Below are 545,464 nucleotides of genomic sequence, written 5' to 3'. Positions count from 1 at the left end.
TATTTCAAAATCTGAAAAACAGTACCCTTTCTGTATTCACGTCCATCCTTACTCTGACTTTCTGGACCATAATAATCATTCTCTGGTAAAACTTTGAACAACATTGCTCTGTTGCCTATTGTTCTCACTTGCCTAAATTACATTCCTGGTTGAGTTCAAATATCTCTTTGCCTTTTCTCTTCCTACATCAGAAGAGCCGGTAGAATAGAAAAAAATCACATGATTGGACAGACTTGATTATAAATTCATGACCACAAATCAGATGAGCCCAGCAGTGTTACTGTATTTTTCTAGTAAGTTCATAACCCCACACTCAAATTCTGTCTCTCACTCCTCCCTTCCTTTCCTGCCTCTCCTTCCCGCTTGCCCAAGATGAGGATCTCATCACATGCTTCATTTAGAAAATCAAAACAATCATTAGCTCATCCTGCCAGTTGCAGTGGCTCATGCCTGTTACCCCAGCACTTTGGGAGGCCCAGGTAGACAGATTGCTTGAACTTTGGAGTTAAAGACTAGCCTAGCCAACATGGTGAAACCCTGTCTCTAGAAAAAAAAAATTAGCCAGGCATGGTGATGCGTGCCTGTATTCCCAGCTACTCAGGAGTCTGAGGTGGGAGGATTGCTTGAGCTCAGGAGGTAGAGCCTACAATGGGCTGAGATCGTGCCACTGCATTCCAGCCTGGGCACCAAAGTGAGACTGTGTCTTTAAAAAAAAAAAATGGTATGTTGTTTCCAAATTTAGAATGTGTTTCATTCTCATCACTACCATGGCACATGCCTAAGGTTTCAGTCAGTGACCAAAGCAACACCTTAATGCAAGAGAGGATTTGAGTTAGGGTTCTTTTGGTTGCAAGGAACAGAAACTCAATCCAGCTCAAGAAAGGAAACAGGGAAGAACAGAACTGAAAGGCTCAAACCAGGGTCTCGGGAATCCAAACACAGAAGTTGCAGTACAGGCAGGCACAGTGGCTCACACCTGTAATCTCAACGCTCTGGGGGCCCAAAGCAGGAGGATCACCTGAGGCCAAGAGTTTGAGACCAGCCTGGGCAACATAGATCCCATCTCTACAAAAAATTTAAAAATTAGCTCGGCATGGTAGTCGGTGCTTTTAGTCCTAGCTACTCAGGAGGCTGAAGTGGGAGGATCTCTTGAGCCTAGGTCAAGGCTGCAGTGAGCCATGACTGCACCACTGCACGCCAGCCTGGGCAACAGAGTGAGACCCTCTCACAAAAGAAAAAAGTTGCAGTACAGTTGTGCCCCATAGTAATTGGTTCTGGAAGACATCTGGAAAAGAGGCTCCCTCATGTCAACTGCCTCCTGAATGGCATCTGTTTCATACTCTCTCTCCCAGCCAAACCTTGTATCTCAGTTTACAAATAGGCCCCTAAGTTTCTCTACATTATGAATCTTCAGCTTCCTCTGTTAATTAGCTCAGTCATTCGGTTTTTAAATTCCAGATTTCCAAAAGAGGGATCCAACTGGACCTTGCATATATTTTTAAGCCAGTGGGTCTGTAGTAAACCTGTGAGTTGGCATCCTTTGGGTCCTGTCTTATAGGCTGCAGTTGCATCCAGTGAATATGATGGGGAAGGGTCACATGATATAGAACAGACTCATCTACCTCAGTAAAGCCTTGAAAAGGAGCAGTTTCCCTTTGAAAAAGAGGCTGTGGGTGAGCAAGCAGGTAACTGCTTTAGTTCTGTGCTGCTGTAAATATGAACTATATGAGAATGACATCATTTGTACATCATTCTCTCCTTTGCAAACAAGGTCCTTCATGCCTTGCCTTGAGCTTGTAACTAAAGAAGTGGCCTACTAAGCCATCAGAGAAAGTAAGAACCAGGCAGTACTGTACAAGACAACATGTAATCTTATAAGAGAGTAGGTTTAAAGCTAATATGAACTAATAAATAGTTTTAACATAATAAATTTAGAGCTATTCACATCCCCAAACAATTCTGAAATAACCTAAAGATATTAAGATCAAACTATAAATATTTAATGTTTTAATAAAAGAAGCTCTAAAATAGTGATATGGTTTGGCTTTGTGTCCCCACCTAAATTTCATCTCAAATTGTAATCCCCAGGTGTTGAGGGAGGGACCTGGTGGGAGCTGATTGGATCATGGGGGCAGTTTTCCCCATGCTGTTCTCATGATCATGAGTTCTCATAAGATCTGATGATTTTTATAAGGGGCTCTTCCACCTACTCTCGCTCACTCTCTCCCTCTCCTGCCACCATGTAAAATGTGCCAGCTTCCCCTTATGCCATGATTGTAAGTTTCCTGAGGCCTCCCTAGCCATGCAGAACTGTGAGCCAATTATACCTCTTTTCCTTTATAAATTACTCAGTCTCAGGTATTTCTTTATAGCAGTGTAAGAATGGACTAATACAAACAGTAATCTCACTTCATTCACAATCTCTTTCGTAGAAACCTTAAGGAGAAGGAACAATACATCATTAATCTGTTAGCACATCAGTTGCTTGGTTCCAAGGTTCAGGTTCTTAATGGTATTTGTGGCATGTATACGAATAGTATGCAATGTCTAATTAAATTCAGTGACCCTTTGTTCTCCTGCATCACTAGTGAATGTATTCACTTATTTCCTCTCTCCATAGAGACTACACCTTCGTCTAATAAGAGAAAACACTCTCGTATTTTCATGCTAGAAAGAAGTCATTTTCTAAAGCAAACATTCCTATTCAGACTTTCATTCTGTCTTTGACTCCGTCTAGCTCCCACACCCTATGTCAAGGGCCTCCAGGCTGCCCTGCATCCCAGAGCTTTTGGCTGTGATATTGACTCAATCTCATGTATCTATGCAGTAACTTTTACCAAAGTGTTAGCTTTTCCATCCATGACTGTATTTATCTGTGTTTTGTTCCCCCTTTAAGCATTGTGATACAGCACTGTACTTTTGTCAGCATTACATACATTTCAGAAGGGCTTGATAGCATACATTCAGGTAATAGAAACATGATGAATATTTCACTATAGCAAATGGAACTGACAGATCTTAAATGTATTTTAAATGTTCTTATAGATGTCTTTTAAACTATATTTTAACATAAGCAAGCAAAATATGTTGAGTGAATTGTTAACATGTTATTCCCTTTACTTTTTAATAACATGTTATCTAAGAGGATAAAAATATTAAAACTACTTTGTATTTCATGATAACCACACAGATATGCTATATCAATGAACACACATTTAGATATTTCTGTATATTTGAAATAGAGATTACAATAATATTTAAAAGAAAATATAAGATTAAAAAATTAGAGGTCAGGCACGGTGGCTCAAGCCTGTTATCCCAACACTTTGGGAGGCCGAGACTGGCAGATCACGAGATCAGGAGTTCAAGACCAGCCTGACCAACACGGTGAAACCTCATCTCTACTAAAAATACAAATATTAGCCAGGTGTGGTGGCGCGTGCCTGTAATCCTAGATACTCAGGAGGCTGAGGCAGCAGAATTGCTTGAACCCAGGAGGTGGAGGTTGCAGTGAGCCGAGATTGCGCCACTGCACTCCAGCCTGGGTGACAGAGCAAGACTCTGTCTAAATATATATATATATATACACACACACACACACACACACATATATGTATATATGTGTATATATACATACATGTATATATATACATATATGTATATATATACATGTATGTATATATATGTGTATATATATGTATATATACACACACACACACACACATATACATATATACACAAAAAACTATCTACAAGTGGCCCTTAAAAGGGCAGGAAAGTTTTATTGATTAATAAAGTGGATTTTTCAAGATTTGCTAGGTTGAAAATGACATGGGTTTTGCCCTTAAAAGAACTTAAATATGATTTTCATTTTAGGCATTTGATGTGATTTGACTCTGACTCCACCCAAATCTAATGCCAAATTGTAATCCCCATGTGTTGGAGGAAGGGGGGTCTGGTGGGACATGATTGGATCATGGGGGAAATTTCCCCTTTCTATTCTCGTGGTAGTGAATGAGTTTCCACGAGATGTGGTTGTTTACAAATGTGTAGCACTTGCTGCTTCACTTACTCCCACTCCACCAAGTGAAGAAGGTGCTTGCTTCCTTTTTGCCTTTCCACCATTATTGTAAGTTTCCTGAGGCCTTCCCAACTATGCTTCCTGTACAGCCCATGGAACTGTGAGCCAATTAAACCTCTTTTCTTCAGAAATTAACCAGTCTTAGGTAGTTATTTATAGCAGTGTGAGAACAGACTAATACAGAAAATTGGTACCAGGAGTGGGATACTGCTATCAAGATATGTGAAAATGTAGAAGCAGTTTTGGAACCGGGTAAGGAGCAAAGGTTGGAACAATTTGGAGGGCTCAGATGAAGATAGGAAAATGAGGGAAAGTTTAGAACTTCCTAGAGACTTGTTGAATGGTTGTGACCAAAATGCTGATAGTGATATGGACAGTGAAGTCCAGGCTGAGGAGGTCTCAGATGGAGATGGGGAATTTATTGGGAACTGGAATAAAGGTCACTCTTGCTATGCTTTAGCAAAGAGACTGGTGGCATTGTGCCCCTGCTCTAGGGATCTGTCGACCTTTGAAGTCAAGAGAGATGGGTTAGGGTATCTGGCAGAAGAAATTTCTAAGTAGCAAAGCATTCAAAATGTGACCTGGCTGCTTCTAACAGCATACACTCATATGCATGAACAAAGAGATTACCTGAAACTAGAACTTATATTTAAAGGGAAGCAGATAAACCTTGGGAAAATTTGCAGCCTGGACATGCGGTAGAAAAGAAAAACCCATTTTCTGGGGAGGAATAAAAGGCTGCAGAAATCTGCATACGTGAAGAAGAACCAAATGCTAATAGCCAAGACAATGGGGAAAAGGCTTCCAGGGCATTTCAGACACCTTCGTGGCAGCCCCTCCCATCACAGGCCTGGAGGCCCAGGACAGAAAAATGGTTTCATGAGACAGGCCCACAGCCCTGGGACATGGCACCCTGCATCCTAGCTGCTCCAGCTCCAGCTGTGGCTAAAAGGGGCCAAAGCACAGCTCAGGCTGTTGCTTCAGAGGGTGCAAGCCCCAAACCTTGGCAGCTTCCATGTGGTGTTGGGACTGTGGGTGTGCAGAAGGCAAGAGTTGAGGTTTGGAAGCCTCCACCTAGATTTCAGAGCATGTATGGAAATGCCTGGATGTCCAGGCAGAAGTCTGCTGCAGGGGCAGAGCCCTCATGGAGAACCTCTACTAAGGCAGCACACAGTGAAAATGTGGAGTTGGAGCCCCCACACAGAGTCCCTACTGGGACACTGCCTAGTGGAGCTGTGGGAAGAGGGCCACTGTCCTCTAGACCCCAGAATGGTAGATACACTGACAGCTTCCCCCATGCACCTGGAAAAGCTCCAAGCACTCAACTCCAGCCCATGAAAGCAGCTGTGGGTGCTTTACCCTGTAGAGTCACAGGGGAAGAGCTGCCCAAGGCCTTGGGAGCCCACCCCTTGCATCAGCATGCCTTGGATATGAGACATGGAGTCAAAAGAGATTGTTTCAGAGCTTTGACATTTAATGACTGCCCTGCTTGGTTTTGGACTTGCATGGAGCTTGTAGCCCTTTTGTTTGGGCCAGTTTATCCCTTTTGGAATGGGAGCATTTACCCAATGCCTGTACCCCCACTGTAGCTTGGAAATAAATGACTTGTTTTTGATTCATTTTTACAGACTCATAGGCAGAAGGTTCTTGACTTATCTCAGATGAGACTTTGAACTTGGACTTTTGAGTTAATGCTGGAATGAGTTATGACCTAGGGGGACTGTTGGGAAGGCATGATTTTGTCTTGAAATGTGAGAAGACCATGAGATTTGGGAGGGGCAAGGGGCAGAATGATATGGTTTGGCTCTTTGTCCCCACCCAAGTCTAATCTCAAATTGTAATCCCCATGTGTGAGAGGAGGGGCCTGGTGGGAGGTGATTGAATCATGGGGTGGACTTTCCTCTTGCTGTTCTCATGATAGTGAATGAGTTTTCACGAGATCTGGTTGTTTAAAGTGTGTAGCACTTCCTCCTTTCTCTCCTGCCCTGCCATCTGAAGAAGGTGCTTGGGCCGAGCACAGTGGCCCATGCCTGTAATCCCAGCACTTTGGGAGGCTGAGGCAGGTGCATCACCTGAGGTCAGGAGTTCAAGACCAGCCTGGCCAACATGGTGAAACCCCATCTCTACAAAAAGTACAAAAATTAGCCAGGCATGGTGGTGCTCGCCTGTAATCCCAACTACTCAGGAGCCTGAGGCAGAAGAATTGCTTGAACCTGGGAGGTGGAGGTTGCAGTGAGCCAAGGTCATGCCACTGCACTCCAGCATGGGTGACAGAGTGAGATTCTGTCTCAAAAAAAAAAAAAAAAAGAAAAAGGTGCTTGCTTCACCTTCACCCTTCCACCATCATTGTAGGCTTCCTGAGGCCTCCTCAACCATGCTTCCTATACAGACTGTGGAACTATGAGTCAATTAAACTTCTTTTATTCAGAAATTACCCAGTCTCAGGTAGTTCTTTATAACAGCATGAACACAGACTAATACAACATTAAAGTTTATGCTGTCTTTTTCCTTTGAAAGAAGGTGTTAAAAATCTGTTGTTTGGGGCTGGGCACAATGGCTCACGCCTGCAATCCCAGCACTTTGGGAGGCTGAGGTGGGTGCATCGCTTGAGTTCAGGAGTTTGAAACCAGCCTGGCCAACACAGTGAAACCCCTCCTCTACTAAAAATACAAAAAAATTAACTGGGCATGGTGGCGGGCACCTGTAAGCCCAGCTACTTGGGAGGCTGAGGCAGGAGAATTGCTTTAACCCAGGAGGCAGAGGTTTCAGTGAGCCAAGATTGCACCATTGCACTCCCCCAGGGCAACAAAAGCAAAACTCTGTCTCAAAAAAAAAAAAAAAAATGTTGTTTGTAAGTAATCAATGGGTTTGACCATTTTTAATGGTCACTAATTAGCATATTGGCTCTCTAACCTAGGTAGGTATATTTTAACGGTGCAAAAGCCAGTATTATATACAACAACAATCAAATAGGCTCTATAATGAAAATTTTTAAGTGATTAATGACTATCTGTGGATTAGAGGTGTAAATAAGGCCTGGAAAATTTATGGCTAAACTAAACACAAAATGGATTTTGATCATGTTTGAAATCTGGAATATTCAGTACAATTTATTGTTTTTAAAATCTCTCTATTTCTCTTTGTTTTGATAGATACAGCTAAAACGTAAAAGGAAGGTGTTGAGAAGGGGGACATACACCAGAAACAGACTACAGTAGTGAAGAATAAGGAAGTTAGGTATGAAAATAAAGAGGAAAAGATGATTTCTCTGAGTCACAAATGAAAAAGTGACAGTACACTTCAGAGAAATAGACTAGATGGATGGATGGATGATGCAGGTAAATGAGGCTACTTAAAGATCTATATATAATATAGCACTGAAATTGCTTACCATAGTCATTTGTTTCCTCTCCGGATACTAGTAATGTAAAAAACTTAACATATTAAAGTGTTATTAATTTCCATGATATTTTTGACAGTATTTTTAATCTAATTTCTCTAGCTAGAGGTTGACCTGGAATTGCCTAAAATGAGTCTGCACTAAGTTTAAACTCTCTAATCTGTCAGTTACGTCAGGGCTTCCACCCTTTATCTTGGTGTCTCCTATCTTACCCACATCACTCTCAATGCAGCTCATCTTGAAAAATCTACTCTAATCAATGAAGACTTTCTATCCTTTTTGCATGCATTACTTCCCAATATTTTATTAAGAGAAAAGCATATAAAGATCACTGTAAATACACATCACATGTTGTTTTCATCCAATTTATGCTGCTGTAACAAAATACCTGAGACTGGGTAATTTATAAAGAATAGAAAGTTTTTTGTTTTTTGTTTTCACAGTTCTAGAGGCTAGAAAGTCCAAGATGAAGGCACTGGCATCTGATAGGACTTTCTTGCTGCCTCATTCTATGGCAGAATGGCAAAGAGAGGGAAAGTTAGGGGGCCAAACTCACCCTTTTATAATGAATCTACTCTTGAAATAACATCACTAATCCATTCATTCTGCCCTTATTGGGGATTGTTTCCAATACATGCTCTTTGAAGGACACATTCAAAATATAGTATATGTCATGGTTGAAAAGTCTGCAAATTCTAAGTCTCTTTGCCATCAATCACATGAGTATTTCTATTTCATGGTCACTCAGTGGCAACCAGAGAGAGGGCAGTTAGAGGTTGATGGACAACAGGAATTCTGCAGGGCTAGGAAGAGTATGGAGCTGCCATTGGGAAATATGCCCTCTTGTTTTCAGGGCAGAAGCTCTGGCAATCCTCAGCAAGGTTCTCTGCCACTACTACGAGCAGGAGCTTACCTCTGTCAAATTACCCTATGTCTGAGAGCAGCACCCCTGGATTTTATTCTTGACTGAGTTTTCAGGAACTGGGACCTATGTTTTTGGTATGGGCAAAAGGAAACTGAAGTTCTTAAAATTCAGTCACAATTCAATCACAGGAAACAAAGGTTCAAAATTTCAAATCCATGGAAGGAGAAGCGGAGTTCTAAAGAGTAAGTACAAATAAAGGTTCCTGGACAGAATTAGGCAAAATATAGTTGGGAGCACTAGAAGTGCAATTACGGTTATGCTGGTTTATGGAGGGCCTTCAGCTAAGTTAAGAAGTAGAGACAGAGCTGTAGGACAGAGTTAGTAAGAGCAGCATCAGCCAGGTACACTGGCTCAGTGCCTGTAATGCCAGCACTTTGGGAGGCCAAGGCAAGAGGATCACTTGAGGCCAGGAGTTTGAGACCAGCCTGGGCAACATAGCGAGACCCTGTCTATTAAAAAAAAAAATTTAAGAGAGCAGCATCGAGGGCCTCAACTGAAGACATTGTAATTTAGTAGACCTAGGAAAAAATGTTGCTGCATTTTACTGTCAGGTAATACTATTGTGTGTGATTCTTGGACCACATTTTAAGAAACAGAGCCTTAGAAAATTAGTGGCTCCATTCCTGATGGGAATGCCTCTTCATTTATTTCTACTAGTTCTATTTTTTATGCCACTGCCAGTTTTTCATTCTTTGCCAACTCTTCTGAAATACAGAAATCTATGTACAAGCTAGAATATAATAAAGTATTATTTTATGTATGAAGAGTTTATGCTAGAATATAATAAAGTATTATTTTATGTATGAAGAGTTTATGTAATTTGCCATTTGAGATAGCAAATGCAACAAATATATTTAGCTCTTCTCCCACCTCATATCCTACTATAACAACGGTAAAGAGATTTTTTTTTTTTTCCCTGAGACAGAGTCTCGCTCTCTCACCCAGGCTGGAGTGCAATAGCGTGACCTCGGCTCACTGCAACCTCTGCCTCCCGGGTTCAAGCAATTCTCCTGCCTCAGCCTCCCGAGTAGCCGGGATTACAGGTGTGCATCACAACACCTGGCTAATCTTTGTATTTTTAGTAGAGACAACGTTTCACGATGTTGGCCAGGCTGGTCTCGAACTCCTGACCTCAGGTGATCCATGCACCTCGGTCTCCCAAAGTGTTGGGATTACAGGCGTGAGCCACCATGCCCAGCCTAAGAGATACTTTTAAAAGGTAAAACCCACGAGGGCAAAGTGAAAGAGGAAGCAAACACAACAACATTTTGGAAGCTGGAAAGTAGATGTATGAGTAGTAGCTGTCTTTGTGGTCCAGAGATTCCTGTCAACATGAAGGAAAGCCAACAAGTAAACCCAGTTATTATTACAGAACCCAAAAGCCTTAGTAATTGAAATCAACAGATACCTCTGGAATTGGGGAGTGTGGGGTGCTTAAGGCATGTAAAAAAAAGAGGATTGGTTAAAGTTTATTAAGAAGCGGTAGTCACCCTACACAGTTTGGTAGCTGTTTCGCTCCTTACCTGGCAAAAGATTGGAAGTTTATTCTCTAAAGAGGTTAAAACAGAGGGTCTCTAGCTGGGCAGGGGCATTATACTGAAAACAGAGATTAAGTGAAAGTGTATATACTGAATGGTGAGCTCCAACCCCCACCCCACCTAGCCTCTATCACATACTCAGTTTCAGTTCCCAGATCTCTAGCAACCAAGTGTATACCCTCCAGGCATAAGACTGAAGGTGTATTCTCTGGAGAATTTGACAAGCCCCAAGAAAAAAGAACAAAAATATTTAACATCGGGTAGGGGACTCCAACTGGGTCCAGCTAAGCCACTCTGCAACAGTGATTCTCAACACTCACTGTGCATTAAAATCACCTGGGAAGTTTTAGAAACTTTTCCTGGCCTGGGGTCCACTCTCAGAGAATCTCATTCAATTGGTCTGGTTTAAAGCCTGAGCATCTATACTTTTTAATGTTTTCCAGGTGATTCTAATGAACAGCAAAAGTTGAGAATCATTGCTGTACAGTGAAACTCAGGGCAAGACTCATCCATAGGTACAGAGTTTTTCACCAGCTTTTAAATGTTCTGTCCACTGATAGTCAACAGACAATTGAGAAGAGCAGTTAATAATAAAGATGTGGACGTCTTAGTCTATTTTCTACTGCTATAACAGAATGCCTGATGCTGGGTAATTTACAAAGAAAAACATTTCTCTGAAGGCTGGAAAGTCCAAAATTAAGGCGCCAGCATTTGATGAGGGCCTTCTTGCCACATCCTTATATGGAAGAAGAGTGAGAGAGGATGAACATTGTGTCCTCATATGGCAGAAGAGTGAAAGAGAGGGAACACATTCTTGCAAGCCCCTTATATAGTGACATTCATTCATTCATGATGGCAGAGCTCTCATGACCTAAGCACCTTCCAAAAAGCCCCACCTCCCAACACTGTTGCACTGGGGATGAAGTTTCCAACACATGCATTTTGGGAGACACATTCAGACCATAGCATGGCCCAAATAAATAAGTAAAAAACAGCAACTTAGCGAAAACAGATTATGTAGTCATAAGAAAACATAGGGGAAAGAACCCAACTATAGTTCATGTTCTTTCTGAGCAAAGGCTATATTGCATTTCTGAAAATAAAAACATGATACCTTTTAGAAAAGGAATATTATAAAAATGTAAAGAGCTCTAGTAATTTAAAATGTTATAAATGAAAAGTTAATAGGAGAGTTAGAAGATTAAAGTTGAAGGAATCTCCCAAAAAGTAGAACAAAAAAGCCAAGAGATAGAAAGGAAGAGACCCAAATAAGAATTGTGTCCCCTGAAAATTCATGTGTTGAAGCCGTAAAGCCCAGTACCTCAGGACGTGACTGTATTTGGAGACAGGGCCTTTAAAGAGATTAGGTTAAAATGAGGCCATTAGGGTGAGCCTTATTGCTATCCAACTTAGGTCCTTATTAGAAGAGAAAATTCGGACATACAAAGAGACACGAGAGATGCAAGGGCATCCTAGAAAGACCATGTGAGGACACAGAAGAAAGTAGCCATCTGTAATACAGGGAGAGAGACCTTAGGAGAAACCAAACTTACTGATACCTTGATCTCAGAACTGTGAAAATAAATTTCTGTTGTTTAAGCCACACAGGCTGTCCTATTTTGTTACGTTAGTCCTAGAAATCCAATAGATCCAGGAGACTCAATATCCACATAATGGGCATTTTAGAGAATTGTAATAGAAAAAAAAAATGGAACAAAGAAAATAGTAACAGAAATAATGCAAGTAACTTTTCTGGACCTGAACATGTATTTCCAGATGGAATGACCCATTATGTCCTGAGAACAATGGGCAAAAACAGGTACTTACCAAGGCACATTATTTTTTAAAGTCAGAGCTATAAATATAAACAGAAGATTTTACAGACCTTCAGCAAGAAGAAAAAAAGACACAAAGGGTCAAGAATAGAGTAGCTCCAAACTTCTTAGCTACACTGGAAGCAAAAAGTAAAAAGATTAATAATCTGAAAATTCTGAAGGAAAAACATAGAATTGATTCTGTATATCCAAGGTCTCAAAAAATTGCCTCCTCTGGACCCTTTCTAAGGAAGCTGTTGGAAAATGTATTCTAGGGAAATAAGGCCATAAAAGAAAATAAAAAAATTGTTTATCTTCTGGAATGATTGCCTAGATGATAGTTTATTATTCAATTGATCTAGAGATGAAAATAGGAAAAAAGGAAATTCAAATCAAGAAAGAAGCAAAAGGAATTCCAAGCTGGTGGTGAAGGAAGGGCCCCAATACAACGTTCCTAGAGAGCCACCAGTCCAAATGACAACAATAGGTCTGGAGGCTCAGAAACATCGAGTTCTTCAAAAGAAACATAAAGTTCTTCAAAGATGAAAATCATCAGATTAACTAATGTGTTGAATATCTGGAGAGGAAACTCACTCATCTGGGGTAGAATTTAGGGTTAAATTAATGATAAAGCACAGAGAAAACTATGCAAAGAATCCAGACTAATATTGACATGAAATGTGCATGGAAGATCAAATTGTCATTTCTTCATACATAACTGCATTTACATGGTCAAAATAATGTAAATACAATATAACCACTTACACAATGTATATTGGGAAGATAGAAGGTAACATAGAAGGGTGTGTGTGTATGCTCATGTTTGTGGTTGGGTCAGAAGTAAGGGGTAGAATGACAAGGTAATTAAACAGAGCAAATCCTCATCTACCATAGTGGAGTGTCAAAAGACAGTGCCTAAATCCAAAACTTTAAAAATATAGGTCAGATGCAGTGGCTCACGCCTGTAATCCCAGCACTTTGGGAGGCCGAGGCGGGCGGATCATGAGGTCAAGAGATCGAGACCATACTGGCCAATACGGTGAAACCCCGTCTCTACTAAAAATACAAAAATTAGCTGGGCATGGTGGTGTGCACCTGTAGTCCCAGCTACTCAGGAGGCTGAGGCAGGAAAATCACTTGAACCCGGGAGGTGGAAGTTGCAGTGAGCTGAGATCCTGTCACAGCACTCCAGCCTGGTGACAAAGCGAGACTCAAAAAAAAAAAAAAAGTACGTGTGTGTGTGTGTGTGTGTGTGTGTGTGTGTGTGTATTAAGCATGTTATTTTGAGAAATATAGGTAAATACACAAAGAATCTGCAATATGATTAGAAGCGGTTGACTCTGGAGAGCAGAAAATGAACTAGGACTGCAGGCTTTTGTTTTGTTTTGTTTGCAATAAGGCTTGTAGAACACTGGGTTTTTAAGAATATGTGTAAGAGCTATGGGCTCGCTCCTATTCATCCTTCAGGACTGATATGGTTTGGCTGTGTCCCCACCCAAATCTCATCTTAAATTGTAGCTCCCATAATTCCCATGTGTCCTGGGTGGGACCAGTGGGAGGTAATTGAATCATGGGGGCAGGTCTTTTCTGCGCTGTTCCCATGATAGTGAATAAGTCTCATGAGATCTGATGGCTTTATAAAGGGGAGTTCCCCTACACAAGCTCTCTTGCCTGCTTCCTTGTAAGACATGACTTTGCTCCTCATTTGCCTTCAGTCATGATTGTGAGGCCTCCCCAGCCATGTGGAACTGTGAGTCAATTAAACCTCTTTCCTTTATAAATTAGCCAGTCTTGGATTATGTCTGTACTAGCAGCATGAGAACAGACTAATACAAGGGCTGACCTATTCGTTATTTTATCTAGAAAGCCTTCATTTGCCCTTCCAGATAACCTTCATATTTAGTCTGTTAGCTCCTTTTACTTAATCCTATTATCATTTCTATCATCCAGTGTCATTATTGCTTCTTTACTTGTTTTTTTATCCCCAAAGTATAAGCTTTTTATGAGCTTTTTAGCTTCATTGTCTAGCACAATTCCTAGTACAAAGTCAGAGCTCCATAAATATTTTTCAGGTGAACAATAGCACCTACTAAGCCATATTTCAAGAGCTGTTTTGCTGGGTCTAATTCTGGCTCCACATTGAGACAGTCAGCATATAAATTAACCAATTTGCAGCTCCATGAGTATATTATTGTCCCATTATTCAGGCAGGTCCTGTTAAATTATTAACTTGAATTGTAGTGTAAATAATGCTACTTTAAATCTCTCCTGGCATGTTATAACCAGTACCTAGAAAAGGTGCAGTAGCATTCCCTCCAGGGTTGGGGACTGGACCATGGGAGGCTTTTAGGAGGCTCATTGGATCCTCTAAAATTTAATGCAAAATTTCATGTGCATAGGCATTTTTCACAATTTCTATTAAGATTAAGAAAGGGATAAATTACCCCTCAAAATTTAAACACCACTGCTCAGGGCAATAATAGCTTACATCTTACCTTGTGCCATTCTTTAGAGAAACAAAAGCTCTTTATGTATTTTATCATCTAAAAACCCTGAAACATAGAAATGGAAAATCGATTATTCTAGACAGGTTAATACACAAGCAACAGCTCAACTATGTGATTTTAATTAATCAGGAATAGAACTAGGACTAAAAGAAAAAGTGTCCCATATCTAAAAGCAGGCTTGATAAACTGTACACAGAATTCTTACAAATCTTAGACGAATACTGCCTCATAATTTTAGGGAAAATAACTTTTAATGTTCAAATTACTATATAGAATATCAGAAAATAAATTTAGGGATTAAGTAAGTATTCTTTTGGATCGCTGGAAAATAATATGTAAGTTCAATTCTTGCTTTTGGTTACAGAAATATAATTCAAAATGAGAAGCAATGGAGTAGGAGCTAATTTCAGAGAGAACCTAATCTTTAGTTTTATTCAGTGCATGGTTCATGTTTTCCATTAATAAAGATGTGTGATGTTTAAATATGCACAATGAACTAGAATATTATAAATGTGAAATGAGGTTAATTTCATTGAGCTTGCTACCTTGGTTAGTCTAAATGAAAATGAATTCACTGGCATGAGACTAGAATGTACCTGAACCACGGATGAAAAATAAGTTAATCCGTTCATCAGTGTGCTATTAAAAGATGAGAAAGAATTTTTGAGGGAGTAGAGAGTGACAGATGACGGACACTATACAAATTGTTCAAACAATTCCCAGAATGTCATTAAATAAGAAATGTCTATTCCTTTTTTGGAACATTAAATAATATGTTCAAGAAGCATTTGTTTTGCCTTGTTAAAACTTGGTGCTTTGAAACACCCTTCAGCATATCAACTTCCAGTCCACCTGGATAGTTTCCTTAATTTGGGAAACGATAAAACACAAAGGGAAAACAATGTTCCTTAATATAGGAGGGGCATAGAGCTGGGATCCAGCTCCGATTTATTTTATTACCAATGCAAGCGAGACTGAAACATCTGGTTTGCATTGGTAATATAATTTAGTGAGGAGGTAGAAGCACATTACTAGGTATCATCACAGTAATGTATTTCTGAAGAGTACTGTAAACAAAGCTTTTTAATACAAAATAGACAACAACATCAGCTCAAGTCATGCAAAGGTAAACTGCTCATTCCTTAGCAATAGCAAAATACTAAGTGAGGCGACAGCACTATTAAGAATAGAGAATGGAGCACCCTGGTTTTAAACAATAATTCTTGATATGGGAAAAATTGCTTCCAAACTTAGATAAAATGATCCCACAAATTCCTCCTTCTCCTTCTCTTCTTCCTCCTCGTCCCCTTACGATTCCTCTTCCTATTTTTGTTGTTGTTGTTAATCTGGAGCAAAACTGAAACCAGAACTTTTCAGGGGCAGCGGTGTGGGTAAGGGTCCTATGTATCACTGAAGAACCAATTCAAATATCACCTGTTCCAGGTGTACACACCAACTGGTTGTTTATGCCTCTGTCTGAACACATTCTATTCATTATTATAACTAAATCACACTTTGCTGTAATTGCCTCTTTATGTATCAGTCTCTGTGACTGCTCTGCAAGTTCCTAAGAGGTGGAGGCCAAAACTTGTTTTTGGCACCTAGCAAGCCCTCAAATTTTTACAGAAAAACAGGATGATAATAATAATATGCTATCTCTTGTGGCCTTATCTGATTGACAGATGGTTGATAAAGTGAACTGCATCATGCTTAGATCTATTTACTATTTAATAAATGCTATTTAATAAGTACTATTTAGTAAATGCTTAGATCTACTTACTATTTAATAAATATTGTAGATCGTTAACCTAATGGGAACTTTACATTACTCAATCTCAAAACCTGTTGCTAACTCTGTGCTGGCTCTTTTGCCCTACTGTGTATCTCAACTCTATCCATTTTAAGAGCAAATAGAGGAAAAACCATAGAAATTAGAATGTCAAAGGAGATGGGAAATTTAGAAAATATAAGACTTAAATGAGAGAAAAGAAATTTAAGATGGTTAAAAATACACATATCACTATTTTCTATTTGAGGTCCCACTCAGAAAGTCACAAAATATTGACTCTAAGACTCCTATTTTTAATTGCAATATATAGAATGATTAACAAATAAATCAATGAAACTCAAAAATATAATAACCCAACAGTACAAAAGGTGATCTATCAGCCACTCCTAAATCTTCCTTATGTTGGAATTATCTAAATTCTAAATTGAATTTTTAAGTCAAGACTTTGATATTTTTCTAAATAGATATTTTTCTAGACAATTATCTTCATCTTGAATGACTTATCTCTTGATTAGGATTTTATTCTATGAAGCTTAAGCTCTACCTAAATTTATTCTCTATCTTCACAGATATATTATTCCTAAAAGTGTTTGTAAATATTTGAACTAGTCATGCTTTTCACAATGGAACTGACAGCAAATTGTCACTTGAGACTTAGAAGCTGCCATTCTATCTTAATGCCATAGAATGTTTTGCTGCCAACTCCCTCAAAATAACAAAAATTTGCAGTTTACAATTGTTCTGGGAACTATACTAATCTATTAGACATGAAAAGTCACTTTCACTACACTTTAAAAACAGTATAGACATTCTTAACATGACATAGTAATATTAATAATGCTAGGCTTCATTTACTGGTCTTTTTAAATCTTATATCAATTCATTTTATGGAGCAATCCAACTGTTTTTGTCATTCTTGGCAGTGTGTCTATTTTTAAAAAGGTAGCCTCAAATTCAACAAACTATAGCAATCTATATTTTTCTAAATAAGACAAAAATAAAACTAAATATAATTTATTTTTTTTCTGAAAATATCTCTACTAGTTTCCTTTGATTGCCTCTTCCTTCTAAACTTGCATTACTGCATTTCAAGTGTGGAATTTACAGAGAATCTAGGCCAGGCGTAGTGGCTCATGCCTGTAATCCCAGCACTTTGGGACTAGCAGACTGCTTGAGCCCGGGAGTTCAAGACCAGCCTGGGCAACATGATGAAACCCCGTCTCTATAAAAAATTACAAAAATTAGCTGGGCATGGTGATGTGCCCCTGTAGCCCCAGTTATTCAGGAGGCTGAGGCAGGAGAATTGCTTAAGCCCAAGAGGCAGAAGTTGTAGTGAGCTGAGATTGCACCTCTGCTACTCCAGCCTGGGTGACAGAGTGAGACCCTGTCTCATAAGTAATTAATTAATTAATTACTAAAGAGAATTTATGGAGAGTTTGTTTCATAAGCGTTTTTTACCCCCCCCTTTGTTGTTGTTGTTGTTTACCTATTCTATATCAATGACCTTCTTTGTTTTTGTTTTTGTTTTTTTTTGAGATGGAGTCTTGCTCTGTCACCCAGGCTGGAGTGCAGTGGCGCGATCTCGGCTCTCTGCAACCTCTGCCTCCCAGGTTCAAGCGATTCTCTTGCCTTGGCCTCCTGAATAGCTGGGATTACAGGCGCCTGCCACCATGTCCAGCTAATTTTTGTATTTTTAGTAGAGACGGGGTTTCACCATGTTGGCCAGGCTGATCTTGAACTCCTGACTGACCTCAGGTGATCCACCCGCCTCGGCCTCCCAAAGTGCTGGGATTACAGATGTAAACCAGCGTCCCTGGCCCAATGTCCTTCTTTATTTAGAAGATTATTGACAGTTTGGACCATGAATTGTCTCCTTTTCTTCCTTAAATGTTTAGTAGACTTCATCAGGAAAATCACTTAGGCTTAGAATTTTCTTTGTGGAGAAGTTTTTGAAAACAAATGCAATTACTTTAATAGAAAAAAGATTATTCCGAATTTCTTTTTGATCTTGTGTTAGTTTTGGTAAGTTATATTTTTCAAAGACTATCCATTTCATCTAAGTTGTCAAATTTATTGGCATATAGTTGTTCATAATTTTTTTTATATTTTAGCCCAGCCTACCCCCCATTATATATAGGAAAATGAGGTCCCAGTGGTGACTTGTATAACTTCCTAGCTCAAACTGGCATGATTTGCTGTTAACTTCTGATGTGCAATACATTGTGTTTAACTATGTGTATGTTTACCTAAATATCCCACAAAATTTTGCATGCCAGATGGTCAAAACTATCACTGGGATAAAAAAAAATAGGGCCAACCCAGGAAAATCCAGATCACATAGGTCTTGGATATCCTTGGCTGGAACAATTTAGTATAGCAATAAAAAATACTGGGAGATATTTCAGACCTAGATATGCAAAACTGAAGATCACAGCTACTGCAAATTGCAACATTTTAAAGACGACTTTCTCTTGGAAAGTAATCATTTGGTGATAGACTGCTTATCATCAGTCCCTAGCTGTGATGTTTGTAGTACCATTGTGATGGTAGATGATCACCATCAACTTCTTTTCTTCCTGGGTAAGCATGCCTTACTCCATCAAGAGATAGAGGGCAGAACCTATTCTTCCCTTCTCCTGAATCCGGACTGGCCTTAGTGACTTGCTTGATGTTCTAGGGCTCCCAAACCTAGCTCATAAAAAGCCTTGCAGCTTCTGCCTGGGCCTCTTGCAACACTCATTCTTGGGAAAGCAATTTGCTATATAAGAAGTCAGACAACCCTGAGCTCACCATGCTCTGGAAGCCCTGTGATACTGTTCCAGTCAATTGTTTTGAGCTGGCTGGGCACAGTGGCTCACACAGGTAATCCCAGCACTTTGGGAGGCTGAGGCGGGCGGATCATGAGGTCAGGAGATCGAGACAATCCTGGCTAATACGGTGAAACTCAGTCTCTACTAAAAATACAAAAAAATTAGCCGGGCGTGGTGACAGGCACCTGTAATCCCACCTACTCGGGAGGCTCAGGCAGGCGAATTGCTTGAACCTGGGAGACGGAGGTTCCAATGAGCCGAGATCGTGCCACTGCACTCCAGCCTGGGTGACAGAGCGAGACTCCATCTCAAAAAAATAAAATAAAATAAATTAAATTTAAAAAAAAAAGTTTTGAGCCTAGTCTTCTAGCCATTCCCACCAAGGCACCAGATATGTAAGGGAAGCCATTTTGAATTCTCCAGACCAGCCCATCTGCCAGCTGAATGCCACTAAGTGACTTCAGTCAATGCCATATGAAACAGAAGATGCTTGGCCAGGCACAGTGGCTCACGCCTGTAATCCCAGCACTTTGAGAGGCCGAGGCAGTTGGATCACTTGAGGTCAGGAGTTACAGACCAGACTGGCCAATGTGGTGAAACCCTGTCTCTACTAATAAAACAAAAATTAGCTGGGCGTGGTGGCACATGCCTGTAATTCCAGCTACTCAGGAGGCTGAGGCAGGAGAATCGCTTGAACCCAAGAGGTGGAGGTTACAGTGAGCCGAGATCATGCCACTGCACTCCAGCCTGGGCACCAAGAGCAAACCTCTGTCTCCAAAAACAAAACAAAACAAACAAACAAAAGAAACAGAAGATGCCAAGCCATGCCTAAATATCTGACCAGGGAAATTGTGAAATACAATAAAATGCTTGTTTTTTTCAACTACTAAGTTTCAGGATTGTTATGCAGAAAAAGATAACCTGAGTGCCATGATTATTTTATAAATGGAGGCAAACATCTTTACCATCTAGCCTTATAGACATTTGTGATATTACAAATTAGTTGGGAAAGAACCTGGAAAAATGCCACTCAAGTCCACCATGCTACATAATATATATCTATATCTAAATCTAGATATAGATTTAGATATAGATCCTAAGCAATTGTGTTATCCCCTCCACAGTGACAGAATAGCAATACAAATTCGACAAACTATGAAAGTTCTTGCCAAAACATTTGTTTGAATTTAAGGTTTTTTTTTTCCTGATCTTCAGCCAATTCAGACTTATTTTTGTGTTCAAGGTGCTGCAATGAACAGGACTGTCAGATTATTGAATGTCATCTTGAAGAGAAAAGAAAAACATCTTCACTTATAAGGAAATATTTCAGTTGTAACTTAAGGGTTAAGCTGTAAAGTTTTAGCTGGTAAACATAATGGGCTGGCTCAATTTCAGAATGCTTTGAAATGCATTTATATGATTGAATGAACCTGCAACAGGGGATTTGCTTCTTGAGGAATTCTATCTTACTGCTGTATTAAAGACCTTTTCACTGGATGCATACAGAGCCCCATACAACTTAAAAGTTACTTTGAGCTTTGCAACTGTTTTTGCAAAGAGAATCATTAGCAAAACAACAAAAGTGAGCATATACATAAGAATGCTAAATTTAATCAAGTCTCTAGCGCTTTTTAAACCACCCGGATCATAAATTACTTTTGGTAAAAGCCTAATAACTAATTTGGTTTAGTTAGAACTTATTTAATTGGAAATTATACGTGAAGTAATTGAATGTGTCTATTGTGAGTTTTTAATCTTCCTTTTAATTCTTTAATGCAGAATAATTGTATAGCAACAGAAAATACAGTCAATATCTAAACTCATTGATTCCTTTTCTGCTCAAGGAATGATCATTCTTTTCTTTTTTTTAAATAGAAATGGTTGCCATTAAACATTCATCTCCTTGGGGCATATTAAAAATCATTACTAGGCTCAAATGGATGCCATGCTTCTATAAAGCTAGGTCTTTTCATGTTAGCTCTAAAGTGGTGTTGTCAAATTGCTCAGATTACTAGAGAAAATAAAGAGCAGAGTAACTGGAAATTGACTTGAACAACTTAAACTTCCAGACTTATTTTTAGCTCCAAAGAACAATTTTCAAAGTATTTTTCAAATGCCTTAACAAAAGTCATTAACTAGAGTGCACACTTATAAATAAAATGGCTTGTAAATACTAAATTGTATATATATTAAAACTTAATGGTGCTGGGCATGGTGGCTCATGCCTGTAATCCCAGCACTATGGGAGGCCAAGGCAGGTGGATCGCCTGAGGTCAGGAGTTCAAAACCAGCCTGGCCAACATGGTGAAACCCCATCTCTACTAAAAATACAAAAAATTAGTTGGGCATGGTGGCAGGTGCCTCTAATCCCAGCTACTCAGGAGGCTGAGGCAGGAAAATTGCTTGAACCTGGGAGGTGGAGGTTGCAGTGAGCCGAGATCACGCCATTGCACTCCAGCCTAGGCAACAAGAGAGAAACTCTGTCTCAAAAAAATAAAAAAACAAGAAAATAAAAAAAAACTTTAATGGCTAAATAAGTTCATGACCATGTTAGAGTTCATTTCTCAGAATACACAAAAGTCTATGTCATTAGTAGAGTGTCTTGTATTTGGCAATCATGGTCAGTAAATGAGTAGAAAAGCTACCTTATCACTTGAGACTAGTAAAATATAGAGATATTTTACTCACTGAGCAGACTAAATTGATTTATGGCTTATACTTGCATTGTGATGCAATAAAAGTTATAATAAAATAAAAACTGGGTTTTTTTAATAGATGTATAGATCAAAAGCCACATTGTGGACTATTCATATGCATTATGGAACCTATTTCTCCCACCCATACCTTGGAGGATTAATTAATTCTCTTATCAACAAATACGTAATGGGCATTTGTATTAGTCAGGGTTCTCTAGAGGGACAGAACTAATAGGATAGCTATATATATTATATATATACACACATATATATCTATACATGCATCTATCTATCTATCTATCTATATATAAAGGAGAGTTTATTAAGTATTAACTCACATGATCACAAGGTTCCACAATAGGCCATCTGCAAGCTGAGGAGCAAGGAAAGCCAGTCCAAGTCCCAAAACTGAAGAACTTGGGAGTCTGATGTTCCAGGGCAGGAAGCACCCAGCACAGGAGAAAGATGTAGGCTGGGAGGCTAGGCAAGTCTAGTCTTTTCATGTTTTTCTGCCTGCTTTATGTTCTAGTAGCTTTGGCAGCTGATTAGATGGTATGCACCAGATTAAGGGTGGGCTTTGGCAACACCCTCACAGACACACCCAGGATCAATACTTTACATCTGCCAATCCAATCAAGTTGACACTCAGTATTAACCATCAAAAGTCCACCCCTTGTCAACTTGAACCCATACAAATCTCCTGAGATCATACATAATCTTTAAGTAAAGACAGTAATAAGGTCATAATTACTCCTAACATAATACGACTATTCTTTGTACAACCAGAAACGCATCAATCCCCAACCCAAATACTATTACATAAAGTTAACAATACTTAAATGCTGATGTGAAGTCAATAAATCTTATGTCCCATGATAAAGGAGAAAGGAAATAAAATGAAGATGTTTTCTTAGTACAAGTGTATACATGCATAAACGTGTTTTTAACAAAAGGAGGAAATATTCATGACAATTGCAGTCCTCGTTTCTGCAGCTGGTCACGTGGTCATAGCTGGTATTGACAACTACCTTCTTCTACCACCATTCTGTATTCCCTTTGCTTTCAGCAAGCACCTCAGCAGGTCATGGTTTTTTTCCTGGTGGAGTGACCCAAACCTTCATTCCTGAAGGGTCTGGGCTATTTGTAGTCCTGCCTGGATTGGGCTGTTGTAGTTTCCCATTGACCTTAATCACAGGGCATGGTAATATTAAGAGATGCCCTAATGGATCTCCTATATTCTATGTGTACTCTTCCTTACCTCCGTTGTGGAGTAGTAGACAGATTTCATCTTGATAGTCCGGGTCAATCACCCCAGCCAACACTGTAACTCCCTTCTTAGCCTGTTGACTTAAAGGTAGGAGGAGCCCAAGTGTCCAGGTGGCAATCATAACTTCCAGTTTAATGGAATCATTGTGTCTCCAGGTGGCAGCATTCCTCCCTCTGGAACTAAGACCTCTAGGCCAGCGGAACGTAATGTCACGGTAACAGGGAGCAAAACTTTTGCTAGTGGATCACTAGGGGTGATGGTGAGTGGTGCTACTTCCACTTCCAGCCCTTGATTCCTGGACCCGTGAATCCTGGCTATAGGAGAAACAATACCATATATTGCATGCTGATTCAGAGAATACATGGCTTTCTGGAGAACTTTGCCCCAGCCCTGCAAAGGACTGTCACCTAGTTGGCATTGTAATATTATAATTGTGACGTTCAACAGGTCATTCCACTGTTCTATCAATCCAGCTGCTTCAGGATGATGAGGAACATGGTAAGACCAGTGAATTCCATGAGCACGAGCCTACTACCACACTTCTTTAGGTATAAAATGAGTGCCTTGGTCAGAGGCAATGCTGTGTGGAATAACATGATGGTGGATAAGGCATTCCATGAGTCCATAGATGGCAGATGTAATATAGATATAATTGCACATCTGGCCATTTCTCCTTCCATGCAAAGTGTACAACCAGGTGCACTGCTCAAAGTTCTGCCCAGTGGGAAGATTTCCCTTCACCACTGCCCAGTGGGAAGATTTCCCTTCACCACTGTCCTTAAGGGATGTCCTAGAAAGAGGCTATAGTGCTGCAGCTGTCAACTTTCGGGTGGTGCCTGCATTATCACACAGAACCATCTGTGAACCAGGCCCTAGTCTTCTCTTCCTCTGTCAGCTGATTATAGGGAACTCCCCATGAGGCCATCAGTGCAGGCTGGGGGACAGAAGGCAGGGTGGCAGGAGTGGAGACCACGGGCATTTGAGCTTCATACCATTTCTTACTTTCTGGCATTACATACCTTTTTTTTTTTTTTTTTTTGAAATTTTGGAATTAATTTCTCTCTTTAAGAGAACAGATTTTTTTTTTCCTGGTTGTCTTACTGCTGCAAACCCAGAATATAGAACAATTCTTTCACCAGTAATAAATGTTGTGATGTGATTACCAATACTAAATGACTTGTGCTCCCAATAATACTGAGCATCAAGTTGATTGGATTGAAGGATGCAAAGTATTGATCCTGGGTGTGTCTATGAGGGTGTGCCAAAGGAGATTAACATTTGAGTCAGTGGGCTGGGGAAAGCAGATCCACCCTTAATCTGGATTTTCTGTTGACATTCCTTTTAAAATTTTCAGTTTTGACATTTTCCTGGATCTGGGTTTTAGAAGCAGTGATTTAGTATTATCATACAAGGTCTGTTGTAACCTAAATTTCTCTAACACTAACCAACCTGCGGCTATAAAGTCATTGCTTCTTTCATTAGTTTGTTTTTTCATTATTTATTTAACAAATAATCAGTGAGTACCTAGTAAGTGAATGGCACAATTATAAACACAAAATATTCAGCAGTGGACAAAACAGACTAAAATTCATGACTCCATCTGCTGATGAAGGATTTCTATACTGCTGCTAACCTCTTCCCTAACCACTTTAAGCCTGAATTGCCATAAGACATCTCTTCTACTCTCATGGTTTGTGCATGGCTGGTGGCCAAGTGGTGGACTGTGGGTCATCATACAGAATGGGCCCCAGCTTTATATGTCACATGTGGCAATGCCACTTGTGCTCCTAACAAGTTACAAGGTTTAACAGAAGAGTTCTTACACTTTTTATTGACAGTCTTTGTTCTCGAGGCATGAACTGGAGAAACACTTCACTATAACTATCAGTCTATATGCAGAGAGCTATCCCGCACCCCAGGCTTTGTTCAGCTTTGTTACAGCATCAAACTCAGAGTGCTTGGCTCTTTCTTCACTTGAATTGCCTTGTCTCCCAAGAAGCACCTCAGCCCAGTTGCAAATCAAATTCTCTCAGTTTACCAATTTCACCAGCTCACTGGACACACTCTGGCCACAGAGTGAATTCCTGCTCAGGGCTACTCAGCCCTCAAACGTGTACTCTTCTGAGGGACTTGACATTCTCCTTCGTCAAACCTACCTGAACCCCCAACAGTGGACACTCAGTCCAAGCTAAGATATTCCAAGAAAGAATCCACTGACTTTGCCAGATTGCCAAAAGAGTCTGTAAACCAAAAAGTTATAAATCCCTTGTTCGGTCATATAGTGTTGACAGCACCACCCTAGACATTCTGAATTAGAACTCCCAGGAGCAAGGTCTGGAAATCCATATTTTTAGAAGGCTAAAAATAATTCTTTGCATCTGACAAACACTAACTGCCACGTCATTTTAATTCTGTATTTTAAAAATACTGCTTCTGCTGCTTGGTGCCTCTATTAAGTTGGCTTAATTTTGTTATTTTGTTAAAGTATTTGTTATTTTCTTTTATAATCGATATTTTTAATTAAGTTTGTTAGAAGTCCAAAAACTTAGTAAGAAATTCAACAATACTTTGTCACTTCTCACAGCTAATATTGGTTCTTGTTTCATAAAACTGCAAAATATTTTAAAAGTTGGCTTAAAATAAAAAGCTCAATTTTGGTACAAAAATAATTCATAATAGTACCTATATTCTAGAAGCATCAAAGTTCAGTGGAGAAAAAGGAAAATTAAGAATTAAAATACATGTATTCTCCTACCTTGGTTGAATTCACTAGGTATGTGCAAATGGGTAAGTCATTTAATCTCATTGGGTATCACTGAAATATTGAACTCATCTGTAAGTAACAGATTTAGAATAGATGATTTTTAGGATCACTGCTAAGTCTAAATGATAATATGGTTCTAAATATCATTAATAGGCAACTGAGAACCAGATGAGATTTTAAAAGTTACTATGTCATAATAGTTATATTTTAATATTAGTAAAAAGCAAATCATGCAACAGAGTGAAATTCAATTGTGAAATTCAAAATGAAGTAAATATAGTCACCAGATCTTAATTATTTTAGTCTTTCCTAAATGCTATGACTATTCTATTAATGTTATTCTCATCCTCAAAATGAAGTTTAGGAAAACTTTAAGTTCCATAATGTTGGGAAATATAACACACATCCTGTTAAAATTCTAGTTTTTTCTTTTATTCCTTGGTTACAATTATGTGTGCATTTTACAAGTAGAAAGTTAGAGTCCCCCAATTAAGATAAACTTCCTACTCTGAAGAAAAAGTTCAGAAGTGTCACTTCCTAAGACTGAAGTCAACAAAACCCATATATCATACAGAAGATTAGTTATCAAAAGGAAGGTTTTCGAGAAGTAACTTCCTACCACATGATTTATAAGTTTATAAATACCTCACTGGTGAAAATAAAGAGCATCTCTGTATGTCCTTAGGAAAGAATCAAGAAAAATGTGAAATTAACCTGTAAATTATAGTTTAGGGATTATTATCTGTTAGGAAAACATGTTAAAGAAGATGAAGATATAGCGAGTAAAAAGGCAAAAATGGATAAAGTTTTAAAAAAGGAGACTGACATTTCTAAACACTTACCCAAGAGTTGGGGCAGGGGAGATTGAGAGAAAGAATGAGAGGGAAAGAGACAAATATGGAAAAGTCAATTACAATCTCATCTCAAATTGTAATCCTTGACACGTGGGAGAGGCCTGGTAGGAGGTGATTGGATCATGGGAGCAGATTTCCTTCATGCTGTTCTTATGATAGTGATTGAGTTCTCATGAGATTTGATGGTTTAAAAATGTGTGGCACTTCCTCTCTTCCTCTTTCTCCTGTTCCGCCATGGTAAGACAGGCTTGCTTCCCATTTTCATCATGATTGTAAGTTTCCTGAGGCCTCCCTGTCATGCTTCCTGTAAAGCCTGCGGAACTGTGAGTCAATTAAACCTCTTTTCTTCATAAATTACCCAGTCTCAGGTAGTTCTTTATAGAAGTGTGAAAAATGGACTACAACAGAATATTTCATTTAAAACAATTGTGACCAATAACAAGCTAAGCAAGCAACCACGTATTGAGTCCAACGTTTCAAGGTAAATCCAAACACCCCGGGAATACACGGTTTTAGAAACATAATAGTTAACAAAATCAACTATGTAAATAGGGAAATCTTTTTTTTTTTTTCTTTTTGAGACGGAGACTCACTCTATCACCCAGGCTGGAGTGCAGTGACGTGATCTCAGCTCACTGCAACCTCCGCCTCCCAGGTTCAAGCAATTCTCCTGCCTCAGCCTCCCCAGTAGCTGAGATTACAGGCGCGTACCACCATGCCTGGCTAATTTTTTGTATTTTTAGTAGAGACAGGGTTTCACCATGTTAGCCAGGATGTTCTCGATCTCCTGACCTCATTATCCGCCCATCTTGGCCTCCCCAAAGTGCTGGGATTACAGGTGTGAACCACCACACCGGGCTGTAAATAGGGAAATCTAAACCACAGTTATCCTTGATCTGCAAGAGTGAAAAAAAATCATCAAATGTTGCCAAGACAGACCTAAAAACAAAGAAAAACTTTGAGAGACTTCTTGTGAAAATGTCTACCACAACTATTTCTAAGTTTTCTGTGAACACTCTCTCCCAACCACTATTCTGTGCCAGCCTCTTTCCCAGGTATTTTGATTTTTTTTAAGCAAAAAATTAAAAAAATGTCCTCGATAGCAAATATTAATAAAAAACCACCCATCTCTCAATGTAAGCAAAGATGTTGACATTCTGGCTAATTAAAATCTCTTATGAGTCTGATTAGAGTGAATTCATTTCCCAAAAGATTGATCATACCTGGTAAACTGTAAAACTACTTTCTGAATATACATATTTAAAGCCTATGTCAAGCAACCACAGGAACTTGCCAATCGCATGCATCACAGTAATACTAGCTGGAAGAGCTGTATAGGGGTAACCAGTACAAGGAGTTGTTTTGGAATCAGTGAGAATTAGTTGAGTTTATACCAAGTCCCAATATCCCCAAAATTTTATTTTTTAATCAAACATTAGAACTATACCAATTTGTTCTAAAGTCTAATTGAATGGCCCTTGAGAGTGGTTCAATCTTTACCATATTAACATACCAGCAATAAATACTATTTAATTAGGATGCTTAAAAAGAAATGTAAGATATTTGTATAAGTATTATAAAGCTAAATAAATTATCTAGCGAAAGTATCTTAGAGTTTTGGTTACGAGAGGCTGGGAAGGGTAGTGGGGGACAGGGGGTTGGGGGAAGGTGGGGATGGATAATTGGTACAAAGAAAAATAGAAAGAATGAATAAGACTTACTATTTGATGGCAAAATAGAGTAACTATAGTCATAATAACTTAATTTTACATTTTACAGTAACTTAAAGAGTGTAGCTGGATTGTTTGTAACTCAAAAGATAAATGCTTGAGGGGGCATATACGCCATTCTCCATGATGTGCTTATTTCACATTGCGTGCCTGTATCAAAACATCTCATGTACCCCATAAATATATACACCTACTATGTTCCCACAAAAATTACAAAATTAAAAACAAAGTATCTTGAACTATTTAGATTTAAAATATGTTATATGGAATATATACATCTCAATTTTCTACTTGGCATAAAGTGAAGCCAAAAAGTTTGGTGGAAATTTTAAAACTCTGTAAATATAATGACCTATGTAGTCAATAGAGACTATACACTCAAATATATAGTCCTATTACTCTTTTCTTTTGTTAGTTGGAGAAGCAGTTGCTTTAAATACAGAAAATAGTATAAAATGTACCTTTTTCAGCAGCCAACAGCTCTCCTTAATTAGGGTGGCCAGATGAAATACGCGATGTGTATTTCAGTGTATTTCAGTTAAATTTAAGTTTCAGATAAACAACAAATAATATTTTTAGTATGAATATGTTCCATGCAATGTTTACTTTGCTAAAGCTGACAACTCCATCTCTAACCCCCTTTTGGAATCAATAACTGCTTCCTCTGAATTTTCACAGTACTTTGTTGGTTCTTCTGTTACATAACACATTTCATTTTTCCTTGTTTCATGGTGACTGTAGACATCTGACTCTTCTATAAGACTACCAAACTTTCAAGGGCAGGAACTATATCTAGCTCACTGTTTTGCATATAGTTGGTGCTCACAAATGCCATTTCTTTTGAATTGAATTTAGCATCCTACTACATTGATTCAAGCTAGCCTCTTACTTCAAATAATATAACTGGAAACACTGTCAACTTCTTTTCAGCCCCATTTAGTATTGGTATGCCAATAATATTAGCCAAATTTACTGCTTATCCTCTGTGTGCATTCTACAAAATTGTGTAGGTCACGAGGGCTAGGACTGTCCGTTTTATTGACTAGGGCATATTCAAAGACTAACACAATAATCAGGTCATTAAATGTGTACAAGAAATATGTTTTATAAATACTAGGCATTTTACATGTATTATTTCATTTAATCCTCCACAAACCTTATCAGTATTAGTGTGCCCATTTATTGGATGAGAAAAGTAAGACTCAGAGAGGTTATGAATCTTGCTCACTATTGTTTTGGGAGTGATAAAATAATAACTCTGATTCATAGGCTGTAACGTCTATACTTGAATGATTTTATGATACAATATAAGCAAGTATTGCTGCCTTTTAAAAAATAGACATTCTGTCTCAAACTGAGTCCAAATGTCCTTGAAAAGGTCCTCATAAACGATATCTTTTTCAGCTTTTGGAACTGAGACTTAAAAGTTGGGTAATTTGTTCAAATAAGTGGCAAAGCTTAGAACTGGAATCTAAGTATTGCCTACAGTAAAGCACATGTTCATCCCTGGCACTGTCCTTTCCAAACATTGTTGGTCCCCAACAAACCTCTAAGTTCTTTGGAACTATAGATTGGCATTAAAGGAAAAGTGCTACTTGCTCCATTGCATTTAGGCACTGGTTCATTCATACATTCCAACCAGTGTTTATCTGCTTGCTGTGTTGCCTGGCCTTTTTGTTTTTCTGCCCTGTATTTCTCTCCTTCCGTGAAAAACTTTTCCCCAAAACAAATTCTGTGGTTCTATGAGAGATGCTGTTTTCACACTAGGACCCTGTTGAGGGGTTTGGAGTAGTCTGACCATGCTATTTGATCACAGTACCTCATTCTCTGACCATAGATCATAATGCACTTACATTACTGAATTGGGATACTGAAAATTTTACTAATGAAAAAAGGGAGGCTTGTGGGAATTATTTGCCCACAGTATCACAACCAGTAAATGGTGAGGGAGGACAGGACTCCAACCTTGCCTTAAGTCTGAAGTTAAGCAATGCAAACATTGATACTTGCCTATAAGAAACTAACATGCGCCAGGGCACAGTGGCTCATGCCTGTAATCCCAGCACTTTGGGAGGCTGAGGCAGGCGGATCACAAGGTCAGGAGGTCAAGACCACCCTGGCCAACGTGGTGAAACCCTGTCTCTACTAAAAATATAAAAATTAGTCGGGAGTGGTGGCACATGCCTGTAACCCCAGCTACTTGGGAGGCTGAGGCAGGAGAATCGCTTGAACCTGGAAGGCAGAGGTTGCAGTGAGACAAGATCGCACCACAGCACTTCAGCCTGGGCAACAGAGCGAAACTCCATCTCAAATAAAAAAGTAAAAGAGGCCGGGTGTGGTAGCCCACACCTGTAATCCTAGCACTTTGGGAGGCAGAGGCGGGCAGATCACCTGAGGTCAGGAGTTCAAGACCAGCCTGGCCAACGTGGTGAAACCCCGTCTCTACTAAAAATACAAAAATTAGCTGGGCGTTGTGGCAAGCACCTGTAATCCCAGCTACTTGGGAGGCTGAGGCAGGAGAATTGCTTGAACCTGGGAGGTGGAGGTTGCAGTGAGCCGAGATCGCGCCACTGCACTCCAGCCTGGGCGGCAGAGTGAGACTCTGACTCAAAAAAAAAAAAAAAAAAAAGTAAAAGAAAGAAAGAAAAGAAATTAACATGCAATTGAATATGGGGGCATTTTTAGACTTATTCCAACTTTTCAACTGGATGAGTTGTCATAGAAATAAGCAAGGCATGGAATAACCTACAAAAGTATTAGGTAAAAGGTAAAATCTAACTCAGATTCAAAAGTAAGTTGGAGAAAATACAATTATGTGTCCTTAATATCTTAATTTTATGTTGTTACTCTTGTGCCAAAACCTTAGCTATAACCTGTCTATTAACAAAACTATTCTTTCTTCACCCAGAAAATCACCTTATATATAACTGGTTTATTTCCCACTGGTTTAGTTCCTCTAAGATGTCCCAGCAGGAAGCTGGATAAACTGGTCTCAAGCCTGATAGAGAGGCCTGAACTGCAGGTATAAATAGGCAAATTCTTTAAGGCAGTTTTTAAGGTGGAGAAAGAATGATTTTTTTATTAAAAGGTTAAATAGGAAAACAGTAAATATGACAACAACAGGACTCCTCATCTTCTTCAAATCTTGCCCTCTCATGGTACCAAAAAAATGTACTTAAAACTTAAATTCCACCATGTTATTCTTTTGTCTTAGAATCTGACAGTGGTTCTGATCACCCAGAAGATCAGGTCCAAGTTCTTCAGCTCTCACCCAATCCTTATATTACATTTCCAGTACAAACATGGAACACATAGTTCCCTTCATGCACTATGTTTTTTCCTGCCTTATTGCCTTTTATTACAAACATCACTTCTCTCTGTAAAGCTCTCTCCTTTCTCTTCCCACTTTTACCACTCCACTACTGCCATCTGTCTTGCTAGCAACATCTTTTAAGACTTGGTTCAGAAGTTCCTTCCCAACACCACAGGCTGGGGTAGGTATTCCTGCTCTAGACTCATAATATCCAGTTCATGTCTCCATTAGTGCTCTTTCTACATTAATAGTATTATTACCTAAGGTTATATTTTGAGTTCCGTGACAGTGCTTCAATTTTTTACCTCCAGCAAATAGCTTGGTGCCAGGCACACAGTAAGCACTCAGTAGATAATGGCTGAATGAATAAATTCAATTCTTTCAATATGCACTCACCAAATAGTTACTGAACAATTAACTTTTTTTTTTTTTCAAACGGAGCCTCACCCTGTTACCCAGGCTGGAGTGCATTGGCGCGATCTCGGCTCACTGCAACCTCCTCCTCCCGGGTTCAAACCATTCTCCTGCCTCAGCCTCCTGAGTAGCTGGGATTATAGGTGCCCGCCACCACGCCCAGCTAATTTTTGTATTTTTAGCAGAGATGGGGTTTCACCATGTTGGCCAGACTGGTCTCCAACTCCTGACCTCAGATGATCCACCCGCCTCTGCCTCCCACAGTGCTGGGATTACAGGCATGAACCAATGCTCCGGGCCACACTTTATTAATAATTGCTGTGCCTTGGTGCTAAGGATCAAAACAGAAAATCCTTGCTTTCATGTTTTCAAACTATATAAAGATAATTATATTAATTTCCTATTGCTGCTGAAACAAAACACTTCAAATTTAGTGGCTTAAAACAACTCGAGTTTATTATGTCACAGTTCTGTAGGTCAGAAGTCCAGCAAGAGTTGGCTGGTTCCTCTGTTCCAGGTCTCATAAGGGTGAAATCAAGGTGTCAGCTTACCTGAGCTTTTGTCTGGTACCTCTGGGGAAGAGTGTGCTTTCAGTTTTATTTAGGTTGTTGACAGAATTCAACTCCTTGCGGCTGTGTGGCTGAGGTCTCCATTTCCTTGCTGGCTGTCAGTCAGGAGCCGCTCTTGGTTCCCTATGGCAACCTGCATTCCTTGTCAAATTGTTCCTCTCATTATCTTGATCTCTCTGACTTTCGCTTTGCCACATCTGTACTGATTTTAAGGATTTATGTGATTAGATTGGGCCCACAGAGATAATCCAGGATTATTTTCCTTTCTTAAAATCTGTACCCTTAATTACATCTGCAAAAAGTCCCCTTTGCCATGTAAAGTAGCATATTCACAGGTTCTAAGGATTTGGGCATGGGCATTTTTTAGAAGGCCATTCTTCAGCCTACCATGGTGATTATTCTTCTAGAATTATTTTCTGGCATATCCCTCCCTTAGGTGATCTGGAGAGATATCTTGAACCAATATGGCTTAATTTATTTTGGTTATAATGTTAAGTTTTATTTGAACAATAAAGATATTAGCAGTTCTTTTAAAAAGCTATGAACCAGACCAGAAAGGAGTGACTATGGATGTAGAAGAAAGAGCTAAAATATATAAATCAATAATAAACCTTATAAATAGAATGAGCATAGCAAGTAACTGATACAGGGCAATGTGATGTCTCTTTTACCCAGCTTCCAAAGAATATAGTGTTGAACAATTACTGTATTTAGCATTATTTCAAGTATAGATGATTTCCTGAAGGCATTAGTCTGCTATTATACACAAGATAATCTCCAATTTTGCATACTACTGAATTTGTTTGAAATTAAATATAATTCTCTCTTGTCTCAAAACTGCCCAACATCAAAAGAATCATAAATGGGTTTTATTTTCCATTTTTAACTTATCAAACTAGTAATCTAAATGAAACTAAAAATCAATTCAATAATACAGAATTTTAGAGAGTCTACTATTTGTTGGATGTTACGCTAGATCCAGACAATACAGTTTACCTTACGCTCCTTGACTGCAGGAAACTGGCAGGCATATAAACAAATAAATTATAATACTGTGCAGCAAGGGCAATAAGAGAAGTGAGCACAGGTGGAAGGAATGATTTATTCTATGAGTAGTGAGGTAAGATTTTCCTGGCTGAAGGACAAACAAATCTTTAGGAGGACAAGGTGGAAGGGGAGCTAAGCCAACAGCATGATCAAGGCAGTAAGTATGAAAAGGAACAAGAGTATCTGGGGAAGTACAGGTGTGGCTGGAGGATAGAGAGTGAGAGGCAAGTGGTGAAAGTAAAGGCTGGAAGGTCAGCAGGGTCAGAACCTATAATTTCATTCGGTATATTCTGTGAAGATGTACAGCCAGCAAAAGCTTTTTAATTCGGGAAAACACGATTGGACTTGCACTTTCAAAAGATTACCGTGGTTGCACAGAAGAGACTGACTGGGTCAGAGGTTAGTTACAGGCTGGAAAACCAGTTTAGATGAAAGTGAAGAGCAAGGATGAAAGCCTAAACTAGAGCAGTGGAAATGCGAATGTGGAGCAGAGGAACGATTCAAGAAATTCTGCGGTAAAACTCATCAGACTTCATGACTGATTAAAGGTATGGTGATAGACAAGGGAGGGAGAGGAAGGGTAAGAATGGAGAAGCAGGAATTGGGCGTTATTTGAAAATTTCTGACATGGGAGGAAAATCTGGATATTTAATAACATCTGACTAAATTAGGGGATGAAAGAGCATAAGCGGAGAGGGAATGGTGGTGCTCTCTCCTTGACCATACTTTAGTTAGGCTCCTCTGAGCCCTCTTCCCAACTAGGCCTCATCCTTGGGCCCCTGTCTTAGGCCTGCTGAGTCCAGTTTTAGCAAGAATCTTGCAAAGTCAGTTTAGAGAGTATCTCCTAGCCTTGATAATTGATCATCTCCGCCTGTCTTCAGCAAGAATCTTGTAAGTCAGTTTAACAAGAATATCCCCGACCCTTGATATCACTTCTTAGTAATTTTCCATGAACTGACCCCTCAGTCTGCTTGCTGGCTATAAATCCTAGCTGTTTTTGTTGTATTAAAACTTGAGGCCGATCTCTCTCCCCCATGGTGATAGTCATGGCACCTATTGCAATAGTTCTAAATGTCTTCCTTGACTTTTTCACAAGTGTCAGAATAATTTTTCTTTAGCAACAAGGAGGAATCTGTCTCAAAAACTAAAGCTCCTTCCACACGCCTGTAAGGCTTAATTGGTGCATACATCTTTTAACTCTCCTGTAGCTAAATAACATGTCTGGCTTATCCACCGCTGGGGTTTACCAGGCATTATGATGTACATAATCCAGACACTGTGTCCCAAGAACATAGCAAGCTGGCTTTCCCTCCTTGATTTAAAAAAATCAAAACAACACAACTATCAGGGTAACATCCACTACATTTGACAGGTCAAAGAATCCCCTTCCTTAAGGACTTTACAATAACCTTACAGGGGGCTAAAGCATACATACCCATGGGTAGTGGGTAAGCCTTGAGAGTACAGTATAAGTCTTGATAACATTTTGAGGTTGATAACTAGTTGAAACTGATCTGTTTTCCCGACCTCAACGTAATTGCAAGGTCACTTCAAGAGGGTAAGGGGCTATTGCAACTACCCAAATTCGCTATTGTAGTATAAAAGCTTTAATTAACAGCATGTATAGGAATGCAAAGCTATGTTCTAATGAAACTTTAAAAAGCAGACACAAATATGAATGTCATATAATTGTCATGTGTCGCAAAACTTTTTTTTTAACCTTTGAAAAATGTGAAACCCATTTTTAGCTCCTAGTACAGCAGAACCTGCGGTGGGCTGGATTTGCCCTGAGGGCTGTAGTTTGCCCCTGTGGTACGTATGAAATGCCACAATTTTAAAAAGATGTGTTACGTGTGGGACCATTTGTGGGGCGGTTTATGCTAACTTCCAATACAGTAATATATGTCAAATCGCTTTTGAGTGACATTTAGTCTGGGTGGCCATGCCCAGGAATGGATATAGAGAAAGGGGCGCGGCCGCGCCGGGCACCACCCTCCAAGAGACTGGTATCGCAGCCCCCAGCTCCGAGGAACTCAGCGCAGGCAGGGGCTTCAGGGACGCGGAGAGGGAGGCTTATCTCTGCTGAAAGGGAATAGCGGCCCGCAAACAAGCAAACCAGGACACTGCTCCGAGGTCCCGCCTAGGAAGGCAAAACGAAGTCCCACCGCTCTCACACCCGGCAAACAACCAAGGCAAAGCACGCCCCACCGGCAAGCCACGCCTCGCGCATCACGCACGCACGCACGCACGCACACACGTCTGTCGCGGCTTCCCGCCTTGCGCTCCGTCATGCTGTATTGCGCATATCTCGGGGCGGGGGAGGAACGGAGATTGACAAGGAGGCAGAGGCCTGAGCGAGGCGGAAAATCCTCACCCCGGCCAGCGGGTAGACCCAAACTTCTAGCGCGTCACTTCCGCTGGGGGCGGAGCGGGGCGGGGCTGAGTGGGTGGCGACCCAGCTGCTGCGCCAGTGTTTGTGTTGGAAGCTCAGCTGATGCAGGCCGGTTGGAGTGGACGTCATTGCCGGGAACGAGCGAGTCGCCGCTGCAGCCCTAGTGACTGCGGCCTGCATCCCGGTAAGTAGCCGCGAGGGGACAGGGGCGGGACGATAGGTGGCTGGCTGATCGTTCTGGACCCTTCTCCGGCGCTCCGGGTCGTCCTTTCTTTCTTTGGAGGGCACTTCCCGAGCGAGAGGGTGGGGACACGCCAGGCTTTGGGGAGGAGCTGGCGCTGGAAGGAGCCCGCGGGTCCTGGAGCTCATTGGTACTCGGCGCCCTCCGCCCCCGTGGGCTTTGCTGCCCCAGAAGCGCAAACCGTATTTGGTTTCGCCGGTCCCGCCCTGCTCCCCCTGTCCCATCCCCACGACTCCCTCCTCAATTTTCCAGAGTCTGTCTGCCTTCCCCTGGACTGTAGTGTTCTCCAGTAGTTAACTGGTCACTCTCAGGAGGGTTTCCCTAGTCTACATCATTCTCGACTGTCAGTGTGCACCTGGTGATTCTACTGCCTGATATTTTTTGTCAGCGATCTCTTTCTGACCCCATCCACATTTGATTCTATCCCTGACCGCTGTTGCTTAAGTGGATAAGGTGTATGAATCACTGTGTTGCAGTGCTTCCTATCCCTGTGTCATTTCTATCATTGTGCTGGAAGGAACCTGCTTTCCACGCCTAATACAATGATAACTTTAAAATGGTGACTCATAGGAAAAACTCAGGAGAGTTGTGACATAAGGGACTATCATATAATCCTGCTTAAAATACTGTTTTCAATTCCAGTAACAGTTGTATCCTGGTTCTGCAGTCCTAATTTCTGAGAGTTCAAAAATGACAGATGTTTCAGTGTATTAAGAAAATGCTGTTAAACAGTGAAACATTAAGAGCTTATGCCTTGTGAGGCAGTTGTATCAAGCCCATTTTAGCTATTTTGTTAAATTGCTTATGCAAATTAGTTGTCCTTTCAATATAAGAACATGTTTTTATTTCGTAATTATAATCAACTTTTTCTTAATGTTGATCTCTTTTTTTATTTCTATATCAGGACTAAATTAAAATCTTGTAAACGCCCTTTTAATGAGTGATGTTGAATGAAAGGGCCAGTTTCACTAGTTTAGATATTCACTTGTTTCACATGCAAAGTTGTTACAAGAACAGCCTGTACTTTGAGTTGTTTTTTTTTAACCCCAGTTAGAGGGGTTGTGCTGAAGCTGCATATTGCTTCACTCATGGAATATATATTTGTAAAAAGGTCAGAGTTAGAATGCTGAGCCATAGACACCTTCCTGTCCTGCCATTTTTTGTTGTTGTTGGGAGTCTCTCTGTCGCCCAGGCTGGAGTGCCTTGGTGCGATCTCGACTCCCTGCAAGGTTCAAACGATTCTCTTGCTTCAGCCTCCCGAGTAGCTGGGATTTACAGGCGTGCGCAACCACACCCGGCTAATTTTTTTAAGTAGAGACGGGTTTCCCCATGTTGGCCAGGCTGCTCTCAAACTCCTGGCCTCAGGTGATCCGCCCGCCTCGGCCTCCCAAAGTGCTGGGATTTCAGGCCTGAGCCACCGCACCTGGCCAGTCATTTCTTAGTTCTTATCTTTCTCTGCAGTACTCACGTATTTTATTCTGTTCATTATCCATTACTTGAAAAAATTTGGTCCTGTCTTGGTTTTCAGTGTCCTGATTTTTTCAGGGTGGCTTTTCTCCTGTTTTGTTTCCTTTAGAGTCTTTTCTTCCTCTTCCTAGCTCTGGGTGGCACTCAAGGCTCTACCCCTGTCGCTCTCCCTAAACCAGAGTTTCGTGTTTGAAACCCAAATATACTTAAGTGGGCATGTGAATATCCTGAAATATTATGGAAAATATAGTTTGTATTGCAAATACACATTTTTCAAGGAAGAAAAGCTTTACTCAGGTTGCCTGATCCCAAAATAGTCATGTATTATTACTGTAAACTATCATCTGGTAAATCCATCTAATGTTGTGGTTTCTGCTGCCACTATGCTGGTAATTCCACAAGTAAATCCACAGTCTGTGTACATTTCCATTTGAATGTCCCACTGTTACTTCATCCTGTGAATCCAAAAGAAAATGTGTTTTTCTCTCATATTAAATTGGCCCCTTCACAGTTTTCTCATATTCGCAAATGGCACTCTCCGTATTTTTCAGATTTAAAACCTTAGAGCTCTCTTAACACTTCCCTCTCTTTACCCCATTCTTGGCTGTCAAGTCCTGTGTTTTGTTGTTTTCTCTTTTTTCCCTTACTTTCAAAGTGTTCAGAGTGGCCCTCTTCCCCACACTAGTACTTGCTGGGTGAGGTGTCAGAGCCCCAGCATCGGAAAGTGGTCAGCTTGGGGTAGTAGGATAGTAAGAAAAATTTACCGACAACAGTGTAGGTTTGAAAAGGAAGGTTTTATTGGATAGAAAGAGTGCTGCAGAAGAGTGCAGCCAGGCGCCTCAGCAAGAGAGGACAGCTCACCGCAGTGGATTTTTTCTTAGGGGTATTTATGGACCTTAAAGCAGAAGCTGAAGGGTAACTTGGACCATATTAGCCACGTAGGTCATGATCAGTGATTACATTTGTAGACATTTTGGTGCTTTGATATCAGCAAAAGTTGCACAGTGAGTTTCGACATGCATACATTCTGGACATGTATAGAGATTCTAGTTACTTATAAATTTCTGGGAAAGAATCCTGGTACCAGATGCCGGCTTTAGCTAATAGAGAAGTCTAATTGTTTCTGAATTCCTCAGATAAGGAGCTTTCCCTCTGGATGGTCTGCTCGATGGCCACCAGGTGATCTTTGCTCTCCTCAGTACTGTTACCTTCAGACTGTTGTCACCCTTTTGACTGTTATATTAATAATTAAGTGACATACTCTGTAAATTCATTCTTTCCATCCTTAGCTGGGTCTCCATCTAACAATTCCCTTAATTCCTCTAGTTAAAACTCCATTCCCTTCTCTAAGTGTTTGGTCCCAGCCTCTCCGTTTTGTTTTATTCGTACCTCCATTGTATTTATACTACCTCTATTCTTCCTTGCTCTTTTTTCAGTTGATGATAGCATCTCACTTTACATTCTTCTTCCTGTGTTTTTGCCATCTAACTTCTGGCTGAATGTACTCTCAAAACACTTACCTTGCATTTACTAGTGTTGTGATTTGGGGGCAATTAACCTTATTGATTTTGTTGGTCATCTTTGTTTTGTAATTTTTGCTTGGTAGTTGTAGTTTCTGAGAAAGGTGTATTAAATCTCTCATGATTATGAAATTGTCTAATCTTGTAATAGTTCCCTTATTTTGGCCTTTTGTACTGTATTTTAATGCCAAGTTGATAGGTGGTTTCATAAATTCGTCATATTGGAAAGAAACAATGCAAAATTCTTACCATAGTCTAGTCTCCATTTTCTGCCTGAATTTTGGGGTCTGTGACCCCAAAATATCTGAGACAGGTCTCAATCTAGAAAATTTTGTCGAGTTTAAGGATGCACCTGTGACACAGCCTCAGGAGGTCCTGCTGACATGTGCCCAAGGTGGTCAGATGCCACTTGCCTCTATACATTTTAGTGAGACATAATGCATCAATCAGTCACATTGGTTTGATTTGGAAGGGCAGGACAACTCAAAGGGGACGGGGCCTCCAGGTCATACAAAAATTTTCTAATTGGCGGTTGGTTGAAAGAGTTACTATCAGTGGAAAGGAATGTTTGGGTTACCATAAGGAGGTGTGGAGACCAAGGTTTTGTGATGCAGATGAAGGCTCCAGGTAGCAGGCTGCAGAGTGAATAGATTGTAAATGGTTTTTTTTTTTTTCTTTTTTTGTTTTTTGTTTTTTGTTTTTTTTTGAGAGGGAGTCTCGCTCTGTCACCCAGGCTGCAGTGCAATGGCAGGTTGCTCACTGCAACCTCCGCCTCCCGGGTTCAAGTGATTCTTCTGCCTCAGCCTCCTGAGTAGCTGGGACTACAGTCATGTGCCACCATGCCCGGCTAATTTTTGTATTTTTAATAGAGACGGGGTTTCACCATATTGGCCAGGCTGGTCTTGAACTCCTTACTTCGTCATCCACCCACCTCGGCCTCCCAAAGTGCTGGGAGTACAGGCGTGAGCCACCACGCCCGGCCTGTAAATGTTTCTTATCAGACTTAAGATCTGTGTTGATGTGAATGCTGGAGGGGTATAATGAGGCACATCCAACCCCCCTTCCATCATGGCCTGAACTAGATTTTCAGGTTAACTCTGGAATGCCCTTGGCCAAGAGGAGGGGTCTGTTCAGATGTTTAGGAGAGCTGCAGAATTTTATTTTTGGTTTGGTTCATCTTTATCATTCTTTTTTTTCCCCTTACTTGCCTTTAACCACCTTGTAGTTCTTGCTGTTTGTCTCCAAATTGTGGGTTGTTTTTTCTCTCTGACTAGAATGCTTTTTTCCCAGATTTTCTTAATAATTTTCTTCCTTCATTCAGGTTTCCACTAAAATGTCAACTCAGTTCTGATCACACCATAAAATAGCACTCTGTGCCCTTCTTCCCCTCCCCCCTGCTTTATTTTAATTCATGGCACTTCTCAGGCTGACTTTATACATTACGTTCATTATTTGTTTTATTTCTCAATAGATTGTCTTCTTCTCCAAGGTCTACATGATTACCTGAAGTTTAATAAATAAGTAAATGGATCATTCCTTTATTTTGTAATGTCTGCTTTTTATCTGTAATTAATGCCTTTCCCTTATGTTTACCTTCAAAGGCTTTTTACCTTCTGATGGGTAGTTTAGGTCTGGTATAACATTTTTCCCAGTCCTGTATTTTCAGCCTTTCATTATAGGTGTGTTTGTAGCTAGCACACAGCTGGAGTTTTCATTTCTAAGATTTTGCTGTCCTTGTTTATTCTTGGTACAGTTCTCTTTTCGACTCTATTTTCCTTCTGTTTCATCTTTGAACATTTTAGACCTACTTAATTTTTTTCTATTTCTAAATCTTAGTTACACATTTTTTTTCTGGCTATATTTGCTGATCCTCTCTGCAGGTGATGGTGCATTTCTTTGCATGTTTTGTAACTTCAGTGAGTTCATTTTCCATGGTGGTTGCTTGGTGTGGGATCCCATTGCCCATAGGGTATCTGCACCTTGAGGATAGTATGACTGCAGTTCCAGGCCTGTGGGTCCTCTTAAACCTGGAGATTTTTTACTGTTGACTTTGAGCATGGCTTTATTATTTTATAAAATTATTTTTTATTTTTTAAATTGCCAGATAAAGGTGTATGTATTTATGGTGTGCAACATGATGTTTTTAAGTATTATTTTCATTGTGGACTAACTAAATCTAACATATGCATTACCTCACACAGTTATTTTTCTGGTTTAATTTTACAGTCTCAGTATTCTTCAAGTTGAGCATGAATTTTTTTTTAAATGATATATAATATTTGTATATATTTATAGGGTAGATGTGATATTTTGATACATGCATACAATGTGTAATGATCAAATCAGGGTATTTAGAATATGCATCACCTTGAACATTTATTTTTTCTTGGGAATATTTCAAATCTTCTAGCTATTTTGAAATAACACAATATGTTATTGTTAACTATAGTCCCCCTACTGTACTATTCAAATACTATAACTCATTACTTCTAACTGTATGTTCGTACCCATTAACCAATCTCTCTTATCCCCTCCTTTCCAGCCCCCAACTCTCCCTCACACACTGTTCCTAGCCTCTGGTATCTATCGTTCTACTCTCTATCTCCACGAGATCCAATTTTCTTTAGCTTCTACATATAAGTGAAAACAGAGCATGGCTTTTTATCCACAAGTATTTTATATTAAGTGTTTTTGTGTCATTGGGGCTGCAGAGCTTTTATGTTAACTTGGCTTATCTTATTGACTGTAAGTCCCAAGGAGTTCGGAAGAGCCTTGTAGGGATCGAGGGAAAATTTCCCCTTCCACCTCTGCCGGTTTGCTGAAAATCAGCTGACAGAAACAGATTAGTAAGAGAAATGGCATACAAATTTATTAATGTTCACAGGTGAGAATCACAATGATTACTTAAATATCCCAGTGGGGCCCACATACTTATATAGCTATTTTCAGAGGGGAAGGAAAGATGGTGAATGGAGGTAATTCTCTCGAGCGGCAATAACTGATTACTAGGGAGAAGGAATGGACGGAGAGTTGGAAGGACAGAGATGAACTTGTATTCTCTTTGAAAACTGAATGAGCCTAAGAGACAGACTTTATCTTGTGAAAGTGTCCTTTGGGTGTGGTTACATTCTTCAGTCTTCTTTTCTGCAGCAAATAATAAAATTGTTTTCCCTTCTCGCTGAGGAGGAGAAGGGAAAACAATTGTTCCCCTTGGGGAATCTGTCTGGTCTTTTTGTAGATAGGGGAAAAGTCTCTTCTAGCATCTGTTGATCTCTGATGGGGCTTTAATTCAAAATACTTATACCAGGGAGCCATATTTTGTGGTAGAATTCCCTGGGCTCCTTCAGCCTGGAAGACAAGACAGGCTTTGCTTTTTTTCTCTCTCTTCCTTTAGATAATTCTAAATGGCACATGCAATTTAGAAGGAAGTATTTTACTTCAGGCTGTTATCTTCTGGACAATTGGAATAGGTTCTCAGTTCCATCTTTCTTGGCGTCATCTACCTCTCTCTCAATCTCTCTAGGTCCTGCAGTAAAACTAGACTACATGTAATCTCTGCACATACTATCTGTGCTTTCTTACATGCTTTCTTCTGTTTGCCTCTGTGTGTGTAGTTTTGTTTGTTTGTTTTAGAGATGGGGTCTCTGTGGCTCACTGCAGCCTCAGACTCCTAGGCTCAAGTAATCCTCCCACCTCAGCCTCCTGAGTAGCTAGGACTACTGGCATGCGCCACCATGCCCAGCTAACTTGTTTTATTTTATTTTTTTTAAGAGACAAGGTTTCGCCATTTATCTGGGCTGGTCTCAAACTCCTGGCTGTGTTTGTTTTGTTTACCGTTATTTGGAATTCTCTCCTTTCCTTCTCATCTTTACACGTGATGAATTCCCTTTTAAATTTGGCCAGTTTTTAACCTCTTTTTTTTTTTTTTAAACTTCCCTCAATTTTATCTCACTTTGTCTTTCATTCACATGGTACCTTCTGTTACAGTCCTTTAAATATTTTGCTTTTTCTAATTACAAAATAAAACCTCATTATAAATAATTCAGACACTAGAAAAGTAAAAAGTAAAAACCATTCTCATTACCTTTTGGTCCCATGCCTTAGTTCATAAGAATAAACAAACAGGTGCTTATCCTTTCAGAATCAATATGTGTATGTATATGTGTGTCCATAAGATTTCAACTGCATATGTAGATTTTCATTTTTTAATTTCTTAATATATGTGTGTGTGTATATATATATATTCATGTGCATATAGCTTATATAGAACTGCAGATTGCTTTTTTTAAAACACTTTTTTAAGAACAGTTTTTAGGTTCACAGGAAAATTGAGAGGAAGGTACAGACGTTTCCATATACCTCCTACCCTGACACACGCATAGCCACCTCCATTATCGGCATCACCCACCAGAGTGGTACAGTTATTATAATTGATGAGCCTGCATTCACACGCAGTCCCCCAAGTTCATAGTGTACATTTGGGTTCATTCCTGGTAGTGTACATTCTGTGGGTCTGAACAAATGTATAATTATATTTATCCATCATTATGATACTATACAGAGGATTTTTAGGGCAGTAAAAATACTGTCCTCTGTCCCCTACCCATTTATTCCTTCTACACACTGCTTTTGGCAACCACTGATCTTTTTACTGTCTTCATAGTTTTGCCTTTCTAGAGTGTTATACAGCTGGAATCATACTGCTATGGTCCGAATATTTGTGCCTCTCAAAATTCATGTGGAAATCATAACCGCTAAGGTGATGGTATTAAGAGGTAGGTCTTTGGGAGGTGATTAGGTCAGGAGGGTGTAGCCCTTAGGAATGAGATTAGTGCCCTTCTAAAAGACAACCCATAGAGCTAGTTAATACCTTCTACCATGTGAGGATACAGTAAGAAGACAGCCATCTGTGAACCAGTAAGTGGGCCTTCAGCAGATACCAAATCTGTTAATACTGATCTTGGACTTCCCAGTCTCCAGAACTGTGAGAAATTTTGTGTGAAATAAATTTCTACTGTTTATAAGCTACCTAAGCCAGGCATGTGTACCTGTAGTCCCAGCTACTTGGGAGGCTGAGGCAGGTGGATTGCATGAGCCCAGGAGTTCGAGGCGGTAGTGAGCTATGATCATGCCACTGCACTCCAGCCTGGGTGACAGAGTGAGACCCTGTCTCTATAAAACACACACACACAGACACCCCATATTACATATATATGTAAGCTCCCCAGTTTATGGGATTTTGTTGTAGGAGCCTGAACAGACTAAGACACAGTATGTAGCCTTTTCAGATTGGCTGTTTTCACTTAGTAATATGCATTTCAGGTTTCTTACGGTCTTTTTATGGCTTGATAGCTCATGTCTTTGTAGCACTGAACAATTTTCCATTGTCTGTCTGTAGCACATACACATACCGTATATTGATGTACCACAGTTTATCCATTCACTTACTAAAATACATCTTGTTGTTTTGAAATTTTGGCAATTATGAATAAGGCTTCTGTAAACATCCTTGTGCAGATTTTATTATGGACATAATCTTCAGCTCCTTTGGTTGAATATCGAGGAGTACCATTGCTGGGTCATATGTTAAGAGTATGTTTAATTTTGTAAGAAGCTACCGAACTGTCTTTCAAAGTGGCTGTACCATTTTGTGTTTCTTCAGCAATGAGTGAGAGTTCCTTTTACTTTACATCCTCACCAGCATTTAGTGTTCTCAATGTTCTGTATTCTGGCCATTCTAATAGATATGTAGTAGTATCATGGTTATTTTAGTTTGCATTTTCCTGATGACATATGATGTGGTACAACTTCTCATATATTTATTTGTTATCTATATATCTCCTTTGATGAGGTGTCTGTTACGGCCTTTGGCACATTTGTAATTGAGTTTGTTTTCTTGTTGTCGTGCTTTAAGGGTTCTTTGGATATTACGGATGACAGCTCTTTATCAGATATGTCTGTTGAAAATATTTTTTCCCAATCTCTGCCTCGTTGTCTTATTCTCTTGACATTGACCTTCACAGAGCAGAAGGTTGTTTTTCTTTTTTTTTTTTCTTTTTTCTTTTTTTTTTTTTTTTGAGACAAAGCCTGGCTCTATCACCCAGGCTGGAGCACAGTGGCACGATCTTGCCTCGCTGCAACCTCTGCCTCCTGGATTCAAGTGATTCTCCTGCCTCAGCCACCCGAGTAGCTGAGATTACAGACGTGCACCACCATGCCTAGCTAATTTTTTGTATTTTTGGTAGAGATGGGGTTTCACCATGCTGACCAGGCTGGTCTTGAACTCCTGACCTCGTGATCTGCCTGCCTCAGCCTCCCAAAGTGCTGGGATTACAGGCATGAGCCACCACACCTGGCCAGAAGTTTTTAATATTAATGAAGTCTACCTTACCAATTTTTTCTTTCCTGGATTGTGCATTTGATATTGTCTCAAAGTCATTGCCATTCCTAAGGTCATCTAAGTTTTCTCCTATGTTATATTCTAGTTTTATACATTTGCATTTTACATTTAGATCTGTAATCTGTTTTGAGTTAATTTTTTTGTTAGGTATAAAGTCTGTGTCTAGATTAATTTGCATGCAGATGTCAGTTGTCATTTGTTAAGAAGACTCTTTTTGCACCATTGTATTACCTTTGCTCTCTTGTCAAAGATCAATTAACTGTATTTAATTGGGTCTGTTTCTGGACTCTCTATTCTGTTCCATTGATCTATTTGTCTTTTCTTTTACCAATACCACATTTTTAAATTGGATTATTCTTTTCTTATTTGTATGTGTTCTTTTTACATAGTGGTTAAGAACCCCTTCTATGTTATATGCTGTAGTTTCTTCTAGCCTGACTTACTTGATTTAATGAGCACTTATTACTTAGGTAGTGAAATCTTTTTCACATGGCTATCAGCAGCTCTAGTCTGGAAATTCTTTCATATCCTGTAACTGTGTGGCTTCAGCATCTAGCACCATGTCTGGTATAGATTAAGTATTCTATAAATCGTTTGCAATGAATAATGTATAAGACCTGACCTTTTTCTTCAAGGAATTAAAGTCTAGTGTCACATAAAGTAGTCCAGAATTTAACAATGAGGAAGGGAAAAAAAAGCATAGTATCTAAATTGCATATTAAATTATGTGTTGTACAACGGAAGACTTATCTATTGGGAAACTTCCCTAAATTAGTTCTTTTCCCTAAACATTCTATTCCTCATTTTCTTTTTTTATTTACCTCTATACTGAAAGTGAATTATTTTCTATTAGCTTAAAAATGAATTTTCTATCAGCTATAATAGGAATATTTTGTCTGCTTTTTTTGAGACAGCTTGCTGAGTTTAGTCCAAATAGTCTTGTGTTTTCTGTTATACCCAATTTCAATTTTTAACGTGAATTCTAATTTTTTTTTCTTGCCATTTCAGGTAAGACCATGAATTATGGCATTTCTTAAATGAAGCATTCAAGAAGTGAGAGAATGTCATAGAAAATAAATGGTTTTTAAGTTATGTCTATTAATCTGACTGTAGATATATATATTTACCTCCTTAGTAATGCAAGAAGTGTTTGTGGGAAGCAGAGAAGCAAGCAACTGTATTTCTTGTTCTCACCTAAGCATTACTGGAGGATAAGCCACATCAGTCTACAAAGAGGTTTTCATACAAACATAATAAGATGTAAATGGACCAAAAGTGAAGCACATTCTTGCAGTAAGCACTGTTACTCTCCAAGCAACCATGGTTTACATATTGGGATTTTGAAACTTAGCACTTCTGCTCCCAAGGGACTTACAAAAGTGAACATTTGTATGTCCCGTATTAAAAGTACTTTGAACTCTGTTTCAAAGGCTGTTTTTGGCAATCAAAATGAAATGATTTCACGTTTAGCTCAATTTAAGCCAAGTTCCCAAATTTTAAGAAAAGTATCGGATAGTGGCTGGTTAAAACAGAAAAACATCAAACAAGCCATCAAATCTCTGAAAAAATATAGTGACAAATCAGCAGAAAAGAGTCCTTTTCCAGAAGAGAAAAGTCACATTATAGACGAAGAAGAAGATATAGGTAAACGCAGTCTTTTTCATTACACAAGTTCTATAACCACAAAATTTGGAGACTCATTCTACTTTTTATCAAATCATATTAATTCATATTTCAAACGTAAGGAAAAAATGTCTCAACAAAAGGAAAATGAACATTTCCGGGACAAATCAGAACTTGAAGATAAAAAGGTAGAAGAGGGGAAATTAAGATCTCCAGATCCTGATATCCTGGCTTATAAGCCAGGCTCAGAATCTGTACATACTGTGAACAAGCCTACAAGTCCTTCTGCGATACCTGATGTTCTTCAAGTTTCAACTAAACAAAGTATTGCTAACTTTCTTTCTCGTCCCACGGAAGGTGTACAAGCTTTAGTAGGTGGTTATATTGGTGGACTTGTCCCCAAATTAAAGTATGATTCAAAGAGTCAGTCAGAAGAACAGGAAGAGCCTGCTAAAACTGATCAGGCTGTCAGCAAAGACAGAAATGCAGAGGAGAAAAAGCGTTTATCTCTTCAGCGAGAAAAGGCAAGTTGTTCAGTGTGCTTTTCGGTTCTATTATTTTTTGTCAAATTTATAAGTTTTATTTCCTAATGAGAACTAAGAAGCTTTCATTGTTCTTTAGAGCAGTTTTGTATTCTAATCATATCTATTTAATATGTCTTTGTAGATTATCGCAAGGGTGAGTATTGATAACAGGACCCGGGCATTAGTTCAGGCATTAAGAAGAACAACTGACCCAAAGCTCTGCATTACTAGGGTTGAAGAACTGACTTTTCATCTTCTAGAATTTCCTGAAGGAAAAGGAGTGGCTGTCAAGGTAATTTCTAATTTATTTAATCTAGTTTTGTCTTGGAATAGAAATACTAAAAAAAATCTAAAATGGGGAAGGCAAAGCCTTTCATTTTTCCATTTGAATTTTGCGGTTTTTATTATACATGTGATATATATTCAGTAATTACCCTATTTATTTTGTGACATACATTATGCTAATCAATTCATTTTATTTTGTTAGCACCAATATGTATACTTTGAAATTAAACATTTATAAAATAGAAAATAATCAGTGTATTAGTTGAATTGCCTAACAGCTGCCAGATTTTTCTTTAGTGCAATGTAAATATTTATACTATGTAACTGTTCTTTTAAGATAGGAGACATAATTCATATGTGAGGCTGTTGTTTTTATTCCATGGTCCTTTCGTATTTGAAAGTCTAAAAATTTTAATGACCTTACTCATAATTGAATTAGTAATCATATTAAGTAAAACAATGAGCTTTTCTTTGCCTCAGTTTTTTCAACTATAAAATAATGAAGATAATTTAGACCCATTTAAACGGACTATAAAATATGACTAATGTGATTGAGTCTCTTTACATCTATATTATTATTTGTAATATTTAATGAAAAATTTGAAAATATCATAATGATAGATACTGCTTACATTTTATTAGAAATCTATTAGTGCTTATTTTTAGCTTGGCATTCAGAAAATTGTTTTAACTTAGAACACATTTATTCTACTTTTTAACAATTACCTTGTTGAAAAATTGTCTTTGAATAATGTACCCATCCTTACTTGTGTATTGTATAACACATACATTATTATAGGTAGCTTCACTATTTTATGGTCCTATAATTTGGGATTATATTTTATATTTATATAATCTTACATAAAATATAAGATTCTCAAATATACATATGCTTTTAAGTATATTTAACATTTCAGTGATATACTGAAAGCAAAGATCTTAAATAGAATTACATACTGGCTTAGTCCATTTGGGCTGTCATAATAAAATACCTTAGCTTGGGTAATTTATAAACAACAGAAATTTATTTCTCATAGTTCTGGAGGCTGGGCAGTCCAAAATCAAGGCACCAACAATTTGATGTCTGGTGAGAGTCCCGTTCCTCCTAGACAGCAGCTTCTCATGACCTACTTACATGGCAGAAGGGGCAAGGTGGCTCACTTCAACCTCTTTTACAAGGCCAGTTGTACTACTGATGGATTTCTGAGTAGTTTTCAGTTGCAGTTTAAATAGTCTTGCTAATTGAAACTCTGAGGACTCTTTTATCTTGCATAACTAATCCCAAATCTAAGGACCTTTCAATACTATGAAAAAATGTAATATAGGAATATATATTCAGATCAATTATGAATAAAAATCTAGGTAGTCTGAAAAAAGTTGTCACCCTTCCCTTAAATAATCATCTGAAAAACAGTGAACTGGACAAATTGCATATAACATGTCAGCATGTACACTCTAGTGTGAACTTTTCCAGCTAAACTTTTTGTTATTATCAAGAGTTGAGCTTTTTAAAAATGATAGAATTTTTATAAAACATCTGTATGAATTTTACTTTTTTATGTGTCTACCATATTTAAGGTAGCTAAATACAGGGAATTATGTCTGATACATAATGCCCTAAAAAAAAATGAGTTACTTATTTTGTATGCTACATTTATGGCAGCCACATTTAGGGAACTGTCTGTGATAATTTTTTCATTGTTTGTGATGAAGGTGGTCTCCTTTCATTATGTTTTTTAATTAAAAAGAAGAACTTTGACTGTTTAGAAAGAAGGCAGCACAAAGCATTGTAGGGAATTAGAAGAAAGAAAAGAAAAGAAAAGAAAAATAATATATTTTACCCTCAGATTACCACTGTAATGTAATAGAGTTTATTTGTGTTCATTGGATTAAGCTTCCTTAAGCTCTAATAGCAAACAACACCGAAATCTCAGTGACTTAACCAAACAGTTTTATTTCTGGCTCATGCAAAGTTAACTGTGGGTTTGGGTGACTCTTTGGCACAGTGAACCTCCGTGTGGTGGTTACTTAGATCCTGTCCTGTTGTCTGTATTTTAATTGAGTCTTCCTCTATGATTTCTGTGGCAAGGAAATAATATTTCAGCAGAAGTTGCCACAGGTTTCTTCTACTCACAATCTGTTTATCCTGTCCGATTGCATGGGCCTGAAAAGTACAACCTTCTGTATGCTTGGAAGGGGAAGCAAACTGTGTATTGGTGAACATTAGTAATGTCTGCACAGTATTCCTTCAGAAATTATTCTATGCACATATATACCAAAATAAACTCATTCTGTATATGTTGTTTTATAATCTGGTTTTTTAGCATATAATGTATACCTTTCTATATCAGTAAATGTCCCTTTATCCTATACCCAGTTTGAAAATGTTATTTATGTAACTGATTAGATCCAAATGAGGGTTCAGTCCAGATCACACATTGCATCTGACTATTTCTCCAAGTTGCTTAAAATATAACGCAGTCCTTCAGCCACACCTGCTTCACCTGCACCTTTAAAACTGATTTAATTGAAGACATTAGGCTGGTTAACAGGCAGAAAGACTCGCTTTCTGGATGTACCTGCCTTCTTCCTTCTCAGTGTTATTTGAAGTGTTCCTCTTTCCTTTTCATTTCCTGAATATTGGAATTTAAATATAATGGCTTGATTGAGTTAAACATTTTGTTGTTAGAGCACATTGTAGGTAATGTCATGTGCCTCATAATGCATCATATCAAGACACACATGACAATTAGTTGAACAACCATTAGTAATGCTAAGGATGACCACCGTGTTAAAGTGATGACAATCTGCTTCTCATTGGACAATTGTGCTAGAAGCATTATCTCATCAACCATTAACCTAATCATTTCCAGAACTAATAATTTCATTAGAGTTGCAGAATGACCAATGTCTAATTCTGTTACTCCTACATTATAATTGACATTCTTCTGTAAAGAAGAGCCTTCCTTCATCAACTGAAGCTATTTGGGTATTCTCAAAGGCAAATTTTACAAATTTTACAGGAAAGGAAAGAGAAATACTTAATTTATTTGTATTTAGTTACCAGTTTTCTTTTTTTTTTTTTTTCCAATTTGAGAGCAGGTACTGTTTATTAACCAACCAGCTTAGAGAAATAGTCATGGTAGACACCTTAGTTCATTCTTCTAATAAGCCTGTTGATCTGGTCCTCCCTGTTGCCAGCATCTCCACCTTCTACAAAATGGGTGGTCTTTTTCTCCATTCCACCTCGTGGAGAAGACAATTTGAAGGGCCACAGGAAGTTATTTGCCTCTTTGAAGCATTTTCCAACAGTATAGATCTTATGAATCAGATCCTCCATGCAGATGATGCCGTATTTACCAAGAGATCGAGCAATCAAAGCGTTATCTGTCCAAGCAATTCGCTTCTTATTGATTTTGCCATAACCACGCTTGTAGATTAGTTCATTTACTGACTTCAGATTGGGGTACCCTCATGCAATATATGGCTCTACAATCCTCAGCATGTTAATCGAAGCCTTGTTGAGCTTCACAAAGGTTCCATTGAAGATTTGACGAAGGCGAAGAAGCTGCAACACCTTTCGGACCTTTGGGCTCACGCCACTGATACCTCTGATTCTGATGACAAACGCCAGTTTGGGTTCTGCAGGTACAAAGTAGTTGCCAGCTTTTCTTGCCATCCTCGCCATTCGAATTTCAGTTCTGTACATCTGCCTATATTCCTTGTGATAGTGCTTTGCTTTTTCATAGATAAGCTTCCTCCTTGCCTTTCGAAGCATCTTTTGGGCAAACTTCTTTCTCAGGCGCTTGATCTTCAGCTCTGAGAAATTCCTTCGCTTTTCCTTAAGGGTTTCTGGCACAGCAGGAACCTTCTTCTTCTCTTCTACACCCACCATGGTTCCAGCCGGAAAAAGAGCTAGTTACCGGTTTTCAAAGTAAGGTGTTGCTTTAATAGCTGCCTCAGTGATTAAATGAATTTTTTTGCACCTGTAAAAAAATATTATGGACTCCTTGTTTTTCTAAGTTAAATGTGTTTCTTGTTCTTTTTTTGGGAGACAGAGTCTCTGTCACCCAGGCTGGAATGCAGTGCCACAGTCTTCACTCACTGCAACTTCTGCCTCCCAGGTTCAGCCCAGCTCAGCCTCCTGAGTACCTGGGACCACAGGCGTGCACAACCACACCCAACTAATTTTTGTATTTTTTGTGGAAAGAGGGTCTCACCATGTTGCTCAGGTTGACCCCGAATTCTTGGGCTCAAGCAATCTGCCTGCCTTGCCTCCCAAAGTACTGAGATTATAGGTGTAAGCCACCTCACCCAGCCTGTTTCTTTTTTTTTTTTTTTTTTTTTTTTTGAGACGGAGTCTTGCTCTGTCACCAGGCTGGAGTGCAGTGGTGTGATCTCGGCTCACTGCAACCTCCACCTCTGGGGTTCAAGGGATTCTCCTGCCTCAGCCTCCTGAGTAGCTGGGACTACAGGCGCCCGCCACCACGCCCAGCTAATTTTTGTATCTTTAGTAGCGATGGGGTTTCACCATGTTGGCCAGGATGGTCTCGATCTCCTGACCTCAGGTAATCCACCTGCCTTGGCCTCCCAAAGTGCTGGGATTACAGGCGTGAGCCACCGCTCCCGGCCTCACCGAGCCTGTTTCTATGATCTATTTTCTCCCCTTCTCTTTTTTAAAATGCTGAATTTGTCACAAGGATTCATACATCCTTTGGGTTTATTAAAAAACTTTTTATAAAAATATTATATATAGAGAACAACACAAATCGTAAGTTTACAGTTCCATGATTTTTCACACATGAAATACATCTATATAACCACCACCCTGAATGAGAAACAATCTTATCAACACTCCAAATACTGTTCCCAAAAAGGTTGATCAGTTTTTCAGAATTCTAGCAGCATAATTTAGTTGTGCCTCTTTTTGCATGTTCTATGAATTATACAGCATGTGTTCTTACATGTCTGGTTTTTTTTTCACTCAATATTATGTTTGTGAGAACCTTCTATATTGTTGGGTATACTTTTCATTTTTCCCTCTACTGCTAGACATTTGGATGGTTTGCAGTTTGGGAATATTTAGTAGTAGTACCTCTGGGTTATATCTTTTGGAGAACATAGGTCTTCGTTTCTTTGGAGTATATACCTAAGAGTACTATTGCTGCTCACAGAGTGAGCATATTTGTAACGTTAGTAGATACTGCCAAATGGTTTTGCATAGTGCTTGTGCCAATTTATTCTTTCACCAGAATTCTATGAGGCCTCTGTGTTCTACTTTCTCTCCAACACTTTATTTTGTAATTTTTTTTTTGAGACTGAGTGTCGCTCTGTTGTCCAGGCTGGAGTGCAGTGGTGCGATCTCGGCTTGCTGCAACCTCCGCCTCCTGGGTTCAAGCAGTTCTCCTGCCTCAGCCTCCCGAGTAGCTGGGATTACAGGTGCGCACCACCACACCCTGCTAATTTTTGGTTTTTTAGTAGAGATGGGGTTTCACCCTGTTGGTCAGGCTGGTCTCCAACTCCTGACCTCAAGTAATCTGCCCATCTCGGCCTCCCAAAGTATTGGGATTACAGCCGTGAGCCACTGTGCCCAACCTTTTTAAATCTTTTTAATTTGAGCAGTTTTGTTGGGTGTTAAGTGATACTAAATTATGGTTTTAATTTTTTATTTCATTGATAGCTATGATATTCAGCATCTTTTCCAGGGTTTATTGGCCATGTTTATACTTCCTTGTGAAGTACCTATTCCAGATCTTGCCTGTTTTTCCATTGGGTTCTCCAACTTTTTCTTCATTATTTGTAGAATTTTAAAAATATATTACGGTTGTAACTCACCTGTCATATGTGCGGTGTGTATGTGTATGTCTTACAAATCGTTCTCCTATTCCGTGGCTGACTTCTCACTCTTGTGTTTTTTGATGAACAGATATTCTTAATTTTGTCCAATTTATAAATACTTTTCTTTATAGTTAGTATTTTGTGTCCTGTTTAAGAAATCTTTGCCTATCCTAAAGTCATAAAAGTATTTTTGGCCAGGCGCCGTGGCTCAGGCCTCTAATCCTAGCACTTCGGGAGGCTGAGGTGGGCAGATCACAAGGTCAGGAGATCAAGACCATCCTGGCCAACATGGTGAAACCGCGTCTCTACTAAAAATACAAAAATTAGCTGGGCTTGGTGGCGTGTGCCTGTAGTTCCAGCTACTTGGGAGGCTGAGGCAGGAGAATGGCTTGAACCTGGGAGGCGGAGGTTGCAGTGAGCTGAGATCACGCCACTGCACTCCAGCCTGGCAACACAGTGAGACTCCGTCTCAAAAAAAAAAAAAAAAAAAAAAAAAAAAAAAATATATATATATATATATATATATATATATATATATATATATTCTTGTGTTTTCTTCTGAAACCTTGCTTTGCCTTTTACTCTTCTATCTTCTATTCATCTAGAATAGATTTGGTTGTGTGGTGTGTGTCAGAAGTCCTGACTTTCAAAAAATACACTTATCCAGTTGACTCAGCACCATTTATTGAAAAGACCTTTATCATAAATGAGATGTATATGTGGATCTGTTTCTAGACACAGTATTTTTCATTTCTGTATTTTTTGAGATGGAGTTTTGCTCTTGTTGCCCAGGCTGGAGTGCAATGTGCAATCTCGGCTCACCACAACCTCCGCCTCCCAGGTTAAAATGATTCTCCTGCCTCAGCCTCCCTAGTAGCTGGGATTACAGGCATGCACCACCATGCCCAGCTAGTTTTGTATTTTTAGTAGAGATGGGGTTTCCACATGTTGGTCAGGCTGGTCTCGAGCTCCCAACCTCAGGTGATCCACCCACCTCGGCTTCCCAAAGTGCTGGGATTACAGGCGTGAGTCACCATGCCCAGCCAGACACAGTATTTTGTTCCACTGGTATATTTGTGTGTGGTTGTGCTGATAGTGCACTGGCTCAATTTTTGCAGCTGTATAAACTTAGGTAGTATAAATCCTCCAACCTTGTTCTTCTTAATGTTGTTGGCATGGCTATTCTTGACATGTTATATTTCTATACGAATTTTAGAATCACCTTATCTACAAAAAAATTTTTAAAAGAGAAAAACATGGTGGGATTGCAGTGAATATGTGGAACAATTTAGGGTGAATTGGGTCTTTGTTGAGTTTCCAAGCCATGACATATGGCATATTTTTTCAGTTATTTGGGTCATCTTTATTTTCCTCCTGTGTTTTAAAAATTTTCAGTGTGGGTGTCTTTTTTTTATTTTATTTTATTTTATTTTTTTATTTTTTTTTATTGATCATTCTTGGGTGTTTCTCACAGAGGGGGATTTGGCAGGGTCATAGGACAATAGTGGAGGGAGGGTCAGCAGATAAACAAGTGAACAAAGGTCTCTGGTTTTCCTATGCAGAGGACCCTGCGGCCTTCCGCAGTGTTTGTGTCCCTGGGTACTTGAGATTAGGGAGTGGTGATGACTTAACCAGCATGCTGCCTTCAAGCATCTGTTTAACAAAGCCCATCTTGCACCACCCTTAATCCATTTAACCCTGAGTGCACACAGCACATGTTTCAGAGAGCACAGCGTTGGGGGCAGGGTCACCGATCAACACGATCACAAGGCAGAAGAATTTTTCTTAGTACAGAACAAAATGAAAAGTCTCCCGTGTCTACCTCTTTCTACATAGACACGGCAACCATCCGATTTCTCAATCCTCTCCCCGCCTTTGCCCACTCTCCATTCCACAAAACCGCCATTGTCATCATGGCCTGTTCTCAACGAGCTGTTGGGCACACCTCCCAGACGGGGTGGTGGCCGGGCAGAGGGGCTCCCCACCTCCCAGTAGGGGCGGCCGGGCAGAGGCGCCCCTCACCTCCCAGACTGGGTGGCTGGCCAGGCGGGGGGCTGACCCCCCCACCTCCCTCCCGGACGGGGTGGCTGGCTGGGCGGGGGGCTCACACCCCCACCTCCCTCCCAGACGGGGCGGCTGGCCGGGCGGGGGGCTGAACCCCCCCACCTCCCTCCCGGACGGGGCGGCTGGCCGGGCGGGGGGCTGACCCCCCCACCTCCCTCCCGGACGGGGTGGCTGGCTGGGCAGGGGGCTCACACCCCCACCTCCCTCCCAGACGGGGCGGCTGGCCGGGCGGGGGGCTGACCCCCCCACCTCCCTCCCGGACGGGGCGGCTGGCCGGGCGGGGGGCTGACCCCCCACCTCCCTCCCGGACGGGGCGGCTGGCCGGGCGGGGGGCTGACCCCCCCCCACCTCCCTCCCGGACGGTGCGGCTGGCCGAGCAGGGGGCTGACCCCCCCCACCTCCCTCCCGGACGGGGCGGCTGGCGGGGCAGGGGGCTGATCCCCCCACCTCCCTCCCGGACGGGGCGGCTGGCCTGGCGGGGGCTGACCCCCACCTCCCTCCCGGATGGGGTGGCTGCCGGGCAGAGACGCTCCTCACTTCCCAGACGGGGTGGCTGCCTGGCGGAGGGGCTCCTCACTTCTCATATGGGGCGGTTGCCAGGCGGAGGGTCTCCTCACTTCTCAGACGGGGCGGCCGGGCAGAGACGCTCCTCACCTCCCAGATGGGGTCGCGGCCGGGTAGAGGTGCTCCTCACATCCCAGATGGGGCGGCGGGGCAGAGGCGCTCCCCACATCTCAGACAATGGGCGGCCGGGCAGAGACGCTCCTGACTTCCTAGATGGGATGGCGGCCGGGAAGAGGCGCTCCTCACTTCCTAGATGGGATGGCGGCTGGGCAGAGACGCTCGTCACTTTCCAGACTGGGTAGCCAGGCAGAGGGGCTCCTCACGTCCCAGACGATGGGCGGCCAGGCAGAGACGCTCCTCACTTCCCAGACGGGGTGGCGGCCGGGCAGAGGCTGCAATCTTGGCACTTTGGGAGGCCAAGGCAGGCGGCTGGGAGGTGGAGGTTGTAGCAAGCCGAGATCACGCCACTGCACTCCAGCCTGGGCACCATTGAGCACTGAGTGAACCAGACTCCGTCTGCAATCCCGGCACCTCGGAGGCCGAGGCTGGCGGATCACTCACAGTTAGGAGCTGGAGACCAGCCCGGCCAACACAGCGAAACCCCGTCTCCACCAAAAAAATACGAAAACCAGTCAGGCGTGGTGGCGCGCACCAGCAATGGCAGGCACTCGGCAGGCTGAGGCAGGAGAATCAGGCAGGGAGGCTGCAGTGAGCCGAGATGGCAGCAGTACAGTCCAGCTTCGGCTCGGCATCAGTGGGAGACTGTGGAAAGAGAGGGAGAGGGGGGAGAGGGGGAGGGGGAGGGGGTGTCTTTTACATCTTCCATTGGAATGATTTTATTTAACTAATTCATAGGTATCTGATATATTTTGATAATTTTATTTTGTTATTTTTATTTCAACATGTTTTTGTGATAATTCTAATATGAACATCAATTCTTGGTTTTTGTAATTTGGTACTGGATTCACATACGTTATAGTTTTTCTGGATGCTGGACATTGTAAGTTTAAAAAATTGCATAAGCTCTAGATTATATCAAATTATATCTTTTTCCGGGGTTTATTTGTTCTTCTGTTTGGCATTTGAGTGGAGCCCTGATAGCCTTAATTCAGTTAGGGTCAAATCTGGATCAAGGCTGTATTACATTTTGGGTAAGACCTCTAGTTTGCCCTGATTTTTGGGCATATTCTTCCAGGGCTTTCAGTTGAGAGCCTGGTGTGTTCACTTAACCACCATCTCATTGGGTCCTAAAATCTCAAGAATACAAAGCCTTCCACTCTGATTTTCAGAGGTCTTCGGCTTACCTTTCGCCTTCCACACCTCATGATTTTAGAATTCAGCAAATGTCTTGAGGTAAAGCCAGCCATGTGTTTGAAGCCCTTCAGGTCTTCCATTTTTTTCACTCCAAACCCCTTAGATGCTAAACGATCAGCTGGTTTCTCTGTCCTTTATTTGGGGCCCTCTGTCTGAGTCAGACTCACTTTTTTGGTCCTTTACTTTTTCCTGGAATCAGCAAATGCCTCAAGGGAAGAAAAGCTATAGTTTACCAGCTCACTTCCTAGCAATTACTCCTTCTCCAGATTCTTGGCTCCATCTGTTCTTGTTGCTTCAGCAGCTCTCTGTCTGATGCCTTTAAACAGATGGTACTTTTCTTGTATTTCATCAAGATTTTCTTGTTCTTGATGTGAGCGTTGATCTGTAACAGAGTGTTTCATCTTAACCGGAAGTGGAAATTTGCATTATTCTCCACCATTGCTCAAGTCCCTCTAGTGGGGCCTCACAGCTCAATATTAGGGGAAAAAATATTGAGAAAGAATTTAGAGTATTTCAGGTTGATTGATCATAAAAAAGAAACAAAATGAGTGATACCTAGGAAAATTATTTGATTTACAGAAGGTTGCACAGCAGAATTATAGCTGCCACTCAGCCATTCCATTAAACCTGCGGTACTGACTATGTAAGATGCTTCTGTGTACAGAAGCTAGAGAATCTTTGGTAAGCAACATAGAACTCTAGGATTTAAGCTCTTGTCTGTGATCAACAATATGATGTTGAGTGCTTAGAATCTTGAAGTCTCAGGTTTATTTAAACTGATTATTTAATTGTAGTGGCCTGCTTTTACCTTCTCACCTCAGTTACCTTTGTTAACATTTGTTTGTATTCTTTTATGAGGCAACCTTGAATCCCATATGCAATGTGTACAAGATGGTTCATTATTTCTTTTTAATAACAGTTTAACTTCTAGTAGTTACTATGAATCAGTTTTAGCCTCTTAATCTCAGGATTTGGACTAAATATTATACAAAATTTATAATGTTAACCTTTTGTTATAATAATTTGTAAATTTCTATAAATTATATTTTCTCTAGTTAAGTATTACATCTTTTAATGAAAATTTTTGAATATTGGTTAATTTTTGTCCTCAATATTAGAACAAATATAATCTAGAAAATTGACATTAATATATCAAAAACTAATCTGTCTTATAAGATTACTGAGAAAGTAATGAACACTGTCACCTTGGTTGTCATGTGGTGAACTGCATGTATTGGTTAATAATAATCATACATTTTCAGTCTTGATTTGACAAAAGCAACAGAGTGTCTTCTCTCAATATAGGAAAGAATTATTCCATATTTATTACGACTGAGACAAATTAAGGATGAAACTCTTCAGGCTGCAGTTAGAGAAATTTTGGCCCTAATTGGCTATGTGGATCCAGTGAAAGGGAGAGGAATCCGAATTCTCTCAATTGATGGTGGAGGAACAAGGTAAGGCTAGGAACATGATTCTTTTTTTTTTTTTTTTTTTTTTGAGATGGAGTTTCCCTCTGTTGCCCAGGCTGGAGTGCAGTGGCACAATCTCGGCTCACTGCAACCTCTGCCTCCCAGGTTCAAGCGATTCTCCTGCCTCACCCTCTCAAGTAGTTGGATTTACAGGCTCCCGCCACCATACTCGGCTAATTTTTGTAGTTTTAGTAGAGACAGGGTTTCACCATATTGGCCAGGTTGGTCTCAAACTCCTGACGCCAGGTGATCTGCCTGCCTTGGCCTCCCAAAGTGCTAGGATTACAGGCGCGAGCCACTGCGCCCAGCTGGAACATGATTCTTAAAAACTACAGATTCAATTCAGCTTTAGGAATTAAAAAAAAAAAGATTTGATATATCATTATAAAATCAAATTTTTAAAATAAAACATGAAATTGTTTTAATTAATACTTTATTAATCTAAGTGCTACTCTGACATATACTTCAGTTCTTTGGTTTGATTTGGTATTTATATTTTTGTATTTGATTTGATTTGATTTTAGTATTTATATTTTTATATTTGGCCTTTTTAGACCTTTTTGGTAGTTCAGAAGCTTATCAACCATTATTCTCATAAAACCTTGACAGTGTTTTATAATTTTAGCTTTCATTTATTATTTTATGTTTTTGGAGACAGAGTCTTGCTCTGTCGCCCAGGCTGGAGTGCAGTGGTGCGATCTCAGATCACTGCAACCTCTGCCTCCCAAGTTCAAGCGACTCTCCTGTCTCAGCCTCCAAAGCAGCTGGGATTATAGGTGTCCACCACCATGCCTGGCTAATTTTTTATGTTGTAAGTAGAGACGGGATTTCACCATGTTGTCCAGGCTGGTCTTGAACTCCTGACCTCAGGTAAACCACCTGCCTTGGCCTCCCAAAGCACTGTGATTACAGGCGTGAGCCCCGCGCCCAGCCAGCTTTCTTTTATTACACTTATCTTACCCATATATATCAACTAGTTACTTGATAAAGTGATGGTTACAAAATGAGGCTATATTAACTTCCTGACTTCTGATGTCTTCACTTGGAGATGCCAGTTCTGGTGCCATATAAGAAATAAATTCTTTCTTTGTTCAGAAGGAGATAATTTCACTATTAAGCTCCATTTTTACTACTGGCAATCCAGCCATGCTTCCTACTCAGTCTTTGTTTATCTAGTTCCTTCCAACTTGTTGGTTAGATTTTTTGGCTTGGTTTTTCAAACCTTTTCCCCAAAATCTTCTAGCTTGTTCTCTAGTTCCCTGCCATCTCTACTGTTACCTTGTAATTCATAATACATGCCCTGCCTATTGTTCTTAGGTTTAGCTTACCTCTCTGATTTTGCTTTTTGGTATAACCAACTTGCCAACCACTCTTCTGTATGTTCAAGTACTACCCTGTATCTTTTTGTTAAATTCCTTGGTTCTGTATTCACCCAAGTCCTTTATACTTTGACATCAATATGAAGGAAGGAATAAGTAATGAGAGAAGGAAGCTAACCTCAGATGGTGGCAGTGGAAGGCAGGAGGAAGGAAAAATGTACCAGTAACTTTTTTTTTTTTTTTTTTTTTTGAGGCAGAGTTTTGCTCTGGTTGCCCAGGCTGGAGTGCAGTGACGTGATCTCGGCTCACTGCAACCTCCACCTTCCAGGTTCAACTGATCAGTTCTCCTGCTGTAGCCTCCCCAAGTAGCTGGGATTATAGGCATGCACTACCACACCCAGCTACTTTTGTATTTTTAGTAGAGACGGGGTTTCACCATGTTGGCAAGGCTGGTCTCAAGCTCCTGACCTCAGGTGATCCACCCGCCTTGGCCTCCCAAAATTCTGGGATTACAGGTGTGAGCCACCATGCCAATATCAGTAACTTTTAAGAAACATGGAGACAGGATATGGTAGACATAGGTCAAGATCACTCTAAGAGTAAACCTGTGTGTGACTGGGACAAAACTGCAGGGAATCTCAACAGATTGGTGTTGAGGAAAGAGTTCTTTCTTGAACATATTTAATATAAGATTATATCCATATAGAAGTGCTCAGTTGGCAAAAGCCCACTGAAGAGAGAAAAATCTTTAAAGATCTTAGAGGATATTTCTTAGGAAAGTGAAATAATCTTAAGAAGGTGTATGTCATTCATGTGATACAGATAAAGTGATAACTGGAGAGATTATTCTAGTTCATAGAATTGATTCCAAATGGTGAAAAATAGGGAAAATGGCAGTTAAATGAGTAGGGGCATTTCACTAAGGAGCAGAAGGAATCCTCTCTGCCATAATGTTCAGGGGAGTTGGGACAGGTAGTGTCATTCATTGAGTCAGCTAACAAATATTGGGGGCCTACTATGTTGTAAGCACTGATTTAGATCCTGGGGACGGTGAGCAAATAAAACAATACAGTGTTTGCATTGTAGAGAAGGAAAAGACAACAAATAGAAAAACAAAAATATGTTATTCTGGGTGCTATGAAGAAAAATAAAGCAAAGTAAAGGGATAGAGAGGAAGAGTACTATTTTAAAGAATGCTCAGGACCAAGACTTCTTTTTAAAGAAGTTATATTTATGTAGAGATAGGAAGGAAGGAAGAAAATTGAAGAACATTCACATGTCTAAGGTCAGACAAGCATGATGAAAAAGAAGTTTGTATCCAATAAATAGTTTATCTCGTAGAATAAGAGTTGTATTAGTCATATAGGGAGGAAATCAGTGTGAGGTAATTTGGGAAAATCTAGGGGTGGGTTAGGATGAAGTTAGGTTTAGGTTAGTAATTCTCCACTGGAGGTGATTTTGCTCCCTAAAGGACATTTGGCAGTGTCCGGAGACATTTTTGGTTGTCACAACTAGAGCACTGCCACTTGCATCTAGTTTGAAGAGGACAGTTGTGACTAAACATCATACAGTGCACAGGACAGCCCCGCAAAACAAAGATTATCCAACCCAGAATGTCAGCAGTTCTGCTGGTGAGAAAACTTGGTTTAGGGGAATATGGGAAAGCAGCCCAGATGGGAGGTTTGTGCGGAAAGCAGTAATGTATGAGGGATTGAGAGAAAAAATTAAAAACCTTATCTTTGACTTCTTTGTTATAAGAGAACCTACAGTGGTAGACACAGACAGCTGTGGCAACTTGGCAGATATATACGTATTTGAATTCATTCGGAATTTATGAGTACAACATTTTTAAATAGTTAATTTTCCCGATTATATGAGTAGTTAGAAAAACCTGAGAGAGAAAAAAACCCCAAAACCATAGCTCACAACTCTAAGATTATTTTAGTATTTTGATTTATTTTCTTCTAATCTTTTTCTGTGTGAACATATACGTGCCTATTTTATTTCCTTTTTGTGATAATAGAGGTCACATTGTTAAATATATTTTATGCAGCATTACGTTTAATTCATCATGTCTTGTCTTGAATTAATAATGTACCTCTTTCATAAGATATCTTAACTCTCCTCAAATCCACATTATTTGTTGTATTTAAAAAATCAGCATCTTTGGTTTTCTACTTTAATCTTACAGAATTTTCTAGTTAACTTCTTGTTAACATTATCAAGGCACAATTTGACACTCTAAATTTTTTGGTGCCTAACTACCTTTGTGTTCCAGAACTTACCTACCCCCTACCTTGTGTTGGGAATAGAGCTTTTCATCGTTTTTTTTATTCTCCCACTGTTAAAAATTGTCATGATACACACATGACAGTTTACATGGTACATACACCCTCAATTGGTCTATATCTCCTAAGCTTTTTCATCATTTCGCATTCCTTCATGAAGCTATTAACTGCTGTTTGCAAGGATTCAGAAATGAGCAAAGTCAGCAACATTAATTAATATACCATTAATGTAGAGGGTTAACCTAAAGTTATTGAGAGTTTTTAAAAATGAATAAAGAAAAGGGAGCTTAAAAATCTGACTGGTGGGTGCGGTGACTGGTGGGTGACTGGTGGGTGCGGTGGCTCACACCTGTAATCTTAGCACTTTGGGAGGCTGAGGCAGGTGGATCATGAGGTCAGGAGATCGAGACCATCCTGGCTAACATGGTGAAACCCTGTCTCTACTAAAAATACAAAAAAAAAAAAATTAGCCAGGCACGGTGGCGGGCTCCTGTAGTCCCAGCTACTCGGGAGGCTGAGGCAGGAGAATGGCATGAATCTGGGAGGCGGAGGTTGCAGTGAACCCAGTGAGCCACTGCACTCCAGCCTGGGCAACAGAGTGAGACTCCATCTCAAAAAAAAAAAAAAATCTGGTGAAATATGTAAGACAAAAATGTATAGAGTCATAGGTGACCAACTATATTAGTAAGAGAGGAAACCAAGGTATGGCATTCCAAAACCAGTGAGTGAGTTTTTAAGTGTTTTCCAGTTTTTTTTGTTTTTTTGTTTGTTTGTTTGTTTTCAATTTTATATTGGCATATCTTTGTATTCTTATTTAGTTGTTTGTTGGTTTTTGGCATTCTTAAGAAGTGTATTTGGGTAGATTTCTTCTTTTTACTTTTTTTTTTTTTTTTTTCTGTAGAAATAGGATCTCGCTATATTGTTCAGCTGGTCTTGAACTCCTGGCCTCAGGTGATCCTCTTACCTCAACCTCCCAAAGCGCTGGGATTACAGGAATGAGCCACTGCCTGGCCAGATTTATTCTTAAAGAGATACTGTTCTGCAGAAGGATGGGTTCAGTGAAAAAACAAGAGAGAGATACTAATATAAATTTTAAAATGTGCTGCCTTAGTGTAGGTTTTTTTTATCATTTAGATATTAGATTTTCAAAAGTAATACTAAAAATTTGGACAGGCAATTTTTACTGATTTTGATTTATATTATTAATTTTCATGTTAGCATATAAACTGCAAAAGCAATTCTTAGATTGTTTTATTCAACAGCTTAAATTATTTTTTCTTTAAACAGGAATTGTCATTTTGCCTTTAATCTTTTCTGTAGGGGCGTGGTTGCTCTCCAGACCCTACGAAAATTAGTTGAACTTACTCAGAAGCCAGTTCATCAGCTCTTTGATTACATTTGTGGTGTAAGCACAGGTAATTATTATTATATGGAAGTGGTGCATTCTGGCAGTACATGAAGGAAAAGAACATTAAGCACTTATGTTTAAGATCATAGTCCTTTGCCTTCTTCAGCCCTCTCTCCATACCCCAAAATTTTGTACTTTCTTTTTTGTCTTTTGTTCATGGTTATGCCAGTTAGGCACACTAGGTGGCAGTGTGTCCTACCTATTATAGCTAGGTATGGAATCAGCTGTTTAAAAGGACATCCAAGAGTACCTAATATGTTTAATTACATTGGTTCCTAGGACTAACTTGAAGGAGAATTGCTTAGTGATTTGGTGAGTTGTCAAATATGCCATATTCTGTGACTAAAACTAAGTAATTCGTTGATGTTAGAAAGAACGTGAATTATCTACCATAGTATCTTATATATAATTTAATGTAAAACAACACATTTGTAAATATTTTTAAATTATTATTATCATTATTGGGGGTAGCATTTATTTAATCCTTTTTGAGACCTGGTAAATCCCTTTACATTTGTTAACCCAGTAAGACACATGAATTTTGGTTGTTCTTATTACTCCCATTTTACCCCTGAAACAAATGGGGCTCTGAGAAGGAAAGTCATTTGTCCCAGGTGACATAGCTAGAAAGTATCAACGCTAAAATTTAAGCCAAAACTATGATTCAGGAGATCTTATCATCATAAGGGCTATAACTTAACACTGATAAAAGCTAAGGATTCTTTTTTCCAGGTGCCATATTAGCTTTCATGTTGGGGTTGTTTCATATGCCCTTGGACGAATGTGAGGAACTTTATCGAAAATTAGGATCAGATGTATTTTCACAAAATGTCATTGTTGGAACAGTCAAAATGAGTTGGAGCCATGCATTTTATGACAGTCAAACATGGGAAAACATTCTTAAGTAAGTTACAATTACTCTTTTTAAATGTTCTGATTATATAGGTAGTATGTGCATATTATAATTTGAAAAATGTCAATATTAAATTATATTCTTGCATATTATAATTTGAAAAATATCAAGAATATTAAATTATTCGACTAATTAGAGATAACCACTGTTAGTATTTTGGTGAATCATAGTTTAGTAATTGTTTTGGGGGGTTTGTGTGTGTGAGATTTGCATGTAAAAGTTGCAATTGCCTTTTTTAAAAATATGAGATATTTGCATCCTATTGTTTTTACTTAACATATTAAATGTGTCTCAAGTCATTCTAAAATATTCAATTATTTTTATTTTTATTTATTTTTCGACACACGCTCTCACTCCCGTTGCCCAGGGTAGAGTACAGTGGTGCTATCTTGGCTCACTGCAGCCTCAACTTCCCAGGCTCAAGTGATCCTCCCACGTCAGCCTCCCAAGTAGCTGGGACCACACGTGTGCACCACCATGCCCAGCTAATTTTTTCTGTTTTTAGTAGAGACAAGATTTCACCATGTTGGTCAGGCTCCTAACCTCAAGTGATTGGCCTGCCTCCCAAAGTATATATAATCATAAAATATAAACATAAAATCATCCACAATCCTGTTATTCAGAGCTGTAGACTTTAATATATCTCCTTCTAGTTTATTAGACCATATACATTTTGTATAGCTGATATTAGATTGTAGTTGTAAATTCGTATCCTTCTCCTTTTTTCAAACGTTCTTAAAATCTCCTGACATATTTTTAAAGACTACACTGTACTCCAGAGTGGGATGTTACACTTTCTTAATCATTTCCATTTAGGATTTTTATGGATATTTATGACATTTATGTTCCTAATTTTTTGGGATTATGAACAATGCTGTCATAGAAAACTTTAAATTTCTTCTCACATTTCAGAATATATCAGTAGGTCACTATATAAGAAGCATATTTATTGGGTCCAATGTTGATGTCTTCTTAAAATAATTATTATATAGGAAATAGAAAATATATCGAGAAAACAATAAAAATAATTTATAATCCCACTAAGAACAAAAGCACTATTAACATGGTGATGTGTTTTTTGTGTAATTTCTTACAGATAGACAAGTGTATATGTGTGTAGTTGTGAGTGTGTGTGTATCCATTCTCTTTACAAAATTCAGATAATGCACATGTAGTTTTGTGTCCTGCATTTTCACTTAGCATTTTATCACAGATGATTTCCTATGTCAGTTAATATTTTTTGAAACATATATTAATGGTTCTTCACCGTTTTATGGATATACTGTTTTTTATTTAACAAATCCTCTCTTAGAAAAGGATACTTCAGATACTCTTGCAGTTCAAAATAAAATTTAGATAAACATCTTTACTTAAATCTCTGGCTATATCTTTAAGGTAAATTTCTAGAAGTAAAATTGTGGGTCAGAGGATATGCATGTTTTAAGAATCTTGATACATACATAGCTGAATTTGTTCTTCAATACAGTGGTTTTAGCTTATTCATCTGCCAACATCAATTTGTATTTGTTTCATGAAATATTTGTGAACACCAAACACTTAATTTTTAAAATGACATCAGTTTGAGAGATTTTGAAGCTCATGTTTCAATTTGTATCACTTTCATTATTGATGAGTTTAAACTTAAAAAAAGGTTTTGGTTTTTGATGGCTTTTTATTTTTTGTGTGTGAATTTTGAGGGCATAATTTTTGCCTATTTTCTTATGGGATATTCCTCAATGTATTGTAAATATATTAACCATATATTGAAAAAGTGCTAATTAATAATTTTTTAATGTAGAGGATTGAAACATCTTCATTTAGCCAAATCTTTTCCTTTAATGATTTTTAACTTTTATGTTTGTAAGTCTTTTCTACAATCCTACTACGGGGCATATACCCAAAGGAAAATAATTCATTCTGTCAAAAAGACACATGCACTCATGTGTTCATTATAGCACTGTTCACAATGGCAGATACATGGAATCAACCTAGGTAGGTGCCCATCAACAGTGGATTGGATAAAGAAAATGTGGTACATATACATTGTGGAATACTATGCAGTTATAAAAAAAATCATGTCCTTTGCAGCAACGTGGTTGGAGCTGGAGGCCATTAGAATAAGCAACCTAACACAAGAACATAAAACCAAATACCGCATCTTCTTACTTATAAGTGAGAGCTAAACATTGAATATACATGAACATAAGGACGGGAACAATTGATGCTGGGGACCATTAGACGGGAGGGAGAGTGGGAGTGTGAGCTGAGGAGCCGCTTGTTGGGTCCTGTGCTTACTGCCTGGGTGATAGGATTGTTGGGACCCCAAGCCTCAGTGTCACACAGTTTACCCATGTAACAAAACCTGCATGCATACTCTTTATACTAAAAGTTTAAATTTAAAAATAAATAAATAAGTCTTTTCTACTCTTAAGGTAGGTAAATATTTGTATTATTTCCTACTTCTAAAGTGTTCAGTTTATATGTAATTCTGAAGTTACCTAAAACTTATTTTGATATGTGTTGTAAGAGAATCAAACTTTTTTTTTATCAGATGTTAATCCAAATGTCCCAGCTCCATTTATTTAACCGATTTGAAACATCATCTTTATCATATTTGAAATTCTTATCTATATTAGAATCTGTGTTCAAGTTTTTGGTTTCTCTGTGGATTTATTTTCGTACAAATTCTGTAGATTTAGTTGTTGAACCTTGGCATAATATTTTTATAATGATACAGCATAGCAAATCTTTTCTCATTATTCTTTTACACAATTTTAATTTTCAAAGTTAATCTTAGGCTACTTTTGTCACATAAAAAAAAATTCCACTGGTATTTGGATGGAAATTACATGAAATGTATCACTCATTTTGTGGAACATTGACATCTTTCCAATCGTGAAAGCTTCCCATCCATTATCATTGGATGTTACTTATTTTCACATCTTTTGTGTCTATTAGAAAATATAATTCACCTTCCTGGCCTACACGGTGAAACCCCATCTCTACTAAAAATACACACACACAAAAAAAGCCGGGCATGGGGGTGGGCGCCTGTAGTCCCAGCTACTGGGGAGGCTGAGGCAGGAGAATGGTGTGAACCTGGGAGGTGGAGCTTGCAGTGAGCTGAGATCGCACCACTGCACTCCAGTCTGGGCGACAGAGCGAGACTCTGTCTCAAAAAATATATATATATATATAATTAATATCTATTCCCAGTATTCATACAATCAATACTTTTTATTATTTAATGAAAATTTAAAAATTTATTCTAAAACCAGCTTCTCTACTATGAAATTTTTTCCTTTTGTTACTTATGAGAGTATCTTTGCATATTTATGTATTGCTGTCTCATTTTTGCTCTTCTGGCAACTTCTTTATTTTTAATCATAGCATTGATAAATTTTATCAGTGTCGTTAGTTGTTTTTTCTTTCTCTGCTTTTTCAAACAGCCTTTGCTGCAGAACAAGCCGCTCCAAAACTTAGTGGCTTAAAACAATGGTGATTTAGTCTCATGACTCTGTGGTTTGACTGGGTGTTTCTTCTGTTCTTGCCTGAGCTCACTTGGTGGCTCTACCAATGGGTCTGGGAAGCCTCTCTCTCCACCTGGTCATTCTCACCCAAGCTTCGTCTCATCATTGTGGTTTCAGAGTTCCCAGAGTTCCCAGTGCATAAGCACTTATCAAGCCTCAGTTTAATGGCATGTTTGTTGAGGTCACATGGACGAAAGCCATGCCAACCAAGAGTCTGTATTGGAAGAGACTGTATACAATGACATGGATACCAGGACTGTGATTCACTGGGTGCCAGTATTGTTAATATTCTTCTATATCTACCTTCTGGCCTTTTTTGTCGTAGCATTTTTCCCCCATTGTTTATTGAGAGGACTTTTATTTATTTATTTATTTTGCTGTGATAATTTTGTGTTATTTTAAGGGAACTATTTTATGCCATCAGTAGAATCTAGGCATGTTGATTTTTTTTTCATATTTTGACATCTCGGAAATAAACAATTACCATTGCTTTTGTTACAAGTTTATATTCATAAGTTAATTCACTAAAAGCATTTTAGGTTTTCATAAAACCAAGATTTAAACAAATATAAAAATAAATAAATATGAACTTTGCTGAAAAGTGTGAAATCAGCATGCTCCTAGGATTTCTCTTGTAATTTTACAGTAAGAATTCTGTGAAAAGACAAAGAACCTTAAAAAGATAAAATGCATTGATCTTCATGTAGTAGAAATGTATAGATCAGGTTGGGAAAGACAAAAGATCTTGTCCATTTTGGAAAGTATTTTACATTGATATTTATTAAAGCTTATAAAGGGTAGATCACTGAGCAGTTTGTAAATATTCTTTTTATGAAGTTCACTAATATTCTAGTTGGGAAACATGAGTATTGTTTGAAAAACACATTAGAAAATGGTTTTACTCATGAGGAAGGCTGGTGATACCATAGTCTTTGTATTCAATATAGGAAAAATACATAATTTTTAAGTCTGGAAAAGTCTGCATTGAAATAAAATTCTCTTATTATGGAATTGCAAAAATTGCTGCCCAAGGACAATTTCTGTAATGTTATAGTATTTCAAATGCCAACTCTGATGATTTTCAAAGCCGTTTTCTTGATGACATTGGCTGTTACCAACCAAAACAAGCTTAAAGTCTCATTGTCCTCACCTGGTTACTCTAACTAGCCCGTGCATACTTCTGCAGTCTTATCTCAACACAGCTCCTTTATCCTATTGGCAGGACCCTGAAAACAACAGATTTATTTTGCCTTTGTGCCTTTAATCTGTATATGTCCTAGCTTTAAATATGTTGCCTTGCAGTCTTTCAGTGTCTTCCTCCAGCAACCTTCCTGCATCCTTTCCAGTTACTGCCCCTCTGTTCGTTGCTCCACCTCAGAACTATAGATACTTGCAGTTTGAATCAGAGGTTGATAAATAACTGCATATTGTTTCATGTGCATTAATGGGATTATAAGCCTCCTAGAGGAGAGTCTTACATTTTTTCCTTCATAGCACTTTGACAAAGCCATGGACAAATAGTAATTGCATACTGTATGTTTCCTGGTTGTTAGGAGATAAAGTCATTTTGATATAACTTATTTTTTTCTCCTTTAATAAAGGGATAGGATGGGATCTGCACTGATGATTGAAACAGCAAGAAACCCCACATGTCCTAAGGTAAGCTTAGAGTCTCTTAAATATAACACCTAGTTCCATCTGAAGGTCTGGTGAAAGCACTTGTCCTGAGGGCCGTTTTATTTTATTTTTATTTTTTGAGACAGAGTTTCACTCTTATTGCCCAGACTGGGGTGCGATAGCACGATCTCGGCTCACCATAACCTCCGTCTCCCAGGTTCAAGTGATTCTCCTGCCTCAGCCTCCCAAATAGCCTGGGATTACAGGCATGCACCACCACGCCTGGCTAATTTTTTTGTATTTTTAGTAGAGACAGGGTTTCTTCATGTTGGTCAGGCTGGTCTCAAACTCCCAACCTCAGGTGATCTGCCCGCCTTGGCCTCCCAAAGTGCTGGGATTACAGGCATGAGCCATCGTGCCCGGCCCTGAGGGCCCTTTTATTAAGGTATTACAGATTATATTAATTCTTTATATATTGAGTCATTCTATGAAGGGATGGGATATCATCCTTATACCTTTTATAAATTCAGTAAAACTATACCAGAAATGGAAGAACATGAAAGATGGACTGAAAATAAGGAAGAATTATTTCATCATAATTTTAAAAATCAAATCTAGTGATTTAAGGAACATTATGACATTTTTTTACCCTAGTTTTTTTTTTTTTTTTTTTTTTTTTGAGACGGAGTCTTGCTCTGTCGCCCAGGCTGGAGTGCAGTGGCACAATCTCTGCTCACTGCAAGCTCCGCCTCCCAGGCTCACGCCATTCTCCTGCCCCAGCCTCCCAAGTAGCTGGGACTATAGGCAGCCGCCACCACGCCCGGCTAATTTTTTGTATTTTTTAGTAGAGACAGGGTTTCACCATGCTAGCCAGGATAGTCTCGATCTCCTGACCTCGTGATTCGCCCACCTCAGCCTCCCAAAGTGCTGGGATTACAGGCGTGAGCCACCGCACCCAGCCTTCTTACCCTAGATTTTTAAAGAGAAATTTTATATGCCTCTTAGATACAATACAATCATGCATCACTTAATGATAGGGATACATTCTGAGAAGTGTGTCATTAGATTATTTTGTCATTGTGCAAGTATTATAGAGTGTACTTAGACATACTTAGATGGTATAGCCTACTACACATGTAGGCTAAATGGTATAGCCTATAGTTCCTAGGCTATAAACCTGTACAGCAGGTGACTATACTGAGTACTGTAGGCAATTGTGACACAATGATAAGAATACTTACGTATCTACAGATATACAAATATCTAGATAAAAAGTATCTATAGAAAGATACAGTGAAAAATACAGCATAGAAGCCCGTTTATAGTCTTATGGGACCACTGTTGTATATGCGGTCCATCATTGACCAAAACATTGATATGCAATGCATGACTATATTAGATTATATTATTATACAAATTGAATCCCTATTAAAATTGTAATGTCACTTAGATGTGTCTCAATGTGGCTCTTCATTTATTTGTGTGTTTGAAACCCAATGATCTGAGCGTTGCTTGAGTTCTGTTTAATATTACTTGTTTAAAGAATAGAATTTATGTGCCTAGAAATTTCATGCAGCTTGTATTTATTCTCAGATAACAAACTGTAACCATGAAAAAAAACAAGTGCAGCTCTTTCTGTTGCTCTTAACTATGGCATACTCATACTTTGATTCATTCTGCAAGTATTAATTATACACCCACTGCTTGGCACTTTGGATTCATTTGTGGGCAAATGTAGACATGGGGTTCACAGCTCTGTAGGGCAACATAGGTGTTAATGAAATAATCACACAGATGACATGTAGTAGTTTCCCTGAAATACATAAGTGCTATGGAGCATAAAAGCAGTTCTTTGAAAGCATATTTTTAAAGAGACATGAGGGACAGCTAATTTAAGGAAGTGAGATTTGAGATGTCAATGTGAAGGCCATTGAGTAGGAGCATTCCTGGCAAAGGGAATGGCCTGTGCAGGAAGAGTTATAGAGAATTCCAGGAAATGATAGAGTTCTTAAAGATCAGTGCCTCGGAATCCAAGGGCTGCATGTGGAATGAGGCTGGAGCAGTAGGCCGATTAGATCAGACGCAGGGCGTCAGAGGCTGTGATGAAGAGATGACTTAGCTCTTTTTGAGAGGACACTAGGGTGCACTCTATGCTTCTTGCTTGTTCCCCTGTATCTCCAAGGCTCCTTGTTTGTTTGCTTGGTTTAAATTATGAAGTAGTCAGTTTTGAATAAAAGTTATGGGGAACTTTAGCCATCTTAAGAAGTAAATCATCATGATAAATGGAGAGCCACTCATATGTTTTCTTAATCCAACCATATTTATATGCCAACTATAGAAAGACTCTGGATTTTAGTATATGGCCAATGCCTATCCATAGTGGCCTAGAGACAGACTTGGATTACTCACAGGAATTTGGCATGTGACCTTTGTTTATTAAATATCAAAACAATTGGCAGGACTTGGCACAGGACACTAACTTTGGCCTCATCAATACCTGTCAGCCTCTTAAGTTTGTATTACAGATCATTAATAAAACAGCACATTTCATGTAAATTTAACTGACAGTGATAAAATTGGAGACCTGAGATGGTTGACATTATAGTTTTTTAATAAACATTACCCAACTACCAGGTTTTAATAATTGTGACCTGAAAGCATTGATTGTGTAGTGTTACATTTCAGAGTTATTGAAGTCAAAATACTTTCAAAGAGCACAGAAACAAAGACTAATTTGTAAGTGATATTATGAAAATAGTGTGCTTATCTTGAAGCAGTTTTTTTTGTTTGTTTTGAGACAGAGTCCCACTCTTGTCACCCAGGCTGGAGTGCAGTGACGTGATCTCGGCTCACTCCAACCCCCACCTCCTGGGCAAGCAGTTCTCCTGCCTCAGCCTCCCGAGTAGCTGGAAGGCACCTGCCATCATGTCCAGCTAATTTTGTATTTTTAGTTGAGATGGGGTTTCACCATTTTGGGCAGGCTGCTCTTGAGCTCCTTACCTCAAGTGATCCACCCTCCTCGGCCTCCCAAAGTGCTGGGATTACTGGCGTGAGCCACTGTGCCCAGCCTTTAAGCAGTTTTTATTCATTACTACTGTTTTGTCAATTATTATGTAAAGGTCTAGAAATGTTTGCCTTTTTGAATTTTTTTTTAATCAAATTGAGTAATGGTCAAATAAATCTCTTTTATTATTATTCTCATAACAAATTTCTCAGAATTGCTTCAGTCTTTATATCTGTTATCCCACAAAGAAATGCCTGTTTAAAAAGATCTGATTCTCTTTTTTCAACATTATATTTGTTACACATGTAGTTGTAGATTGTTCATTCATACTACTAAATAGTATATAATTTTTACAGATCCCAAATATATTACTGTTAATGGTGGAATTGTTCACTTTTTCATTCACTAGGTAGCTGCTGTAAGTACCATAGTAAATAGAGGGATAACACCCAAAGCTTTTGTGTTCAGAAACTATGGTCATTTTCCTGGAATCAACTCTCATTATTTGGGAGGCTGTCAGTATAAAATGTGGCAGGCCATTAGAGCCTCATCTGCTGCTCCAGGCTACTTTGCAGAATATGCATTGGGAAATGATCTTCATCAAGTAAGTTGACTTGTATGTCTTATTTTTTTTAATTTTACATGATTAAAAGAATCAGCACTTATTAAATGTCATTGATCTTCAGAAGGATCAACCTAGGAGACTTTCTTCTTTGTGTCTTCATATGTCAAAAGAAGAACAATTTAGGATATTTTTATTTGTTGTTTTTCTTAACAAGCCTCTGACATGCAAACATATTTTAAGAAAGTTTTTGTGTTTTATATAGTGTGATTCGTAGCCCATTATGATAATTTTATGATGGAAAAGTGAGAGTATGTATGATTAGCTTTCCAAACATGATAAAAATTAAAAACGATATACACTCCCTGAAAATGCAGAACCCAGTCTGCTTGACAGTTTGGGTGGGCATATTTTGAAGAAAGGGATACAGTAAAATAATAGTAAATACTCATTAAGTTAGCTGTGTGCCAGACACTTATTTAGTGCTGTGCATGCATTATCTCATTTAATCCTTGCTACTTATGAGGTAGAGTTATTTCCATTTTACAAACAAGGAATTCGCACCTTAGGAAAAGTTAAGTAACTGGACTAGCATCACAGCTGTTAAGTTACAGAGTTAGGATGTTGTCCGTAATTATACTCTTTTAAATTCATGTGTACACTATCTGTAAAAGTGAATATTATTTCTGGAAATTCTTTTTATGTAAACTCATTTATGCTTTTCCTCTGTCAAGTTTTTCCAACTCTGTATGGAAATCTTAATTCATAACTTACACTAAATGCTAATAAAGCTTTAGAGCTGATACTTTGAAAGCTTGCATTTTTATATATAATTTTTTATATTATGTCTCATTTAAAATTAGTCTCATTTGATGGAGTAGAATGAGAGGAATCTTGACGTTTTTCTCTAGTCCCTAAAGTACGTCTACTCTCTTTATTTGGTCAGATATCTGTTGAGAAAAAAATCTTACACTGTTGACAGAGATAGTAAGACGGCATTCAAAAACTCATATATAGATCTATATAAACAACATGTCAGCAATATAAACTTCAAAACTTTCTAATGGATCATTTAAACTAAAACATTTTTATCAATTTTATCTCATTTTGATACAATAGCTTATATATATTTTAAAATGTTATGGCCAGCTATTCCTATTTTCTTTTTAATCTTTAAGTAATATAATATTTGTAGTTAAGAGATTAAAATAGGATTCCTTTGTCTTTGGAGTCGGTTCAAACCATTTCTTACTTTGCAGAATCGGTCATTGTTGAATTATTTAAGGCACTTCCCCTTCTTGCCTTTCTTCTCTTTCTTCCACCCCCTCTGGGCAGAAAGTACTGGCTGCTGAGTTTCTGATACTGATTTCAGGACTTATTGGTCAAAATAAAATTTTTATTTTAATATGTGGCTTACTATTTTTAACAACGATTTCCCCTATTCTTATGTACCATGTCATAAATTGAGAAATAATTTAGACAGTGTATGTAAAATATAATAGAATTTTTAAGTTATAACCTTAATAGTGCTACAAACTTGCAGTTATGCCAATTAGTGAAAGTCTCAAATACTAAATACATTTGGGGATCTTGTGTTTTCCACACTTCAAAAGAAGTTATTTCATTTGCTCTTTATTCTTTATCCAAAAGAAAGTAGTTCTAAAGTTTAATTCATTACTGTTGAATATATATTACCAAAGTAATTCAGTGGTTCCTTTTCCATTTCAGATAGATTAGTGATATTTCTGTTCATGCTTAGACATTTTTATATTGATGACTGTAATCCTTTAACTTATTTTGAGCCACAGATTAAAATAACTTCTTAAGGTTATTTGAATAAATAAATGTTATTTATAATTTACATAAATTTTTATGTAAAGCATATTGCCACATGGGCAAAAAATGTACTTTCATATAGATCAATAAGCTTCAGAAACATTGGCACATTTAATTAATAAAAATATTAAAATGGAATCTAGAGCCTAAGAAACCTACTTAAGGAAATATTTTTCTTACTCTGTATTCTCTTCCAAGACTTGAAGAAGAAATGGGATATTTTTCACTTCAAATGACAACTCAGAAGATTGATGGGAATATTTTAAGGTGTGAATGATCTTGGTTGCTTAAACAAAGAAAACGTTCAAGCAAAGTCCTAATTCTTTCTAACCACTCAGAAGTTTTGCCAAGTTTAAAGTATAGTACTACAACCTTCTCATCCTAAATTCTTTTAATAATTATATTCAATTATTACCAGTCTCATTTTGAAAATCCCTTTTAGCTGTCACATCTGACATATGTTTTAATGTAGTTACTTGGTATCCATTGTAGTAGAGGTTAATTAATATTCTATTTGAGCAATTATTGAAAGTAGTGATATAATTAAGAGTTATGTGTAGGTGAATGGGGAGATTCATTTGCCTTTGACTATAAGAAGAAGAAGATTATTACAACATTTATAAGGTTCATTACAAGTCCTAGAAAATTATAAAGTGAGAAGAATTCTTTGTGAGTAGCTCCCAATCTCTCCGTATCTGCCCAAGTAGTAGCATAATATGTACATGGAAGTACTACTTTTTAAACAAAATTATTCCTTCTCTCTTTCCATCTCCACCTTCAAAATTAAATTGTTCATTCCTGTCTTTGGAGAAAGAATCTGATAAATTAGTTTACACTAGAGGTTTTGATGACCAATTCTGATATACATATTATTCCTACCAGGCTTTATTTACATCATAAAAGTTTTTGTTCAGAGCTTAGGATACATAAACATAAATAAATTATGAAATTTTTATTTAAACATTCCAGGTAAAGAGTGTTTTTAGCAGAAAGAGCCTCCCCAACACCTGCCAAATTATGCCTATACCAAACCACAATTAATAATTTTCATTATAAATGGACAGAAATGTAGTGAGTGCTTACTCAGTGTTAGGCACTGTGCTAGCTGGGAAGGATATAAAGATTTTTAACCATAGTTGGCATATTTTGTGCTTCCTGGATCCTGCCCTCAAATAGTTCAGACAAAAAGAATGTAAACCCAGTTATAGAATGAGGTAAAAATTTAATTATCAATATATGTACAGGATTAAGAAGTACTGTAGAGGTGATTTATTCTGTCAGGGTCAGCTTAACAAAGAAGTTGTCATCTGACTTGATGTATAAAAAATGGGTCATTGATTAGGGATAGAAAATGGGATGAGGAAGGGAAAATGGGGAGTGATTCCTCAATGGTTACAGAGTGTGGGTGATAAAAATGTTTTGGAAATAGATTGTAGTGCTGAGATACAGTGGCTTACACCTGTAATCCCAGCACTTTGGGAGGTTGAGGCTGGAGGATCGCTTGAGCTCAGGAGTTCAAGACCAGCCTGCTGCAACAAAGTGAGACCCTGTCTCTACCAAAAAAAGAAAAAAAATTAACAGGATGTGGTCTACAGGAACTACCATGGACCTAATATTAGCCCAATGACCTACTGATAGAATAGCCATCTGACAAGAGTAGGCTAACTATAAGCAGAGCTTAAAAGATAGTATGCCTCACCACTAGATTAGAGTGAGCCCAGAAACCTTAACTGCTGTACTTTTTTGATAAAAAGTGAGTAAAGTTGAAGGAACAGAAATTTGCTTTGAAAAATGGTTAGCACAACTACAGGAAACCTGCCAGTTTTTTGATTTGGGATTGATTTTGCAGTTATCATTTCTTGCTAAAATTTGTTTGCCTCTTCATCTTTTCCCTTTTTTGTCTTTTCTGATCATCCTTATATAGGCTTTTATATAATGAAAATGTGTTTCGTCTAAAATACCTACTTGATTAGAAGTTACACAGAGTATAACAAATATAAAATTTAAGATTTAAATGGTTTAGTAAAAAAATAACTTTTCTGCCAAATTAGAAATTAAATGTTACCTCTGTTGTGGGATAAGTATCATTCTAATGATCTGTTAATTGAAAACAAAGGAAAAAGTTGAAAGGATTAAGTTAAAATTTGTACTTGAGAAAGCCTTTAGGAAATAGCTTAATTATTACCACCTGCATTGAAGGAATCTAAGTAGATTTTTACAAAGCTCAGCAATACAAATATAAATACCTATCCAATTTATGACTTTCAACAAATGTATAAAGATAGCTAAATTTAAAAATAGTTCTTTTCAACTGGTGAATGGATAAACTATGGTATATTCAAACAATGAAATATTACTCAGCAATAAAAAGGAATGAATTACTGACATTCACAGAGACATAGATGAATCTCACAAGCATTCTTCTAAGTAAAAGAAACCAGACCCAAAAAAACTTATACTATATGATTCCATTTATTTTGATAACGAAGTTCAACGCGTGACTTTGAAGAGTAGTTGGATGAATAGGTTTTTGAAGTAAATGTGGCAACAAACCACCCAGGCTAAAATGGAGAATAGAGCAAGCAATAAAAAGACGTGGCAAACTGCTTTTCTGAACGTCAACACAGCCCTGTATATCCCAGTTATCTCAAGGGTATCACAAAGCTACACATTGGTGATAAATGACATTTGCCATAATAAAGGTCCGTTAGCCTCAGACTGGCTATTCTATAACTAAAGAGCCAATTAACTTTCTCTGGGAAGTGTTGTTAGTATTTAGGAACATTTCTGTATATTAATAGCTGCCTCCTAATGTGATCTTATTGATCCAACCCGAGTATTATTTGGGATACAAGTTTTTGAGAAAGTTATTTTATAATGCCAGAAATGAAGAGTTATCATAATCTGTGGTTTGCAAAATACTACCACTCCCTCTAAAATAACTGAGCATAAATTTGTGAAAAGATGAAGAGTGTTCTTCACATTCCATGAGAAATTTTAGTAACAGTAGTATGCTTCATTAGTAGGGCAAAATCCTACATGATGTTTTTAATGGGACCTTTAAGCCAGAGCACTAATGGTGGGGGTAGATGATTTTCCACAAAGAAAACTACTTGGGAGAATCAATTATATTCCTATATACAAGCAAATAATAATTGGAAACCAAAATTGTAACAAAAGCAGTACAGTTTACAGTAGATCCAAAAAATTAAACACTTAGATATAAATCTGACAAAACATAGGGAATCTGTATGTTGAAAACAGAAGATGAAAGAAATAAAAGAAGACCTAAAGAAATGGAAAGGCATACCATTATTGAAAGATGCTACATGGTAAAGATGTGAGTTATTCCTGAAGTGATCCATAAATATAATGCAATGCCAATCAAAACTCTAGTAGGACTTTTCAAAAATTATAGTCAGATGCTAAAATTTATATGGAAGGGCAGAGGAATGAGAATAGTTTAAACTATTTTATTATTTATTTATTTAGAGACAGAGTCTCACTCTGGTGCCCAGGCCGGAGTGCAGTGGCACAATCTCAGCTCACTGCAACTTCTGCCTCCCTGGTTCAGGTGATTCTCTTGCCTCAGCCTCCTGAGTAGCTGGGACTACAGGTGTGCGCCACCACCCCCAGCTAATGTTTCGTATTTTTAGTAGAGACGAGGTTTCACTGTGTTGTCCAGGCTGGTCTTGAACTCCTGGGCTCAGGCAATCCACCTGCCTCAGCTCCCCAAAGTACTGGGATTACAGGCATGAGCCACTGCACCTGGCCTAAACAATTTTAAAAGAATAAAAAGTTTCAAGGAATCACACTAGTCAATTTAAAAACTTACTCTAAAGGTACAGTAGTCATGGCTACTGTACCAGAGTGGTATTTGCATAAAGATAGATACGTAGATAAATAGAATTAAATAGAGAGTTCAGAAATAGACTCCTACATATATGGCCATTTGATCTTTGACAAAGATACAAAAGCAATTCAGTGGAGAAAGGATAGTCTTTTCAGCAAAAATTGTGTTGAAACAATTGGTCATCTTTCTCTCTCCCTGTCTTTTCTCCTAGACCCCCACCACACACACAAACACACCCCAGAAACTGTGACCCAAACCTCACACATTATACAAAGATAATTTATAATGGATCGTAGTTCTAAATGTAAAACAAAACTATGAAACTTTTAGAAGAAAAACTTGGTGACCTGGGTTGGGGGAAGACTTCTTACAATTATACTGAAATCATCATACATGAAATTTAAAAATCGATAAACTGGACTTCATCAAAATTAAAAATTTAGCTCTGCAAATATACTGCCAAGAAGATGAGGAGACAAGCGACATACAGGAAGAAAATACTTGCAAATTCACATGTCCAACAAAGGAGTTACATCTAGAATATATAAGAAACTCTCAGAATTTAACAATGTGAGCCAAAGACTTGAACAGACACTTCAGCAGAGGATAAAGGGATGGCAAATGAGGGTGTGAAAAGACATCCAGCATCATTAGGCATTGGAGAATCACAAATTAAAACAATGATGAAATGCCACCACATATCTGTTAAAGTGGTTAAAATAATACGGACAGTACCAAGTATTACTGTAATAAGATGCAGAGCAACTGGAACTTTTAGACATTGATGGTGGGAACGCAAAATGGACAACCACTTTGAAAATGTTTTGGCAGTTTCTTATAAAGTTAAACGTATACTTACCATATGCTCCAACGATCGCACTCGTATTTACTCCAGAGAAATGAAAATTTATGTCCATGCAGAATCCTGTACTCACATGTTTATAGCAACTTTTTTATTCGTGACAGTCAAATGCTGGAAACAACCCAGAGGTCCTACAGTGGATGAATGCATGAACTGTGTGGTACATCCATACAATCAGCAGTAAAAAGGAGTAAACTATTGATACATGCAACTACTTGGATTAGTCTCAATGACATGCCCAGAAAGAGAAGGCAGTTTAAAGAAGTCCCATACTGTATTATTCCATTTCTATGACCTCCTTAGTAGTGGCAGAAAACAGATCAGTGGTTGTCAAGGGTTATGGGTAGGAGGAGGGGTGCCTACAAAGACATAGCATGAGAGAGTTTTTGGGGGTGATGGAACTATTCTGTATCTTGATTGTGGTAATATTTACACAAATCTATATGCATTAAAGTTCATAGAGCTGCATACCAAAAAAGTTAATTTTACTGTATAATCTGAAAAATTAAAATATTTTACAATGAAATGAGCTGCTTTACAAGGTTGTATGCAACATATTACTGAAAATGTTTAAGTATTCTGTCAAAAACTGTTTAAGGCTATATGTGGGAGACTGAACTAGGGTAATTCCAAGGTCTGTTACAATTCTCAGCAGTGATAGTGCTAATTCCAGGGAGATGCCAAGCACCAGTGACATCAAAAATCATTCGAGTTTATTCAGGTGGTTTACCACTGAAGAAATGCCTTTCCGTGTACTCAGCGGACGGTTAACTGGCATGGATGGGAGCTGAACAGGAGAAGGAGGCTGAGCAGTCACTTAAAACATTTTAAATCAGATATGTTTTTCTAGATTTTATTTGGTTTATTTTGGTTTGGTTTTGAGACAAGGTCTTGCTCTGTCGCCCAGGCTAGAGTGCAGTGGTGTGATCTCAGCTCACTGCAGCCTTGACCTCCCGGGCTCAAGCAATTCTCCCACCTCAGCCTCCTGAATAGCTGGGACTACAGGCATGTACACCATGCCTGGCTAATTTTGTTTATTTTTTTGTAGAGACCAGGTGTCCCTATGTTGCTCAGGCTGGTCTTGAACTCCTGGACTCAAGCGATTCTCCTGCCTTGGCCTCCCAAAGTGCTGAGATTACAGGCATGAGCCACCATGCTCAGCGTATTTTTATGATGTAATATATTTTAATATGGTTCTATAATACATTTTATTATAGTTTGACCATAATTTTATCTACTTTTACTCTACTGCATTTTTATAGTGCTCTATCAGCATATTTTATTAATACCTTTGTTTCCTTTTGAAGTCTTCAAAATAATATTGATTATTGATACATACTTAGAAATATAAGGTTTATTCTGTTATTTACATTATATCTGCATTATAATGAATGTGATCCATTGAAATTGTATTGTTGATAGAATTTGAACTAACTTAGAATTATTTGGTTTTATTTGACTTGTGAGAGAAGAACTAATTTTAATTGTTTGGTAGAACCACAGTTCTTTTCTGTTAGGCTTTAAGTAGAACCTGTATTAACCACTAAATAAGATAATGTGTCTTTGAAAAGTAATTTCGTTCATTTCAATATTTTTTAGCAAAATATGCAAAGCAATTTAAGAAGTTCAAAGAACTTTCATAATAGGAGCGGAAAACTTAATAAAAAGTTTCTTTATGAGACCAATGAGTCTTTGCATGGATTTTTTTGCAGCTGTAGTCTATAAAAGAAATGCACTTTTAAGGAACCTCTTGGTTTTAAATAATTTATTTAGCTTATTACATAGTTCAGCTTTCCCCGTGAGTCAGTTTTAAGTTTCTTTTTTTAACTTGTATTTTGCAGGATGGAGGTTTGCTTCTGAATAACCCTTCGGCATTAGCTATGCATGAGTGTAAATGTCTTTGGCCAGATGTGCCGTTAGAGTGCATAGTATCCCTGGGCACTGGACGTTATGAGAGTGATGTGAGAAACACGGTAACATACACAAGCTTGAAAACTAAACTTTCTAATGTTATCAACAGTGCTACAGATACAGAAGGTTAGTCTTGTTTGCTGCTTTAAAATACTTCAACTTCTAGCATTCTAGCAGTTTTTTGGTGGCATTTGTTGGTCCTAACTGCAAAGGCATATGATATGTCTGTATTGTGGATTTAGGAAGTACATGGGAGGAAACATTTTGTTGTTTTCCTTTCTCACTTGTTTCTTGTTAGGTGACTCTAGAACAGAGACTGTTTTCCATTTGAGAGCTAGTGCTACCTTTGCCCACTTACTGTTGGAGAAGTACCTAAAGCTGGATAGCACAACATTTTGTTGGAGACTCTGAAGCCAGTTAAGAAAGGGAAAAGCAACAAAAGGAGTCAGATTTGTTCAAACATATACATGATAGCAAAGATTTAGAGTAAAGGGCATTCAATTATTTAATACTGTCAAGGCAAACTGGAATGAGAATGTGTTCTTGCTTTTACTCTTGCTGCTCCTATAGTTTAATCTTCATACAGAGACCAAAGTCATCCTTTTAAAATGCAAATTAGGTTGGGCACGATGGCTCATACCAGTAATCCCAGCACTTTGGGAGGCCGAGGCGGTTGGATCACTTGAGGTCAGGAGTTTGAGACCAGCCTGATGAGTGTGGTAAAACACCATCTCTACTGAAAATACAAAAAATTAGCCAGGCATGGTAGTGTGCACCTGTAATTCCAGCTCCTTGGAAGGCTGAGGCAGGAGAATCACTTGAGCCTTGGGGGCAGAGGTTGCAGTGAGCCAAGATTGTGCCACTATACTCTAGCCTGGGCTACAGAGCAAGACTCCATCTCAAAAAAAAAACAAAAACAAATTAAATAATGTCTGTCTGCTTCTCAAAACCCTCTTTCAAGTGTGTACCTTCTCTACAGTGTGTCCAACCACCGGATAATTCTTGGTGGTCACCAACCTTGCTAAGAACTCTCCTGCCTCAGGGCCTCTGCAGTTGCTGTACTCTCTCTCTATAAGGCTATTTCCCCAGATAGGCACTTGACCCTTATTTCATTCAGGTCTCTGTTGAAATGTCAGAGGGACCTCAGAGAAACCTTTCCTGACTGCTTTTCCATTTTCCTTATCATCTCACTCTAATTTCTTAGCCTGCTTCTTTTTCTCTTTTTCTCTTACAGCATTTATCTCATTGTAATTATATATTACATATTTGATTGTTTACTTATTATCCTTCTGTCCCACAAGAATGCAAGGCAAGAATTTATCCAGTTTACTTTGACTTACCCAGTTTGCTGTTGACTCCAGTGCCTGGCATATAGTAGGCATTCAGTGAGTGTATGTTGAATTTCAGGTTTTGGCCTTGAGGTGTTTGTGTGTGTGTGTGTGTTTCTTAGAAACAGGATCTCACTTTGTTGCCCAGGCTGGAACGCAGTGACAATGATAGCTCACTGCAGCCTCAAACTCCTGGGCTCAACCAGTCCTCCCACCTTAGTCTCCTGAGTAGCTGGGACTACAGGTGCATACCATTGCACCCAGCTAATTTTTCAGACCTTTTTTTGTAGAGATGGGGTCTCCCTGTGTTGCCCAGGCTGGTCTTGAACTCCTGACTTTAAGTGATCCTCCTGCCTTGGCCTCCTGAAGTGCTAGGATTACTAGCATGGGCCACTGGGCCTTTCCTTGAGGTTTAGATTTCCTCATTTTACTATTTTGTTTTTAATTATTGGGTGAAATGTTTTACTAAATTAAAAAAAATTATTACCACTTAACAGCTGCTTGTATTTGAATCTCATTCTTTTCATATCAGCATATTATTGGCCAAGTCATTAACATAAGTGAGAATCTTAAACTCCCCACTGAGGACTTTTATTCATTGAATGAAAACCAAAAAAAAGCTCATATGCTAGATTTTTCACTATCTGAAATTTTGTTGCCAGATCAGTAAAATACTCTTTTTCTCCCAGCTTTATTGAGGTCAGACTGACATAAAAATTGTATATATTTAAGTTGTACAACATGTTGTTTTATTATAAGTATACCTTGTGTAATGATTCCCACAATCCAGCTAATAAGCATATCTGTCACCTGACATAGTTACTATTTTGTGTGTGCCTGGTAAGAACACTTAAGATTTACTCCCGTAGCAAATTTAAAGTAAACAAAACTTAATACATTGTTATTAACTATAGTTACCATGCTGTACATCAGATCTCTAGTAGGTAGTCATAACTGAAAATTTGTACCCTTTGACCAACATCTCCCCATTTCCCCCACTCCCCAGTGTCTGGCAACCACCATTCTCCTCTGTTTTTTTTAGTTCAACTATTTTAGATTCCACATGTAAATGTTACTGTGCACTACTCACTTTCCTGTGTCTGGCTTAGTTCCCTTAGCAGAATATCTTCAAAGTTCATCCACGTTGTTGCAAGTGGCAGGATTTCCTTCTTTTTTAAGGCAGAATAGGATTCTTGTGTGTGTGTATATACTGTAATTCCTTTATCCATTCATTCATCCATGGACACAGGTTGTTTTCATATCTTGGCTATTGTGAATAATGCTGCAGTGAACATGGGTGAGCAGCAATCCCTTCAAAATAACGATTTCATTTCCTTCGGATATATACCCGGAGTGGGATTGCTGGATCATATGGTAGTTCTCTTTTTAATTTTTTGAGGAACCTCCATACTGTTTTCTGTACTAGCTGTACCAATTTACATTCCTATAAACAGTTTACAAGGGTTCCTTTTCCCCAGTTCCTTGCCAACACCTATTATCTCTTGTCTTTTTTATAACAGCCATCCTAACAGGTGTAAGGTGGGATCTCATTGTGGTTTTGATTCACATTTCCCTGATGGCTCAATAAAATATCCTTACCGTAAGCCATTTGCTGAGACAAGTGGCTTTAGTCGGGCAGTCTCATAAGAGTTAAGTCTGTACTTTGTGCAAACCATGTAATGGGCTTATTTGGAATTTTCAAGAAACATGAAATGTTGCCTCAGTGTACCTGCACTCCAGTTAATAAGACAAATGAGTAAAAATTGAATAAACTTAGTTAACTTTGAAAAAGATATAACAAGAATTATATTGAAACATGCACTTACTAATACTAAATTGCTGTTGGCCCACAAAAACAATTTTATAGGGTTTAATCTGTGGTGAATTGCTAAATAAATGGTAAATGATTGTAAGTGATTAAGACTATGAATTAAGAAAAGGAATGAGAAAACTTGATTGGTGTAGACAGCTTATAAGACATAAAGTAGACTTGATATGGGTCTTAAAGGATGTATAGGATTTGGACATTTTAAAAGAGAGTTAAGACTTCCTCTTCTAGACATCATAAACTATTAGGGACCAGATATTTCCTCTTACCTTAAACAACTAGAAAAGTAGACAAAACAATGATTTTCAGACATTAGAAAACAGGTAACATAGGACAGTGATCTCTGAAAGGAGAATGAATGAGGTCATCACTATTATTGTCCAGCTTGCTGCCTGAAAAGAGTTTCTACACTATAGCATAGTTTCTATTCTATAGCACCAGAAAAGTGGGGTAGTCTCAGTGGGAGTTGTGGAAACAAAGTTTGCAGTTCAAGGAGGCCAAGGAAACTAAAATTTGTGGGCTACATGCAAGATCTGAACAGTGAAAACTACAAAACATTACTGAGAGAAATTAAAGACCTAAATAAATCAGTACGTATACTGTGTTCATGAATTGGAAATCTCAATATTGTTAAGGTATCACATCACAAATTGATATGTAGATTCAATACAATTCCTGTCAAAATCCAAGCAGGCTTTTGAGGGATAGAGATTAACAAGCTGACTGTAAAATGTATATGGATATGCAAAGGACCCAGAATAGTGGTCTCCAACCTCTTTGGTCCCAAGGACTGGTTTCGTGGAAGATAGTTTTTCCGCACATGGGGGCGGGGAGGGGAGGGATGGTTTTGGGATAATTCAAGCACATTACATTTATTGTGTACTTTATTTCTAGTATTATTACATTGTAATATATAATAAGTATACAGCTCACCATAATGTAGAACTGGGAGCCCTGAGCTTGTTTTCCTCCAACTAGATGGTCTTATCTAGGGATGATGGGAGACAGTGACAGATCATCAGGCATTAGATTCACCTAAGGAGCACGCAACCTAGATCCCTTGCATGCTCAGTTCACAATAGGGTTTGCAGTCTTATGAGAATCTCATGCCACCACTGATCTGACAGGAGGTGGAGCTGAGGCAGTAATGCAAGCGATGGAGAGTGGCTGTATATACAGATGAAGCTTTGCTTACTGGCCCTGCCACTCACCCCCTGCTGTGCAGCCCATGGGTTGGGGACCCCTGACCTAGAATATCTGACACAATTTTGAAAAAGAAAAAAAAGTTGGAGGACTTACATCTGCTGATTTAAAGACTATAAAACTACATTAAGCAAGGAACTGTGGTGTTTGAATAAAGATAGACATATAAATCAATGGTATGTAATAGAGAGTCCAGAAATTGATTTATACATGTAAACTCAAAAGACTTTTTACAAAGATGCTAAGGTAACTCAGTGGGAAAGGACAGTCTTTTCAACAAATGATCCGGGACTATTAGATACCTGTATCCACAGCGTTGACCTTGACCCTTTGCACCATACACAAAAGTAACTTGGAATGCATCACAGTCGTTCGTGGCTAATAGGCAGAAATACAACTGATTTTTCTTATTGACCTTATATAACTTCAAACTTGCTAAACTCACTTATTCTAGTAGCTTTCTATAGCTTTCTCAAAATTGTCAACATAGGCAACCAGGTTGTCTATAGAGTTTTACTTCCTTTTTAATCTACATGCCCTTCATTTCCTTTTAATGCTTTACGGCACTGAAAAGGACCCTCCAGTACAATGCTTACTGGAAGGTGTGAGACTAGACATCTTACCCTGTTCCTGATCTTAGATGGAAACCTGAATCTAAGAGCTGAAACTATAAAACATATAGAAGAATATGCTGGAGAAAATCTTAATGACCTTTGGTAGATAAAGATTTTTTTAGATAGGACATAGAAAATATGAATCAGAAAGGAAAGAAAGAGATAAATTAGACTTCAAATTACAAATTCTGCTCTTTAAAAGGTAATTTTTATAAAATGAAAAGGCAAGTCATACACTAAAATATTGATAAAACATGTATCTGACCCGTCATGAGGTATAATACATAATCAAGTTCAAAATATATAGAGAATTCTCATATAACATATGTATGTATATATATAAAAAATAATAGGCTGGGTATGGTGGTTCACACCTGTAATCCCAGCACTTTGGGTGGATCGGTTGAGTCCAGAAGTTTGAGACCAGCCTGGTCAATATAGTGAGATCCCATCTCTACAGAAAAATAAAAAACTATCTGGGCATGGTGGCACACACCTGTAGTCCCAGCTACTTGGGAGGCTGAGGCAGGAGGATCACTTGAGCCCAGGAGTTCGAGGTTGCGGTGAGCCATGATTGCACCACTGTCATATATATAGGACACAGCAATTCAGTGAAAAAACTGGGCAAAAGATTTAAACAGACACTTCATTAAAGAAGATATACAAATGACTAATAAGTACATGAAAACCTTCTCAACATAATTAGTCATTAGGGAAATAAAAATTAAACCACAAGATACCACTACCTCTATAATGCAAAACTTAAGACTTGACATACTAACTTTGGGCAAAGATGTAGAGCAGTGAGAACTCTAATATATTAGTGGTTGGAATACAAAAATGGAAGACAGTGTGGCAGGTTTTTTTAAAAATAAGCATACCCTTTACCATATGAACCAGCAATTTTATTCCTAGGTTTTTGCCCAAGGGAAATGCAATCATATGCACATGAAGACTTACGTGTAAATGTTTATAATCGGGTTATTTCTAGTAGCTAAAAACTGAAGAGAGCCAGACCAGAACTGCAGAGAACAAATTGTGTTGTATCTATACAATGGAACACCATTTAGCAATGAAAAGAAAGGAACTATTGATATATGCTACAACATGGATGAATCTCAAAAGTATTTTGTCCATAAAAGAAGGTAGATACTTTTGATTCTGTTTGTATGAAATTCTAGGAAAGGGAAAGTGGGCACCAACTATAAAGAGGCTTGAAGGAACTTTTTACAGTGATGGAAATGGCTATGTCATGATTATTGTTGTGCTTACACAAGTGTATACATTTGTCAAAACTTGTCAAACTATACAGTTAAAATTGGTGAATTGCACTGGATGTAAATGATATGTCAATGAAGATGATCCCAAAAAAAAGGAAAGTTGGAAAGGGCATTTCAGCAGTGGTGAACAGTATGACCAAAAGCACAGAGAGAATAGAAGAAATATACTAATTTCACAGAATAATGTATTTTGGAAGATGAATTTTATCTTATAGTTTTACCCATTATTATGGATTACTTCTACTGTCAGTTTGAATAATGAAATTAGTGAATCTTTGTAATGTGCCTAAAAAGAAGTTAATTTTAAATAAAGACAAATTAACAGTTCATTGCTCACTTTATCCCCTCTTTTCTTATCCCCTTATCCTTTTCTTTTTTGCTTTAACAGAAGTCCATATAATGCTTGATGGCCTGTTACCTCCTGACACCTATTTTAGATTCAATCCTGTAATGTGTGAAAACATACCTCTAGATGAAAGTCGAAATGAAAAGCTGGATCAGCTGCAGTTGGAAGGGTTGAAATACATAGAAAGAAATGAACAAAAAATGAAAAAAGTTGCAAAAATATTAAGTCAAGAAAAAACAACTCTGCAGAAAATTAATGATTGGATAAAATTAAAAACTGATATGTATGAAGGACTTCCATTCTTTTCAAAATTGTGATGAGTATATGCTTATGTTCTCATAAATGAAGGCCTGTTTAGAAGATCAACCACATTCAATAAGGAATTGTGGGGTTCGACATGAGTTAACTTTGAAATACGTATGAATGCTGGAGAATCCTGAAAAAGACGGCGCTTCAACCAGCTTGCATAGCACAGAGAATATTCTTGGTTACAGAATTCATATGGGAACTAGGCTTTTAAGATGTTGATAATTAACTAAGCTTTAGTAACCCTTACTGTGCTAGTAGATTTTAGTAGATATTGGTGTTATATTGTTTGATGTTTGAAAATATATTAATATATGTGCCGAACAAGAAACCGAAAGCTATATTGTACTGTGTATTTTTACTTTAGTCCTCATAATCATGTTGAATTTATGTGATCATTGATTTTATTTCATATGGAAAAGCTAATTTCTTCTTAAATTTACATTACCTAATATTCTCACTAGCTAGGTTCTCCAATCCACACTGCCTTTTATTGTAATATCATCTAAATAGATGCAGAAAAATGGAATTTTCTCTATTAAAGTATTTTGCATTTGACATAAAAAAGAACCAGATACAGTTTTCTATTCAGATATGTTTATTTTAACATTGTTTGGTTAAAAAAGGTGAAGTTCCAGTCAACCACTTTTTACCCCTGAAATTTCAAGATAATGCTATATTAACTTTTCCAGATCTAACACTAGCTTATTCTTCCCTGTTATAAAATGGTTTGAACTTACTGAGGAGATATTCCTATCATTAACAAAAATAAACTATTTAAATAATCTGTTGTTAAAAGGCTAATGTCATTTTAAAATTAATTTTTGTTCATAATGTAGCTCCCCTTTAGCCTTTGAATACACCTGGCAGCAGTATGCTTAAAAATAAGAAGTTAGTTGCCTGGCGCAGTAGCTCACACCTGTAATCCCAGCACTTTGGGAGGCCGAGGCAGGCAGATCACCTGACGTCAGGAGTCCAAGACCAGCCTGGCCAACACGGTAAAACCTCGTCTCTAATAAAAATACAAACATTAGCCCGGCATGGTGGCGCACACCTATAGTCCCAGCTACTCGGGAGGCTAAGGCAGGAGAATGGCTTGAACCTGAGAGACGGAGGTTGCAGTGAGCCAAATAGCACCAGTGCACTCCAGCCTAGGCGACACAGCGAGACTCCATCTCAAAAAAAAAAAAAAAAAAAAAAAAGTTAGGCTTGTTTTACCTTATTAACTCCTTTGAACTGTCTGGATTTCATGGAAGTTGGTAAGATGCACTTACATGGAACATTGTTTATGCCAAACAAACTCATCTTTATTGTATCTATTTGTCACATAAATCCTTACATGGAATGTTTTGATTTCTTAAGAAAAATGAAACAAAGGTTAGCGCCCCTTGTTTTAGACATACAAACTAAAGCTAGACCCTGTTGCCCAGATAGTCATATTGCTTCTTTGCAATATCAATTCACAGAGGCTGTGAGATGTGGTTCAAAGAGTGGAGTTGAGAGTCTGGATGCTAATCCTGCCTTTGCTGCAAGAACCCTTCTGTTTGTTACCTTGAGGAAGGCAAATGTCTGTAGGCTTTGCATATCTCATTTGTAAAATGAGGAAAGCTAGCTGTAAAATTTTCTAACATCCGAGTTATATAAACTTTAGACATAGTATAAAATAGGAAACTACCAATGATTTCTAAAGATAATATAGTTCTTTCAGACCACAAATAATACATAATAACATGCAACTAAGAACAATTTTCTTGTAAATGCAAGAAAAAAACAAATAATTGGGAATCAGAATATTTCTGGGAATTCTTCGTAATAAAGCAAATTTCAAGCACAATAAAGTAATATTTATGCATATTTACATATTTGCACCTCATCATAAGGTCACTCTAGTCCTAAACTGATGTAGTTCATCTGTTTTACAGCTGAAGTTAAGTATGTCCCTTATTTGTGCTTGGCTTATTTCTTTCTTAAATAATACATTACACAAGTGAACTCTGGCCATGGCTTCTTTCTTTCTTTCTTTCTTTCTTTTTTTTTTTTTTTTTTTTTGAAGTTTCCCATATATACAACTCAGTCCTTTTTTTACTGACGCCTAATATAAACCACGTAGCATGGCACCTACCATCCCTATTTCTTTAGCTCTTTTCACTCTCAAACAAAAGGCAAACCCAGTTGTGTGGTGCACCAGTTTTCAGCCATTCTTGTCCTCATTTGTACTTGAAACTGGTTTTCTGAAGAACTGTAATTCACCTGAGATAACCCTCATTTTATAACAAGGCCAGTGCTTGCTTTATCCAAAGGAACCCAAAAAGTAAATCCTGCAAATAATACAAGATGGCAATAGAAACAGATGTGAAAATGAATTTTCAGTCTTATACAGGTAAAATATTTGCCCTTTTCAAAAAGGCAAAGAGGAGGAATGGTCTATTTTATAAATGTAATAAATTCCTCAACTCTTATTTTTTAAATATAGAATAAAAATTGTTTTAATGCTCAGGTTTTCCTGAGTGTCTCAGAAGTCTTATTTCAATAGTAAATGGTGTACTGGTAATATTTCAGTTCCATTCTTGTTGCAGATACTATTCTTTATTAAAATAGTACTTCATGGCCAGGGACAGTGGCTCACACCTGTAATCCCAGCACTTTTGGAGGCCCAGGCAGGCGGATCACTTGAGGTCAGGAGTTCAAGACCAGCCTGACCAACATGGTGAAACCTCATCTCTACTAAAAATACAAAAATTAGGCCGGGCACGGTGGCTCACGCCTGTAATCCCAGCACTTTGGGAGGCCGAGGCGGGTGGATCACCTGAGATCAGGAGTTTGAGACCAGCCTGACCAACATGGTGAAACTCCGTCTCTACTAAGAATACAAAAAAAATTAGCTAGGTGTGGTGGTGGGTGCCTATAATCCCAGCTACTCGGATGCTGAGGCAGGAGAATCGCTTGGAACCTGGGAGGCAGAGACTGCAGTGAGCTGAGATCATGCTATTGCACTGCAGCCTGGGCAAAAAGAGCAAAACTCCGTCTCAAAAAAAAAAAAAAAAAAAATTAGTTGGGCACGCTCCTGTAATCCCAGCTACTCGGGAGGCTGAGGCAGGAGAATTGCTTGAACCGGAGAGGCGGAGGTTGCAGTGATCCAAGATAGCACCACGCACCACTGCACTCCAGCCTGGGCGACAGAGTGGGACACAGTCTCAAAAAAAAAAGTACTTCAGATAGAGTTGTCCCTAGAGGCATTTGGGCTAGATGGGATTTCCCCTAGAGGGTAGAGAGAGCCCAGCCTGGGTTATAACTACACTGTGCACTACTTCTTCCTAAACCACATTTTTTTTTTTTTTCTTGAGATGGAGTTTTGCTCTTCTCGCCCAGGCTGGAGTGCAATGGCACGATCTCGGCTCACTGAAACCTCCGCCTCCCGGATTCAAGCGATACTCCTGCCTCAGCCTTCCAAGTAGCTAGGATTCCGAGTACCTTGCACCACTATGCCCGGCTAATTTTTTTGTATTTTTAATAGAAACGGGGTTTCTCCATGTTGGTCAGGCTGGTCTCGAACTCCCGACCTCAGGTGATCCGCCTGCCTCAGCCTCCCAAAGTGCTGGGATTACAGGCGTGAGCCACTGCGCCCGGCCTGAAAGGAATCTTTTGAGGGGAAAGGGAGTCACAAAAGTATGCAGTCTGAGGGCATAAAGGGGAATCTCACAACTTTGTTTTGGTGGTAGGAGGGAGGGGCTCCCTCTGAGCTTTCCCCCCCCCCAGCAACTAGTAACAGCTGAGCTGCTGATTAGTGGGGTAGCTAGGACCTCTAAAGTTTGAAGCTCAGAATTGTACCTAACCCGCTATGCCCTAGAAATGGTCCTAGTCACACTTTTGAATATTTCACAAGTGTCTGTGCCAGTATTGTGACTAGAACATAGCTAACATTTGAGTGCTTGCTGAGTACCAGGAACTGAGCTCAGCAGGTTACATTAAATTGTCACAATAAGCCTACAAGGTGAATAGCAGTATTATCCCTTTGTTAGAAAAAGTTGCCCAAGATAATTACAGCTAGAGAGCGATAGAGCTAGGACCAGTCCATTGTCTTAGCCACAACTCTTCCTATCTCTCTTTCCCGGAATGTCTTTCCTGGAATGTTGTGAAGTGACTTCAAATCTAGTTTACTAAACTGAATCTGTGAAATTTGGGGTTTAATCAGTGGAGAAATGTACTTGTCTCAGTAAATGTCCTCTCAGTCTTCATAACTTCAGAGGGGGTTTTTTTTTTTTTGGAAAAAAAATTATTACAACATCAAATTATGTGAATACTTCTCTTTATCTCTTCATTTATTAACACAATGGTCTTACCCATCTCCTGGAAGGTTTGCAAATCTGGGAGTGGGGAGAAGCGAGATTGTCTGGGGGAATCGCCAGCATTAAGTACTCCAGGAGACAGATAATAAATGTTAGGGGATGCAATGGGCATTGGACAGCCCCTCATGAATAATTCTTCCACCCAAAATACCAACATTTCTCCCTTTTAGAAACTCTGAGCTACTCATCCACAAAATGCAAGTAATGAATTTCTTCCACAACAAATTAAAGGTATACTTTGCCCAGTCAGGGTGCATAAACCATTTGTAAAATTCCATTCCAGTTCAATCCCAACTGGAATTATTTTTGCATTCATTGGTCCTCCTCCTTTTTTTTTTTTTTTTTTTTGCCAAGTTTAAATACAATCAAACTGTTCACTTAATCTCACTTTTTTGGAGCAAATCTATGGCAATTACTCTTCCATGACTAGGAAATAGGAAGGAGGGGATCACATTAAAAAAACAGTTTGTTCTGTTCCTGGCAGGAGCTATGTACCATCCAAAAAAGATTCATAGAGTACAGATGTCCCTAGGCTAAACCGTCGGCTGTGTTGGTCCAAGGGTTTGATAAATGTCTCTCTCAGAAGTCACACTGATTGCTTTGTTTATTGTAACCTTTATTCAGCTTGATGCGAGTGGATTGAAATTCATTACACTTCACAGATATGCATTATTAGCTTGGATAATTAATTATTTTGATAAAAATAAAGTATTGACTGTAACGTTGACTTATCTTCATGATAAAAATCTTTAACATTCTTATAGATTCATTCCTTGCCCCTGAACAATATAAATTTTGAGATGGTATTTTAAGGACTTCAGTCTGATTCAATAGGAACAGGTTATATGGTCCAAAATGGTTGAATGTTCCAGTAATAGCTGTAGCTAACATTTATTGCCATTTAATCTTCACAACAACCTTACGAGGCAGGTATCATCATTATTCCTATTTTATGTAGTAACACTGAGATGATAGTGAGAAAAGTCATATTTCTTGACTGCTTTCTCAATATCAATGGGAAATTATAAACCACATCATTAACATGTCTATATAGCAATCTTTACAAAACTATCTAGAATTACAAACACTTTAATATCCTTTCAGATATTGTCATCTAATCTACATCACATTTAAATAATTGATGTGTACTACTTAGGCAATTTTCAAAGATCAAACCAAGATAAATGTACCCATCTAATAGAATATAAAATAGTTAACAAGTGCTACTTGGTAGTGCTCTTTTTTTATAACTTTTAGGTGTGGGGGTACATTTGAAGGCTTTGTTACATAGCTAACTCGTGTCACATGGTTTTCTTGTACAGATTATTTCATCACCCAGGTATTAAGGCCAGTACCCAATAATTTATCTTTTCTCTTCCTCTCCCTCCTCCCACCCTTCCCCATCAGGTAGACTCTAAGTGTCTGTTGTTTCCTTCTTTGTGTTCATAAGTTCTCATCATTTAGCTCCCACTTATAAGTGATAGCATGGTATTTGGTTTTCTGTTCCTGCATTAGTTTGGTAAGGATAATAGCCTCCAGCTCCATCCATGTTCCCGCAAAAGACGATCTTGTTCTTTTTTAGGCTGCATAGTATTCCATAGTGTATATTTACCACATTTTTCTTTATCCAATCTCTCATTGGTAGGCATTTAAGTTGATTCCGTGTCTTTGCTACTGTGAATAGGGTAGCACTCTTTCTTATGGCATACACTACCACTGACTATGTTTGTAAAAGATAAAGTGGTTAACAGCAATCCAAAATTCTGTCCAATTATCTGAGAAGAAAAGAAAGTTAGATCATCTTATATTGCATAGTATGCCCAACATACCTTGGTCTAGAAAAGTATTTAATGTAGTATTTTAATTAAATTGGCTATCAAAGTAATTTTAAAAGAACATGAATGCAATTAAAAATAGCCCATACCTTGACCAAGTGACATAATGCTAAAAAGGAAAAAAAGAAGCCACTAAACATTTTGTGGCAAGATATGTGTCATCTATATGAATACACATTCACCTGTAGTAATCTTGAAAAAGCAAGTGTCTTTCATTCTGTTTTGTACATTTGGACCACATTTTTGAAAGTGTACTAGGAGAACAGTCATTGTGCTTTTGTGTTTATGGTAACATATGAACACTCTAGGGAATTCTTAATCAAAATTTTTCAAATTGAAAAAGGTAAACAAAGCCAGTGTAATTTCTACCGCACTCTGTCTTTCAGATTTGGTCTTAAGAACACAGATTTTTGAAAATAATGCCAGTAGAATTAAGAGTTATTTAAAACTACAATTTTTTTCTATTTTTTAATCATTGAAACCACAGTTTTATAAATCACAGGTGCTGTTATTTTGCTAGTTTTGAATGAACACGTTTGGTATCAGGAGGCAATTAATCCATACACATCTAAACATGCCCTTATACTTCCATTTCCTGTGTTGAATTATGTGAAAAAAAAATGCCCAAAGCTGACACTGAAAAACGGTAGAAGTGGTGAAACTTTAGACTATGTTAGTATATAATGCAAATATCTGATTTTCATATGCATATGGAGTATTACAAGAATATACATACTTCAAAGGTTTTGATGAAGTTTAGATAGTATAGAATTTTGTAATATAGGTTTTTACCATTCTAATTTTTTGAGCATGGGAAAGTAGCTGTGTCCTAATCTGGTATGTGTCTGCAGTAGTGTCCAGGAAGAACTGCTACATCTGGTTGGTTCATCACAAGCATAATCAAGCTCAAGTGAGAATAAGAGCTCAACTCCAACCCTCTTTTGAGTAATTTTCACAACCAAAGAGTTACTTAAAAAAAAAAAAAGTATCTTGTATGCACCAGAATGTTAAGCCTTGCAATCATTTGAAAACACCTGCAAAAGTCACAATTTCAATATTAAAACATGTACCTGAAACTATTGTATTTGCTTTTTTCTGAAGTTTGAGAGCAAAAGGAGGAAAAGTCCTCACTGGGCAGTAAATAATTGAAATTGCATAGTTTTCTTTGTTTTTATCTAATTATATTATGCATTCCCAACTCAACTTGCCATATGCTGCTTAGAAATACCTCACAGCTTGTAGCGTGCTGCTATTATAGATACATTATAAGTCCTTAATATTTTTCTTAAGTTAGGCTTAACTGAATCATCTGCCTTACGCAATTATAGGGAGATGGGAGAAATGAAAATGCTTTAAAATGTACTTTTTGAATTTCTTTTTAAGATATGAAATGGGGCTTCTCCCTTGTGCTGGTAAGCAGAATCACAACTGGGACCATTTTCCTCAGTGTGAGTTGGGAGACTTTCTAAACAATAGAAATTGCACATTTCCTTTCACCTAATGCTAAGGTAAACTTCGTTTATACCGTTTGCATGTCTTGTATCTTGACAGGGACTCAGTATGGGCCTTCCGGGCACAGAATAAAAGGATTATTTTGTCCGAAAGTGAGCTTTGAAAAATCTTTTTGACCAATATCTGCTAATTCTATAGCAGATGGGTTTGTTGTACAGATTATTTCATCACCCAGGTATTAAGCCCAGTACCCAGTAACTATCTTTTCTGCTCCTCTCCCTCCTCCCACCCTCCCCCATCAAGTAGACCCCAGTGTCTGTTGTTTCTGTCTTTGTGTTCATAAGTTCTCATCACTTAGCTCCCACTTATACGTGATAACATGTGGTATTTGGTTTTCTGTTCCTGCATTAGTTTGCTAAGGATAATAGCCTCCAGCTCCATCCATGTTCCCGCAAAAGACATGATCTCATTCTTTTTTATGGCTGCATAGGATTCCTTCTAATTTGGAATCTTCATTTTGTCAGATGGAATCTTTTCATTGGGCTATAACAAACTTAACTCTCACAATAACTGCATTCATTTATGAGGGCAGAGCCCTCATGACCTAGATACCCCTTATTAGCACCCCTCTCCCATTGCATTGGGAATTATTTCTAATACATGAAGTTTGGGGGACCATTCAAACCATAACACAAATGGAACAAAATGGGTTTCATTGTTGTCCAGTTTTGCATTTAGTTTCTCTAAAATCCCTCATCAGAGCCCATGGGAGGTAACAAGTTTTGAGTTAAATATTTAAAAGGTATATTTTCTGTCTTACCTTGACAAACATATAATCTTAAAGACCTGGAAGTCCAGGTTTGAATTTAGAATTCTTAGACTCTTTAGAATTCTGTGGTAGAATGTGGTGACATGGAAACACCCAGCCCATGGCCCACCCGACTTAGTCCTGAGCCTTCAAAGGCTTCAAGTAAGCTTGGGTGAACTTTCCAACCCACAAGCAAGTTATATCAACATCCTGCAAACCACCCCCACACCCTTGCATCAGCTGTCTATGAGGCTTTCTGTTGTGTATACCAGCAGAGCAGCCCACTGTCTGTTATGTGGGGAAGGGGCTTTTGCAAGTCCCAACAGAATTCTTGGATCCTAGGTACCCAGATATGTTCTAGAAGGAGGAGATGGTAGCATAACCTCTAGGAGAGTCAGAACAGGGCTTTCTTAAAGCACAGGGTCCAGGGTAGAGCAGGGCTTTCTAAAATACTGAATTTGCTTGTATCTTGTGAATTTTTGACATTTAAAAATATTTTAATACCTTGCATCTATTAGGATGGCTACTCTCCAAAAACAAAACAAAATATTAAGTGTTGGCGAGGATGAGGAGAATTTGGAACCCTTGTGCAGAGTTGGTGTGCAATGTAAAATGGTGCAGCCACTATGGAAAACAATAGTTTTCTAAAAAAAATGAGAATAACCATATGATCTAGCAATCTCACCTTGAATACATATCCCCAAAAATTGAAAGCAGGATCTCAGAAAGATATTCATAACCCCATGTTCATAGCAGCATTATTCATGAGAGCCAAAAGGTGAAAGCAATTAAGTGTCCATCAACAGATGAATGGATAAACAAAGTGTGATAGATATGTACAATAGAATATTATTAAATAGAAATGAAATTCTGACACATGCAACAACATGGATGAACCTTGAGGACATCATGCTAAGCGAAATAAACTAGTCACAAAAAGACAAATACGGTATGATTCCACTTATATGAGGGACTTAGAGTAGTCAAATCCATAGAGAAAGAAAGTAGATTGGTAGTTACTAGAGCCTGAAGGAAAAGGGGAATGTGGAGTTTGTTGTTTAGTGGGTATAGAGTTTCAATTTCACAAGATAAAAAGAATCCTAGAGATAAAAGGTAGTGATGGTTGCATAACAATGTGAATATACTCAACACTACTAAACTGTACACTTACAAATGGTTAAGATGGAAGTTGTTGTTTTTTTTTTTTTTTTTGAGACAGAGTCTCGTTCTATTGCCCAGGCTGGAGTGCAGTGGCGCGATCTCGGCTCACTGCAACCTCTGCCTCCCGGGTTCAAGCGATTCTCCTACCTCAGCCTCCTGAGTAGCTGGGATTACAGGCACACACCACCACACCTAGATAATTTTTGTATTTTTAATAGAGATGGGGTTTCACCATGTTGGTCAGGCTGGTCTCAAACACCTGACTTCGTGATCCACCCGCCTCAGCCTCCCAAAGTGCTGGTATTACAGGCGTGAGCCACCAGGCCCGGCCAAGATGGAAGATTTTGTTATGTGTATTTTACCACAATTTCAAAAATATATTGAAAAACTTAAAGTAAAATTTAAATTGATGCTTAAAATATAAACAGTAGAATGTCAGTGTGCACTAATCTAAGATCGCTTTTCTGTTTTAAAATGCAACAAAACAGCCAAATAAGAAAGCTTTTGAGTAAATCATTCATTTATACTCGAGTATTATTTCTGAAGCCGCTTCCTTTCTTCCCTCCACAGTGAATTCGTCTTCATTGTACCTGTTGTCTGTTTCCCCCTTAAGCCAGACAGGAAGGGCACATATCAGCGTGTTTCTCAGCATCTGTTTTCCAGAGCTGCAATTCCCTGTCCTTGATGACCTCATCTGCAATGGCTGATTGCACACTGACCTTGGCTAGTCTTAAATCTATGCAGCAAAACCTTTGTACATTCTTGTAGACAGAAACTGTAGGAACAGATGGAGAAATTGGCTACAGGAACATGGTTATTATCGCTGAAAATGTTCCTCCTCTTTCCAACTTGGTTCCCCAAGCATGGGGGTGGGTTGAGCCAAGCAGAAGGTCTTAGTGACTCATAAGTAGAGAAGAAATCCACATATAGCAGCCACTAAGGTCACATTTTCCTCCAATTGCTTGAGCATTACATATTTTCAATAGGTGTAGGGATGCTGTGTTGCTAAGCATCAGGCAAGGAATGGGTTTCAAATTTCTGGGTTCTGACACGTGCCCAAATGGCACCAGAGTGGCAAATAGAATTCTGCGGCGGTGTGGCAGATGGTGAGGAGAAGCATGGGAGAGCAATTGGTGTTTTGCATCTGTGGAAACTTTCCATTGCTTACTGATCAGGTGACATATGAAACTGCACATCCTATTATTTATATATTACAAATACATAGGCACATATCCTAATCCATAGTGAGTAATAAATCACCCACTGTGAGTCTGCAAGAGGTATGGCCCAGCGAGACCTTTTCCAAGAGGAAAAAGGACCAGCTCTTGGTAGAGTACAGTGAAGGGTGAACCCAAGCCTGGCTCTAGGAGCTCAGTGTGACCCTGGGGTATGGAGCTAAGAGCTGCTGAGGTTAACTTTGGTCAAGTCATACCGATGTCTCGTCTGTCCTACAGTTACTACTTTATCCAGCACCATATCTGCTTTCGAGTTCATTCATATAGCTGTGGCAAGATTCAGATGCTTTTGGGCTGATGGACTGAGAACCTCAGTTCCTCACAGGCTGTTGGCCACAGGATCTCCTCAGTTCCTTGTCATGAGAACCTCTCCTCTCCATATGGCAGCTTACAACAGGGCAGCAGGCAAGCAAGCAAAAGAGCAAGACAGCAAGACAGAAACCAGAGTGATTTGTAATCCAATAGAAGAAGTGACATCCCACTACATTTGCCATATTCTGATAGTTAGAATGGAGTCAGTAGGTCTGGTCTCAAGGGGAGGAGATTTCACATAAGGAAGAATACCAGGAGGAGAATGTCACTGGGAACCAGTTTAGAAAGCCTCCCATTATAACAACTATGCTTTTGGACAATATTGGGTTATAATACCCTTTCAAACAGAAAGGCTTTAAAAATTACTACATTTGCAGCTACTCGGGAAGCTGAGACAGGAGGATCACTTAAACCCAGAAGGCAGAGGTTGCAGTAAGCTGAGATCACGCCACTGCACTTAAGCCTGGGGGACAGAGTGGGACGCTGTCTCAAAAAACAAACAAAAATACCTACATTTCTCACATGCCTGTCAGAAATCTAATGCACGTTGCTCAGCCTAACCTATTATATTAAGATAATGATGACACTGGTATAAGCCATTCTTCTAGCAAAAAACCTGTTATATTATGACAGGAACTTTTTTTTTCTTTTCTTTTCTTAGTGCTTCAGTCATTCTTACCAGAATTCAGCCAGGTTTTATCTGAGTTTTACTAGAGGAGCCCAAAAAAATGCTCTTGGTTACCACCAGAATCAAAAAAAATGACACAGCTGAAAAAGGATTTCTGTGCTCACTTAGTCCAATTCTTTCATTTTATAGCAAGGCAACAGGCTCATTACTAGCATTGCTGGGTCCATGTTAGGTTTTGCTGAATTTAACATTAGGTTTTAGGACAGGACCAATGGTACTGCCTCCCCTGGGAGGCCTGCAGCATGGATGTGGATTAAGAAAATGGAGATGGAAAATAAGGCAAGGCGTTAAAAAAAAAAAAAAGTGGAAGAGGAAAAGAGGGGAGGGAGAACTCTGAGAAAAAGAGACAGGACTGCAGAAGTAGAGGAAAAGAGAAAGGCTAAAACATATTCACTGCAGGTACCACTGGGGGGCTCCATGACTTTCTGATGTAGCTGTTTTAACACAGTGACATTCTGATGTGTCTATCAAAACAATGAAACTTTTGGTGTGTTGTCATTGATAGACAGCATGGCACAATGACTGGTTAAGACTTAACTTTGGAGTCATAATGCGGGGCTTGAATCTCATCTCTGCAGATAAGCTGTGTGACCTCTGCAAGTTACTTAACTTTTTTTTGCCTTATTTTCTAAAAGGGGGATGATAATAGTGCCTACTGAATGGAATTTTTGTCAGAATAAATGAGTTAATAAATGAAAATAATAATAATAATTCTATTATTATCACATGATGAGGACACAGACCTTATTCCTAGTCCTCAGCTGGGTTTGAAGATGGAGTGAGGCTTGGTAATAGGGAGAGGATAAGGCTTAGGGATGGGAAAGGGATAGCAGCAGTTAGGGTAAGGAGGCAAGTTGTGGGTATCACCAGCAAAGTGCAACCAAATCAGACTGCCTCATGCATGACCAAGCAGATCAGACAGACTGCATTAGAAAGTCTATTTGCCCACACCGCCATCTTTCTAATTGTAGAACATTTTTCTATCCCCACCTCCCATACTCCCTTCATTTCAGCTCCTCTTGAAGCCTCAGTTTGTTCTTCCTGTTGCTCATTCTCTCAGGAGACGAATCCCCAGCAATTTAGAGCTGCAGTGCAGTTGAAGTAATAAGCTGGAAATCAGAACTATATAATAATTTTATATTATTACAATTATTATGTAGTATCAAAATTACTTTCTGTTTTTTGAGACGGAGTCTCACTCTGCCGCCCAGGCTGAAGTGTAGTGGTGTGATCTCGGTTCACCGCAACCTCTGCCTCCTGGGTTCAAGTGATTCTTCTGCCTCAGCCTCCCCAGTAGCTGGGATTAAAGGCACACACCACCACGTGTGGCTAACTTTTGTATTTTTAGTAGAGACAGGGTTTCACCATGTTGGCCAGGCTGGTCTCGAACTCTGACCTCAGGTGATCCACCCACCTCTCAGCCTCCCAAAGTGCTGAGATTACAGGCATGAGCCACCGTACCCAGCCCCAAATTACTTAATTTTAATTTTTGTTTTGTACTATCAACGTGGTTCCTATCTTCTCCAGAGCTTTTTCTCTTCTGGCTTTGTACTTTTTATTCAAGCATGTATTTACATTACAGACATCTTATCAAATAATTACTGTTTAAACTAGAATTTGCTGAGCACCTATTATGTCCTAGATACTGTCCAGTGCTTTCTTACAATAACCTTATGTATTAAGTATTGTTACTCTACCTGTAAAGGTAAGGGAAACTATACCTAGATAAATCATCACTCACATGAAAAAAAAGAGAGAGATTCTATTCATGTCCTTATTCTTTCAGCAACCCCCAATAGCCTAAGTAGTCTCCCAGGCATCAGGACTAACCTGGACTTCACCAGGACCAAATATCGTCTGCCTCAACCTGGCTTCATAGACCAGGACTGGAGCCTGAAGAGAAAGAACAATTCTAAGCAGAAGTTCAAGGAGCTGTTTAAAGAGGGTCTTTATGAGATTGTAACACAGGAAGACACAAGCAAAGTTGCTTTAGTGCCCGGGGGATAAATTACTACACAGAACCAGGGCAAGAACTGAAGAGAGTAGGGTGTCATTTTCCCACTTGACAGGTTTGCCCTGTGGCATTCACTGGAAAATAATGTGGACCAGAAATCAATGTTTCACAGTGGCCGGGGTGAGGGGCAATCTTGGAAAACCAGAGTACGAAGTAGAAGGACATGGGAAGGACAGGCAAGACAACCCCAGGATTCTCAGCAATTACTGCAGTGGGGAAGGAACGGAGGGGCCTCAAGTCCTTTACACAGGGCAAAATGATGGGGCAGTGAGAGTTGATTATGGTTATCTGTGGCTTCATTTGTATTGATGAGAAATGTGGTTACACAAAAATAAATAAGACAAATTGTCCTCAAAGAAGTGAAATTTTATGGAGTCAGACATGCAAACAGATCATTAAAAGGTGACCAGCACTATTATAATAGTCCTTACAGAGGAGGTAACAACCAAGTAAGGCTCTGAAGGATGAACAAGAGTTTGCCAAATGAAAAAGAGATGGACCAATATTCTAGCTAGGAGGAACCTCACATGCAGAGGCTTAGAGTTATGGAAAATGGAGAGGTAAGTTAGGAGCAGATTGTAAAGAGGCACACCGGGAGATGTGGAATTTACTTTGTAGGCAATAGAGAACCAGCCCACCAGCCCAGACTTTCAAGTAGGGGGATCATGGAATCTTTTTTTTTTGCGGGGGGGAAGGTATTTTAGAGGAAAATTTGGACAATTAGTTGAGAGGTGCAAGGTACCACCTGAATGGCAGTTGGGTAAAGACTAGAGTCAGAAGAACCACTGATGGGACTGAGGAAACAACTTGTGCAATGACCCAGCAGCCAGACATCATGCTGGTTCAGGAACCGAGGGAGGCTCTGTGAGGCCAGAGCACATTTGGCTGGAGAAGGAGGAGAGGATGGCAGTAGAAGGAGAAGGAAAAGAAGGCTGCTCACTTGCATGCAGATGCTGTGAGCTGACGGGGCAAGTTCAAATTGAAGTTAGAACAGACCACTGGGGTAGTCAAGACCTTGAAGGATGAACCTGTTTCTCTTTCATTCCTGAATCTTGCCCTAGCACCTTGGAGGCTGGGGGTGGAGGAGGTGGTGAGGTGGGGTGGGGTGGTGAGGAGCTCAGAAAATGTTTTCCTGAATTAGAGAACTGAAGGAATCAAGGCTCCGCCGAGCTCACTAAGAGCTGGAGCCTGCTGTAAGTGGTCAAGTCAGGTGATACCCAGCAGACAAGTAATTTGTGTGCAGACCGGAGTAAATTACGGAGGACCCAAGGGTCAGGCTAAGGATCCTGAACACCATCCAGGGTAGAGTGGAGACGTGCGCTTCGGAGCCTGAACTATGCAGCAAGCAGTGTGTTTACTCAAATACTATACAGTTGGAAAATCTTAATTCTCGATTTACATTGCCAAAAAAAAAAATCTCCATAACACTCCCACATTTGTAAATAAGCAAATCCAAACTAACCCTATTCCTTGGGACCAGAAGACCCAATTTCTACCGCGGATAGATAGCATCCGCCTTATGCTAAAAGCTCTTTTTTCTGGGGGCGGGGGGCGGCGGGGAGTGTTTGGAAAGAACGGTTGCAAAAACAAAACAAAACCCCCAAAACCACTCACCCAATCTCAACCACCCCAACTGATGAATTTCGAAGAAAGTGCTTTTTAAAAAAGAAAAAACTAGAAGACCACAGACCTCCCACAGAAAGCTAAACCCATGAGAGTGGCATTCAAAAACTACCCATTTTCTGGAACATCTTTTGTAGCTAAATCCCAGCCATCCTAGCCCCGGAACACTCCCGCCCTCCGTCCCCGCACCCCCACCCCCGCCACCACACGAGCTCGCAGGCTGACGGAGGTTGGCGGTGGGGCGGCCGCTCAGGTGAGGGGCCACCCAGTCCCTCGAGGCGCCGGCGGCTGGAGCCCATTCGCTGCCGTCGCAGCAGCAGGGCAAGAGGGGGTTGGCCAGGAGGGGAAGAGGCGGAGGACGCCCGGGGGGAGTGCGGGGGAGGGGGACGGGAGGACGCTAAGGGGAGCCGGGAGGAGCAAGAGCACGGCGCGGGGAGGGGGAGCGGAGAGGGCGGGAGCGGCGGGGGCGCGCGCCGGCGCGGGGCCAGCCTCGCTTCGCCAGGGTCGCTGACGGACGCGCGCCGCAGTCCGAGCCTCAGACGCGCGGGCGCGGGGTACGGCGCAGGGGCCGCCTGGCTGGAGCAGCCAGAGGGGATAGCTTCGTCGAGAACGGAGGACACCAGCGGTCCAGGGTCCTGGGCAGTCGCGCCAGAGCTGAGCGGAGGGCGCGGCGCGAGAACGTAAGTAGCTCCTTGCGCGTCTGGCAGTGACACTGGGTCCTGCTCGGGGGTGACGGCTGGAGCGGAGGAGGACGCGCGAGGCTGCTGCGTTGTCACTGGGACACCGCCGCGGGGTTCAGCCGAGCGCTCACCGGGCTGGCAGCGCTGCAGGAGGGGCAAAGCAGATCTCCAACTCCCTTCTCCCCTGCAGGCCCCCGACACTGCCGCGGGCGCCGAGAGGGAGCAGGGGGACCTGCGCTTGGGTGAAGGCACAGCTGAAACCCAGCAGCGCCGGCACCCACCACCCCCTCCGGTCTGTGGCCAACTTCTGCTCCGCGCCCGCACCCCACGCCTTCCGGGAAGCCCTGCCCAGAGCTCTTGCTCGTGGGCAGTTGGGCATGGAGAGCCTGCGGGCCCGGCACGGCGGCTTCCCGGGCTTGGACACGGAGGCGCGGGGCGTCGCGCCACAGTGCCGGCGGGGCGAGGAGCGCGGGTGCCGGGCCGGGAGCGCACGGGCGTGTGCCTGTTCGGCCCCTGCGGACACGTCTGGGCGTGGGCTTTGTTCGGAAGTGCGTACACCTGTGCTGACCGCGGAGTTCAGGGGGCGAGGCCGATTTCGCTTCTCCACTCTCGCTGCCTGGAGAGGGCTCGGGGAATCGAGGCGGAACGAGAGAGACACGGAGGACAGAGGGGTGGGGCGCTTGCGGGGGCTTTGTCGGCCTTACAGGTGCGGGTCCCGGGAGTCCCTGCGCCCCGCCCTGCCTCCGAGGGCTGGGACTTGTCGGGGCCGGCGCACCGGGCTGGGGGCTGCCTGGAAAGATTGCTTTCCCTGCCCAGGCTCTTAGCGGTGGGATCTGGCATCCGCTCCGCCCGGGATGCTGTGTTGAGCCAGGAGTGATTACCCGCCCTGGAGCATCCATCTCGCAGCGAGCGCCATCTGCGCCGAGGGCCGCCCCCGGCCCCCTCCACGCCGCGCGGGTGGGCGCTGCCGCATCCTGGTCCCAGGCGGTTGGCCAGCTCAGCTACTCCCGGCCCGCATCTGCTAGAGTGCGGAGGGGGACGGGGTGTCGCAGTAGGGTGAGCCAGGGAGTCGTCATTTCTCCCAAAGCGGTGTCCTCAGGGCCGCAAGAGCTGCTGGAGGGCTCCCCGGGCCCCGGGGCTGGCGAACAGGCCGCTTCCTTCCCCGGATCGCCTCCCCTCCCGCCCGCGGCCACATCTTCGTCCCCCGTACGCTGGAGGGTGGCCCCTGCGCCGCGGGCACCGAGGGAGGGCGCCGAGCGGTGGCGTTTCTTTCGCACCCCGCCTCTCTTCTTCCCTTTTCTTCGCACCAGGGGCTCCAGCCCTTGGCTACCACCGGCGCAGAACTGTCCTGAGAAGAAAGCTTTCTTTTCCTTTCCGAGTCCCAGATGGTTAACGCTCAGAAGTGCGGGTCTAAGAGACTGGGCTCTTCCTCGCCCCAGGCTTTTGCAGGAGGAGATGGAGCCAAGTGTAATGAGGCAGGAAGCATTGGTTGTACACCAGGAGCTCCCCCTGGGGTGGTCCTGGAAAGGAACACAGTAACCTCTGAATACAAACCTCGGAGGCTGGGCTGCTTTATGGGACTGCATTGTGCTAACCATGCCCTGCGGTTAAAATATTGTAATAATGGCAGTACTTGCTGAAGTACTGAAATGGAGTTAGGCAACTGATACTTGCTGCTTTAATGGTAATGATAGCCAACCGGTTTTGAGAGCTTTAGATGTGCTGGGCGCTGCGCATGTTACATGTATCATCTCATTTAATTCTCACAGCAACCCCATTTTAAAAATTAGGAAATGAAGGCTTAGAGAAACCAAGTAACTTTCCCAAGGCCACACAGCTAGGAAGTAGGGGAGTGGGATTGTTTTTGTCCTTGTGCTTTACAATCCAAGACTGAGACTGTGGCCTTTTGGAGGCTTATCAGTTTAGGGGAAACCTAAACCACTGAGTGTTCAAAACCAGGGAGATACATTACAAGCCCATTTAATTCTGAGCTCTGCAGAACTCACAGTAGCAGGCAATATTGTAATTCAGAGAACTGTATTGTGGAATAGCCTTTTATTCCCATGTAACTCCTTTACATATTCTTTTATTCCTGTTAGCTTTTAAGTATGTGGCTGTTAACCCACAATCCAACCCATTGCAGTCACTGAACTGTTCTTAGTAACCAGGGCCTCTGTGATTACATAGATGTTCCTGGCACATCATGAAGTTTCATAAAACTTTTTTTTCTTTAAAGAAAAGGTCCCCAGCCCTGAATGTCCTTTGTACACGGTTTTGACTGCAAATGAGTTACTCCTCACATTGGATGTTGAGTTTGAATAGGACCCTAGCATCCAATCTTAGGAAATCATTCTATTTCCTAAATATATAGAAACATGTGGGGGCATTTATGAAGATGCTCCGTGTTAACTAGTAGAAAAGGAAAATTTGAACCAAAGTGGAATCAGCTATTTCTGGAATAGTTTTTAGAATTATAATTAACTGATCAATTGGAAAAATTGATTTATTTTGCATTCATAATCCTACTGACTCATAGTCTTGTTTCAACCTTCTTTTTACTTTATTACAGGAAAGTTGCTAAACATTTTACATAATCCAGGAATTTTAGAGCTATTAGAGGACTCAGGCAACATTGTATCTAACTAATCCTTCGAGTTTCAAAACAACTGCAGTAGGGCTCAGCCTCATAATGCAGGGTAGTGATGAGGTCTTTGGACTGAATGCCATTGCCCTTACACCACATCATTTTTGTTAATGCTACGGTAACAGTGAATAGAAAGCAAAGCATCTTTGGAAATAGTACTTCCTGTGAGGCCAATACAACGATGGCAATAATCGCTGGTGTAAGTGCTTCAGAAGTGTGAGGGGGTCCTGAGAATGTATACACCTGGGCTGTAGAAAATTTCAAGAATCATTTCAAATAATGCTTTCATGCAGATGTAATTTTCCCTGTGTAACAGATTGAATATAAATAGACTCTACAGATATTATATTGTGTATGTACGTGGGAGCTGTTGAATGGAACTCCACAGGAAGCTTTTCCGTTAAAAAGATTTCATTCATTCATTCCTTCATTCCTTAATAAATATTTACTGTGTTCCAGGCAGTGGGGATACAGTGGTGAGCCAAACAGAATATCTGTCCTTGGGAAGATTAATTCTAATTTTATCATCTAGCTACATACTTCATCACACAGAGATTTTTTTCACATATCACAAATACATAGCCGATGAACTTGAACAAACTGAACACATTGACTTAACTAGCACTCAGATCAAGGAACAGTGTAATGCACATCTGAGAAAGCCCTCTTGTGGCCCCTTCCAGTCATTACTCACCCCAAAGGGTAACCACTGAGGCACTGAGGCTTTTTCCTTATATTCTCACCGTAGATCAGCAGCTATTGGAATCTCATCCTCATTTTCAAAGAGTACCTACCATCTGAGAAGCTCGGTAACCCATAGCAAATTTAACTGGAATGTAGAGCTTCTAACATATTCTTTAGGAAGTTTTGTGCATTTGAATCAAAAGACTGCTTTACTTCAGTCTTCAGCTGTTGCGATGATTGATGAAGAGGAAGTGATTTGAAAATTACTAAATACATTTAGATATTCTTTTCCCTTAAAATTTTATGCTTCCCTACCTGAAGCATCCCTTCCAGGAACCTTCCTGGCAGGTGAGGACAGAGGAGAGAACTGGATGCTAAGGGCAAAAATCCAGTGACTTATTTTACTTAAACATTTTACTGCCTTGGCAAATGAAAAGCTCCTTCTGTTTAAAACAGCCTCTGTTGGGATCAAAGGCTGAAGCTTCTTCCCCCCCTACAGCATTAATGAGATATAATTGACAAGTAAAAGTTGTATACATTTAATATGTACAACATGATATTTTGATATATGTATACATTGTGAAATGATTACCACAATCAAACTAATAAACACATCTATCACCTCACACATTTAATTTGTGTATGTGTGGTGAGAACATCTCATCTCCCCAATTCCCCTACCCACTAGCAATCACCATTCTACTCTCTGCTTCTATGAGTTTGACTGAAGTTTCTAAGAATAGGAAGATGTACCAAAATGAATTGACAAATTTTTATTTTTTCTCTTAAAATTGAAGGCTACCTGAGGAAGGAAATAGGGGAATGGCTCAGCCTTCAGCGTCAGCAACTGTAAATCCTTCATTTTCAGGTTGTCTTTAAATGGGGCAGCAAATGCAATATGTTTATTTAAAATATGTTTTTGCTAAGTTTTTTATTGTAAAATATATATGACATAAGATATGCCATTAAACTATTTCTAAGTGTATACTTCAGTGGCATTAAGTACATTCACATTGTGTGCAGCCATCACCACTATACCTCTCCAGAACATTTTTTGCCTTCCCAAATTGTAACTCTGTACACATTAAACAATAGTTCATAACCCCTCAGCCCCCAGCCCCTGGCAACAAACATCCTACTTCCAGTCTATGAATTTGATGACCCTAAGTACCTCATATGAGTGGAATCATACAGTATTTATTTGTCTTTCTGTAACTGGTTTATTTTGCTTACCATAGTGCCTTCAAGGTTGATCCATGTGTCAGAATTTCCTTCCTTTGTAATGCTGAATAATATTTCATTGTATGTATATGCCACATTTTGTTTATCCATTCATATGTCATATATACTTGGGTTACTTTCACCTTTTGGCTATTGCAAATGATGCTGCCATGAACATGGATGTACAAATATCTGAGTCACTGCTTTCAATTCTCTGGGGTATATACCCAGAAATGAGACTGCTAGATCATATGGTAGGTCTATTTTTTTTTGAGACATCGTTATACTCTTTTCCATAGTAGCTGTACCATTTTATCTTTCTGCCAACAATGCGCAGGGGTTCCAGTTTGTCCACATTTTCTCCAACACTTGTTATTTTCTGTTTTCTTGATAATAGCCATCCTAATAGGTGTGAAGTGCAATCACTGTTACTTTTTTTTTCTTTCTTTGTTTTTTTTTTGGAGACGGAGTCTCGCCCTGTCACTTGGGCTGGAGTGCAATGCTGCAGTCTCAGCTCACTGCAACCTCTGCCTCCCTGGTTCAAGTGATTGTCCTGCCTCAGCCACCTGATTACCTGGGATTACAGGCACCCACCACCATGCCCAGCTAATTTTTGTATTTTTAGTAGAGACAGGGTTTTACCAGGTTGGCCAAGCTGGTCTTCAACTCCTGACCTCAGGTGATACATCCACCTTGGCCTCCCAAAGTGCTGAGATTACAAGCGTGAGTCACCACGCCCAGCCACTGTTATCTTTTAAAGCTGTAAATTAATATCTATATATTCTGAACAAGTCATTCACAGCATTTCTAATTTATTGGTTTAACATTTATTAATATGGAGGTATATGGTTTTCAACAAGTATTAATTGATTACATACTTTGTGCAAAGCAAGAAATTGATGTTGTGGAGCATATGTGTTGTAGTCCAAGTCCAGGATAAGCCAGCATTGATGGCATACATTCATGGTATTTTTCTAAAATGTTGAATTAAAGTACCTATGTCTGTAATACACTTGTGCTAAATGATTTTGCTATGAGGATAAGTTAAATAAATATGCTTTTTTTTTACTGCCAAAAAATGGCATTATTATTTTAATCTAGAACAAGAGCAAATTTGCCTCATATCTGAAAATAGAAAGAAATATTCTTATGCTGAATGTTTAGGGATGTACTGGCGTTGTAAATTATAGTTCCACATTGGGCATTTCTCCCTACCATTGAATCTTCCAAGATGACAGCATAAACCTTCACCACCCAATTATAATTGCTTAGCTGAGCTAATAAAAAAGATGTGGTGTCAACTTAATTGACCTATTTTACTGGCCTACAAGATTGGAATTTCAAATTAGAAAAAGGTAATTTTTAACAGTCTGATGGAGGGTTTCCGTCAAGTGACTAAGAAGCTAGTGAAGATTAAAAAAAAAAAAAGCCAGTGGTAAAGGGAACAAATTATAACCACTAATGCTCCTGTACTGCACATACTGTCCTAATGGCATATTGAGTTCGAACACAGGAATGATGAATCTTACTTGTATTATGTGCTCTCCGAATTTCTTCCATATTGCCCTGGACTAAAACATGGTTTAATTCACATGAGAATGAAAATGACAGGTACTGTCAGGCAAAAATGATCCTTTTGAAATTCTTCTCATTAAATAATGGTAGGAAGGGCTGGAAACTATATTTTGAATATATATATGTTGAATATATATATATGTTTAAATTTTATTATGTGCATAGTGTGTTGGTTCAAAACCCACTGTAACCACAAAAAAAAAAAATCTATTTCTAGGGCAATCTGAGGGAATCCTGTAGGAGGTCTTCCACTGGGTAATATGCAATGAATTTGATTTATCTTTCTCAAGTGGGCTGAGAGTATTCAAAAAATTCAGTATGAGTATTCAGCATGTAGTGATCTTTTCTCCAAATTTCAACTTTAAAGCTAATTTCATGCCACTTTTTGATGTCCTTGGCATTTGAATGGCATGATTTATGGCATGCATTTTTGATGAACATTTACAGACTCATATTCAACACCACTAACAGATTCTCTCTCAAGGGAAAGGGGAAGTACTAATCTCCCATTAATTATGCCTTAAGGTAAGAGTGGCCTATCCAAAGAGTTTTGTCCTGGAGTTTTTTGGTTCTTTGAGGAAGGATGGCTTGCGAGCGAGTCCGCTGCTGCCTTCCAAAACCTGGTGTGCCTTTTCAGTCCCTTACCTCAATAGAGAGCTGAAAGGACAAAAGTGAACAAAGGAGGCCTGTTTTGCCTGCCCCACTTGCTGGGCTGTTGTCTTGGCCCTTTTCAGTGAAGGGAGGGGGGAGCTGGGTCAAAGTTGAAGAACACTGAAAAGGAATTCAAGCTTCATGTTGAAATCTGAATTATAGCTTCAGTTTGAGTGCCGAGTAGATTAGTTCGAATTGAAATTTGTGAATCTGTGGAAGCTTAAGTGACAGATGGTGTTGGAACAACCTACATAGAGCTGGATGGCACACCCGAAATGTTGAGTGCCCAAGCGAGGCACTTGGTAAACATCTAGTTAACTGACAAAAGTTTTAAAACTGTAGGAAGTTCAGTTTGCTGCTGTATGCTGCATTAAGACATTGGACTGTGTGAATTAAGGGGAGGCCCCTGTGTCTGGCGCTCACTCAGATGCACTTGTTCCCCCTAATTGCATTGCAAATATTCTTCTGACTGTTCTGCGGCTTTCCCCTCTATTATCTAGTTGAATAAATACAGAAATGCCCAACCAGCTTCCCTTGTAAAATTGCATCGCAGTGTTGTGGTGTTGTCCACAGATTGTTTTGATGTGCAACAAGATACATCTGTCCTAAATATTGTCTAACCAGTGTTTTTTCTTCCCAGATAAGTATATTTATGAAGTGTGATTTTGGCTTTCTGCTCCCAGTGGGAGTCCATCACTCTTATATTTACTCTCAAAGTTTTTCATATGGCACATGGTTTTCCATTCATTTTGGTAGGCAGCATCTGATTGAAAACATTTCAGTAGGAAACGTTTTCTAGTGTGTGCATCACTAGAATAATAAAAGCAGCTACTAGGAGGTAGAGGGTACTAGAATGTATTATAATAAGTGAAATAAAAAGCAATTTTGGGTAATTTGAAATTCTTCCTGGTATTCTGTAAAACTACGATTGGAAATGGAAAAATTGTAGTATTTGAAAACTGAAAAATTGAAAGTTGAAACATCACCGAATTTTGCTTTCGCATCTTTGACTACTTAAATGACTCGACATAGTCTTTTCTTCTGATGTTAGTAGCATGATGGCTAAAAGCCATTTTTGTAAATGTATATTTAGTACATTCAAATGAATATTTCTACTTTTAGGGAAATAACATTGACATGGCAATATTTGAACAGTTAGTAACATGGAAATTCCAACATAATAAATACTCTAATGTGAACAACATCTAATTTACTTCAGAATGATTATATTAACTTACACGACATGTTGTGTTTTACATGAATCATGATATATACCTTGTGTGTTTCATGAATTTTAAGGTAAATTTCATTTTAATAGATGTGCTGGGGTTTTAAAAACTCCATGGTTATGTATATGTTTCTAGTAACAGTTACTGTGATGTGAAATTATAATGGAAGGTAAATAGATGTCAAGGGTTCACTGCTGTCCTAAAACCATGAGGGGGTTCATTAAACAGCAGAGAGGGAGTGAGTTCATGATCAGACTCATTACCTCTAAAGGTAATAGCTTAAAATTTGAAAGAAAGAGAAAGGGAAAAGAATAAAAGTTTTTATGGCTATTGCCTGGCTAATGGAGAATAGTCTCCACTTCATAGCACTCAATACGAAATATTCTAGGGATATTTTACTGTAGTACTTTGGGTCATTGAAGTAATTTGACATCATAAAATAGAAATAACTCATAAGTCACCTTACAAAAATGAAATATGATAAGACATTTACATTTAAAAGAAATGTATTGAGAAGAATTTACTAAGAATTGAAAGCTAAAGTTATTTCAGTGTAACATGCTTAAATTCCTAGCCAAATCCACTCTATTTTCCAGCTGTTTTGTTCCTTTATGTACAGGTGGTCCTAGCTTGAGAAAGTTAGCATATGAAAATGTGAACTTGGTCGGGTGCAGTGGCTCACACCTATAGTTCCAGCACTTTGGGAGGACAGAGTAGGCGGATCATGAGATCAGGAGTTCAAGAGCGCCCTGGCCAGCATGGTAAAACCCCCTCTCTACTAAAAATACAAAAATAAAAATTAGCCGGGCATGGTGGTGCGTGCCTGTAATCCCAGCTACTCGGGAGGCTGAGGCAGGAGAATCACTGGAACCCAGGAGGCAGAGGTTTCAGTGAGCCAAGATTGTGCCACTGCACTCCAGCCTGGGCAATAGAGCGAGACGCTGTCTAAAAAAAAAAAAAAAGAAAGAAAGAAAGAAAATGTGAACTTGGCAAACCCATATGGGGTGACTGTTCACATCAAACAGGATTCTTCACTTTGCATAAGGATTATATGATGAGTGAGCTCCTGTAATGTATCAAAGTTCAATTCATGAAACATTTTTCAGAAATATCTAAGTAGATACTCTGTTGAAAGAGCAAATAGATACCAAGTGAAACCTAAGCAAATAAGGCTGAATAAAAATTAGTAAAGAGGTAGACAGGTGGGTCTGGGTGTGGTGGCTCACACTAATCCCAGCACTTTGGGAGGCCTAGGCGGGCAGATCACTTGAGGTCGGGAATTTGAGACCAGCCTGGCCAACATGGTGAAACCCCATCTCTACTAAAAAAATGCAAAAATGAGCCAGGTGTGGTGGTGGGCATCTGTAATCCCAGCTACTCAGGAGGCTGAGGCAGGAGAATCACCTCAACCCGGGAGGGGAAGGTTGCAGTGAGCTGTGATCATGCACTTGCACTACAGCCTGGGCAACACAGCGAGACTCCATCTCAAAAAAAAAAAAAGACATAGGTTGTAAATGCAGAAAGAACATACGATTGTATAAAAATATTTGATATTTGCTCTAAATAACATTGAGGGGCCGAGTCTGCATGATAAAGGAAAGCAGATAACTAAATAGTCATCCAGGCATTGGGGGCCCTTGCTTATCTTAGTCAGCTTTCTCCATGTCTCCTAACTTCGGAAACCATCCTTGCTCTGTTCTGCGAGGAGCCTGAGCTGCTCTTCACATTATGCATGGTGGTATGTATCTGAGAGCCCCCAAATTTGATAAATGAGTGTGTGCAAGAATGAATGACTGAAATACATGAATATTGCAAAATGTCAGAATGTCAGGTGGATCTTTGTTGGAGAAAATTGGGGGGTTTTGTTCTCAGCCCTGGTTTGAAGACATAGATAGATCTAGACCATGAGAAACCAAACATTTATAATTTCATGCCTGGACTCTGTAGATTGTAATTTGCTTGCTGGTTCTAAATTAGGCACTTGAGCAAGCAGGTGAAATCATTGAATCCAGAAGGGTACTATTTTAAAAATTGCTGCTGTGGAGGTCTAAATGACATCCTTGTGACCCCAAAGAGTTCCTCTATAATTTTCTACCTTTGCTAATGGCAGATGATTCCGGATTTGCACGTGGCTTTCCTTTCCCTTCACTTTCTGAAGCTGGTGCTTGTCATTTTCCTCCGGAGGTCTCTGGGTGGCTGCACACTGACTGAGTTAAGCACTTTCTGAGATTGCTTTCTACCCTCTGAATTTGAAGAAATCAGAAGTGAGGCACACAGAACTGAAATGAAAAGTGAAGAGACTGGTATGTGAAACAGATCAGAAGCTCTCATGCTGTAGCTTTAAAAATGGAACTTTCTCCCTTAAGATGTGAGTTGAACTACAGCATGGCCTTTCGTAACTAGTTAGTGGGTTATAGGGGTTGGATTCAGGGCAGTGGTGTCATATTAGAGACACCTAGAATAAAAAGTTATGTAACATCTTTGATTAATTAAAATTTGAGAAGAACTAGGCTACTACACATAGATTAAGAAACCTCATACACTGCATGGCTTTGGAAAAGTTACTTAAGTACTTCTTTTCTTTATTTAGAAAATAGAGATAAAACACAAAATCTTTGTCACCACCCAACCCTACATCACAAGGGTATGTGACTATAACAAATGATGATAAAATGAAAGTGCTAAGAGAGAAAGATGATGTAAATCTATGTTATTAGGTAGAATGCACTTGACATTTTTTGCACCAAAAACATGCTTGAGGCATACGTATGTATCATGTATTCTTAACAATACATGTGGCTACTCGATTTTGAATAAATGAAGTGGTTTTGCACTGCAGCCTGGAGATTGATACCCTTATTGATGCCGCAGGATAGGACTGTTCTCAAAACACAAATTATAACCTTACTCTCCAAAAAATGATAATATATATGTTAAAGTCATGTTGAGTCAGTATGATAAAATAAGAGTCAGCAAAGCTGTCGGCAGTGTTCCTTCTGAGAAGGAACTTTTTATTTTTCAGTTGCAGTCAATGTCCATAAATCTAATTGTATCTTATTTCAAGCCATAATCCATTCATATTTTTCAAAAAGACAGTCAATAATTTTGTTGTGTGTCAGGCATGACTAACTAGCAACCCCATAAACCAATAAAGCATGAAACCATTTTAATATATTAAATTCATCTAGTTTACAAACTGCATGTACTTAGAAGTTTGAAATAAAGGGAGATACATGCATTGTGGCTTGTGAGCAGGTTTGTATATACAGTTGAGGTATTTTGCATTTATTCTGTTCCTCTGCACCTCAGTGAAGAGATGGAGATTAAAAATTGTAATCATTATTGACCTGGACTCTGTCGACACAGAATTTTAGAAATGGGAATGTGTTATGGATTGAATTATGTCCTTTAAAATTCATATGTTGAAGTCTCAACCCCCAGTGCCTGAGAATGTGGCCTTATTTGCAGATAGGGTCTTTATAGTTAAAGTGAGATAATTAGGTTAGGCCCCAATCCATATATGATTAGTGTCCTTATAAAAAGAGGCAATTTGGAGATAGGCAGAGTAGAAGAAGGCCTGTGGAAATGAAGACAGAGATCTACAAACCAAAAATGGCCAAAGGTTGCCAGCAAACCACTAGAAGCCAGGAGAGATGCATGGAACAGATTCTCTCTCACAGCCCTTGGAAGGGACCAACCCTGCAGACACCTGGATCTTGGACTTCCTGTCTCCAGAACTGTGAAACAATAAACTTCTGTTGTGTAAGCCTCCATTTTGTGGTACTTTGTTACAGCAGCCCCAGCAAACTAATACAGAATACAATAATAGTTCATCTGTTTCTAAACCTATTTCTTACCAAAAAAAAAAAAAAAAGAGAGAGAATACAGCTTTCCCATACCTCTGTGTCATATAGCTATGTCTATAGAGTCATCCCTCAGTATCCAAGGAAGATTGGTTCTCAGACCACCCCCTTACCCCCAGGATATCAAAATCAGAGGCTATTCAAGTCTCTGATATAAAACGATGTAGTATTTGCATATAACCTACATACATCCATCCATATACTTAAAATCATCTCTAGATTACAATGTAAATGCTGTGTAAATAGTTCAAATAATGTTTGAAGTTGGTAGTTTAATTAGTTGATTACCTTTTTCGATTATAATCAGCTGCAACTTTGCTGCCTCCATCAAGTGTAAATTTTCATCACCTGGTAACTTAAGGGCACATATTTTGTTTAAGTCTCTACAGGTGCCAAGGCTGTGTAGTCAGAAGGTTTCTTTCAACATGAAAAATGTTACAGTTGCTGATGTTTACTCAAGCCGAGGAAAGCAAAGCCTTGAATGAGCTAGCTCTTAGACAACTTCAGCCTTCAGTGGGGCAGGGTAAAAATGGCATTGTGGAGAATTTTGCAGCTAGCTATAATCAGGAAGCACCACTGTCTATTTGGAGAAACAGAATTGTCAAGAGCTTTGATTCAACTTGAATATTAATTTGAATATACTGTGAACTCTAAAACCATTTCAGCTGGTCCTTTATGATGTCTGCCCATTTGGTGTGAATGTCTGTTCTTCATTCCCACCAGTGGCAGCCTTGTCTGTCTTGGATGGTGAGCTCCTCCAGGGAAATGACCTTACCTACTAATGTCATGTGTATGGCATTTAATGAACTGTGACATACAAACAAAAAGGTCTAATTGTTTTAAATAATAGCAACGAGATTATTTGGTAGGAAGATTCTTGGGATGAACACTGAGAACTTTACAATTCTGAGTTTGTGTCATTCACTGATCTCATTTTAATACATAGACCATTTGCCAATTTGAGGTTTCCTCCTGGTGAATATGTTCTTTCCGTGCTACAGACATAAATTTATTTATGATCCTGACAGGAGCAACTAATGAGAATCTACCAACATCCAGCAGGAAACAATTTTGAATTATGGCTATTTTTATTATGCATATTCTCGCAGCTTCTTTTTAACACACAAGGAAGTGAGGTGAAAATTGATTGACATGTTTAAGGCCCTAGACAGGAGCAGAGAGTACAGGCGATAGTTTGTATCTGAATATCACTGTTTCAATATGAGCTCTTTAGATCTTTTAAATATTTGCCTTGAAAGACGGTGTTCTAAGGGCGGTTTGAAAGATTTATGGGTAACACTGACATATTTGGTGATTGACCAAAGTCTGTTTGCAGATGTACTAACATGGGACCAGTGATGCCAGTTCTGTGGTAAATCACCAGCTTTAGATACATTTTACTACTTTGAATGGTTAATCTATATTTTCTTACATCAAACTCACATTTTAGAATTTTATGTACTAGACCACCCCATCTTATTTCCTGTTCTGGACAACAGAATACATCTTGGGAAACCAGTTACTGCCTGGAAAATGGAAATAGGCTGTGTTGTGGCTACCTGCACCTGCTCTGGTCATCGTCTAAGCATAATTCCAGCCCTCCCCACTCCCTCTTTGGTCTCCTCTACACAGTTAGGAGTGGGGCCAATCACGAATATGCATGTGTTATACACCTGTGACCAAGAGATCCTCCATCACAGAATGGCAGAGTATCAATTACTTGGAATGGATGACTCGTGGCAGCTGCTGTCTGTGACTCACCGGGCTCTCTGCCCTGCACTGACAGCTGCACATCACATCCTGTGATCATACCACCTCAGCCACCTCCATGACCAATTCATCAAAAAAAGGGGGCTGAGCCTACTGATCCCAAGGTATTACTGTATGGGCAGCCTGCTCCCGAGGTATTATATGTAAAGTTGTCTCTCTGAATTTTAGGAAATGAGATCACAATGATTTTTATAACTTATTACTATTAATAAATAACAATAATCCCTGCCATTTATTGGTTGCTTACCTATATGGAACACTTTAATGAATGATCGCATTTAATCTTCACAAAAACCCTTTATATGAGAAGCTAGCAAATTGTTTCTATGAAGGGTGAGATAGTACAAATATGTAGGCATTTTAGGCTATTTGATGTCTCCAAAAATTCTCATAGACACTATGTAAATGAACAGGCATGGCCATGTAAAACTTTCTTTTCAAAATTGGCGGCAGGCCAGATTTGGCCCACGGTCAAAGTTTTCCAACCTCTGCTTTATGCTATTATACTCATTTTATAGATGAGGAAACTGAGGCTTAGGGAGTTTAGCTGATTAAAATAACATAGCTGCTAAGTTGCAGAGCTAGGATTCTAACCCAAGGAATTTGACCCTTATCCCTCAGTCGTAATTCCTGCACATTACTGTGTCATCCTACTATGATAAATAACAAGGAAATGGACTTTTAGCTTCTGCATGGTGAGAGTTATAGTTATGACCCAAACTTCTAAGGGGAATGTTGTATAGAGAACTGAGTCCTGAAGATGCTATTTAGGAAAGTGTAGATAGTCTAATCTAATCTACAGCACATTCAGGTGATGTAATTGCATCCTTGACTAATGAAAAAAGCTTCTAAAGTTCTTTCAGCGATCTGATATTGTGGCTGTTTTAGTCAATAGGATTGCAAAAAGCAAATGACCCTAATTTTTAAAAATATGTACATTATTAGTTTAAAATTTTTGTTTATATGTTGGAGGTCCAAGTGTTACATAGTAAGATAACTTTTGCATATTCTCAAGGAAAAAAATTTATTTTTCACAAAAACATTATGCAGAAGAGTTTCTCCCATATTTAACATTAACTCCTTGAATGAGAATTCTAAAGGTTTTTATTTTCCAGGATGGACAACTCCTTTTGTGTTTTATTTCTATGGTAACAGTTAAGTTTGGGCTTAAGAACAACAAACCTACAAGATAACCATCCAGTTGACATTAACGGGCCTCCCCTTAGAGAATTTGCAGTGCTTCATGGTGTCCAGATCGCACCTGAAGTAGAATTACAGAGGCCTGTTGTGTTTTTTATACAGCAAGCTCTTTAAAAGCTGAAGGTTCTCAGAGTAGGCTGAAATTAGGAAATACTTCGTTTTAGATAACAGTTCAGCACACACAAAAATATTGTGAGCAGCCAGAGACTTGAAAGGCATTCCCAGGACACCATAAAGAACTCCAGAACTCACCGCTTCTGACCTTTGGGTGAATAAATTTTTGGAAGTGTGCAACTGGCAAAATGGGGGCTTCATGTGACTAAACATTTTTGCTCATACTTTGTTTGAGGGAAGCTCAAAATGGAGCCACTCCCAAGCAGAGCAATCAGTAGAGTTACCTTTAGACTGTCTTTGCAAATCTGAAATCTTTGAATGTAAATGAGCCTCCATTCATTACTAAGAAAGCTTGACAGAGGAGTAAAACCCAACTAATGGAAAAGTTGACTGCTGTGCTCTTGTGTGTGAAGTGGTTACTGTAAATTAATTGGTGTAACAAATTATAAAGGGTATGGTTGATGAATGTAGAAAACTTCTTTTCTGTTGGATCAGTTCCTTAAGTCCTTGGCTTAATTCATTTAATGAAAAAAAAATGTAACCCAAATTAAAAAATGGAATTATGGTACTATGGACAACATTTTGTTGTAAAATATATTTTACAACTTTATTAAGGTATATGCCTTTTCTGGACGTTTCATATTAATGGAATCATATACTATAGAATCTTTTGTGTCTGGCTTCTTTGAGGTAGCATAATGTTTTTGAGGGTTCTCCATGTTGTAACATGTATCACTGGTATTCCCTGGTATGTAGATACCACATTGAGTTTATGTATTCACCAGTAGATGGACATATGGACTGTTTCCAATTTGAGACTATTATTAATAATGCTGCTATGAATATTAGCATACAAGTCCTTATGTGTCCCTATGTTTTCATTTATCTTTGATAGATACTTACTAGTGGAATTGCTGGCTTGTATGGTATACTTATATTTATGATTTAAGACATTACCAAACTATTTTTTAAAGTGGCTGTATCATTTTACTTTCCCAACCAGAAATGCATGAGGGTTCCAGCTTCTTGACATCCTTGCCAATCTTTAGTATTGCCTGTCCTTTTTTTTTTTTTTTTTTTGAGACAGAGTCTTGCTCTGTCACCCAGGCTGGAGTGCAATGGCACAATCTCGGCTTACTGCAACCTCTGCCTCCGGGTTCAAGTGATTCTCCTGCCTCAGCCTCCCTAGTAGCTGGGATTACAGGCATGCATCACCACAGCCAGCTAATTTTGTATTTTTAGTAGAGATAGGCTGGTCTCAAACTCCTGACCTCAGGTGATCCACCTGCCTCAGCCTCCCAAAGTGCTGAGATTACAGGCGTGAGCCACCATGCCCGGCTTGCCTGTCTTTTTTATTATGTCCATTCTAGTGACCGTGGAGTGGTATTTCATGGTGCTTTTACTTGCACTCCCCTAATGGCTAATAACGTGGAGCATATTCTCATAGCTATTGGTGTATCTTCTTTGGTGAAATGTCTAAATGTTTTGCCAGTTTTTAGAATGGAGTCATTTATCTTCTGATTATTGAGTTTGTTTTGTAAAAATATTTTCTGGATACAAGTTCCTTATCAAATATATGGCTTGTGAATATGTTTCTCCTATTTTGTGGTTGTCTTTTTACTTTCTTGATATGCCCTTTGAGGGAAAAAGTTTTTCATTTTGTTAAGTTCAATGTAATTGTTTTTTCTTTTGTTGCTTGTGCTTTTGGTGTTGTATCTAAGAATTTATCTCCTCACTCAACTTCACAAAAATTTACTCACATGTTTTCTCTTAAGAGTTTTCCATATACATTTTAAGGTCAACTTGTTAATTTCATGGAAAAAAGTGCTAAGATTTTGGTAGGTAGTACATTAAATCAATAGATGAACTTGGGAAGAATTGCCACCTTAATATCAAATCTTCCAATTCATAACATTTAATGTCTATTTATTTAGATTTTCTTCATGTTCTCTTAACAATGCTTTGAATTTTTGATGTAAAATCTTGCATTTTTTTGTTAAATTTATTTTAAAGTATTTTATTTTTTGTGGTGCTATTGTGATGGAATTATTTCCTTCATATCATTTTAGATCATTTGTTAGTGATGTATAGAAAGAAAATTGACCTTACATCCTGTATCTTGCTAAACTTGTATTATTAATTCTAGTAGTTTTTAAAAATGGATTTCTCAGGATTTCCTACATAAAATCTCAGGATTTTATACATCTCTGAATAAAGACAGTTTTGACTCTTCCTTTCTGATTTTGATGCCATTGATTTTTATGTTCCTTATTGTACTAACTAGAAGCTCCAATACAGTGTTGAATAGAAGTGGTAAGAGTGGACATCCTTACGTTGTTCCCAATCTTAGGGGGAAAGCTTTCACCCTTTCGTATTAGGTATGTTAACTGTAGATTTTTTAATAGAAGTCATTTATTTAGTTGAGAAATTTACTTCTATTCTAGCTTGTTGAGATTTTTTTTTATCATGAAAGGGATTTTGTTAAATGCATTTTCTGCATCTTTTAAAACTATAATGTGATTTTTGTCACTTATTCTATTAATATAGTATATTAATTGATTTTTGGATGTTAAACTTCTGCAATACATCCCACTTGGTCATATTGTACAATGCTTTTTATGTGCTGCCGAATTCAGATCGTTAATATTTTAGGATATTTGCTTCTGTGTTTCTTAGGGATGTTGATATGTAGTTTTCTGGTCTTATAATGCCTTGGTCTGATTTTGTTACCAGAGTAAAACTGGCCTTATAGATTGTGTTGGGAAGTGTTCTCTCTTCTGTTTTTTGAAAAAGTTTGTGGAAGAGTAGAATTCACCAGTGAAGCCATCTGGGCCTGAATTTTTCTTTTGGGAATATTTTAAATTCTTAATTAATTTTTTTTTTTTTTTACTTCTTATAGGCCTATTTAGATTTTCCATGTCTCCTTGAGTTGGTTTCAGTAATTTGTTTTTATTCTTTTTTTCTTGAACTATTTTTGAATGGTTGCTCTAGTCATTATAATGTACATCTTATTTTACTTTACTTCAGAATAATACTAACTTAATTCTAATAAAATATAAAAGCTTTACTTCAATACATCTCCTTTTCCTCCCCCACTCTTTTATGCTATTATTGTCATTTATATTACATTTACATATGTATGAATACTCCATTTAGTGCTCTAAGTATTGCTTTATAAAATCTTTGTTTACATGGAAATGTGTTTTTTTTGTGCTTTGTTTTCGAAGGATCACAGTGGAATATAGTCTTGATTGACAGATTTTTTTCTTTCTTTCAGTAGTTTGATTATTTTATTCTACGGCCTTCAGGACTCCATTGTTTTTTGTTTTGTTTTTAAGTTTTTAATTTTTGCAGCTACATAGTAGGTGTGTATAGTTATGAGGTACATGAGATGTTTTGATTCAGGCATGCAATGTGTAATAATCTTATCATGAAAAATGGAACATCTGTCCCCTCAAGCATTTATCCTTTGTGTTACAAACTATCTAGTTATACTCTTTTAGTTATTTTAAGATATGCAGTAAAATTATTATTGAATATATTCACTCTGTTGTGCTATCAAATAATAAGTCTTATTCATTCTTTCTATTTTTTTTGTACCCATTAACCATCTCCACCTCTCCCCTACCCATTTCCCCCACTTCCCACTCTTCCTAGCCTCTGGTAACCATCCTCCTACTTTCTATGTCCATGAGTTCAATTGTTTTGATTTTTCAGATCCCACATATAAGTGAAAACATGTGATGTTTGCCTTTCTGCGCCTGGCTGATTTCACTTAACATAATGACCTTCAGTTCCACCCATGTTGTTGCAAATGACAGGATCTCATCCTTTTTTATGGTTGAATAGTACTCCATCGTGTATGAGTACAACATTTTTTTTATCCGTTCATCTGTTGATGGACACTTAGGTTGCCTTCAAGTCTTGGCTATAGTGAACAGTGCTGCAATAAACATGGGAATGCGGATATCTCTTCAATATACTGATTTCCTTTCTTTTGGGTATATACCCAGCAGTGGGATTGGTGGATCTTTTAGTAGCTTTATTTTTAGCTTTGTGAGGAACCTCCAAACTGTTATACATATCAGATGTATTAATTTACATTCTCACCAACAGTGTATGCAAGGGTTGCCTCCCCTTATTTTTGATAAGAGGTCATAAATTATTTGGATTGTCATTTCACTGTAGGTAGTCATTTTTTTCTTGCTGTTTTCTTTTTAAAAAGTATTTGTAGTGTTTTGTTTTTTAAACATTGTGATGTGAACAGTGAGCTGAATATACTATCTTTACTAAAATTTTGTTATGAAAAAATTTTTTAAATGCAAAAGCAGAGAGAATAGAAAATCAGCTTCCCTGTATTCATGACCTTGCTTCAATAAATGCAAATTCATAAAGAATCTGGAATCTATTCCCAAGGAATTAACCTACAACCAATTCCTGAAGGCATATCACTTTATCTGTAAATACTTTAGTATCTCTTAAAGGCCACAGCTCTTTGGAACATAAACACATCATTATCATAAACAAAATTAAAAATAAATTATTTCTATATTAGAATATCTAATATCAAAATTCTCTCATTTATGTCACATTTGTTTGTTTCTTGGTTTTACATTACATCTCATTCAGAATCTTTATAAAACTCACACTTTGCAACTGGTTGGTCTGCTTCTGAAGAATCTTTTAATCTCTGTAGCCCATCCATTTTGCACTTGAAGGTTGGGAGAGAGGAAGGGTGGTATAAGTGTGTGAGCGAATTATTATTTATTTATTTATTTATTTATTTATTTGAGACGGAGTCTCACTCTGTCGCCCAGGCTGGAGTGCAGTGGCGCCATCTCGGCTCACTGCAAGCTCCGCCTCCGGGGCTCACGCCATTCTCCTGCCTCAGCCTCCCGAGTAGCTGGGACTACAGGTGCCCGCCCCCACGCCCGGCTAATTTTTTTTGTATTTTCAGTAGAAACGGGGTTTTACCTTGTTAGCCAGGACGGTCTGGATCTCCTACCCTCGTGATCCACCTGCCTCGGCCTCCCAAAGTGCTGGGATTACAGGTGTAAGCCACCGCCCCTGGCCAATATCTTGCTGCTTTTAAGATTTACTGTGCCTTTCGATTCTCAACAGTTTGACTTTGATGTGCCCAGATATAGATCTCTGTGTTTATCTTACTATAGTTTTAGTTTAAGTTCAGGGCTACATGTGCAGGTTTATTATATAGGTGAAGTCGTGTCACAGGGGTTTGTTGTACCGATTACTTCATCACTCAGGTGTTAAGCCTAATAACCATTTTCCTTTTCCTCTTCCTCCTCTCACTCTTCACCCTCAGCCAGGACCCAGTGTCTGTTGTTTCTGACTAGTGTTTGTTGAACTTCTTAGATCTGTATATTAGTATGCTTCATCAAATTTGGGAGATTTTCAACTATTATTTGTCAAGTATTTTTCGACCCACTCTTCTCCCCCTCTCCTCTGCTTTTGGAACTACCATGGTACTTATTTGGTGTGCTTGATGTTGTCCCATGGGTTTCTGAGACTCTGCTTATTTTTCTTAAAACTTTTTCCTCTGTGTTTTTCAAATTAGATAATTTCTGTTGATCTGTTTTCTAGTTCACTAATTTCTTTTTCTGCCTTCTCAAATTTGCTATGAGTGCCTGTAGAGAAATTTTCATTTCAGGTATTGATCTTTTCAACTCCAAAATTTCCATTCAATTGTTTTCTTTAAAAAATTTTGAGATTATCTATTAGTTGAGAAATTGGCATCAGATTTTCCTTTAATTTTTAAACATGGTTTTCTTTAGTTTCGGGACATATTTATAATAGCTGATTAGAAGTCTTTGTCTGCTAAGTCTGTTTAGGACTGCTCAGGGACATTTTCTATTGATAGTTTTTTTTCCTACCGTGTATGAGTCACACTTCCTTTTTCTTTACTTGTCTCATAATTTTTGTTGTTATTATTGACTACTGACATTTTAGATATGTAGTGGCAACTGTGGTTTCTGCTTTTCTCTACCCTGAGAAATTTGTAGCTCTTGCTATTGTTTGTTTAGTAACTTGTTTGTAGTAAATCTGTGGCATGTCTTCCCTGCAATGTGCAACTGCTGATGTCTCCACTCAGTTTCTTTTTTTACTTAAAAAAAATTAGCCTGGTTTCTTAAGGTTTGCCCCTGTGTCTGCATAGTTCAGTAGTCAGTCAATAACTGACCAAAAGTTGGACTTAAATATCTCCAGCCAATAAGGCTTCGGCACTCTCCGCTCATGGTTTTGTGTGTGGCTGGAGAGTACATTCAAACTTTATGTCATTTTCAAGTCTTCTCCCAGCTCTTACATTCAGCTGTCCTCTCTTGTGTCGTGTGTGTGTGTGTGTGTGTGTGTGTGTGTGTGTGTACATTCCATTGGCCATGGGTATGTAGGTGGCTTAGGCCCCTGAGGTCTCTTCTACACATTTGTATAGCCCTGGTCAACTCAGTATATGTGAAGCACTTTTTCTAGCCCTCTGTGTTTGGTTTACCTGCTGGAACTCTCTGATAAATCTCTGACTGATCCACTAGTGTTTTGTTTGCTCCAAACAGGACAGCAGTCTCAGGCTATCTAAACTGCTGGTGTTCTTGTTTGCTTTTCAATAAAAACTTTTACTTTAACTGTGAATGCTCTAATCAAGTGAGCCTCCTTTGGCAGGTGCAGTGAAGCTGCTGTTTTTCACAGTCTGTCCTGCCCTGGTTGAGTGAATTACCTAATGACAGAGCCGGGGATGGGGGTTGTGGGATGGAAGCAGATGCAGGCAAAATCACTGCCACAGACTCACTGTTGTGACCCTGAGTTCAATAGTTGTCATAAATAAATGCTATTCAGATTTTTGAGTGCCTTTGGTCAATTTCTAGAGCAATCAAATGATTTTTTGACAGTTTTGTCCAGTTGTATGATGGCTATCTACGGAGAGTATTTGTCAACTTCCTCACTCCATTATGCCAGAAGTTCCCTTCATAACACTGTGTGTGTTTGTGAAGGCTCATTCGTCAGAATGGATGGGCCTAGGAATACATTTGAAACACATACATGATGTTTTAGTCCATTTTGTGTTGCTACAAAGGAATACCTGAGGCTGGGTAATTTATAAAGTAAAGAGATTTATTTGGCTCACGGTTCTGCAGGCTGTACAAGAAGCTTGGTGCTGGCATCTGCTCAGTTTCAGGTGAGGGCCTTGACTGCTTCCACTCATGGTGGGAGGCAACAGGGAGCTCCCATGTGCAGAGAGAGCACATGGTGAGAAGGCAAGCAAGAGGGTGGGGGGAAGGCACCAGGCTCTTTTTAACAACCAGCTCTTGAGGGAACTAATACAGTGAAAAGTCATCCCAAGGGAGAGCATTAGCCAATTCACTAGAGATCTGCCCCTGTGACCCAGAAACCTTCCTTTAGGCCTGAATAATTGGGGCCAATAATCCCCCATATTGGGGATCAAATTTCAACATGAGGTTCATGTCTAATAATCTCTCAGGTGATAACAGTGCTGCTGGTCTCCCAAACCACACTTTGGGGAGCAATTTTCTAGACCTTGATCCAGGTACTAGAGACCCTGGGATTCCCTGTCTTAGAGCCAGAGCCTATATCCAAGACCTGAATGGGTCTCAGAGGACTGACTGCTACAAGCGTGTACACCCGCAGGGTGGAGGGGTAGTTAGGAGGTAGCTGGGTTGCGGGGTGGGGGCGTGCAATCTCGAGGTATTGGGAGTTGGGGGGATATGGAAGACAATGCTTGGAAAGCTTGGACCTTCAAGCTGGGATTCTACACACAGAAGCACAGAAGCAGGACTGGGATGGGTGGGAACAAAGAGAGCCTCCATTTGCACTCTTGCTCCAAGTATGATTAGGCCTGCTTATGGGTACTTCAGGAAACGTTTGGTTGAAATTATTTTATCTTTGGGCCAAAACACAAAATGGACAGAGTCAAGTTTTTCTTTTCTCTTTCTCTTTCTCCTCCTTCTCCTTCTCTTTCTCTTTCTCCTTCTCTTTCTCTTTCTCTCTCTCTTTCTTTCTTTTTTCAGAGTCTCACTCTGTCACCCAGGCTGGAGTGCAGTGGTTCTTACTGCAACCTCTGCCTCACAGGTTCCAGCCATCCTCTTGTCTCATCCTTCCTAGTAGCTAGGACCACACTTGGCTGATTTTTATATTTTTAATAGAGATGGGGTTTCACATATTGGCCAGGTTGGTCTAGAACTCTTGATCTCAAGTGATCTGCCCTCCTCGGCCTCCCGAAGTGCTGGGATTACAGGTGTGAGCCACCTCGCCCAGCCGAGACTCCAGTTTTTCTGCTTCTTTTTTTCCCCATGTCTGTATTACAGTGTGAGAGAACACTTCGATTTCCTCTTCAGTGTGCACACTAAATACTCAAAGTATGTCAACAAATTTTCAACATGTCCATTTACTGGGTTTTTTATAACTTTGAGAATCCTCCATTGTTCCAGCTAGCCACTTAGTGTTGGAGCAAAGATGCTTATGCTTATGCTCCTGCTTACTGTTGCGTAGAAATCCATAGTCTTGTTATACCAATTCTTCGAACAAGAAGAACATATGATTTGGCATAATTTACAGGATTCTAATCTTGTCTCTGAAGAGTCAGTGGAAATAGCCATTAATTGCATTTTAAGTAATCCATATTAAAGGATCAATGACATTAACCTTTTCTTTATTCCTTATCCTCTTTTAAAGCTTGTAGAATAGCTGACATAGTGGACATAGGATAAAGATTTAGTGGTTTAGACGGTAAACATTCTGTAAGGACAATCCATGCAAAACAGTGATCCAAACAAATCCAGCAACTGCTGACACAAGTGGCTGTCCACTAAAATCCTGAATACCTTTCTTAGCAGCACTGCCTGTCTTCTTCCCTCCCCTGCTAACCTTTGGAACTTGCACCTATCTGATAACTTTAAAACTTTGACAGGTTGGGCAAAGAAGTGACTGGTACTTAAAACAGCTTGACTCACAAAAGCCAAGTTACCCTTACCTCTACCTTTTGGTTTGGCTTGCATAGCCCTGAATAAATCTTTTAAAACTAACTTTTGGAAATACTGCCTTGTCCCATTTTGGGTTATGCTTTTAAAAATATATAACCTGTGTATTTTTATTTGTTTGAGACAGCATCTCGCTTTATTTCTCAGGCTGGAGTGCAGTGGCGTGATCCTAGCTCACTGCAGCCTCGACCTCCCAGGCTCAAGTGATTTTCCTACCTCAGCCACCTGAGTAGCTGGGACTACAGGCGCATGTCACCGTGCTTGGCTAATTTTTGTATTTTTTTTGTAGAGATGAAGTTTCACTGTGTTGCCTAGGCTGGCCTTGAATACCTGAGCTCAAGTGATCCTCCTGCCTCAGCCTCCCAAAGTGCTAGGATTATAGGCATGAGCCACCACACCCAGCCAGTCCTGTGAATTTGATGCCATTACTGTCCTCTGCTCTTTTGACAGGAATTATGAATCATGATCAAAACTAAAGACAGTAGTCAATTGTTGAGGAGCTGCTGAAGCCTTTGCCACAGTGCCATGCAAGGTCTAGATTTCCCAAACACAAGATGTATGTAATGGCAGGGAGGGTGCTGATGTTGGCAGCATGACCAGACCCTGTGGCAGTGGAAGTGGCACGGTCTAGTGGAAAAAGCATTGGACAAAGAGACAGGAGGAGGCTTTGGCTGGAGATCAGTCTGCCATGAAATAACATGACCTTGGGCAAGTCAAGCTCTCTGAGCTTCATTTTCCCTGCTGACATAAACAATGCTGCCCTTTCTTCTCAGGATTATTATGGAGATAAAATGAGGTAATAAGTCAGAATGCCTTGAAAAAGTGAAAGATGGTGGCAAATATTAGTATTGTTTCTTTATTCATTCAGCAAACATGTACATGACAGGCATGAATTATCCTAATTAATACACTAGGGGACACCTCAATGATCCATGCACCTGGAGCTTATGGATTTTCAGTTCAGAAGAAAGAGGAACCTGCAAGCAAAACCTTACAGTGCAGTATGGGTTGGGTGCTGGAGTTTCAGCAGCTACCAAACGCTGTTGAAGAACAGAGGTAGCCATGGCTACCTCTTCCTAGGAACGTTGTTAAAAATCACCACAGAGGAAGTGGTTTTTGACCTGGCTCTTGGAAAATAATTAGAAGTTTGCCAGACTGAAAGGAGGTAAAAGGGCATCTTAGGCAGAGAAATCAGAATATTCACAGGCAAAGAGGTGTGTGTGTGTACATAGCTAATTATTTTGGATGACTGAGAGATTATTTGTATTTACTTGGTTCTAGCCCCTAGATATATTAAAAGAAGTATTTTGTATTTAATGTTTTCCAAACTGATTGCCTGTTCTTCTCCCCAGCCTGGACTTGCTTCATCTCAGTTTCTGGCAGCCCCGTCCTTTCACTTGCATGGGTCAAAATTTTTGAAGTTATGCTTGACTCCTTCCTTTCTTCCATATCCTACATCTAATCTATCGGGAGATCCCTGTTTGTTCTACCTTCTAAATATATCTGGAAGTGGACCCCTTCCCTCCATCACCACTGGTTCTATCCCGGATCAAGCCACTGTGGTCTCACGCCTGGATATTGTGAGAGCCTCCTGTTCTCTCTACTTTTATCCTTGGTGCTACATCTTCTCAACATAGCAAACAGAGGATCCTCTGACAATGAAAGTAAGATCATGACACTGTAAATAACTTTAATACCAACCCACTCCCCTTAGAAAAAGCAAGATTCTTACCAAAAATGAAAACAAACCAAACCCACAACATACTACTGGACATGACCCCTGCTGCCTCTCTGGCCTCATCTTTCCTTGTGCACCCCCCCAACTCAGCTCTGCAGCCCCTGTGCTCAGCCTCGACCACACCAAGCGTTGCTTCTGCCATCAGCCTTTGCACTGGCTGTGCCCTGTGTCTGGAACCTTCTTTCCCTAGGTCTATTTGTCCATTTCTCTGTCACCTCTTTCACGTTTTTCCTCTGATGTCACCTTTTAATGAGATCTAAGCTGCTGACCCTATTTAAATTTCACCTCCTCACCCCTTACTCCTGATTTGCTTTAGCTTGCTGTAGTGTTTTCATTTTCTATTCTACTTACCACTTTTTAAATACTGCATAATTTTCTTATTTAGCTTGTCTCTCCCCAGTAGAAATTTAAGCTGCACAGGCCAGAGATTTTGCATCCCAACACATAAAATAGTAGCCAGTACACCTTAGGATCTTAGTAAATATATGTTGAATGAATAATGAAAAAGTCACCGTACATGTCACTGGGGGAACTTACCTATGTGAGGAAACATCATGGGCATCCTGAAACAATTGGATTGTTTGCAATTTAATAATTTGCAATTGGCAAAGTAAAAATGAATTCCAGTCTTTGTTTTGTGTGGGGAGTGTGTATTTTTAAAAGAAACATCCGGGCTGGACGCAATGACTCATGCCTGTAATCCCAACAGTTTGGGAGGCAAAGATGGGTGGATTACCTGAGGTCAGGAGTTTGAGACCAGCCTGGCCAATATTGTAAAGCCGTGTCGCTACTAATAAAACAAAAATTAGCCAGGCGTGGTGGCGGGCGTCTGTAATCCCAGCTACTCAGGAGGCTGAGGCAGGAAAATCACTTGAACTCAGGAGGCAGAGCTTGCAGTGAGCCAAGATCGTGCCATTGCACTCCAGCCTGGGTGATAGAGTGAGACTCTGTCTCACAAAAAGAAAAAAAAAGAAACACCCAGTTTAAAATCCAGTTTAAAGAGGAGATTCCTTCACATTGACTGTTGGTATTGTTTTGCAGTTTAAATTTTTAAAAATTAAATGTTGTCAATTAAGGACATATATAGAACATAATGTATATTTCACCATGCCCTCTGAACAAAACAGTGCTTGTGCGGGATTACTGAGTTTCCTCTTTATGGTCTGGAGAAATGGGACCCTTGACAATCCTTGGAAGCCTTTAAAAAAAAAAAAAGAAGAAAAGAAAAGAAAATTTTAGGTCACAATGGCATGTCAAAATTCCAAATTTTTTTTTTCTTGTCTTTACCGAGTATTGTGGATTTTGCCCTCCAATCAATTAATGTCTCCACTCTTCTGCCAACCAAACAGGAACTGAAAATAAGTGCAAACGAAGTAAGATGGGAGAAAAAGAAAAAGTATGAAAAATTTCAAAATCTGAAAGAAATGGAGCCCCATCTTTTATTAAACATACTTATTGAACTTCATAAAGCTAGTTACATTGATACCAAGGACAATTTCTGTAAAAGCTTTTATTTTTGGTGTATTACAGATTTGCCCACAGAAGGGACCCTTCTCTGTTAGGCCTGTCAATTTCTCTTGCCCTTTCTCCTCCTCTGCCTTCCTTTTGTCCAAGGATCTCAGCATTGTTTGGTTTGCAGCCTCTGTGAGTTTATTCACAGGAACATATAGTCTTCTCACAAGCTGAAAGGTCACTTGTGCAAAGCCCTCGCTCTCTACTCCTTGGGGCAGCAGGTTGGTCTCCATGCTTTTCCTCTTCATTAGAATGTTAAAATATGTATCATGGAAGAAAAAACAGGGCAAAAATGCCAACATCTGTATACTTTCACTAATATGTGTAGGCACAACTGATACAGGCTATGTAATTAATTTTTTTTCACCATGCTAGCTGTTTTTTATTTTTAGCGAAAAATATACTTAAAGGCCACTTTTTCTTTTCTCAACAGTGTGTAGAAAACCTATGAATGGTTTTTATATGTATAATATAATAAATAGCATGGTGTTGTGACTAATGTCATTGAAGATATTTCTAGATTTTTATATCCTTTCTATTTCTATGAAGTTCTAAAACGTTTCTCCTTTTTCTTTATCTTGTCCTTTCTCTGGTTTTAGTCATCCATCACAAAGCCCATTTGTCATTAATGACCCATGACCCCTTTTTATTATACATACTTTAGAAGGTCATGGATCTTAGCTCTGGCAATGGAGACATTTCATTTTCCTAATTGGCAGGTTATGAGGCCACAGGGGAGCCTTGAAATTTGATTGATGATTAATCACTCAAATAAAATAAGATATGGCAATAAAATAGTTAAGGACAATGAATCAAGAGCAAGATTGAAATAACTGTATTTGGTGGAGTTTATTGGATTTGCTGTTTACTGTTAAAACAATCACTTTCGTTTGCCAGCCAATAATTTCTAGACAAAGAATTGGGAAGATTTTTGTATTAATGGTTATCTCTTGCTTTTGAGTAAAGGATTTCAAGGTTCTGATCTCTTTTTTGAAGTATTTATATATAAGCAGAGAATATGGTAGAGTTTAGCTATTTTTAGTGAAGTGAGCATGGTAAAATCATAAATAAATTCTTTTTCTTAAAGGTAAAATTGGTGGTACTTGTAATTGTTAATCTTCATAAAAGTATCTCTCCAGCCATTGGAGAGAACAAATTGTACTGAAGAACAAATCAATGTCTCAAAAAACTTGACTTTAAGTTGAAATATTGGGCTGAACAATAACTAAATTCAATAAATATTTATGAAACACCTGTAATGTGCCAGGCACACTTGTAAAGTAACTTACTTTAACAGCCTTGTCGGAGGCACAGGGAGTGTTCGCTTTCTAGGAACTCATGGAGTTGAGGAGCGAGGACTAGCACACCAGAAATAATTCGATCTGCCTGTATTGTTCATTAATTAAGCCCTAGGTTTTGGAGAAGAGACTATGCATGCCCTGGGTCTTCGGGGAAGGGAGTAATCCCTGGAGGTGGCAAGGGTGAAGAAGCCTTCCTAGAAGAAAAAGGAATGGAGATGGGCCTTCAGGTGCCCTAGGATTTGGAGTGAGGAGCCTAGAGAGTGGGCATTCTAGAGGAAAGGCATGTTCGTGAAACAGTAAATAACTCTGGCTTGAGTAGAGCAGAGCTTCGGTGTCAGAATATGGAGAAGTAGATTGGATGAATAAAGTGGATCAAATTGTAATAAACTTCCTTAGTCAAAAGTTGGTACCCCACTGCACAATGGGGAGCAATAACAGACTTTGATTCAATAACTAAGATGATGAAAGCGTTGTTCAAGGAATAGTAAACTGCCAGCTGTAAGCAGGATGCATGTATCATCTGAACATCCCACAGTGTTTTACACATTGTTGCCGACCCACTTCCATCAATATTTATGGCTTTTGAAGTCTGGTTTTACAGATATTTGAAAAACAACAAATAATACCAAAGTATTTATTTTGTGTTGTGGAGATAATTACATGTTTTGCTTGCTTAATAAAATGTGCTTGTGTGCCCTTTGTTCAGGCCAAATGACAGGTGGTCTTAATCTGCTGATGGGGAAAAGAAGTCAGGGCCTTCTCTGATCAATGTAGCTGGTTTTTCACCCCCATCTTAGACCTTCTTGTTTTATAAGGGGGGTGGGCTTCAGCCTTACCCTGAATGAGGCTTCTGCTCAGAGAAAGAAAAATGGTGCAGACTTCATCTGGTCAGAGTAAAATGGATTTCCCTATGGGCATTAGGTATTTGAATGCTTTATGAACTATAAAGGCATTTGGTTAACCAGTTATTTTGGACAATTAAAATAAAGGGGAAGTATCAAGTGCTCACTCTGTTTAAGCCTTGTGCCTAGAGCACAGTAATGAAGAAGGTATGTTTTATTGTCCCCATGTAACATCTAGAGTTTTAGGGGAGAGGGGTGCATATACATTTATAAGAGACTATAATATGCGAAAGAGTTGTGTAGCTGCAGCTCATAAAATGAACATAAAATTAGACACATAACCACATTCTGCTTCATGTGTAGTTCTGATGACAGAGATGTAGCTATTTTCTTAGTCACACAGACATAATCAGACCTGCTTCAGGCATGCCTGGAGTCATTCACTGTACTCTCTTGAAAATCTGAATCTCTTTTTAAAAATGATGAATGCATTAGTGTCATATTTGTATGATATACATTAAAAAAATTCCTTTCTCATAAATAAAACAGCAGTTTAGGCCAGTTGCTCTAGACTCGAAAGAAAGCCGAGAGCAATAGTGGCAATGAGAGAAAGCAGAGCCCTCTTGAGAGGAAGTCTCTGAGGCCTTCCTTAGTAATTGGACTTCTGTCTGATGTGTGAACCATGAACTCTCCAGCCATTTCTGTTCAGGACTCACCTAGACAATGTACAGTGTCAACAGTTAATCTGTCATGATAATAATAACAACACATGGTTTGCCAATATCATCTCTAGAGCCAGACAGGTCAATATGATAGTTTTTTTGTGTTTAGGTCGTTGCTATTTTGTAATTTAATTTATAACCTTGAATTTGGATCTATTCGGTGGATGAAAGTATGTTTAAATATATGTAAGAACTATAAAGTCAGGGATAATTATTTGAGGCAGCAAAATTGTTGGGATATATTTCTGTATCTTGACAGACTCATAATAGATTGTGAGGAAAATGGACACACTATGATTTTGAACCTGAAAGCCTTCCCAAATCACCACATATAAAACCCACTGATTTCAAACACTGCGCATGTATCATCTCTTCTGGGGCCAGATTCCCACTTTGCAGAGTCATAGGAGATAAATCTTTGGGATTTAGTATTGTGCAGGGGTCTCAATCTCCATGTATATTGGGAGAAAATAATCAAAATGAATTTGGAAATATCTATGAAATAAAAGTTGGGAAAATAAAACTTTGTCTTTTAATGTTCCATTTCTTCTGAGTTATTCTCTTCCATTACCATCATATTTTCTTATAATCTTACTAATATTCTAGCAAAGTGGTTCTTAACCTTTTGGGTCATAATCTTTTAAAAAATCTGATGAAAGCCATGACATCTCACCCCAGAAAATTGCTCATGTGCACATGCTTGCAAAAAATTTCCATGAAATCGAGGGGTTGGGGGAAGACTTTACTGAACTCTAATGTCCTAAGGCATTAATTGAATGTAATGAATTAACTTCTTATCTATGCACTAGCTATGTACCATCCTTGAGAGAATTGAGAAAATAATCATGCAAATAATTTTCTCCAGAGCTTAATTCTCTCAGAAGTAAGTGGAATTCTGCTTGAGAAAGGCTGCAGATGAAACAAAACGAATACACTAATGTAATGTATATTTCATATATATTCTATTAGACATTGGACTCATAGAGCTATAGTCATATTGCTGCTCAAAAATAACATGCAGATTTGGGATTTAATAATTATACATGTTTTAAAGACAGGTCAGTTTCCAGTACATTCTTTCCCCCCTGATATTTTCATGATAGAATATATTATTCAATTTCACTGAAATGACTATTCACTCAGGCACCTTTGAGAAGCATTGCACTCCAGGTGTAGATAGGACTAACCTACATTCAGTTTTAAAAATCAAGAACAATAGTGTAAACCCCACTGACAAAAACTACGAAGTCTGAAAATGATGTGTTTTAACATTTTGTGTAAAGGGCCCCTTTCTGCTTCCACACGTCTTTGCTTTCTTGCCTGATGGGCAACACATCCCTTTATTCAAATGATTAGTTGATGCACTGTAATTATCAGTTTGAGACACCAGCCACACCTCTGACCGACTTCCCTTCTCCAGAGCTTCCAGGAAGCCACCACACAGGCAGTTTTTCCAGCACCTCATCTTTCTTACTAAACAGAATGGCTACCTTCTCAGTTATTTCACCAGGAAGACTACGTGGGACTGAGGGGGCAGTTTCTAGCTCACTCCCTTCTCACCAGCTCTCTTCGATGCCCCACTCCTGGTAGGAAACCTGATAAGCTCTAACTGGTCAGTCAGCACTGGGCTACATTGGGGCCTGAAGATTTCTGGCTGTGAAGGGATAAGGTTTCTTTTCTTTCATGTGAGTGCATAATCCAAGGTCGGTGGGCTCAAAGAGGTGAGTGTGATTGATCATCAGAACAACTGCCCTGGGGCACATTTGGAATATGTGCTTTCCTTTTGGAAGAGAGGGAGAAGCACATGGAGAAGAGGGGATGACAGTGGTATTAACAGATTTAGATGTGGGATTTGTCCCTATGTTCATTGGGGCCAAACTTTAAGATCAACTTCCAGAAAAAGGATTTCAACTCTCTGACGTCAGCATATGTCAATTATGTGGCTTCCCTGTAGCTAGGTGTTTCTAGCCTGGGAGGTGGGGGCCCTAGCCCTGCCACAGCAAGCAATAGCCTCTGAGTGTTATCACCCAGGTTCTTGGTGATGACACCGAGTGGTGGAGAACAGGTCAGATTCTGTTTAAGAAGGTCATGAAGTGTAATATGTTTTAGCACGATTGCCACCAAAAATAAAGTTCAGAGCTTAAAGTATTAACATGTATCTTTGTTATCTGGAATATAGACTTATGCAACGACTGAGGTGCTTCTTGGTTTTGTATTTTGGAACTTACCTCATCAGTCAAACCTTTTCTGTTCCCACTGCTGAAGTTCTCTTTTAAAGCAAGCTCAAAGCACATAGTCATATTTGAAGTTACCTTTTATTTTTATCTCGTCATTCACTCATGATTTTCTCATTTTATGTGTGCCTCTTCCTTTTCTCTCTGAATCAGGTGATTTCCACCCCCATCCCCATTTTTGTTAAGAGATCCTTGCTGAAGGCTGTGTTCTTGCCTCAGTCCTCCCTTACTACCCAATCCACCTGACTCTTTCTCCTTCACTTTCCCTTCCTTCTTACTTTTCATCTTTCTTATGCTTTCATTTACTTCCTTTCCTGACTCACTATCCTTTCTCCCCTCAGCTACCTCTGATCTTGGTAATATGTACATATTTCATTATTCCATATATGCAAAAAGATAAAAAGGGACATAATGAGAATCACCGTCCTCTCTACCAAGCTGAAGATGCAGAAAGTCACCAATAGCTCTCAAGTCCCATCCTCAACTATATCCCCCTCCCTTCTCTCCAGAGGTAACCACTGTCTTCAACTCTATTTCACATCCTGCCTAGGTTTCCCTGGGCAGGAGGCAGGATGCTTTCCCCTGCACTCAGCCTGTGCAGTGGCCCCTTCTCTTGGCTCCTGGAGGCTAAGATGGGCTGAAATGAGAGGACCACCCTACTGCAGCCAGGGAAGGTGGGAGTCAGGGCAGGTGGGAAAGGGTAACTCTTTCACTACAGAACATGGCTGAATTGCTCCTCATTGGACCATCATGTTTTTATTCAGATTATCTTCTCTGGCCTCTTTTATATATTTAGATAGGAAAATATTGTTACATGTTCAGTGAACTTTTATTAAGCACCTTCTCAATGCCTGGCACTGTGCTTAGTAGGACTTTCTTTATGGGGGTGTAGATTCACTTCAATCCTCAGCTTCCTATTGCCCTTTTCTTTTTGATTGAGAAACCCCATTATACTTTAAAATGTATCTTTATGTAAAGGATGACCTGTATCTTTTACTTTAAGTATACTTGTCCAAGTTGGGTGATGTGTTTTATATTATACACTCTGCTTCTCAGTTTGTTTGAAAGATTTCATATACATAAACGAGCTTGGGCCAAAGGGATACAGTAAGTGAGTATTCAGTAAGTGACTTAGCTGGGTGACCTTCAGCAAGATTTTTAGTTTCTTTGGCATTGTTTTTTTAATGTGTGAAAATAGGGGTAATAATAGTCCCACTTCCCAAAACAGTTGATGAAATAAGATAATCCATGTAAAGTGTTTACTGCACTGCCTGGCATATAGCACTAAATAAATGTTAGCTACTATAACATGGCATTTTAAGCTTAGAACATTAAGTCATGATGGAATTTATTTGAAACATTTATTGTAGAATGGAACATAGAGCTTGAAGGCTGTGTGACTGGTATTGCAGCTTAGAGAAGAGAGACAGAAGGGAGGAGCATACTCTGACCTAAGAACTCTTGAAGTGGCTCTTGGAGGAGGTGTTATCAATGAAATGTATTTTGCTGTGGAGGAGGTTGGAATCCCCACTTCCAATAGACCTGTTTTGACTATTTTGACTACTGTTCCACTGTATGTGGCATGCCATAAACATACCTTTGTTTTAATGGAAAAGGTTGCTGCCATTCTGCTAGTCAGATCTTTTGCCTGCTGTTAGACAAACAGAATTAAATATGTCGTTAATCTCCACAGGGCAGGTCAGAAGTCTCTCTAGACTCCTAAAATCCTAAACTAAAACCACAGACTTCTCAAAATAAACTGTGCAGTTTGGTCAGAAATGCAAGATGACTGAAGAACAAAATGATTTACTCTGTCAGTGGTTGCTACCCAATTGATTTTTCTTAAGTTGTAGATTGAATAGCTTCGGTTCCTTATCTGGAATACAGAGAAAACAATACCTGCCTCTTTTATTTAATAAACAGAATTGACATCATTTTGTATTTTAACTTTGTACTTTTTTTCTTCAAGTAATCTTATGAGAAAGATGACAATAGTAATAATGATTCTAATATCTACTTCATGAATAATACTTTTCCTTCTACAAAATGCATTCACTTTCTTTATTTCAGTCCATTTTCAGTAGGTTTACAGGTTTGAATTACATTTCTCATTGGGGGTGACTTAGTCTTGCAATGGTCTATATTATTGATTAATTATAAACATTTGAATATATGATCATGAGACATATAAACATTGATAAATGGCATGTGATATTATAGGCAGTACTTTAGCATGACTAGTCAAAGATGAGTTTTTGCAAATTAGCTAAAATATACTAATATCCGGCTCATGCTAATTTCTCTCCTAATGCTTTCAGCCTATTCCACTCCATCTAACATAAGATATTATTCTTTTGTATTGTTTTACACGTTTTATACACACACATGTATACATCTACACTTACAGTCTTTTTTCCCTAAGCACCTACCATAATGTTGAGCTCATAGTAGAGGCATAATTAATCCTTCTTAACTGGCTATGTAGAGTTGCTTTTCTGTGTATGCTATTTTGGGGTATGTGGGGGAATGAAGTTATGTCTTTGCTTTCCAACAGTTGTGGTTTTTATTAACCTTTAGTTATCAAGCAGTCTTTATTTTTCTACCAACATGCTCTTACTATATTAAAGAGATATTCATCATGAATAGTTTCTTCCCATTCTACATTTCCTTCTGTGACTCTTTTCTCTCTCACACACACAAGATTTTGAAAGATGCTTCCTTAAAGAGCTCCAAGACAGTGTCATGCAATGGAAAGAATGTAAAAGTAAGGGCATGAGCCATCTAGGTTATGCACGCATTAATTGGGTTTCTACTTTGGCCTTTGGGAGATTCAGTAAAGCCTAAGAAAGGAAACCAATGGGGACCAGAGGAAATCAGTAGGAACCACGGATGCCTAAAAATGCCAAGTCACAATGTAAATTCACACAGAATAAGTGTAAAATGAGTAATTGGGCAGTGGGTACTTTCGGAGATAGGAAATGTTTTGTGAATGGGGAAATTGTCATCATATCTTCCCATCTAGCTGAGAAACTCCCCCCGCGTAAAGGACTGCAGGATTTCCTTAAAATTTGTGGCTAGAAGAAATGTGGATAAGAATCTATTCCTCTATTTATTTACTTTAAAGATCAGCAATTCATATATTGGTAAGACGTTTCCATTTATTCAGAACACACAGACTATTTTTAGCAAAGTAGTGCTCACTGTTTGGGGATAGAGACCTTCTCAGAAGTCAAAATGTATAAAAGAGACACTCATCAGACATGAAGTGTCTGCAAGGATTTGTGTGTGCCTGAAAAGCAGAATCTCTATAGTAATATCTACTAAAGAGATATTTTTGATGACAATCAAGATATTCATAGAGGCCAGACAAAGATAAGACCAACACATTTCAGTCCACTTCTGTTTTCTTTCCCAGATTCCTTAACTGGGTACAGATGTTCTGAAAGGATATTCTTTTGTAGATTCAAATACTTGAAAATTAAAAATAAACACACACACACACACACACACACACGATGGAACTAAAATATTTGTAAGTACTTAAATTTGTAAATTCTTGGTTTGCTACCAAATAACTAGAAGATGACTGTGTTGTACATAAAATGGAAAACCAAGTGAAGTGTATTCAGTGGCCTCAGTTTCTCCTTTTTACATACACTCATTTCCCTTCTCTGAGGTGCACCTGGACAGACTTAATGCCTACTGGACACCCTCACCCCGACATCAAAACCTGTTTTCAAGAAAGAATCCAACTTTCATCCACTAGTGAAAATTTAAGTTATTTATTTACCTGTTCTGCTTTAAACTATATCTCTAGTTTTGACATTAAAAGTTTTTATCTTGGATAAAGGAATTTTGGGTGTGGACATGAAAGTGGAGACATGTAACTTTCTGAGAGAAAAGAAGTGCCTTTGAAATGAGAGCACCTGGGTGAGCTCCCACTTTTGTATGGCTTAAGCATGCCTGTTTGTGAGTACATATAATATATACCTCAAAATATACTGCCAAACTCATGAAGAAAAGGACTGAATGCAAAGTGAGCTCAGATGGGAAGAGCAACATTTGATGAAACATGCAGCTTTATTTTATGTTGGATTTTGGATATTAAAATGCAAAATCTGTAGCAAGCAGGTAAACAGGAAAGAAGTGAGGTAAATGAAAAGCAATATAAATCATATTCTTCCCTGTGAAGTAAGAAATATGTTAAGAGGAGGATGATGTATAGGAGAAAATTATGAAAGTGAGCTGGTCAGGGTAACGAAGAGAGGAAGCTAATTGGAGATTATCTGAAAATAAAACGTCTGCAGTACCCTCTGGGGAAATTAACTGCCAGATGAGAAGCATATTGTAGGAATACAATGACTAACGTTATCTTCTAAGAACAGTTACGGGGATGAGGGCACTCCTTTTACTTAAAGAAAAGATGAAGCAATGAATCAGACGGCAATGAAAGGAAATACATACGATAAGCCCTAACCAGAGCGGACATACGGTGATTTTTTGTGTGTGTGTGTGAAATGAGTTAAGTATACATATATCCTGTTAGTGCCTCTCAATATCAAAAGGACCAGGGGATATTTTTGGAAGTTATGGGTAGGGAAGAGTCACTCCTGAAAAAACTTGATTTTTCAATTTTTGAGCAGATTTTTTTCCCCAGAATATTTGTGTGGCATGATGTTATTAGACTTGTTACTTGTGTCATATTCAAAAGCCTATACACTGATGGTCAAATAAATGTTTATGCTGTAAAATAAGCCAGAAAAAAATCCACACAGTTGTATTAAAATGTTGAAATTATATCGAACCATTTTAATCAATCATGTTAAGTATGGGCCTTCATTATAACTTGAAAATGAGGATGGTGTGTATTTTCTAAGTGCTTACGTGCTCAATAATTGTTCACACATGGGTGAATATATATATACTTAGTGATAGCAACTTTCAATGCGTGTGTGTGTGTGTGTGTCTGTGTGTGTGTGTGTGTGTGTGTGTGTGTGTATAATATGTATACCAGATAAAAGACCTCTCCCTTCCCAGCCAGTGTGTGGTCAGGCCAATGCTGCTTTCACAGGCAGGCTGTGGTGCTGACCACTTCAAGTCAGAATGTCATCGTTTGTCCCATCTATTATTATGCTCTTCAGGAAAACATTTGTCCTAAGATCCTAGCCGTGATTGGTGTCCCTGGAGATGCCCTCCTGCATATTATTCTGTGAGTGGGCTTGTCTTTCTTCTCAAAAGATGCTTTGATATTGTGTGCTTCATAGAAGCACAGAAATCTTTTGTTTGGTGAGAGAATCTCTACCAATTTCTGGAGAGAATCTCCAGAAATACAAGTCAGCAAGTCCTTTTGCACTGGCCTTGAACTGTGGGGAAGACCACAGAAATGCAGATCTGTGGTAGCCATGACTCAAGGAATTGAGTGACCACATGGCTCCTGGTCACCTAGAAGTCATTTCTTGGTCTGCGTGTCACAGGTGTTGCTTCTGTGGGCATGATGTAAGAGCAGAGGGGTTTCCAGAGCTCCATGCTTTTATTCCTCTGCTGAAGTCAGGGTGCATCCCATTGGTTCAGTGTTAGTGATAGCAACTTTCAGTGCTAAACGGCTAAAAGGTTGCAGTTTGGTTTGTGGTATTGAGAATTGTTGCCCACTTTGTGTACAAATTGTTAATTCATTGCAGCTTAAGGGCTGCCATAGTATTGGAAAGCTGGGCAATGAGTGACTGTCCGTGAGTGGTATTTAACCAGGTATTAACACCAGTGTCACCTCTGTAACTTGCAAAAGAAAAAAGAAAGAGAGTGAAAAAGAAAGAGAAGAGCAGAGAAAAGAAAAGAAAGAGCCATCTGCCTAGTGTCCAGAGATTTAGAAGTTGAGTTCTGGACATCTGAATTAAAAAGAAAAAATTATAGCTCATTATAACATGAACTCCCAATCAAATTGCTAGAATATTTACCTCAGTTACCAGAAAATTATTTGTTTTCTTTCGCTAGGGTTAGGATGTTTGTCCCCTCCAAAATTCACGTTGAAATTTAATTGCCTTTGTAACAGTATGAAGAGGTGGGACTGTTGAGAGATGATTAGGCCATGAGGGCTCCACCCTTATAGGTAGGATTGTTGTTATTATAAAAGGATGAGTTTGGCCCCCTTCCCTGTCTCTCTCTTGGTCTCTCTTGTCCTTCTGCCTTTTGCCATGGGATGATGCAACTACAAGGTCGTCACCAGATGCCTGCACCTTGATACTGGACTTCTCAGACTCCAGAATTGTGAGCCAATAAATTTCTGTCCTTATAAGTTACCCAGTCTCAGGTTTTCTGTTATAACAGCTTCAAACAAACTAAGACATCTCCATAGCAATTATAATAGGCTACTGTTGGCTATTAGCTTAAAGGATCCTTAGAAGCACCAGTATTATTTGATCAAATTGAGGGAAGCGTGTTATGTTGCAAAAGCAGAGAATCATGAGACATTCAATCACTTACTCTTTAAGGGAAGATGGAAAACATTGAAATAAATGGTCAGTGACAACAGTAGCAACATCTGAAAAGTGATGTTCCCAGACTAGGAATTTCTCTGGAGAATATGTGTTTGTAATGTCCGTTAATTGCTCAGGGAAATGAACAGCATGGATCTGAAATGGGAGGGACCTGTCATAAATAGCACAACCTCTTCCAATGGTTTGCAAGAGTAGGTGCTGTTTGATAGCAGGGTTAGTAAGATCCATGAGGAACCTCCCTTAATTATGAATGGCAATAGTCATTAACAGGATGTGTGAACTGCTCTGCAGTGACGGAAATTTCATCTGAGTTTCCTTTCCTTTTTACTGGTTTCATTCTGCCTTGTTGGAGAAGGTCCTATGCCTTCAACTATACAGACATGAAATTCAAATCTTGAAAAGCATACTATAAAAACCCAAGTTTTTCCTTGGGGGTATTAGTCTGTCTAGTTAAGGAAGACTTTTTTTTATTATTATTTGTCTCTTTCCCAAAGTAGTAGGCAATTAGACATCAAATGAAATTAAAAATCCCTACATGATTGTCTCCTGGCCAGAACATGTTGCCTGCTGCCATAGAAACAGCTCTCTGATCTCAGCGGTGATGACAAAGCATAGTTCTGACAAAGCAGGTTCCTTTGCCACACGCCTGTGGTTTAATCTTTTCCTCTTTTCCCCCGTGAGGCAGTTCTGTCTAGCGTTGTCAACCATGCCAATTTTGCTAGAATGTCTCAAAACATCTGTAATATGCTGATTAAAATAGACACTATGATACTATAAAAGAAATGTGCTGTTTTTCTGCTGTCTCTATCCTACTCCTGGAATTGCATCTGCAGTTTTATTTAAAGCAAATGCAGCATTCAAATCTCCTGTAGTTATTCTTGCTCCATGAAGATGAATATCTTAGTCATGCTGATCTGGAGGGATGGGCTCACATCAGCAGCTGGCCCCGTTCTGTCATGGAAGAATTATTCTTCTGGACTGGAAGAAGCAAGTGAAATGTTTCTGAAATGTTTGCAGCATCTCTCAGAGGAAAAGGGAACTTCATGACAGAAATATAGCCAGAGAGGGCCACTGTGAAAAACACTGGAGGGTAAAAAGAACTACATAAGAGCAACCATGTGGAAACCACGGAGCCCTCTCATCTCCTTTTTGGTTTTGTTTTTTTGTTTGTTTTTTGAGAGGGAGTTTTGCTCTCGTTGCCCAGGCTGGAGTGCAATGGCGTGATCTCAGCTCACTGCAACCTCCATCTCCTGTGTTCTAGTGACTCTCCTGCCTCAGCCTCCCAAGTAGCTGGGATTACAGGTGCCTGCCACCACGCCCGGCTAATTTTTTGTGTTTTTAGTAGAGGCAGGGTTTTGCCATGTTGCCCAGGCTGGTCTCAAACTCCTGACCTCAGATGATCCACCCACCTTGGCCTCCCAAAGTGCTGGGATACAGGCATGAGCCACTGCGCCCGGCCTTCTTCTCCTTTTTATGGGTAGAAATTAGGATGTAGGGCAACCATTTAATCAAGAAGCATTTATTATCTCTTTTTATCATGCTTCTTTCCTGCCATGCCCATTTCTCATTGCATCAGATCTAAGCCCCCTTTTGATGTTTTAGGAAGTCATTAAATAATGTTCCTGTCCTCCCTCCCAAGTTTGCGCCATTTGAGAAAGACGACACAAAAACCAGATTGAAGGAGAAGTGCCAGCTTGATTACAGTTCAGGCTGACTGGTGAAGTGATTAGACGTGCGGCCACAGGGCTTCCAGGTACCTCCTTCTCCATTAGACATTGTCACCCTCAAGGTCCCACCGCGGGCTGTTGCTCACACAGGCAGGCCTGCCGAGGAAAGGTACCCCTGTTGTCAGATGGCAGATATGAAAGAGAGACCAGAAGGCTCCGGGCCAAGAAGACCTTGTTTCTTCCCCCAGACTCCTTGTGCTGTTGGCTCATAGGTGTGATGGAGGGTGTGGGAGAAGCTGGGAATATTATACTGCAACCTCCTAAGAAATGGAGTGTTTTTTTTTCTTTTTCATCTCTTCTGTGGTAATATGAGGACTAGCAAATGCTCTTCACCTCCAAACCCCTCTGTCTTCCCTCCACAGCCCTCTGCTATGAACCCTGGACTCACCCTGCTGCTCCCCAGCAAGCCCCTCTGTTCAGGGAAACCCAATGTCCTTCAGGCTTTCCCTGCTTCTCCTTACCACACCCACTGTTGTGGCTGTGCTGGCTTCACCAAGGTGACTCTTCTCCAGGGAACACACTCCCTGCAGTCTTCCCCGCTTCTCTGTCTTCCCAGTGTTTTTTTAAGCCCCTCTTCCTAGCAGTCTGCCCTGGGTGGGATCTGTTAGTTTTCCTCTTCTCTGTGAATACTTTTTGTTTTATTCTGGGCCCTGTACACTGAGTAGTATCAAATGGCTCCCATTTTCTAAAACACTGAACAATTTGCCCTCTGATTACATTCATTCATTCCTTTGTCTTTTTCACTTATTGTTACATAGGTAGAGTCTGGCCTCCCCAGTTAGATTGTGAGGTTGTTGTGGACAGGATTCACTTCTTTTATGCCTCTTTTGTACCCTTTCTCAGGGCTAGTCTAATGTAGAGTGGAGAGTTTATGTAGATAATTGTCTTAGCCTGGGTTCCCTAGAAAACAGAATCTGAGCTCACTTGAGAAGGCTTTATGAGGAGATGGAATTCCAGGACAAAAATAGTGAGGGAACGGGGGAAGCCAGACAAATAATACATAACAGTGCTTTGCCAAGCTGTCCAAAGCTTCTCAAGGAAATACAGCTGGTTGCTCTGTGACACACACTGTTTTGCAGACAGGTCTTTGGGATCACACTGTACTTTGCAACAGTCTGTCACAAGAAGGAATGGCAAGGAATTGATCTTTTAGCTCCTTCTTGTCTCCTGTCTCTTACTGGTCAAGGTTTCCCCATTAAGTTTTAAGTTCCTGTTTTCAGATTATGTTACCATGACCCTCTGATCAGCCTCTGGGAAAGCCAGATCCTATACCCCACAGCAGGGTGCTTCGTTGGAATGTAGAAGTGGTTCAAGAAGCCAGAGTCTCTATAATAGCAGCTACACAGGATGAGGGTGCAGGGCTGTAGCTCCTGCTGCAGTGTGGACATGACAGAGGCTGAGTCAGAGCCATCAGCTACAGAGAGGCTGAGTCAGAGCCATCAGCTACAGAGAGGCTGAGACAGCTGATGGTGTTGGGAGAGAAGATGGTGGCTGTGGCAGGGACTTTACACTGAGCAAGCAGCCAGAGGAGCAGTGTGGAGAGGGGCAGGCAAACCTGGGAAAGCAGAAAAATTGGACTCAATACAGCACCAAGTGAATTTCTATTGGCTGGATAACTAAATATAATAAATGTTTAATAAATATTTATTGATGTCTGTTGGTTAATTGCCCCCTATATTCCTGTCTTACTGGAATTATTGGGAGATACAAAGGGAAATCTAAAAGCCAATTTAGACTAAATATGTAAGTGTTGAAGGATCAGAGTAAAGGAAGAATAAAAACGTGTGAGATCAAGGTAATTAATCAAGGAGGGCTTCCTGGAGGAGGTGAGTTTTGCGTTCTCTTTCAAAGGCTATAGTGGTAAGGATTTATAAAGAGGAAAGGGTTATTTGGAATGGGAGAAAATATTGGCAAACCATACATTTGATAAATGGTTAATATCCAAAATATATAAGGAACTGAAACAACTCAATAACAAGAAAACAGCCCAAATTAAAAAACGGGCAAAGCACCTGAATAGACATTTTTCAGAAGAAGACATACAAATGGGCAACAGATATATGAAAAAGTGCTCAACATACTAATCATCAGGGAAATGTAAATTAAAACCACAGTGAGATATCACCTCACACCTGTTAGAATGACTATTATCAAAAAGATGAAAGGTAGGAAGTATTGGCAAGGATGTGGAGAAAAGAGAACACTTGTTCACTGTTGGTGAGAATGTAAAGTAGTACAGCAATTATGGAGAGTAGTATTGTGGCTCCTCAGAAAATTAAAAATAGAACTACCATATGATCCAACAATCCAACTGGGCATATGTCCAAAAGAAATGAAATCAGTATCTGAACTCCTGTGTTCATAGCAGCACTATTCACAATAGCCAAGACATGGATCAACCGAAGTGTTTATCTACGGATGAATGGATAAAGAAAATGCAGTCTATATATACAATAGAATACTATACAGCCATAAAAAGAATAAGATCCTGTCATTCACGACAACATGGATGAACCTGGAGGACATTATGTTTAGTGAAATAAGCCAGGCACAGAAAGACAAATACCACATGATCTTACTTTCATGTAGAATCTTTAAAAAGCTGATTTCATAGAAGTAGAGAGTAGAATGGTGGTTACCAGGGGCTGGGGTGGTGGGAAGGGAGGGAGGTTTGGGAGATGTTGGTCAAAGGATACAAAACAAGTTAGGAGGAATAAATTCAAGAGATCTATTATAAAACATGATGACTATAGTTATTAACAACATATTGTATTCTTGAAAAGTGCTAAGAGTGGGTTTTAAGTGTTCTTACCATAAAAATGATAAATATGTGAGGTAATGCATATATTTATTAGCTTGATTTAGCCATGCCACAATGCATATATATTTCAAAACATAATGTTGTACATTATAAATATATACAATGTTGTCAATAAAAATAAAACATTAAAAATACAATAAAAAGTAAGTGACTATGAGGGGGAAAAGAGGAAGGAGTTACTGCAAAGGTCTCACACAGTCTTAGAATCTGAGCAAAATGCCAGGTTTGGGTGTAGATTTCAGACATTTGCTGTGATAATTTAGCTTCATCGTTTTTGGGTTTTTTTTTGTAAAATTTAACAACAATCTAGAAAGTTGCTCATGCTTTGGCTTACACTCTAAACTTTGGCAAGACTCAGTTGTTTTTTTTTCGCCTTTGAGATTGGAATAATGAAAATTGATGGTATATAGTGTTAGCAATAAGATGGAAAAACAGTTTTCTTATACATTTATGAATGTGTAAATCATAATAGCCTTTTTGGAAGTCAATTTGATATTTTTTATCAAAATTTACATTGTAAATAATCATTGAACCAAAAATTCCATTTTGGGGGATCTGTGTATACATAAACATGTTTACAAGATTGTTTACTGTAGTTTTGTTTCCTTAAAGAAAATGGATCAACTTAAGTACCTTTCAACAGTGGACTGTCAAGAGTGGAATGGTTACGAAACTAAGGTACATCCATACTGTGTGGCTGTTAAAAGATCTAGGCCTGGCCGGGTGCGGTGGCTCATGCCTGTAATACCAGCACTTTGGAAGGCTGAGGCGGGCAGATCACGAGGTCGGGAGTTCGAGACGAGCCTGACCAACATGGTGAAACCCCGTCTCTACTAAAAATACAAAAAAATTAGCCGGGCGTGGTGGCGCATGCCTGTAATCCCAGCTACTCAAGAGGCTGAGGCAGGAGAATCCCTTGAACCCAGGAGGCAGAGGTTGCAGTGAGCTGAGATTGCGCCATTGCACTCACTTACTTTTTATTGTATTTATTTTTATTTTATAAAAATAAAAAAGATCTAGGCCCATGTCTACTGATATGGAACAATCTCAACACATGTTGTAACATTTAAAAAGTAAGTTGTAAAGTAGCATATAGTATTAACATCAACCCAGTTATAGAGAAACAACAAAAAGCAAAACTTTAAAAATCCCAACCTAATGATAGAGACATTCAGGGACCTTTTCCTTTCTATCCTGTTGGCTCCTGCAAGTATTCATGCATTTAAATTTGAAGGAAAAAAACCTTAAGGGTATCATCCTTTAAATAAAAGCCAAAATGTATCTCCCAGAAAAGGTTAGAGGAAATTTTCATGTTAGTGCTTAAGGAAAAAAAAAAAAGACAATTGGAGAGAAATCCACAGGTAGTCCTATATTAATAACATTTCACAGAACATTTGGGATGAGGAATTATTTTTATGAATTGAAGAAAAAATAAATGCCAACTGATTAAAAAAGGCCTTTCATAGGCTGAAGTAGTGGAAAGTTGGAAAAAATATCAACAATTAGAATATAATCAATTCATTGTAGAAGGAAAGTTTTTTTAAAAAAACAATAAAACTGAAAATGGAACAAAATTTTGTGCTTGATTTTATGTGCAAATTAAGAAGTTTTATCGGGATGATACGAAAGATGTTATATAAACTATTTCGTTTCAAGGATGACATAGCAAACAAGGCGTTTTTCTTTGCTTGCTTTACCTTAAATACTGACCCAAGATAGAACTAGTATAGAAAAAATCAGTTTTAAGGGTCTGAACCACCCAATGCTGGACCACTTCCTCCACTATCCCTGATAGGGGCTCAGTCATACAGGCCGCCCTTCCACACTTGCTGTGACAAAGGACTTGACCCTCACGAGGTGACCTGTTTTGTCCTTGGACAGTTCTCCTTACAAAGTTCTTAGTACTGTATTGAAGTAAAATCTACCTTCAGGGAAGGTTTACCTCTAACGCATATTAAATTGAGCTTTAAAAATTGATCAAGGCCCAGTCCCTACCTCAGACCAATTAAATCCCTGGGATTGGGGCCCAAGCATCAGAACTGTTTTTGAAAGTGCCCCAGGGAGTTTCATGTACAGTGAGGACTGCCAACCACTGTACTCCCAGAAACCCATCAAATTTAAGGAGCACTCTCACATTTCACCTTCATCTTTTCTCCAAGAAAATTATCCCCTAGTCTTTCTATGAAATGGCTTGTAATGTTTTAAAGGTTTGTGGGATGAGTATCAATGCATACTGCAACCACTATAACAAGACTATTCTTAATAAGAAATTGGGTGAAATACAGTCATAGTGACTAGAATTATAAGGAAACACCCAAATTTAATCAAGGGCTATTTAATATGGGCTTATATTTTTCTATCTGTACTTTAATGAAGTTTTTTTAACTTGAATTTGAGGTCCGCACATTTGCAGCAGTTGTACTAAAATACAACTTAAGAATATTGATTTGAGAGTCTCTCGAGTCAGGAACTATTTGCTGGGTATGCCTATAGTTTTTAATGGCTCAGGGTTCTTCTTTTTGTAATGATTTAAAAACAAACCCAAGGTGGTGGCAGGAATAAGTCAAAGGTGAGACACATATTTGGCTTGATTTAGTGGGAAATCAATCATTCAAATACAGCCTTTTAAAAAGAAAGATATAATATGCAAAACAATTTTTATTTAGAAGTTAGTGAGAACTGCAAATTATGATATAGATAGTGTTAGAATCTAGATGTCCTTCAAAATTCTATGCATATTATTTTATCTAACAAGGTAAACATAACCTTGTGTTCACAGCTTCTATGGGTGTGAAATTTTTTTGCCAGGGGAAATTTTGCTAAATTTTAATTTTTCACTACTAAAATAAGGGTCTATTACAGGTTACATATAAGATGCTGTTGAAACCATTAGAACATGGGGGAAGCCATCATGCTCCTCCTCCCCCAAAATGGGGTCTTGGACCCCTGAGCTGGGCATCGGAATGAAGGAGGAGTGACCTGTCCTCAGGCCTGGTGCCTGGAGACTGGGGTGATGCGCGAGATGGCACCAGGGTGAAAATGGAATTGAAGAGTGACCCAGGGAGAGATCTAAAGAGGCTCTGGAGAGAGGTCAACAGGAGATGTCAGAACAGATGGGGAAGTTTGGGAAGGAAGTGTCAGAAGCTTTAGATTTTAGTATAAGTGTGGCTGTCACAGACTGTTCGTAGGAGTGGGAGGTGCAATGCATTGAGCTGGTTATTGGAAGTTGCCAGATGGCTTTACTTTCCTTCCTATGCAGGATGTAAAATATGTCATCCATTTCTATTTAGAAAAAAAACATTCAATGTTGTTTTGTTTTAGCTGAAGCAGTGATAGTGGTCAGCAGTCTGGAAATTCTACCTTTTTGCAGGTTAGATTTCTCTTAATGCTCTGCACGCGTTGATCCTAACCTCAAATTCCTGCCTAGCCTCCATCCTGTGACCAAAGCAAATCTCACTCCTCTGGGGCCGTGTGAGACTCCACAGCCACCTTCTCTTTCTAGGCAGGTGTTTTGTGCCTTCCCTCACACAAGCAGCTCCCTGAATATGTCACACCCCTCGTTCCCCAGCTCAAGTGCTCCATTCACCTAATTTCATTTTGCAATGCCTTGTGGAGGTAGGAGGCGACAAGGAATTGAGGAGGGTGACAGTCCCAGTTCTCCTACCCGCCCCGCCTCTACAGTCATCCCACTGAACCCAAGGAGGGCATTTCTTTCTGAATGAGGGTCGGCTCCATTTCTTTCTCTTCTAATCCCTTTCAGGGAGTGCTCAGCTTGGTGAGGAATGAAACCCAATGCTCCATGGCCCCTTTCCAGCTGGGTGCAGTTCCAAACTGCATTCAAAGCCAACACTAATTATGTTCAAAGTTTCTTATTAGTAACGGAGTAAAGACATATGTGAGCTAATATTAAATATCAATTTTCCCTAATAAGAGGCTTTGGCTATTTTATTGTGGATATGAAGCTGTCTTGGTATCTGTATGTGAAGACACTGGCATAGAACCTCATATGTCAGGAGGGGAGGATAGTGCCCTCTGGCAGGAAGCTTCCAATTTTCCGGGACAGCTTTTCTCACATTCTTGCTAAAAAGCCTGTGCCCAGCTCAGCAGCTTGGCAAATAGAGCAAAACCTCCTGGATTTGAATGGCACTCATAGAGAATCCATGACCGCCAAATAGGGCCACAACAGGTTCATTTTTACATTTTCTCCATTTAGTTTTTCCTAGACAAATCAATATTTAACTAGTTTGTGGATTTAATCTAGTTTAAATTCATTTAAGAGAATGTTGGGCTCTTAAAAAGTGTCAGTTCCATACAAGCATATAATCTATGTGCTACCTAGCATAGTACCTAGTACATGATAGGTGATTAAAGGTTGGATTTATGAATTATTATGAATCATTAAAGGAAGTCTCTAAATTGCTGGGTGGCAGTTTTTTTAAAAAAAGAAAACAAATCTGTTATTGTTTGTAGTTGAAAATGATAAAATCACTTCTTTAAAAATATTCCCTTATCAATTTTATATCAATCACATCAATTTAAATTTGGAAAGATTCATTATATATTAGATTAATAGTTCTTGGCTTCACATTACAACCACCTGGAGAGTCCTACCCAAGACCAATTAAATCGGAATCTCAATTGTGGGCTTTGGCCATCTGGAGTTTTGCTTTTTTAACAGCTTTATTGAGATATAATTAAATACAACAAACTGCACATACTTAAAATGGACGATTTGATAAATTTTAACATACACCTGTGAAACCATCAACACAATCAAGATAGTAAACATATCACCTGTGGTTTTAAAACCAGCTCAGGTGATTCCCAAGTCCAGCAGAGCTGAGAACTACTGCAATAGAGCCTCAAAATCATGAGCTGGGTAAGCACATAACTTCTAGCTGTTCTTCCCTTCCAATCAGGCAGACTGCTCACTGTCAAACTACAGATCTACAGCAAATGGTGAGGGCAGGGCTGTGATGGGAGAAGGTGAGAAATAAGTGGGCATTTGGGCTGGCTGTGCTCTGAGCAGGTACTTGGCCTGAAATACTCTCGGTTCAGTTGATCCGAGATGAGATGAGATGAGAGAAATGGAACTTCACAGTTGAATAATGCTCCATATATCAGATTCCGTATAACAATCTTACTGGTGGTTTTTCAGCCAGTGCTAGTAAAATAGCGCACCTTTAAAAAAATCATATGAAAAGTCAGCCAGTTGGAATAACATTAATATCCAATATTAGGGCAGCGATTAAATAGATATGGTTTCTCTATATGGTAGAATATCATTCAGACACTAAAAATGATTTTATAGAATATTTAATGAGTTGGGGAAATGTTCATGGTGTATGGTTAAGTGAGAATAGCAGGTTGATAAACCAGTGTGTGCTGAATGATACCACTTCTATTCTGAAAAAAGTGAATACAGACACACAAGAAAAATAAAAGACTTGGAAAACATACACCAAAACATGAACATGAACATGGAAGAAATGTTTAAATTTCTTTTAAAAATTTTTCTTTACTTTTTATATTTTGGAAAATGAAAACAATTTTTTGATAAGAAAGAATAAATATTATTAAACATCAGCTGCAGAAATTCCCCACCTAAAAATGAAACCCTATCTAAAATAATCCAGCAGAAATGAAGGAAGAATATGAAAATCATTAGCATTCTAGCTTCATACTAGTATGCATTACCTAGTAGGCTCTCACTAAATGTTTCTTGAGTGATTTGAATAAATGACTGGAGCTAAGCAAAATAAACAAACTCCTGCTCAAGTTGGAACAAGTTCAGTTGCTTTTCAGAGTCATCAAAGCAAATTGTTTTGTTTATTCTATTAAACTCAAGTTCAAGGTTGCATGGCATTTGTATTACTGTTGAAGTGTGCTGGCATTTCGTTTCATTTTGACTGACTCCAACTGTTTTCCAGTAAGAAGACTGGGCAATATGCAAATAAGCAGGTTGCTGCATATGGGCTGTTGTAATAGTTTTTGGCCATTTCAGAAAAGCTTCAATCTGAGGAGTGTTCTCTCCAACATGGAAGGAGACATGAAATGAGTCTCTGTATCCCTTACCATGTTGAAGTAGATTACATTTTTATGATGTGCACAAAATGTGGCTGAAGTATAGTAGAAACTCCCTAATCCCTGTGTATCCTATTCCCAACCCTTTACATGAGGCCTTGGCTCTGTTTACTCTTGCCAACTTGCAGCTTCACTCGCTTTCTTTGTCTGTTCTTATTACATGTCAGCCTACAGATGCGCTCAAATCTCCTCTGGCCTAAAATCACTTCTCATCCTGCTTTTCCCTAGAGTTATCATTCTATTTCTCCCCTTTTTTTCCTGCCAGTGTCTCAATGAGGTCATTATTTACTGCCTGATTCCAGCCAGAAGTACTTTCTGTCTCCTTTGGACCACCTAAGCCCTTTATTTGTTGTTCACAGTATTTACCATGGTCACACCCTTACCCCTGTGCTAGGCCAGGAATAGTCCTATCTTTGATGCATTTCTCCTTCCACTTCTGAATTCCTGGGAACACAGCAGTCCCTTGGGGACTGGCTTCTTAGACTGTAAAGTATCTCTTTTTAAATTAAAAAAAAAAAAAAATTGTAGAGGCATTCTCACTATGTTGCCCAGGCTGGTCTTGAACTTCTGGGCCCAAGCAGTCCTCCCACCTTGGCCTTCCAGAGTGCTGGGATTACAGCCATGAGCCACCACACCCGACCTAAGGTACCTCTTAATTCAAAAATATGAAAAGGTTTGTAGAGGCTGCTGGCTTTTTCCTGGAACTAATTTCCACTAAATGTCCTGTGTTTTTTCCACATATCAAACATATCTAAAGATACTGCTTTTCTAACTTTAACTAAAACGTAATGTCATCTAGTGGCTTTCCCTCCTCTTTGCAAAGTTTTTGTTTGTGTGTTTGCTTAATTCTTTGAGCAGAAATGGAAGAGGCCATGCCACAACAGGGTCAGAAAGACCTGGGTTCAAATGCCATGTCTGACATGGACAAGCTCTCTGACTTTGGGGTCTGTCACTAGACTTCTCTGTGCCTTAATATGTCCACGTATGAAATTGTTGCAATAATGTCCACCTTATGGGATTATTGTGAGGGTTCAAAGAGGTGTTTGCAAGCCCTGAGTCCCAAGTATGGACCATGAAAACTACTCACTGAAAGCTGGAGCACTTCCTTTCTTCCTGGCTCCTGGCTTTTTCATACCCGAAAACATGTTCAGAACAAAGAAGCTGCACTGAGGTGTGAATACCCAGTAGCCAGTGAGTTTGTACGATGCAAACTGGTATTCCAGCATATTGCTAAATCACTACACTTAATAAGCTTCCTGGGTATCCACTGTCAAATCACAAACCACAAATGTAAGGTCATGAATGCCAACAGTCTCTTCTCTCTGCTTTACTCAACCAGTGTGATCTGTCCAAAGAATTTGAAATGACAGAAAATATACATAGCAAGTATTAAAGCAGCAGATGGTATTCATATGCCGCTAGCTCTCTGTGCTGCTAAGTCACTCACACATCCATAGTCATAGCGGAGGGGACGAGGAAAAAATCACATTTCCTTCTTTTCTTGGAATTGCCATCTTTTTCTCATCTCTGATGCCAATGTCTCCTCACAAGATTTCCAAGAGAAGAAAAGTCTCACTGTTCTGGAAATGCCAGAAAACGTTCCAAAACTTGCTTAGCGTTCTTCCTAGCAACAAATCCAACAACTTCCTCCACATTCGGGTGGCATGGCTCTCATTGTGTTTATCACTTTCTGCCCCCAACTAGCTGTACAACCTTGGACCATTAGTCCTCTTTCTGTGCCTCAGTTTTCTCATCTATTAGATGGGGATATTGAAATTGCATACCTCATTAAGTTGTCATGAGGATCAAATATATGCTAACCAGTTTTAACGGTATTTAGGATGGAGTAAGCACTCAACATATTGCTATGTGGTCATTTTGCCTGCATATGGGTCAGTGGATGTGGACTAAGAATTACAAAATACTTGTAGTCTTGGTTTTGCCACCTACTAGCTATGATGAGCCATTGAGAAGTTCCTTACTGAAACTTATTTTTTAAATCTGTAAAATGCTAGAAAAACAACGTTTTCAGTATTAAATGAGATTACCTCTATGAAAAATAAGCCTCAAAATGCCATAGAACATAAATTGGTATTATCTCCTATCTCTCTTCTTGAGCAGGAGCTGCCAAGTCTTAGAGTCTTTGCATTTCTTGTGGCACCTAATGGGTCTACAACACCAGTTGTTGAAGGAAAAGTTTACCCATTCAGCACAACTGAGAAGAAGGAAGCAAGCCAGAAAGGCCTCTCAATGGTCATCAGAGATGGCGTGAAATTCACACATTCACTCGTGCTTTTTTAATAGGCTCGTGCATCGGGCTCTCCCTCTGAGGCACTTCACTTTTACTTTACCCAGAGTCAGCCTGGAGAGGACCAGGCATATCCAATTAGTGGAGTGAGGCTGGGTTAAATTGCTCTGGGCAGGCATACTGACCACCTGAGAAGTAGCACCTGACTATAATGGTGGAGTCAGAAAAACTAAGAAAAGCAGCCAGGAGAACTTAAAAAGCCCTTCGGTGTGAGACTTTTTACCATAAGGAGAGATCTCGTGAGGCTGACTGAGAACTAAATTAGACAAAAGCAGTTGAGATCTTCTTCAGAGAACAGTTTCACTTTGGCAAGGGGATACCGATGACCTAAAATGACAGATTCTGCTAATTTCCATGATTGCCTCAGGGAAGGTTGAAGCTAACTTGGCTCTGTCTTTGCAATATGTTTCTCAAACATAACTTCTTGGTCGACTGCACAGGTAATTACTCCAGCTACAAAGTTCATGTTACCAATTATCTCAACTATGGCCTCATTTTCTCTAATGATGCCGAAACCTCATTCTTCTGGGTTTTGCAGTCTCTAACGAGTAAATGTTAAAACCTTTATCCAGCAAATGAATTGCTTGGTCATGTCCATTTATGTAGCTTATTATATTTTCAGGATAATTGGCAATCAACTTAGAGTATTGGTAATTATTAATTTTAAGTAATGACATACACTAAAATAAATTTATTTACTAACAATCTGATTTTCAAATTTTTATACTACTGTTTGCTCTCTAGAATTGTGTCCAATTTGGTATTGTTGCTGGCTTTTAAATTTTTTATTAGTAGCATTAATATTTTGCTAGATAGTGTTCTGTCTAACTCATAGATGATGGCATAATGAATATTTCGTAAGGACGAGATTGGGAAGTCAAAAGTTTTTAGCAGGTTGGGATAATGGACCCAATCTAAGAAGGTGAAATATTGATGTTGTGAAAATAAAGGCTTCACTTGTTTCTAACAAAAAGACCTACAAAAAGATTAGAGAAATATTAACTGTCAGTCTGAAATGTAGCTGTAAGAATGGCAGTAAATGGAGTGCTGTAATCTTAGTCTGTATGACTTTGGGCACTCTGGGCCAAAGAAAACAGCAACTCACTCAAGACGCTCTAAGGAGGAGGGGCTTACTGCACAGCTGCCCTGTTGGGATCTGTAAAGTAGAAAGTTCGGTTTGAGATGACTCAAGGGACTGACACCTTTCACATGGTCTCTCGTATGGTCTTTCTGCTATCTCTGCATATTTAGTAGGTTCTCCTCTGACTCCCAACATCCAACTAAATCCCAGAAAGAGCTGGTTTGATCAATTTGTCTTACTATTGTCTTTGTTCTAGCGTATCTCTGCACAAACCTACCTCCTGGGTCATCCACCAGCCTCTAAGGTGCTCGCTCCTGATCCAAGCAGCACCTCTACCAAAACAATAGCTTATCCTTGTTTTTCTTAACAGCGGGCTGTGGTTGGGGAAGTTAACATTAGAATATGAACCTGGGTGTGGCTCCAGCAGCCAGAATTGCGAGCAATAAGTCAAAGCTACAGGAAGAGAGATTCAGCTTTATATAGAATTTCCTAAAAATGGAATGGGCTACAGGCAGATAGATGGTTGGATTTAGTGACCTTCCAGGCTCCTTCTGTCTCCCAAAATTGTGTTTTTATTTTTAATACCACTCTTCTGTTTCTTCCCAGATGTGTCTAATGAAAACCATCTTTTCACATTATTATTAAAATGAGCTATGAAGATAATTCTGACACAGTATAATTAGGATATGCCTAAGGTGTCAGAAACAGTAATGCTTTTGCATTAGCCTCTTAAAATATATTTCATATGCAACATATTTGTAAATTAGATTTTATTATAGTAAATAACAATGCTGTACAAATAAAAGAAATAATTTACCTAATGTAAATGTAATGGGACAGCAAACTGCGACATGGATACTTCTCTTAAGGGGATTGAAGATGAATGTAAGAATGTTAGGAAAATTGTTTACCCATGAATTGTGAATGATGTTCCAGAGATTTCAGTTGGGCATTTAAACTCAGATGTTATGATGGACTGAGTTATTTAGGGCAGTTTTCAGTGATGACTCTTCTGATGGCTGCCTGAGCTGAACTTCTCCAAAACAGTTAAATCTCAGCATCCAAAGTGTACTAATTTGGAAGTGTGTGTGTAAGAATAAAAGTTATTCCATAAAATGTTAATTCTCTGTCAACAGAAATTTAATTGTTTAGCCTGAGAAAATCTGAAAGCACCACACCATGGAGACTCCAGGAGGCTTCTGTTTCCACTTTCCAGTGTGAGAATGCATTGAGACAAAAAAGATAAAGTAGATAACAGGGCAGAGCAGCCTTGCCTCCAGCCTGCAAGGGAGTTGTATTTCTTTGAGGCAACGCATGGTCGGGAGAGAGAGTAGCTTTGTTAAAATTCTAAAATTCGAGGTCCATCATTTTTGAGACAAGACTCATCTCTCTTGGCTTCAGTTTCCTCATTGATACATTGGCAATGATAATAGTACCTAGGTCAGAGAGTTCTTGTGAGAACGAAAGCACTTCTTGGCACAGTGTCTAGCTCATAGAAGGTGCTCAGTAGTTTAGCTACTAAGATTACTATTTTCTGTTGTTTTTGTTTTTGAGACAGGATCTTCCTCTGTTGCCCAGGCTGGAGTGCAGTGGCATGATCTTGGCTCACTGCAGCCTGCTCCTCACTGGCTCAAACCATCCTCTCACCTCAGCCTCTGGAGTAGCTGGGACCACAGGTGCGCACCACCACACCCAGATAATTTTTTTTGTTTGTTTGTAGAGACAGTTTCTTCATGTTGCCCAGACTAGTCTGGAACTCCTGGGCTCAAGTGATCCACCTGCCTCAGCCTCCTAAAGTGCTGGGATTACAGGTGTGAGCCACTGTGCCTTGCCTGCTATTGTTCCTTTGTTTTTGAGATGGAGTCTTGCTCTGTCGCCCAGGCTGGTGCAGTGGTGCCATCTCGGCTTACTAAATCCTCTGCCTCCTGCCTTCAAGTGATTCTCATGCCTCAGCCTCCCGAGTAGCTGGGATTACAGGCGTTTTTGTATTTTTTAGTGGAGACGGGGTTTCACCATGTTGATCAGGCTTGTCTCGAATTCCTGACCTCAGGTGATCTGCCCACCTCGGCCTCCCAAAGTGCTGGGATTACAGGCGTGAGCCACTGGAACTGGCCTGTAGTTCCTTAAAAAGCAGGAACCCTGTGTTTATGCATCCCTGCCCAGAGAGCCACGAGCTTCATCACTTCCTAGTCATCAGTGTGGCTCATGTCTTTGGATCATACCCAGCCCATCCTGAAACAGAGTTGTGTCTGGCCCCAGCTCATGATCCATCTGGCTTTCTCCTCCCTAGAAGACCTGACCCCATTCTCACGCTGCTGCTTTGCTTGGACCTTGTGTAAGTCACTGTACCTCTTGACTCTGAGTTCCCGCCTCCTGAAAATGGGAACTATTTATTGGGTTCTAAAGTTTTGGATACTATCAATTTAAATTTTATCTATTTTAAAACAAATGAGTTGTCAGGTGCCAAAAGTGTTGAAAAGACAGAATGTTAGAGCTAGAGGGGTCATCAAAGAATATCTTCCCTGACTTTCTTTTGCAAAATATTGACAGTTGCCTGCCATTCCACCTGAGATTCTGATTTAATTGGTCAGGGATTTATTTGGTCTGGATGTGGCCCAGCCATCGATACTTTTTAAAAGCTTACCCAGTGGTGCTAATGCACAGGCAGGGTTGAGAAGCACTTAGCAAGCCCAAGGTCATACTGTTAGTGGTGGAGGCAGGTCTAGAACTCGTGGTTTCTGCTCTTCTTACTACAGACTGACCCTAAGTTCTGGTTTAAAAGAAGCTTTTTGAAGCATTCCTTTTGTGGTTTTACCCTTTCTCATAAAAGTGAGATATGTAATAAACATAATATTCAAGCACACCTGTTAGTTGGCTTCTGTTTAATTAAGGTTTTATTCTGTTCCACTTTAACCTTATGCTTTTTCTTTCTTATAATGGTGTGTTCAGCAACCCCTTTATTCCAGATGCCATATTTTCTTACCGCCTTCAAAGCCACCTCTAAAATATAATTGCATTGCTGAGTTCCTCTCTGACATTGTCAACCTTGATCAAATACTTAGTTCTTCATTGTTTGTTCTTTTCAGTCTGTATTAGATTCTTCCCCGCCACGGCCTGTTGTTGATGTGATTATAGAGCATGGTGTATTCCCATGAAGCATCAGAGTAGAATAAGATCAAGTGCCTTTTTTTTCTTTTTGATTTGTGTGCACAGTTGTTTCCTGCTATTTAGGGGTAATTCAGACTTCTGTCCTACACTGCAATGTAATTGGAATTATGTTACCTATTTTCATTACCTGTTCCCATTAAGTTGCTTAAAATTTCTTAGACATTGATGTCATTAAGTACAATAATGCTAGGTTAAAATTAATCATGGAATTTGATATATAGTAAGTCCCCCTTGTCAATTTTTAGTACGATAGTAGGATGAAATCTCAGCTAAATAGAATTAACCCAAAACAATTTACATTGTCCTGTGTTACTTTTTTCTTTTTCAGGAATCTTTGTGACATTCTCTCTCAGCATTCTTTATCCCCTGTTTGCTGAAGACTTCGACCAAAGCTGGTCTTAGCTGTTGGCATTCTCCTGAGAAAAGGATAGCTTCAGAAATCAGAAAAACATTTGGGAGGTGTCTAGCCCAGTGGACCTTCTGAAGGTGAGAGTGAATTAGTTCTCTCTTTGTCTTTACAAGACTGAATTAACTGGTCTGTCTTCCAAAATCTACTTGGAAAGTAGTGAAAAGAGGGAAACAGGTTATTGAAAATTTTTTTATAAACAATTGATAGTTTCTCTTTTTTGGGAAAACTTTTTAGTAAATATGGAGGAAACCAATTGGCTATTTTGACCGAACAGGAACTTTATTTGAAGTTGGAGCTCTGATCTTATGAAGATCTATCTGAACATACAAGCACACACACACAAACACACACACCCCTTTTAAAAATCAATAATGTTTCTCTTTTCGGAGAAATTTCTTATGTATTTAGGGTCTGTATCAGCCTCAATATCTGCCTTACCCTACCTTCTTGGGTTGTTTTAAGGATCAAACGATGTAACTTTTATGAAAACACTTTGTAAACCATGAGGTATTATTTGCATAAGTAAGAAAAACAATTTCTACTTTTCTAAACATTTATAATCCTCAGAAATACTCTCATACCCACCAATATATTTTTCCCCATAGTTTCATTTATTTTCAGTTCAGTTCAGTAAACATTGCTAGGCTCTCAAGAAGCAAAGGTGATAAGTCCTTGCCTTCAAGGAATATCTGCCAAATGCAAGAGACAGGCACATAAATAGATATGACCAACTTCTATATGATAAAAGTATATTGAGGGTGTATTAAGGAATGGAAAAGGCAGCTAATGCAGTCTGGGGCCAGAGGGCTGTGTGTAAAAGCAGGCTTCCTAGAGGAGGTGTCCCCTAAAATGGCTCCTGAAAGTGGAATAGGAGTTAGGTAAAGAGCAGGGTGGGGTGGACAAGGGCATTGCAGGTAGGAGCAGTGGGATAGGGGTGTGAAATCCATGTGAGAAAGTAAGAAGTTATGGCATATGTGTGAAAGGAAGGTGAGCAGGAAGCACTGAGGTGTTATCAGCTGGAAGTCATTGGCATTTTATGTGTATTACACTGGAGGAAGTATAGAGAATGAACTAGAGCAATATTGAAGGAAGGAAAGATGCATTTTGTAATTATATGGGGGAGAGCGAGGAGAACTAGAATTTGGCTAGAAGCAGCATCGAATAGAGAAAGAAAGGGGAATTTGAAAGAGCTGGATTTGGTGGTTGATTGGGCATGGGAAGTAGGAAAATGTCAGGACTTGGGATTCTTGGATTTCTGATGTGGGTGACTGAGAACATTATGATGCCAGAAGGGGAATTTAGGAGAGAAGCAGATTTATTCTTGGGAAAGGAAGGACTTTGAAGTATATAAGGGACATCTAGATAGAAATATCCATCAGACAGCTGGAAGTGTAAGTGTGGAGGTAAGGGGAAGATTCAGAACTAGAAACATTCACTTGGGAGTTATAGGCAATGGTTAAAAATATTTTCTTAATTATGTATTTGATTTTGTATTTAAGCCTTCAATATTATTCATTTATTTACTGAAAGCACAACTTACCACATTCTCTATTTTCATTTTATTCTGACATTATCTGCTGTTTCATTTGTATCTGTAGTATTTCTTCTTATTTTCTTGGCATAATAAATTAGGATTTTTTTTCCTAGAGACAAATACGGTGACCTTTCCAGTTTGATAAAAGGAAATTCAAAGCAGTCTTTAACAAACAATGTGAACCCTGAAGTTAAGGACAGTAACAAGCCAGTGCTATTCTCCATTTTAATTCACAATAGCTACAGCAATTATTTACGAAAGGAGCTTTGCTTTCTCAAATGTCATTCTTTTTCAGTATCAATCATGATTTTTTGTCAAATTCTCACTTTCATTGCTCTGCCCAGTGTTTCAGCATTGCTTATGGGAGACTGAGAGGGTCTTTCTTGCATTCTTCAGTGGGGTGGTGTTAGGGCCCCTCCCTCTGGGTCTTCTCAGCATCCACCCAGGACATGGTTGAGGCCTGTTATAACAGAGCCTGCACTGTTTGAGAGCAAGTCCACCCAAGTCAGACTGCTGAAATTCATTCTCACAGCCTTCTTTGAGGGAATGTCTAGGGTAAAAATTTCAATTCCAAATAATACTTACAATAGTACTATTTTGAGTGAATTTTATTTGATTACTGTGATCTTAATTAGCTTACTGATTTTTTTCCTTTATACCCATTGGAAAGCTACAAAATGCTCGATTTTTACTCTCTGTAGTTCACTACCATCTTTCCAGGAACTTTAAAGGTCCACGAATCTGTCACTTTTTCATACACAAGAAAAATAATTTGAGGCAAAATTAACTTACTTAACACTAACAGCTGGAATCAGAGTCCTGGTCTCCTGAATCTCACTCTGCCTTTTCCACCTCATCTTTTTTTCTCTTATTCTAAATCTTTATTGAGCTGTAAAGTTATCTATATGTCTTAAAATAGGGAATTGAATTAAGTAAATCAGTTCACACCAATGACACTTGCTTTGGTTAATCAATCTAGATGCAACAATCAGATTCTCTTTTAATACTTGAGGCTCTGATTAAGGCTTTGTTATTTTTAAATTTTATAGTTTTTAATTTTTAACATAGATTTTGTTTTTGGCAGCCTTTATTTCTCTAGACTGGTTTTACCAGTGAAATGAAAGATCGGAACAGAATCAAACCACCTGTGTTTAAATTCTAGTTAAAAAAGACATCAGTGACTTTAAAACCAACACTTTTAGGCACAGGATATTACCTTTTTTGTTCATTTTTAAATTCATACATAATGATTATACATATTTCATATACAAATTAGTCATATTTACAGGTGATATTTGATACATGCATACACTGTGTAATGATTAAATCAGATTAATTGGGTATATCCATCACCTCAAACATTTATGATTTCTTTGTGTTGGGAACATTAGAAATCTTTCTTCTAGCTATTTTGAAATATACAATAAATTGTGGTTAATTACAGTCATCCAGAAAGCACAAGATATCTCTGATTTGGTCAATTACATTGCAATCTACTGTGAGTTTTATGTGTAGAGGATGAATTTATGGAAACGCTGCATTAGTATAATTTGGAATGACGGCACATACATGCGAGTTGTAGGTGGTCTTGAAGACAATGAATTGTTCTCTAAAGTCCACAGAATGGTCAGTCTTTACTGTGAAACCAGTGGGCTGTAAATTATCAGAGTGCGTGTACAAAACATGATTCACTCATCCCGAAAGCTGCCAGTAACAAAAGAAGTTTCTACTCATTTATGCGCAGAACACAAAGAATATTTCTCCCTGTTTCAGTCTTTTTTGCCTCTATTTTCTCTCTGTCTCTATGAATCTTTTTCTGTCTCACTCATATTCGCTGCATGATAGACACACACTAATATGATGTCTCTAAAACGTGAGACCCTTGGTTTGTGGAACTGGTAGTGGAAATAGCATGTTGTGGATAAGGGGTGAGTGCTGTGGGGAGACATTGGCATTTGCTAAATGTTTGCCCTGTGTATCGCTTGGCTGCATTGGGCGGAACAACAGTATGAGCAGGGATGAATAGATATGGAAACTATTGCAGACTGTGAACACAAGATGGTATGATGGCTGCGAAAGGGGAGGTCAGCTTTCACCACTGTTATCTGACTTGGTGGTGGTCTTCTTCTGAACTATCTTACCATGGGTGAAGGACAGAATGCAACCATATTAGGTGGCTGCTTTCTGCTTGGATTCCAAAGTGAGTGTCATTGTGCAAGCAAAGCAATGCATGCAATTTATGTTAGTTTTGGAGTTGCCACTTAGAAGTATTCAGAGTTTGGAACAGCACTGGAGACTGCCTTCCTTGTACCCTGTGGTTAGAGAACAGCATTCTACAAGGGGAGGGTTGTATGGGAAAACTCCTATTGGGAAGTGGAAGGCATGGGTGAGTTGCCGGGGTGACACTTTTGCATGGGCAGTATTCCAACAGGCTCAGATCATATTTAACAGTAAAATGTGTTGCTGTGTGCCCTTTTATAATGTGGGGTTTTAAAAAGAAAGAGGAAAGGAAATGCTGAGCTACTAACTTTGGGTACAAATTCAATCCCATCATAGAGATCGCAGACTTTACATCAGCAATTCGTGGGCCATTTTGGTGGAGGACAATGACAACAGGTTTCTAATCAGATAATGTCCTGCTACATTTGAATTTTCACTCTCCACTGCCTTTTGTTGTCTGGGTACTTTTGAAATTATTCTTGATTCAGGTTTATTATTAACTTTTGAACCCTAGCTACTGCACTAATACCTTGCTACTCATGAAAATGAGAATGGTGACTAGAGAATTTGTTTTTGCCTTAGTTAATAGAATAGCAAGACAGCATAATATGGATTAATGACTCTTCACATTTTCTCATAATATAAGCTGAATTCATTTTCCCTTGGGGATTTATTTCTAATTCATGCCCTAATAAAACCATTCTTGCCAGTTGTTGACTTTCTAGCTTTTTAAAAGCATCTGCATAATGGATAAGTAGATAACAATAAATAATAAATAATTTTGATCTTAAACTTTAAAAACATGTTTATTGTTCTTATTTTAAAGTGGAAAAATAAAAAAACTTCCTCTTCACAATCAGTAGTATAAGTATCTTTGCTATTTGTTTTAGGCAAGAACCATCCTGAGGCAATTATATCTTTTAATATATAAGACCTATGAGGAAAGACTGAGGATAAAAAAAAGATTGAGGATGCAGAACTACTAACAGGGTTCTGTTCACCCAACATAACATAAATGTCCTTCATTTAGAGGACATGTACATTATTGATAGAATTATTCCAAAATCCCAATATCCACCTGGATAATAACTATCCATTACCAGTATTTCAAATTATTGTCTCTCCTTTTCTGTTTCCCCTCCTTGCTATCAGGGGTTTCATGTTTTATTTAGTGTCATCATATTAGTATGTGTGTATCACAGAGAATGTAAATGAGAAAGAGGCAGAGACAAAGACAGAAAGAGGCAAAGAGAGAGACTAAGAGGAGAGAGAAATACTCCTCTTGCCCTACACATAAACCAAAGCAGTATTTGAAGTTCTTTTCTCCCCTCAGTCTGATTTCTTTGACTTATTTGGCCTTAAAATGATATAATCTGTAACTCAGAATCCATAAACAGGTTCACAGGGCCGCATCCTGAGTTGGGGATCAGAAGACACAGTCACTGTGGTAGAGCTGTGATGTGCCACTCAGATCCCCTGCCCTTTCCTGACTAAAGGACTCTTTCTCCAGTTTCTTGGAGTGTTGACAGCTGATGGCTCACTTAGGTCCTTCCTTTTGGGGATTGTCCTCTGCCTTCAGCTAATCAGAGCTGCCTCACCCAAGATTATACTGTTTGCCCCAGGCCCATGTGCATTCAATGAGTGGTTGACTTGGGAACACAAAGGCTCTTGACTCAGTTCAGGACAATGTGTAGGACCTGAAAGGTTGGCTGAGGCTTTTGTTGTGACAGCACCACGGCCCAACTTCTCTGACTCCCTTGTCCTGTTTTGTGCACTCCCCTTGGGGTTGTGCTCAGGAGCCCTCACCAGTAAAAATCCTGCCTGCAGATCTTCATCTCAGAGCCTGGTTCCAGAGAAACCTGAACTGCAGCAATCACCATACGTGGGCCATGTGATGTAGCACGTGTGTGTATGAGGATGGGATTACCTATCTTCATACTACTGTGATAAGGTACTGGCTATGGAATCACAATCAAGATCTGTGACAATCTAGCCCAGGCACTTACTATAAAAAATTAAAGGGGGGAGGGTTCCAAGATGGCTGAATAGGAACAGCTCCAGTCTACAGCTCCCAGCTTGAGCAACACAGAAGACGGTTGATTTCTGCATTTCCAACTTAGGTACTGGGTTCATCTCACTGGGGCTTGTCGGACAGGGGTGCAGGACAGTGGGTGCAGCCCACTGAGTGAGAGCCGAAGCAAGGTGAGGCATCACCTCACCTGGGAAGCGCAAGGGGTCAGGGAATTCCCTTTCCTAGCCAAGGGGATCTGTGACAGACGGCACCTGGAAAATCGGGTCACTCCCATCCTAATACTGCGCTTTTCCAAAGGTCTTAGCAAACGGCACACCGTTTATATTATATATAAACAGAGATTATATCTGGCACCTGGCTCAGAGGGTCCCACGCCCACAGAGCCTCGCTTGTAGCTAGCACAGCAGTCTGAGATCGATCTGCAAGGTGGCAGTGAGGCTGGGGGAGGGGCGCCCACCATTACTGAGGCTTGAGTAGATAAACAAAGCTGTAGGGAAGCTCGAACTGGGTAGAGTCCACCTCAGCTCAAGGAGGCCTGCCTGCCTCTGTAGATTCCACCTCTGGGGGCAGGGCATAGCTGAACAAAAGGCAGCAGAAACTTCTGCAGACTTAAATGTCCCTGTCTGACAGCTTTGAAGAGAGTAGTGGTTCTCCCAGCACAGAGTTTGAGATCTGAGAATGGACACACTGCCTCCTCAAGTGGGTCCCTGACCCCCGAGTAGCCTAACTGGGAGGCACCCCCCAGTAGGGGCAGACTGACACCCCACACGGCTGGGTACCCCTCTGAGACGAAGCTTCCAGAGGAATGATCAGGCAGCAACATTTGCTGTTCTGCAATATTCGCTGTTCTGCAGCCTCTGCTGATACCCAGGCAAACAGGGTCTGAAGTAGACCTCCAGCAAACTCCAACAGACATGCAGCCGAGGGTCCTGACTGTTAGAAGGAAAACTAACAAACAGAAACGACATCCACACCAAAACCCCATCTGTACGTCACCATCATCAAAGACCAAAGGTAGACAAAACCACAAAGATGGGGAGAAACCAGAGCAGAAAAGCTGAAAATTCTACAAATCAGAGCGCATCTTCTCCGAAGGAACACAGCTCCTTGCCAGCAATGGAACAAAGCTGGACGGAGAATGACTTTGACGAGTTGAGAGAAGAGGGCTTCAGACGATCAAACTTCTCGGAGCTAAAGGAGGATGTTCAAACCCATCGCAAAGAAGCTATAAACCTTGAAAAAAGATTAGACGAATGGCTAACTAGAATAACCAGTGTAGAGAAATCCTTAAATGACCTGACGGAGCTGAAAACCATGGCACGAGAACTACGTGACTCATGAACAAGCATCAGTAGCCGATTTGATCAACTGTAAGAAAGGGTATCAGTGATTGAAGATCAAATGAATGAAATGAAGTGAGAAGAGAAGTTTAGAGAAAAAAGTAAAAAGAAACGAACAAAGCCTCCAAGAAATATGGGACTATGTGAAAAGAGCAAATCTACGTCTGATTGGTATACCTGAAAGTGACGAGGAGAATGGAACCAAGTTGGAAAACACTCTGCAGGATATTATCCAGGAGAACTTCCCCAACATAGCAAGGCAGGCCAACATTCAAATTCAGGAAATACAGAGAACACCACAAAGATACTCCTTGAGAAGAGCAACTCCAAGACACATAATTGTCAGATTCACCAAAGTTGAAATGAAGGAAAAAATGTTAAGGGCAGCCAGAGAGAAAGGTCGGGTTACCAACAAAGGGAAGCCCATCAGACTAACAGCGGATCTCTCGGCAGAAACTCTGCAAGCCAGAAGAGAGTGGGGCCAATATTCAACATTCTTAAAGAAAAGAATTTTCAACCCGGAATTTCATATCCAGCCAAACTAGGCTTCATAAGTGAAGGAGAAATAAAATCCTTTACTGACAAGCAAATGCTGAGAGATTTTGTCACCACCAGGCCTGCCTTACAGGAGCTCCTGAAGGAAGCACTAAACATGGAAAGGAATAACCGGCACCAGCCACTGCAAAAACATGTCAAATTGTAAAGACCATCAAGGCTAGGAAGAAACTGCATCAACTAATGAGCAAAATAACCAGCTAACATCATAATGACAGGATCAAATTCACACATAACAATATTAACCTTAAATGTAAATGGGCTAAATGCTCCAATTAAAAGACACAGACTGGCAAATTGGATAAAGAGTCAAGACCCATCAGTGTGCTGTATTCAGGAAACCCATCTCACATGCAGAGACACACATAGGCTCAAAATAAAGGGATGGAGGAAGATCTACCAAGCAAATGGAAAACAAAAAAAAAAGCAGGGGTTGCAATCCTGGTCTCTGATAAAACAGACTTTAAACCAACACAGATCAAAAGAGACCAAGAAGGCCATTACATAATGGTAAAGGGATCAATTCAACAAGAAGAGCTAACTATCCTAAATGTATATGCACCCAATACAGGAGCACCCAGATTCATAAAGCAAGTCCTTAGTGACCTACAAAGAGACTTAGACTCCCACACAATAATAATGGGAGACCTTAACACCCCACTGTCAACATTAGACAGATCAACAAGACAGAAAGTTAATAGGGATATCCAGGAATTGAACTCAGCTCTGCACCAAGCAGACCTAATAGACATCTACAGAACTCTCCACCCCAAATCAACAGAATATACATTCTTCTTAGCACCACACCACACTTATTCCAAAATTGATTACATAGTTGGAAGTAAAGCAGTCCTCAGCAAATAAAAAGAACAGAAATTATAACAAACTATCTCTCAGACCACAGTGCGATCAAACTAGAACTCAGGATTAAGAAACTCATTCAAAACTGCTCAACTACATGGAAACTGAACAACCTGCTCCTGAATGACTACTGGGTACATAATGAAATGAAGACAGAAATAAAGATGTTCTTTGAAACCAATGAGAACAAAGACACAACATACCAGAATCTCTGGGACACATTTAAAGCAGTGTGTAGAGGGAAATTTATAGCACTAAATGCCCACAAGGGAAAGCAGGAAAGATCTAAAATTGACACCCTAACATCACAATTAAAAGATCTAGAGAAGCAAGAGCAAACACATTCAAAAGCTAGCAGAAGACAAGAAATAACTAAGATCAGAGCAGAACTGAAGGAGATAGAGACACGAAAAACCGTTCAAAAAATCAATGCATCCATGAGCTGGTTTTTTTTAAAAAATAAACAAAATTGATAGACTGCTAGCAAGACTAATAAAGAAGAAAAGAGAGAAGAATCAAATAGATGCAATAAAAAATGGTAAAGGGGTATCACCACCGATTCCACAGAAATACAAACTACCACCAGTATTTTCTGATGGTAAATCAGAAAATGGTAAAACACCTCTACGCAAATAAACTAGAAAATCTAGAAGAAATGGATAAATTCCCCAACACATGTACCCTCCCAAGACTAAACCAGGAAGAAGTTGAATCCCTGAATAGACCAATAACAGACTCTGAAATTGAGGCAATAATTAATAGCCTACCAACCAAAAAAAGTCCAGGACCAGATGGATTCATAGCTGAATTCTACCAGAGGTACAAGGAGGAGCTGGTACCATTCCTTCTGAAACTATTCCAATCAATAGAAAAAGGGAATCCTCCCTAAGTCATTTTATGAGGCCAGCATCATCCTGATACCAAAGCCTGGCAGAGACATAACAAAAAAGAGAATTTTAGACCAATATCCCCGATGAATGTCGATGAAAAAATCCTCAATAAAATACTCGCAAACCGAATCCAGCAGCACATCAAAAAGCTTATCCACCATGATCAAGTGGGCTTCATCTCTGAGATGCAAGGCTCATTCAACATACACAAATCAATAAACGTAATCCAGCATATAAACAGAACCAAAGACAAAAACCACATGACTATCTCAATAGATGCAGAAAAGGCCTTTGACAAAATTCAACAGCCCTTCATGCTAAAAACTCTCAATAAATTAGATATTGTTGGGACATATCTCAAATTAATAATAGCTATTTATGACAAACCCATAGCCAATATCATACTGAATGGACAAAAGCTGGAAGCATTCCCTTTGAAAACTGGCACAAGACAGGGATACCCTCTCTCACCACTCCTATTCAACATAGTGTTGGAAGTTCTGCCCAGGGCAATCAGGCAGGAGAAAGAAATAAAGGGTATTCAGTTAGGAAAAGAGGAAGTCAAATTGTCCCTGTTTGCAGATGACATGATTGTATACTTAGAAAACCCCATCATCTGAGCCCCAAATCTCCTTAAGCTGATAAGCAACTTCAGCAAACTCTCAGGATACAAAATCAATATGCAAAAATCACAAGCATTCCTATACACCAATAACAGACAAACAGAGAGCCAAATCATGAGTGAACTCCCATTCACAATTGCTTCAAAGAGAATAAAATACCTAGGAATCCAACTTAGAAGGGATGTGAAGGACCTCTTCAAGGAGAACTACAAACGACTGCTCAACGAAATAAGAGAGGACACAAACAAATGGAAGAACATTTCATGCTCATGGATAGGAAGAATCAATATCGTGAAAATGGCCATACTGCCCAAGGTAATTTATAGATTCAATGCCATCCCCATCAAGCTACCAATGACTTTCTTCACAGAATTGGAAAAAACTACTTTAAAGTTCATATGGAACTAAAAAAGAGCCCACATTGCCAAGAAAAACCTAAGTCAAAAGAACAAAGCTGGAGGCATCGTGCTACCTGACTTCAAACTATACTACAAGGCTACAGTAACCAAAACAGCATGGTACTGGTACCAAAAGAGAGATATAGATCAATGGAACAGAACAGAGCCCTCAGAATTAATGCCGCCTATCTACAACCATTTGATCTTTGACAAACCTGACAAAAACAAGAAATGGGGAAAGGATTCCCTATTTAATAAATGGTGCTGGGAAAACTGGCTAGCCGTATGTAGAAAGCTGAAACTGAATCCCTTCCTTACACCTTATACAAAAATCAATTCAAGATGGATTAAAGACTTACATGTTAGACCTAAAACCATAAAAACCCTAGAAGAAAACCTAGGCAATACCATTCAGGACATAGGCATGGGCAAGCACTTCAAGTCTAAAACACCAAAAGCAATGGCAACAAAAGCCAAAATTGACAAATGGGATCTAATCAAACTAAAGAGCTTCTGCACAGCAAAAGAAACTACCATCAGAGTGAACAGGCAACCTGAAGAATGGGAGAAAATTTTTGCAATCTACCCATCTGACAAAGGGCTAATATCCAGAATCTACAAAGAACTTAAACAAATTTACAAGAAAAAATCAAACAACCTCATCAAAAAGTGGGCAAAGGATATGAACAGACATTTCTCAAAAGAAGACATTTTTGCAGCCAACAGACACTTGAAAAAATGCTCATCATCACTGGCCATCAGAGAAATGCAAATCAAAACCACAATGAGATTCCATCTCACACCAGTTAGAATGGAGATCATTAAAAAGTCAGGAAACAACAGGTGCTGGAGAGGATGTGGAGAAATAGGAACACTTTTACACTGTTGATGGGACTGTAAACTAGTTCAACCATTGTGGAAGACAGTGTGGCGATTCCTCAAGGATCTAGAACTAGAAATACCATTTGACCCAGCCATCCCATTACTGGGTATATACCCAAAAGATTATAAATCATGCTGCTATAAAGACACATGCACACATATGTTTATTGCAGCACTATTCACAATAGCAAAGACTTGGAACCAACTCAAATGTCCATCAATGATAGACTGGATTAAGAAAATGTGGCACATATACACCATGGAATACTATGCAGCCATAAAAAAGGTTGAGTTTATGTCCTTTGTAGGGACATGGATGAAGCTGGAAACCATCATTCTCAGCAAACTATCACAAGGACAGAAAACCAAACATTGCATGTTCTCACTCATAGGTGGGAATTGAACGATGAGAACACTTGGACACAGGAAGGGGAACATCACACACCCTGTTGTGGGGTGGGGGGAGGGGGAGGGATAGCATTAGGAGATATACCTAATGTAAATGACGAGTTAATGGGTGCAGCACATCAACATGGCACATGTATACATATGTAACAAACCTGCACGTTGTGCACATGTACCCTAGAACTTAAAGTATAATAATAAAAAATAAATAAATAAATTTTTAAAAAACTAGGATAAAAATACCTACCTTTTTGAGTTGTTGCCAGGATTTGACAGCAAAGTATTCAGTGCCTGGAACATAGGAAACGTTCATTGCATCATAGCTATTATTATAATTACCAGTAATTACCTATAAGTAATCCATAAATAGTGCACCAGTTCTGACCAATTGGACAATACAGAGAGCACTTTATTGCCATTTTTATTACAACATTTCCTTTGGTAGAATATGGAGGTTAATAAAAGATGCATCACTTGCAATTTTAAATAATTCCATACTTTTAGTCCCCATTAATAAGGTATGTGGAGAAATTGGACAGGATTCCAAAGGGAAACTATAGTGATTAAAGAAATGAGGAGCAACTTCTCTGAGTAAAAGTTAAAGGAACTGGAATTGTTCAGGATAAGAAAATTGAGGCATAACTTACCTTCTGTCATCAAATAAGTGGAAGCCTTTTGTGAGGAGGATATTGGACATTTTTTGCCCATGTTCAGAGGATAGAACAAGAGGAAATGGACATACATTAAAGAAGGAAGATAGTTAGATTTATATCAAGGGAACTCCTCTGCTTTTGACAGTAAAACACTGGAAGAGGCTTGTAAAATATAAACTTCTGAAAATCTTCAAAAAAAGAAGAGAACATTCTGTCCTGAGTTACTGAGATGCTTCCTAGAGTATTTAAGAACTCTGAAGTCTGTGATTTCAGAAATGATACCTCCTAGAAATTCAAACACGTATGTTTTGTTCTGCAAATGAAAGAAAATAATTACTATATCCACATTCATTTTCTCTATAACTTTCTCATAGTATCTTTGTGTGCATACACACCTTGTATGCTTTTCTGAACATATAACAACAGGTCTTCTTTCATTGAATAGGTGTCTTTATGTATGTTTATAAATATGCTGGTTATTATTATCATAGTTTTCAATCTTACTGTAGGCCATCTCTATATTCTATGTGAAAATAAATTAACACCTCCTATCCTGGGCCACTTATTTGTGCCCAATGTAATCTCTTTTGTGACTCAGATCTTGTGATGACATTGTTAAAATACAAGTATTAGATCACTATGAAAGGCTTTGGAACAACAACAGGAAGTCTGCAACTTTGAAGAATAATTTATTTCCAATCAATTAATTGCTCAGAGATAAGATTAAAGAATGGATATGGGACTAGATTTTTAGACTAAATGCTATTTTAAGACCTCCTTGTTGGAAGATAAAAGGAAGTGCCTAAGAAGTTTCTAAATTACTAATAAGTGTATTGGACTTTGCATTTTCTCCTTGGCATGTTTCGTCAAATAGTAATTGGCAGAGTTAGAATGATATAGATGAAGAGCACTGGACTAGAAGCCAAAATGCCTGGCTCTGGAGCTATTGGAGCCATCAGATGATCTATCCTTCCTTCATAAAACATGTCTGTATAGTTTTCCTTTCATTTCTAGTTCCTGCATCCTTATATACTTATCACATTACAGTGACCTTCTTTCAAAAGAAACCAAGCGGAACTGAGGGTTCCACTCCTGACAGCTCAGCCTAGGGGCCCCATCACACCCTGACCTAAAACAGCTCTGCTTACATACTCGCATTGATATTCATATTCTCTCTCTTTCCCTCTCTCCCTCCCTCCCTCCCTCTCTCTCCATAGACAGACAGACAGGTGTTTTAAGATCTCACTTGATTAAATGGATCCACTGCTGTAAACATAAATTGTAAAGATATACTTACTTATTCTCATGCCTTCCATATTCTCTCCAATACATTCCATTCAAATACCCAATTTCATTCCTGTTTCTGCCAAGCTAAAAATTCTTCAAACGGCCCTCCATCCCATGAAGAATAAAGTATACAGTCCTTACCCTGGTATTCCAGGACTCCCTCCTTTCTAATTATTGAACTAATCTACTGAATCAGTTGAGTTGGCCTCTGTGTTCTAACATGTAGGATTATTCCTGGGTATTAAATATAGTCCTTGACACTGTGTGCAGGACGACTAATTCATTGGAGATCCCACTGTGATTTTGCTCAGCGTCAGCCTTGCCTTTCTTCTAAGCTACCTAAACCTTTCTCATTTGAGCACACCTCAAAACGCATGCTTTTCTTCCACAAAGCCTCCCTTGATTATTCTAGCCCACATTTTTGTGTCACATCTCTGAAATTCTCTCATGTGGTTGGGTGTTTACACCCGTCTCCGTTACACTTACCTGGTTAACAGTGGTGTTATTAGACTGTAGGTATATTGGGTGTTATGATCGCCTCCTAGAGTGCATCAGAGGACAGTACAGCAGCAGTGATCTCTACCCCTCTAAGGAAATACAAGGGTTTGAATCATCCTAATGTGTACATTTTCAATGTAATATATGCATTAAGACAGGGAGACAAATGTAAGATGGAAATAAATGTGATCTATTCCTCATAACGCCTTAAGTTGCAACACATTAGAGTACAAAGCACTTGCTTAGGATCAGATGATACAGATTTTGAGTCTAGTTCTGCCTCTTACTTTGGGTCCTCCAGAAAGTCATTTGTCTTTTATGATCTTATTTTACATGATGGTGATCATACTGCTATTCTTTGTTCTTCACACTTCATAAAGCACTTGGCATGTTGTTTAATTTCAGCTTCACGATAACCCATGAGGTAACTAGGGCAAGCTAGTATCTGTCAAGCACAGAAACTGGGCTTAGGAGACAAAACTTCCAAATCCTAATGTGATGAACCAACACTAGGCACTGCAACTCAAATTTCTTTACATGTTACTAAAAGCTTGGTCAATAAACCAGCAGTGTGGACATCACCTAGAGCTTGTTAGAAAAGCAAAGTTGCGGGTCCTACCCTAGACTTGCTGAATCAGAGCATGTGTTTTAACAGGAGGCTCAGGATTCATATGTATTAATACTTTACAGTGAGAAAAGTGCTGTAATCCAAGGGCAGTTTAAGCACCTGAGGTAAAAACATGAAAAGGGTTTTTAATTTTACTCCTATCACTGCCTTCAAATCTCCTCTGCCAAATCTCCTTTCCTTTGAAGAGGACTCTTAACAGAACTGATGGATTTTTTTTTTAGCTACTTTCAGGTTTTTAAAAGTTCAAATACAACCTTCAAATTCATATGGAAATAGGAGCTTTTCTTTCCCTCAACCCATCTCCCATCTTGTGCCCTTCAACAATTCTTTATTTTTTTTCTACCAGTTCACCCCCAACCTGTTTTTTGTTTTTGGTTTTGTTTTTGTTTTTCTTTGGCTGGATCAAGGGTTCTCTCCTCTTTTTAAAATTTTTATTATTGGGTTTTTTTGACTTTTATTTTAGATTTGGGGGCACATGTGAAGGTTTGTTACATAGGTAAACACATGTCTTTGGGGTTTGTTGTACATATTATTTCATCACCCAGGTATTAAGCCCAGTACCCAATAGTTATCTTTTCTGCTTCTTCCTCCCACCCTCCCAGATCAAGTAGACCCCAGTGTCTGCTGTTCCCTTCTTTGTTTTCATAAGTTCTTATCATTTAGCTCCCACTTATAAGAGCTGGAGGCTATTATCCTTAGTGAACTAACTTAGGAACAGAAAATCAAATACCTCATGTTCTCATCAACCTGTTCTTAAACCAAATGCACCATTTCAAAGCCCTGACTCTTAATGGTATGTTATCATGATGGTCATTTTTCAGAGTAGGAAGTTCAGTTACGCATCTCAGACTCCTTTGAGAGTCAGAAGAAAAAAACCAAGCACACACCCCCAACATAAAACCATGAAGAAATTCCAGTTTTTATTTCTTATATTTCCCCAGGTTCTTGGCTCAAGGAAGATGTATAATTGTCTTCAGCATAAACTGAAGTTAATGAAGTATGGGACTGTACTTCATTAAAAAGAAACATTTTAAAAGCTCTTGTTCTTAATTTTTATTCAAATTTCTCAATCTTCTTTGGCTAAGTAGCCAAGAGTTAGATCTATTCACCATGAGCCAAATGACTGCCCTTGGATGTTCAAGATGGAACTCCGTTGAAGTCTGCAGGGGTTGTGTTCATTAGAATTCCCAGGGGTTGTGTGTTACCAAGCCCTTGTCATAAGTTATATCAAATTCCCTCATCCCTGAAATGGAAGTATCGTTCTGGCTGTCCTGCTGCCTTCTCCGTATCTTATTTGTTTTCACTTTAATGTTACAAGAAAAGACAGCTTTTGTCTTTATTTCTGGTTAGCAGTCTTCATGAATATGCATTAGCAGGTTCCCTTTCTAGCTACTGTTTTGTAATTTGTTATTTTTAAATGAAATCTGAAGTGAAAATAACTCCCAATTCTCACTTTAATATGTTTGGATTCTTAATCTTGATTTTGGAGGTCCTGAGCCAGACAGGAGTGACTTTAGAAGGCTGTTTGCCTAGGCAACATCAAGGGGGGGTGTGTGTGTGTGTGTGTGAGCGTGTGTGTGTGTGTGTGTGTGTGTGGTGTGACTCAGTGGCTGAATAGATGGGACTACATTGGAACACACTTCCAGAGCCTCTGCAGGACACTGTGGTGGGCATTACAGCCACTGTGTCATTTCATTTTCACAACAGCACTGCGAGGCAAGTATAATTATATCCGTTTGGGAACTGAAGCTTAGGGAAAGTTAGTGATTTCCTCCAATTCACAAACTAGTAAATGAAAGAAGGGGAGCAGGTGATGAGAGAGGTCATTGAAATGTGAGTGTTCCACAGTGCTTTTCTGGTTGTTTTCCTAGAAATTGATAGTGGGTAATTTGGGGGTAATTACTTTACAGAGTCAATATGGGGTGTTTTTGGTATATTAAGCTTTTAAGAAAAGTGATACTAAATTTGGGCTGCTCTGAGCAGAGCCTGCTGTTCCTGCCCTTGCTTAATCTGGAGGCTCAGTGCTAGTACTTAGATGCCAGGGTACCTCTACAGATTGCCCTGTTAGTTTAGGGTTTCCTTTTTTCTTTCTTCTTTCCTTTTTTAGAGATGGAGTCTCATTCTATTGCCTAGGCTGGAGTGCAATGCTGCAGTCATAGCTCACTGCAGCCTCGAACTCCTGGGCTTAAGCAATCCCCCTGCCTCAGCCTTCCAAGTAGCTGGGACTACAGGCACATGCCACTGTACCTGGCTAATTAAAAAAATTTAATTTAACTAAAAAAATAGAGATGGGGTCTCACTTTGTTGCCCAGGCTGGTCTCAAACTCCTGAACTCAAGTGATCCTCCTGCGTCAGCCTCCCAAAGTGCTGGGATTAGAGGCATGAACCACCGCGCCCAGCCTTGTTAATGTTTCCTTGACTGGATAATGCTACTAAACTCTACTTTTACCTGTTTCTAAAGAGTTTTTTTCTACATTAAAAAAAAAAAAAATATCTGTTCCTCTGGAAAGCAAAATCTCCCTCCTCCGGAAAGCAAAACTGATGCAGATCTTCTGTGACTCTGTGGGTTTAGCACCACACAATTTGAAGTTACCATGCACCCCTTCACAGCCTCAGATGCTTTCCTGAATGTCAGCAGGAGCCTCACACTCCCATTTAAGGACTGTTTGTCTAAACTTGCTAGTCAGGCAACTAATCTCTGCACTGTGAAGTCTATTTATTGATTGTTGCATAACAGTCCATCTGTATCTCTCCTTATTTAATGGGGTGGCTATAGACAGAGGAGCCCAGAATACCTGTCTGCCCTAGATAGGATGAGATTACCCTAAAGCCATGTAAAAAATGGTCAAGGCAGGCCAGGCGCAGTGACTCAAGGCTGTAATCCCAGCACTATGGGAGGCTGAGGCAGGCGGATCACCTGAGGTCAGGAGTTTGAGACCAGCCTGGCCAACATGGTGAAACCCCATCTCTATTAAAAATACAAAAAATTAGCCGGGCATGGTGGTACATGCCTGTAATCTCAGCTACTTGGGAGCCTGAGGCAGGAGAATCTCTTGAACCTGGGAGGCGGAGGTTGAAGTGAGCCGAAATCGCACCATTGCAGTCTAGCCTGGGCAACAAGAGTGAAACTCTGTCTCAAAAAAAAAAAAAAAAAAAAGAAAAGAAAAAAAAAATGGTCAAAGCCAATGTTAAGACCAGCTCAAAGCAACTCTTTACTAGCCCTTAACATTTTCTATTGAAATTTGAAACACTATTTGCCCTTGGATACACAGTGAAGGCCCTTTTTGGATCACAGTAATACTCAAAATTGTCTTTTATCTCCCAGGCAAGATATAATTAGACTATGCAGTTTACCATGTGATTTAGGATATGCAATTAAATAAAAAAAGCTGTGGGCAAGAGTATTTTAAAATAGTATTATTTTCTTCCCTTGAGTTTAAAAGTAATACATATTCACTGCAGACAATTGGGAAAAATGAAGAAAAATGGGAAGACAGTAAAAGTAACACAAGCAAATGATTATTAACTTTTTGATGTTATTTTTCATTACAATGACACATATGTAGCTACATACGTATATTTAATCTTCTTACAAAATAGTTTTAATGGCATTAGTCCTTAGGGTATTAGTGCCAAGCATTTTTCTCCTTTTCAGTTCTTTGTATATTCTTTTATATATTTTTTAAAGATAGGGTCTCTATGTGTTGCCCAGACTGGACTCAAACACCTGAGCTCAAGCATTCCTTCTGCCTTTGCCTCCTGAGAACTTGGGACTACAGGCATGAGCCACCATGGCTGACTTCTTTTTATTATGAAATGGGATATTACATACATACAAAAGAGAGGGAGAGTAACCCAGTACTCAGGAGCATTTATTATAGAGATAGGTGGCTTAGATTCTGGTCTTAGAACTACTATTTGCTAGCCTGGAACTTTGGGCAAGTTGCTTAATCTTTCTGTGCCTCAATTCCTCATATACAAAACAGGAATAAAATCGTATATCATTTATAGAGTTTGTTAGAAGTAAATAGTAAAGAGTTATGATTATAACTTATATGTAAGGTTAAAAATAATAAAAACAAGCACAAACAGACTCACTTCTCCATCCTGCCACCCTGTAAAGAAGGTGCCTTGCTCCCCTTTCACCTTCCGCCATGATTGTAGGTTTCCTGAGGCCTTCCCAGCCATGTGGAACTAACTTTTTGCCCTGAGGAAGTGTGTGCCTTATACCTACTGCTTATTCTTCTGGAGATATGTCTTCTCCCATTTGAGTGATCACACACAGAAGATGAGGAATTAAGCCAGGAAGAGGGCATGGTGGCTCATGCTTGTAATCCCAGCACTTTTATGGGGGGCCAAAGAGGGAGGATCAGTTGAAGGTAGGAGTTGAAGACTGGCCTGGGCAGCAAAGTGAGACCCCTATCCCTGTAAAAAATTTAAAAAATTAACCAGGAGTGGTGGTGCACACCTGTAGTCCCAGCTACTCTGGACCTGAGGTGGGAGGATTGCTTGAACTCTAGAATTTGAGGCTGCAATGAGCCATGATCATGCCACTGTACTCTAGCCTGGATGACAGAGTGAGACCTTGTCTCTAGAAAATAAAAATAAATAAATAAGCCAGGAAGAAAAAGTAGGAACGGCCTTCACCTTAAGCAGAAGAGATAGAAGAGGCTGAATTAGGGCCAGGTGCAGTGGCTCATGCCTGTAATCCCAGCACTTTGGGAGGCTGAGGTGGGCGGATCACCTGAGGTCAGGAGTTCGAGACCAGCCCGGCCAACATGGTGAAACCCCATCTCTATTAAAAATACAAAAATTAGCCAGGTGTGGTGGCAGGTGCCTGTAATCCCAGCTACTCAGGAGGCTGAGGCAGGAGAATTGCTTGAACCCAGGAGGCGGAGGTTGCAGTGAGCCGAGATCATGCCATCGCACTCCAGCATGGGGGAAAAGAGCGAGACTTCATCTCAAAAAAAAAAAAAAAATAAATAAATAAAGAAGAGGCAGAATTAAATGCAACCTTTTCAGTTGGACCCAGTGGCTCACGCCTGTAATCCCAGCACTTTGGAAGGCTGAAGTGGGAGAATCACTTGAAGCCAGAAGTCTGAAAACAGCCTGAGCAAAAATTCGAGACCCTGTCTTCACAAAAAAAATTAAAAAAAAAATAGCTAGGCATCATGGCACACACCTGTAGTTCTAGCTACTTTGGAGGCTGAGGCAAGAGGATTGCTTGAGCTCAGGAATTCAAGGCTGAAGTGAGCTATAATTGTGCTGCTGCGCTCCAGCCTGGGTTACAGAGTAAGATTCTGTCTCAAAAAAGAGAAAAACTGGTTTTCTTTTTCTGGTAATTGAGGGCTAGATTATTTGGACAACCCTCCTACTGAAAACAACTAAAGAAGCTAGATAATATATAAAAGTCAACATCTTAAAAGCATAAAAGCGCTGACAAGATAGTAGGGAATTACTAGGCCAGAGTTGAAGGGAAAATATTTACCAGCGAGGTGAATAGAGCAAAAGAAACTTTTTCTCTCAGGGTTCTTGACATTTGTCAGTTTTTGAATTTTCACTTTGAATAATTCACAGAGCAAGTGGTATCATGATAGAAGTCAAAGCCTGGAGCCCCCAGAAATAGGAGATCTTCCCCCCAATAGGCTAGGACTCCAAAGTGCTACACCCTCAGGAAAAAGGATGAACCAGATTTGGGACAGTCTTCACATGGGATTACAACCCAAGTCTGATTCCCTGGGTTGTTCGCAGAACCTCAAGCCTTGAACTAGGTTTAAGGCAATGCCATATTGTTGGTACTCCCAAGTACCTGACAGAAACAAACATATATCTTTGGAGAAAGATACGTGCTTGTCATTTATCCTTGATCTCAAATTATTCTTGCAAATAATTTTTAAATGCAATGAAGAACACATGGTCAAAGATGACCAAGCATAGGCATGGTGGCATGCATCTGTAGTGCTGGCTACTTAAGAGGCTGAGGCAGGAAGATTACTTGAGCCCAGGAAGCTGAGGCTGCAGTGAGCCATGATCATGTCACTGTACTCAGCCTGAGCAACAGAGCAACATCCTGTCTCAACAAAAGATGACCAATCACACAAGAAAACTAGACCCCAAGAGCAAGAAGCAGTAGCTACATCAACAACAAAACCAGATCCTCAAAAAGTTCAGATGTTGGAATTACCAGATATAGACTATAAAATAACTGTAAAGTATGCTTACCATTTTTAAAGAAGTGAAAAATAAGCTTGATCAAATCTACAGAGAATAGGAAACCCAAAAAGGGACATTTAAGACTTAAAAAGAAACCAAATACAACTTATAGAAATAGCAAAACAAATAACCGAAGTTTAAAACTCAATACTTCAGTAGTCACATGGTGCAGCTAAAGGGCAAATAATGACCTGGAAATTAGGTCAAAATAAATTATCTATCATGCTGCACAGAGAGATAAAATAATAGAAAATAAAAAAGAAAAAGTGAGATATAGAGAAGATAGAAGATATTCTCATACAGTCACTTCTCATTATTGGCAAGAGTTATGTTCTATAAAGCCACTGTGAATACTGGATTAGTGAATACTGAACCGTTGTTCCTAGCAGAAATAAAAAGTTCCTGTGAGCATCTGTTCACAATTTTTCATTAATTAATCAATATATAACTTTGTTTTATGTGTGTTTTTGTTTAAAGGCACCTCACTTAACGCATCCATGGCCAACAGCACCATAACTCATGCCTGAATGAAGCTTATTTAACACACGGATTTTCACAGCCTTCTCGCACCAAGAAACACTAGACAGCACTTCAGCACTGTGCTTCGGGGCCACTGTAAACAGAGAAATCACCAAGAAAAAGCACAAAAATGCAAAAAACAAAACCAGAGCCCTAAATAGATAGCAAAAGGGACATGTGTTTACAGTATGAGAGCTGAAGCGAGAAGGTAGAGCATCACCTTGTTTGACCTCAGCTAGGAACATGTACATCAGGTGACTCAAATTTTTTGCCATTCTGAGCATGTCCATGAATGGCCATGAAAATAAGATTAATTTGGGGGTTATAAATAGATTTTAGCAAGTAGGTGAATCTGCAAATATGCAGTCCACAAATAATGAGGATTGATTATACTTAGAGTTCCAGAGAGAAAAAGAGGAAAGAAAGATGGGGAAAAGGCAACATTCAGGAAGATAATGACAGAATTTCTTAGAACCTATGAAGGACACCAACTGACAGATTAAAGAAACTCAAAGCAGAATAAATGGAAAGAAACCCACTTCTTGATGCATAACAGTGAAAGTACAGAAAGACAAAAGAGAAAACCCTAAAAGCAACCAGAAAAAAGACAGAAAAACATGAAGGTCAGGCACGGTAACTCAAGCCTATAATCCCAGCACTTTGGGAGGCCAAGGTGGGTGGATCACGAGGTCAGCAGTTTGAGACCAGCCTGACCAACATGGTGAAACCCTGTCTCTACTAAAAATACAAAGATTAGCTGGGTGTGGTGGTGTGCGTCTGTAATCCCAGCTACTCAGGAGGCTGAGGCAGGAGAATCACTTGAACCCAGGAGGCAGAGGTTGCAGTGAGCGGAGATCGCGCCACCGCACGCCAGCCTGGGCAACAGAGTGAGACTCTGTCTCAAAAAAATAAAAATAACAACATCAAGTAATAGTGATAAGACTGACATCTAACTTCTCATCAGCAACAGTGGAAGCCAGGAGAAAGTTAAATGTTATAGGAAAAGAAAATAACTGCCAAGAGTATTCAAAACCCAGTGACGGCCAGGGAATGGGGAGGGGAAAAGGGGAAAAAATAAAAATAAATTTAAAAAAAACAGTGAAAATGTCTTTCAAAAAAAAAAAAAAAACCAAGCACAAAGAACATAGGAAATATGGATGATTATTTTGCTTGTGTTTCATTCCTTGATCACACCCCCTGCCTTCCTCCAATAGGTAAACTCCTTCTAAATTGTTACATAACTTTAAATATTTTTAAACCTCATATAATTAATTTCATACTAATTTTCACTTAATGTTATGTTTATGAGATTTATTCAATGTGATTGTTTTCAATGCCAACAGTATTCCAAATTATGTGAGTGTTACAATTTTTTATCCCTTTGGATTGTTTTGAATTTTGTGTGATTACAGGAGATACTGCTGTAAACAATCTTATCTTTAGAAGTCTGTAGTTTTATCTTAATATGTCTTGGTGTATATTTCTTATTATTCAACCTTCTTGATATATATTGTGGTTCCTACATCAGTGAATTCAAGTCTTTCATCAATTACAGAAAAATCTCAGCCATTACTTTTTTGAAAATTGTCTCTCCTCCATTTGAAACCCAAACTAGACTAATTTAAACCAGTGCGTTATTTTTTTATGACTTCTCTTTTATATTTTCCCTCTGCTCGTGCTGTAATATGGGCAACTTATTCAATTCTGCTTTCTAAAATAATACTCTCTTTAGCTGTGTCTAATATGTTTATCTTATATATTGAGTTAAAAAAATTTGTAAAGCAAAATGATTTCATTTTTTATTTTCAGAAGTTTCATTTATTATTTTGTACATCTGCCTGGTCACTTTTGTGACATCTTATCCTTTGTGATTAAAAAAAAATTAACTGTGATAAAATACACATAGGATAAAATTCACCAATTTAAAATCTTTTTAAGTACACCCATCAGTTGTGTTAAGTACATTCACATTGTCAGGCAACCAATCTCCAGAACTCTTCATTTGGCAGCACCGAAATGCTAGACCCATTAAACAAATCTCCTCTCCTCCAGCTGCTGTCGCCATTCTACTTTCTGCCTCTATAATTTTGAATACTCTAGGTACCTCACATAAGTGAGGTATTTGTCTTTTTGTGAGTGGCTTACTTCATTTAGCAAAGTCGAGGCTTGTAGCATGCACCAGAATTTCCTTCTTTTTAAAGTCAAATAATATTTCATTATACGTTCCTTTATGATTTTTGTTACCACACTTTTTTAACCATTTCAGAGATAGTAGTTTTACATTAATATCTGATAATTATATTATCTGCAGTTCTTGGGCACCTTGATCTCTTGTTCTACTGATTTTCCTTTGTGGTGGCTAGTTTTTCTAGGTGTTTGGGAATATTATTTATGTGGTTATAATAGATTGAACTTAGTATTTTGAAATCCTGAGACCTATCTTAGGGAGGATTTTATTTTGCTATCAGGAGTCAGAAGCACTACCAGTCTGGAAACACATTAGCCTTTCAGCTTAATGTCAGGATTTCAGGTTCAGCTAGCTGTACCTCAAAAGCATCCTCAGGTTGTTAGCCGCATTTTTACCCCTAAAGAGAGTCTGGCTTTCCTGTTTGTTCAAGTATTTTTTTTCTCTCCTTTGTCTTTCTCCGTTCTTTTCTATAATCCTCCTTCTATTTTCTATTCTTTCTTCCTGCTTTATCCTTCCTTTTTCATCTTTCCTTCTCTTTATCCACCACACTGCTTTGTCTGGCTCTGAGGTTTTTTCGTTGCCTTTGGATTTCTGAAATTTCACTGTAGTGTGTGTCTTGGAGTGTGTGTGTGTGTGTGTGTGTGTGTGTGTGTGTGTGTGTGTTGAATCCTGCTTATTTGTTTTGTTTCCTGAGTCTATGAATTTGTGTATTTCATCTATTCTGAAGAATTCTTAGGCACTATTTCTTTATGTATCATTTTTCCCTCATCTTCGCAGTTGTGTCTTTCTAGAGGTCCTATTATAAATGTTAGTCCTTTATTTGTATCCTTTATGATTCTCAACCTTTTTAAATGTATTTCTCTCTCTTTTTTGGTCTCTGTTCCAGTGTGGTAGTTTGTTCAACTTTGGCTTCTAGTTCTCTATTAACTCTTTTTACCTGTGTCTTATTAGCTTGTTTACTTGTCCAATACATTTTTTCATTTAAATCATTTTTTTCAGGAAGTTCTATATGGTTCTTTTTCAAATTGGCTTCATTTTTCATAGTTTCGTGCTCTTTGTTTATGTATTCAAGTCCCTCAGTAATCTTTTAATAGCACACTTAATTTATATTTTGATTTTAGTATTCCAACATAGGAAGTCTTGGCAGGTCTGTGCAGTGTATTCTGCTGCTTCTTTCTCATGATGTCTTTTTCACGTAATTCAAATTTTTAAAAAATTATGAAATTATATTTGTTGGGACTTTATGAATTCTCTAAGGTCTGCTATGAGGGTGCATATCTTTGTAGAAGATTTAAGTTTGTTTCTGAGGGAAACAGAATTGCTTTAAATTAATTTGTTCGCTTTGGATTTTCTTTGCAAGGTGGGGGATGTCATACAGAGAATGTAGCCTTTTTGGATTCATGTTTTCACTCTACCGTTATCCTCTGATATTTCCCTTTTAGTTGCTTATAGCTTGGCTATTCTTTTATAATCATGGCTTTTGTATTTTTCCAGAATGTTTAGGTGTTTAGTTGGATTTCAGAATGTGTAGTCTGTTATATTGCTGGGAGGGGAAATTCTGAGCATTTAAAGTGCTATCAATTCTCAGTGGTACTGGAAAAGTGTTGCTGTAAGGTTGGTGGGTAATGAGAGAGGATGGCACTCTTGCTCTGGGTATTGAAGGGCATCAGTATTCTCATCCATCCAAGGTCCTTTCCAGCCTATTGTGTCTCAGGAATGCCAGTAAGGCCATAATAATATTGAGGGACTCCTGGGATGGCATTACTTTCTGAAATGTTGCCTCCATTTCTTAATTTGATCTTTCCCATTCTTAACTGGTACAATCCACTCTCAATAATTTCCCAAAGGAAATTTAATGTTCTCACTGAGGGTATTTATAGCTAGGTTTGTTGACACTTGTCTCTAACATATTTTAATTATTATTTTCATATGCTTTTCTACTCATGAGACTGCAAACCAGGTTCCCAAGTGTGAAAGCGCTACAGTTGTCTGGATTCATTTTGTTTGCTAAGTGACTTTTTTTGTGTGTGTTTGTATTGGCTGTAAATTTCCTAATGCTCAAATTTTCTGTTTTAAGAATACAATATGCAGATATATTTTCAGTCTGTATGTTCCATTCACTTTCAATTTTTTTTTTTTTTTTTTTGGAGGCAGGGTCTCCCAGGCTGTAGTGCAATAGCGTGATCATGGCTCACTGCAACCTCAATCTCCCAGGCTCAATTGATCCTCCTGCCTCAGCCTTCCAAGTAGCTAGGACTACAGGTACATCACAACACCTAGCTAATTTTTGTATTAATTTGTAGAGATGAGGTTTTGCCCTGTTGCCTAGGCTGGTCTTGAACTCCTGGGCTCAAGTAATCTGCCTGCCTCAGCTTCCCAAAGTGCTGGGATTACAGGCATGAGCCACTGCACCTGGCCCACTCTCTCTCAAAGTTATTCTATTAACTGTCGGTTTTCAGTGTCATTGATCATGGTAGTAAACATTACTTTGGAAAGAGTTGCTCAACAGTAGCTTTTATGTAATGACTGACTTTTGCTTGCGTTTAAGGCAGATTGCAGAAAGAAATTAAGATGGTCTTTTCCCCAGTTTTCCCATACTGTCCTTGCCTAGCATTCTTCTTTAACTGGGCCTTACTTGGGAGAGAGATAGAAAAGGAAAATAGCAAAGGAGAATTAGGCAGGCATACCCCAGCATGGTTTACAGATGCTCATTGGTAGACTCAGGCTGCCAGGTTTTAAAGTAACATGAGAACAGGAACCTCTGCCGTAGCCCCTTACACTCACTCTTCTCAGGAGGGCAGCAAGTACCAGCCACACCTGCCCTGCACATATCCAAAAAAGCCTAAGTAACTTAAAGGAAAGGCAGTTTATTAGAAGGCCACTAGGAGAGCATAGAACTTACAAGATGACTATGGGACCAGATGTGAACATGTGGTCAGGAACCAGGTTACCTCCAGAGAGCAGGAAGCAGGAACAACAGGTGTTCTCTTGCAGCAGGAGCCAGCTGGTCAGGATGACAGTGATGAAATGGATGGACCCCAGCCATTTTAGTCTCTTAGGCACTCTGCTCAGGATTTAAATTCCAGGCAGGTATTTAATTGACCAAGCTGGGATCACATGGCTGCCCCTTGGCTGGAAAAAGGGAACTGGATTCAGGGCCTCTCCAGATTATATCCAAAGTTGAAGTAACTCCCAGAAAGAAATTTGTGATGTGCTTAGAAACCAGGCCTAAGTCTTAAACAACCAAACACCAACAGATGTCCATCTCAGGTTAACTGCGGATCACTGGAGTTTGGACAATGGCAATTTAATATCAAAACCAAACTAGTCCTCTATCATAGGTCTGGATAAAACAGTCATATCGAAATGTTCCTGGGGGTTTGTCAGTAACTTAGATTCTTTCAGGCATGTTTCTCTTCCTCTTACTTCTTTTGTCCTTTAGCTGTTTCAGTTCACATTATTTCCTCTACAAGAGACTGGACAGATGACATTCTTTAAACTTCATATGTTTGTACATATCAAATGCAGTGAAAAAATTTGTTTGGAGGACAATGGAATAAAAATAGTGATATTCATGGGGTTAACTAATTTCCGTATACTTGCTTTGGCTGTATATAAGATTAACATAGAACCCAAGATGAGCTATAGCTTGATTAGTTGTCTCCAGAAAGAGATTTTACAGCTGTTCCATTATTATCGCTCATGTCTTTTCTTTTTCTGTAGGCAGTGCTTATGTTAGAATAAAGTGGTGACTTCATGAGTATCTTCAAGACTAGGATCCTTTTATTTCCAGGCTTTTCCTGAGTAGTCTTAAATTCTTAAAGGTCAAACAACTAGGAAATGTGCTAACATTGGCAGTGGACCTTTCACTTACATCCATCACGCGGATGAATGTCTTGATTCCTAGAAGTTGTGACAGATCCTTGAAGGGCTGTAGAAGACCTTGAAGGGCTTTAAAAATCATTATTAATTATTTTGGGGGGAGAGAGTGGTGCTTTCAGTATAGAATTATTCATTGATTCATTCAGTATTCAAATACTGAACACATTCTAAATGCCATGCACTCTGCTGCATAATGTAGTTATTGCCTTCAAGTAGCTCATGGACTACAAGGAGGAAATAGGCACATATGTGCTGCTAGATAGGGGCTCCTCAGTCAAAATCAGAGGACTTGTTATATCTGTACTGAAACTAATCTAACCTTACTGAGACAGACGGTCTGGGCTGGGTGGCTAGCCTTCTAGCTTTCTGATACTTTGTGTTCTCGATAATGTATTTAATTCATGACATCTGTGCTATTCCATGTACTGACTCTCAATAAATATTTTATATCTAAAGCTGCAGAGTTTCATTATTGCTAATCAGTAAGGAACAAAACAAGAAGGAAGCATCTCCTGCCTACAAGTACTGCTGAGCAGGAAAATTATTATTTGTACTCCCTTTGGAACCCATACTTTCTTTGAGCTCTCCCTAATCATTGATCATGAGCCTACACATACCCATACTGTGCTCTGATTTCTGTTTCTATTATGGCACCTGTTTCATCACATAGCATATCTTTGCTTGTGGACTTACCTTGCATTTGGAGCAAGGGATTTGTTTCATCTGTGAAACCACAGTATTTAGCACAGCATCCTACTCATAGCTCAGTGTTTGTTGAATTGAAATCTCACTTCATATTTGAATTCATCATCTTTCTACATATGCTTAATTTCTTACACTAATTTGAGAAAACACAGAAATGAGCCTCATTAAGAGAGTACTCCATAATGAATTCAGATGGCCTGTTGTTCATTCTGGGAACAGAACATTAATTATAATATTCAGGTAGTGTCTTCCTCTTGCTCCAGGTATTACTACATTAAACCCTTAGGTGCTTTGCTTGGGGTTTTATGTGATGATAATTTGGTCATTGAAATGATACACTATACCAAACTATTCGTAACACATTTTGAGTGTACACACTAGATTTCATTCAGTTATCAGTTGTTCCTCATCAAGTCTTAATGATAACTTCTAGTGACTGCAACTGAAGTCTCATTCAGACTAGATTCTTCTCCATGTGTTCCACTGGAATGTTTTCTTCTAGCTTCAGAGCCCTAGTTACTAGTCATTAAGACTGCTTACTCTCATGTACTTTTCAGGAATAGCCTTTCAGTACTAAGTATTAGGTTGTGTCAGTAGGAGGCTTCCCTTTTCTCTAATATGCATGGCAAAACACTGGCTCCCTGCTTTGCCTGAAAATGGCTATAGGAAGCAGTTCTGTGTCTCTGGTCTGGGTGTTTTGTTTCATGGCTGTGTTTTTCTCTGCTGGCATCACTGTTGTTTTGTACTCTCTATTGATGGGAAGGACATTTAAAAACATTTTAAGAATTACTGTCTTAAAATCTGAGCTTAGCGTGTATTCCCCATTTAGAATAAACGTGGTTGCCATGGCACTTCCCATGTAACATCATTAAACATTCCCTACCCCTTAGGAAGTTATCAATCACCTTAAGTCCAAATGCATGTTGCCCACCCACTTACACACCAGTGACAACCATTAGCTCTATAGTTCACAATTCACAAGTTCACAAGTCTTGCCCTCATGTTATTATCTGGGGCAATGCCAATGGATAAGGTGGTTGCACACTCAGTGGTCCCCTTGCCTTCCTAGTGCAGGATTTGCTGGTAGGGCACCAGTGTACTAACAACCATAACTGATTTTTGTTAGTTTCCACCTTATTGTCCCCTGTGCTTTAGTATTAGCCCATTGTAGGGGGAGCAGCTACTCATCATGGTAGATTTGGATCTGAAATTGAAAGTAAGGTAGCTGTAGCTCCCCATACCCTCTGAACAGGTCTACATCTCAGAGGAGATTCATTTCATATCCATGTCCTTGTGCCATTTTTTGAAGCAGCCTTTCACATTAAAAATGTGTATCTCTCTTATTATAGTAAGAACACCTAAGATCTGCCCTCTTAACAAATTTTTCAGTGTACAATACAGTACTGTTGAATTTAGGGACAGTGGCATATGACAGATCTCTAGAACTTCTTCATCTTGCTTAATTAAAACTTTATGCCCAATGACTAGTAATTTTCCATTTCCTCCTACTTCCACCCCTTGGCAACCGCCATTGTACTCTTTGATTCTATGAATTTGACTATTTTAGATACCTCCTATAAGTGGAATCATGCAGTATTTATCTTTCTGTGACTAGCTTATTTAACTTAGCATAATGTCCTCAATGTTCATCCATGTAGTTGCATATTACAGAATATTCTTTTTTTAAAGGCTGAACAGTATTCCACGGTATGTATATATGTTTTCTTTACCCATTTATCTGTTGATGGGCATTTAGATCGTTTCTACATCTTGGCTATTGTGATTAGTGCTGCAAGAAACACAGGAATGCAGATATTCCTTTGAGATGTTGATTTCAATTCTTCTGGACAAATACCCAGAAGTAGGAATGCTGGATCATATGGTAGTTCTATTTTTAATTTTTTGAGGAATCTCCATACTGTTTTTGTAGTGACTTCAGCATTTTGCCTGCCCATGAAGGGTGTAATGGTTCCAGTTTCTCCACGTCCATGCCAACACTTGTCTTTTGTTTATTTGTTTGTAATGGCCATTCTAACAAGTATGAGGTGATATTTCATTGTAGTTTTGATTTGCATTTCCCTAATGACTAATGATGTTGAGCATTTTTTAATATACCTATTGGCCATTTCTGTGTCTTCTTTGGAGAAATGTCTGCTCAAGTCCTTAGCCCATTTTAAAATCAGATTTTTTAAAAACTATTGAGTTATAGGAGTTCTTTATTTTGGATGTTAACTCCTTATCGGGCAAATGGTTTGCAGATACTTTCTCCTATTCCATAGGTTGCCTTTAACTCTATTGATAATTTCCTTTCCTGTACAGATTTTTGTTGTTGTTGTTGTATGATATAGTCCCACTTATTCTTTTTCATTTTGGTTGCTGGTGCTTTTGGTGTCAACATTCATGAAATCAATGTCATGCAGCTTTTCCCTTATGTTTTTTTCTAGGTGTGTTACAGTTTCAGGGCTTACCTTTAAGTCTTTAAGCTGTTTTGAATAGGGTTTTGTGTGCATAAGATCAGAAACCAGGTTTATTCATTTGTGGATCTCTAGATTTAGCAGCACCATTTGCTGAAGATAAGATTCTTGCCCCATTGTGAATTCTTTGCACCTTTGTTGAAGTTAGTTGACTGTATATGTGTGGATTTATTTCTGGGCTTGCTATTCTGTTCTATTGGCCTATATGTATTTCTTTATGCCAGTACCATGCTGTCTTGATTACTGTAGCTTTGTAATATATTTTGAAATCAGGAAGTGTGGTGCCTCCAGCTTTGTTCTTTCTCAAGATTGATTTGGCTATTCATGATCTTTTGTGGCTCCGTGTGAATTATAGAATTGTTTTTTCTATTTCTGTTAAAATGCCATTGAGATTTTAATAAACATTGTATTGAATCTATAGATCACTTTGGGTAATGTTAACAAGTAAACATATTTTTACTGTACTATTATAGAAGCACTTTCTCCATGTCATCTATATAACTGTTATATTAATGGAACTTGGACTCCAGCTGAGTAATCTGGAATAAGAGGCAGTGTCTTAATCATCTGTATATCCACAGTGGCAATTCTAGTGCCTTACACCTAGAGATATTCAACACATAGTTGTTAATAATTCAATTTGTAAAAATATGTTTTTTTATCCCAAACTTTTGAGAACACTTTTCTAGCATCAAGTTCTCTTCAGCCTACAAAGAAAACATATCATCTCCCTCTGTGCAGCCCTGAAGACACTTATGTACAATAGCATGCCCTTAGTGTGGAGGGAGAGTCAAAGACCTTTTGATCCCTTCCACTTTATTCCCTCCCTGCTTAACTGGATGTAGTGGCAGAGTAGAAGGCAGTGGGGGAGGTTGCTGAGCAAGAACTGAAACAGCAAAGTGCCTGTCCCCACATTCTCCAAGAAATGTCCAAGAAAATAAAATTTTAGCCCAACTTTTCCCTTTCTTCATTGCCCTCTTACTCTGTTACACTAACGTGTTTTTATGACCAATAGGCTTAGCCTTTAATATCTGCTAGGTAAAATTAATTCTCATCCTACAACTACTTATATTTGCTATGGTCTCAGAGTCTCTGTAAAAAGAAGGAAATCTGAGTTATCCTTGGTCTAGCTTTTGTTTTTCATCTGAAGAAAACAAATTTTGTTTTTATAGGAGCTAGCAGGTCATTTCTGTTATTCTAGCTCATTCAAATCTATTGTCTGCAACAAATTTCTCAGTGTTTTAAAGAAGAAATCCAGTTCTGGTGGATAACGTCAGAACATTAAAAAATGAGCAAATTTTGGAGGCAGATGTAGGTAGAACCTGGTTGGAGAAATATTATTAATATGACTGCAAGTATATATGAATTCTGTAAGGTGTGAAGAAGCAGTTATGAAAGATGCTATATTTTAAGCCTGGGAACGTGGGTGTGCTGCCATCTTGACTAGGCTTAAAATTAACCACAGTCTTGAAGCTTTAACTTGTATATATAATGTGGGAGATGTATTACAGAAATAGATACAACAAATGTTTACCCAGTCTACTTTTACTGCTACTTTGGAGCACACAAAACAAGTTATTTATTATAATATTAAGGAAATCGGGGCCAATGAATTAAATATTTGGCTATCTGAAAAATGTTACGATTTTATTAATGTTTACAGAAATAGCATGATGATTGCTAATTTATTATCCTAGAAAGTTTTGACCAAATATTCTTCTTCTATTTATTTTATCACTCTCCTTAAAATATGTTTTCTTTGCTATCCATGCTTATTATTTTTGGAAATGACCTTTTTACAGTGAGACCAGTCTTTTGGTAATACATGAAAACATTCTATGTTGCCTGACTCTCTGATTCTATTTCTGAGGGATCTGAGAGAGTTGGCATAGAAAGTAAGACGCAAAGAAAGCCCTCCAAATATACAAGAATGCACCCCAAGCCTAACTTGTCTAGAACAGCTTTAACTTGAAACTTTAGAAAACATTGGCTCAGGCTGAATTGTTCTCAAGATTATAATACTCTATTAAATTCCTTTCTAGTAATTATTTGCATCAGTTACATCATATCTCTGGGGCACTTTGAGATAATTTTATGATAGAAAAATAATGATAAGTATAGAGAACTACAGTTAAATTCTTCATCAAGCCTAGAAAATAGGTCAGCAGTTTCACCAGAATGAATGATTCTATTACCGAATATTTTCAGACAGCTGGATTGACTCTTTTAATCGTAATAGTTTGCTAAAAAATAATTTTTAAATAACTACTTAGTTTTCATGAACCTAAAGTTCTCAAGTAAGATTTATTATTTTGTTTATCAGATAGTGTTTTCTCCAAATGATGCTAAAGTTCAAGTTTCTACCCTCTTTAAAAATTTTGTATTCTAAGTACCTGAAGCATAATGGCTTCAAAGGGAAAATGTAGTATGAGTCTATATGTTAAAGCTAATCAGCAAACAGATATTTAATTATAAGATAACAGGTTAACTAATGTGGGAGAATTTAAAGATGGATAAGCCATTTTAACAAACATTCAGGTAAGGCACAATAATGTTCCTGCTCTCAGAACTTCTTAGTGTACTAGGGGAAGGAAAACTCGTCCTTAAATAAAATTGCCTGCAAGTCAGAGAAGAAAACAAACCCTACAAATGTGATATGAGCAAATAACTAAAAAACTTCTTGGGAACAATATATATTTGAAGAGGATAAACACAGTGAGCTAATAACATCTGCTGGTTTCTCTTTAGAAACAGAATTTAATTAAATGAATTTAAAAAGTGATTAAATGTTTTAAAGGAAAATACTTTCAAAGACTTTTCAGTGGCCTATATTTCATAAGTTACTTTTTAAATTTTCAAAAAAAATTATCAGTAATTTATTCTATATACTATTCTGATAAATGTACAAATTTGCTAATGTAAATAATTAAGAATTATATATTAGTGTCAAAATGTATGTGGGTGGATACACTTATAAATTAGATGTTTTGTAATTATAATCCTATAAATATAAAATTACTCAGATAATTGGAATTAATTGGAATAGGCTTGTTTGAAAATTCTGAAACTTGCTAACATGAATTACATTATAAATAGATAAGTTAAAATTAGTATTGAATGCATTATCTGTATCACAATCTTCTGTTTTTATTGAAAAATCTTCAAATTGGTTTTACAAAGAGAATTATATAGAATGCATTAAGTATTTTTAATATGGTTTATTTTCTTCTTGGTACTTTTAAAATCAGCTCAAGTCATGTCTAAATTGTCTGTTAAATCCCCCTATTTTAGTATCTTAATGCTATTCAATATTTGGATTTACAGCATTTCCTACACAGGTCATGTTCATTGTACTATTGAGAAGTTTGTATGATTAGTTGCCCATGTAAGAATATATCCCTAAGTAAAGCCGCCAGTTTTATCAACATTAATGTGCTTTCGGAGAGTGAATCTTTCAGAAATATACGGTTTCTCATGCTATTTGCTCTACTTCACGCTTGTTTTTTTTCTGGTTTGAGGAATTTGTTCTACAGCATGTTTGTTAGATCAGCTGGCCCTTGGCACTACAATGAACACAAAGTCATGCAAACAGATGGAGAAATTTAATTTTCAAGTCAGGAAAGGATTCCATAGCAACATTTGAGTGAAATATATGTCTCGTCACATTTATTGGGCTGCTGTTGTTACAAACCAAACATACACATAAATGTAATCTGTAGAAGGATACTTAAAATACACACTGTTCATCTATTCCCCTAAAATCTTTCCTCTTTTTCAATGGAAAAGATTTTTTACTGTATTTCAGAAGTGTGTATGTATGCGTGTGTATGTATTTAGCAAGTCAGATGGTTTTTGACAAGGTTTAATAAACTTCACTTGGTAAGTCAAGTCACATTAGGAAAATTTTCACCCATACTTCTGTGAGCAGAAATTAATCTTTTAGAAACCATGTTTCAGGGCTTAGATTATGTATTCAGCAGTAGTGAGCAGGCGGGGGGATGGGGGGGTGTGAAAGTGTAATTCCACGTGGCTGAGGCTCCTGCAGGAAGAGCCAGTGCTAAATATACCACTGTGGGATCTAGGCAGAACATCAGAAACCTGGTGAGGATCAAGATAAAAATAACAATCCTATTAGCCCCCTCTAACTGGAAGAGAGTCAACCTCAGAGCTCAAATAATGTGTGTTTTCATCCAGCTCTATATCATGGTGGTTAAAAGGCATAATGGTGATATTGAGGAATGAGACGATTCTGAACTACTTCCCTAAACACGAACAAAACTTAACCTGTACCATACATTAGGGTTTGAGTCTTTTTTTATATAAATGTTTGACATTGATAGATAAGGCATGTGTGCTTTATATGGTAACTTTTAGTAATAAAAATATTTGTTTTAAGTGGATTACCACATTTTCCAACCATTTTGGAGAAATGAGTATTTATATGACACATTGCATTTGTATAAGCACTTTTTCTTAACTTCTCAAAAAAATTTTCACTTACAACATATGATTTTTCTTTCACATGGTTCTCTGCTTGGTAAAGGTGAGACACTCCTTCAGATATAGAAGAAAAGAAAATTGGGTTTACAGATAAGAATGTTTTGCAAAAATGTTAAATGTGAAAAATTCCAGCACATTTCCAAAATCTAGCTTAACTCTGCTTACAAAATAGCTGCCCCAAACTCCTACAGAGTTCCTGTATGAATAATTCTATTACTGAGCAAACAATGAATTCATGAAAACAAATATGTTAGTGGTTGCTTTAGGATCTTTATAGGTAGAACCTCAGTTATTAATTTAAGAATTAATCAGTCTTAAAAACTCAGATGTCTTACAAGATTCCACATTATTATAAATCAAATGCATTCTTCAAGCTTTAATCAGATATACATTAAAAATGAAAATACTATGTATATATTTCATATCTAATGTGATTATTCACTTTTATATGTTAAAAATATGAACTTAGAGTTTTAGCAGGATGATATTTCAAAGCAGTTGCTTTTTGATATAGTGGTCAAAATATTTGATTGGATCCAAGCAGGTACCTTTCTTTGTAGGTATCTCCAATATTATAGTCTGTGTGATTTAACATGCCCATAATTAGTTGAGAAAGTCACTTTCACTTTCCCATTTTCTGCTCTAATCAAAGTAGCAGACTGCCAAAGAATTGAGTAAATGCTATTTTAACATTTGGCGTTAGGTATATGACATCTCTCTTCAAAATCATTTCAGTAGTTTCTTCTCACTTATTCTTGGATACAGTTAGTTGCTCTGGGGTACGAAAATAATATGGAAGATAACACATTTTAACCTAGAATGGGAAAATCTTTAGCTTTTTGTCCCAGCTTTACTTAAGCATCTCCCAAGCTTTGTTCTAAGATGACAAATGATCATTATAATATAGTATGGTGTAGTCAAATGAGTTGGACTCAGATATATCTGGCATTGAATTCCAGCTGTACAATCTTGGACAATTAGCTTGCAATTAGGTATTTACACCAGTATTTCAGATCGTGGTGAATTTTCTTTTGGTTGACTTTTTGTGGGACACTCACTGCGTGCCAGGCACCATGTTAAGTCTTTGCATGCTTTTCTTTTTAATTCTCAGTAACAACTCTTTGTCGTAAAAGTTGTAATATTCATTTTACAGGTGGGGAAAGCAAAACTTGGAGAATTAAGCAATTCGTCCAATGAGGCAGAACTAACATTTAAATTCAAGTTATCTGATGTGGAGCTAGTCTTTCATCTCTACCTTACACTGGCAGACCTCTGTTTATGAAACACATATCTTCATATCTAACCTTTTTAAAATAAGCAGACATTCAGAAAATATCATTTCATAAGACTTTTACATTAGTGGTTCAATTGCAGTCTTATAAAATTTCTGTGTAAATGTCTTTAAAGATATCTCCACCTATCACTTTATTAACCAGAGCATGGGACAGAATCATGAATCTGATATGTATTATGCCTATATTGGTCTTTTTGTGCTGCTGTAACAAAAAACCTGAGACTGGTAATTTATAAAGAACAGAAATTTATTTCTCATAGTTCTGGGGGCTGGGAAGTCCAAGAAAGGCACGGACAGAGTCAGTGACTGGTGAGGGTTACTTTCTGCTTCCAAGATGGCACCTTGAACCCTGTGTCCTCACATGGCAGAAGAGATGGAAAGGAACAAGCCCACTCCTTCAAGCCCTTCTATGAGGGCCCCAGTCTCCTCCATGAGAGCTCTGCCCTGATGATTAAATTACTCTTAAAGGCCTCCACTCATAACGCTATCATATTGGTGATAAAGTTTTAACATATGAATTTTGAGAGATGCATTCAGACCACAGCAATACCTAAAGCCTTTACATGTTACTTAAATATCCAATAATAAAAAGCACAATTTGGGGCCCCAAAAAAATCCCACAAATAACCAAAAAGGCATATTTTTACAAAATAAAATTAAGTCACCTCTGAATTGGAAAAGTATTTAAATTTGAAGCAATTGTAAATATTTTTTAGCATCCTTTTGTTCACAGCCTCAGTATTCAGGTTTTCTTATCTGGAACCAAGAAGGGCATGCTGTTTGTATGTTTTAGCTGTGTGGTTTTCATCCTGAATATGTATCTGTCTGAATACAAGAAGGAAGAATAAATTAATAATTAATATGTTACAAGCCTTTTTCATATTATCTTAGATTTTAAATGTTCTCACTATAAAGAAATTATAAGTATATGAGGTGCTGGATATGTTGATTAGCCCAGTTTTATCATTCTACAATATATACATGTATTGAAGCATCACATTTTAATGAAAATATACAACTATTACTTGTCAATGAAAAATAAAATAAAACTTTTAAAGATAATTTTATGGAGTAAATAGGACACTTTGATGAGAAATACAAGATTTGAGAGGTTGAGATATAATCATTATTATACATTAAAATATAATGTAATGGTTTAGAGCTAGCTTTGGAATAAGTCAGCTTGGGTTTAAGCCTGTTTCACTTTCCTAGTCTTTAAACTGTATAAGTTTAAACTGTATAAGTTGGCACGACTATAAGGTTTAAATAAAATAATGTATATGAAATGCTAAAAAAAATATATGTTAAATGCTAAATTATCAGGTCAGTGTATGTAAGTCTCTTCAAAGATTATACTCCCCAGCACCATGAGTTTGTAGGTACGTAATTACTGCTTTTAGCTCAGGGTAATATAGGGGCTGGCTGTCTTTGGCACTGTATTATTTTTTAATAACAGCTATATTGAGATATATTTCACATATGATACATTTCACCTTTGAAAGTGCACAGTTGAGTTGTGCAACCATCATCATTATCTGACTTCAAAACTCTTTCGTCATCTCCAAAAGAAGCTATGTTCCCATACACAGTCACTCCCCATTCTCCCTTTCCCCACCCCTCTGCAACCACTAAGCTACCTTATGTTTCTGTGGATTTGCCTAGTTTGGACATTTCATATGAGTGGAATGGCTTTTTTAACTGGCTTTTTTTTTTTTTTGACTTAGCGTAATGTTTGTAAGGTTCATCCATGTTGTAAAGTGGCAGCCATATGGCCAGATAACATGTGATTGTATGGATATATGCCACATTTTGTTTATTCGTTAATCAGTAGATGGATATTTGAGTTGATTTCACATTTTGTCTATGATAAATAATACTACTATGAACATGAATGGACAGGTTTTTGTGTGGATATATGCTTTCAGTTCTCCCGGGTCTATACATAGGAGTGGAATCTCTGGGTCATATAGTAACTCTATATTTAATATTTTGAGGAGCTGCCAAACTGTTTTTCAAAGTGCCTATACCATTTTACAGTCCCATTAGCAATGTATGAGGGTTTCATTTTCTCCACATTCTCACCAACACTTGCTATTGTCAGCTTTTCTATTATAGCTATCTTAATGGATGTGAAGTGATATCTCACTGTGATTTTCATTTGCATTTTCTTAATGACTAATGATGTTGAGCATGTCTTCATGTTCTTGTTTCCGTTTGTGTATCTTCTTTGAAGAAATGTCTGTTCAAATCCTTTGCCCATCTTTTAAATTTTATTTCTTAGAACATTTATAGATGTATAGAAAAATTACAAAGATAGTGCAGAGACTTCCCGTAAATACCACACCCAGTTTCCCCTATTATTAACGTCTTGCATTTGGCTGGTATATTTGTTATAATTAATGAATCAATATGAATACATTATTATTAACTGTATACTTATTCATATTTCCTTAGATTTTTACTAATCTTGTTTTTTTCTTCTGCCCCAGGATCCTATCTAGGATACCATATTACATTTTATTTGTTATGTCTCCCTAGGATCCTCTTGGCTGTGACAGTTTCTCAGACTTTCCTTGTTTTTGATGACCTTGATGGTTTTGAGGTGAATTGATCAGATATTTTTTATAAGATATCCCTCTATTGTGATTTGCCAGAGGTCTTTCTCATGATAAGACTAGGGCTAAGGCCATAGAGGTGGAGTGCCATTTTCATCACATCATATCATATCAAAAATATATACTATCAACATGACATCACTGTTGATGCTGGCCTTGATCACCTGGCTGAGGTAGTATTTATCAGGTTTCTGCACTGTAAAGAGACTACCCAATCCTTCCATACTGTACTCTTTGGAAGGAAGTCACTATGAGCAGTTCACACTTAAGAAGTAGAGGGTTGGGCTGGATGCAGTGGCTCACACCTATAATCCCATAACTTTGAGAGGCCAAGGCAGGCAAATGGTTTGAGACCAGCCTGGGCAACATGGCGAAAAATTTGGCTGGGCATGGTGGCACACGCCTGTCGTCCCAGCTACTTGGGAGGCTGAGGTGGGAGGATCCGTTGAGCCTGGGAGGTGGAGGTTGCAGTAAGCCAACGTCGTACTATGATCGCACCACTGCGCTCCAGCCTGGGCAACAGAGTGAGAACCTGTCTCAAAAAAAAAAGGAAATAGTGGGTTATACTCTACCTCCTTGAGGGTGGAGTATCTGCATAAATTATTTGAAATTCTTTTTCACAGAACATATGTCTCTCTTCATTATTTAATCATTTGTTTATATCAGTTTGTACTCATGGATATTTATTTTATACTTGGGATTATAATCCAATTTGACTTTTTCTTATTTCTTAAATTATTCTAGTTAGGCCATTGGGAGCTGTTTCAATTGGCTCCCATGTCTCTGTGGCATTCTCTCATCCTGATGTTTTGGAGTTTTGTTTGTTTGTTTAGCAAGTTCTTAAGATGCTCCAGGCTCATCTTGCACATTTCCTGCCCCAATTCTAGAATGAGTCATTTTTCCAGGGAACCCTGGTTTATTTTATTGGTAAATGGTGTTAGAAACCAAGATTTGGTCACTAGGTGTGCTCACTGCTACTAGTTTTTTTTCAGCAAACAGAAGTAGGAAATATGGAAATGCATGATAACCTGTGTAGATACACATATTTATAAATATTCCTATATGTAACCATCTGTATATTTGGCTAAGGTTGAGTTTGTATCAAAGTCTCCAACTTAAATCTATTACCACAAGGATTTTTCTAGCCTCTTCCCCTTTCTTGTCTGTAAACTCCCATTCCAGCAGTGAGAAATTTGGCTCCTACCATCCACCAACCATGTGCTTAACTGTCCAATTTCAGTATATATGTATAGGAGTTTCTGAATTGTTAGTCCATATTTCTAAATAGGATACAGCTTTGCCAACAAACTGTATGTTAAGATTCATCCTTGTCTTTTCAAGGCTTGATAGCTCATTCATTTTTATCTCTGAATAATATCCTATTATGGATATACAACAATTTGGTTACCCATTCACCCATTGTTATGGTCTGAATGTTTATGTTCCTCAAAATTCGTATGTTGAAATCCGAACCCTCAGGGTGATGATATTAGGAAGTGGGGCCTTTGGGAGCTGATTAGGTCATGACACAGGGCCCTTACGATGGGATTAGTGCTCTTATAAAAGAGACCCCAGAAAGATCCCTCACTCCTTTCTCCACTTGATATTACAGTGAAAGGACAGCCCTCGTCAGACACCAGATCTGCCAGGCTTTGATCTGGGACTTTCCAGCCCACAGAACTGTGAGAAATATATTTCTGTCGTTTATCAGCCACCCAGCTTGTGGTATTTTGCTATAGCAGATTGGACGGACTAAGACATCTATTAAAAGACATCTGGGTTGCTTCCAGTTTGGGGCATTATGAGTAAAGCTGCTATAAACATTTGTATGCAGGTTTTTATGTTGACGTATGTTTTCAACTCAATCGAATAAATACCTGGGAGAAAAACTGCCGAATTACATGATTCTGTTTGTCAGGACTCTACAGAGAAGTAAGGCCAATAGGAGGTATAAATATATACATATATAATACATATATGTATATACACATATGTAATACATATACATATATAATGCAAATACTTATGCATTTCCACATATACATATATACATACATTTACATATATAATAAAGAGATTTGGCTGGCTCACTCAATTGTGGAGACTGGCTCCCAGGATCTGCAGGATGTATTGGAAAGCTGGAGACCCAGGAGAGCTAATGATTTAGTTCTAGTCTGAGTCTAAAGGGTGGGAACCAGGAGAGCTGATGGTGTAATTTTGGTCTGAAGGCTGGCAAACTAGAGACCCAGGAAGAGCCAATGTTTCAATTCAAGTCCAAAGGCAGAAAACGTCAATGTCCCAATTCAAAAACTGTCAGACAGGAAGAATTCTAACTTGGGGGAGGGTCAGCCTCTTTGTTCAATTCAGGCCTTCAGTTGATTGATGAAGCCTGCCACATTAGGGAGGGCGATCGGCTTTACTCAGACTACTGATTTAAATGTTAATTTAATCCCAAAATATCCAGAAAAATGTTTGGCAAAATATCTGGGCACTCCATGGCCCAATCAAGCTGACATATAAAATTACCATCATATATGGTAAGACTATGTTTAACTTTGTAAGGAACTGCCAAACTGTGTCATCTTCACCAGCATTTGATATTGTCAATGTTTTGAATTTTAGCCATTCTAATAGATGTATATTGCATTTTACTATTTTAATTTTCAATTGCTTAAAAACAAATGATATTGAGCACCTTTTCATATGCTTATTTTCCATCTGTGTATATTATTTTATGAGGTCTCTAGTCATATATTTTGCCCCATATACAAATCTTTTCTCTCTTTCTGTGCACTGTCTTTTCACTTTCATGATGATGTCCTTTGAAGTGCCAAAGGTTTTACTTTTCAGGAAACCCAATATGAGTGTTATTTTCTTTTGTCACTTGTACTTTTGATGTCATATATAAAAAATGGTTTTCTAATCCATATTTTCTTCTAATAGTTTTATGGTTTTAGCTTTTATATTTAGGTCTGTGATCTGGTTTGAGTTAGTTTTTGTATGTGGCTTGAGGTAGGGGTCTAACTTCATTCTTTTGCAATGCAGGTTTCCACTTATCCCAACACCATTTGTTGAAAAAACTATTCTTTCTTCATTGAATTGTCCTGACACCCTTATCAACAATCAGTTGACCATAAATGTAAGGGTTTGTTTAGAGACTCTCAATTTTGTTTCATGGATTTATATGTCTACTCACAGCAGTGTCCACTGTCTTGATTGCTGCAGCTTTGAAGTAAGTTTCAAAATTAGGAAGTATGAATTCTTCAACTTTGTTCTGCTTTTTCAAACTTGTTTGGGCTATTCTGGGTCTCTTGTGTTTCATGTGAATTTTAGCCTTAGAAATATTTTAATCTTTGAAATCTGTCTATTATTTCTGTTTTTCTCTTATATCCCCCACCCTGCAACCCCAGGTCATGTTCGTTTGTATTTATTCCTGCCCTTTCATTTGAACGTACCTGTGCCTCTTTTTCAGGGCTGTTAATTTTCAGCAGTTAATTAATCTTGCTGAAAGTATCAGCTGATTAAGCCTAGGCCTTGCAGAGGTTTTAACTGGGGAGGGTAAGTTTATAGTGATCTTTTGTTTTTTCCCTTCTCACTTCTCCTTCTCTGTTTAATTGACTAGATTTGTAGCCTTCCACCTACTCCACTATTGTCTGAATCCAATCTCTTTGTACATTTCTACAGATAACCACTTCCCTGAAATATGCTGCTGAAATTACATTTACATTTTCAAAAGCCTCCATATAATAGAGCAGATTAATCATCCAAAGTACAGTTATAATCATATTATTTTTCCTGCTTAAAACATATGGAACATGGATGAATCTAAAAACCATGTTGAGCGAAAGCAGCTAGAAACAAGAGCACATGTTATATGATAGCATTGTTATGAAGTTCAAGAACAGACAAAACTCATCTATAGGAATGAAATTCAGAACCTCGGTTGCCACTGGAGAATGGGAGGGGAGCAGATTTGAATGAGGCAAGAAGGAATTTTCTAGAATGATAGAAATGTTCTATATCTTGATTGGAGCTACATGGTAACAGACATTTGTCACAGCTCATCAAACTGGACACTGAAGATCTGTGCATTTTTCTGTTTGGAATTATACCTCCATTTTTTTTAGGTTGAAAATAAAAAAATGTTGGTTGCTAACCATTGCCTTCAGCTCAAATTCCCTAACTTGTTCATTCAGGGGTCTTTGAAAATCTGAGACCTAGATACCTTTCCAAGTTTCTCTTGTTATTTCGCTTCTATGCCCTGTGTTCCAGAAAAATGAGATTTTCTTTCTCACACGTGTTCCATATTTTTCCACTTCTGTGTTTTCTTTCACTTTTCTTTAGTTAGGAATGTCTTCCCATCTCCCATTGCCAATCACCAAGTGTCAAAATGATCTTCCTTCAAGTATCATATCAGAGGTCACCCTCCTTCTCTCAAACACCTGTCCTGATAGCTTTTGTGTTTCTTTTATGGGACTCTTGACTTTCTCCTAGTTTTACTGTAATTATCTATGTTGCTTTGTTTATAGTGCTCACAATGTGCCAAGCACTGTTTATGAACATCTGATTCCCACTTCAGTTACATTAAAGGCAAGACTTACATCTGCTTCATTTCTGTCTCCCACAGGACCTAGATAAGCATTGATTAAATGGATGGATGGATGAATGGATGAATAGATTGATGGACTGGAAGGTGTGGGGCAATGGGGAGGGAATATTGGTGAAAGAAAGCCATTTCAACGTCTTTCAAAAACTCTAAAATAGCCTACATCCTACTTGTAAGGCTAGGATAAAAGGTGTAATGAACTAGACAAAATATGGTAGGAGGTGAGTATAACTCTGGTGGTTGTCAGCCAGGTCCTGAGCTTATAGACATATCTATGCAAATCTGAAAAGCATGACAACCCCTAGAATGATTCTTAAACAATTTCATGCAATCTGTTAAGTCATTTCCCCTGCTACAGCCCTTTAACTGCTGGGAGTTTTGTGATGTCCTCATCTGGCAGTGCCTTTAGACTTTGGCCTCAGGCAGAATTCCTGACCAGACATCTGCCGCATTCACATACCCAGAGGCAGTACTCAGTTCGTTTTGCTAATAGGGTAAACAAACTCCCCTTGACAGGAGGGAGTGACTTACAGTGTTCAGGGCATACGCTGGGGCTGAAGCAGCAGAGCGCCAGCAGTTATGCAGTTATTGTACTTGAAAGCCTGGCTCAGGCTTCAGAGATGCAAGCTTTCAGGAGGAGCTCTGTGCATTACCAGTCATGGGAATCTGTGTGTGAATGCATTAGACATCACCTGACATTGGCGAAGCTTCTGTATGAAACCTACCAATCTAACACCAACATCTCCCTACCTCTCTTTAAAAAGAAAAAAAAATACGTAGGAATACTGGGACAGTGGCAGGAAGTTTTGGGGGTTTTTTGGTTTTTGTTTTGAGACAAGGTCTTGCTCTGCCACCCAGGCTAGAGTGCAGTGGTATAATCACGGCTCACTGCAGCCTCGACCTCCCTGGCTCAAGCAATCCTCCCACCTTAGCCTCCCGAGTAGCTGGGACTACAGGCATGCACTGTCAGGCCTTTTTTTTTTTTTTTTTTTTTTTTTTTTGTAGAGAGGGGGTTTCACCATGTTGCCCAGGCTGCTCTTGAACTCCTGGGCTCGAGTGATCCTCCTGCCTTGGCCTCTCACAGTACTGGAAATACAGGTGTGAGCCGCCAGCTAGCCAGCAGGAAGCTTTAAGCCCTTAAAAAGCAAGAGTAGCTAAAGACCATTTGAGGGGAAAGGGAACATTTGTGGTTTTTAGCTTTGGCTTATGAAGATTTCAATCACAAGATTCTTCCCTGAGATTTTACACATTGTCAGGACAAGCCAGTCCGTAGGGATGAAAGGGCTTCCCCACCCTTCCCTACCATATGTAGTCTATTTAAGGTGAAGCGGGAGGCCTTGATGGCCAAAGGAGTAATGTTTTTAGCTTTATTCTTTCCCTCTCCAAATAGACCACCTTAGCAGATGGAGGGGAAAACCCAACTAGAGAAACTGTTTTTGTTAGAAATACTTAAGCCTAATTTAATCACCAAAGGAGGTGCATTTACTGAAGATAGGAGAGAGAAAACAATGAGCCTTTCCACTCTGCATCCCCATGACATGTCTAATATAAATAGAATCTCTAAGACCAGCAAAAAGATAGAAGAGTTTACATTCATTAAAATGTTGGCTCCACTTGGCCGGGCCCGGTGGCTCACACCTGTAATCCCAGCATTTTGGGAGGCTGAGGTGGGTGGATCACCTGAGGTTAGGAGTTCAAGACCAGCCTGGCCAGTGTGGTGAAACCTCGTCTCTACTAAAAATACAAAAATGAGCCAGTCATGGTGGCAGGCACCTGTAATCCCAGCTACTCGGGAAGCTGAAGCAGAATTGCTTGAACCCGGGAGGTGGAGGTTCCAGTGAGATGAGATCGTGCCATTGCACCCCAGCCTGGGGGACAAGAGCGAGACTTTGTCTCAAAAAAAAAAAAAAAAAAGTTGGCCCCACCTAACAAAAGAGTACTTTTTAATCCTCTCATGTTGTGAAATGATTTAGGGATAATGAAAATCTGAACAGAACTTTAAAAAAAAGACAATAAAACCAAAGCCCATAAAGTACGTACTTTATGCTTACAGTGTTGTTTGCAAAGTAAAGCTCCCAATGGAGACTTTTGCCCTCTTCTTTTCCTGCATCATTTCTTAGTTCAGGCTACTATAATAGAATATCATAGACTGGAAGGCTGGGAAGTCCAAGATCTGGGTGCTGTCAGATTCTGTGTCTGGTGAGGGTCCCCTTCCTGGTTTGCAGATAGCGGTCTTTTAGTTGTATCCTTGCATGGCAGAGAATACAGAGAAAAGAAGTGTGGTCCATTGTGTCTTTTCTTACAAAGGCACTGATTCCATCATGAAGGCGCCACTCTCATGACCTAAATACTTCCCAAAGGGCCCATCTCTTTGGGCCCACCTCAACCATCACATTGAGGGTTGGGATTTCAACATATGAATTTTGGGGGTAACACAAAATAATGAAGCCTTCATTATAGCAGAGGGCTCTGTAGGAGCTCTAGGCTATGCTAAAATTGTCTTCTGACTTGGGTACCGTCAACCTCTATGGAGTTCTAATTCATTGTGTATGCTTTTTATAAACTAATATAAGTCAAGCCACCTGGCTCCTCTTTGGTCTACATAGCTGTATTTCGGCAGGCTGTAATAATTATTTTCTTAAAAAAGTCTTTTTTTCTCTCTCAAAAAAAAAAAACAATTTTTTTATAGCTCCTCGTTAAACAGATTTTTAGGTTAGGCCACAGCCATGAACATCCTGCTGTTGGGACATTTGTAAAAAAGGTATACAGTAGCCCCCTCTTCTCTGTGGGGAATACATTCCAAGACCTCTAGTGGATGCCTGAAACTGCAGATAGTACTGAACCCTATATACACTGTTTTACCCTATTCATAAATACCTATAGTAAGATTTAATTTATAAATTAGGAACAGTAAAAGATTAATAATAATAGAACAATTATAACAGCATACTGTAATAAAAATTATGTGATGTGGTCTTTCTGTCTCTTAAAATATCTTATTGTGGCTGGGCACAGTGGCTTATGCCTGGAATCCCAGCACTTTGGGAGGCCAAGGCAGGCAGATCACAAGGTCAGGAGTTCGAGACCAGCCTGGCCACTATGGTGAAACCCTGTCTCTACTAAAACTACAAAAATTAGCCGGATGTGGTGGCACATGCCTGTAGTCCCAGCTACTCAGCAGGGTGAGGCAGAAGAATCGCTTGAACCTGGGAGGCAGAGGTTGCAATGAGCCGACATGGTGCCACTACACTCCATCCTCCAGCTTGGGCAACAGAGCGAGACTCCATCTCAAAAAAAAAAAAAAAAAATCTTACTGTACTGTATTACTGTATTCACCCTTCTTGTGATGATGTGAGTTGATAAAATACCTACGTGATGTGATGAAGCGAGGTGAGTAACGTAGGCATTGTGATATAGCCACAGATTATCATTGCCCTTTTGGCCATACATCAGAATGGTGATCATCTGCTTTGACTGATCTTGGATCATGGAGTCATGATGATGGTTGGATGTCAAGAATAGATCATATAAATGACTAACATGGTGGTAGAGCCTACAGCACAGTACAGTGGACAAAGGGAAGACTCATTTGCCAGGTGAGATGGTGCAGGTCAGCACAGAGTTTCATCATGCTGCTCAGAATGACATGCCATTTAAAACCTATGGATTATTTCTGGAACTTTCCATTTAATAATTTCAGACCATAGTTGATGACATGGATAAGTTGGGGGGACTATTGTATACATCATTTTTTCTCTTTGTACTTGGGCTTCTAGCTGATATCTTTATAAATCATACAGCATCTTTCATCCCCTTGTACTTTGTATATTACTCAGGTGATCTGTAAATGTGTTATTATTTTAAAAATGTAATTCATAATTACATAGACAAGAAATAAAAGTTCTTCACTTCTGTTGCCCACATCTTCTTTAAACTTATGCTCCTCACCAGTGATAACAAGTATTCTCAATTTCACATCTGTTCTTTCAGACCTTTTCTTAATCTTTCCATCATATTTGCACATTTAGAGATCCATGGCCCGTTTGCTCGTTAATATGTGTTTTAGAATCAATTTATCCAATTTCATGGAAAAATTACATGGGACTTTGGAATTGAACTGAATTTATAGATTAATTTGGAGATAACTGATATCTTTATGATAATAAGGCTTCAATTCTTATCAAGGAGCAGAGCTCTCTAAAACCCTTCAATAGAAGTTTATAATTTTCTACACAATAGTTTTGCGCATCTTTCATTATATTTATTCCTAGATAGTTTGTATGTTGTATTATTTTAGTTTACATTTATAACAGTTTGTTAGTGATATACAGAAGTGAAATTGCTTTTTTTTTTTTTTTTTTTGAGACAGAGTTTCGCTCTTGTTGCCCAGGCTGGAGTGCAGTGGCATGATCTCGGCTCACTGCAACCTCTGCCTCCTGGGTTCAAGCGATTCTCCTGCCTCTGCCTCCCGAGTAGCTGGGATTATAGGCACCCGCCACCACGCCCAGCTAATTGTGTACTTTTAATAAAGACGGGGTTTCTCCATGTTGGTCAGGCTGGTCTCGAACTCCTGACCTCAGGTGATCCACCCACCTTGGCCTCCCAAAGTGCTGGGATTACAGGCATGAGCCACCATGCCCAGCCTGAAATTGCTTTTTTAATGTTGTTCTTATCCAGCATAATTGCTAAATCTCTATGAATTCTATCTATATGTCTATAGATGCTCTTGAGTTTTCTTTGCAGCTAATCATAATGTCTGAATATTTATGGTTTTGACTGCCTCTTAATTTCATTATTTCTACCTTTAATTCCTTTTATCTTACCTGCTTTTAGTTGAGTAAAAGTAGTGATAATGGGCATCCTTGTCCTGTTCTTGATTTTAACATGTCACTCTAAACTGGGATGTTTACTGTAAGTTTTTGATAAATGTCTTTTATTAAGCTAAGATAATGAGTAGTCACTTCGAATGAGTATTTAATGAAGGAGCATGTAGTTGTTCCCCTTTAATTCTTTTGTATGGTGAATTGCTTTAGTATATTTTGTAATGTTAAACCATTTATATATTTCTTGGAAATCCTATTTATATTTATACATTTTTGCATTGTTGGATATTTCCTTGTTGGATAATTCATATATAGTGGAATTGGGAGCTAGACTTAAGGGCTAAGGTAACTGGTGGCTGGATGATTCTGTGATTTATTTTCAAGGATTCTCTGATTTATATAAGAAATTGGGAAGGACATGTATGTGATAACTAGAGAAAGAAAACTAAAACTTTAAAACATTAAACGACCAATCCAACATCACACATGGACTCATGTGGAGTGGTTGTACTTACCACTTACTAGTGTATGAACCCAATGTTCCTCTGTGCAATGGAGATTATAATGGTCCCGGTCTCATGAAGTTGCTAGAGATCAAAAGCAACATTGCTTGTAAAGTGCTTTGCACAATGCCTAGCACATGGTGGAAAACTCATTCATGTATTCATTTATTCTTTCAACAAATAATTGTACACCTGCCATGTGTTCTAAGAGCTGGGGACATAGCATAAAATAAGAAGAGGTCTTTCTTTTCATGAAGCCTTTATTCTAGTAGCAAGGAACAGACAATAAATCATACAGAAGAAAATGGAAGGCCAGGTGAAGTGGTTCATGCCTGTAATCCCTGCACTTCAGAAGGCTGAAGTGGGAAGATTGCTTGAGCCCAGGAGTTCAAGACCAGCCTAGGCAACATAATGAGAGCCCGTCTCTCTAAAAAAAATTTAAAAATTATCTGGGTGTGGTGGCACATGCCTGTAGTTCTAACTACTCCAGGAGTCTAAGGTGGGAGGATCACAATCACACCACTGCACTCCAGCCTGGGTGGCAGAGTGAGACCCTGTCTCAAAATAAAAATAAAAATAATTTAAAAAGGAAAGAAGAAAGAAAGAAGAAAGAAGAAGAAAACTACATCAGTGACAGGATTCAGGATTCTAAAATGGAAGTGGCATAACCTGGTTTATATTTTAAAGACATCATTCTGGTGCTCAGTGTAGAAAAGGATACAGAAGGCCAACATAGAAGCACTGGAAGCAGCTAGGAGGTTGTTATGATGTTCAAGACAAGAAACAAGAAGAATTATCTCTGAGAAATATGATCAGGGTTGGCCATGGGAAGAGAGGTATTTCTGTAATGTTTGGATTTTTTTTTTTTTTTTTTTTTTACAATAAGCACGTCACTCGTATAATTTTAAAAAATACGTGTGTGGGAGAAAATAGTGGCTTGGTGTAAGGTGGCATGCAGGCTTAGAGAGAAATGAATAGGTTTGGAATATATTTTGAGGCATAATCAATGAGATTTACTGATGAATTAGAGGTATTGGTGAGTGTTAGGGTTTTTTTAAACTTTTATAGCCATTTGTGGCTACTGTAGATAAATGGTTTGGGGAAAAGAGAACAATTAAGGACACCTAGCTTTATGGTTCAAACATCTGGGTCATGCTATTGACTGAAATGAGGATGTTTAAGGAAGGAACAGATTTTTTTCCCCCAAGTGGGAATGAAAGTTGATTTTCAGGAAAAATTAACCACCATTATTCTGTTGATATTTGTCAAGTAAAACAGTGTCGTAACAATTTTACAAAATAAGTAAAAAACATTTCTGTATGTGGTTATTTTTTATAGCCATTCCCAAGAATGTTATTGGAAAAAATCTTTTTCCTCCATAGAATTGTAAATCAATTTACAAAAACACAGGCAGAGCAACCTTTCCAGCATCCAGGCAGACCTGATACTCCATATTTACTTTCTTTAGTAGTTCTTCTGATATTGGCCAACCAAATCTCACTTTTGAAGGAAAATGTTCTTTGACTTAAACACAGAACACTGTTCAGTAGCTCTTTGATTAGATTATGCATAAAAATTATGTGTATGCCACTCACTGGAGATTAAGTAATTAAGACGCTCTTAATATTGCTGGGGAAACATTACAACCCTCATTATTTTAATGGACTGGTGGACTCCAGGGACTTGCCAACAGGATGCAATATCTTGCATTCCAAGTTAGCAAAATACACAATTTTGACTGGCAACCTAAATTTGTAAGCTTTTGATGAGCTGTGTAGAAATAAGTCATCTCAGGTCAATTCTTAGAGGAAGGAATATTCTTAAAATAATAATAATACTTTGTATAATGGTGGCTTTGTTGTTAGTGCTACTCAGGCATTAAGGACTCTGCAGTCAGGGAGTGAGTGGTCTTTTCATCTCTGCTTTGAGAGGGGTCCCCAAGGCCCTAAGGCACTCTCAGGGCAACAGCACAGATGTCTCTGCATTCTGTGAGATTGTCTTTTAGTAGCCTTGCTATGGATGACTAATGGGTCTGTACAAACAACATAATTGCACTGCAGTGTTTGCACTGGAAATGCAAAAAGACAAATATTTTCTTTTGTTAAATGTATATTTCATCATGTTTCAAAAATATCCTTAGCTAGCTTATTTAAAAAAAAAAAAAGTGGTCAATATGACCTGCTCTACAATCATGAGTTACAATTCTTGTTTCATCTTAATAAATCTCTAGTTAATTATTTAAGGCTGTCATCTTAGCAGTAAGTCCAGTATCTCCCTCCATGGGTTCAGCCCTCCTTCTCCTGAGTTGTCAAAAAGACAGTGAAATAAATGTGACATTTTAGGTTCTCCAATCCCAAAGCCTATCCCAAATTTTATACTCAGTGGAGAGAGCCCTGATCCAATCAGTCCAATAGTGCTGTTGCTTCTTGCATCTACCAGTGTTGCCTCCTGGCCCTCCAGAGTTTGGTGATGAAGCTAGTCTATTCTGTAAGGGACCTCCATGACCCATTTCTCTGGGGAGTAAGTTGTGGCTGTTGAAGAGAGGTGATACTATTGCCTTTTCTTAGACCATTTTGTGTTGCTATAATAGAATACCTGAGACTGGGTAATTTATAAAGAACAAAGACTTACAGGTTTGGAGCCTAGGAAGTCCAAGGTCAAGGGGCCTGCATCTGGTAAAGGCCTTCTTTCTGTGTTATCCCCTGGCAGAAGGCAGAAGGGCAAGAGAGAGGAAGGGGGCCAAACTCATCCCTTTATCAGAATCCCACTCCCAAGATAATATCACTAATCTATTCACATAATTACCTCTTTAAGGTCCCACCTGTCAGCAGTGTTGCATTGGGGATTAGGTTCCAACACATGAACTTTGGGGAATATATTCAAATCGTAGCACCCCTCAATTCCACATTCAATCAAATATTTTTATAAAGCAACTATTCTGTGCTAGGCACTGTTCAGCATATGGGGGACATTCCCAAGAATTAAGAATGAAACAGACAAAGTTGTGTATATAACATATATACTATTGGGGATCCCAATCAACAAGTACCCAAATTTATGTAAGATCGTGAAAAGAAAGATGCTACCAACTGAATTATGACAAGCTGTCTACTGGAAATTGATTCTGATTTCAAATATGTTAAATCATTTAAAAAGATAGAAGGAAAGAAAGAAGAAGAAAAAAAAGAAAAAAAATAAGGTAAGGTGGGTTATCCCCAAAACAAACTCTGAGATGAGCATTTGAGTGCAAGTAATTTTTTTTGGAGGCACCAACAGGGGAGTGGGTATGTGAGACAAAAAATAAAGCAAGCCAGTCAGGGCGAAATAATGAAAGGTAACCACTGTGGGCAACTGGTAACCAATCCTACTGCAAGCTTCGGGAGGTGGTTTAGAATGTGTCTCAATATTGTCCCACCCAAGTGGTTAAGGCAGCTGGGATATTTATATACAAACTGCCATTGGTCATTGACTGAGGCATCAACTCAGCCAATGTGTCAGCTCCTAGTTCTTCAGGCCTATCCTCGCACCTAGGCTGAGCACTCCAGGAAAACCCAATGAGTAAAGAGTCACAGATACTTACAGAAAAGGAAGCCATCACTGTTCCCAGAAGGATGAGTCCCAAGGGGATCCCAGAGGACCACTGATAATGTCTATCACCATGAGCATCTTAGGATGGTTGAACAGTGAGTTTAGATGATAAATAAACACCAGAGTAAGGTTATGGAGGTGAAAGCAGGAACGCCATTTCAGAGAGTATAGAGGGAACATTTGAGAAAGTGACATTTGAGCAGAAACCTGAATGTTGAGGATTGAAGCATAGGTATATCTGAGGGAAGGCTCTCCAGTGGAAGGAATAGCTGGTGTAAAGGCCCTGAGACAGGAGAGAATTTGATAGATTCAGGGAACTAAAGGAGCCATTTTGGGTGAAGCATGATCACCGATGTGAGAAAAGGTAGGGAATGCCTTTGATCACATAGAAAAGAACCCAATCATGTAGAACTTCTTAGCCATGACAAGGAATTCAGATTTTATTTTGGATATTATGTGATGCTATTAGAGGGTTTTGAACAGTATGTATAATCTGTTTCTGTTTTAAATGATCACTGTGACCTCGGTATAGGGATAAGGGTGGAAACAAGGAGATGGGTCAGAGACTATTGTGCTTTAAAGCAGGGAAATAGAAATATCACAGTAAGAAACGTCATATTGTGAGGGGGAGTGCTTCCTATTTATTCAAAAGTGGTATCAAACCATTAATAATGTTCTTTTTAATAATAAAAAGATAAAATACACATTATAGTAAATAAGATCTAAAAATAGGCTGGCTCCTTGACTAAGAACAAGATTTAAGAGTTCATAACTAAGCCAGGCATGGTGGCTTACGCCTGTAATCCCAGCACTTTGGGAGGCTGAGGTGGGCGGATCACAAGGTCAGGAGATCAAGACCTTCCTGGCTAACACGGTGAAACCCCGTCTCTACTAAAAATACAAAAAATTAGCAGGGCGTGGTGGCAGGCGCCTGTAGTCCCAGCTGCTCGGGAGGCTGAGGCAGGAGAATGGTGTGAACCCAGGATGTGGAGCTTGCAGTGAGCCGGGATCATGCCACTGCACTCCAGCCTGGGTGACAAAGTGAGACTCCGTCTTCAAAAAAAAAAAAAAGAGTTCATAACTACACAAATTTAAAGAGCAGTAACAAGAATAGTGACTTAAATAAGTGAAGTCAAAACTGCTGAGAGGCTCAGAGCAGTAATAACAATACAACCAACCTAAAACTTGGCAAACCAGTGCTCTCTTTGGTCAGTTTCTAGGCTGTAGTCACACTCTATTACTCATCAGCCCAATTGTGAAATCCTTGGAAAAATAATGTCGATCATACTTAGGTTTTTGTACATAGAGATTTTACACAGCGCATCACATAGCAAAACTTCCCTAAATCCTGTCTTGCCAATACATTCCCCCCCATCCTGATAGCTCATACATTCCTTGGCTGCCCCTAAAGACTTTCCTTCCTTTTTTTTTTTTTTTTTTTCCTGAGATGGAGTCTCACTCTGTCACCCAGGCTAGAGTGCAGTGGCACGATCTCGTCTCACTGCGACCTCCATTTCCTGGGTTTTCCAGTGATTCTCCTGCCTCAGCCTCCCGAGTGGCTGGGACTACAGGGCCCAGCTATTTTTTGTATTTTTAGTGGAGATAAAGTTTCACCATATTGGCCAGGCTAGTCTCGAACTCCTGACCTCCAGTGATCCACTTGCCTCGGCCTCCCAAAGTGTTGGAATTATAGGCATGAGCTGCTATGCCCGGCCCCAATTCTTATTTTCTGCAAACTCTGCCTCAAAAATCAAGCCCAGGGAGCCTTTCCCCCTCATTTAATACCCTAGTAACTTTTTAAATGCTATTTTTGCCTTTGATCCTCTCCTGCAGCTCACCGTTCCCTAAAATACTCCTTTTATCCTGTCAGTCCTCTAAATAAGATCTTTCTGAAGCTCCTGTTCCCTGCCCAAGGATAACAGCCAATCTCCTTAGTTGGCAGATAAGGCTTATTTCTGACTCCTCCCTCACAACCCCCAGGCTCAGCCTAACAGAACTTGTCAAGCTCTGAACATACCTTGTTGTTACCTACTCTGGGTCTTTGCCCTGGCTCTGCCCCTCCTCTGAAATTTTTCACTGTGTCTCCCACACATATATTCACTCACTCACACACACATGCATGCACATCTCTACCCACAAGAAAATCACATCTTAAATCTCTCTTTTTCTCAAATTTATTCCCTGCCCAGCAAAGGAGATACGACACATCACAAAGTAGCACAGTTATATGTATTACGTAGACATTTATTCATTTTTTGAGTGCCTACTTCTTACCTGCGTATTTGGGGCACAAAGATGAATACAGAATGCTGTTCCTAGCCTCAAGGAGCTCCATCCTGTGGGACAGATGAATGTATAAATATACCCTCCTAGAACATGGTGAGTGCAGTGATTGGGATGTGCACAGAGTATGGGGGTGGAGAGGAGGCAGGTTTAGGCAGAGTAAATAAAGCAGGGCAGGGCTAAGGTGGAGGGGTTCAATTCACTGGCTGGGGAACAGAGTCTGAGCTCAACCAAAGACAAGTCTCAGGACCAAGGAGAGCACTTTGTGTAGCCAGCCTTGAGGCATTCCTCACATTTTTTGGAAGCTGCTCAAAACATTCTGCAAGGCCCTCATAGGCAAAAGATTCTCACTTAAAGGAACCCCTCATCAGGCATATCCTGGATCCCTTTGAGTTAGGAAAATACAACTTCCACTCCTGAATTGCAGGGTTTAGGGATTATTAGTTAAGGAATATATACATCCTTAGAAGGACTTTTTTGGGGATCAAATCCTCAGGGGATGGTTCTCATTCTGAATTTGAAATGGAATCCAGGACTTTATTTTATTGGGATTTTCTTTCTCTGCTTTTGAGGGATTGGAGCCTAGGTAAATTCTGATTAGCCTAGACAGAGTTTATCTCCATAGCTTCTTTTACTGCTCACCTGGCCCCTGTGATGTTATTTATGAATGCCTTACTTCCTTGAGATACATTGTAAATTTCTACAGCAGCACAGTCTAACAGAAATATAAGCCGGGCGCGGTGGCTCACGCCTATAATCCCAGCACTTTGGGAGGCCGAGGCGGGTGGATCACAAGGTCAGGAGATCGAGACCATCCTGGCTAACACGGTGAAATCCCATCTCTATAAAAATACAAAAAATTAGCCAGGCATGGTGGCAGGCGCCTGTAGTCCCAGCTACCTGGGAGGCTGAGGCAGGAGAGTGGCATGAACCCGGGAGGCAGTGCTTGCAGTGAGCCGAGATTGCACCACTGCACTCCAGCCTGGGCGACAGAGCAACAGTCTGTCTCAAAAAAAAAAAAAAAAACAGAAATATAATATGAGTCACATATGTAATTTTAAATTTTCTAGTAGATATATTTTTAAACATTAAAAAGAAATAGGTGAAATTAATTTTAATGTTTATTGTTTAACCCAATAAATCTAAAGTGTTATTTAAACATATGATGAATATTAAACAATTAATGAGGTAGCTCATATTCTGCTTTTTTCCTACTAAATCTTCAAAATCCAAACATGTATGTACTCATACAGTTTCAATACAGACCAGCCACATTTCACGGGCTTAATTGCCACCTGTGGTTAGTGATTACTGGATTGGACAGCATGCTCTAGATGTTAGAGAGTCTGTCTGTACCCTGGCTCCAGGTTTTCTGCCACTTAATCTTCCCAAATCTCATGCATATTGGCCAGAAAAATACCGTCACTGTAAGAGGTGACATTAAACCCAGCACTTTTTGTCCTCTATTTACAATAGAGTAGGAGGTAGGAGAAAAGAATGTTTAAGTCTCAAAATAAACCTGTATATTATTATTTTCTTAAATTAGCCTAATGGAATTAACCAGCTAATTAACCATGTAGTGAGTAGAAATATGGAGTAATGCATGATGACAGAATAGCCTATGCAGAAGTGTTTAATAACGAAGATGGCTAATACTGGATAATATACTTCAACGTGCAAAAACATTTTAACATGTAAAAAAGCATGTTTTTTTTTACATGTTAAAATGTAAAAAGGGAGGAAAAAGAGCCCTGGAAATCAGGAGACTCAAATAATTTTAGTCTTGCCAGTAGTTAAATTTCAATTCTTAAACAAGAAAATTAATCTGTCTAGCCCAAAGTTTCGTCATCCGTAAAATAACGGATTGGATGTGATATCTCAAAATTCCTCCCACTCCTCCTAAATTGTGTTGACACTGCCTCTTAAGTAAATCCCACAGTCTTTGTCTCCTCGCCACCCCCACTGCCTGCCTTGAAGCCTGCATAATTTCTTACCTGAACTACCACAGCTAGTCTCCGTAGCAACTTCTCAAATCTGTCCCCCACACAGCCATCGAAGAAACCTTTCTAAATAAAAATTGGATCATCTCATGCTTAATGCCCATCAGAGGCTCCTACAGCCCACAGCAGTTGGCATGGCTTGCTTTTATCTGCTCCCTGCCATCGACTCCTGGGCTCCCCCACAGACACCCATTGTTCTAGGCCTGCTAGACTTGCGCAGCTTGCAGGATATGACACAGCTTTTGGACTGCCTTAATTCACTCAGGCTGCTGTAGCAAAGTGCTATTGACTGGGTGGCTTAAACAATAGAAACTTATTTCTCACAGTTTTGGAAGGTAGGGAGTCCAAGACCAAGATGTCAGCTGGTGGGGTTCCTGGTGAAGGCCCTGTTCCTGGTTTGCAGATGGCCAGCTTGCTGTATCCTCATATGGTGGAGAGCTCACCTCTGTCATGTCTTTTCTTACATGGCCATTAATCCCATCATGAAGACTCCACCCTCATGACCTAGTTATGTCCCAAAGGCTGCTCCTCTGAATACTATCACATTGAAGATTAGGGTTTCACTATATGAATGTGGGGGGAGGACACAAAGAGTTCATAGCAAGATTTTGAGGATATTTAGATCAATCTCAAGGTAGAAGTTGCTCTTATAAACACTATTTTGTAATGATATGCCTGCCATTTTTGAACAGCTTTAATATTTAGATAGGTTTTCCTTATTTCTAGACAAAACACTTCCCATGGGATTTTGGGAACTTACTGCCAGATTTGATATTTGTAATTACCTAGACAATCATCTTACTGAATAACTGAGGAACCTTTCTGGGTTGAGTAACTTGCCAGCATTACACAGTTCACTAAGGTTCAAAGATGAACCTGGAACCCAGACTTTCTGTTCTCATTCCAGGCCTCTTTTATGTCCATATATAATATACACAGTAAAACCATCAATTTTCCTATTTGAATTCACTTCATCATTCCACTATTTCTTTATAAAATATTGAATTTATCAGGGACCCACATTCTTTATCCTCTGTTCATCAGATCCTGCTAATTTGTTTCAGTAAAACTTCCACAGATTGAGTTGAATCCTATTCTATTGATAGAGTCAGAAGCAAGCCTTCCTTCTTATCTTCTCCCTCCCCCTTATCCTTGACTTCATATAATGAAAGGCAGCAAGAATGATGCCCTAATTTCTAAAATGTATTTTTGTTTGGAAATAAGGTTAGGACATTATTGCCCATACTAGGCAATTGTCTCTATGTACTTTTTTTCTCAACTATGAAGTAAGAAATATAAGCTAAATAATTCCTGTGGTTTCTCCCACTATAAAATTTCTATCTATACCCAATAGCTCCTAAAATGGTACATTTCATGTAATGGTCATTTAATAAATACTTAGGGAATTGGTATTTAATGGGACAGAATGTCAGTATGGAGTATAAACAGTTCATTGAACTTTATTATTAATTGCTCACTTTGGGAGAGTAGTACGTGCTATTACTCTTCATAGCAGCAAAAAATGAGTTATGGAAATATTAGACGTGTTAACCAGTTTTTCATTTTGGTTTGGTTTTTGCAGGGGTTTTTTTTCAGTTGCAAGATTTAATAGAGTGAAAACAGAGCTCCCATGCAAAAGAAGGGGACCCGAAGAGCATAGCCATTGCCAGCTCGAATGCCTGGGTTTATATCCCGATCATTGTCTCTCCCACTGTGCTCTCAGGCGATAGATGATTGGCTATTTCTTTACCTCCTATTTTTGCCTAATTAGCATTTTAGTGAGCTCTCTTTACTACCTGATTGGTCGGGTGTGAGGTAAGTTGCAAGCCCCATGTTTAAAGGTGGTTGCAGTCACCTTCCCAGCTAGGCTTAGGGATTCTTAGTTGGCCTAGGAAATCCAGCTAGTCCTGTCTCTCAGTACCCCCTCTCAACAGGAAAACCCAAATGCTGTTGGGGAGGTTGGCCAATGACCGCTCCAACTGCTTCCTGCTGAATTGGGGCATAGTAGGGGTGGTGCAGTTGAGATTTCCTCAGGAGGGGTGCCTTTGGTGTCATTAACATCAGAGCATGGGCTAGCAGGCCAGTCCAGGGGTCCATGGTAGATCTTAGTCATGGACTGCCTCTGGGGATCCATTTGAAGAACGATGTGTAGTTTTACAGCTTTGATTCTGGAACAGACAAACTTAACAAGGAGGTTAAAGATACAGGGATTGAAATGTATGGTGTGTAGTGTAGGGGATTATTTCATTGGCACACTTTACAGGCCCTGACTATATCTGCTTGATAGTTTTGAAAAGGCCTGGTCTAGTAAATAATGATTTGGTCATCTAATGGGTGTTATCAATGCCTAAGTGAAAGGTTTGATGAAGGGTTTTAAGTAATTTCCATTGGTTAGCTGCAGGCAAAAGTATTTTTCCTTCTTTGGTAGCTAGCCATCCTGAGGGGAGGAAACTATGTCCTCATGAGGTTCCCCATTCTATTTCTTCTTTTGAGTACTGGGGCTTGGTTTCCCAGAGGGGATTACCACATACTAGGGGTCCTTCTATAAGCATTTCTAATGGAGGGTCCTGCCTTGCAGCTCTTTTTGCTTCAATGTCCGCTTGGCAGTTCCCTTCTATTTCCCTTTCCTTTCCTTTCTGATGACCCCAGCAGTGTAAGACTGCCACCTCTTTAGGTTTCTGTACCGCCAATAATAATCTCCTAATGGCTTCCTGATGTTTGATAGGTGTTCCCTCGGAAGTTAGGAATCCCCTTTCTCTCCATATTGCTGCATGGGCATGGAGGACTAGGTAAGCATACTTAGAGTCTGTATATATATTTACCCTTTTTCCTTCTCCTAATTCTACTGCCTGAATGAGGGCTATTAGTTCTGCCAGCTGAGCACTAGTTCCTGGAGTGAGGGGATTACTTTCAAGTATTCCATTATCACTGACAACTGCATACCCCACTTTTTGAAGCCCTTTTTCTACGAAGGAACTTCCATCAGTATACAAGTTGAGGTCGGGATCAGTCAAGGGAACCTCTAAAAGGTCCCCTTGAGTGGCGTAGGTTTGAACAATTACTTGTTGACAGTTATGTTCTATCTTTTCTTCATTGTCTAGAAGAAATGTGGCTGGGTTAAGAGTTGCACAAGTGCACAGTCGCAGCACTGGTCCTTCAAGCAGTAGAGCCTGATATTTAAGTAAATGGTTGTCTGACAGCCACAAGTCTCCTTTAGCAGTGAGTATGCCATTCACATCATGAGATGTCCACACAGTAAGATCTCTTTCCTGTATTACTTTAACTGCTTCAGATACTAAGACTGCTACTGCCGCCACTACCTGTAAACAATGAGGCCAACCCTTTGCCACTACATCAGTTTCCTTACTCAGGTATGCCATGGGTTGCAGGCTTGTCCCTTGGACCTGTGTAAGGACTCCTAGAGCTATTTCTGTTTTTTCTGTGACATATAAAGGAAAGTCTTGCCCCGTTGGCAAGCTTATTAACACTGGGGCTTGGGTTAGGGCCTTCATTAGGGCCTGGAAAGCCGCTTCTGCTTCAGGTATCCATCTTACTAAATGGGTATTGGCTTTCTGAGTTTCCTAAATTAGTGTATATAATGGCCTAGCTATTTCGCCGTACCTGGGAATCGATATTCGGCAGAAGCCTGGTATGCCAAGGAACCCTCTTAGTTGCTTTAGGGTTTTGGGATGAGGATAAGCCAGTATGGGCTGGATACGTTCCTCACTGAGGGCCCTGGTGCCTTTGGATAATTTTAGCCCTAAGTATTTAGCCTGTTCTGAGCAGAGTTGAGCTTTGGTTTGGAAACCTTGTAGCCACAGGTGGCAAGGAAATTTAAGAGTGCTCGGGTGGCTTGATGGCACAAGGTTTCTGAACGGGCAGCTGAAAGTAAATCATTCACTTACTGAAGGACAAGAGTGTCCAGGTATGAGAACTGGCTCAAGTCTTGGGCTAATGTCTGGCCAAATAGATGGGGGCTATCCCTGAACCCTTGGGGTAAAACAGTCCAGGTGAGTTGAGACGTTGGGTTTGAAGGATCTTCAAAGGCAAAAAAGAATCGAGAGTCAGGATGTACAGGGATGCAGAAAAAGGCATCCTTAAGGTCCAGGATTATAAACCACTCTGCTTCCTATGGTATTTGGGAAAGCAGAGTATAAGGGTTAGGTACAGCTGGGTATAGAGGGACAACGGCCTCACTGATAATCCTGAGATCTTGCACTAACCTCCACTGTCCATTGGGTTTCTGTACTCCTAGAATTGGAGTATTGGAGGGACTATTGAATGGTTTTACTAAGCCTTGGGCTTTTAGGTCCTTAATTTTATTGAGTCTTTGTTGGGCCTCGGGTCTAAGGGGGTACCGCCTTTGGTAGGGAAAGGGGACAGAATCCTTTAGTTTAATTTGAACAGGATGGGCATTTTTTGCTCATCCATATTGTCCTTCTGTTGCCCAGACTTCAGGATTAATTCCTTCCTCAAGCAAGGGACCACAAACGGTTGTTCCTTCTCCTATGTTCAGGTGTATAATGGCCCCTGCTTTTGCTAGAATGTCTCTCCCTAACAAGGGAGTGGGGCTTTCAGGCATAATTAGAAAAGCATGTGAAAGAGTAAAGTTCCCCAGTCACAACTTAGTGGCTGGGAGAAGTATCAAGTGACTGGCTGTCCTAGGACCCCTCGGATAGTGACAGATGTGGAAGACAGTTGTCCGGGACAGGAGAGTAAGACTGAGAAGGCCGAGCCAGTGTCCAGGAAACAGTTAACCTCCTGGCCCTCAATGGTCAAGCATACCCGGGGCTCTGTGAGGGTGATGGGTTGGGCTGGCGCTTGCCCCAGGCACCCTCAGTCCTGCTGCCGGATCATCTGGTTAGTGGCTTCTGACTCAGAGGACCTTTGTCCCCTGGGGCAGTGGGCCTTCCATTGATTCCTTTGACATAAGGGGCATGGATGAGGGGGTGGCTTATTAGTATTTGGACAGTCTTTTTAAAGTGTCCTTGTAGACCACACTGGAAGCAAGCCCTATTAGGCATTGGATTTGCCCAGCCTTTCCGTGTTCCAGAGCCTCCAAAGTCTGCTTGCCTGAGGGCCATAACTAAAGCGGTAGCCTTTTTAAAATCCCGTTTGTCTTGTTCTGCCTGCTTCTCCTTATCTCTATTATGAAAAACCAAGGTTGCCAAGTTCAATAGGGTTTCTAAGTTTTTGAAGTTTTTTCTGATGTCTGTAGCTGACTGAGTGATAAACTTATCCTTTAAGATTAGTTGGCCTTCAATAGAGTCAGGTGACAGAGAGGTATGCTTTCTCAATGCCTCCCTTAGTCTCTCCAGAAAGGCGGTAGGATTTTCTTCCTTACCCTGTGTTATAGTGGACATCATTGAATAATTCATGGGCTTTTTCCTAGTTTTCCTTAGTCCTTCTAGCATGCAAGTTAGCAAATGTCTGCGGCACCTATCTCCGTGTTCTGATTCTGTGTCCCAGTGAGGGTCTACACTGGGAACTTCCTGCTGGCCTGTGGGCAATCGTTCTCTTTCCTCTGTTGTCATCCTGTCATTGACCTGACTGAGATACCAGAGATCGCCAAACTCTCGGGCTGCAGTTATGGTGGCACTTCTCTCATTTGGGGTTAGTGTCTGATTTAGCAGTAACATTACATGTCTCCATGTCAGATCAAAGGATTGTCCTAACCCTTGTAAAACATCAATATAGCCATCAGGGTTATCTGAGAATTTACCTAGGTCTATTTTAATTTGCTTCAAGTCTGAGAGAGAAAAAGGTACATGCGCTCTGGCTGGGCCAAATTCTCCTCCTCCCACTGCTTGGAGGGGGCATAAACGGGGAATATTGGCACTCTTTGGTTCATTATTTACCCCTTTGTCTATCTCCTTTTGGACCATTTGGGTTGAAGGGGGTTGCTTATTAGTTGGAGAAGGAGTCAGGGGGATGCCGGGGTAGGGAGGTAGACTCTGAGAGCTTCCTGTAGGGCATAAATCACACTTTTTACATAATTGCGAGTTGTCTCTTAATGAAAAGAAAGTTTGTACATATGGCACTTCACTCCATTTGCCTTCTTTTCTACAAAAGAGGTCTAGCTGTAAGATAGTGTTATAATTTATACTTCCCTCAGGAGGCCAGGTTTCTCCCCCTTGAAGAGGATATTGTGGCCAGGAGGTAATGCAGAAGAATATAAGTCGTTTCTTTCTTAGAGTCTGAGGGTCAAATTGGTCCCAATTGTCCAGAATACATCTTAGGGGTGTTTTTGCCTTGAGGGGGAACATTTCCCATCTGAAAAAAGAACATAGGGATGCCAGCACCTCTACTCATTTTCCGACGAGCATTAGTCGTAGAGCGTCCTCTATGGTCCTAATGCTTATTCCTTTCCAGAGTGTGTCACCACCCATGGACCTCTGCTTATTGGATTAGTTACGCTTACCAATGTAGCAGTCCTGTGCCTGTTTTCCCGCCTTTCTTAACCCAAAGAAAGGGGTTCGGACTGCTGGATTCTAGTGGTCCTTTACCAGCATGCCCAACATTGCCTTTGTGCTCAGGGGTGAGTCCTAGAGCTAGGCTGCATTCCTGAGTATTTCATGACAACCCAGCTGCCCCATCAAGATGCAGTCCCATAAACAGTTCTTAAGTAAATTCGTTTCACAGAGGGTGTAGGTAACCTTTTGAGTCAGGATTGAGATAATCTTTTTGATTCTAGAAGTACTTTAAGGCTTGGCTGAGTGCAAACAGCTCGCAGGTTTGAGGAGACCAATTATTAGGCAATTTTTCTAACTCTGCTTCCACAAGAGTCTCCCTATCAATTACTGAATACCCACTGTGATTTTTTTCTCATTCACCTGGGAGGAACCATCTATCATCCTGTACTGAAGGGAGTTCCTCCTAGGTCTGGTCAGACCTTTGTATGGTAATTAAGATTTAAATCTCCTGTTAGGAAATCTTCTGGGTTAAGGGAATTATCAGTGATTAGTGTTAAATTACCTTTTTCTAACAAAATAACCCCATACTTTAAGATTTTTGAGTTAGTAAGCTACCTTTTTGCTTTTTTGACTTAGAATAATTCTGAACTGGTGAGGTGTGCTCACAATGAGGTTTCCTCTAAAAGTTACTTTTCTACTTTATTCTGTTAGCAAAGCAGTTGCCGCTACAGATTGAATGCATTTGGGCCATCTGCGGGTTACTGGGTTAAGGATTTTTTATAGGAAAGCTATGGGTTGTCAGCGGTCTCAGTGTTTTCAGGCTACACCCTTGTTTACACTGAGAACAAGGTAGTATTAGAGTGTTACAGGGTCATGGAGAAGACCTTCAATTATCAAGTATAGGTTTTTTAAATTTACCCTGGCTTTTAAAGGAATAGGGCACACTTTTTTTTCTACTATTTCTTTTTCTTTCTTTCTCTCTTTGACTCCCTCTTTGTCTCTCTGCCTCTTTCTCCTCTCTGTGTCTCTCTCCTCTCTGTGTCTCTCTCCTGTCTCTCTCTCTGTCTCTCCCTCTCTCTGTGTCTCACTCTGTCTCTCTCTCTCTCTTTCCTCTCTTAGCCATTTACAAACTTGGGCCCCTGGCAAGGGTGGTGGGGAATGGGTCCCACATAACTGCCCATGTGGAGAGCTGTATACCTAAATCGGTAGGGACATCAGGGACAAGACTCCCTGGGTTTAGAGCCTAGATGCCTAAGGATACAGTGTAGAGCTTCCTTATATCCCTTTGGAGATACAACTTGCTAGAGGAAATGAAAGTCTGAACCATTAGCACCTAGGAGGCAGGGATCAGAGGAAGTAGATTCAGAGGTAAGGAGAATTTTGGGGCTACCCTTTTAAGAAAGTCATGGTTAGGACCCAGGAGGTATGGGTCAGAAGGAAAGGTAGGGGCACATGCATGGGTGACTGTTGAGTAGAGACTTCTGGCTGCGCCATGATCTCAACCGGCTACTGCCGGGAATTTGGGACAACAGCTTTCTGCCTCTAGTCGGCCCTTGGCTTCCCCAGGAAAATTGAAAGTGGAAGCTGGCTCCAGGCAGACCAACATTCCCAACCCAGAAGGGTTGGGGGTTGTTAGAAAGCCCTTCCCCAGATAGCCTCACACCTGAGTCTTAAGTCCGGAGGCCACGCTAATCGTTTTTAACCGGCCGACAGGTGCCCGGTATTTTCCTCCAATTCTAAGGAAGGATAGGACAGAATAGCAAGTGAAAGTGGTCCAATATTACCGCTTTGGAGGTCCCTTCGTGGTCGCTAAATGTTACTGGGTTGCGGGGAGGTCCTTGCTCCCAGAGCTCCCAAGATGGTGGCGGGCGGCTTCCAAGATGGTGGCAGGCCACTTCCCAGATGGTGGCAGGCTGCTTCCAAGATGGTGGCAAGCTTCGTGTTCTCTGACCTAGGGTTCTTGGCCTCACAGATTCCAAGGAATGGAATCTTGGGCCTTGCGATGAGTGTTATAGCTCTATTAAAAGCCGTGGGTCATGGAAGAGAACTGTGGAACCCAGTGACTAGTGTTCAGCTCAGTTAGGATGAACCTGGGCACTTAGCCATGCAGGAACAATGGCAAGCCTTTAGCCCGATTGGGAGTGGCAATGGGCCCCTCGCTGGATCAGGAGCACAGCAGACACCCTGCCAGATCCAGCGGGATGGAAGTCAGCAGTGGGTCTGCAACGGTGGCAAACAGCAGTGGTGGATGGCGAGCAAAAGCTCAGCTCGAGCCGTAACAAACATGGACCAGAAGAGTGTGCAGTTGCAAGATTTAATAGAGTGAAAACAGAGCTCCTATACAAAGGGAGGGGACCCAAAGAGGGTAGCTGTGGTTTTTTTTTTTTTTTTTTTTTTCTGAGATGAAGTCTCATTTTGTCACCCAGGCTGGAGTGCAGTGGCACAGTCTCAGCTCACTGCAACCTCCGCCTCCCAGGTTCAAGCGATTCTCCCACCTTACCTACCTGAGTAGCTGGGATTACAGGTGTGGGTCCCCAGCCCAGCTAATTTTTCTGTTTTTAGTAGAGATGGGGTTTCACCATGTTGGCCAGCTGGTCTTGAATTCCTGGCCTCAAGTGATTCATCCTCCTCAGCCTCCTAAAGTGCTGGGATTACAGGCATAAACCACCATGCCAGGCTGTGTTAACCAGTTTTTCACTATAATGCAAAATACATTTATTTTTACTATTACTTGCTCTTATCAATAACTTATTGGAAGAACTCTTAAGAATTTTCTATCTTATCTAGTTATCTTAATTAAAATTATCTTTTAATTCAAAAAGGATCTATTTAACTGTAGTTATTTACTTGTAATTATTTATTGTTATTACTTAAGAGATATGAAAGTTATATTTTACCTAAAAATAATTTTTACATTCAGTTGTTTACATGAATTTTACAATGTGTGTGGAAAATTTTTGAAATGTGTGAGGATGAAGAGAGAGCTTAGGTTTAGTAGATCTCTATAGAATTAGGTTGGGTTTCCTCAGATAAAATCTTTTAGAACATTTTAAAGTTTCTAGTGAACCCTAGAAGAATCTGGAAAACTATATTCTTGGCTGGCACAATACTGAGGGTAGTGAAAGAAAATCAGGAGAACCTTTTAACTTTTAACATATTCGTAATCAATACCCATGATTTAAAAAAATTCATAATGTTGTTTGAAAGGCAAGTCGTTTTAGTTGTTAATTCCTACAGATAATGTTAAATCAGCTAATCGCTCTGGTTTTCATTCTTTTAAAAAATTTCTGTGCTTTTTATCATTTTATTTTTGTAAACACTGCTTCCATTCTTCTGGGTGCATACAAATGGATGCAAACATACCGAATAACAGAAGCTCTATCAGAAAAAGCATCAAATTGGATTAGACAGCCGGGAAGGGGCACTGGACTTGTAGAAGAAGCTTAAGGTCCTGTCCTGGATTTGCCTGCCTCAGTTATGTAAATGAGTTGGATGGTATTAGACAACCTCTTAAATATGAGTAATTATAGAAAATAAGGTCAGCAAAATCCTGAATTAGAAGAAAGGTCACTTGAATGAAGCAGGGGTCATGGACAACTAACAATTTATATAGACCAGAATAAAATGGGGCTCTGGACGTCCATTTATGTGTAAGGTCATTTCAAATCAAATAGGAGAGAGGCATTTTCAGAAGTAGTGTCTTGTTTTAAAGATAGGTAATTGAAAATATTCTTTTGTTCTTTATAGTAATCCCCATCAATGGTAGTGCTTTCTACTGACTGTGGAAAATAGAAATAGAGGGGAAAAAAGAATTAAGCAACAGAGGGAAACAGTAGATAGTTAATAGAGTGATGGATCTGTCCTATGTGTGAGCTAGAATCTCTCCCAGGAATGTAATTTGAGATACGAGAGGACACTGTTCAGTTTATAGCAACAGTAAGATTTCTGTGGTTCAGCTGGAAGAAAAATACATCTGAAAGCCAATAAAAAGCATTTTTCACTTCAGTACCCTGGAATTAGCTCTAAGGACATATGTCTTTGGGGACTTCTGTGTGAGATTAGCAGGTAGGCATTTTCTGCATCTAAGGAATAGAAGAGAGATCAAAATAGTTGAATCTGAGATCTCCCAAGCATTCTTCAAATTACTCTCCCTTAGTTGGCAGCCAGCCAGCCAGCCACTTGTCTTTGCAGTGAAAACTGAAGAAAAAAAAAAAAAAAAAAAAAAAAAAAAGCAGGTGGAACAGATCCACAGGACATGAACCAGCCAGGTGAGGAATTGGAAGGGAAGTTTCCACTCTCTTATCTTCTCTTTATTTTTTATTTTATGAGGAATAATATAGGGAATCTGTTATGTGTTCTGTAAAGGAAAATACATCAGTGGCAGAAGCATTTATTGCTTTAATAAGCCTATGATTATGATTTGTGTGGCATGGTCAACATGAGATTTAATACAAATTCTTATGTGACAATATCTGTGGTTTGAAAGAGAGTGCACTAACACTACATATACTAACAAATTCCAGCTCCATAATTTTCTTGCTCTGTGGCTTGAGGCAAGTTACTTCTCTGACCTTCAGTGTCCTCTTCTGTAAAATGGCAATAGTAGTTGGAAATATATCAGTGTTATTATAAAGATTGTTAATTAATGGATGTAAATATGCCTAAAACAGTGATAGAAGGGTTCAACAAATGCTACCTTTTATTACATAACCCTGTCTTAATATAATATAAAGAGCAAAATGGCCAACATTTCCTGTTTGCTAATTTGTCTCTTTAGTTCTCATTTCTCATCTTATCTAAAATATTAGATATATCAGGGCATACCATTTTATTACTGCTTGACTACTAGATACTATTTTATTTCTATTTGTAAATCATCTGAAGAAATCAAGTGGGAGGGTGATGTTTGGTAGCCTGTTCCCTCCTTGGTGTGTCTGGTTGCTCACAGGCACACGCTGTCCAGTGGGCCATGCCCCCATGTTGGCTTTCTCATCTCAGGTGGGACTGTGATCTGATGGCCATGTTCCTCAGCTAAATTGTCATGGGGCAAATGGACTTGGATCTTGTTGTTGAAGAAAGAGAGGGATTTGAACAGAGGGAGAGGAGTGAGGAACACATTCAAAGAACAGTGTCTGCAAACAGAGAAAACAGGTGGAATGGGCCTGGTGTGTTAGGGGTAGGTACCATAGACCTGTTTAGCTGGAACAGTCTAAGACCCATGGAAGATCAATTTCGGAGTCATAGGTAGGGGATGGATTGTAAAGGATTTTGAATAAGAGACCAAAGATTTTATTCTATAGGCAATGGAAATCTAACCTGTGGGTAATAGATGCTAATTGGTGTTTGGGAAGATTATCATGTCTTACATCTATTGAACTGTTTGAAATATTTAAGGTAATTTCCAGTTCTGCAGCATGTAAAGGTGATCACATACACTTCTGGTTGTGCTAGAAATAACAATGCAACCATTTAAAAAATAATGTGTAATGGCACATCCATAAACATGTTTCTACTTCTATTTTTTAAGGAAAATGTTCAAAAATTCTTGATGTTGTGACAAAAATTATGGCACAGCATTTCAGTGGAATATTGTGTGTTCACTTGAAATTACAATTCTGAATATTGTTAGCAATATGAAAAATATTTGTGACATAATGTTGACTTCAAAAATTAAAAATTTAAGATTGCAACTTTGTTGAAATTACGGACACACACACAGAGACACACACATTCAAACAAGAACTGTAAGGAAAGCCTGATACAATAGAGATGGGGGTTTTGTGAAGAATGTTATTATTTCCCATAGTGTTGTCTAAGGAAAAGAAAGATGAGTGACTAGTAGGATGAATTGTAGCAGAAGGAGTAAAGTCAGTTAAAAGAGTTGCATTGATCTTTTAGGAACTCTTAACTTGGGTTGTTGAACTTTCTATTGTATGAACAATAGGTGTTTAGGGGTTTCTGAATTTCTTGGGTTAGGGTTCTATATCTTTTAACAGATTCTAACCTAATGCTCAGACTATTAAAAAATATATCGGAGTGCCTGGTTTTTAACATGTCCCCAAAACATCATTGTAACAACTGTTATAAAAGACAATTTGTTAAATTTTTTTCTAAGAACAGGTGATAGATTTTACAGTTTAGAAAATATTTGAAAATATCTGATTAAAAAGATCTCTTCCAGCTAGGGTGATTTTGGTGAGTTTTGTTAAAATAGAATTATCAAGCCTTTTTCTATTTTAGTTTTACAAATGAATTCCTTCTCCATTATTCAAATATGGTGCTAGATGTCAGCAGTGAAGTTATTTAAAAAATAAACTTATATGTAGTATATTCTTATATAGAGATATTCTGGAGAGAATGATTCCAGAAAGGGTGCACGTGTGTGTGCGTGTGTGTGTTTAAATATATGATGAGAAAGAGGTAGGAAAAATTACCTCAGTACTTGAACACACTTCAGTAATGTGTGGTTGTTTGGGAGATTATTGCTATAGCAATGGAAACTTCCAGAAAATGGTAATAAGCGTTGTTTTACAACTAGTGATATAAATGGAAATTATTTGCTCTGGGAACACTGATCGTATTTCTGTTAAGTGATTTGGACATTACTTGAGCTGGGCAGTCCCAAGGAAGTAGTTAGGTTGAATCATATAAAATTGCTGGTATTTGACCTTTTTTGATCTACAAAACAGCAATTGCATAGATTTGATCCTTTTATGTTTTACAACCTCCTTTTTTTCTCTTCTTATTTCTATCTCTTGTTACATCCTTCCAAATTTCAGTTATTATTACATTGTCTATTCTGTTCTTTGAATTGCCTGATACATTTTCATGTATACAAAGATAATTCTCACTGACTTTAAAAGCGATGCAATTAGACATATGTTTTGAATAAGATGTGTGTTGTATTGACACACCCCATGTCTACATTGTCTTGATATGTACATTAGTAGCCATAAAGAGGCGCTATATAAAGTGTTGTAAATATATAGTGTATGATACATTCTGATTAGTTTTAGTATTCTTGTTAAAGGCATCCAGTGTTTGACTACTTTCATTCACAGGGATTCTTTTTTTAAGGAATCATTCTTAGTTGTCACAATACCACAGTTCTTTTGTAAAAGCAGTGGTTTGGAAAACCCATATGTACTCTATACAAGGAGGGACATGAGTGGTAAGGAGATGGTGATTAAAGGGAAGAGAAGCAGTGAGCCGAGAATTAATGAATGTGAGATTACTGTCTTCACAAAAAAGCAAATTTCATTCTTGATGTTTTGATAGTGCCCAGATACAGAAAGTAACTCAGTCTCTACTATTCTCTTGAAATATTGAAAAATATACCAATTTGCATCAAGAACATTTTTTCAGTCATTCTCCTTAACTCAGCATCATGATGCCTTTCTAGAATTTTGGCATTTTGCCTATCAGTAAATTATGAAAAAGCAATAGGATGTCAGTCTGCTGTGCCATCAAATTATCTGTGGGGTTCCTGGGTCTCTGTACAGTATTTACAGAAACAGATGACTCCTGTGGCACTTTCATCAAATGATGTGACACTTAACTTGTCTCCACTATGCAGATCTGCAGTGTTGAGAAACACACTCTTTGATGCCTGGTGAGCTTCTTGGTATAGCATAGCATTTCAGGAGAGAGGAAAGAAACACTTGGTTAATTCATTTTTCCCACTTAGTTTATGGGCTACTTTAACAAAAACTTTACCTCATGTTCAGCCAGGTAATTGACACTCTTTTTACTTCCTGTAGAAGAATTTCAAAAGAAAAGCATCCATCATTTCTGTGCTAGGAGAACTTATAAAGACATTGCAGAAAAAAACTGGCAATGAATGTGAACTTGGGCCATTATAAAGGCCTGCTAAATAATGTCAAAAATAAAGATCATGAAGGTAAACGAGTAGCTCCAAGTAGAACTCTTGCATTCTGGATGAAGTCCTGAAAGAATCATCTACACATCTTTTCATTCATAGATGGTGTCTGTTTTATTTCTATTTATTTAAAAGAAATACTTACATAGCATCTGCTATGTGCCAGGCACTGATGTAAGTAATTTATGAATATTAATTCATTTAATCCTCATAATAGCCTTCCAAAGAAGGTACTATATTATCCTGATTTTACATATAAGGAAACTGAGGCACAAGGGCAAATATACCACACATGCATTATGGTGTTTAGAACTATAACATTTGCATAGTAAGTACTTTATTAAAAGCCGAAAATTTCTGATTATATCTATTTTTTTTTTTAAGTTTAGAGACAGGGTCTCACTCTGTTGCCCAGGATGGAGTACAGTGGTGCAGTCACAGTTCACTGCAGCCTTGACCTTCTGGGCTCAAGGGATCCTCCTACCTCAGCTTCCTGAGTAACTGGGACTATTACAGGTGTGCACCACTACACCCAGCTAATTTTCTTTTTTATATAGAGACGAGGTCTCACTATGTTGCCCAGGCTGGTCTTGGACCCCTGGGGTCAAGCGATCTTTCTGCCTCGGCCTCCCAAAGTATTGGGATTATAGGCACAAGCCATTACGCCCAGCCTGCATCTACTTTGATCAAAATTTTGATATATATTTTTAGGTTTAAATGAAAAAATATTTCTGTAAAAAAGTACATCTAATATTTTTGTGTGCTTAAAATGGATACTAAGCATTATAAGGATATAATGGTTAAAATGGATACTAAGCATAACTAAGAAAATTAGTTACATTCCTGTAATGGATAGGTCTGGACAATCTGAGAGATCGAGGGAAACAGAAAGCTGCGTGTACATTTTGGTGCCACGAATCGCCTCCTCTGGCCCCCAAAATGGAACTGCCTCTTTCAGAGTGTGTTAAACCAGATGATAAAATATAATAACCTGATGAGCTTAAAATGAGATACCCCAAATTACATTTTGGAAGACAGAGCTGCTTTTGTGAAAGGAGTGATTGCTGTCAGGTCAAGACAAAGAATTAGTTCAAAGGGCCCCCTTCTGCATGGCCATCCCAGCGGTCCTGTTTTGGTGGGACGGTACCCATTCTTGTCGTAAAATGACAGATTCAATGATAGATTGTGAGGAGCCTGTTAAACCCAGTACCTCTATTTACCAAAAATTATTTTGAGTAGCCCAGTGAGTAACTACTGCCACAAAGTAAAGGGCACAGTGGGAGCCAGAGTGAGAAACGGGCCTGCAGAAACATTTCGTGTTTAATGGGTCTGGGGCTGTAGTGAAGCAGTGTGCTGAAATAATTCTGATTAGGCTCGGTCAGGCAAGCTGCTTAATCAAGACTCGTCTCTCCTCCATTGAGCCCTTACTGCTCAGAGCACAATCACAGTTTAAAGCACCATTTTAAGTAGTCCTTCCACTGTTCTTGAAAATGCAACCTTTTTTCAAGTTGGTGTGTGAGCCTTTTTTATACCTGTGGGAATAGCTAACTAGGAAAAGAAAAGGTTATGTTAACATATTAATAGGAAAACATGGACAAATTCTTCTTTCCAATGGAAATGCATATTTAAATTTTATAAATGCACTTGAAAGAAATGATTGGAAAATACCAAAAGGAGTAACACTATAAATCATAGTGTCTAACCTGGTTTCTGTAATCAGTCATGTGTGTTCTATCAATGACTAGGCAGCTGATTATTTTCTGTTTTCTATCAGCTGGTACCACTAGTAACACATACACATAGCAGTAGATATGTAATCAAGAGGAAATAAGTTTAAAGGCTTTCCTCCCTATTTCTTTTATCTTTTGAAAGAATGAAAATCAGAAAATGATTTCCATTTTTCAAGTTTTTATTAGCATAAGTCAAAGCTCATTGGGACATATTAAGCAGAGAAATGGATGTGCAGAGATAGGAGCCAGTCAAGATTCTCTGATGTCTCTACTTGGTTGGGTTTCAGAGGTCATGTGATTACAGTCATTGTTGATCTCTCTGACAATACGCTTTGAAGGAGATTAGGTTACATGTTGATTGTGCTTTTGTGAAGAAGGGCATTATTCTAAGCAGGTCTTTAAGAAATGCTGAAAAGAGCTTCAAAGAAATATATTCACCCATTGTTCATGTAACAGTCACTGTAATAAATGCAGAACAGTTTTTCAGGTTTGGAAGTGAATAACCGTAATTGAAAATACAGTAAATGGACACTTTCAAAACTTGAATCATAGCTGGTGAATGACTTATAAACCTGCTTCTCTTGAAGTTTTTCCAGAGAACCTGAAAGCTTGAAAAGCAATCATTAGAAGTTTAAGCAAAATAAATGGTTAAGGATTTGTGGCGGCCTCAACAATGAGGTCCTACTGGACATAATACATTTTAGAAATACCTTCTATTACTTTTTAAAGGTCTTATCATGAAATATAATCCTAATGTATTATGCACTCTAATGAAAATACCAGCTCACTATTCATTATTTATTTGTGTACTTAGGTACCAATAGCATCTGGCTTAGAAGAAGAATAATAAGCAACATGTTAAAATTCTTACAGCTTGGATGGGTGAATACTCATGACTGTGGGAACTAGAGAAGCCCAAGAGAGGAATGAAATTCAGAAATAAAGAAATTCAGAAATAAATAGGTAGGGGGAAAGAAAGTAAGAAAAATCGTTATAATATTTATTTTTACTGAGATCTTAAATTAACTGAATCAAATAGAGTTTCTAGGCTTCCATGAAAGAAAAATCAGAAAAGACTGTTGTGAGTCATTGGACAGCAAGTTCTACCATCTATGTGATGTAGGTTCTGAGGCTGAAATAAAGAAGCCAGTCTCAGCAGTTATTGTGTCTTGTCAAAAGGAATAAAAACCCAGATGGCCATTCTAAAATGTTATTTTGAGTTAGTACAAGATTTGAAAAGGAAGAAGAAACTATGTAACAGCTTTACAATCTCCCCCTCATAGGTGAAAATATGGCAGTTACTTTCTTGAAACAGGATTACCAAATCATAACCTATTGTGTGTTTTGCTAAATCATTTTGAGCAACCAAACAGATTTTTCTTGCTTCTAAATGGATACGAAGAAATGTTTAACCCCCATTGTATTGCCACAAAGCCAGGCTGATCACCCTGGGAGGCCTGGGAGGTCTGAGCAGCTTTGGATTGGCTGTCAGGAGCAGGACTTTATCATTTTACTGCACATGGGCCAGCCACAGCAGGGTTCAATTGCCAGTGCTTTTATCTGCAGAAATGTGCTGGGATGGGCACTTTGTTTAAAATTTCCCTTTGCTACTGGAAGGAAATGGAAAGCAGTAAGATAACTTCATTTGTAAGGTAATATCTGTGCTTGTTTATGTACTTTATGGAAAGTAATGTTTGACAGTCCAGGGACTGGTTGGTTTTTGTTCCTCCTCTCAGGTATCGTTTTAATGATTTGTTTAAAACCAAAGCCCAGATTAGAATTGTATTCCATCTATAACAGCTTGTCTGAAGCTTGATATTCTCTGTTCATTGATTTGGTTTTATTTTGTGTGCTATTGGTTAATGGAGTTTGTTTCACATAGCTTGTTTAACACTTAAAAGAGGAACTTTCGTGGAGCAACTGACAGATATGGTTTGAATATTTTTAGTAGCAAAATGTGAACATATTGTAAAGAAAAATTAAGTGCTGGTATGTTTGTTTGTCATCAGGGTACATCCACAGGGTGTGTTAAGATGTAATTTTAATGCTTTTGTCATTCTTTCTGTGGATATTTGTTTTTAATAGTCTCACAGACCATTTTCATATTACCTTAAGACAATTTTCTAGTTAGGCCTTATTCTCCCTTATTTTCTGCATGCCTGATGTTTTTGAGGATAGTATAATACTTTTTGTGTGCAAAGTGTAGCATAAACTTTACTCATGTGTCTTTTTGATTAAAAGCAGAATCTACTGTCATTCCCTCGGCACTAACTTGAGAGTTTCCCTTAGGTTTTTTGTATTGATTCTCCTGTATTCCAGAGAGTTCAGTGGTCAAGAGGATGAGAGAAGCTGGATGAAGGACACATTTTAAAAAAAATATCATAATTGGATGTGTTAGCTTTAGCTCTTGAAACATCTTCAAAGACCATCTGTAAGATTATACTCCATGCTTCTCAGTTCTTTGAACCTCATGAAATGAAACATGGTGTGATTATACCTAATGCAATTTGGTTTCAAGCTAGTATCTTGAAACCAAAGTTTTGCATCTTTAGAAACACCCCTGAAAATACTCGTTATCTGACTTTTATTACAGCTGGACATGAAGCAAGTGCATTAAATACACTCTGCCGTTTTCCTAGGGCAGTTTTTCTATTTCTGTTCAGATTTTTGATGAACAATAACAAAATCTGATGAAAGTCACCAGAAAAATAACTTATGTTTGTATATAGTGCTTTATAGTTTGCACTATTCAGTTTGATCCTCTTAACCATCCTCTGCAAAGAGAGCACGTCTTATTAGCCACATTTTAAAGATAAGTGAGATTTAGAGAGACTAGACTGAGCAGCATGCCTCAAGCTACCCAGCTAGGAATAGGCAGAGCTGAATTCCCACCCAGGCATTCGGACCAGTATCCTTTCCAAAATGCTGTGTTGGCTCCATGTGCTGGATATTTGCTTTAAAGATCAGACTGTTTGGACTAAGCCTCTTAATAGGAAGGCTCTGGCAACAGCTGGTGTTAGGTAGATTAAAAATAAAATCAAAGACTGGTTGGAAAGTGGAAATAATCAAGAGAGTGAGGGAGAAGGGAGAAAGATACCAAAATAACCAAGTGTTGTTTAAAGAAGTGAAGGATAAGGGCAGCATGATACATGGGTTTCATGATTGCCTCTTTTCTCTCCTTGAAAAAGGTTTTTATCCCTCAGGGCTGCTTTCTCTTGTCCCTGGTCTCTTTGAGAAATTTGCTATGCATCATCACCGCAGGCCACTGTGAATTATAAATAGGAATCTAGGGCACTTTCCCCAAACTTAATATCTACAGTTCATGGCCAGAAAATAAAGGATCAAATCTGTAAACCTTCCCTAGGTCTCATGTTTACTTACACAATATTGAGAATAATATGTTTCTGCTGTTGAGTTATATTCACTTGCCACGTCTTCCTTCTTTTCATTCTGAATTTTCTTGCTCTTCAAGTGACTATGCTTTTTAGTTTAATTCTACTACTTTGTTAGCCCAGTTCTCTGACTTTCCTGATTATAGTCTGATTTTCATGGTTTCTTTCCATTTTTCTCAGGAAATCTTGCTAGAGATACTATACTGTGTAATACTTAGCCTTACCCTGAAATTCAAGTGAAAATTGGAATGCTTTTCAAGCCCTGGCCCCAGTTGAAATACTTACTGCCATGCCATTGATATAAATAAGATTGTAAGAATACTCTTTTACTTGGTTCTTTCCTCAGTATTCAAAATGTCTTCATAAGTGGGAAGTTCTTATTCACATCAGTTGTCTTTGGTACCAATATACTACACAAACCAGTTCTGTTAATCTGTTACATATGATGTTTTGAATCAAAACATAGAATTAGATGTATCTTTTTATATTAACTTTGTCTTATTGAACACAAAATATGTGTATGCGTAGATTTTTACACATACATGTGCTTATTTTTAAATTAACATTTATTAGTTTTTCTGTTGAAGATTACAAAAAGAATTTAAAATAATCAGATACTCAGCACTCAGATACATCATTCTGAGTGAGGATAAAATATTCTAAAGATTTAAAGATTGACTAGTACATAAAGCTACAAAATTGTATGTAAATATCTCCCCCTCAGATTCCTTTCCCCAAGGTAAATGCTCTTATTCATCTTTTGTGTATCTTACCAGAGATACGTTCTATGCATCTAGTGGCCAAAATTGATTTTTCAAATAAAGAATTTCAAGCTAACACTTATCTGATCACTCTGTGGAATTAATTCACTAATTCAACTAATATTTACTGATGCTCTGTTTTAGGCATTGTTCTAGGCACTGGGGATATAGCATGAACAAAACAGACAAAAATTCCTGCTCTCATAAATCCTACATTCTGGCACATGAGATTAAAAAAAAAGATGAATCAATAAGACATGTAGTAAGTTAGATCATGATAAGCGTTAAGGCAAAAAATAAAGCAGAGAATGGAGGTGGGGCATCTAATGTAGGTTACCTTTTTGGACAAGGCAGCCAAAGAAGTCTCCATAGAGATGACATACAAGAAAAGCCCTGAAGATAAGGGGGAAAGCAACGTAGATACTGGGAACAACTGAAGCAACAGATTGGAACTCCAAGATCCAGGAAGAAAAAAAATCTTTTCTAAATGTCAAAAGGTAGGTTTTTTCCTAATGAGTTGCCCAAGATGAAGGAAAGAGAGGTAATTCATTTAAAGTAATAATCCCTTAATTAGAGTCATATACCACTTCATAGATAGAATGAAAGTTCTCATTCTTAATTATTCTGCAAATAAGATGACCCAAGTCATGAGTAGGTGACCCAGGTCACCTACCTAGAGAAGATGCCATGGTAATCCAAGAACTTTCTGCTTACACATTTTCTCTTCTCCATTGGTTCTGAAGTTGCCAAGAATTTTTTTTTCTAGGTTAGTTGAAAAGACTAATGTATTTTCCTTCTTTTCCCACAAGAACCATTTCCAGAATCTTCCCTTTGAGTAGTAGCCCTTGCCGCTACCTTTCTAGAGAACAAGGAATAATGCTTGAATGCAGCCACCTCCTTTCTATTTGGTGGAGGGAGGTTCCACTCCTATTGTTTTTAAGTAATCAGGGCCTCAAGGGTTAGGTTTGCCTGGTACGTGGTGTCTGATTACACCAGCCATAGCTAAAGCTAAAAAAAAAAAAAAAAAAAAAGTACAGTGCCAAATATTACACAAACAGGAGTTAAAAGTCAGTGAACATTTCTTTGGTTAATATGGACATAACAGCATATGAAAGCAGGTTGACAATTTGTTTCAAAAATGGTTCTGTGCACTGCTATTGGGACTTAATTAACTTGAAATACAGATTTGTAGACGTTATTGAAAGTGGAAGCTGTTGGCCTCATCCCATTCTTCTAAACCTAATCCTGCTCCTCCTTACCACCCAGCCCCCGACTGGACAAGGAGGCTTCCACGTGGCCTTCATCCATTCTGTGATGCAGAGCCTGTTGAAGAAAAGCAGGTGTCTTTACAGAGAACTTCAATAGAATCCTGTCAAGTCATTTGTGGTTTTGGAGCATAGTTTACTTGCTGATTTGACTACACCCAAATTTGGCCTATTTGTACCCTTTTAAACAGGGTTCAAATGCTTATCTGATGTGAAGACAAGCATTATTATTGACAGGGAGGAATCGGGAAGGAAAGGCTTTAAAGGAAAAAAGTTTGTTAGGGAATGAAGTAACTCAAATAAGAAACCACAGTTAGAGAAGAAGGGTGTGTTTAATAATTGAAAGCTGTGAAACTCTACCCATGTGGCACCCCACAGGATCATGCCACTAACCTCTGCTCTGGACTATTGTAAGAGCCTTTTATGTGGTCTTCCTGTCTCAATCTCACTCCCCTTCAGCCTATTCTCAACACAGCCTATTCCACCCTTCAAAATGGAAGTCAGGTCATGTCACTCCCCTGCTCAGGACTCCTCCAGGGCTTCCCACTTCACTCAGTGGAAGCCAGAGGTCTCGCCCTAGATCATGTGGTGCCCCTTTCCATCTCTTACTTCATCTCCCACTGTTCTCCTGCTTGCTGCTCCTCTCAGCCACCTGGCCGCCTTGCTGTTCTAAGACAGGCAAAGAGATTCCAACCTCAGGGCCTTTGGATTTGCCCGGAACTTTCACCTTGCCTGCAAAGCCCTTTCCCAGTGGCTCTCACATTCACAGCCCTCAAATCTCTTTGGAATTACACCTTCCAAGAAGGTTTTTCCCTGACCATTGTACTTAAAATTACAGCCCCTCTTTATCTTCACACTCTGTTTTCTCACCATACTTTATTTTTTGCAACCTAAAACACAATATTTGTTTACTTATTTTAATTACTATTTATCTTCACCCACTAGAATATAAGCTATTGAGTGCAGAGATTTCTGCCTGTATTATTTACTACTGTCTCCAGCACCTAGGACAGTGCCTGGTACATACTAAGTACTCAGAAACTATTTGCCAAATAAGTTAATAACTTGTGCAAATTTAAGTGGGAAAAAGAATTTGCTTTCTCTAAGAGTAATAAAAGTCTGGGGATTGCACAATAAGGATAAAATTCTTGAAAGAGATTTCGTGAATACACAGCCCACATCCACTTATAGGCATGTTTCCTGGGTGTACTGGATAGCTGATCCTGAAGGATAGGCCTTGGATGCCTTCAATGTCATGCTTAAATGCAAATGATGCTGGGAATTGCAATGGAGAATAATGAAAAAATGTGGAAATGGAATGGTGGAAATAGAAATTGGTTGCTTTGCTTCCAAAGTAACGATTTTCAAAGCAAAGGAATTGAATAGAAAATACATTAACAAAAACAGTGTCTCTGAAAATGCAAACTTCATTCACATTCTGATCTGTGCAATTTTTCAAGCTCAGTGATCCAAGGTCAGAGGGCGCTTGTATTAGCATAGACCTCGCTTTGTTAATTCACCTCTGACTAAAACCCCTGAATTCCTTATTATGATAGGCCTTCCAATGACAATAAAACCAAGCTCTCATAACACCGGTAACATTTATACAGCACTTAGGCAATTCCTAAATGAATTGTCCCCAGAGACCTTGAGAAATAGGTCAGGATTATTAACCCCATTTTGTACACAGAGAGGAAGTAATTTGCTTAATGTCACTTGGTAAGCTATTTAATTCATAATTTGATTGCTTTATTTGTAATAATGGTTTGTTTAAGACAGGCTATGTTACATTAAAGATGACCTCTTTAAATGGGCAGCTTTATATTTGAACTTAACTATAGTTAGCAACCTGCAACTGATAATATTCCAGATTTCTTTTAAGATCAGTGTTTCATAACCTTAAAATGGGAGACTGATTTAGAGAACTGAGTGGTCAGAGACTCCCAAAGCCATTTTGATACTGATCAACATTAGGCCACTCTCCTCCGCTGACACTACCGAGATATCTATAATGCAGGCTTAGGTGTGATTGGGAGTCCTCCCAAGCCATAATTTAAATCCTTTTAGAATTCCCTTGCCTTTTTATGCTCAAAAAGTTTCATTTGGTTCAAAAAATCAGTGTAACTAAAACAAAATCAGTGTTTGCAGACAACTAAGAACTAGAGACAAAGTCCTCATTAGGAGGTCCCAAGTCCCAACCAATGGGGAACGTGGGATAAACATCACAGAAGCTACATCAGAGTCATATTTGGAAACCACTTTATTTTGTTTCTGTTGTGGTTCATTCCTTTTACTTTCCAGAACAGTACTATGAAAAGACTTCAAATTCAGTTCAATGAGCCTGTCAAATATTCAGGAAGTTGTGAGGAAATATAAAAGTGAGGGGACTACTTGTAAGTTCATGTCTGTATCAAGGGAAGACTAGAAAACTAGAACATCTAAAAAGAATGTTGAACCAAAAATGACTTGCCAGCTTTGAAAAAAAACGAAATGTCTAGTCTTTATCCAACTGTTTGAAAGTTTTTCAAAACTTCTTCTCATTTCATCTTTATAATGAGATTTATTTACTGCCAACAGCAACAAAAAAAGATGCACAGCCAAGTTATAATTCTAATTTTTTAAAAAAGTCTTCCTCGCCTTCCTTTTAAGGAAATGCATTCATTCTCCTTCACTGTTCTGAATCTGCTTTACTATATTTTTATGCCTGTCTTTACATCTGGTTTATTATTTTTAACACCTGCTAGAATATGAGCTACAGTTTTGATACCAACGGCCGAGTTAATTGGGCATATAAAAGTTTGTTTGAAAGAAGAATTTTACACATGAAACTTTTGAAAGATTTTGTATGCAATTATGTTAAAATTGGTCAGACCAAAGTGTAAATGGATAGAACAATAAAATTACTAGGTCTTAAATCAAATCAGATTAAACTGTAAGATCTTTGTGAGCCTCAATCTCAAAAAGTGATGGTCGTAGAGGCCTCTATGCAAGTAGGTCTTAGTTCCCAGGACCTATAAAAACAAGGGGCCTTTGGTAGGTGGTATGGTTTGTATGTTTTGCCCCCTCTAAATCTTATTTTGAAATGTGATCCCCAATGTTGGAGATGGGGCCCAGTGGGAGATGTTTCACTCATGGGGGTGGATCTCTCATAAATGGCTTGGTGCCCTCTTTGTGATAATGAATTACTGTGAGATCTGAGAGTCTGAGACCTACCCTACTCTCACTCACTCTCTTGCCAGGTGACACACTGGTTCCCCTTCTTGTGCCATGATTGTAAGCTTCCTGTACAGCCTACAGACCATGAGCCAAAAATAAACCTCTTTTCTTTATAAACAATCTCAGGTGTTACTTTAAAGCAATGGAAACGAACTACTAGGTTATAACACAGTAGGTTATAATAAAACATGGCTAAAGCATCCTTGGGAACGTTCTCTGGCTAAATATATTGAGTTCTTAATGTAGTGTAAGCAGAAAAATGAATTGACAGATCTTAATTGTGTAAATGACAATGTGGTTAAAAGATGAATTATGCAAATTATATGAGCCAAACCTATACAACTTTTCTGAACTTGAATGATAGTCTAGAGTTGTACTGTGTTGTTCAGGGGACAGATTAGCTCACTATGCAATTAAAAGTTTGATGTTTCCTATCCTTGTTTTTATCCAGAATATGAAATGCACAGAAATGTCTGTCATCTACTTATTGAGCATTTACGCCTGCGTAAATTCACATAGTGAACAACCTGATTGTATACAAAGCATAGAGTTTTTCTTATTACCATATATATTTTCTCTTAGCACACAGTATTATGCTGGTCTGAATTTTTTGTCCCATTCAACAGTATATATTACATTGATAATCATATTTTAAGGGAAGAAATGTTGCATGTGTGTTTGATTCTTTGTTCAAGTTCTTAGATACTAATCAAATTTGTACAACAATTAGTTAAGTTTCCTTTGTCACTTTATGTGTCAATGAAACATGCCTAAATCATATTTTATGAAGTTTAATATAATTTATTTAATCAAATAGTTTCACTGTTGTTTTGTTTTTTAAAATAGTCACTCTTTTTTTTTTTGACAATCTTGCTTTCTCACCCAGGCTGGAGTGTAGTGGTGTGATCTCGGCTTCATTAGTAGATTATATAATAGTACCTTAAGAGACCGTTTTGTTTTGTTTTGTTTTGTTTTGTCTAGCTCTGTCCTCCAGGCTGGAGTACAGTGGCTCACTGCTGCCTCAACCTGCCAGACTCAAGCAATCCTCGCCTCAGCTTCCCAAGTAGCTGGGACCACAGTGCATGCCACCATGCCCAGATAATTTATTTTTATTTTTATTTTTCACAGAGACAGGGTCTCCCTGTGTTGCCCAGGCTGGTCTTGAACTCCTGGACCCAAGCTATCCTCCTTGCCTTAGCCTCCCACAGTGCTCAGATTATAGGCATGAGTTACTGTTCCTGGCCCAAGAGACTATGTTTGATCAATACCAAATAATTAAAAATTGGAGTGCTGTTAATAATTTTTTATCTTATGATAAATCTTTGGTATATTAAACACTATCAAAAGTGTTTTTTTATAACTGTATAGGAATTCACTTGTAGTTCTTGCCTTCATTTTCAGTTGGTAGTTTTTAAATTGTCAGAGCAGCAAAATAAGTATTATTTGTGATCAAATCATTCCTCTTCCACCCTCAGCCTTCTTAAAATACATCAGTGGCTTCCCATTGCCCTTAGGATAAAAGGCTGAAAGAACTACAGGGCTCCACGTGGCCAGGCCTCTGTCTGCTTTGTCAGCCTCATCAGACCTGTCCCTCTTATCCCCTGCTTTTCTTCTTCTCATTTTGTGCCCAATTAAATTGTGCATTGGTATCAAAACTGTAACACATCTTTCCTTCCCCAGCTCTGTAGGACCTCAGCTCAGTCATCATTTCCTTAGAAAAGTCTGACCTTGACAAAGCCAGTTCCCATCACCACACACTCTAGGAGCACCACACACCCCTGCCTTAACAACTTTTCAAAATTGGTATTTTTAGATCCATTTCTGTGATTATTTGTTCAATATCTATCTTCTGCCATTGACCATAAGCTTCATGAGGCCAAGAAGAGACTGGTTTTCTAAGGTTCACTTCTTTGTAACCATTGTATTTCTGATGCTCAGCATAGAACTTGGCAAATCATAGGCGGTTAATAAATGTTTCGCATAACGAGGTGATAAGTAAATGCTCTATGAGGGCAGGGATTTCTTCTATTCTGTTTATTACTGCATCCTCAGTGCCCAGAACAGTGCCTGAGCCATAGTAGTTGGTCACTAAATATTTGTTGAATAAATTAATGTTTTCCTAACTTTTCAAGGACACAGAAAGTATTAATGGAGGAATTTAGGGTATACGTTGAATTTTTTTCCTACAAATATCATGTCTATTAACTTACAGAGTTGGAAGGAAGTTTATAGCCATGTTTTCCTTTTTTATTGTGGTAAAATATACATAGCACAAAATTTGAGATTTTGACAATTTTTAAGTGTACAGGTCAGTAGCATTAAGTACATTTATATTGTTGTGTGACCATTATCATATCCATCTTAGAAAATGTTTTCATCATCCCAGATTGAACCTCAATACCCATTAAACAATGACTCTTCATGTAGTTGTAGATTTATAGAACATTTTTTATTTGCCTTAGAATCTTTCTTCCCACTTGACATAGAAGTCTGATTTGTAAAATATATAAACATGAACTGCTTTTGCTTCCTGAATAGGGTTGAATGCCTCGACTTCATTTGTTTCATTCTATAGCTTGGTGGGTGGCAACATCATCTGGAGGCTGTTCCAGGGCTAGGATGCCTAGGGGAGACCAGGATTCCCAGGGCCACGCTGAAGTACGTCTGCTCACCTGTGAATGAAACCTCCTTTTCTGTATTCAGAACCAGGGGTCATCTTTGTTTCCTCCTTCTTATCACCACCTTCTCCACACACACGTATGCACTCATACACACACAGACTCACGGTCACTTTCCTGAGACTCTGAGCTGCTCAAGGATTGGAATCCTTTGTTACTTACCTAGATTCCAAGTGCTCTTCTGTGTTTGTCGACAGTGTGTTTTCCACCCTGTGGAACATTCCTGATATTACTTTGAGAAAGGGAATCTAACAGCCTCATAATGTTGTGTATTTCATTGTTTAACCATCATTATCCTACAGACATTATTTCACCATGTTGATTATTGTGTAGCCTGGGACCACATGCACCAGAACCCCCTGGGTCTGCCTATTAGAAAAGTGAATTTCTGGCCAGGTGCGGGGGCTCACGCCTGTAATCCCAACACTTTGGGAGGCTGAAGTGGGTGCATCACAAGGTCAGGAGATCGAGACCATCCTGGCTAACACAGTGAAACCCCATCTCTACTAAAAATGCAAAAAATTAGCCGGGCATGGTGGCCGGTGCCTATAGTCCCAGCTACTCGGGAGGCTGAGGCAGGAGAATGGCATGAACCCCGGAAGTAGAGCTTGCAGTGAGCCAAGATCACACCACTGCACTCCAGTCTGGGTGACAGAGTGAGACTCCATCTCAAAAAAAAAAAAAAAGGAAAAGTGAATTTCAAGGTCCCTCCTAAATCTGCAGAATCAGATTCTCACAAAAACTCTATTTTCAATCTTCCCCCTTTCCTTTTCCTTTTCCTTTCCTTTCCTTTCTTTCTTTTTTTTTTTTTTTTTTTTTCTGAGACTGAGTCTCCCTCTGTCACCCAGGCTAGAGTGCAATGGCACCATCTCAACTCACTGCAACCTCTGCCTCCTGGGTTCAAGTGATTCTCCTGCCTCAGCCTCCCTAGGAGCTGGGATTACAGGTGCCTGCCACCACGTCCAACTAATTTTTGTTTTGTAGTAGAGACGGGCTTTCACCATGTTGGCCAGGCTGGTCTTGAACTCCTGACCTCAAGTGATGCACCTGCTCAACCTCCCAAAGTGCTAGGATTACAGGCGTGAGCCACCATACCCAGCCTCAGTCTTCCCCATTTTCTTAGATACGGTATTAGTTTATAGCCATCACACAGAGCCTTCTGTATTTGTTTTATGTTCAGTGAACTTGAAAAATAGTTTCTCACTATCTGCCGTATAAAATTTTTAGAACCTTCATATATTCATTTACAGTTTAACTAGACTCCTTTAAACTTTTTCTTCCCTAGGTGAAGTAAACACTATTACTTTAGCTGTTTCTACTAAGGAGTTATTTAATACCCTCTAATCAATTTTGCTCTACTGCTCTGAATACACTTATATTTTAAAATTAAATCTTCTTCCTAGATTATAGACATAGAAAAAGGACCAGTGAGGACAATATTTCATTTAAGGTTTCTATTATGTTCACAATGTGCCAACTCTATTAGATAGGCAGAGCTAGCTATTCTAACAAACCCCCAAACTAGAAACATCACACAATTAGAGTTCCCTCTCAGCTCATGTAACAGTTCACTGTTAGTGATGCAGACCATGAATTTGGAGGGAAGGATCTCTACTCTTCACCCAAGCTGACAAAGGCCATGCTATGCAACTTTTCAGGTTACACTGGCATTGACATACAGCCAGAAATGGAGAGATAGGAGGCGTGGAAAAGACACATTTTCTTTTTCAACATCTGAACAAAGAAGTCACACATATTAGCTCTCTTACACCTTGCAGTCACACCTAGACACAAGGAGAACTGGAAATACAGACCCTGGACAGGAACTTCTTCTCCACAGCCATGTCTGTCTTACATGACAGAGAGAGGGCATGACTCTTTGTTAGACAGCTAGCCATGACTGCACACTGAACTTCTAGGTTTCTTTTTTTTTTTTTTTTTTTTTGAGATGGAGTCTTGCTCCATTGCCCAGGCTGGAGTGCAGTGGTGTGATCTTGGCTCACTGCAAGCTCTGCCTCCTGGGTTCACACCATTGTTCTGCCTCAACCTCCTGAGTAGCTGGGACTACAGATGCCTGCCACTACACCCAGCTAATTTTTTTGTATTTTTTTTTTCTTTAGTAGAGACAGGGTTTCACCGTGTTAGCCAGGATGGTCTTGATCTCCTGACTTCGTGATCTGCCTGCCTCGGCCTCCCAAAGCGCTGGGATTACAGGCATGAGCCACCGTGCCCGGCCTGAACTTTTAGGTTTCTATTTGTACTTTTATGAAACCATGAAGTATACCAAGCACGAATGTCTCAGTCTGTTTTGTGCAACAGAGTACTATAGACTAGGTAATTTATAAGGAAAATAAATGTATTTGGCTCATGGTTCTGGAGGCAGAGAAGTCCAAGTTCAAGAGGCCTGCATCTGGTGAGGGCCTTCTTGCTGCATCATCCCATAGCAGAAAACAGAAGGATGAGAAAGGGCAAGATAGACTGTACATGAAAGCAAGAGGAAGAGGGGAACAGAAGTCACTTTTATGACAAATCCACTCTTGTGAGAACAAACCTACTCCCACAATATTGACGTGAATCCATGCATGAGGGCAAAGCCCCTCATGACCTAATCACCTCTTAAAGATCCCACCTCTGAACATTGTTGTATTTGTGATTAAGTTTCCCACATATGAACTTTGTGAAGCACATTCAAACCATAGCAACTATGTACCATGGAAGGCTACATTTATGTATATGACAACATGATTTCCAGCACGCTGACAGTAAGGTGGTATATATCCAACATGTCCTCTATCAATGTAATTTGCTCACTATTGGATGTTTGCATCAGTCTACAAGTTAGCAAATGATAGTGTCACTTGAGGCAGTCAGATGCTTCTGTGAGTGATGAGTCTTCAGTCTTCAAGGACCAATGTGTTAATTTCTCTGAAAGGTAAAGCATGATCCACATTGGTTCACCTGCAAGTTTCTTGCTCGAATGGATCCCTTCTTGCTCCCACCCTAACTTCCACAAGATGTATAACATGGGGTCAGTCCCAAGTCCCAACAAGTTTAGTCTTGCAGGAGTAGGCTGAACTTGGTGCTAAACTTGGGGCCAGAAGTCAGGGGCCTGTGTTCCCAGGACCCCAGCCAGCTAGGTTGTGGTAGAGGGAGGGCCCTCTGGGTGCCATCTGATGGAGCTGTAGTTGGAGAACATGCTTTATCTCAGACCATACTGTCTGTTTTTTGGAATGTATTTTGTTTCATAGGCTGCTGTAATGGGAGAACTGGGTTTCAAGATGATTTTGGCTTCTGGCCTTGTCAAGCTGAATTAGCGGCTGGATGACAGGCATACCCTAGAGAAACCAAAGATAAATGCCAGTTTTAACAAGGTGGTTTTTTAATCCTTTTTTCTCCAGTTAAGTATGAATGGAACCCAAATTCAGTCCAAGGATCATGTCAAAGGCAGGAAATTAAGAAAAAAAAAAGAGTTTGGGCTTAGTATGATTTTACTACTAGTCAAATTTCTGTTAAGACCAAAGATTAAATATAAATTTATAATTTACTGTCATTTTATAGTGATAAAAGGCAGAACAGTTTTGCATGTTGCACAAATACATACTTGTGCAGATATATAAATATATTCTTGCATATAAAGTTTTCAGAATTGATGTTCTGAAAACTATTTCTCATCTGTATTTATTTTGAAGAGTGTAGACAGAATTGACTGGGTTGTTGGGGGGGGTGGGGGCAGTCAAAGGCTTGATATCTTAATGTAATCTAACCTTTACTGTATTGTTAAGGAGGCCAGTTTTTAGAAATCAGCCTCACAAGAACCAAAGAGTAAACATCTTTAATATCTTTAGAGTTGAACTAAAAAGTATAAGCCAAATGAGATTTTGCAAGTTTTTGCCTGCTGATACATTTTACCTAATACTGCTTGTAATAGCAAATTTTCAGTTGCATTGAATGTTATGAATTCTCATTTTAAAACCAAACAACTCTTTCTCTGTCAAAAAAGTCCAGCAAAAAAATGTGTCCCAATCCATAGCAATTTACTCTGAAACAGGAAGTTTATTATTTTATTTTTCCATAAGTGGCTAAGGCAAGTATTCACTTTTCAGAATTATTTGAATTTTTAGTGTTATATGCTATTGAATTACTATTATTGTAATTGATTTGTTATGTGTACTGTGGGCTTTGGGGTTCTTACATTTTTCACGTGGATGTTATCTGTCTTTTCTGAAGGCTACTTTAAAAATACATCAAATCTTATCTTGACCTTTTGACTTAGGACTAATTTTATTTAATAGGGTAAGTTGATTGCATTTTGGTTAAAAAATTAAATTGTTACTTGGTTATTGGAAAAATAGTCCTTAGCAATGATGTATTACCCTATTCTCTTGACCTAAATGTGTTTTGGGGTAATGAAAGGCCATTGACACATTTGTCAAAACAAGAGTAATGAATGTAACAAAAAGTCATTTCCTAGAAATGTTGGGCATAATTGCTGACATGGTAATACAATTAATACAGTCTTTTGGTGGTCTTTGCAAACCCTTCAGGGTTTACATCACCACAAGGTGGTTAAAAATGTAGCAGTGCCCTATCAATAATATATATAAGCAAGGATGAAATAGTTTTTCCACGTGATGCCATGGAACCATGTTATGCAAAATTACATATCTGTGCTTTTTAGAGCGTTTTGCCCTGAATTGGATTATGCTGAGAACTATTAAAACTTAGGAATCCATCAGCATGTGGACTGAGATCCCTCATGGTAGGAAGCATGAAGTATTTATATTTTATTTTTTTCTTGTTTAGATTTATCCAGTGAATTGGCGGATATGTATTAAGTGCTCAATATAAGTTTGCTGAATTGAGTTGTTATTGTAGATATATCTTAAAATTCTTATAGATGCTCTCCTACACAACTCTAGGGTTTTTTTTAAAAAGTGAAAACAATATTACTATAAAATTGGTTCCAATTCTAAGGAAAAATCACAAGCCTCCACAATATTAATATTTTGTCCTGATAAAATATCATTGCTTCACATGCAATGAAAATCTATTAAGGGTGGTTTTATATGTAATTAACATTTCTTGCAACTTAATGCAGGGAATATTTTATAACACATACATAAGCAAAACCAGCTGAGATTATTAAGCATCTTTTATTAACGGAATAATTTTGTGATTCATAGTTGTCCTGATATTTGAGTGCAGTCCAGAGTTCCTGAATTGACACTTGTTTCTCTTCTCTGAAGGGTTTTTCAGAGGTTGATAGTATGACTTCTGTTTCCAGAAATCCAAAGTTCAAAAAGACACAAATCCTCCCTGAGAAACCTTGGGTGTCACTGAATTGGTTGTTTAAAAAATGAAACTTAATGTGCTCAGCTGTGATTGTTCTACTCACCATCCCTCCTCTCTTTCTCTGGCTAATTCTCAGCTGGACTATTTGCAAAGGAAACATTGAGGCTGACGAGAGGAGAGTTGGAGACTGCAGAACTTGGGAGCTGTCCACTGCTCTGCCTTTGTCACAGCCCAGGTGGAACTCACTCCTCAAATCTTGGTTGTTCCCAGCTTCTTTTTATGACCCTTGTTGAAAACCTGGGGCCTTTCAAACATAACCTAAAAAATTTCTATGCTACCAAATAAAAAAATTTAAATAATAATAATAATAAGCCCATAGCAAAGTATTTTATCCACACTGTATAGATACATTACAAAAACACCTTTATTCCTCTAAACTGAAAAGAGGAATCAGACGTGATTCTCTAGGCTGGAATCCTTTAATGGGATGTCCACCAGAGTTCTGGTCACTTCTCTGCTGTCACTTTTGATTGAAGCCAGCAGAGATATGTTTTGGCAAATCTAGTCATGATTTGTCTTCCTTGCAGGGCTCTCTCTTTAATTGTGTTTCCCATCAGAGAGCCAGTTGGAGTTAATATATTGACACTCTGCTGTGATTGATGACAATCAATGTCGTGTTAACGTTTCTCCCATTTTTTAACCCACAGAGCAATGCTAAGAAGACATTTGGTTTAAAGAATTAAGAGGAAGAACAACTTAAGAGCTTCTTCAAAGGTAAGAGTTTGTCTTCTCAAAACATTTGAATTCGTAGTTAAAGATGAGAATTATAATATTAAATAATGTGATTATGTAATATTATTGTCATATTTAATACTTTTCAATCCAGAGAGTGTGATAAAAGACAGAGAGTAGAAACATAGATGCAAAAACATTAATCATACCAATGTCAAAGAAGATAGATCAAATACATAGGGAAGAAAACCAGCCCTCATGTCCTGTCATAGTAATAAGATTTTTGTTTAAGTAAATCATGAATCATAAAGCCCAGAAAATAGAGAGCAGAGGCAAAGCACTGCTAGTAAAAATGTTTATAAAGGGACTAAAGATTAAAAATTATAGGGAATCATTTACAAGAAAATAATTTTCATTTTGATTCAATAATATATCAAAAGTCTCCTGAGGGTATACCATCCATTAATGATTTTTCTTGTCTCACAATGGAGTCCAAAGAATAAAAATATCTCCTTTGAAAGTTTAAATGTTACTTTGAAATGTGATTTCTGCTTTGTAAATTCCTTCCCCATTTCTTATTTCCTACCCCGCTGTCTGCCCCATTCCTATTTATGCCATTCAGCATTATCAGCTCTAGAATGGACCCTGTTAGGCCTATGATGCCTTCTGAAAGGCCATCTATTATAGTACTGAACTTGATGAAAAAATAATCTTACTTGGAGATCTGGAACACAGTTCAGAGACCTGTATCTCAACCAATAATAGCTTTTTTAAGGAATTATGAGAGCACGATTGTTCAGACATTCAGTTCTTTACCTTGTTGATTTCATTTAACAAATAAACTCATGGATTTTAGTTAAGGAAAGAAGATTGTATACAAGATTTTGAGATAGTAAAATCCTTTGAGCATGTTGTCTCTTGTTCCTGAGAATTCTTAGGTTGATCCATTGAGATGTCCTTTTGTAATTGAAAGGAAATGATTCATGCCTCAGCTGAATTTGCTTCCATTGTGTTGTATTGAAACTGACTTCATATGACTAGTTCTTACAGTGTTTCAAAATACCATCAGAAATCCCCAAATTAGTAGACTGGAAACTAAGAATGTTGCTTTGTAAATCAAATAGCACAAATTTTGTTCTGCTTGAACAGTCCCTGAAAAGTGAAAATTAGCAGAGACTAGCAAAATTGATGTTAGGTAATTATGACCAACACCAAAATAGCCTTAATTTTGTACAAATGGCTCTTTTAAGAGAAAGCTCCCTTTGTTGAAGCAAAATGACCTATTTTATAAAGTTTTTATGTACCCCTCTCCTCTACAAGTGTCCTTGTTTCATAAAGAACACCTGCAAGGTAAAGCAATGTGATAGTAAGTACCATCCATTCTGACAGGGACATATACCAAATTACAGTTGTTAGAAACTAGGAGTTACTAGTAATGGTATTAAGTATGGTGGCTTACCAGTACAATACTAGTATCAGCAGTAAGGTATGGAAAATTCTTTCGTAGATAATATATTGTCTGATATCTATAAGGTAGTAAGACACTGAGGGCGGGAGTTTATTTGTAAAAATGGTGTTTTCTGGTGAGCAGGGAAAACAGCGGCCACTGTGAGGAAGTACATGGTGCCCTTTTAAGGTGGAAACGCTTGGCTCAACAGCAGGTGCTCTCCCATTTCCTAGCCCACTCTCAGGTAGTTCTAAGGGAGTTTTTCTGGCTGGATGCATTATTTTTTCTTTCTTCCATCGTGTGAAGGGTACTCGATTGAAAATCTCTGTCTTCTAGAGCAACAAGTGAAAAGGCTCGATTCTTCTTTTCTCAATACACACTTCTTGTTGGTCTTTCTGGCTAGCCTTTTGTTAATTGGCTCAAGAGAGCTTTTAGTTGTCAGGTCCTATGAGAGCCACTAAAATGTCTCATTTTTTGGTTTCGTGAATGGTTGAATCTTGTCAAAACTAAATACTGAGACTTCCCAATTTGTTTCCCTGGCCTCACAAAGACTGACTGAAACTTCCCAAAATTCTAAAGCACACTTATACTCAGAATGTCCCTAGGCTATTCAAGTATTTGGCCTCTGACATTAGAATAAATAAGTTTTTTTCGTAGCTACTTAGAGTTTTCAGTAGTTTTCCCCACATTCACTGGCATGCTGTGATGTTCAGAAAAATGCATGCAGCCAGAATTGTGGACTGTGGTTTGCAAACTCTCAGGCCCATCCCACATCCTTCTCTTTGGGAAGTGCCCTCTGTCTGCCCTTATCCAGTGTCACACATAAAAACTGCTCACGTTTGCCGTTAACCCTAATGTGTACATTCTCTCCCTGGGAAATCTAACTTCTACCTGCATTGAAAACCTTGAGCTAAAATGCAAGGCTGCTAGTGGTGGCATTTTGATAATCAACCAGAGTGAGGAGAGAGGATACCTCTGAAATCACTTCGTAAAATGAGTTTTCCGCTGGCCACATTTGTGTAAGTTTGGTCCTAGTAGTAACCATAAGGAGTCTGAGGAAGAAGAATGCCCAGGCTGCACCTTATAAAGCATGTTCCCATTTGGCAGCAAGCTGTGTATGAAGAATAACCTGACAAGGTGCTGGAGTCATTTACTGACTGTTTTGGTGGATGACTTGAAATTTGTTCTTTCCCTTGGACTTTACAATACCGAGTTGTTAAAGTTATATGTACATCTTAGGAGAAGGGTAGTTACATCCTGAATAGATAATAGTAAAACTGGTAAGAGTAAAAAGACTTTTATCTTATAATTAAGTTGATTTGTAAAAGTGAACCTGTATTTTATTACAAAATCCTAATAGTTATACAATTTTAATACTATTTATTTATTTAATTTATTTCTTTCTTGAGATGGAGTCTCACTTGTCACCCAGGTTGCAGTGCAATGGCGCGATCTCTGCTCACTGTAAACTCCACCTCCCGGGTTCAAGTGATTCTCATCCCTCAGCCTCCTGAGTAGCTACAATTACAGATGCATACCAACATGCCTGGCTACTTTTTGCATTTTTAATAGAGACAGGGTTTCACCATGTTGGCCAGGCTGGTCTTGAGCTCCTGGCCTCAAGTGATCTGCCTGCCTTGGCCTCACAAAGTACTGGAATTACAGGCATGAGCCACCATGCCTGGCCAATTTTTAATACAATTTAACAGTAAAGACAGCTATCAAAATTTTGTCCTACAGGATCATTTTAAAGCTGAGTTTAGTTGATACCAGTCAAATCAAGAAGACCCAGCACCCACAGAAAGAATACTTGCCCCATGAAGCTGAAGATTAAAAGCTCATGAATAAAGCAGTTACTCTGGGATGGCTAGAACTTATAAAAACCAAGACAGGGATCTAACTCCGAGTAAAAAATATTTACCTCTTTATTGTTTTATACCAGTAAAGTTTGATTCAATATGTAGTCATCTGGAAAACTAGAACAATCTTTTCTTATACAAATTAACTTCCTCCCTCTTCATTGTGACATAGCATGAAGGCAAGGCACAGATTTCAACTAAGTGACATCTCTTGAAACATTAGCATACTTGTACAGTCCCTCTATTGTGATCGTGATGAACTTTTTCACAGAATGACTACTTACCACTGAAATGCAGCATTCCTGGAAGCTGAATGACAGTGCAGTGAAGAACATTCTGTTCTTTCAACCCAGGCGACTGCCCAGCTTTCCATTTCCACATGAAGTCTGAGCAGTGCTCTCTGTCCTGGGGTCAGATGGAAGCATATTAAATTCAATGTGCAACATTTCTGTAGGGAGGCTAAATTATACATTTCCTGATATTTATCTCTGAGTTTTATTCGCATCCGTGATTGAGATGCCTTTATTGATTAGGCATCTCATTTCTGCCTCTTGCATCCTGTCCTCATTATTCTTATGGGACACAGCCATTTTTCTCTGGACACCTCACCTTATCCCCCTTCTCACCACTCCCACCACTCTGGGCTGCTCAGTTTGATAGCTGTTTCTGAAGGCTCAGAAAGAGCAGTTGAAATGTGTTTGAAGAAAGACATCAGCATTTTCTCTTGGGAGATAGCTGGGTAAGGATAATGCCATAGTGAGACAATGATGAAAACAGTGGCATTATGTTTTTGTGGCAGCAATAATTGGTGCTAGTAGTCAGTAGAAGGAATCCTGCAACTTTTATGTGTTCCCCCCTCTCCTCCCATTGTAGTCTAGTGGGGAGAAATATCTGGTTTGAAACTGGAAATAAAAAACTGCCTGAGTCACTCCAGTACATGAAATGTAGAGCACTTAGCATTTATACACCAAAGGGCTAATGCGTGACCTTTGCAAATAGCTTCTTGCATATACTTACTGGATTTGATTTCTTTTCCTTGCTGTACTTTTGGCTTGTAGTTCTTAACTGTTTTCTGGGATTATTAGAATCAGAACTCGTGATGAAATAAGTCTAGATTCGTGACCCATAGACTTTAATTTTGAGGTTCACCAAAATGACCAGAACAGTGCCACCAAAAGGCAGGGGCACTGCCCTGTGGCTCTTGTTCCCAGCAAGTACAACCTCTATTAAAATAATTCTCACCCTGAGAGGAAGCTTATTCCAAATGAAAGTTATAAATGGCATCCCTTATTCATTGAGTTAGGATCTTTGTATTCAGCATTCTTATCACCAGAATCATCATTTATTGAACTTTAATTGTGCAACATAACCTAATGGGTGAGATACTCCAAGTATGGACAATTGGAATTGAGACACAGCAGGAATACTGGAAGGCCTCAGGTGTTCAGGTCCACATGGTACTCTATACAAAGGTAGACATGTGTGCCTAGGTTCTGTGGGTATTTTATCATGTCTATTCCTTCCAGCATCTGGCCATTTCATCCCTGGCTGCTTTTGGAGGGAGTCGAATCCTGACAGGAGGGTTATCTAGGGAACTACCCAGGAGGAAAATGAAACCCAGTGTGGAGCAGGAGGCCAGGACCAGGCCCCTGCTGGTAATGCAGTATGTTGCTGTCACAACTGACTGCATACACAAATAGATGCTTGGATTTTTTTTTTTTTTTTTGCTTTGCTTTGTTTTCTTTTATTTTGCCTTTCATGACAGCATTCATTTTGTAAGGCAAAGAAAAAAATCTCTTGGATGGATTCAAGTTTTCATATCTGCAGAAGGCATTTCTACAGCTATTGTCAAACTTAGCTGGTCTGTAAAGATTCTTTGTTTCTGGTTGACTGTTGCAGAAAGCAAGTTCATAAACTACCACGAATACAGGAGAGAATGATTTCTATTGAAAGAGTCGAGTAGGATATGGTGCATGGAGCCAGTCCTGAAAAGGGTTTTGTTTCTTGTAGCATGGTGGAAATTCACATTCACATTGCTGCTCTGTGCTCTTTAGCATGCTACAGTGAAACAATGGGCATGCCAGCCGTTGTAGCAGTGTTGATTAATGCATTCCTTGAATGTGTTGATTAATGTGTTCCTGGGATGCCTCCTTAAGCCGCCACTGCACCTGAGGTGTGTCGGATATGCCTTCTCCCCGGCTGCTGCTTCGCTCACATGAGCCCTTTTACACATGGGTCTTTTGTGTGTATATTTCACACCAGTGCCTTTATGAATAAAATACAGATCTAGCAGACTTTTTACAGACATATTATCATCTGACAGAAGTGTCTACATTATAATCTAGTTGGGACTCTATAAACTATGATGTTCATAGGAGGAATGCTCTTCTAATAAACACAAATGCTTGGTGGCATGGCTTAGTGGCATCTCTCTGTCCTGTGCATAATCCCACCCAGCGATTTATTTTTATTCTTTTCAAAAGTTTTGTAAAGAAATAAAACTGAAAATACTTATGGAGTACAGTTTGCACTTGAATAATATGGGAAGAGATGTGTAAATGGATTGCCCATTAGACACTTGGTACACTTGGAGTCTCACTTGGAAACCCACTCCTTTCAGGCCAGCCAGGGTAATTCTGTTTCCACTCTGCTTCATTCCAGGTTGTGACTTCTCCTGCTGTATTCTGAATTCTTATTAAATAACATGTTTGTTTCGTAGCATGTTTCCAGAAAGACTTACCTTGATGTGGTTCTACCTAACTAATGGTTTGAAAAAGATAAGTGGGAGGTTTTTGTAATTTGTAACTTGTAATTTGAGACATAAGACTTCTACTACTACTTTAAAAACTTTCTAACCGGCCGGGCGCGGTGGCTCACGCCTGTAATCCCAGCACTTTGGGAGGCCGAGGCGGGCGGATCACGAGGTCAGGAGATCGAGACCATCCTGGCTAACACGGTGAAACCCCGTCTCTACTAAAAATACAAAAAATTAGCCGGGCGTGGTAGCGGGCGCCTGTAGTCCCAGCTACTCGGGAGGCTGAGGCAGGAGAATGGCGTGAACCCGGGAGGCGGAGCTTGCAGTGAGCCGAGATCGCGCCACTGCACTCCAGCCTGGGCGACAGAGCGAGACTCCGTCTCAAAAAAAAAAAAAAAAAAAAAAAAAAAACTTTCTAACCTTTTAATTCTCAGCAAGAAGACCAAAAGGATTAGAAAGCCATGTTTTAAAATGATGTGAGAAGGTTCAGGCATAGAAGAAATGGCCCAGTGGTGCTGGGGTGATGGCATTGCCTGCTGTGCCTTGAGGCTCACACTATAGTATTTTAACAGAGGAAACCATCCGTGCTATTCAGAAAAATTACCTTTAACATTGGTAAAAGCAAAGCAAACAAATTCATCTTGAATAAGAGGGAATTTTTATATAATAAAAAATTATCGTATGAAGCCATTATATAAAGAAGTGGTAAAGTCTACAATATTTATTGCTGTTAAATCTTGGCATGAAATTAATGGTGAAGGATGGCATTTTGATATTTTTAAGAATAAGACTTCAATGAGGATTCTTTATTCTTTTAACACATATTAGTGACAAGACTATTCAAAGGTCTGCTTTGAGGTTCACAGAATACATAACTTCTGTTATTTCAGTAATAATAATTAACCCCAAAATTCACTATTATTTTAAATGGTTGTTTATATCTGTCTCACAGAGAGTATTTGTGGAAAATGGAAAATATTGAATTATTTCTGTTGCATTTGCATACATAAACTTCTCTTTTGGAACTTGCGGTACACAGAATATGTGTTTAAATCATTTTAATACATGTTAGATTTGGAAGCTATATTTGGAAACACTAATCGTATTTGAAATGTATTAGTTTTCAGATAACTTTTAATTATACGATCTATTTAAAAGCAAAATGCACCAAAAAGGTATCTAAGAGGGAGTATACATGTATAATTAGACATGCATTTTCTTGGTTTGCCTTGAATTCTGCAAGAATTGAAGGGGTAAACAAAGAGAAGCAGTGAGCACAATTAATCTGGTTTTCTGCAAAGCTTTTGATACTGTACTGAATAAAGCTGCTGACAGAAGCTGTTAGCTTGGGGAAGGAAAGGCCATAGGAGGAACAGGTTATGAAAGGAGAGAATGGAAGGCAGAGGACAGTCCAACACGGAGAAGAAGCACAGGGGAAATGGCTTCTGCACGTTTCTATTTATTTACTTTTGTCAAAAAGCACAGAGAAGATGCAGTTAATGTAGTTTCCTAAATGGCTTCGTTCCCTGGGGCAAAAAACAAAAAAACAAAAAACTGAGAAGGATCTTGACAAATATGACTAGACAAAAGTACCATATTTAAATGATTCAAATGACCTGGAAAATATAGTTCCAAGTGTCCTATAAAATATTTCTTTATTATGTAACATTTCTCTCTTACTGAGAATCCAACTATAGATATTCTTTAATGCAAAAACAGTCTTCAAATCGATTTGATTTGCAAAATAATAAGTTATTTGACTGGGATATATTTTTAAAGGTATCTGAAAAACTTTCTTGCCATAGAGGAGTAGGAAAAATAAATATATTCTACCCAAACCAGAAGTCATCCCTAAGGAAAACATACCCTAAATTTTCCCCTGGGTCTTCTCATTGATGGTTGTTGATAACCTAGAGAGGTTTATGGTAGATTGATAGACATTTTTATTTTCCTGAAAACAGACCTTTAGATGCTAAGATTTTTCTTCTGTAGATCAATCTCCAAGTTCAGCAAGGAGGTAGATTTCAAATACCTACATTATAATAGACTTCTTGATTCTGTCCAAATTATTTTCTTTTTTGTAATGTAGCTGCCTTGATCCAGTAAGTGAGCCAATATTTAGGGTATGGAAAGACCCTTGTTACAAAGAGTACATAATGGAAAGCCTTTCTTTTATAAAACAGATTTCCCTCAGTTATGAGTCAAATGTGGCTCCCCATAAGAAGCATGTTCAGTAATCATTGAATGAGTGCTGGGAACATTGTTTATAGTTGAACCTAGAACCTCAACATTTTATTGATAATAAATCACAGTTTATTCTGAAGTCATTTGGGTCTCATTGGTACAAATAAGATACTAATTTATGGAATCTACATGTAATGCCTGTCTGGTGGCCATCTTTATTAAACATTATCTATTGCTTGTTATAAATAGGGAACTGCGAGAGGTGATAAAATGCAAAAAGAGCCAGATACAGCTCTTGCTCTTCAGGGAATCACACTCATTCAGATGTATATGTATAAATTGACTGTTCATATACACACATATGTACATAAAAAAAAAAAGCATGGAATAGCATTATTGATGGTTAAATGTGTTGTAGAGGCCAAAAGTGCTCTAGGAGTTCAAAAGAGTGGTGACCAGTAGGTACTGGGAGACTAACCAAGGTTTATGACTGGTTTGGACTTTAACTGATCATTAAGGAAGAATTATTCTAAAAGCAGTTTAGAAAAATTAAAAAGAGTAGAAATTACAGTGGGGAAAATCACAATGTCTTGAGTGGGGAAGGGAGATAAGCATGGTATTTGAATAGTAAAAGAGAAAACAAGTAAACCTGTTTAAAGCAGCAAGTAGACCTAAGAAATGATTGAAAGTAATTTTGGAGAGGTGTTCACTTCTTCCCTCCTTTCTTCATGAATGAATGATCATTTATACATTCATTCATAAGTGAGCTGCTGTGCTTCAGATATTCCTAAACAGTAGCAAGTAAGCTGTACATGGAGTGTATACAGCACAGTAATTGCAATGTGGTGTAATTAGTACAAAAATATGAAAATATACATATATATTATGTACATGTATATGTATTGTGTACCTATACATGTAAAGGTGTAATAGTGATATAAAGGTAAATGTAGCAACTCTGCATGGTGGCATCAGGAAAATCCTTGAGAAAGAACATGAAACATGGGTGGACATCCCCCAGGCAGACATGGAGAAGGACATTCCAGGCTCTGGGAGAGCCGAGGCCAACTAGATCCTACGTGAAGCCATGTAGTAGATACACTCCAAGTGCCTTGGTATATGATTGAAGGTGGAGAAGTTGGAGGTGCTGTGAAGACAGGTTGGAGAGGTCATCTGTGGCCAGGAATTTGGGATAGATTATGGGATTCCATTTACAGATTTTGAGTACAGGAGTCACGTGGTCAGATCTGAGTTCAGAACAGACACCCCAGCAGCTATATGTAGAATAGATTGGAGTACTGGTGAAATCAGAAGCTGGAAACCAGTAGGAGGCTAGAGATGATAAGAAGCAATAGAGCTTGGGCCACTGTCCTAGCAGAGGGGCTGAAGAGGAGACGGTACACAGTATATTTGCCAACTGAGAATGAAGAATGAGGAAGAGCAAGGCCTGATCTCTGCCATTAGAGACTGGACAGATGGTGGTGATACTGACCAGAGTAGAAAATGTACCTGAACAGCCAGCCACAGTGGCTCATGCCTGTAATCCTAGCACTTTGGGAGGCCGAGGTGGGTGCATCACTTGAGGTCAGGAGTTCAAGACCAGCCTGGCCAACATGGTGAAACCCCATCTCTACTAAAAATATAAAAATTACCTGGGCACGGTGGCACGTGTCTGTAATCCCAGCTACTCAGGAGGCTGAGGCACGAGAATTGCTTGAACCCGGGAGGCAGAGGTTGCAGTGAGCCAAGATGGAGCCACTGCACTCCAACCTGGGCTGCAGAGCAATACTCTGTCTCAAAAACTAAAATAAAATAAAAAATAAAATGCAGCAGAAGGGCTGCTTTTAAGAGGAAGACAGGACTGTGATGAATCTGTTGTTTAAAATATGTCTAATTGTGAATATACTATACTGAGTTTGAATTATATTCAGTTATGAACTCATTAAGTTCTTGAGTGAGAAGTGATATATGCCCAGTGTTGTTTTGAGAAGGCTAATTTGGCATCTATATTTTAGGAAAGTTTGGTGAAAGGACATAGAAGATGAGAAAAGCAGTTAGGAAATTATTGCTTTGCTAGATATATTTGTACTGAGATCCCAAAACTACATGTGAGGCCATGGGAATGGTAGGCAGAGATGCTGGGAGTCAAGCAGGTTGCCCCTTGAGGAGGACAGTAGCTCCTTGCCTTCTGTCACTTTGTTTAAATTTACCAAGAACTTTAGTTCCATCATTCTGTGAATACAATCTTATTTGAGACATATTTGTTCTCAGTTGGACATCTTAAATGGAATTCAGAAAACAGGGTTGGCAGCAGTGATAACTGGTCATCCCAGTTTGTCCTGAGATTTAGTGTACTTTTTTGAAGAAGAGGAGTGGTTTCTCGGGGACTCCATACAAGTAGAATTCATGCCATCAGTCATCTCCAAGAGAACTAGCTGTAGAAACCAAAAGGTCAAAAACTTATATTAACTGAGGGACCTAGAATGTACACAATTCAGACTGAAATTATTTTCTCAAAGAGTGATCTGAATGAAGAAAATTTTGCCAAGAGCAAAAATGAAGGAAAACAGTACATAGCATTCCCAAGGGTCACTGGAAACATTTTTTGAAGCAATAACACGGAACAATATGTCATTATTACTAAGCAGACAAATTTGAGTGAAATATAAGGGGAAAGAGCTGCATTGTTTCTGTTGTTGATTTGTTGTGGGTTTTTTTTTTTTTTTTGTACTTTGGTCACTATTTAGAAAGGGTGATCAGTTAGACACAGGCCACATGTTTAAGGTGATATTTCTGTGAAACATTTTCATCTTAATAATTATTTCATATTTATTATGATGAAAGGCATTTAACCCTAGAGCATGTACAAAGCTGAGTCGCAAGTCTCAGAAATAGTGTCCTAAAGTGATGTATTGGCCTCAGATGGAATTCGTATGTACTTATACACAAATTCACCATAATGAATGCACCAAATCATACTTTTAAATGCCCAAATAATTCATATTCATAAATTTTTCATTTTGAGCCCCTAGATATTTTTTAATCAAAACCCATACCACTATCCATTCATCTTCCATTCAATCAAATGGAAAAGAGCCATATTTTTTTCAAAAATAGCAAAATTATCTAATTTCCCTTCTACTTCTCATGTCCATAGGATAAGCAAAAGAAAAAAAATCCGAAACACCTGAGTTGGCACTTTAAAAATTTATCCCAGAAACATGAGATGGGATGGTCAGAGGTCATGCAGTTGGTGTCATGGGGGCACCCTGCCTGTTTTCTTCTGTAGCTCATACCAGTCACGCCTTGTTGGTGCTAATGACTTCCCAGGTGCCTGGTACCAATTCTTCATTAGTTGCTGTTGTCCTAGAAATCTGTGTAGGTCATGGAACCTATTTTCTGGAAAACCACTTAATACTTATTTTAATTTCTGTAAATGTTGTCTGTGGAAAAGAACATTTCCACATTTTGCTTGCCATTGTTCTGAATCTGACTGGCAGATAACACACTTTGGCATCTGTAATGAAATTACATTAATCGTCTGTCCTTAACTCTTTTCCTGGTAAAAGGAATGGGAAATCTTTGTTCAGATATGCAATAACAGTATTTTAAAATTGTTCAAATTATATAGAATTCTTTGCAAATTATGTTAGAGAATTCATTACAATTTAAATTCATTTTATTATCAAAATGATTCTTTGTTTTTTGGTATTACATAATGGTCTTCCTTATAATGGAGTGTTTTACTTCTATTTATAGAATATAGAGAATGTTGTGTAGTTTGCTGTTTTATTTTTTTAAAGAACTATTTTTAACAAAAATTTGATTCAATGAAATGTAATTCTATTTCCTGAATAAAACGTAAAATAAAACGTAATTTTTTAAGAAAAGCTTTAAAAAAACGTAATTTTTTAAAAAAGCTTTCTGTTATTGAGTTGTATTGAGTATTATATTTTAATCAAAAATTTGAATTTAAAAATAATCTTTTCTAAGATTGAGTTTCTCTTAAGTCATAAAATATTTTACTGCCCCCAAATGAGCACCATAATTTTAATGTCACAATAAATTAGAAAAAAAATGGAGAAATTCCAGGTTGCAAAGCCAAATCTGATACAAATTTTGCCTGATGCCTTTATTATTACCTTACACTTCCACCTAGCCTATGTGCCTCAACAGGATAGACATGTGACATTTTTCTTGGGAAATTTGACTTAGTCTTTTCAATGGTGTCCCTAGTTTAACACAACATGGAGGCAAAATGTTTTCTGGAAGGATCTCAACTTACCCAGGGATGCATTTCTCTTTTGCTTCTCTGTTTGTTGGCGTATGCATGACATAATGACCTTTTTAGAAAATAGATGTTTATTATAAAAATAGCATCTGGTATCCTCTAACATTTTATTGCATAAAGATAAATTAGTTTAATTTTATATAATATATTTTAACTTCTTCCCAATGGTGATGGCCTTCTTCAATATTTAATAAGGTAAAATTAGCATAGTATTACAATAACAATTGAGAATAATCAAATATGCCCTAAGCAGTGTTTTTTCAATATCAGGGCTTTTTCTCTCTTCTCTTGCTCTTTTGTTAAAAAAAAAAAAAAAAAAAAAAAAAGTCAAAAGAAATTTGGGGAAGGATTACATTTGTATGTAGGCAGTAATATCTTAACAGGAGGCTTAGATATTCCTAGTGATACCTGTTGTGAAAACCATATGTTCTACTGTAATAAAAGCAGTCACCATTTATTGAGGCGTACCATGTGCTAGACATGTTCTAAGTACTGCACATGTTTTATCTCATCCTCACAGTAACTTGTTATTTATACTCATTTTATAGATGAAGACATCGAGGTACAGTGTTAATTACATCACTCAGGGACACAGAGCTAGTAAACCGTAGAGCAGGGCTTCAAACCAAGGCAGTCTAATTCCAGGGTTCATGTACTTCACCACCACATCGCTGCTTGGACACAAAATGTGCCCACCAGAATGCTTAATTAGTTCACAAGAGCTGCACTTGGCCTTGAGACTTCTGGTCAATGTGCTGTATGTACATGACAAATAAGGTCTCATATGGAAGTCAAAGTTATTACCCGGCTGCCCGTTCACATCAAATAATAAATCTAAAGACTGTCAAGGTTGTTGCACTGCACATGTGGCTCTAAATATCTATTCCATGTTTGTGCGCATTGCAGAGAATAAATAGGTGCAACAGAAAGAGAAAAACAAATTCTAGACCAAACAATATAATATGGTTAGGAATGCTTGCCTGCTATTACATTGGGTATTCTTATCTCTTATATGACTGATTCTATCTGAAAAAAAATTCTTGGACTGTAGTGTCATTGTGGTTTGCTCACAGGTCTGACCTTTGTCCACAGTAATAGAAATCGTGGTAATGAAAGCTCACTTTTTATACCTTTTCCCCAACCCATGCTACCTCTTCTTTCCTAGAGCTGTCACCCAGGAACTTGAGCCACGTTTTATTCACACAGGATTTCAAAGGCAGCTCGGTAACTACTGCTTCTCAGAAGAAATTTACTGATAGCTGCTTTGATGTGACTTTTTACTCCTTTCCCTGGCCCCTTCGCATCCTCACCCAGTGTTTTGGGTTTTTTTTTTTTTACTTTTCTTTTCTTTCTTTCTTTCTTTCTTTTTTTTTTTTTTTTTTTTTTTGAGATGGAGTCTTGCTCTGTGGCCCAGGCTGGAGTGCAGTAGTGTGATCTTGGCTCACTGCAAACTCTGCCTCCTGGGTTCAAGCGATTCTTCTGCCTCAGCCTCCCAAGTAGCTGGGATTACAGACATGCGCCACCAGGCGCAGCTAATTTTTGTATTTTTATTAGAGACAGGGTTTCACCATGTTAGCCAGGCTGGTCTTGAACTCCTGACCTCAGGTGATCTGCCCGCCTCAGCTTCACAAAGTGCTGGGATTAGGCATGAGCCACTGCGCTTGGCCCTGCATTTGTGTTTTAATAAAAGAATCTGGAAGATAAATAGTCTTGAAGAGAGACAAAGGAAGGAAAATTTAAATCCTATTATTAGATTCAAGCAGAAGAATTCCATGTGGAAGGTTTGGGTTTGTTGTTGTTGTTGTTTGGTGTGTTTTTTGTTTTTGTTTTTGTTTTTGTTTTGAGATGGAGTCTCGCTGTGTTACCCAGGCTGGAGTACAGTGGCGCGATCTCGGCTCACTGCAAGCTCTGCCTCCCGGGTTCACGCCATTCTCCTGCCTCAGCCTCCTGAGTAGCTGGGACTATAGGCGTCCACCACCACACCCGGCTAATTTTTTTTTTTTTTTTTGTATTTTTATTACAGACGGGGTTTCACCGTGTTAGCCAATATGGTCTCGATCTCCTGCCCTTGTGATCCTCCTGCCTCGGCCTCCCAAAGTTCTGGGATTACAGGCATGAGCCACTGTGCCCTGCGGGTTTTTTTTGGGGGGGAGGGGGTTGTTTTGGATAGAGGAGTCCTGTCCTGTGAGCCCCTTACATTGTCACACCCTAAAACTATCTCCTCATATATCCCCCACCTGCTTAGATTATAATAATTTCAGTAATGCCTTCTAGACAATGATCATGTTAAATATGTACTTGTTTCTTTTAATATGATTAATGGTAATAAAGTATAGCTTTGCAACGTGGATTTTATTTAAATCTGTAGTTTTATTAATGATCTCCAGATTATAAAGTGTTTTATTCTGGGTGTTTTACTGTTTCTTTGTCTTAATTAAGCTTGTACAAAGCCAAAGCCCTGTCCTGACTCTGCTGCAGGTGGACTGGCCTCCTTGATGCCCCATGAGCAAGCCAGGATGCTTCCACCACAGGGTCTTTCACCGAGGCTCCCTCTGTCTGGAACACTCTTCCTGCACATATCCCCATAGCTCACTGCTTCTTCTTTAGGTCTTTGCTCAGATATCATTTTCTGGTGAGTTATTTCCTGAACCTGTGGCAAGAAAGTATATTACACATGTGCATATACACACACATACATGCGCATGCACACACACACACTGACATGTTGGAACCCCTGTACCCCCTCCTTTGTTTTATTTTTTTTCTCTGTAATACCACCTAAGAAACTATATAATTTGCAGTTGTTGTTTTTTTTATGTTTCCCTCCCTTTAGAATGTAAGGTTTGTGAGGACAGAAACTTTGGTCTATTGTGTTCATGAATGTATCCCAGCACCAAGAACACTGCCTGGCATGTAATAGGTACTTAATTTGCTCAATGAACAAATGAATGAACGAATGATGACTTACGAAACATTAAAGTTTCAGCCCTTTGTCAGATAATGTTGTTAACTAATTAAATGCTGCTTTAATTTTCTGTGACACCCTGATTTCTAAAGGTTTAGAAATGGTGTTTTTTTGGAACTCAGCTTACTCACAAATTCTGCTAGCAGGAGGAAAGGGTATTGTGGCTTTCCATTGTTAAAATGCGGAGGTGGAGTTGGAAAACAATCAAAAGAAATGTTCCTCTCATTTTTTGGACCAAATGAACAAATCTAGCGTTTGTTTTTGAGAGAATAAATACTCTTCAAAAAGAACAGAAACTGTTCTCAAAATCTTTGAAGTATGTCACTGATCCTTCAACCAGTAGCTGGAGAAGCAAGTATCCTACTGACAAACACAGGCTTTGTGGGGTTGAAAGCCGATCATAAGTTTACAAAGACTGATTGGGCCTTTGACTTGTGACTAATGCCTGGCACTGACACAGAGGAGGCTCTTAATCGGCACAGCCACATATATTTTAAGTAAAAATGCTTGTTCTCAAAGAAATTAATTTTTTTGCCTAGTGCCCTCTTTCGGGTTAAAAGAATGCATTGCGCAGGATGTAAATAACATTAATAATTCTGCCAAAGTGACATCATTTTCTGTAATGGTATAGGGAAACAGATTATTTGGGGAGAGGGATTCTCGTTATTTGTTTCTTAGAGATTTTTCTTTTAATAATTAATTTAATTTGCCAGTTGTAAAAGCACAAGAGATCATATGAATAAGAACAATGTTCCTAATGGCCTTCTAATTACAGGGTCTGTGTTTTGTAGTACTAACATTAAAGCCAACATGTTTCTTATTCATACAGTAAAAAATATCTATTCTCAAGACCTGATCCAGACCCTGCACTCATATTTGATTTCAGGGTATGAAGACCCCCTACAATCCCCCTCCCTCCAAAAACCATCCTGACCTGCTGGCTAATGCCTGAACTTCTCCTCCTAGGCTTGGTTTCCTTAATTCAGTTCTATATTTATTGAGTTGCTACTGCTTCAGTCACATATCAGACATGGGATTAGCGCTCTGAGTCACCTGTATATTCTTCCATGTGCCAGGGACTTTCTGCTCTGATCCTTGCTGAAATGAAACCTCTGAGGTTTCATCCATAAGTAATACTTTAGTGGCTCTACTTCAGTTCTTTCTAGGCAAAGATATTAGGATATTAATAGCTGAGGAGAGGGGTAAAGGCCAGTACCTGTGTAAGAAAATGTGCACGATTGGAAGAGACCACAGAGAAGTTTTCCTAGCTTCACAATTACAGAGGCCCCACTTTGTCCACTAGTTGTAGGGATAAAAGGATACCATTGCTTGAACACCTGTGGTTCTCCGAGTAGTTGGCATGCTTTCTCCATCCTTCTTAAGACTGTGGAGTGTGTGAAAGTACTTCAGGCAGAAGTGTCTGACTTCCATCTATAACTGAGTGAAACAAAGAATAGCCTTTGCTTCTCCCAGACACCCTCTGGGAACTCTCCGCTAGCTCAAGTGCACTCCTTCAGCAAGTGCAGTGAAGCCCTTTTCAAATGCAGTCATGTGCAGAACACCCCATATACAAAGCAGAGGGAAGTGGGGTTGCTCCAGAGCCCCTGTTCCTCACCACTCCTCTGTGCCCTGCAGAGGCTCTGGTCCATGATGCTGTGCCCTGGTTGAGGACACTGACCACAGAGGTACTTTGGTGGTTGTCACAAATGCTATTCTCCACTCATGAAGATGGACTGTTTAGCACTGTTTTCACATCTGCGGACTCAAAAGTCAAATAACTTAGACAATGTGAGTCTTGGCTTTGCCAATAACAAGAAACAATGAATGCTATGAGGTGAACGTTTGTGTCCCCCCAAAATTCATATGTTGAAGCCTAAATCTCTGATGTGATGGCATTAGGAGGTGGTGTCTTTGAAAGTTGATTAAGTCATGAGGTTAAGCCCTATTGGATGGGATTAGTGCCTTTAGGAAGAGGCCCTGGGGAGCTGTCTTGCCCTATTCTACTGTGGGTGGACATAGCAAGAAATTATCTGTGAACCAAAAAGTAGGTCTTCATCAGACATGGAATCTGCCAGCACCTTGGCCTTTGATTTCCCAGCCTCCAGAATTGTGACAAGTAAATCTCTGTTATGTTACCCTGTTTATGGTACTTTGTTATAACAGCCTGAATAGACTAAGAGAATGGAGAAGTAACTTAGCTGCTGTAGACCCCACTTTACTCATCTATAGAACATTTGATTTTAGAGAGGTGTAAAAAAGTTAACATATGAAAAGTGCCTAGTACAGAGCCAGCCCTCTGTAAAGAGTAGTTGTCATTTTAAAATTAAATAAAACTTAATCCCAAATGACACAGAATTCTTCCATTTTAGGGGAAAAATACAAAATCAACAGATTTAATGAGGGCTGCAAAATACTTGACAATCTCTTCATCATTTAATCACTTTTTCACCCATTCTTAACCCCTGTTGTTATTAGTAGTTCTGTACCAAATCATATATGTCATCACTGTGCCCCTTTTTGCTATAGACAAAACGTTTTTCATGTGTGGTGATGCAAATGTGGACTTTAGGGATACTAATGTAATAATGAGCCAGAAGTTAATGAACAGGAAACTGAACAAGAATGGGGCAGACAACTTGGCACCAGAGATGGCTGCGGGGCAGGAAGTATAAACTAAGCATGTCCAAAAAAGGGGAAGTGATTCGGAAGACCGTAAGGGTGAGCTAGACAAGGGGCTGCTTCTGGATCCACTGAGAACAGACTAGACTGCATGCCAAAGGCAAAACATAAATGCAAGTCCCTCTCCTCACAGCACACAAATAGAGTTTGTGATGAAGTGCCCATTTTCCTTCCCATTGCACAAGTAGTCTGTGTACAATTTACCTAAGCCCTTGGATATGTCTATTTTGTTTATTCTTGGTTCAAATGCATTTGTTCTATCATCTAGAAAATTACACATTTCTTCAAGGCAGGGACAGTGTCATTTGCTTTATATCCCTTTTAATATCCTTGACTTCCATCTGTGTGCAAAGCAACATTCAGCAGGAAAATGGAAGCCACTTTAGGAATTTTGAACAAGGAAATATACTGGAAAAGCTGGAACTGCAACAGGGAGAAAGAGGGGTGTTGGAGGAACATAAAGGAAGAAGAGGTGATCCCCAGATTCGAAGCAGTTAGCCCTTCTGGGCAGGAGCCCATGAGCTTGTTCCTGAAAGTCCAAGTGGGTTGGTGACACTTGAGTTTGACTGTGAGTTCACTCAAGAGCTGCTGTCTCAAAAAAGGAAAAAAAAACAAAAAAACAAAAAAACAAAAAAAACAAAAAAAAACAAAAAAAACAAAAAAAAAACAGTAAAGAAAGTGCTGGCTTTTCCTGGGCTGCTGGAGCCCAAAATCACATCAACCCTACTGCTCCTACAGCAATTGCCATCAACTGCCTCATTTTAAGATTCAGAACCAAGAATCTTTTGTCTTTATCCTGCTTTCTTATTGCTCACCAGTACCTCCAATTAGCAGAACCCAAGGGAAAGACAACTAGTAAGAGTATGAGAAATTTAGGGTGCAAACTCCTGGCTCCAGTAGTATAAGGTATAGAGGAACAGGTGTGGGCTAAAAGACAATAGGTGAATTAATCAGCACATGTGTGATAGTGGAAAGAGCCCTGAGTTTAAAATTAGAAGACCTGAAATCAAGCCGGTATCTAACTCACAGTAATAATGTGATCTTATACAAGTTACGTAAGCTCTCTGAGCCTAAATCTCTCATTTGTAAAAAGAGAAGAATAATAATAATATCTTGCAGAGTTTTGGTGAAGACTAAATGATATAATACATATGAAAACCTTTTAGAAATGATAAAAATGTCTGTGAATTTTAGTTACTTTACACAGTCCTGTTGGCAGTTATCAAATTTACTGCTTAGGAGACAATCATAAGGGTTTTAAAATAATCTACAAAAGATTTCTGCCAGTATCACAGTGTACTGCCTGCACTTAGACTTCCTTTATGACGTAGGAAAACATGACTAAATTAGGGGAGACGTGAGATCAGCGTTGCTTGTCAATTTAGCAGATTTAAAAATGTTTTTTTTGCAATTCTCTTCCAATGGGTCATATCCAAAGATAAGCAGCTGAGCCCTCTTAGCAGCAGGAAGGAAGGGCAGCTAGCCTTGGGTTACACAAATGAACTTATTAAGGCGATTTATAAAGCCATCTAGTTAATCAGAAAGGAGGGGAGTGAAAAGAGCCTTTCTTAGCCAAGCCATGATCGCCCGCTGGACAATTAGAAGCACAGTTTTCATTATACTGTTGTAGTCCTCAGTTGGGGTCAGGCCTATGAGCTAGGATACAGCTGGTGGGTGGATGCAGTAAGGCTGTTAATTAATCACAAGGGGGTGGAAACCAAGGATGAGGCATTCACACCGTTTGATTTTCCATGGCCCCCGTTCCACTGCATTGACCCGCGTTTTCTAGGTTGACCTCTGTTAGATTTCTATGAATTGTTGCATGTTAGGTCTTCATTTACAAGTTACCAGTGGAGTAACTTGTAAATGGATTTTAGCAAACCATTGATTTGGGCCTTCATTAGATAAAGATTGGGTTTAATGTCTTTTAAATATTTTACAGTAAAATTCTAGCTCAACCAGTGTAGGAGATTTGCTGGATTTAGCTATTCATTTGTGCTTTTAACACTCAGCTGTTTTACGCCAGTTAAAATAACAACAGCTAATTTTTTCCTAATGCTTTCTCTGTGTCAGCCACCATTCTAAGCACTTTCCACTGACTCACTTAAACTTCGTAATAACCCTATGAGATAGGAGCCGTGATCCCCATTTTTACAGATGAGGAAATTGAGGCATACAGACCTTAAGTAACTTGCATAAGGTCAGTTAGTAAGTGAGGAGCTGGGCTTTGAACCAAGGTCAGACTGGTTCCAGTGTGTATTCTTGACCACTAGGAAGCATTGCCTCTCAAAAATTGAAACTGCTGTCTCTACTTGTTTGATGATTTTTTACTTAACTCTGTGTGACATATTTAACAACACAAACTTTTGTGGATAAAACATGCTCCTGAATTAGTAAGCAAGTCTCTAAAACTTCAATTGCATCCATGTTTTCAGGTTATCCTTTCTGACTTTGATATTGTTTCAGTATTCTAACACTGGAAATTAAAATATCTAAACCGTTTTTTCACAAGTAAAGAAATGTACTACATAAAAGGACGAGAATAAGCATCTAGTGCCAACAGAAACTTGGACATATTATTTTACCGATTAGGAAACAGTCCCAAAGGGACCAGAGCTACTTAGTAGCCATGCAAGGTCTAGACAGCATCTGGCCCTGGATGTATTTCTTACACCCAGAGCCCTGAAGCCACATAGCACTTTTAAATTAGTTGGTACCGTTTTAAAAAACAGTTGATTTCATATAAAAGTTTGAATTTCTGGCTAAAAGAAAAATGAAGTGATCTGCAAAACTGGGTGTATATTTCTCTGACCACTATCAGCTAAAGCTGAGTAGCAGCACCCTGCACTGTTTAAGCAGGGTCCCAGTGCCCTTTCCTCCGCTGCACAGCTGTATTCTTTAGCTTTAACTGTTTGGCCCCCTTAGGCATTTGAGTTTGAGACCACTAAACTAATTGGAAACAAAGACTTTCTGATTTCTGTCAGGTTGTCTTTGTGTAACACCACAGTGTTCTTTCAGAAAATTATGGCCATTTAGATTTCAGATCCTTTTTTTAAATGTTTTAGTTTAAGATTATAGTCAGGTTGCAACTCCTCTTATGGAGTAATAAAATTGTGTCTCTTCCTCTATACTTTCTTTCCTCTTCTCTCTCTGTCACTCTGTCTCTCTCTCTCTCTTCCTCTCCTGTTCTCTGTAACTTAGAGAATTTGTGGTGATATATTAGTTTCAGGCACAGTCAAAAGAAACATTGATCACTGTCTTCATTTAGATGCATTAAGTATATACATACATAACAAATATACTTAAAAACCAGTCAGTGATAACTATCGTTAGCCAGTCCTGACTCATGCTTACCTGTCAAGAAAGACACATTTGAGAAAGTACAAACTCTTTAAAATCAACTTGTCTTTTTCTATGTTGTTATGCCAGTCATTACACTGTATTAATCTCTGGTTTTCTAATTATATAGCATCAGGCATATGACCTCTAAGCATTTGCTTGTTCGCTGGCTATTTTTAATTAAAAAATAAATTGCATAATGAAACTAATTCTATTTCCCATTGAGATAGTGCATTTTGAATTACTCAGAAGGGAGTCCAATTAAGTAGTATTTATCCAAAGTAAATGCAGGAGATAATAAAATATTTCCATGGCATGTTTAATTCGGAACACTCATGCTATGTAAATTAATTTGGTGTTGGATTGAGGTTATATGGAGGAAGGAGTTGCCCAGAAATGCAGCCCTTTTCTTTTGATCTTCTATATTTTATCTGTCAACGACTGAGTGACTAGATTCTGGACTCGCCGGTTTTCGCATTGGAAATGTGACTAATCCCAGGTGGTTTTGTTCATTTTCTCTGAAAGATTTCTCTCTGAAAGTGCCCAGATGTGAGCACTCTAACTCCAGCTTTGTAATGCTGTTTATCTGGCAGCAGAAACCCTATTTGCAATAGTTAACTATCTTTTTTACATTTGCCATGGTCCAGCAGTGCTGCAGAGCTTTGAGGCTACAGTAGCGAGTTGATGACAATCAGCAGATTCTAAAGCCTTTTCAGAACCCTGAAAGAATAGATAATGATAGTACATAATGCTGAAATGACAAAACACATAATGGATAGTCAAATGTTGATGCAATTTAGCTTCTAAAAAACGATTACAGTTCATTTTCTTTGATTATCTTTTTCAAGTTTTAACTTTAATTCTTTATTGTTTAAGTTCTGTAAAATGGCATTCAGAAAAACATTACCACATGAAATCTGTCAGAAATGTTTAGATAGTTGTAATCACAAAGAGTAGAAATGCTTGCTTTGTACTGTACTGTTGACCCAGCTCTGTCCTTCTCTGAGAGTTGCTGATTCAACTTTTTAAGGATCTAAATGATTCCTTTTTAAATGTTTGAGGAAAATGGTTTTTAGCTTTTGTGTCAGATAAGAATGGTGTTATTCCCATCTGAATGAGTTAAACCAGGTACAGTAGTAGTATGTTTGCTCAGGACAAGGAAGTCTGGTGGTCAGCAGTGGGAAAATACGGCACCCAACGCATCATTTTAAGGGCAGATGATCCTTTTTGCTTTCTGCTTTTTCCTCCTTAGTTTGTCTTCCTAGTCCTTATTCTTTCAATTTGACTACTGGTAATGCCCACATAGTATGCAAGAAGATTAGGAAAGGCAAAAAGGATGCACGTCTCATGACAGTATTATTTTTCTAACTGACAAATTTATTGGATTTAGCTAACATTGAATGTTGACCTTTGTTGGCTTTGAGATGCAGCCTTTGAAATTTATGAGATTAATGTAAAGCCTAGTTATTATTTAACCTGCCAAGTTTATATTTAGTAACACCATAGGCTTGCTCCAAAAGTAGAGAATCTCTTTCTCTTCATGGGCTTCTTTTTTGAAAAGAAGGAGACTCACAGTACCATTTTTTATTATATTACAGTTGTTCTCAAACCTTAGTGTGCATCAGAATCACCTGAAGGATTCACTGCAATACAGATTCTAGTCCCCAGCCCCAAAGTTTCTATTCAGTGGGCTTGGGGTAGGTCCAAAGAATTTGCCTTTTTAACAAGTTTCCAGTTGATGCTGATGCTGGGGGTCTGGAGACCTCATGTTCAGAACCCAGTGGGTTAGAATAATTTTCTATTACAAGTCAAGATTCTTGCTAGTGAGGAATCTAGATAAGGCTTTAAATAAAGCCTGAATTTCTGTGACATAGGTATTGATGGCATTTAATTCAACAACCATTTCTTGAGTGCCTCCCATGTGCCCAACACTGATGACACTACTAGTCTTGAAAAGAGAAAGATGAGTCAAAGATTCTGCCCTTAAAAAGCTTATAAACAGATGTTAGTCAAAATTTACAAAATTTTAGCTAGATGGGAGGAACAAGTTCAAGAGATCTGTTGTACAACATCGTGACTATAATTAAAAACAATATAGTTTTCTTGAAAAATACTAAGAGAATACATTTTAAGTATTTTCACCACACGATGACAGCTATGTGAGATAATACATGTTAATTTGCTTGATTTAGCCATTCCACAATGAATATATATTTCAAAACATGTTGTACATGATAAATATACACAATTTTGTGTCAGCTTTAAAAAAGGCTTACAAACATGCTTCAAGTACCTAAATGACTACACTTAAAAGGCAGAGAATTTATCTATATGTTTTCTATTTATACTGTTGGTAGTGTATAAAGGATTTTTAATGGAATACCGAATTCTTTGATCATACTATTTCAACTCTTCCAATGGTTATTTTGCATTTCTATTTGAAACAGACAGTTGTATCCTGTGATCGCTCCAAGTCCTAGATAACTTTTGTTTCAGGGAAGTTTCAGCCCCGTTCAATTCATGTGCTATTCCAATCAGGCTGATCTTCAACCCCCTACCCCACCCTCAGAAAAATAAAAATATAGAAAAGCCATTGCAAGTAATAAAAGAGACCCAAGGTCTAAATCATAACCGTTAGCCAAAGAAATGAATAATATCTCCTCCAAAGAAGGAAAATTATATCTGCTTCAAAAATAAAAATCACAAACAAATTCAGTAGTGATGGTCTATATGGTTAGTTACCTGTTTTCTTTTTGGTGGGAGAAAACACTTTCCCTACTGTTACTGGAAAGACTAATGGAGAACTCTCCCGCCTGCTAATTGTTAATATATTCTAGGAAGCATTTAAATAGAAGTGGGACAGGTTCTTATGTAATTTAAACTGTCTACCAACCTGAGAAAGGATTTGTGTCTCCAACAAAATATGCTGTTAAATAAAGATAGGGGTATGCAATAACGTATGAATTGATGAGAAGTGAGCTAAAACATAAGTTTCTTATTAAATCTAAACTAATTGGCATATAAAGATGCATGTACATTGGTTTACTTACAGTTCTCAAAATACTACACTGATGTACATTTTCCATATACCTTTGAGTAGCCATTGCCAATATATGCAGTTGTTAAAAATTTTTATTTTTATGGATTTAGGGGTACAAATGCAGTTGTGTTACACAGATATATTGCATAGTGGTAAAGTCTGGGCTTTTAATGTTACGCATCACCCCAATAGTGAACATCGTACCCAATAGGTAATTTTTCATCCCTCATCCCCCTCCCACTCTCCCACCTCTTGGAGTCTTCAATGTCTGTTATTCCACTTTGTATATTCCTGCGTATCCATTGTTTAGCTCCTACTTGAAAGTAAGAACATGTGGTGTTTGACTTTCTGTTTTCAGAGTCATTTCACTAAGGATAATGGTCTCTAGTTCAATCCATTCTGCTGCAAAAGACATTATTTTATTCTTTTTTATGGCTGAGTAGTATTCCATGGTTATGTGTATACATATGTGTGCATGTATATACGCTACATTTTTTAAATCCAATCCATTGATGGACACTTAGGTTGATTCCATAACTTTGCTATTATGAATAGTGCTGTGATAAATATATGAGTACAGGTGTCTTTTTGATAAAATGATCTTTTTTCCTTTGGGTAGATATCTAGTAATGGGATTACAGGATCAAGGGGTAGTTCTATTTTTAGTTCCTTGCAAAATCTCCTTACTGTTTTCCACAGAAGCTGTACTAATTTACATTCCCACCAACAGTGTATAAGCGTTTCTTTTTTTTTTTCCACATCCTCACCAACATCTGTTGTTTTTTGACTTTTTAATAATAGCCATTCTGACTGGGTGTTAGATGGTATCTCATGTGTTATTGGTGACATTGTTATTGTCATGACACAAATGGTTTTCATATTCATTTTTATGATTAGTGATGTTGAGCGTTATTTTGTATGTTTGTTGGCCACTTGTATGTCTTCTTTTGCAAAATGTCTATTCGTCTTCTTTCCCCAGTTTTTAATGGGATTATTTGTTTTTTCTTGATGAGTTGTTTGAGTTCCTCATAGATTCTGGATCAGTTTTGCCTTTGTTGGATGCATTGTTTACAAATATTTTATCCCATTTTGTAGGTTGTCTGTTTACTCTGTTGATTATTTCTTTTGCTGTGCAGAAGCTTTTTAGTTTAATTAAGTTCCATTTGTCTATTTTTGTTTTTGTTGTGTTTCCTTTTCAGGACTTAGTCATAAATTCTTTGACTAGACCAATGTTCGGAAGAGTTTTTCTTAGCATTTTTATAGTTGTTCCATATTTTTAGAGTTGTTTATATATATTGTTATATATTTTTATAGTTGTTCATTTTTATAGCTTCTTCTAGCATTTTTATAGTTTCAGGTCTTACATTTAAGTCTTTAATCCATCTTGAGTTAATTTTTGTGTATGGTAAGAAATAGGGGTCCAGTTTGATTCTTCGGCATATGGCTTTTCAATTTTCAAGCACTATTTATTGAATAAAGTGTCCTTTTCCCAGTGTATATTTTTGTTGACTGTCAAAGATCAAGAGAGTATACTTAGAAGAGCTTGAATAAACAAACCTCTTTCACGTGCCTTATAAAAATTACCTGTTTAGGATTTCTTAAGATTTAAAAACTCAATGTACTGGAACCTCACTATGTAAGATGTGCCTAAACATAATAAAAATATCATATCTGATTCTATGGACACTAAAGTGGAATGGAAAAACTGTGGGCTATGGAGTAACACAGACGTGGCTTTGAATTATGGTTCTTCTATCTATGGCCATACCACCCTGAGCGTGCCTGATCGTGTCTGAATTATGGTTCTTCCACTTAATAGCTGTGTCTGCAAAATGGGAGGGGAAACACTTACTTCACAGGATTTGGGAGGATTAAATAAAGTGAGGTACAGAAAGTACTTAGAAGAATGGCTGATACATGTTAATTATTCAATAAATACTTCCTTTTCCACATCAAATCTTTTTTTCTTTTCTCCTTCTATTCCTTTTCTTCCACCTCCTTCCTTTTTTTTCCGCTTTCTTCTTCCCCTACTCTTACTTGTTCTCCTTTTTATTTTTATTTGTTCATTCCAGTGAGTATTATTCTACATAAAGGAATCATTTCACTGAATCTCTATCATCATTTTCATTTATTGAGGATGCACTTAATTTCTGAAAAGATCATTCATGACCAACACCATGCTAGCGGATAAGGCTTATAAATACTGCTCTACACAGTGGATTGCAAACTACTGCTGCTGGCCACACCTGTCCCTTTTCCTATTTTGAGCCATAAATTTTTTTATGTTTTTAAATTGTTGAAAAAGAAAAAAGGAATAATATTTCATGATGTGAAAAATTACATGAAATTCAAATTTCTGTGACCATAAATAAAGTTTTACTGGAACACAGCCATATGCATTTGTTTAATCCTATGGCTGCCTTCATGTGGTAATGACAAAGTAGTTTCAACAGAAACTATAAGGCTTACAAAGCCTACTGTAAGCCATACATACGTTTTTGACCCTTTCCAGAAACTGTTTGCTGACTACTATTCTGAAGGAATGAAACATATGTGCATTTTAATTTGGTTTTGAAGCTAGCTCTGAAAGGAGAGTTTTGTGGTAGAAGCTGTAGTAGCAGGGCTAGAATCCGTATTGAGCTTCCTAAGGTAACTATGTGGATGGGAGGTTTCAAAGAGATAGATGGTGGAGTTTCTGATATAATTGTATACACAGACAAAAATCCATCTCTCTGCTCTTCTCATCATGTCATTAACTCCTGACAAAATATAGTGAATGATAACTTTGTCCAAAGGAGTTTTGTTTCTAGCTTCCCAATGCTTTTAGACAATTCTGTCTCTGAAGCAATCAAGACACTAGTCTGGAGAGACTGGTCTAGTAAGGTTTCACTGAAACAAGCCCCATTAACAGTTTGGACCTGAATCCTTCCCCCTACCCTAGTTAGTCTGTTATCCTTGGGAAATCCATTGTCTCCTCTGAGCAAACTGGGAATTCTGTTGTTTCTCTTTAGGACTAAGACTGACCAGATCAAATATCCATTTTGAAAACTATTGTAAAGCTTTTTTTCAAAACAGATTGAAACCCATCACATATTCCCTGATAGTACCCCCTGATAGAGCCAGTACCTGTGTTTGTGAATAAATGCATATTGTTCTTCAATTAAATACAAACAGCTATTCCTGTGAGGATTAGTGGTATAGTATTTTGCCCTAAAGGAATGGAAGTGAGTGAATAGGAAAGGGTGGAAGGTCTTTTTGTTTTTGTTCTTGCAGGCATGTGGAAGACATGACACAATCTGTTATTCAGTGACTGAGACTGAGGGAGGAGACTGAGGAATAAAGCCATTGGGTGGACTTAGAGCTCAGATGGTTTAGCTAGACAAGCCAATGGATTTAATAAGAGAACACTGTCCATCAATTGCATTCGTGCTCCTGACTTTTCGTAATAGCATCTAATTCCTCTCCTCTCTCAAAGTCTCACCCGTCTGTTGTTCACATTGCTGCTTCAGTCATTCAAGGAGTAGGTGAATGAGCCCTTCTACCCACAACTCTGATTAGTCATTCATTTGCTGGAGTGCTAATTATGTGCCAGGAGCTGTGCTAAGTGCGTGCAGCACAAAGCAGAACAAGAAGTGTGTCCTGCCCTCCCCAGCGAGGTGCTTACAGGCTCCCAGTGGAGACAGACTTGTAAACAAGTGTAGTGAAGTAGGGTGGGTTTCTAATGTATGTCTATGTGAGTGAAAATCACTTCCTGGGGACAGACAAGTAAACTAACAGTTGCAGTTCCGTATAAGCTTTGAGTTGGGCACAGAGGAAGAACATCTATCTCAGAGCAGGGAGTCTCAAAAAGCTTCCAGGGAGAGGATGGAGACTTAAAGAATGAGAAGGGGAGGGGTGTGAGCCACACAGAAGTGAGCAAGTGTCAAATCATAAGGGACCTTATGTGCTAAGTAGGAAGTCTAAACATTAACTTGGGAACCACAGGGCCCTGAGCAGAGGAGTCATGTAATTAAGGTTTTGTAAAGATGCTCTGGAAGCTGTGTGGAGAATGGACTGGAGGGTACTGACTCTGGAGGCAGAAAACCTTGTTAGAGCTTTTTAGGGTATCCAAGTCTGGCCTGCAACACCTAAATAAAGAAAGTAAAAGAGGTTGAGAAGAGAGACTCACCTGAACTGGGTGACTTCTTAAGGCGGTGAGGGAGGAGGAGACAGGAGTGTGGATGACTTAGGTTTCAGCTTGGAGTCCAAGCACATGAGAGTAGTTGAAACATCAGATGTTTATAGTAGGAACAACAAAGACAAAGTAGAATAGAATTTTCGGACAAGAGACATTTAAGAAATGTGATATAATTTGGAAATGAGAGGCTGGGCATAATGGCTTACACCTGTAATCCCAGCACTTTGGGAGGCTGAGGCAGGTGGATCACCTGAGGTCAGGAGTTTGAGACCACCCTGGCCAACATAGTGAAACCCCGTCTCTACTAAAAAATAGAAAATATTAGCCAGGTTTGGTGGTGTGTGCCTGTAATCCAGCTACTCAGGAGGCCGAGGCAAGATAATCACTTGAACCCAGGAGGCAGAGGTCGCAGTGAGCCAAGATCGCACCACTGCACTCCAGCCTGGGCAACAGAGTGAGACTCCATCTCAAAAAACAAAACAAAACAAGAATTTGGAAATGAGTGACATATACAGGATGAATGAAGTAAGAGAATTGTAAGGGGAGCTGGAAAAGGGACGTTCAAGAGCTAAAATGTGAAGGAAGATTGTGGAACCAAAGGGAGTGGAACACTGAAAAGAAGGTAGCAAGGGGTCAACAGTGCCACACACTGCAGAAAAGCCAAGTGAGACCACGGTAGATAATATCATTCTCTGTACCAGGAGCCTCAGACTTAGACATTCAGGACCCTCCTGGAAGTGATCCAGCCTTTTCCAAACCTATCTCCTTTTACTCCTGACATCTGTCGAATTGAACCATTCTGTTTCCCACGTGTGCCCCTCATTCGCATCTCCTGCTCCTTTTCCTTTCCTGGAACAAGTGCTTCAAAGTCCACATCAGATGGCATCACCTTCAATTGTGACTAATCTGGCATTCATCTCTCCCTTTCCTTGGCAATCATAGCAATTTTTCTGTACATCTCTGTGACACAAATCACTTTCTACCAAATATTATGATCACTCATGTAATTGTACTTTCTGCTTAGTTGCAAAGCACACAAATCATATTTGCAGAATACTTTGAAATTCAACTGTTAGGTCATACTAAAGACAGTTATGTAATAGTCTTTCACTAACAATCTGAAGAATTCTAAAACCAACTTCCCACCACCAAAATTTAGCTCTTAGAAACTTAATGATGTGTGATATGAAATCAGTATAGCTGACTTTCTCACAACATTCTTACATTGTTTGTTCATTTTCTTAGACAATTTTAACTTTGATTACAGAAAGTCAGTATACTTAGAGAGTAGGGAACAGAGAAGCATTTTTAAACACTGGTTTTTAAAGTAGGCTGCATATTAGAATCATCTAGGGAGTTTTAGAAACCCTGGTGCCCAGGTCCCACCCCCAGAACTTCTGATTTAATTGATAGGGCCTGTGGCCTGGGCACTGGGAGTCTTCAAATCTCCCCAGGCGGCTCTAGTGTGCAGTAGAGTTTGAGAACTACTGTTTTTCAAGTTCACTTGCATTTGAAGGTCGCGTCTTTTACTAGTGATGACTAATTGTTTCTACGTTGAGATGTGTATGTAGTTATAAATTTGTTTTTAACTGTCATGTATTCTCTCTTTTTCTCTTTTTCTCCCTGTGCCCCCAATTCATGAGAGAACAATCCGCAAAGGATGACTGACAGAGCTCTTATCTCTGCCAGGAGAGAAATACCAATTTCTTTTATAAATGGGTTGCTTTGGCCAGTTGCCAGAAAACAACAAAACCTTGAATATATAAAAATGTCTAGCTTGATAGAAAATACATTTGATTTTACACTAAAATTTTGAGGTACATTAACATTGTTCCAAGTACCAAAAAGAAAAAAAAAGCATGTTAACTTTATTCTTAGCAAGTTCCAGGTAAGCAAAAATTTCTTTTAAAAAAATAGGTAGATGAGTGCTACTGCCCCAGTGTTATATGTTTCTAGTAATCATGTCTCCAGAAAGAAAATGTGTATAGATTTCTTTCTTTAAAGAGAAATGAAAGAGAAAGAGAGATAAGCACTGAGGTATCCATCAGCTCATCCCAGACATTAGTAAAGTGCTCCAACTTGTGTTTTACAGGAGAAATCCTAACAGTGGTTTCCTGCTTACATTCTCTGTTGGAAATCTTAATTTTAGTCCTTTCATTAGAAATGGTATAATAATATCTTTTGTTCTTTATACTGTACTTTGTTATACTACTAAGTTTGTGTACTCTTTATAAAGAGATGGGTACATCCAGAAGTACTAAATAAGTGATCATACATGGCTGCTTGTTATTTAAGCTATTTCATATTTATGTAACTGTTATGTCAAACAGGACTCACAGGGGGCAATGACATAACAACTTTAATTTTTCCCACAGTTGCTCCTACACTTCTGCTCTGTGGGGCAGTTCTGCTCCTGGAAGAAATCTCAGACACTTAATTCACCCAATTGTGTTTAATCAAAAATCTTCCAAACATTTGAATTCCTGAAACACTCCCAGTTTGGTTATTATTACATCCAGTTTTCCCATCAAAACTTCCAACTGTGTTCACAGCCAAGGCTTTGCCCCTTCCCCAGCTCAGGCCTGCTGGCATGGTCAGAGAAGCCCCAAGCTTGGCAGCCATCTCATGCTGATAGCTCTGAGTTCCCTGGAGACCCTCCATTCCCCACACCCCACCTCCCAACTGCCACTGGGGCTTTACCCTGCCTTTCTGGTGGGTCCAAGTGTATAACCCCTCCCTTAGCTCCTGGGCAGCCAGCTAGACCCCTCTGCCATCCTTTCAAATTTTTGCCAAGATCCAATTCACATATTTCCTATGCCATGAAACCTTTTTGATTCATAATCTCAAGATAGCTTCCTTTTCTCTGAACTCTGATAGCACGTCATGCCTTCCTGTACCATTTATCCCTTTATTCCTTGTATTTTAGTAATTTATGGCACAGTCTCCTGTTATCTCCCCTACTATACTCGGAACTTTTTGATAATGCTCATCATTCGTTTTTTTATTGCCCACAGTGTTGGGATTAAAAAAGAATATATTAAAATAAAAGTAAAGGCATTTATAAAATGTGTAGTTAGGTTATTATCATATTTAAAGTTCATGTTATATATGTAAACAACTATATAATTGAAGACAAGAAATTACTCAGGTATTGAATTTTGCTCATTTCATCAGGTTAAGAGGAAAAGGTAGATTTATATTTTATAATTTTATAGATATTTAAAAATGGAAACAAATACAGTCATTCAAAAGCAATTTATCTAAAATAATTTAAGCTGTTATATGAAGTAATTATCATATTTATTGTGTTATACCAAAGAGCAGACAGCAGATTATTTCCTTTACAAAAGGAACCCATATGTAAAAACTGTTGGGACTTCGGAACAGGTTTTTCATCATTTAATTTTTAAATATATTGAATACCTTCCTGACTTTTAAGAGCTTTTAGCATAAAAGGCCATTGCCTCCCTGTCTACCTTCCCTGTCTTCATGCAGAAGATAATTCATTTTTTTTACTTGATATTAGTGAGCATACAGACCCAGACTAAAACCCAGCTTATTATATATTTAAGAAATCATATTAAGGTGGCATTTGTGTCTTCTTTATAACAGCTGCACTGTGTTGCCAGATCCTTTATTTCATTATGTAAAATACAATGACATTGTTATTTCCCCCAGTCCAGTTAAAAATGGACAATGGTCAAACTATTTTCAGTAGCACCAAAGAAACTAAATATGAGAGTTCTAGGTTAATCTCATCATGATTTTTGAGACAGTTCAATGAAAAAATTCACTTCAGATATATTTAGGGTTTCATCTTTCATTGCTGTCCAGTGGGAGGTCTCCATTCCAACTCTTACCATTCTGTGAGTTCAGTCATTCTTTTCAAAGGTAGTTGTAGCACAGTTGAATAGCATGGGCTGACTGCTGGATATGCTTAGGGTGGTAGTTCTTGGCCATCCAGTAATTCTTTATTTACTTATCAAAACTGCATTGGCAATCATCCTTGGCAGAGAGGGAGTAAGAGAGGCTTTTACCTCACATATGAAGCCTCTTCCTGTTTATTGCAGATTGCAGCTTGTTCTGGTGAAAGGAGCCAGAATTGCTAGAGCTTCTAAGTTCATTCGCCCATTGGGAAGAATAATTTTATTTTGAGCTACCAAACAAAATAACTGTGAACCTACTGATGTTGAGATCAGGCCAGCTTTTAACCTACAGGATTCTGTTGGTGTCTTTTCATTCTGGGCTTTCATTGTATTCACTATTAAATGGTTTGGATACAAAAATTACCTGGAGAGACCTAAGATTTGTTTTTGATGGTGAATGTTGGACCAGGCTGCTGAAGCAGAGTGTGCAGCTGAACATGTGCGACACCAGTGTCCATTCTGCACTGATGCTCAGACTCCTCTTTAAAACACTCCGCCCACATTTATGTAGCTGTTACAAATAATACTCTCCTCCTTTAAGCAGCATAAAGATGGTGTTGCAGGCTGGGCATGGTGGCTCATGCCTGTTTTCTCAGCACTTTAGGAGGCTGAGATGGGAGGATCACTTGCTCAGGAGTTTGAGACTGGCCTGGGCAACATAGTGAGACTTCTGTCAAAAATTGGAAAAAAAAATCAGTTGGCTGTGGTGGCACATGGTTGTAGTGCCAGCTACTTGGGAGGCAGAGGCGAGAGGATTCTTTGAGCCCAGGGGTGGGGTGGGTGGGGAGGGCAGGGGGGATGGGGGAAGGCGGCAGGTCAAGGCTACAGTGAGCTATTATCGCACCACTGCACTCCAACCTGGGTAACGGAGCAAGATCCTGTCTCAAAAAACAAACAAACAACAACCAAAAAAAAAAACAGTGTTGCGTAAGTCACACTGTGGGTGAGGGCATAAATCTCCCCAATTCCCAAACTTCCAGACAGAAAATATATATTTTTCTGTATTTATGCATATATTTTGTACTTTGAGAATATCAGTGTTTAAAGGCACATGAAACAAACTACAACAATTATGAAACACAAAACAGGGTTCTGTTAGATTTGTGAGTATGTAAAAATGTCAAATATTTTCACCAACAGGAAATAAAAACAAAGCAAATAAAATTGATAAAACTATTATTAATCTCAAGGAAAAATCTGCCACTATCATATTCATGTAATCAGAGACTTTCCAGCGATTTTAGTCATGCTACACTTATGCCAGGAAACCCACTCAGATTAACACCAAATAACTCATCTCTTACCATATAGTCTTTATCTGGGTGTGTTTTCTCGTCATCTGGTATAATGGAAAGAGTGCCTTCTAAGCAGACAACCTTCTTTCAGTGGCTTGGCCTCTTACTTTCTATATGGGCCTTGGCAAGACACTGCCACTCTTCAAGCCTCAGTTTTTTCATCTGTAAAATGGGAGTCCAAGTTCATTATTCCTTTTCTGGAAGAAGAGTTTTAGAATTCAGGATTATTGGAGTTGCTTCCAAGATGGCCGAATAGGAACAGATCTGGTCTACAGCTCCCAGCAAGATCGACGCAGAAGACGATGATTTCTGCATTCTGCATTTCCAACTGAGGTACCTGGTTCATCTCACTAGGACTGGTTAGACAGTGGGTGCAGCCCATGGAGGGTGAGCCAAAGCAGGGTGGGGCATCGCCTCACTGGGGAAGCGCAAGGGGTCAGGGGGATTTCCCTTTCCTAGCCAAGGGAAGCTGTGAGTGACTGTATCTGGAGGAACGGTACACTCCTGCCCAAATACTGTGCTTTTCCTATGGTCTTCACAACCAGCAGACCAGGAGATTACCTCCTGTGCCTGGTGTGGCAGGTCCCACGCCCACGGAGCATTGCTCACTGCTAGTGCAGCAGCCTGAGATCGACCTGGGACCTTGGAGCTTGGTGGGGGCAGGGGCGTCCGCCATTGCTGAGGCTTGAGTAGCTGGTTCTGTGCTCACCGTGTAATCAAAGTGGCAGGGAAGCTCAAACTGGGTGGAACCCACTTCAGCTCAGCAAGGCTTACTGCCTCTCTAGATACCACCTCTAGGGCAGGGCATATCTGAACAAAAGGCAGCAGACGACTTCTGCAGACTTAAACGTCCCTGCCTGACAGCTCTGAAGAGAGCAGTGGTTCTCCCAGCACTGCATTTGAGATCCAATAATGGACAGACTGCCTTCTCAAGTGGGTCCCTGACCCCTGTGTAGCCTGTCTGGGAGACACCTCCCAGTAGGGACTGACAAACACCTCATACAGGTGGGTGCCCCTCTGAGATGAAGCTTCCAGAGGAAGGATCAGGCAGCAATACTTGCTGTTCAGCAGCCTTCGCTGGTGATACTCAGGCAAACAGGGTCTGGAGTGGACCTCCAGCAAACTCCAACAGACCTGCAGCAGAGGGGCCTGTTAGAGGGAAAACTAACAAACAGGAAGGAATAGCATCAACATCAACGAAAAGGACATCTACACCAAAACCCCATCTCTAGGTCACCAACATCAAAGACCAAAGGTAGATAAAACCACAAAGATGAGGAGAAACCAGAGCAGAAAGGCTGAAGATTCCGAAAACCAGAAGGCCTCTTCTCCTCCAAAGGAACATAACTCCTCACCAGCAAGGGAACAAAACTGGATAGAGAATGAGTTTGACGAGTTGTGACAGAAGTAGGCTTCAGAAGGTTGGTAGTAACACACTTCTCTGAGCTAAAGAAGCATGTTCTAACCCATCACAAAGAAGGTAAAAACCTTGAAAAAAGCTTAGATGAATGGCTAACTAGAATAACCAGTGTAGAGAAGACCTTAAATGACCTGATGGAGCTGAAAACCACAGTACAAGAACTTTGAGAAGCATACACAAGCTTCAGTAGCCTATTCGATCAAGCAGAAGAAAGGATATCAGTGATTGAAGACCAAATTAATGAAATAAAGCGAGAAGACAAGATTAGAGAAAAAAGAGTGAAAAGAAATGAACAAAGCCTCCAAGAAATATGGGACTATGTGAAAATACCAAATCTACATCTGATTGGTATACCTGAAAGTGACAGGGAGAATGGAACCAAGTTAGAAAACACTTTTCAGGGTATTATCCAGGAGAACTTCCCCAACCTAGCAAGGTAGGCCAACATTCAAATTCAGGAAATACAGAGAACACCACAAAGATACACCTCGAGAAGAGCAACCCCAAGACACATAGTTGTCAGATTCACCAAGGTTGAAATGAAGGAAAAAATGTTAAGGGCAGCCAGAGAGAAAGGTCGGGTTACCCACGAAGGGAAGTCCATCAGACTAACAGCGGATCTCTCTGCAGAAACCCTACAAGCCAGAAGAGAGTGGGGGCCAATATTCAACATTCTTTTTTTTTTTTTTTGGCTTAAAAACAGCAAAAATTTATTCTCCACAGTTCTGGAGGCTGGGAAATCCAAGATAAAGGCCCTGGCAGACATAGTGTCTGGTGAGGGCTGGCTTTGTGTTCACAGATGGATAGCCATCATCTCACTGTGTCCACATGGCAGAAGGGGCGAATGAGCTCTCTGGGGCTCTTTTCTAGGAGGGATCCACCCTCCTGACCTCATTACCTTCCAAAGGCCTCACCTCTCGATACCATCAAACACTGGGGTTCAGTTTTCTTTTTTTTTTATTTTTATTTTTATTTTTTTATTGATCATTCTTGGGTGTTTCTCACAGAGGGGGATTTGGCAGGGTCATAGGACAATAGTGGAGGGAGGGTCAGCAGATAAACAAGTGAACAAAGGTCTCTGGTTTTCCTATGCAGAGGACCCTGCGGCCTTCCGCAGTGTTTGTGTCCCTGGGTACTTGAGATTAGGGAGTGGTGATGACTCTTAACGAGCATGCTGCCTTCAAGCATCTGTTTAACAAGCACATCTTGCACCACCCTTAATCCATTTAACCCTGAGTGGACACAGCACATGTTTCAGAGAGCACAGGGTTGGGGGTAAGGTCACCGATCAACAGGATCACAAGGCAGAAGAATTTTTCTTAGTACAGAACAAAATGAAAAGTCTCCCGTGTCTACCTCTTTCTACACAGACATGGCAACCATCCGATTTCTCAATCCTTTCCCCGCCTTTCCCCCCTTTCTATTCCACAAAACCGCCATTGTCATCATGGCCCGTTCTCAATGAGCTGTTGGGTACACCTCCCAGACGGGGTGGTGGCTGGGCAGAGGGGCTCCTCACTTCCCAGTAGGGGCAGCCAGGCAGAGGCGCCCCTCACCTCCCGGACGGGGCGGCTGGCCGGGCGGGGGGCTGACCCCCCCACCTCCCTCCCGGACGGGGCGGCTGGCCGGACAGAGGGGCTCCTCACTTCCCAGTAGGGGCGGCCGGGCAGAGGCGCCCCTCACCTCCCGGACGGGGCGGCTGGCCGGGCAGGGGGCTGACCCCCCCCACCTCCTTCCCGGACGGGGTGGCTGGCCGGGCGGGGGGCTGAACCCCCCACCTCCCTCCCGGACGGGGTGGCTGGCCAGGCCGGGGGCTCACACCCCCACCTCCCTCCCGGACGGGGCGGCTGGCCGGGCGGGGGGCTGAACCCCCCCACCTCCCTCCCAGACGGGGCGGCTGGCCGGGCGGGGGGCTGACCCCCCCACCTCCCTCCCGGACGGGGCGGCTGGCCGGGCAGAGGGGCTCCTCACTTCCCAGTAGGGGCGGCCTGGCAGAGGCGCCCCTCACCTCCCAGACGGGGCGGCTGGCCGGGCGGGGGGCTGACCCCCCACCTCCCTCCCGGACGGGGCGGCTGGCCGGACAGAGGGGCTCCTCACTTCCCAGTAGGGGCGGCTGGGCAGAGGCGCCCCTCACCTCCCGGACGGGGCGGCTGGCCGGGCAGGGGGCTGACCCCCCCCACCTCCTTCCCGGACGGGGCGGCTGGCCGGGCAGAGGGGCTCCTCACTTCCCAGTAGGGGCGGCCGGGCAGAGGCACCCCTCACCTCCCAGACGGGGCGGCTGGCTGGGCAGGGGGCTGACCCCCCTACCTCCCTCCCGGACAGGGAGGCTGGCCGGGCAGAGGGGCTCCTCACTTCCCAGTAGGGGCGGCCGGGCAGAGGTGCCCCTCACCTCCCGGACGGGGTGGCTGGCCGGGCGGGGGGCTGACCCCCCCACCTCCCTCCCGGTCAGGGCAGCTGGCCTGGCAGGGGACTGACCCCACCACCTCCCTCCCGGACGGGGCGACTGGCCGGGCGGGGGGATGACCCCCCCCACCTCCCTCCCGGACGGGGCGGCTGGCCGGGCGGGGGGCTGACCCCCCCACCTCCCTCCCGGATGGGGTGGCTGGCCTGGCGGGGGCTGACCCCCACCTCCCTCCCGGATGGGGTGGCTGCCGGGCAGAGACGCTCCTCATTTCCCAGACGGGGTGGCTGCCGGGCGGAGGGGCTCCTCACTTCTCATATGGGGCGGTTGCCAGGCGGAGGGTCTCCTCACTTCTCAGACGGGGCGGCTGGGCAGAGACGCTCCTCACCTCCCAGACCGGGTCGCGGCCGAGTAGAGGCGCTCCTCACATCCCAGACGGGGCGGCGGGGCAGAGGCGCTCCCCACATCTCAGACGATGGGCGGCCGGGCAGAGACGCTCCTCACTTCCTAGATGGGATGGCGGCCAGGAAGAGGCACTCCTCACTTCCTAGATGGGATGGCGGCCGGGAAGAGGCGCTCCTCACTTCCTAGATGGGATGGCGGCCGGGCAGAGACGCTCCTCACTTTCCAGACTGGGTAGCCAGGCAGAGGGGCTCCTCACGTCCCAGACGATGGGCGGCCAGGCAGAGACGCTCCTCACTTCCCAGACGGGGTGGCAGCCGGGCAGAGGCTGCAATCTCGGCACTTTGGGAGGCCAAGGCAGGCGGCTGGGAGGCGAGCCGAGATCACGCCACTGCACTCCAGCCTGGGCACCATTGAGCACTGAGTGAACCAGACTCCGTCCGCAATCCCGGCACCTCGGGAGGCCGAGGCTGCAATCGCAGGCACTCGGCAGGCTGAGGCAGGAGAATCAGGCAGGGAGGCTGCAGTGAGCTGAGATGGCAGCAGTACAGTCCAGCTTCGGCTCGGCATCAGTGGGAGACCATGGAAAGAGAGGGAGAGGGAGACAGTGGGGAGAGGGAGAGGGAGAGGGAGAGCCAATATTCAAAATTCTTAAAGAAAAGAATTTTCAACGCAGAATTTCATATCCAGCCAAACTAAGCTTCATAAGTGAAGGAGAAATAAAATACTTTACAGACAAGCAAATGCTGAGAGATTTTGTCACCACCAGGCCTGCCTTACAAGAGCTCCTGAAGGAAGCACTAAACATGGAAATGAACAACCAGTACCAGCCACTGCAAAAGCATGACAAATTGTAAAGACCATCAACGCTATGAAGAAACTGCATCAATTAATGGGCAAAATAATCAGGTAGCACCATAATGACAGGATCAAATTCACACCTAACAATATTAACCTTAAATGTAAATGAGCTAAATGCCCAAATTAAAAGACACAGACTGGCAAATTAGATAAAGAGTCAAGACCCATCATTGTGCTGTATTCAGGAGACCCGCCTCATGTGCACAGACACACATAGGCTCAAAATAAAGGGATGGAGGAAGATCTACCAAGCAAATGGAAAGCAAAAAAAAAAAAAAAGCAGGGGTTGCAATCTTAGTCTCTGATAAAACAGACTTTAAAACAACAAAGATCAAAAGAGACAAAGAAGGCCATTACATAATGGTAAAGGGATCAATGCAACAAGAAGAGTTAACTATCCTAAATATATATGCACCCAATACAGGAGCACCCAGATTCATAAAGCAAGTTCTTAAAGACCTACAAAGAGACTTAGACTCCCACACAGTAATAATGGGAGACTTTAACACCCCACTGTTAATATTAGACAGATCAACAAGACAGAAAATTAACAAGGATATCCAGGACTTGAACTCAACTCTGGAACAACCAGACCTAATAGACATCTACAGAACTCTCCACCCCAAATCAACAGAATATACATTCTTCTCAGCACCACATCGCACTTATTCTAAAATTGACCACGTAATTGGAAGTAAAACACTCCTCAGCAAATGTAAAAGAAAAGAAATCACACAAACTGCCTCTCAGACCACAGTGCAAGCAAATTAGAACTCAGGATTAAGAAACTCACTCAAAACCACACAACTACATGGAAACTGAACAACCTGCACCTGAATGACTACTGGGTAAATTACGAAATTAAGGCAGAAATAAAGATGTTCTTTGAAACCAACGAGAACAAAGACACGATATACCAGAATCTCTGGGACACATTTAAAGCAGTGTGTAGAGGAAAATTTATAGCACTAAATGCCCACAAGAGAAAGCAGGAAAGATCTAAAATTGACACCCTAACATCACAATTGAAAGAACTAGAGAAGCAAGAGCAAACAAATTCAAAAGCTAGCAGAAGACAATAAATAACTAAGATCAGAGCAGAACTGAAGGAGATAGAGACACGAAAAACCCTTCAAAAAATCAATGAATCCAGGAGCTGGCTTTTTGAAAAGATCAACAAAATTGAGAGACCGCCTGCAAGACTAATAAAGAAGAAAAGAGAGAAGAATCAAATAGATGCAAAATAAAATGATAAAGGGGATATCACCATCGATCCCACAGAAATACAAACTACCATCAGAGAATACTATAAACACCTCTACACAAATAAACTACAAAATCTAGAAGAAATGGATAAATTCCTGGACAAATACGCTCTTTGAAGACTAAACCAGGAAGAAGTTGAATCTCTGAATAGACCAATAACAGGTTCTGAAATTGAGGCAATAATTAATAGCCTACCAATCAAAAAAGTCCAGGACAAGATGGATTCCCAGCTGAATTCTACCAGAAGTACAAAGAGGAGCTGGTACCATTCCTTCTGAAGCTATTCCGATCAGTAGAAAAAGAGGGAATCCTCCCTAACTCATTTTATGAGGCCAGCATCATCCTGATACCAAAGTCTGGCAGAGACACAACAAAAAAAGAGAATTTTAGGCCAATATCCGTGATAAATATCGATGCAAAAATCCTTAATAAAATACTGGCAAACCGAATGCAGCAGCACATCAAAAAGCTTATCCACCACCAGCAAGTTGGCTTCATCCCTGGGATGGAAGGCTGGTTCAACATACGCAAATCAATAAACGTAATCCATCACATAAACAGAACCAGTGACCAAAACCACATGATTATCTCAATAGATACAGAAAAGGCCTTCAACAATATCCAACAGCCTTTCATGCTAAAAAACTTTCAGTAAACGAGGTATTAATGGAATGTATCTCAAAATAATAAGAGCTTTATGACAAACCCACAGCTAATGTCATACTGAATGGGCAAAAACTGGAAGCATTCCCATTGAAAGCCAGCACAAGACAAGGATGCCGTCTGTTGCCACTCCTATTCAAAATAGTATTGGAAGTTCTGGCCAGGACAATGAAGCAAGAGAAAGAAATAAAGTGTATTCAATTAGGAAAAGAGGAAGTCAAATTGTCTTTGTTTGCAGATGACGTGATTGTATATTTAGAAAACCCCATCATCTGAGCCCAAAATCTCGTTAAGCTGATAAGCAACTTCAGCAAAGTCTCAGGATACAAAATCAATGTGCAAAAACCACAAGCATTCCTATACACCAATAACAGACAAACAGAGAGCCAAATCATGAATGAACTCCCATTCACAATTACTACAAAGAGAGTAAAATACCTAGGAATCCAACTTACAAGGGTAGTGAAGGACCTCTTCAAGGAGAACTACAAACCACTCCTCAATGAAATAAAAGAGGACACAAACAAATGGAAGAACATTCCATGCTCATGGATAGGAGGAATCAATATCCTGAAAATGGCCATACTGCCCAAGGTAATTGGTAGATTGAATGCTATCCCTATCAAACTAACACTGACTTTCTTCACAGAATTGGAAAAAACTACTTTAAATTTCATATGGAACAAAAAAGAGCCCACATAGCCAAGACAATCCTAAGCAAAAAGAGCAAAGCTGGAGGCATCACGCTACCTGACTTCAAACTATGCTACAAGGCTACAGTAACCAAAACAGTGTGGTACTGATATCAAAACAGATATAGACCAATGGAACAGAACAGAGACCTCAGAAATAACACCACACATCTACCACCATCTAATCTTTGACAAACCTGAGAAAAACAAGCAATGGGGAAAGGATTCCCTATTTAATAAATGGTGCTGGGAAAACTGGCTAGCCATATGTAGAAGTTGAAACTAGATCCCTTTCTTACATCTTAGACAAAAATTAACTGAAGATGGATTAAAGACTTAAATGTTAGGCCCAAAACCATAAAAACCCTAGAAGAAAACCTAGGCAATACCATTTAGGACATAGGCATGGGCAAAGACTTCATAACTAAAACACCAAAAGCAATGGCAACAGCAGCCAAAATAGACAAATGGGATCTAATTAAACTAAAGAGCTTCTGCACAGCAAAAGAAACTATCATCAGAGTGAACAGGCAACCTACAGAACGGGAGAAAATTTTTGCAATCTACTCATCTGACAAAGGGCTAATATCCAGAATCTACAAAGATCTTAAACAAATTTACAAGAAAAAAACAACCGCGTAAAAAGTGGGCAAAGGTATGAATGGACACTTTTCAAAAGAAGACATTTATGCAGCCAACAGACATATGAAAAAAAGCTCATCATCACTGGTCATCAGAGAAATGCAAATCAAAACCACAATGAGATACCATCTCACACCAGTTAGAAGGGCGATCATTAAAAAGTCAGGAAACAACAGATTCTGGAGAGGATGTAGAGAAATAGGAACGCTTTTACACTGTTGGTGGGACTGTAAACTAGTTCAACCATTGTGGAAGACAGTGTGGCGATTCCTCAAGGATCTAGAACTAGAAATACCGTTTGACCCAGCCATCCCATTACTGAGTGTATACCCAAAGGATTATAAATCATGCTACTATAAAGACACATGTACACTTTTGTTTATTGCGGCACTATTCACAATAGCAAAGACTTGGAACCAACCCAAATGCCCATCAATAATAGACTGGATAAAGAAAATATGGCACATGTATACCATGGAATGCTATGCAGCCATAAAAAAGGATGAGTTCATGTCCTTTGTAGGGACATGGATGAAGCTGGAAACCATCATTTTCAGCAAAATATCACAAAGACAGAAAACCAAACACCACATGTTCTCACTCATAAGTGGGAGTTGAACAATGAGAACACATGGACACAGGGAGGGGAATATCACACACCAGGGCCTGTTGGCAGGTGGGGGGCTGGGGGAGGGATAGCGTTAGGAGAAATACTTAAATGACGAGTTGATAGGTGCAGCAAACCAACATGGCACATATATACCTATGTAACAAATCTGTATATTGTGCACATGTACCCTAGAACTTAAAGTATAATAATAATAAAGAAAAAAATAGAATTCTGGGTTATTTTTAGTATTTTTATTTTTGAAAGATAACATGATACATAAATATATATAATCAAAGTGATATATATATGTTACCTTTTTAAAATCAAAATTCTAAAAATAGGGCGCTATGTATATAAATATATAAAAATATGTATAACATATATAAATGTTTTATAACACCCCCAGTGGGGTCTAGAACAGTACCCTATGATCAAACATATTAGTAACTCTTCAGTAAAACGTACAAACATTTACACTTAGTGGGATAAATAAAGATCGTCAACTGGTCAGGTTTGTCATCAAAACTTGCATTTTTCAGAGCTTTTGGATAAATGATGGTGAGCCTGCACTAACCCCTACTTTAGGAGTGTGTGTGTTCAGCAAAGAGCAGTTACTGCCCCAATAGTTGCTGGTGTTTTTACTTAAATTAATGGCAGATAATGTGGATCTCATCTTTTACGAAAATTGGAATGTGAATAAAGAAATTCTACTCAATATACAACTTTGATTCCTACTAGACTTTATAAAAGACCATGTGATACTTTAAAAACAGTGGTGAAATTCACTCTTCAAGAAGATAATACTCACAGGAGGGCATAAATGCCTTCTTGAGTAATTTTAGATCCAGATATGTTTGTTCTGAGATGATTGATAAGATCAGAATTATAGATTTAGAATAGGAAATGAGGTTTCCATTACATACAGTTAAAATTAGTACCAAGACATTTTTAGCTTTTTCCCTTTTTGCTCATAAGTCTTACTTGAGGGGATAAAATCAATCACTTCATTTGTTCAGCTAGTGTGGCTGAACTCCCTGAAGTGACTTATGTTTATGCTAAATTTTGCTTGCTAGTTTATGCTCCATGTGACCTCAGCCCAACAGTTTTCAGCATGTGTTATGCCAGGAAGAGTGTGAGTTGTCTCCCAAGAAGTTTTAACAGTAATAAAATACCAGAGTTTGTAAATTACTTAATCAAAAAGTAAATGGGGTAAGAACTTCAGGTTACCCTATGGTAATCTCACGGTCAGTTTGTTAGGTTCTTTTTTTTTTTTTTTTTTTTTGACATGGAGTCTCACTGTTGTCGCCCAGGCTGGAGTACAATGGCACAATCTTGGCTTACTGCAACCTCTGCCTCCCAGGTTCAAGCAATTCTCCTGCCTCGGCCTCTCAAGTAGTTGGGATTACAGGTATGTGCCACCATGCCTGGCTAATTTTGTATTTTTAGTAGAGAGTTTCACCATGTTGGCTAGGCTGGTCTCAAACTCCTGATCTCAAGTGATCTGCCCGCGTCAGCCTCCCAAAGTGCTGGGATTACAGGTGTGAGCCACCGTGCCTGGTCACTTTGTTAGGTTCTAATATACCTTCCTAAATGGAAGAGAAAGTGTGGGCACAGTGTAGGAGTGTGTTTTGAATGAATATCATCCATCGTGTTCTAGCAGAAGACTATTTTTTCCTTTTAAGAGCCTCTTTTCTAGCATATTTGCCTGTTACTGAAAGTATAGAGATGTAAATCTTTAAGTATATGTTTTATGTTACATTTGGAAACTGTAATTTTTAAAAGTCCACTTCATGCTGGTAGCTGTTTGATCTTTATTGTGGTAAAATATACATAACATAATATACATAATTTATCGTTTTAACCATTTTTAAGTATAGCTCTCATTTTTATTTATTTTTAATTTTTCTTTGTGTGTGGGGTTTTCTAATGAAAACCAGAAAACATGCTAGACAAATTCTGAAAGAGCTGGAACACTTAAGTGTATAGTTCTGTAGCATTAAGTGTATTCACCTTGTGCCAGCATCACCACCATCTATCTACAGAACTTTTCCTCTTCCCCAGCTGAAACTCTAAACCCATTTATAGTAACTCTGAACTCTCCATTCTTTCTTCCAGCCCCTGGCAAGCATGATTCTTTCTGTCTCTCACATTTGACTATTCTGGGTAACTCATATAAATGGAATCATACAATACTTGTCCCTCTCCGACTGGCTTATTTCACTTGGCGTAATGTCCTCAGTATCAGAATTTTCTTCCTTTTTAAGGCTGAATAATTTCCCACTGTATGTGGAAACCATATACCACAGTTTGCTTATCCATTCATTCTTTGATGGACACTTGGATTGTTTCTACCTTGCGGTTCTTGTGAATAATGTCGTTGCTATGGACATAAGTGTAGACCACTTCCTGATCTTGAATTAGTATAGTTATTTGTGTGCTCAGAGGTGCTCGTCTTAAAAAAAAAGTCTGTTACTATGTTAACCTGGCTATTTAAAGTCTCAATAGCAGAAATTCAGCATAAATAGCCCTTTTAAGTTTCAGATTTAACTGTGAAACCCTCTCCCTATCTGTGAATTATTAAATGAATTAATTATTATTAAGCCTCCACAAGAAGGGAACCTTGAAGGGGGGTGCTTGGTCTTTTCTCTCACTGAGGGACCGTGCAAAGGCATCACTAGGTAGTTTTCTTATGGCAAACCCTAAAGCCCAGTTCCAACTCAGAATCCAGGATGTACCAGAAACAATGATTGGCTTTCCTATTGAATTATTTTTGAGTCTCAAACTATTGCTTTTATCATGTTGCCTTTTGCAATTTGATAGTCCTTCAAGTAACCAAACAAACAACTCATTACAAAATAGGAATAAGAGTGATTTATGAAATAGGGAAAGGTGTTATTTTCCAAGCTCATGATAGGTTGTGAAGATAATGGAAGCTGTATCTGCTGAAACATTTTGAACTCTAATGAACACAAAGGAAAGAACCAATGTTTCTTTGCACTGTAAAATTAGATAAACCTGTAAGCACAGTATGGTTACTGTCTAAGGAAGCTTTGCTAAGATTTCTAGTCTTCCAAAACCTTTTACATGGCTAGAAAATTTCATTTACTCCTTGCTCCTCCTAAAAGTGATAAAAGCTAGGTCCTGTAGCTACAGGATGAAATATTGTCTGTATCCCATTTTCAGTTTTGAAAGAAATTCTAGCTTGCATTGAACCCAATTTATTTTATGATTTGGGCATATAGGCATTTGATTATTTAACTGACTGATTAATGGAGTTTATTATTCAAGCATATAACTCATTACAGTTTCATCTAGCTTTGTATTCATTACCTTTTCAGTGTGTTCCTCCAGTTGGATAGAATTGTATCATTTGCGAGTGTGTAACCTGTAGGGAGCACGTCCCTACCTTCTTATGACACCTGGACCCCTTCCCCGTCACCCATCCTTTCCCTCCCAGTGAGACCCTTCCTTCTGCGTGACTTGGATGAAAGGTGACCCAAGACAGACCCCTGGTCTCATAAAGTTTACATCTAGAGGGAAAAGAGACAGTCACCATACAAACTCACTATATTTGTACAATTACAAAGTGAAATCAGAGCTATGAAGAAAAGAGAGATGTTTAAAAAGGAGGTTTTATGCCCTGGAAGATAAAACATAGTCTAAAGCAACTCCTTGCCAAGTCCTATTGAAACCTGAGACAAAAGGGAAAAATCAGCAATGCTGATCCTGTCTTTATTTAAACTTTGGTTATTTTGTTCAAATGGCTATTTTGCATTACTGTTGAGTTTCTTTTTTCTTTTTCAAATACAGCACGAAGACATGATTCGAGTTTTTGGTGTCTCCCTGGCCTTTGCATCTGAGGTAAATGCCTCACTTGCTCCCTGTAGTCCCAGCCCAAAGCCATACTTCCCAGGCTCAAGTCCTGGTTCTGCCACTTATCAGTTGTATGACTGTGAACAACCTGCATATACTGTGCCTCAGTTTCCTCTTCTGTAAAGCGAGGATAATAATAGTACTTGATAAGGTCATTATGAGGATTAAAAGAAGTTAATATTTGTAAAGCAGGAGAGCAGTGCCCGGCACAAAGTGCCATGCATGTAAGAAGAGTAATGAAGATGCCTCTATACTGTTTCAGGTATTGAACCATTCATAGGAGCTGGATTTCACATGACTGAATTCACCAGGCTGCCATCAGCATTTCTTCCCTCAACATTTTTACTGAATTTACACTAACACTGTAGAACAATCCTCTAGAGAATGTGGTGATATATTTTAAAAGCAAAAGACTTGCTCATTGCATGTCCTCTTCCCGCCCCCGCCGCCCCCGCCCCGCTCATTTCTTCACTCTGAAATAGCCAGGAGATGATGGGGGAATTGTAGACACTATCACCCACATCTTTTAGGCACTTTCAGAAGCATGGAATACTTTGTGGGCATGTGTTTCTCTTGCACAGAGGTTATGCCAGCCATCTTTGCACAGTTGAGGTGTCTGTTTATGTGCTGCCGAGGCAGGCATAGCCTTTAGATTCTGACTCTCACTTCCTCATTTACTAAGGAATTTCTGATGTAGCCCTTTCAGAGCACTGCACACAACTAAGCAGACCCAGCCATTGACAGGATCCCCAGTCTTGGAACATCCACTGCTTCTTTTCCTGTTTGCAGGGAAACTCAACAGCTTTCTGTTAGCATCTATTTCTAGTGTGATTTTAAGTTCTGTTTGTGATGATTCTACAAAATCGAATACACTTCCTTTTTATTCACATAAAAGCACTTTTTTGAAGAGAATATAGTCTTTTTATCTCTTATGGCAAGAATGTTGTGTTTACACTTTAAAAGTGCAGAGTGAACAGGAAACATTGCTCTTCAAAAGTGAAGAAATGCCGTGTAAATGAATTTTACTTATTCGCTATATTAATGAGAAAATGGCTAAATATAAGCTTCATTGTTTAAAAATCCTGATGTGCACTCATTTATTCCATAAGACTAGAGGTAGCTGTGTGAGACAGCAGGAATTTAATTATCTGTATAGATTTCTAGTTAAACAGATAATATTTTTGCTAAAGTAGATTCTATGTATGAATATAACTGCCCTAGGGAAAATAATGTTATACCATGGAAGAACTGAGCTTTATCTGAAAATGAATAAATGGGTTTTTTGTCCTATTTTACCCTTGAGCTTTTAATTAACAATTTGTAGGAAGAGGGTCACTTGACTGGAATTAGAATTCTCTTTTGATGAGTCTTTTTTATATTCTGTCTGGGATTGTATGTAAACTTATCTTTCCTTTCTAAAGAACCTGAACATGCTAAAATTTAAATGCAGTGTTCCAATTCAAATAAAGCGTAAGGAATAAAACCATTTCCCTTTAAAAAAATGTGTGAAATTTTAAGTGGGCTTTTTTGGGGTTTTTGTTTTTTCCTAAGTTACTTTTCAAAGTGGAATACCTTTATACGGACACGTGTAATCAAACATCATTATTTATATTTACATTCTCTTTGGAAACCATGGGATTCTCAAGGCCCAAAGCCAAGTGCCCAAGAACCCTGACCGAAAGTGTGTGGTTGCCTATTGAGGGAGCAATTGCTATATTATAAAGCCACAGTATGCCTTTTTGCCACAACTGGCAACAGCAAAATCAAAGGATTCTTGGGAGAAAATTCTCTATAGTTCTAATCACACATCTTGCAAGCAGAGGCACTGGTTGCCCTTTGTTCCAGAGCTGTTTTTTAAAATAACAGTTGTATAATAAGTAGCCTTAAGTGGCAGAGAAAGTGTTTCCTTCTAGAGCATGGAGGGATGCTTACTGCTTATTATAAAAGATTCTGGTTCCCTAAGCTCAGAGTTTTCTCTCATGTAATGCAATCTGCTGTGTGTGTGGGTGTCATGTGGCCCTCTTTATAACACCCTATTGGAATAATTGGAGTCTTAGGAACCAGTTCAAGAAATTACTGATACTCTGGCTACTGCTGTTGCTATATGGAATAAAGTCTTTGTCTTTGACCCAGTAGTTTTCTGTCCTCTGCTCTATAAAACTGTAATAGGATAACTTGTTAGCTTGTAAGCGGGGTAAAATCTTAGACTCTTTATACTTACTGACAGGAATGTCCTTTAAAAGACACATAAAGATGATGGCCCTTTCTTTTTCCTTTGTCCTCAATCGTAAGTGGATGTGGTGGGCTTAGGGATAACATAGCCTGAAGTGTGGCGTGTGGATCAGATGGCAGGAGACCCGTTCATCTGTGGCCTGCATCAGATGGCAGGAGACCCAGTTCTAAATATAGAAGCTGGTGTGAGTCACAGGGAATGACTGATATTTCTCAGAAGGTAAAAGATTGTCTCTTTATGACAATTTTGGGCACCTAGAGACAGAAAAGACACTGGATCTGATTTGAACTCTATCTCTTTGAGCTCAGATTCCCCCCAAAAAACATCATTTAAATGTACCTAGAGAACACACATGCGTGTGCAGTGTAGTAAACCTCATGTGCAGTGATCGATTACCTTTGGAGACAGAGCAGATGAGCATAAGCCTCATCTGGGTAAGAACAGCTCAATTTAGCCATCATACCCAGGCTTTACCAGCCCAGGACCCCAAAGCCTACATTATTCTGATTGGTAGGATAGCAGCATTTCTTCATATCTGCCTTCCTAGTCTGGATACAACTTTAGGAAATGGTCCTACTAGACTAGACAGAAATTTGACTCAAAATGGTTGAGGCCATGCCAACCTGAATAGAAGTGCCAGCACATGGCTTCTGTGTTATCTGTTATCTCACTGCTTTGAGAAGCATAAAGCCTCATCCAAAACAATGATGTGAGGGAAAGCTTACAAAGAACACTGTGGAATGGCCCTTTTCATATGTGAGAAAATATTTGAAAACACATACAATACATTAATACTATGAAAAAAGAAAAAATTTATGAAAAACAATAAAAATCAGTTCATAGGTGGGGGAAGGAATATTTCAAATGATTTACATAGTTTAGAGCTATTCAAACTGCTGAATATTTCTAGCACTTTCATGACCACTGGCTTTCTCATTCACCAATTTTCTTCTTCAGCTTTCATTTAGCTAAACATCAATGGTGTATTTTGTTGTAAATGGTATGGCAAATAAGAAGGGCATGATTAAAAGAGAATGCTCTCATCAAGGTATGAATGTGCCAGTTAATTCTTAAAGACACTGTGCACAGTTTTTTGTGAATTCCGGAAGCATCTGTGAAACTTTGTATTAACAAGCCATTACATGTTAATAATACCTATCTCAGAGAACTCCTGTAAAGATAAAGTAAGCTAATGTTTGCAAATTTCTTGGCACAGACAGCCTGGCACACAGTAAGTGCTTAATATATATTGACTATTATAATACGGAGGGAGCAGTTAAAAACATGAGTGTTTTGCACTTTAGGAGTTTCCAGAAGGAAGCCAAATTTTCCTGTGTAATTTGGAAAGCATAAAATAGAGGTCAGGTGTGAAACTGGTTCCCAGGAGATGATGGAGAAAGACATGGAGGACTCTACCCACTGTTAAACTGGGTCAGATCAGGATAGACCCCAAAAAAGCTGTGCTGTGAAATCATCTATGTCTCACAGAGGGACATTGGGATCCATCTGCAAGGTAAACCACCATCACCATGAAGTCAAGGGTGAGGACACCAGTGTAGCCCTCCCCCAGGGGCAAGGATATTCCATTAGCCTGTATCCCAAAGCTCCAGGGTTTATGCAGGATCCAGGAGAACTGCAAAGCACCAGGTCCCTACAAACGATAAAGGCAGGGACAGCTGGGAATGTGCCCTGGGTATTGTCACACAGCCTTACTTTCTAAATGTGATTCTGTCTCCCAAAGCCCTGTATGAGCCACGGCTCCCGCACACTCAGCTCTGAACATCTTTCAGAAGGTGGGGCTCCATGAGTTGTTGGAGGTTCCACAGGTGCCACCATTGCCCCTGGGAGCACTTGATGGGGCTTCACATCCAGATGTCTCGGCTCCTCTTACACAAATGTGAGGACAGCATTCATTTTCTGTCCGGTTGGAGACCCCCTATTATTTATCTGCTGTTGGAGGGAAGAGGAGGTGTTGAGATTATTGTGTTTTCCTTATACCTTAAAAAGAGAATAACTTTTTTTTTCCCTCAAAACACGTGGAATTGGAAACCTAGAAACTCAACGAGGTCAATTAATGAGACTGGATACAGGCTCTGATTTCTGGTTAGGAGAAGACAACCCAGGGAAAGAGAGTTATTAGGTGTTTGTTACAGGAACAGAGAAATTGTCTTTGTTTTTAGTCTTAACTACCAAGAAGCCCACAAGAAGCAATGGGTTGCCATTAGGAGACTAATAAAGATAGGTATTGTATAAACGATTGATGCCAGTTAAGATAAATATTGTATCAACTGGTATGTAGCATGAAGATGTTTCTGAAATTCCAGTTTGTTGGACCATTTTTAGAGTGTTCATTTTAAGGAAAGGTAGAAGAATAATCTGTGTTGTTGGTGAGACCCAAGACCTTAAGGTCCTTGTGATTTCCCCATAGTCCCAGTTGTGCAGTATCTTTTTTGATTAAGCCAAGAAAACGTGTAACTCAGCTTATAAAGAATATAAGCATAATTAAAAATAAAATAATGCAGCATTAAATATGTCTTCCTAGATAAATGAAAAGAGGGCTTTACACAGGAAGTAGAAAAGAAGATGCAGACCAGGCGCAGAGGCTAATGCCTATAGTCCCAGTGCTTTGGGAAGCCAAAGCGGGCAGATCGTTTGAGGTCAGGAGTTCAAGACCAAAGTGGCCAACATGGTGAAACCCTATCTCTACTAAAAATACAAAAATTAGCTGGGTGTGGTGGCACGCACCTGTAATACCAGCTACTTGCGCAGCTGAGGCAGGAGAATCGCTTGAACTCGGGAGACAGAGGTTGCAGTGAGCCAAGATTGCACCACTGCATTCCAGCCAGAGTGAGACTCCATCTCAAAAAAAAAGAAACAAAGATGCTAAAGCCATATTATATTTTCATATACATAGTATTAAACATAGTAGTAATATTATGGTATGTTTTAAAAACAGCAGGCAATGCAATATGGAAAGACTGAATGCAGGAAGACTTGAGTGTGTAATAGGGTAAATGAAGTTCAAGAACTCTTCAGATTGCTGGACTGGTATGAGGTCTGGCCCAGGTCACTTTCAGCTGTCTAACATGTGTTCCTTGCTGGTGGCACCCACCCAACATGAAAATTAGCTTTCTGATTAAGTCATCCCATAAGCCTGTGAGCCAGGCTCTGTGGAGTGGGTCAGATGAATGACTTCTAGCTTCCTAAGTGGTTTCTATGTGACAGTTGCACTCATGGTAGGGGTAAGGGTTTCAGAGAAGCACCCCACCATGATTTGAGGCAATTATACAGCCTGGCTCATGGCTGAGCCACACTAGCACCTGCCAGATGGCACTGGCAGGAAGCAGGCAGGCCCTGTTTCAGCACTGCCTGATGCGGAAGCTTGGAGTTAGGGCAATACACTGTAATTGGCTCTTACGGCCCTTTGCACCTGTTAGTGAAGAGGCCAGACTATTTGTGTCATTCATGTACAGAGGATTTCTTTCTTTCTAACCTTTGGAGTTAGTGTTATTCTCATCCCACACTTGGAGAGAAAGAACATCAGTTCTCATTTCTGCACAAAAAGAAAAAACACTAGGCAAGGAAAGAAATGAAATTCTTTTCTGTGAAGGTGCTTCATGAACGCAGTGAAATAAAGCAGACAGCTAATATGATTTGGTTATTCCTCCTGGAATCTAGAGACTGAGATGAAATTGGGGGTTTTCTGCCACAGGGCATCCACGTGGTTCCTGTGGGGGCCGTAGGGATGAGACACTCACTCTAACCAAGCACCTTGGAAGATGAGGGTTGTGTCAGTGGTCTCCATGGGTTTATGATGTTCACCTTCCTTCCTATGCATTCCCCCAAGTCAAGCTTGAAGAGACATTGAAGATGTCTGGGAAATGCTTCTCCACGTGGTAGCTTCTGCACTTCTGCCTAGAGTGAAGGAATTTGCACCAAGGGAGTCTGTAGTTATGCTTCTAATGAGGCAAAGGAGAATAAAAAGATAAGCCAAAAGGCTTCGTGGTGAAAGTATGTGACCCAGTGGAGGAAGAAAAGGGGAAAATCTAGCCAACAAAGCAGAACACTTTTTACACTGAGAGTCAAAATGAGCCAGGAATGCAGCTCAGCACCTTGTTTTCCAAAGGAGATGGAGAAGGACCAAATGCAGAGACCTGAGAAGAAATGACCCCAGAAAAGAGTGAAACTGCACATCTACAGGTCATGCCTTATGTAAAGTGTGTCCTATAGATCTTCAAGGAGTACATGTGGAAGTAAAAGGATGCTCAAGACATAAGGATTTGTCTGCTGTTCCCATGCTGTAGAAAGATTATGGACTTTGAATCCACAGGACTGGGTTCAAATTCTAGTTTGAATTCTTGCTGTGTGGTCTTGGATGAGTTATCTGGCCTCTCTAAATCTGTGTCCTCCTTGTATAAAGGAGACAAGTGAGAGAACCAAAAAAAGGGTAGGCACAAAAGTTCTCAGGGAATGTCTCTTTCCTGTTTCCTATTTCAGCCTTGGAAAAAATACACACATCAAACACACACGCACACACACCACATCACTGTAGTTGAGGAGTCCTTCTGTCAGGGAGGTGGTGGGTGCATCAAGGGACCAATCATGGGTGATGCACCCTGGGAGCATGAATCCAGGGTATGAGATTTTGCAAACCCAATCTAAGACTGCCAACCACTTGTGTTGGCCTAGGGTCCCCCAAAAGCTGAGCCAGAGACTACTTATGCAGAAGCCTTAGTCTCTGGCTCAGCATTTGGGGACTTGTGCATAAGTAGCTTGTTTGGAAATGTGATCCTCAGGAGCAGAAATGCAGAAAGGGGGAGTGGAAAAAAGTGAGGGGAGGAGCCAACACAAGCCTGTGTCATTGCATTGGCTGTTTGATCCCAGTGGACTGGTGAAAGGGTTTATGAAGTGTTTCAGAACTGTCTGCCAGGGGATGAAATGGAGTGCTTTTATCCACTGACTCCAGATCTTCACTGGTCTAGACTGGCCCTCACAAGGCTAAGTCCCCTGCACTGCTGGGTTGTGCTTGAGTGCAGAGTGGATTTCTAGAACTATTAACCAAAGATTAGAGATGGCTAGGGCAGGAAGCAAGAGATCCCTATGAGGGTCAAGGTGAGGCCACTGTCCTAGAGCACCTGTGCCAAGCTGCTCAAAGCCTCCAGGAAAACAGGTGTCTACAGCTGTGGCTGAAATAAGAGGAACAACCAAGAGGATTTTGAAGTGGTGCACACGAGGGGTCAAATACAACAACTCTAACGGGGATGTCCTGTCTTTTTGCCTGGAAAGAAGATGCTAAAATAAAGAATTCCCTGGAGTGTCTTTGGCCTTTCAAGTCTATGATTCATGGAGATAAAACCAAAATTTGCTAAAAATCTGTTGATTAATAAAATATAAATAGACACAGCAATAACATTTGCTAATTTTATTCTCCAAATGATACCTGTCAGCTGTAGACAATGTGTGGAGCAAAAGAGAGCTATACTATCTACTTACTGGACAACAGACCTAACTTAGGCGGTGGTGATATATGCTGAAAACAAAGAGAGCAGTGCTTGGGCTTCAGGAAAATCTAGTGGAAAGTTGAGTTTATTGATCCTTAGGAGCACAACCTTTACCTGGGTCTTAAGTGGGTTTTATAATGATTAGGAAATCTTATTAAAGAAGAAACTTCGGAAGGGGTTCTGGGTGCTTTTAGAACAAAGGAGAGGACCTAGGGAATATTTCCAAGTCAGCTTGGACCCAGACAAAATTATAAAGTGGATTAAGTTTGTTTTCAGCCCCTTTCTGTCCACCATTTCTCCTCATGTCCCCACATTCACTTCCCCTCCATCAGTGTCCCCCTTTAGGAACCTAGTATCTAGTATCATACTGGCCTGCTTAGATGCCTCTATGCAATCAACCAGTTGATTTTTATTGATACTTCCAATGTACCTAGAACCTTGCCAGGAATTGAATATGAGAACACCCCACATAAACCTTCCCCAAATGGCCTATCCTCCAGTCTCAAGTCCTGCCCATGATGGTAGATAATTTAAAAGGCTAATTTATATACATTGTGCCCAACACCTGTTTATGTACCACTCCAGAGCCTCGGCCTCCCCATCTCTTGTTCCAGCTCTGTGTGGGCCCCAGCCAATTTCACACCAGTACCCCTCTCATCTCCCACCCAACACTCCCATGTTGACATCACTGCAGACTCCACTAATGCCCACGCTCTGGAATGCACAATCCAGAGGAGCAAGGGGGTGAATCTTAGACCAAGCACATCCCGGGAGTAAGTTCTTCTCCCTTTCCCCACTCCATCACAGGGCTGGTTCTGAGCTCCCATTTATCCACCTTCTTGGGAGTGTGGTCTGTGGATTGAGCAATCAGTCACATTCGGCAGCTCAGTACTCCTCCATATTGGCTCTCCATCCTTTCCAGCATCTCTCCCCTTGTACCTCATTCCTCCCTAAGAGTATAGTCCCTGATAAAATAACAACCCATTCATTTTTTTCAATAAATACTCTTTAGGTGTTTACTGTGGTCCAGGCACTGACTCTGGCACTGTGAGTACAGAGATGAACTTTTATATTCAATGACTTATCTGATATTAGATGTTTTCTCAGAAGCCATATTGTTTAATGCCCTTTCTTGGACGTCAGGAAATCCTGGCCACGTGGTGGAGGGCTCTGCTTGCCTGAATGGGTTAAGGATTAGAAATGGTTTGAGAAACGGAATAGGAAGCAAAACTAGACAAAATCTCTCAGGACCAGGTTCTGAAAGCAAAGATATCAGGCACTCTTTCTCATGGAAATTGTCTGAGCCTCCAGACAATTAAGAGGTTTATTTTTCACAAAGCTTTTTTAAAAATTCAAATTTTATTTTAAGTTCTGCGGTACATGTGAAGGATGTGCAGGTTTGTTACATAGGTAAGTGTGTGCCATGGTGGTTTGCTGCACTTATCAACCCAACACCTTGGTATTAAGCCCTGCATGCATTAGCTATTCATCCTGATGCTCTCTCTCCCTCCACCCGCCGACAGGCCCCAGTGTGTGTTGTTCCCCTCCCTGTGTCCATGTGTTCTCATTGTTCAGCTCCCACTTATACGTGAGAACATGTGGTGTTTGGTTTTCTGTTCATGCATTAGTTTACTGAGGATAATGGCTTCCAGCTCCATCCATGTCCCTGCAAAGGACATTATCTCATTCCTTTTTATGGCTTCATAGTATTCCATTGTGTATATGTACCACATTTTCTTTATCCGATCTATCACTGATGGACATTTGGGTTGATTCCATCTCCTTGCTATTGTGAATAGTGCTGCAACGAACATACACATGCATGTATCTTTATAATAGAATGATTTCTATTTCTTCGGGTATATACCCAATAATGGGATTGCTGGGTCAAATGGTATTTCTGGTTCTAGGTCTTTGAGGAACCACCACACTGTCTTGCACAATGGTTGAACTAATTTACATTCCCATCAATAGTGTCAGAGCATTCCTGTTTCTCCACAGCCTCACCAGCACCTGTTGTTACTTGACTTTGATTTTTAAAAAGGCTTGTTAACCAATTATTCAACAGTTCATTTAGCAAATTCATATGGATTTAAGTGGTACTTCAAGAAGTTCACAATTTATGGAGTAAAAGAATCAACACTCATTTTAGGAAGTGATGAGTATGCTTATAAAAGTACACGAGTTCTTTAGGAGAGGGTTAACAAAGACATTTTCCTCTAGAGAAACTCTGTCCAATAGAACTTTCTGTGATGATGAAAATGTTCCATTCTGTGTTGTCCCAACCCAGTAGCCACTAGCCAGCCGCATGTGGCTGTTGGTCACTCAAATTGTGGACAGTGTGACTGAGGAACTGGATTTTTAATATTCATTAATCTTAATTTGAATGTAAGTAGCCACATTTGACTAATGGCTGCTGTTTTTGACAGTATAGTTCTAATGGTTGACATTTTAGTGGAGTCTCCAGGAATAAGTAGGTGTTATCCAGGCCACAAGGAGGATAGGAACCAAGTAGAAAGTGGAGAAAGCAGACTGGGTTGAGAGAACAACAGTGAACATGGACATCAGAGTGCTTGTTTGTTAGGCTTGTGACAGAGTGAACAACAAGAGAGAGGGCTAGAAATGTACACAGAGGCTGTGTCATGATAGGCCTTGTGATTTTAACTGTCACCATTTACTAAGGGTCCACTAAGCTCCTGCCACATCACTATGCTTATTCCATATTTATCTCAACAGCCCCGGAGGTAGGTAAATTAGCCCCATTTTACAGGTGAGGAAACGAAGGCACACAGAGCTTGTTGAACATAACCCATGCAACACAGCTTGTAGGTGACAGCACCAGGATTTAAGCTAGGCTCTGACTCAACAGCCTATCCTCTTTTTACTTTATCACTTTCCCCCACGTGGGTCTGTCACATGGGAAATTTGGGCTTCATGTCCTTATAGGCAAAACTGTTCTGAATTGGGGTCTTTCCCTAGACAAGAATGTATGGTGTAAAAACAAGGAGGAAAAGGAGTTGAGAGGGCTGGTCAGAAAAATGAAGGGTGGCCCATGGGACCTAAGCTGGAAAGAGAAGGAAGTGAAGAATAGAATTTTTGGAGAGTGGGAATAATGTGGAGCTGAAGGACCAGGGGCAGGAGGAATAATTAAGAGAAAGCACCACACGCAAGGCTGTTGTGGTCAGAGGGAATTATTGCCATTTTAGCGGGCTTTCAGCCAAAGGACAACCTGGAGCATGTTTCGGCCCTGAAGCTGAGGGTGTTAACTGCTGAAGGAAACTGGCAGAATTTCCATCACAGCACACAGACAACCACCTCCTCCAACAGGCAGACACCCAGACTCCTCTGTGTGAGGAAATGGACTTCTCAGAAACTAAGTCTGAGCTTGCTTTCTTTTATAAATCTCTACTTTTGGTGGCTTATTTTTGCTTAGGAAGATAGAAATCAGTAGCGTTGACTTTGAAAAGTGTTCATAATCCTCAGCATGCCAGGTGAAGTGGAGACAAAGAGGAGGCAGTGTGGCACGTGAAGAAGAGAAGGGTGTGAACGCTCTCATCTGAGACGCTTGATGAAACTGATCCTCTCTGCCTGACTTAGGTTTAATAGCTCACAAACCTGTGAATGTGAAGTTAAAAGCAATTTTGATTTGAAATCAAGATTATGTAGAAATGAGTCTTAATATATCATAAAAATCATTTCAAGAAATCCTGAAAATTGTCACAAACCCTTATTAAGGAAATTGATTTGCAGATGATGATAGAAATAATTTTTTCATGAAAATGACAAATGTAGCTTATTTTCATTGACATTTATTTTCATTAGAGTAGGCTGCTGTCTACACTTCTCTTAAAACCACTCTTTCAATAATATTTAGATTCATATGCTAATATATCTGCCATTTCTCTCAGTATCGCTTAATACTCTGTGTTTAGAAACAGGTATATTGAATTTATACTGGGACTAGAGTATTATATTTGAAAGCACTTACCCGGGGCAAAGGCTATGAGTGTATCCTCTGAAAGGTGTCTTGATTTGGAAAGCACAGGATGTTCCAGTTAACTTTCTTATTTATGGTTTTTTGAAGTATAATTTATATACCACAAAATCTACCCATCTTAAGTGTAGTTTGGTGAGTTTTAGTGCATTTTTAACAGCAAACTTCATCCCAATCTAGCTACAGAACATGACTGTCGACTGACAAAGTTCCCTCCTGCCTGTTTATAGTCAGTCTCCTCTCCTACCCCAGGCCCCAGCAGCCACTAATCTGTTCTCTGATTCTATAGTTTTGCCTTTTCTTCCTTCCTTCCTTTCTCTTCTTTTCTTTTCTTTTCCTTCCTTCCTTCCTTCTTTCCTTCCTTCCTTCCTTCTTTCTTCTTTCCCTCCCTCCCTTCCTTCCTTCCTTTTTTTCTTTTTCTTTTTCTTTTTTTTTTTTCGACAGTCTTCCTTTGCCGCCCAGGCTGGAGTTCAGTGGCATCATCTTGGCTCACTGCAACCTCCACCTCCCGGGTTCAAGTGATTCTTGTGCCTTAGCCACCAGAGTAACTGGGATTACAGGCGTGCACTACCACACCTGGCTGTATTTTTAGTAGAGACTGGGTTCTGCCGTGTTGGCCAGGCTGGTCTCAAACTCCTGATCTCAAGTAATCCGCCCGCCTTGGCCTCCCAAGGTGCTGGGATTACAGGTATGAACCACCATGCTGGCTATACTTCTGCATTTCTAAAGATTTCATATAAGTAGAATCACAGATGGTCTTTTGGGTCTGGCTCCTTTTACTCAGCATAGTTTTTTTTTTTTTTTTTTAGTATTTATCGATCATTCTTGGGTGTTTCTCAGAGAGGGGGATTTGGCAGGGTCATAGGACAATAGTGGAGGGAAGGTCAGCAGATAAACATGTGAACAAGGGTCTCTGGTTTTCCTAGGCAGAGGACCCTGTGGCCTTCCGCAGTGTTTGTGTCCCTGGGTACTTGAGATTAGGGAGTGGTGATGACTCTTAACGAGCATGCTGCCTTTAAGCATCTGTTTAACAAAGCACATTTTGCACCGCCCTTAATCCATTTAACCTTGAGTGGACACAGCACATGTTTCCGAGAGCACAGGGTTGGGGGTAAGGTTATAGATTAACAGCATCCCAAGGCAGAAGAATTTTTCTTAGTACAGAACAAAATGGAGTCTCCTATGTCTACTTCTTTCTGCACAGACACAGTAACAATCTGATCTCTCTTTCTTTTCCCCACATTTCCCCCTTTTCTATTCGACAAAACCGCCATCATCATCATGGCCCGTTCTCAATGAGCTGTTGGGTACACCTCCCAGACGGGGTGGCGGCTGGGCAGAGGGGCTCCTCGCTTCCCAGACGGGGCGGCCAGGCAGAGGCGCCCCCACCTCCCGGACGGGGCGGTGGCCGGGCGGAGGCACCCCCCACCTCCTGGACGGGGTGGCTGGCCGGGCAGGGGCTGCCCCCCAACTCCCAGACGGGGCGGCTGGCCAGGCGGGGGCTGCCCCCTACCTCCCGGACAGGGCAGCTGGCCGGGCGGGGGCTGCCCCCCACCTCCCGGACGGGGCGGCTGCCGGGCGGAGACGCTCCTCACTTCCCAGATGGGGCGGCTGCCGGGCAGAGGGGCTCCTCACTTCTCAGAGGGGGCGGCTGGGTAGAGACGCTCCTCACCTCCCAGACGGGGTGGCGGTCGGGCAGAGACACTCCTCAGATCCCAGACGGGGTCGTGGCTGGGCAGAGGCGCTCCTCACATCCCCGATGGGGCAGCGGGGCAGAGGCGCTCCCCACATCTCAGACAATGGGCGGCCGGGCAGAGACGCTCCTCACTTCCCAGACTGGGCGGCCGAGCAGAGGGCCTCCTCACATCCCAGACGATGGGCAGCCAGGCAGAGACGTTCCTCACTTCCCAGACGGGGTGGTGGCCGGGCAGAGGCTGCAATCTCAGCACTTTGGCAGGCCAAGGCAGGCGGCTGGGAGGTGGAGGTTGTAGCGAGCCGAGATCACGCCACTGCACTCCAGCCTGGGCATCATTGAGCACTGAGTGAGCGAGACTCCGTCTGCAATCCCGGCATCTCAGGAGGCCCAGGCGGGCAGATCACTCGCAGTCAGGAGCTGGAGACCAGCCCGGCCAACACGGCGAAACCCCGTCTCCACCAAAAAATACAAAAACCAGTCAGGCGTGGCGGTGCGCGCCTGCAATCCCAGGCACTGGGCAGGCTGAGGCAGGAGAATCAGGCAGGGAGTTTGCAGTGAGCCGAGATGGCGGCAGTACAGTCCAGCCTCTGCTCAGCATCAGAGGGAGACCGTGGAGAGGGAGAGGGGGAGGGGGAGAGGGAGAGGCTCACTCAGCATGGTTTTGAGGTTCCATCCATGCCACATGTTGTTGCATATATCAGTAGTTCATTCTTTGTTATTGCTGAATACTTTTCCATTATATGAATATAACACATTTTGCTTATTCTTTCATCAGTTAATGGGCATTGGATCTGTTTCCAGTTTTTCATTATTATAAATAATGCTGCTATGTACATTTGCGTACAAGTCTTTGTGTGGTTATATGTTTTCATTACTCTTAGGTAAAAGAGTAGAATTGCTGGATTGTATGGTAAGTGAGTGTTTAACTTTTAAGAAATTGCCAGGTTGGGCATGGTGGCTCATGCCTTTAATCCAAGCACTTGGGAGGTCCAGGTGGGTGGATTACTAAAGCTCAGGAATTCGAGACCAGTCTGGGTAATATAGTGAAACCTGGTCTCTACAAGTAATAAAAAAAACTAGGTGGGTATGATAGAACATATGCCTGTGGTCCCAGCTACTTGGGAGGCTGAGGTGGGAGGATGGTTTGAGCCCAGGAGACAGAGGTTGCTGTTAGCTGAGATCACGCTATTATACTCCAGCCTGGGCAACAGAGCTAGTTCCATCTCAAAAAAAAAAAAAAAATTGTTTTTTCAGAATGGCTATATGTTTTTATGTTTCCATAGCAATACGTGAGGATTTCAGGTTCTCCACAGCCTCACCAACACTGGACATCATCAATCTTTTTGAATATAGCCATTCAAGTGGGTGTGTGGTAGTATCGCATTGTGGTTTCAATTTGCATTTCCTTAATGATAAATGATATTGAGCATCTTTTCATGTGCTTGTTAGATATTTGTATGTCTTCTTTGGAGAAATCGCTAATGAAATTTTTGTCCATCTTTTTATTGAGTTGTTTTGTCTTCTTAGTTTTTCTACATGTCGTAGATACAAGTCCTTTATTAGATATATGATTTGTAGATAGTCTGTGGCTTGTCTTTGCATTTTCTTGTTGGTTTCTTTTGAAGAGCAACTGTTTTTAATTTTGATTATGTTAAGTTTATCAGTTTTTTTCTTTTGGTGTCATAGCTAAGAAATTTACCTAACTAAGGTTGTGGGATATTCTCTTATGTTTCATGCCAAGGATTGAAAAACTATTGACTTTTATTCTTTAGAACAATGATTAACAATCGCCTGGACGCCACAGCCAGGGATTTGGCAGTCTCTTGTAGCTTTGTGGTTTCGTGGTTGGGGTAGTGATAGGAGCAGGAGGCTGAGTATATTGCTGTCATTGTAAATAATTGTAACTTGGCCCCAGCAACCTTCTGTCATCCCTGCTACTGAGCACAGTACTCAGAAAAACTCCCCCATGCCTATTTGCCATCAGTCTCCTCTCCGACCACTCCCAGTCTCAGGCATCCATCGATCTGTACGTAATTGATTTTCAGGTGATTGAATTAAATTTAATTGAATCCTCTAAAATTCCCTGCACATTTCACTCTGTGCATGAGAAGATGGCACCCTTGATAATCCTTTTGAAAGAAAAGTTCTTTAACTCACTTACCCAGCTTGGCACTTTGAAACTCATCTGATATTAGCATAAAAACAAAACTCAGTAACAGCATTTATGCCCCCTTACAACGGGCACCAACTTTACGTTTCTGCCTCATCACCCTCACTTAGTATCCTTCATCCCCTTCTGGGCACTTGCCAGAAACACACTATACGCTTGGACTTTACTCATGGCTTCCCTCTTCTCTCCCTGGAGTATTATTGTTACTCTTCCAGGGCAAGGTAGAGCTCAGGTTTCACCTCCCAGAGTCTTTCCTCTTCCCTCTTGAACACAATTGGATACATCTTACTTTCTGCTCCCATAGGGCCTAGATCCAGCTCCTGGTGGAGCACTTACCACATTGTTTTGCATTTAGTTATATTCTCATATAGCTCACTGCCCGCTCCCAAGCCCAGCTTTGAGCACTTCAAGGGCGTGAATTATGTTGAATTCATATTTGAATCCCCCCTAGCATCTAAAACTTCATGGGTGTCCAATAAATATTGTTAATAAAATGTTTGAAGCCATTCCTACAAAGAACTCTAAGTGCCTTAGACGCTGAGATAATGCTGCAGCTTTAAAGCTTCTAAGTAAAAATGACAACTCTTCCCTTTAAGTTCTGTCATTTTAGATATGTCCTGGTCTGAAAGTCCGCTCAGACATTCCTGCCTCTGCAGAGTAGCCTGCACTTTCTTCTCAATTTTGTAGGCTTGCCTTCCACTTAAAATGTTCAGCATCCAATGTAGAGATTATTATCACTTGCTTCCCCATCTTGGGCAAAATTTTCGCAGAAATGTTTAGAGAACAGCTCGTCTCCATCCATACCCTTGCTCTCAGTTCAAACCAAAGTACTTCTTTCAAACATGACCGTTTTTCCTGCATCTTGCTTGATAGCTTGTCTGATGGCTTAGTCCAATTTACAAAATCTGTACAGAAGAACTAGGTGTCTTGATTTAGTTAAATGGACAGAGAAAACACTGAGATTTATCTGTCTCCTATTCTTATAACCAACTTTGATAAAGATCAGAAGTTAAAACCAAGCTCCTGCTGAGTATTAACAGGCCTTCTACAGCTATTTCTGGAAGGGTATTTTTTTAACTTTTATTTTAGGTTTGGGAGTACATGTGAATAGAATAGAATACATTCAGATCTTTCAAAAAATAAAAACTGTTTTCTTTGCAAGGCTTGTGAGAGGAGTTGGAGAGCAACAATTAGTGTTTTATACTCTAGCAAGGGCCTACAATAGTCTTATTTAAAATTCTCGAAGGAGACAGAAACCTAAATTTGGAGAGCCTTCCTCAGACAGACTAACTGGACATTTTTAAGAAGCTGCTCAGTGAGGTGCGTTCAACTTTGGCAGGCAAGAAGCCACCCAACTTTGCCTGCTTAATCCTCAGCCAGCTGACCACGCAGGAGCAGGACCTTTAGCCATTTATTCTGCCCATTCCTGAGCGACACCCACACCCAATACCTCATAAAAATTATATGCAGTTATTCTATCCAGCTCTAATGATGTCTGTAGATTCTATCTCCCACATCCCTTGGTCTCAAATCTTAGTCTTAGTGGTCTCCCTGGTACTCTTTCTGCTGCCACCTCCCTGAATTTCATTCTTTACCCAATCCTTTCATTTGTAAATTCTGTTGGATGCTCTGCCAGGCTTTTGTTTTCTGTTTTCTGGTTTGTTTTTAAATTTTTTTTAAACAGCCTTGCACTGTCACCCAGGCTGGAGTGTAGTGATGCAGTCATAGCTCACTTCTGCCAGGCTTTTGAATCACCTTCTCCCCAAAATGTTGCCTCTCATATTATCCAATTTGGCCCCACTGGACACAGGTGCAGCAAGTGATGCCACCCAGAAACCACTGCTCAACTTTAGCTGAGAGGCCCAAGCCCACTCCTGTCTGAGAGGGGACTGGGCAGACTTGCATGGCCTGCTCACCTCATTCTTCCCTTGGTTGAGACAGCACCATGTGGCTGGTACTCACTTTCCCATGCCTGCTTGTGCCTAGACCCAACAACCAGCAGCCTCAAAGGATCTAATTTTTAGCTGTCTTCCCATTTCTGGTCTTGGTTTTTCCTTCTGTGCTGGCATCTCAGTAACCATCATTATTGGTGGCTGGTTTATTTGACTCCATTTCTATTATAGCAGATTTGGCTCTCATAATTCATTGTTGAGTCTAGGAAGGCAGACCTGAGACACCTTCAAAGCATAAGCCCTGATAGGGCATCTTCTAGTAAAGTTTTCTTGAAATCTTTATGATTCCTTTAATATATTTAAAGAAATTATTTTTGTAAGTATTTTAACCCAGTTTATTTGTGAACTACCACAATTTCTGAAGAAAAATGATAAGAATAAACACAACATAACTTGGAAATGTATTACTTCCACAACATTTCTTCTTTCCTTGCTTTTTCTTTGTCCTCCTTATCTCACTTTTTTCTTACTCCCCATATTTCTTCCCGGAGGGTACAAATTTTATCTTTAGAAAATAAATGCTCAGTTTACTCACAGAAAATTGCCCATGAAAATTAAACTGAAAAGACACAGAGAGGCAGTCATTCTAGGTTTAACATTCTTATCAACCAACTTTGATAAAAACCAGAGGTTTTTCTGTCCTGACTCTTCTAGGAGGCTAGATACTTTGGCCGAAAATACTTCTACCTGAGGACATTTCAAACTGCTCTTTGGTTTTATTTTTTCTTTTTTAAAAAACTTTAAAAATTTTTTTAATTTTAATTTTTGTGGGTGCATAGTAGGTGTATATATTTATGGGGTGTATGAGATGATTTGATAGAGGCATCCAATGCGTAATAATCACATCATGTAAAATGGGTTATCCATCCCCTCAAGCATTTATGCTTTGTGTTACAAACAATCCAATTATACTCTTTTAGTTATTTTAAGATGTACAGTTAAATTATTGACTATAATCACCCTGTTGTGCTATCAAATACTAGGTCTTAGTCATGGTTTCTATTTTTTTTTTTTTGTACCTAATAACCATCCCCACTTCTACCCCAACCACCCTCCCACTACCATTCCGAGTCTCGGGTGACCATTCTTCTGCTCTACCTCCATGAGTTCAGTTGTTTTGAATTTTAGATCCCACAAATAAGTGAGAACACGTGATGTGTGTATTTCCGTGCCTGGCTTATTTTGTTGTTACAAATGACAGGATCTCTCTTTTTTTTTTTTTTTTTTTTTTTTTTTGAGGTAAGATGTGGCTCTGTTGCCCAGACTGGAGTGCCATGGCACGATCTTGGCTCACTGCAACCTTTGCCTCCCAGGCTCAAGCCATCTTCCCACCTCAGCCTCCTGCGTAGTTGGGACTACAGGTGCTCGCCACCATGCCCAGCTTATTTTGTGTATTTTTTGTGTGTGTGGAGATGGAGTTTTGCCTTGTTATCCAGTCTGGTTTTGAACTCCTAAGCTCAAGTGATCCACCTGCCTCGGCCTCCCAAAGTGCTGGGATTAGAGGCATGAGCTATTGACCTGTCCTCATTCACTTTTATGGCTAAATAGTACTCCATTATATATAAGTACTACATTTTCTTTATCCATTTATGGGTTGATGGACATGTAGATGGCTTCCAAATTTTGACTACTGTGAATATTGTTGTAACAAACATGGGAGTGCAGGTATCTCTTTAATACACTGATTTCCCTTCTTTGGGGTATATTCTGAGCAGTGGAATTGTGGATTGTATGGTCGCTGTATTTCTACCTAAAGTGCTCTTTGAATTGACATTTCTTTTAAATCATCACAATGGAATATATTCTTTCTATGGAGTCCATTTAAATGGTGCTGAAAAGAGAGTGTGGTTTTATAGAAAAAGTGGTTCCTGAGAAGTCATAGACAGCAGAATTGAGCAGAGACAGCAGAATATGCCAAAGCTCTTAAATTGTTGGGTTGATTAAATCTCACAGTACAGAGAACATTGTTTCTAACATTCATGCTTTTGTGTACTTACCTTTCACAGAGGACATGGTCTCCTGAGGAGTTAATATTTAACTTCCAAGAAACTGATTTATATTCTAAATGCTTGGGAGAGGGATGCTCTTTGGAGTAAACCTGATAAATTTTCTTGCAAACAAATGGCCACTCGTTGATTATTTTTTTTTTACAAAGGCAGATATTCACATAGCCTGTATAAAGAAAATTAAATGCACCAGGAGTTAAATATTTCATGCATTACTCTGCTGTTTTGCTGGTAAGTTCTTTATAATACAACATGCATATCAGCAAGTGACTGAGATTTGTTCTTTATATGAAACAGCCTCTGGCTGGAATGAAGAATTTTCAGCTGTTTGGTTTGTGATAATATACCTTCCCCTGCGCTGATAGCAAGTGGAATATACAATTCTTCATGTCATGTCCATCTCTATTTCTCATTTTCATGGTTCCGTTATGATTACAGAGAGCCTGGATACCTTGGCAAAATATATTTTGAAATGTGGCTGGGAAGATTATAGTAATCTGTGACATGTTGGGAGTGATGCCCTTTGGGTTTGGTAAATCTGAGCCTTTTGCCTCCCCAACACACATGCTCAGGCCCTTGTTTGCGGGGAGCACAAGTTATAGAAAAGAATGATTCATAGATGCAGCTGGGAGGAAGACAGAGGAGGTAGCTTCAACTAGCTAGCACCCACACAGCCCATCATCGTCATCATCATCATCCTGCTCCCTGACTAATCGCCGAGATGAAACAATAAGGTGGCCATCCTCTAGGATGTCACTTCTGAAACTCTTTCCAGAAAAAGCACTTCAGATTGATTGTGAATAGGCCATGCTCCCCGTGGCAGAAATACTAGTGCTCACTAAATATTCCACCCACACCCCAGCATTTCCCAGACTCTCTGATGATTGGAGTCATTGACTACTTCTGGTCAATGGGTTGTGAGCAAAAGATGTGTGCATCACTTCTGGTTGGAGGAAGGTAAAAGCAGGAGAGCATGGGGACTTTGGAAGACATTTGTTGAGTTGGCAGCATCACAAAATGGTGGCACCTCTGTCAGCCTCGAGCAGAGGTGCCTGCACACCCACACTGGATGATAGAACAGGCGAAGTATCAATTGTATTATGTTAAGCACTGAGACTTCTAGGTTAATTTCTTACTGGAGTAGAATGTGAATGGTACCCCATGGACTTCTACCATGAGGTTAATTCTCTCTCCTGCTCTCTCTTCTCCTTGCATTACTACCCTTCACACTCATTAGGAAAGGAGTACACATTGAGATTTTGACCTGTACACTGCGTCCCTACCCTAACTGGTTCATACCATTCAGCAAGCATAGCAGGGTTTACCTTTGAAATGTGACACAATATTTTTCAAAGTGACTAGCCTGCCTGGCATTTCAAAATGCTATTTTTTACTGTTAAATGGCTGCCATTTTGCCATGTGTTGCTTTCTTGACAAGTGGATAAGGTATAGCATGTTTAGAATATTAATATCCTGAAGGGCCTTTTTTGCTGAAGTTTTTAATAAACTGTTTCCAATCCTTACATCTTCTCAGTGCTATCTGTAGAAATCTCAGTTTACAGGAAGATAAATAGAGCTAGAGCTTGTTTCAGTGACTCCACAAATGTTTCTGAATATGTTGCTCTGAAGACCCATATTGAGAATTAAATTTTCATTTCTCAGACCTCAGAGCAGTTTCCTACTTTCCATTTTTGTTTTTAAATGGAACTTTGTTTCTGTTTTCTAATGTGAAGGGAATCAGCTGAGAAGTGGACTTTGTGAGGAAGGAAGAGGCCTGTCCCTGTGGTTTGGCTTGCCCCTCTTTCCTCCCTTTCTCCAGATTACCTGTCTTGTGGGAGAGTGAGAAGAATAGAAGCTGGGGCTGAGCTCAGCCAGAGTTCTAGTATGATTCACGGAGATGTCGGGAAGCAGGAGGGATAGACTAACAATATTCGACTCTCTCATCCTGTTCTCTATCTTAATCTTTGCTATTCTGCATTAGAAATAAATTAGTATAATGCCTAAGACAATAAATTAGGCATAATTTACAATTATGCTAAAATAATTTAGCATAAACAAATTTATGCTAAAATAATGGTCCGTGTTAACCACCTTCTATTTATTCTGACTATAAGTTTTGTGTGAGAAATGTAAGTTAAGTATGTGCCCTTTGGCTGCACCAACATATATGTAGAGAAGTATCTAGAAAAACCAAAAAGGATAAATTAGTTTTGAAGAGAAGTCTACATCGCCACACTATTTACTAATTTAGGTTCGGCCATGACCTTGTAAGGAGACCTGCACATTTGGATCATCAGTCCCCCTAAATGTGCATGTTAGTATGTTTCTGGTTGCAAGAAACAGCCAATCTCAGTTTATCTTAATTCATTATTGCAGATATCTATGGCTATATAATAAACCATTCCTAAATTTTGTGACTTCAAACAACAACAGTTTATTATTTCTTATAATCCTGAGGGTTGGCAGGATGGTTCTTCTGTTGCATGTAGTTTAAAAAGTCAGTGGCTCAGCTATTTTTGGCTGGGAGCTCAGCTGGGGCCAGAGAGTCCAGGATGGTCTCTCATCTCCCAGGGTCTCTTTCCACTGGCTTCTCATCATCAGTAGTATGGCTCATACTTCCCGGAGGGAACATTACAAGAGGATAAGCTGCAGTGTGCAAATGGTCATCACACCTCTTTTCACATATTGCTTGCTAAAAATCCCACTGGCCAAAGCATGTGACATGGCCAAGCCCACAGCCATTGTGAGAGTTGACTATGCAAGGGCATGGATACTGGGAAGGGTGCTTCCTGGGGCCACCAATGCAACAGTCTACCTGCCATATTAATGAAATTTTGTTGTAGAATACACAAGACTGGAGAAGGACAGGAAGATGTCTCAACCTCAGTCACTAGTGTGGCAAACTTCACAGAGAATTGGAACATTGTTCGGGGTACCAAGAGATTTACAGGCCTGGTGATTATAGTGCAAGAGTAGTAGGTGCTTGTTATCACCTATCCAGTGTTCTGGTGATGTCATGGCCACTCAGCTCTTCTCTGTCTCTGTTTCTATTGATCCTCTGCTGCCCACTGGCTTCATTCTGCACTCGATGCCTCATATCTTTTGCTTACTCATGCTTGCTCCTACTGCCTTGCCTCTATCTGACCTTTGGCTTTTGTTCCTGCTCCAAACCGCTGACTCACTTTCTCTCTGTCTCACATTCACCCTCTCTATGACAAAGGAATTTGTTACCACTTAGTTGGTCACTCTTCAGTGCCTCACAAGCAGCCAAGTCAACTCACAGGCTCTACATGGCTCCCTGCCTTTGTTCAGACAAAGGCTGAACACCCACCCTGATTCTTTTTGCCTTGGTCAGAGTGATGAGGTCAATGCAGAAGAAAGACTGTGAGCATGGCAGGCATTCAGAGTGGAGCAGTCTCCTCCCCACTCTGTTTAGTGAATTGTGATTGGATTGGAAGGTGGGATGAAGAAGGAAATTCCCTTTCGTTTGCAAAGAACTAGTTCGTTCCTCTTTTTCCCCAACCATCTTTCCTTTTCCAATCAGCTCTCTCATCCCAGAAGCCAATCCTGACAACTGTCATCAGATAGCTGGCTGGACAAGCCTGGAAAGTGTGGAACAGGTGCCATCCTTGGTCAGGGTTGCTATTAGTCTCACACACATGAGCTTTTCATTAACTATGCTTCATCATTTGTCTTAGATCTCTCAGTTCCATCATTGCCTCATATTGTTCTATTTTCTTTCTTGTTACTGCTGTGCTAAGTAAAAGAGATGTGAAAAATCCTGTATTCAGATGATCATGTGTGTTGCAAATAACTGGATTTCACTCCAAAAGACCTTGGTATCTTTGATAATCTAATGTCAGTGTCCCAAAAGCTTTTTAATAATTTTCTAAATCTAAAATGTCCTTAAATTATTGCTGAATATATTTTTATGTTTCTTTATGCCTGAACTCTCTCTGGAAGGATTCACAAAACTTGGTAATAATGACAGCTTCCTAAGGGAGAAAGGGGGTTGCTGGTTGCTTACTTTGCATTCTGTGGTCTTTTGTACTTTATGAATATTGTACCATGTACACACACTGCCTACTTTTAAAATTAACTTTTTAAAGTACATCTTGTCTACATTGTCTTAAATTGTTCTTCCTTTAGAAGGCCAGGGCCCGCATGTGGTAGAAGTCCATGGGGTCCTATTCACATAGAATCTGGTGTGAAGAAGCTCCTAAAGTTGTGCCATGGGCAACACTGTGAAGATCTTCTATAGATATTCAGAAACCGTTAGAGGTTTTCTTTTTTTAACATCAGTAACTAAACTTGGTAATTCTGTTTGCTTATTGACTAATTAAAAAATAAGAGGATATAGGAGGGAGGGAAATGCTAGGGACCTCTCGGGGTGTGGCAGTGTGAGATGGCTAAAAGCTCCAGAACCTTCCGGAACTGGAGCTCTAGATCTGGTACTTCACATATCACGTGACATTTAAGCAGGTGACACCATCCTACACCTTGAATTCCTTATCAGTAAGTTAAGAAATGTAATAGAAGTTACCTTCTGGAATTGTTGGGAAGATAAGTTAATGCCTGGAGGAGACTCATCGCTGTGCCTGGCACATGGAAAAGGCTCAGTGAATGGTAGCCATTAGGACTGGATTATTTTCTTGTCTGCTAAATGGGTAGAAATACCTGTTTTTCTGTTTTCTGGGGTTTTTATGAATATCAAATAAGATCATTAGTTATAGTGCTCTGAGGAGTAGAGATTTTGAGCTATTATCAGGATGTTGTTCCATTATCTGTTATTGGGGTAAAAACCACCTGTTTATTGTTCACCATTCCTTAGGTACTAGTCCAGGTTCTAGTTACTACATTCCTGGTAGAGGCTCTACTGTGGAAGATTCCTTTGGACTAGGAGGAAATTAGAAACATGGTCCTTAAAGCTTCTCACAGTTTGTCTTGTTTGATCATTATCATCTCTATAGTCCTATTATCCCGGACTACTTTTTTCTGAGGTGCATTAATGATTGTGTAGTGGTGTAGATGTAATTGACTCTGTTGATGTGTTAATTATTAGTCGTCATTGTCCATTTCTCTCTAACCTTTCCTCCACAGTCTCAGACTTAAAATCTGTGATTGAAAAGCACAGCATGGCTAGAGATGTGCATTTGTATACTTCTTCCTTAAGATAAATATTTAAAATATAAAAAGTGACCATCCCCAAGTTGACTGCTGAAAAATGTCTTTCACAGTCAAGATGATGTCCTACCCACTTAGTTATCCAGTCACTGAGGCGAGCCACTGATGAGGCATCAGAGCAATAGTTAGTGTGTCAAAGGGCATCTAGTCACATAAGCATATTTGTTTATCTGCTTGGAGAGTGTAGAGCATGTTATGTGTTCAACCAGCATGGAACCCACCCATGTTGGGATGCTGAAAAGCCCAAATAGAGGAGAATGAAATGGCGAGTAATGCGTGGCCTTTGAATTCTGGTAGAGAGCTGATTTTTTTAATTAAAATAATTTCCTCCTTCATTTGAGAGAAAAAGAAAGGTTTTATTTTCCTTCTAAAGACAAGACTTCTTAAGTAAGCAACAGGAGAGCTGTTTCTCTCAGGCTTGATGTGAATCCTTTGTCAAAACTGTAGGGTTTTCTTTTGAAATACATAGTAAGTAATGCAGGGGAATATTTGCTCTGTGATTTAATATGAATTTGAGGCAAAAGAAATAAGGGAACCTTGAATTGCATTTCTTTTCAATGATGAAAAGTTTATCAAAGAAGGGAATTTTTCCCCCTTCTGTTCCACAGGTTCTGTAGGTAACATACGAAAAGTTGCTTTGAATGGAGTTAAATTAAATGAGATATGAAAAGGCTTTGCTCTTTATCATTACTCTCAGTCCTTTTAGCAATATGTGTGATTTTAAATAGGGTGATCTATTTTTCAGAAGACGAATCTACCATTTATCTCATTCAATCATGCTTTAAAATGTCTATGGCAAATATTTTTTGTACATTGTAAGCTATATTGCACTAACATACTCCTTAGCCTTGATTAAAAATCATGCTGCTATTTCAAATTGGGATTTTATTCATTGTAGTATAATTACATTAACAATTTAGTTTTAGTTCATGATTCTCACTTAATGAAGAATGACCATCATTTTCCAAGGTAAAGTACAAGGCAGATGGATTCCTGCTGAGTCAAAGAATTGACGTCAATATCAAGAGTGCAAAGCGGTGGTTTTTCTTTGTGCAGTGTGCAGAGTACATTACTCTCATCGAGAGAAATCTCAGTCTTCTGTAGCTCTATTTGATTTTCAGTTTGATTGAGTGCTGGGGACTTAATGCTGTCCTTAGGCATTTGGGTTTTCATCTATAAGGGCATACGTTGCAAGAGTGGGTGATTTTCCATGGGCAGGAGCCAGAGGATGGGCTGGACCATTGCTTCGTCTTCCTCTAACAAAACCTACACTAGAGACGATTTGTCGCTAATGGTGCAGTTTAACTTTAAACTTCTGAGGAGAACCCTCATCTTCAGTTATCGTAGTTCATGACCTCCCAGCAGTATGAGGATTTATTACCTCATGTCTCTTTAAGTAAGTGCTTTCAATTTTTCTTAAAAATGCAATTTTTTTCTTTGTAAAACACTGTGATTTGATGTGTAATAGTTTACTCCATGTATACTCTGAAAAAGCATAGAGTTTGATTGATACTTGCTTTTATATGAATTTGTCTAATGATTTTCTCTATATTGGAGGGTGAATAGTTAATACATCCAGACAAAATACATGAAGAACTTACAACAGAAATTGTATGTAGCTGTTTAAGATCTTACAAGTGTTACAATTTATTAGTACATCTATTGGAAAGTATATTAGTTCTCCAGCCACTGTCTGGAGAACTTGGCACTTAAGTCCAATAATCTCCATTAGCATGACACAGAAATCAGACAAATAAACCATTTTCCTTTTCAGAGTTTGGCTCTTTTGTTTTATCTCAATATGTATAATATGTAAGATCCACATGTTTTCAATGCTATTTGTGACGTTTATTTTTAACTTCCCTAAAGCTTATGTGAATTCAAAATTAGTGTTTCAACCAAAAACTCATGAGAGACCTAATTAAATTTGACTAAATGATCTAGATGTGCTTTGCACACACAGAAAGATAATCTGGTTTGTATTTGTTCAGAAATGGTTGAGTGAGCTTCTATACCTGTGTCTCAATGCTTAATGGATATGAATGTTTGGATATTATAATATGGAAAAACATTTCCTGGATCTTAAATGAAGCCAAATAATATGGATGTTTTATTCACAAAATATAATATTTATGTAAGTATGTAATCTTTATGTTTAGCATATTCTTTTTTTTTTGAGATGGGGTCTTGCTCTGTCACCCAGGCTGGAGTATAGTGGCACAATCTCGGTTCACGGCAGCTAAGCAATTTTCCCACCTCAGCCTCCCAAGTAGCTGGGGTTACAGGCACCCACCACCATGCCTGGCTAATTTTTGCATTTTTTAGTAGGGACGGGGTTTCACCATGTTAGCCAGGCTGGTCTCAAACTCCTGACCTTAGGTGATCCACCCACTTCGGCCTCCCAAAATGCTTGGATTACAAGCGTGACCGCACCTGGCCTGGCATATTCTTTTAAAATTTGTTTTGCAAGAAGTGTCCTACTACAGTTTTAATCATGTTCAAATCAGAACTTGATTGCTAGCAAAATATGTTATTAGGATTATTTCATTTTCCTTTTAACATTTAAGCACTATTCCACACACAGACATGATCGTACAACTAATTTGATCATATTAACAAGAGATTGGTTTTTAAACCAAGCAGTATAAATATAAATACAGCCTTGGGTAGATCATAGTCAAACTATCCAAATGCGACCTCAGCTTCAAAGATTGTAAAGTCTTTTCTTTCCCCTTTTCTCCTTTCATTTTTTTTTTCCTCCAAATATTTATTTACTACCTACCATGTGCCAGGCACTGTGATGGGCTATGAGGATGCAGTGGGGGATAGGACAGATGCCATCCCTGCCCTGAGGAGACTTGCAGTTTATTGGAAAAGATGGACATCATAAAATATACAATCATACAAATAAAAATTACATAAATAATTCAGTACTTCAACTTGTGGGAGGTACAGCAGTTTATAATAATGACATCCCTCCCACCTTCTTGAGAGAGTCATTGGTTGCCCTACTTCTCTTCATGAATGAGAGGACATGATTAAACCTATCATTTCAGGTAGGAGTTTACTGTGGGATGGATATCAATCTTCTATTAATATGGTTGTGCTCATGCTTTCCATTTTGCAATGGACACTTCCAATATGCAAGGCAGGCTGTATTAGGTGTTGGGAGAGGGCTACAAAGATGAGAGAGACAAAATCCTTTCCTGGAGGAGTAGAGAGCATGTATGCAATATGTGTACACACACAGTCTATTTATTAATATATATCTACCTATGTATGTGATGTTTAAAAGAAGGAATTTCAGGAATTCAGGGGTGGTGGTGAAATAACTTCTAGTTCGGGTGATCAGCTAATGTTTCCTGGAGGTGACCTTTTAAGTGATCCATAAGAAATATATTGGACTTTGATAAGAAAATATGGTGGATAAAGGCAAATGAAATAGAATAAACAAAGACAAGAAGGCAGGAAAATTTGAGGCATATCGAAGGACTGACACAAGAAAGAAAAACAGAAATGAATCATCAAACCAAAAAATGGTTATATGGAAATAAAAGGAAGTCAGGTTTTAGGAGAAATTAAGCCTAGATCACTGAGATTTTTAAGTACTTGTTTAAAGATACATTGGAGTTTATTTGAGGGATCACATATGGCTACTCCCAATATTTAACCAGAGAAGGCCTTGTAGAAAAAATTAATCAGCACTGTGAAGGAGGGTGACTACAGGGAGGAAGGCCCAAACTCAGAGCCCAGCTAGGTTCGTTGCTATAATCTAGGTGGGAGATGGGGAAGACCTGAAGAGTCAGTGCTCATCTGGTAAATTAGTGTTTTGGCTTTGAAGCAAATTTACAACAATCCCCTGAACTTTCCCAGAGATGATCTGTAGAATGGAGAAGCCATTAGGCTACCCCTCTAAAGTCACAAAGTGATTGCTTTCTGACCAGCTTAAAAGCCAAGTTTTCCTGATCTGTTGGGAAAGACACGATAGCCTCTGAATACTCATAATACAAATACCATTTAAAATGGAAAAATCATAAGGATGGTAGACAGATTATGCTTCATATCACTACTAATTGAACTGATTTTAGCTGATTTATGAATAAATGATTATTCCAGTTTTGAGAGTTAAATATTTAAAAGTTAACTTTCTTTTAGAGTTCATGTATAATACACGGCTAGTTCTCTGTGCTGCAGACTTCCGCTCTTCATTTCCTTCTTTTTAATACATTATAATTATTATTCCTACTCTATCCTTTTTCAGTTTCCCGCATGAAAATTACTTAAACGTTGCACGCAACGTTTCACAAAATCTTTTGTGAAAGAAGAAAAGGAAATTCAGTGTGTGGGTCTCAGCAGGAGTTAAGCTAATGCAGCTTAAAATAATGCCGAAAAAGAAGCGCTTATCTGCGGGCAGAGTGCCCCTGATTCTCTTCCTGTGCCAGATGATTAGTGCACTGGAAGTACCTCTTGATCGTAAGTATTAACATTTTAAAGCTGTTAGGCCCAGGAGTCAAAGCCTCCCAGCATTTATCGTCACTCTGAACTGCGTGAATGGAGAAGGTGTCTGTGTGATACTGAAAAGCTAATCAAAATTAATTTGGCTTTTACCTTCAGCACCTGGTGTTTATAAAGATTCACACTGTAGAAGTGGCCATTGAAATGGTCAGACTCACAATTCCCTCCCTGTCATTCTCCTTCTTCCCCCTCAGGTGCCTTTTGTCTGCCCTGCTGGGGATGGCCTGAGAAGGATTGAGTTGTGCAAGCTGCCTGATCTTCCCAACAGGCGGCTCTTTAGAGAAGCAGTCCTGCAAGAAAACTATATGAGCCACTTTAAAATGATCATGGAGACCTCCCCACTCATCCCTTCACCACTTTACTCTTGCCCATCATATGCTGAGGGTGGTCTGCAAAGATGAGGGGAGGCTCCTTCTGCCAACTCCATGCCCCTTGGAATCCCTAAACCACCCCAGAATTCATTTCTCTTGATTCAGACAAGGCGCATCTCACTTTCCAATTTTGAATCCTAAATATAAGTCTAGAACTAGGAAAAGTATCTTATCTAGAGCCTAACAAATAGTCTTATTTGGTTTAAACAATGTGGTCAAATGCCAAAATGCAGCTGCTAAAAATACAAGTAATATGCAAAGCACTAAAATGGAGCAAACAACAGCTACTGTATTAGCCCTCCATTTTCCTAGTAGTAAATATATACTGTGCTCTCCCTGCTCTGGGTGGCCTGTTTGTGAAAAATAAAGATAATGCTAGGTTCCACCCAGTCACTTTTCCTGCAAATGGAAAGCAAAATTTCAAATCTGGACAATTACTGTACTTCAGAATTGATTTCTCCTTTGTCCCTCATCTGCATGACCTCTTTGAAGCCATTAGCTTCCTGAATAGAATATCTGTTTGGCAAGCTTTCCAAGGTGCAAGGAAGATAGCACTTTCCTGGGGCTATTCAATTGTTGGGATGTCATTTTTATTTATTTATTATTATTATTTATTATTACCATAGAGGTTGCAACTGCCAGTGGGAAGACATTAAGAAGAGATGTGGTTTGTCCCACACTTTGTTGACTTTTTGCTGTGCTTCTATAAAGTTCAATAAAATGCAGTGCTTTATCTTATTTAAAAAAAAAATTCATCCAGTGACCTTAATTTCAACTTTCAAAAAAATATACAATTGCTTAAGCCCATTGGAGTGGGAATGCCTAAGTAAGCATTTGCCCTGACAGATACACAGGAGGGAAAGAAAAGCATTTGAGAGAAATGCTTTTGCTCTCTCTCATATTAAATATATTCCCCCTCAATCTGACTGTTCAATCTGTCAAGCAGAGGGAAACAGTCACCTATGGCTAACTCAATTATCACTGCTAACGGAGAAGAGGCATAACCATAATGAAAAGAAAGTCACAGAAAAACCCAGGTGCTCCTATATTAACCTTTGCAAGTAGTAACGACAGACAGCACTGTGGAATGATTTGAATTGCATGCTAATGTAATTTCTTCCCTGCCCCTATTTCTTACATTGTTTCTCTACTACATGAACAGCTCCTTGGTGTGGGCACCAGCAACCCCTGAGTGATTGAGAAATTATGAAGCAGAAATCTGCTAACAGTCTAAAAAGTTCAATTAATGACTTTGGAGATTAACCATAGAAATATAAAAATCTAAAATTAGTGTTGGACTTGGCTTGCATGGAGCATTGTCACTGTAGCAATGTCCCATTGTTAGGTATTATTACCATATGCACAGTGATGTCTGGGATAATATGACCAGACACTACACAGTATATGACAACTCAAATTAATTGTAGATTTCAGCTATTTTTCAAATTGAACATAATTACTTGTCCAACACAACATATATGGAATGGAATTCGCTATTCCTATTCCTGGAAGAACTCGTTTGCCTACAGCACTGCTTTTGTTCTTCCATATGTTTATGTGGGAAAGCTGCTGCAAGATTAAAGGAAACTGTTAATGCAAATTTCTTCCTCTTGCAACTTCACAAATTCAACCTTCACTATACAGGTTTTCTTAGATCAAATCAAATAGACAAGATGCCCCCTTTATCTTCAGAGTTCTAACGTTCTTATTATTAACATCTGATTTTCTTTAATCCTCTTTGCCCACTTACCTGCTGATATTGATGGGGAAAAAGCAAAACTTCTTGAAGACTGTAAGTGTCCTTTTATAAATTACTAGGCAGTGTGAAAATGTGACCATGTCTTTGCTTTTTGAATTAATATTGTGATTTAAATGCACAATTTCATGTTTTGTGACCTTTGTCTTTCTAAGCATGTGTGTTTACTGTAGCTAAACATTGTATTTCAATACCAAGAAGCAGTTGTAAAGTATTATCTGCATGAATTCTGAAAACTTGGCTATTACTCTTTCTTTTACCAGTGTGCTGCTCTACTAACTTCCAAGCTTTATTCACATCTGATGTAACTCAATGAGAAAATTCTCAAAATTTAGAGAGAATGCTGATCTGTTGTAAAGGCTAATTAATGCTTTCTGGAACAAAGATAGGTCTTTTCGTGTCTTTTAGAAGGTGGGTGCAGGCAAAAGCTTTACACAAGATGGCAGCTATATGTCCTTTTATGCTTCTTCAGCCTTCGTGACTATGTAGACTAGTATTTCTAGGTGCCATCAGTAGACTAACCCAGTGAATTTGAATCTTGTCTTGAAGTGGACAAAAGATAAGCAGCTCCCACTCACATGGTATTTGAGTGGCTTGCTCTGAGCAATACTTTCCACTGCCTTTGACAGTTAGGTGGCATTTATCACCTAGTTTAAAAATAGTCAGTTTTCAGGCATTTGATAATTTCCTTTGATGTTAGATTAACCAGGAAAATTATGTAAAATCACTTTTTTTCTTACTACTGAAAAGCATTTGTTAATTAGCAGGTGACCCAAGCACTGTTTAAGGAGGTATATCCAGACAGTAAACTCCTGGCAGTTAGGAGTGACATCTGAGCCAGCTCTGCTGCAGACCTGTGAATAGAAGCTCTGCCTCTGAAGCCACCAGATTTGCACCTGTGTCACTCCCAGAAAAGCACAAGGAATTGAACTGAGTCGCTCCTAAGAATCCCCTCCCCCACTCCCTATGGCCACTATTCCTTGGATGTGGAATTCCAGGCTTCCTTCCATTATCCCAAATTCTATATACTCCCAGAGCCTGAAGGATCATTCAAAGGTGAATCTGGTCCAAATAAAAAATGATTATGATAATAATTTTAAAATAGCTGATGTTATTGAACCATTATAGTATTGGTATAAACTGAGAATTTTATAGGAATTATTTTCTTAATCCTGCTAGCTATCCTAGGTGGTAATACTACTTTTAAACTTTATTTTCCCTCTCAGGGAACTAGGACTTATAGAAGTTAAGAAATTGGCTTGAAATCTCACAGCTAGTAAGAAACAGACTAGTGCTTAACAATCAGGCCACGTTGGAAACTGACAAGGCTAGAAAAATGAGGATTCCATATGCATGACGGAGGTGGGAAGGGCAGCTGGAAAGACAAGGAGGGGGATGGGATATTCCAAAGGGAAGGGAAACTGACACTGCCCAGTACCCTGCATATAATAGTACACAATAAATGATAACAGTAATGAGGCTAGCTTTTGATTTGTACTTTAGCTGTTATTTGAATATTTAATAAAAGATGTCTTGTGGATGGCAATAAGACTAGAAGACAAGAGAAGAGGACACAACCGGGTTTATAGATTTATAAGACTGAAGATGTGGAGGTAATACATTTAGCTCTAGCAACAATTAACCACAAGAGAGACAAGAACAGTGGGCAGTTACTGAGCTTTGAGAAATGTTTGGTTGGCAAGTGGAAGAAGTTTCACAAAGGAAGCAGAGGTATGGGCAGAGAGGAAAGGGAAGATCCAGAAGATGAAAAACTTAAATGAGCCAGAATGTCAAATGCAACAGGAAAGGAAAGAACAGTGAGAATCCAAGAGAGGGCCTTGGGGGAATTTCCCGGATGCAGAGGAAAGATGCTGTGGTATGGCCACTGCATTGCACAGCTCCAGGGGTGCCAAGCACATTGTCGTCTGCCTCAGAACTTTTCAGCCTCAGCACTATGGACGTTTGAGACCAGATAAGTCTTTGTTGTGTGGAATTGTCCTGTACGTTGTTAGATGTTTAGCAACATCCCTGGCCTCTATCTACGAGATGCCACTATCACTACCACCCCAGTCGAGACCATTGAAATGGCCTCCAGATATGGCCAAATGTCCCTGGAAGGGTAGAAACAAATTGCCCCTGGTAGAGAACCACTGGTCTATGTAAACAGCTCTCCATGGAGTTGTGCAAGCAGTGGCTTCTTACCAGGAGCCAGTTGAGAGAGTTTAGGTCTCTGCTTTGTGCCTTCCTAGTCAAGCCATTTTGCTGCACTGAGTAAGAAAAAAGAGGTTGTAAAAAATTATTCTTTAGTCCCTTCCTGTCATAACACTAATTCTGATCTCACAAGAAGAAGGACATGGTGATTTTAGAACAACTTGAAGAGCATTAGTGGTCCAGATACAGCTTTCTTCAGATTAGATTGTTCTGGGTCAGAACAGTTGCCCCATAGGATTTGATAATAAAAGATCAGATAACACTTTGAAGAGTAGATGGGAACACTGTCTCCTAGGACAGAGAACTTCCTCAATTCCATTTATCTTCTAAATAAGACTCTTTTATCTTTGTTCCTAATTCACTTACCTCCTGGCTCTGATAAGAGATGTCACGTCTCCAATTTAACAGTCTGTTTAATATTAACTTCTCAAATGTATTTGTTCCCAACATGTATTGATTTATATGAGCACACAATAATGACCTAAGTCTGTTACTCTTTCTTAAGAAAGATGCAAATTTATCATAACTTAAATTCCTTTGAAAAACATCATTTGAACCAAAGGAATCAAAAGAATTTCTCATTGTTACATCAGAAAAGAAACTGTCTTAATATTAGGCTTGTATTGATAATTATTTCCCCAAACTTTTAGTGTGAGAAAATGGACTTTGCAAGTACACATAGTTACCGAAAGAAAGTTAAACCTTGACTTCACAGTTTTAGCAGACCTTTAGCAGAAAAATCTACTGAAGTATATGCTGCTACACTAGAAATTACTAAAAATACTTGAAGCATATTTAGTCTAAGGTAAGTGATTTTGATACAGGAAAAAATGGCCACTATTATGATTTTAAATGATTTGTTTTTTTACATTTTTTTTTCTACAATTAAGTGGTACAGCCTCCAACCATCACCCAACAGTCTCCAAAAGATTACATTATTGACCCTCGGGAGAATATTGTAATCCAGTGTGAAGCCAAAGGGAAACCGCCCCCAAGGTGAGTGTGCATTCTGCTTTGTTATAGTACTGAGAATAAATCAGGAAATCTCTGTGAATAGAGAAATATGTTTGGGAATTTCCATCAAACAAGGCAGACTATGTAGAGCACTTCCTTTTTTAGTTTGATATTTCTCACTGTGACTCACTAGATTGCCCTTTGGTTCATCTATCCCAGCCCATTTCAGCCCTTCAAAGATACTGAAGGTAACTTCTTGGGTCCTGCATATCCCTAAAGTCTCACCTGTAGGTGTATTGTTTTGTCTCTCTGCTTAATTAGAGCCCATTTTTTCTTCTTGAAAACCCAGATTATTGCATTTCCATGCCCATGCTTTTCTGCAAAATGCTTATAAATTGTGAGGAGTTATGGAAAGAGCCTTTTGATTCTGATTTTGATAATAATGGCCATAAGGCACAGGCAAATCCCTTTTCTCTGGGCTTTAATTTCCTCATCTATAAAGAGATTGAATTTGATGACTTCCAAGATCTCTGCTGTCTCTGTAACAGTTTATAAAATAGTCTAAAATGGTTTTCCAAACTTGGCAGAGTTCAGTCATGAGAATTCATGCCATTTGGATCTTGCATAGCATTTTAGATCACTGCAAAGCATTTTAGAGTTGGGAGAGATATTAGAGATAACCCAGTCCAACCAATACATTTTATAGATGGGAAACTGATGCCTGGTAATGCTAAGTAACTTATTCAAGGCCCCACAGTGGATGATCTGTAACTTGTCCAGTCATATATGGAAGTTTTGGAGAGTTGGGTTATTGTTATTAAAATGTAATGTGGATTTTTAAGCAATAAAGTAGTGAAAGTTTCCAGTTATTTTATTTCCAGGTTTGTCTATTACAGACCTTATTAAATTATCACAAACTGGCCCCTGAGAAAAAATTAACTGGGACAGAATATGTACTATGTCAAAACTTCCAGCAAAGGTTTGCCTCAAAATAATATATTCGGCTATGTTAATGGAAAGCCTCTCTCGCAGAAGGCCTGATGTGGTATCCCTTGATGAGGTTTCCTTTCAGTTTCACAATTAATGCCTTCTGTAACTTGCCATAAAACAGGATTTATCCTCTTCAGCATTATTGATATATGGAGTGTGATAGATAATATTTTGTTTGGGGGATGGAAGTGTCCTGTGCATTGTAGGATATTTGGCAGCATCCGTGGCCCCTGCCCACAAGATGCCAGTAGCATCCACACCACCAGTTCCTGCCCTGGTTGTGACAACAACTGCTATAAAGATAAGCAGTGGGAAGGGAAATCCAAGTGATCCTAGAAAACACTGTGACGTTTAGAGATTTGTACCTTTGTATGAGCATGGCCATCATTGATTTGTAACTAGTTGTAAAGTATTTAATTACATGAGCACTGTGACTTTTATATAAGTCAATCTTTTATAAAAATAAAATGGAGAAAGAGGGATCTCAGTTGACAATTGGGCATACCTCCCAAGGGATTCTCAAAATCATCTCTAGAATTAAAAATTCTAGAGATGTCTGGAACATCTGGAACTGATGTCTCTTAACCTCCTCCCAACCTACACTTCACAATTTGGTAACTTGAAAATTGTCTGATCAATTTTCATCATATATAAATAGTACTTGCAGAGGTCTTGTCACATTTCAGCCCCAAGCAAATTTTTATAGACAGGTTATCAACTCTGTGAACAATGGAGTTTACAGTAAAAATGCTAATAAAGCTCTAAGAGAGTGTACCTGGGAGACCTGCTCCCTGTATTTTCTTAGAAAAATGACAGGCAATTTGTGTGCATGATTTCTTTATTGAGTCAAATTTGGGCTAGTTCTAAAGAAGACAGGTACCTTAAAATGTATAGCCTGCCCTTTTTTCCCAGGTCATGATTCAATGAAACATTTTAGATATGAGGGCTTATTGCTCTCTTACTGAATATTAAAATCTGGTAATTATTTCTAGAAACCCATAAAACTGCTAGGAATTTGTTAAGGTAATCCCATTTTTCTGGACCATTAATACACTTAACACTTCGTGTGTTGGGCAGCTTTTCCTGGACCCGTAATGGGACTCATTTTGACATCGATAAAGACCCTCTGGTCACCATGAAGCCTGGCACAGGAACGCTCATAATTAACATCATGAGCGAAGGGAAAGCCGAGACCTATGAAGGAGTCTATCAGTGTACAGCAAGGAACGAACGCGGAGCTGCAGTTTCTAATAACATTGTTGTCCGCCCATCCAGTAAGTGGAAACTTGTCAACCAACATGACCCTTTTTAAAGTATTGCTCCAAGACTCAGCTTCTGTGACATCATCCAAATACTATTCCACAAAGCAGTGGCATTGCTTCCAATATTCTGACTTTGTTTTGCATCAAAATTATTGCTCCTTTCCACCTTACCCTAGGAAGCTCCTTAGTCCGATGCTTTACCAATCCAATATATCTTTTACACAAGTCCTGTGTAAGACATTGGGGTTAAAAAAAAAAAAGTGTTTCTTCCCTGAGTTCATCTAATTATTTATTTCTCATGTATCTCCTGTAAAAGTGAAATTCCTACAGCCAAATGGAAATAAATTCAGTATGATATGGGTGATCAAGGTCTAAATGCTATTTCTTTAAACATTTTTGTTTCAAAATTTTACTGGAAGTGGAGTGTCCTCACTACCTTGATATTATTAAGGCTCTTTTTGCAATGGTTAGTACCAAAATCCTCTCAAAAACCTTAAGAGCATGTATTTAAATAACAGTCACATTTTCCAGTTCTGGTCATTTAAAAAAAAATTACATGTATAATACATGTTCGTTGTAGAAAAACTAATTAAAAAAAAAGAAATTTAAAAACTGTTCATGAATCCTTCCATTCAAGGAAATAACTACTGCTGAAATATTCTTTCTATTTTTTCCTAGGCAGATACATATGTATGTGTTTAAAACCAGCTCATTTTCTGAAATACTATCTTACAACCTTTTCTGACTTATTGACATATCGTGTATATTCCCATAGCGATCTTATAAATAAGTGTACTTATATAATACTCTATGGTATTCAGAGGTGTAGATGTATAATTCTTTATTTAGCAAATCTTTTTACATTTAAATGTTTTCCATTCTTTTGTGAAGAACATGCTTGTGTCAAAACTGTTTGTCTTCCTGATGATGTATGTAGTATAAATTCTCAGCTGTGGAATCACTGACTGAGAATTTATACTATCAGTGGCAATGCATGAGAATTGTCATTTTTTAAATTTTTACTTTTTTCTTTTAACACTGTATTTAAAAATATTTTCTCATTAATTTAGTGTACATAAATTACAAATTATTTCTCCAAAACTTCAGTTTGCCTTTATTTGTAGTGCTTTTTGTACTTTTCAGTGCAGAAATAACTGAGAAGTTTTTTTTTATTTAATAGGATCACCATTGTGGACCAAAGAAAAACTTGAACCAATCACACTTCAAAGTGGTCAGTCTTTAGTACTTCCCTGCAGACCCCCAATTGGATTACCACCACCTATAATATTTTGGATGGATAACTGTAAGTTTTGATAATATGAACTTTCTTTCTTTAAAAGTCTTAGGATTGTTTATAGTCATAATACATTATTACCTCTTATGATTCATAAAATGTTTTAGAGATGCTCAGGAAAATAGCTGCTCTTCAAAATAAATAACATGTCATCTCATTCACTCACTCAATTTTATTGGACATTTACTATGTATCTTGCTTATATTCTTTGCAGTGGGAGGAGATAGGAGTGGGGAAGGAGGCAGATGATAAATGCAATAAGTACATTTAGAAAATCTGTGTTTGTTGGCAATAAGTTCTATGAAAAAAAAAAAAGCAGAGTTTTGAGCAGAGACCTAAGGAAATGAGAGAGCAAGCCACGCCCCTAAATATCTGAGTAGAAAGGGAACACTAGTGCTAGCCCCTAAGGAAGGAGCATCCCTGCTGTGTGTAAAAATAAAAGCAAGGAGGACAAGGTGGCCAGACTAATGAACTAATGAAGGAGCCGAGCGGGAGGGTGATGGAGAAGGTGAGAAAGGTGACAGGACTCAATGGAAAGGACTTTGGCTTTAGCTTGGAATGAAGTAGGGAAATGTTGAAGGAGTGACTTTATCTGAAATAAAATAAGTAGTAACAGTATCACTTCAGTTGATATGTAGAGAATATAGCGGACAAAAGAGAGAGTAGAGAGACTGTTGGGGCCACTGCTGTAATCTAGATGAAATTTGTTGGTGACTTGGACTTGAGTGGTAGCAGTAGAATGGGTAAGAAATGGTAAGATTCTGGATATATTTTGAGGGTCAAGCCTCCAGGATTTACTGGGGTGGGGGTGGGAGCATGAGAGAGAGGAATCAAGGATAACTACCTTTGGAGATTGAACAACTCCAAAATAATAAAATGGAATTGCCATTCCCAGAAACCCATGGCGGGGAGGAAATCAAGCTGTTGGGGATATGTTATGTTTCTGTTAGTTTTTTTAATCCCCAGCAATAGCTAATAGTTATTGGGCCTTTACCAAGTGTCCGGCCTTTTACTAAGGGCTTAACATGGGTTATTTCATTAATTTTTACAACAACCCTATGAGGCATGTCCAATTATTTTTTCCACTTTCCAGATGAGGAAACCGAGGCAGATATAATGAAGCTATTCATTAGGCAATTTCAAACTTGTCTACCCCTGTTTCTGTCCTCAAGGGCATGTTTGTTGCTCTGCCTCTTCCACCCTCCAAAATTTCCTGTGCCAATAGGTCAGCGTGTTACCTTAGAGGGAGTACATGGTTCTGCTTGGAGACTAAGAAACCAGAGTTTGGGATGTGAGTGGCCTGTAAGATATTTCATGGCAAGACACCAGCAAGAGTCAGAGATACCTGAGTCAGAAGGAGGATTCCAGGCTATGATCAGCAATGTTTGAAACCTTAGTGCGTAAGTCCTGCCTAGAGGCCTGGGCTAGATGAGAGGATCTGGGAAGCAGGAAAGCAGAGTCTGGGAGACTGAGACCAGGAGCCCTCCAGAGGTGAAGAACTCATGGAGAAATCAGCAAAGCAGATGAGAAGAAGCAGTCACTGAAGGAAAAAAGGAACAAAGAGAGTGGTGTCCCCAGGGACAAGGTGAAGAATGTGTGTCAAAAAAGATGGATTAACCAGGCAGGGTGGCTGACACTGTAATCCCAGCTAATCGAGAGGCTGGGATGGGAGGATTGCTTCAGCTCAGGAGTTCAAGGCTGCAGTGAGCTACAATCACATCACTGTAGTTCAGCCTCAGCAGCAGAGTGAGACACCATCCCTAAAATAAATAATGATAATAATTTTAGAAAATATTTTTGAAAGACACAATTATTAGCTATTTCAAATGCTGCTGAGAGATCAGATAATATGAGAACTAAAAAATGACTACTGAATTTGACATCTTGGAGGTTCTTGGTAACCCTGTTAATAGTCTTTTAGGTGGAATGGTGGGAATGAATTAAAAGTATCTGTAGGAAATACGTTCTATTTTCAGTGACCTGATTGTCTGTGCACTCACAAGACATATACATTACTAAAGAGAAAATTTGCCTCTAACATTTAATCTGCATTTTAATTTTTTAATTTAATTTTTTTAAATTTTACTTTAAGTTCTGGGATGCATTTTGGCTCTCCTTATATGAAAGCACTCAGAGAAAGTAAAGTAACACAAAGAAATAAAAAACAAATATATAGCTAAATAAATCTAGTCTTTTACAGATTTTGCAAAAATAAGTAGTAAGCCAAATGTAAATAAGTGATTTATGGCTTTAAGAATAATGCTCTCCAAATGCCACTGCCAAAATAAGGCTCAATATTTGGTACTTGGTTCTTATTCAGAAATAATGACCTTTTTGCTTAATAAAGAGACATATCACATGTAAAGTCTCAGATTCATCTGAATACATAACTAATTTTTCCACTCACATGCATTCTAGGCTGTTGGTGAAGCATCTGACCTTTCAAATGGAATTGCACCTGCAATATGAGAAAAAAATTTATATAGCATACCTCTTGCAAGATGACATTAAGTTATTCCTATCTGCATACATTTTTTTTCAAGTGCAATGCAAAATGCCACCACCCTCATGAAGTCCCATCGCCTAACATTTGGTCTGCCAACACCCTTCAATTTATTATTTGATTGCTACAGCAGGAGAAACAGAGGACAAGAAATGTTTTTGTCTTTAACTCTTTGTTAAACAAAATGTACCTAATTCTTCTGAGGGTTTTTTTTTTGTTTGTTTTAGATGGAGTCTCGCTCTGTCACCCAGGCTGGAGTGCAGTGGCACAATCTCAGCTCACTGCAGCCTCCGCCTCCCGGGTTCAGGTGATTCTCCTGCCTCAGCTTCCCAAGTAACTGAGATTACAGGTGCAAACCACCACGCCTGGCTAATTTTCGTATTTTTAGTAGAGACAGGGTTTTGCCATGTTGGCCAGACTGGTCTTGAACTCCTCACCTCAGGTGATCCACCCACCTTGGCCTCCCAAAGTGCTGGGATTACAGACATGAGCCACCAAGCCCGGCTTGAGTTATTGTTTAAACAGTCCTTTTCCCAGGAACTAATGGCTTAAAACCATAAATTTGCAAGCACCAACCAAACCCCCATCTTAACCAATAATTTGATTAACATGATGAACCGATGTTCTTTCTTTGAAGCTCTGCCTCCACATTTTCCTGCCTTTTTCTGCCTGAGGGAGCTCCAGACTTTTAACCATAATTTTGCATTTCATGAAATGTTAGATCAAGCACCTGCTGTAGGAGGAGCAGACCTGCTTGACTTACACTGCAAAAACCCTGTCAGGAGACATAGTGGCCTGAGGCCACTGGGATGTGTGACTTTTTTCAGTTCTGTCACCTCACAGAACTGAAGAACTCTCACAGTTAAGGCTCTGTGGACTAAGTCAGGAGCTTCAGGATGTCCATTAGCTGGCTAAGTGTGAACTCACACACAGATCAATCGTTCCACCTCCCTGCATCCTTCATCCACTTAGAAAATCTTCCCTCTAAATAACTTCTGATACTATTGCATAGTAGGGTGACTGTGGGTAACAGTAATGCATTGCATATTTCAAATAGCTAGAAGAGAGGATTTTGAATGTTTTCACAACAAAGAAATCGTAACTGTCTAAGGTGATGGATATGCTAATTACCATGATTTGATCATTACACAATGTATATGTGTATTGAAATATCACATTGTACCCCACAAATATGTACAGTTTATTATGTGTCCATAAAAGATAAAGAAAATCCTCCTACCTAAGGCAAGATAGTTCCTTAACTGGACCTAAGGGGAAGTACTAATAAATTATTATGCTTGACACTGGAAAGTCAGAGTGCTGATGGTTACTCACTTAATCCTTCAGTGCACATTTAAAGGAGCCCCGTGAAGGGCCAGGCGCTGTTCCATTGGACAAAACAGATGAAAGTGTTCACCGTCCTGGAGCTTAAATTCTAGTGCAAGAAACAGGCAATAAGTCATACGTATGATGAGTAAATATGTAGTATGCCAGAAGGTGATAATTAATTCAGTGTAGAGGAGGTGGAGGAACTGGGCTTGGGAGGCTTGTGAGGGGCAGGTTGCAGCATTAAATAAATAGTGTCATCATCGCACCCAGTTACTGTCAGCTGGCCATTTGCTGCCTGATTCTTCAGCTGGATGATGAGCTCAGACAGGGCTGGGACTCTGGCATGCCCAGTGCCTAGCCCAGGACCCAGCTCACCGTTAGATGCTCTCCACGTATTTAGTTTCTGAATGTTGTGTGTAGCTGCAACCCATGTTAACAATTTTAGAAGCTTCCTTAATGATTTTCTAAGATATATGTGTATGTGTACTTAACAGTTAGGGACTCAGATATTAGGAAAAGTCATGCCAACTTTTTATAAAACATATTTTGTTCACTTTTGCTTAAAAAAAGATTTCACTGTATAACTCTAATCTCACCTCTGCCCCCACCCCAGAAAAGTTACTGTCAGGGAAGTAGAGTTAGAGTTTTAGTGTGTTATGTATTTTTTTTTTACAGTTATTTGCTTTTACCCAAAGAGCTATATAGAGAAAAAATGTATTCAAATGAAGTTCACAGACCTATTAGTAGATACATTTATCTTGCTAATTTGGAGGGTAGCCACTTTATGATGGAATAATCTGGATATCTCTCTGCCTTTCTCCAGCCTTTCAAAGACTTCCACAAAGTGAGAGAGTTTCTCAAGGTTTGAATGGGGACCTTTATTTTTCCAATGTCCTCCCAGAGGACACCCGCGAAGACTATATCTGTTATGCTAGATTTAATCATACTCAAACCATACAGCAGAAGCAACCTATTTCTGTGAAGGTGATTTCAGGTAAGAGTTCAGCTTCCCAAATCTCCCCTTCAATGACATTTACAAATATGTGCAAAATATAGAAACTATTATATACTACTGACTTTGAAGTAAACAGGTTCATTATCAGGAAGCCACCCATGAATGCTCACTAAAGTGTTGGCATATATGTTATAAAGATTGTGCATACCCTTAATACTGGATTTTACATTTTTTGCTTTTATTGTCATGACTGGTTCCGTGATAACCTTCTGAACCACCTGGTGTTCTGAGCATTTGTGTGTGCTTTATGCTCCACAGTGCCTCTTATTGGCAGTCCTGCAGCTTAAGTTAAATGTCTGCATATTCCTGGTGGGGGTGGCTGAGTAAATTAATGAGTTAGTCATGTACAATGTAAAGCACTGTTTTTACTTGATAGGAACAGCACTCGGTCAGGATAGCTGCATATGTTTGCTTTTATTGCCCAATACTTTTTGACCCTTCTCCCTCACTTTTATGCCCTCTTCATAATATTCTGTTTATTTCAGTGGATGAATTGAATGACACTATAGCTGCTAATTTGAGTGACACTGAGTTTTATGGTGGTGAGTTATGGTGATTGTAACTGATATTCTCTCCTTCATTGTAGAATTTAGTTCACTAACTTCACCTCCATGACTATTTAACCTTATTTCTTTATGAGATTTCTAGTTATATGTTAAATACCACTAGTATAAATGTATGTTTCTTATGAAATTTACCTATAAACTTTGAAGCATGCCACTAGAGCATTTTCCATGATGTATGTGTAATAATGGAACCTGTTGTAACTGTTTGCGTGTAAAGAACCATTTCACTGATTTGGAAAAACCTTTCACGTACGTTCAGAATTATGTTTTCCATGTTTTGTTCTGTTCCAAACTTTTCTTGTGAACTAAGTAAGAGTTGGCAGGGTGCGTTAACTTGCTAGAATACTGACTCATCAAAGCTTTTAGCAACTAACATTAAGGGGATTTCATAGTAAATCATCACACTTGTCATCTGTTTTCATGTGACATTATCAATATAATTAGCAATGAGATTTCTCTCTTAGTTTTGTTTAAAAGTAAGTCAGACCAAGTCACTGTCTTCAATGGAAGTAATCTTTTTAAAAGTAGAGCATTTACCTTCATTATTTTAGATAGAAATGAATTTGATTCCCTTAAGGGAAATGTTCTCAAGTAGAGTCTATGAATGAAAATAATGGGTTTTGGATAAAGGGTCCTCTTAATTATCCATAAGGTAGAATTTCTGCTGTATTAATTTTTCACCCTTGAGATATAAGTAAAAGACATTAAGGTCTCATCAGTGACCAAGATAGACACTCCACAACTGCTGCTTTCTGTTATTTTATTTGAATATACTCCTGAAAAATATGGGCCCCAAGACCATTCCCAAAGTGATTTTAGAGGAGTAAGTTTCCCCCCTACAATCTCTAAATTCTTAGGAAAACTAATTTTTCTCAAGTAATATCTCTTCTGGCATTGAATTTTTTCTTCTGAGAAATGAGAATAATTCATAGTATATGACCTTTTCATTAAATTTTTATAAGCATCAAGTAGATAATGCATTAAAGAGTTGAAAACCTTCAAGGGCTATAAAACCTTAAGATGATGTAATTTCTGCTCCAAGTTTTTCTAAGAAACCTTCAGAAGATAAGGCTATGTTTTGGAAAGGCCTCCATAAAAAAGAAGATGGCCTGTATAACTATCCCTAAGATCTTTGACTTGGATCCTCTTTATTTTTTTATTGAGGAAAATGATTTCCATTTATTTAACTCCACCATTATTCTTATTTTGTGGCATAATATTTGCAAGACCTCTGTCAGTAACTCTCTACTTTTGTTTTCCATAAACCTCACAGTTTGAGGATCTTAATATGATTAATCAGTGGTATTAGCTATAATGTTGTCCCCACTGTAAACCAGAATACCCCTTCTATAACCATATCTTTATAAAAACCTAACATCTTCCAGAAGATAGACAGTTAATTTTTGCTTCGACCTAAGCACTAATCCTAAGGGAAATGTAGTTTGATAACATGATTTTCCTCTCCATGTCAACATATTGAAAATTTTCTAACCCACAGAAAATTTGTAAAAACCTAACCCAAATTAAGGGAGTATACAAAAGGAAAACAGTCCTTATTATTAGTGCTTATGCCACCAAAATTGTTTCTGTTCCTGGGTAACTGAGTAAGTGATGACTACTTATAACGCAGAGAGTGTGTATGTGTATGTAGCTTAACAAATTTCACAATTAATGTTAAATAGCTTAAAAAGGGATTGGAATTTTAGACAGCTTTTTTGACAATGAAGTGTTTATAGAAATACATATTTATAAGTTGTAACGCATACTGATTTTCTTGTTTGCAGCTAAATCAAGTAGAGAGAGGCCACCAACATTTTTAACTCCAGAAGGCAATGCAAGTAACAAAGAGGAATTAAGAGGAAATGTGCTTTCACTGGAGTGCATTGCAGAAGGACTGTGAGTTAACACTTTCTGTCCTGAAGTACATTTCTTATAAAAATATAGTAGGTTGGTAGAGAGAGGTTAATAATATCATAGGAGGAGTCATTGTCTTCTACTAATTCTAGCAAGCATCAAGAAAAATTTGGTAATTATTTCCAAAGTAGGCATATGAATCTCATATTATTGTTAAAATGTTTTTTTAATGTAATAGTAATCATATTGAAATAAGTATCAGTAATCACCTTATGATTGTTGAAATATTAGTTCTCATATTATTGTTAAAATATTTTGTTAATATAGTAGTATTAGAATAAGTATCAGTAATCACCTTGTGACTGCTATGATTATAATTAGAGTATATTATTTTGCTAGTTTGTAACCAGCCACCTCAAATTTAGTGGCTTAAAAATAATAGCTATTGATTACTGATCACTTGTCAAGAGGTCTACAGAGCAGTTGTCCTCTAACCAGCAAGGTTCGGCTAATTTCAGTTAAGCATGCTCATGCATCTGTTAGGTGGCTCAGCAGTGGGTCCACTGCTCTTGGGGTCTACTGGCTGTTAACTGGGGCATCTGAGTTGATGGCCATAAGTTGCTAACATCTCTCTTGCAGTCTTGTCCTGGCTTATTCTCCTAACAACAGACAACATGCACAGGGCCTGCCTCTTAAATCCTAGCCTCAGAACTAGCACACTGTCCCTTCACCTACTTCCTATTGGCAGGTCACAAGGCCAAGCCTAGATTCTTTGAAATAACTTATCTGTGCACACTTCAAAATTGAAGCTACCCCAGAACTGATGCGCCTTTGACAGGAGTTGCAGGGAGGCCTTGCCCAAATACAAAAGCAACTGTGATGTTAGCTCTGTGTTACAAGGAATTTCTATATAGTCCCTGTCTTTTGCCTGACACAGAGCAAACACCATTGGTATGGGCGCATCTGCTGAAAACCTGGAATAGAATCTCAGAAACGTGCTGCCCTCACATGTGATCCCTGCTGTCCTTGACAGGCAACTCATTGGTTTCACATTCCTTCCTGAATCCAGGAAAACTTGACTTCAGGAGGCACGTGGAGGCCTCCACTGGCCGAAGCAGGAAATCACACTATGCATTACTCAGCTCCTCAAGCTACGGAAAACTAGCAAAACCCCCTTTTAAAGATATGTTAAAACCCTATATCTTCTGCTAGAATTAAGAAAAAAAATCCTCCCAGTTTCCATCGTTATGGTGTAAGAGAGTGGCATAGTCTGCCAGCCTCCAACCTTTGGGAGCAGAAGGTATCTATTCTCACAATTTAATGACTTCTTTTCCCACAAATGACATATTTCATAAAAAACTAAAATATAGTTGGTATTTGGAAATTTCACAATACTCCCAAAAGAATTTTTAAAACTTTGGAGTGTTGTAAAACCAAGATTGGGACTCTATCACTTACAAACCAGCCATCAGACTTATAGAATCAAAATATTTCTAATTCCTGACAATGGCTCAATACAGTAGCTGGCCTCCAAAACAATTCATGGCTTTTTCATAATTTCAAACTATGAAACTATGCTTTCATCTCCATCTCCTTCTTACCTTCATATCATCTGAGATGCAGATTAGTCTGACTATAAGGAAATATCAATATGTTATCAGATTCCACATGTATATAGATTTTCAAAATCTACTTATTTTTATACTTACAGCATGTTTTAATTCTAGAAGCTATTTCATCAGATACATACGCTCAGTTTATTTCTTACTTAACCAAACAAGCCAAACCAATATTATAATCAATTAATACCACTTGCATTTCTTTTTTTTTTTTTTTGCTTGAACCATAATTTATTATTTCTCATGGTTCCATGTGATGACTGGGCTAAGCTTTTTTAAATTATTTTTTATTTTCCATAGGTTATTGGGGTACAGGTGGTGTTTGGTCACATGAGTAAGTTATTTAGTGGAGTAAGTTATTTAGTGGTGATTTGTGAGATTTTGGTGCACCCACCACCCGAACAATATACACTGCACTCTATTTGTAGTCTTTTGTCCCTCAACACTCCTCCACCCTTCCCCTGAAGTCCCCAAAGTCCATTGTATTATTCTTATGCCTTTGTGTCCTCATAGCTTAGCTCCCACATATCAGTGAGAATATACAGTGTTTGGTTTTCCATTCCTGAGTTACTTCACTTAGAATAATAGTCTACATTCTCATCCAGGTCACCGCAAATGCCATTAATTCATTCCTTTTTATGACTGAGTAGTATTCCATCACATATATATATACCACAGTTTCTTTATCCACTTGTTGATTGATGGGCATTTGGGTTGGTTCCCTGATTTTGCAGTTGCAAACTGTGATGCTATAAACATGCGTGTGCAAGTATCTTTTCTGTATAATGACTTCTTTTCCTCTGGGTAGATACCCAGTGGTGGGATTCCTGGATGAAATGGCAGTTCTACTTTTGGTACTTTAAGGAATCTCCACACTGTTTTCCATAGGGGCTGTACTAGTTTACATTCCCACCAGCACTGTAGAAGTGTTCCCTGATAACCGCATCCATGCCAACATCTACTGTTTTTTTGATTTTTTGGTTATGGCCATTCTTGCAGGAGTAAGGTGGTACTGCATTGCGGTTTTGATTTGCATTTCCCTGATCATTAGTGATGTTGAGCATTTTTTTCATGTTTGTTGGCCATTTGTGTATCTTCTTTTGAAAACTGTCTATTCATGTCCTTAGCCCAGTTTTTGATGGGATTGTCTGTTTTTTTCTTGCTGATTTGTTTGAGTTTATTGTAGATTCTGGATATTAGTCCTTTGTCAGATGTATAGATTGTGAAGATTTCCTCCCACTCTGTGGGTTGTCTGTTTACTCTGCTGACTGTTGTTTTTGCCATGCAAAAGCTCTTTAATTTAATTAAGTCCCAGCTATTTATCTTTGTTTTTATTGCATTTGCTTTCAGGTTCTTGGTCATGAATTCCTTGCCTAATCCAATATCTAGAAGGGGTTTTCCTATGATATTTTCTAGAATTTTTATAATTTCAGGTCTTAGATTTAAGTTCTTAATTCATCTTGAGTTGGTTTTTATATAAGGTGAGAGATGAACATCCAGTTTCATTCTCCTACATGTGGCTAGCCAATTATCCCAACACCAATTATTGAAAAGGGTGTCCTTTCCCCACTTTATGTTTTTGTTTGCTTTGTCGAAGATCAGTTGGCTGTAAGTATTTGGGTTTATCTCTGGGTTCTCTATTCTGTTCCACTGGTCTATGTGCGTATTTTTATACCAGTATCAAGCTGTTTTGGTGACCATGGCCTTATAGTATAGTTTGAAATCAGGTAGTGTGAGGCCTCCAGATTTGTTCTTTTTGCTTAGTCTTGCTTTGGCTGTGTGGGGTCTTCTTTGGTTCCATATGAATTTTAGAATTTTTTTTCTAATTCTGTAAAGAATAATGGTGGTATTTTGATGGGGATTGCATTGAATTTGTAGATTGCTTTTGGCAGTATGTCATTTTCACAATATTGATTCTACCCTTCCATGAGCATGGGATGTGTTTTCATTTGTGTCGTCTGTGATTTCTTTCTGTGGTGTTTTGTAGTTTTCCTTGTAGAGGTCTTTTGCCTCCTTGGTTAGGTATATTCCTAAGGATTTTTTTTTTTTGGCAGCTATTATAAAGGGGGTTGAGTTCTTGATTTGACTCTTTACTTGGTTGTTGTTGGTGTATAGAAGAGCTACTGATTTGTGTACATTAATCTTGTATCTGGAAACTTTGCTAAATTCTTTTATGAGTTCTAGGGCCTTTCTGGAGAAGTCTTTAGGGTTTTCAAGGTAAATGATCATATCATCAGCAAACAGTGACAGTTTGACTTCCTCTTTACGAATTTGGATACCCTTTATTTCTTTCTCTTGTCTGATTGCTCTGGCTAGGACTTCCAGTACTATGTTGAAGAGGAGTGGTAAGTGTGGGCATTCTTGTCTTATTCCATTTCTCAGAGGGAATGCTTTCAACTTTTCCCCACTCAGTATTATGTTGGCTGTGGGTTTGACATAGATGGCTTTTATTACATTGAGGTATGTTCATTACATGCTGATTTTGCTGAAAGTTTTAATAATAAAGGGATGCTGGATTTTATCAGATACTTTTTCTGCATCTATTGAGATGATCATGCGATTTTTGTTTTTAATTCTGTTTATGTGGTGTATCACATTTATTGACTTGTGTATGTTAAACCATCCCTGCATCCCTAGTATACAACCCACTTGATCATGGTGGATTATCTTTTTGATATGTTGCTGGATTCAGTCACCTAGTATTTTTTTAAGGATTTTAGCATCTATGTTCCTCAGGGATATCAGTCCATAGTTTCTTTTTTTGGTTATGTCCTTTCCTGGTTTTGGTATTAGGGTGATGCTGGCTTCATAGAATGAATTGGGGAGGGTTCTCTCTTTCTGGTGGAGTAGTGTCAAAAGGATTGGTACCAATTCTTCTTTGAATGTCTGGTAGAATTCTGCTGTGAATCCATGTGGTCATGGACTTTTTTTGGTAATTTTTTAATTACTATTTCGATCTTGCTGCTTATTATTGGTCTGTTTAAGGTATCTAACTTTTCCTGATTTAAGCTAGGAGGGTTGTATTTTTCCAGGAATTTATCCATCTCTTTTAGGTTTTCTAGTTTACGTGTGTAAGGGTGTTCATAGCAGCCTTGAGTGAGCTTTTGTATTTTGGTGATGTCAGTTGTAATATCTCCTGTTTCATTTCTTAATGAGGTTATTTGGATTTTCTCCCTTCTTTTCTTGGTTAATCTTGCTAATGGTCTATCAATTGTATTTATCTTTTTGAAGAACCAGCTTTTTGTTTCATTTATCTTTTGTATTTTTTGTTGTTTGTTTCAATTTCATTTAGTTCTGCTGTGATCTTATCTCCTTTCTTCTGCTGGGTTTGGGTTTGGTTTGTTCTTGTTTCTCTAGTTCCTTGAGGTGTGACCTTAGAATGTCAGTTTGTGCCCTTTCAGTCTTTTCGATGTAGGCGTTTAGGGCTATGAACTTTCCTCTTAGCACTGCCTCTGCTGTATCCCAGAGGTTTTGATAGGTTGTGTCACTATTATCGTTCAGTTCGAAGAATTTTTTAATTTCCATCTTGATTTCGTTTTCTACCCAATGATCATTCAGGAGCAGGTTATTTAATTTCCATGTTTTTGCATGGCTTTGAAGGTTCCTTTTGGAGTTGATTTCCACTTTTATTCCACTGTGGTCTGAGAGAGTGCTTGATATAATTTCAATTTTCTTAAATTTATTGAGGCTCATTTTGTGGCCTATCATATGGTCCATCTTCAAGAAAGTTCCATGTGCTGTTGAATAGAATGTGTATTCTGGGTGGCTAGAAAGATGGCTGAATAGGAGCAGCTCCAATCTGCAGCTCCCAGTGAGATCAATGCAGAAGGTGGGTGATTTCTGCATTCCCAGCTGAGGTACCTGGTTCATCTCATTGGGACTGGTTAGACAGTGGATGCAGCCCACAGAGGGCGAGCCGAAGCAGGGTGGGGGCGTCACCTCACTCAGGAAGTGCAAGGGGTCGGGGAATTCCGCCCCCCCCAGCCAAGGGAAGCCGTGAGGGACTGTGCCATGAGGAACAGGAGGAACAGTGCATTCCGGCCCAGATACTATGCTTTGCCCACGGTCTTTGCAATCCACAGACCAGGAGATTCCCTGGGGTGCCTACACCACCAGGGCACTGGGTTTCAAGCAAAAAACTGGGCGACCATTTGGGCAGACACCGAGCTAGCTGCAGGAGGTTTTTTTCATACCCCAGTGGTGCCTGGAACGCCAGTGAGACAGAACCATTCACTCCCCTGGAAAGGGAGCTGAAGCCAGGGAGCCAAGTCATCTAGCTCAGCGGATCCCACCCCCATGAAGCCCAGCAAGCTAAGATCCACTGTTTTGAAATTCTGGCTGCCAACACTGCAGTCTGAAGTCGACCTGGGATGCTCTAAGTTGGTGGGGTATGGGCGTCTGCCATTACTGAGGCTTGAGTAGGTGGTTTTCCCTTCACAGTGTAAACAAACCCACCAGGAAGTTTGAACTGGGCAGAGCCTACCACAGCTCAGCAAAGCCTCTGTACCCAGACTGCCTCTCTAGATTCCTCCTCTCTGGGCAGGGCATCACCGAAAGAAAGGCAGCAGCCCCAGTCAAAGGCTTATAGATCAAAGTCCTATCTCTCTGGGACAGAGCACCTGGGGGAAGGGGCAGCTGTGGGCGCAGCTTCAGCAGATTTAAACATTCCTGCTGCTGGCTCTGAAAAGAGCAACAGATCTCCCAGCACAGTGCTCGAGCTCTGCTAAGGGAGAGACTGACTCCTCAAGTGGGTCCCTGACCCCCGTGCCTCCTGACTGGGAGACACCTCCCAGCAGGGGTCGACAGACACCTCATACAGGAGAGCTCCGGCTGACATCTGGCAGGTGCCCTTCTGAGATGAAGCATCCAGAGGAGGGAACAGGCAGCAACCTTTGCTGTTCTGCAGCCTTCGCTGGTGATACCCAAGCAAACAGGGTCTGGAGTGGACCTCCAGCAAACTCCAGCAGACCTGCAGCAGAGGGCCCTGACTATTAGAACAAAAACTAACAAACAGAAAGAAATAGCATCAGCATCAACAAAAAGGACGTCCACACAAAAAAACCCATATGAAGGGGTCACCAACATCAAAGACCAAAGGTAGATAAATCCACAAAGATGAGGAAAAACCAGTACAAAAGGTCTGAAAGTTCCAAAAACGAGAATGCCTCTTCTCCTCCAAAGGATCACAACTACTCACCAGCAAGGGAACAAAACTGGACAGAAAATGAGTTTGACGAATTGACAGAAGTGGGCTTCAGAAGGTGGGTAATAGTAAACTCCTCCGAGCTAAAGGAGCTTATTCTAACCCAATGCAAGGAAGCTAAGAACCTTGAAAAAAGGTTAGAGGAATTGCTAATTAGAATAACCAGTTTAGAGAAGAACATAAATGACTAGATGGAGCTGAAAAACACAGCACGAGAACTTCGTGAAGCATACACAAGTATTGATAGCTGAATCAAACAAGTGGAAGAAAGGATAACAGAGATAGAAGATCAACTTAATGAAATAAAGTGTGAAGACAAGATTAGAGAAAAAAGAATGAAAAAGAATGAATGAAGTCTCCAAGAAATATGGGACTATGTGAAAAGACCAAACCTACGTTTGATTGGTGTACCTGAAAGTGACAGGGAGAATGGAACCAATTTGGAAAACACTTTTCAGGATATTATCCAGGAGAACTTCCCCAACCTAGCAAGAGAGGCCAACATTCAAATTCAGGAAATACAGAGAACACCACAAAGATACTCCTCAAGAAGAGCAACCCCAAGACACATAATCATCAGATTCACCAAGGTTGCAATGAAGGAAAAAATGTTAAGGACAACCAGAGAGAAAGGTTGGGTTCTCCACAAAGGAAAGCCCATCAGACTAACAGCGGATCTTTTGGCAGAAACCCTACAAGCCAGAAGAAAGTGGGGGCCAATATTCAACATTCTTAAAGAAAAGAATTTTCAACCCAGAATTTCATATCCAGCCAAACTAAGCTTCGTAAGTGAAGGAGAAATAAAAATCCTTTACAGACAAGCAAATGCTGAGGGGTTTTGTCACCACCAGGCCTGCCTTACAAGATCTCCTGAAGGAAGCACTAAATATGGAAAGGAAAAACCAGAAGCAGCCACTGCAAAAACATAACGAATTGTAAACACCATCGACACTATGAAGAAACTGCATCAACTAACGCACAGAATAACCAGCTAGCATCATAATGACAGGATCAAATTCACACATAACAATATTAACCTTAAATGTAAAGGGCTAAATGCCCAAATTAAAAGACGCAGACTGGCAAATTGGATAGCGAATCAAGACCCATCAGTGTGCTGTATTCAGGAGACCAACCTCATGTGCAAATACACACATAGGCTCAAAATAAAGGGATGGAGGAATATTTACCAAGCAAATGAAGAGCAAAAAAAAAAAAGGCAAGGGTTGCAGTTGTAGTCTGATAAAACAGACTTTAAACCAACAAAGATCAAAAAAGACAAGAGTATTACATAATGGTAAAGGGATCAATGCAACCAGAAGAGCTAACTATCCTAAAAATATATGGAGCCAATACAGAAGCACCCAGATTCATAAAGCAAGTTCTTAGAGACATACAAAGAGACTTAGACTCCCACACAAAAATAGTGGGAGATGGCCAGGTGCGGTGGCTCACGCCTGTAATCCCAGCACTTTGGGAGGCTGAGGCGGGTGGATCACGAGGTCAGGAGATCGAGACCATCCTGGCTAACATGGTGAAACCCCGTCTGTACTAAAAAAAATACAAAAAATTAGCTAGGCATGGTGGCAGGCACCTGTAGTCCCAGCTACTCGGGAGGCTGAGGCAGGAGAATGGCGTGAACCCAGGAGGCGGAGCTTGCAGTGAGCCGAGATCGCACCACTGCACTCCAGCCTGGGTGACAGAGCAAGACTCCATCTCAAAAAAAAAAAAAAAAAAAAAAAGTGGGAGACTTTAACACCCTGCTGTCAATATTAGACAGATCAATGAGACAGAAAATTAACAGGGATATTTAGGACTTGAACTCAGCTCTGGACCAAGCAGACCTGATAGACATCTACAGAACTCTCCACCCCAAATCAACAGAATATGCATTCTTTCCAGCACCACATCACACTTATTCTAAAATTGACCACATAATTGGAAGTAAAACACTCCTCACCAAATGCAAAAGAACAGAAATCATAACAGTCTGTCAGACCACACTGCAATCAAATTAGAACTCAGGATTGAGAAACTCATTCAAAACCACACAACTACATGGAAACTGATCAACCTGCTCCTGAGTGACTACTGGGTAAATAACGAAATTAAGGCAGAAATAAATAAGTTCTTTGAAACCAATGAGAACAAAGACACAATGTACCAGGATCACAATGTACAGCTAAAGCAGTGTTTAGAGGAAAATTTATACACTAATGTCTACAGGACAAAGTGGGAAAGATCTAAATTTGATACCCTAACATCACAATTAAAAGAACTAGAGAAGCAACAGAAACAAATTCAAAAGCTAGCAGAAAACAAGAAATAACTAAGATCAGAGCAGAACTAAAGGCAATAGAGACATGAAAAACCCTTCAAAAAATCAATAAATCCAGGAGCTGGTTTTTTGAAAAGATTAACAAAATAGACCACTAGCCAGACTAGAAGAAAAGAGAGAAGAATCAAATAGACACAATAAAAAATGATAAAAGGGATATCACCACTGATCCCACAGAAATACAAACTACCACCAGAGAATACTATAAACACCTCTATGCAAATAAACTAGAAAATCTAGAAGAGATGGATAAATTCCTGGACAAATTCACCCTCCCAAGACTAAACTAGGAAGAAGTCAAATCCCTGAATAGACCAATAAGAAGTTCTGAAATTGAGGCAGTAATTAATAGCCTACCAACCAAAAAAAGCCCAGGACCAGATGGATTTACAGCCAAATTCCACCAGAAGTACAAAAAGGAGCTGGTACCATTCCTTCTGAAGCTATTCCAAGCAACAGAAAAAGAGGGTATCCTCCCTAACTCATTTTGTGAGGCCAGCATCATCCTGATACCAAAACCTGGCAGAGACACAACGAAAGTAGAAAATTTCAGGCCAATATCCCTGATGAACATTGATGCAAAAATCCTCAATAAAATACTGGCAAACTGAATCCAGCAGCACATCAAAAAGCTTATCCACCACAATCAACTCGGCTTCATCCCTGGGATGCAAGGCTGGTTCAACATATGCAAATCAATAAACATAATCTATCACATAAAGAGAACCAATGACAAAAACCACATGATCATCTTAATAGATGCAGAAAAGGCCTTCGACAAAATTCAACAGCCCTTCACGCTAAAAACTCTCAGGACTATTAGTAATTGTTTTATAAATTTAGGAGCTCCATTGTTAGGTGTATATATGTTTAGGATTGTGATATTTTCCTGTTCGACAAGGCCTTTTACCATTATATAATGTCCTTCTTTGTCTCTTTTAACTGCTGTTGCTTTAAAGTTTGTTTTGTCTGATACAAAAATAGCTACCCCTGCTTGCTTTTGGTGTCCATTTGCATGAAATAACTTTTTCCACTCCTTTATTTTAAGTTTATGTGAGTCCTTATGTGTTAGGTGAGTCTCCTGAAGGCAGCAGATAGTTGGTGGTGAGTTCTTATCCATTCTGCAGTTCTGTATCTTTTAAGTGGAGCACTCAGGCCATTTACATTCAATGTTAGTATTGAGATGTGAGATACTCTTGCATTCATTGTGCTATTTGTTGCCTGTGTACCTTGGGTTTTTTATTTTTTGTTTTTGCTTTTTGAATTATATTTTTGTTTTATAGGTCCTGTGTGATTTATTCTTTAAAGAGGTTCTGTTTTGATGTGTTTCCAGGATTTGTTTTAAGATTTAGAACTCCTTTTAGCAGTTCTTGTAGTGGTGGTTTGGTAATGGCAAATTCTCTCAGCATTTATTTGTCTGAAAAAGACGGTATCTTTCCTTCAAATATGATGCTTAGTTTCGCTGGATACAAAATTCTTGACTGATAATTGTTTTGTTTGTGGAGGCTGAAGATAGGGCCCCAATCCCTTCTAGCTTGTAGGATTTCTGCTGAGAACTCTGCTGTTAATCTGATAGGTGTTCCTTTATAGGTTACCTCGTGCTTTTGTCTCACAGCTCTTTAGATTATTTCCGTCATCTTAACTTTGGATAACCTGATGACAATGTGCCTGGACATCTTTTTGAGATGAGTTTTCCAGGTGTTCTTTGTGCTTCCTGTATTTGAATGTCTAGGTCCCTAGCAAGGCCAGAAAAGTTTTCCTCGATTATTCCTCCAAATGTGTTTTCCAAACTTTTAGATTTCTTTTATTCCCCAGGAACACTGAGTATTCTTAGGTTTGGTCATTTAACATAATCCCAGACTTCTTGGAGGCTTTGTTCATATTTTCCTATTCTTTTCTCTCTGTATTTGTTGGATTGGGTTCATTGAAAGACTTTGTCTTCAAGCTCTTAATTTCTCTCTTCTACTTGTTCAGTTCTATTGCTGAGATTTTTCAGAGCATTTTGCATTTCTATAAGTGTGTCCAGTGTTTCCTGAAGTTTTGATTGGTTTTTCTTTATAGTGTCTATTTCCTTGACTATTTCTCCCTTTGCTTCTTGTATTGTTTTTTGGATTTCCTTACATTGGGCTTTGCCTTTCTCTGGTGCCTCTCTGATAAGCTTAATAACTAACCTTCTGAATTCTTTTTCAGGTAAATCAGGGATTTCTTCTTGGTTTGGATCCATTGCTGGTGAACTAGTGTGATTCTTTGGCGGGTGTTAAAAAGCCTTGTTTAGTCATATTACCGGAGTTGGTTTTCTGGTTCCTTCTCATTTGGGTAGATTCTGTCAGAGGGAAGGTCTAGGGCTGAAGTCTGTTGTTCAGATTCTTTTGTCCCATGGGGTTTTCCCTTGATGTAGTACTCTCCCCTTTTTCCTATGGATGTGGCTTCCTATGAGCCAAGCTGCAGTGATTGTTATCTCTTTTCTGGGTCTAGCCACCTGGCAAGTCTACCCATCTCCAGGCTGCTAATGGAGTTTGTTTGCACAGAATCCTGTGATGTGAACCATCGGCCTCTCCACCATAGATACCAGCACCTGTTCTGGTGGAGGTGGCAGGGGGTTGAAATGGACTCTGTGAGGGTTCTTAGCTTTGGTGGTTTAATGTTCTATTTTTGTGCTGGTTGGCCTCCTGCCAGGTGCTTTCCAGAGAGTATCAGTTCTGGTAGTATGGAGAGGAACTGGTGGTGAGTGGAACACTAGAACTCCCAAGATTATATGCCCTTTGTCTTCAGCTACCAGAGTTGGTAGAGAAGGCCCCTCAGGTGGGGGTAGGGCTAGGTGTGTCTGAGCTCAGACTCTCTTTGGGTCTTGCTGTGGCTGCTGTCGGGGAGGGGATGAGGTTCCCAGATCAATGGAGTTGTGTACCTAGGAGGATTAAGGCTGCCTCTGCTGAGTCATGCAAGTTGTCCCTCTGCTGAGTCATGCAGGTTGTTGGGGAAGCGAGGGAAATCCAGCAGTCACAGGCCTCACCCAGCTCCCACGCAAACCAAAAGGCCAGTCTCACTCCCACAGTGCCTACCCTAACAGCCCCAAGTCTGTTTCCAGGCAGTGGGTGAGCGGGGCTTGAGAACTTGCCCCAGACTATCCACCTCCCAGCGGCAAAAGAAAAGGGCTTAGTTCTTCCCCAGCCTATGGAGTCTGCATGCTGGATTCATGCCCTTTCCCGAGTTCTGGCCAGGAGGTTTCTCGTCTGGTTCAAATTGTTATAAAGTTCAGCTGGAGACTTCCTTCTCCCTGTGGCATTTTCCCCACACCTCTGGCTGCCCTCCTGAAGGATCTCTGTGGTGCCAGGCAGGAATGGCCTGCTTGGGGACCCAGCGAGCTCCCAGGGCCTTTCCTGCTGCTTCCTCTACCCCTGTATTTCACTCAGCTCTCTAAATTGACTCAGCTCCAGGTAAAGTCAGAAACTTCTCCTGCAAACCAAACCTTCAGTTTTTCACGTCTGCAGTTTGGGCACTCACAGTATTTGGGATATCTCCCGGGTCCTGCAGGAGCAGTCCAATTCCTTCAGAGAGTCTGTGAGTCCTTTCAGCAGGTTTGTTCTTGCAGTTATTCTGGAGCTAAAATTCACGATGCAAGCCTCCACATGCTGCTCTGTCCATCTGCATCAGAGCTGCAATCTAGTTCTGCCTCCCATCTGCCATGATGATCCCTTCTGGGCTGAGCTGTTCTTATTCAGAGTCACTTGCATTTCTATTGACAAATATTGTTATCTTCCTGAGGGCCTGGACCATATTTTCTTCATCATCTTCCCAACACACAGCTCAGTGCTTGGTGTATAGTTCAGTGCTTAGGAAATTTTTGTGTTGAATGGATTTTTATTTTACCTTCATGAAAACTTTCTAAAGTCATTAGTTCAAGTCAAGCATTATTATCCCTATTAAGGCAACTAAGGAAACTAAGCCTCAAAAAGATCAGAAATCCAGGGACAGGGTTGGAATTCTAAAGATCTTCTAACTCCAAGCCTATATTCTGACTTTTCATCTGTCTCCATATTCCATGACAGTAAAAAACACAGTTGGGACCAGGCACGGTGGCTCACGCCTGTAATCCCAGCACTTTGGGAGGCTGAGGCGGGTGGATCACGAGATCAGGAGATTGAGACCATACTGACTAAAACAATGAAACCCCATCTCTACTAAAAATACAAAAAATTAGCTAGGCATGGTGGCGGGCACCTGTAGTCCCAGCTACTCAGGAGGCTGAGGCAGGAGAATGGCGTGAACCCCGGAGGCGGAGCTTGCAGTGAGCTGAGATCGTGCCACTGCACTCCAGCCTGGGTGACAGAGCAAGACTCCATCTCAAAAAAAAAAAAAACAAAAAAACAAAACGGTTGGGTGACAAATGGTATGAGTAATACCTAAGGTTGATCTATTCTTAATTAGTGTAATAATATTTTTAAATGTCACTAATAATGAAACTAAGGAAAAAAAGCTCTTTCCCTAATTACTTAGTTAACATCATCAGATAGACTGCTGTAAAATAGGAAAATTCTTCCATTTGATATGGAAATGTATACAAAGGTTTATGGTCATAGATATGTTTATGAGTTTTTCTCTGTATGTTTTTAATCCCAGCTGATGAAAAATTATAATTCAGTATCATTAATATAATAGTAATTCTTTTGATTAACATAGTAGCTTCATGTAAAAATTTCCAAGAGTTCCTTATTAGTCACAACGTTGAAAAAAATAATTAGGCCCCATCAGTAAAGCAACTCATGCTGGCATTCATACTGTATCATTGACATCAAAGTTTATGGTGTGCCATCAATTAGTATAGTTCTGATTATGTGAAAACGTAAAACTGTGAGCATTATTTATAAAAGTGTGGTGCTAATTAAAATATCTATTTATTTCTTATGATTTTTTAATAAAGATTTGTTACAAAGTTGCATGAAAATTCATCCTCAAGAGTAGTAATAGGTGGATTTCTTTTTTGTAACATCATTATTTATTTATCCTATCAGGCCTACCCCAATTATTTACTGGGCAAAGGAAGATGGAATGCTACCCAAAAACAGGACAGTTTATAAGAACTTTGAGAAAACCTTGCAGATCATTCATGTTTCAGAAGCAGACTCTGGAAATTACCAATGTATAGCAAAAAACGCATTAGGAGCCATCCACCATACCATTTCTGTTAGAGTTAAAGGTATATTGTTTAAAATCCATTCTTCTTGCCTTCATGAGAGACCCTGAAACTTTAATTAAATGTGGTTTTCATTACATTTTTAGTAATGGTAAATGTAAAGTTATGTCAACATTCATGGTACCTTGACTCTCTTCTCATTGCTATTGGTAGTGCATCTAAATCAGGTTAAAAATTTACTTGTTCAAATCTTCCTCACAGAAGAATCCCAGTTAATGAATATAGGAATAATGAAGGAAATAGAAAAGTCAATATTAGAATCCCACAGTAATAACTAGAGCCGGCAAGATCAAACAATGAATGCTAAAATTAGTGGGTGAAACTTTAAGGAGAAACAGGATATTTGCATAGCTTCAAAGTGTTTCTATCCCACAGAAATTAATTACTGGGGAAGTTTTAGCGGGTCCACAAATACTTTATTACTGCTTTCTTTAGAAGATGGAGCTTACTTTCCCTCTTCTTGAGTGTATGCTGGACACTAATGAACACAGTATGGAATCCAGGGAAATAGTAACTTTGGAGTGGAGAAACCTGGCAAACACTGTCTTAACCAAGTGATGAATGTTAACGTCAATAATAATAAGTCATGTTTGATATCATATATTCCCCCATATGGTACAAGTAGAAGGGTTCATTACCTTTGGGATATTCTCAAAAGCCCAAAACCTCAGGGTAATCGTGAGAAAACATCAGACAAACCTAAGCTGTAAGACAGTCTACGAAATAACTGACCAGTACTCTTCAAAAGTGTCAGGGTCACAAAAGACAAGGAAAGACCAAGAAATTGTCAGATTGGAGACAATGACAAGTAAATGCAAAAGACGTTACAAGTAAATACGGTGTCTAGGACAGGATCCTGGGACAGAAACAAGACATTAATGCAAAAACGGAAATCCTAACAGAATGTGTAGTTTAGTTAAGTACCATTGTTAACTTTTCGTTAGGTAACTAGACCATGGTCACATAAGATGTTAACATTAGAGGAAGCTGAGGGAAGGAGGTATGCAAACGCTCTATAATACTTTTGCAACTTTTCAAAAATGATGTTTTTAAGTTGCTTCCTAATTATATATATTCTACAGGGCTCAGAATTTATTTTATTTATTTATTTATTATTTTGAGTTGGAGTCTCGCTCTGTTGCCCAGGCTGGAGTGTAATGGTGCTATCTTGGCTCACTGCAACCTCCACCTCCCGGGTTCAAGCAATTCTCCTGCCTCAGCCTCCCAAGTAGGTGGGATTACAGGTGCCCACCACCACACCTGGCTAATTTTTTTTTTTTGTATTTTTAATAGCAACAGGGTTTTACCATGTTGGCCAGGCTGGTTTCGAACTCCTGACCTCAAGTGATCCAGCCACTTTGGCTTCCCAAAGTGTTGGGATTACAGGCATGAGCCACCATGCCTGGTCCAGAATTTAAATTTGTGTTTCTTAGCCCTACCTGTACATGTAATTTTCTCTGTGTGCTTAGATAAATCTGTCACCTCTTTGGTGTCTGATTAATTTTAATATAAAATGAGAAAATGAAATTTGTATCAAACAGGTCTAGAAATAATACATATACGTCAGTGAGTCTCTTTAAACATTCTTTGAAAATCTTAAGTGTTCTTTAAAGCATTGTTTATAAATCTATTCGCTCAAAAAAAATGAGACTAATTTAGTGTGAAGTACTTGCTTGTATTATTAAAATAGTTCAGTATGTTCTTTTGCTAAAATGCTTATTTGATTCAGACTTTTGGTCTTTTTTCTTCCTCCTATAAAGCGGCTCCATACTGGATCACAGCCCCTCAAAATCTTGTGCTGTCCCCAGGAGAGGATGGGACCTTGATCTGCAGAGCTAATGGCAACCCCAAACCCAGAATTAGCTGGTTAACAAATGGAGTCCCAATAGAAAGTAAGTTGCCTTGAGTGGTTCTAATTGCAGTATATTTTCAGAGCATATATACATCCCGACAGTGAATAAATGGTGATAAAAAAATAACTCAGGTTAAGGAAGGAAGCCACATGTATGTTAAACACAGGCACCAAATTACCTTTGTGTTTTATTACCATTAGATATTTATTATGAATGTGAATAGTTTATGCTGTTAACATAATGGTATGTGATGACTGGTACTTGGCAATATTTCATCTGCTTTTTACATGGATAATGGGAAGAATGACAGGGTCAGAAATAAATATCACTTCAAAGTTTAGATGATCTTCTTTGTGCAAAACATCAAGTGATTTGTGGAAATGTCACAGGCGCTAGAGGAGATAGGTGGGGAGACTCGGCATAGTGCCAATGGATATGACAAGCATAAGAAACCCAGCTGTCTTAATATAAAGAGTTTTCAGTCATAAGTATAGCAAGTATAGCCCAGGTGTTCCCACTGTCTTCCAAGGTCACCATCCCATTTGATACCCAAAGAAGAACACATCCTCTGACCCTGATCATATGCAGGATGCTTTACCTTTGACTAGTGCTCCCTCCCTGAGAGCTGCTGATATCATCCTTGAGCAGCACCTGGGCAGCCTGGCTATACTTGTTGCCCCGTTCAGCAGCCTGCCTGCTCCGATGCTCCACTCCTTCCACTTCATTAGCCAGTATCTCCAAGCTACCACTATGCTGCCCAGCGTGTGGCTTCAAGCCCTCACATTAATCTGCTAAATCATAGCAAAGGCCAGCTTTACAAAACTTGGCTAAAGGCTTGGGGAGAGTCAAGGGAATTATAGCAAAGAAAAAATCTTTAAATGGATGTTGCACTTCACTGCTCCTTAATTCCTAAGCCATGGCCATGAACAGAGAACCCACTAGACTCTCCTCTTCCTCTATCCCACCCACCACCAGCTACTGCTGAGAGGAGCATCTTTCAACATTTTCCCCTTCTTGGAGTTCAGACCTCCTCTTAGACACCAAGACAGAGAAAGTCAGTTTCAGCATCAAACCCAGCCTTAGGTTCACTCTCCCAGTCAATAACATGATTACCTGCAAAGATATTCTTTACTCACAATAAAGATAGCCCTCAGGCTTATGATACAGGACAGAATGGCTTTGACTGCCTCCAAGTCAGAATCCAATATTGGTCCTACATTTACATAACCAAAAGGTCTGCCGAATTGACTTTCCCAAAGTAACACACACACTTCCCCTAAGATGGTTCCAAAAAACTGCTGGCAGATTTAAAGTGGCACAAGTCTCTGTTTCTTACCATCAAGGTCTGACAACTGCAGGGTGACTGAGTCATCGCAGCCTGCCCCATGAATATTTATTGGAAGTTCACTTGTGTCTCGTAGTACAGTAGCTGTCAGATACTTTGAAACAGGCAGACTGTGTTCATTCACTGTAGAAGGAAGTGTATTCCTGGGAGAAAACAGATGCTAGAGGCCAGCAAATAGGGTTTGGGTGTTTCCATTCCCAATTTTAACCAGGATCAGGATCCAGAGAAATGGCAGAGAGTACTTTGTGGTTGTGTTTCAGGAAGCTCTTGCTACTCTCAGGGGAATATGAGTGAAAACTGAGAGGAAAAAGTAGAAGAAAGCCCAGAACTAAAAAAGTTTTATGGTGGCTCATGTGAGCGTGTAATCCCAGCACTTTCAGAGGCTACGGCGGGCGGATTTCTTGAGTACAGGAGTTAGAGACCAGCCTGGGCAACATGGCAAAATCCTGCTTCTACAAAAAATTAACAAAAAATTAGCTGGTACAATGTATGATTTTCTCAGGAATGCATACAAAATGGCAATAAATGATGATACATGCTTGATACTTTTGCACCATGTTTTGCAGCTCAGAGTTTTTGTGTCCATTTATGGAAGGTTAAAAGTGCCCCTGAGATCTAGACTCAGTGAAACTGACAAGTGGAAGGAACCATCCATCTAGCCCTTCAGCAGGGAAAATGGGGAAGCTAGGGGATAAACCCTCAAGCTTGGCAGCCAGAGTGCAGTACTGTGCAAGGAAAATTGAGATGTGGGTGGATGACATAAGCAGGGGAGGATTAAATAATGAAGCTGATTTTTCTTCTTGATTTGCTCAGCTTGTTGTCCTTCCAAACCAGCCGTCTTAGTCCATTCCTGCTGCTATAACAAAATGCCTTAGACTGGGTAATTTATAAACAACAGAAATATATTGCTCACAGTTCTGGAGGCTGGAAAGTCCAAGATCAAAGAACCAGCAGATTTCATGTCTGGTGATGGCCTGTTCCTCACAGATGCTGCTATGTGTCCTCACATGGTAGAAGGAGCATACGGGCTCCCTCAAGACCTTTAGAACAGCACCAGTCTCATTCATGAGGGGGAAACCCTCATTTCCTGATCACCTCCCAGAGACCCCACCTCTTAACCTTGGAGTTAGGTTTCAACATGAATTTTGGAGGGACACAAATATTCAGACCATAGTACCAGAGTATGCAGTGCCTCTGAGGGAACCTTGTAAATCCAGTCATCTTAACAGCTTTGAAAATACACTCATAACATAATAACACTCCCCTTTTAAATTACATTTTTGTGGGGAGAATCAACCATAAAAGGCCTGCTTTGGGGGTACAGAGTAGTAATACCAGGAAGACAAGTTAGGTCCTCTTGTAACCCTAAATTGTCTGAGTAGGTAGAGAAGAAAGAGTTAGGACTAAATGTCTCAAATCAGATCGGCTCATCTCTTCCATTCCAAAAGTCTTCTTTAAGGCCCCCTGAGACAGAAAAAAGGAGACTGAGAAGACAAGGCTGGAATTCCATAGCTCCTATAGATCCAGGGTCGCTCACCCTCTGGTGTGCCTCAGAGCAGTCACTCTAGTGGACATGCAGGGAGAGGAATACCACATGGTGTGGCAGCAAAGCAAGGAGCCCGGCACCACCTGGCCGCTCTGTGGTGCTGGTAGCAGGTGCTGCATGTTTATACCAAGGTACTGTGAAGCTTCCCTGGAAGGGGTCTTTCTCGACATCTGGTGGCCAAGCTGAAAGTGGATTACCATTTGGACATCTCATAACTAAAAGATGATGAGCCAGCGGGGCCCCTGCACAGCTTTCTGCATGATGACCCTGTAAAGGTACAGCTGTTCCCTGCCCCTGGCCTTCTGCAGCTGGCCCGTCTGCAGCTTCTGCTGAGTGGCCACATGGGTGGATGCTAAGTCTTCAACAGCTAAGTTCAAAGTAAACCCTGCATGCCCCCACTGTGTGTTGATCTCCCCTGATCCAAAATAATGAGAGAATGAGGGGGGTGCAGAAACTATCCAAAACATTAATAGACATTTAAGGAGCCCTGTGCCGCTCTCTTTTTCATGCCCTTCTTGGTAATTGTCCCATGAATTTAGAGGCCCCTGAAGGGAATTGCCTTTGAGGGTTAGGGACCATCCTGTAAACGGGGCACCAGTGCTTGTTTCCCATCTGGAGTTTGCTGACTTGTGCACCCCACATCTAGCACGGCTGGGAGACAGGGGAAGGATGACAGGGAGATGCAGAGAGGTGAAGGTAGGAACTGAGGGCACAGTCTGCCACAGTGTGTGACAGGGCTGAATTAGCACAATGAAGACTCCTTGCCTTCATCATGGGGTCCTAGCATAGGCGCCAGAAGTGAGCTGGGAGCACAAACTGGCTTGCTGACAGCACTTTCTACCCAAGAGACTGCAGAAATTGCAGGTGGACCAGCTGCTGCAGGTGAGGGGCAGGAAACAGCTGTGCTTCTGAAGTACTGTTGTCAGGGGCTGTGCAGTGTCCCCTCCAGGTGCCTGAAGTTTGTCTCCTGTGCCACACAACAGAGGTACAGTCAGGGGACCATACTGCCAGGTACACAGCCTCCCCACTCCTGACTTGCAGGCGAGCACCTAAGGACACTGACTGTCTCCTTTCGCCTCTGCAGGCTCTGGCTGCCGAGTGCACATAAATACTGTAAAAGGAGAAGCTGGTTCAGGGAGGGGAATGGTAAGAAGGGTTCTTTTAGCAAAATGCAATGTTATTGATCTGTGACTGCATTTAAGACCTGAAAGCTGTTTTAAAAAAAAAAAAACTGGAAAAATTAACTCCAAAAGTGTCTGGGCTTTTATTTCAGTGTCTTCTAAAGCTTTACCCTTCCCCCCTCCCCAGAACTGGCAAGATTACTTAAAGCTTTCCTTGAAGCAAAAATCACAGGCTGTATTAAATAAATGTGGAATTTTCCCAAAACCACCTAAAATAGTTTTAAAACAATCTACAGAAGTCAGATAAAAGAAGACAGCTGCAGAGAACTAGTGCTGAAAGGGAGCTTTAATTTTATTGTGTAATGGGAGGGTGTGAAAATAGAACCCAGGACCAGAAAGAAAATGAACTTGCTATTGGCAGGATGGGGCAAAGCATTTCCCTGCTCTACCCTAGGAGGTTGCTTTTCAGGACTTCAAAGCCACACTGAGGTGGGTGTTTTTGAGTTCCTTTTTCTTCCTCTTGGTCTTCCCCACTGGAGAGCCTGTGCCATTCTGGTGGTGGTGCCCAAGGCTGTGGCCACTGTGATTCCTATCTCTGCAGGAGAGTCTGACACTTGCAGATCCTTGATAGTTTCCAGCGTGCATTGTATTAGGTCTGTCAGACTCTTCTGCATGAAACGTGGATAAGATCACACCATTATTGTGTTAAAAGGCCCCTGTCCTCTCAGGGATGAGGAGGGAAAAGAAAAGAGAATGAGAATGGGCAGAAGACCTCTTACTGGCACAGTGACATATTTTTCTCACAATGAAAGATGTTGAAAGCCAGGAATGTAAGATAAGCACCAGGAGAATGGAGGACTGGTCCAGGATATTCCTGGGATTTCATCAAGGCATCCTCCCTTCTTCCTTTTCACAAAACTAAGGGGCTCAGTGGCATCCTCTTGTAGGGATGGAATAAGTAAATGAAGAGGGAAATTTAACTCTTCTCCCAGAAATGTGTTCTACATTATGCCCAAATGTTCACGTTCCAGGAAATGTTTACAAAGTTGACTAACAGAGAAAACCTGAGCAGTAACCTCATTTAAACAAACCAGTACATGCTGCCATTTGTAGTCTCTCATCTCCAAAATGCATAAAATACTATATGATTAGCCTGTTTCACAAAGTTCTTTTTAAAATGAAATTATGCAGTAAATGTAAAAGCATTTTAAAGATTGATCGTACTCTGTTCATGTAAGATGGCATGATTATTATTATTATTCTCATTATCTGTATGTTGAAAGTGTTTATAGTTTTACCTACCAACATCAGGAGAGTTGGGTTATAAGTATTTTCTGAAGGCCATCACCCCAGTTCTGGACCTTATCTTTGTGGCTTTAAGTTATTTGTAGGGATTCTGTGCTTTTAAATTTCTTTCTCCAGTGTTTATTGACAGCAGATGAAGTTGGTTATTCCCAGAATTAATGATTATTCCTCTGGATAATTTGGATTTGCATGCTAGAGAGTTACTCTACCCGCTAGCCAGCCCATCCAAAGGCTCCAAATGTCTCTACATTAGTGATTTTACTCTGTGTCCAGCTACCAACCGAGCCTCCATATGTCACCGTGACAGTTCCTGGGTTTGTTTGCATTTTTAAAACAAGTACTTAAGGAAAACTCCCATGGAGAGAGGTCTGCTTACTCATTATTATTACCTAAAGGGTTTATTTTATTCCTAAATACCTTGCCAAAAATAAATATTTGAAGACTGCTCTATTTAGCATATATAAGGCAGATACAGTCAGATGCCTTTCAGGTAAAAAAATACATTCCCAAAGAGTTGATAGCAAAGAAAAGTGCAACTGAGAGCAGCAGAAAAGCTTTCTGACATGGTTTGTTTGTGACTGATGAGTCTCCACTTGGGGAAAATTGTCCTACTGACATTGTTGAGCTTTGCCCTCCAAGTTCATGGTCGTGTAACATTATTATTATTATTGTGGTAAAAACACATAACAAAATTTACCATCTTAACCATTTTAAGTGTACAGTTCGGTAGTGTTAAGCATTTTCACATTATTGTGCAACAGATCTTCAGAACTAGAGCCCTTTAGCCATTAAATATTGCGTGGTGGTGTAACTTTTAAAAACTCAATACATTTAAGGAATTTGAGGAACTCTTATGTAGTCTGCCACCCATCCAGAGAGATTCGGCCCAGAGCTCTGCCTGGGATTCATCACAGTCTAAAATACACAGCCACTCTATTCCACTGCCTGGAACATCCACAGAGATGCGGTCAGGGTGGGCACATGGTGGGCACCGAGAGTGCCCTGAAGAGTCCCAGCACTGAGAGCCCAAGTGCTGGGTCCAGAAGTGCTAAGAATCTTTTTCTTTTTTTTTTTTTACCGACCTTAAAAATTTAGTTTGTTTCTCTACTTTATTCTTGTATTATTTTTTATTTCCATAGATTTTTGGGGAACAGGTGGCATTTGGTTACATGAATAAGTTCTGAGATTTTGGTGCACCGGCCACCCGAGCAGTGTACACACTGTACCCAATATATAGTCTTTTATGCCTCGCTGCCCCCCATACTTTCCTTTGAGACCCCAAAGTTCAATATATCATTCTTATGCCTTTGTGTCCTCATAGCTTAGCTCCCACTTATGAGTGAGAACATATAATGTTTGGTTTTCCATTCCTGAGTTACTTCACTTAGAATAATGATCTCCAATTCCATCTAGGTTGCTGTGAATGCCATTATTTCATTTCTTTGTATGGCTGAGTAGTATTTCATAGTGTGTGTGTGTGTGTGTGTGTGTGTGTGTGTGTGTGTATATATTTCTTTATCCACTCATTGATTGATGGCATTTGGGCTGGTTCCATATTTTTGCAATTGCGAATTGTGCTGCTATCAACATGTGTGTGCAAGTATCTTTTTTGTATAATGACCAGAAGTGCTAAGAATCACTGACAGAGAACAAGTCTCCAGAAATGCTGCTTTGTGTTCCAGCACCCCTTGTTGAGGCAGTAGGTGAGCATCACTGAGATTGTGTGAGTCAGAAAGGCCCCAGTCATATAAGACTTGGGATCTGGGACACATGGGCTGCCCTAAGTTACACTGCGTTTTCAGGGTCCATGGCTGCCCTAAGGTACACTGTGTTTTCAGGGTCCATGGCTGCCCTAAGGTACACTGTGTTTTCAGGATCCATGGCTGCCTGCCACAGCTACAGTTCACTTTCTAGGCCAGTGTGTCATATCCATCCTCTGCTGTCTTTTATCAACGAATCTATATACCCTGTTGAAGGAATTATGACTTGTATTTGTCTTTGGTTTGGAAGAACATGTTCCTTAAGGCAATTTTGAAATTATTAGAGTCATAAATAGGAGATGTAAGCTAAGAAGTCAATTCAAAGTATCTCGACACCCCCACATAACTAGTTGAACAACCTGGAGTATCTAAGATGATTTCATAAACGAGTTACTGATGGTAATCAGAGTGTTGAACAACTGCTTTTTTGTTACATTTTTCCTTGGGAATGAAGACGTTAATCAGTCCATGAGGAGTAACTTGTAAGTTAGAGTTTTAATAATCCTTGGATGCTAAAAACTTATTCTGAACTTAAATGTATGGCGAATTTTTAAAATATTCTAGTCTAAAACATCTAAAAGACTTTTAGGCTATAAATGTGATACAGTATGTGGTAGACAGAATAATCCCTCCTTCTACCCCACCCTGCCACGATGTCTACATCCCAATCCCTAGAAACTATCAATATGTCACCTTACATGGCAAAAGGGAATTTGCACATGTGATTAAGGTTAAGGGCCTTGAGATGGGGAGGTTATCCTGGACTATCTAATTTGGGCCCAATTTAATTACATGAGCCCCCAAAAGCAGAGTGCCTTTTCCGGCTTTGGTTGGAAAGAAAGGTGACTATGGAAGAATAATCAGAGAGATGCAACATCGACAGCTTTGAAAATGGAGGAAGAGGACCATGGGCCAAGGAATGTGGGCAGCCTCCAGAGGCTGGAAAAGGCAAGGACATGGATTCTCCCCTAGAACCTTCAGAAAGCAACACAGCCCTGCTCATGTATTGGTTTTAGAGCAGTATGACCCATGTCAGACTTCTAACCTACAGAACTGTATGATAGTAAATTTGTGTTGTTCTAAGCCACTACATTTGTGGTAAGTTGTTACAGCAACTGTGGAAAACTATTACAGAATGAGGGAGCAAAATACTTCGAGTTTGGGTCATAAAACAAGGATGTACTATGGTTTAGTTGATTTTTATTACAGTGGGTTAATAAACCACAGATGAAACAAATTTTTTTTTATTTTAAAAGTGATAAAAGAGTCTAAATACAGTGATGAGTGTGTCTTAGATGCACATCCTTTTCCTTTCACCAAGGAAAAAGAAATGGTGCTTGGAAAGAACAGAAAGTCTTCTTAAATGCTTCAAGTTGCAGGAGCAGTTTAAGAGAAAAGGTGCTGTTATTTAGTTTTGATTTTGATCATCGTGCTGAGACAGAGACCTAAATCCCTCTTAGTGTACTTCTAAAGCAATATAAGCTCAAAGCCTAAAGTGTATCATTCACAGAAAGGAATTCATCTCCAATCTCACAGAAGTTCCAAACTGCTGGGCATGCCCGGGACTAAATCCTCACATACTATGTTACCCAGCCAGTTCTATTCCACTTCAGTAAGGATCAAGCCTGTTCCTAATGTTTTAATACTTGAGAGATTTAGCTGAAAACATTGTCTTCAAGAAGAATTTACACAATTTATTTATACTTCAGCTTCAAGAATATCCACAGCAGAAAATTAAATATTTTCACATTTGGTTATTAGCCCCGTAGTGTTTATGTATTTGTTGATTTATTTATGTCAAGAAGAGGCTCCTAAAAGGAACAGGTTTGAACAAGCTGGAGTATTTCTATATTTTTTACCAGCTTTTGCTATTTCCTCTTGATCGTTAACTTTTTTTCTCCTAAATAACCACAATCTCTTGAACACGGCAATGTTTTCCTGAATTTGTAATGCAATTTTCACCTAAACTTGTAAGAGTTTTTTTTCTGCATCTCTCAAAATAATACTTGGTGTTCAACATGGCACATGTATACATATGTAACAAACCTGCACATTGTGCATATGTACCCTAAAACTTAAAGTATAATAAAAAAAAGATACAAGGGGCAAGTGAATGGAAAGGTCTTTAAAAAAATAAAAATAAAAATAAATAGTACTTAGTGTTACAGAATCAATCGACTTAAGACTAAATGAATATTGAGCACGTACCCTTGCTAATATATAACTCAATTCTGAGAAGGAAAATGTTCTGGTTTCTGCCTAAATTCTAGTCTTATTCTTACTGCATGTACTTAGATCAGTCTTTATTTATGTCCTACTGACTTTACAAGCTTAATATACATCTTTTAAGCAAATAGGAATAAATACTTTCTATTTTTACATCCAAACAGTTGCCCCTGATGACCCCAGCAGAAAAATAGATGGCGATACCATTATTTTTTCAAATGTTCAAGAAAGATCAAGTGCAGTATATCAGTGCAATGCCTCTAATGAATATGGATATTTACTGGCAAACGCATTTGTAAATGTGCTGGGTAAGCTCTCATTTTATTAAAGACATGGCAAATTAAATTAATGACTGCTGTTATTTTCTGTTCAATCAGCAAAAATATATTGATCATCTATGTGCAATGCACAGTACTTGGAGCTATAAGGGATGGATAAGATATAAACCTTGCCCCAAAGAATATTGCAGTCTTAATGTTCTTCCATAACACAGTTTTTACAATGGCAAATTCTTCATTGTAGAACTAGTCAAATAAGCTGTTCTACTTACAGATGGTTAGACTAAGTGTCAAACCCTCAAAAGGAAAATAGCATTTGTCTGCTATTAGCAACTGAATATTATTGCTCTTCATTGTAAGACACTGACAAGTTGAATAACAATGATTCTGATTTTTAAAAACTAATGCATGAATCATAATGCTTCGCCTTTATCCAAGTCACAGATGTACATTTATTTTATTTGTAAAAACATATTTTAAAAAGTGTGATATACTGAAACATATTCTCAAATAATTGGCTTATGTGAACATTGTATTTCTTATATTGGACAAAACTACCAAAATACCACATTTGTTAAAAATTTTTGTGAGAATTGTTTTCATGGTGCCAGGGAATTATACTTCAACCCTTTAAAATTAGTATGCTTCCTTTTCAAACAAAATTACCATCAGTAAGCCAACCAATACTTGGTATTTTCCTTTCATGCTTGAAATGAAGGTCACTAATCCTATGAAGAGCTAAGCAGTTAAGATATTGGTGGATGTTGAGAAAGCACTTTTGGCTGCTGATTCCTTTTTCATCTCTACTTTTATGAGTTCAGCATTTTTAGATTTTACATTTAAGGGAGATCATGCCAAGTTTCTCTTTCTGTATCTGGCCTGTTTCACTTAACACAACGTCCTCCAGGTTCATCCATGTGGTCATGACATCAACGACATGAAGGAAATGATAGAATTTCCTTCTTTTTTAAGGCTGGATAGTATTCCATTGTGTGTATATGCCACAGTTTCTTTATTCCATTCATTCATTGGTGGGCACTTAGGTTGATTCCATATCTTGGCTATTGTGAATAATACTGCAATGAACAAGGGAGTTCAAATATCTCGACATACTGATTTCATTTCCTTTGGATATGTACCCATTAATGGCATTGTTGGATCATATGGTAGTTGTAGTTTTAATGTTTTGAGTATAAACAGTATAAACAATCTTTATAGTATTTTCCATAATGTCTTTACTAACTTATATTCCCTCCCACAATGTTTAAGTGTCCCCTTTTCTCTACATTCTTGCCAACACTTAGATCTCCTCTTTTTGATAATAGCCATTCTAATAAGTGTGATATAATATCTCATTGTGGTTTTAATTTACATTTATCTGGCGATTGGTGATAATTGGGCATTTTCCCATATACCTGTTGGCCGTTTGTATATCTTCTTTTGAGAACTGTCTAGTCCAATGCCTTGCCCATTTTTAACCAGGTTATTCATTTTCTTACTATTGAATTATTTGAGTTCTTTATATATTTTGGTATTAACCCCTTACCAGATATATGGTTTGCAAATGTTTTCTCCCCTTCCATAGGTTGTCTCTTCACTCTGTTGACTATCTCTTTGGCTGTGCAAGCTTTTTAGTCTGGTGTAATCCCATTTGTCTATTTTTGTTTTTGTTGCTGTGGTTCCATTTATTCAGCCATCACACTCATCACTCTGCTTTTTTCTGCCAGCTTATGTGTTCCCCACCGTTCCTACCCACTAGGGTTATGATGAGTGAGTCATTCAACAAAAATATACTTGGCTGTTATTTTTGTGCCAGACACTGTGCTGGGGATAAAACAAAAGTCTCATTCCCTGACTGCAGTGGACTCACAGTAAATCAACAATCAAAATGATGTCTGAGCAAGAAGTAGGGCAGGAGGTAGAGGGAGGAAAAATGTATTTTTCTGCCTTGGGTGACTGGCAGCATTATGCCTGATAGAGAACATAAGGAGAGAGATAGATTGCTTGTGCTTTACCATAAACTTTAATGACCTTAAAACAAAATACAATAAATAAACGATAGTCCTAAAATGTATTCTAATATTTACTTTACCTTTTAAAAATATTTGTAGCTGAGCCACCACGAATCCTCACACCTGCAAACACACTCTACCAGGTCATTGCAAACAGGCCTGCTTTACTAGACTGTGCCTTCTTTGGGTCTCCTCTCCCAACCATCGAGTGGTAAGTAGCAGCTCTGTGTGTTTTTCAATACTTAAAATGTTTGCTAAAGGCTTCATATTCTAAATATGTTGGGTTTTATTCAAAAAACAAACAGGGAAAGGCACCACACAATCCATTACACTGTTAATATATTTTTTTTTCTTGTGAGACAGAGTCTCACTTCATTACCCAGGCTGGAGTGCAGTGGCACAATCACAGCTCGCTGCAGCCTCTGCCTCCTGGGTTCAAGCGTATCTCCTGCCTCAGCCTCTAGAGTATCTGGGCCTACAGCCGTCTGCCACCACACCTGGCTAATTTTTTGTATTTTTAATAGAGAGTGGGTTTCACCATGTTGGCCAGGCTAATCTCAAACTCGTAACCTCAGGTTATCCGCCCGCCTCAGCCTCCCAAAGTGCTGGGATTATAGGTATGAGCCACTGTTAATTATTAAATTCATTCATTATTTCACAAATATTTATTAACTACTGGCTCTGTGTTAAATACTTTCATGTGTATAATCTATTTAGCAGCACACTCTATCAAGCACAGATCTACATGTAAATGATTTTTTTTTAAATTTAAGGCTGCTGTATTTCACAATGCCATGGACATCCCCTGGGATTTTGTGAGTAGTGGCTGGAGGGACTAGTTAGGGGATATTCCTTGATAATAAAATATCCTGTGCTATAGTGGGGGATTCTATAAGCTCCAAAGCAGAATTTGTTCTTACCATTGTTTCTCTTGAGTACTTGTTGCACCAGGTCTTCCTGACTTGGATCCAGCCAAGCTCTCCCATGTTCTTTTACTCCCCACTTCAGACCATCCCCTTTCATATGCCACCCGAGGTTTAAGTCCTCTACCTCCTCCTAGTTTGTTTACTTTAGCTGAAAGAGACAAGGCTAGGATGGATAAGCAATGGCTCAGAAGGAATGAATGAAAGAAAACTGGAACATTCTTTACTGATCATCTGTCAGGTCCTAGATGCTGTGCTAAGTTCCAACTACTGAGGTCAGAATATATGCAGGGTTAAGATTAAAGGAAAATTTCCCTTGGCCCCTACCTTAACCCCAGAGAAGAAAAATGGATGCTTATGCAGATGATTTTCCTAGTGAAGGTAACAGATTCACACTTAGTTTGTTTCATCCGTTTCACTTCTCCTCTCTGACATACATGCCTTTTTTTCTTCCCTGATTATTTTCCTATTGATACTTTCAAAAGTACAATCCTTCTAGCCTTGCAACTTTCACATTCATCATGGTCATGTTGACCTTGAACATGGCATTTTATGTCTGACTTCAAAATATAGTGTGTTTTTATTCTCATTGTGATAATTTCTGTAATGAAGGTTTAAAGGAGCTAAAGGAAGTGCTCTTCATGAAGATATTTATGTTTTACATGAAAATGGAACTTTGGAAATTCCTGTGGCCCAAAAGGACAGTACAGGAACTTATACGTGTGTTGCAAGGAATAAATTAGGGATGGCAAAGAATGAAGTTCACTTAGAAATCAAAGGTAAGGCAGAGGTAATGTGTTTAATTTTTAAATGACTTTGAACAAATTCTCCAGCTTTGCCAAATGGATAACGATGACTTTACATTTCAGATCCTACATGGATCGTTAAACAGCCCGAATATGCAGTTGTGCAAAGAGGGAGCATGGTGTCCTTTGAATGCAAAGTGAAACATGATCACACCTTATCCCTCACTGTCCTGTGGCTGAAGGACAACAGGGAACTGCCCAGTGATGAAAGGTATTTGAAGACGATTTCTTTACTTTCTCTTCATTCTTTCTTTAAGCTATTCTTGAACTAAAGGTCTACTATGTAGTCAATTATGGTGATGTTTTTAGTTTCTGAAGTCTGCTGTCTCCAAAATAGAGAGATAAGCATTTTCTCCCTACTGTAAAATATATGCACCCAAGAAGGTATCAGGTGATTGAAATAGGACCCTGAGAATGTTTGTCTATCTTTGCGTGCTGGTCTCTTGTGTAATTCAGGATGGGAAAAAACCCTCAGGCCTGGACAGCATCCATTGTTTTATACCTTGAACAGCGAAGTCTCAACAGATGTTTTCATTACCTTTCTACAAATAAGCAGAAATATGACCTCTTTAATCACCAAAGACTGCTCAAATCCTTGTCAGTATTTTAAGACACTCGTTTTTATTTGGATAGGGAGTTTTTCTTTTGATTTTACCTAAAGCCAGTGAAAGGGGAAGGAAAAACAAAAACAGGTAGAGCATTTAAAAGAGCCCAAGCATGCTGCAGATTTCATTAATAATGGAAGAAAGGTCATGGCATTTTCCAGATGAGACCCTCAATTTGACGTAGTAGTACAGAGTAGATAGGTGTTAGTTTTAGCAAAGTGGCTATAGGCCTCACTCTCTATTAGAAGGAATGCTGTATTCTGGTCGAAATCATTTGTGTAGTTCACCTACAGCTGACCTAAAATTGTGGTGCCTAAATATTGCCCTGTTGCTTGTTAATGACCCCGGAAGAACTCTGTGGCCTTCTCTTTTATGTGCCTAGAGTCTCCATCTAATTTTATGCTTGAACTAGTCAATTTTATTTGTTGAGTTGATAAAGATGAAAAGGTGTGGTGGTCTCACACCTGTGGTCCCAGCTACCTGGGAGGCTGAGGTGGGAGAATTACCTGGGCCCAGAAGGTTGAGACTCCAGGGAGCCATGACTGTACCACTGCACTCCAGCCTGGGTGACAGAGTGAGACCCTGTCTTTAAGATTAAAAGGAAACATAAAGAAATGACCATCAGGTTAAGTTGGCTGAAGCTTTTACTTGGAAATTAACTGAGAAGACAGTTTATGACTTAGGCAGTTTCATTAAAATAATCCATGAATTCTCTGTACATTAATTTTTTGATCTATTGAGCAATTTTTCATGCCCACAAGTTCCCTCTAGAAAAGTCTTAGAGAGATTGTTCATCTAAATCTTCCTGTTTCTAGTGATAGAGCAAATTATTATTCTTTGCATTTAATTTCTCCTATGAGAGTTTATACATGTAAGAAAATGACATGATTTTCTGCAGTAAATAATAAAATATTTAAAATATATACTTTGATAGAAATTGAACTGAATGAGTGGTTTTCCAATGTTTCTTGGCAGCAAAAGCCTTAGTAAAGCCCTTTAGTAAGGCTAATGCTGTAACTATTCTTCGCCTCCTTCCCCTGGGAACTTAAGGAAGCTCCTTCCTCTCCCTCTAGAGCAGTGGTCCCCAACCTTTTTGGCACCAGGGACTGGTTTCATGGAAGACAGTTTTTCCACGGACAGGGTGGGGGCACAATGGTTTCAGGATGATTCAAGCACATTACATTTACTGTGCACTTTATTTCTATTATTATTGTGTTGTAATATGTATATACATATATATATTATTACATGTAATATATACAGTGACAGATCATCAGGCATTAGATTGTCATAAGGAGAGCACAGTCTAGATCTAGATCTCTCACTTGCACAGTTCACAATAGGGTTCACCTTCCTGTGAGAATCTAATGCTGCCACTAATCTGACAGGAGGCGGAGCTCAGCTTCACTCGCCCCATTCTCCTGGGGCCTAAAGAAACTCCTACCACACCCTCTAGAGCAGCGGTCCCCTCTGCAGCCCAGTTCCTAACAGGACAGTACCCAGTTCTTGGCCCAGGGTTTGGGGACCCGTGCTCTAGAGGCCTGGTTGAAAAATACTGTGCCAGAGGACATATCCCTTGTAACCCAATATTCTAATTGATTCTCATTGTTTTTCAACTTTAATCATTCTTAAAGTGATATGTATTTTGCTCTAACTTTTGAAAATGTTTACCATCTTTCTCCTTTATCAAATTTACAGTTTTTTTCCTGCCAGTGAAGCAATTATAGGGTACGGCTGCATGTCCATTTCAGCTGCTCTGAATGCATTCTATCCACAGGTTCACTGTTGACAAGGATCATCTAGTGGTAGCTGATGTCAGTGACGATGACAGCGGGACCTACACGTGTGTGGCCAACACCACTCTGGACAGCGTCTCTGCCAGCGCTGTGCTTAGCGTTGTTGGTAAGAACGAAAACAAAAATAGCACAACTGGCTTCCCTGCATTTGGTTGAAAAGAAAAAATAAGATAAAAATTATAAATATCAAATATTTGCTTGTTAATATGCATGGGTGAGTTCATACCCATGTTTTTCTTCTTTGAAAGATGCCTTGGAGGCAATAATTTCAGTATAAATAGACTGTGTAGCAGCACTGGGTGAAATGGTGGATATGCACATTAGTAACCTTTTTTGTAATAAAATAAGGAGAAATGATCTACTTGTATCTAAAATTGAAGGTTTTTTTTCCTAAATTGTTACTGCATGTTTATCAATGCTGTGTCTCACAGCTAAGCATAGGGCTTAATTTTATAATCTTGAATAATGTACAATCTTTGTCATCTTGTGCTATCTTGTATCTTTCCATTACTAATTTTGATTAAAATCCTTTATATTAATGTCCTTTCTAGCTCCTACTCCAACTCCAGCTCCCGTTTACGGTAAACTAATATGAGTCTTCTTTCTCTGTTTTCTGTCAAACAATTTCACATTTGCAGAAAGTATTCATAACTTTCTTTTCTATGTCACATAATTGTGTTTCTTAAGGAAAAGGTCTCTGTCAGTTATGTTGTGTCACCCATTTACTGACAATGAATCATTTCTTCATCATAACCACAGATTTTTCACCAAGTTTGTTGCCAGTTCTTTCTAAATAGTTCATGTGCTATTATAAAATCACTTCGTTTGATAAAAGTCCCTCTTTGATGCAATTTCCTTTTAAAGTAGCATAGTGCTTTTTCAAAAGCCATCATCCACATTTTACAGAATGAAAAAGCTATTTCTAATATCATTCTACAAATTAGGCTTTCATCTCAATTTATTAAAAGTTGTTTGGGAAAAATCTTGTTTTGGGATTCCATTTTCAAGAAATGTATATGGGGAAAAATAGTTGTTTAGAACAACATTTAACTTTTATATCAGAGAAAACCGACTCACCATGTGTTAACAAAAGACAAATCACTCAAGAAAGACCAAAAGGAGGGGCACATTTATGTTGTGTGGCTTTTTAGAATCTGGAAAATAAGTCAGAAATCATTTCCAGAAATCTTTTTATTTAGAGAACCTTCATCTTTATTCAGTACATCAATACAAAAATCAATTTTTGGCATCTCAGCTGATTTTGCACAATATTATTAATATTGTATCTAATTATCCAATATAAAACCTGTGCTTTGTAGACATTTACTGCCTTATGACTGATAAGAAAAAAAAGCACATATATTTGTATGGTCTCTGGTCCCCTAAGAGCCAGAGATACTCCTAGGAGCAAGGTCAGATAAAGGCCTGGGGGGAACAGTAACTCTCTGGATCTCAGAAGCACCATTAGAAGAGGCAGACATGCTTCTAGGACACCTTCATCCCAACATGTGTCTGTCTATACACTGTTGTCCTCTGGGAGTAAACACACTTATGCATGCTGAGGGCTACCTCCATAGCATCTATTTCAGCATTCTTTCGCAAATATAAATATTCTTTCAGAGCCCCAAAATCTGTTATTCAGCATTTTTTTAGAAAGAACATTTGAATTTTCTTTAAACAGCACCTTTTATTTGCCTGTATTTCTTTTTTCAGCAGTTGCTTTCTCTATTTCCCATGTATTAGAAATTAAGCTTATTATTTTTCATGTTTGTGCCCATTCATGTTTATGAGAAGAAACGCTGAGAGTGCTGATGAACCACATGTGTCTGCTTCACTGGGTTTGGTTACAAATGCTTTCATTTCCTTTGAAAAACAAGTGAGCAGAACTCATTGATGGGTTATCTTGTGTGTGTTCGTGTGTTCCCAGCAGCCTCAGCTGTGCACATTTCCTTTCAGTTGCATGCTCATTGACTATCAAGTGTGCTGTGTCTTTAAGATGTCCCCTCTGTGAATAGTATCACGAGTAAAGGAGAGCCTCTTAAAGATGGATGCGTGACCATGATGTGTGTATGTTTGGTCTACAGATGTCCCAAATCCTCCCTTTGACTTAGAACTGACAGATCAACTTGACAAAAGTGTTCAGCTGTCATGGACCCCAGGCGATGACAACAATAGCCCCATTACAAGTATGTGGTATTATTTGCTCTATTACCGATCAACTAAATGGCCATGTTTGAAGCACTTTGTAACAGTCAACTGAATTTCCTCACAAAGGTATTTACTGGGATTCTCTGCTTCATTACTGATAGAATAAAAATATTTATTTATGTCCTTCCTCTCTTCAGAGCTGAAACTATTCCTGGTTACACCTTCTAGAATAGGACACCCCTTAATTGCTGAAGATGTTGACTAATCAAATACACTGTCATTTGTGTTTAAGATCCATAAAAATCACTTTAAATATCTACCATGTAGGAAGATACACCTTAAGTTAGTTGTTTATTTTGCCCATTTCTTCTGGGAGAAAATGTTAGGAGGAGCAAGTGCTGAATAGCTCTGTCTTCCTATTAGGAAATTGATACTTGATGAGTAAAGTAACTTTTCAACCCCCTGTTGGTAACAGAACTGGGCGTAGATAACAGGTTCTACCTTAACTTCCAACCTAGGTCTCTTTCTTTCCATTAGTCCCTGCTACAAAGTTGCCCATTCAACAATGTGAGCTTCTCACGATGGTGACATAAGCCTAGGGCCTAGGAAATAAGATAAAGAAGGACAATGTCATAAGGATACTAGAAGAGCATAATAAAATTAGACTATAGGTAAGCTTCGAAGTTGAATTGTAAAACCAAAGAGATACTTAAGAGGCAGACACAATCAGGTCACATGCCTGAAATATATTATTACCTTCAGGCATATACCGCAGGAAGACAATTCCTTTCTGATGACTACCTAAGATGATTCTGAAATGATAGGTGTGTTGATTTATTGCACCTCCTGGTAAAGTAGAATATTTCCACTAAAATTTAACAAAAGCCCCTCCTCTATCTTGTGTTGTTTAATGGTGCTCTTTTCCCTACTTGAGTGTTCAGTGTCCTTGATCAGAACACAAATTCATCCAGGCCCAGTCTTCTACCTCATTGGGTACATTAGCCAGAGTTAGCTGGTTAGATGGCTTGGAGACTCTTTTTTCCTATATTAAAATAATACCATTAGATTTCAAGGCATTTCTACTCTTTCATTCATTTACTCATTCATTCAACAGATATTTCTGAGTGCCTACTGTGTGCCAGACATTGTTCTAAAACAAAATAGTCAAAAATCTCTGTGGTTATGGAGCTTATATTTTAGATGAGGATATAAATAAGATAAAATTAATAATACATTATTAAGCATAATTTCATTATATCTGCATGTAAACATATATATATACACACACACACACACACACACAGAGGACTCAGATCTACCTTCAAGAGCGAACCTGCTGTAAGGAGTGTTAACCCACAGCCTCCATCTGCTTCTCCTTCTCTAAGGCTCCACTGCAGAGTTCACGTGAGGCCATGCTCCTTGGGGTGCTCCAGTGACTGGGCACAGCAAAGGTCCCAGAAGTCACACGTGCCTAATGCAGAACTCCTCCTGTGTAGACTGTACTCTGGGCTCCTGGTTGACCTGGCTGAGACTATCCCAGAGCTATACTATACTGTAGTCTGAGGCTCCTTCTACTCACTCCTCCTTCCCTCCCCCACTTCCTGTTACAGATGTCAGACCAGCATTGTGGTCTGAAGGTCTTCCCTCCTTCAGGCTTCCTTGCTTCTTCTCCCTTTTTTCTTCCATGGACATTTTCCCAAATAGACCTCTTGCACTTCTTTTTTTTTTTGAGACGGAGTCTCGCTCTGTCGCCCAGGCTGGAGTGCAGTGGCGCGATCTCGGCTCACTGCAAGCTCCGCCTCCCGGGTTCACGCCATTCTCCTGCCTCAGCTTCCCGAGTAGCTGGGACTACAGGCGCCCGCCACCACGCCCGGCTACTTTTTTTTTTGTATTTTTAGTAGAGATGGGGTTTTGCCGTACTAGCCAGAATGGTCTCAATCTCCTGACCTCGTGATCCACCCGCCTCGGCCTCCCAAAGTGCTGGGATTACAGGCGTGAGCCACTGCGCCCGGCCACCTCTTGCACTTCTAATTCTGTCTTAGCCTTTGCTCCCTAGAGGACTCAAACTCATATATATTAATACATATGATTGTGTTTATATGTGTTTAGGGCATGCAAAAAACAAATCAGCAGAAAGACATGTGGAGCTAGGGGTATAATTGTGAATAGTGTGAATAGGAAAGGCCACACTAAAAGAACATTTGAATATGTCAATCAAGACAGGGGAGGGAGGTCAGTGAGCACACTATGCAGTTGTCTAGGGGAAGAACTTTCCAGCAAGAGCAAAGGAAAAGAGCAAAGGCCCTAAGACAGGGCGTGTCTGCCAGGATGCCAGTGTGGCTGCAGTGAAATGAAAAAGGGAAAGTGAGGGTGGAGAGAAGGTCAAAGAGGTGAAGAGTTCGGTGGTGGGTGTGTAGAGTGGGAATTGTGCAAGGTCCTGTAGGCCACTGTGAAGATGGGAAAGCCCTTGGAGGGTTTTAACAGAGGAATGATGAATGAATAACTCTGGCTTGTCTATTGAAAATAGTGTATAGAAGAACAAGAGGGGAAGCAGACAGACTGGGTAAGACCATGGTTCCCAAACTGTGCACTGAAGTGCCCTGTGGTACTTCAGTGAATTCACAGGGGTACCTTCCTTGGAATAATTTTAAAGTTTTAACTTTTAAATTCTGATGTTAAAAAAACACAGTGACATCTGTCAAACGTCACATGAAATTAGCTTGAGGCAGATTACAGGTTCAACTTTATATCCCATGTCATTTTGTGATAATGTTATATCTCTGCAAAGCGTTTGCTGTGATAAAAAGCAAGTGCCACATGGAAATCAGTGGGGAATAGGAAATGTGGAAGGTGGTGTCCAATCTGTTTACAAGGTTTGAGAACTTATATAAGAGAAGCTTTACAATGTTAAGATATAAATAGATTTAAAATTGTTTAAAATTAAATTGTTTACATTTATTTAAGATATAAATACATATAAAGATGTATGAACCTAGCTACTTAATACATGAAAACATTAGGTAATTCTTTTGGCCTAAGGGAGCCATGAAAAATAAATTATGAAGACACTAAGTACACCATGAACCGAGAAAGTTTGGGAACTACTGAGTTAGGAGGTTATGTGATAACTCACACAAGAGATGAGGGTGGCCTGGAATAGGCTGAGAAATGGTCAGATTTTGGATATATTTTAATGGTACAGGCCATTGTACTACCGAGAGTGTGGAAGAAGTAGGGAAATAAGAAGGATTCCAGATTTTGACCTGGGCTGTCACTATCAATTGGAGAGGAAGATTAGAATTAGTTTTGGTACTATCCAGTTTGAGATGCTGTCATGGACAACCAAGTGGAATTGTCGAGCAGACAGTTGGACTTCCTGAGTCTGCAGTTCAGGGAAGAGGTCTGGGCTACAGATGTAAACATGAAAGTCATCCATTTATAGGACTGGAGATCATCCAAAGATGAATGTGGATTGAAAGGAGAACTCCAAGGACTTAGTTTTGAACCACTGCAACACATATAATATTTTTAGTTCATCTTTGTGTTTATAGTGCATATCATGGTACCTGGCACATAGTAGGCAATCAGTGAATATCCAAATACCTATTATTTTACAAGGGTAAAGTGTGTACACACCACAGAATTTTAGTAGACGCAGAGGGTATGCACTGAAAAATATGTCTTCCTCCCGCCCCTGTCGCCCAGCTCCGCTGGCCACACCAATGTTATAGGTTTATATTCTCTGAGAGGTAATATGCATTTATATGCAAGCGAATATGTCTGTTTATTTGTTGTAGTAATTTCGTTTTACATTTACACAAACATAGTATCCAGCACACACGATTCTATACCCTGCTTGGCTGCTTGGTTTCACTTAATAATACACTTTAGAAATCATTCCATTTCAGTACATATGGAACAGCCCTATTCTTTTTTTTTTTTTTTTCCTCTCTCTCTCTCTTTTTTGAGACAGGGTTTCACTCTGTCCAGGCTGGAGTGCAGTGGCTTGATCATGGTTCACTGCAGCCTTGACTTTCTGGGCTCAGGTGATCCTCCTACCTCAGCCTCCCCCATAGCTGGAACTATAGGTGCACGCCACCACACCCAGTTAATTTTCTGTAGAGACGGGGTTTTGCTAGGTTGCCCAGGTTGTCTCAGACTCCTGGACTCCATCCACCTGGGTCTCCCAAAGTGCTGAGATTACAGGCGTGAGCCACCGCACTTGGCTGACAGTCGTTTTTAACAGCTTCAGAGTATTCCATTGTGTGGACCTAGTGTAATTTGTTTAGTCAGTGTCCTGTTGATGGATGTTTAGGTTGTTTGCAATTAGGTTGTTTCAATTGCAAATAATACTACAATGTAAATTATTTCTCATGTGTGTTTGAGCCATTTGTGTGAGCCCATTTATTCAAAATAAATTGCTAGAAGTGAAATTTAGTATGCGCCTTAAATATTGACAGATTTTCTAAACTGTCTTATATAGAAGTTGTCCCAACTTACACTTCCTACAAAGTCAGAGAATGCTTGATTCCTTGTGTCATAGTCAACGAAGTGTGTTAAACCTTTGATTATTGCCAATATGTTTAGTGGAAAATGGCACTCACTATATTTAATTTATCCTATTATGAAAAAAATTTGATCATCTTTTCATATATTTAAACTTTTTAGGGATATATGGATTAATTCTAAACAGTTTAAAGTAGCTAAATTCAGCATGCTAGAGAAAGAATACCAGATTTGGTAAAATCTAAAACTGTTTAGAATTAATCCATATATCCCTAAAAAGTTTAAATATATGAAAAGGTGGTCAAATTTTTTTTGTAATAGGAGAAATTAAATTAAATACAGTGAGATGCCATTTTTCCACTAAAATGTTATCATGTGTGTTTATGTGTTGAGGATAATGATAACTCTGAAATCAAAATATTTTAATGGCATTTTTCTTGAAAGTAAAATAATTCATGTTTGTTTGCTTGTGTTGGGTTGCCCTGTTAGTTATTGCTGGCAGCTACCCCTGGGTTGACTGAATTCACGGTCTTGGGTTTGGTGTGTGTGTGTTGTGACCAGAATTCATCATCGAATATGAAGATGCAATGCACGAGCCAGGGCTGTGGCACCACCAAACTGAAGTTTCTGGAACACAGACCACAGCCCAGCTGAAGCTGTCTCCTTACGTGAACTACTCCTTCCGCGTGATGGCAGTGAACAGCATTGGGAAGAGCTTGCCCAGCGAGGCGTCTGAGCAGTATTTGACGAAAGCCTCAGGTAAAGCGGGAAAGCGGGACTTCTAGGGTACAAAATATAATAAAAAAGTTTTCCACTCTTCGCAAAAGGCCAAAGCTTACACGTGTGTGGCTGCTTAACTTCCAGAACCAGATAAAAACCCCACAGCTGTGGAAGGACTGGGATCAGAGCCTGATAATTTGGTGATTACGTGGAAGGTGAGCTATGATGCCTTCAAATTTATTCGCTATTTTTTAGAGTGAAAAAAAAGTTGTTTGAAAATAATATCTACATTAGAATCTCATTTCACCTATTTCTGGGGAAAAAAAAATATATATATATAAAGATACATATATATCTTTACTTAAGAGGCAGTATTATATAGTTGCTAAAAGCTTGAGCTCTGGAGTCAAAATGATTTGGTGCAAATCCCAGCTCTGCCACTAACTCTGTGATCTTAGGCCAGTTGTTTAACATGTCTGTTAGGCAGCTGTATGATGGGAGTAATAATAGAACCAATTTCACAGTATTAAAGGAGCTAATACATATAAAGCACCTAGAACAGTGCCTAGCATATACACATGCTCAAAAAAATGCTAGCTAGTGTTATCATAAAGAACAACCTGGGGCCAGTAGCTCACGCCTATAATCCCAGCACTTTGGGAGGCCGAGGCGGGCAGATCATGAGGTCAGGAGTTTGAGACCAGCCTGACCAACATGGTGAAACCCCGTCTCTACTAAAAATACAAAAATTAGCCGGGTGTAGTGCTGCATGCCTGTAATCCCAGCTACTCAGGAGGCTGAGGCAGGAGAATCGCTTGAACCCAGGAGGCGGAGGTTGCAGTGAGCCGAGATTACACCACTGCACTCCAGCCTGGGTGACAGAGCAAGATTCCATCTCAAAAAAAAAAAAAAGAACCACCTGGAAGACATGCACCAAGCCATTCCCAGCAGTCAACTTCTTTAGTGGGGAAAGCTTATCTGTGTTTTCTGGATTTGGAAAATTAACATATATTTACTCGTAATTCAAAACCTATTTTAGATAGAGCCATACATGCATACTTAGACATGTATACATATATGTACATACTTATATTTACACAAACATGTAGAAACAACAGAATGACAGGCTAGCCTTTTTTTAATAAAGAGGAAAACAGTCTGTAAGTTTCCATCTGCAAATAAAATGGACAATGATGTGCTATTGCACAAACAGGAATATATAAAGGATTCTATGTGACCGAAATGTCTAAAGAATCACCATCCTTGACGGTAGAGCCAGAGTTTGAAAGGTTTATGTGGTATTTATTGCATCAAGATAGTAGTTTACAACCTTTGAAATGTTGATCCCAAACAAGCTTTGAATCTCATTGCAAATGCACAATTGATAGAAGGTCCCTGGAGAAAATGGTTAATAGCTTGTGTTTTAGTATTTCAATGATCACTTTCTGTAGGTCTGGGAATTGAATTTGCTGTTCCTGTAAAAGATTGTGCAGTTGATTTGTGTTATAAGCTCTGGTTATTTGGCTTTCCTTGTAGCCCTTGAATGGTTTCGAATCTAATGGGCCAGGCCTTCAGTACAAAGTTAGCTGGCGCCAGAAAGATGGTGATGATGAGTGGACATCTGTGGTTGTGGCAAATGTATCCAAATATATTGTCTCAGGCACGCCAACCTTTGTTCCATACCTGATCAAAGTTCAGGCCCTGAATGACATGGGATTTGCCCCCGAGCCAGCTGTAGTCATGGGACATTCTGGAGAAGACCGTAAGTGATGCCATTTCCTACTTTTCCCCAGCAAAACAGACTTACCAAGGTGCAAGCCAAGGCCATTTCTCCTTGCTCAGGTTGCAAGGGAGGGAGGTGGCAATTATTTTGCACGACTTCTCTGAATTTAAACAGCCTGCTGTGTAAGAAAGAGAAGTTCAGAACGTTCAAGGTGATTGCAGTATAGTTGTCCCTTGGTATCCACAGGGGATTGGTTCCAGGATGCCCTGCCTTGGATACCCAAATCTGCAAATACTCAAGTCCCACAGATAGCCCTATGGAACCCTCCTATATGAAATATCAGCCCTCCATGTCCGTGGGTTTTGCACCCAGGAATACTGTGTTTTCCATCTTCTTTGGCTGTAGATGCAGAACCTGCAGATGTAGAGGGCTGACTGTATTTTGGGGGGAAAAAAAAATCCAAGTGTAAGTGGACCCATGCAGTTCAAACCCGTGTTGTTCAAGGGTCAATTGTACTTTTTAAAAAATCGTGTTTTCCTACTCACTGATGGTGGGAGGATCCCTTGAGTCAAGGAATTTGAGTCTAGCCTGGGCAACATAGCAAGATGCCATCTTTTAAAAAAAAAAATCTCTCACAAAGTCAAACAGATACCCCAAAATCTGTGTTCAAGCCTTAATAATCCATAGAATAGGTCTGCAGTATGCTTCAAGCCAAAATTATTAGAGAGAGTCATATTTATGGATGAAATTAAAAATAACATTGATACTGCTACCACTTCCCTGTCCTTTTCCTAGTCCCAATGGTGGCTCCTGGGAACGTGCGTGTGAATGTGGTGAACAGTACCTTAGCCGAGGTGCACTGGGACCCAGTACCTCTGAAAAGCATCCGAGGACACCTACAAGGCTATCGGGCAAGTGACAGGGGACCTTTTGTGGCTTTATTTAGTAAGGGCTGCAGCGAATGCCACTTGTCATGCACACCACAGGAGGTGGGGCTTATTTGTTTCATTGCTTTGTGAACTTGTGGACTGAAGAGTTCATTTCGCTCATTGCCTCAGGTAGCCACTGCCAGAGTTGACTTGAAATCTCACTGCATCCAAAATTAAAAAAAAAAAAAAGTTTTCTCCATTTTTCCCACTGATGATCTAACATTCTACCAACTAAGTATGTATACAAAATGGGGAAAATTAATTTTTTAAAGACCTAGAATATTACCAACTCTAGCTAGCTTTAAAGCAATATGGACCACATGTGTTGAACACACAAAAGTATCCTGATAATCATTTAGGCATTTTTAAAATAATTCAGAATATACTTTAAGACCATATACTCTTAGCTAGGTCATTCTTATAAATATCCATTATCTTTGTTCTTGAGAAGTACTGAAAGATAAATATCCATTATCTTTGTTCTTGAGAGGCACTGATTTCATATTTTTTACTGATAGGCAGCCAAGCATACAGTCACTACTTTGATTTGTTAAGCCTGACCCCTAGAGGTCACTTTTTGTACTACATCACATTCAACTTTTTTTTTTCCCCCTAGCATTGCCAGATTCCATATAAATGTTGACTTCTCCTGAAAATGCCTTTAAATTCATAAGAATTTAAGAAGACTTAGTAAACAACAATTCTGGATTTGTGACCAAAATTAATCAGTACTTTCTTATCCATCTCTCCAAAACCTGTGCCTGCAATCGAATACAAAAAAAAGTATTTTAAACTAAGTGATACAGTTTGATTTAGTGGAAAAATTCTAGACTTTCAGTGGAGGATCCCCTGTGGCTCTTGATACCTCTGTGGCTGTGAAAGTCACTTAGTAGCCCACACGTTCATCTGCACCATATGAATAACAGTAACAAAAGCCTCACTGTGGTGTTTACAATCACTAAATGATAGATTGTACGTGAACATGTATTAATTCTGGAAAAATATGTAAACATTGGGCAGTAATTTTTATTTTTAGAATATTTTATACAAGTAAAAGACTTAAATCCTATTGTCCTCCATTTGCCTCATGTTCTAGGGAAAACCATATGGGTCTCGTGCTGTTTTCATTTTCCTTAGACTCCTACGACAAAGTAGTGTAGCCCAGCTTTGTCATGTGGCTGTAATTTAATTTCCCTCATGATCTATGGGCTTCTATTCCTCTTGCCTCAGAATCAATATCCATAAGTTTTGCTAGTAATTTTCTTCTAAAATATACCAAGGGAATTTTCTGGAAAAACAACAATTTCAATTTTGTGAGCATAAGGAATCTTGTTTGCTCCTTTGTGCATTCCTGACTTTCGTTCTTGCTGTTTCAGATTTACTATTGGAAGACACAGAGTTCATCTAAAAGAAACAGACGTCACATTGAGAAAAAGATCCTCACCTTCCAAGGCAGCAAGACTCATGGCATGTTGCCGGGGCTAGAGCCCTTTAGCCACTACACACTGAATGTCCGAGTGGTCAATGGGAAAGGGGAGGGCCCAGCCAGCCCTGACAGAGTCTTTAATACTCCAGAAGGAGGTATGGAATGGACGTGTCTCTAAGATCTCAGGAACATATGGCATGGCCTGAGAGGTTTTGCCTGACAGAAGGGCTACTGATCAAAGTATATTCTGGAAGCCAAATGTGATTGAAATTTCTATAGATGAATACAGCACACACAAAGCTACCAAAATGTCAGATCATATGTGGGCCTAAGTGTACATAGAAGGCTTCAGAACCCAAAATGCTGCTCTGAAATGCCCTCTCCCGTGACTTAAAATTTTTCTCCACACACACTGTCTGAAACCTTGTTACTTTGACATTTATTTGGATCATTAACTTTCTGACCTGAAAGAGGTTCCATAACTTCTCTGAATGTCAGTAGCCTCATCTGAAAAGCATGAGAACCAAATTAGATAACCTAACAAAAACACCTGGAAAGGAAAATATTTCTATAAGTTATAGTTTACTTCTATAGCTTCTTTCTTAGTGCACTTTTCTAATTTATTAGAAAGTTGAACCGAGTTAGAAGGTTGCAAGTCTTGACCAAGTGGATTGGGAAGAGGAGGGAAAAGTCATTGCAGATATGGGCAACTGCAAGGGAGGGAGTAAGGAAGGACCAAATATATATTGATCCAGGAGTCAGGGGAGAAGGAATTTGGACACAGGGACAAGGGAGCCTTGTGGGTGAGGGAAAGAGGGGCCCATGTAGTAAAAAGGCTGAGGATTTGAAAAGGAAATAAAATGGGTTTTACCTATTTTAAATTTTGCAACAATATGCCACTATGACAATGGCCAGATAGCTTCTGTAGCTTGCTTAGCTCTTTTTGATAAAAGAAGTTCACAGAAGATGGACCCCACCCTGGCTGCTGATTGAAAGATTCATGATGCAGGCAGCTGCCCAGCAGCCTCTGAGAACCACCCTGCATCCCGGCTCCCATCTCATTATAAGTTTTTGTCGTCAATCTCACTGTCCCTTAGAGAGTCAGGGCTCTTCCTCCTCGATGTTTTCACAACCTGGGGACTGTAGTCCCTTAAGGAGTCAATGAATGGGTTTAATGAGCTCCATGAGCCTCCTAAAATTGTATGCAAGATAAATGTATATTTTTCCAGGGAGTGTTTATGGCTGTCATCAGATTCTCAAAAGGGTCTGTGATCCCCTAAAGTAAAGAACCACTTATTGGGTTGGGGAAGCTTAGAAGCCTAGAACTATGTGCCAGGCATGGTTTTAGGACCAGACAAAGACATCTAGGGGCCTAAAGCAGGGAAATGGCAAAGAAGATGGGGATAGGAAGAAATGGATATGATTTAGATTAAGGAAGTGGAGTTAGTGTCTGAGGAGAGGGTGGAAATGAGGCAGATAGGGAAGTTCAGGTTGACTCTGGTTTTTGGCTAGAGTGACAATAGGGAGAGTGGTTCCATTAGTTAGTTTCCAGGGGCAGTGGTAGGGGAGGTAACCATTGTGAGAGAGAGCTGCCACCAGCCATCATCCTCATGAGGAAGTGAATAAAAGATGAGTAGACATGTTTCCTCTGGTGATTTGCCAGCCTCTGCCACAGAGAACCTGAGACCCCTCGGGCCTTCCCCAGGGCCGGGGGTGTGCCAAGGTTGGGCTTTTGTCCATTCACCACCAGATCCTGGGCAGCTGTCAGCTCTCAGGATAAGAACGTTTCTGCACCTGGGCATGCTGGCCCAAAGCCCAGCAGGCAGGGCATTCTGACTGTTTGGAGACACCTGGTTTGTTAGAGAAAACAGTCCTTAATGGTCCAGAACACAGCTGCTTCCACTCAGATCCGGTTAGAATAGTTTCACTTGGTAGCTAGTTTGCTTCTGTTAAGACACCATTCATGCGTCAAACGAGTACTGCCTCTTTTTAAAATATTAGGTTTGAGTCCGTCTAAAGGCAAAGTCATTATGTGTTTTGAGAGGATGGTTTTATTGAATATAAATGTAAATGACAAGAGAGAAAAAGGAAGAGAATAACTAAATGGGTGCCTGTCACAGGTTTGTACTAATGTATTTTCAGCTGAATCAGGAATGAGTTACTGAAACTCAAAACCTTGAATCGTGCGAGCACGGTGAAATGTCAATTTAATACATGTTGAAACATTCAGAAATCTTTGTGTTGACTGTAAGTTCTCACTGTAAGTCCCCAGTGCTCCCTCGTCTTTGAAGATTGTGAATCCAACACTGGACTCTCTCACTTTGGAATGGGATCCACCGAGCCACCCGAATGGCATTTTGACAGAGTACACCTTAAAGTATCAGCCAAGTAAGCTGCTGGGAGGAAGAGAAGGGGAAATATGTTTTTTTATTTTATTTATTATTTTAATTGACAAATAATTATACCTCCTCATGGGGTAACGTAGTGATGTTTCGTTACGTATAGTGATCAGATCAGGGGAATTCGCATATTCATCTTCTCAAATATTTATCATTTATTTGTGTTGGAAACATTTAATATCCTCCCTCTAGCTGTGTAAGGAACACCAGAACTTAGTCTTTGTATCTAGCTATCATTTTGTATCATATATATATATATATATATATATATATATATATATATATATTTGAGACAGAGTCTCGCTCTGTCACCCAGGCTGGAGTGCAGTGGTGAGATCTTGGCTCACTGCAAGCTCCACCTCCCGAGTTCACACCATTCTCCTCCGTCAGCCTCCCGAGTAGCTGGGACTACAGGCGCCCACCACCATGCCCGGCAAATTTTTTGTATTTTTAGTAGAGACGGGGTTTCACCATGTTAGCCAGGATGGTCTTGATCTCCTGACCTCGTGATCCGCCCACCTCGGCCTCCCAAAGTGCTGGGATTACAGGCGTGAGCCACTGCGCCCAGCCTTCCCTTTAACTGATATCTCCCTATCTCGCCTTCCCTCTGTCCTTCCTTTATTTCTGGGATCCTGTGTTCTACTTTTTACTTCTGTGACATGAACTTTTTTTAGCTTTCACCTATGAGTGAGAACATGTGGTGTTTAACTTAACTGTTATCAAAAAATACAAGCTAGTTTTTCTTTATATCTGTAGAATATATACATATACCTTCAAGTGTTGTTTCAGAAAGAACTTCAAATCTTACTTTTTAAAGAAAAATAATGTCTATGTTATTAAAAATTAAGTAATCTGTAGAATAATACAGACCTTTAGGAGTGGGGTTTAGGTGAGTCCTGTCATTAAATCACATATGCATTTTCTACAAATAGAAAATGGTTCCTTTAGCAAAAGTCCTCTGAAGAAAAATGTTTGGGGTTATTTAACAATACAACTCCACCTGCAAGAACACAGGGGAAAAAATTCTATTGTGATTCAACCACAACATTCTTCTAGTTTATTAGCCAATAGAGAACATACTGCCCCTTGTGATATATGATATGATATGATACGATATGATAGAACATAGCATAGGAGCTGTTAAAAGGTTATCACTTAGTTATGCTGGGGAAAGAGTGGGTGGGATTATAAAAGTCAATGTAAGCCAGGTTGAACATTTTTAGTTGACGTATTTATTTATAATAGTATTCCTATAGCAGTTAATGGAGAATGCACTTGTGCATTATTTCTTATTGACAGTTAACAGCACACATGAATTAGGCCCTCTGGTAGATTTGAAAATTCCTGCCAACAAGACACGGTGGACTTTAAAAAATTTAAATTTCAGCACTCGATATAAGTTTTATTTCTATGCACAAACATCAGCAGGATCAGGAAGTCAAATTACAGAGGAAGCAGTAACAACTGTGGATGAAGGTAAGATGGGTATGTATAAAATCCATATAATTATAAGCATCATGAAATAAAAATCTTTAAGTTTATGCTTTTTCCTTCTTGCTATGGAGCGTCTGTCTTACCTGATTAACGCAAACACTTATTTGTAATTTCTCATTCTGATATATAATCAGCTATTTAGTTCATATTGGACTAACTGATATTTTTCAACTCCATGTGAAACTTTTTTAAACTTACATTAAAATCTTAGTGTGGGAGTGAGTAAACATAATATTTGCCACACTTGAATTTGAAGTTCAGGGGAATGTTGTTTCCTGTTTACAACTTTATATATTATATATATTCATGCACAAACATATATATGTACACATACATATAATACACACATATGCATACACAGACATACACATCTATATACACACAAATATATGTAATTCAAGTTCTGGTCCTGATTTACTGGAAATAATTTTCTAGTTCACATATCAATTTACATTTTCTAGCAAGGAAATCGAAACAGTTATTAAAGAGTGCATTTATTTTGTGTTTGAGCAAAAGATTTTGCATTTTGGTATGTACAAAGAAAGCAAAATAGCCCATTACGGTATTTAGAAAAGGAATTAACACTTCTTTTCATACTTTAAAAAGTTGTTCTGAAATCTTGAGATTCAATGAAAATTATCAAAAATATTATAAAAGGTTTTCTGGTTTTGCATGTCTCTAAATTGTAGAGTTGCTTAAGGATTATTCATTTGACTATCTTTGATAGCATAAAAAATTGACAATTTCTATCCAAAAATTGGTTTGAAATATCCTAAGCCTTCATACATAATCAACAAGTATGAATAATGCACCTTAAGTAATGTGTTTGAATACTGGGTATTCAAACTGGGTATCCTGATAAAATGTTGGTACTGGATTTGAATACTAGATAAGTTTGGGGACACCAACATATCTTTGTCCCCTATACCTGATGTGGTACACTTCATTCTTCTTGCATGCTTTAGCATTTTAATAAGTGTTTTTGTATCGCTATACATGCTCATGGGTGTGTTACATCTAACTATATAGTGTCCTATTTCTGTTTCCCTTCATTAAAGCTGGTATTCTTCCACCTGATGTAGGTGCAGGCAAAGGTAAAATAATTCATCTGCATGACTTTATACATGTGTGAAATTTGCAATGTGAAACATGGGGAAGTGCAGCATGGGTAAAACAGAGAAAATATGCTTTGAACCACCAAAAGAAGAGAAGATCTCATCCAATCTTGGCTTTAAAATTAATTTCTAGTCCTTTCTTTACAAGTAGAAAGCCACATATTGAATTCTCAAAAAATTTTTTCTTGAGACTTATCCCTGGTACAAATCCTAATCTTAGCTTCTAATACTATGATTTTGGCTGGATCAGACAGGACCAAAACTGTGTATTTGTCACAGATCCTCTATATGGCCATGCCACATTATTTGGGGTTCAGAAATATTAGCCCTGTGATGAAAACAGCCTGGTAGAAATCAGATCAACCAAGCTTCCTGTTCTATTCTGATTTAGCTGCTCTCCTTGTAGACACAGTGTACACTCGGCTGCCATTGCACAAAACTGTCCATTTGGAATTACAGCGTAGCAATGCCCTCCAACTGGTTTGGGACTAAGTCTCCCCGAGCTTAGGGTCCCCTGCAAGTGAGTCTTCCAGGTGACCCATATGCTCTTCTCAAATGTGTTATCCCACCCATCCTGTCTTCACCCAACTGCCTAAGTCTCTTCCTCCTGAGTAATAGCCAACAATCCACAATGGATTTTGTTCTCCTTTATTTCTGACAGCTCTCTGGGTCAGAAAGATTTGTTGGGAGAATGGTGCTTGAATAAGTTGTAATATGTCTTCCATTAGTGGCAATGCCAAAGATGCCCCAGTCTTTGACCCCTGGCTGCTGGTTGACCAGTCAGCTTTTTAGAGAGCAGTGGAGTACCTGCCACTGGGCACTGTTTTCACGTGGCATGCCCATGGTCAGGGGCTTTCGCACATCAGGTGAGTATAAACAGGAATGAAGAAAAGGAAGACCAAGAGAAAAATGTGCTTTGCCCTATGTTATTCAACTCCTGTGAGCTTAGACTTGATACATTTATTCTGTTTGCTTAGAAATTTGCTTATATTCAGAGCTTTGGTAAATTACAAAATATCGATCAGATAGATTTTGGAGTTATTGAATAAGGACTGTAGCCATTTTCAGTAATCTTAAGAGTATTATATTTGTGTTTTTAGACTTGAAAGGACGAAGTTGTAAAAATTCAAAATTTCTATATCATAGAGCGATGTAAACTTACTTCTATTTATTTGTATACTTCCTTCCTATGATAATTAGATATCAATTAAAATCATTAGTTGTTTTACAATAATATATTGCTTTATAACTTCAATTGGAGCATTTCACTAAAAGCCTGGCCTTGTTTCCTATGCAGTGGACATGTCACTGTGGCTGTGCCTAGAGCTGATAGCAGAGAAATTGTGCTTCAGCAGGACTGTCTGTGAAGCAAGTCTGAATTCTCAGTGGACTTGTCACGTTAGAAGTAGATATGCACTCCACTGGAAAAACATCACCCCTCTGTTTTTAATAAATTAAAACTAAATTCTATATTTAAACAGTTTTGGTTTTACCATTTGATGTTACTAATTTGAATTGTGAGCTACTGATGATTAGAGAGACAAGCAAAAATGGAGTGTCTGAAAGTTCATTAAGCCCCCAGTATTAAAATCTGATGGATCTTAGATAAGAAAAGAATAGCATTTAAATAAGGGGGAAAAAAGCTAACTCTGACCTTAATTTTAATATGGTTTATTTTAATAGTATAGCAGTAGTTAAGTATGGCTTACATAAGAGGATATTTTGCCAGTAAGACTTTAAACTGCTCAAGCATAATTTGTGATCCTGGGTTTTCCTTCCTTAAAAATACTTCTTTTTTTCAATCTGAAAATGAATTCTATCCTCTTCACTATTTCCCTTCTCCATATGGAATTTAACTGCTCTGTGACAGGAGAAAAATTAAAGTTCTCCACTATCCTCCCAAATTTTAATTTTTTAAATGTATCTTTTACATTTTTATTTAAATCAGGACAATAGGGAATAAATAAGAGATGAATAAAGAGGAAACATGTGATATCCTTAGCTATAGAAGCATCAATATGGCCGGGCGTGGTGGCTCACACCTGTAATCCCAACAGTTTGGGAGGCTGAGGCAGGCAGATCACCTGAGGTCAGGAGTTCAAGACCAGCCTGGCCAGCATGATGAAACCCCATCTCTACTAAAAATATAAAAATTAGCTGGGCGTGTTGTTGGGTGCCTGTAATCCCAGCTACTCAGGAGGCTGAGGCAGGAAAATTGTTTGAACTCAGGAGGTAGAGGTTGCAGTGAGCTGAGATTGCACCATTGCACTCCAGCCTGGGCAACGAGCAAAACTCCATCTCAAAAAAAAAAAAAAAAAATCAACATCTCATAAGATTTTATTATGAATTATGATTTCATGAAAAGTAGTTTTAATTCATTTCTGGTCAAAGAGGGGAAAAGAAATGCATCTGAGTTTACATTTTTAAACTTTCTTACAGATTTTAAGAGATGTTAATGAAACCTAAGTTTTCAAATGTATAATTACAAAAGGATTATAAACCTGAAGGAAAACCCAGGATAATTCAATTAACTATATGATGCCATACTAACCCTTCTTCTTACCATTCTCCTCAAGATAATTACATACTGAAGACCTTTGAGTCATTTATTTTTGTCCTTTTCTTTGTTGGATTAAAGCTCTCAATATTTGTGTAGGAATTATAGTTGATTGGCATATTTTTTCAATTTCTATGTCTCTTTAAATGAGGCTGGGTGTGGTGGCTCATGCCTGTAATCCCAGCACTTTGGGAAGCTGAGGCGGGCAGATCACTTGAGGTCAGGAATTCGAGACCAGCCTAGCCAACGTGGTGAAACCCCATCTCTACTAAAAATACCAAAATTAGCCAGGCGTGGTAGTACACACCTGTAGTCCTAGCTGCCCGGGAGGCAGAGGCAGGAGAATTGTTTTAACCCAGGAGGCAGAGGCTGCAGTGAGCTGGAGGCTGCACTGAGCCAAGATTGCACCACTGCACCCCAGCCTGGGCGACAGAACGAGACTCCATTTCATAAATAAATAAATAAATGATTTCAGGGTCTGGAATTCTAGGAAGTAGACTGTGAAGGCATGTATAGAAATGAACCAAAAATGTGCAGGCTCAAAAAGATTTATGTTCCCAGTATTGCTGATGATCCACAATGCCATATCCATTGCATGTAATCTGGCGCTCTGAGGACCAAGCATCAAAATACTTTTATAGGGTAATTAGTTGGAATACAGAAACAGGGATAAACTAACTGGCAAAGCAGGAATCTGCATTCTTGACCTAACTTGCAGCCTACTATGGTCAACCAATTAGGAGTGAGCAGAGAAGAGCATTGAGGATCAGCTAGTGGTGAATCCCTTCTGTGATCTGACTCTCACTACATTATTTTACTAAAGAACCAGTAAATAAAAAATAAAATTCTTTTTTGGCCTATACGAAAACAAAACAAGACATCTAGAAGCATAGAAGGTTCAATCAGTTCAACACTGAATGTCTCTCTGGCACATAAAATGCACCCGCGTTTGTTTAAGAAGCTGTGTATAAAGACAGTAAGACAAACCCTGGCCTTGACATGCTTAAAATCTGGCAGGTAAGACCAACGTATAGAAAGAGTAATAAATTGATGCTAAACTAGAAATTGGAGCAAAATGTTATCTGAATATAGAGGTGTGAACCATTTTTTTTGCCAAGCGGGATCAGGAAAAGCTTCACAAAGAAAATAATATTGAACTGGGCCTTGAAGCCCAGTTTTTGTTTTGTTTTATTTTTGTCAGATGAGTCAGGGAGTTGCAGTGTGTAAAGTCTTGGTAGGGGTCATAAGCACATGGCGTTTGAAAACATACCGGATGTCTGGGTTATACCAAGCGGTCCACTTAGGCTGACTTGTAGAGAGTGTGTGGAAAAGAGAAGACCCTGAGATGGGACTGGAGCAGTGGGCGGGGCCAGATGGTAACAGCTCTGAAGGGCCATGAATGCTTTGCTAAGGAATTTGTATTTACCTGTAGGCAGAGTTTTAAACCGAGAAGTGGCTAGATAAGAGTTGTAGTTTCAGCAGCTAAAATGTAGGTAACTACACTGGCGGTATCTACAGAGGAAGACTTACAGTTGGGAGAGGCACACCGGAAGCAGCCCGTTGGGAAAGCCCAGAGAAAGGGGACACTACAGCTCCCTTGTATGGTACAACATAGGTGCTCTGTGAGTGAGAAGGTGGATGAGTGGGGATTAAAAGGAAGGAGAGTTCGAATTCCCTGTGGTAAAAGTGGCTAAACAGCATGCCTTAGGAAATTGTGGTATCTTTTCTGGGTACCTTTAAGAGTAAGCTAAATGCAAATTTCCAGTGTATAATACTTTATTATTAACTATAATTAGTAATATAATGCTGTACATTATATCTCTAGAACTTGTTCATCTTATAACTGAAAGTTTGTACCCTTTGACCAACATCTCCCATTTCCCCAACCCCCACCCCACCTCTAGCCCCTGGCAACCACTATTCTACACTCTTTCTCTAAGTACAACTTTTTTAGATTCCACATGTGAACCCCGAAAATCTGAGACAGGTTTCAGTTAATTTAGAAAGTTTATTTGCCCAGGTTGAGAACATATGCCCGTGACATACCCGTAGCTCAGGAGACCCTGAAGACATGTGCCCAAGGTGGCCAGAGCACAGTTTGGTTTTATACACTTTAGGGAGATATGACACATCAATCAACACATGTGAGATGAACATTGGTTTGGTCTGGAAAGGAAGGACAACTCGAAGCAGGGAGTTTCTAGGTCATAGGTAGGTGAGAGACAAACGGTTGCATTCTTTTTGAGTTTCTGATGAGCCTCTCCGAAGGAGGCAATCAGATACACATTTATCTCAGTGAGCAGAGGGATGACTTTGAAAAGAATGGGAGGCAGGTTTGTCCTAAGCAGTTCCCAGATTGACTTTTCCCTTTAGCTTAGTGATTCTGGGGCCCAAAGATTTATTTTCCTTTCACACACATTTAAGTGAGATCACGCAATATTTGCCTTTCTGTGTCTGGATTATTTTACTTAGCATAGTATCCTCCAGGTTCATCCATGTTGTTGCAAATGGCAGGATTTCCTTTTTTTTAAAGTCGGAATAATATTCCATTGTGTAAATATATATATATGGTAATTTCTTTATCCATTCATCTGTCAATGGATATTTAGGTTGTTTTCATGTCTTGACTATTGTGAATAATGCTGCAATGAATTTAGGAGAGTCGATACTCGTAGAGATAATGATTTCATTTCAATAAAACTAGAAACAAAATCATAATAATGAACAGTTTAGAGAAGAAACTCTGAGAAGGGAGCACCCATAGAAACCAATGTAAAATATAAGAAGAAACTAAATGCTTTTCCGTTAGAAGTATTTTGCTCTTCTGTTAGTAAATGCTCTTGTGTTAGAAGTATTATGTTTCTGCCTTGAACATCTTCCATATTACTCCAAGATTAAATTCCTGTTTCAATATTCCAAAATTTTTTAAGAAAATTAATGTTTTTCCTGGGTTGCCATCGATGTTTTACACATGTGTGTATATTTACTGTCATTGATTGATCATATTCCTATTATTTTACCTATAAGAAGAAAATCTCAGAAAACTAAAATTAATTAGGTCCACAGAAGGACTCTGCATAATTCAGTAATCAGTTTTGCCCTCTGCTGTTTCCCCATGCTTAGCACAAAGAGATACAAAATTTGCATGTGTTGTTGAATTATATTTCAGAAGTCAAAAGCATTATTTAACTGCTTTAATATCCTTCTTTTCTTAATTCTAAGAAATGTAATTTTATTACATTTATTTGAACAAAGGTCTTTAGCGTCTACATTTTATAAACATATCTTAGAATATAATTTTAGTGTCTTGGTAAACCCATTGATGCTGTCTGATTGACTATCCTAGTAAATTTTATGTGAGATAATAAATTGATCTTCTTTTTTAACTACCCAAGTTAACACATCTGTAAATGTTTCATTTTTAGTTTAAGCTATTGAGGTAGGACTGATAGAATTGCCTGCCTCAGGTATTCAAATAACATTTTTTAATGACTTTAGATGTTGTCTTTACCCAGTAGCAAGCATGTAGCATCATCTGGTCTCCATAATTTGGATTTTTAAGAAGCTATTTAGGTTGCACTATGATTTTTCAGAAAATGCTTTGTAACAAACAGTTAACAGGTAAGATTGTCTTGCTCTCTAGGAAATGTTACATGAAATAGTTTTTACTCCTTTTATTTATTCTTTCTTAACTTCTGATAGAACACATCTGGAAATTCCTTTTGCAGCTTCTCTTCCAACATACCCTTACCATCCATCATTCTCTAAAGCAGGGGTTTCTTACCTGGGGTCCCTGAGTTTCCCAGTGATACTCAAAGAAGTCTGTTTTTTAAAACAGATCAAAAACGCTGTTCAAAGGGGCATTCTCTGTCACACCAACACAGATTTTTTAAAGACCTGCATTGAGATGACAAATAGGTTTGAAAAGTAGCCACATAGTATTGGGTTTTACCTTGGCGTCTCTGACATTCCATGATGACGTCTATCCCTGGGATTGTTCAGCAATCCCCCTCTCCATCACACTTTAGTAAATGAAGACGGTGACATTTCCCGGGACTGTATCTAATGGACAACAGTTAACATTGTTCAGAACCCATATAATAGAACTCACAAATTTTAATATTATGCGTCATTATTTCTGATTATTAATTTCCTAGTGCTGAATTTAAGAAACAAAAACTTTTCTGTAATGAAAGCAAAGCATGAGTGAACCCTAAATTTTAGCAGTAAATTCTATTTAATTCTATTTGCACAATTTCAGAGTATTTAAACTTATTTTATATTCGTGTGTATGGTGTTGCAATATGATTGTTTGTTTTATTTTTCTATTGTATGTTTAGTTCAAGCAGTAAATCCCAGGATCAGCAATCTTACTGCTGCAGCTGCTGAGACCTATGCCAATATCAGTTGGGAATATGAGGGACCAGAGCATGTGAACTTTTATGTTGAATATGGTGTAGCAGGCAGTAAGAAACAATTTCATTACCCGATTTTTAATTTGGGGGATGCATTTTAAAAGATTAAAAACATTCTTAAGAATTTACTATGGATCATCTTGAAAAATAACTTGATCCAATTAAATGAATGAGTTATCTAAAAAAATTATAGTGAACCATCAGCCTACCACATATTATATGCACAACTAGGAATTGCTTTTTTATGTTATTAATAACAGAGGGCATATGTTCCATTACATATGTTATTTTCATATCATAGTACTTGAAACTAGTTCTGTGCCCACAACACATAAACAAGAGTAAGAAGGAATAATTATATTTGCAAGTACAATAGAAAAGAAGAAAAGGTTTTTTTTTTTCAAATCGGATCTTGAAGTAACAGAAATCAAACTGACTTGAAAGTATTCATTTTGCCCTGACTAGCCCAACAGAATTTTATAAGAAACCGCAGAAAATTAATACTTTGGGAGAGCATTCATTATGTTTTAACGTTTGATGTATTCTCAAGTCAGGCACTCTTCGTAGATCCTGGCCACATCTACTGGGAGATGGGGCAGCTTTCACTTTCAGCAGTTTATGAAAAGCCAGTACCCCCCTCCTAAGTGCAGTGTGCTTACATAGAACAAATGAGGTGGCCAATAAATGTTTGTGACAAAATGTTGAACAGAGTCCAACTTTCTGTTTAAGCCTTTATCATGCAAGTAAATGTTTTTAGAAATGATGATCCCTTTAGAAAAACCAGTACTTGGGAAAGGTTGAATCGATTAATTGGATACGTTGGAAGGCATTTAAGTTTACTAAAAGATTCATCTTGTGAATCATAAAAAACAATTCTTCCCATAGTTCACTTAAGCTAATTAATGTATATCAGTTCTTTTGAGAAACATCTTTAGAGAAACTCAACAGTTTCATAAGGCAAGGTGCAGATAAAGAACCTTCCTTTGTATTAAAGAGGAGAATTAATACAATGGGAATATATACAATTAATAAGCAAGCTAGATACCCAGTCTATTTTTCTTTGAGGATATTTTCCTGTAGGTCATTTTAATTGATTTGTTTGACATGACTACATTTATAATAATCTAAAATGGTAAACCTAAGCATCCTACATCTTGTCTTTAGCTTATAAAGAATTTTCCTTTCTTGAAGCGTTAAGTGACTTCTGGTCCCTTAAAATATTCAAATGTGTTGTTTTTGCAAAATTTCCATAGGCAAAGAAGAATGGAGAAAAGAAATTGTAAATGGTTCTCGGAGCTTCTTTGGGTTAAAGGGTCTAATGCCAGGAACAGCATACAAAGTTCGAGTTGGTGCTGTGGGGGACTCTGGTTTTGTGAGTTCAGAGGATGTGTTTGAGACAGGCCCAGGTGAGGCGCACACCACACCTGTTCTGGCTCCCGCTCAGAGGTGGAGGCCGCCAGGTGCTCCAGCTGGAGATGGGGGCTGGTGGAGCTGTGTTATGGGTAGGGCGTGAATGTCTTTCTATGGGGCCCTGTTGGGTTGGGAGTTTTGGTTTTTGTCTTTGGTTCTTTATATCAAATGAATTACAGAATTTAGCAAATCATCTAGCCACATTATTACCAAAAACCATCAGAAAAATAGACTTAAATATGATTTTAACTTATATTATTTAAAGAATTCAATTGTTCATATCACATGTATAAACTTTTCCTCAGTGTTAAACTGAAATTTTTTAAGTGCTTTTGAAGATGAAAGAACTTATAAGAAAGTCACAATTCTGGCCGGGCGCGGTAGCTCACGCCTGTAATCCTAGCACTTAGGGAGGCCGAGGCAGGCGGATCACCTGAGGTCAGGAGTTCGAGACCAGCCTGGCCAACATGATGAAACCCCGTCTCTACTAAAAATACAATAATTAGCTGGGCATGGTGGTGGGCGCCTGTAATCCCAGCTACTCAGGAGGCTGAGGCAGGAGAATCACTTGAACCCGGGAGGCAGAGGTTGCGGTGAGCCAAGATTGCGCTATTGCTCTCTAGCCTGGGTGACAGAGTAAGACTCCGTCTCAAAAAAAAAAAAAAGAAAGAAAAGAAAGAAAGTCACAATTCTTTATTTCAAAATGGCCTACAACCCAGCAGAACCCTGCAGTCAGCGTAGACAACTGATACAGATATTATTACATTTGTATGGAACAAGAACTTGTACAATTCATATGCTACATTTTTTATCACACCAAATTTTACTGCCTGTATATATTTACTTATGTGAATATTAACAAAATATGCAAGTAAAAAGTGAAGTTTCTAAAATAAAGAAAAATGTTCATGTGAAACATGAGAGCATTCGTATTTGCTCACTAGATGGAGAACAATCCCTGCTTACTTACATTTCAACAAGAGTTGTTTGTGGTACATGTTCACTCTGTGGTTCATACCCCCATGTTATTTTCAGTCACTCCATGCATTCTTAAAGAAACGTGCATATCCTGTAGAATACATTACACAATGTATTTTTTGTGACTTTCATTAACAAAGCATTATGATTTTTAAAGTCAGTTTTTACAATTTAGAAAAATATAAATCATAAGTGGTTTTTAAAAAGAAACAACAATAATGTATTAAACTATATTTTAAAGATATTCATTTGCTAAAATCATAATGTTTTAAGAAAACCACACATTTTATTCTGTTCTTTGTATTTCATATCCATTTATGTATATAGTTCTAGGAAACCAGTGTGTTAAGCTTAAAAGGGGAATATCTAATCAATTCATAGCTAGTTTACAAGGTTTTTGTTTGTTATTGATAACTTTTATTTTCAAAATACTAAAAGTCAAGTAGATATTATCTTCATATATAGCTGGAATGCTAATAATAGTGATGGGACTAGCATTTAGTCAGCTCTCCTATACAGCAGGAAGTGGTTTTCTCATTCAGTCCTTATAACAATCCTATGATGTAGGCACCATTATTACTCCACTTACCCCTCAAGTCAGAGAGGTCGAGTACCTGCCAGGTCGCCCAGTAGGAACGTGACAGAGCTGGGATTAGAAGCTTGTCATTCCATCTCCAGAAGAAAGGCCTCACTATACCCCCACTGCAGGGTCACAAAGGTCCACAGGCCAAGGAGGACAGGCTGTCTCAGAAAGGGCAGCTTCAGTCAACACTTGGTATATCCAATCAGTGATTCTGGACCCCTGCAGGCTGCATGTGGTTACTGGTTCTGGATTATTTATGAAGAATCTACTATGTATAAAAATGACCTGTTGTTAAAATTGTTAGAAATGTTTAGGAAAGGAAAAAGTGACTTTATCCAAAGTTAGATTCACCCTCAAAATCAAGTTGTAGCATTTGTTGTCCTTCTATAGGACAAAAGACAACTCCTTTAGAAAATTATTTTTCACTCAGCAGTGTAATGCCTACAGTTCCAGCAGCAACTGCCAGATAGTTTGAGGTGAGTAATCGTGATAGGTGGGCCTTCTTGTGTGCCAGTGATGGAGAGACAGGACAAGGTCACAACCAGTTCTTGTCACTTTTTACATATAAATGTATTAAAAAGAACAAATATTGATTCAACTCTAGTGACCTTAGTTAACACATCGCCTGTAAGAACAAATGCTGCCAGCATTCTAGAATGCCTCAGTTTACCATTACGCTGCCTCCCTTTTCCCAGTTCACAGCGCTTCATCCTTTGGGGCTGCTGGGTTAACTCCAGTGTGAAAGCACCGTCTTCCACTGCTCCTGCTCCTGCTCCTGCTCCTCCTCTCCTCTCCTCTCCTCTCCTCCCGCTGGGTTCCGCGGTGTAAGGATGTCAATATTTGGCATGAAAGCATATCATTGGCTAATTTTTAAACTCTGCATTCATGATCTACTTCTCTCTCTTTCTCTGATTTCTGCTAATTTTAGGACACTAGACTCAACTTTATCTATAGTTATTTCATGAATCTTCCTACCATTACACCATCTCTCCCTTTTATACCCTGGATTTCTAAGGTATATTTCTTAATTTTTTTCCTATGGCACAAACTGAAAAACAAACGAGATAGGCGGTGTCCTGATGCTGCGCTTCTTCCCCGTACTACTGGTATGACCTTTCATTACTGCCACCCCACCCGGTATGACCTCTCATTACCGTCACCCCACCTGGTATGACCTCTCATTACCGCCACCCCACCTGGTATGACCTCTCGTTACCGCCACCCCACCTGGTATGACCTCTCACTACCCCACCCCACCTGGTATGACCTCTCATTACCGCCACCCCACCTGGTATGACTGCTCATTAGCGCCACTCCCTGCCCCCGTTTGACCTCTCTTTAGTGCCACCCCATCTGGTATGACCAGATGTGACCTCTCATTAACGCCATCCACCTCCCCTTCCTCTTTTACCTCTGTCCCTCAATTACCCAGTCTTTCTTATCATCACAAAGGATTTAAAACAGATTTGTTTTCACGAGGCCCAACAGCTTTTTTGTCAGTTGTCTCCAAACTTTGGTTAAGGTCACATTTTGCTCTTCCTAAACACATCTAAGCGTTTGATGTCTAAGCATTTGAACAGGACATTTTCATCCATAGTGCATTCTTCATAAATAGTAGAGAACAAATAACCATTTCCCTCACCCTGTCTCTCTTCTGTGTTGATTCTATGGTTCTGAGGACTCAAGAGCATTTTCCTCAGAGACCTCCTACCACAGAGCACAGCTATCCATGACAGCAAGCAACGCCAGAGCAGAAGACTGTTGTAAAGCTGACTTCCAGAAAACAAAGCAAATCTCATTCTCCTGCCATATTTTCTATTTTCATGTTCTTTATATGTGTTTAATTTATCATTTTGTGGATTACTCAAATAATACATGAATATAATTTTATTGTTAAAAAAAATCAAGTAATGAAGATTCTCTTTTACTCCGCTACCCAGCCCTTCAATGGGTGATATCCACCCACTGAAACTGATTCTAGAAGGAAAACCCCCATAGGTTTAATTCTCTCTCTGTGGGGTATATGTGTGTGTATGCGCGTGTGTGTGTGTGTGATGCATGATCATGGTTATGGCTTGGATTTGTATGTCCCAGGTGATTTTAGATTGTCCTGAAAAGGCTTCGTGCCTATTTTAATCATTCTGGAATTTAAATCTTTTCTTTTATGGATGGAAAGTCAATAGAAGTTTTTATTCCATTTACACAGTTTCTGTTTTATATCAATTTCTGGTGTACTTGTGTGTGTGTGAATGTGACTGTGTGTGTGAATGTGACTGTGTGTGTGCACACATGCACCTATTACCATATTGTGTCTGCCTATTTTAAATAATAGGGCAGTGAAATATTCGATACCTTTTTCTTTAGACACAGAGGCAGAAATTCAAAGTCAGTGAATGTGGATGTTTGTGTACCACCCATCAAACATCCATCCAGTTTTTCCATGGTTGCATAGCAGCAAACTGCCAGTCAGTAGTTCGATTTTGGCAGTCACCATCCTTGTAGAACAATATCTCTGCTGGTACCTGAGTATTTTGTTTTTCCCTTTTTAATTGCATTTAATTAGATGAAAAATGTAAATGCTGAATGTATTTATGACAAGGCTGTAAATCAGCACACTGAAAACAAGAACTATAGTCAAATGCTTAAGAGACTTAATGCCATTTGGTTTTTGGTTCAGTTTTGAAGAAAAAGCACAGACCAGGCATTAATTGAAAGAAATATGTTGCCAAAGAGGATGTAATGATGGACTTTTAATACCTTTTTGCCTGTCTCAGAATAGGAAGTGCCTATAGCATTTTATTCTTTAACTTAAGATTTTTGCAGATTTGGTATCTGGATTGTTTTTAGGACTGCATTACAGCAGTATAATATAATGGCTAGTAGCATATTTTCTGGAGTCAGACACAGGTTGCTCCAACTCTTGGGCAAGTTCTTAATCTTCTCTGGGCATGGATTTATTTCTGATGTCTACCTCAGAGAATTGTTGTAAAGATTAAATGAGATATGCCTTCAGCACAGTGCCTAGCCTATGGTAAGGGTCCAAAACTGTTAGCCATCAGTGTTATTACCATTGTCCTCATCTTCATCATCATGACTATGGTATGTGTATGGAAAGGGGAAACTACCTAAACTGATGCTTTACTTGTGTGTGGCTATGATACAGCTCAAAACTTCTCTAACTAATAAGGCACGAGGGCCTATTGGGAAAAGGCTACCAGCCTTTGACTTGTATTTCAAATAAGGTATTTTTGCTTCTCATTTTATTTCTTCTACATATGTCCATATTTTTTTAACCTTCCTCTTCACACTTGATTTTTAGCATTTCCTTTTTCTCCCTAAACTTTGTATGGAGAAAAAGAGGCAATGAGATGCTATTTTTGCAACATTAGCTGAACCTGGGATATGCGTAGTCATGTTTATTTCTGCATCCAGAGATCACACACACCTAACTCAACTGTGTAAAATATATTCGGAAGAAATTCAGTCAAATTTAAAGCATGATATAAGCATGCTTATAGAGTCAAAAGAAGAAAATGTTTTATCTTGATTATGGTCAAAAGAGAGAAAATAAAGGTCTTTTAAAAAAGAATTTATACTAGTTAATTAAGCAAATCTGCATGGGCATGTCTGAATAGCCATTGATGCTGCACTTTTTCCCATAAGATTGATACTTTAAAATAATACCCGAAATGCTAATTATTCTGTGGTTTTCTTAGAAATTTTGCATATTATGACTGATGGAATAAGGGGTTTCACATTTATTAAACAGAATAGATGCAAACTGAAAGGATATGTATACACCTAAGTGAGTACTTTCTTTTCAAACTGGTCATGTAGGCAAATAATGATTTCACTGACTGAGAGATATTCCAGTCTTTTGAATGGATCCTTAGCAATAACGAATATTGATTCTTTGAGGGTGGATTTGGTTTTTCAGAAATTTCCACTCAGAACCAACTCTTGTGAATGAGATGAATAACAAATCTAAGTAATATTTTGGGTGCAAATTGAGATGTTATATAAAACAATATGGCTGTTTTCCTGATCTGGAAAGGTTTCTTGTGTGGACCGTTTTCTTTTTTAACAGATTTCTAAAAAGTACTGAAAATGGCAACAGCCTTGCAAGGACAGTTTAGCCTCTAAAAGCAGTTCCTTTGAAGAGAAAATACTCAATTTGATGTATACATTCTGTTCTGTTTAAAACTCAGTTTTGTATTTTTCTCATTGTACTTAATGTAAAATGTATCCTGTTAACAGTGAGTACTTTAATTGGTTTGGGAATCTGTTTTTATTGAGAATATATAGTGAAAATAACTGTGAACACAGTGTTCACCAGGGGTTGTTAGCATTTAATGTTATGATTATTCAGATTTCTCTATTTGAATTTTTTAATGAATGAAGATTTTTCAAAGTTAATTATTTATATAATTCCTGATTAATAATTGACAGATCCTAATTTGGGGCCACATGTAAAATATATGAAAGCTCACATAACGTGGCAATTTTTTACTCTGAGAGACTGCAGCAGTTCCCATCTCCCCTTAACCTATTGCCACCAACACCATTGATTTGTTTTCCAGCGATGGCAAGCCGGCAGGTGGATATTGCAACTCAGGGCTGGTTCATTGGTCTAATGTGTGCTGTTGCTCTCCTTATCTTAATTTTGCTGATTGTTTGCTTCATCAGAAGAAACAAGGGTGGTAAATATCCAGGTAAGAAAGAAAGATTAAAATTGCTTTATAATGCTACATAATAATCCATTAAACTAAAAAAATCATGGGGGAAATCATGTAGATTGTAATATTTTGTCTTCCCAGAGCCATGAGTTTGGACTTTCTCTTCAAATGACTTTTGATCCCTTTTTATATAATGGCAATCTAAACATTGTCAATGATCATAAGGCATTTGGAGGAGTAAATCAATCAGTTCTCTGAAAACATTAGTGAGCCTACTTTCTTAGACTCCACATAAGTTATGGATGCTGAAGTAACACCTAAAACCAACTGGCAAGGAGAGAGTTGCAGGGAAGGTTCATGGAGTTTTTCAAAGGAAGTAATGCATGAACTAAGTCTTCATATTGTGATGTGTAACATTGCTTTCCCTATAAGGTAATGGTTTATTCAATTTAGTGGGCCCATTAAATTTATATTTTCTTTACCTGACCATTTTCCCTTCAGTGACAAGAAAAAAAAAAATCTGTGAGAGAATACTCCTACAAAAACAATTTGCAACCATTAATATAGTTAACAAATAGATTGGTAAAATAGGGGGAAATCTTAGAAACTTAACAATTATTTATCAGGTGAGAAACTAGTCAACTTTATGTGTTAAAAAATGTACATTCTATTGGGTTGCCTCAAAAATAACTAAAATACCAAAATATATGCATGGCCACCATATATATGGTTATACAACATCTACTTGTGTATGGAATTATTTTTCACTGCTGTATATCTCAAAGAATGCTCTCATGGACTTTGAATAAGAAAGAACAGGATCAACAGATAATAATACCATTTTGGCATTTTTTAGTTAAAGAAAAGGAAGATGCCCATGCTGACCCTGAAATCCAGCCTATGAAGGAAGATGATGGGACATTTGGAGAATACAGGTGAGCCCCTGCTTCTCTGCTCTTCATCTTCTCTGCCCACATGAACACAGTCCCGAGAATAGAACTCAGCCAGAATATGCTCTGCCTGGCATCTCATATTTTCCTCAAATAGAAGTTTAGGGATACTTCCATGTATCAGTGTTTACATGTCCCTCATGGTCAAACATTTTCATTTTTCAATGAAAAACTAAATTTTGATTTTAGTCATAATTTTGGAGATGGAATGTCTCCCACTTTGTCATATTTTCCATGGGACCATGCTGTATTGATCAATCTAGCAAAGCCAATATGCTACTATGAGCATTAAAACAACAAAAAAGACCCTCCAATGCCTGCATTGTAAAGAAAACTATACTTGTTATGTTCTAAACATGCTGTAATAAAACCAGTGTAAACACACTTTTTCATCTAGAATTTGAAACTAGTTTTCCTAAACAATACCCATACCCTTGCCCTTTAATCATGAAATGGTGACTAGATTGTTTCACAAGCTGTTACTTATTAAGAAATGTCATAGCCCTCTAGGCAATGTGTTACTCACAGAACTTTGATAATACATTCTTGGCTTGACTCCATCATTAAGGGAAAATGTTAATATAACCTATGTGCTAAATTTTTAAAAAATCTTCTCTTTAAACAAAGATAAATCTTTTCAAGAGAAGGAAAAGATTACTTTAGATTTGTTTAAATTAAACAGAAACAAAGTACGTATTTATTTAAATAAAATGTGGGCATTCTGTTATTCTAAAAGTATACCTTTTTAAAATACCTTTTGTACCTTGTTTTTTTCTTTTTAGAAGCCCCTTGCTTATATAAAATACCTTTTAAATATGCATTAAGCCCATTTTGAGACATTGTTTGCAAGATGAAGAGGCTTTTAGGTGAAATAAAATATTTCATTATTGGGATTACCAGGCAACATTTGTAGAGAAGATATTTATGTTAAGTTTTACCTGTCTCTAGAGCTCATTTTTGGTTTTTCCATGTCACTATCATGTCAATATCATAGAATTTCATGTGACATAATCCTAAGGATAAAAAATGTAGAACTGATTGAGAAAAAGACATATATTTTCAATAAAATCATTTTCATATCATTTTCTAGGCAGATACCTGTGTTTTTCCTTTATTATCTCAGCCCCTAAGTTTTTATATTCTGATCTCTTAAAGAGAGATAACTATGGTTTCAAAAAGTTCTCAGAATTTCTGTATCTCATGGTACAGAAAAATGCATAGTGAGGGTTGTCTTGATGTCAGAAGTTGGTTCTGGAGCTGAAGGTGTATGAAAACCTCATGCAGCGTCCACACCCAGTTCACCCAAGAGGGTTTTGTAACACATTAGAGCAGCCTACAGAAGCCCATAACCTAGGGCATCTGGATGAGTAGAACTTTGCTGAAATAATTCACCCTTCTACATGTTTCTCCTGTAAAGCAGGTAAGCTTACAATTACTAAATAACTTCTTATTTCTAAGAGTTCTTGTGGCTGTAATTACATACAGGATATGCATAGCACTCCCTTATGTATTGTGATGAAGCGAAATCTTTAATGTGGCCCTGAAAAAAAATGTATTTGCATGAATTGGAAATAAAGCATTGTCCTTCATACATTCTCCACATGGTGATGGGTTCCTGTTCTACATTATCATGCCTCAGTGAATCTAGCAATGTACTGCTCACCACCTGGGTCTCAAACATCAGCTTGCTCTTACAGCGATGTGAAACCATGATCTGAGGTCATGTGACTTTCCCAGATAACTGCTGCCTACTCCATTAAAACTTGACTAAAATCAAGGTTGATATTTGGGTGATGGTATACTGGAAGCCCAAACCCCACCACTATACAATGTATCCACGTAACAAACTTGCACATGTACCCCCTGGATCTGTTTTTAAAAATGGAGGTTGAGTTTTATGAACTAGCTTGGAATCAAAAGACTGTTAGTTTTACTTTCAACTCAGCCATTGCCTGTGATTCATAGTTCTATGATTTCTGTTTTCTTCTATGAGCCATCTACTAACAACTTTAATAGAATTTTGTGTCTGGAGCAGTACGTGGCAAGTATTTGGTTACTGGCCTCATAAGCACTGTGTTTACATCTATTTGGTCATATTTCTTTGTCTTAGTGTTAATTTATATGTGCTATGTTGGTAAAGTGTTTTCAAATAGCTGTCTTTAGGCCTTAGTTTCTCAGGAAAGAAAGACTTTTCATTTGGGCTTATTGAGTGCAAACCCAATTGACACGAAGACAAAAACACTTGTACACTTGTCATACATGTAATGACATAAATTTGGGAGGTGCTAAGGGAAATAAGGTTCTGATGGGTGTCTTCAACTTGAAACATAACTCAATGATGTAATTTTTTCAATGAAACTAAAAGTTCATAAGGACAATCCCACAAGCAAAATCACTTCCCCAAAATTCCAACCACATTTTTTACTTTGATTTACAAAGATAGGGCTTTGTCCTTTGATTTCCTGACACTACCTCAGAATGTTTTCCCTTTGGTTTATTTTCTATTTGAAGAAATCCAAAAAATGTTTATTATCTTAGAGGCTGTAATTAATGAAAACAGTTCCAACTGTTTATTAACAGAATCTTTTATTTTTAATACATTTAAGTGTCATTCACTTCCTGAGATCACCAGGGTCCTGTCTCTGCTTTGCACTTTCTGGAAGTTTTGAGCTCTGTATTATTTATTGATTCTTATTCTCTTTCATTCCAAAAATAAATTATTATGCTGACCAGACACATACAAAATTAGGACTATTGCCTAGGTGTAAATTAATTCCATTTCTGATTTGCTCATTCTCCAGTTTGATGATGAAACCGTTTCTACATGGCTGGCTCTAAGCCAGATGATATTTCATAGTGCAAAGAGGGATAGAACCTCACTGGTGGCCAAATGTGATTATATGCTATAACCCTGTGCCCTTACTCTGACACCCACCCCCAAGCAGTTACCCTCTGTTGGAAGCCTGCAGCTTTCTTTGTTTCTTTAATTATACAGACAGTAGGATCTGCATCCTTACTAGCATATAGAAAAATCAGAGAAACAATGCAACCAAGAGTGTAAGTATTTTTTTATTCTTTAGATCCATTTTCCTTAAAACCAGAATAAACCTAGGTCATAAACCATATGCCCATGTTACTTGAACTCATAACTTACTACATAATTGGTGGCTCTTGCCACATGAATCTTGTCATTCATGTGAACATGGGCTTGTGGCAAGCATGCTAACCCATGCTCATAAGACTTGAATGATGCCAAGATGTGTCACATTCGTTATATACATTAGAGTTATTTTGCTCTCAAATGTGAACTGGCTTGTGAGTAAAATAATAATGGACTTTTAGCGAGTGGGTAGGAAAGAGTATTTGGGTCATGAATGTTACTTGAGCTGCAATGTGGTTTGGCCATGGGAGGGTGGTAACAACAGGAAAATCAGACAGAATTATCACAGATTTACCTGCTGTTGCCGAATTTTACTCAGTAGGATTTAACAGATGTGCACACTTCTGAACAAAGTGCTATTGAAAAACAATTTGAACTCCCTAAAAATTTATTCTTAGGGAAAGAGAAAGGAAAGGATATATTCCAATGATTTGTCTGCCATCATAAAACTAAGAGGGAATGAAATGTTTTATGTTAGAATTTTTTAAAAATTTTTCTAAAATGCCCACTGTCTCCTCTGTTATTTTACAGTGAACTCATTCTGCCAGTATTTATGAGTGCCTACTGTATGCCAGGCCTTGGGAATATTCAAACCAATAGAATTTGGTCCCACACAGGGAGTTTATAGCCTAGTGATGGATGCAGGGAAGTAAAAGAACAATGACCAGAGTGTGAAAAGTGCTATGAAAGAGATATAACTAAGGTACCAAGGGAACAGAAGCAGGAAGTTAAAGCCAGGTGGGCAGCATAGGAGGAGGATGGTACAGGGAGTCTTCCCAGGGGAAGTCATGCAGTTTTAGCATTGTGATAGGAACATTTCTTTCCACTGCACAATGATCCTGATTCATGAATCTAAGTATCAAGAATATACTTGATATTGTATCAATACTTGTATACTGGATACTTTGTAGGTGCATATATATATATGCCAGCACTGTGAATATGATTTATATAATATGTATATATTTTATTTTGAAATCCATTCAACCTTTGACATCCAAAACTAATAATTAATGTCTGATACACACCATCCTTAAACTTTCTCATTAAAATGTGAATGAATTTTTACCTGTTTTGTAAAGCTTTGAATACTACTGCTGCCTACTCCATTAAAACTTGATTAAAATCAAGGTCTGCTATGTGTGTGTGTGTGTGTGTGTGTGTGTGTGTATATATATATGACTTTTAAATCATCTTCTATGACTTCTTGATTCATATCATTTGGGAAACTCTCCTTTCATATTTAAACTTGACATGGCAACTTCACTGAATACAATGTCAAAAAGTTATTTACTATTTCATTACAAAATTCATCTTGGAATTGAAAAAGGCAAGCCCTCATACTGTGCTTCTCATAGAGTCATAACCACTCACTACACCTGGAAAGTTCCGCGTGTGTGTTGCACAAGGTATTTCTTAGGAAAAAAAAATCTCTCTGAAGTAGGGACCTGGAGTGGAGAGAAGAGATGTGATGGGAGATGGAAATGTATGCTTGTTGAACACAAACCCAGCACTGTGTGTATGACTTATATAATTTTTTCTCATTTAACCGGATTCTAATTATTGAAGTATATGATATTATATCACACCACTTATTAAAGACTGGTCTTCAAAAGATCTCACTGCCTTTGAATGGCTTTTCCTGGAAAGACTCTGTTGGAGGAGGGAGAATCCCACTTCCTTCTCTTCTTTCAAGCACAGCCCGTGTTGCTGTTGATTCTCTCCTCCACCACAGCCGTTAAGCTGGCATGAATGGATGTTTTGGGGGAGCCCCTTCTTGGCTGGTCATTAATGATAACTGTTATGATTTTGTATGTAAAAACCCACATGAATCAACAAGCAAATATTATAATAAGAGAGTTTAGTAATGTTGCTCGACACAAAATTAACATAAAAGTCTTATATTTCTATGTATCAGCAAGCAATTGGAAAATAAGACTTTAAAACTTATTCTAGTTATGATCGCATAAAAATATGACATAGGAATAAAGCTAACAAAAAGATCTTCCACCAGTTTCAAGACCCTATATTCCATTCCATTGGTCAATCTGTCTATCTCTGCACCAAGACTATACTGTCTTAATAATATAGGTTTTAATAAGTCTTGATATCTGCTAGGTCCAGTTCTCTAACTTTAGTTGTCTTCTTCAAGAACCTTTTAAATATTCTTAGCCCTTTTCATTTATTTGTACATCATAGAATCAGCCTGCCAAGATCCACATAAAAACCTGCTGAGCTGTTACTGGAAATAAATTGCAGCTAAAGGGCAATATGGGGAAGGTTAACATATTTACTATATTTGAGTCTTCTATCCATGGATGTAGAACATTCCTCCATTCATTCAGATCTTCTTTAATAACTCTGAAAGTTTTATTTTCTTCGGAGGTCTTACACATATTTTTGTTGGATTTGTCTTTATATACTTCATGTTTATGGTCTCATAAATGGAATAATATTTTAAATTTTATTTCCTAATTGTTTGCAAGAACATAAGTAGAATTGGCTTTTATGCTAATCTTGTATCAAGCAACATTATTAAAATCTCTTTATATTCTAACATTTACCTGTAGATTCTTCTGGATTTTTTATATGCACAATCATATCAGTTATGAATAACGATAGCTTCCTTTCATCTATTTCTTTTTCTTATCAAGTTGCTTAGGACTTTTAATTCAGTTTTGATTAGAAGTGGTGATAGCAGCCATCATTATTATTATTTCTGATTTCAAACAAAGTTTTCAGTGTTCACCATTAAGGATGATGTTTACTTTAGGTTTCTTGTTGCTACCCTTAATCAGGTTAATGAAGATACATTCTAGTCCTAATGTTAGGAATAAAAATACATTCTATTCCTAATGTTTTTATCATGAATGGGTGTTGAGTTTTTTCATATACCTCTTTCTAAATTTACTGAGATTATCATATTTTTATTTTCTTCTGCTAAAATGATGAATTATATGAATTGATGTTTTAATGCTAAAATAAGCCTGCATTCTTGGAATAAACCCAACCTGGATATGAAATATTATCTTTTTCATAGATTGCTAAATTTGGTTTGGTCATGGTTTGTTTGGGGTTTTTTCATCTATGTTCATGAATGAGATTAGCCTGTAGTTTGACTTTCTTAAAGCGTTCTTATTGGTTTTAGAAATCAATGTTATACTAGCCTCAAAAAATGATTAAAGGAGTGGTTCTCATGACATATTCAAACTTTAATATCTCAAAATGGAACCATTGATTTTCCCCTCCCAACATGCTCCACTCCATAGTAACAGTACTTCCAAGCTTCCTGTTGCTCAAACCAAAAATCCTGGCACCATCTTTTTCTCTGTTATTCCATATCTAACCTATCAGAAAATCCTGTTGGCTCTACCTTCAAAATATGTTCATAATCTGAGCATTTTATACCACCTCCAGTGTTCCACTCTGGTCCAAGTCACAGTCATCTCACTCCTGGATTATTGTAATATTCTCCCCTGACTCTATAGAGCAGAGGTTGGTCAACTAAATATTTTAGACTTTACAGGCCACGCGGTCTCTGCTGCAACTCTGCAATTCTGCTATTGTAGCACTAAAGCAGCCATAGACATTATGTGATAAATGGGCGTGGCCTAATTTTACTGTAGTTTACCAACCCCAGCCCTCTAAGGTAGGCTATTCTCAACACTGATGGCAGAGTAGTGCTTTTAAAATATAAGTCACAGCATGTCACTTATTCTTTGAAAACCCTCCCAGGGCTTCCTTTCTCACTCAGAGTTAAAGGCAGCATCCTTACAATGTTCCACAAGCCCTGATTTAGCCGTGCCACTCCCCTTACTTAACTCCTACTTCTCTCTCTCTCTCTCTCCCTCCCCCCAGCCACACCAAGCTCCTTAGTGTTCCTAGAACCTGCCAGGCTTCCCCTCACCCCAAGACATTTATACTGCTTGTTACTCCTGCAGGAACTGCTCTCCCTCCAACTATTCACCTTGCTAACTCAACTCTTTTAAAGTTGTTGACCAGATATTACTGCTTGATGAGGTCTTCCTGGACACCTTATTAAATGCCAGCTCTCCATCCCTTCTCCAACACCTTCTGCAGTCTTTACTCAGCTCTATACTTTGCATAGTGCTAATCCTCTTCTGACATAATATATATGTAATTTTTTTTATTATGTTGATTGTTAATTGTATTTTCTTCCACTAGAAATAAAGCCAGTGAGGTGAGGGTTTTAGTCTGTTTTGTTTGCTGCTATATTCCCAGTGCCGAGAACAATCTATCTTAGAGTAGTCACTCAATAAACATTTATTGGATGAAGGCATGGGTGAATAGATGGCTAGACCAAAGAAATGCCACAGATGACAAATTTCCAGCAGTGTATTCCTTGGGACACTAGTTCTACAGAGCAGAATAAGACTAGTCATTGGAATCCAGGTGACAAATTCTGCCTGTTATTGAACTCTTCAGCTGAATTAACTGTCACACTGAAACATGAACTATATTTCACAAGAAGGATTTAATAATTAAACCCCAGAGATGTTGTGTAGGCTATTTTCATAACAGGTTAGACACTCAATGCTATGTCCTCTGAAATGCTCACAAACACAGACCACCCCAAGATGATACCTCTCCAGTTGTTTATTAGCAGTGGTGAAAATATAGTTTATTCAGTTTGCAATAAGAAATTGTGTATTACTGAAACAGGTTGTTTTCAGTGGCATATGCCAGTGTCATATTATGCTAGCATTATTTCCCAGTCTTGAGATTTTCTTCTTGGAGAAAAATTGAAATCCCTAGTAAAAGTTATTGTCAAAAGAGCCAGGATACTTGTGCATCTTGAAATGTTTGTATCTTGGCTCGAAAAAAAAAGTCACTGTCTGAAACAGAGGGAGCAGTAAAGTCTTAGCACAAATTGCTAGATTAAATACTGCAGCCAGTGATACCTTTTGTATGTTAAGGCTTTTTCATTTTTACATTAGTAAAAATGTATATGTTTCCTATTTTGCCTTGCATTTTTGTTCTTTGAAAGAAAACAAAATGTTAGATCCTGTCATTGCCTTTTTCTATTTTTTTCCCAAATGTTACCTATTAAAAAATAGGTCAATATGCATAACTAGTTATTTGACCGTATGGGTGAACATTCAAAAACATAATGATTACTCTTTGTCTTCCAGAAATTGTGCTTATGGGTTCAACAGAGAAATAAGCAAAAATTATAATAATGGAATCTTGTGAAGTCGTATTAAAGTACACTCCTCAGATTCCCATCCAGTATAGTCAGGCTGCATAACACACAAGGAAGAAGGGAGCTGGGGGGTTAACATGAGTGTAGGAAGCATTTGCTATTACATGTTTGGAGTCATTCACATTCTTTAGAATATATTGGCATGCCATTCATAGTACAAATGTAGAGCTTTTAAGTTAAAGTGCGTCTCTTTCCAGATTAATAAATCTTTACTCATTAACTAAAATTTTTACCAAAAAAACAAAAAAATACTGTGTACTATCAGTATAAGGATTTTGCTTTTCTTCTTAGGCTGTTTTCATTTGTTTCTTCTGCATCCTTTTAATGGAATTTGTAGGTCTCTTGAAAGGTAAGGTTGAAGTTTACAGTCTGGCCTGCATTGATAACAAAATTATTTGAAATGCAGGATTTTGCTTCTCCTTCTGGCTCAGAAAAAAAAAATCCACATTTCACACTTAACCAAAATCATGCTCCATTCACAACCAAGGAATCAGAGATACTATGCAGTTTAACATACTAACTTCTTTACTTGCCATAAGCTTTTGCCTTTTTGAATTCAAAATAGTGATGATTTTTCTACTTTTCTGAATTCTTTCTTATTTAATGCTTGTGATTATTTCTGGATTGCTTTCAACTCAGGAATCAGAATTTGTCATTGAAATTAACATACACTATTGGGAGCCATCCACTCTACTGAAGACTTCATGATTCAACCATTTCTGCTCCTGATTTCCATTCCAACTCATCCTCGTCATTGGAGTCAACCTGAAAATTAGATTTGGCCAGAGAAGCCCAGGACTCCAAATGCTTTCTCATAATTTGCATGCATGGTCTTTAAAAACAGAAAATGTTACCTAAATGCCAATCTTGACAAAAATGTTTTCTCTTTCTTCCAGTGACGCAGAAGACCACAAGCCTTTGAAAAAAGGAAGTCGAACTCCTTCAGACAGGACTGTGAAAAAAGAAGATAGTGACGATAGCCTAGTTGACTATGGAGAAGGGGTTAATGGCCAGTTCAATGAGGATGGCTCCTTTATTGGACAATACAGTGGTAAGAAAGAGAAAGAGCCGGCTGAAGGAAACGAAAGCTCAGAGGCACCTTCTCCTGTCAACGCCATGAATTCCTTTGTTTAATTTTTAAGCTCTTTGCCAATATTCCATTTCTCTAGAATGTTTATCCTAAGCACTTGTTTGTCAGCCCTCTCATACTATGAACATATGCGTAGAGAGTATATTTTCTGCTGTATGTTAATATTATGAGAATAGTTACAGCAAAAACATAACTCAGTCAAATGATATGTTAATGTGAACTGGAATGCAAAGTGCATACTTTTTCGTTCAAAATGGGTATTCTTGATTTCCTCAGAACTGATAAAAAATAATGCAACATCACCAACAGATCCTGTTATTTCCTCTGCAGGATACAGTTCAATATGATGCATGAAAAATGCTCCACATTTAAAGGACATACCCGTGTATGTTATGAAAACATGGTTTGATACTTTGTTTATACTACCCTCAGCTGAACCCCTATATATGAATTCCGTTTTCATTGTCAAGAGTGTTACTGTAGTATTCTCTAGAACTTCAATGTCTTTGTGGACATTGTTGTGAAATTGGTGACTATGTATAGCTGTCGTTAGTCTTTTTGGGAGACTGTTAGGAACAGTTTGTACAGTATATACTTGCTAAATGAGTTCATTATGACAGTCACATTGCTGATGCTTACTGAGAACTATTACCTACTCTTGGCTCCTGTTACTCCGTAGGCTTCTTAATCTTCCAGGCATTACAGCAGCACAGTGTTCTACTTTTTACATCATTTCTATGTTCGGTTGTTTTTAGGCATAAACAATGTGTATTGCAGTGCATTTCGGCATTTGTGCCATACTGAAAGAATCAAAAACAAATCATCCAAATTAAATTTCAAACATTATTTCAGAGAACACAGGGCAAGACACATACAGTGCCTTCAGATATTAAGCATTCCACAACATCGTGCATTCTGTATCAGCTGGTCCAGTCCATTCTGGGTCCTAGATTACTGTCATTGTCTAAAAGTAACTTTTAAAAAGCAGAGTTCATGAAAACTGCAATGCTGGGAAAAGAAGGAAACATGAAAATAAAAATAAGACAGTTTATTTGAAATAGCATTTCCTCATAAGCATAAAAAGAAAATCTTTGTTGCCAACTGAAGCACATGATGATTTTGTGGTCCTTTATGGTTTCTATTACATTCAGTAAGAAAGATGTCAACATGCTAGAAAATTAATTTTAAAACTAAGTTATTCCAACACTAAAAGCATACAACAGCATGCCAACAGTAATATATTATTCTCCAAGACTTTACCTATGTAAGTGTTCAAAACTCTGCAGCATTAAACAACGTGTATGCAAATTGTTATGGATACATTTCAGAATCTAAGAAATCAGGCAAGTGCTTAAAAGGCCAACGGTCCAAGGGATTACATCTGCAGTTTAAAAAGTAAATATATATTCTATCGTATTCATAAACAATATCTATCAAACGGGTTACCTCCAAATATGAAAATCTATAACAACCTATGGTTGAAGGAATGCTCAGTTTCATTTGCCAATAAATTGGTTTCTCATAACTTGCATCAAGTTTAATTTTAAGTAAAGCTTTTTATATGTAGATATTTTGTTGAATTTGTAAATACACTTAAAATGTAGATGCTATATGCTTATAGGTGTTACATACAAATAAACATGCAATGTTTATGTTGTACTGTATAAGAGGTAAGCCAATTAATGCAGTGAATGGGATTGGAAAGCATCTACTTAAATATCTATTGGGTTCCCCCCTCCCCCCGCCTTTTTTGCTGTGAAACTGAAATAGTGAACTTTTCTACGTATTGACAGCAGATATTTCGATGAAATCTTCAGAGCTTTGCCTATGGGGCACAGTAGGCCTAGTAACCTGGCATGTTTGATATATGTAGGTAAAGCATAATTTAAAGTAATCCCAGGTAAAGATGGCCCTAAATACTTTCATGTCTCTATATTCATTTTTCACAGATCCACCTGTCTCTTGAAAATATAAAAAGACAAAACAGGTTTGCCTTGGCATCAGAGAGCACAAAGATTAAAAGTTACTTTAAATTTGCCAATATTTTGGGAGAACAATAAAACTACATTTTTTCCTCTTCCATACTGGTAGATGCGAAATTTATCTGTGCATGAAAGGGTCACTTCTGTAATAGTGCAACAGATTTGGTATTAAAAATTAAATGTGGTTTTAAAAGTTCCTCTCTCTTTTGTAATTTACGTTCCCAATTGAGTGTGAATGTCCAAGTAATGGTGTATGTAATGGTACAGGCAAATGTGACTGGATTTCCCTCAAAAAAGTAACTATTAAACAGTCTTGATCTCTTTGTGACTTTTAACTTTTTCAAACATATATTGCCTAATGTTTTAAAATGGTGAAAAATTTTATTTTTTACTTTCAAAAGGCTGTTCTATGCAGAGAAAATTAAAACAAAATATAAAACAGATCTAATAGGACATATCAAAAACATTTGAATGAAAAACAGGACTAGATATTCCCAGCCTTTTGAGAAAAGTTCAAGAAATCAGGTGGTGCCTCCTTTCCCAAAGCCTGGTTCCTGGTGTCTGCCTGGGCCCGGCGCTTCTCTTCTGCTTGCCTGGACTCTGCCCTCCCGAATCACAGGCGACTTAGATTTCTTAACTCTCCGGTCTGAAGAGGGACACTACAGGTATCGAATGTATGTCACCCTCTCCCTTCTCTCCACCCTCATGCTTCTAATCTTCTCAAACCCTTTGGCAAACAGCCAAGCCCTGGCGTGTTCCCATGTTCCACCACCTGCCCCTTATTCTCCAGCCCCCTAGTCCCAGCATCACACTGACAAGACCTCCTGCTGGCTCAGAGCTGCCCTCCTCCATGGTGATTTGCATCACATGTTATATAAGTGAAGCTTAAAGTGCTATGTAGAGCTTGGTGTTTCCACCTGGAGGGCATGTCTGTCACTCACTTCAGAACAGCACTTCAGGGCCTCTCCTCCCCTCTACAACGTCCGCCAAATTCACAATCCATAGTTTTGTCCTCATCATCAGTCCTGGGGCTCTTTAGCAAAAAGAGTCTGGAGAAATGCAATCTTGACCCCAAAAAGCATTGGTCCATTGATGGTATGAACTTTCTTGTTCAGATGGCTTACAACAGGCCTGGTTTACCTCTAATGGCTGGTTTTGTTTTGTTTTGAGACAGAGTCTCATTCTCTCACCCAGGCTGGAGAGCAGAGGCACTCACTGCAGCCTCTGCCTCCTGGGTTGGTTCAAGCAATTCTCGTGTCTCAGCCTCCCAAGTAACTGGGATTACAGGTGTGTGCCACCATGCCCGGCTAATTTTTGTATTTTTAGTAGAGACAGGGGTTTTGCCATGTTGGCCAGGCTGGTCTCAAACTCTTGACCTCAAGTGACCTACCTGCCTTGGCCTCCCAAAGTGCTGGGATTAGAGGCATGAGCCACCACGCCCCGCAATTTTGGAAAAGGCTTATGGAGGCAAGGGAAAAGAATATGAAGAATTCTTACCCAAATTAAGCAAATCCCTCCCGCTCAGGAAATTTTCCTACAGATTACCACCAGAGGGCTCCCCTGCTCTATGCAGTGTGAGAGAAACCTGCTTGCAGGAAAAAGTGGCCTCTGGACACAGTGCAAACCAGTTTTGATAATCAGCTTGTGATCTGATCATGCAAAAAATGATTGCCTGCTGCAACAGGGGAAAATGGGATTTGCAGCTTCCTCTGACGAGTCCACAGCATTCAGGGAGCAAGCATGTGTCCCTGTGAGCCTTGTTAAGCTTCTTCCTCTTAATGATTGTGGCCGGGGAGGTTCGGTATTGGGAGAGGAAGGAGGAGTGTGCCTCCTGGGTCCTACTAAGCATCCCTATCACTGCTGCAAGTCGGTAGGGATGAGGAGAGGCACGTCATTAAAATGGCATCTCCCTCTTCTCCAGAGTATGCTATTTTATCTGCCAATGGTTTGATGTTTTGTGATGGTATAGCACCCCCCAAAAAAGCACAGTTTAAGCACAGCGCTTTTCACTAAAAAAAAAAAAAAAAAAAAAAGCAAGAGAGGGAGAGAATACTACTTGAATATTTATACTAAATAAATAAATAGTTCCTAGGTGGAGGTGGAAAATTCACTGGACCGGAAAGAGATGGGGATTTGTCATAGCAACATAACCCCAATTACTTCAGGAAGCCCCCAAACCTGTGAAATTAACCTGTGCTCGCATCTGCGCTTGCTTACAGAAAGGAAGGCCAGATGCCAGTAACCATGAAGTAGCTCAGCAGTACTGCCCCGACCTGAATTCTTGCTTCATTACCATGCTAAGACCTCTGCCCAGGGGCCAGAAATGTACCTTGCTAGGCACAAAAAGTGCCAAGTACAAAAGACAAGACTGTGCACACTGTAGCGCCTCCTGGAAGAACCCACCTGTTTTCAGGAATCCCGCCCCAGTCTCCACCTACCTGCACTAAGAGCTCTTAACATCCCCCTTTACCCGCCCTCCTCCTTCCCCCACCACCACCTCCCCCTCCCCCGTTGCAAGAAGGTGCTTTGAGTATGAGCTTCCCTTCTCCATTTCTTTATTAACAAAGTTTCTGCTCTGCTTTACCAAGCTTGGTTTGGTTCTATTGGCCGAAACGGCACCAGGCAGGAAAATGACCCCTTAGTGTCAACCAGCCTCCCTGGAGGGTGGGAACAGATTCAGATTCCAGCTCTGCCATCAACTAGCTGTGTGACAGTATATAAATGAACCCCCTAATCTCCCACCTCTCCAAGCCTCTGCTTTTTCGACTTGAAAATGACAGCAGATGTTTTCAAAGGTATCTTTCTGCTTAGATCTTATGGTTCTTAATAACAAACCCCCCCCACACACACACACACAAATCTGAGCACCTTCTAGACCCAAGTATTTTGCTAATTTGGGAAGATACAAGATGAGCAAAACCAGATGTAGTTCCTGTTCTTATGTAGGCTGGAGGCTGGTGTGAGCAGACTGACATTGTCAAATACTCACTTAAGTGAATGTGTAATTCCAAACTGAGGTAAGAGCTATAAAGGGAAGGCACACCATTCCATAAGAGCAAATGATGGCAGAGCCCAGCCTGGTCAAGGTGGTCAGGAAGGCATTCTTCGGAAAAGAACTAGATTTGGGGGCATATTATAATTTCAGAATAATAAATGAGGAGTATGAAAACCTGAGACATTCAAGTGGAAATAACTAATAGGAATTGGATATTTGAGCTTACAGCTCCAAAGAAACTTCTGAGATGACAAGTAGCAATTTAAACAATGAGGCATGGATGAGATTGCCTAGGGAAAGAGTATAGGCAAGAAGGCTGAGGACTACAACTTACTCAGAAACTTCCAAATATAATAGACAGGAAGAGAAAAGACATACCTCTAAAGGAGACCAGTAAACAGGAGCCCGAAGTCAGGAAGAAATCAAGAGAATGTGTTGTCCTGGAAGCCAGTGAAAGAGACCATTTCAAGACCAGAGAATGGTTGATAATGTCACATTATACTGAAAAATCAAGCAAAATGAGGACTGAAAACTATTTCTTGGATTTGAAGACATAAAGGTCATCTAAGACCTTAGTAAAAGTAACCACCTGGAGTGTAGTTCAGATTGGAATGAGATGAAGAGTGAATAGGTGAGGAAATGGGGACAAATTCTGCCATTACTCATATGGGCAACCCATCAGTCCTAGGTACTGTTCCTTGACATCTCTCCCTCCATGATTATGTAGTCTACACATCTCACTCTGCCCACAGCCTCTCCACTGCCCCTCCGATTTCCATCGACCCTTCACCTTACCCCTTTTCTCCATCCCTCCTCCAGCACAGATGTTATAGTCCATATGTGAAACACTCCTGCTTTACATTAAACTCCTTTGGCCTTCTGTCTTTTCTAAACACCCATAGAGAAATTGTGGGACTCAGGAGCAAGTCTACTGTCTGCTTTCTCCTGCCCGCCCCTAGGGGCTGAGAAGATCAGTGTCACTACAGTTTTATAAATATCTTCAAATGGTTCAACTCTCAACACTGCCTAGTAGACCTGCTATTTTTCTCAGGGGAACTTACATTCTCACACTCAACAATGACTATGTCAAATCTTCTTCACTCTCCTGAAGGATTCAACCCTGCCCTCTCTCTCCACTTACTCTCACAAATCACTTTCTTTTTTTTTTTTTTTTTTTTTTGAGACAGATTGTCACTCTGTCACCCAGGCGGGAGTGTAGTGGTGTGATGTCAGCTCACTGCAACTTCTGCCTTCCAGGTTCAAGTGATTCTCCTGCCTCAGCCTCCCAAGTAGCTGGGATTACAAGTGTCCACCATCATGCCTGGCTAATAGTAGAGACGGGGTTTCCCCATGTTGGCCAGTCTGGGTCTTGAACTCCTGACCTCAAGTGATCCACCCGCCTTGGCCTCCCAAAGTGCTGGGATTATAGGTGTGAGGCACTGTGCCCAGCCTCACAAATCACTTTCTACAAAATGACCTTACATCATAATTCACTGAAAAGGGGGGTGGGAAGCATAGATGGGAATTTCCTCATCTTCCTGTTTGCCTCAATATTTTCTCATTCTCTACCTCTACCTCCTGTTAAGACAGAGGAGCCATCCTTCCTCCTAACGAGGGCCAGTCCCTCTACCTGAGCTGGCATCTCTCTCCTCTTTGGTGGGTTCTTACCCATCAGTTATTTCTTCTCCTGTTTAACTGGAGTGTCTGTTGACATTCACGCCGTTCAAGTCTCTCCCATATAAAACAAATGGACCATTGAAACCTTTGATTCCCACCCTACTTACCCCCTTCAGTTATCATCCTCTCTCCTCCACTTCATGGCTGAAATAATACTGGAAAAAGTATATGAAGATAATCACAAAAGCTACTGTTTGCCAGACACTACATCCTTTGTTCCTTCTATAGCCATAAAAATTTTCCAGTCTCACTCAGCCTGTCCTATGGACACTGTCTGTCTTCAACTGTAACTATTTAGCTCATTATCTCGGTGAATGACTTGACAAACTTTTTTTTTTTCACATAAGAGCTTCTCAGCCTGCACACTGAAATCACCTGGGGAGTTTCAAAACCCTAATACCTGCCCACCCACCCTCACAGCATCTTTATTGTAATTGTCTGAGACGTGGCTTGGACATCACAACTTGTTAAAGCTCCCCAGATGATTCTAATATGCAGCTAAGATTGAAACTAGTGTAAAGAAACAACTTGTTCCCACCCTATTGTGTGAAACACAATATTTAATGAACAGTATTTTGAATACGTTTCTTCCCACAGCCCATGTTTGATCTCAAATTCTCTCATATTCCTCTCACAGAAAACATATCTAGAGTAAATAGGCCCCTCATACATTGCTGGTAGGAATATAACAGTTTGTTGATTTCTTAAAATGTTAAATGAAAGTTTACCATATGACCTAGCAAGCAATTCCACCCCTAGGTATATGCCCAAGAAAAATGAAAACACATGTCCACACGTAGACTTGTACAGGGATGTTCAGAGAAGCATTGATCATAATTGGCCAAAAAAAAAAATGTCCATCAACAGATGAATGGATAAACAAAATGTGGCATAGCCACACAACTAAATGGCATATCTATACAAGTAAATGGAATACTATTCGTCGGCAATTTTTTGAAAAGCACTAACACATGCCAAAATGTGGAGGACCGTCAAAAACATTATGCTGAACTAAAGAAGCCATCACACACAAAAACCCACATATTGCATGATTCCATTTCCTTAAAATGTTCAGAAAATGCAAACTTCTAAAGACAACGGACAATAGTGATTGTCTGAGACTGGGAATGGGAACAAGGATTAACTGCAAGTTGGCATGCGGCATCTTACTGGAGTGATGGAAATGTTCTAAAACTGGATTGTGTTGATAACCGCACAGAATGGTAAATTTACTAAAATTCATTACATTTTATACTTGAAGCAAGTGAATTTATAATATGTAAGTTACACCTCCACAAAGCTGTTAGAAGAAACCATCACTAGGCTTACGTTTGTCTGAGAAGTGAATAGGCTATGCATAAATTAGGCTTATGATGCCTACACCATATTGTGGGGCACATCCCCTCCCAGCCCTCCTGTTTCTTCAGTGAAACACCACAAGAGCAGTGAAGCCTTAGCTGTTTGGTAGCACCAGCTTAGTATCGTGTGCCATCCTGTTTCTCTTTCTTAGCCCCCCACCCCCGAGTTTTTACTACCTGTCTTACTCCTTCCTGGTACCACCCTCATTTTTGCTCTCCAGGTCTTAAACAGCTTCCTGTATCCTAGCTTTCAAGGGGCAAGGGATTCCTCTGAGGTCCCTTTTATGAGGGGACTAATATCATTCATGAGGGCTCATGACCTAATCATTTCCCAAAGGCCCTACCTCCTAATACCATCACAGTGGGGGTTAGTATTTAATATATGAATTTGGAAGGACTTAAATATTCAGTCTATAGTAGTGCCCCATCTCAGTAAATGGCACACTTTGGCTCACGGCAAAACACCCAGGAGTCATCTTTTAAGCTCCCCACCCCTCCCCAACAAGTCCATTGGTCAATTCTAGAAGTCTATTTCCAAAATATATGTTGAACACATCACATTCTGCATCTCCGGCCTCCCACCTGTATGCCTGCTTCTCTTGCCCTCCTGTAAGCCATACTTCACACAACACAACAGGGTTGGCAGTCCTTTTCTTTAAAAAACCAGATAGGCCAGGCACAGTAGCTCATGTCTTTAATTCCAGCACTTTAGGAGGCCAAGGCAGGAAGATTGCTTGAGCCCAGGAGTTTCAGAGCAGCCTGGGCAACAATGTGAGACCCCCATCTCTACAAAAAAATTAAAAAGTTAGCCAGGTGTGATGGCTGGGACTTGTGGTCCTGGTTACTTAGCAGGATCACTTGAGCCCAGGAGGTCGAGGCTGCAGTGATCACTATTCATGTCACTGCACTCCAGCCTGGGTGACAGAGCAAGACCCTGTCTCAAAAAATAATAATGATAATAATAAATTAGACAGTAAATAACTTAGGCTTTGCAGGCCATTTGTTCTGTGTTGCAACTGCTAGCTCTGTCATTGTACAGCAAAAGCAGCCCTAGAGAATATTTAAATGAATGGGTGTAACTATGACTAGCCAGATTTACCCATGGGCCATAGTTTGCTAATCTCTGCAAAAGAAAGATTGTATAACTCCCTGTCTAAGATACTTCAAAGACTTCCTACTCCACTTACAAGAAAATCCAAATTTCTGACCAGAGCCCCTTGCTCCCTTCCTCCTTCCCACTCTGCTCTGGCCACATTGGCCCCCTTTCTTTTCTTCACACAGAAACTGTGGCCTTTCCCACCCAGAGGCTTTGCATTTGCTGTTCTGTCTACCTGGAGGTTCTTCCTCCAGGTCTCTGCATGGTTCACTCCTCATTCTCCAGGCTGCAGTAGAATAATGCCTCCTGTCACGTCTTGTCTACAAAGAGCTCCCTTCCTCTATTACTCTTTCTCACACACATGTCATGCTTTGTTTTCCTTATAGCAGTTATCATAGCCTGAAATTTGTTTTTGTATTTATTTACTCACTCACTGAGTGTCTGCATTCCCAAACTAGAGCTCTAAGAAGACAGGGGACTGACTTATGTCCACCGCCGCATCCCTCCTTCCTAGAAACAAATCCCTAAGACTTGTGTATTCTCTTCTTCTTTTGAGGATACTTGCTGAGTGCCTCATATGTACCAGACACTGTATAGGCTCACAGTTGATAATCAATAAATATTGCTGGAGTGAATTAAGGAGAGAATGCAACCATTCCCAGATTCTTTTTATATAAGTCTCACTGGGGTATGCATGCAACCATTTTTCCACAAACTTCAGCATTTTTAAAGCAATTCCTTTGACAAAAACTTCCCCAGACCACCAAGGCAAATGAGATGTCTTTCCCTTAGTGCCTGCTTTTGTCGCCCCTGTTTGTGGTTTCCCCTTCAGACCTGTTCTTTTCTATTTTCTCTGGGGGAAAAAAATGTTCTCAGTCCCTTAAAAAGAAAACACACCGTTTTATACAATGCCATCGGATACTATGAATAAAAATATAGGCATGCAGCAGCTTTGCATAGAAACACTGTGACCAAATGCTTTTTCAGAGTAAAGCATTGCTGCATTGAGTGGAGATACAGAGATATCAGAATAAGCAATGAAAAATGTAGCAGCAACTGGCATCTTGATGCACTCAATGAACAACTGACTTAGGATAAGAAACAGGGAGGGCATGATATGTGGAGAGACCACATCATCTTTGGAGGGGAGGAGACTCTAAAGAGGGCGATTCTGGTAACTGAGGTAGCATGAGAAGCCCATTTCATCTGCAGTGAACTACAGGAACTCTCACTGGGCAGATGCACTGGGGACCTGTGAGAAGACCCCACTCATCTCCACTGCTGTGGGGAAAGGCCATAGCACTGGCTGATGCCACCACAGTCCAAAAAGGCAGAAGTAGGGAAAGAAGCATTCTTCTCAATCTTAATGCAATTAAAATGCCCAAGATAAAATCTGAAATGAAAGAAAATTTCAGGTGTAAGCATGACCTTGAAATCTGTATGGACTGGATATTTGTGTCACCCTCCACCCCAAATTCATATGTTGAAGCCCCAACTCCCAGTGTCACTGTGTTTACAGATGGGATCTTTCTGGAGGTAACTAAGGCTAAATGAAATTATAACAGTGAGGTCCTGATCTGATAGGAGTAGTGTCTTTATAGTAAGAGACAACACAGAGCTTGTTCTCTCTTTCTTTCTCTCTCTCTCTCTCTCTGCCATGTGAGGACAGAGAGAAGGTGGTCATCTGCAAACCAGAAGGGGAATCCTTGCCAGGAATTGTGTTGGCTGGCAGCTTGCTCTGGAATATGTAGCCTCCAGAACTGTAAGAAAATAAACTTCTGTTGTTTCAGCCACCCAGTCTGTGGTATTGTTATGACAGTCCAAGCAGACTAAGACATAATCCTTTGCAAATTATTTTACATTCTTTCACATTCTGTCCCCCAAATACAAACAATCCTTGTGTTTTCCTACTTTATGTGTGTTTCCAGCATTTAATCCTCTTCATTTAGCAAGGAATTTCTGGATTAAAATGAGGAGGAAGAAGAAGATAACCCAACTCCACTGCCCATTAAATTCCAAGTATTATACAAGGCAATGTGTACATCATTTCCATCTAATGTTCTCACCAATCCTGTGAGGTGGCATTGCTTTTATTTCCAAAGATTACACAGCTGTAGAAGAGATCTAGTCTATGAACTCAAGTGTGTCTGACTCCAAAATACAAGCTCTTTCTTTAAATTATTTCTCCTTAAATCTAAACTAAGTGAAAGTCTGATATCCAAAATGAGAAGAGAGCAGGCCTATAAGTCTGTCCAGTTGTAAAAGACTAATATTTAAAAATGAAAAACAAGCCTATTGTTTTTAAAGGCCAGGAGCCCCCTAGTCCAAAAGCTATGAAAAGGAAAGACATGGCTGTTCCTGGCTATGCAGGTTTGGAGCTGACTACCTAGGCTTGGGCCCACTTTTATAGAAGAGCAGAGACCCATATCTTTCTCTTTGGATTTTTGCATATAGAGCATGGCATGAGGGCAGCCAACTTTCAAGAATCATCTAAGCTCTGATGGTCGTGAAGCTGCCAGATGCTTCAGAAGGCAGAGCCAAGACTTCCTTGACTTTCTCTCTTCTTATAGGTTGTTTCATAAAGTCCCCTAAACCTTGTTGGGACTGGTTAGAGGTTGTCAGGGTTGTGTCATGATAATTATTTTCCATAGAGATGGGAAGGACACAGTAAGAATATGAAAGTCATGCCTAAGCGCTTAACCAGTTGTATTCAGGAGAGCTTGCTCATGGGTAGACAATGACTAGGGATCTTGGCTCTCTACTCTGTTTAGCCAAGCTCAGTCTTACTTCCATAGCACGTGGACAAAGGAAGAAGAGAGGGCAAATCTAGAGGTCTAGATTTACCCCTCTGCATCTAGTTACTCCAAAAAAGAAGGAAATCCTTCCATCAAGCAATTTTTTACATCTTTGGGCCCATAGCTAATGTCACAGATTTCAAGAGAGATGGAAGAATGAAAACAATGATCTCTGCACTTCAGGCACCTTCCCTTCAGAGCATTTGGTGGACCAGGTGACTTCATACCCAACAATTAGAGATCTAGGACCAAGCCCTGTGGTGGTCTATAGACTATAATTACAAAGACAGATGCCACTGTGGGCTGAAATAGAGGAATCCTAGAAGAGGACCCTGGAAAATGAATGAAATTTGGAAAGGAAATAGATGGAAAGAGGGTAGAGCAGAAAGAATAATGCCCCCCACCAAGATGTGCATAGCCTAATTAATCCCTGGAACCTGTGAATATATGACATGGCAATAGTGACTTCAAAAATGTGATTAAGAATATAGAGACAGGGATATCCTGGATAATCCTAGTGGGCACAATAAAGTCACAGTGGTCCCTGTAAAAGGAAGGCAGGAGAATCCACCTTAGTAACAAGAGACATGACAATGGAAGCAAGAGGTTTGTGTGACACAAAGAAGGAGCCACAGAAGGTTCTGGAAGCTGAAAAAGGCAAGGGAATGGATTCTCCCCTCACAGCCTCCAGAAGGAACCAGACCTGCCAACCCTTGGCTTTAGCTTAGTGAGACTGATTCCAAACTTCTGACTTCTTAACTGTAAGATAATAAATTTTTGTTGTTTTCAGTCACCAAGTTTGCGGTAATTTTGTTACAGCAGCAAGTGGGAACTAATACAAGGGGAAACATTTAGTTTGCAAAAGCAAAAGTTCAACAAACTCAAATGGCAATGGCTTCTAAGTGATAACAGACCCACAATCCCAGTACTGGGGTTAGGAAGAAGAAAGATGGGTGCAAGGACTTCCGTAACAAAGTACCATGAACTGAGTAGTTTAAACAATAGAACTTTCCCAGGCACAGTGGCTCACGCCTGTAATCCCAGCACTTTGGGAGGCTGAGGCAGGTGGATCACCTGAGGTCAGGAGTTCAAGACCAGCCCGGCCAATGTGGCAAAACCGTCTCTACTAAAAATACAAAAAAATTAGCCGGGCCTGGTGGCACACACTGGTAGTCCCAGCTACTTGAGAGGCTGAGGCAGGAGAATTTCTTGAACCCGGGTGGCGGAGGTTACAGTGAGTCGAGATCATGGCACTGCACTCCAGCCTGGGCAACAGAGCAAGACTGTCTCAATAAAAAAAAAAAAAAATAGAATTTTATCTTCTCACAGTTTTGGAGGCTAGAAGTCCAAGATCAAGGTGCCAGCAGGGCCATGCTTCCTCTGAAGGTGCTGGAAAAAGAGCTGTTCCAGGCCTCTCTCCTAGCTTCTGGTTCCTGGGCTTGTGGCAGCAGAACTCTAGTCTTCACGTGGTGTTTTTCTTATATACACGTCTCTGTATTTCCAAATTTCCCTTTTTGTATGTGAAAGGGGATACCAGTCATATTGGATTAGGGGCCCACCCCACTCCAGTATGACCTCATCTTAACTTTAATTACATCTACAATGACCCCCTTCTTAGATAAGTTCACACTCTGAGGTACTAGGAATTAGGACTTCCACATATGAATTTAGAGGGAGGGGTACAGTACACAATTCAACCCATAACATGTGGGAAACGGAAATATGATCTTATCAATGCCAATACCTCCTGTAGCTTCTATAATATGCCAGATGTGGGAGGGTTGCAAAGGAAACAGAAAGAAGGTCACTGCCTTTGAGGAACTGACATTTGTGCTTAGGCCTATGGTAGGCGGAGGAGATATAAGACTCCACATGATTTCAGGTCTGGGACCTGAATTCCTAGATCATCCAAGTGATGACAAATCCTGTAGCAGGACAAGGCAGAGAAGCACACCTGAAGACTGAGGAAGAGAATCAACAGATTCAGAAAAGAACTGATGCCAATTTGGGGAGCAGTTGTAATCGTACAATGCTTAGTTCTGAAAGAGTGCTTAGAGTTTTCTGAAAATCTTGTTCCTAACCATATTTTCATTCTCTAAGCTATTTTAATCACCTAAATCCCGTATTGATTACTGAATGTGACGTGACCCCTTGGCTTTCCTCACCAATGATACCTTCCGGAAGTGAAAATTTGGAGCAGCACAAAGAGCTGCCTGAGAAAGCAGAACTGGCCTCCGGAGACGTGCTTGGGTAGGACACACTGAGTGATACAGGAAGCCACAAGAGCAAGGTGAAAGTTTCTTGACATGACAAGAAGGGCAAAGCAGAAAAACCAAAGAATTAATGGAGATGGAAAGACAAGCAGAAGGGACTCTGAAACCCACGGATAAGTAGGCAGGTGAAAAACAATGAGAAAGCTACTCCCAGAAGCTGTTCCGATCTCTGCCCAAGTTGGACACTGGTTAGAACTGGACAGTCTCCTTAAGATGTTTTAAACATGTGCTCTCATCCAGGCACATTCCACCTTCTCAGAGCACAGCCACTCTTGCCAAGCCCCAGCAAGCTTGTCTTCACTGCCTCTACCCGAACACTTCCTTGCTGTATCATTTCATTTCTGGGGATTAAGATAAAAACTGATTTCTGTCATCTTATCTTAAAAATAAGGTTGATAGCTAGCCAGTTGTTAAATACTTGTTCGGAATACCGTGCTATGCAAATGCCCTTGTTACCCAGTACAGGATAAGAAGCATTTATTCAACAAATTTTGAGTGCAAATTATGTGCCAGTCACTATCTTAGGCATTGGGGATGGAAGGGTAAATAAGACAAAACCCATGTCCTTGAAGGCTTTACAGACTAGATGTGGAGGTATAAGGAGAGAGTCAGCCACACAGCAGGGATGGCAACGACTAAAGTAGACACACACACGGGGGATTACATGCATCAGGAAACGGAAACACAGCCCAGAATGGAGGAGTAGAGAAAATGACCTGGAGGTGATACTGAGACTCTAGCAGCATGAAGTAGATCATTGCTTAACAAATTTTTCTGTAAAGTGTCAGCTAGTAGGAGTTTTTGGCTTTGCAGGTGGTATGGTCTCTCACAACTACTCAACTCTGCCATTGTAGCATAAACAAGGCAGCTGTAGACAATATGTAGATAATCAATTGGACAGTTCTAATTAAACTATTTGTGAGTGCAAAAATTTGTATTTCATATCATTGCTATATGTCACAAAATACTATTTTTTTACATTTTTCTTAATATCTAAAAATGTAAAAGCCGTTCTTAGTTTGCAGGCCCCATAAAAGCAGGCAGTGGCCAGCATGGACCTGTGGGTTGTAGAGTGCTGATCCTTGATCTAGATAAAGTAGGCAAAACATTCCATGCAGGAGAAACCACATACACCACACAGGCACACTTAGGAATGCCAAGCAGATGTTAAGGGTTAATATTTTTAAAGGCAAAATCATGACTCTTATACAAATATAAAGCAAACATATACCAAAGATTCTATTCAATTTGTTCATTAATGAGAGAAACAAGAGAATGTTATGACCAGTTCAAAGGAGAAGTTTTTAAAAAACACACATGTATAGGCCATCAGAAATGCTGAAATCAATTGGCTGGTATCTGTATCTATCAATATCTATATGGCATAATGAACTGCATCTCTACAGGACACGACTGGCATTTCCATGGACAAGAGTCGTTTGTACTACTATCGGTATTCTAAGAGTACAGAGTTGTAAAGTAGCTCAAACACAGAAATAAACAGGAAAGATATACTACATAAGATACCAAGTAATATTTTTGTTCATTTCAAAGATTTTCACAATTTTTCCTGGCACAGTTCAGCGTGATGGAAGGGAAGGTCCCTGGGAGGATTGGTTCTGCCATTTGATACCTGAGACTGGCCCCCAACAACCTGATCTTTACTACTCTACTTCCCCTGCTTTCTTGCTATTTCAGTTCATCTCGGGGGAATTAAAAGAAATGTTGATATCTGTGTGATGATAGGCAAGTTACTTAACTTCTTTGTGCCTCAGTTTCCTCATTTATAAAATGAGAATAATTTAGTGTCTACCTCACAGGTTGATGAGGGGATTAAATTATTTAGTACAACTTATTCTCTTACAAAAATTCCCATTTCCCCAGATTCACTGAAATCTTCAAGAGTGCTAGTGTGACTATGCCACAAAGCTACCACGCCAAACAACAAAAGAAACATGGCGTCCACTGTGGGCTGTTACAGTGAGGTGGCCGTGGACTAATGTGTGGCTTTAGCTGAGTCATTTAACTCTCTAGGTTTTCATTTTTTCTCAAGGACAAAGAGAACTATAATTATCTCTAAAGTCCTAGCTGGGTCTCACACTGTAAGACTGGTTAATTTTTGCTTAGAAATGACACAGCTTTTGGCCGGGCGCAGTGGCTCACGCCTGTAATCCCAGCACTTCGGGAGGCCGAGGCGGGCAGATCACGAGGTCAGGAGATCAAGACTGTCCTGGCTAACATGGTGAAACCCCGTCTCTACTAAAAAAATACAAAAAAATTAGTCGGGCATTGTAGTGTGTGCCTGTAGTTCCAGCTACTCGGGAGGCTGAGGCAGGAGAATGGCGTGAACCTGGGAGGCGGAGCTTGCAATGAGCCGAGATCGCGCCACTGCACTCCAGCTTGGGCAACAGAGTGAGACTCCATCTCAAAGAAAAAGAAAGAAAGAAAGAAATGACACAGCTTTTACACATTTATCAACAACCGTAAAATTTGGTACATTTTAACACTTACCTATAAATGTTGCAATGTATTTTTAGATTGTTGCAGGGATTATAAGAACAATCAATGGACCTGAGTCTCCTCTCCTCCTCTCTCCTAAATGCCCTGCGAGCTCCATCTACCTCAGTCTCTGTAATTAGAGCACGCCAAGGCAGATTCTGAGGTGGAAGATGCCAGGATAACCTCAGGCCCAGGCCACTGCAGGCTGGATGGGTCTTCCTGTTAGGGGAAAACTGGGAGAGTTGGTTATAAGAGAAGCCAAATGGTAAGTCCATTGGGGTTCTCTCCAGGTGCCAATGAGCCCTCTGTCTGGGGTCACTCTGAGACAATACAAAGGGGGTTGACAAGGGTTCTGTCAGGGAGGGTTTTGCCACTTCCTCGCTGCCTGAGGGCGTTGTAGGCAGTCCGCGCCCTTCTGTCCTTTCAGAGCTTTGGCAGAGTGCGTCAGCTGCCTCAAGCCCTGGGATCTCAGCTTCATTCAGGTTCACTGAATCTAATTAAAGGCTGATTAGCTGTTTCAAGGTTTTCTGTGACTGAGTAATCCTCCACACTTCCTGTCAGGACTTGCAAGCCTCGCTGTGCCCAGTGAAGACTCCTTAGCCCTCATGGAATCCCGACTGTGGGCAAGTCTTTTTAGGAACAGCCTCCTCAGCCCTGCAGTTAGGTGGGCCACCGCGGGGGAATGACGGGCAAGGCCACAGCGAGAGAAGGCTCACCAAGCAGTTCTGGTTGAGATGAGGCTGCGCCAGGAATTTCTTCCCAGGCTGACTTCTGAGGAAATAGCTCGTCTTAAGGAAGAGATGAAATATTCACCTCTCTCACATTTAACTTTAGTTCAACCGAAGGCATTAACATGTATACTTGCAACAAATGAATTCTGATAGGTCAATTTTACCTAATGGAATCTGTTGGTTTTTAAGGTTCTGTGACTAAAGAAATAGAGACTAAAGAAAAATTACAGGCGTATATAGACTAAAGAAAAGAACCAGAGAATGAGGAGGAGGGATCTGGAAAGATAGTTACCAAAAAATTTGAGGCTTTCAAGGATTTTTACTTTCTTTTTCCTTTGAATTTTTATATTGTCCGATTTTGGGTAAAAGAGCATATATTACTCTCCAGGAAAAGCAATAAAGCTATTTTCCTTTTAATAAAAAAGATATCAACACTTTAAGGAGAGCTATACTGAAAGACTGCTTCTGATTAACTGATAGACTGATCTTTTAGTTGCATGGGAAAATTATTTTTCTTGAAAATATATCCTGCCTGACAGCTTCTAACTCTAAACCTAATCCTAAGAGGTAAATAGTTAAATCATTGAGATGAAAGCAGATACCCCAAGACATGCCATCAGTTTACAGGAAAACAGCCTACGATAACCTATTCATGATTATTTAAAGGGAAATTTTTGAAATTTGAACCATGTAACTTTGATTCTCGTAATAAAACTGGAGACACATATAACAGGAAAACCCCTCAAGATATAATCAAATCACTCAAGAATGCAACAAGCTTTTAAAATTTACATATCTCAAAAGGCAAAAAAGACAATATGAAATTCCAATGTTTGAAATAAGTTTTAAAATTATATAAATTTTAATGCCTAGAGTTTATGCTTTGCACAATAATTTAAGAGTCTAAAGGGAAAATAGTATTGGTCTAATAAAACAGATCACAAACCCATCAATTGAACAAACTGAAAGTCCCTTGATTTCACTCACACATTTTGCTGAAGTATCCACCTAAAAACCAAATACTGCTCTTTGGTCTCCTACCACCTGGTACTTTGTGGCAGCTGTTGGCTTGTAAAAAATAAATAAAACAAGTTAGTTTAGCAAATATTGACTGCAAGCTTCTTCATCCTAAAATGGAAAAGACGTGTTCCTGCCGTCTTGGAGTTTGCTTTCTAGTACATCAGGAGTGAGCAGATGAACCTGACCTATAGGGAACAAAATTAAAAACAGTGGCATCGATGGAAAAATACAGCAATAAATTAAAACACAAATAACAGGTAAGAAGCATTGAAAAATACCCTTGAAAAAGCTTAAAGGCCTGTAAGAGTGGTATTTGGTGAAAGTTTGTTGAATCTATTTCCTGATTTGTAAATGTTGTGTAAAAATGAGCATCTCATTTTGGCTCAGTTCACAATCATTATTCTTCCCTAAGGATATTTTCCATGAGCTTCTAGAAATCCTAAATGTTTTTTCAAGCAACCAATAAACTTACCCATTGAAACTGCACAGATTTGAAATGGAGATATTAATCCACTGACAAGTGAATAAAATGTAAGATTGCTGTAGGTTCATTTCTATACTATAAACCTTCCTCGTAGGAGAATGAAATTTCAAAACACATGGATTCCAAAACCACTTAAACTTGCCATTCCCACAATGGTTAGTTGTACTTGCCGAATCACAAGGTAAACAGAAATCTACGAGCCATTTAAGATGATCTTGAGCCAGTTAGGACTGGTCAGAGCCTTGGGAACCCATCTGAAAGTATTCCACCTGGTCCGCCTGAAAGTAGATTGGGATGGAGTCAGGGGTCTCACATTCCTGAGAAACAAGCCCATCTAATTCCGCACATTTTATAGCTGGTAAGTATCAAGCTGTCTGAAAATGACCGCTAAAACATGAACCAGAAAAAAATAAATAAAACAGGGAACAAAATGTCTGTGCATTATTCCTGGCTATTAAAATTGGTTTTAGAGAAAACAAGAAAAATATTTGCTGTAAAACTGAGCTCTATTTCCCTGTTTATGTGTGTGTGTGGGTGTGTGTGTGTATAAGTGAAAACTTAAGTGACTTCACAAATCACCTTTTTGACAGGCGTTGGAATACCTCTTGTCTTTTTTTCCCCCTACTTTTAGGTGCCTCGGGGAGAATGTTTTCTACATAAACTGGCTCTAACTTTCAGGTGTGTCTTCACATGCCCCGTTTGCTGCCTGAACCTCTCCACAAAGACTCCCAAATTCTGGTAAGTCTTGCCTGCTCTCTCACTAGCAAATTGGCATATTTATGGATTAAATGAAGGTATTAGAATTTAGGGGGTAAGTGGAGTTGTCATAAAGTAAGAAATGGGGCATATTAGCACATAGATTACTATTACTTTTACAGAATGATAGTCCAATAACACTTAAATAAAGGTTATTGCAACATAAAACAGTATCCAATGGGAAAATTGATGTTAGTGCATTGTGATATGAAGCCAACAACTTGAGCCTTACTGTACCTTGAAGGGAGCTTCAAATGATGTAGTGTTGAAATGTACAACTGTATTGTGTTTTCAGCAAATGTTTGTTTTTGTTATGGTTATAAAACTTATGACAACTTATAAAAGTTTAAATGCATTAGAACTACCCATATTTTCAAAATATTTTGTTAATGTTCTAGATATGTGTAAATATTGTTTTAAGAAAAGCAAGTCTGCTATAACTAAAAGAAACATAAACTTGGCCGGGCATGGTGGCTCATGCCTGTAATCCCAGCCCTCTGGGAGGCCGAGGCAGGCAAATTGCTTGAGCTCAGGAGGTCAAGACCAGCCTGAGCAACATGGCGAAACCCCATCTCTATAAAAATTATACAGCCGTAGTGGCACATGCCTGTAATCCCAGCTACTCAGGAGGTTGAGGTGGAAGGACTGCTTAAGCATGGGAGGCTGAGGTTGCAGTGAACCAAGAATGTGCCACTGTACTACAGCCTGGGTGACAGAGGAAGACTCTGTCTCCAAAAAAAAAAAAAAAAAAAGTAAACTTTATAGTTCTGTATTCTGCATTCCTCACTATGATGAAATTTAGGCAAAACAGTTGAAATATCTAATGAGTCCTGACATAACATGAAAAAAAGTTAGACAAAGGAAAGTTAAATACAAGATTTCTGAGAACTGTCACTTTATAGACAATTATTTGTGCGCCAGAAAAAGTCTTAAGGACTAATATAAATGTATTTATAATTATCTTCTGTGTTATAAATTATTGTACAATTTGCAGAAGAAAGGTGCTGTAGTAGAAACAGGAGCGGAATGCATGTCTTTCCTGCAGAGAGGCTCTTATCAAACACGATGCACCTGTGGTTCTAGGAGCTGGGCAAATGGGCACCACATGGCCCTTTTCTCTTCATCTGTTTCATCCAAATTGTTTTGACAAAAAAGAGTAAACTCTTTGCAGCCTTCAAGTGAGAGCAGATGAGGCAAATATAAGTGAATGGTCAGTAAATTAAATAAATTAGCAATGCCAGAAAGTTACTTTCAGTCTAATATATTTCACTGTTTATTGCAACACTTAATACATTTTAAGACCAGTGTCATCTAGCAGCATTCATTAAACAGCTACCAAAATGCACCCAGCACCTTTGGAAATACGTTTATACATATCTCATCCAAAGGAGGGAAAATGTTTTGTTTATTAGTCCTAATCACTTTTACATATATTAGTAAAACTCACTGATGAATTTAACAAGAAAAAAGTGCCATGTAGCCCCTGAGAGGCTCTCCAATATCAGCTCTGGTAAACCAACCCGAAAAGCAGTACCAATTAAACTTATAGTTTGATGAAGGAAGGCATGCACAGGGTTACCACATTTTCTGAAATTGCGCTGTATGTGCAGCTGTGGGTTTTATAATGACTGGATAGGTGATTTCAGATAACAGAACTTCTGGAGGTTGCCAGATTCATTATAATACTTATCTAGTTTGGAGCTTAGCTCTCCTAAAATGGGAAATAGAAAATGGGGAGGAAGACTAGAGGTGAGTGATTTTGGGAAATAAGGGCTGAGATGATAAGGCCCATAGCTAAGGGCACTGAAGCCACTGAGAAAGTTTCTCAAGCTCAGCACTGTTGATATTTTAGGATGCTTAATTCTATGTTGTAGGGCCCAGAAATATTGTAGAATATTTACTTAGCAGCATCCCTGGCCTCTACACACTCAATGCCAGTAGCGTCTGTCATGCCAGAACCCTATTGACTTCAGTAGGGATGGCACCATGTTTGAGAGGCCAAAGAAGGGACTTGGAGTCAGCGAACAAGACATAGGGTTTATTGAAGGGGACTTATACACAGGGCAGACCCATGGCTGTATGTAAGGCTGGACTGGAGAACCGCTCCTGCTTGTAAAAGTCATGCAGTTCATACAGCATTTTCACTGAGCACCCTCCCTCTAACAACCTCCACCTGGCAACCTTTGTTTACAACAAAACAAAGGGCCTCGATCCCCTGTATCGACTGGGTTCCATAGAATGGGCCAGGGGTTCAGATGTTCCTGATAGATAAGGAATGAATCTTCAGGTTGGCTACTCCCGGATTCCTTAGCTTGTAACTCTAAACACACAGGTCATTCTCAGGGTCTGCTTAAGTTATTGCTTTCAGGTGTGTCTGCCATACAGCATCTTCCTCTCATTATGACAGCCAAAAATGTCTGCAAACATTGCCAAATGTCCTGTGCTCACCCCAACACGACAGCCTGCAGAGTCTTACTATTGAGGAGCCATCAGTCTTTGGAGTGCAAAGACTTGGGAGTTGCTTAGGGCAGTGGTTCTCAAACTTGAGCGTTCATCAGACTCACCTGGAGGGCACGTGGCAGCATGCTGAGCCCCATCCCAGAGTCTGTGAATCAGTAGGTCCCTGGCTGGGCCCTGATCATTGGCATTTCCACATGATGTTGATGCTGCTCATCTGGTAGGGTGACCAACCATGTAAGTTTGCCTGGTTCTGAGAGAGATTGCCGAACCTGGGGATTTGCAATGAGAATATCAGAAAAGTCCCAGGCAAACTAGGATGAATTGGTTATCTTATTAAGTCCATGGACTACACTTGGAGAACCACTGTTTAAGGAGATAAGATCAAATGGGCTTGATGAGAAGAATTTAGATTTGAAGGGTAAGAAAAGGAGGAATCAAAGGTAACCCTCAAGTTTCTAGTCTGAGACAGTTGGTCCATGGTTATGCAGTGGGTCTCAAATTTTGCTGCCCATTGGAATCACCTGGAATCTTTAAAAATACTGATGTCGGGGCCTTAACCCCAGATATTGTGGTGTAATTGGTATGGAATGTGACCCGGGAATCAGGATTCAAAAAAACAAAACAAAACAAAACCCTGGTGGATTTTAATGTGCAGTAAAGTTTGGAAAGCACTGGGTTATGCCCTTCTCTTAGAAGGGAATCCAGGAGCAGAGCAAGTGTGAGGGGCAAATTAATCAGTTTTAGGTGTTGGCAAGCCATCAGTGGTTCTCAACCCTGGCTACATCTCAGAATCCCCTAGGGAGTGTTTTATACACATTGACACCTGGGTCCCACCCCAGAGATTCTGCCTTAATTAGTTTGAGTTGGGCCTGAGCATTGGTAGTTTAATATCTCCTCAGGTACATAAAATGGTATATTATTCAGCCTTAAAAAGGAAAGGAATTCTGACACATCCTACAACATGGATGAACCTTTAGGACATTATGCTACGTGAAATAGGCCAGTCACAAAAAAGACAAATATTGTACGATTCTACATATGTTAGATACTTAGAGTAGTCAAATCCATAGAGACAGAAAGTAGAACGGTGGCTGCCAGGGGCTGGGGGAGACATGAAGACTTCTTGTTTAATGGATACAAAGTTTCAACTTTGCAAGATGAAAAGTGTTCTGGAGATTGGTTGCACACAATGTAAATGTAATTAACACTACTGAAGTGTACAGGTAAAAATGATTAAGATGGTCAATTTTATGTAGGTGTATTTCTACCACAATTAAAAATAAATATTTCAAAAAGGAAGTCATTAAAAATATCTTCTCAAGTGATTCTCAGTTGCATCCAGGGCTGTGACCTGCTGATCTAACAGAATTATTGGCAAGCTGTGTGATTCTGTCATTTATCTCTTCACATAGCAACTGTGATAATCCTTAACCAATTATCAATAAGGAAATTGTATCTCTTCTAGTTCAATTTGGGATCTGTTTCTGACTCCTCCTGCTGCTCCTTTGCGGCAGGTCATTTTTAAACCTGGCTGATGTACACTGGGAAGTCCAGTAGTCTTTGTACCATGACCTGTATTGTTGCTTGAAGAGAATTCCCATATGGACTGAAGAAATTTTCAGCAGGTCATTTTTATCATAGAAATGTGGTGAACTGTGATACTGAGGAAGCTTTGTTCCCCCAGATGCTCTGCAAAAGGCATTCTGCTTGTTCTTTTACTCCTGCACTGAGCATTACAGTTCCACCTCCTGTCTTTCTAAATCTGAGTCCTGGGAATTCGGCAGTCTGCCTCACTCCCACCTGTCCGATGTAGGAAAAGATTAGCCCATCATTTGTAGCTGGAAACAGTCTTTTGCTTTGGACTCTGCCCTGTGAATAGGTTCTCCATTGGAGAGAAGCAGGAATGCCACGATATATCCTGTGTAGCACTTTACCCCAGCAACTCAGAGCTTAGATCATTACAAGCCGTGAATCGTAGGCTATTCACAGAGATTGTCATCTCACTGAATTCAGTTTCTTTGGTTATAGAGAATCATACTTTCAAACTTTGCTAATAATGCCCATTCTTATTAAATGACCATAATGCCAATCATTTTGCATTTCCAGACAGAATGAAGCACACGGGCAGTGCTAAATACAGGACAGCATCAGGATTAGATATTTCATTTATCAGAAGTGTATCTGGGCGGCTGAACAGAAGCCAAGCTCCTGACTTGCCTGTGAGAAAAAAGCCGTAAGAAAGTACCACCTAGAAAAGTGCCTGTGCAGGTTCAGGTGGCCTATACAGAATGGACCTTCTTATAGCTGCAACCTGGATTCCCCTATAGGTCTTCACAAGGTTTCGTATGAGGCCATTAGCCCAAGACTGCAGACTTTTCCAACAGGTAGAGCTCATTCTGATGGAGCTACTATGGGAGGACTGTTTCTCAGTGAGTCACTTGCCAGCATTGGACTTCCAAAGTGAACCCTAGGCTTCATAAAGAGCCCGAGTCACAGAATGGGATATTTGCCTAAAATCAGGCATTGCAAAACACCCTAAAAAGACTTCATAGGGAGGCTGACATTTGGGCTTAGGAGGGTGACATTCAAGGCAAAGGAAACAGCGTGTGAAGAAGATTCAGAAAACAGAAACTGGAGTGCTAAGGCTGGAGCGCAGGGACTGTGCATGTGCAGGGACTGGGAATATGGGAGTAGGAGGGTAACGGATTCACCAGGAAAAGCCTTGAAGGTAGAATGTGAAAAAATAGTCTCACTTGAAAATACGTGAAAGAGATTTTATATTTCCTACTATTCAAATAAATTATAATGAGGTTTTTTGTGTGTGTGTGTTTTAAACTGACAGATATTTAAAAATAATACTCCATGTTGGTAAGGGCTCATGTTAGCAGTGCTCGCAGTCTGGTTATAAGAGTGTAAATTGGAACAAACTTTCTGCATGGTAGTTTGACAGTGACATCAAAAGCTTTATACATACATATACATATGTATATTTGTATATGTGCATGTGTGTATGTATATATATATACAATCTTTATATACATATATGGTTATATGCACACACACATATACTCTTTGGCTCATTATTTCTGCTCCATTTACTATATCCTAGTGAATAAGGCTATAAACAAAGATTTAGCAGAAATATTTATAATAGGAAAATATTATAAACCAAGTACACATCAACCAATAGAGAATTCATTAAATCAATTCTAGTTTCTACATTCAGACTAATACTATGCAGTAATTAAAAATACTGGTGTCCATCTTACAACACAATGAGATTCCATCTCTACAAAAAATAAAAATTAGCTGGGTATGCTGGCACATGCCTATAGTCTCTGCTACTGGGGAGGCTGAGGTGGGAGAATCAGCTTGAATCCAGGAGGCTGAGGCTGCACTGGGCCACCATTGCACCACTGTACTCCAGCCTGGGCAACAGAGTGAGACACTGTCTTAAAAACAGGAAAAAAAAAAAAAAACCATTACAAATTTTACCTTCTTTTCTCCAGACCCACTGAAGTGTATATGTACTCCACTCTGGATCAGAACTCTCTTCAATGGTAACTTGGGGATGGAGGGAAGCCTCTCTCTCAAGGGCCATGGCCAAATCTACAAAGAAGAAGATCACAAGTTTGCTTTATAGGAGACTCCAGGGGATCTTAATCTTGATAAAATATCACTAATTAAAAGTGAATTTGTTAGTACAGAAAGATGCCTGGAATGTATTGATCGAAATGAGAAAACAGTGTGATATTATTTTTGAAAATTATTTGTGCAAGGAAAAAGTATGGAAGAAAAGGCTCTTGAGAGAGGGGCCTCCCTCCATCCCCAGTGTCTTGCTCTGTTGCCCACGCTGGAGTGCAGTGGTGCAATCATGACCCACTTGGGGTGGTATTATAGGTGATATTTTTCTTCATTTTGCCTGTCTGAATATTCTACTTTTTCTATAATAAGTATGTATTAACTGTGTAATTTTTAGAAGAAAAAGTTTCTAAATAAGAATGGGCAAAAAGTAGGTTAAAATTAAAATATGCAAAGGAAATTATATTTGTTTCCTCTTATTTCCCACAAACAATTGAATTCTGTGATTTCAAAAAATGGCAAACATTAAGAGCAAACAAATATTTGTTAAAATGTTTATGCACTCTTATTTTTTGAGGATCTGGACAGTGTGGTTATTTCGTATGTCTAAAGCATAAGAACCATTCGATAACTCTAAGCACTTTTACATAACATGTGATGATGACAATTATTTCTTCTATCAGTGATTGACTTTAACCTTTTTTTAACCCAGTAGAATTGAATTTAATCATCTCCTGACAAAAGAATGCAATTTCAACTGACCCTTTTTTTGCACATTGGTGAGTATTCGTTGTCAAAATCTATTTACTGCTTGCACTGTCCTAAAATATTTAGTGGAAATAGTTTTTAAACATATTCACTTCTGTCTTCTATAGTGCTGTATGCTTATGTAGCTATTCTGTTGTTATTGTGTAATTGTGTCAAGCAACTGAAAAATTCCACTCCAACATGTTTAGTATCCACATATAGCTATTTCTATCACTTTTTAATGGAATGTTATCTTCAGATAAGTAAAATATTAAAGAACAGAGAATAGTTTCAGTGTCTTAATTTACAAATACAATGCATCTAATTGTTTTAATAGCTATGCTTTCAATGTAACACTTATCCCAGCAATGAGGTCTTGTGAAGAAGTTACAGGCAAAATTCCCTCTTCTAAGTAAGCAGCAGCTCTAAGCTAAAAGGCCAAATTCTCTATGCTCCTGCTGTCTTTAATAAGCTGAGAATAATTTGCATTAATCATAGAGAAGATGTTTCCAACAATTACTCTCTTTGATCTGACTTTTCTACATCGAAAACAGGCCTGCTTTTGTTACTGAGTACTAACTAAATTGCTTAGAATCTTCACTTCAAAGATTTATGCTGAATTTCTTCATGACAACAAACCTTCAGAATCTCACCTTTTTCTTTTTCTTCACAATTTTCCAACCCTGAGGTAATTTTCCAGTTAGATTTGCTGGTAATAGTCCAGATGGTAAGCACTCATTTGTTCTCTGTTGAAAATCCCCTGCCTTGGAGAGGTGAGCCACAGCCCAGTGGGAACAGAAACTTGTCATTCATCTGGAGCCCTCAGTTCATCCTCCACATCCCAGGACTGGTCTCACTCAGAAAAATAGCTATTTTAACCTGCACCTGCCTTACATGTTCTCTTTGAAACTAAACCAATATCCAAAATCAGAAGGCACCACTGAGGATCACTCTACCTTCTCCCCAGCCTTTATATAGAATATCTTACTTAACATCTTGCAAAAGTTCTAAACCGATCCACAGTTGCTGAGAGAGCCCTCCTCAATTAGGGGACTCCTCTCTCTGGAGAAGCAATCTTCTAAACTAAATTAGCTTGGGCGGAAAAGACCTCACTGCAATCAATCGTACATTTCTAAATATAAGCTTGCCCTGACCTTAACCAAACCTCTTGAGTTGCCGATGGTCAAACTCCCAAGCAGGTTAGCTACATATCATCAGCTTGGGAATTTTCCCATTGATAGTTTGAACATAGACACTTACATAAATACTGCAGCCTATTTAAACACTTAGTTTTATCTTCTGACTGAGCAATATAAGGAGAAATAATCATAAAAAGTGCACTGCCCCATAGGTTTTAGGAACTTCACGCAAAGTGCAAACCTTATGTACATGCGTTCTTTTTTTTTTTTTTTTTTTTTTTTTAAGACAGAGTTTCATTCTTGTCGCCCAGGCTGGAGTGCAATGGTGCGGTCTCGGCTCACTGCAACCTCCACCTCCTGGGTTCAAGCAATTCTCCTGCCTCAGCCTCCCGAGTAGCTGGGATTACAGGTGCTCCCTCCATGCCCAGCTAATTTTTTGTATTTTTAGTAGAGACAGGGTTTCACCATGTTGGCCAGGCTGGTCTTGAACTCCTGACCTCAGGTGAAACACCCACCTCGGCCTCCCAAAGTGCTGGGATTACAGGTGTGAGCCACCGTGCCAGGCCGCATTCTTGGTATTTTTTCTCACCCATTATGATCTGCATGAACGTATAAACATGTGTTTACATTCTCTAAAGCTCTGATGTGAACTCTAAAGTGTGAGAAAGCATCTCATGTGTTTGAGAAAATTATGACAACATGCAGAAATACTAGAGAAATTATATAGTAACAGTAATTTCTATAAAACAATTCTTTACAGAAAATTTACTGTATATTTTCCTTAAATGACCAGATCTCCTAAATTCATTTTGGAATTTCATAACATTCATAAAATTCATAACATTCTATCTTCAGGTTCTATCTTCAGGTTGCGTCATTTTTTAGGAACGTGTTGATTGTCAAAAGACATAAACATGTTTATTTTCTGAATTAATTCCAACCCGTTGCTAATGTGATTTGCCATTTGGAAACTTCATCCCAGGAAGGATATTGCTTAGTCTATGTTCAGGCATGAAACTTTAACTATTTACATTTCTAGTCACTTTTTGCCAAATATTTTAGACAAGAAGTTCATATTTGCACTTATAATGTTACAGGAATAATAGTTAAATTTCCCTAAGTCCTGGAATATATTTTCTGAAAAAAAATTTCTGACGAAAACAAGTTTGGCCAAGTCAGGTTATAAAAACATGTTAAATCTCTAAGGCAACAATTCCAATTAAAAAAAAATCCAGGATGGAACTTGTCTAAAAGTATAAATCCCTGGAAGGGAAGTCTTCTTTTATTCACATGTAACATCAACAGAAATGTTATACCTGATATTGTCCTTAAAAATCTTTGGTCTACTGGAGTCCAAACTTCTGAATAGCTATTTATCCTAGATACCAATTCCGGAAAACAAACAAACAAACAAAATATGAATGTGGGTTGCTGGTTAAATAAAAGTCCACATTAACCATTTATTATACCACAAAACAGCAAGTGTCCAATGGAGCTAGCTTTCTTCACATAGCTATCTCAGAAGAGAAAGAAATGTGCCCTTGTTTTAGAATAATAATCTTTACATTGAGATTGAGAATAGAAAATTTCCTGTTCAAAGTGTCATTTAGTAACTTGTGTGGGTGGAGACATTATCATGTTCTTAGCTGTAGAACTTATGATCCATGTCTGTTTCATGCCTAATAATACAAAATGACCAGATTAATAGTTCATGTGAATAATGTTTAAGTAAGAGAAATAACACGGTTTTTTCAATAACCATATAGGCGATTTTGGAGGTCAAACTGAAGGAAAGAAAGCCATTAAATGTAAAACAAGTTCATGAAAAGATTATTATATTTTTTAAATAGAGAAAACTGAAAAGAAACCAAGCTGATTTCACTGTATGGTTATTATTTTTTATTATAGGCCCATCCCTGTCACTCCTGTCTACTGAAATAAGGCTTGGCATAAATTTTCATGTCTCAAGGATAAAGTGTATAAGAGCAGCTAGAACATGTCACATGTGTATTTTTAGAGTCTGGGATTTGCTTGGTTTACCATCCAGAAGTTGATGGGGGTTGGGGATTGTTTGTCTCTTTTACTTTTTATTTTGAAATAATTGTAAGGTCACACACAGCTGTAAGAAATAACACAGAGAGAGACCATATACCCCTTCACCCAATTTCTCTCAGTCATAGCATCTTATATAATTATAGCACGATATCACAACCAGGAAATCAACACTGATGTCATTCACAGGCCTTATTCAGATTTCACCAGTTATACATGTACTCATGTGTGCGTGTATTTGAGTCTATGCCATTTTATCACCATATAGATCTATGTGCCCATCACCACAGTCAAGATACAGAACAGTTCCACCACCTCAAGGATCCCTAGTACTACCCTTTTATAGCCACATCCACCTCCCTCCCCCTCTGCCTTCCTAACCACTGACAACCACTAATCTGTTCTCTATCTCTATAATTTTGTCATTCAGTAATGTGATACAAATAGAATTATGCAGTACATAACCTTTTTTCACTCCGCACAATTCCTTTCAGATCCATCCAAGTTGTTGCTTGTATCAATGGTTCACTACTTTTTTTTGCTAGGTTCCATGGTACAGATGTGCCACACTTGGTTTAACCCTTCACCCAGTGAAGGACATTGGATGTTTCCAGTTTTTTATTATTACAGATAAAGATGCTGTGGACATTTGTATAGGGTTTTTGTGTGAACATAAGTTGTAATTTCTCTGCGATAAATACTCAAGAGTTCCCTTGCTGAGTTGCTTGATCAGTACCTGCTTAGTTTTGTAAGAAATTACCATATTCTTCCTAGGAGTGCCTATACCATTCTTCATTCCCACCAGCAAGGTATGCGGGATCTTCACATCCTTTCTAGCATCTGGTGTTATCACTATTTTTATCTTTGCTATTCTGATTGGTGTGTAGTGATATCTCAATGTGATTTGATTTGCATTTCCCCAGTGGCTGATGATGTTGAACCTCTTTTCATGTGTTTATTTGCCATCTGTGTATCTTCTTCACTGAAGTGTTCTGTTCATGTCACTTGCCATTTGCTCATTTGATTGGCTTTTTTAATGTTGAGTTTTGAAAGCCCTTATTAAATTGTAAGTACAAGAGCTTTGTTGGATATATGGTTTACAAGTATTTTCTCTTACTCCATAGTTTACCTTTCCACTTCTTCATAAGGTCTTTCTCAGAGCAAAAGTTTTTAATTTTGACACGGTCCAATTTTCTAAATTCTCCTTTTATGGATCATGTTTTTTTTTTTTTTTGGCAATTCTAAAAATTATTCACCTAGCCCTAAATGCCAGATTTTCTTCTATGTTTTATATGAGTTTCATAGCTCTATAGTTTCACATTTTACATTTAAGTCTATGCTGAATTTTTAATTAATATTAATATAAGGTGTGAGGTTTTGCTTGCAGTTCATTTTTTCTTTTTCTTTTTTTGGCTGTGGATCCAATTGCTCCAGCACCATTTATTGAAAAGGCTGTTCTTCCTCCATTGAGTTGCATTTGCACCTCAAAAATCAGTAGGACATATTTTTATTGGTCTATTTCTGGGTTCTCTATTCTGTTCCATTGATCTAGGTGTCTTTTCCTCTGCCAAAATCGCAGTCTGTTCTTTATTATAGCTATATAGTAAGCCTTCATATTGAATAGAGCTATTCCTTTGCCTTTATTTTCCTTTTTCAAAATGTTTTAGCCATTCTAGGTCCTCTGCCCTTCCATCTAGAGGCTATTTTACATCTACAAAATTATCACTATCATTTTGAATTGCAATAAAGAGAAAACTAGAGCTTAGATTTGGCCTCCAGAATCAAACAGGATTCTAATGCTTTAATTGAATTAACAATAAAATAATATTGTCTTTTTCATATATAGTTTTTTAAAAGAAAAAAAACTATTTCTATAAGTGTCAGAGGCATGTGAACCAGAACAACTCCATCTTGAATAGGAGCTGGGTAAAATGAGGCTGAAACCTACTGGGCTGCATTCCCAGATGGTTAAGGCATTCTAAGTCACAGGATGAGATAGGAGGTCAGCACAAGATACAGGTCATAGAGACCTTGCTGGTAAAACAGCTTGCAGTAAAGAAGCCAGCCAAAACCCACCAAAGCCAAGATGGCCGCGACAGTGACCTTTGGTTGTCCTCACTGCTACACTCCCATCAGTGCCATGACAGTTTACAAATGCCATAGCAACATCAGGAAGTTACCCTATATGGTCTAAAAGGGGAAGACATGGGTAATCCACCCCTTGTTTAGAATATCATCGAGAAATAACTGTAAAAATGGGCAACCAGCAGCCCTTGGGGCTGCTCTGTCTATGGAGTAGCCATTCTCTTATTCCTTTACTTTCCTAATAAACTTGCTTTCACTTTACCGTATGGACTCGCCCTGAATTCTTTCTTGTGTGAGGTTCAAGAACCCTCACTTGGGGTCTGGGTCGGGACCCCTTTCCTGTAACATAAGTAGCTACCCACAAAATACGGTAGACACTCATTATATATATGTTTAACTTTGTGTGTTAACTTTAGATCTTAACCCCCAGTAAGATTCCACTTTGTTTTATTCAATCTTCCCAACAATTAACAAATCCATTAATAAATTATTGCTTACCAAAGTGTATTAGATAACATGATGGAAAGAACTATTTCAGATGACCCTACTTGCCCCTCATGCCCGTATAGATGTTTAACAGTTATCTTAACTTGGAATGATTAGAATGCTTGCTCATTTGCATGTAGAGTTTCCTTTGTTTCCTTCTTTATCTAACTTGATAGTTCTCAAACGTTATGTTAGGATTTGTCTACACAAAACCATGTATGCTCTACTATATAGGTAATTTATGAAATTTTCCAGAATAATTTGATTATATGGGTTTATAACTTAATTCCTGAGATTTAACTTTAAATTCAATCTCTAAGTAAGACATGTTGACCTCCCCACTTCCAAAATGATAGGATTGTTTTTGGTGTTGCTTTTGAGATAGGGTCTTGCTCTGTCACTCAGGCTGGATTGCAATGGCACCATTATAGCTCACTATAGACTTGAATACCTGGGCTCAAGCAATCCTCCAGCCTCAGCTTCCTGAGTAGCTGGGACTACAAGCATGAACCACCATGCCTGGCTAATTTCTTTTCATTTTTTTGTGGAGATGGGAGTCTCACTATATTGAAGAAGCTGGTCTTGAGCTCCCGGCCTCACGCACTTCTCCCACCTCAGTCTCCCAAGTGCTGAGATGTACAGGCATGAGCCAGTGTGCCTGGCAAAATTCATAGGGTTTTTAAGACTGGAAGACACTTAAACAAAATTGAGTTTAGGATTTCCCAAGTGTTTTCCTAGTATTGCACACAATGTTAACCTGATTTGAATAAAAAATGCCTTCCATGGTGAAATAAATTTGGGAAATGCTAGATTAAACAACTTTAAAGAGTTTTGTTTTGTTCGTTTTAGTTTCATGGAAGCATCTCTTGGACTTTCATATGCGGGTGTCCATTGTAAATAAGAAAGGGATACAGAATGCAGTATCTTTCAAGTGTATTGTTCTCGGTATCTCTTTTTGATGGAGAATCCTGCTGATATGGAGTTCAGTTCAACACATTTTAGAAGTATTTATCTTTAATCCAAATCTGTATTTTGAAATACAGATTTCAAAAGACTCAAAGAGGTATTACACCTCATGCCACCCAGCAAGCAAAGTAGGGACCATTTGTCATCTATTAATAAACTTAAAAGTCTGATACATCTTTGGCCAATATTAAATAAATACATAACTTTCCCCCTTAACCAGTCATTTCTGCAGGCCCTGTGCTGTCCTTAGACTGCCTTCCGTGTAAGCTATTTCTGTTGTGTTCAAGGGTGGCTCAGTTACTCAAAAGCTCAAGATGACTGCAACAGGGGTGCCTGTCATCCCACCACTGGTGATCTCCTGGTGGGCAGGAACATGCAGCTTACGGCTTCTTCTACCTGTGGGCTGAGCAGAGCCCAGAAATACTGCATCCTCAGTTACCTGGAGGTGGGTTGGCTTTTTGTTTATTTGCTGGGACATTATTTAATCAATGATGTAGATTTTTCCAGGTACACCTGGGGCTACTCAGACATTAAAGGAGACAACTTCCTTTCTAAACAATGGAGACACTGGTGCAGTTGTCCCTCAGTATCCACGGGGCGTTGGTGCCAGGACCATTTCCCCCAACACCAAAATCCATGGATGCTCAAGTCCCTGATCTAAAATGGCATAGTATTTACATGTAACCTACCTATATCCTCCCATGTACTTTAAATAATCTCTAGATTACTTGTAATACCTAACATAATGTAAATGTTATGTAAATAATTATTACACTACATCTTAAAATGTGTTCTTTTTATTGTTATATTGTTATTTATCTTATTTTTATTTCATTAGGGACAGGGGTCTCACTCTGTTGCCCAGGCTGGAGTGTACCTCAGCCTCTGAAGCAGCTAAAAATACAGGCATGCACCACCACACCTGGCTAATTTTAATTTTGTCTTTTTAGAGACAGGGTCTCACTATGTTGCCCAGGCTGGTCTCGAACTCCTTGCCTCAAGCGATCTTCCCACCTCAGCCTCCTGAGTTGCTGGGATTACAGGCTAAGCCACTGGGCCTACCCTGTTATTGTTTTATTGTTGTGATTTTTTCCCAAATATTTTCAATCCTTGATTGGTTGAATCCACAAATATGGAACTTGCAGATACAGAGAGCCAACTCTCATGTAATTCAAAGTCCAGGAAACCTTAACTAATCAAAAATAAGGAAGATTTGCTTAATTTCCATTTCCTGTTACCTTCAGAATGAGACATAAAAGTCTTTTTGGTTAGTCTTTGTAAGGAATTGCTATAAAATTTACTAGTCTACTTGGCTACCTTAGCCACTCCCATAGAGGAAACCTAATTGACTCATTTAATGAAGTTTGAAGATTCATCAGGGCCTGCTGCCATTATGCTGAACATGAGTCCTCATTGCTCTGCCTTGAGATGGAAGAGGTGTAGAACTTTGAATTGATTGTACACCAACATAATACTACTTGGAAGTTATACTGTCTAAAAATCATAAATTCCCAATGTGAACATAGTTTTGTGCCTTTTCCCCTTAAAGATCAGTTTTATAAAAGGATAAGTGGCTTTTCAGGTTTCTTTTCCTCTCCATGTACTGGGAACAGAACAAGCATCCAAGGTCATCTGAGTATCGTCCCTACCGAAAACCCTGAGGTAATCACGTCCACCCCATAAATGAGAGGATGTGCAGGAAGGAAGTTGGACATAAGCCTAATGTTAGTGGTCCAGGCTTTTCCATGTATTGTTCATTTAAAGCAACTGCTTAAGTCTTTGGGAAATGCTTTGTATTCAAATTGGTTTCTAGTAAAAGGTGACTATTATAAATAAGTGGAGACAATACTTGGGTGCATATCACTGTTCTAAGTTTGGGAAGTACTTGTGTAAGAAAGCAAATTCTCTGCATGTGCAAGGAAATTACATGGTGGAAGTTCTGCTCAACTCTAGGCCAGGTGACTACTAAGTCCAGGTGCTCTGGACAAAGAATTGGTTCTCAACTCTATTTATTTTTTAGATAGGGTCTCGCTCTGTCACCCAGGCTGGCATGCAGTAGTAGCATGATCACAGCTCACTGCAGCCCCAACCTCCCAGGCTCAGGTGATCTTCCCACCTCAGCTTCCCAAGTAGGGGAGGCTACTCCACCTACTGGTGGAGTAGGCAAGCACCACCATGCCCTGTTAATTTTTGGTATTTTTATAGAGACCAGTCCCACTATGTTGCCCAAGCTGGTCTCCAACTCTTGGGTTAAAGTGATCCGCCTGCCTCAGCCTCCCAAATGCTGGAATTACAGGCATGAGCCACCGCCACTTTCCAATATGAGCGCCAGCCATCTTGTTCTCCCACTGGCATTTGCTTACTGTTGCCTGAGCCAACATACTCTGATGATAATTAGAAATTGGTGTTCTTATATCTCAAAGTTATACCACCAAAAATAGAAGTAACTCCAACTGTGGAGGCTTCTTTTGTCTAGAGAATGACAGAAATCTTAGAAAGCTTAGAGCTGGAAAAAAACCTCAAAATATTTCAGGCTGACAAAGTGTATTATAGAAGGGGCTACGACCACTGGTCTAGACAAACATTCACGCAGCATGGAGGATGATTTTTTCCCATCTGTTATCTAAGAAAGAGCTACCAAGCAAAACATTTTGTTCAGAAGCTTCCAGTCAACATTGACCTATTAAATTATCCAAGATGGAACTCACATTTAGCGGCCACAACTAAGCATCCTCTGAAGCCAACCTCATCAAAGATTATACTTCTAAAATGTTAACCAAAAAATGGTCCACAAGCCCTGAAGTTAAACATTTTCTCAAGTAATTTCCATAGTATTATTGGAAATTATTTGAAGACCATCACTTTTGATAGAATCACAAAGCTTCTACTGGTCACTGGGATGGGCCTACCCCTATGCAAAATTTATTTAGATCCATTTTGCCTTAATTTTCAAAAGGCATTTTGGCTTTCTTCAACAATAAGGCCTATAGTGACCAGTGATGCTAAGATACACTGATTATATGAATCTCTCGAAGGATTGATTTGTTTTGACTGTAGCTGAAATAATCATTAAAATCATCCTGCATTTAATAAATTTTACTGAACATCTACTATGTACCACACACTATTCTAGGTAATGGAGATACAGCAATAAACAAAACCAGGTACTTGCCCCATTCAGTTTTTATTCTTATTATAGAGACAGACAATAAACCAACAACTGTATAATATAGCCTCAAGTAGTGATAAGGGCTTAGGAAATATATAAAGCAGGACAAAAAATAGAGAGTGGCAGAGGGCCATGGGGGTGAAAAGATGGTGGCATTTTAATAGGGTAGTCAGGGAAAGGCTCTTTGAAATGAAGGCATTCAAACAGAAACCTGAAAGAAGGGAAGGAGCAAGAGATAAGACTAGCTGGGAGGAAGAACAACTTGAACTCTTCTGACTCTAAGTGCTTAAAAAATAGCAAGAAGCACGTGTAGCCAGAGTCAAGAGAGTGAAAAGCCAAGTAGACATAAAGGCAAAGAGGTGGCCCTGGCCAGATCATGTTGGGCCTTGTCAGCCATGGCTAGGACATACAAGCAACGTGCACTGAGTGCCACCAGCTGAGCACCTATGCTGTTGTATGCAATTTCCAGCACAGAAGGTTATAATGATCAGCCCCTGCTTCCCAGAAGCTTTGCAAAAGAGCTCCTTCAGAGTCCTCTGAGTATTAGCCAGGAATAACTGCAGGCCACTGACAGTGCTTTGGAAATCCTTACAGAGCCCCTTAGGAGTTTCAAGTATAGCTGCAAGTAGATGCATTAAATTAAGAAAACTCAAAGGCCAGCCTTTGCTGTTGTAACCTTCAAAAATCCATCCTAAGCAGGCTGGGGTCAGTGGCTCACACCTGTAATCTTGTCACTTTGGGAGGCCAAGGCAGGCAGATCACTTGAGGCCAAGAGTTCAAGACCCAGCCTGGCCAACATGGTGAAAACCTGTCTCTAATAAAAATACAAAAAAATAGCCGGGTGTGGTGGTACATGCCTGTAATCCCAGCTCCTCGGGAGACTGAGGCATGAGAGTCTCTTGAACCCAGGAGATTGCAACATTGCACTCCAGCCTCAGTGACAGCATGAGACTCTGTCTCAAAAAACAAAAAAATCCTAAGCAAAACTAGTTCCAATTCACTAAGACCTTCTAAGAGGTCTATTTCTAATTTTTTATTTCTTCATATTAGTTGTGTACAGTTTAAAATAACTTCCAGATCCTCTTCCTCTTATATGACAGAAAATTAGTTTTACATAAATTTGCATTTTTATTCCAAATGTATAAATTTATAAAATTTTAGTTCATAGTTTATTGTTGTACTTAGGCACCTACTGATAGGCATTTTGATGTCTTGTTATTTCCTCTGCCTTTTATTTTTAGCCAGTTTGGAAGACAAATATAGTAAGTACAGCTTGCCTTTAATTTAGCCCAACAATATGTAATTCCAATTTTTATTTTTAATTTTAATGATGGTGTTTTCCAGGGGGAACAAAAATGCTTCATCTGTGACTCTAGATTTCCATATGATCCGTATGACCAACCCAACAGCCACACCATTGAGAATGTCATTGTAAGTTTTGAACCAGACAGAGAAAAGAAATGGTGGCAATCTGAAAATGGTATGATTTAAGTTCCTTTCCAGTTGTTTATTTCTTCAATATTTTAATATGACATCCTCTTCCTTGTATGGTTTTAATAATGTCACAGCAAAGTATTATATTGGAATGGAACAGTATCCTCCAAGAATGTAGAGACCCATATAAGAATACAATTTATTTTCATTTTAACAAGAATACTTTCCTTTACAGGAAAATCAAAATGTATTTTAAGCACATAACTCAGAATGTTTCACTCTTTCCATGTGGAAGAAAATATCTCTGCATCCTTTTGTTCTTTGTAAAAAAATAAGAAGAAGAAGAAAGTTTATGAAGTGTTGATAAATTAAGCCTAATACAAAACACTGATGTAAACTGAATGAATAATGCCAGGGGAAGTCTGAGAGTTAGCGCCAAGTGCTTTTTCCTTCAACACATGAAGGCAAAGAGAAAAAGAACATTTTGCTTCTTACTGTAAGCCAAAGTAAAATCTCTGAATTGAAAGGATAGCTGGCTACGGACTGAAGTATGCCTTTCTCTCTTTATGAACAATTGCGATATTGAGCCTACATTGCCGCTGACCATCCAGATTCCTAGATGGTCACTATAAATGTGGACTTGATCAGGGATCCTCATGTCCCACCCCCAGCCATGGGCCTCATGTGCCCAAATGTATGTCCATCCAGGCCGGACTTTCCTAATGCAGGCTTGCCTACTCTTGATGACCCTTCTTTAACACTAGTCTGGAACTCTTCAGTTTTCCTTAACCCCCACAAGATGATTTCATTCACTACATTGCTATGTGTTGCACTTTGGACTATAATTCCTCTATTCTCTACAAACTCCTGAATGTATTTCCTTTAGGAGATTTTAGACCATTAGAAGGGAGTGTGGGAATAATCATAATATATAAGATAGTTTAGGGCAAGCATAATATGAGGTTGTTTTATTTATGTCATCCACTTGACCAATGATTGACTGTGTCTACTAAATGCCATTTCATTTTGGATCCTAGTTATTGATCTCCAGCTGGACTCTCCTTAATGAATGTGAGGTGTTTTTTCCACAGCCACCTGTCCTCCTGATGAATGGTGCCATTTTTGCTTAATGGCTGTTTTGACCCCCACATCTAACATTTGTTCCACATCTCCTCACAAAGGGAATGTCACTCTGTCCAAGCCAATGACATAGAGCAAGGATTCTCAACCAAGCACCTTAGATAGAGGGACAGATCTCTTTCCTAGAAAGGGTTAGGACCCTTGACACTCAGCCTGCAATGTGGCTGCCCACTCAGCAGCAAACACGTACCTAAGCTTTTCACCCTAGAACTCTAGGCTGAACCCCGATTCACTGTAGTCCAGCCGCTGTCATCTGGAGCCATACTGTCCTGTGTGAGCACTTGAAATGTGTCTAATCCAAATTGAGATGGGCTGGAAGTGTAAAAACATCCCAGACTTCTAAGACATAGTTTTGGGAGAAAATGTATAATAAAGAATCACTGACTTTCTGGCAGGGTGCAGTGGCTCACACCTGTAATCCCAGCACTTTGGGAGGCCAAGATAGGCAGATCACTTGAGCTCAGGAGTTTGAGACCAGCCTGGCCAACATGGCAAAACCCTGTCTCTACTAAAAATACAAAAATTAGCCAGGCATGGTGGAGCAAGCATGTAGTCCCAGCTACTCAGGAGGCTGAGGCAGTAGAATCCCCTGACCCGGGAGGCAGAGGTTGCAGTGAGCCAAGATCCTGCCACTGCACTCCAGTCTGGGGGACAGAGTGAGACTCTGTCTTTAAAAAATCACTAATTTTTAAAATATTGATTATATGTCAAAATAACTTTTAAATATGTTGGTTTAAGTATATTATTACAAACAAATTTACCTGTTTCTTTTTACCTTTTTTAATGTGGCTGCTAGAAAATTTAAAATTACATACATGTCTCATATTTTATTTCTGTTGGACAGTGCTGCTCTAGAGAGATCTGGGCTTCTTTTGTGTCCAGGTTAGGGCTAATACCCCACGTCTCTGCTAGAGATGGATCATAATTAGCTCAGTGCAAAACATTGACCAGGCTACCTCTACCACCGCCTCAGCCACAGAGGAGCCCACAGGTCCCCACTCCAAGGGGAATATTCCAAGCTGTGTTATATGCCAGGTGACAATGAAATTCTAGTTCAAATGACTATAGCAGCTCTTGGAAGAAAGGGGTGCATTGGTTTTTACCACCCTCTGGCTAGCTAGCTCATGTTTATGTGTAGTCAAGATTTCAGTACAAGGAAATGAACCCTCTCTTTCTCTCTTTCCACCTAGGGCAAATGTCCTGAAACTCCCTTGGTCATATGTAATGCTGCCACATAGTGGCCATGTGTGTTGCCACGAAAACACAGATGTGGGCACAGTCAGGGTGAAACCTATCTTGCTCTGCATACCTCCTGGGCTTGGAGTGGCATGGGATACCACTCCAACAGACTGGGAAGAGTGATCGTCAGCCTTGTGGCATCAAAGAGATTTTATTACAGATAAGCCACAATGGGGAATTAACATGATAAGCAGAAGTCTCTCAAAATCACTGATTTTCTTCTTTCTGGATTCTTCCTTAGGTCTTGATCGTGTCAGCATCAGACTGGACTTAGAGGCATTATTTCGGTTCAGCCACCTTATCCTGACCTTTAAGGTATAGACTAATAGGCCTGCTGCCCCTCTTTTATCTATTCCCTAAACGCTCAGTGTTTATCTGGAATTTCACTGCCTTGCTTCCTTGCAGTGACCAAAACAGAATAAGTTCAGACTTGACCTTTGCCACCTGAGCTTTGACTCTTACATGAAGAAAAAAAAAACCACTTTTTAAAAATCAATGACCATGACTATATGATTTTTTAAAAAAATTAGAAGACACAGAGAAAAGGAAAACTCCTAGTACTGAGGTGATAGGAACCATAAGAACTATAAAGATAATTTTTGGGAGAAAAGGGCAAGAACTGGAAATTATTTAGGTAAATATGGAAAGGTTGTAATCAAGGGGAAAGAAAAATTAAAAGAGTCTTTACTAAGATTAGTCAGATGACAGAGAAAATCATTGTGCTATAGTGCTTCTTTAATCATTCAGGAAAATTCTAATTTTGATGTCAGACTTTATGCTCGTTTTGGTAAGAAAAAATGAATATGAAATTTAAAAAATGAAAAAAAAAACACCAGTCTTTGTCTCCAAAGAACTCACAATCTAGTCATGGATACAAACATATAAATATAATAGAAAATTATAATACAAAGTGATAAGTACAGAATTAGCGGGATGATTGATTTAAAATGCTGGGGAATTTAAGAGGCTAAATCTGCTGTGGGGAATCAGGATAAACTTCATGGATAGGGTTTGAAGGATATATAAGAGTTTGCCAGAGGAAAAGCATGCTTGGCAAAGAGAATCACAACAAATTGCTGTAAAATATTAACTACATTAGCTTTTCCATTTATATGCCATCTTTCTTCAATTAATAATTCACAAAGCCATAAACATTTTTACAATGTAATTAGATTATGAGGACAAAGTGTGTACTCATAAATACTGAAAAGAGACTGTGGTGTGTGTATTGTGTAGTAGATTTTAAAAGATAGACCTGGCCAGGATCAGTGACTCACACCTATAATCCCAGCATTTTGGGAGGCTGAGGTGGGCATTTGAGCCCAGGAGTTTGAGAACAGTCTGGGCAACATGGCAAAACTCTGGCTCTACAAAAAAATTATCTGGGCATGGTGGCATGCACCTCTAGTCCCAGCTACTCAGGAGGCTGGGGTGGGAGGATCACCTGGGCCTGGGAAGTTGAGGCTACAGTGAGCCGAGATCATGCCACTGCACTCCAGCCTGGGCGACAGAGTGAGATCCTGTCTCAAAAACAAAACAAAACAAACAACAAAAAGATACACCTAAAGTTTTTAAAAATGGAATTAGAAAATACAAATATTCAATCTGAAGTTGATAATAAAATCTGCCTTTGTGAAATGTGCCAACTTTTACTCATTTTTCCTAGACTTTTCGGCCTGCTGCAATGTTAGTTGAACGTTCCACAGACTATGGACACAACTGGAAAGTGTTCAAATATTTTGCAAAAGACTGTGCCACTTCCTTTCCTAACATCACATCTGGCCAGGCCCAGGGAGTGGGAGACATTGTTTGTGACTCCAAATACTCGGATATTGAACCCTCAACAGGTGGAGAGGTAGCATTTCCTTCCTTGTATTTATTTTGTATAAATTAAACTTTTAAAAAGTATAATTAACTTAAATGAAAAACTTTCGATAGTGTTTACTGTAATGTAAGTTGGGCTGTTGCTTTTTTAAAAATGAAAGTGTCTAAATTGAAATGAGTCCCAAATAAATACTAAATACATTTTTAGAAGCAATCCTGCACAAGAGTGCTCAGCTGAAGGTGGGCATGGGATAACACATAACGGGGCACCATGGCCCCAGGCACCCAGAAGAAGGAACACCCATTTCTAATGCTTGCAAAGGAGCCTTGTAAGCTAGCAGCAGCCTGACATTAGCTATCTCATCCCTATGCTCTGTAAACCACCACCCCAGGGGAATCTGCCGGGAACATCCCTCTGAGCAAAGCTGGTGCCTGAGAGAAGGTTGGAGTGAGTGGGATTGAACAGGCACTATTTTGCCAGGTAGAGCAGAAAGAATTAGTGGCAGAAGACAGCTCCAGAATTCACCACCAAATCCAAATTGATCATGGCTTGCCAAATTGTCTGTCACTCCATCCCAACCCAGCATAAGCACTCTCTTTGACTTTTCTGCCTGTATGAACCACTTGTACATAAAGAGCCAGAAATTACTGATTAATACTTTTCATTTATTTCTGCTCCTGGTACTTCTATTCATATGCTAACCCAAGTGATAATCTGTATTCTATGCCAGCTGGGAAGCAATGGCTCAGCCTTCTTGTAAGATCAGGGTCTCTTCTGTAAGAGTGCATTTCACGGTCAGGTGTGATGGCTCACATCTGTAATTCCAGCACTTTAGGAGGCTGAGGCAGGAGGATCACTTGAGCCTGGGAGTTCGAGACCAGCCTGGGCAACATAGGGAGAACCCCATCTCTACAAAAATCTTTAAAAATTAGCTGGGCATGGTGGTGCATGCCTGTGATCTCAGCTACTTGGGAGGCTGAAGTGGTAAGATTGCTTGGGCCTGGGAGGTTTGAAAAAAAAAAAAAGAGTGTGTTTGACAATTACGTTTTCAGGTAATATACTATAAATTTATCTATATTTGTTTTACAGGTTGTTTTAAAAGTTTTGGATCCCAGTTTTGAAATTGAAAACCCTTATAGCCCCTACATCCAAGGTATGAATTCCTTTATATTTTTCATATCAGCTTTAAAAAAATTTCATGTTTGGCATATTCCTTGTAATTGCTTTTCTTTTTTTCTTCTTGAGACGGAGTCTTGCTCTGTCATCCAGGCTGGAGTGCAGTGGTGTGATCTCAGCTCTCTGCAACCTCCGCCTCCTGGGTTCAAGCAATTCTTGTTCCTCAGCCTCCCAAGTAACTGGGATTACAGGCATGCGCCACCATGCCCAGCTAATTTTTGTATTTTATGTAGAGACAGGGTGTCGCCATGTTGCCCAGTCTGGTCTTGAACTCTTGAGCTCAAGGGATCCTCCTGCCTCGGCCACCCAAAGTGCTGGGATTACAGGCGCAAGCCACTACACCGGGCCTGTAATCGCTTTTCTATAGTATATTAAGTGTATATCAGTCAAGAAGAATCCCTTGAACTGATGCACCTCAAATTCACTTTGATTCATTATTTTCCTTTCTTTAGACCTTGTGACATTGACAAACCTGAGGATAAACTTTACCAAGCTCCACACCCTTGGGGATACTTTGCTTGGAAGGAGGCAAAATGATTCTCTTGATAAATACTACTATGCTCTGTACGAGATGATTGTTCGGGGAAGCTGCTTTTGCAATGGCCATGCTAGCGAATGTCGCCCTATGCAGAAGATGCGGGGAGATGTTTTCAGCCCTCCTGGAATGGTGAGTTATTAATCCGAAAGAACAGTGGGCTGTCCTACCTGCCTTTCACTGTCCTGGTGCCATATATAGATGAGACACTCCACATGGAGATCAACAAATCTAAGTGCCAGTTTTATGCTGAGATGGGTACCATTCAACCTATCCTGATAGGCCACCTAGGGCCCTCCAGTTCCTCCAGCCACAGGTGCTTGTGGATTCTGCGGCATATGAACATCATTGAACTAGTGAGCAGAATTTATACTTTAGGATTTCAAGATACTTCATCTTGCCCTCTTTTCATTTATTTTGTAGAGCATGGAGATTTGGTGGGGAGGGATCATATTGGGTTGGTGCAAAAGTGCTGTTTTTGCCAACACTTTTAATTGCAAAAACCAAAATTACTGTTGTACCAACCTAATAATTTCACATTCATTCTCTCCCAAAAATCTACTGAAGGACTTTTGTGTGCAAGACCCTGTAGTCAATGCTAAGGTGTTTCAGCAATATCTGATATCGTAAAATGTTCAATCCAAATAGCATTCTTACCCTGGGAATGGCTGTGTCTTAATATGGCAGATCTCTCTCATCTTGGGGGGCTAGCCTTAAAAGACATTGTAGAAGAGTTGTAGTTTTATGCAGAGCCCCAGGGAGTGTGTCTACTAAATAAATGTCAACTGTTTATTAGGCATAATTATACAAGGCTTAATGTTGAGCTAGTGTGCCTTCCCGTTCAGCTACCTCTGTTTCACTGGAAACAGAGCTTCTCTCTCTGCATGTGAGCCATTTAGAGCATTTTTGGGAAAATCCAGGAGAATCACAGGCTTTCTTCAGCTTCGTTCCCTTTTCTAACTCTCTATTTTCTCTTATGCTCCTAAACAATCCCATATACTACTCCCCTCCAACTCCCCACAAACCCCCTAGCCATCCTGTTCCTCATTTTATTGAGGGCTGCAATGTGCTGCCCTGAAACTAGAATTCAGAAAAGCCAAAAAAAGTATTGTATTTTAGAAGTTCACTGAACTTTTAAAATTTTTATAAAGTTTAAAGCTAGTTAAGAAAATAATAGAAGATAATCAAGGTTGGTATTGTAATTAACATATGGGAAACTAAGGATCAGAGAGGTACCAGGACCTGGTATTTCATTTCCCATTTAAAGAACCCCAACGTCCCCAAGGACAAGCCCTCTTTCAACGCTCTATTTATTGCACAATGCAGGTTCACGGTCAGTGTGTGTGTCAGCACAATACAGATGGTCCGAACTGTGAGAGATGCAAGGACTTCTTCCAGGACGCTCCTTGGAGGCCAGCTGCAGACCTCCAGGACAACGCTTGCAGATGTGGGTGAAACTCAGTTCCCTGCATAGACTGAGTGTGCTCTGCATTTCCTTATTTTGAGAAACACTTCGTTCACTTCTGTGGGGCTGCAGGCACCAAAGTGGGGAGGCTGTCCTCCCAGCTCCTTTAGTGTGATATCCCAATGTTCCCAATTATCCCACAAAGAAGAATCGCCAACTTCTCCAACCCTCCCACCACAAATTAAGTTTAATTTTAAAAATGAAACAGTAAGCATGTTGTGTGGCACCCTTCCAGTAGAGGGATGGAGCCATTTAATGGCAATATCAGTGGGGACAAGGCAACTCCAAGAATTTGGTGAACACTAGGCTTGGTCCAGAGATCTGCACTGTCATCCTGAATAGTCATACGTTCCATGAACGTGACCTTAAACCCATCTGTAGGATAATAGGAGAAATGAGGCCCAGGAATGAGTTTGACAGGCCATTGTATTGTTTTAAATAAAATACTCAGGCTAATAAGATGCTGGTTTTGTTTTGGCTAACATGTTTGCTGCCTCTGAATTTTAATGAACTTCCAAACAAATTTGTTATTCAATTTCTTTTCCTAGACTAGGAAAAACAGAATTTAAGGGAATGAAATGTCCCTAGAAGAGCTGTAATAAAAAAGCCTCATCCATGAGAGTCACAGTATACAAGACCGGGGAATATGCAGCCTGACCTTAGACTGTTTACAGGAAAAGAACCAAAAAGACAAACAGTGTAGACATTACCATAAAGACAAATTCCTCCAAACAGACTGCCTTTCCCTCCAGACCACTGGCCTAGCCTCAGATGAGATAAAATTGACCGCAGCCCTTGCAGCTCTCTGCTGCTGTGGAAAGAGGGGCCAGGCCGGTTTCCTCTGCCGTCTTCTCTAGGAATCCCAGAGCATGCAGAATATTTCATGTAAAAATTTCAGTTGCACAAAGCATAAGTCAGTAAAAGCATCCTTTAATGAACACCACAAATATTGCACTCTGTGGCTTTAGATCACCGAAATGATTTACTTTTGTTCACTTGATTTTTAAAAACTACATATTTAACGTATGGGGAGCACATTTTATAGAAAGCGTAGGAGCAGAATCAGAGTGTTAGAACGATCCCTTGAGGGCACACATTTTGGCCCTGTGTTTGCTTGGTGCATCTATACAAAGAACACGAAATGGCAGGAGGACTAGCGGGTGCCTTGACCAGTGCGGGGGCACTGGCTGTGCCACCCGAGGCCTTAGTCTACCTCTCAGTCACTGTCTTCTCCTTTCAGCGTGCAGCTGTAACAGCCACTCCAGCCGCTGTCACTTTGACATGACTACGTACCTGGCAAGCGGTGGCCTCAGCGGGGGCGTGTGTGAAGACTGCCAGCACAACACTGAGGGGCAGCACTGCGACCGCTGCAGACCCCTCTTCTACAGGGACCCGCTCAAGACCATCTCAGATCCCTACGCGTGCATTCGTGAGTCCCCGGGTCTGCCTGGATCCTACCCACTGTCTGAGCAAAGTTCAGTTTGATCTTACTGGGGCTGCCCGCACCTCATCTGCTTAACGGCATCTCCAAACTACCCTATTTTGGAGAGTGGAGGATTGCAAAAATACCTCAGCTTTAAGAGCTCCTCCTTCTGCAAACAAGTTGATCCAAATAATCTGTGTCTGTCCTGGTAGTTGGGAAATTATGCAGGATTCCACCAGGAGAGGCAGACACCTTGAGTATCATGGAAGCCTGCTGGGGGAGGAACCAAAGTGGTAAAATTGGCTAAAACATTCGACTGGCTGTAGACACTTCAATTTTGCTGTTAAGATGCATAAGCTAACATGTTACTTACCTTGCGCTTTTTAAAAACCTTTAAAAATCTTTTATCTTGAATCTCAACTTCTTAAATGAAATATTTCAAGCATGTACAAAATAATAGAGAATAATATAATATACACCCTTATACCCCACCATCAGCTTTCTCTAGAACAGTCTTAGCCTGTCACTCTTGGGACTTTCTTTAATAAAACATGACAGGCACTATATTGATGTCTCAGGTACACAACTGTCCCATTTGTTTACCCTCCTTGCTAGTGGTAAACTCATATATTTTGCATTATCATGATTTTTTTCACTCTTTCACATGTGTTTTTATCTATGAACAATATATGTTGACATGTTTTCAAAGTTTAGATAGATTATGTCATTTTGTATGTGTCTTTCAACAACTTGGGTATTTCATTCGACATTATATTTTTGAGACTTTTCTATATCAGGTAGTCTTAGTTCTTCCATTTTAATTTCTTATAGAAGTTTTTCCTTTAGGTATGACAAAACTTATTTGTTCGTTTTTCTTTGGATGCTGCAGTAAACATTCTTGTGTATGTGACCTTGTGCATCTATGCAAACATTGTCCCTAGGAGATATACCTAGCTGTGGAATTTCTGGGCCATGGAGTATGGACTTCAAATTGATTAAATAACACTGCATGGTCCCCTAAGTGAGTGTGCCAATGGCCACTCATGCCAATAGTAAATGGGAGTTCCTGGGGCTCTGCTTCCTTGTCGACACTTGGTTTTGTCAAACTTCAATTTTTGCTATCTTTGTTTTATCACACTTTAATTTTCACTAATCAAAAATGGTATCTCATCATTGTTTTAATTTGCATTTTCCTGCAGGACTGGGACTAGAGTGAGCCAAGGAAGGCACTTAAGTTCCAAAATGTAAGGAAGAACTCGCTATCAGGGTGATGGAAGTGCAGGGCTAACACTTGCTGCTTGCACAAATCTGAGAGTGGGTACCTCCTTAAATGTTGCACCCCAGCCACTTTGCTTGCTCACTGTCATCCCATCACTGCTATACATTTTTGCCTACAGAAATACTCCATCCTGATTTCAAATACCCAGTGTCAGTAACTGGGTCTGAAATCTTTACTTGCCGACGAACAAGTTAGCCTGTTATTGTTTCATGGATACTAACAGAAGACACAAAACTCTTGGGCCAAAGACAAAAGACTTTGTAACTCATGGCATAGCAAGCAACAAGATCATTGTATTGGCCTGAGTTTCCATGTCCCCATGTCCCATGGGAGTGACACAACGGATACCATGTGAATAGTGCATATCTAGTGAGTTTATGATACAGCTAAGGAACAGTGAACTTGGAGGATTCATTGCTTTATAGCAAGTGGAAGCAAGCCTATTTTTTATCCAGGGAAGATGCCACTCCATCCCTCAAGGTTGCTTACTGCAAGCACAACTCTAAGAAATGGCTAGGTAAAGAGTCAGTGGGGACTTGAACGGCTGGCACACTTAGCAAGAACGTTCAGGATACCAGCACCCATGGAAGATTGCCTCTCCCAGGACTCAGGGAGCCCGCTTCTTAGGGTATATCCATATAATGCTAAAGTGGGGGCAGGGAAGCTGCTATAAAATCTAACTTCAACTTTTATATAATCATAATATATAAAATGAAGTCTTATGCAGTGTAATTCACTGGCCACCTGAATAGATTCAATGTCCTAGATTTCAAACTTTAAGTGATCGCAATATAGAAAATGCATCAATGAAATGTTTTAGCTCGGATTACTCAGTAGGCACCTGACTATATAAAATTTACCTTACGTGACCTGTTCAAAATTGATATAAAGAACTAGATTCTCAGAAAATGTATTTCTTTAGAGCAATTTCCTAAGTATCCTACCACACAGTTTTTACCACAGTCTGTAATCATGCACACACATAACTTTTATTGTTTTAAAACTATGTATTTATAAAAGAAGATTAAATTGCTCTCTTGGGTAGAATCAGGGAAATACAATTATTGAAACAGATAATCTAGGAATCTGGAAAGAGATTTGGAAATAACAAACCAAATATTTTGAGCACATCAATCAAAGTCTTGTTCCTTAAGAACCACCGAGTATTAACTCGATAGTGCTTTGGAAAGAAAACTAGTACTCCTGGTATGAAAGTAAGAAGTCATTCTTTGTAAACAAGGATTTTTTCCATAAAAGGTAGATGAGGAGCTTGTAACAAACTACTATCATGAGACACCCCAGTTTCTCCCAGTTTACCTAAACAAATGTTTATGTGTATATATACAAATGATGTGTATTTGAAGATTGATTAGAATTCTCATATAAATTTTCTCTAAGTTGTCCTTGTTTGAACCTAAATATTTACATAAGCAGATTCCAGGCATAAGAGTTGACTAATTTTAAGTTTTCTACAATTAAGTTGCCATTAAATTTGATACAGAAAAACCAAGATTTGGTAGACTCAACTACTTGATAATAAAAGTTTGCTAGAATTATGTGACACCAAGACATTCAATTAGACTTCTAAAGGTCATGACATAAGGCTATTTCAAAGAACATTTACTATCCACCCTTCCCACATCTCTTTCCCAAAGGATACTTCTGTGCATAATTAAATTATTCTCTGGAACTCAATACTGATTCTTTGGAGTGTCTCCCAAAGAAATTTTAGCTTTTTCCTTTTGGCCTCTATTAAGATGAATCCAGTTTGTTCCCTTCTTTCTAGAAGCAACTGGCTTTAATTAGAAGAAAATTGTGGCTTTTCCAAACTAAACAGAACTCAATGCTATTTTTTCATAGTAAGTCACCAGTCACAAAACAATAACAAGTAACAAATCATTGAAATTTGAAAGATTGTGTCAGAGAGGAAACACCAGTTGCTTCAATAATGCGAAACAACTGGTTTGACTGAATTGTTTCCACTAAACTCACTAACCTAAATGGTGGTTCTATAGACATGGTTTTAGACTTGACAGTTTTGTTTTTAGTAATCCAAAGCAAGCATGTATAAATGTGAATGTGACTGTTCCTTAAAATCAGGATATTCATATTTTTATTTTTATTGCACGCCTTAGAAGTGGAACCCCATGGAAACACAGAACCACAAAGGTACAAGAGACCTTGGTGGTCATCTAATGCCCAACAACACATTTGTCATCCATACCAAAGCCACAAGTGCTGTTTCAACATCTACCTGGACACCTCCGATGATGAGGGGTTCACTGCAGTATTGGGCATCCCTAACTATTAGAGAGTTCTTCCTCAAACTCAATCAAGTGCTACCTTTTGTGACTTCTACTCTCTCCTGGTTCTACCCTCTGGAATTAACTCAAACTGTCAACATTCTTTTTCATATGACACACCATCCTTGAGTTGTTCAAATGTCTACAACAACAACAGGAAAAAGTTGCTACCATTGTGGCTCCTGTGCTGCAAGTGACTGTTTATCCCATTTTCCAGAATCTCTTCCATCAAGCTCTTGACCTGTCAGCAGATTTCCCCCCAACAAAACCAAGGATATGAATACTTCTCACTGTTCCCTCCCTTTCCTTCTTACAGGTGTTTCTTCCAGGAAAAATAAAATAGAATGTCACTTTTCCTTGTGACATATTTTTCTGTGATAGAAGAGAGACTTACTTTTTAAGCACGTTTCAGAGATTTTGACCTTATTTTCACCTTTAGAGTCTTTTTTTAAATCTATTTTTAGATGAAATTCACATAACATAAAATATTAACCATTTTTAAATGAACAACAGTTCACCAGCACAATGTTGTGCAGCCATCCCATCTACCTAATTCCAAAACGTTCTCATCATCCCCAGAAGAATCAGTCTATTCTTAACATAATCTAGTCTTAATTTTCATAACAGCAGTCTTCCTCTGGTCCTCTGACTTTCGAATCATTTAAAAGTCTTTTAAAAATATATGCATGGATTTATTCAACGTTTTCCAAGGCTAGAGATCTGGGAGACATTTCTGAATAGCTCTTGTCAAGTGGTCTAATTATTTAAACATTTAATTATTTAAACAAAGCAAGATAGTTATAGCATGAGTAAAATGCCGTGCTTATATTTCAGGCTTCCCACAATTTGCAATTAACTAAAACAATGAATGTCTGTGTCCCCAGCTTGTGAATGTGACCCCGATGGGACCATATCTGGTGGCATTTGTGTGAGCCACTCTGATCCTGCCTTAGGGTCTGTGGCCGGCCAGTGCCTTTGTAAAGAGAACGTGGAAGGAGCCAAATGCGACCAGTGCAAGCCCAACCACTACGGACTAAGCGCCACCGACCCCCTGGGCTGCCAGCGTAAGTCCATAGTTGGGGGTCGGGGGAGTGTCCATCAACCCCTATGGGCTGCCAGCGTAAGTCCATAGTCAGGGGGCGGGTGGGGGGGCGTCCATCAACCCCTATGTGGTTGGTTGGTTGGTTGGTTTGTCTGTTTTTGAGATGGAGTCTCGCTCTGTCGCCCAGGCTGGAGTACAGTGGCAAAATCTCGGCTCACTCCAACCTCCACCTCCCAGGTTCAAGCAATTCTCCTTCCTCAGCCTCCCAAGTAGCTGGGATTACAGGCGTCCACCACCACGCCCAGATAATTTTTGTATTTTTAATATAGACGGGGTTTCACCATGTTGGCCAGGCTGGTTTCAAACTCCTGACCTCAAGTGATCCGCCCACCTCGGCCCCTGTGCGTTTTAAAGCTTGGGGCTGTCTCTGTCTGCCCTAAAAATTGATGATCATGAATACCTAAGAATCCTGCCAACCTCTGGGTTTTAAAAAGTAACATAATGGTTCCCGTAAATCCTAAGCGCTTAGTGGAGAACTTTTCTCTGTGTTGCTGGGTTTATCATAAAGGACCAGCAGGGGGCATTCACATTTTCCCCACTGGAACAAACACGGGGAAATGGCAAGAAATTTAATGCCAAGTTGCAAAAGTTTTTTTGGTTTCCACTAGACCTCTACATACAAATCCATTAAATTACATTATGTGTTTCTGCAAGATTGATGTCATCTTAGGCAATTTTCAAGTGGTGGTTTGTTTATTTATTTATTTATTTATTTGTGAGACGGAGTCTCGCTCTGTCACCCAGGCTGGAGTGCAGTGGCGCGATCTCGGTTCAAGGTAACCTCCGCCTCCCAGGTTCAAGCGATTCTCTGCCTCAGCTTCCGGAGTAGTTGGGATTACAGGTGCGTGCCACCACGCCCGGCTAATTTTTTGTATTTTTAGTAGAGACGGGGTTTCACCGTGTTAGCCAAGATGGTCTCTGTCTCCTGACCTCGTGATCCGCCCGTCTCGGCCTCCCAAAGTTCTGGGATTACAGGCGTGAGCCGCCATGCCCGGCCTCTTTTTATTTTTTAAATTATGTTTCCCCTTTCTTCTCACACCCCTTCTAATATTGGTCCATATGTTCTCTGATAAAAGAAAAAAAAATTAAAGAGCTCAGGGAAGCGGGGGAGCGGAAATAGAAAAACACCTCAGCAGTTTTCTAAGGCCAAATGAGCAGACCCTTAGCTATAGGATCACAGAAATTTAGAGCTGCTCGGGGCCTCCGTAGAGCTACAGATTCCTCAGAAACCCTGGGTAAATAATTTCCATTTGGTCACAGCCTCCTGCTCCATATTTTTGCCCATGTAAGGAACTGTGGATTATTTGCATGTTTAGAAAACATTGGTCTGAATCTTTCTGTAATAAAACGCTCTTCTTGGGTTTGATGGCAAAATTAAATGTCATGATAATGAATTATATAGTCAAACCAATTTCCCATCATACCTTTCAGCATTCCACATGTTTCTCTGACTCTCTGACTAAACTGATGTCCTCCAAGAACAGGCTGAACATTATTTTGGTGTGTGTGGGTGTATACCAGCTTTAAATTTTTTTTTTTTTTTTTTTGAGAGAGACAGAGTCTTGTTTTGTCATCAAGGCTGGCTTACAGTGGCACAATCATAGCTCACTGCAGCCTTAAACTCCTGGACTCAAGCAACTTTCTCACCTCAGCATTCAAGTAGCTAGAACTACAAGCATGTGGCACCACAGCCATCTAATTTTTTTTTTTCTTTTTTGAGAGACGGAGTCTCACTGTGTTTCCTAGGCTGGTCTTGAACTCCTGATCCCAAGCAACCCTTCCGCCTCACCTTCCCAAAGTGCTGGGATTCTAGACATAAGCCACTGTGCCCAGCCCATAACAGCTTTATTGAATATAATTTACATACCATACAATTCACCTTGTAAACAATTCAATAATTTTTAGTATATTGGAAGTTGTGTAATCATCACCACAATCAATTTTATAACATTTTCATCCCCCCACAAAAGAAACCCCTCTTCTGCATATATACCCAAAATAATTGAAAGCAGAGCTTTGAAGGGATATTTGTATTTCCATGTTCATAGCAACACTAGCCAAAAGGTGGAAGTAACCCAAGTATCCACTGATGGGTGAGCTGGTAAACAAAATGTGGTATTTACATACAATGGAATCTTATTCTTCCTTAAAAAGGAAAAAAATTCTGACACATCCATCAACATGGATGATCCTTAAGAACATTATGCAAAGTAAAAGAAGGCAGTCACAAAAAGACAAAGACTATATAATTCCACTTATATGAGGTACCCAGAGTAGTCGAAATCAGACAGAAAGCAGCACGGTGGTTGCTAGGGATTAGAGGGGAGAAGGAGTGGGGAGTTATTATATAAAGGGCATAGAGTTTCAGTTTTGTCAGATGAAAAGCGTTCTGGAGTTTGTTTATGCAACGATGTTAATGTGCTTAACACAATTGAATTGCCTGCTTAAAATGGTTAAGATGGTACAGTTAGTAATGTTTTCAAGTTTTATCCATATTGCAGATTACATCGGTCTTTATTTTTTATTGCTGAATAACATACTATTGTACAGAGGTGCCACTTTTATTTATCCATTCATTAGTCAATGGGACATTTGGGTTATTTCCATGAACATTGGTTATTTGCTGCAAGTGTATTCCTTGCTCTGGTAGCATGTCTTTTTAGCCTTTGCAACATATGCAGGGCTCAGAAATGTCTACCGGTAGAGGAGAAGAAGGAGGGAGGAATTAAGACAAAAAGTAACAAAGTACTAAAGGAGAGAAGAGAGAGTGGGATTCCAGATGCATCTGCCAGAGAAGGAGCGATCAGTAATAACCATGACTCCCAGAAACTCCTGCCTCTGAGTCACCAGCCTGGTCAGCATCACTTAGGGTTACTGTGCCAGTACTGCAGCATGTACAACTAGCTACACCTACTTGTCTCCTCCTCCTAATTGCCATCCAGTAAAACTACATAAGGCTCTGGAAGTGTCTGACACAGGATTTCCTCTGTGAGGTTATATGCAATACAATAATCACGCAGCCAGGCACACAATAAACCTGGCAGGGCAGGCTTCTCTGTGTTCTTGCGGTTATGCTTCTCGCTTTGTGTGAGCTATTAAGTACACTCGCAAGAGTGGAGGAATTAAGAATGAGAATAATTGTGTATGCTGTGCTTTCAGCCTGCGACTGTAACCCCCTTGGGAGTCTGCCATTCTTGACCTGTGATGTGGATACAGGCCAATGCTTGTGCCTTTCATATGTCACCGGAGCACACTGCGAAGAATGCACTGTATGTATTTGCCTATAGTTTCCCTTTTATATAGTGATACAGATTTCTATTGCCATTGCCTAGGTGAGACTTGGTTTTGCTAATCTCTTTCTTGTCCTATTGTGTTTTAATACTCCAGTGGTATGAGTATTTACACTACAGAAATCAGCAAACACTACCTATCAGCCTCCCCTCACCCCTACATTGAGCTGCCTGTTAAACATTTACCAGCTCACCACTGGACTGGACTAAACCGACCCAGGCACAGATATTATTAGGTTTATCCACTCTTTTCCTGAAAATGCCAAGCAGTAGAATAGAAGCACATTTATCTGCCCATGTTTTGGGCCACCAGAACTTTCTTCTATCCCTTGTACACAATCCCCTTATCATCCCTACCACTCCCTTCCTAAAAATGTTTTGGATAAGGTCTTATAAAAAAACAAGCTTAGGTTTAATGTATTTTAGATTCCTGTGGGAAATAAACTCTTGGATTTTTCACAGACTCTACTAAACATACAATTTTAGATGTATCATCTAAAATTAGTAAAATAAAACATATTCACTCCATAAGAAATGCATGATGCAATTGGGGAGTTCAAACCCAACTCTTTTCTTTGTTCTCCAATCTTGGCAGCTCACCATGACATTTTAGAGAGAGAAAAAAAAAAAAAAAACCACAAAATCTTAACCTAATAAAAGAACAGTGACCTCGATGTGTCTGAAGAAATGTAGCTGATGAATAAGAAACATATGCCTATGAGGACACGGTTTTGTGCTCATATTTTAAGTCATTTTACTGAAAACAGGATGGGGCAGAGGCGGTGGGGGAAAGAAGCAAGGAAGGAAATATGAAGAAGGGATTCTGGAAGACAAGTCAAAAAATCTAAAAATTGTACCTTAAAGAGAAAGGTCAGCCACACCAACCTCCATGACCATAAGTGTGTAACACAAAAAAAGCACAGTTGGTTACAGGATCAACAAATCCTGAAATTATGTGATCGACCAAATCATGTAATTCCAGACAAAGCTTAGGCTCAGGCTGACTTTTTTCACTGGCTGGTTAACTGCTACGTGTGCAGTACAGACTCACTTTTGCTTGCAGGGCAAGCAAGCAAAATAACTGAACAGGGACCCCCCATGGGGGAACTGTCCATCGTGGCTGAGCCCATGCACCCACTAGGTTCTCCACATCCACATCTCTCTGATGGTGCCCTGGATCTGCCCTGAGGTGGCCAGCATGGCAGCATTCCCTGTCCTAGAGGAAGTTTTCACAACCACATCCTGTGGGAAGCAGTTCCTATCACATCATTTTTTTTTCTTAAACTGAAGTTTTGGTTTGGGGAAAAACATCAAGTCCTTTGTCGCATTGTATCCAAAGACATCAATGTTTAATATCTAAAAGACACCTTTTTGAGTAAAATCATGCATAAAATTATACCAAGATACAAAAAATATGGATGCTTAACAAGACCATTTCCAAAGAGAATTTCATACCTACTAAAATTTAAGTTTTATCGGAGCATGTTCAATTGAGATGTGTGGGAGGAGAATTTTTTTTAGCATTTTATACTAAATATTATAACACTTAGAAAATAGTTATTTGTATCTCACCAGCTGTTTATTTTGAACAACAGTCAAGATGTTGCAATGTTGGAAAAAGTCTGGAACAATAGAGTTGACTCTCTCACATGGATTCACGCTATTATGCCAAAACAACTGATTGATAAACAAATGCCTATGCTAAAGTGTGGTGGTATTCATGTAATATCTCAAAATTAGATTGAAGGATTTCTCTGCCTCCAAGTATTTCAGTATTGTATGGGTAAAATTCCCAGGGATTGTTGTGGTAAGGGAACCTATCAGTTTTTTTAAAAGCAGTTACACGGCCGAGCCTGGTGGCTCATGCCTGTAATCCCAGCACTTTGGGAGGCCGAGGCAGATGGATCACGAGGTCAGGAGTTCAAGACCAGCCTGGCTAACACGGTAAAACCCCGTCTCTACTAAAAATACAAAAATCAGCCGAGCGTGGTGGCAGGTGCCTGTAATCCCAGCTACTCGGGAGGCTGAGGCAGGAGAATTGCTTCCACCTGGGAGGCGGAGGTTGGCCAAGATCGTACCACTGCACTCCAGTGTGGGCAAAAGAACAAGACTCCGTCTGTGGGGTGGGAAAAATAAAGGCAGTTACACATAGGCTGGTAGAAGAACTTCTATTCCGATAGGACTTATATAACCCAGATTGAGCATAACTGATGATGTTAGAGGAATTGTTAAGGCTCCCATTTCTTTTCCACTTGACACATTACATGGACAACCTTCCTGTCCCCTTCATTTTATAAAATTTTTTTGAGATGGAGTCTCACTCTGTCACCCAGGCTGGAGTACAGTGTCACGATCTCAGCTCACTGTGGCCTCCACCTCCCAGGTTCAAACGATTCTCCTGCCTCAGCCTCCCAAGTAGCTGGGACTACAGGCATGCACCACACCCAGGCAATTTTTGTATTTTTAGTAGAGATGGGGTTTCACCATGGTTGGCCAGGCTGGTCTCAGACTCCTGACCTCAAGTGATCCACCCGCCTCGGCCTCCCAAAATGCTGGGATTACAGACAGGAGCCACCGCACCCAGCCCTGTCCCCTTACTTCAAATCCTGGAGATGGGAGATGTGTCCATGGAAGATCATTAGCCAAGCGCATAGGCCTGGAAGGTTTCTCTGAGATGGTGCAGGCTGTTTGGCTGTTTGATGTGTGGCAATTGCATTGTAGTGATTTCAGTGTTGCCCTTCAGAGCAACAGCATCTTCATAGCTGGAATCAGCTGAGCATTTTTTCTCTGTAGGTTGGATACTGGGGCCTGGGAAATCATCTCCATGGGTGTTCTCCCTGTGACTGTGATATTGGAGGTGCTTATTCTAACGTGTAAGTCAGATAAGTTTTATAGCAATATTCCTTATTTAAACATAAAAGCACATTTTATTCTGATACACTCATAGTCATAGGTGAAAAATTTCATTCCATGACAAGCAATGATCTTGAGACATTAACTACAGCCCATTGATTTCTTTCACTTCAAATATTTCCAAGGGTGAGGTAAACAATCCTTCTGCTGGGTATCCCACCACAAGCTGGTGGCATGGGTGCTTGAATACGTGTGACCTGCCTAAAACACCAGCTTTTTGCCATGTTGTAAAGAGAGATCCTAAAGCCCCCTTTTTGCCAGATTTTAGAGCAGAACCTGGCAGTGGGGGGTTGGGGACGTAGGGTGGGGAAAGGGGCCGCCTGGGCTCCATGGCCCTGGATTCACTATTCAAGGCCAGTTATGTTAAACCCATGGCCTTTCTGCATCTTCCCACAGGACCATTGATTGACTGATTCTAAGGATTGCTCCAAACTCAGGGAGCATTAGCCCAGCACCCCTACACCTTCATTTTCCGCTCACCTACTTTGCATTTTTTCATGATGAATTGCTTTTTCCTCAGGTGCTCACCCAAGAATGGGCAGTGTGAATGCCGCCCACATGTCACTGGCCGTAGCTGCTCTGAACCAGCCCCTGGCTACTTCTTTGCTCCTTTGAATTTCTATCTCTACGAGGCAGAGGAAGCCACACCACTCCAAGGACTGGCACCTTTGGTTCGTATTTCATTTACTTTCCCTACAGACTGTGTTTGATGATATGTCAGTAAACACACAGAGCACATACTTGAGATCGTGGTCAAGATACCTAGAAAAGAATGCTTTTGCCCAAAGATGCAGATCAGAGTTTATTATAACCTGCAAATGCAGATTATATAAACTCTTGAGAGCAGAGTCTCTGTTTAGTTCATCTTTGTATCCCAGGTCTACCACAGGGTCTGGCCCATAAATGTGAACGGATCAAATTATGATGAAACAGACTTTACTTTTGCTGTTTCAAGGTATACCCATCAGACAAAATGTGTTTATTGAGCATCTACTTCTCCATCTCCCCATGATACTATAAACTATAAAAGGGTGAGGTGGATGTGTATAGCATTCATCATTGTTGCACTAGCGCCTAGCACAGTGCCTGACACACTGTAGGAACTTTATCGATATCTGCTAATAAATGCATGACGAAGGTATAGAAGGTTCTCAAGAGTGTGACTCCAGATAGGAATAGGAATATGACAAAGAAAAGGTAATTCAAGGTGAAAGTCTTTAAGGAGAGAAAGCATGTGAAAGTTGATCCCTAAGACAGGATTTGGATAGATAAAGAAAACAAGGGGGACTAATTCTAGGTTCCAGGAACCGAGTCATTCCTGGAATCTCTTCCTTATCTGTAAGGACAGATGGGGAAGGATGAAAATGCCCCTTAGGAGGCTTGGAATTTGCTCTTTTACTGACTAGGATCAAGACCATAGCAGGAGATTTTCATTGTCCCTACTTAGATGTAACAACTACGGTAGGTGGAATCCAAATGAAGCAATCCCTGGTCTGGGTTCTTCTTCGTGGTCTTGAATATTGCATCTTTATGATGGTGACTGAAAAAACAATTTTAGAAAGAAGTATGGGTATTTCTGTTTAGGTCATAACTAGGTCTCACTTTTTAGATGGGAAAACAGAATAAACATAATTATCTAAAATAGATGGTTGTAGCACCCCCAGCACGGCACATACTGAACAAATGTTTATCCTATTACCAATTAAATAGAATAATATCAAGTATGCCAATACGGCTCTGAGCCAGGGGTTGTAAGTAAAGCATCTGAAACAATGCTGATTTCATTTGTGAGGGGGGTTATATCATGCATGATATGAACCCTTACTACTCCCTCCATGGCTTAAGGAAAAATATCCAGGACATAGAATAGGTTTAAAGGGCAGGTAAATTTTTTTTAACAAGTTAGAAAGTAATACCTATGAAAAAAGAAAAAGCATTCAAGGTGGGATTGATATTAAGAGTTTAAAGGGCAATAATGTGAATAATTTTCTTTCTCTGATGAGGGTATGATCTTTAATTGTAGTAGAAAAGATTTAAGTTGGTTAACATTTAATTATTTGCACCTTCATAAATGAAATTTCATGGTATGCTTGCTATGCTGTTACTGTTGCTGTATTATTAATATTCCATGCATTTAATGCGCTATGCTTTGCACTTTACATACATTATCTCATTTAACTCTCCAAATAATCTATTATCCCTAATTCCCAGATGAGGAAAAAACATTAGAGAGGTTAGGTAAGTCACTCAAAGTCATACATCTAGTAGATAGTGGGGTTGGGGGAGACTGGATTGAAACCCAGGTGCATCTGGTTTCAGAACTCTTACTCTTGGCCAGGCACAGTAGCTCACATCTGTAACCCCAGCACTTTGGGAGGCCAAGGCAGGAGGATCACTTGAGTCCAGGAGTTTAAGACCAGCCTGGACAACATAGTGAGGTCCCATATCTACAAAAACAATGACAAAAAATAGTTGGGTATGGTGGCACATGCCTTCAATCCCAGCTACTCAGGAAGCTGAGGTAGAAGGATAGTTTGGGCCTGGGAGGTTGAGGCTGCAGTGAGCTGTGGTCGCACCACTGTACTCTAGCCTGGGTAACAGAGCAAGACCATGTCTCAAAAAAACAAACACAACTCTTACTCTTAACCCATTAAGATGTTGTACAAGGTGCACACAAAGCTGAGCTCCAGGCTAAGGATGGTATAGATAAGGATTAGTTAGGGTCACTGGCTCTAGGCATTTTTACTACAGCTAACACATTTACATAGATAGCTTAGGATGGGCCAGTGCAAATGATAAGGAGAATCAGTAAGTGTATTAGGATTTCTAAGCCATGAGTGAGACTTTATGAGAAGACAGTCTAGCCAGAGCAAGTTATAAATAACAATTCAGAGGAGAACCAAGGCAGGTATAGTCACAGGTACAGCAGGGAGTGTAAATAGGGAAGAACTATTGTAAAATAAAATTATAGTGTCCTGCTAAGGAGGCTAAACATTATTTTTTGGGCATTGAGAACTCATTGAAGCCTTCTGTCATGCTGGGCCCCTATTGACCTCAGTAGATACTGCACCATGTTCAAAGAGACTGAAGAAGACACCCAGAGCCAGAGAATGAGACATAGGGATGATTGAGGGAACTTACGTACAGGGGGTCCATTGGCAGCAGGCTAGACAGGAGCACTGCTATAAAAAAAAGGGTAGTTTATACAGCATTTTCACTTAGTGCCCTCCCCCTAGCAACCTCTTCTATGCAACCTTCATTTAACCCAAAACAAAGGGCCTCAAACCCCTGTATGGCCTGTATTCCATAGGATAGGCCAGAGGTTCAGATGTTCCTCAGAGTAAGGAATGAATCTCCAGGTTGGCTACTCCCAGATTCCTTAGCTGGGAACTCTAAACACACATTCCTTTTAGACCATAGGGTCATTCTCAGGGTATGCTTAAGTTATTGCTGTCAGATGAGTTCACCACACACCTTCTGTGTGAGAGAATAATGTGACAGAGGCCATCCTCAGTGTTCTTACAAACTTAATCTAACAGAAGTGAAGCCCATTTCTGGACAGACTACACTAGTCCAGACAGGAAAAAATAAGGACCTAAGTTAAGAGGTAACAGAGAGAAGAGAAAGGTTGGAGATGAAACTATGAATAAGAATAAAAGCAAACCCAACTGCATCTTATGAAGAATTGTTTCAACATTCTAACTGCAGAACTAAGAAGAATTACAATTAACTTTCTCCATGGCTCATTGGTGGAATAATCTGAACTTCTTGGTCCATGGTATAATTAATACTTCTGATGGGTACTTAAACTATCATTTCTTTTTAAGATGTTAGGCCAGGCATGGTGGCTCATGCCTGTAATCCCAGCACTTTGAGAGACCGAGGCGAGCAGGTCACCTGAGGTCAGGAGTTTGAGACTAGCCTGGCCAACCATGGCGAAACCCTGTCTCTACTAAAAATACAAAAATTAGCTGGGCGTGGTGGCACACGCCTGTAGTCCCAGCTACTTGGGAGGCTGAGACACAAGAATCACTTAAACCCAGGAGGCAGAGGTTGCAGTGAGCTGAGATCGTGCTATTGCACTCCAGCCTGGGTGACAGAGGGAGACTCTGTCTCCCAAAAAAAAAAAAAAAAAAAAAAAAGATTTTAGCAACAGCTTTGCATGGAATGTGATGTATATTTCCAGCAACAAGGAAGTGATTTCATAATTGACAAAGAAAAGATAATACTGAAGAGAAATCAGAAGCAAAGCTTACATGCTGATGAGCAGAGTGAGGTAAACCATTCATGAATGGCCACAGTCACATGCCGTAAATGAATGATATGGTAATGAATGCACTTACAACTGTGCTTGGTCCATGCATGTACTCAGTTAGTAAAAGCTCTTATTACCCTCATGAATAGAAATGGAGGAAAGGAAAAACCAAGCCCAAAGAAATCAGAGCCTCTGGGGAAAAACATCAATAGCTTTATTTCTTTGCAAAACAAGTAATTTCTAGAAATCTGGGTTCTGAAGGGTTAGAGAGTTGAACACTGTGAATTCACGATTTCTTGTCATTTTAGTAAGGAGAGGTAAAGTGCTGAGGAGTGGCTCTCCTCTTACATGGAGAAGGAAAGACACACTGATGGCTCTGGGTTGGTGCTGTAGCTGTGCCTCAGACTTTGAGAAAGTTGCAGTTGGTCAGTGCTGGCATCAGTGGCAGAGAGATGCCACTTCCTCACAGCCCAGCCTCCCATGGCTACAGAAGCTCTAAAGAGTCCAGAAGACCTTATAGCCATCCCTTGTTTTTCACGAAAGTCAGAGCCACTGTAGGCTTGTTTTGAGGTTAGTTCATTCCTTCATTTATTAGCTTTACTGAGATTTTTACTGAGCCTTCCTGTGTGCATATGCACAAATGGGTATGTTGGAGAAGCAAATGAAAGCAGACGTTGGCTGTCTTGTTCCCAAACCCAGTACCTCTTACACATAAGAGACCTTCTCAAGTGAATAAAATGGCTGAATGAAAGAAAACAGAAACACTTAAACATGGAGCCTGCCCTCATTGTAGTGGGAAGGAGCCGTGGACACAAATGGCTAATGTGTGGTGGGGTGGGCTAAGGGTCATGAAACAGCTGCATGTAACATGATATGGACTTCAGATTATGGAGAAATACCCCAGCTGAGAATTTCAGAGAAGGCTTCGTGGGCATTGCTCCCCCTACCAGGATCATGTGTGCCAGTCATGGGGACTTGCTTTCTCCTACTTGTTTCTATTCCTATGCTACAGCCCCACGAGGCCTTCTCTGACTTCTAGGCTAGAAGTGGCTGTCCACAATCTGAAGTCCACCTGAAAGAGGAGACTGGGGAATGAGTCGCTAGTCCCCTCCCCTAATTCCCTCAGTGATCCTCAATTTTTACTGTGCATGTTACCTAGGGAGTTTATTTAAAATCCAGATTCCAGGTCTGACCCTGGGGAGATACCACATCCGGGAATCTGAGGCTGGCCAAGAAACCTGGGTGTTTGCCATGTGCCCCAAAGTGATTCTAATATGGGTGGTTCATGACAGCACTCTGAGAAACCCTGCTTTAAGCATCCACAACATACTCCTCTCTTTCTTGAAATGACCACATCTGTGTTATTCATTGGGAAAACTTCTTCTCATCCCTTAAAGCCCAACTCAGGTTTTTCTCTGACATTTCCTACCCTGACATCTGGACATAATTGTTTCCATCTCTGGGGTTCCACACAGCCATAATTTTTCAAATTGCGGGCCATGCCAGTTAATAAGTAGGCCATGGGACCAGTTTAGTGGGTCAGTTTAGTACAAGAGAAGAATACAAAATAGTAATATTTTTGTGAAATTTTTTTCAATTTTATATAAATGTGTGTATGTGTGCATGTGTACAGTGTCACTGTCTTAGGTTGGGTTCCTGGAAGCAGATGACAACAGGGATTCAGGTGCATGTGTTTTATTGAGGGAACGTATGCCAAGAAAAACCTATAATGGAATGAGGGAAGTAGGCTAGGAAATGAGAAAGGGGGAGGCAGGTATGGGGTCGAGGGTCAAGTTTAGCTTTGGGTCTCATCTCCCAGGGAAGCTCTGAAGCATAAATTGCACCACAGAGTTGTCACCCACTGAGGCACAGGGCTGGCCTGTTGCGTTCCTGCATCAGTCAGTCGTTGGTGCTGGACTGCCAGGGCAGATGCAGGTAACCTTCCAGGTGAGGTGGTTCTCATCAGCCAACAGCAAGGCCCAAAAGAAGGGGTCAGTCGGGAGCCATAGCAGCAACAGTCCCAGGAGCTGGCAGATGCATGCACTAACCCAGTAAAGGGGATCTGGCAGCAGAACAACAGCACCTACACCACCTACTCATTGCATGCTCTGACCCACCTGCAGGGCCCAGTGCAAAATAAAAATGCAGGGCCGGGTGCAGTGGCTCACGCCTGTAATCCCAGCACTTTGGGAGGCCAAGACGGGTGGATCATGAGGTCAGGAGATCGAGACCATCCTGGCTAACACGGTGAAACCCCGTCTCTACTAAAAATACAAAAAATTAGCTGGGTGTGGTGGCGGGCGCCTGTAGTCCCAGCTACTTGGGAGGCTGAGGCAGGAGAATGGCATGAACCCGGGAGGCAGAGCTTGCAGTGAGCCAAGATTGCGCCACTGCACTCCAGCCTGGGTGACAGAGCGAGACTCCATCTCAAAAAAAAATAAATAAATACATAAAAATAAAAAAATAACAATGCAGAGCTTGTGTTCTAAAATCAGAAGGAAACAAAGGGCCATTGAAAGTACTAAAATATAAAGCTTTATACTTTCTTTCATGGTCTTTCTCTCAGTTTGTCAGAGCATTTTGTTATTTGCCGTTCAATGTCATTCTATGTAAAGATATATTAAAATTTAAAATTATTAGTATGAATTGTACCATTCATCTTTGCAGAGTGCAGTGCCAATTTTAACTGCAAACATAAGAACATTTCAACTCACACATGGAATCACTGAAATTACAAAATTTGTATTCATATTCACATTGTCAATTTGTAGTCATATATACATATGTATTTCATTCTTAACAGAACTGTGAGAACACTGCACAAAACTAAGTCAACTGTTTTCATTTCACTTCCTGCTATGTGTTCAACCAACACTCTACCTTCAGCATATTGATGAGTAAGGAAGGACTGAAAGGAAATGAAACTGTGCGTTGTCCTGTCTTTCTCTTTCCTTCTAGTCATCCTTTTCAGTGGAAGTAGTTGGCTAACGCAGGGAAGTCACATGAATAAGAAAATATATGGGGCCTGGCATGGTGGCTCACACTTGTGATCCCAGCACTTTGGGAGGCTGAGATGGGAGGATTACTTGAGCCCAGGAGTTTGAGACTAGACTAGATTTGAGACCCCATCTCTGCAAAAAAAATTAAAAATTGGCTGGGTGTGATGATGTGTGCTGGTGGTCCCAACTACTCAGTAGGCTGAGGTGGGAGGATCACTTGAGCCCAGGAGGTCAAGGCTGCAGAGAGCTGCGATTGTGCCACTGCACACCAGCCTGGGTGACAGAGCGAGACCCTGTGTCAAAAAAAAAAAAAAAAAAAAAAAAAGGATTCCTTGGTTGTTTATGTTTCTTAGAATGCCTTTCTTTCTGCATTCAAAACAAGTCTGGTTCTAACAGAAAGCTTGGCTTCTTGGGGCTATCGGCACTCCTGCTAACTCGATCACGTTAGTAACACACTTACCTTGCACTCACTTTGAGTCTCACTGAAATCCCAGGCATAGTAGGTCCACCAGAATTCTGTGTTCATTGGCCCATGTTGTGCACTATCTGCAAATGGGTCAACAAGGAAGCAGACATACATGATGCGCATATCTCTTCTGCTCACGTGCATGCTCCACTGTCCCAAAAAATTTCACTTACAGAACAAGTTCAAAGAAATAAAATTATTAACTATATCAAGATGGTGACAGCAAAGCATTAAATCAAGCATGGGGGCTTTCTTTAGGGGGTTGGGGGGTGCTCCTAGGTAACCATGAAGCTGGCCCTGTCCATTTGCTTCTTACATTAAGTTCACTCCATGCAGGCACAGCTTCTCCAGGATTCTGATGAGCCATACTTCCTGAGGAAATTTACAAAATGACACTAGTGAGACAAACTACAGCCTCTGGCTGCTGCAGTTGGTACCAAGGCTATAATTGGTACTATCTCCCTCCCTCCTCTCTACACATTCTAGATTCCCCTTATCCTCAACTGGCACTTCTGAATGAGATGACTCACACTCTCATCCCTCATGGGCTGGAGCCCCTGCATTGCATGCCTTATCAGACCACATGTATGGGAGCACTAAATGTGCCCCAGTGGATCACCTCAGTGCCATACATATTCCTCGTGTCCCCATGATATAGCCACAGCCCTATAGTTATGATAATTCCTTCTTGTGACTACTGGTCTGCTGGCATGAGGAGCCCAAGACACCATGTAGCAGCCATAGCTGTAAGATTAGCAGAAGGAACTCTGTCCCCCTCCAAGAATCAAGACCTCTAGACCCACAGAGCCTAATGTTACAGTGACAAGAAGCCCAGATTACCATGGTCACTGGGAGTGGTAGTGGGCATGGCTAATCCTACTTGGTTCTCCCAAGCCCATGTATTCTATCTGTTAGGGACACAGCATCAAATAAATGCCTTCATTTAAGGAGTACATAACTTCCCAAAGAACGCTGGCCCATCTCCTGGGGTTTCATTTCCTAGTTTGTGAAGCTAATGCTTCAGCTGCATCTTTAAGGGGCCCCATTCCACTGCCATCTCAGATCAGCATCTTCCAGATAGTATGGTTTGTGTAAGGGCAGTGAATCCCAAAATCACATGACCATGGCTGAACTTGTTTTGCTGGAAAGTGGATCTATTGTGCAGAGGAGATATTATGTTTTCCCACCTTGGTGAATCGGCCCTCAGAAAAGAGTGCTGCCAAGGCCATAGAATGGCTGGTTCTCACTGTAGGAAGCCATGTAATAGCAACTTGGGTCAAGGCACCCACTTCACTAGCCCTCGATGTAGGGGATTAATGTGGTATTTCATAGAATATATGGATGGTCCAGATCCTTTTGGGCTATATTGTGACAGAGAACAAGAGAATTAAAATAGGCCCGGAGCAAGACTGTGAACATACACTCTTACCCTTCCCAAGTATTCTCCTCAGCACTCTCAGACTACAGAAGGAACCCACTTGCCCTTGTTGGAAAATAGAGCCCGACTATCCCACCCCACCACATTTGCAGGCAATGTAGAAACATCAAAGGATTGACAATGTTCCTTTTTCCTTAAAAGTATGGAAGAGAAAACCTTTTTTGCATATCAATATCTACATAGCATGTTCCAGAGGCTGTATTAATCTGCTCTAGTAAAGACACTCCATCCAACCCAACAGCTGCAAGTGGGACTATACCACGGTTAAATTTGTGGTAATTGACTTCTGTCTGCCAGTGATCCATCCAACGACTGCAGAAACAAGACTGGTGCTTTAAATGGGGATATGATGGGAACTACCACAAATTCATCCATTAAGTCTTGAGAGTGGCACTCTGAGGATGCCCCTGATTTGCATTAGTGTTTTTATGTACTGTCTTGGCTTGGGTGTGGGGCAGGGGGCTCATTTTACAAGATTTTATTTGGCTTTTCCTACTACAAGAGCTCTTACCCCACAGGTCAAAGAACCAGTGCCAACTGCAAAGCAGGTTCATTCCATTATATATATTCAAGAATTGAAGAAAATTATCAATAGGTGGTTCTGTAAATCCAGTGACGTCACTATGAAAGGCACCTAGGCTAGCAGTCCATTTATTACCTGACCCACATATGTCCCTATTCTAACAAGGGGACCATGGTGGCACTTTGTATACCTGGTTATCAGCATAAGCTCAGATCCTGTATCCACTAATACTGAAAGATTATGGGTATACCCCCTTCCCCAATAGACAGTTATCTTTGTAGAAGTAATTTACCTAGGCTGGTAATTCAGGCTCTTCTCTGAAGTTCTGCGACTCTTTTTTTTTTTTTTTTTTTTTTGAGACGGAGTCTCGCTCTTTCACCCAGGCTGGAGTGCAGTGGTGCTATTTTGGCTCACTGCAAGCTCCGCCTCCCGGGTTCACACCATTCTCCTGCCTCAGCCTCCCAAGTAGCTGGGACTACAGGCACGCACCACCACGCCCGGCTAATTTTTTGTATTTTTAGTAGAGACGGGGTTTCACTGTGTTAGCCAAGGTGGTCTCAATCTCCTGACCTCGTGATCCACCCACCTCGGCCTCCCAAAGTGCTAGGATTACAGGCGTGAGCCACCTCACCCGGCTGAAGTTCTGCAACTCTTACAATTAATGCTTGTGAAGAATATTCAGCTCTTCTTGCCCTCTAGTTTAAGGAGACGAGAGTCTCTTTAAACATGCCCCCAAGGAGGCCCCCTGATTTTCACACTTTGCTTTACGTTGGTGATTGATTGTCCTTACCCTGTCATTTTCTCTCATCAAAGACATTCAACAACAGCCACCCATTTCCACAGTTCTTACTGGAACATCAAAGGATGCAGATGCCTCCCATATCTTTCAGTGCCAGAAATACTGCTCAAGTCAGTGCCTCCCCTTCCCTGCCTGTATTCTGTCCCATTTCTCCACAGGTGACAGTTTTAGCAATTGTATCACTACATCATGCCAGGGATCATCAGTGCATGTCACCCACCACAGCCCTCACTGCCAGCCAAACAGTAAATTATCCACCTCCAGAATTGCATCTTAGGATCTACTTTTAGGTAAACTGTCTGGCATTAATTATGTCAAATCAGGTGCCCTAGGAGAGCCTAAGATGGGATTCAACTGCAAGTGATTTATTAAGGAAATGTTCTTCAGGAATACTCTTAAGAGAGTGAAGGAGAAAAGATAGAGAAAAGGAAAGAGCAGAGCGAGACATGGTCTCAGGTAAAACAAACTTTGAATTGATCCTCAGAGGAGCTCAGGGGCATACACTGGAGGCAAAGTTGTCCTGCCCCTTGAGACAATCTGGTCAGCCTTGTATCAGTCAGTCATTGGCTGTGAGCTCCCAGAGGTTGTGTTGGCTGGTTAGGGAGGGAGATGTGAAAGAGCAATCCTCCAGAGCAAGGGTCACCTGTGAGCTGTCAGCAGCCACACACACAGCAACTGGGGGATGGGTGCACCAAACAGCTAAAGGAGATCTGGGAGGGGCACCTACAGTGTCTACTGCAATTGCAAGGGTATTTTATTTCTCGCTCTGTCACCCAGGCTGGAGTGCAGTGGCGCAATCTCGACTCACTGCAACCTCTGCCTCCCAGGTTCAAGCGATTCTCCTGTCTTAGCCTTCCAAGTAGCTGGAACTACAAGCGCACACCACCACTCCCAGATAATTTTTGTATTTTTAGTAGAGACGGGATTTCACCATGTTGGCCAGGCTGGTCTCTAACTCCTGACCTCGTGATCCACCCGCCTTGGCCTCCCAAAGTGCTGGGATTATAGGCCTGAGCCACCACACCCAGCCTTACAAGGGTTTTTTTTTTTTTAAATGTTTGAAAAACATTGTATATTGATGACTTTACATATACCTCTGTCTATTAAAACCCAATCTGACAGCACAATTTCTTATTTACATTTCTGCCTCAGATGCGAGATTCTAAACTCCTCTGTGGCAGAGGCTCTGTCCTATTTATTTTGCATTCCTAATTCAGGAGCTGGCACATAATTGTTACTAAAAATTTATCAAATGAAGGGCAGTTTGGGGTAGATCACAGAGCAACTAGAACTCCAGGCTAAGTAACTTGGGCATTATTTTGTTGGCAGTTAGAAAGAGTTTGAGATGCTTGGTTGGCAGCAGTACATGATATATATTGGACCAGAGAGAGAGAAGAGAGCAGCACCAAGAGACTATTGCAGCAACACAGGCAAAAGTAACAAGAGGAGGAATTTGAGCGGAGGCTGTGAGTGTGGAGAGGCAGATGCAAAAGTAATTAAAGAGGTTTTATCTACAGGGTCCAGATGGCCTCAGGCTGACATCCAGTATAGAGACCGTCAGGGATTCTAATTAATCATGTTAGGAGTTTTATACTTACATGCTCCCAAGCAGATAGAAGAAGAGCGTTTCTCATTTTGCATGGAAGAAATATCTAGAAAATAAATCCATGTGGGTTTTCTCATTGTCATGCCCAATTAGGCAAAATCCGTAAAGTGGGCATGGGAATAGCCTCCATATTTTGGGAAGAACTCCGCAGTCATATCCAAGAAAACCCAAGGTTATCAATGTGGAATTTGCTCAGTTCATTAGCACAAGGGGTACTTAAAATTAAAGTCGCTTCCCGGAACACTGCTTTCAAATCAATCATTCTATACAGTAACATATGTTCCAAAGCTGCAGTATTAGCACATTATTCTCAGCTGGATTCTGGACTGTATCCTGCTTAGAATAATTTATCTGTGACTCATATGAATCATATACACACCAGGAAATACAGGGGGTGGTGCAGTGGGGGACTGGTTTTCTTGAACTCTTTCAGGCCTTGACTGTAGGCAAAGCTATTTACATTCCTCTCCCATTTTAGGGCTCGGAGACGTTTGGCCAGAGTCCTGCTGTTCACGTTGTTTTAGGAGAGCCAGTTCCTGGGAACCCTGTTACATGGAGTGGACCTGGATTTGCCAGGGTTCTCCCTGGGGCTGGCTTGAGATTTGCTGTCAACAACATTCCCTTTCCTGTGGACTTCACCATTGCCATTCGCTATGAAACCCAGGTATCCTTTAACTCTCCAACTTCGGTGGTGAAAAGCTGACAGAAATACATTCTTGAACTGTTTCCATTTCAGCCTTGCTAGAATAGGTTCATCAGAAAAGGATTTGTAAAAAGTGAACATCTGGGGAGCATTATAAACCCAAGGGTTTCCTAAAGATATTGAAGCAGCACAGTGAGCCATATGCATGCATGCTATATCCCATGGAGATAAGCTACAGCTGGAGTTATAGATTTAAGGTACCAGATTTAAGGAAGTGGTGACTGTTTGTTTAAGAAAAATAACCAAAATAACACAAATCATGCCCTCCTGGTACTTTTCTTCTAAAAATTTAATAAACCAACACATGTGCAGAGATTCAGACTCACAGGTGATGCAGCAGAAGCATTTGTTTGCATTTGCATCTTACCCTGCAACAAGAGAAAGACCAAAAGCAAACTGCCCCTCTTGTTTCCCACTACTAGGCCTCCTGCCGCCCACCTTTTAAGAAATATCTAAAACAGAATAGAAGCCAAATTAGAAAAATAGTTGATTTACACCAATAGTTCCTAACCTTCCTTTGGATCTGAAGCCCACTGAACATCTCCTTTGAAACATATTTGATATGGCTGGAGGGGGGTGTGGTCTTAGAGGCTCCCAAGCCCCACTAGGGACCACATTCTGGAGGCTCTCACGGTGCATCACATGCCTAGAGCAGCTGATCTGCTTTGAAATGTGTGATAGGATATAATTCTCTATTTCTTACTTACAAGTGAAAGCCAAGGAACTTCAGTGAACTTTGGCTCAGTGAATATGATAAGAAAGCCATTAAAAATATACATAGATTAATTTATCTGTAGAGAGAATATGGCCCTGACACCTTTAAAAAGCTTTTCCAAATTGTAAGGCTTCAGAATAAAGCTAATTTGCATATCTCCCCAGTATATAGATTCCTTTTGTAAAGGATTCCAAATTATTATTATTTGTTCTGTGATCCAGAGCCATGATGAATGAGTCAACTCCCTGGGAAATAGGGGTTGAGGATTAGGTTTGTCAGGAGAGTTAAGGTTTTTCCAGGCTCGTGAGCCCATGAGAAGCAATGCTTTTTCTGCCTGGATCACAATTCAGGCATCAGAGAGTTGGGCCTGAGAGTGAACCTCTAAGACTCTTTCAATTCCAAAACTCTTTGCCAAGTGGCCTAGGGGTTGCAAATTCAAGTCCATGCACTTTCCATTAGCTATATGTGTGTACGTGCAAAACATTTTCCTGCATCCTTGCAGTGACATGCCTTAATGTCATGCCTGTCTAGTCTGCAGCTGACTGGACTGTCCAGATCGTGGTGAACCCCCCTGGAGGGAGTAAGCACTGCATACCCAAGACTCTACAGTCAAAGCCTCAGTCTTTTGCCTTACCAGCGGCTACCAGGTATGTTTCAGACCTGTCCTCAAACATTGAAAGCTTCTTAGAATTTTGTTCACTTATCAGTAATTTGTTTCTGGGAACTAAGTGGAGAAAGAGGAGGTCTGAAGAAAACGATAACATATATTAAGCACTTACTGGGTGCTGCACTATGCTTTACATTTAATATCACTTTTAATCTTCATAACAACTCAGTACGGCAGGTTTTGTCTTCGTTAGATGAAGAAGAAATTGAGAAGGAGAGTACTTAAAAGACTTACTGAAAACTCATCACTAATGTGTAGCAGAACCAGGATTCTAGCCAGGATATCCTGACTCTAAATATTGAATGTTCCTTTTCCGGTCCCCAGGTGGCTTTGAAATGTAAGAAAGCAAAATGCAACCAGAATAAGAGTAAAACATTCAGCTTGATTACTCTCAATAGATGAGAGTCTTTGAAGTAAAAGACTGCTAATTTTGAGGCCACTGATTTTGCCTCAACAGAAACTTGTGGCAAAATATATATATTTTTTTGAGTCAGAGTCTCGCCCTGTTGCCCAGGCTAGAGTGCAATGGCATGATCTCTGCTCACTGCAACCTCTGCCTGCTGGGTTCAAGTGATTCTCCTGCCTCAGCCTCCTGAGTAGCTGGGATTACAGGAGCGTTCCACCACGCCTGGCTAACTTTTTATATCTTTAGTAGAGACAGAGTTTCACCATATTGGCCAGGCTGGTCTCAAACTCCTGATCTCGTGGTCTGTCCACCTTGGCCTCCCAAAGTGCTGGGATTACAGGTGTGAGCCACCATGCCCTGCAGCAAATTTTTTTTTTTTTGAGATTTTTTGAGATCCTGTTGATGTTAGCATGAGAGACGGGATGAGGACCTCTGTACCATCCTTTCCCCAGAGCTGTCATAACAACCCACAGCCAATAGTTTCTCAGACTTTGCTACTTGGCACAATCCTGTGGAAGAGCCACAGAGGATCTGAATGTGACTTTACCGTCCAACCAACCCACCTGTGCTGGTCTAGACCTACACTGGCCTCAGCCCCACAGTGGAGGTCACTGCCCAGTACAAGTGCAATGCTACCAAATACTATGACCATTTAGTTAATATAATTGTATTTCTGTGGTCTGAATTTTTGCTTTATCTTTCTTAATACAGAATCATGCTGCTTCCCACACCCATCTGTTTAGAACCAGATGTACAATATTCCATAGATGTCTATTTTTCTCAGCCTTTGCAAGGAGAGTCCCACGCTCATTCACATGTCCTGGTGGACTCTGTAAGTATCACAGAGTTTTGTGGGTGCTTTCTTCGCTACTAAGCACCATTATAACTACTTTTAGACTCACTAGTGAAATATTTCTTAAAAAATGTAAATGTATTTGCTCAATTATAAAAGCCACCTAATAGCATCTGCAAATCTTATTTAACAGTATGTCCCAGTAATGGTTTGGAGTGTTTTACATATTATTTAATCACAGAAACCCTGTGTGGTAGGTATACTTTCATGATTTCACAGATGATGGAACAGAGCTAGTGGTCTGTGACGCTGTGACAGGGTCACAGAGCTAGTGAGTAAGGAGTCCAGAATCAGAGCCACCCAGCCTGCTTCCACATCCCTGCCCTGAGCCACGACAGCACACTGTTGGTGTAGGAAATGTGGGGAAGAAATCCAACCACATTAATCATTATCATTTTCCAAGTTCCCATTTTATACATCCTACACTTTTGTATCATTGAAATCAGAGTGCTTATACGATGTTGTAGGCCAATTTTTTTCACCTCACACTTCATCATAAGCATTTTCTTATGGTATGTATGTAGTCTTCTTATCTTCAGAAACCATGCATAATATTTCCTGAGTGACTTCTTCCAGCATCTTTCCCCCACAGAGTGGGGCGATGGGCATTCCTTCCAAACTTCTTACTCTGTGCAGCCCTTCAGACCCAGGCTTGTCCCTGGGCAGGGTTGAGCATTGAGTAGATTTACTTAAGTTACTTATCTATTTTCCCTACTCCTGGTCATATAAGTTGCTTCTATTTTTTACTACTATGTGTATTTGATACATGTTTGATACATATGTATATTTGATACATTTGAAATATACATATATTTGATATATATTACTACTATGTATATTTGATACATATTTTTAAAAATATTTTAAAATATTTTCCTACTTTACCTAAGGTGTTATGGCTCTTGAAATAATTTGTCAAAATATTTTCTGGAACATATTTTCCAATTCATTTTTTTTCTGTTTTGAGACGGAATCTTCTCTGTCACCCAGGCTGCAGTGCAGTGGCACGATCTCGGCTCACTGCAACCTCTGCCTCCTGAGTGCAAGCAATTCTCCTGCTTCAGCTTCCCGAGTAGCTGGGATTACAGGCACCCGCCACCACACCTGGCTAATTTTTGTATTTTTAGTAGAGATGGGGTTTCACCACATTGGCCAGGCTGGTCTCAAACTCCTGACCTCAGGTGATCCACCTGCCTCAGCCTCCCAAAGTGCTGGGATTACAGGCATGAGCCACAATGCCCAGCCTCCCCAATAAATTTTTAAGATCGTTAGTACAGTATGAAGGTACCAGTTTCATCCCACCTTCAACAGAATTATATAGAATTGTGTGGGATTTTTAAAAAGTAATTTCATGGATAAAAATAAAATTTCTTTGTTAAAATTGCATTTTTGCGTATTTGTGAGAATCTTCTAATATCATTACTTAATTGGCAAACTACAGCCCAACGAAGTTTTATTGGGCCACCGCCAGTCCTATTTGTTTATATATCATCTATGGCTGCTTTCAAGCTAAAAGGCAGAGTTGAGTAGTTGCACAGAGACTTTACAGCCACATTTCATCTGGCAACCATAATCAAAGGTGTTATAAATCCTGTACCTAGAGAGCTCTGTAACAGTTCAGGTGAGAGGATCTACCTGGTAGATTCTACCATATTATAGTAGAAATACAGTAGAAAGTAGAAACAAACTCTTAATTGGGAATTTTAAACTGTCATGATTTCCCTAACTATATAATCCATTTCTCCACTGAGGAACTTTAAATAGAACTGTACTCATTAACCAACATATGAGTTACAAAGGGAAGAAAATCAAATCTGATAGGTTTAATTTGGGGGGGAAATGCCAAAAATTGGGAACCCAAGCAAATTAAAGAGAAAGGAAGAAACTAATGAAGTCCCAGATCACTAAGGGATATTACTGTTACTATAATAATCAGGAAACTCAAATTTATAAAAGCCGACATACTCTTGATTTTCAATCTATATCCTAAATATTTCTAAACTTTGTAAATTCCAAAGATTATCACTTGATGCTGTACTAAAGGCATTCATCCAAATTATCCACTCATCGCCCATTCACTGAGTATATATGGGCCAGGAAGTATGCTGGTCCTGGGGTGTAAAATATGGTTCCTTATTAAAAAATAATTCTCAGCCTAGTACAGAAGAAAGACTTGTATATAAAATCATTACAGTGATGTTTGATAGATGCAATAAGTAAATAATTTGGAACTAATTTTAAAATATTGCATTTGGGCCGTGCATGGTGACTCACACCCATAATCCCAGCACTTTAAGAGGCTGAGGCAAGCAGACCACTTGAGGCCAGGTATTCAAGACCAGACTAGGCAACATGGCGAAACCCCGTCTCTACTGAAAATACAAAAATTAGTCAGGTGTAGCAGCACATGCCTGTGGTCCCAGCTACTCAGGAGGCTGAGACACAAGAATCACTTGAACCTGGGAGGCAGAGGTTGCGGTGAGACAAGATCATGCCACTGCAATCCAGCCTGGGCGACAGAGCAAGACGCTGTCTCAAAAAAATAAACAAAATAAAATAAAATATTGCATTCGATTAGTTTTCAGTCGATCATTCTCTTACATATAACTATGGAAAACCTGAAGTATGAATAAAAGTTAAGAGAATAACCCATAATTGGTAACTGTCAGAAATCTCGGAAGAGGCCCAGACCTGTTTTAGGTCAGATTCCCTAAAGCAAAAGCTGAGACAGGGACTCAGGTAGATGTGATTTATTGAGGGTGTGTTCCTCAGAGGAGAGGAGTAAGGAAAATAGGGGAGGACAGGGGAAGGAACCAAGCAAGGATGTGGTCTCCACTGAAGTGTGGCCTCAGGCTGATCCCACCTGGAGCTCTGGAGCTTGGATTGTACCACACAGTTGAACCTCCCTGGACGCAAAGCAGTGCCTTATAAATGCTCAGCTACAGGTTCACCACCACCACCACCACCACCCGCCCCACTGTGAGTGCATAAACCCCTGGACCAGATGGCTGAGTGCAGTTTTCTGAAGAAGGGAACAGCTGTGAGCCTTAAGGAGCCAGTGCCACACCCACTACAGGATGAGTACACCAGCCTGCCAAGGCCAACCTAGGGCAGGCAACTACAGTGTGCACTGTGGTCTCTGACCCAAAATGTCCAGGAGGAGAAAGTCCTTGCACATTTCATTGTTACAGACTAACATGATTAATGCCATACCACCAGTTTTGTTGCTCTGGGAAGATAAGACACTTGACTGCTTGGGACGCAGCCCTTTCAAAGTTTATTCTTTTCTGCAGCCAGATTAACATTTGCATCTGAGACCAGGGGACATTACCAAGAAGACCAAAGGAAACCTTTGTTTACCCATGGTGCTCCTTCTGCACAAATGCCTTGTTTGGCAAGCACTGTGAGATCACTGAAATTTGTTTTCAGTTACCCAGATTACATGGTATGTGCATTTATAAAACTGTGTTTAGAGTAAAAAATATATTAGGCATTCTAGAATATAAAACTGCCATTCTTCTTTTTAAACCATGGAATGGAATATACTTGGTAAACATAAAGTCCTTAGAAGTTTCTGGTAGAAGAAGTGAGTCATGGCATTACAAAATCCTATAGCTGGCCGGGCGCAGTGGCTCACGCCTGTAATCCCAGCACTTTGGGAGGCCGAGGTGGGCGGATCACCGGACATCAGGAGTTCGAGACCAGCCTGGCCAACATGGCAAAACCCCGTCTCTACTAAAAGTACAAAAATTAGCTGGGCGTGGTGATGTTTGCCTGTAGTCCCAGCTACTTGGGGAGGCTGAGGCAGGACAATCACTTGAACCCGGAGGCAGAGGTCTCAGTGAGCTGAGATCGTGCCACTGTACTCCAGGCCTGGGCAGCAGAGCAAGACTCCATCAAAAAAAGAATTCCTATAGCTGACAGGAACTCTTGTCATCTGGTCTATCTTCTCAGTTCCCAGAATGGCCAACTATCAATGGCTCAGACCAAGAGCTGTAAATTATCTCTGGTTGGCTGCCCTCATCCCCAACCCCAGTCCATATGGCTTTCTTCTTCATCTCTCCCCACTTGGTTTGTGTTTGGAGAGCACAGAGTCATTTTCATATCAACTTAAGAATACAGTAGTAGACCTATAAATATTCTTTACTGAACAAATTTCTTTGAAGCGCCTACTATAAATTAGACACTGTGGTAGGCATAGGTGTAAACAAGACGTGTGCTATCCCTGCCACCCCGGTTCTTATTCTCTAAAGGGGAGATGCAGACAAGCAAGCAATGAGAGCATGGGGTTAGAGGTCCTGGGAACCGTGACAGGGCACAGACCCAAAAAGCTCAGCGTGACTCTCGCAGTGGTTCTCAGCCTCATCTGACCCAATCCCATGCCCCCTTTTTTAACTTTTAAAAATATTTTTATTACAAATATTTTCTAATATTCCTTACCATCCTGAAATGAAATTCATAGGCACTATAGCCTATGTGCATACATGACTTCCAAATAACATCAATGTAATATGCTAATATTAATACAAAGGAAAAACAAAAGGAAAGTATGGATAAATAAATCATCAGACTTCAATGTGTACATGTACAGGCATGAATACACCAGAAGACGCAATGAAGTAGGAAGATGCTCACATAGGTAGAATCACTGCAGGGGAGATAGCCATGAAAGCAGGTGTGTTGTAAACATGTTTAAAAAACATAGAGTTAGGCTCTCGACTCAAACTATAAACAGGGTTTTCTCCTTCATGAATATCCAATGGAACTTTCAAAAGCTATAAGGGCCATTTTGTGAGAATGTCCCACGTTTCTGACTGCAACCTGCTAAATGCCTGTAATAAACATCACTCTATTGCTGTGACAACTAAAACCACCTCCACAAATTTCCAAAATGCTCCCTAGAGGGGCAGTACCTCCCATATTGAGGACCATGGGGTTGAGAGGATGAGCAGGAGGAGCATAGCAAAATGAAAAAAAAAAAAAAAAAGTTCAGATTTTTACCCTGAGGCAATGGGAAGCCACTGAAAAGTTTTAAGAAGGAGATTATCTGGACAAACTGCATTTAAAAAGATCACTCTGACTTTAGTGTAGAAAATGGATTGGGTGTGGCAAGAGTGGATGCTGGGCCATCTGTTCAGCTGCCACTGTAATCATCCAGGTGGCCTGAATTAGGGAAGTGGCAGGGGAACAAAGAGCCATAAATGCACCCTAGACACATCTAAGAGGAGGAATTGGCCAGGCTTGTGATTTGATGTGTGTGGGATGTGCGTTAGGCAAAAGTGTTGATAGCAAAGAGGCAAGTGTCAAAGATGACCTCCTTCAGTTTTCTCCACTGAGCAGCTTGACAGATAGTGGCATTGTCTACCAAGAATAAGCACAGAAGGGAAAGTGGGGTTCAGGCATGTTTGTTTTGCAGTGCCTGTGGGGCAACTAATAGGCGTTAGATATCAGTGCAGATCTGGAGCCCACGACTGACAGGTGCACAGGAGATGTAAATTCAGATGCTGGCACCCATTCAGATGGTGGCCCAGTGTGGCCAAGATCACCTAGGAAGTAAGTGTGGAGTTAGGAGGGGGCTGATGAGAGAACCCTGAGGAACTCTAACATTTAGGGATGGGATAGGGGAGAAGTATTGCATTGGCTTGAAGGGTGAATGGCAGATGAGGCAGGGGTGATGACAAGGAAATGATTTTTTTAAGAAATTTGCCTATCAAGGAGTCAAAGGGCAGAGACAGGGGCCGTGGCAAGAGGAATATGTACGATTGAGGAGGTGATTTTACAGATGGGAGAGACTTGAGCACATTTAAATGTGAGTTGAGAGGAAGAGAGTGAAGAAAGCAAGCATAATATGCAGAAGAGTTTTGTGAGGTTAGAGGAGTTACCAATGGGACACTTCTTCCACTCCCAATACCTCGTCCTTCTTGAGCACTAAATGTTCCAGATGGGTGGTAAGACTCGAGAGCCTGGAATTTGGGAGGCAGGTAGTAGGAAGCTCCAGGCCTTTTGCTGGGGTCTGTTTCCTCTGTGTAGTAAGGAGGTAACGACATATGCTCAGAGTACAGCAGAAAGAGGAGACACTGGTAAATACAGATGACTTTTGAACAATTTGGGGGTTGGGGTGTCAACACCCCCATGCAGTCAAAAACCTACATATGATTTTTTACTCCCCAAAAACTTAACTACTAATCACCCACTGTTGACTGAAAGCCTTACCAATAACATACAGCCAATTAATATATATTTTGTATATGTAGGATATACTGTATCCTACAATAAAGTAAACTAGAGAAAAGAATATGTTATTAAGAAAATACAAGGAAGAGAAAATATGTTTATATTCATTAAGTGGAAGTGGATCATCACAAAGGTCTTCATCCTCTTCATCTTCACGCTGAGTAGGCTGAGGAGGAGGAGGAAGAGGAGGGCTTGGCCTTGCTGTCTTGGAGTAGTGCAGGCGGAAGAAAATCCGCATAGAAGGGACCCATGCAGTTCAAACCTGTGTTGTTCAAGCGTCAGCTCTGGTCATCTAGGGTTGTGATGCCACCAGCTGGGTGTGTCAAAGGACAATTAGGGAAAGACTGAAGAGAGTTGAAGTAAAGGGCTATGGAAACTGGTTTCAGGACAGATAAAGCAAAAAGAAGACTAGAGGAGATGTATCTGCACAGGTTTAGTCTCCAGACTTTACCTGCTGAATTAAAACCCATTTTCATGCTGCTTTTAACACCAGTTGTTCAAAATGACCAACTTGATGTTATTACTCTTTCAAATCTAGACAAACATATTAGCAAGTAAAAAATATGATAGTAGAAAGATAAAGGCTTTTTTTTCTTAGCCACAAGTCCAGAAATATAAATATTTAAAGATTTCTTAAATAAATTGAAAATCTTTAAAGTCTTCAGTCCTAACCAGTTTAAAGGATTGAGTTGAGTCTTCTTTGAACCATTATTTTCATAGATCTAATTTTTTTTATATATAAGTAGAATCTTACACAGCAGATAGTTTGAATGTTAAGTCTTTTTGCATTCTTTCAAAAGCTTGGCCTTATTCCCCAAATCAATTCATTGGAGAATTTCTGCAGCAAGCAGGACTTAGATGAGTATCAGCTTCACAACTGTGTTGAAATTGCCTCAGCAATGGGACCTCAGGTGCTCCCGGGTGCCTGTGAAAGGCTGATCATCAGCATGTCTGCCAAGCTGCATGATGGGGCTGTGGGTAAGTATCTGTTTAATGGGCTCTACTGAAGCACTGACATCCATACAAATGCTTTTTGGAGCAAATCAATTTATGTTAGCATCCACTCCAAACAACAACCAAAATACCCATCACTCAATGATTAGATACACAGAGTGGTCTGCTGATGTGTTGGAATCATAATGCACAGTACATTGAGTGTATAAAAGAGGAATTTTGCAGCAGCATTTATAGGCTAGATGGCTGGAACAATGATCCTAAAATATTCATTTGGAATTCTAGGGCTGGAAGGAACTCCAGACATCTTTCATCCCAAAATATTCATTTAATAAATGAGCATATTGGGGCCCAAAATCTGTATGTAACTTGCCCATTTCATTTAGCTATGGAAGGGTTTTTCTCCCTCAGCACTACTGAAATTTTGAGCTGGATAATTCTTTGCTGCGGGGGCCTGCCCTATGCACTATCAGGTGTTTAGCAGTAGCCCTGCAGATCTTATACCGGTACTGCCCTCCCCTAGTTGTGACATCCAAAAATGTCTCCAAACTTTGTCAAATGTCACCTAAGGGACAAAATCATCCTTCAGTTGAGAAGCATGGCTATAGAGTGACAGCTACAATGACAGCCGAGGCTTCCTGAATGTTAGGCAAATGCTTTTTCCATTAGGACAGAGCTATGAGTTCAGGGTACCCACCATGTCATGAAATATATGGAATAGGGGGAAATAAAAAACTAGTAAGGGGGGCCGGGCATGGTGGGTCACACCTGTAATCCCAGCACTTTGGGAGGCGGAGGCAGGTGGATTGCTTGAGGTCAGGAGTTCGAGACCAGCCTGGCCAAAATGGTGAAACACCGTCTTTACTAAAAATTAGCCAGGTGTGATGGCACGTGACTGTAATCCCAGCTACTCGGGAGGCTGAGGCATGAAAATCACTTGAACTGGGAAGGCGGAGATTGCAGTGAGCCAAGATCACACTACTGCACTCCAGCCTGGGCCATAGAACGAGATTCAGTCTCAGAAACAAAACAAAACAAAACAAAACAAAACAAAAAAACACTAGTAAGGGGTATGGTGGCAGACACCTGTAGCCCTAGCTACTTGGGATGCTGAGGCAGGAGGATTGCTTAAGCTCAGGAATTCAAGGCTACAGTGAGCTATGATCACACCACTCCAGCCTGAGTAACAGAGTGAGACCTTGTCTCTAAAAAATAAATAAAGTAGTAGGTATAATTCAGCACCAATGTAGAACATCAGGAATTGAAGTATTAAGAATGCCAATAGTATTAATTACATTAGAATAATTATTTAAAACCAATTTTAAGTCTGTTAACTTGTTAAGTAATGTTTATTGAGCACCCTATGTACCAGCACTATTCTAACTACTTCGCAGAACTTATTTCCTTTTATCCATACAACAATCCCACAAGGCAGATTCTATATTATCCCTATTTAACAGATGAGGGAGTTGAGTATTAAAGAGGTCTTAAATGAAAGAGAGGTGAACTATAGCTACTAACAAGGTGAGGTGCTTCTCTGCCTCTTCGTTCATTTCTACCTCCCTTCCATTGTTCCTTGCAGCCTGCAAGTGTCACCCCCAGGGCTCAGTCGGATCCAGCTGCAGCCGACTTGGAGGCCAGTGCCAGTGTAAACCTCTTGTGGTCGGGCGCTGCTGTGACAGGTGCTCAACTGGAAGCTATGATTTGGGGCATCACGGCTGTCACCGTACGTAGCAAAACACACAAGGGGAAACACTTGCTCACAGTCTTGACATTTTGACAGCAGGCAAAGTCATGGAGGGGGGTTTTAATGGGAAGGAGATTGGAAACCTGACTACATTATTCAGACTATCTATGTACATAAAATATACTGAACATTTTTTTGCTACACTTCATTCATCCATTCATCAATGGGCCCTGACTGTAGGCAGAGCTGCATTAGGAACCAAGAGTAATGAACAAGGCATAGTCCATGCCTCTGGAAGTTTGCAGTCTGTGTCAAATGGTTGGTAGTTCAGTTAAAACGTGGAACACCATGAAGGGAGCTGGCAAAGCCAGCTTGAGGATCTAGCTCACAAACCCAGTGGCTGGAAAGGCTAAAACAATGATAAGATTGGGGAGTCAAGAAAGGGACAATGCTGTCACCACAGACAAGACTTCTCCCAATGAGGATATCACCCTTTCTGATGCGAGGTTTGCAAACAGCCTTGTAACTCATTTTATAAGTCACCCATTGATAAAGGTTTAGATGGGGCTTCATCCACAGCTGATAATACAGCTCTCATGGCTAATATGTTCAGGTATATAGTTCTCTCTTCACAGTGTAAATCATTAGTGAAAATACTGTTCCCTCAGATTCCTACCTTAGGAACCATGAAAACCTACAGGTAGGTTAATTTCCTTTCCAAGTAGGGAAACATATCTTTTCAATCATAATCCAGAGAAATGGTTCCCCTTCCTGGGCATTGCTTGGGCATGGCCACCTACCCAGCCCATCATTGGATCCATCATTGCTTTCTTTTCTTTTCTTTTTTTTAAAAAAAGTTACAAAATGCCTGAGATACACAGAGGGATCTAGACAAAGGAACAAACATTTCTTCCATGTGCCACCCTATCACATAAACTGACATCACATTTTGGCACAGGGAAGATTGGCTCAAGGGATTCAACAATTTATCAGAAAAGGATTGGGCCTCTTCCATCTTGTCTAGGAAAAAGAAAACTCTGACCATGTTAAGATGGGCTCTTATATGGTTTATAATCTAGAGATTATATTAATACTATACCATTATTTTAGTATAGTATTTATATATACTATATTAATACTAAAATATTAATACTAGAGGTTATATTAATATACCTAAGATATATGGAAGTTTAAGTCGTTAAAAACATGTTACTTGTTTTTAACAACAAACGTTAATTAAACCCAATTGTTCGCAACATACTGTTTATCCAGTGACTCAGTGAATTGTTATTTAACGTTTACCTGGAACTCATTATATGCTGTGTCCTAAGCACGTTACAGGCTTACTTAGTTCACTGGGATTGGGAAAGGAAATGAGACACCAGAACTGTAACTCTTTCACCACCACACACCACTCATCCCCGCTCCAGCATACTTCTCTTTGCTTCATCCAGCATGTCACTGCCATCCTCAAGGATCAAAGGACACTGTATGTGACCAAGTAACAGGACAGTGCCCCTGCCATGGAGAGGTGTCTGGCCGCCGCTGTGATCGCTGCCTGGCAGGCTACTTTGGATTTCCCAGCTGCCACCCTTGCCCTTGTAATGGGTTTGCTGAACTTTGTGATCCTGAGACAGGGTCATGCTTCAATTGTGGAGGCTTTACAACTGGCAGAAACTGTGAAAGGTATGGAATTCATATGCACTTTAATTTTTAGGTCTTTAACACTTTGTTCCAATCTCCTAATAGAGATCCATTGAGTAGAGACTCAACAATATTTAAGTGTGGGAGGGAGGACTGTTATAGGTGGGGGAGAGCATTGCTTTCTCACCCTTCAAAATCATCTTACGAGCCAGAAAATGCAGGATTAAATCAATAACACACATTTGCCTGGCATGTTACTTTCTATGTTCCTCAAATGTGACATGTAAATCGAGTGCTATTACACAGAGTTTAATTGACCATACGTTGAGACTTTTGATATAAAAACCAAAAGTCGTCTTGCAGAGCAAATGAACATCTTCTAAAATATTCAGTTTTCAGAGGTGCACTGTTTTAAAGCATAGCAAACCCTCATTGGCTAACATGTGATCTTTTCCTGGAAACATTTTGGTGAAAGGAAATTGTCTTGACAGGTGTATTGATGGTTACTATGGAAATCCTTCTTCAGGACCGCCCTGTCGTCCTTGCCTGTGTCCAGATGATCCCTCAAGCAATCAGTATTTTGCCCATTCCTGTTATCAGAATCTGTGGAGCTCAGATGTAATCTGCAATTGTCTTCAAGGTTATACGGGTATGCAGTATAGTGCTTGATGCAATTTTTTCTCTTTATCCCACACTGTAATCTGTAAAATGATCATATATTCATGACTTATCTGTCTTGGACAAATGTGTGGTGCAGAAATGGTAAGAAGACACAATGTGATAAATAGCTGCTTTATTGAACAAAGAATTTGAATGATTCACAAACCAATGACAATTAAAACTCATCGGCCACTGAGCTATGATTGTTTGCAAATAATGTTCTAGAAAACTAATTGACCAAATGAGACCAAATCAAATTAATTTATTTAAAATAAAATTATCACGTTAAGTAAGATATAAATGTGATAAAGTAGCATATGTATTATATATAACAAGCAACTAAAAAATAAATGGAATTAGTCAAATGCTTTCTTTACATAATTTCAAATATTCAATTTGATATTTCACAGACATTACTAATTTTTTCAGGTATCTTGAAGCAATATTTGGGCATTCTACAGCCATCACATAAGTCTTAATTCAAAACATGTATCTATTGCTCAATTGAAAATTTTATTTTAAAGACTTTAAGAGGGCTAGGCACAGTGGCTCACACCTGTAATCCCAGTACTTTGGAAGGCCGGGAAGTGGGTGAGGGAGGATTACTTGAGGCCAGGAATCCAAGACCAGCCTGGGCCGCAAAGCAAGACCCTGTCTCCACAGAGAAATTTTAAAAATTAGCTAGGCATGATGGATTGCACCTGTAGCCCTAGGTACTGGAGAGGCTGAGGCAAGAGGATCGCTTGAGCCCAGGAGTTCATGGCTACAGTGAGCTCTGATTATGCCACTACACTCCAGCCTGGGGCCTATGCAACAGAGCAAGACCCTGTCTCTAAATTAAAAAAAAAAAAAAAAGGTATTTACACATGAAACATGAGTGTGAATGTTTACTGAAAATAAGAAGATAACTTATGAAGTCTATTTGATTTAATGATATGTAGAACTTATGGCAATACTAATGATAATTACCATCACGATAAATTACATGCCTGATTTTCCCCTCATTTGTTACATCTAAGGTTAACAGTTAATTCTCACCTCTTCCCTTGCAGCCTCTTTCCCAATGCATGGTTTGGTATGTTTGGTCAGTTTTTAAGAACTGAGACCATGTTTGGGCTAAGTGAACATTTCCAAGTGGGATGAACCAAAATGTGGAGAGTGGAGCCACAGTTTGGGCACCTAAAAAGCCGCAGTCATCTCATGGTTGCAAGGGTAAAGAGTGTTAGAGAGAAAGGTGGTTCCTTCAGACAGCTTAACAGAAACACCCTCAAGGGCTCATATGTCATGAAAACTGCTCTTGCTCATCTTCACTTCTAGAAGTGACAGCTATTGCTGTTTGGGACTTTCTCTTCAGGCCTGCTTTATTTTCACCTTAGTTCACCTCTAGGATCAACTGAGAGTGGGTTGCCCCAGGAGACCAGGGGCTGAGGTTAGTCTTGGGTCCTGGGGCACGCTAGTGTGATGCTGATTATATAAGGATCTAGAAATCCTGTGCCCACAGCTCCATGGTATTTGAAGAAAGCCTGGAATCCATTCTCCACCAAACACTTTTGAGAGCCGAATAATCATTTTATTCTTTAAATGAATAATAATGAAAATGAAGGTTTTGTTTCACTTAGAACACTTTTCGTTATTCACCCCGAATGTGTGATTTCTCATTATTCCTAGAGGAGCCCAATAATTTTCTATTTACAACATCCATCTCCTCCTCTCTCCCGACACTGATACCTCACCCCATTCCTTTTCCTCCCGCTTTCTTTCAGGTACTCAGTGTGGAGAATGCTCTACTGGTTTCTATGGAAATCCAAGAATTTCAGGAGCACCTTGCCGACCATGTGCCTGCAACAACAACATAGATGTAACCGATCCAGAGTCCTGCAGCCGGGTAACAGGCGAGTGCCTTCGATGTTTGCACAACACTCAGGGCGCAAACTGCCAGCTCTGCAAACCAGGTCACTATGGATCAGCCTTCAATCAGACCTGCAGAAGTAAGTCTGCAAAACTCCCAGGGGGAAATGTGTCAGCTGAGTGACAGCTCATAAGTGTGTTGTCAGCTCTCCCATGATCATTTCAGTTAGGCCAGTCCCAGCAGGCAAAAGCAGCACCCACTAGGTGACAGGGCTGTTGTACGGAACTCATCAACAGAAATTAGTGCATTGCAACCACTGGTATTCTCAGATGCAGCCACAATGTTCTCACTGGTGTTATTAGTTTGCCTTTTGTGTCTGTTGCCTGAAATACCTGTCCTAGTGGATTCAAAGCGTTGTTTCTCAGAGTTTAGTCCGCAGTTCACCTGTGCCAGAGCAGTGGGGAGGTGAGGTGTATTAACATGCAAATTCCTAGGCTGTACTTCAGACCTACTGAGTCAGAATCTCTGGGAGTGAGGCCCAGGAATCTGCATTGTAACAAACTCATCATGTGACTGTAATGTGTACGTAAACCATTGTTTTCAAGTCATTTAAATAAATGGAACTTTGGTGAGTGACATGAGGGAAAAATAAGACTTTTAATCATCCTAACTGTGAGCTCTTGGAGCAAGTTCGACCACATGAACTTGCATTTGGGGAGATCAGAAACCATTAAATGGGTTCAACCTACTTAGATTCTTTGGTAAATTCTTTACTATTATAAGGCGTTCATTCTTTGAGCCCCTTGGAGAAATGGTACATCCAGGTCTAAAACGCTCTTTGTATGGTGTGCTAAATGCCACATTTATCATTGAATTTACCTCTGATGATGGTTTTGTCATCACAGGATGCTCCTGCCATGCTTCCGGCGTGAGTCCCATGGAGTGTCCCCCTGGTGGGGGAGCTTGCCTCTGTGACCCTGTCACTGGTGCATGTCCTTGTCTGCCGAATGTCACAGGCCTGGCCTGTGACCGTTGTGCTGATGGATACTGGAATCTGGTCCCTGGCAGAGGATGTCAGTCATGTGACTGTGACCCTAGGACCTCTCAAAGTAGCCACTGTGACCAGGCAAGATACTTTAAAGCTTACTAGTGCACTCAAAGTGAGCATGATAGTGAGACATGGTTTCTAAATGTGTAAAGAAAGTTTCTTTTATGTACTGTTGTTAATTAGTGCATTGAAACAGGATTGGCCTTACAGGGGATGGAGTCAGCCTCTATCAAGGAATGAAAACCAAAAAAAGAGAATGAGCATCTCAAAGTTCAGCTTCGCCTACTTCAGTTTTCTCTCTGTGACTGAGGAAGTCAGAATTCATACACAGTGAAACACAGACATCAGCCTCACCTTTCACTATTTCATACATGTAACTATAGGGAAGACCTAAGAAATAGTTAATCAGAAGAGATTATTAATCAGAATGAAAATAAACAGATACCTTCAAAACCCACAAGTCCATTAAAAAAACTGAGCTGTTGTTTCCTATTGCTCACCAATTGCTTTACATATGGGTAAAATAAGAAGTCTTCTTGACTTCCAGACTGGCATCAATCATATCTTAAGAATGTAGGCATGTGTACCAGGAGCAAATCTTCAATGTTTCATATACAACTAATACTACATAGATAGATGCACGTGTGATTTTTTCAGTCAATAAACCAGTGGGCACAGAATTTTTAATGAGGATAACATTACTTGTGGGAAAAAAACTATTTGTTAATAATACGCTTAGTTTTTTTGGTGGTTGTTTTGTTTTTGTCTTTTGGCTTAATCTATTCTTTGAAACAATTTTCACATTAATAGAGTTTGGGGGGGAAAGGGTAAAAACAATGACAAGAAATGTTAGAAAAAGCCAAATTCACAATATAGGGATCGGGATTTAATTGGAATGAAAATGCGAATTTAAGAAACTGGAGTCTTTCCAATTAGTAAGCATGGCTCACCTCCAATTTCAGCTCCACTATTCAACCTATTATTCAAAGGTCAAGTCTTTTGAAGGTAGTTCTTATATGGAGAATGGGTTTTTCCTTCTCTTCTTTTTCTTTCTCTCCAATCCTCATCCACCAACACACACAAACACCATATCTTTTTTTTTTTTTTTTTTTTCTGAGACAAGAGTCTTGCTCTGTTGCCCAAGCCTGAGTGCAGTGGTATGATCTTGGCTCACTGCAACCTCTGCCTCCTGGGTTCAAGCGATTCTCCTGCGTCAGCCTCCTGAGTAGATGGGATTACAGGCGCCCACCACCACGCCCAGCTAATTTTTGTATTCTTAGTAGAGACAGGGTTTCACCATGTTGGCCAGGCTGGTTTCAAACTCCTGATCTCAAGTGATCCGCCCACCTCAGCCTCTCAGATTGCTAGGATTACAGGTGTGAGCCACGACGCCCAGCCCCCACAACATACCTTTTTAAAAATAAGCTTTTTATTTTAGAATATATTTGTGAAGTTGTAAAGAGAGAACAGAGAAAATAAACCCCATATCCAGTTTCTTCTATTATTAACACCTTATATTAATTTAATAACATTTGTCACTATGCATGAATATTGATACATTATTGCTAACAAATTTAGTCAGATTTCCTTAATTTTTACCTAATGTCCTTTTTCTGTTCCAGGAGTCCATTCAGAACACATTATATTTAGTCATCTTATTTCCTGAGGCTCCTCTTGGCTGCGACAGTTTCTCAGGCCTTCCTTATTTTGTAGAATGTCCCTCAATTCAGATTGATCTGATATTCTTCTCATGATTAGACTGGGTTTATAGGTTCCGAAAACACCAGAGAAGTCAAGTGCCACTCTCATCACATCCTATCAGGGGTACATATTATTAACACGACTTATCCCTGTTAATGTCAATCTTGGTCACCTGGCTGAAGCAGTGTTTGTCAGACTGTTATATCATCAAGTTACTCTTTTTCCTCCTTCTTCTACTGTGCTCTACGGAAGGAAGTCACTATGTGCAACCTACTTAAGAAGTAGGGAGCTATGCTCTTCCTCCTCGAGGACAGAGTATCTCCACAAATCATTGGAATTCTTCTGCACTGGAGATTTGTCTGTTGTCTTACGTTTATTCATTCATTTGACCATTTATTTATATCAGCATGGACTCATGGATATTTATACTTTTGGGGATAGTCCAACACTACTTTATTTTGTGGTTCAAATTGTTCCAGCTTTGGTCACTAGAAGATCTCTCAGTGGCTCCTGTGTCCCTTTGACATAGGCCAATACTGTAGAGTTTTTAAAAGCATTCCTTACTTTCTGGCACTGCAAAATATTTCAGGCTCATCTTATGTATTCTCTGCCCCAGTCCTAGAATCAGCTGTTTATCTAGGGAGCACTGATTCCTTTACTAGAGAATGGTATTAGAAACCAAGATCTGGACACTGGATGGTCATGCCTGTTTTATAAGCTCCCCTCCACTCCCCACACCTGCAGCCACCAACCATGGAATAAAGTGGTAGATCTCCACGTGACCACCTGGCTTCCCAATTCTTGAGGGACTCCTAGTGCTCAAGACAACACTATGTGGCAAGTTTCTTAGACCTTTTGGGAAGCATGTTTGTAGCAGCATTCAACAAAAACCACAGTTCCAAGGTAGCCTTGAAGCTGAAAGTTAGATGGTATTGGTTTAACCAGGAAGCCCCTCATAACAAGGGTCCTTTGGGTTATTTGGTGCATAGGGGATCCCATGGGGGAACACTGGTCTCTGCAATCAAGAAACATGTTCACTGGAGTACGGGGAAGACGTGGATATTTAGATTCCCAGCTGTTTAAACAACTACTGATAGATGTCTCTATGTTAGCCAAGAGGTGGTTCCTGGTACATTCCCACAGAGAGATCCAAATGTGCCATCCAATATTTTCATCAACACTTTAGATGGAGTTGGAGAAACATGCTTCCCAAATTTGCAGATATTACAAAGCCGTAAGCTAATATGATAAAGACAGAACAAGATATCCCAATAGGCTGTCATGCAGGCTGGAAACAAGGAGATGAAATGTTAACAGGTTAAAAGTAAAGTTTTGCAATTGGGTTTTTTAAATCCCTTGCATAAATACGGGGTGGGAGTAATAACTTGGCACCAGCTCTTGTGAGAAAAATCTGAGGATTTTCATTGCGTGCAGGCTTCCAGTGAGCCAGCAGCGTGGCAGGGCTGCCAAAGAAGCGACGCCTGAACAGGCTGGAGTAGGGGGGTGCTGTGCCCAGGTTAAGGGCAGTTACTGTCCCATTATCTGTTCTACTGGCCTGGTGGTGCCAGGAGCATTGTTGTCATTTCTGAGCACCATATTTTAAACATTATACTGACAGACTAGTACGTGCCCAAAGGGAGACAACCAAGATAATGGACAGAACTATGCTATTCCGTGATGAAGGCTAGAGAGAATTAGAGGTGATGGGCCTGAAGAAAAGAAGCCAAGGCAGGTTGGGATGGCCATCTCTAGTTGGGAGAAGGACTGTAAGGGGAAACACGCAATTGCAAACTGGTTTGTGCAATTTCGTAAGGACACATAACAATGGGAACAAGTTAAAAGGTGGCAGATTCAACCCCGTCTCTACTAAAAATACAAAAAAATTAGCCAGGCGTGGTGGTGGGTGCCTGTAGTCCCAGCTACTCGGGAGGCTGAGGCAGGAGAATGGTGTGAACCCGGGAGGTGGAGCTCGCAGTGAGTGGAGATCACGCCACTGCACTCCAGCTTGGGCGACTGAGCAAGACTCCATCTCAAAAAAAAAAAAAAAAAAAAGTGGCAGATTGTACTTCGGTATAAGAAAGCACTGCCCAACAATTGGGTCAATCAGCAGTACGACAGGCCTCGGGACAACAAGCACCACCTAACTCCTTATATTTGAGCAGAAGCTGGCAGGAACTGCAAAGATATTGAAACTTGGCAGATCCAGGCCAGGTGTGGGTAATCCCAGCACTTTGGGAGGCTGAGGCAGGTGGGTCGCTTGAGGTCAGGAGTTCGAGACCAGCCTGGCCAACATGGTGAAACCTCATCTGTATTAAAAATACAAAAAATTGCCGGGTGTGGTGGTGCACACCTGTAGTCCCAGCTACTTGGGAGGTTGAGATGTGATTAATCACTTGAACCTGGGAGGCAGAGGTTGCAGTGAGCTGAGGTTGCACCACTGCCGTCCAGCCTGGGCAACAGAGCGAGACTCCGTCTCAAAAAAAAAAGAAAAGAAAAGGAAAGAAAAGTGGCAGATCCAGTCACTCTAAGAATCTAGCCACTTATTCACAGGAAACTTACGGAGTTGTTGTTTAAGCAGCTAATTTAGGACTACAACAATAGTGATTTGCTTTTATATTTTCTCCTGTTAATTTTCCAACCTCCTCAGTTTTCAGAAAAGCTGGTCAAGAGTTCAGTTGGGAGGGTAAAGAAAAGTTCAGCCCTCTCTGAAAAACACAGTTAAGTAACTCTCATTAAATCATTAAGCCTGAAGTACAAAAAAAAGATGTTTTTTTGAGCAAAACGCTAATCCAGTTGGTGAAAACTACATCATACATTCCATAATGAAAACATTACTTGACACATTAACTGATGAATGTTAGACCAGGTCTCTGGCCTCACTCACTTATGGAGGAACTCCCATAACAGTTGAGGGAAATAATCTGGCCCATTTCCCATTATGTGTTTTGTTTTCATTTACATCTGTGTATGTTTCCCAGTTTGGGCCACCTGTCCCTGAACAGCTGGAAGCAGGCGATATATTCAGGAGCTTTAGGCCAAAGCACATTAACTCCTGATCCTTGGTATTGTCGGGGGTGGCTGCTGGACATGGGAATCATCCTTCCTCCGCCTTTGCACAGCTGTATGTTCTAATTCACTGGAGGGGAAAATATTTCCTATTAAAATGCATTTTTTTTTAGACCATAAAACTTGTCAATTCCTCACCCATGACTGTTCTCACAGCTTACAGGCCAGTGTCCGTGTAAATTAGGTTACGGCGGGAAACGTTGCAGTGAGTGCCAGGAAAATTATTATGGTGATCCACCTGGGCGATGCATTCGTAAGTATTGGGATTTCTAAAAACTCATGCGTACAGTCAGCCTGGCCCTACCATGGACATGCTATGAACCAACTGAATTTTAAATTTCTTTTTTTGGTGCTTTTAATAAGGTGGACTTAGAAAACTCACAAAGTTTAATTCTACATTTTGAAAATAATCTTCCTATAGCCCTGCAAAAAGATTATTTTCCTCCTATGTAAAAAATTTAGCCTATATTAAAATTCGTAGCCTGTCTTAAAATTCCTCAAACTCATTACAAATGGAACAGTCAGCTTCCAAAAGAAGAAAATCCAAAGAAATATCAGGTATCATGGGCTTATCACCATGGTCAGCCATACATAGCCACGCATGGCAACTCTTTCCTCCTCTCCATTCCTTTATAAATGTGCCCTTGTGGCTAAAAAATATTGCTCATTCCCTTGCCCCATTCAAATGCACATTCTGAATGATTTTCTCTGGGCCCCACTTATTCAGTTTTCTAAGTGGAATTGCTGGGTTAAAACCCAGGGTGAAACTTTGACTCTTGGAAAATCTATCTTAGAGCCTATTTCCCTGTGTCCGTCTACTATTTTGATAATCTTATTTCATAAAAATGCTTTCATCTTTTATAGAGAAGCAGTAGAGGAAACTGCAAATAATCAAGTCAGGCCACAGACCCCACTAAATCTCCTGGGGAAGAGCGGCTAAGGATGGGAAATGGCCTCCGGGTGATGAAGTGACATGACACCACCCCTCTGGACCAAGGCCAATGTGCTGGACAGATGAACTAGCTGAAGAGCCCTAGTGTGTTAACTAGTTTTTATTTGTAATTGGCATTATTTTTACATAAACTGACAAATGCTTTTTTTTTTTTTTTTTGAGACAGGGTCTCACTCTGGTTGCCTGTGCTGGAGTGCAGTGGCATGATCACAGCTCACTGCAGCTTCAGCCTCCCTGGGCTCAGGTGATCCTCCCACCTCAGCCTCCAGAGTAGCTGGGAATACATGTGTATGCCACCACACTTGGCTAATTTTTGTATTTTTTGTAGAGATAGGGTTTCACCATGTTGCTCATGCTGGTCTCGAACTCCTGGGCTCAAACAATCCACCTGCCTTAGCCTCCCAAAGTGCTGGGATTACAGGCATGAGCCACTGCACCCAGCCTCAAATGCATTTTTAAATTACTTGTTCCTTGCAGTTAGTCCAAAAACATAGGCTAGTGATTCCCTAACCTTTTGGAAATTGCAGTAAGATCAATAGATCTCCCTATCCTCTATCTTCAGGCTTGGTCAGAAACCTACTCAAAGAAAGTACCGTGTGGAGTCAGTAATTTTTTTAAATTAAGACAAAATGAATTTCCCCTCCTTTTTGGAAAATGAAATTGTTTTCCTTATGTAATGGAAGACAGCGTGGTCATCACACCCAAGCTGGGCTTTACTCAGAAGAAGTGTGACCATGGGACTTCTTAGAGAGTCTCGACACACCTGAACCACCCTCGGAGGCTGTAACAGCAGAGTTACTATCGTGTGTCCATCATTAAATCATACTTCTTACTCAAATAGATGAGGATCCCACTTGTAAATGCTTGCACTCACACAATAAAAATGTCTGATATTTGCCAAATTGAAATAGTAAACTGATTTCTTAGTGGAATATAGAGAGCCATGCTGTCTTATAATGGCTATTGCACAGATCTCTGAAATTATATTGGCTTTAAATATTCATCTTAGAAGTGTGAGTTGGGAAGATTTTCAGGAGAGAGGAAAAGACCTGATTCTTGAGCTAGTCATCAACAAAAGGCCCAGTGACATTCTCTGCTCCTTCTGTTTTCCTTTTTAGCATGTGATTGTAACAGGGCAGGTACCCAGAAGCCCATCTGTGATCCAGACACAGGCATGTGCCGCTGCCGGGAGGGTGTCAGCGGCCAGAGATGTGATCGCTGTGCCCGGGGACACAGCCAGGAATTCCCTACTTGTCTTCAATGTCACTTGTGCTTTGATCAATGGGACCACACCATTTCTTCCCTCTCCAAAGCGGTGCAAGGGTTAATGAGACTGGCTGCTAACATGGAAGATAAAAGAGAGACCCTGCCTGTCTGTGAGGCAGACTTCAAAGACCTCAGAGGGAACGTGTCTGAAATAGAAAGGATTTTGAAACATCCTGTTTTCCCATCTGGGAAATTCTTAAAAGTCAAGGATTATCATGACTCTGTTAGGTAAGATTTATGCTCAAGTAACAGACAGCCAAACTCCTGATTTACCTTAACTCCCGCCAAGCTTTAACATCGTCAGCCTTCAATTTAGAAATGTACCTATGTTGACTTTAGGGGACTGATAGTTGTTCAGTTAATAACCAGGCTGGGCCGGGCGCCATAGCTCACGCTTGTAATCCCAGCACTTTGGGAGGTTGAGGCGGGTGGATCACTTGAGGTCAGGAGTTCTACACCAGCCTGGCCAACATGGAGAAACCCCCTCTCTACTAAAAATACAAATATTAGCCAGGCATGGTGGCAGGCACCTGTAATCCCCACTACTTGGGAGGCTGAGGCAGGAGAATTGCTTGAACCCAGGAGGCGAAGGTTACAGTGACCCAAGATCATGCCATTGCACTGCAGCCTGGGCGACAAGAGTGAAACTCTGTCTCAAAAAAAAAAAAAAAAAACAGCTGGAAATCATGTATGTCTACTTTTTTCTCACCTAGTTAGGATTATATGTGATTTTTCCAGATGCCATTGATTGTAACAAAAAGACAGTCATTAATGGGGAAGCCCAAACTCAGTAAAGCTGAAAGATATAAAATTGGAAGTATGGTAGTTTCAAAAACAACATATTTTTTTCAATGATACACCTAGGGAAAATTTACCAAACCTTCCCAAGTTCTTCAGTTGTTTAGAAGCCTATACATTAATATGAAGTCTTATACCAAGTATGGTCATTTCTTGAAAATGCAAGCTCATTTTTATTACATATTACTGAATCTTTTTTAAAAATTTAACCATTTGTTGAGATTATGTTGATAGTTTTGGGCCACGGCTCAGCAAACTACAGCCCACAGGTGGAATCTGACACAGCCTTTGTTTATGTAAATAAAGTTTCCTTGGAGCACAGCCACACCCATTTATTTACCCCTCTTCTGTGGCTGCACTCTCTACAATGGCATAGTTGAGTAGTTATGACAGAGATGCTATGATTCCTAAGGCAAAGTTTGCCAACCTGTTAAGGGCAAAACCAGGATGAATTGGGTATAGTTTCTACCCCCATAGAAGCACACAGTCTGCTAAGAAACCCCAAAAGTGTGCTTATCTAGCAAAATATCCTTCCTCCCCAAGAAAAGGCCCTGGATTAAGGAATAGTTGAAGCTGCAGAGGCTCATGTCATATATAACATGAGTGTAAATATAAGGTAACTCATTATCTATAGGGAAATATCCCAGAAATATATGATAATTGCTTAAAAGGTGCACAAGGAAGAAGGTATCACCCACCTAGGTAGTTCAGGGAAAGGGCCACCGCATCATAAATGCAGTGACAGGGCCCAGGGAGGACACATGGCCAGGGTCAAGCTGGCAGGTGACAACAGGCACATCTATACTTCTCTAAAGAGTTCTGGGCTGGGCACAGTGGCTTTCGCCTGTAATCCCAGCATTTTGGGAGGCTGAGGCAGTAGGATCACTTGAGGCCAGGAGTTCAAGACCAGCCTGGGCTACATAGCAAAAGGATCACGTGAGCTCAGGAGTTCAAGGCTGCAGTGAACTATGATTGTGCCACTGCACTCCAGTCTGGATGATAGAATGAGACCCTGTCTCTAAAAACAAAAAAGCAATAAAACTTCTGCTTTGCAAGATCTAGACCCCTATGTTAACAGATCTCCTCAATTTTCAAGAGATGTCAGACATCCATATTTTTACTGAACTATCCCCACTTCAAAATGTATACAGCTAATCCAATAGCACTTGTAAGAAGCCCTACTGTATAGCCCAAAGAAAACTTGTCTGAGAATGAGCTTTGGCCCATGGACCACAGGCATGTGGTTAGACATCATTAGGAAAATGTCGGACAAAGTAGCACAAAGAAAGCAGAATGAGCCAATCCACCATGGATGTTCTGGACAGAGACTGCAAGAGCCACAGGCAGAGCCAGAGAGAAAGAGCGAGAAAGAGGAGTGCCCAGCCCAGGTCTGGAGTGAGGAGAAAGCAGTAGCTGCTGAGCTTCTTCAACCAGCAGCCCAGAGGCCTGTTCCCTCCTAGCCCACCTGCCAAACTCCTACTTCTCTTTAACAGCCACACAAACATCACCTCCTCCCTGAAGCCTTTCCTGACTTCCTCACAGAGAAGCCTGTATTTCCTTCTCCATCTTCTCACCTCTTTGTGCTCCTTTGCCATTGCCTCGCTGTGGGGCACCCTGGACAGGGCCTGCCTTCTCACGTGCTTGTCTTCTCCAGGCCTCATGTAGTTCTATTAAAAAAAATGTTGCTGGGTAAACTACAGGTGGAAGGGGAACAGGAGGACAAAGAACCCCAGGTGTCATGAGCATAAATTCAGAAGTCAAACCAACTGGTTTAAATCCACTTACTAGATGTGTGGCTTTCAGCAAGCTGCTAAACTCCAAGCTTCAATTTCTTCATCAAAAGAGAGAGAGAAAGTCTGGATTTCATAGGATTCTTGTGAGAATTACTCAAGACCCATCACTTAGCATAGTGTCCGGCATATGTAAGTGCTTAAGGAGTCCCAATTAGAGTAATTATCATTATTTTTATTGTTATTATTGTTAGCCTGAAGAATTGCAGTTGTGACCATTGGAGCCTGAAGGAAGAGTCTATAGATTAGAGGGGAGAGTTACAGCAGAAAATGGAAGGAAGCATTGCCGTTGTGCCAAGATAAATTAGTCCCATAAATTCATTTTATAACTTCCCCCAACTGTACACTTCAAGATTTGCACAGCTTCTCCATCATGAGGAATGTGTTCATTATCCCCTCAAAGTAACAGTAGGTGCTAAACCCAGCAAATTGAAGCACAACAAAGGTGTACCCCATCAAAGAAGAAGGTGATGGAAAAAAACCCAGGGGAACACTCACCAGCAAGAAAACCTCCCTGTCACTAATGGAAAATAAGAGTTGGGACCCTGAACAGAAGTTACACTAGAAAGAACCTTGCTGAATGCAGATTGATTCTAAATGAAGACCTGATTTGACCCCAGGCTAAGTAAACGGTTCTATTTTATCATATGTTGAAAGCCAAAAGCTCCCTTAGATTGATTTAATTGAAGCATGTCTGAATGCATGTTTTGAAACCCAAAACAAAGAAAGACAGAGCATAAACAGTCAAAATGGAATGATTTGAGAGCCTTTATTCTACTAGACCTGGTATGCTGTCCATATTTTAAATGAATGTTGCAATAGTCCAGGAAGGTGAATTAAGATGAAAGAGATGAGACATAAACACAATTATAAACCGTCAAATGAAAAACTCGAGTAGAAGGAATCCCTTCTAATCAAGAATACCTAACAATGAGGGCAATTTTGGTGGCATTTTTTTCACCAATATATCGAATGTAATACAAGCTTAACTACATTTACCCTTATTTTCTCTATAGAAAACAAATCATGCAGCTAAATGAACAACTGAAAGCAGTGTATGAATTTCAAGATCTGAAAGATACAATAGAAAGAGCAAAGAATGAAGCAGACCTCTTACTTGAAGACCTTCAGGAAGAAATTGATTTGCAATCCAGTGTCCTTAATGCAAGCATTGTGGGTAAGGGAAAAATGTATTTTTGACTGTGTCTGCACAAAGTTTGATGAAATCCACAGTGCATTCCATTAGTGAGTCATCCTCTGCTTACCACCATAGTGCCTGAGCACTTTTGAACATGCAAAAACAACCATTAAAGGTATTATTTGTTCATGGATATTTCAACTTTTTAAACATCACAGAGCCTGGCTAGCATTCACTCAAAAATAACAAGTAAACAATGTCTGATATTAAACAAATGCTAACACCCAAAGTAATCTAGTGCCAAACCCATGTAAGGGGTCTTGAATAATCAACAACTTAGAAATTCTAATATGGCCATAAGCAAATGAGAGAGACATGTTTATATGCCTTTCTCGGTATAGGCCACTCCATTTTCAGTGACCATAAATGCAATGGAATGTGAGGCAAAAAAAAAACCCCACAATATTTCTCATAAGAGCTTTGTAAGGATGAGAGTCATGCAACATACTACACACCCTTAACTCATATTGCATAGTTCTTAAAACTGAATGTGAGCTATGCCTAAGCCAAGATAATTTGCAAGAGAAATGGAACTCTAAAGCAAAACTTTGATTAGTTCATCTGCTATTCAAGATCATACCCCTGTTATATTTGGAAATGGACAACCTGTTACTACTGAGAGAAGCATCACTGAGTTTATTCACACCTAAGCCATCCAATTGAGAGGCAAATGGAAAATATACATGAATCCATGTCAGGAAAAAACTTTGGCTGCTTTCATTGTCCTATGTATATACTCCTGTGTTTTATCTGATTTTGACCTAGAAGAGAAAAAAAAAAAAATAGAAGGCAGGTAGGAATACCTAATTTCCCTAAAGGGATGCCTAAATTTAGTGAAACAAATTCTAGCAAAGATGTATTGATGATGTTCAATAAATGCCATGTAATGAGTAAGGAATCTACTCTGATTCCTAATCTAGAAGACAGTTCCCACTGAAAGAACTCAAAATCCATCAGAGGTCACCCCACGCCAGGTAAAATAAAGTGAAACTGCCCCCATGCTAATCCTCTCAAATTTGCAGTCCAACAGCAGTTACTGGGCTTTTTTCCAATGCCTGACATTGTGCAGTAGAAACAGGCAGATCATTACAGCAAGTCCCTACCTTTGAGTTATTTCTGTCTAATGGGGGCAGGGGACAAGAATATAAACCACTGCAAACAGCATTAAGACTGTTAGAGCATCTTCAAGCTGCTTCAAAAACAGAGTAGCAAAAACGGAATCCTTCCTGGGTTCATTAGTAAAGTCTTCAGGGAATAGGTGGCAATTGAATTATCTCCACAGGGTAGGAGAAAATCTGCCATAAAAATGGAAGAAGAAACTAATTCCAAGCAATAGGAACACTTTTTTCATGATAAGTGAAAAGCATGATGTATTAAGAGTATGGTCTTATAGAACCAGAAAAGTTTGAAAGATAAGGTGTGGTTGTCTCCTGCCTGGATTATGGTTCTATAGGGAGTAAAGATCAGATCAGGACCGTGGGCCTCTGATTCCTAAAATATGGAGTTATGGTTTAAACCCCTAATATACTATAATTTACATTAAAATATACCATACATACCTTATTACTTTCACAAATTTGTATTAATAATGCAAACATAGAAAATGTAGAGAAGTGCTTAAGAACACAGGCTCTGGAGTCAAACACCCTGGATTCACATCCTGGCTTCATCTCTTACTATCAATGAGAACTTAGGCAAATAAGTTTCCTCAATAGAGCCTCAGTTTCCTTATTTGAAAATGAATATGATCATACTAATGTGCATTTCGCACTGTTTTGTGAAGATTGAGGAAGAAAATTGACGGGAAGTATAGTACAGGCACCTACAAAGCACCCAACTAGCTGTTAGCTATTGTTAGCAGCCTCAACATCAGGGTTCAGGAAACCGCAGCATCAGGGTGAATCCTGCCCACAGCCTGTCTTTGTAAATACTGCTTCAGTGGAACACAACCTCACCTCTTTATTTACATACTGCCTGTAGCTGCTTTCACTCTACAATGGCAGAGGTGAGTAGTTGGAATAGAAATGCTATGGCCAGCAAAGCCTAAAACGTTAATTATTTGGCCTTTGCAGAAAAAGTTTGTCAACTCCTGCTCTATACGGTTAAGTAAATTTAGTTGGTTTATTATATTTGAGTGTATATAGGTATTCATAGTTAATATCTTATATTTGTGGAAATTATTTACAGAATATATTCATATTATCTCAATTCTCACAAATTATTATCACCAATTTACAGAGGAAGAAATGAAATATAAGAGATGAACTGATTTGCTCAAGGGTATGCCCAGGCAGTAAAGGGTGAAGCCAGGACTCACACCACATCTGTGGACTTAAATCTCAATGCCCTGTATCTATTCTATCCATATTTATTATACTATAGCTAATCCTTCCCCCATCAATTGCAAATTCAAGGAAGATGTTGAAATTTTATGGTGATAGTTGAGACCAAGACAGTAGCCAAATTATAGAATGATTATCTTAATAACTTATATATAATTTCATTTGTTTTCACAAAATTTACCTTACTTCAATTTGCATTGACGTAGACTCCTCAGAAAACATCAAGAAATATTATCACATATCATCATCTGCTGAAAAGAAAATTAATGAAACTAGTTCCACCATTAATACCTCTGCAAATACAAGGAATGACTTACTTACCATCTTAGATACACTAACCTCAAAAGGAAACTTGTCATTGGAAAGATTAAAGCAGATTAAGATACCAGATATCCAAATATTGAATGAAAAGGTAAATATTCATGATGGTAAGGTCAAAGCATTTGTGGTTTTTACTTGGTATATGAACCTCTTCAATGATATTTCCCTAGCTTACATTTTAAATTTCTTTTTCATTATATATTAGAAATATATAAATATATGTAGGTATATAAAATATATATGTTTTATTATATACTATAAAAAGCCTTATTTTTATTTAACTCAAAAATTGATCAAAGAGTAAAGATTGTGGCTTGATTATTTGATATTATTTACTATTTCTAAAACAGTACAGGCTATGAACATTTGCTCCTCTTGCCTCATTACAAGAAAAAGGCTAATTCTCTCAAAAGAATACAAAGTGCAGGCTGGGCATGGTGGCTCACGCCTGTAATTCCAGCACTTTGGGAGGCCAAGGTGGGCAGATTACTTAAGGCCAGGAGTTCGAGACCAGCCTGGCCAACATGGTGAAACCCCGTCTCTACAAAAAACAAAAATTACCTGGGGGTAGTGGCGTGCACCTGTAATCTCAGCTGCTCAGGAGGTTGAGGCAGGAGAATCGCTTGAACCTGGCAGGTGGAGGTTGCGGTGAGCAGAGATGGTGCCTCTGCACTCCAGCCTGGGCGAGAGAGCGAGACTCCATCTCAATAAATAAATAAATAATTAAATAAAAAGTGAAACTCACATGTAATTCCTAAAAGTTTGACTGTTTTCTCAGAAAACCATAAATATAAAGGATGACAGACTGACACAATACTGATAAGTAATTTAGATATTTAGTTAGCTAGGAAATGTTTAATGGGTTACCCCCATGTACCAAGGATGAACAACTATTGAAGAAACATATGAATAAAGCAGTGCCTTGACTCAAGGAGCCTGGATGGCATTAGAGTTCTGACAGCCAGGCCACATGCCTGTAATCTCAACACTTTGGGAGGCCGAGGTGGGCGGATCACCTGAGGTCAGGAGTTCGAGACCAGCCTGACCAAAATGGTGAAACCCTGTCTCTACTAAAAATACAAAAAAATTAGCCAGGCGTGGTAGTGGGTGCCTGTAATCCCAGCTACTTGGGAGGCTGAGGCAGGAGAATCTCTTGAACCCAGGAGGAGAACGTTGCAGTGAGCCAAGGTCACGCTATTGCTCTCCAGCCTGGGCAACAAGAGCAAACTCCGTCTCAAAAAAAAAAAAAAAAAAAAAAAAAAGCTCTGACAACAAGTTGCTATTTAACGTAAATCATTTCTCTTGCAAGGTGTGCAGAGATCCAGGAAATGTGCCATGTGTGCCCTTGCCCTGTGGCGGTGCTCTCTGCACGGGCCGGAAGGGGCACAGGAAGTGTAGGGGTCCCGGCTGTCACGGCTCCCTGACCCTCTCAACGAATGCCCTCCAAAAAGCCCAGGAAGCAAAATCCATTATTCGTAATTTGGACAAACAGGTTCGTGGGTTGAAAAATCAGGTAAATATCTTCTCTTGCTTTATTTGTAAAGTTATAGCAATAAAGAAGCAGACTGCTTAAAATTTATAAAACTGCCATATAACTTCCAAGTGAGAAGATAGATTCTAGATAGTTGGTGTTCTTGTGCCTGGAAATATAGGATAAAATTACAGATGATATGAATGTAGATTTAGAAACAGAGGTGAATATTGATATATTTCCTGTTATATATATGTATACAGTTGACCCTTGAACAACATGGGGGTTAGGGGCACCAAGCCTCCACTCTACAATTGAAAATTTATGTGTAACTTTTGACTCCCCCAAAATTTAACTGCTAATAGCCCACTGTTGACTGGAAGCCTTACCCATAACTTAAATAGTCAATTAACATATATTTATGTATGTATTATATATCATAATATAACCATAAAGTAAGCTAGAAAAAAGAGAATATTATCAGAAAAATCATCAGGAAGAGAAAATATACTTACTATTCATTGAGAGGAAATAGATCCTCATTAAGGTCTTCATCGTCATCACATTGAGTAGGCTGAGGAGGAGGAAGAAGAGGGGTTGGTCTTGCTGTCTCAGAGATGGCAGGGGTGGAGGAGGTGGAAGGGGAGGCAGAAGAGGCAGGCACACTCAGTGTAAGTTTTATTGAAAAAAATTTGTATATAAGTGGGCGTGTGCAGTTCCAACCTGTGTCATTCAAAAGTCAAGTGTGTACGTGTGTGTGTAAAGAGAGAGAGAAAGAATTCAAGATACATTATCATAGACTCGTGTGGACATGTTTGTTTACAGCAAAACCTACATAGAAATGTCAAGACTCCAAGCATTAAAAATTTGGAAACAGGCCAGGAGTAGTGGGTCACGCCTATAATCCTAGCACTTTGGGAGGCCAAGGCAGGAGGATCCCTTGAGCCCAGGGGTTCAAGACCTGCCTGGGAAACATAGGGAGGCCGTATCTCTATTTTGTTTAAAATAATAATAATAATAATAAAAGAAATATATAAATTAATTTTTTTAAAGGGTTGAAAACTATAGATCTCTCAAAGCAAAGAATAATTTTTCATAAATTCATAAATATGTAAGGGTATATTTGAAAACCTACTAAATATACAAATTGTAATGTTAGAATTTCATGTTAGAAAATAGCTTAATAGGAATTAAACCGTACCTTGAACTCATTCCCCTGTTGATAGACTGAGAAAGTTGTTTTAACATTTAAGTACCTTATAATTAAATCTATAATGATTTGAAATAATTTCATTTACTTTTCTGGTCATTTATAAATGAGCATCATTTTTAATTACCTAGTTTTCTTTAGACTTTTTTTTTGAGAATGCATTTTATTCTGTGGTTTGAAAACAGGATAGTGGTGTGCTCCCCAATCTGTTTCTTTTTTGACAATACGCAAAGAGCCTCTGACAAAGAAGAAAAAGCTTTTAAAGAGCTGAATTTTTTACCACTATATGTTGAATATTGTATCAGTAAGCATTCTTGTTTGCAAGCAAAAAAAGCCCACTCCTGGCCAGGCGCAGTGGCTCACACCTGTAATCCCAGCAATTTGGGAGGCCGATGCAGGTGGATCACCTGAAGTCAGGAGTTCGAGACCAGCCTGGCCAACATGGTAAAACCCCATCTCTACTAAAAAATACAAATACAAAAAAAAAAAAAAATTTAGCCGGGCGTGGTGGTGCATGCCTGTAATCCCAGCTACTCGGGAGACTGAGGCAGGAGAATTGCTGGGACCCGGGAGGCAGAGGTTGCAGTGAACCGAGATCATGCCATTGCACTCCAGCCTGCACCGACAACAGTGAGACCTCGTTTAAAACAAAACCAAAAACAAAAAGACCCACTCCTGAACAAGAAGGAAATATATGTAAGGACATCTGGGCCTCAAAATCCAGTAAAGGATAGAGGGCCAAGCTTGGGAATGGGGTGAGAACCACAGCCAAGATACACACACACACACACACACGCACACACACACACACCCTATATCCTTGAGCAAGCATCTGATTAGCCAATCTGGAACATATCCCTACATAAATATTGAAACTTTACTTACATAGTCACAATTCTGTATTGCCACATCATTTTCCATTCACATGTGGTTCTTCATTGCTTTAACAAATATCCACCTACTGTGTGCCAGGCATCCATCTACAAGTTGAGAATACAGCAGCAAACATAGCAATGTAAATCCTGGTCTTAGGTCCCAGTGCTTAAAACACACCTTAATTGTTTAATGTAATTTTAAACTATTATATTGCTCCTTCTCAAAAAAATAGAAACCTCACCCACATTTAAAGGAGTCCTGATTGCTGCTTGATCATATCATTAAGTCAATAATATGTTAAGCTATCAGTGTTAAAAAATTATCCTTGAAATCCATATTAGCAGAAGCTAGTTTAATCAGCACATAAATGGAGAACTGGAAAACGATGAGAGGGGATGTCATGTTGATGAAATGGTGTGCTATTTTCCTCTTGATTAGAAGGAGGAAGAGTGCCAGAAGAGATTGTGAGAGAATTCTCAGGAGTCAGTTGTGACAGAAGATGGATTGCAGAGGGATGTTTTAAGAGTGAAGTAATTTCTTGATCTCTTTCTTTCTGAATATGGTATCAACTAATCTAGCCTGAGATTTCCTCTGTATCACTTGGTGCTTTGCTGCCTAGGGTATTTTATTTCTGGAATTCTCATTTTACTGCAATCCATTCTTACTGCTATCCATTTTAAAGCTAAGAAAGTTCTAGAGAATTAAGTAACAACTCTGAAAAAAAAGATACACATTTTAAATCATGTAAATACTTTTTTATTTCATCATTTGCCAATGACTATAATTTAAATCCTTTTCTTAAAAATCTGTATGGCTCAAATTAAGCAGGCTCCTTTTGTGGGGAAATAAAGGGAATTTTTTTTCTTTTTTGAGACAAGAATCTCACTCTGTCTGGCCCAGGCTGGAGTGTAATGGTGCGATCTCAGCTCACTGCAACCTCCGTCTCCTGGATTCAAGCGATTCTCCTGCCTCAGCCTCCCCAGTAGCTGGAATTACAGGCATGCGCCACCATGCCTGGCTAATTTTGGCATTTTTAGTAGAGATGGGGTTTCACCATGTTGGCCAGGCTGGCCTTGAACTCCTAACCTCAAGTGATCTGTCTGCCTTGGCCTCCCAAAGTGCTGGGGATTACAGGCGTGAGCCACCGTGCCCAGCGGATTTTTTTTTTTCCTAATTATGTTTGATCCTAACTAGCCCTACTTCTGTCACAATTAATTTATTCAATAAAGCTCAGCTTGTTGGCAATATTGTCCTATTGCTTCTGGGTTTTTTCTCTCTCTCTAATTTGTTGGAATCCCAAGAAAAAGTCCATGACCTTTCTCAGATCACACAATTAAGAATTTGCACTTCTAGTTTGCTAGCCTATTATTCCTGTCATTCCTCTACCAAGAGTACAAAGTGTCTGGAATTTATCTTTGTAGCCCACTCTCAGTTCAAGCTCATTTATTAAGAGGAGGAATGCTTTTTTGTTAGTTTTCAAAGAAAGTACATTACTTGAATTTGAGGAATGTTTAGAAGAGTAACATTTTAACTTACATAAAAGAAAATGCTCTCAACCTATTAAACGTGATGACCATGGCAGGTAAGTAGTCCTATGTAATTTATGGGAAAGTTGTTGGTATTAAAGAATGCTAAAGCCCCATTAAAACAAAATTTGTGTTTTAGACTTATATTAGAAAAATTCGTTAGTGCTAAGTCAATAATGTTCTAAAAGATAAATTAATGATAAATTAAAGAAAACATGATAATGAGAAGAGATAATAATCACCTTGTAAAAGATTCCTTGCAAATGAATCTATGGTTTATCTAGACTTTTATTTAGTTTTTAGTGACAGTTTTATTTGGTCCAGCTAAGTAATTAAACATCAAAGAACATGCCTTTGTTGAGTATATTGTCGAGTATTCTTCATTGTGTTTTTCTCATTCCAGATCGAAAGTATAAGTGAACGGGCAGAAGTCTCCAAAAACAATGCCTTACAGCTAAGGGAAAAACTGGGAAATATAAGAAACCAAAGTGACTCTGAAGAAGAAAACATCAATCTTTTCATCAAAAAAGTGAAAAACTTTTTGTTAGGTAATTTAAAAATATATATTAGGACTAGTTTTTGTTTTTTTCCCTTTTTAATGTATAGTCAAACATCATAGCCAGTTCCAAATTATATTAATTGGAAATGACAAGCCTAAATCAGAAAAATGATATACCCTTTGGTTTTTAATTCCTTAATGAGAATAATCTCAAAATACCAACTCTGTGCCAAAAAATTACAGCTTTCTGTAAAAGATAAATGTGGTAACAAATGCTAGAATTTAGTTAAAATTCCAAACACATGAACTTTGTGTTTAAAGTTATTTTATTTTTTTTTAAGGAAAGTTCAACATGACAATTCTATCAGATTCCCCAACATCAGGATTCAGTAATTTTCTTTGCTGACAGAAATGATATGAGATCAAGATATGCTGAATTTTAATTAGATATCAAATATCATAGGGAGTTGGCATCTAAAAAAAATTATTAGCTATTATTGACTATTTTCCAAGTCTTCTTTTGTTGGTTCTCTGTGGCTGACCAAAAGTAGCTGATTTATTGTACATTATGCCTTACTTTGGGAGAGTCTCATTTTAAACTCCAGAGAATTAGTAAAGATTAAAAAAATCAAGTACTGAAGCTGGAAATTGACCTGAAACCTTACTCTCTGTACACATACACACACACACACACACACACACACACAGAGAGAGAGAGAGATTGAGAGAGAGAGAGAGATGATTAATGTGAAGAGGCTTTATTTTCCATAACCATTTTTCAAATTCAATAATTTAACATTTTATACATGAATTGGCAATTGGAGCATCCATTACAATCTCTTCAATCACTTCATTATTCTACTTAATATGTGTGAGAGACCCCTGTGGCCAAGGTTTTTTGGGTTTGTTTTTTTGTTGTTGTTGTTTGTTTTTCCTGTCTCAATGTTTCTAGAAATTGAATTGGCAGTTTCTAGCTGTTGTTTTCAAGATAAACAAAAATCAGGTGGAAATTACCTTTGACAAAAATAGTCAGTAAAAACGAATGGGGTAGAATCAGTCTACTGGACATTTTGTTGATTCAAAAGCAAACTTTCAATGAGTAAGCTGGATGAATCGGTATTGACTGGACCCAGGTCTAGGAATAGGCTGAACTAAGAACCAAAACAAACATCAAAATCAAAGTTGCTAAACTAATTGCATGAACTGGTAGAATAGGGTCTACATGACCTCCTTTCTATCTAGTTTGCTGGGTCATAGAGCCTGTCCTCTTATTACTCTTCATTGCTACTGAATACGTTTCTAATAAATATTTTACTTTAATTAACTTGAGGAATTGAAAGAAATCTATGTCCAGATTATTAAAACTAAAGGCATAAAGAACTATCATTACAACTAGGCATAGAGAAAAATCCTGTTTCTTACAAGAAACTTCTTACTGCTCAGTGTCCCTAGAGCCCTGGTGACCAGGAAGCTTTCATGCCTTGCAATGCCCTCCACCCACCTCTTGCTTCTCTTTGCCTGGCTATAAAGCCCCAATAAAATTATCATTACATTAGATGATGACCATACTATTCAGCTCTTCTTTGACCACCCTAATATTTTTCTTGAAATCTGAATGCCTTATTAACAAAGGGATGTATCACTTCTCCTGAAAGTTCTATATATAAAAATTTGAATCTATAATCTCATAATAAATACAAATAACTATTTGATGAATGAATAAGTGATTGAAGTAAATTCACTTTTCATTCGAACTTTTTTTTTAACTTTTAAGTTCAGAGGTACATGTGCAGGTTTGTAAACTCGAGTCACAGGGGTTTGTTGTACAGATTATTTCATCACCCAAGTATTAAGCTTAGTACCCATTAGTTATTTCTCCTGATCTTCTCCTTCCTCTCACTCTCCACCTTCTAAAAGGCCCCAGTGTGTGTTGTTCCCCTCTATGTGTCCATGTGTTCTCATCATTTAGCTCCCATTTATAAGTGAGAAGATGCGGTATTTGGTTTTCTGCTCCTGTGTTAGTTTGCTAAGGATAATGGCCTCCAGCTCTATCCATGTTCTGGCAAAGGATAAGATCTCATTCTTTTTTATGTCTGCATAGTATCCATGGCGTATATGTACAACATTTTCTTTATCCAGTCTATCATTGATGGGCATATAGGTTGATTCCATGTCTTTGCTCCTGTGAATAATGCTGCAATGAACATGCATGTGAGTGTGTCTTTATGATAGAATGATGTCTAACCCTTTGGGTATATACCCAGTAATGAGATTGCTAGGTCAAATTGTAATCTTTTTTTAGGTCTTTGAGGAATCACCACACTGTTTTCCACAATGGTTGAATTAATTTACACCCCCACCAACACTGTATAAGTGTTTCTTTCTCTCTGCAATCTCATCAGCACCTGTTATTTTTTGACTTTTTAATAATCACCATTCAGACTGGTGTGAGATGGTACCTCATTGTGGTTTTGATTTGCATTTCTCTAATGATCAGTGATGTTGAGCTTTTTTTCATATGCTTGTTGGCCCCATGGATGTCTTCTTTTGAAAAGTATCTGTTTATGTCCTTTGCCCACTTTTTAAGGGGGTTGTTTTTTTCTTGTAGATTTAAGTTCCTTATAGATGCTGGATATTAGACCTTTGTCAGATGCATAGTTTGCAAAAATTTTCTCCCATTCTGTAGGTTGTGTTTACTCTGTTGATAGTTTCTTTTGCTGAGCAGAAGCTCTTTAATTAGATTCCATTTCTCAGTTTTTGCTTTTGTTGTAGTCGCTTGTGGTGTCTTTATCATGAAATCTTTGCCCATGCCTGTGTCCTGAATAATATTGTCTAGGTTGCCTTCCAAGGTTTTTATACTTTTGGGTTTTACATTTTAGTCTTTAATCCATCTTGAGTTAATTTTCATATAAGATGTAAGGAGGGGGTCCAGTTTCAGTGTTCTGCATATGGCTAGCCAGTTATCCCACACCATTTATTGAAGAGGGAGTCTTTTCCCCATTTCTTGGTTTTGTTGACTTTGTCAAAGATCAGATAGTTCTAGATGTGTGGCCTTATTTCTGGACTCTCTTTTCAGTTCCATTCGTCTATGTGTCTGTTTTTTGTACTAGCACCATGCTGTTTTGGTTACTGTAGCCCTGTATTACAGCTTGAAATCAGATAGCACAATGTCTCTAGCTGTGTTCATTTTGCTTAGGATTGCCTTGGCTAGTCGGGCTGTTTTTTTGTTCCATATGAACTTTAAAATATATTTTCTAGTTCTGTGAAGAATGTCATTGGTAGTTTGATAAGAATAACCTTGAATCTGCACATTGTTTTAGGCAGTATAGCCATTTTAATGATATTGATTCTTCCTATCTATGAGCATGGAATCTTTTTCCATTTGTTTGAGTCACCTCTGGATTCTTTGCGCAGTGTTTTGTAGTTCTCCCTGTAGAGATCTTTCACCTCCCTGGTTAGCTGTATTCTTAGGTATTTTATTCTTTTTGTGGCAATTGTGAATGAGATTGCCTTCCTGGCTTGGCTCTTGGCTTGACTGTTGCTGATGTATAGGAATGCTAGTGATTTTTGTACATTGATTTTGTATCCTGAGACCTTACTGAAGTTATCAGCTTAAGGAGCTTTTGGGCCAAGGCTACGGGGTTTTCTAGATATAAGATCATGCCATCTGCAAGCAGGGATAGTTTGACTTCCTCTCTTCCTATTTGGATACGCTTTGTTCTTTCTTTTGCCTGATTGCTCTGGCCAGGACTTCCAATACTATGCTGAACAGGAGTGGTAAGAGAGGGCATCCTTGTCTTGTGCTGGTTTTCAAGGAGAATGCTTCAGCTTTTGCCCATTCAGTATGATGTACTAGAACTTTTTTAATTAAAAAGCTACTGTTTCTGGCCGGGCATGGAGGCTCACGCCTGTAATCCCAGCACTTTGGGAGGCCGAGGCAGGCGGATCACATGAGTTCAGGAGTGTGAGACCAGCCTGGCCAACGTGGCAAAACCCTGTCTCCACTAAAAATACAAAAATCAGCTGGATGTGGTGGTGCGTGCCTATGATCCCAGCTATTTGGGAGGCTGAGACAGGGGAATCACTTGAACCCAGGAGGCAGAGGTTGCAGTGAGCCGAGATCGCACCACTGCACTCCAGCCTGAGCGATACAGCGAGACACCATCTCAAAAAAAAAGAAAGAAAGTACTGTTTCTTTAAAGAGCCAACTCCCTGATTCTATTTAAAATGTCATTTTACTTCCCTCACAAAAAAATTCTTGTCACATTGCTTCAAAAATATTACAGAAAGTAAAATATTTCATTTATATTAAGAAAAATAGCTAAAGCAAAATGACTACAAGCAGAATATATATTCATGTCATGTCACTCAAATGCTGAAAATCATTTTTGGCTCCCACTGTTCTCTGAACAGTGTAAGTTCCTTAGCCTCTGACACAGGGACTTGTGCCATCTGCTCCCAGCCCTTCTAAGCACACTACTCTCCTGCCAAGAGTGATCCATGCACTGTTTCTTGTACCACCCTGAGCTTTAGCTCCTGTAATTCTCTCAGTTTAGAATATCTCTTACCCCTCCCCACACCCCACAGTCTCCACAAGTTTAACCTGCTGTCCTCCCAGGTCCAGTTTCAATGCATCTGAAATCCTTCCTGGAGTATTTTCTCCTTCCTCTGAACCCCATAGCATTTTGCCTTATATTGATCACTTCTGTTCCTATGTGATCAATATTTGTATATAATGACTTATAAGTCCTCACCTGACGGCAAGCCCCCTGAGGATAAGATCCTTGTCTAGTTCATCTCTAGCTTCCCTATGGGAATTGTAGGTGTTCAGTAAGTAGCTGGAGAGTGACAAATGGCTTTGCTGTAACACAGGAGTATCCAATCTTTTGGCTTCCCTGGGCCACACTGGAAGAAGAATTGTCTTGAGCCACACATAAAATACACTAACACTAACGATGGCTGATGAGCTAAAAATAAAAATAAAATCACACACAAAAAAATCTCATAATGTTTTAAGAAAGGTTACAAATTTGTGTTGGGCCACATTCAAAGCCGTCCTGGGCCACATGTGGCCCCTGGGCTGTGGGTCGAACAAGCTTGCTCTAACAGTTCATCTTCCACTTTAGTTCTCAATAGGGGCCAAATTTACTTTTCTGGAAAGTAGAGCATGGATGTATTTGAAAGTTTCTTTGGGGGGCACAGTGGCTTATGCCTGTAATCCCCGCACTTTGGGAGGGCAAGGTGGGCGGATCAGGAGGTCAGGAGATCGAGACCATCCTGGCCAACATGGTGAAACCCCATCTCTACTAAAAATACAAAAAAAATTAGCTGGGCATGGTGGTGCATACCTGTAATCCCAGCTACTCAGGAGGCTGAGGCAGGAGAATCGCTTGAACCAGGAAGTAGGAGGTTGCAGTAAGCCGAGATTGTGCCACCACTGCACTCCAGCCTGGTGACAGAGTGAGACTGTCTCAAAAAAAAAAAAAGTTTCTTTATAACATGCTATTAACATGTTCTTTTACTCTGTATTGTCTCACTCCAATCCCAGAATAGGCCTCTGAGTTGTAGCATCAGGTATAGTTACCCAATTACATAGATGAGCAAAAATTGTGAGACTTTTTAATGTCATGGAGGACCAGAATCCAGTTTTGTTGACTTCAAACGCAGAGCTTCTCCAGTGTCTCATTCATTGTGCTTAAATCTTCATGACAGGTATCTAAACATGTTAATTGCTTTTGAGTATGTACTTATAATAAATCATTCTCAGGACATTTTTTAGAATACACACAATGTTCCAAGTCTTTAGTATTTTGTTTTTCCAACAAGCACTTGTTCAGCAAGTATTCAGCACTCAGTGAGCAGTGTTTCTTCCAGAGAGAAGGGACAGCTGAGGATGAAGAAGAATCTATAGGAACCTACAGTCTAATCCCTGTATTCTAGGGGCGCATAATCAAATGCAAGTGCATTTGGCTGAGACATCATTGTGGTTATACTTTTAAGATACAGTGTTTGTTAAGGAGACATGATTACCTAAAACCCTGCTTCTTATTTAAGAGGAAAACGTGCCTCCAGAAGACATCGAGAAGGTTGCGAATGGTGTGCTTGACATTCACCTACCAATTCCATCCCAAAATCTAACCGATGAACTTGACAAAATACAGAAACATATGCAACTCTGTGAGGATTACAGGACAGATGAAAACAGGTTAAATGAAGAAGCAGATGGAGCCCAAAAGCTTTTGGTGAAGGCCAAAGCAGCTGAGTAAGTACTGTATTAATATTCTTATCTTGCTCTAACAGACCATCTGCTGAAAGGACATCAGGAAAATGTTTGCCTAGGGATCTATAGCATTCAAATGAAATTACCTTCTGATAGTTCAGTGCCCAAGTTGAGGGCTGAGCTCTCTTTGGAGATTCCCCAGGAAGCTGAGTGACTCGGTGACAGGGTTCAGGGTTGTTTTCTTCCTGTTTTCTTAGACTCAAAATGCCTTTCCAGTGGCCTGATACCTTTTTATACCAATGCATACCAATAAATGTGAAATACTCATTATATGCCAATATTTTAACAGGTGGTTGGAATATTGGTATAGTTTTTCCCTTATTTATCAATGTTTGGTATTTTCTAAGTTTACTATACTAAGCAGTACTTTGAAATCAAAATTATTTTTTAAAGTCTGTCTGATATTTCACTTCCTCAGTATATTCTCGGTAAAGATATTAGGTTGGTGCAAAAGGAATTGCGGTTTTTGCCATTATTTTCAATGGCAAAAACCACAATTCCTTTTGCACCAACCCAATATAATGATGGACACTAGAGCTCCAGGAGTACTGCAAGATGAAAATGATATCTATGGTATACAGAGTTAACTAACTCTTGCCTTTTGTCCTGTTGACTTAACCAACCAAAAAAGAAAAGCCAGATTGATGTTTTTATGAGCATGGGGTGCTATGGGTCAGGGTTACAGGATCAGTTAGGTGGTAGTATCATCAACACCCACCATCACTGAGATCTGAGCCATTGTCACTGTCTCATCATCCACGTGTATAAACGAAGTGCACCAGATTCATCCAAAAGTCCAACCCCTTCTAGGTTTAATATTTAAAACGAGGAAGATTAACTGCACAGCAATTACTTAAAAGATTAAGTAGGCCGGGCACGGTAGCTCACGCCTGTAATCCCAGCACTTTGGGAGGCCGAGGCGGGCAGATCACCTGCGGTCAGGAGTTCGAGACCAGCATGACCAACAGGGAGAAACGCTGTCTTTACTAAAAATACAAAATTTGCCGGGTGTGGTGGTGCATGCCTGTAATCCTAGCTACTTGGGAGGCTGAGGAGGAGAATCACTTGAACTGAGGAGGTGGAGGTTGCAGTGAGCCAAGATTGCGCCGTTGCACTCCAGCCTGGGCAACAAGATCGAAACTCCATCTCAAAAAAAAAAAAAAATCAAGTAATCACACAGCAATTAAAAGTGATACTGATGGGCTGGGTGAAGCGGCTCACGACTATAATCCCAGTGCTTTGGGAGGCCGAGGCAGGTGGATCACTTGAGGCTAGGAGTTAGAGACCAGCCTGGCCAACATGGTGAAACCCCGTCTCTACTAAAAATACAAAAATTAGCCGGTGTGGTGGCATGCACTTGTAATCCCAGCTACTCGGGAGGCTGAGGCAGAGAATTGATTGAACTTGAACCTGGGAGGCAGAGGCTGCAGTGAGCTGAGACTGCACCACTGCACTCTAGCCTGGGCAACAAGAGTGAGATGCCATCTCAAAAAAAAAAAAAAGTTGATAAAAGATATTTAATAACAGGCAGAAATTCTTATATTGCAATGGTAATGCTTTTTAAAAAGCAGGTAACATCCAAACTGAACAGGAAGTTGAAAATAAAAAGCAGGTAACAATTTATACATGAAAGAGGATCTTAATTATGAAAATAAAAAATTTTGCTACAATATCCTAACATTTTAAAAGATGGCAAGATTACTGGTATTTTTTCCCCTTCTTACATTTTTTTTCTTTTTTTTTTTTGATACTCTCTAAATTTGCTATAATAAGCAGTACATTGAAAATCTTTTTTTTTTTTTTTCTTTTGAGACAGGGTCTCGTTCTGTCATCCAGGCTGGAGTGCAGTGGCACGATCTCAGCTCGCTGCAACCTCCGCCTCCCAGATTCAAGTGATTCTCATGCCTCAGCCTCCCAAGTAGCCGGGATTATAGGCATGCACCACCACACCCAACTAATTTTTTGTATTTTTAGTAGAGATGGGGTTTCACTATATTGGCCAGGCTGGTCTCGAACTCCTGACCTCAAGTGATCCACCTGCCTCAGCCTCCCAAAGTGCTGAGATTACAGGCATGAGCCACCACGCCTGGCCTGCAGTCGTAAATTAAAAATCTAAAGGAAAAAATAATATAAGAAAAAGATAATGGTGGCAGGGAATAGAAAAAATGGACACTGGTACCCTGGGAATGTTACAGAAATGAAATGGTGGTGGCAGTGGGATGATGAGGAGGGAAGGCTCCTGAAGGTTAGAAAGGGAAACAGAGATTACCATTGGAGGAAAGGATAGGCTGGGTGGTAAAGGGAATATTTTGCAATTTAGCTAACTCTACTGTGGGCACACTCATTTCTAATGATGCTTCTGCAAAGGTCTGTCTGATATTTCACTCCCTCAGTACATTCTTCTCAAGGTGGTCTTGAGCCCACAGATCTAAGTATTTGGTGATTGTTGACTTGAGGTGAGTTCCTTTCTGCAGAAAGACTGTTATCACTTGGAATGCTTGTGATTTTAACCTTGGGCTTCTTAGTGGCTGGAATGTCAGTGAAGCTTAGCTAACTCTGAATAAACAAGCCTGAAAATGCAGGGCCTGTAGTCCTCTCTTTGCTCTCTGTGGGGCCTCTGGACCCTCCCAACCCCCACTCCAACAGAGATTGAGAAAGTGTAGCTTACATTTGAGACATCAGGGAAACTGGAATTCACGGGATAGTTTTTATGTGCAAAGATTGATAGTTCTATCACCCCAAACCTTTATCCTTAATTTCCATATTTAACAAAATATGTATCCACTGGCTATGAATATATACGTGTGTGGGGTTTTTTTATTGGCATTTAAATATACCTATTTCTCAAAATGAAGACTTCAGCACTTTCTCTTGTTCAAGAGTAATTTAAATTTACTTAATAATTCAGTAAAGTATTTGGTTGAGTCAAATGAACTCTCTCAAGGTGAAATGAGTGAATAATTGTGTATTTATCTAATCTGACATGTTAATATCTTACCTTAGGAAAGCAGCAAATATTCTATTAAATCTTGACAAAACATTGAACCAGTTACAACAAGCTCAAATCACTCAAGGATGGGCAAACTCTACCATTACACAGCTGACTGCCAATGTAACAAAAATAAAAAAGAATGTGCTGCAGGTATTTGTCTTCTTTGAAACTAACCTGAAATAGGTTTTGAGGGTAAAAACAACACAGTGCTTTTTATGTATGCCAATGCTATGCTTGCTTTACGGGTCTGATGGGATTATTATGAGGATAAATAAGATTTGGGTAGTATTATGCATGTATTTAATATTCTACAGAGCACGTCTCACCGTCATATTAATTGCGACCAATTCTGGGGTTGCACCAAGGCAGGTACTAACACCAGCTTGGAAATGAGGAAACTATGATTCAGGAAGGTTAGGTGACTGCCTAAGGTCACACAGCTAATTAGTGGTAGATATGAGGCCAGAGCATCTCCCTTCTGATACCAGGGAAAGGAATAGACTTTTTAAAAGCTCACAAAAACCAAAGAAATGAGTTAACTATTGTAACATTCTTATAATTAAATGTGCATGAAATCTCATCAGAGTATCCTAAAACTAAAAAAAAAAAAAAAAAAAAAAATACTCATCCAAAAGAAATGCTCCATCTGGCCAGGCATGGTTGCTCACACCTGTAATCCCAGCACTTTGGGAGGTCAAGGTGGGTGTATCACCCGAGGTCAGGAGTTCGAGACCAGCTGGGCCAACATGGTGAAACCCCGTCTCTACAAAAAATACAAAAATTAGCCAGGCATGGTGGCGGGCACCTATAATCCTGGCTACTTGGAAGGCTGAGGCAGGAGAATCGCTCCTCCAGGGGGCAGAGGTTGCAGTGAGCCGAGATTGTGCCACTGCACTCCAGTCTAGGCAACAGAGCGAGACTCTGTCTCAAAACAAACAAACAAAGCAGAAAGCAACAGAACAAGAAGTAATACACGAGGAAATAAAGGGGTTGGATAGGAAGAGGTTGCATATATGGGGTAGTAAAAAGGAAGGCCCCAGGATTTCCCCTTCTAGGCATATACTTAGAACAAGGGATGGCAAAACATGACCACAGGCTGTATTGTCTATGGATGCTTTTGCACTACAATGACAGAGAGTTAAATATTTGGGATAGACACTTTATAGGCCACAAAGTATAAAGTATTTACTAGCTGGCCCTTTACAGAAAAAGTTTGCAGATTGCTGCTCTAGGCAAACTCCCACATATGCCCAAGGGTACAGGAAGGGACTTCCATTTCTAAAAATATGGTGAACCAATCTCTTAAGGAACCCTGGTAGTTGAAAAAAACACATAAAAATATTAGATTGGATATTTAGATTTTTAAATGCATAGCTGAATTAGTAAGAAACTTTTGATAGTCTCAGAGGCCAAAAATGACAGGAAAGCATGAATTTAGAGGTAATGAAGCACTAACTTGACAGCAGGCAGCAGGCATCTGCCCATCCCTGGAGCATTCAAGCTTTGGGTTTTAATGGTCACCATGCATATAAGACAGAAAGCAAAGGCCACACAGGAAGCAACAAGATTCTTGCATAGAACTGGGACCCCAAATGGCAAAATCCTTAATGAAATGTTAAAATCTCTCTGTCACACACACACACACACACACACACACACACACGCACACACACACACACATGCAAACACACAGAGTCAGTAGAAAAACTTGCCCCTGGGTTGGGGAGTAACATCTCCACTAAGATTTGCTAACCATGACTGTGGCTCTAACACAATTTTGGGGCTAGAATTTATACTACCTGGGTGGCCCTCAAAACCCTGGTATCATTTGAAGTAGCCCTGGGTTGGTAGGGCTCCCAGATGCCTGGCAGAGGCAAACAAAAATCCTCTCCAAAGGAACAACCTTAAAACCTAGCCATCAAGAGTTTCCCCCAAACGTGTAAAGAAACAAATTGCCTTTTTAAAGATTTTTTTTTTTTATTTTTTTGGGATGGAGTCTCGCTCTATCACCCAGGCTGGAGTGCAATGGCACAATCTCGGCTCACTGCAACCTCCACCTCCTGGGTTCAAGCAAGTCTCCTGCTTCAGCCTCCCGAGTAGCTGGGATTACAGGTGCGTACCACCACGCCCAGCTAATTTTTGTAATTTTAGAAGAGACGAGGTTTTGCCATGTTGGCCAGGCTGGTCTTGAACTCCTGACCTCAGGTGATCTACCCACCTTGGCCTCCCAAAGTGCTGGGATTACAGGCATAAACCACCGTGCCCAGCCACAAATTGCCTTTAAACAAGAGTCATCAGAAATAATGAACAACAAAATCAGGACACAACAGACAGAGGATATTACCATTATTGGATACAGAATACAAAATAAGATTGTTTACTATGTTTAAGAAAATCTAAGAATGTATGAAAGTATGACCAAAAAACAAGAGACAATGTCTAATAACCAGCTATATTTGAAAAATATTTAAATAGGACTTCTAGATATGATCAATATGGTCACTGAAATAAGAAACAAGCATAAAGTGTTATTACTGTTTGTAAGGGGAAAAAATTAGAAGTCACTTGCACCAGCCGGAGAATAGAAAATACAATGTTGTATGTTCAAACAATGGAATGCTTTAAACTGGTAAAAATTAATGAACTAGAGCTATGTAAATTAGCTTAAATGACCTACATAAGCATAATTTTCATAACTTTTCATTTTAGAAAATCAACTTGCAGAAATATACAATATATTTATATAAGGTGAAAAAAAAATTTTAATACTATATATTGTTAGGAATACTGCATAGGTTGTAGAAAAAATGCTATAGAGATACATGGAATGACAGAAATTAGATTCAAGATAGTGGTTGTCTTTGAGGGGAGAGAGAGAAGATATAATGGGGAGTGGTACGCTGAGGGCCTTAGCTCATTGTTAATGTTTTATTCTTAAACTGGCTGGTGGGTACATGGCTATTCGTTATATTTTTTCTTTTTTTCTCTTCGCTCTTTTTTTTGTTTTTTTCTTTTTCTTTTTCTTTTTTTTTTTTCTTTTTTTTTTTTTTTTTGTTGTTGTTGAGACAAGTTATCTCTTTGTCACCCAGGCTGGAGTGCAGTGGCACAATCACAGCTTACTGCATCCTCAACCTCCTGGGCTCAAGCAATCCTCCTGCCTCAGCCTCCCGAGTACTGGGACTACAGGCACGCACCCCACACTAGGCTAACGTTATATTTTTCAGACCCTTTTGTATGTCTGAAATATTTTATTATAATATTTTAAATAAATGCAACAGAAAAAGTGGAGGCACTATTTTCTTTTCCTTTACACTCAGCATATTTTTCAAGGGGTTAATATATCATTTATCTTCTTGTTTGTTTCATAAAGAGATTTTCCCTTTTTGGTCTTTAAATCAACAACAGGCTGAAAATCAAACCAGGGAAATGAAGAGTGAGCTGGAGTTAGCAAAGCAGCGATCAGGGCTGGAGGATGGCCTTTCCCTGCTGCAGACCAAGTTGCAAAGCCATCAAGACCACGCTGTAAATGCGAAAGTTCAGGCTGAATCTGCCCAACACCAGGCTGGGAGTCTTGAGAAGGTCATTAGTTCTACCACTGCCACCAAGAGCAGAAAAGCAGGGCTTCTTTGAAAGATAGTTCTTTAACCCCAGATTTTTGTGCCATTTCTCATCATTTCCTTTGTGCTGGTCCATGACTCAATGGTATGTCTTTGAGGGGATCCTGATGCACAAAGGATTTTCTATCTGTAGAAGGCAGAAGTCCCTGGCCAAATCATGTTGGAGTGTTTCCTCCCCCATCTCTCTATCCTATTATTCTTAGTGGTATCCTGGTCAATCAGTCCATAAATCAAATTTGCCCTGAACTTCCAAACTTTCACAATTTATGTTGTTTGTCTGTATTGCATGTTTTTGCCCTCTATTCTCATTCAGTCACACAACATATAAAGAAAACAATAAATGAAAGTCACCTGCCAAAGAAAATACATCAAGTTACAAAAATCAGAATGAGTTAATTAAACAGTTGTGGAAAGTGGCCCATTAATTTAGGTTGCTGAAAGAACCTATCAGCTCATTTTCCTAGCAAGAAACCTTTGGTTGGTTGCATTAATATAGTTGCCTAAACAAAAGAAAAATGTTAGTGTATTTACATTTGGTCTATTCTCCTGCTTTTAATTCCTAATGTGCTGGGTAAATTTTCCACTGACAGGAACTGAGAACATTTTTTGTGGAACAGAGATTGAGAAAAGTTCTTTTTTTTTTTTTTTTTTTTTTTTTTTTCGTGAGAAAGAGTCTCTCTCTGTCACCAGACTGGAATGCAGTGGCTCAATCTCAGCTCACTGCAACTTCTGACTCCTTGGTTCAAGCAATTCTGCTGCCTTTGCCTCCTGAGTAGCTGGGATTACAGCCACGTGCCACCACGCCCAGCTAATTTTTGTATTTTTAGTAGAGACAGGGTTTCACCATGTTAGCCAGGATGGTCTCGATCTCCTAACCTCGTGATCCGCCCGCCTCGGCCTCCTAAAGTGCTGGGATTACAGGCGTGAGCCACCACGCCCGGCCAAGAAAGGTACTTTCTACTCACCCCGTTCCCACTTCCATATTTCATTTCTGGCTCTGGCCTTTATTCATCTACTTAACCTTCTAGGTTGTCAACACACAAGGTAACCCACAGATTTCCATTCTATTCAAGGGGGATCTCCATGCCACACTTCTACTTCCCCACCTGCCTCCCTTCCTACCTCATTTCTCTCTCACCTTTTTGCCAACCAAATAACATATCCTTGCTGTTTCTAAATCTTCATCACTCACTCCGTCCTTCATTTTACATATATAACTGATTGACTGAACTGAACCAGAGATTTGTCAAGGATGGGATTGGGTCATTTCTGTCTTCCATATCCTCCCTTAACATAGAGCAGAACAACCAATTGGTGCCTCAGACATAGTTGCCTTAACATGAAATAACAATTGCTATTTTGAACAAAGAAGTTTTATTTTTAATAGAAGCTGACATTTTTTTCAATCTGAAAAAACAAACATGCAAATAAAACTCTGCCGGAAATATCAGAGCAACTCAAGTGTATTGACTGGATTAAGGTTTCCTCTGTATTCCTTCTATGAATGGTATTAAGAGAATCATCATGCATATATGTACATGCTTTATACATATTTTCTCATGATGGAAGTGTTGCTTGTTACAGGAATTTGTTGAGCTGAAAAAACAATATGCTATTCTCCAACGTAAGACAAGCACTACAGGACTAACAAAGGAGACATTAGGAAAAGTTAAACAGCTAAAAGATGCGGCAGAAAAATTGGCTGGAGATACAGAGGCCAAGATAAGAAGAATAACAGGTATCTGTTCTTTTATCCATCCTGCCAATTTGATAATAACATCATGGTACTCTACCTTACTAGTAGAATTTATACCATTGTCAGCTTACAGTTTTATCACATGGGTCCACTGAGGAGAGAGAAGTAGAAATTGGTCTTGTGTTTTGGGGACTGTGAAGTTAACAAGCCTCTTGCATGGATTTGCCTAGAAAGGTTAATGAGCATCTGCCTTGCATTAGTCAAAACAAACTGAGATTTCCTTTGGTCACCTTGAAATGCCCTTTTTTGGCTGGGCACAGTGGCTCACACCTGTAATCCCAGCATTTTGGGAGGCCAAGGCGGGTGGATCACCTGAGGTCAGGAGTTCGAGATCACTCTGGCCGACATGGAGAAACCCCGTTTCTACTAAAAATACAAAAATTAGCCAGGCATGGTGGTGGGTGCCTGTAATCCCAGCTACTTGGGAGGCTGAGGCAGGAGAATTGCTTGAACCTGGGAGGCAGAGGTTGCAGTGAGCCAAGATCATGCCACTGCACTCCAGCCTGGGTGACAGAGTGAGACTCCATCTCAAAAAAAAAAAAATGCCCTTTTTTTCTAACTCTGTTCTCAACTGGGGGTGAGATGTCTAAAGACATTTCTGCTTGTCATCCTAGAAGGTACTACTAGCATGTACTGGGTAGAGGGCAGGGATTTTGCTAAAAATCCCACAGTGCACAAGACAACTGCCTAAACAAACAATTGTCCTGCCCAAAATGTCAATAGTGCTGAGATTAAGAAACCCTGTTCTAACCTATGTTGTTTATTTTTCCTCTCATGAAAATAACTCTCCAAAAGAGTCAATATAATCTAGGGCACTAGGTCATCTAGCATATAACTTTGGATAGCAACCCAGAAAGAATCATATTCTAGACAAGGATTTTGATCTAAATGGACATTCTGACGCACACAAAGTGTTGCAAACATGGAATACCGGCCAGGCGCAGTGGCTCACACCTGTAATCCCAACACTTTGGGAGGCTGAGGCAGATGGACTGCTTGACCCCAGGAGTTTGAGACCAGCCTGGCCAATATGGCAAAACTCTATCTCTACTAAAAATAAAAAAAAATTAGCCAGGCGTGGTGGCACATGCCTGTAATCCCAGCTACTCGGGAGGCTGAGGCAGGAGAATCGCTTGAACCCAGGAGGCGGAGGTTGCAGTGAGCCAAGATCACGCCACTGCACTCCAACCTGGGCAACAGAGAGAGACTCTGTCTCAAAAACAAAACAAAAAACATAAAATACATACAATCAGAAAGCTAATCAGAATCTTTTTTTACACAATTGATATTTATGATTTTTGGGGGCAATCATGTCCTTAACTATCTCTAACCATCAAGAAATATCAGATGGTAAGTGTATAGTTTTACCCTTGGTTGTATTTATTATCTTCTAAAACTTTAAAACTAGGAGTGTAAGTAATTCTCAAAATATTAAAGTAACCAAAACTCCTCACTTATAAATGCCTCTTTTTTATTATCAAATGAGTCTTTGGCCTTACAACCACTTATATCATTACTATGACATGAAAAAACTGAAAATGGAACATTAGTATGGGCCAAAGTCAGGAAAAATACATACCAAACTGCTAACATTAGTTATCTCTAGGGAGGCAGTGGGAGTGAAGAAGAAACCACTGCTTCTTGCACTTATATAATTGTTTTAAAAGCAGCAGGCTTGTGGGTAATTTTTTTTCATTTTTAAGTATTTTCGTTAAAATGCTATTTTAACTATGAAATACTAAGAAAGATTCAGAAAAACAGATTTTTTTTTAAATCTTGCATTCAACACCTCCGTGCTGAACTGAGATGGAGACTGCTCACCCCCCCATCCTCTGACCACTTGTCAGACAATACCATGAAAGTCAGTTTCTATTATCCTAGAACTTGGCCCTTACTCTAGGAGTAAAAACATGGGGAGAATATTTCTGTCCTGCTTTTATGTCATATTGTTTATGTCATACACAAATTGTTTCCACTGATCCCCATTGACCACAGCTTTTATAGTTCTTGAAATTAGATTGGAAGAGAAGTTGAAGTTAGAGGGCTTCTCAGGGAGGTCTAAAATAAGGCATTCTACTGCCTTTTCTCTTTTCCTTTTGAGGCTGTTTCCAGAACTCAGCAAGATAGAAAAATGAGACATTGATTTGGCTGTCTTCCCCATGCTGCCACTTGAGAAGGGGCGGAACCACAAGGCTGTGCCTGTTCCTCTCTGTTAGGAAGAGGAGCCCCTGGATCCCAGTATGGAGCCCTTGGCAGCAACAATATTGAGAGAGTGGGGAATGGACTCTAGTCTTCAGCCACGGTCCTTCCACAGAACTTGGTGTCAGTCGGGGTCCCAGCTAGAAACAGAAAGCATACATGGGCATAATTTTGGACAAAGTATTTAGAAGTGGAGTTGTCTCAGTCATTTATTCACTGCATAATAGATTACCCCAAAATGTAATGGCTTAAAATAACCACCATTTCTTACTTTTCTGTGGGTTGCCTGGCTGGTTCTTCGACAGGTCTCACCTGGGTTTCTCAAGCAGCTGCGTTCGGCTGATGGCCTGTTAGGGGCCAGGTGTGGCTGAGATGCTGGCACTCTCTCTACGTGGTCTGTTATCCCGGGCTGCTTTACAGCTTGGTTGTTTCAGGGCACCACAAGAGTGAGAAGAGAGGATGAAAGGTTCCTGAGGTCTTGCAACATCAGTTCTTCTGCTTTTCTATTAGTCAAAACAACTTATAAAGCCAGCCCAGATTCAGGGGCGTGGGGGTAGGAACAGGGTAAGTAGATTCTACTTCTTGATGGGAAGAACTACAAAGAATGCACAAGAATGAAGGGAACCCACTGAGGCTGTGGAGGTACTTGGTGACTAGCAGCAGTGAGAAGGCATTAGCCTCTCTACACCTGAAGGGGCCAGGGAAGCAGGAACGTTACCAGAGCCCTGTGAACACCAGAGTGTTAGGAAAGAGGCCACCCCACAGGAGCCTGAGGGATGGAAGAACTGCATACACCTCCATGCTGAACTGAGATAGAGACTGCTCATCCTCCTATCCTCTGACCACTTATCAGCACTGTCCATTGGCCATGTGTGAATGAAAGCCAGAGGTCAAGGGAGCCAAGTGCTGTTATCCAGGAAGGGTAGCTTTCCAGAACACAGACGAGGATGGCGAATGGGTCTGGTGTAACCAGCTCAATCATATTAACTTTCCTGGTACAAACAGAGGCCTTTATTATTCCTTTAGTCCAAATATGGTTTCAATGTTGAATCCCCTTTTCAATCCCAAATAACCTATATTTGAAAGTTTCAGCCAGGTGTGGTGGCCCATGCCTGTTATCCCAGCACTTTGAGAGGCTGAGACGGGCAGATCACCTGAGGTTGGGAGTTCAAGACCAGCCTGACCAACATGGAGAAACCCCATCTCTACTAAAAGTACCAAATTAGCCAGACATGGTGGACTATGCCTGTAATCCCAGCTACTCAGGAGGCTGAGGCAGGAGAATCGCTTGAACCCAGGAGGCGGAGGTTGCAGTGAGCTGAGATCACGCCATTGCACTCCAGCCTGGGCAACAAGAGCAAAACTCTGTCTCAAAAAAAAAAAAAAAAGAAAGAAAGAAAGAAAGAAAGAATCTAGTGACAGAACACTCACCACCTTCCACATTAGCTCTTTCATCTTTGAGCAGCCATGACTCCTAGAGAGTTTTTTATATTTAGACAAAATCTTCCTTCGTGGAGCTTCACCTGCTAGTTTCCATTTTATTTCCTCAGGATGACAGAGAACACATTTACTCTGCTTTCCTAGGTTGGCCCTTCAGATACTTGAAAACAGCCACGGCACATGCCCTGAATCTGCCTTCCTCATATGAAACATCACCAGTTAATTCAATGTTTGTTTACAGGACAGTTTCAAGTATCTTCAGCAATCTGATTCTTTTTTCTAAACACATGTTAGTTTGACAATTACTCCAAACCAACTCGGTATTCAGGTGTGATCTGACCAAATGAAGTGAGACATTTACCTTCCCGCTTCTAGAAGTTATCTTCCCTCTTTTAGAAGTTTTGCAAAAACTCTAATGTCAGAGTTTCTTTGCAAAATGCTGCCTCACATTATTAACTGTAGCTCTCTATGCCTCTTGTATCCACTTATATGGTCTCCTTGTTAAGGTTTACTAGAATTTCCAGATATTTGTTGAATGAAGACTATATAAATGAATGTATAGATGGATGGATGGACGGATGGACAGACGGACGGATGGATGGATGCATGGATGAATGGATGGATCAATGGATCGATGGATGGGTCAATGGATGCGTCGACGGATCAATGGATTGATGGATGGATAGGAGTGAAGCCAAGGCATCACTTAGCTGTTACTGTTCAGGGACTTCAATATCAGCAGGGAGGAATCAACACATGAAAGTCAGTCTTTTTTTCTGAAAGATTGGAAAACACTAAAGAACATGTTTTAAAATGAAGCTAAAATAATAAGAACAAACCTTTGGAAATATAGCACTTCAGCAAATCCCATCAAGGATGTTATCTGTCTTTTCATTCCTAATGAATTCTAACCAACTACAGCCTCACATTGATAAATGCCTTAGATATAAAAGTTTTTAGACAAAATTGTCAGTTTGCTCTAATTTATGTGAAAACCTTGAGAAGCCTGATGAAAATAGATGATTTATCCATTGAATCCAAACAGAAAACTAAATATATCTTTGAGAGGCGCATAAATCCCTGTGTTTGGTATAATGTAGGTATCCAGCAGGAATCCATTAAATGGAAATATATCATTTCTTTCATTTTCTTCTTTCAGATTTAGAAAGGAAAATCCAAGATTTGAATCTAAGTAGACAAGCAAAAGCTGATCAGCTGAGAATATTGGAAGATCAAGTTGTTGCCATTAAAAATGAAATTGTTGAGCAAGAAAAAAAATATGCTAGGTGCTATAGCTAGGCAGAGTTAAAGAGCAAAAGCTTGTGCCTTTGTTTCTGTTTTCTGATGTACAAGCCCCTGGGGCTCTGTTGAACCTGTGAAATACTGACAATGTCTTCTACCTTCCTTCCCCACACCCTGTCCTTATTAAACACCTGCTCAGTGTGGCTGGAGGTTGAAATGCCACCAGGAAAATGCCACTTCATAATCGAAAGGGGAAAGTAATGAAATTGTCTCTGGTTTCAGAAACTTTTCCTCTTACCTTCCTTTCTCTTTCCTAACTTAAAAATAACAGGTTCCATATAACAAGTAGAAATTTAAGTAAGTACTCTACTAACTTAATAATCATTTCAGTCAGATAAACCTAAACATTAAATAAATATCTCCAATATTAGGATGGAATACATATGTATGGCATGTACTAGATTGTCCTATATTTTATGTTTATTTGGATTTGCTTTTATTTGTAAAATTATTCTTTTCTGAATAAACTGCATACAATTCAAAATGCAACTTGCTTTTATACCTACATTCCTACATGCTCATTCTCAGCCAGGGGATTCTGTTTTCCCCAAGTAGAACTGGAACAATATTCAAAAAGATAAATATTGAACTACTTCTCCTCATTTATCAGTGGACATTTTTGCTGTAAAATGTGTTGCTTATTTTAAAAAGTATCAATCATGTTCTTATTGTTTAGTATAAAAGATAATATTGTCTCATTTCAAAATGAGTCTGATTTCATACTAACTATTTTTGCACGTATGATTTCTAATAGAGCAAATTGCTTCTGTTTGTGAAAGCGATCCTTCAGAAAGTTTATTTTAAGTGAGTTTGGTTTCACATTTTTGAATAAGAAATAATATACATCAACATTGATAAATGAAAAAGGAAGATCTGCTGGAGCATTTCCATTAAGGACTGACTCATAAAAAATAGATTTAAAGCCAGGCATGGTGACTCATGCCTATAATCCCAGCACTTTGGGATGCCAAGGAAGGCAGATCATCTGAGGTCAGGAGTTCGAGACCAGCCTGGCCAACATGGTGAAACCTTGTCTCTACTAAAAATACAAAAAAATCAGCCAGGCATGGTGGTGCACGCCTGTAATCCCAGCTACTCAGAGGCTGAGGCAGGAGAATAGCTTAAATCCAGGAGGAAGGGGTTGCAGTAAGCCGAGATCAAGCCACTGCACTCTAGCCTGGGTGACAGAGCAAGACCCTGTCTCAAAAAACAAAACAAACAAACAAACAAAAAACATTTAAAAATTCAACAAAGGGCTTTAGAATTATACATAAATATGAAAATTCTTAAAATGTAGGCTGTTACAGAAAATTGCAGAATCTATTTCCCTAGAGATCCTGAAAAATAGAAAGAAACTTTTCTACAGGAAGGACCACCCCAGAAAGCTCTCTTGAAGTATATAATTACAATGGTTCACATATCCAGCCTTGAGACTTTAGTTATCTAAAAAAAAATCTATATATGTGAAAAATCTCATTCCTCAGTAATGCCAGATAAATCATTCTAACTTCTATTACTTGCTGTATCAGTTGTTCAAGATGTGACCAATGCAAGATTCAGTGAAACAGTGTCTCTTTACATTTTAAAGTATTAACAATTTGACAGTGTGTATCATGAGCTATTATAAAATTCAGTAATCCCACTGTGGAATCTGTATGTTAAGAAAATAATCTTGAAGATGGAGGGAAAAGCTTTGTGGCTAATTCATTGAAGCACATCTTATATTAAAAATTCAAAGAAGCTAAGTAACTAACAATAAACCAATTAAACGTTAGGATTTTACCAGTCTGAGTTCTTGGATGCAATCACTGAAAACCAGCAGTAGCTTATTAAGCAGGAAAGGAATTTATTCAAAGGATATCTGACAGCATACAAAAAGAAATGGCTGGAGAAAATGTAACTAAGGACAACTATGCATCAGGCGATATTTCCAAGACCACACCTCAGTACACTCAGGTTAGGAAGCCAATGCTGTCCTCCTTGGACACTCACCACCATCCCAGTGACTTGCAGCTGTCTCTCTGTCTTGTGTCACTCTCTCAGTACTCAGCAACCCTGGAAGAAGTAATCCAGTTGGCCGGGCCTCTTCATGTGCCCTCGGTACCATATTGACTAAATAGAGAGAATATCTATTCCCTTTGACTTTGGTAGTAGAAGGGGAGTTTTTCCTCTACT

General features: G+C 39.5%; 4 protein-coding genes, 1 non-coding gene and 1 pseudogene across 58 annotated transcripts; 3 read left to right on the top strand and 3 right to left on the bottom strand.

Moving 5' to 3' along the window:
* The first annotated feature begins 35,959 nt into the window (after positions 1 to 35,959).
* Positions 35,960 to 90,017, top strand: PNPLA8 (patatin like phospholipase domain containing 8). 4 transcript variants are annotated; one of them, XM_003951108.6, is made up of 10 exons: positions 35,960 to 36,094; positions 46,547 to 47,685; positions 47,828 to 47,977; positions 59,056 to 59,207; positions 64,150 to 64,244; positions 64,970 to 65,141; positions 70,282 to 70,339; positions 73,711 to 73,905; positions 82,256 to 82,451; positions 88,967 to 89,797. In XM_003951108.6, exons 2-10 carry the CDS (start codon positions 46,630 to 46,632, stop codon positions 89,239 to 89,241), a joined length of 2,349 nt encoding a protein of 782 aa, XP_003951157.1. In that variant the 5' UTR covers positions 35,960 to 36,094; positions 46,547 to 46,629; the 3' UTR covers positions 89,242 to 89,797. The 4 variants fall into 4 exon arrangements, with proteins under 4 accessions (XP_003951157.1, XP_063671599.1, XP_009452254.1 ...); XM_009453979.5 differs by having other exon boundaries at positions 35,973 to 36,094; positions 64,117 to 64,244; XM_063815529.1 differs by lacking the exon at positions 82,256 to 82,451 and having other exon boundaries at positions 88,967 to 90,017.
* Positions 51,049 to 51,890, bottom strand: LOC744947 (large ribosomal subunit protein uL30-like; annotated as a pseudogene).
* A 15,069-nt stretch (positions 90,018 to 105,086) lies between the features above and the next one.
* On the top strand, positions 105,087 to 420,008 carry NRCAM (neuronal cell adhesion molecule). Of its 51 annotated transcripts, XM_063813824.1 has the most exons (34): positions 105,180 to 105,384; positions 159,757 to 159,874; positions 161,695 to 161,852; positions 252,108 to 252,174; positions 327,917 to 328,128; positions 330,304 to 330,333; positions 333,399 to 333,504; positions 335,530 to 335,726; positions 336,895 to 337,017; positions 341,664 to 341,834; positions 342,341 to 342,397; positions 344,206 to 344,317; positions 358,445 to 358,629; positions 360,387 to 360,518; positions 369,947 to 370,090; positions 372,172 to 372,283; positions 373,608 to 373,774; positions 373,865 to 374,012; positions 376,184 to 376,308; positions 376,754 to 376,783; positions 378,287 to 378,388; positions 383,418 to 383,615; positions 383,721 to 383,791; positions 385,113 to 385,338; positions 386,095 to 386,210; positions 387,605 to 387,809; positions 389,920 to 390,042; positions 391,353 to 391,538; positions 392,606 to 392,641; positions 399,560 to 399,685; positions 400,888 to 401,040; positions 407,186 to 407,317; positions 408,138 to 408,216; positions 417,512 to 420,008. In XM_063813824.1, exons 5-34 carry the CDS (start codon positions 328,023 to 328,025, stop codon positions 417,747 to 417,749), a joined length of 3,936 nt encoding a protein of 1,311 aa, XP_063669894.1. In that variant the 5' UTR covers positions 105,180 to 105,384; positions 159,757 to 159,874; positions 161,695 to 161,852; positions 252,108 to 252,174; positions 327,917 to 328,022; the 3' UTR covers positions 417,750 to 420,008. The 51 variants fall into 51 exon arrangements, with proteins under 51 accessions (XP_009452153.3, XP_009452151.3, XP_063669898.1 ...); XM_009453878.5 differs by lacking the exon at positions 159,757 to 159,874 and having other exon boundaries at positions 105,087 to 105,384; positions 330,316 to 330,333; positions 391,353 to 391,529; XM_009453876.5 differs by lacking the exon at positions 159,757 to 159,874 and having other exon boundaries at positions 105,087 to 105,384; positions 330,316 to 330,333.
* On the bottom strand, positions 223,628 to 225,047 carry LOC134810632 (uncharacterized). The gene is given in 2 exon segments (XM_063815949.1): positions 223,628 to 225,028; positions 225,030 to 225,047. Coding segments are annotated over 2 exon segments (1,419 nt in total).
* On the bottom strand, positions 296,961 to 297,022 carry LOC112209883 (U7 small nuclear RNA). Its single transcript, XR_002944875.2, has one exon. It is a non-coding gene; the product is annotated as a U7 small nuclear RNA (small nuclear RNA).
* Positions 420,009 to 439,357: 19,349 nt separating the features above from the next.
* LAMB4 (laminin subunit beta 4) lies at positions 439,358 to 543,773 on the top strand. Its single transcript, XM_063815948.1, has 34 exons — positions 439,358 to 439,448; positions 450,772 to 450,867; positions 451,176 to 451,333; positions 455,402 to 455,537; positions 458,112 to 458,185; positions 459,537 to 459,725; positions 460,785 to 460,848; positions 461,324 to 461,538; positions 462,733 to 462,853; positions 464,112 to 464,300; positions 468,761 to 468,940; positions 472,138 to 472,247; positions 475,062 to 475,141; positions 475,702 to 475,852; positions 487,746 to 487,931; positions 489,217 to 489,332; positions 490,470 to 490,590; positions 497,646 to 497,823; positions 499,382 to 499,525; positions 500,941 to 501,172; positions 501,622 to 501,779; positions 503,554 to 503,778; positions 504,545 to 504,765; positions 509,611 to 509,707; positions 511,525 to 511,900; positions 515,277 to 515,437; positions 518,007 to 518,212; positions 519,431 to 519,634; positions 523,608 to 523,752; positions 529,758 to 529,965; positions 532,987 to 533,125; positions 536,381 to 536,554; positions 538,177 to 538,330; positions 543,147 to 543,773. The coding sequence occupies exons 1-34, from the start codon at positions 439,358 to 439,360 to the stop codon at positions 543,284 to 543,286; spliced, it is 5,439 nt and encodes a 1,812-aa protein (XP_063672018.1). The 3' UTR covers positions 543,287 to 543,773.
* The last annotated feature ends 1,691 nt before the right edge of the window (positions 543,774 to 545,464 follow it).

Source organism: Pan troglodytes, chromosome 6, assembly GCF_028858775.2.
Source record: "Pan troglodytes isolate AG18354 chromosome 6, NHGRI_mPanTro3-v2.0_pri, whole genome shotgun sequence".
Taxonomy (NCBI): Eukaryota; Metazoa; Chordata; class Mammalia; order Primates; family Hominidae; genus Pan; species Pan troglodytes.
Note: the sequence above shows the minus strand (reverse complement) of the source record. Positions and strands in the feature narration are given on the sequence as shown.

What these genes read in the sequence shown, in the direction of transcription:
- NRCAM (XM_063813823.1), top strand. Translation starts at nt 328,023, where the DNA reads ATGCAGCTTAAAATAATGCCGAAAAAGAAGCGCTTATCTGCGGGCAGA. An exon ending in GTATTTGACGAAAGCCTCAG is followed by an intron (nt 383,616 to 383,720) that starts GTAAAGCGGGAA and finishes CTTAACTTCCAG; the next exon opens with AACCAGATAAAAACCCCACA. An exon ending in TGTGGATGAAGGTAAGATGG is followed by an intron (nt 391,539 to 392,605) that starts GTATGTATAAAA and finishes CCTTCATTAAAG; the next exon opens with CTGGTATTCTTCCACCTGAT.
- PNPLA8 (XM_009453979.5), top strand. Translation starts at nt 46,630, where the DNA reads ATGTCTATTAATCTGACTGTAGATATATATATTTACCTCCTTAGTAAT. An exon ending in CATTTGTGGTGTAAGCACAG is followed by an intron (nt 64,245 to 64,969) that starts GTAATTATTATT and finishes TCTTTTTTCCAG; the next exon opens with GTGCCATATTAGCTTTCATG. An exon ending in TGGGAAATGATCTTCATCAA is followed by an intron (nt 73,906 to 82,255) that starts GTAAGTTGACTT and finishes TGTATTTTGCAG; the next exon opens with GATGGAGGTTTGCTTCTGAA.
- LAMB4 (XM_063815948.1), top strand. Translation starts at nt 439,358, where the DNA reads ATGTTTGAGAGGCCAAAGAAGGGACTTGGAGTCAGCGAACAAGACATA. An exon ending in TCCACCTGGGCGATGCATTC is followed by an intron (nt 509,708 to 511,524) that starts GTAAGTATTGGG and finishes TTTCCTTTTTAG; the next exon opens with CATGTGATTGTAACAGGGCA. An exon ending in CCTTAATGCAAGCATTGTGG is followed by an intron (nt 515,438 to 518,006) that starts GTAAGGGAAAAA and finishes GCATTGACGTAG; the next exon opens with ACTCCTCAGAAAACATCAAG.